This window comes from Python bivittatus, unplaced genomic scaffold (assembly GCF_059951505.1).
Source record: "Python bivittatus isolate LINGU-HERP-01145 unplaced genomic scaffold, Pbiv_v1 ctg000530_np1212, whole genome shotgun sequence".
Lineage (NCBI taxonomy): Eukaryota > Metazoa > Chordata > Lepidosauria > Squamata > Pythonidae > Python > Python bivittatus.
This window is the reverse complement of record NW_028277085.1, coordinates 11930007-12506722: the sequence shown is the minus strand read 5'-3', so window position 1 is coordinate 12506722 and position 576716 is coordinate 11930007. Positions and strand designations below refer to the sequence as shown.

Below are 576716 nucleotides of genomic sequence, written 5' to 3'. Positions count from 1 at the left end.
TGTATATATGGTTGAAAGGTGGGGAGAGCATCAACAAACCACCATATACTGTAAATATGGTTGAAAGGTGGGGAGGGCATCAACAAACCACCATATACTGTAAATATGGTTAAAAGATGGGGAGAGCATCAACAAACCACCATATACTGTATATATGGTAGAAAGATGGGGAGAGCATCATCAAACCACCATACACTGTATATATGGTCGAAAGGTGGGGAGAGCATCAATAAACCACCATATACTGTATATATGGTTGAAAGGTAGGGAGAGCATCAACAAACCACCATATACTGTAAATATGGTTGAAAGGTGGGGAGAGCATCATCAAACCACCATACACTGTATATATGGTTGAAAGGTGGGGAGAGCATCAACAAACCACCATATACTGTATATATGGATTTAAAGGTGGGGAGAGCATCAACAAACCACCATGTACTGTAAATATGGTTGAAAGGTGGGGAGGGCATCAACAAACCACCATATACTGTATATATGGTTGAAAGATGGGGAGAGCATAATCAAACCACCATACACTGTATATATGGTTGAAAGGTGGGGAGAGCATCAACAAACCACCATATACTGTATATATGGTTGAAAGGTGGGGAGAGCATCAACAAACCACCATATACTGTAAATATGGTTGAAAGGTGGGGAGAGCATCAACAAACCACCATATACTGTATATATGGTTGAAAGGTGGGGAGAGCATAATCAAACCACCATATACTGCATATAAGGTTGAAAGGTGGGGAGAGGATCAACAAACCACCATATACTGGAAATATGGTCGAAAGGTGGGGAGAGCATCAACAAACCACCATATACTTTATATATGGTTGAAAGATTGGGACAGCATAATCAAACCACCATAGACTGTATATATGGTTGAAAGATGGGGAGAGAATCATTAAACCACCATGTACTGTATATAACGTTGAAAGGTGGGGAGAGCATCATCAAACCACCATATAATGTATATATGGTTGAAAGATGGGGAGAGCATCATCAAACCACCATACACTGTATATATGGTTGAAAGGTGGGGAGAGCATCAACAAACCACCATATACTCTATATATGGTTGAAAGGTGGGGAGAGCATCATCAAACCAACATATACTGTATAGATGATAGAAAGATGGGGAGAGCATCATCAAACCACCATATACTGTATATATGGTTGAAAGATGGGGAGAACACCATCAAACCACCATACACTGTATATATGGTTGAAAGGTGGGGAGAGCATCATCAAACCACCATATACTGTATCTATGATAGAAAGATGGGGAGAGCATCATCAAACCACCATATAATGTATATATGGTTGAAAGATGGGGAGAGCATCATCAAACCACCATAAACTGTATATATGGTTGAAAGGTGGGGAGAGCATCAACAAACCACCATATACTGTATATATGGTTGAAAGGTGGGGAGAGCATCATCAAACCACCATATACTGTATATATGGTAGAAAGATGGGGAGAGCATCATCAAACCACCATATACTGTATATATGGTTGAAAGATGGGGAGAACACCATCAAACCACCATACACTGTATATATGGTTGAAAGGTGGGGAGAGCATCATCAAAGCAACATATACTGTATATATGGTAGAAAGATGGGGAGAGCATCATCAAACCACCATATACTGTATATATGGTTGAAAGATGGGGAGAGCATCAACAAGCCGCCATACACTGTATATATGGTTGAAAGGTGGGGAGAGCATCATCAAACCACCATATACTGTATATATGGTAGAAAGATGGGGAGAGCATCATCAAACCACCATATACTGTATATATGGTTGAAAGATGGGGAGAGGATCATCAAAACGCCATACACTGTATATATGGTTGAAAGGTGGGGAGAGCATCATCAAAGCAACATATACTGTATATATGAGAGAAAGATGGGGAGATCATCATCAAACCACCATATACTGTATATATGGTTGAAAGATGGGGAGAGCATCATCAAACCACCATACACTGTATATATGGTTGAAAGGTGGGGAGAGGATCATCAAACCACCATACACTGTATATATGGTTGAAAGGTGGGGAGAGCATCATCAAAGCAACATATACTGTATATATGGTAGAAAGATGTGGAGAGCATCATCAAACCACCATATACTGTATATATGGTTGAAAGGTGGGGAGAGCATCATCAAACCACCATATACTGTAAATATGGTTGAAAGGTGGGGAGGGCATCAACAAACCACCATATACTGTAAATATGCTTGAAAGGTGGGGAGGGCATCAACAAACCACCATATACTGTAAATATGTGTAAAAGATGGGGAGAGCATCAACAAACCACTATATACTGTATGTATGGTAGAAAGATGGGGAGAGCATCATCAAACCACCATACACTCTATATATGGTTGAAAGGTGGGGAGAGCATCAACAAACCACCATATACTCTAAATATGGTTGAAAGATGGGGAGAGGATCAACAAACCACCATATACTTTAAATATGGTTGAAAGGTGGCGAGGGCATCAACAAACCACCATATACTGTAAATATGTGTAAAAGATTGGGAGAGCATCAACAAACCACTATATACTGTATATATGGTAGAAAGATGGGGAGAGCATCATCAAACCACCATACACTGTATATGTGGTTGAAAGATGGGGAGAGCATCATCAAACCACCATACACTGTATATATGGTCGAAAGGTGGGGAGAGCATCAACAAACCACCATATACTGTAAATATGGTTGAAAGGTGGAGATGGTATCAACAAAGCACCATATACTGTACATATGGTTGAAAGATGGGGAGAGCATAATCAAACCACCATACACTGTATATTTGGTTGAAAGGTGGGGAGAGCATCAACAAACCAACATATACTCTATATATGGTTGAAAGGTGGGGAGAGCATCAACAAACCACCATATACTGTAAATATGGTTGAAAGGTGGGGAGGGCATCAACAAACCACCATATACTGTAAATATGTGTAAAAGATGGGGAGAGCATTAAGAAACCACTATTTACTGAATATATGGTAGAAAAATGGGGAGAGCATCATCAAACCACCATACACTGTATATATGGTTGAAAGGTGGGGAGAAAATCAATAAACCACCATATACTGTAAAAATAGTTGAAAGGTGGGGAGGGCATAAACAAACCACCATATACTGTAAATATGTGTAAAAGATGGGGAGAGCATTATCAAACCACCATATACTGTATATATGGTTGAAAGATGGGGAGAGCATCCTCAAACCACCATGTATTGTATATATGGCTGAAAGGCTGGGAGAGCATCAACAAACCACCATATACTTTATATATGGTTGAAAGATTGGGACAGCATAATCAAACCACCATAGACTGTATATATGGTTGAAAGGTGGGGAGAGCATCAACAAACCACCATATATTGTAAATATGGTTGAAAGGTGGGGAGGGCATCAACAAACCACCATATACTGTAAAGTTGTTTAAAAGATGGGGAGAGCATCATCAAACCACCATATACTGTATATATGGTTGAAAGGTGGGGAGAGCATCATCAAACCAACATATACTGTATATATGGTTGAAAGGTGGGGAGGGCATCAACAAACCACCATATGCTGTAAAGTTGTTTAAAAGATGGGGAGGGCATCATCAAACCACCATATACTGTATATATGGTTGAAAGATGGGGAGAACACCATCAAACCACCATACACTGTATATATGGTTGAAAGGTGGGGAGAGGATCATCAAACCACCATACACTGTATATGTGCGTGAAAGATGGGGAGGGCATCATCAAACCACCATATACTGTATATATGGTTGAAAGATGGGGAGAGCATAATCAAACCACCATATACTGTATATATGGTTGAAAGATGGGGAGAGCATAATCAAACCACCATACACTGTATATTTGGTTGAAAGATGGGGAGAGCATCATCAAACCACCATACACTGTATATATGGTTGAAAGGTGGGGAGAAAATCAATAAACCACCATATACTGTAAAAATAGTTGAAAGGTGGGGAGGGCATAAACAAACCACCATATACTGTAAATATGTGTAAAAGATGGGGAGAGCATTATCAAACCATCATATACAGTATTTATGTTAGAAAGATGGGGAGAGCATCCACAAACCAACATGTACTGTATATATGGTTGAAAGGTTGGGAGAGCATCAACAAACCACCATATACTGGAAATATGGTCGAAAGGTGGGGAGAGCATCAACAAACCACCATGTACTGTAAATATGTGTAAAAGATGGGGAGAGCATCAAGAAACCACTATATACTGTATATATGGTAGAAAGATGGGGAGAGGATCATCAAACCACCATCCACTCTATATATGGTTGAAAGGTGGGGAGAGCATCAACAAACCTCCATATACTGTAAATATGGTTGAAAGGTGGGGAGAGCATAATCAAACCACGATACACTGTATATGTGGTTGAAAGATGTGGAGAGCATCATCAAACCACCATACACTGTATATATGGTCGAAAGGTGGGGAGAGCATGAACAACCTCCATATACTGTAAATATGGTTGAAAGGTGGGGATGGTATCAACAAAGCACCATATACTGTACATATGGTTGAAAGATGGGGAGAGCATAATCAAACCACCATACACTGTATATTTGGTTGAAAGGTGGGGAGAGCATCAACAAACCAACATATACTCTATATATGGTTGAAAGGTGGTGAGAGCATCAACAAACCACCATATACTGTAAATATGGTTGAAAGGTGGGGAGAGCATCAACAAACCACCATATACTGTAAATATGTGTAAAAGATGGGGAGAGCATTATCAAACCACCATATACTGTATATATGGTTGAAAGATGGGGAGAGCATCCTCAAACCACCATGTATTGTATATATGGCTGAAAGGCTGGGAGAGCATCAACAAACCACCATATACTTTATATATGGTTGAAAGATTGGGACAGCATAATGAAACCACCATAGACTGTATATATGGTTGAAAGGTGGGGAGAGCATCAACAAACCACCCTATATTGTAAATATGGTTGAAAGATGGGGAGGGCATCAACAAACCACCATATACTGTAAAGTTGTTTAAAAGATGGGGAGAGCATCATCAAACCACCATACAGTGTATATGTGGTTGAAAGGTGGGGAGAGCATCATCAAACCACCATATACTGTATATATGGTTGAAAGGTGGGGAGGGCATCAACAAACCACCATATGCTGTAAAGTTGTTTAAAAGATTGGGAGGGCATCATCAAACCACCATATACTGTATATATGGTTGAAAGATGGGGAGAACACCATCAAACCACCATACACTGTATATACTGTTGAAAGGTGGGGAGAGGATCCTCAAACCACCATACACTGTATATGTGCGTGAAAGATGGGGAGGGCATCATCAAACCACCATATACTGTATATATGGTTGAAAGATGGGGAGAGCATAATCAAACCACCATATACTGTATATATGGTTGAAAGATGGGGAGAGCATAATCAAACCACCATACACTGTATATTTGGTTGAAAGATGGGGAGAGCATCATCAAACCACCATACACTGTATATATGGTTGAAAGGTGGGGAGAAAATCAATAAACCACCATATACTGTAAAAATAGTTGAAAGGTGGGGAGGGCATAAACAAACCACCATATACTGTAAATATGTGTAAAAGATGGGGAGAGCATTATCAAACCATCATATACAGTATTTATGTTAGAAAGATGGGGAGAGCATCCACAAACCAACATGTACTGTATATATGGTTGAAAGGTTGGGAGAGCATCAACAAACCACCATATACTGTAAATATGGTTGAAAGGTGGGGAGAGCATCAACAAACCACCATGTACTGTAAATATGGTTGATAGATGGGGAGAGCATCAAGAAACCACTATATACTGTATATATGGTAGAAAGATGGGGAGATGATCATGAAACCACCATCCACTCTATATATGGTTGAAAGGTGGGGAGAGCATCAACAAACCTCCATATACTGTAAATATGGTTGAAAGGTGGGGAGAGCATAATCAAACCACCATACACTGTATATGTGGTTGAAAGATGTGGAGAGCATCATCAAACCACCATACACTGTATATATGGTCGAAAGGTGGGGAGAGCATGAACAACCTCCATATACTGTAAATATGGTTGAAAGGTGGGGATGGTATCAACAAACCTCCATATACTGTAAATATGGTTGAAAGGTGGGGAGAGCATAATCAAACCACCATACACTGTATATTTGGTTGAAAGGTGGGGAGAGCATCAACAAACCAACATTTACTGTATATATGGTTGAAAGGTGGTGAGAGCATCAACAAACCACCATATACTGTAAATATGGTTGAAAGGTGGGGAGGGCATCAACAAACCACCATATACTGTAAATATGTGTAAAAGATGGGGAGAGCATTAAGAAACCACTATTTACTGAATATATGGTAGAAAAATGGGGAGAGCATCATCAAACCACCATACACTGTATATATGGTTGAAAGGTGGGGAGCAAATCAATAAACCACCATGTACTGTAAAAATAGTTGAAAGGTGGGGAGGGCATAAACAAACCACCATATACTGTAAATATGTGTAAAAGGTGGGGAGAGCATTATCAAACCACCATATACTGTATATATGGTTGAAAGATGGGGAGAGCATCCTCAAACCACCATGTATTGTATATATGGCTGAAAGGCTGGGAGAGCATCAACAAACCACCATATACTGTATATATGGTTGAAAGGTGGGGAGGGCATCAACAAACCACCATATGCTGTAAAGTTGTTTAAAAGATTGGGAGGGCATCATCAAACCACCATATACTATATATATGGTTGAAAGATGGGGAGAACACCATCAAACCACCATACACTGTATATACTGTTGAAAGGTGGGGAGAGGATCCTCAAACCACCATACACTGTATATATGGTTGAAAGGTGGGGAGAGCATCATCAAAGCAACATATACTGTATATATGGAGAAAGATGTGGAGAGCATCATCAAACCACCATATACTGTATATATGGTTGAAAGGTGTGGAGGGCATCAACAAACCACCATATGCTGTAAAGTTGTTTAAAAGATGGGGATGGCATCATCAAACCACCATATAGTGTAAATATGCTTGAAAGGTGGGGAGCGCATCAACAAACCACCATATACTGTATATATGGTTGAAAGATGGGGAGAGCATAATCAAACCACCATATACTGTATATATGGTTGAAAGATGGGGAGAGGATCATCAAACCACCATAAACTGTATATATGCTTGAAAGGTGGGGAGAGCATCAACAAACCACTACATACTGCAAAGATGTTTGAAAGGTGGGGAGGGCATCAACAAACCACCATATACTGTAAATATGGTTGAAAGATGGGGAGAGCATCATCAAACCACCATCCACTGTATATGTGGTTGAAAGATGGGGAGAGCATCATCAAACCAACATAAACTGTATATATGGTTGAAAGGTGGGGAGAGCATCATCAAACCACCATACACTGTATATATGGTTGAAAGTTGGGAGCATCAACAAACCACCATATACTGTAAATATGGTTGAAAGATGGGGAGAGCATCATCAAACCACCATACACTGTATATATGGTTGAAAGATGGGGAGAGCATCAACAAGCCGCCATACACTGTATATATGGTTGAAAGGTGGGTAGAGCATCAACAAACCACCATATACTGTATATATGGTAGAAAGATGGGGAGAGCATCATCAAACCACCATATACTGTAAATATGGTTGAAAGGTGGGGAGAGCATCAACAAACCACCATATACTGTATATATGGTACAAAGATGGGTAGACCATCAACAAACCACCATATACTGTATATGTGGTTGAAAGATGAGGAGAGCATCATCAAACCACCATAGACTGTATATATGGTTGAAAGGTGGGGAGAGCATCAACAAACCACCATATACTGTATATATGGTTGAAAGATGGGGAGAGCATCAACAAACCACCATATACTGTAAATATGGTTGAAAGGTGGGGAGAGCATCAACAAACCACCATATACTGTATATCTAGTTGAAAGTTGGGGAGAGCATCATCAAACCACCATATACTGTATATATGGTAGAAAGGTGGGGAGAGCATCATCAAACCACCATATACTGTATATATGGTTGAAAGATGGGGAGAGCATAATCAAACCACCATACACTGTATATATGGTTGAAAGGTGGGGAGAGCATCAACAAACCACCATATACTGTAAATATGGTTGAAAGATGGGGAGAGCATCAACAAACCACCATATACTGTATATATGGTTGAAAGGTGGGGAGAGCATCAACAAACCATCATATACTGTATATATGGTTGAAAGATGCGAGAGCATCAACAAACCACCATATACTGTATATATGGTTGAAAGGTGGGGAGAGCATCAACAAACCACCATATACTGTAAATATGGTTGAAAGATGGGGAGAGCATCAACAAACCACCATATACTGTATATATGGTTGAAAGATGGGGAGAGCATCATCAAACCACCATATACTGTATATATGGTTGAAAGGTGGGGAGAGCATCAACAAACCACCATATACTGTATATATGGTTGAAAGGTGGGGAGAGCATCAACAAACCACCATATACTGTATATATGGTTGAAAGGTGGGGAGAGCATCAACAAACCACCATATACTGTATATATGGTTGAAAGATGGGGAGAGCATCAACAAACCACCATATACTGTATATATGGTTGAAAGGTGGGGAGAGCATCATCAAACCACCATATACTGTATATATGGTTGAAAGATGGGGAGAGCATCAACAAACCACCATATACTGTATATATGCTTCAAAGATGGGGAGAGCATCATCAAACCACCATATACTGTAAATATGGTTGAAAGATGGGGAGAGCATCATCAAACCACCATATACTGTATATATGGTTGAAAGATGGGGAGAGCATCAACAAACCACCATATACTGTAAATATGGTTGAAAGATGGGGAGAGCATCATCAAACCACCATATACTGTATATATGGTAGAAAGATGGGGAGAGCATCATCAAACCACCATATACTGTATATATGGTTGAAAGATGGGGAGAGCATCATCAAACCACCATACACTGTATATATGGTTGAAAGGTGGGGAGAGCATCATCAAACCACCATATACTGTATATATGGTAGAAAGATGGGGAGAGCATCATCAAACCACCATATACTGTAGATATAGTTGGAAGATGGGGAGAGGATCATGAAACCACCATACACTGTATATATGGTAGAAAGATGGGTAGAGCATCAACAAACCACCATATACTGTATATATGGTAGAAAGGTGGGGAGAGCATCATCAAACCACCATATACTGTATATGTGCTTGAAGGATGGGGAGAGCATCATCAAACCACCATATACTGTATATATGGTTGAAAGATGGGGAGAGCATCAACAAACCACCATATACTGTATATATGGTTGAAAGGTGGGGAGAGCATCATCAAACCACCATATACTGTAAATATGGTTGAAAGGTGGGGAGAGCATCAACAAACCACCATATACTGTATATATGGTTGAAAGATGGGGAGAGCATCATCAAACCACCATATACTGTATATATGGTTGAAAGATGGGGAGAGCATCATCAAACCACCATACACTGTATATATGGTTGAAAGGTGGGGAGAGCATCAACAAACCACCATATACTGTAAATATGGTTCAAAGGTGGGGAGGGCATCAACAAACCACCATAAAATGTAAATATGGTTGAAAGATGGGGAGAGCATCATCAAACCACCAAACACTGCATATATGGTTTAAATATGGGGAGAGCATCATCAAACCACCATATACTGTATATATGGTTGAAAGGTGGGGAGAGCATCAACAAACCACCATATACTGTAAATATGGTTGAAAGATGGGGAGAGCATCATCAAACCACCATATACTGTATATATGGTAGAAAGATGGGGAGAGCATCATCAAACCACCATATACTGTATATATGGTTGAAAGATGGGGAGAGCATCATCAAACCACCATATACTGTATATATGGTTGAAAGGTGGGGAGAGCATCAACAAACCACCATATACTGTAAATATGGTTGAAAGGTGGGGAGAGCATCAACAATCCACCATATACTGTAAATATGGTTGAAAGATGGGGAGAGGAAAAACAAACCATCATATACTGTATATATGGTTGAAAGATGGGGAGAGCATCAACAAACCACCATATACTGTATATATGGTTGAAAGGTGGGGAGAGCATCAACAAACCACCATATACTGTATATATGGTTGAAAGGTGGGGAGAGCATCAACAAACCACCATATACTGTATATATGGTTGAAAGATGGGGAGAGCATAATCAAACCACCATACACTGTATATATGGTTGAAAGGTGGGGAGAGCATCAACAAACCACCATATACTGTATGTATGGTTGAAAGGTGGGGAGAGCATCAACAAACCACCATACACTGTAAATATGTTTGAAAGATGGAGAGAGCATCAACAAGCCGCCCTATACTGTATATATTGTTGAAAGGTGGGTAGAGCATCAACAAACAACCATATACTGTATATATGGTTGAAAGGTGGGGAGAGCATCAACAAACCACCATATACTGTATATATGGTTGAAAGGTGGGGAGAGCATCAACAAACCACCATATACTGTATATATGGTTGAAAGATGGGGAGAGCATCAACAAACCACCATATACTGTATATATGGTTGAAAGGTGGGGAGAGCATCAACAAACCACCATATACTGTATATATGGTTGAAAGGTAGGGAGAGCATCAACAAACCACCATATACTGTAAATATGGTTGAAAGATGGGGAGAGCATCAACAAGCCGCCCTATACTGTATATATGGTTGAAAGGTGGGGAGAGCATCATCAAACCACCATATACTGTATATATGGTTGAAAGGTGGGGAGAGCATCAACAAACCACCATATACTGTATATATGGTTGAAAGATGGGGAGAGCATCATCAAACCACCATACACTGTATATATGGTTGAAAGATGGGGAGAGCATCAACAAACCACCATATACTGTATATATGGTTGAAAGATGGGGAGAGCATCATCAAACCACCATATACTGTATATATGGTTGAAATATGGGGAGAGCATCAACAAACCACCATATACTGTATATATGGTTGAAAGATGGGGAGAGCATCAACAAACCACCATATACTGTATATATGGTTGAAAGATGGGGAGAGCATCATCAAACCACCATATACTGTATATGTGGTTGAACGATGGGGAGAGCATCATCAAACCACCATATACTGTATATATGGTAGAAAGATGGGGAGAGCATCATCAAACCACCATATACTGTATATATATTGTAGAAAGATGGGGAGAGCATCATCAAACCACCATATAATTTATATGTGTTTGAAGGATGTCGAGAGCATCAACAAACCACCATATACTGTATATATGTTTAAAAGATGGAGAGAGCATCATCAAACCACCATATACTGTATATATGTTTGAAAGATGGGGAGAGAATCAACAAACATGATATACTGAAAATATGTTTAAAAGATGGGGAGAGCATCATCAAACCACCATATAATTTATATGTGTTTGAAGGATGTCGAGAGCATCATCAAACCACCATATACTGTAGATATAGTTGGAAGATGGGGAGAGGATCATCAAACCACCTTACACTGTAGATATGGTAGAAGGATGGGGAGAGCATCACCAAACCACCATTCAGTGTACATATGTTTAAAAGATGGGGAGAGCATCATCAAACCACCATATGCTGTATATGTGGTTGAACGATGGGGAGAGCATCATCAAAGCACCATATACTGTATATATAGTTGAAAGCTGGGGAGAGTATCATCAAACCACCATTCATCTATGGTTAAAAGCTGGGGAGGGCATCATCAAACCACCATATAGATATATGGTGAAAAGTTGGGGACAGCATCCTCAAACCACCGTATAGATATATAGTGAAAAGTTGGGGAGAGCATCATCAAAGCACCATACAGTGTAAATATGGTTGAAAGGTGGGGAGAGCATCATCAAACCACCATATACTGTATATATGCTTGAAGGATGGGGAGAGCATCAACAAACCACCAAATACTGTATATCTAGTTGAAAGGTGGGGAGAGCATCATCAAAGCACCATATACTGTATATATGGTTGAAAGATGGGGAGAGCATCATCAAACCACCAAGTACTGTATATAAGGTTGAAAGGTGGGGAGAGCATCATCAAACCACCATACACTGCATATATGGTGGAAAGATGGGGAGGTCATCATCAAACCACCATACAGAGATATGGTTGAGAGAAAGGGAGGGCATCCTCAGACCACCGTACAGTGGTATGGTTGAGTGGTGGGGAGGGCATCTTCAAACCACCATACTTAGATATGGTTGAGTGATGGCAGGGCATGATCAAACCACCATACATATGTGGTTAAAAGGCAGGAGAGCATCATCTATCCACGATACATTTATGGTTAAGAGGTGGGGAGAGCATGATCAAACCACCATATATATCTATGGTTAAGACATGGGGAGTGCATGATCAAACCACCATACATCTCTGGTTGAGAGGTGGGGAGAGCATCATTAAACCACCATATAGATATGGTTGAGAGGTGGGGAGAGCATCATCCAATCACCATACATCTATGGTTGAGAGGTGGGTAGAGTATGATCCAACCACTATACATCTATGGTTGAGAGGTTGGGAGAGTATGATCAAACCACCATACATCTATGGTTGAGAGGTGGGGAGGGTATGAGGAAACCACCATACATCCATGGTTGAGAGGTGGGGAGAGCATCATCAAACCACCATACATCTATGGTTGAGAGGTGGGGAGAGCATCATCAACCCTCTATACATCTATGGTTGAGAGGTGGGGAGGGCATCATCAAACCACCATACAGTATTTCTATGGTTGAGAGTGGGGGAGGGCATCATCAAACCACCATACATGTATGGTTGAGAGAGGGGGAGGGCATGATCAAACCACCATACATTTATGGTTGAGAGATCGGGAGGGCATGATGAAACTACCATACATCTGTGGTTGAGAGATGGGAGGTCATGATCAAACCACCGTACATCTATGGTTGAGAGGTGGGGAGAGCATCATCAACCCTCTATACATCTATGGTTGAGAGGTGGGGAGGGCATCATCAAACCACCATACAGTATTTCTATGGTTGAGAGTGGGGGAGGGCATCATCAAACCACCATACATGTATGGTTGAGAGAGGGGGAGGGCATCATCGAACCACCATACATCTATGGTTGAGAGAGGGGGAGGGCATCATCAAACCACCATACATCTATGGTTGAGAGAGGGGGAGGGCATCATCAAACCACCATACATGTATGGTTGAGAGAGGGGGAGGGCATCATCAACCCACCATACATCTATGGTTGAGAGAGGGGGAGGGCACCATCAAACCACCATACATCTTTGGGTGAGAGATGGGGAAAGCATCATGAAACCACCATACATCTATGGTTGAAAGATGGGGAGAGCGTCATCAAACCACCATACATCTTTGCTTTAGAGATGGGGAGAGCATCATGAAACCACCCTACTTGTATGATTAAGAGGTGCGGAGAGGATCATCAAACCACCATAGATCTATGGTTGAAAGTTGGGGAGAGCATAATCAAACCACCATTTATATATATGGTTAAAAGCTGGGGAGAGGATCATCAAACCACCATTTATATATATGGTTGAAAGGTGGGGAGAGCATCATCAAACCACCATATAGATATGGTTAAAAGATGGGGAGAGCATCATCAAACCACCATATATATACTTTATCTTGCTTCTAAAAGTGACGCCCTCACATTGCTTTACTGTATGTTGCTCAGTGGCTCCGTCCAGTAGATGAAGGAAGATTCTGCACATATGCCAAAATGTCTTCTAGGTATTGGAACAACCAGGAAATTTGGTGTGATGCTGTGCATTTTGATGAGGCAAGCTGGGTTGCCTCCTTTATGCACATTGAGATGAAGGGCAAATGCCTTGTACAGCCTAGAAATAACATATGAGCAAACAAAGGACTAACATTATGTAGACCTTGGACTGGAACATCCTGAGACCCACTGACTGCTTTTCATTTAGAATCTGGTATTTTCCACTTGTTCCAGTTATGGGAGAGGTAGGTGGTTCTTCCCTTCCTGAGTTTCAGGAGGACATAAGTCCTTCAACTCCTCTCACTAATCCCTTCATATCTTGTGATTAGATAAGGAAAAGAACTGGTCCCGTTGAGGAAAAACTTTTGTGATTAATATCTTACCTTCTCCTTTCTTCTCTCCTACCTTGTTTCTTTTCTCCATGAAATATGCCACCCTGCTCATGTTGAAGTTGCTATAAATGAAATTTCTGTCACTTACGCTATTAAAAGTTCTGTTTCTAGAAGGCTTTCTCATTCTGAGGAAGAAATGCCTGGAGCCATGCTTTCTAGTTTTGTCAAGTTTTTTTTCCCCTCCCTGTTTTATGAGCTAGGATTTCCAGACCAATAATAGTATTTCAAGAACTGGTGAAGTGTTGGAATGATGGACTTCAGTGTCTCATATAAATAGATAAATTCAGAGGCATCAGGCCCCTTAAGAGCATATGAAGATTTTTGCTAAATCAGGTCAACTGATATCAGTAAACTGTTTCCCACCAAACCAATCAGATGTCTCAGAAAAGCTCACAGGTAGGATACAAAGTCCTTATACCACTTCCACGATTGTTTCTGACCATCAATAACCAGATGTGTACAGCCTTCCAACCTATAGGTTGCAGAAAAGCCTTCATAGCTAATTGCCATTACTCTGAGGGAACTTTATGAAGTTTTCCTTGGACCAGATTTTTTTATCCGCACTCAGTGGTTACCGACTCTACGGTGACTGCTTGGACAAGTCCTTGCAGTTTTCAAGGCAAGGTGTTTTTTCGGAAGTGGTTTGCCAGAGCCTCCTTCCTAGAGCAGAGCCCGGCTGGCGAGTGCAGGAGGCGGGGTTTCCGTTGCTTCGCCCCCTTTTCGGGCGTGCGCGGTTTTTCGCGCTTACCGGCAACTGCTCCCAACTCCTTTTTGCAAGGCACCGCCAGCATTTTTCCTCCCACCGGAGTGAGAGTACCCATTTATCTACTCATGTAAGTTTTTGATCTCTTGGGTTGACAGGAGCTGGGGAGGAAACAGGAGCTCACTCTGCTGTGCGAAAGCTGGGCTTGAACCGCTGAAGTGTCAACCATTTTTGGCCAGCAACTTTTAGCATCATTAAGCCGCTGCGCCACTGCGTCCCCTTTTTGGACCAGATTAGGTCTGCATAATCTTTTTGGACCATGTCAGTTCAGGATGTGCAGGCAGCCAAAGGTACTGTAGAGTGCTATAGAGTTGTATAATAGCAACAACCGTCATGTATCCCCTTTACCTCCTTGCAACATGAAGTAAGCTAGAGCACACCATGTGTGTACTTGCACATACACAGACACACTCTTCACTAAAATGGAGAGGAATTTGAAAGTACCCACAGAATGGTTTAAAAAAGGCCGGGGGAGTAGATCTCCTGCACGGGGGGGGGGGGGGGACTCTTGTCACAGTATTAGTTTCGATAGTAATAATATTACACATTTGCATTTAATAGGGATTGGACTTGATGACCTAAATGCCCTCTTCCAACTCTATGATTCAGTGACATCAACAGATTTAGGAACCTGATTTGAAGCCTACTTAAAGCTGTAATTTATTTTAATGAATCTTAGGTTTGACAAGGTTCTCTGCCCATCATTATTAGTTTCAAATTGGGAGCAGGGACAGGATTTTCTTGGTGGTGACTCTGCAGTGTAAAAGACAGTTTCACATCCTTTCCCTTGCTTTAAACTATATATATATTTATTGCAAGGCTTTTCATGAGTATCATTCTCTTAATTCTCATGTTTCTATGCACTGGACGTTAGTTTTTTCTGTGTATATAGCAACACTTTTGGAGAGATGTGTATATAAATATATAAAGTTTTTTTTAGTTCTAACTTTAGTCTAATTGGTGCTTTGATATTTGCTTATTAAAATATATTTATATATACACAGAGTCCCTGATGTATATCACTTTTCCATTCCTGGACACCTTGTGCAAGTTGACTTTCATGTGGGTTGGCTGCCATGTTTTCATATGCCCAGACTTGATGGCTGACATTTTATCTATTCACAAATAATGGCCCCTGTAAATAGATAAAGGGGATGGTATAATAGGTATGCATGTATATATGTACTTTTAAAAGTTAGGATAATGTGATAAAAATAACCTAAGCAAAGTAAGAAATGTTGAACAAGGAAGTGCTTCCCCATACGTAGTCATATAGTAGAAAGCAAGTGGACAAGGGAGATACAAGGAAGGGAAACAAAAGGGTGGCATATGTCTGGATTGGCTTGAGTCACTCTTCCATCTAGGTGACCTGCAGACACACAAAGTGTGTTGCCTTCTCTCTTCACTCCATCCCTGCTGATAAATTCTCCCCCCACCACCACCCTGTTCTTGACTTAATCATGGACATTTTAAAGAAAATTTCAAGAGCTCTATAGAGATAATAAGCAAGCAAGTTACAATCACCCTGGTGGGCCTGCTGAGAAAACCACATATCTTGAAAGTTCAGAGGAAGACAACAAGACAGAGATTCGTACCTAGAAGCACCAGAGGAAAGACTTGTATAACACAGCATGTTGGAATCTCAGAACAGCTTGTCCAAACTGCAGGGAGCAAATAGCTTTATTTTAAGGCTATGTTAAAGGCCGCAGGAGGGGCGTGTTGTACTATATTTCTGGGCTTTGCACAATAGGCCATTTCCTAGATTGGCCACAGAAAGGTTGCAATCCTGCTCTTTTACAGTTATTAGGTACAAGTAAAGCTAATAAGAATGAACTACAGCCTTTCCTTCCTCCCCACCTTTGCGTCTCCTGGAACATTAGCTGAGTTGAAAAGAACAACTGTTGGGTGTGTCATTATTTGCTGATCAAAGAAAAAAAAATGACAAACCCTTATGTTTCCATATACTGTGTATATCATGTTGGGAGAAGTCATAATAATCTAGACACTAGCCTCCCAAGTGGTCAGATCATTTTAAAGCTAGGCCACGTAACAGAAACAGGGAAGGAGTTGCACTATATAACTATATAACTGCTCAGATATACTAGTGAATGGACGTGATGGTACAGCAGAGAGCATCCAGGTTAAGATAAGTGGAGCAATGATGTCTACTATTGACAATGCGTTCCAAAAGCTCATTCAAAGTTGCATGATGGAGAGTTTTAATTATTCCAGCAACTGCTGGGAGACAGACTCTGCCAAGCATAGTCCTTGCTGGAAACGGATTCCTCTTGCTAAGATCTTTCTCCTTAAGAGGTAAAAGAAGGCACAAGAGGATTCTTGACTAAGATTTAGCTGAGAAAGTGGAAGTAGCAGGAATATTGGAGGAAAGGGATTGGGTAATGCTGGAGTTATTGGTCTTAAGAGAAACTAAAGCTGAATGTAGTTGAACGTGTATGCCAGATTTTTTTACATGTAGGATTCTACGGTACAGAAGTAAATAGGAAAAGGTATTCAAGATGAATGCGAAGTTTCAGTGATGGGTTTAGGAAAAAGGAGATACCAAAAGCCCAATTGCAAGCAATACCAAGGATGAAAAATACGGAGAATAGCAGAAAACTCGCTGTGGCTACCAACACAACAAATATCTGAAAACAGAGAAGGATACACAGAGGAACTGAAAAGAGGAACAAGTCACCAAAGAAGAGAATAGAACAGGTAGTTCAGAACTATAGAGAATACATTAAGAAAGACAAAGCCAGAATGAACTGAAATTGGTGGAGAATGCTAAGAAAAAAATGCTTTGATGGGTATTTTCAAAATAAATGAGAAATGATCAGTATACCTCTTGTTCAGTGAAGAAGGCCAAACAGTAATGCGTAACAAAGAAATAGTAGAACTACTCATTCCCAATTCTAGCTTAGTCTTCTCCAACAAGACAGCATGTGATCCATTGGGTAACCGTGAAGAATAAGATGAAATAAGAGGACTGAAGGTTGAGATTGACAGATACTAAATCTCCAGGGCCCAATGAATTGAATCTTAGTATACCAAAAGAAGTTGCTTGACTGTCTGGCAGAACCTTTGTGTATTATTTTCAAGAAATCCTGGAGAATGAGTAAAATGCATACCACTGAAGGAGGGTAAAATTTTCCCTATCAGCATAAAAGGTGAAAAAGAGTCTAGAAAAATTCAGATGATTCAGTCTGGCAGTGATATCTGGGAATATTCTAAAGCACATTGTAAAGAGGTTGATTTGTAAATATCTTCAAAAGAATGCAGTAATTACTAGAAATGAGCATAGATTTCTTAAGAATGATTTTTGCCACAATAATCTTAAAAAAAAAAAAAACTTGAGTGACTTCTTTGGCAGATTGTGAGATGCTGTGAATGTAAGATAGATTTCCACAAAGCACTTGACAGTATCCTAGGACATTCTGAGTGGCAAACTGGTTAAGAGTGGCCTAATAGATGACAATTAAGTGGCTTCATAGTTGACTTGAAAAATGTATCAGAATTCTCATCAATGATTCCTCATTCAGCTGGAGTAATGTATTAAGTGAATGCCACAAGATTTGGTCCTGGAACCTCTACTTTTCATTAATGACTCAAATGAAGGAGGAATGTAAGGAGTAAAAGAGGGAAAGGTGATCAAATCTCTAGAATTGTGTAAGATAGAAGAAGAAGTGTGAAATAATATTCAAAACAATTTTGGCCAGTAAGAGAAATAGCTTGAGAATAATAGAATGAAAATTAACAAAGTTATTCACTTAGGAAACAGGAATCGGATGTACAAATAAAGGATGGAGGATACATGGCTTGGTAATAATTCAATTCAGTTCTTTATTACAGCCATTGATCTATCTATCTATATATGCACATTTATATATATATATACAGTATATATATATGCACATTAAAAAAAGATAGTATTAAAATGAACATAAAGCCAACTGACATTCATAATTTATACTACCATGTTATAGATAAATATTTAAACTGTCAGTTATGATAATCAAGAAGAAATGAATCTGCTATTAAATGCCAATGAATCTTATTGTGGAAAAATTGGCTACATTAAATGTTTTTAAGATATTCAACATAGAAGTCAACTGATCACCCAGGAAAAAATTAGGTAAGGTATGCCACTAAGTTATTACAAGAAAGTTTTGAAAATCACAGTATAAATAAACCAATGATTCAGTTGTTCTAGGTTGGTAGAACAACTGAATCTTGTTTTGGCAGCTTGACTTTTGGCGGGGGGGGGGGCATCTGGAAAAAACATCTAGAATATGAGTCAGCTCTGTGATGTGGCCGCAGAAGAGCACTTTTCTGGCATGTGATGTCACACTTAATTTAATAACCATCTGAACAGCTCCATTTTCTTGTTCTCATTATACAAGTCCCACTGAGCATTGTGATGTCTGAACGGTTCTTCTGCCTTGCGTAGAAGAACAGAAGAAGATAAAGAGCAACTAACGGTCAAAAGTATATAGAGTAATGCAAGGCAAGCAGGAGATTGAATTCCTAAAGGATCTATAATAGCAAGGTAAGTTATTCCTTCTGGAACTGGAGTGGTCCTTACTGCCTGATGTAGTGGCTTAGGCAACAACTTTCACAAACACAGTTCAGTTTACAAGCTTTAAGGAGCAGGGTTACCTTGGTTGTTTAGAGGAAGAATTCATCAACCACAAATGTTTTGCATACAGAAGATGTTCCATCCCTTCCCTGTCATCCTCAATTACAGGGTTCAATTAACAGCTCCTAGAAAGCTTGAAATTGGCCAAAATAGATAACATAAAATGCTAGAACCTAGTGGTGGAGTCTGTGTTCAAGACCTTCCCTTCCCAATTGCTTAGTGTTCTGTTTATAGCTCTCACTCTGATCCAGCACTGATGTTTTCAGATAAATCTTTGACCTTGATTGAGTTTTTGCAGACATGTCTTGGTTGGCACACTGCTTCAGCTACAGACTGTGTCCTTGGAAGCTTGGTGAAGAGCCTCTCCTTGAATTTGAGCTAGTTTCTCCCAGGCTTTGCCCAGGGTGTTCATAAGCATCCCTAGAAATGCCAAAGGTTCCATTTATCTTTCCTGTTCATCAAAGAAAATTGTGCACCTTAGAGGAAATCTTCCTGCCTTATAACCCATCTCATTCGATTTTCCATTGGGCTGGTATGCCATGTAATGAACACTTTGTGTCCTGTCATTTAAAATATTCCTTGACAATTGCTGCAAAACTTCCCTAGGGGAGGGTGGGGGCAAGGCCATGCAGCCAGCTACTAAAAAGATCAGTCTGTTACCACCTGGCAGGCTGCAGATCTGGCTTCAGCACTGTCAAGACAAATCCTTTTCAAATGCATAGGAAATGTCCTTTTGCAGTAAATATTGATACTCCTTTCCCAGGCAACATCTTTTTCTTCCTTTGCAAAGGAACATTCAGAAATGAGTTTTAACTAGATAGATTTTTATTATCCACTGACAAACCCACCATTGATTCTAATATTTGATCTTGTTTTGTTTTGTTTTTACTTTATTTTTATTTTTAATGTGTTTTTGTTTGCAATTCTGGTCAGTGTCCCTAATAAAAATATTCATTCATTCCTTCTTTGCCAAATGGATGAGGAGAAAAACTCAGTTGATTGCAAGACTGGATGTTTGTTTGTTTATTTATTTATTTTTCATATTTATATAGCCGCCCATCTCACACAAAGTGACTCAGGGCGGGGTACAACAATTAAAAAGAAATACATAAGAACAATTACAAATTTAAAAAAAACTATAAAAGTACACAAAACAGTAGGGGATAAAATTATTAAGGGAGCCATCACAAAATCTCCCCGATCCCCTGGGACCCCCAGGCCTGATCACATAGCCAGGTCTTGAGGGACTTGCGGAATGTTAAGAAGGATGGATATAGTCCTTCCTGGAGAATTCTACTATATAAAGTAGGAGTCCATTTATTGCTACTGTGGGAGTTGTGAACCAAAGAGCTTTTGGAAGCAGTCCAGCCTGATTTGATATTTGTATCTGGAGAGAGAATAGGGAAATGAAGTTGCATCATCTTGTTGGCTTACATTGGAAAACCTCAAAGATCTATTTTTTCTCCCAACCAGAATGGAATGACATTTGTTGGAAAATGAAACCTCTAACCTTTACTAGTGAATGAAGTTTGATAAATGTCACAGAATTGTGGCAGGGTTTTTAAAACTATGTTCCTTTAAAATCTTTTCAAAAATGCCCCTGACTTTTTGGTTTGGGGTCCACTGTGATGAAATATACAGTAATAATAGCCCCCATGAGGGGGAGCACCCATGCCCAACAGAAGGGATGATAATAAGGAACAATGATCATGCCCTGTCTGAATGTGGTGGAACTGATTGTTGCAGGCTAAAGTAATAGGAGATTAAGTTCACCGATTTTTCCACAAATCAGTCCATCAGCTGAGCTGATAGGGACACAATATAGATGCACAACCAGTCAGATGAGACACTGGGAGACAAGCAGGTGTGTTGAAAGGTAAGACTAAAAATGTCTCTCAGTGTCTAAGATCTCTCCACCATCACTCCAAGACTCTATAAGTGGGAAAAAATTAGATCAGTAGAACAATAAAAGACGGTCCAGAAGATGACCATAGCACCTTGGTTGAAGAGGTATCAAACCTTCAGCAACTTTAATCATAAAGCCTTTCTTATACTCACCCACTATTACATTCAACAATTTATGAATTTCTCCTACATAATGAAATCCAGAATCTTAAGGTGATTAATCTTCAGTTGATTAAACAGAAGAAGCTGGAGTTGTCTGACTCTCACATTGCAACTGACCATATGTTTTCACCTGGATCAGGAAATCTCTGTGCTGTTGTATTCCTCAGTATTGTTTGAGTTTCCAACTTCTTTTAGGAAAAGCACTTGGCAAGTAGATAAACCGTCGACATGAAGTAATTAAAAGGGACAAATGTGTTTTTGTATGTGTACAATAGGAGTAGTTATCATACCTACGCAATGAGTGATCATACACCTGTGTTTGTATTGTATAACAAGGTAGAGGAAAGACTCCATGTATACAATAGAGGGATCAATAATTGCTATTATTATTCTACTGAGAGAGCTAATGTAAGTTATGCTGTAAGACTATAACTAGCCAGAACTGGCTTGAACATAATTCACTTTTTGAAATGACAGTGGAAATTTGATAAGAATTAGACCCTCTGAAAAGTCAAAGGATTGTTCATTAGTTCCTGCTATTTCAGAGAACATTTATGTCTCATTCTTCCTGGAATGATCCCAGATAATTAGAGATAATATAATGGGCATGATATCAAAACCGATCGTATCAAAACATAGTGAGATCAATTGGCAGTATCTGATGAAGTCAAAACAGAAGAAACAGCTCATTTGGAACAGGTTGAAAGAAAGAAGAAATTGATAATCTCATTGGCAATTTTTTATCTGGAATGGGAAGATTGCTATATCAATTCTGTTTTGCTGGAATTGTATTTGTTTCGTTGATTGATTAATATGGCTACCCATCTCACCATAGAGACTCTAGATGGCTACCATCAGATTAAAAAAAAATACAATAATAACTCAGAGAATACATAATTGTTTGAAGGGACCCCTGCAAGTGTTTATTCTCTTCTGTTATGCAACTGCACATATTATTAATTTTGCTAAAGGCGACCTGCAGTTGAAAGGAGAAGTTCTATTCCAGTCTGGCCAAGATGTACAAAAAGTCCTTCCATTTTAGAACTCAGGCAAGGCTTTCTAAGGACAAAACAACAGGTGAATTTTTGTAAGCATCTTTCATAGGGCAGATGATTTCCTTTGAATTCTTCTACCCTTCCTACTAAGAAATGTAAAATTGACAATATTGCCTATAGCAAGAGCTATGGACATCTTTACCGAGTAACAGCTTATGCTATTTTTAACCTCAGAGTTTAAGCCAAAAAGGAAGGTTAGGTAAGAAATCAAATTTTACTGTAAGTGTGTCTTCAGGCTTTCTGGCAACTGCCTAACATTGAAAATGATCCTTTTCGAAGAATGATTCTCACAGAGTTTCTTTAGTGATGTATCTTGAGAAGAAAGGGTTGGATTACAAGAATTCTGGCAACTGAACTCTTTCCTATATAAAACCAAACTATCTCAAAGAACATTAGAGCAGAGACTTCTTTATTTTCTTTCTAATTGCCTCCTTGTGAGCCAATGAACTTTTCACTGAGCCTGCAGTCTCTTTTGCACAACCGTCTCTCCATTTTTTATCTGCCTGGGAACCAACCATTACATACTGTATGGGCTTGTGCGTATATATGTAGAGAGGAATAGCTTAATTTTCTCTTTATCCAATATTATGTTCCACTTCAGCTGGCATTGTAGATTCAGGGATGGTGCAGATGCAAACCAGACACGGGTGAACTCCTTTTGAGAAGCAGAATGTTGTCACAAAAACAAATGCAAAATAAATTTGCTTTCCTAATGAACAGTCTTGTTTCTCATTTGATCCAGGGGCTGTCTTTTCTCTGTCTTCTGTAACTTACCTTTTACCTTACTAAATTACAGTATCTTATTTTGATACTCTGTTCTCGCACATTAGTTTTTTATTGCCACTTCACTTCGTTTCTTATTTCTCATCCATTCTGATCTTTATAGTTTGTATTACAGTGCTGTGCACTTTTCTTACAATTCTGTACCTTGTTTGAAATTCTTATTTCTATTCTGATTTTACAACTTTCTACTTTTTCATCTAGCTTCCATTAACAATTTATTTATTCCTCTGTTATGATTACTGATTTCTTTGGCTTTGCACTCCGCTCTCTCCTCCCCCAAAGTCTTGCCAACTGCTTCCAGCCCCTGGATTGGTTCCTTCTCTGGCTGTTTTCCCTTGCAAATGCCTGGCATTAGAGGTCTGCTGTTGCTATTCTTGCCATTTTTCTTTTTCTTTCTTTTTTTGGGGGGGGGAGGTGACTTTGAGTCAGTCTTGACTCCTGGTGACAAGTCCCTGCAGTTTTCTTGGCAACATTTCAGAAGTGGCTGGCCCTTGCCTTCTTCCTAGGGCTGAGAGAGTGTGACTGCCCAAGGTCACTCAGCTGGTCTTGTGTTAAGGCAGGGCTGGAACTCATGGTCTCCCAGTTTGTAGCCTGATGCTTTAACCACTACACCAGATGGACTCTCCTTGCCATTAGCTTCTCCTGATTTCTCTTTGGGGCTTTCCATTGCCCCCACAATATGTTCGTCTCTATCACCTTTAAGGACAGGGTCTTTGTCATGCCACCATCCTCCACTTCATACCTTTGAAGTCATCCAGGTGCACCTCCTACTGCTGCTGGTGTCTTATGGCTTGCCAGCCTTCAGAGGCCAATTGTCAACGTTTGTGGGTGTTTAGTTGTTTCTTGGTTTCTCTCTTGATCTTGTTTTCCACCTGCCTGGTAATTGCCACAACCCCTGACCAGCTGTGTAAAGAGGGGAGGATGGAGAGAAAAAAGGTTGCTTCCTTTCCTCCAGCCTCCTCCCTTCCCCAGTTCGAGCTGCTTGGGACTTTCAAGGCTACAGTTTGCCACCTTCTTCTTGCTGCTGTTTGGTTCCCATCCCATCAATTCATGCTGTCCCCTCCTCTGGAGCCTCTGAGCTCACACCTCTTCACATCGTTTGCCATCACTTTTAAGTATCTATTGTTTTAGGTCACTCCTAGGTCTTATTTAAGGTCTTTCTTACTCCTCTTTTCATAAAATCAAGAGTTGGGAAGTTCTTGCCTTTACTCCCAGTTGTTCTCTTTTCTATATTTCTTTTCTTTAGGAAAAGCACCATTCTGAGCTCTATTTCCTTCAGCATGCCCCTCCCTTTCCCAAAACTAATAAAGCTCACACAGATCGGTAGAAATGCTACTGATTTGGTTTCTAGTCAAACTCTCTCACAAATACAAACAACAGCTCTTACTACATTTCTTCCTTATTCATGTTTATTGCATTTTATGTATAATTCCAATTCCCCTGATCTATTAACATTTTCAATTTAATTTCCCTGATGGACATTCTAAACATACTTTAGTTCTTCTTTGATAAACAAGTCACTCTTTTTCAGAATGTCTGTAGACTTTGGAGGTATCAGATGCTCCTTAAATGCCCAAGGTTCAATGCCACAAGATCTTGCACATGTGTTTAATTTTAAAAGATCTACAGTAACGTACATGGATGTATGCAAATGAGCAAGCTTTATAAAGTTTCCCTCTGTCTATGAGTATTGTTCCTAGAATTGTAGGTAAGGATAAATCAGTCCTTTGCAAGGTGCAGAAGTCAGCATCGTTCACACACCAGAACCCAGCATTAAGTATGCTCCCAGTGCTTATCTCTTGGAAGGGCCCATATTTGGCTTGACCTCTTAGCCAATATGCAGTGATATGGTATTACTGTATGTAACAGGGTTAGTCATGTCAATTACTGAAAGACTGGAAGTCTGGAAGGCTCCCAACCACAGCCATCCAAAGGTCAAAATAAAGAGATGGGAAATGATAATTGCCCATGGAAGTGATTGAAGGGTGTGAAACTCAAACTGTTCTTGCCAGGTCTGTAGCCCACACTGAGTAGTAATCCTGAGATGTGAGTTATGGTTACATAGCAAGTTATCTGTGGTTCAGCTCTTTATCAACATTCTTTTGGTACCCCTCCAAAGTTCAAAGGTATTTCTACCTTGAACTTTCCTACAGGTGAAATTACTGACTCTTATTTAAGGATGTTTGGAACTTCCTTGAAACTGTAACTGTACAAATTTAGATCCTCAAGTGTTTTGCTTAGGAAGAAACCCTCAAATATTCATTTAATATCACTTTAAGCAACTCTTTCAGCTGCCACTCTAGGTCCTAATATTGATCATATTAAGTTGTTGGCCTGGGATCAGGGAGACCCAAGGTGTGTACTCAATCATAGATCCTCCCTGTTGCATCAAAATCATGAGAGAGAGAGAAAGCCAGCATGCATTGGTTTTCAACTGCCCATATATAGATTCCACATTTGGAAGCAGTTGCCAGGATTCTTCTTGGAATTCTTGAATTCTTACTTCAGCCTTTTCTCCTAATAAATCTTATTAATCAGAACTCAGAGATATATATATTTTTTTCCTTGGGTATTCTCCAGTCCTGATTGTTGCTAGGAAGGTCTGGCACCTGTAGAATTATCCTATCCCAGGATTCACACAGCAAGATAAAAATAGTAGTTCAGAATTAAACCCAACACAGGACATTTACCAAAGTTTCAGTAGAAATAAGCATGGTTGAAATACAGTTTAAGTCCACAAGGGCTAATCCCATGTTCTGGGAGTGGAATAAGAAAGCATGACAAAGGTCTAGCAGAGGTCAAGGAATGTGAACATTCACAGAAAACATAGTTATAAGGTAGAGAGCATTCAAAATTAGACTGTCACAGATGTTGCTCCATCATTAAAGATCTCCCCAGTACCAGTTTATATACTAGAAATTCCTGGTCTCATGAGCATCAGCTTATTATTGAGATTATTACCATAATAAATCCATCTGGAAACCAAGCCCTATGAACAACAGTTAAAGGAACAGTTTAGCCTATAGAAGAGATGACTGAGGGGAGATATGACAGTAGTCTTCAAATATCTGAAGGGCTATCACATAGAAGAGGAGGTGGACCAATTCTCTGTTATCCTAGAGGGCAGGACCAGAACCAATGGGTTAAAACTACAAGTAGGTTGAGGCTAGGCCTTGGGGGAACTTCCTGACTGCATGAGCTGCCAGGCAGTGGAACAGGCTATAATATGAAGTGATGAGTTCCCCTTCAGTGGAGATCTTCAAGTAGAGGCTGAGTGGTCATTTGTCAGAGATGCTGCAATGGACCCTACACTGAGCAGGGGATTGGACTAAATACCTGAAAGGTCCCTTCCAACTTTATAATACTATGATCTTGCAGTTGTAAATACAGCCCAAGTTCAGAGCACAAAAGCAAGCTTCCCAGAAGAACAGTGTCCAAAGAAATAAATGAATTGAGAAGTCAGAAGACAAGACAAGTCAAATGCCAGGGAGGTTTTTGGAACTAGCATTTGTCAAACTGGGAGTCACAGGGGACTTCAGCAATTTTTCCAGCAGAGTTTGTGGTGCCCAAGTTGCTCTCTAAAGACCTAAAACCTCTGAACTACCATCCATTAGGTGGCCTTAGTCAGGCTTGGTTTCCTTCTGCAGGTTACTCTGAAGTAGCCTTCCTTAGACACTCTTACTTAGTAGCTGAGTACTCCTATGCCTCTTCTCTCCTGATTTTTGAGGCAATAATGTATTCAGGTTCTGGATGGAGAAGACACCTGACATGAAGCGTGTTGGGTCCAGGGCAGGACCTATTGCTGGCTCAGCATAGCTGCTAGAACTTAGAAATACAAGGTCTGGGATCTTGAGCTGAGTTCTCCTCAGATAAGGAGGAGGATTTTTGAGACAGGACCCTGGCATGACACTCCGTCTATGGCTAGAGCTTATCTGAGCTCAGAAAAATGAAATGCTCTGCTTAAATCAAAATATCCAAGCAGGCAAACTGAGCTCAGCTAGCTGTTTTTGGTCCAGTGGGGAGTAGCTTCTGTGCATGTACCACACCCTTTGCAGAATCCCCTTTTACCTGCAGGGTAGAAGCAAAGTGGCTACTTCAGAGAGCAACAGTTCATTTCAACACTTAGCTTCAAAAGGGTACTTAGGCCAAAGCTGAGTTAAATCGAAGCTCCTCTGAGAAGGCCCACAGAGCCATTATACAATTGTATTTAAGTTCCAGCTATTCTTCAGGAAGTAATTTCATCCCCACACCAACAACCCTGAAAAGTAAGTGAGGCTGAGGCTGAGGCTGACTGACCAAAACTAACCCAGTGTGATGGAATGGAATTATGAAGGCCAAGCTCAGGCAGATAAACATTTTCTTAGCTCGCCAGAACCGTGTGGGAGGAACAAGAGGATGAGACTGGCACCTCCCTGAGGAATTCACACTGTTGTGGCTGGAGGACTTTGGGAACTGGGGTTTGAGTCTGGGAAGATTCTTGCTAGAGGTTGTAGCTAATAAACATAGCTGGATTGAGTTGGCATTGTCTCTTGGAGTTCCTTGGGCTAGGCCTGACACCCAGTGACCTTAGTGGTCAATTGGGCACTTGCACCTGGGTCTTTCAGCCCCAATCCAGCATCTTAATTACTACCACAGCTCTGGTACTCCTCCCAGCCAGATGTGTAATCCACGGTCAATTCTGAAGACAATGAACTCAAAACCACAGAACATACGTATTTCAGAAAATTCAGTATAGTACAATAGCCTGATGTGTCCATGATAAAGGAATTAACAAAAGTATTTGTGGTGATTTATCCCTTAATAGTCTATGACTCATGGAAGTAATCAATTAAGGGAGAGACTCCTCTAACCTCAGACATCCTTACTTTCCAAGACCTTATACTTGTAAGAGTTTAGTTCCAAGAATAGTTGTGTGCAGAACTTTGCTGGCTTAATGGTAAACATTTGACATATTGATGGGAAGTCGGCTGAGAAGAAAGCACCCAACTATCCCTTGTCCAAATTATTCTTAATTTGTATATTTGCCGGGTATTATCCATGTAGTGGATTAGCAGCTATCCCATAACTTCTGACAGACCAGCTCATACACTGATTAAGCAAATGCTATGATTCATGCACCAGAAGAGGGGAAGGACACCGGATCCTAAATCAGTCCATCTCAGACTTGTTCCATTTCTCATTTTCTTGACTCTACGTAGACTTCTCAGCCTATTTTAATTTCTGTATTCAACAAAAACAAGAAAACATGGAAAATTTGGATGGGCTTTCATTTGTCTGTTTTTGAATATACACATTTTTGCATTCTTTTCTGAATGCTTCTTTACTTTTTTTTCCAAGCAGTGTTTCTGCTATATTTTATGCAAACCTCCCCAATTTGCAATGCAAACTAGACAACTTTCTTCAAACAAATGTTGATGGATGAGTGACGAAGGAATTGCTCTTCCACTCTTAGAAAAGAATTGATTCCCCTGAAATTTCATAATTTTACTGATGACAATAAGTACCTGAACTTTGGTGGGTATCTTCCTCCAGTGATGAAGTTATGGATTCTTTTTCTTTTTCTCTTTCTTTTTTTTAAAAAATCATTCTGTTTTCATCCCTATCGCAGAACACAACAGTAGCAGAGCCCGCTTGAAGAAGGTCTATTAGCAACTGCTGCCATTACTTTCACACAATTCTTTTCCAACTGCTTTGAGAATTATGCTATACTGTTAACTCATGGGATTTGCAGGAATGAAAGAAGGCTCTTTATAATGACATTATCACTACTATATGCTCAGGCACACACACCGATGTGCAGATAGTCTTGAGTTTGACTCTTGGTGACTACATCTATGCAGTTTTCTTTGCAGGGATACAGAAGAGGTTTGCCCCATCTTCTTTTGAGATGTGGTACAACTTCACAGTCTTCCCATGGCCCTAGGTCTCCTCTCCATGAACTTTACAAGGTCAATCCTATATGGCTTCTGGTATCAGCCAAGGTTGGCTATGTGCTTCTACCCATGGAGACATGTGCAAGCATTATTAAAACGGGTGTGTGTATATAACAACACCCAGCCTTTGTCAGCAGGATTGCTTCCAGGACTGAGGAGGAGATGGGGGCAGAGGTGAGATTATCAATAGGTTCTGTATACTGTGGGAGGGAAGGAAGAAAGTATATTTCTCATTGGTGTATTTTATTCCTGCTATTTTGTGCTGTTCGTAGGTAATGCTGTGTGGAGAACTTCTCCGTTTGATTTCCTATCAATTTCTATCAGAGGAAAGACGGTTTTGCAAATCTCTTTTAAAGGAGAAGATAACTTTGGCATTTTTGCAGGTAGTGTATAGGGTTTCTTTTTTCCCCCCTTCCTTTTCTGATGGGTCAAATGAAGAGAAATTGTGTTGTTCCTTATGGCTGACAAACATGTACAGACCCAGAAAGGCAACCATGTTCTGCACTATTGCTATGACTGGGCAGCAACTGTGTAGGTTCTCCATCCTCAGATTTGCAAGCACTCCTGTGCCATTGAGAAACATGATCTCATTAGCATGTGTAACTCATAACGTCTTCTTTTCAAGACTTTAATTAATTCCTCCATAAGGGGCAACAGCTAACCCTTTTTCATGCAGAAGCTAACAGCCTTATGATTCTAGGATGAATGTCAGTTTGGACAATATCTAAACAGAAAGATAAGCAGTTTGAGTCTGTTTATACTTGAGTGGGAGATTTCCAGGAAATTCCAGGGTTGCAGGCTAAACTGGGAAGAAACAAACATCCTGGAAGAAAGCTATAACAAACTGCTTTTGCATTGTTACCAAGAAAATTGTAGGGATGTTTCTATGAAATCATCATGAGACTTCACCGTTCTGGCTAGCTAGGTGGACAACATCCAGCTGACCTTGGCTGACCTCAGAAAGCAAAGGAGGGCCAGACATGGTTGGTATTTGGGTGAGAGACCACCATGAAATTCCACAGTTGTAGGCTAGACGGGAAGATCAAAATATATCCCACAAGAAGGCAATGGTAGGCCATTTCTGTACTGCAGCCAACAATAAAATATTTGTTGAGCTTGTTTTATACCTTGTACATTTCTATATTTCTATGCCTATTCTGGACAGTTTGTTTATTTTGAGATGCTGGTCTATGATCGTAAGAAGCTCTATCAATTTTATCATCAGTATCCCTGCATGTATTTAGTTACAAGGTGGCCAAGAGGCCTTGGTGAATGTCCTCCTCCCTTGGACTTTTTTGGATTGGGAAGTATGAGAAGCCACAGACATTTCAGGATGATAGAAAAATGTGCAACAGAAAACCCCACTATCTGAAGTAGCTCACCCTCCACCAACCCCAGCAAGAAAGGAAGTTCAAAATGCTGCCAAGAGAAATTCAAAATAATTTTTCAACCTCTTAGGAGATGAAGTAGAAAAACAGAAGCCCCTTTTACAGGGGGGGGGCGGGGAAACTTCTGTGAAATTGCAAAGCAGATTTTTGGCCCAGAGTTAGCTCCTAGGGAACATTTTTAGATTCCCTAGGAGCTGGCTCTTTTTACTGTAGGTTGGAATTGGCCAAGTAACCAGTTTAATGTTCTTTTTCCCTTTAGATTTGTCTTGTACAACCATTTGGCTTAATTCCAGTTTCTCTTGGGTGAATTTTGTAGGAGAGAGATGCTATTTATATCTATTTCTATTGTTCTTTTCCTTGAGTCATCAGCTATTTAATTTTTTGACAGAGTAGATTTGTCTTATCTTGCTTCTCTTCATGACATTCTTTCCTCCCTTCAAGCAATTTTGTTAAATTTTCATCTTTGCAGCCTCAAGCAAACATCTGCTCGTCTTGATGTTGGAAACCATTATCAGATGGTTCTCAGGGGCCCATTGTGGTGGAAGAAATCAGTTTTTCTCCAATTGCCAAAAAGATACAACAATACCCTTTAAGGTCACAAAAAGATATATGGTGTGCGGGGAGTGGGAAAAGGGATAACCAGCCATTGATTTAAGTTATCTCCAACCCCAAAAGGAGGAGGATAAGTTGCACCTCCAGAAGATACAGCTTTGGCAGTTACTTGTCTCATTTCAGAGGAGGATTGCTCTTGAGATCTTTACTATTCTTTCTTCTGTTGTAATATGTGTATTGTTATTGTATTACAAGTTTCTGTTATTTGTAGCGGTGGTGAGACCTTTGGCACTGATTGGCTGAGCTGCTTTCACATCATAAGAGGTGAGAGGTGAAAAATCATCATTCATTCATTCATTCATCCATCCATCCATCCATCCATCCATCCATCCATCCATCCATCCATCCATCTTCAGGACTTATATGGCCACCTATTTCATATAATGACTCAAGGTGGCTCACACCAGTTCATAAAAACATGGTTAAAAACATGGCTATTCCAAAGGAATGGGGTGACCACTGAGAAGGCACACCTCCGAGGTCCCATCAGGTGGCAACATTTAAGGGATGTCCACCCACCCTATCTACCTAGTAGGACAGGCAGTCTAAATTGGTAGAAAGGTCAGACATTCACAGATTCTAGACATCCTAAGGATCCCTATCTATGGTTGTTGTCAACCCAGTGTGTCATAGGAAGCACTTTCCTATATAGGTATACTTTCCTACTGAGGTTATCAAAGGAACTTTTTTATAATGTCAAAGGCATCTTGGGGAGAACAAGGATGGAGCAAATGATGAAACACAAGTCGTAGTTCAAACCATATGACATACATACTTGTTTCCAACACCAAGTCTTTGTATGAAAGGCCAGGGTTGACATCACAGTGCTGTGACACACATTTTGTTATTTTTTTGTATGTCACATTGTTTTGCAGAGTGCACAAAAGAGAAAACCCAGCATGCAATCCTCTTTAAAATGTTCTTTTCCTGGTGAGTTGTGTGATGATGGATCAATCTGTATACTTTGATCCATTTTTGTTTTACATTTTTCCAAAGCATGAATCTGTTTCATCCTCTTTCCATATTAATGGGCAAACTACTTTTAAAAGCCTATGCAAGCATTTGCATTTGCTTTCATGTAATATGCACATTAAGGTAATAAGTATTTCCTAATAGCTGCCTGTAAGTGTGGATACACATTTCTCTACCACATGTATTTTTATTTTATTATTATTATAATAAAATCCAACCAATTTTTTAATCCAACCCATGAAATTCAGGTGTGGAAAATTTTCTGGGGCAGAGCTGTAAAATCTGAAATGGAATATTCTTAGATTTGGGGAAGAAGTGTTTCAGAATTATTTTGGAAGGAAATGAACTGATATTATTCCAAAAGTATTTTGCCATTTTCTATTTTCTCTCAAGTTATTTCTTACTGTTTTTCAAAATATTTATTTTACATTTTCAAAAATGTTGTAAAATTATGCAGTGGCAAAACAGTGCAAACATGTCCTATTTTGCAAATGAGGATTACAGATACTACTCAAAACGCAGCTTTAACTAATTCTTATTTTCTGAAATTTCATCGACACCTAATAACAAATGAATACTCTTGGACAAACAGCAGCAGTTGCCTGGGAATGTATTTTTAATCTCATTTTATTTTATTGCTAATCTCACTGTTCAAAAATAATTGCCTCCCTTGTTGACATCATGGTGAGATATGCTGTGAATCTATTTTGATAAAGATAAAGCAAGATATAAATTGTTAATAGAAAGAATAAAGGGGTCTGCACACTTTCCATTGGGGGAATCTGCTCTTTGGAATGCTTTGGATCCTATTTGTTTTCCCACTGGCTAAAAATGACAGTTAAACCCTACTGCTGTCACCAGCGCCTTTAAAGCTACAACTTTTCTGGGTGCTCAGATGAAATCAGAACATATGTCTCCCTGATAAGCATAGATGGGATTGGATTGCATGGAAAGCTAGAAGATTTGGAGGACTTCCGTTTTATACCATTTTGTATAAAATGGTATACCCACTTTTGCACCTCTCTTTACATCAGACAGCAAACTACTACTTCAAGGAGGGCAAAATTTACAGCCAATTCAAACACTCCTGGTATCAGTCCCAGTCCAGAGATTAATTCAGAAAGGGCCAGGATCAGTAACCAAGAGTTCTCAAGTCTGGTCCACAGCCAGGTTTTCCAGAGAGGTTGCGCCAAGGCTTGAAGTCAACAAGAAAAATCAGATGGTTCCAGTGTTTGAATAAGCCCCCTCAGAGATCACCAGAACTCCTGTTCTCTGCCCTCCTGTAGGCATTGCTGATCAGATCGAACTGGAGTTCTTAGATTTCTTGAAGGAACAACCCATTTTAAAACTGATCACTGTTCACTAACCACTATTCCCACAAATCTGAAACTTTTTCCTCTCTCTGCTTCTGGGTTCTTGATACAGTGGTATTAATGTTCCCATTGAGTTACAGAGCATGCAACCACATCAACGTTTGAGTAAAAGACAGGGTCACTGAAAGACAGTTGTGACAAGATCTCAGTGGTAGACCTACTGCCCTTGGTTAGACATGTCCTCTTTGTAACCTGGCTTCTGTCCTTTTCCTCCTTCTTGGAAGAGATCTAGCCCTATAGGCTGCATACCAAGCATTATGGGAGAGTGGGGAGGACTGCATCACAGAGGGACATAAGTTGGGGGAAGGAATTCTTTATTTTTAACAATAACCCCCTTATTTTGGGGCTGATACTGAAACTGTCTCCCACCTCAAAATGGTGGGAGACTAAGGTTTCTGTTTTCAACACTCTTAGGGCATTTCAAGACTAAAAAAGGGGAGTTCAATGGCTGTGATAGCATCAACATTATAGCATATAGAACATGATATCATAGTGCAAACAGTGCCATGATGTAGTGACATCATGACACCTGATGCAGGGACAAAATTCATGCTACTTGCATGCTGGTATAATGATGCATGTGTCGTCATTTGATCCTTTGAGCCCTGGATACTTGTATTCGGTGGCATCAAGTTGGTCATCTCTGATCTAAACTGTGATTAATACTTCTCTCTCTCTCTCTCTCTCTCTCTCTCTTCCTACCCTACCCTACCCTACCCTACCCTACCCTACCCTACGCTACCTCCAACGAACCAAGACAAATCTCACCTAACTCTTCGGACAAGCACCAGTTAGATTAGTAAGGATTCAAGTGGGTTTTTAAAATTCCACTCTTACTCCTTGCTGGCCTGTGAGAATCACTTCTGGTAAGTGTTTTCATATTATACAGTTCTCTAACTTATTATCTATAGTTGTGTGTGTTGTCTCTGTCTGTTAATAAATGTCTGCTGGAGAGTAATTGTAAAGAGAGACGAAATGAGGAAGGGAGGGTTTTTGAAACGATTTGACCCAGGTTAAGTAATAATTGTAAGGAATTGTTTTGATATTATGTTAATGCATGTCAATGCATTATCCCCAATTTAAAGTTAATCACTAAAATTATCCTTGTGGTTCTGGAGAGAGAGAGCCATCCTTTAATGAAATAAGATTTGCTGAGGTGTGGCTAATACAGAAATTGAAGTCCATAAGTGTTTGAGTTAACTCTAAGCCTGCCACTGGGTTTTCATTACAGTCCTAACTAACTTTACATTTCAGAATCAGAACCCTGCTCTGTTGTGATTTAGGGATGTATAAAAATAAATCTGGATTTCTCATATTTCAAAATATTGTGATTCATTCATGCAGAAACTGCTGTGGCATAAACAGCGGCTGATAGGAATCTGCTGCTGTCTACTGCTCTTGGTGGAAAAGTTAATTAAAAGCAGCATACATTTGAGAAAGTTATGTAAAACCAGTGGGAAAAGTTGACATGAAAATATTTGGACTAAGTTGTTAGCTAACCTTAACTGATCTCAGAGAGCTAAGTGGGGGTGATAAGGGATGGGACCCCATCAGGAAACATCAGGACTGTAGAATTGATTGGAAAATGGGGGGGGGGGGAGTCCTGCAATGAGGCAATGGTTAACCACATCCAAATTGTTGCAAAGAAAATTACGTGGATGTGTCTCTGAATTCATCATTAGGAATGAAATTCAACTTGAAGGAGAAGTCACTGTGAGACTAGGCTGAAGCTGTCATAACCTAAAGATGAAGCAGGCACATAAGCAGAGAGGACAAAAGCCAGGAAACCTGTCTATGAGATCCCTTTGGGGAGGTAGATAAGAAGGAAGCAAGTCGTTAAGGAAACAAAGGACCTGAACAAGACAAAAGAAGTTGGGCCTGAGCACATGAAACCCTCACCCCAATCCCATCCACTTGTAAATCAACCAAGCAAGGACTTTTGGGGATAAAAGGGGTCCCAAAGCCTGCCCACTCTGAGTCCTCTGAGTCGAGTCATCTGAGTCATCTTTGGATCCAGACTTGGTGGCTTTCATCCCTCTAGCTAGTGCCTGGCAGCCTAGTTGGGAAGGAGGTGGGTAAATGTGGATGAGTGTGTGTATGTGTATGGAATACCACACCTATCTGGAAAACCCAGGTAGAAAGCAAGGAGGGCTGACAAGATCCACGTGCCTCAACAGGGTGTAAGTGTGTGAGTGAGTGACCATAAGCCAAACCTAGGAGCAGCGTGTGTAACATCGCTTACCCCTATGTTTAAATGCAACATACATAAGGAAAGTTATGCAGAGAAAATATATATCATTGAATCATGGAAGGGACCATTTGAGCCAAGCCCAATTCCTTGCTCAGGGCAAGAGTTGATTAAAGTATCTATGGTTTCCTGGAAAGACACAGATACTTCAGCATGTGTCTTTATTGCAACTACTACAAAGACTCTTGAAAATGCTATCAAGAACCCACCTTCAATGATTCCTAGGCAAAACAGATGAATTGTACACCAAACTACTACTATCAGATACCAATCAAGAGGTAACAAGGAATGTTGCAATCTGTTGTTGGGCTACAGTGAAGACACAACAATGATTGATTTCTCTGACTAATTTTAATTTCATGTTATAATTCAGATTTTAAATTTTCCTCTTAGTAAGCTTGTAATAAATATTTGAACTTTGATATGTTCTTCAGAGTCTCTGAACATAGCCAGCAATCAGATTGCACCACCTCAATTGAGATTTTTTTTCCCTGAACATGCAACCAACAGGTTTTCCTATAAATTAAGACCATTTTTTCATGCCCTGCTTTCTATCAGAGCAAATCTCATTAAGAAAAAAGTGCAACTGCTTAGGAAAAAAATGCATTTGGACAGTTGTGAAAACAGATTTTAAAATATGTAACTTGCATGAAAATATACACAAAATAATAGGAACTGCATATTTTCCAGGAGGATAACAGGAAAATATCTCTGAAAAACTGAACTTAATGGAACAGGATGCGATTCTGGGATATGACATTTCAGCAATGGAGAATGTATGTAGCTCAGGGTTGAACTGTGGAGTCCTTGGTGCTCTCTGAGCTTGGTTCTTTGCTTGCAGATGTTTCATTATCCAACTAGGTAACACCATCAGTGTGACTAAGTATGGGGTTTGCAAAAAGGACACAAAAAGACCAGAACACATTCTCTCCAGCAGCCAACACCCATATAAGCAGGGATTAACACCAGGCAAGCAATCAAGCAGAAAACAATATACCCTAATCAAGGATATTTGGGAGAGCATGCTACTCTATATAAACAGGGAGCAAACCCCACACTCACTAGCACTGATGATGTTACCTAGTCAGGTAATGAAATGTCTGCAAGCAAACAACCAAGCTCAGAGAACCCCAAAGGCTCCACATTTCAACAATGATTTGCATGTAGCCACAAGACACTATGATGGTAGTGTTACTAGAGCTGAACTTGGCAGAGATCCATGTGACCACTAGATGGCAGCACATATTTTTCTGTAGCTCCTTCCTGCCACTTAGGGGTCAGTTGTATTTTAGCAACCCAGATCTGGTTATTCTATTGGAGGAAGAAGGATGGGGGGAAAAGGTCTACAGAATTGTAATAGAGAGAGTAAGGCTTAAGATTCTGAAATATTACTCTTTTCCAGAATTTTTCAGCTACATTGCAAATGTAGTTGCAATGATGGGTTGTATAAATCCCTTTTGAAAAGAGCACTCAGCTGGAATTTTCAGAGTTCTATGACTTGATTATACATATTTTTTTCCCCTGCCACATCCTGTACAAGCATGAAGGTCATCAATGATGATTGCATGAAATTTTGGTGCATTTAAAAATACTTGTCCATATATAAAAAGCAGAAAAACAAAGACTTCTTCAAGTCAAGTTAGATTCCTGGGGAACCCAAGGACATATCCATGACATTTTCTTGGCAGTACAATAGAAATAGTTTGGTTTTGTCTTCTTTAAGAATGTTTTTCAAGATTTTTCTGCCTAGCATATAGTGTTCCTTGGAACCCTCCCACACAAATATTAACCAAGTTCAACCCTGCTTAACTTCTGAGCCTTGAAAGATAGCCCTAGGTGCTACACTTCCTCTCCCTGCCCTACTTTATTTCATTGTGACCAATTTGACAACTCTGGAAGATCCAGTAATACTGTTTATCCCCAGGTTTCAGATGGCTTGAAGCTTGGAGAACAGCTCACTTGAGACTTGAGACCTGTAAATTTAGGATAAAAATGAGCCCAAAACTGGGGAACTTCCTGAGACGTAAGTTTCTGAGACAATTAATCTGATCACACAGGCCAGTTGTACTTTACCACAATCTGTTCCATGACATCCTTAGCTCAGAATACAGTTATCTCTTGGTTGCACAGCAAAGTGCTGGGGTTGCTTGCTCTTGACTATTTCATATGCAAACCAGTGTCCTGGCATTTACACATAGCTTACTGACTAGGCATGTACAAACAGATATTCCCTCATCTTCCCCAACTTTGCTCATTCACACAGTAATTGCAATCAGCTCTGTGCATAAAATACTGGGTCCCCCCCCCCCAACATAAGGTCAAGCGTGAAGTAGAGTAAACCATGGCTTTTTCACTATACAGCTTTTAGGTGGCAATAGTAAATATTTCATATTCCACTGTTGCCACTATATTTCACGAAGATTCCACCAAACTCTATTCTCCTACCCCAATTCTTCATCTCCCAGTTCTTCTTTGGGATGTAACAGCACCACATATAGGCAGGCCAGACAAATCTTTTGAGGCCAGGGGACCAGTGAACTTTTCATCTGTGTTCTTTTATGCTATACAAATCTAGATTGTCTTCCCCATTTATTTATTGTAACATTTGTATTTAATATCTTATTTTCTAAGTTTTCTTAATACTGGAATAACACCAGTAAAATTCTGTACCCAGGCAATCCATATTCTGTACCACCAGAATGTTTACCAAATTCAAGGAAATGCAAATATTAGTCAATACTTGCATTTCCCTTTGCATGCTGGATCAGAAGATAGGAATTAGGAAAGTTAGGAGAATTGTGCCATCATGCTCAAGGCTATTGTTTGCAACTAATTATAGACTACTTATTTTTCTACAATTTTCCTCCCTCTCTGGAATTGAGCATTGCGTTGCCTAACAGCCTCCTTATGTGGCGGAACTGCAAAGTTTAAAATCATAGGACCATAGGGTTGGAAGAGTTCTTGGTCAACCCCTTGATCAGAGGAGGCATCTTCAGATCATCCCAAACAAATGGCTGTCCAACATTTGTTTGAAAACCTTGAAAAGTGATGGAGTGTCCATGATTCCAGGAAGAAGGTTAGTCCGCTACTTAACAGCTTTCATGGTCAGAAGATTCCTCCTTAATTCAGTGTTGCATCTCTCCTTGTAAGGCTTCTACCCACTGGTTCTTGTCTTACCCATAGGAACTATGGAGAATAAATCCAAAGCCTCTTTCTATCAAGTATTGGAAGAGTGCTATTATGTCTCTCCTTAGCCTTTTCTTCTTTAGGCTAAACATTTCGCCTAACAATGACATTCATAGGATTTCTCCACCAAGCCCTTCACCATCTTTGTCAATCTTCTCTGCACTCTGTCCTAAGCAATTGCTGCAGCATGTGGAAAGAGTGAACATTTCAGGTTCCCTTGTAACATGCGAATGCCCGTGTTGTTTCCAGTGCTGTGTTGGAAGAGTTAGCTTCATCTAGCAAGAGGATCCCTCCTCCCCTTTGAAGAACTGAAACCTCCTTCCCTCCACAAATTTAAATTTACCTTCGTAGCATTCATTCTTTTGTTAGACAGCAGGGATATGTAACATTTTCAGGGTTGCACTTGGTTTTGAGTGGCCAGAGAGAAAGGAACATGTCAAAAATTAAATTTTAATTCAATATCAATTCAAATTGAACTGATTAACTCTACTTAACGTTGTAGTGCTTCATGAATATCATAATCATCCTTTTCAGTCATGGTAAAAATAATAAGTTGGTGGGCACCTACAAACAGGGTGCAAAGGTTTGAAGGCTGCTTGTGGCCCCAGAACTGTCAGGTCCAGCCCAAGAACAGTGGTGAAACAGTCCAGTTGAGTATGGTTCCTTTATTTGCTTACACCTTATAGACAGAATCTTGCCAGACTAAATCTATACTACAGGAACTAGTGGATATACCCTGGGAGATTCTAGGGAGTGGCTATCCTGAATCTCTTTCGCTTCCCACAGTCCCCTTGAGGACTGCATTGTCTCTTGCCTCCTTTCCCCTCTGGGAATGCACCCTCTCCCTCCTGATAGCCTTGTTCCCCAACATCACTCTCATTCATAGATACATTCCATCACAAGAGCCTTTGGCACCTAGGACAATCTTTCTGGGCTCAGAAGCTAAGAAGGATTGGTCCTGGTTAATGTAGAGCATTGAGTTATAATGCTAAATACCCAGGGAGGCTGTACAAGGCAGGTTTCCCAGACAGCTGCAATACCCTCGTCTTGGATGGCAGAAGATCTGGGCATCTGACCAGAATTACAGGCCTGTCTTCCAATTTCTTTTGTCCCTGTTGTCATACCATTCAGAGCATTTGAAATCACATCTGTAGAGAAATGTCAAAAATGCTTTCCACCCTTCCTCTTTAAAATGATTTTTTTTTATTATTATGCACTGAAGCTCTATGGGCAGCAAGGGAAATCAGCAATCACAGTTCACAGACTTAAGAAAAATTGCTCCAGATTCCATATATATCATGCATGATAATAACAACAGCTGTGTACTAAAACAAAACAGAGTAATTATTTCTCTCTCTCTCTCTCTCTCTCTCTCTTTTGGTTGTTGTTGTTTTGTTTTTGTGAGAGTGAGAGAGACTGACTTTTGGTATGCTAGCTTGAGATCAGCTTTGGCTAAAATTACATCAGGAAATAACATTTTGAACATTTGGGGGGCAAGGGTGAGTTGGTCGTGTATTGTTTGATTTTTCAAGTCTTCAGGTTGAGACATAATGGAGATTTTACTTGGTGATTGGTTAATTACACTCATAATTGCATCTTATGCTCATCTAAAGAGCACTCAAGGGACAAGAGGAGTACCAGAGCTCAGACAGCATTCCTCTGTCCGTCACCCAGGGGCAGAATGCCATTTTAAAAAGATTAAAGATTGTTGGGCATTCTTGGACAATTAAGAAAGGATGCACTTCCTTTGGAAATGCGTCTTTTATTCATCTGTAAATATATGCACACCGATCCATTGATCAATAGCATGCAGACTAAAGCTAAGCACACATGGTCATTCGAAATTCTCCAACGGATAGAAAAATTGGTTGAAACTTTTCTCCAGGGAAAGAAATTCTTAGTTTCTGAAGGACAGGACCCCTTAGCAGTGCCAGTAGGAGCACTACTGAGAAAGACCTATGGGAGAATGTCATTCATTGGGCAATTTTTTTTGAGGTTGGACAGAAGCAGGGGAAGTCAAGAAGGTTACCCACTTCCCCCAATACACACACACACACACACACACACACACACACACACTTTGAAAGAATGCCACATTGCACCCTGGAGAATCTCTGAAAATTTCTTCTCTTCTGAAAGCCTCTCAAAAGTCAATTCTCTTTCAACACAATGAATGAGAATTGGCAGAAAACAATTGGTAAGAATATTTCTTGACACTAGTTCAAGTAAAAGTTTCTTTAGTGACCATTGTAACTTACATAAAAGCTCTTGAGGGTGTTGTATGGGTTAATGCCTTGCTAAAACTGTTGGAAAATGAACTCTTACAATTCTGCTCCTCTGCTTGAAGGCAGGGAAGCTTATTTATTTAATTAATATAATAGATTCATAATTAATTTAATTATTGCTTGCATTTTTGTCTTGGTCCTTAGCCAAAAATGCTCTCAGAGCAACCTGCAGAATATATTAAAGGCCAGACTATCCCCATTTGCAGGCTTAGAAGGTATAGCACACAAGGAAAAGAGGTGGGGATAGGAAAGGAGTAAGAAGAAAAACGATCTACCTCACAGATGTAACTGGTCATAGCAGCAACTCCCTTGGCAACCTGACTGGGGTTTTCCCTCTTCCATATACCCATTCTGTAGCCTTGGATATGGGTGTGCATGGTGGTCATGAGAATAAAGAAGAGGTTTCCATAAGGAATGGCAGCTAATTGATCCAAAAGGAACACACTGAATGATGTGAGTGATGCTTCCAGTAATCTGTGAATTAGTTGATCGTAACAACAGTGTTAACAATAACAGTGTAACTAGTAGCAAAATAATATTACTAGATTTATCTCAAATTTGCAGTGTGGATTATATTCATGTCCTTTCCTCCATCTTCTGTTGCTAAGCCTTGTTTGCCTTGCATGGCTGGTGTAAATGGCTGAGATTCAATTCACACGAGGTGCCCAATTAGACAATTTCTTTGTACTATAATATAAAAGTCAAGATGACCTCAAAAGCCATTTCTCTATTGCTGGAACATATTGGATCTGCTCTTCAACAGCTGTGGAGGAGCATTTGTTATTTAATGGACCTTTATAAATTATCACAGCCATCCAAGAATCTTCCCATTATTTGGGGAACTTTTCTTTATCTCTTTACTTTATTGGGAGTGGGTGGGAGAATATGTGTTTCTTTCAAGTTGCCATGAAAGGTCACTTTGGAAACATTCTTCACCCACTGATGACAGCAGATTGGGGACATAACTGTCATCGCTTTATTCTTTAGGGTTAGAATCAGACCCATGTTTCTTTGCTTATTTTTCTTCTCTCTAGGAAAAGAAAATCTAGGCTGCACATTGTGGGCAGAACAATTGTCTTCCTAGGGGCACAGAAATGCAAGTAGAACCTATTATATATATGAGCTGAAAGGAATTTATTCTCTATGAAAAGGAAAAAAATAAGAATAAAAATGGAACCCAGTTAGTTCAGTTATTAGGTCTATCCAGACTAGCATTTGTTCTCACAGAGTAGCTCTGTTAGTACAGCATGTTGAACAGCACTGTTGCAAATCTAGACCTACATTCACACAATGTGATAAGCTTGGTTAACATTGACATGTTGTTTGTACGTGTGTGGTTTAACATGCCATGCAAACCCATTTAGGTAGTTCATGGTCCAGTGTATTATATGAATTTGGAAAATGGATTAATTCTGTCACCAAGTGAAGTGTGTCGTGAAGGGTTCTAATGGCTGACCAGATAGCTTCTAGAAGCTACAAGCATGAATAGGAGGGTGATAGCCCTATTCTACTGTCATTCTTGAGCAACTAATTTAAGGGGTGCTGTATGTTCTTTAATCAGTCCTAGCCTGGGACTCAATCTTATGAGATTTGAAAATAACTCCTCTCTATGTATGGCACCAGTGGGTGGTACAGATGTCCATTAGTCCCAATGTCTTTGCAAGAGGGACATCCAGCAGCTGGAAAGGAGATGGACAGGCATGGAATGGTTAGCAAAAGAGATAGGCCCAGGCTCAAGGGTAAATAGACATGGATTATCAAGTCTTTCAGCTAGATGGAGCAAGAGTCTGAAAGTCAGAAGTTCCTGCACCCAGGGAGGAACCCAGGGTTGCAAGAATGTAGTATGACTAATTTGTATATAACTTGCAGACATTGTTCAATTAATATATTGGTGTCAGCCTTGTGAGGTAGTCCAGACTGAAAGCACTCCCAGATGAACTAATTCTACTTTATTGTAAGGTTACATTAACAGAATCTTGCAGGTCTGAAAGTATATTTCCCCCTGTTGCCTTTACAGCCATATAATTAGGGATGGTCCCTTCTGAGACTTTGCCATACCCACATTCCTGCTGTGGGCTAAACTGCCTCTTATCCGACTGTTCCCATATACCATAACAACTGGGCACAGCCAGAATCCATGGATTTAGGAAGAATAATATCACAGTCTTATGAGTAATAAGAAAATGTAATCGGCAGTGTGTTTTTTGCTTCAAACTTCCAGTCAGACAGTAGTCACAAGATACCTCCTCACTGCTATTTATTTATTTTCCTATTTCACTGTGGGGGAAGAACATGATTTAAAAACGTGTTTACTAAACTTGGGATAATCCATAAAACTGTTTGGTCAACAACAGCAGATGGGAGGTTGAATGGAAGAATGTGACAGGTTTATGGACCTTGATGTATTTGTAGAGGAATGAATGAATCAGGATAGAAATTTCTATGAAGAAACCATATTCTTCATGAGATGGAAAACCAAATGCCATCAATTTCATTGGAAAACAAGGATTTCAGGAAAGCAGCTAAACATACAGTACATATAAATATTGGTTCTTCAGCAAAATTTTAGAATTTTGCAATTTGAAACCAGTTGAAATTTCATTCTGATTATTAAAGGAAAGTACCAAATATAATGTTCCATCAATTAGCTCAGTGGGATAGATTAAAATGTATTAAATTGCAGCAGTTAATAACCCGCCTCTCTTCATCTTGCTATTTCCATTTCAAAGCCTTATGATGATTACAAATGACACCCTAGACATATCAGCTACTACTGTCTTGATGAACAATGTGTTAGTAAGGCTAGTCCATGCCTTCACACCTCACTTAATAGAGCCTTAATAAAATTAGGAATCATGTGGAATGGGTGGGGAGAGATATTTTTTTTCTCATCCCCATCATTAAGAATAAAACTAGGCATCTGAGAACTTTACTAAAGGGCAAGTGTATAAAGCAAAACAAACAAATAAACAGACAAATAAATAAATAAATAAATAAATAAATAAAATCTCCAATGGGTTTTGCCCACCTGATATGGATGTGCTCCAGGTCCCCTCAATTATCAAATTGTCATCTTGTGGGACCAAGAAAGGATGCCTTCTCAGTCACTGCCTCGACCCTCTGGAACAGCATCCCCCCAGAGATACTGTATATATGACACCCATTCTCCTGGGGTTCTGGAAGGCCCTTAAGACCTGGCTCTGTTCCCCCTGGCTCTGGGGTTAGTGTGTTTGTGGACCCCCTTTCATGTTTTTATAGTTACAGTTATTTTAGTCTGGGTTACATTCTATTTCATATTTTTAACTGCTTTAATTGTATATTTGGATATTGTAAGTCACCCAGAGTCTATTGGAGTGGGCAGCCATAATAAATTTAATAATAAAAATAAATAAAAATAATAATAATAATAATCCACATCAAACTAAAGCAATAGATTAACTTCAAACACATTTATTATTGATAGAGGATGTCAAAGCTATAGCATTCCAGATGTTCTGAACTACAACTCCTATGATTCCCCAAAGCCATATGGGCTGATGTTAGCATTCAGCTATATCTGGCGGGCTATATGTTATCCTCCACCCCATGATACCAAAAGACTGAAAGCTGGTCTCATAATATTCATGTTCTACCCTGATTGATTAATTGATTATGTGCCATCAAGTCATTTTTGACTCCTAGTGACCACATAGATAGATTTTCTCCATCCTTAACCTGGTCTTCCAAGTCTTCCAACAGGGCACTTATTGCCATTTTAACTGAGTCCATCCACCTTGCTGCTGGTCATCGTCTTCTTCTTGTTCCTTCCACCTTTCCCAGCATTAGAGCCTTCTCTAGAGAGCTAGGACTTTGCATAATGTGTTCAAAGTAGGATAATTTGAGCCTGGTCATTTGTGCCTTGAGTGAGAACTCTGGGTTGATTTGTTCAGTGATCCTTTATTTGTTTTCTTGGCTGTCCATGGTCTTCTCAGGAGTCTTCTCCAACCTGGTTACCAGGAGTCAAGACTGACCCAAAGAAACATGGACTACATACCTAGGCAAAATTGCAAAGAAATATTTTTCAACAGCTTCTGGCTGAAATGGATGAAGAAACACATGGGAATCAAGTCAGGAAATACAATTTTTGCTAGCTACCACTGAACAAACACTGTGATATTATTATATTTGTTAGAATTGGGTTGGGGTTTTATACAGTTCTTTGATTTGTCTGTTTGGCACATTCCAGGACAAAAGACTTTTGACATAATGATTTAAGAAAAAGTCTTCTTAGATACAGTTTTCCCAAGAAAAGTGGGAAAATAGAGAACACAGCTCTGGTTAAGTCCTGAAGTGCACAGCTGAGACCACTAGGGCTACATTCAGCCCCTGAAAACCTTAGGTGCAACTAAACCAACTAAAAAAGTTGGTGCCTAATTGTAATTGTTCATTCGACTAATGATCAATACATAATGAAAAAAAAATGATTAAATATATGATGGGGACATTTATAGGAACATTTTTCTTTTTGAATTGCATTGAAATGACACTGAAGTTAATCAAAGGGATTTTTTTTTTTTTGGCCTTATCCCATTTCTGGGAGTGTGTTCCCTGGTACACCAATGCAAAGGCAGCATGCAGTTCCCACTCCGGAAAAAGTTTTGCATTCCTGATTGAATCACGGACAACATACGGTTTTTTTTCTTGGATATTCTGCCATTCCATGAGCACAGTGGAAACTTCAACATGACAATTCCATCTGCTTTAACTACATGTGAGACGAACCTATTCCATGGGTACACCACCAGTTCCAAAACTGAGAACAATGAAGGGGATGGACAATTATAAGGCAGAAATAATATTGGGAAAAAGTACGCAGTTAATAGGGTGGAATTAATCCATGAGAAGGGATCTATTATGGTTCCATTATGTACCTGCAAACACCCTGCTCCAGCCTGGATGTCTTCATTCCTCTGTAACTGCTGTGCATGGGAAGAGAAGCTAACTCCTTTATCAGCAGGAAGTAGAGTTAACACAGGATGCCTAACATGAAATTTTGGGGAAAAAAACCGTTTTGCAGCATAGATTTACAAATTAGGTAGGTGTCACCTCTGATTTTCTTTGGTTTCTTATTTTTCCAGGAATCTTCATTTTGTCCATGTTCTTACATCCATTTGCATGTTTTTAAAGAAGGAATGGCTTAAAGATTTGTTTGAACTTCTCATGCTGTTCTCCTAAAGACATGTTTTGTCTGTACATTTTCTACATTACATAATTTTGCATACAGTTTTCTTTGGCACTATTTTCCACAGAGATATATGTTTTGTTATGCATAGGTTTTCTTTACAAACTGCATCCCAGCATTCAGAAAGGTGTCGATATCAGTTTAGGAGTTACGTGAGTTTGGCTTAAAATGCTCTCTATTAAAAAAAATGTATAGTTTTTTCTACGTTTCTGCAGGTGTGTTTACAAACATGTGGAAATTGGCATCAATTGTCTGCGGGGTGCTCAGTCATCGGCATATTTGAATTTAGCATGATGTAACATATAGAATTATAATATAGGCACAAAAAGATATAGGTGTAAGTCACGTGGATTTCTGCTTAAAGAAATTTATACATTTGATTAACTCACATTAAAATTAATGGGACTTTAAAATGTTTAGCTTTCTCTCATTCCCATAGTCCCCAAAGAAGGGCCTTGAAAAAGGGAGGGGCACCTTGAAAGAAGTACAATTTAAAGTTAATATTCATTAGCAAAGCTGCTAGTTCTGGGCAATTGATCCTCAGCTCCAGATGTTCCCATTTTAACTAAATACTATAGTGAAATGTTTAATTGATTGGTATCTTGATCATTTAAAAAATGTTTTGTCCTATGATAATAAAATCCAAAACAGCCAAGCAGAAGGGAGTTTCTCTTATTTCCATGCTAACTTTATTTTATTGCTCTTTTTAAAATAAATTAAGAAAAAAAAGTCTACGTTCAGCAAAACTGGCATTCGAGGGGAACTTTAATTCTAAATATTACTTTTTCATTACACATAGGCAATATTAAACAACATTACAGTCATTGGCTGAAATATATACTACTACTTCTGTTTTGACACCTTATGAAAAAGGGCTCTCAGTTTCTCTCATCCTTTTCCTTACATTTGGGGAGTCAAGGGATGACAAGGAAACTAATGTTCATGGACCGCCACACATTCCTCTCATTTCTGTTATTGTTGAAAGACATTGGGCAGGCATCCTGTCTCCTTAAGTGTCGAGGCCATAAAGATATGGGAGGAACTGACCCCAATTGATAGCCTCCAGAACACCCTTCAGCTGCTCTGGAGATGCCTCTACACTCCAGGAAACAATAAAGATCAGAAGACCAAAGGGGGTGCCCCAAAACTTTGACTGGCAGCCAATGGGTCATCGGGGAGATGTTTCCCCCAATAAAAAGGAGGACCCCAAATTTATGCCAAGTGTAGCCAATCAATTTGTTAATTGCTGTATCTCTGTGTAAGAAATGTCTTCTTCCTTGAGTGTGATCGGGGTACTCCTCTGCCTTAAGGGGAGACACCAGCTGACTCTATTGGCTTACTTTCAATAAAACTTTAAAACCTCAACTGGTACTTTTGTGTCTGATCTTCTGCCGGACTGAATCCTAATTGGGGAGAGTCAGAAACTCTCAGTTTTGCTAACAGTTTCTGAACTCTCAGGTTCATTTAAAGATTTACTACTTCAAAAGATAGGGATGCTTAGAGAAGGGCTCTTTGGAGAGATGGGTGTATATAGCAGAAGGATGCAGGATGTAATCTTGAACAGGCTGGAATTCAACAAATGCTTTGTTGAATGTCTACAATGTCACTGCCCCCTCTGCTTTTTCTAGCTGGTCCTCATCAGAACTTAGCATATTTCAACTGTGGTCTGCACTTCTGGTCAATTTTCATAATAAAAAAAATCCAAAATTAAGCTGTAATCCAGTACCTCTTTAGCTAGAAATAGGATTTTAAAAGAATTCCACTGTAGATCCTCCTGTGGGACAAATTTGGATAGTTGCAGTCAGAACCATGGTAAGTATGAATGACAACCAGGACTAAGTTCAGCTAGTGTTCATCTTTCCAAGAACTGGGGAGGAATTTGTGTTGGAAAGAAAGGAGGGTACCATCGCATTCTAAATAATTATGAGAAAGGCAAGTGGTTTATTTTATCTTTCTTTAGTTGTTAATACAAGTATGCTGGACTTTTTAAAGAGTGGAGGCATCTTTCCCAAAGTTTCTTAGAAACCTGTGTAGTCACATAATCATTCTAGGAAGTACTAGGAAAGGAGTCTTTAGTCTTTTAAAAGCCCAGTGGTACTATAAACTTGCTGAACTTTTTTTTTTTTTTTTAAATAAAGGTATATAGAAAATATGACATTTTCCTTCCTTCCTTCCTTCTATCCCCCACACACATGCTAGAATAGGTTGGGTTTTTTTTCATGCTTAGGAAAAGCAAAAAGATCTTCCGCTAGTGCTGGAAGGACCACAGTGTAAGTAGCAATAAGTCTTTCTAGGAAAGGCATTGCTCAAGTGGGGTGCCACCACTGAGCAGGCACCTTCCTTTTCAGATATCCAGGGGCCTCCTTTTGGAGAGGCCCACGGAAAAGGCACTTAGATGAAGCTCTTAGGACCTGGGATAGATAAATATGGGAAGAGAAGTTTCTTCATGAAGGAATAGCTCCACGTTGTTCAGAGCTTTCTAGGTTAATATCAGTGCCGAAATGGACTAATGCTGAAGACAAATCATAGCATGTAATCATATTGGTTAATAGCAAAAAGTAGTGCAGCTGCCCTATTTTCAATCACCCAAATAAATCTTTGGGGCCTGAGCTGTCATAATCCTGCTTCAGGCGCTGCCATAAAACAAGGCTAAAGAAGGCTCATCTTAGCAGGGAACAAGAGTGTTCTGCTCTGATGATCGTTGACCGGAGTGAGGTAGAAGCTCCCTCCAATGAGTGTTCTTCATAGGTACCAGACAGTCCAGAAGCATCATCTGCCAGCATATGTTCCAAGGACAACTAATTGTTCAATGCAACAGCAGGTTCCTTATTATAGAAATTGATTTCACAGTTTGGTTACGGTGCTGCGAGCGTGCACATGCCCCCCGCCAACATCCATGGAGATGTTTCATCTTTGTTTAACCAAACAGAAGCCTATTTAGTTTGTCTTGTCAAATGCTGGAACATAAGCTTGGAGGCGGGGTCTTGCCTGTGGCAAAACATTTTATTGTTCTGCAGATATATACGGGATGAGCTGTTCCCGCTAGGCCTTGAAGAAATTTGAGCTTGACAAGCAGATTTCTAATTTCTTGATTCAGAAAGAAATCACAGGTAGGAATAAGGGAGGTTTTTATTTGATCTCCATTTTAAGGGAATGGGCTTCATTTGAACTTCCTGGAATAATAACGTAGATTGAAACAAAATTAAGGTTTTGAATGCCTTTTTCCCCATAACTTTGTGATACGGCTGACAAAATAAACATTCCATATAAAGATATGCACCTTTGAGAAAGTGGCGTACAGAGATATGTACAGTATAATAGAAGAAACTCTGTACAAAATACGTCTTAGGGAATGCAAAAATATTTGTGTGCATTTTGTAAAAAAAAGGCAGATTGATGTGGAAATTGTTTATGTCTATGTGAATATGAATGCAGATCAAAGGGACATGATGTCCTACAAAGAAGCTGATTCATTTATCCATTACTTTTGCCTTCTCCAATCTTAAACAAGATCTTCAGGTATCAGCCCAACTGACTAACCATACATACTTGGGATCCTTCATAGAGTTGTATAGAGCCCTCATGCTACTTTTCCCCCAATTTAATTTCATGTATCTTGCTTCCTTCAGCATTCATATGTTTGTCTCATACAGGGAGTGCCAACTTTGGGTTAATCTTGAACCAACTAAGCAGGGCCAGATCTAGTTAGTACTGAAAGGGAGGCAACCAGGAAACTCCACAGCTGTGGTTTAGACTGGGAAGTTGAAAAACACCCCAGAATGCAGTGACTTTCATATTGTTATTAGGAAAATACCATAGACGGACATGTCCATGGAACTGCCAGGGTTTAACACGAGGGAGGCTGCAAATGGGACGCTGATCAGCTCATAAATATATAACAGACTCCAGCATCATCTTTATTTCTAATAATATATCCAGGTACCGCATAGGCCCCAACAACAGTTCTTAGAAAACAGGAATATTGATGCCTGCAGAGTTGAATTTTGTTTGGAAACATCAATATCTGAAATTCCTGTCGCTTTGGACAAAAATGATGAAAGCATCATCATGTCCCAAGCTCTGCCTCTTTGGGGCATGCAGGCAATATCATGATGCATGTGCAAAAAGGGTTGGGCTTGTGATTTGATGCTGCTTTAATCAGATTCATCTAGTTGACCTGCCCTGTGGATGTCACTGTTTGGAAGCCTGTCCAAGGAAAAAGTCAATGAGAAGGCGGAGTAGATGAGAGCATCCTGTGGTTTAGTAGATCTGGCAGACAGCAACATCACTAGTTTGTCTACTCGTAAATGGTAATTTTGTGAATGGCCATTCCCACCACAACTGTCACTTGGTAAAGAAGCAAGCCTTCACAAGGCAAGCATTGTTTCCATATTTCTGATGTACCCACAAAGGTTAACTCCCCCTGTGACAGAGGATTTGATGAATTAGGAAGGAGGACCCAGAATAATGGCAAGGAATGGTGTAACTTCCCTGCCAAGAAAAGAAGCAAAACTAAAATCTGGCTAAAGTGTCACACTTTAAGAATGTGAACAATGTCTCTGTGATGCCTCCTGCAAACCAAATGGCTTTCCCCCCTTTTTTTTGTTGTGCTGTGTTTGGTTTGTTTGTATTAAGAGTCTTTTAATGAGAAGACAACCATCTGAGCAAGATTCTTGTAGCTTCTTTCCCTTCCTCCCCTCTCCTCTCCTCCCCCCCCCCCCCAAAAAAAGAAGCTGGTCTCACTTTGGAGAACACAGCTTGGCATTATTTACATCAATGTGGAGGCAGATTAAATTTCATCTCCTTTGCATTTTTTTTTAAAGATACAGATGGTGAACACGTTTAGATTATCACTCAAGCAGCCGTTAATTATGGTGAGATAGTCCATCGTCTGCCTTTATTAAGCCTAATGGGATCTGAATCAAGTTCAAGACAGTGTGCCCTGTCACAGCACACAGGATGCCAAAAGCTACACCCCTATGCACAGGGAGCTGTGTGCATCTCTTGATGAAAGGGAAGAATGCATCAACTTTCTCTACTTCGAGGTTCCAGATTTTCAATGCTTTTGCTCTGCTGCTAGGTGGGGGTTTGGGGGAGATGAGTGATGTGCAAGTGTGTGTTTTGGCAAGAACATAAGATGCCTGAGCCAAAAGATTTTGCAGTGACATCTTTTTTTTCTTTCTTTCTTGTTTTAATTCAGAAAATGCATCCAGTGGCCTTCTATTCTATGATGTCATCATTGGAGGCTATAGCACAGTTGCATTCATTATAACTAGTAGCAGTGTTTGCCAGCCATGTATCTTGGGGTCTGTAAACTGGGGGTTCTGGGAAGCGAGTATGCAAACCATCTATTCTAACGCTGAGCTATACTGTCTTTCCAAGGTTGGTAGCTGGTCATTGCAGCCGTGTCACTCCAGAAGAACATAGGACAATCTGGTTTATATCAAATCGATTCTTTGTCCATCTACTCCAGTTTGGTTTCCTTGGACAGGCACTATGAAGGCAGGGGAAGTTCACCTCACCTATGAGCTTAACTGTTCTATGCACATACCATGAACTGAATCTGGATTTTTTTTTCTTTTTTGCAAACCAGGGCTCTGTTTGCCTTAGGTCATTTTTCAGCAGCCCATATGATTCATTAAATGAGCCATGAATTTTTCAGCTAATGAAAAAAAAAGAAACCCTGGGGAAAAAAGCTGCTTTAAAGAGGTGTACAACCCTAATATACAACAGGAATATGTGAATTTTTCAGCTGGAGATTCAATTTGACTGTGATTTGATCGAATCTCCAAACTGAATCAGCTTTCCCAATCTGTTGTTCAAATTGGCTTGGAGCATCAAACCAGATGTCCCCAAAATGGTCTGATGATTTGACGGGCTTGCGGCTCATCTGCAAGTCTAAGTCAATGGGATGATAGGAATCAAATTGATTTTTCCAGATTGAATTCACAATTTAAATTGGATCAGACCTGACTTACACCTATCTGTAATATATTATTAATATTACATACAAAATAAAGTATCATAGATTTACAAGAAAATGCCATCAAGCTAATATTATTTGGTCCTAATATGGAACATTATCAACACAAGCCAACAGTTATGACTGACTGATTGATTGATTGATTATGTAGCTTGATAGAGGAAGGTGCACCCTGTTTCTCTCTCCTGTCATGCTCCAGAATTGGTAGCTTTGAGAATAAACAACCAGGGTGCCCTCATTTCATAGATCATGTCTCCCATGTGCTCACTAGGTCATACCACCATTTCTTTCGAGCACAAAGATGTAATGTGAAAATATGAACACTCACTAACCTTATTGGATGTGTACAACAATGCACAGGAAGTTCTTTGAATACTTGGAAGCACAAAATTATTAATGCTAACAGCTTACCTGAACTGCTATCTTACCTTTAACTTAGAGGGCAGAGAGATAATGCTTTGAAAAGAAAGATCATGGTGTTTGTTTTTCCCCACAGAGCTTAGCTTGTCCTCCTGCTGAGATGTACCAAGCATGAATTGAGCTGGTACTGAGTCATCTGTCTTGTGGAAAGAAATACTGTACTTCAGTGGGATTGTCTGACTTTATTTTGTAAGCTTTATTTATGCTTTTTTTTTAAAACTGTTCCTCTTCTTCCTCTGTTATCATTGCAACTTTATTTCCATGAAAGCAATGAATTGATAAAGATAGAGAAATGGAAAGAGAGACAGATAACTAAGAAGATTTAGAAAAGTAAGAGTCTCTCCCATGGGTGAGCGCTTCCTATTCCCCAAGAAAATGTTGGAGAATTTTACTTCCCCTTGAAGAAAACTGGTGTTATGTTTCTCTATTAAAAAAAAAAAGTTTTTGAGAGAAACTGTTAAAGTTGTAGAACTCCTAAACATCTTTAAGGGGGGGGGGGGGAGAAATAATGGCCTTCAAGTTTTTGAAACTGGGGGCAAGGGAGAGAGAGGAGTCACTATTCTTTTTCACTGAATATTAGGTGTTAACTGATTTTACCTAATGCATTCAACCTACATTATTCTGAAATTGATTTTGAACTGCAGCCCTTACGGCTTATATACAGGTAGCCCTTGTTTAGTGACCACAATTGGGGCTGGCAACTCAGTCCTTAAGCAAAGCTGTCATTAAGGGAAACCATGACTGTACTTACAAACTTATTTCAGCTTTTCTTTGCTTTACAGGCCTGTAAAGGTCATAAATGCAAGGATTGGTCATAAAATTACTTTTTCAGCACTGTTGTAACTGCAAACAGTCACTAAATGAGGCAGTTGATAAACAAAGACTACCTGTACCTCACCTGTCTTCTGGAACTTGGTTCTTCCCATTCCCTTCCTTTTTGAAAATCTTGCCTGAAGAACAATTTGTCAGAACTCAAAAATACACTCATCTGTGCCATATTTTTTTTTTTTTTGTCTGCGCTCAGTCATTGCTGACCCTGCAGTGACTGCTTGGACGAGTCCTTGCAGTTTTCAAGGCAACTGTTTTCGGAAGTGGTTTGCCAGAGCCTCCTTCCTAGGGCAGAGCCCAGCTGGCGAGCGCAGGAGGCGGGGTTTCCGTTGCTTCGCGCCCTTTTCGGGCGAGCGTGGTTTTTCGCGCTTACCGGCAACTGCTCCCAACTCCATTTTTGCAAGGCGCCGCCAGCATTTTTCCTCCCACCGGAGTGAGAGTCCCCATTTATCTACTCACGTAAGTTTTCAAACTGTTGGGTTGACAGGAACTGGGGAGGAAACAGGAGCTCACCCTGTTTAACGCGAAGGCTGGACTCGAACCGCCGAAGCGTCAGCCATTTCTGGCCAGCAACTTTCGGCGTCATTAAGCTGCTGCGCCACCGCGTCCCCCCTGTGCCATATAAGGGGATCCTTATAAAGTCATTGATCATGACTACATGAGTAAATTGCCTCACAGTGGTTTTTATTTTACTCAGAACTGAGGCTAAATATTTCAAAGAAGATTTCAAAGATTTCATAGAAGAAGTGGATTTTGCTTAGCTTTGAACCCAAATAGACTTGAAGGCTGAAAAAGGAACATTTTCTTTCCTCTGTGCTTTCAGGAAGGACTATAAACTTGGTCCATAGAGAAGGTGACCTTTTCTGTATGGGGATGTTCATACTCCGGAATGTTCCCACCAAACTTAAAGCAGTTTAGGTGTCTCTTAAAGACTGATATCACTCAAGTCTCTTTGCATGAGTGTTGTGTATGATATGTACTCACCATTTCTTTGTCATGGATGTTCTCAGATGCCTTCGGTTGGTGTATTTTATCATTATATCCATTACATTTAGATATCATGTAAGACATTGATGAAATAATCAAGGAGCAACATTCCTGTCACTCAAAGTGTCACTATAGTCTAACATGGGGAGAAGAATGCTGTGCACTTCCACCAATCCAAGAGCCTTAAAAGATTATGTGGGAAAGGGGCTCCACAAACTACTGATCTTCCATTTTGCCAACCCAGATTTATTCTTTGCTTCAATTCAGCCATGTTCTTCCATTGGGTTTTGAAGTGTGGGAGGAGAAAGGAAGATGAGAGCCATGGAAGAGGTATATCCAGTTGTTGTTTGAATCAATTGTTAAGGGAGGGGCAGTTTCTATTATTAGCCAGAGCCATACCTAGCTAGATCAAAGCTCTGTGCCAAATTGTTCCTTATTGAAAATATTGAACAGTCCATGGTTTGACCAGCTGATGGAAAGTGGTGATTATGCAGCGCTAATAGATCTTTAGCCTTAACATCTCACTTGCTAAAAGAACCAGAAGTCTTGTTTAGTAAAAATGGCAGTTTGAGGCCAAATCAATGGTTCATATTACCTCTTGCCTCACAAAGAGACATTTTAAAAGAGAACAAGGGAAACACATAATGATAATTTCTGACAGTGGCTTGGGAATGTAGCTCTTTGTCTAAATTTGTCTACAGTTAAAGAAATGAATTCTTCTGTGCTTGAAGGACATTCATCATTGTAAAGAAAACGGTTCAGAAAGTCCCAAATACTCTGTGACCGTGTTTGGGATAAGCTTTATTGTTTTAAGTCCCATTCCATCATGAGATCATTTTACGTTAGTGATTTTATCCATCACTGCCCCATACCACTGAAAATGACTGTTTGAATAAAATGCTATTTTTGACCAAAATAAAAACATCAAGGCCATTCTATTTTTGGGTGAGAACTGTCCCAAATTAAACTATAACTATGACTCAATGCCCCAAATTAAACTATAGCTGTGACATTCAGAGGAAATCAAAATGGCACCTGAGTCACTGATCAGAATCCTTCTATCTTGGATAGAACTCAATAAAGCAAGAAGGGTTGAATGAGGAAATTTTGGAGCCCAAAGACAGCCCGAAGTCAGAGATAGAACCAGCATCTTTTACCTCTTCAGAACATACTACTCAGGGCCTCGCTTCTGCTGCTCGGTGAGAATTTCATCCTAATGCTTAGTTGTAAATTGGTCTGCTTGCCCAGCAAAAAGGCAAAAATAAACTGGGGTCACGTGAGGTAAGCAGCATTGTGACAAACAATTGATTTACAGCTGGCTATGCCCATCCATAGGATCTGTTTTATCACCATGCCCTGTAAGCCATTTCTTTTTCCCTCAGACAACAGGCGTGTTCTCAGATTCCAAATATGACTTGCCCCAAAGGGCTGGGTACCACTGAACACAGAGGAGGGCATAGAGAAGTGGGAAGCAAGGCTAACTCTTTTCTACTTCGTTTCAAAGCTTCTTATGTTCAATAATCCACTGATTATCACTAGTGTTAGTTCTCTTCTTCATGTTGCCAGTACAGGCAGGGCCAGGAAAAGCAGCAGAAGAAAAATACCAAACATCAGTGCTGCTAAGAGCAAATCCTTGAAAAAGGCTTATTTACAAATTTTGCCATCCCTTATGAAATACACATTTCATAATAGTCCTACCAATGGCCATCTGTTTGTTTCAAGAGGGACACAAATATTTCTGTCTTCCAAATACAGTGCCACATTCTCTCTTTTGGGGAATGTACAGCTTAGAGTTAGTTTTGCCATTGATGGACTCAAAGTGTGCACTGATAAAACTCTGTAGAAAAAAACCCCCACAGCTTAATATATGTTAGCCTTGTGAAGTAGTCCAGACAAGAAGCACATCCTAACTCTAATCTTGCAAGTCTGAAAGTACATCTCTCTCCCCTCACCTTTATAGTCCAAGAAACTAGGGATATTTGTCACAATCCCATTCCTTCTGCGGGCTCAGCTGCTTATATCTGACTGTTGCCTAGTCTGTGACTCTTCCTCCTGTCTCCCAAGGTCATTCCCACATACCATTACAATATGCTTGTAGATATTCTCACTCTTTATGTGCTATTTAAGTCGTGTGCAAATGCACATCTGGAGATGCACATCTGGACAGTGCTAGAAAAGAAGAATCTTTATGTGTGCGTTTGTGTATGTGTGTGTGTGTGTGTATCAAGTTCTCTTTCCCATTTATTATATCTGTATCCATCCATCTGTTTGATAACATCTTTTATTATTCAGCTTATTCTTGGAGTCTGATGGGGAAAAGGTATCTTTGAAGATTTTGGACTGCCACTGAATACTTCTAATCCAATTTCTTACAGTTTTGTGCTGCTCTTGAAGATGCTTTCTTATTGTTGAACTGGTATAATATTATCCCCTGCTTTATAGCAAGCTGAACTGGGCATGAATTGGAAATGTGCCCATAATGTTGAAGTCAGACCTACATAGGCCTTGAACAAAATGCAGGTTTTCATTCTAGGTTATAGAGTACTCAAGAAAACCACTTAAGATTTCAAATAAGGCTTTTTATCTTGTTATATGCCTTAAAGAATGGTCTGTTCCTTTTCATTCCTTTGTTTCTATTTTAGCAAGTTTTGTATACAGTTTGCCCTAATGTGTGTACATGTACACACAGACACACACATATGTGTGTGTGTCTGTCTGTGTGGATAGATAGACAGAAAGATAATAGATAGATAATAGAATGAGGGAGATTACAAAATGTCTTTGGGAGGATTACAAGCCCCAAAAAAGGACCTGTTAGGGGAAAAAAAAAAAAGGATCTAGAAATGCATATATGAGGAAATATGCACAAAAATATATACACATTTTATTTAAACTGAAATGGAAATTGGATGAAATTTGGAAAATTTGGAAAAACCAAGACTTGAATGAATCACACTTACATTCTTCCCTCCATCTGTCATAATGCAGTTCTGACTGTGAACTTTCCAGTTCTCTTTTTCAGATGGAAGAAACTATCTTCACAGAACATGTTTCACCGGGACAGGTTAATGACCAATGGCTGTGCTTGCACAAAATGCTTGGCTTAGTTTCTGTGTGGCTTATTATGCTGTGTGAAACATGGATGCTTGGTTACTTTATGATATTGTACTGTATTGTGCAAAGCAAGAGACAGTTTGGTCTAGTGGTTAAGGTGTTGGAGAAAGTCTGGGGAAACCCAAGTTCTAGTCCTCCCATAGACACAGAAGCCAGCTGAGTGACCCTGGGCCAATCACTCCCCCTCGGCTCACATCAGAGTCAGGCTCTGCAACAAACTGGCTCAAAAACAGATCTCCTTGCTTCATGCATTAAGTTTTGCTGTAAGAACTAGGCAAACACAATGCAGAACGAGTAGACTGTGCAATTAAGTGAGACAAATGCTAACAAGAAGAACTGTATTGCACAACCACAACCATTCAGTTGTGGAGTTGGGAGAGACCATAAGGATCATTTAGTTGCAAGCCATTCATGAGAGTTGGCTATTTAGCTTCTTCTTCAAAATCTCCAGAGATGGAAAACTCACATCCTCCATAAGTAGACTGTTCCACTGTTGCACATATCTTACCATCAAGAAATATTTCTTTATATTTAAATGAAATCTATGGAGCTGCAACTTATACCCATTATTTCTGGTCATAGTTTTGGTAAAAAGCTCAGGAACCAGCCTGTATAAGGCATTTTCAGAAAATGATTCTGCAAAATTTTAACTTCTTTTTTTCTTTGCAGGAAACCAGGCCAAATGTGCTATATGAAGCTAACAACCCACTTCCATGTGGAAGATAAAGTTTTATATGTGGAATCTACTCACTCACTTGTATAACATTAAAAAAAAACTGTGCTAAAAGCTTTACCCAAAATCCAATAAAAATGGCACCAAAATGCAATAAAAATAAACAAAATGGCACTGAGATGATTTCACATTAAAAAAGACAAACAAATCTTGAACTGGGACAATGAGCGGGTACTTAGTATTTTAAATTGCTGAACAATTATATATAGCTTGAACAAGTCTCTCACACTGAAGTTGGTAGTGGGTTCACTTGCCTTTTTTTACAAACAACAACATTCTCTGCATTTTATAAGCTACATAGCAAGGAGCGGGATGATAATATCAACCTTCTTAATATGCTAGCTTTTCATATGTGATTTTTAAAAAAAATATGGAATTACAAAACATAGTGTAGAAGGATTTCCTAAATGGTGATTCATCTCTTGAAGAAATGAAGATGAGATGAGCTTTCGTGGTGGATCTTATTAGCTCATCAAGGAATAAAATAGCCAAATCTAAATGAAACAGCTCATTCAGTTCTTTTCTCCATCCTTATTTTATATCATAACACCCCTAGAAGATAGGTTAGTCTTCCTAAACTATTTTAGTGCTCAAAGTCCCACATCCTATTCTCTTCTCTATCTTTGATGCCTGTTTTGATCAAAGAACATCTGAGAAGCATGGAAGTTAATGGATAGTTCAGTTTTGATCTCTGCATTTTTCAGAAGTAGAAGATAGGCTCAGTTTGCATCAGAATTTGTCAAAGTTGAATTCTTCAAGCATCCACGTCAGTATGAATTTTTTAAAAAAGAAGCCATGAAGAGTGCCAGAAAGGATTTTCTGAGGTGTCTTAGACACTGTGATAGCAATAACATGAAGGCTCTGTTGATAGCTTTTAAAAATCCATGTGGATTGGGGCTAACTGGAGGTCATCACTCAATTAATTTTGCCCTTTGGAAGGCAATAGTCTTCTTGAAATCAGACTTATGGAGCTCAATTTCCAGCCATTGCAGAAGCTCTGTAGGGTGAAACCAATGGTGAGTGATTCCCCCATCTCTTTCTGCAGCCTTGCTGGGACTGTAAAATAGTTCTAGCCCCCACCTACCCCAAAGAACATATTCGTCACCTTCACTGCTGCATCTCTCTTGGCACTGCCACAGCTGCTGGCTTAGTAGATTGTTTCTTGTAATCTTACTTCTTTTTCACACAGTAAACTTGTTCCTGATGTAATTACCATGATAAAGCTCTATGACATGACAGATCTTCCTGAACCATGCTGTTGCAGTGAACGGGAGACAAGGGGATATTTCATCTGGTGCCTCTCCAGGAGGCAGTAATAAGCAAAATGGGGTGGGGGGGATGGATGAATATCTGCGTTTGTACCCCTTTTGACTGGTCTGGTTTGCAAAAGCCAATCCCCTGTTTGCTGATCGGCTCATCTTTTCCTAGATAGAGGTTCTTCTGAACATCCTAGGACTGCTGGTCCAGGAACTGGCTTATGGCAGTGATAGTCTACCTTATTGTGAAACCCAGGTTTCTTCCAGTCAAGGAAGCATTGAAGTGATGTGCTGGGGACCATGCCCTGCACTGTGTGAGAACAGAACATCAAAGGAGGAGGAGGAGGAGGGAAGATAAATATTGATTTAGTTCATAACTTTATATCTTTTGGCAGGGCATGCCTTTGAGTCAATACTGATTCCTGGCAACTGCCTGGACAAGTCTCTGCAGTTTTCTTGGCAAAATTTCAGAAGTGGTTTGCCCTTGCCTTCTTCCTAGGGCTGAGAGAGAGGGGCTGGCCCAAGGTCACCCAGCTGGCTTTGTGCCCAAGGCAAGACTAGAACTCACAGTCTCCTGCTTTCTAGCCTGGTGTCTTGACCACTACACCAAACTGGCTCTCTTTTATATATTTTACTATAGCTAACTGATTATAATCAATAAGGCTATTCACCAGAAAATTTAATATTTGTTCTAATCATATCATACTGTATTTTGTAATTTAGTGATAGTTTGGGAGGGCTGTGAGGACTCCCCCACTAAGAATGAAACCCTGTGATTACAGGTTATGCCCCTCCTCCTTACTTTAAGGTGCATGTATTTCAGAGACAACTCTGAATGTAAGCAAGTGATTGCTTACTAAGGTCCAGATTGGTTGATTCCCTCCTACTCTGTTTCTTTCCTTATGCACTTCCATTTCTCTGATCAGATAGATCCAATCATAATATATGGTAGAACTGTATCCAAAGGTTTACCTGAACTCCAGTTCCAAGGTTTCCACTTAAAACAATGAATGTATCTTGGGAAGAAGAAGAAGAAGAAGAAGAAGAAGAAGAAGAAGAAGAAGAAGAAGAAGAAGAAGAAGAAGAAGAAGAAGAAGAAGAAGAAGAAGAAGAAGAAGAAGAAGGGAGGGGAGGAGGGGGGGGGAGGGGAGGAGGAGGGGAGGGGGAGGGGAGGGGGAGGGGGAGGGGGAGGAGGAGGAGGAGGAGGAGGAGGAAGAAGAAGAAGAAGAAGAAGAAGAAGAAGAAGAAGAAGAAGAAGAAGAAGAAGAAGAAGAAGAAGAAGAAGAATTATTTTGCTAAGGCTAGTTGCCTTTTTATGATGCAGAACTCAGCTGCTGACTTGTGTTTACCTGCCTGAAATGTTTTGGCTTCTGGCAATCTGTCCAAAACTATTTGTTACCTCCCAAAAATAATATTCATAAGAAGAATAAGAATCAGATTCCTGATCTGATTACTGTAATACATGGGCTGACTGCTTATTTTGTAGCATTCTATGCAAGAAACAGGGGCTGTACAAGGCACAAATATAAAAGAGCCTCTTTCCCTACCAAGGTTTTGACACTCTGTGAAACTTGGCTGGTAATTTCCCAGGTGGCCATACTTCTTCAAGAGTTTTGCCATTTTTAATCTCCAGCTGAGTCTTCTTGGCAGAGAGCAGGCAGACCTGAGGAGGAGAAGAAGAATGGATGCATTGAACAAAACATTTCTGCATAATGATACAGGGCTTGCATTAGGGAGAATACTAATGTGCTTTGGGTGAATCTGTACTGATATTCTGATGACTGAATCAGTAGTAGCTTCTGAATGGATGAAGGGTCCTGTATGAACCTTATACCCAGACCACCCAAATCCCTTCACTGAATTCCATACACAATATACCTTGCCCAAACTAATTCAGTTGGTATAGTTGTCTCTTCTTTTATGGCTGGTATTGTTATTTGGGGCAGGGAATGAGTCACATCCTTTCTGGAGCTGAAAAGAGGGTTCTTACCCCAAAGAGATTCCAGCCAGCTGCCACCCCAAAGTTGTAGAAAAAATGGTGAGGGCCACAGCAGGCAGATCAAAGAGGGACAGAGACAAGTAATATTTCCAAACCGTGCAGGAGCTTGGGGAGAGAGGCAAAGGATATTGTCTAAGACAGTTAGACTTGGGTTTAGAAGCAGAAACCAGATGCCAGGCCAAAGACCCCCAAAGTCTGGACTCCTGTTATAAATTAAATGTGGCTGCCATGATGTGCATTCAAAGCAAGGAGATATGTATTCATTTGTTATTTTTTAATTTGACTCATATTTTTGCCCTCTTTAACGATTTATCTGACGTTCAGCCTTTCCTTATGTCACCCCCATGATAACGTCCTGTGAAGGACACTGAGTGGTGAGAGAATGATGGGCCCAAAGAACTTCCATGCCTGAGGATGGACTTGATCTGCTAGTCGTAGCCAAAGTGTGTGTAATCCACCTTGGCATTTGGAGATGAGGCAACCAGCCTCTATTCAGAAAGAGCCGGAAGCAAAGCTCTCCATGGCTTTGTCAAGCATCGAGCAGAGTAGATCAGCCTTGGCTGGTTGGTTCGCTTCAAGGCAAGCATCATGGAAGGGCCAGAGAAGTGGTTGATGCCCACTGGAGGTGCTCCTCCAGTCCAAGAAGTAACAATGCTTCTGTTGTTTTGCAGAACTGCTTTATTGGAGTGATCCAGTTGCTGTCTTCTTCAAGCTGAATCCCCCCTCCTCATTTTGCCTAGCCCTGTTAACAACTATGCCACACTATCTTCCTGTGACATAAATATCTATTCACGGCAACCTATGAGCTAGGTGAGGCTGGAAAAGGCTGTTTTGAAGGGACTCGGGGACCTTTATGGTTGAACAGAGATTTGAGTTTGGTTCTGTCCAGTCACTATTATACCATGCAGGATCTCATTAAGAGGTCCACAATAAATTTTTGAGCAATTCAGGGAGAAACAGTGGTTGAAAAAGAACTTGGGATGAAGAGGCTAATTGTTTCCTATGCTTTGCCACCACTTCCTATTAGGGACTTCCCAAAAAGAGGGAAATACACAATGCCTTCTCCAGAGATGGCATAGCATTTGTCCATTTCAGAAATATCTGCAAATGTCTGTAGAGCCCAGTGCTTCTGTCTCTTGCTCCTGAGTTCACTTTTGTTTTGCTCTCTGTGCCATTGGAGTTCTGAGGATGGGGACATCAGTGATGCTGATAGCCTTTTGCACATCAACATTTAGCTGGCTTCCCAGAAAAGTTCTCTGAAAAGGACTTCAGTTATATTCTGGAGCAATTTTCCTATCTGACACCTTCAGAGAAGCTGGGAGTAAAGCTCCCTGTATTCCATTCCAACATTCTTTAATCAAGTGTCTGTTCTCATCAGAGATTTTAGCATTCTTCATACCCATTCATTTCTACCCAATTGCTGGGATACTTGAAGAATACCATGTTTAGAAATTCTGACAATCAATACTGCACATGGGAACGGAATTACCCATTGATAAGCAGGCCATAGATGGAAGCAGCAGAAGACCCTTAAGGGTGAAGAAAGTGCTTGTCCTTCCTTCTGTTTTCAGTATCATTTGATTCCAGCTGGGCTGCACTGGAAGACTAGCCAAAACGTTCTTGATTGCTCTCTCAGAGGATGAGAGATCTTCCAAATGAAAGGAAAATAATTGGGTGTGAAGTCCAAAAGAAGGAATCGTTTTATAAATTCCAAAACAGCGAACAGGAAATTTAACGAGAGCCACCTTAACAAGAACAGCCCCACTTAATCTTATCTTTCCCAGACAGTTACTGTGTTCCTGATGTAATTATAGTGATAAAACAATGTGACAGAACTGCTGGCTTCTATCACAGTATCATTGCTGTTGACTTAGTTGACAGGGTAATCATTTTCTAAGAGACCTTTTATTTTTCTTTTCCCCCTTCTGAGCCAGTACATGTGTTTAAACACAGGGATATCTCCATGATAAATTGCATAATACACTTACTTGCAGCCCTTACATTTTATCAGTCTTAAGCATGAGCGGCTCTTCAGGTAGGAATTTACATTTCCGATCTGTGGTGGAGTAACCTACTGGGTTGGGATGTGGGATGGGGGGAGAGAGAGGGAAGAAATCCCCCCCCCCAGTTTTAGGAATCTGGTCTTGCACTACCAGATCTGATCAAGAAATCTGGGTGTATGTAGCAACTGGAAAAAATGAAATCTGATGTAATTCATAGAGTGAACTGGCAGAAGAGATAAGGAAGCATTCCAAACCTGAAATACGTGCTTTGTGAAATAAGGCTCTGAGAATTCTTCTTTGGATTATATCCTTAGGTTTTAGTGTCCCAAATCTATTTCTGAAATATTTTAAAACACTCCACATTATCTCTCTCTCTATCCTTATTCAGAAAGGATGCCTGACAGTTAACAATGTCAACATAAAAACAAAATAAAACAGGACAATAAATAACAGTCATGTAATTGTAAATAACATAATATTAATAACAATAATCAAATCCATCCATTGAATTCCTTTATTTCCCAAAGGCCCTCTGAAATAACAAGGTTTTAAGTAGCCTTTGGAAAGCCATACTGGCCTCAAAAGAGATATTGTTCCATAGGGCAGAAGGCTTTAGCATTATAGGTGGGTGGTTTCATCCTTACAGCTTGCTAGGCCTGGAGAATGTGCAATTCTAAAGTTTCTAGCCTTCAGGCTTTTCTCTGTTGACCTTCTGCCTGCCCCTTGCTGTATAGGATCCATGCTCAGCCTCTGGCAGTGTTGGTGATCATATAGCTTTCCATCTAGATCTCGCCATAGAACATTTCCTATTGCCACCACCTGGAGGAATCAACATCGGTGGGGCATTATTGAAACAGACTGCTTTTGGACTCTCCTTCCCCCAGTGTAAGGAACTATCAGCTTTTCCCATGAGGAGACTAGATGGGTCAATTCCATTTGCAAGAGATGGTTCTGAAGGTACCTGGGAACTTAGCCATACAGGGCATGAAACCAGCACTTTGAATTGTACCCAAAAACCAGCTGGAAGCTAATTTGTGTATAAATTGCTCAAATCCCTTACTCCAAAGGTAGAAACGAGATGATTTTGATTTCTGGAGCCCATTCAAAATGTTAACCAAGGCCATAGGATCTAGAGAACCATCTTCCCAAATCAAACTTTCTAGAGACTTTTGTCAAAGAAATGGCATAGACAATACGGCTGTCTCAGCATCTGACTTGTGATTTGTTGCGAGGTGGCAACTACAGTATGTCTCCATGCTAGAAATAAAATGAATCATGTTTTTTTTAAGAAATGCTATTTTTTCCCCACTAAATTAACTGTTGTTTACTATCTGCCACTTTGCCACTACAATGTTTATAAGTTACCTATTTTCTCGCCGAACATATTACAGCTTCATGGGTCAATGTTATATTTCTTTTCTGCTAAGGAGGACCTAAGTGTAAATGAGGAAAGCATGATTTCCTACTATCTTTATTAGCCATGTATGATCTCTTTCTTTGCCCTTGCCCCTTGTATATTTCAGTTTTAACTTTGCTACTCCTGATGATGACTTTTTGAAATGTAGTTAGTTTGAGTACATAGATTTTTCATTCTTCAAAGTCCAATCTTTCCCCAAGGTCTTGGAAATTTAATCACTCTGAGAGGGTGAATGGATGCAACTCTATTTATGTTCCACATTTGTATCCCACCTTTCCAGGAAAAATAGCACTTAATAGAAGAACATCACTACCAGTCTCATATTCTCCTACATTCACATATTTTATATTTTAAATTATATCCATCCTACTTAATGAAGAGCACATACTTTCTTCTCAGTCATACACTTCTGGCTGATGTTTCAGCTGTCATTGGGATACATAAACAGCCAAAGAAATCAAACCAAAGCTTGTTTGTGTTCCAGTATTTTGTCCTTGAATTGTTCCTGGCTATTTGTGAAGACTTCAGGTGGATTTCAAAACTACATTTTTATCAAAATGTTCTTTGCATGCATTTTTGTTTTTTCTGTTTCTCTCTCCCTGTGTTTCTTTCTGTGATCCAACAAAGTGCTGAGAACTTTATAAAGCATGTGGACAATTAGACTTGTTCTTTCAGCAAGAGGTAACTACATAATTATCCTTGCTTGTTAGCAAGCTTAAACAATAGATTGGACTTGTTTCTATTCAGTGCATTGCTGGAAAAAAAAATGTTTTACAAGCCATGATTTGCTTGTAAAAAAAGACCCACAGGTACTTGGGCATACTGGTTTGTGAAGTGCAGTGTGGAACATGGCTTACCTAAATAGTGAACCAGCTGAGCACTTCCAGCATAGGCTTAATTAGCAAACCAATTAAGCAAGCTATTTGTTTTATTTAAAGTTCATTATACATTCTTCTTGTTGCAGCTTTGATATCTTTGAATCTCCTCCCTCTTTTCTCGCAATGTCTTTTTTATCTGTTCACCCTTTCTTAAGATCTTCCTTCTCTTCTTTCAGGTGATGCTCCTGGAACATAGATTTTTTTTCTCTTGTATAATTTACGAATGCTTGTTTGTTTTAAATGTTATCTCACCTTTCTGTTTAAAAGAAGAAGGGGGAAAAAAAACCACTGCAACTAATGACACAGCATTTAAAATACATCAAAACATTTAAAATAAAGGAGTAGGTGAGGATGAATAGACCATCAGATCTGGGTTGCAAAAATCTGGACAACCAGTAGATGTATGAAGGGTTGTCATGTACAATGCCTTGTACACGGAATAAGCATAAGAGAAAGCATAGAAATACAAAGTAGTAGGAAGACCATAGCTACCTAATGACCATTGGTGGGAGAGGAGACAGGTAACCAGAATCAGACTCTCTTTCTTTCTTTTGGTGTGAAGGGAGGCAGGACATGGGCACAATAAATGCCATTGTTTATGATACATAGTGGTATTATCTGTAAGATAGTGTGGGTTAGAGTCCTGTTTATAGAAAAGAGTATAGAAGTGCTGGGATAGCCATAGTAATGTCATCCAATAATATTATCAGATGTTACATCCAGCTGTAAATGCCATAGTATGATTTACATTGCTTTCTTTATCATTCCTATGTAACATTTCTGGTTGGTATACAGGTAGTCCTCATTTAGTGACTGCCTTGGACAGTGACCATTTGTAGTTACGACAGTGATGAAAAAATAACTTTGCGACCGATCCTCACATTTATGACCTTTGCAGGTCTGTAAAACAAAGGAAAGCCGAAGTAAGATCATAAGTTCAGTCTTGGTTTCACTTAGCAACTGCTTCACTTAACAACCAAGTTGCAGGTCCCAATTGTGGTCACTAAATGAGAACTACCTGTATAACTCATAACCTTGCCTGTTGTTGTTGTTCAGGTGTTAAGTCATGTCTGACTCTTTGTGACTGCATGAACCATATTGCGCCAGGCCTTCCTGTCCTTCACTGCCTCCCTGAGTTTGCTCAGTTTCATGCTCATTGCTTCAGTGATGCTATCCAACCATCTCATCCTCTGCCATCCCCTTCTCCTTTTGCCTTCCATCTTTCCCAGCATCAGGGTCTTTTCCAAACCCCATGGACAATGTCAAAAGGCTAACAAACCTTGCCTAGTTTGGGGCTTTTTTTGCATACTTTTGGCTGACAGCCCAGAGATCACTGTAGCTGTGCATGCCAACAAAAGATAGTTTATTGCATCTATCTCCAGATAAGGCAGTCATGTGTTACTGCTTTTTGTATCTCTTGGCTACCATCTAATGATCATCTGGATTTCTGCAGTCCCAGTATGCTAGCCCTATGAGAGAGGAAGAGAAGAATACAGAGGCAGACAGAACAAGACAAGAGTGCCTTTGTTAAAAAAGCAGATACATCAGATAGGTAGGCAATATTACAAAAGGGGGAAAAAATCAAGCCATCAGTAACTTGTAAAGATTAAATAAAACAAATCTAAAATGGATTCAAAATTAAAAACCATCTCTCAGCTGCGACTCTGTACATACCTATTTCAAATCATAAAAGGCCTTCGCATATTTAGAAGGAAATTTGAGTCTTTATAGGTGCAATGTAATTTAACTCAACCTGAGGTTTCACTCAGCCTGCTGTGTTTGAACTAGAATTCTCAAAATTCCAGACTTGCCAAGTGAGGATTCTGGAAATTATTATCACTTGAATGGAAGACACAAAATTGGAGGGTGTTTCTTTAATTGTATTATCTGGGGTGAAAACCTATGACCATGAAAGATCTGGGGAGGAACCTCAAGACCATTCTAGAAATTGCTACCACCTTGTAATATTTAATGGCATAGAAAATTATTAAATACAAGGTGAGTAATAATAGCATTGCTAATGATTTGATTCAATTTAACATCTAATTAGTTACAGTTCTTGTCCCAGTCTCAGCCACTTTGGAGAAGTCTCCCTGCCACAGCCTGCCAGTTAAAAGATGGTAGGGCTCTGATCCTGAAAACAGTTATGGGCCTCTGGTACATATGAAGAAGGGTTTCTCTAGTCCAGAGAAGGTCAAGAAAGAAGGGACAATAAACTTTTTGCAAGAGACAGAAAAAAAAAATGAAATTATGATATATGAATTTGATGATTAGTTAAAATAATAGGTTACACAAAATATGTATGTTAAGATGTAGTTTTAGAGTAAGAGGTTATTATATGATTTATCTGTATCTGCTGTATAAGAAGTCAGAAGTCATACTTCTTTTAATATTTCCTTTTTTCCCCCTTTTCTTTAATTTGCATCACATTTGTATTCTTTATTTCTAACGCTCTTGTTTTCTACTTCTCCGATTATTAGTTCCTGTTTGCTTTTATCTTTATGCTTTTTATAACTTAATAATGTTTTTATGAAAAGCAAAAAAGAAAGAAGGGGCAATATAAATGTTCTTGGTACCAAGTTACAGAGCCTAAGCCGAACCATGAAACAGGTTTCTTCTAAATCCCAACTGCTCTTCACAACAGAGAAGGGGAAGCATCTTGATCATTTTTAAATCAGTCACTCTAATTTGCATTCCCCAAATTAATATGCAGATCAGAACAGAGTTACCCTTTGGATTGTGACTTTTCAGAATTTTTTAATGCAGTTAGGATTTCTGGAAAGGTTTTGCACAGAATGGCAGATAGATGGATGGATGGATAGATAGATAGATAGATAGATAGATAGATAGATAGATAGATAGATAGATAGATACTGTATGAATGTTAAAGGACATTTTGAACCCAGATAAATGTAAATTTCTCTTTTTCAAAAAAAAAAATCCAATGTGAGGTACAAATTGGAAAGGATGGATTTAAGGCTGAAGACATGTAAAAATTGATTTGGAGTGGACATAAGCAGATTCATCTGTCCCTTTTTATTGGAAGGATATAGAAAGTTGCCTTATAGCAAGACCAACCAAGAGCTCAGGTTGTTTAATATTATTCCCCAGACTGGCAACAGTTTGCAAACCAGCAAACCAGCAAACCAGCAAACCAAAACCCCACAGCCCTAATTGGAGATATTAGGGGTTGAATCTGTAAGATTGCATCCAAATGCTTCCCCCTGCCTTGCCCGTCAGGGTTATTTCTGAGATACAATGGAAAAAAGAAGCCCTAAATAAATGAACGAGACTGAACATTCTGGTGATTAACGTGCAGTGTTCTATATGAATTTCCCAGGCAAAAATTAGCAAGGCATTACTTTGTAAGGCATTGGTTCCCCTCAGGAGTATTAGATTAAATAAAGACAAGGTTGAATGCATGTTTTGGTCTACTCTCCTCAGAGCATCATTATGTAGGTATTTGAATTAATACTGTACTAAAACCTGCCTTGTAATTTCTCTACAGATTTCTTTCCCCATGAAAGAGGTTTCTGTTTTTCTACCTTATTCTTGGGGGGTGGGGGCTTCAGAAATCTTTTTGAATTTCCCTTGATGGTGTTTTGAGCTTACTGTGCTGTTAGAGGTGAACAAGGGGGCTCCTTGCTGATGTTGTTTTCCATACAGTATCTTACCATCGTTCAGCACCTGCTCTGGCTGTTCACATTTCCCAGTCTGAAAAAGCTCCATGGGAGAAGTTGTCTTCTGAGGTCTTCCTTGGGTCCTGAATGGAAATATAAAAAACTAGGGATGTTGCAGACTCTACAGTAGCATCTTTATAGTCGCAAGCACCTCTTACTGGCTACTTCATAAATAAGTGCAAGGACATCCTACTGCACCCAAGAAAAATGCCATTGAAATTCCTTTCTCCACTGAATAAAATTACGAGCAGTACATTTCATTTCATCAAACCAAATGAATAGAAAATGTAGAGGAATTTGGCTGTTCATTACTATCTAACTTCAGGCCAAACATTTTACCCTGCAGAAAGTTGTTGTTCCAAGTTATTGAATTTCTGTACCTCAATGGTAAGCATTTTTAACATATATAACAGATTGAGTAATGTGACCTAAAGATTCTACTACCGCTATAAAAATGTGCCAAGAATGAGGAACTAGAAACCTTAATGAAGGAAAGAAAGATAACTTAGAAGGCATTATTGAAAGTGGGTGGGATGAAACTCATGAGTACAACGTGGCTGAAGGCTGTAACATACTCAGAAGGAACAGATCAGACAAAAGACAAAGAGGAAAAAGTTGAATATAAGGGTCTAGTGGAGAGTATTTGAATATAAATGCAAGAAAGGGGAAACTATGGATATATTAATGGGGGGAGGGGGTTATAGACTACCAGGCTAGAAGATCTGGAGAGATGTGATCAGTTTAGTTGATCAAGGGAATGCAGTGGACATTGTGAATGTCAACTTCAGCAAAGAATTTGACAAAGTAACCCATGAATCTGCCAAATTGTGGGCTGAGCATACCTGAATAGCTCCACATGAAGCTGGAAAGAAGAGCCTAGTGGTGCATTACAAGTATCCTATAGGCAGAAAGGAGCTGAGTGTCTTGGTGGACCACAAGCTGAACATGAGTCAAAAGTGAGGTGCAGATGCAAAAACAGCAAATACAATCCTAGACCTCATCAACAGAAAGCTCAAGAGAGGTTGAAACTCCTCAATTCTGTGATGATCAGATCACATTTAAAGTATTGTGCCCAATTTTGGCACGACATTCCAGGAAGGACATTAAGAAATGTCTCCTCTTCCAGTGGAGAACAACCTGGATGATAAGAAGCCAGAAAAACTTATGAAAAACAGTTGGAGTCATTGGATACATTTAGCTCAGAAGGCAGAAAATTTTGAGGAGGCATGATATCAGAGTCCAAAGTATCTGAAGGGCAGGATTGTTCAGATTTGTTCCAGGGAACAGGACAAGAAACGATTGGTTTAAAAATCACAGAGGAAGTAGATTCCTAACAGCAACACCTGGGCAGATTGCATCAGGCTTCTTATCATCCAAGATGTTTCTGCCTTGCTGGATTCTGCCTTGCTGGAGGTGTTTAAAGTAGGCTGGATGGCTGTCAGAGATCCTGTAGATCCTGTCCTGGGCAGGGGGTTAGATTAGATGATCTCCAAGTTCATTTCCAACTCTAATATTTGGTGATTCTGTGATCTGTGAGTGGCCAATGGTGAAGCTCTTCCCCCAAAAATGTAGCATCAGAGCAATATTCATGATGCAGGGTGGAGTGGAGGACATTACAATGCAGAGCATCAAAGCATGCTGTCTTTAGCGTGGCCTGTAATCCCATTAGCAGGATTAGTCTGTTGTCCTAGGCTATCTGATTGTGGTAAGAGCTCATTTAGGTCAACAGTTAGGAGTGTGTGTTGGTATGTGTGTGTACGGGGGTGGGGGGGGACTCTTATGCCAGTGGAAGAATAAGCTATTTGCTGCATTTCAGAAGGATAGACGAGATCTCTTTTCCGGCAGCCTGTAATCTTGCATTCATCAAGCTGAACTCTCATGAAAAATGACTCACTTCTCTCCCCCCTCCACCTCCACAACCCCCTTTGAGAACTGCAGATGTTCGAGAGCCAGAGCTGGAACGCCACCCTGAGTGTTTCCGGACCTTGAAAGCATTAGAATTTTAAATGGCATTGAAATGCGCGGCTTTGACTTTGGCTAAATGGGGGAGGAAGGGATGGGTGTTGCAATACAGTGCAGGAAGAGAAGGTGGGAAGGAAAAAAAAAAAAGAACTTGCATCCCTGGGAAAAGACGAGGTGGGGGTTAAAAATGTAATGAAAGCTCAAACTGGCCTGGCAGAACCCCAATCAGTTTAATCCCTCGGTCTGTTGATTATCAGCAATGTTATAATTTAATTTGAGGCTTTTTGTACTTGGAAGGTCATCGGAGCACTCAGTAAAACGGATGTATAAAAACAGCCAATCCATTGAGGTAGCTTGGGTTAGGGTGGCTGATTCCTTAGATGGGAAATTGGTTAGAAACAGGTTTGTTTGGTTCCCCCCTCCCCATTTAATTATATTCTAGCTCATGCTGTGCTAAAAGCTGTTCTGCAATGTTCAGAAGAGTTTTCTTCCCCAGTAAAAGCAACTTGTTCCTTTTATGTTTTAATTTTCTTTTTCCATTGTATTCTTGGGATATTTGTGTATTTCTTTAGAATTTCTTTGGGCAGAGTTATTGAGGTTTTTTGTTGCTGCAGATGGCACAGGGTCTACTGTAGGTGGTGGTGTTTTCTATGACGCGCCTTTCTGATCCTGACTCCTCCCTGTCCACATTTCTTAGTCTGCAAAACCCCCATGGAAGCAGTTTCCTTATGAGATTTAATTGCTGTCTTGAAAGCCCAGGCAGCTGGAGACTGCTGTAGAGATGATTGCGCAATGAAAGACGGGAGTTTCGCACAATGAGGGCGCAAAGCTTCCATCTGGAATTTTGACTGGAAAATTTGGAAGATAACTCAACCGAATGTTCTGAATCGATTTGTTGATTTTTTAAAAAATATATTGAAATGACTTTGCAAATGGAATTGACTTGATTCTATTGTTTAATTTGAAGGATTGAAACAAATCAATTTGATTTTCTGAACCAAATCAATGGGAATCTGATCAGAGCCGATTCATGCGCTCTTAACGCAGATACACCTTCTGCGTGCCACTGTGAGAAGTTCATCAACGTTTTCTTCTCCTTTGAAATAAATTGCCTTGAAAACTAGTGTGAAAAAATGCAACACACACACACATGTACATACACATACATACATACACACACATATATCTTGCAAAGCATTATCTAGTTCTATGGGCAGACATCCAAAGTACTGCAGAACTCCTTGAACATTGTCAGAGTCATTTTCTGAAGAACAAAAATTTATCTCCATCCTTTCTGACCAAACCATTTAACTGGAGTTGCTAGCAAACCCTATTCAACAGCGTTCCTTAAGGAATGGAAACTTTTAATTACATGATGCCAACTGGTGATCTCCAGTAATTATGGTTTTTTTAAGGGTATGTGTATTCACATGCAATATATTTGAAAGCCCAAGATATGGAAGATCGATAGGCCTTGGTGTATTTTCTCACTTTTTTCTTGTCTGCATCAGAACCAAGGAAGTAGGTGCCATGTTAGAAGGTGGATTTTCACAGCTGCAATTCACAGGTTGTCTGGATTTTCATAACATGCTTTACCAAATCAGGTAAAGATCTTGAGACTGCATTCAAGCAACATCCTAAGCTTAATTAGTATTATTTTCTTTTCTTCCTGTGGCTTAGCATATTTTTCAACCTGAGTTAGTTTATATGTGAGTCAAAGCCATGGGTTCATTCATTAACCAGGTTAAGGCTACTGTGTGAATGCAATGGTTGAGAAAAAAAATGATTCGAGGACAAATTTCAAGGGAATGCAATTTTAAAAGGAAAAAAAGCAAGATATTTTTGCTTTGCAAGTTTTGATGGATATCCTATATTGGGCATAAATGAATTTTGACATTCTCCATTCCATTTCTGAGAAAAAAAACCAGTTGTATTTTGTGGGTTAAATTGGGTAACAGTCTTCTTATTGGTTATGGTTACTTCAACAGAAAAAATGACAGAGGGGAGGACTTACCTCCTGATGTTGTTTGTTGGGGTTGGGGTCTAGAAAGCTAGTAGGCCACTGACTACTGAATTGTAAAGTAAAAGGTAGGACATTCACACCTACTCCTTATCCACCTCTTAACTATGATATACCTAAGGAACCATCTCGTCCTGTTACGGACGCCATTGGCTAAAGAAATTTGACTGGCAGAGACTAGGAGGAGAGCCTTTTTTTCCGTTGCCCCTGCCCTGTGGAATATCTTGCCCCCTGATGTGAGATTGGCCCCCACTGTTCTGGCCTTCCACAAGAACGTTAAGACCTGGCTCTGCTGACTAGCTTGGGGATCCAATGGGGGCTCCCAGCACTGGGGTGACTGGTGACTTGAGGATGCTCTCTCTGTCTTTTAACTTGTATATTTTTGTAGGATTTTTACTGTTTTTATGGCTTTGTCTAACCTGCTTAGAGTCACTTATATGGTAAAATGGGCAGTGTATAAATTAAATAAAGAAAGAAACAAACTATGATATGTACAGGAACCCCATGCTCCAACCATGAGAGTTTTACTGACATTCTCTTCTTCTGTGAAAGACATTTTGAAAGCAAAACATCTTTTATCAGTTTGAATGAGAACTGGTAGGGGAAAAAAATATGCAAGATGATGCTTTCTTTCTAGCACTGTGGGTATCTTGGACAGTCATGGAGAGACATCACCGATTCTCTTCTAATCTATAGTTCCTACTAGTGAAAAGTCAACCAGTCATTCTGGATGATTGATAAACCAGAAAGAAGCTGTAGCAAGTTACATACACTGAACTTAATCTGGTTTATCCTTGCAGAGACAACATGTGATATCTTCAAAAAGCTTCCATTGATACTCAGGGATTAAAAATTTACTGGGGGTGAGGGCATATAAAACTCAGAGCTCACTTACTAAGCTTCTCCAAAAGAATTTGTGCATTGTTAAAGCAGGGTTCCTGATCACAGGGAGGTTTCTTATAGCCTTCAGCCATATATGTATACAACTCTGCCAGTAGCTTATTATTTAGAGCTCAAGGATTTGTAGAGGCATCTGTAGGTGGGATTTGAGGGCATACCCTCATCCCCACCATATTTTAGACCCTTGTATGTGTGGCTGAAAACACAATGAGGATAAAGACCATAACCAAGTATGAGACCCTAAAACAAAAATCAGACGTCCGGCTTGCTCTCTCCTTGATGGCTTTCAGAAGTTTATTAAAAGTGGAAGTTTTCCAGACAGTGTTCCACCAATTTTCATCTGCTGCTCCATCTATTTCCTTTTCATTATTATTGTGATGGTGCATGTGATTGTTAATTTATTTTTTATTTGTATTCTCTATGTTGTTTGCATTTTGATCTTAGGGTGTATGGTTTTCCCCCCCATATCTTGTATACTCTTGAGAGTTAGAAAATTGTGGTGGGATATGAATTAATTAAATAAATAATCCCTAGGGTCTATCCAAACTCTTCATACTGCTCAACGATGTTCTTCTTTCTCACATCCGGTCTTTTAATAACCCAAATATTGTTTACAAAAAAAGGAAAGAACAATTCATTCTTACTTACATTTATTTTATTATAGAGCAGGCAATCATAGCTGGTTCCCCCCACTCCTGTTTTGCAATTCTGAAAGTAGCTTGGATTATTTCTTCCTCCTCCTCCTCCTCCTCCTTCTTCTTCTCTGCTCAAACAGAGGATCTAGGTTGTTGTTGTTTGTTAAAGCCCCCCCTTCCAAAATGTCCCCCAAAGGATTCAAAATCTTAACATTACCCCAGTGTGGCCCTCATCCACAAAATGTTGCTTGCCTTACTCTATCAGATCAACTTATAGTGAGTCCTCCCTTTTGTGTTTTGTCCTTACTGAAGATTATTCTGAAGCAAAAGATAAGAAGTGTTATTTTTGGAGGCTCGGGAGCCCTGTAACATCACCTGCTTTTCCCCAAAGAAGAATCAACACAAGAGAAGGTGATAGCTTTGATATAGCACTTGAAGAAACAGGCAGTCATAGAGTTGAGGAAAATCAGAACGCAGTGACAGCCCTTCATTTGCAGCTTGTCAGTCAATCAACATGCATTTTGGGGATCAACTCTTCCAAAGTGCAAAATTGAGTAAATCCATTATTTGGAAAAGGTGGGAAGGCTTTGGACAGGTAATTTGGAGGTACTAAAAACAAAAATATTTCACTGGATGTAAAAGCCTCATTAAGTCCTATTTCCAAGCTCTCTTTGGGGGATGGTGAAGGAACATATCACTTTACTAAGCTGGAATTTAACATTAAAAGTTTGCCGCCACTGCTGAAAGTAACAGAATACATCTTTGCCTGCTCCTCTCAACCCTGATAATATCTGGTAACAGAAATCTATGATGTGACGTTGCCAAGGTGTGCATTTGACCATGATTCCTTCATTTTGCTAGCAGATGTTTGCAGGTATAGGAAAACTCAGCTTGCAATGTTGTTGCATTTGATAAAGTTTCTGAAATGTAATTAATCTGGAATTTCCCTTTGACTTTCAATCTCTGCAGGCTCACGAATAAGACATAGGGTTGACAAAATTCTATCTTCATTTGTCACCAACATCTGGTATTCCAAAGGTGCCCTGATGTAGCAAACTCTCCCTGTACAGATGTGTCTGAAAGCTTACTTTGTTACCTGGACTTTCTATTCAATTGATCCAACCATGTCTTTTGTTGTTTTCTTCCTGCATAATATTTTAGTACATTTGGCTTTAACCCGTTGGGGTGGTTTTATGGGTTGAAATCTGTACTAGTTTTATGCTTCAATCTGTAGTTGTGGTTTTCATCTGTTGCAGCTTTATGGTTTTGAAATCTACGTTATATCCAGCTTTAGAATGATGATCATAATGAAAAGCAGAGAATACATTTTAAAAATAGATGAATCAATAAAATTGCCAGTAGTCCACCAATAGAGAGATGCTTCCTGGTAATTTTCCAGCTTTTACAAAGCCCTCTAAACTATTGGTACATTCCACCATTATTTGGCCTTGAGTTCCCAGTGGCACTTGCTCACCGGATCCAAAGTAGAAAGCATATAATCTCTTTTAGCCCCACTGGCCCAGATGATGCAAGAGAATGCGTGCAAGTATGGTCCATTTATAGAGTGATTATAATTGTGTGCAGAATAGGAATACTTAGATTATTGTAAATGATATCTTCTTTACTGCAGGGTCGTATTCTGATCCAGCTGTTTTCTTGATTTTGATTTAATTGTGCAGAGTTTTTAACCACTTGTATTCCTCTCCATCATTCACCAGTTGAGGGAAAAGTCATGTAAATGTTAAAGCTCCTCAGAAGTTGCCTTCTGATAAAAAGTTACAAGAAGAATTTGGGTGAATTGTCTTACTCCATGCTTGCAGACTTTTGAGTGTCTGCAGGGCTTGCATCTTTGTGAGTTTCTACTAGGTTTTCTGCTAGTAAAAGACAAATGGTTGTGGTTTTGTATGGTAATATGCAGGTGTCACATGGCTCTATTGACTTTGCATAGCCACTTCCGTGATTTATATAGCTGTTTATGAAGTTGGTACGACCCCAAATTACATCATTTCTACCGTCTGGATTTGAGAATGGCAGAAGTCTTTGGCAGTCAGCAGTTCAGGAATGCAGACAGGCAATGCTAGTTAAAGCAGTAAAGTTCAGACTGGCTTGCCCCAAACCAGAAAACAGAAATCCAGAACCATTTCTGTCTGATGAAACATTATCTTGCACCCTGTCCTGAGAATGTCTGGCCTGCTGACATTATAATTTTTCCTGCCTTTGCACCCACCATTCTATTTTTTTTTTTTGCCTGTGGCTATAGTCCTTTCTGGTGTGCAACTGTGTGCTTTCCTGAAGTAAAAAAGGCCCAAAATGTTTAACCTTTCTTCATAGCTCTGATCCCCTGATAGTTGTCTTTGGCATGTTTCTGCAATATTCTCAACTCTGTGACATCCATTTTGAGAGAGTCAAGCAACAGACCAAACTTAATCTGATTTCCCCTTCATTCATCTCCCAAATTCTCCAAACTATAGGTGACTTTTGTGTACTTGGCTATAGATAGAAATGTGTGCAAGCCTGCTAGAGAACATCTCCATGGATTTCTTGCTTCCTTTCTCTCTCTTCAAGCTTAATATGTATTTTTCAAGTGCTTTTTCTTCCTTCTCCAAAAACTTAACATTTCTCACCAAGGTTTATGTCAAGGAAGTGTGTGTGCCTTCACAATATAAGGAGACAAATACATATAAAAAAAGGCTTTTAAAAAAAATTGCTACAAGAATTATTCTACTGAATAAAGGCTTCCAGAGAAAGCTTCTTGAGTTTTAAAAGGTCTAGAAATAGACGGAGGGGAAATGTATGAAAGCCCATCCAAGAACCCCATGTCTGAACACAAGAGTTTCAATAATGCAAAATGGAGCAATCAGTGCTATAGTCGATATGTGGACATACCAGGCCATTTTGGAAAAGAGATAGGAGCAGGTGAAAAACAATATTTTACTTACTTACCTCTCAAGGGTTATTTGATGACAATAACCCCAAAGTGACTGTAGAGTACAGAGGGAGAAACATACAGTACTTTTATTCTGGGTAGAGAAGAAAAGACTATCTTCTAGCTTCCTGATCAGTTCCTATGCTGGACCCAGAAGGAAGAAGAAAGTTCTGTCACTCATCAGTTGGTCTATTTCTCCAGCTGCATAGAATTCCTTATACTTACCTAGTAACAATGTCTGATTGTCTATGTGAACAGGCTGATTTATACTGATTATTTCTAAACAGTTTGTGATCTGCCAAGAAGAGGGAAGCCCCATCAGTTGGATAGTGCAGCCCACAGAAGCCTGATACATTCAAAGGTGGAATGTCCTCAGACTTCTTACTTTATCATCCCTCTGGTGAACTCTGCCTTTATCCCTCTACTTCTGATTATCAGTCCATTTCAAAATGGAGGACTCTGCTCTCTAAAGAGAAGATCTGCTTCTCTTCACAGCCACCAGATGAACAGAAAAAGATGCCTGCTCCATCACTACACGTCAACTCTTTTTAAATACAGTGGAACCTCGGGTTACGAATTTAATTCGTTCCGTGACTCTGGCCGCACCCCGAATTGGTTGCAACCCGAAGGAAATTTCCCCATAAGGTTCAATGTAATTACCATTAATCCGTTCTGGCGTGGAGGACAGGGAGGCGGCTATTGCTTAGAGGGAGAGTCCCCCTCCCTATGACCACGTGTCAGGGGCGGAAAATGGCCGCGGACCACGTGTCAGGGGCGGAAAAATGGCCGCGGACCACGTGTCAGGGGCGGAAAAATGGCCACGGACCACGTGTCAGGGGCAGAAAATGGCCGCGTACCACGTGTCAGAGGCAGAAAAATGGCCACAGACCATGTCACGGGAGGGAAAATGGCCGCGTATCCTGCTCGTACCCTGAGGCGGAGTTCGCAAATCGAGGTAAATTTTTGTGGCCGGAGCTGGTCATAACCCGAAAAGTTAGTTAACAGAGGCGTTCGTAACCCGAGGTTCCACTGTACCTAGCCAGCACATGTCTGTCCAGGACAACCGTTTACCTCCCTTCATAGAGGCTTGCTTATAAGTGGTGGTCAATGAAAGAGGGAAGAAAGAGTTTCACAAACAATTCAGGGCCAACATGAAAAGCCTCAGTCAAAATAAATAAAGCTGAGTGAAATGGCTAAGGGGAAACAATTTTGTGTTAGTGCAGCTTTGGAAACCAAAGACTTATTTTAAATTAAACCAAAGCCTGCCCAAGGGCAGACAGCAGAGTAAGGTTAACAACCTTTTGTTGTAAAGGTTTCTATGAAGAAGGCAGTTTCAGCTGTTCTGGTAGAAATGCCCCAGGTCTTAATGGAACAAAGGCTTCATTTAAGAATCAGTTACTAAAGACGTAGATGTTTTGGCATGCGTTTCTTTATTATTTCAATAGGTCTTTGTAGTGTAGAAAAGCGCCTAGTCTTATCATACTTCCTTCACTGACATGAATATGTAATGTAGGTTTATACGGAACTGGACTTTTTCATATATTGGGGAAAATGCGCACAGAGATTTACATGCACATTTTTATGGTTAGGCTTCAGAGAACAGATTTGGAAATTAATGCAGATGGGCTGAAAGTTGGGGTTTCGGGGAAAGGAAATTAAAATAGTCAGATTTGGCTAGCAGAGTGATCAGTCCTGGTCACTGGCTGAGGTGGAGATGTGCTCTAATGTCTCTCCCTCTCCCTCTCCCTCTCTCTATCTTTATTTATCATTTATCTATCACCATCTATCTATCTATGGGGAAAATACATTTTCTTGATTTTTTTCCCCTGCCAGTTTTCATTCAGTTTGATTAAAGAATATTTGCTTTAGAAATTATTGCAGAGGAGAAGAGGAATTCAGAGAAATTGTCACAGTGAAGTATGGAGCTCTCGTTCTTGCTTTACAACGTAGCCCATCTTTCATTGTGTAGTCATAACTCTATGATCTGCAGCTTCCCTGGCTTCCATTATATCCCAAGGGGGGAAAAATATATATGATCATGGGAACTCCTCCATTTTTCCCCCCTGCTAGAGGCAATTGTGACAACTCTTGGAAAATCTTCTTTCCCTCTTGAGAATTTTAGACAAAGCCTCCATCCAATTTTTTTGCTGATAAATTTGGGGGCATGACTTTCAAAAACTCATTCCTGCCAAACTCTAATGTGAATCCCTCTAAAGCAGGGGTCTAATAATAATAAAAGCAACCCCTTGGATAGTCCCACCAACCTTTTAATATAATTTTTATTAAATGTTTTTAAAAAGGAAGATAAAAACTAATGCAAGTTAAGATAAAGTAAGAAAAAGAAAAGAAAAAAGAAAGAAATCAAAGAGAAAGCTAGAAGTGCAAGAAAGGGGAAAAAAAGGAAAAGAAAAATAGAAAAGATACAAATAAGTAGCTTCCAATCTTCTTTACAACAGTTAAGTACAATTATAAATTTGCTCTATGGTTACAGCATAACTCTCTTCTTTCTATAATCTATCCTGTCTAATCCTCAAAACCATAAATCATATATTCATTTTTTTCTGTTGTATGCAAAAAGTCCATAAGGGGTTACAGTCAGCAATAAATGTAGCTATTGTCTTTTCTCTGATCAAAGAAGTCAGTCTAGCCACAACCAATGATCTTTCAGATGCACTGCAACTTCCCGCTGTATCCAAATGGACATCAATTGCTAATCTTGTTCTAAAGGGTTAGAGGTACTTGCAGGCTTTAAGAAGGCAGAAGCCACATGACTACACTGAACAATATGAAATGGAGTTTGCCTAATAGGAAGCTGTGATCACTTACAGTACCATTGATGTATAACCAGTCTGATTTTTTTTATCATCTGAAATATGAAGCTGGAAGAGGAAGAGGAAGAGGAAGAGGAAGAGGAAGAAGAAGAAGAAGAAGAAGAAGAAGAAGAAGAAGAAGAAGAAGAAGAAGAAGAAGAAGAAGAAGAAGAAGAAGAAGAAGAAGAGGAGCAGGAGCAGGAGCAGGAGCAGGAGCAGGAGCAGGAGCAGGAGCAGGAGGAGAAGAGCACTTGAAAATTGCAGCTTCTAGCAATGGCTTTCATGTGTGAATAGATCATCACAGATCCAATTTTCTCTCGCAGACATAGCTTTACATTGGAAATGCATCCCACATTGATCACGTAAAGAAATCAAATGAGGAGAAATAAAGATACAAGGTTTCAGCCCTGCCCAGATTTGGGAAGTAGGAGCTTTTCCATTAAAATCAAATGGTAGGCAGTTACAGGCAGCCCTATCTTGCCATTTGTACCCTTCCCCAAGCACCGTGAGTTCACACCAGTCAAATCTGCCAGCAAGGTGGCCAATTTAGTAATGCAATTGACCCATCTGGACCACTTTCTGGTGGCTTTCAGGGTGAGAATGGAAACAGTTTGCCTCCTCCAGGTTTCCTGCTCCCATTCCCTACCTTTAAATTCAGTTTAGAAGGGACATCCACAAACAGACATGCACTTTCTGGAGATTCGTAGCATTCCAGGATGGCCTCATGATCCTTCAGAAAGTAGGGAGGCTGAGTTGTGGCCCCAACTCATAACCCCTTGATCTAGAGGAAGCAGAATCTCTCAGCAGAGATTAACCATGGGGATTTATGTCCCAGTTTTCCTCCAGAACTCAAGGCAATGTATATAGCACTCCCACCTCCAATTTTATTCCCCACAACAACACAGGTAGGTAGATTGGGTTGAGAGAATGCTGCCCAGTGAACTTCCACAGCTCAAGATGAATTTTAACCTGGGTCTTTCACTACAACACGTTGGCTTTCATTTACTCCAACTGCAGAACTGAAGCCACCAGTTTCCTGGGTCCTGGATTGATCCTTGGAGGGTTTTCAGTTCACCCCTCTCCAAGGTTACAGAACCAGAGGAGATGGTGATCCATGCTGGATCTCCATAATCACCAGAAAAATATTCAGGAGGAATCAGAAGCTAATGTAAGAATCAGCCTGGTTTATTTTATTTTATTCATTTGATTTATAGTCTGTCTTAGTCTTCAGAGGGCATTCAAGGTGACTTCTCAGAGAAAGGAATGAATTGGAGGCTTTAATCTAAGCTATGTCTTTTCCAAGCTCAAGTGCTTAGTCACTTCTGAACTGGAGGATGGACACTCATATGAATGGAATGAAAATGAAAAGAGTTGTTTCAATGAGATGGGTGGTGACAAATTATATATATAAACCATGGAATCTTTTTAAGCTAAAACAATACAGCAAGAACTAAGCAAGAGGCATTTTTTTCTTCAGACACCTTATTTGTTCATGGGACTTTGCAGTATTCTAAGTTTCAGCATCCAGTTAACAGAGACTACCAGATCACCAGCAAGCATACTTCATCCAAATTAATGCAGTGTTGCCCTCAAGATCCCCAAGCTCATTTAACTTTCTAAGCCTTACTGTCTAGGGGATAGCCATTGGTATTGGAGAATTATAACCACCAGGACAGTGAGGAGATGAGGGAGAAAAATCACACTATTTGCAAAAGAGAAGACTTCCCTCCCCTCCCCCCCCAAAAAAATCTCCTTTTAAAAGGGCCTTCCCAATTATTTTAGCAACTTGATATTTCTGTATCAATCCTTCCTTTTTAAAAAGAAAAAGAAAAACTGTTGGGCTGTGATTGCTTCAACAGACTGCTATGCATACATATAGACTCCCTAGACTGGGCATGAATTGTCTAGACTGAGTGAACAGGAGTATAAAATAAAATGTGCAGAATATCATTTCTAACTGCTTATTTAAGAGCAGAAACTCCCCTCTGGCCTCTTTGTTTCCCAAACCTATGCAAGTGATAAGGATATATTCTTGGACTGTCAATAGCAATGGACATCTGCAGTGCCTACTTTTCCACCATTAGTCGCTCCAGATCTGGTAGGTTCACTGAGGATCCCCTTCTTGATCCTCAATGAGCACATAAGTGAGACAGTTGCAGAGAAAGTCACCTGCAAGGTTGCAGTGACAGTCCTTCCCAGCTGGAGCAATGCTGGCTCACATTCAGCAACCCAGGCTTGTTTGCATAATCGTTTGATTGAGCTCCATGTTTTGCCCATTGACCTTTCTAGATATTTTCCTCTTTCTCCTCCTGTGGGGGCACTTCAGTGCTAAAGTGGCATCTTTGGCTGAGCAAATTTGGCAATGTGTCAAACACATGTATTTGGGGATGTATTTACACTTGTCAACTCTAGTACTCTCCAGGCAATTGTGCTGACTTTCTGCCTACATAAAAATGATTTCATTAACAGGATCTGCTTGGTTATTATTGTGGGTGGGTGGTTGGCCATGCTGGATTCAAAACCACCAAAGGTCTTGCTGTGATGATATCCAAACTAACAAAATGCCAACCAGAAAAGGTAGGAGGGTTGGATTTCCTGAGCAAAGCCGAGCTTTCTGTTGGGAGCTTGACATTTCAATCCTGCAAAGACAGGAGAGAAAACCTGCTGGTTGCTTATTGCCATGGGGCTGGGCTGCTTTCCTTACTCCTGTTCTCCAAATCATAAGCCTTTTCATAGAATCCCTTAGCAGAGGCGTCCTATACTTTCATCGGCTGCTTTAAATTGTGGAGTCCTTGGGGTTCTCTGAGCTTGCTTGGTTTCTTGCAAATGTTTCGTTACCCGGCTAGGTAACATCTTCAGTGCTAGAATGGAATGGGGTTTGCTCTCTGTTTCTGTACAGTGGCATGCCCTGCCAGTGTTGATGGAGGTGTCCCCCCCACCCCATCTATTTCCTTGATTAGGGTATTTTTTACTGCTTGATTGTTTGTGTGGTGATAATCTTGGTGTTAATCTCTGCTTATTTGGGTGATGATTGCTGGTGAGGAGAAGTTCTGATCTTTTCTTTCCTTTTATTGTCTCTTTCAAATAGTGTGTAGATGTTGTTCATTTCTATGTGCCTGTTGATAGCTGCCTTGTCTGAATACCAAGCTTCCAGGAATTCAGCCTCATTTTTGGATTTAGCTTGGTCTAAGATGCTGAAACTTCTCTTCTATTGGCTTTAGATTGTCTTTGTGTGATATTTTTCAGCTTATTCATTGGTTGCAAGGTGGCAGATGGTTTTGCTGCTACAGTACAAGTCCTCTGCAGCTTCCTTGGCTGCTTCTGCTTCCTACTCCCACTTGAAGCCTTTCTTAAGGATTTAATTGAAGAATGGGATATCAGCGAAGCTTGTCTGTGTGTGGTGTTCTTGCACCTATTGAATGACCAAACAGCCAAGCAGCGCATGCATGGGAGTGTTTTTTAGTGTTCCTTGAAGAGTCTGTAGCCTCTCTGGGTTCTCACACTCCCATCCAAACCCAAGGGATTTTTTTTTTCTCTTTTTCGGAAGAGATGGCTCTTGGCACCATTAGCAAAATGATACCTTTGATAAACAGTTGAAGGGTTTTGCCTTCTGCTGGAACAATTGTTCATCCAGTTTTTCTGCCCATGAATTTATTGGAGAATTTTAGCCAGCCATTTGTGTATATATGCTGCCTTTGAGTGAAGGCTATAGACAATGTAATAGACAATGACTATTGATGTGATTGGGAAAATTTTAATTATGACACCAAGATCACACAAAAGCGTTGCATTTCTAATTCCACTGATAATTCATGCTTAGCTGGAAGGGACTTGTGTTGATTTGTGGTGTTTTGGAGCCTGCTAGATGGGTATATTGTTAACACGTTGGATTGCCATCTTGCAGATGCTTTTTATGGTTTTTGATAGTTTTTTACTGTTTTGATGGGTTTTTGAAATGTTTTTGTTGTTATGATTTGGGTTCTTCTTTGGTATTGTTTTTGTGTTCCTAACTTTGTGAGCTGCTCAGAGTCAGGTATGTAAGCTGGGTGGCTATATAAATTGAACAAATAAATAAACAAATTCAATAACTGATGAGTTTCTTAAATGTCCTTATTGAATTGTTTCTCTTATAATGAGTCCATTCCTCAAAGTAACCTTATCATTTTTTTTTCTGGCTTGTGTGAAAGCCCCCCCCCCCCCCCAAAGTGTTTTAAGCAATAACAGGGAGGTTCTGTGCTCCCATGAGATCTGAAATGCTTCTTGAGAATCATTTTCAAAACATGCCAACCCTACTCCAAAGCCATTTCCTAATATTGTACAAATCACCTCTGGACCAATTCAAATCACCACTTTGATTCAGACTGTTGTTTTGGTTTAATTTGAAAGAGAGTTCTGACTCAAAATGTCAAAACTGTTTCCTGCATTGTGCAAAATGGAGTGAACAACTGCAATTTATATATAAAATAGTGAAAAAATAGATGAATGTGTGCTCCTTGATAGAATGTTTACTGAAAACGGGAAAGAAATTTTAAGATGTGTGAATGGTGGTATAAAGGTAGTGGGCTGTATGTGGTCTGTTGTTAATGGATGCTTGTTGAAAGAAGCAAAAATAGCTGTGTAAAGGAGCATGCTTCCATAACTTTTTCATATGGAAATAACAGTTTGGTATGGCAGGAGAAACAACAAAGTAAGGTGAAGACAGTGGGAATGGGGTACTTCAGAAATACTTATGGTAAAACAAAAAGAGATAAGATCAAGAACAAATGGGTGCTGAATGAAAGTAAATTGAAATAAAAAATGAGTGACTTGTACAAGAGAAGGACATCGAAGTGGCTCCGTCAAATAGAAAGAATGAATGAGGATCAAATGACAAAACAAGGATATGAAAGAAGAATGAATGGGTGGAGAGGAAGGGGAAGAACAAGAATGTCATGATTGGGTGGAGTTGATGAGGTCCTGAGAAAGAGAGAGGTCAGAGAAGAACAAGATATAATGGTATGTGGGAATGACCTTGGGAAACAGGAGGAACAGCCACAGACTAGACAACTGTCATTCAAAAGGTATCTCAGCCCATAGGAGGAAAAGGGACATGGGAGGCATGTCAGAAGGGAGCCTTCCTAGCTTTCTGGAAAGTAAAAGTAAAGGAGGTGAGAAGTGCTTTCAGCCTTGCAAGATTCTGTTAATGTAACCTTACAATAAAGGTAGTGTTAGTACTCATGGTTTATGCTTCTTGTTTGGACTACCTTGAAGGGCTGACAAAGAAGGTAACGTATGGTACAGTGTATGGATAGAGTGGAAGTGAGGAAGGTTTGCAAGAATAATGAAGAACAGAATAGTATAGAGAATGATATTGTGTCGAATAGATGTCATTGCTTCCTTCTCCTTTTTTCTTATCTCCCACATTTAATTTATTTGGCTTATTCATTCTTACCCCTTTTTTGCACTCTGCATATTTTGCTCATCTCACAATGGAATCATGTGATGGATATGTATGCATAATATATATATGCATTTGAAGGAAAAAAACACTGGTCCTCTAGATCCCTGATCCAGAACATATTCCGTCCTCGTGGCTTTACAAATATAAGTTGATCAGGACACTTCCCAGGTACATAGGGCAGGAAAACTACCACAGCCAATCATTTGCCAAAATCTGGTGATCCTAATAGCTGACAATCTTTAAAAGCTTATTCTCCTTCCCACCAGAGCACCTCAAAGGTTTGATCGGTTTCCTGTCTGTTAGGAAAATGTTAAATAAAGATCCCTGTCTTTCTTCTTTTAAAAAACATTGCAACTCTTGCATGAATTCCTGAATGAAATGTCTGAGCCAAGAACTAGAGCGCAAAATTCAAGGGAGGGCAACATGGAAGCAAAAAATGGAAAGCTTTGGAAGGATCAGAAAGATCATTTAGTTCAGGACTCCATGGTTCAACCCTGAGCTACAGATAGTCTCTTCTAATGGAGTATGAGTTAGGTCAAACCTAATTCCATCTCAAGTGGTATATCTTTCCACTGTTGATTGTTCCCATCAGGAAGTCATGCCTCTTCCAGAATATTTCATTCCACCCCAGTCTCCTTGATTTTCCTTTTCTTTTCCCACATCCTTAATAATGTTATTTTAGCTAAAGCAAGGGCTTGTCTGACACCTACAGTCAGCTCTGACATTGGATCAAACCTAAGAAGCCTTTCTGAGGTGCCCATTCATTAGCTCTTGCAACATCTGAGCTGGCATTGCACCTACGTTGAATTCTCTTTCTACTCAAATATCTATGTTTTGTTCTCCCTTCATTAATATTGCATTACAGCCTTGAGGTCTACCACTGGGGAGAGAGGGAGGGAGTAGAAATACAATTTTTGTATGGCACAAAGCATTTCATTCCCAGGCGCTGTATTAAATTTATTCCTATTTGAAGTGGTTTCTGCCAGTATAAATCATTTAAGTTGGCATGTTTGCTGCACCCGTTGCTGTGGCAACTCTTTGGCTAATTGAATTCCAAAGTATCTCCCTTGATTTTGGAGCAATGATAAAGGGCAGATCCATGCTATCATGGCAAGAATCATGACTGAAACAGTTTATGTAGAGTATTGGTGGTGGGGAGATGTAAAAGGAATGGCTTCACTCTCCTGAGATCTCTTGAAAAGAACCCTGTCATCTCTTGCACCCTCTTGGGGCCTTCCAGAAATCTTTACTGATACCACCTTCTCCTCTTCGGATGGCGCTTTCTTGCTTTGAATTGTTGGTACCTTTTTTGCCAAGCTCCTAATGCCTTTCTCTTAAGCCAGGAAACTTTAGCTCTTCACCACCCGCTGGGTTTTTCAGTTTTCTTCCTTCAGTATTCATCACGAATGTGCTTTTTTGACTTTGGCATTTATTTTTCCCTTGCTTCCCTCCCCCTCTTCTCTCCTGCATCGCCATCCCACAAGCAAGGCCTTGCCTTTAAAAGCAAAAAGCAAAACCTGTTGCTCTCGGCTCTTGCTTACAGCCTCTCTGCTATGATGATATAAAGGTCAGAAGATAAAATATTTGGGGAGAAAAACAACAGTGAAAGTAAAAGGACATTCAGAGATGGGAGGGGAAATAGGAAGAGAGAGCAGCTTGGACTTAGGCAGAAAAGGGAAAGGGAAGCACAGAGCAGGTAAAAACAGAAATGGGTCATGTCTGAATGGTAGCTGTGGGTATGCTTACTGTACACTCTATGTTCACATTCATCTTGCTCCCCAGTCTTGAAAACTTCCCACCACTTTGTCACCTTTGTAACCTTAAGATGGCAAATAGGGATATGGAAGTGTTTTAAATTTGCAATCTTCACTCCTGGCAAAGATTGGAGGAAGACTCTGACATATTTTGATGGAGGGCCTGCTCAGGTAGAGGCACTGAGTGTGTAACAGAGGTGCCAGAACCTGATCAGAGCCTGTCTGTCGAGGTTGGTTTTGGTTATGTAGGTCTGGATGTCTCCCAGGGCCTTCGGGATTGGAGGCTGGGGGGTGGGGACCCAGATAGGGAAAGGGGGGAAATGGTAGGAGAGGGCATTGAGGTGGTGATTGGCATGGGCAAGCATGGCAGAAGACAAGGAGTGGGCCACTTTCTGGGAAGATGGCCCTGGTATTTAATACCAGTACTGCATTCTGGCCTCCTGGGCTTGAAAATTACATGGGGGGGGGGATTGAAGGGGTCATAAAAACACTTAGTTGACCTTAGCTGATCTTGAAAAAGCCAAAGGAGTCAAACTTGGCTAGACTTTGGATGGGAGGTCACCAGGAAATCCTACGGCTGGAATCTGGATTGGGAAGTTGAAGGGAAAAAACCCCCACAGAAGTTAATAGCAAACCATTTCCATATTGCATGGAGTCAAGTTTGACTCAGAAAAGACTTTACCCTTACTGATATAACAGAAAGTGAAAAGACAGATACACACTATCACACACACACATACACAGAGCACCCTTGACTACAGAATTCAAATGTTAACAGTTTGGGCTGCAGCAATTAAAAGTAAATCTCTTGGCTCTCTCATTCCTAATCAAGCTTTTATTAAGGAACCATCAACTTGCATTCCATTGCTTTTTTTCATGGTAACTTTTACTGTCCAGCAGATTTCAGGATCTGAAGGTTGCTGCCATTTTGGAAATATGGGGCTAACCAACTGTGGTGTTCCTGTACAGCCAATGACTCAGATACCTTCTACTGAGAGATCCACTACCAAGTGAAGAACTTTGCTGCTGATTTTTGTTAAGCTACATCATTGGATTAAGCTTAAGTTTCTACTCCTCTTTGTTGTTATTACATCTATGTGGTTTTTAAAAAATCTCCTCTGCATTCCAGGATGAACAGGCAAGAACAGGCCACCTCATTTTGTTGCATTGATGCTCAGTGACCATTTCTTGAATGTAGAAAATAGATTCATTATGCCTCTTGTGTTTGCCTAGACTACCTGCCCCCCCCAAAAAAAACTCCATGAAGTTGATGTCAGTCATTTTTCAAGCCATAATCCAGAGTAGGTTATGTGTGTGCATGCACCCAAGTGTGAAAGGATCAATCAGAAGGTAACAGGCTATGTCTGGATCATCTCGGCTCCGTGGTCCCACTTTTGTTCCCCTGAATTTCCTGGCTGTGCTTTATTTCTTAGCATTTTCAGGACCAGCCTCATTAGATGCTTCTTCAGCTGCTGACTCAGCTGTTACTGGCAGAGTTAAATATCAAGGAGATGTAAAGCCAGCCTGAAGGCAGATGACAAAGTCATCCAGCAGAATTGTGCTTTCGGTGTTGCACATCCAAAGGGCTTTGTTTATCTTTACTTGAAACAATGCTTTCAGGTTTAAAACATGGTTGTTAGATCCAAACAGCAATTATTTTAAGAAAGGCCGCATAAAAGCAACCTCTTTAGCAGAGAGAGAAAGAACAAAGTAAAATATTCCTTTCATTAACAAAAAAGAATCTATATGGGCAACCTTACATGCTTGTTCAGAAGTTAAACATAGGAATTCGGCCTCAAAGATGTAACAGGCTGGATCTTTCCTCAATCTCAATGAAAGGACTATTGTTAATTTTTCACAAAGACTTTTGTCAGGGTTAATAATTGCTCTCTTTAGACTGTTGTCCTTGGATTAAAAATGCCTATGTATTTAGATCAAGTATTCTATTTTCCAGCTGATTTTGCCTGCATTTGTATAATACCGTGTTCCTGCAGCAGACCTGCTCAGCTCTCTGCAGTTTCTTGCCTCTAGGTATTTTGGACTGCATCTCCCACAGTCCTTCATTGTTGGCCATGTTGGGGCTGATTTGAGCTGCAGTCCAAAATAGCTGGAGAGGACCAGGATGAAAATGATTGCTTATAATGTCATGTTCTACTCAGTTTCTGGTTCATGGAAGATGAAGTTCTAGTCAATTGGATATCTTCAAAAGAAATTTTGCCCTGTGAGTTACACTGGAATTAGACAAATGTGGGCCCGCAGAGACAATGAAGTACATAAAATGGCTTTAAGTTTTCCATCACATGATCATTTGAGGACACAAGAGTAGAGATAGTGCTTATTTATAGAGTTAAATTTCATTTGTTTGCCTTCATGTAAGAATTGAGGGGTTTCATCAAAGTATTTTTGAGCTGAATAAGTTTTGAATCTATCCAATCATGTCTATTGTTCAGCTTCTACAGTCGTGGACGACAACAATAGAAATCCTCACTGATTTTTGAACATCCTTTTCTAAACGTACATATTTGGTATTTATTTCCCAGAATATATACATTTTTCCCTGACAAGACTGTCAATAATAAACATTGTTCAGTATGTTGCTTTTCTTCATTTACACTTTTTTTAATGCAACTTTTCCAAACACTTGGCTTTTTTGTAGGATTTGTTTCTCTGGGCGAGGTTCTCAACCCAACAGTCTTTGAAGTGTGTAGTCTAAAGCCTAATTGTGTTCTGATCCACACAAGTCCAGGAAATGTGAGTTAAATTGGTTAATTTACAGATGTGGGCTTCCTCCCCTTCCCCCCTAAAAATGAAATAGAGCAAAATCATCCTTCATTTCTAAATGCAAGCAGAGGATTCACAAACAGTGCAATCCAAGAATGAGAAAGAACCAGGGGAGAAACAGATGAGGACTGTGCATAGCTTTCCAAGGGGTGCTGCACTTTGAAGTTTCATTTGAAGCTTCTCTTCAAAGCGGGTTTGCAAACTGACATGCCTGTACTTCTAAAAGTGAAGCAAAGTGGCTGCAGTGCTTCATTTCATATTACTCTGAGACTTCCAGTGGCTGAAAGAGCCTTTTTCTGACTACTGGAATTACATATGAACATAATACCGACATACCTACATATGTACTTTATTACACCCAAAGGCCAGAAACTGAAAATACTACTACAAACAATAAAATAAAGCAAAACACTGAATATTATTGAAGGCCAGCCAATAAACCTGAGTTATAATGATGACATCAGTATAGTATAGTTATGGTGCCTCATTTTCACTGGTACTGCACAATATTTTGTTACAGCCCAAGCTGTAGAGAGTTTGATGTTTGATAAAATCACACAAAAGTTGTGAGTTCTTCCAGGGTATTGATGAAGCAGAGATAAGATTAGGAATGTCTGTATAGGTATTACAGTAAATTAACACATGTTGGATTGTTTCAATAACCTCAGTTCTGCATGGGCAAATATGTTTATCATATGGGATCATGGAATATCTTCCCTGTAATAATGCTGAGGGCAAGATAATATACCTATTCCAGAAAAAGACTTTCTTTAACTTGGGAAATAAGCTACTGGAACTGCTAGCTGTCAGAGTGATGTGAAATGTCTCGTGATGAGAATCTGTCACTTCCAGGATGCAAAGTTATCTTATTGTGATGAAAAGCAACTGATTTGCACAGGCCTGAAAATATAACAAAACAGATTCAGAGCTGAACAAAACTGAAGACTGGAAAAAATAAAGATATCTATAATATTCTTTCTATGATGCATTTCCATCCTCCAATATATATCGCCAATCAAAACTAAAGAACTTTTGATGGCGATATTCCTGGCTGAAACATGGGCTAAACTCTAACTCTGTCTGGTTTTGGGTCCCCCAGATAACAAACTCATCTAATCTTTCAAAAGATTTTGAAAAAGATTCCTCTTTGTTCCTTTGTCTGATTTAAAGCCTGCCTTTTGTTCAGAAGCTCAAGGCAGCATACTTCACATTCCCTTCTCCCATTATTTTTCCTCACAACAATCCCCTTCTGAGGTAGGTTGGGAAGAAAGCAAGTAACTGGTTCCAGGTCACCCAGTGAGATTCAGTGACTAACAGTGGACTAGAACCTGGGTTTCCCCACTCCTAGTCCAGCATCTTCACACCACACTGATTCTCAGGCTGAATGAGAGAGACTGGCTCAAAGTCACCATGAGCTGAAGGGGGACTTGAAGCTGGGTCTCTGGTGCCAGTTTACCACCTTAACTGCTACAACATATTGACTTTCTTGTCTAGTCAAATAGAAGGAATAACTTCCTGTAAGCCCTTTGCAACTCAGGTCCAGGAGGGAAGAAGTCCTTCCGTTCCAAAGCATTGCATGCCAGTGGCCTGTCAAAGACATTCCTGGGTACTAGTTCTCTCTCTTTTGGCTTCCTGAGGTTTGCCTCCCTTATTTTATGATCAATAAATATCCAAGTAGGAGCTGTAAAATTCCAATCCAAAGAATTTATACCATTAAGCCTGCTATTATCTTGGCTGATATAAATAAGAAAGAAGTTGTCAGTCAAATTCTTGGCAGCTGGAGTCTGGCACTGAGAGTGATGTATTAATGTTACTTCACAAATCACCTTTATAGCTGTGCTTGGAAAGTAAAATGGCGATGGGTTGCTGTAGATTTTCCTGGTAAATAATATGATAGGTCCCTTTGAATCCATTTCTTAAAAAAAAAAGCTATTGCTCAATTTATGCCAAACAATAGATAATGATTGGTAGAACAATTGTTTCTTCGAAGAAAAGGTGCAGCCATTTGTTCCAACAGCAACAAGAATAGGCACATTTAACTTAGGTGTTGGAATCCAGAATATGCCAAATTCAAATTATTTGGGGTCCCACATTCTCATACTAAATTCAGTGGGCAGGGTGGTTGTCTCAGTTCCTGGGATTGGATTCTCAGACTGTATTGCAGGCTACGCTAAGACCTTGAGAGATTACTATAAACATAGTGGACAGGGATTGAAATACAATATATAGAAAAGAATTTCTGTGATATATAATTAGAAACAACAGTTTGATCTTTCTCCCTGTTGGATCTCTTCTTGTACACCTATCTGAGCTCTGGATCAATGAACCATTTTGATTTTGTTTGCTTTCTAGAACTGGTATTGAAAAAATAGCTCTGAAAGATTTCAAGTGCAGATATTATCTGAAATCTGATCCTAGTAGAAGCAGCACCCAAATTTCCCCCCAGTGTTTCATAGTATTATCAGTCTCTAGCAAAGGTGTTTGTGTGTGTGTGTTATTGGGGGAGGGGTCAGCCAATTATTGTAAAATAAGAATTTCCTCCCAAAAAATCCAGAAGACTGGAGTTGGTTCTCCTTAAAACGTGTCCTTGAAAGTTTAACAATTGATTTGTGGATTTAAAAAGCTTTCTCAACTGCTTTATTAGGGAAAAAATACCCATAAACTTAGAATAATGAAGTTGCAGAGGCAACTTTACCAAGTTGGGCAGAATATATTCATCATATATGATGAATATGATGAATATATTGATATTACATATCAACCAACCCTGGGATTGGCTAGCACCTTGAAGATGCTTCTGTATGTTAATATCTTTTCTACCAGCAGCAGCTTGGAAGATATTATTAATTATGTATGTATTTGGTTTTTATTGTATTTTTATTGTATTTTATACTATTTTTACTGTATTTTGATTAATATTTATTTTTTGTTTTTATTGTAAACTGCCCAGAGTCACTTCCTAGTGAGATGGGCAGTAACCAAATTTGAAATATAAATAAATAAATAATATAAATTATGTTAATCACAACAGGTGTAATTTTCTTATGATAAATGGAAATTATGAATAATGTCTGGTCCTTTATTGTTAATGATGCCCCCTTTTTAATTTATCTGCCTTTGTTGCTGCAGCCTTGTAAAGTCTTGCATTTTTTTTCTTTTTATGTAGATTACTGTTCAATATTTTTTTTTTAAAAAAAATAAAGCATTTGTGCATGTTTGTGTGCTTTAATTTTTTTTAAAGGTATAATAAAACATTTTTAAAAGTGTAGTCCTTTAACCTATGGGACAAAACATAAGATATCTTAGATTTATCTCCTCCTACATCATATTTCAAAAAAGAATATGATTTTTGATTCTTCTCAACTCCCTGTTGGTTTTTTAGCCCTGCTCTTCCAGGAGGAGGAAGAGGAAGAGGAAGAGGAAGAGGAAGAGGAAGAGGAAGAGGAAGAGGAAGAGGAAGAGGAAGAATCTCTGACTTCAGAAAGTCCATTTAAAAAGGAATGGTTGGATCATATGAGAAAAGCCACAGTGTAAACACAAATAAAATTTAGGTCATCTCAAGATCTGGTGGAAATATCTTCCTTTTGATGTGTAATAGCCTCATTTTAAAAAAAGACAATATAACTAAGAAGTGAAAAAGGCTGTTCCTTCTTATTTCCACTGGGCCAATCTGCAGCTGACACAGTTAGGAATCATTGCAGGAAATAATTAAGGTTAAATGATTAACCTTCTACAAACATCTCTAAACAAGATCCTCATCCCCTCTTGAGAGGCATACTCTTAATTGCACTCTTCCTAGATGAAACAAAGAAAGAAAAGAAAAAAGGTGGGTCACTAATCTCAGTTATCACCTCTTACAGTGAAATCTGTCTGCTGGAATAACTAGCAAAACCATTAGAATAGCTTGCTCCGGTTCTATGCGTTCCCCTCCTACAGTTTTGTTGTTGTTTTCCCCCTCTCAATATTGTGTCTTTAGCAAGCTTTTCATCCCTCCTTGACATGACCTGGCTTTGAAATGTATTTCCTTTTCTGCTATAACGATTTATCTATAAGTGCTTAGTTTATCTTCTTCCTCCTTCCTGCCCATGTTAGAATATAAACCTCCATGCCTGTTAACAAGGATACATAAAGAATGGCTCAGTGGATCACAGGTGGGGTACATTTCAGGGGTAGTTGATCTTCCCTTCTTGCATCTCAGGCTTTACTGGTGTAGATCTGAAATAGTTTCCATATTACTCTTTCCCAGCTGCGCAACATTTGAAATAATAATTTGGCACTTTACAGAATAGAACCAGAAGTACCACCACACATACCTTGGAGCAGGACAATGTAGAAAGCAGCCTTCTTATTGAACATTTGGTAATTATCTTCATCAATTACCTTCAGCACCACCGAGGGAGCCAGCTACCTCTTTGATGTACTGATGTTCGGAAGATGTGAGACACAAAAGAGGATGTTTCTGGGGAGTTATCAGCTCTTAAGACCATGCGAAGTATACTCTTGTATGCTCCATGAACTCTCCAAACAGGTGGCTTTCCTCCCATTGTTCTGCTGCTTTTTTATCCTTTTGTAAGTTTTGTTGTCTTTCAAATCATGGCAACTCTATTATTAGTAGCAATTCAACTGCCCAGAAGGAAAAGAAATATTGCTTGATGGTGTGGTGTTTGTAAGAAGAGAAATAACTGGTTACTATTCTAAGAATGTTCCTCTAGTGGCTGAAGAAGTGTGACTCACCACTGTGAATACAGTATTTGAGACAATGGGCTTCACAACAGTATAGATAGTTTGAGTGGAACCATCTCACCTGGGTATCCCATAGAAATGAATCTCCACCCCATAAACATAAAATATAATTTATTATGGGACAATTACATCCCAGGATTGTTATTGGCAAGGGTTTGTAGATAGAACAGCAGAATGTCAATATGGCAACCTTGTTATTATTCCTTCTTACACATCATAAGATTGGAGAGAAGAGGAAAAATGGCTCTGCCACACAATATTTGGTAGAAATAAAGGGTCTCTCCTTTAATATGCTATATTGTGTTAAAGCTGTTTCATTTATGATATTTCTTCTCCCTGTGTGTATTAGCAACTCAGAAAGAAAGGTGCAAATTTGCATGGATTATTATATTAGTAACGTATATATTTTTTGCTGCATCTAATGTACACTTGCATTTTAAAAAGATCACAATTGAAAGAAAGGCTTTTCAATAACAAACATTGAGAAGTGATCTCAGATATAAGGGGTTATTTCAAAAATAAATGTGATTCCCATCACATTTTGTTGCTTGGCAAAAATGTAAGTCTTAACATCAGGAAGACAACTTGAGGAATGATCTGGGAGGGTCATTTTGGCAGTTGCCTGGGAATGCCAATCCCATATGATGGCGCTGCTTATAACATCTGTATGACCCTATTTTGTTGTTTTCTGATTTGCCTTCAGACAGAGCTGGTGGACAAGCATCAAGAATCAGGCAAACAAAAAGACCATCCACAGTGCTGATCAATGTTTTTTGTACTTTATTTGAGAAGAGGGACCTACATAAACTACACCAGGAGGTTACAATTTTACACATAGGTTTTATCAATCAATAGATGACACTGTTAAACATAACAATGAGGATATGATACTATGAGAAGACAGGAGACACATGACCAAGAATTATTTACAGCTCTAACATACAATATATTTATACTTGAGAGGGATATATGTGCATCGGTGGATGTGGACAGTAAACGCAAGGGTCAAATGACATACATTTTGGCCCATGTACAAAACATACATATATATGTAGAAAAGGCTTTTTTAAAAAACAAACGTCCAGGAATGAGTTTGCCTTGAAATGGCAGCAGTCACTTCTTTTAAAGGAGAGATCTTCGTTTGGTATTGGCAGCAGTGAGTGTGACAGCCTTAGATCTTAGTCCTTTGAAGTCGGATCCTATTCTTGTTTTCTCCTCCATTATATGTGATGCATTTCCTTAGCAGTGAATTATGTATGTGGGTGGCTAAGAAAGTCAGATGGGAGCACAAACCAGTGTGATGCTAATGGTGGGGAAAATGACCTTTGGTGATGCCATTAAATTGTTCTTTATACTAAACATAAATTATTATTCATTTTAAAATATACTTTCTCTTTTTGCTCCAAGGGATGGGCGGTAGAGGCAGGGGAAGAGTTGGAAGAGGACAGGGTTAAAAGGAACCAATAAAAGTCAGCTTTTAAAATATGTTCTTTAACACTTGAAGTATAATGTTCCCCCTCTTTATAAGAGAAAGATTTCTCTGAGACAGGTTAACAATATAAACAACTTTTCCTCTCACATGATAAGCCAATACTTCAGTGCAGAGTGAGGAGGAGAGAGCTGACAGCAAAGTAGAGACTTGGTCTACCAAGAGGACAATTGTTAAGTGGTAAATGTACTGGGTAAGCTGGTCACCTATACTGCCATGCTAAGTGGTGGGAGAAAGTTTAATAAAAACCTTATTATTTCGGTATTTGTTAGATTCCTCAAGGAGTTCAAGGTGGTATACATTGCACTCCCTCCTACCATTTTCCCCACAACAGCAATCCTGTGGGGTAGGTTGGGCTGAAACAGAGTGAATGGGGCAAAGTCACCCAGCGAGCTTCCATGGCTGAAAGTTGAAGCTAGGTCTCCCTGGTCCATCAGCTTAGCACTCCACACTGGCTCTTAAATATTTATCTTATATAATGACAGATTGTTGACTAACTCAACAGTTGCCTGCAAAGACCTGCTGCAATTTCTCATACTTGGAAAATCCAGGCATTGAATCCATGACCAAAGCTGGCACTCCACTAGTGAGCTACCAACCATTTTCTGCAGCTTATCTGAAATCTAGATAAAGACCTGGAAATGGTAAGATTGTCATCACCCTCAATATGAATAACCAGCAAGCTATTTACTCTTCTGTTTCTCTCTCTCTCTCTCTCTCTCTCTCTCTCTCTCTCACACACACACACACACACACACACATTAAGGCTGTGCAGAGACTTGATTCAAAGGCAATTTGATTGACTCCCTGAATCAAACTGACTTTCCAAATCAAATCTGAAAGTCAAATCAAATAAGATGTCTCCACCTTGATTTAGATGATTTGGATGTTTCTATGGCTATGCAGGAATAGCCTCCTACACCTCCAACACATTTGGAAATGTGAATTTATTTGATTACATAATTTGAATGTGTAGATTAGATCAATCCTCCAAATTAATTTAGATCATTAAAATTGATCAAGTTACTGAATCAACATTTCAATTCAGTTTTTCCTGATTAGCTGGCTTACGGATTGTTGTTTGATAACTGCCATCTCTCGGATTTTCAAGTCACAGTTCAGTGGCTTGATCCATGATGGATACAAGTTGCATTGTTCAAGAAAGGCAGAAGGTCCCAATGTAGGAAAAAAAGTTGCTTTGCCAAGGAAAATGAGTACTTCTGTACCATAAAGATAATCCAAATAAAGATCATTTGCTTGGCCCAAAGCTGAACCAAGTGGATTAATCCAACAGTCTTCCCTTGAAGTCATGTTTGTTATTTGATGAAAGACATGAAGATAGATATGACAGTTTGTTGCAACCTTAACTGTTTTTCTCCTTAGGTGGAGTTGTGCCATCTTTTGTCTACTAGAAACCCTAATCATTTTCCTACTGGGAAAAGAAGCATAATTTATGTATGATATAATGCAGAATCTATGAAGTCATGAAGCCATACACGACCATATATGGACTGTGGAAGAAAAGCGGCAGTATGCAAACCAGCTGTCCTAGAAAGTATATGCATCCTGTTTCATCAGAGAGACTTAAGCAGTTTCTTTATGTTCCCAAAGTATCTTATCAAAAGGATTTCTAAACTGTTTTTCATAGCTGCCCACTCTAATCCCAATCCAGAGTGAGTTCATTGTGCCTATATCCTGTTGGAATCAAAAAGTCTTAAGTGAATGACAATGATTTTGTCTCACTCACTGCACCAAGATTTTAGATTAAGTAATGTTTTTCTATGCTGGATCCTTTGGATGGTTTCCATGCAGGCTGCAGGAAATCCACTTAGTTGACTCTCTTCTTTTCCTTAGTATATGTATCCTGAAATTAAAGCAATGTGTTACTCTATCCTTCCTACTGCTGTATCATGTTATTTCACTTTAATGCTATGTGAATATTTTAGGAAAAGAACAAGGGAGGGTTCTTCCCCCATGTCTCTTATTAAAAGCCAACACTTGACATTCTGTCATTCTCTGGCATAACTAAGAAACAGAACCCAAGATAGGACTAAAAAAATGAGAAATGCAACTATTCAGGTAACTGGCAGATTAATCCTCAATGTTTACATACCACAACAGGAGAAGTTGGCTTTAATTTTCATCTAAACATTATTTAGTTTCTCCCTTCTGAAGTGAGAGTTGAACCAAACAAGGTCCCCCAATTCATTCATTATCCAAATTCAGAGTTTATAAGTTTGGTGATTGTTTTGGTTGTCCATTCTTGCTGAGGACTTACATTTCTGGCAACAGGAGTACAGTGCAATAATAGGAGTAACTGAAGATAGAAGCTTATCGATAAAATGAAGTTGCTCTTGTTTTCCAAGTGATGGCATTGCACTGAGTCATTCTGGGGGAGAAGACGACCCTGCCCTGAGCCAACCACTGAATCCGTAACGGACGCTGCCATCATAACATACTTCAGCTACTGCACATTTTAAAATACTTTTTCTCAACAACTAAGGGTGTGTTTTGTTTTGTTTTTTGACACCTCAATGAATGGAGAGAAGTAATGAACAGAAGGTGGAGACAGAACTGTATTGAAAGTAAAATGCTTCTGCTCTGATATGGGCAACCAATCCATTCCTGATAAGCATAGATGCTATACCTATCTCAGCAGAAGAAAATAAAGATATTCAACCAGACTTGATTTCAAAGTCTGCAAGTTTTTCAGAGCAAAGAATGCATAACCTCTTTACTATTTTTAGCTTCAGTACTGTATGCAGAAAATTGACCAGCACCATTTTGCATTTAAGTGCTGAACACAGCACTATCTGATGCCTATTTCTGGTTGACCAGTGGTGTAATGACCTGGATCCTAAATAGGTATATGTAATGGGTTTCTATACCCAAAGATACTGTTGTACCAAGCATAGCCTAGAGTCCAAAATTTCTTTCCTGTCAGTTCTCACTCAATCTCATGAAAGGTAATGTGCTTTCAAGATTTCTTTCAAGGGAGAAGAATTGTAGTGAAATTCTCTTGGGTGGAAGGTAAGTACTCTTGTACTTAGAAAGTTATGTGGTGGCCAGAGTGTGTGTGTGTTTGTGTGCATGTGCATGCACATGTGGTGTGTGTATGAATATTCTATGTTTCACTGTACAATCCTCTTCCTTTCAGTATTCAGCTTTCTTGGTTTTATACCCCTCCACTCAATGCCAAAAGAAGACATCAGGAGGGAATTTCTCCCAATAGATTTTTCCACACTGGGAAATGTGGACATCCAGGAAGGCTTCAGAAGAACAAAACAATATGATAAAAAAAAAAAAAAGCAACAGTGATAAGTTTTAAGACATTGCCAAAAATTGCAGAACGTTGCAAAAAATCCCCCATTATCCTGAGTATGTAGAAAAGCAGAAATGTCTTTCCTGGGACAACAGAGCTGTCAAGCGAGGCACATTTTAACACAGTTCTAGTATGCATCTGTTATCTGAAAACAGCACCCACCACCATGCTAGAACTGGATAAAAGTTAACTTCCATTCCATAGTTCTAATAAAGTATACCCTACTTTAAGTGCGATTTCTGACAGATAAAAGCTGCTCCTTTCTCAACTGATGAGAAAGGGAGTTGTAGAGATTTCTTTGTCTTTACAAGTTACTTACTTGCTTTCTAATACAGAGAAGAAGCAAGTTAGCCTCTCAGATTAAAACCAAACCAAACCAAAAAACCGATAAACATGCTGCATCCCCCATGTAATATTAGCGTAGAAATTCTAAGGGAAAGGAGAGGTGTCCTATCTAAACCAACTTTCCTAAACGTGCTGTTATCCAGGAGGGGGATGAACAGTCCTTCAAGTGCTGCCTCCTTCTGAGCTCAGGGAGAAGAACAATCAATGCCCACTAGCAACAAAATCAATGTGCATAATTTACCCTGATAGAAAATTCTTCAATTTTTGTTCTTCGAGAAATATGATATGTAAAATAGCACTTAAAGAAGGCTTGCTCATGCAAGAAATTACCTCCACTTTAACATGAATTTTGAAAAGAGACATTTCTCAAGGGAGAATGAGTATCATACTTTCTTGATGCAATGAAATATAAATTGCGGAATGAAATCACACACAGATGCGCCACCACCAGAGAACAGAGAATAAAATAAGATGATGTTGAGATTGATGGAGAACCACAAATTGGCTTTGTTGGAGATGGAGTGAACTCTAAAGATATAGCAGATAACTATCCAGTTATGGTTTCAGCTCATGTGCTTGATTCATACATTGAACTAAACCTAAGAGCTTGAAATCACATGTGGCCTTTTTAATTTTAGTCTCCAGAAACCCTCAAAATGACACCCACAGATGTATCATTTTAATGTGATCTAAATGGATAATTATAACATGAATGTTTCTCGGTATTTACATTTAAATTATTTTCAATTAATATTTTTGCTATAGTTTTAGACCTATCACTCATTTACCATCTATTGTTTTATTTCTTTTTTTTAATGAAGACACATACTGGCCGTTCAAAAGTCAAATGTGGCCCTCTGCCCCCCAAAATAGGATGTACTCATGAATAATTAAAGTGCTTAATTATTCTTTATTGAAAAGCCATAATTTGCTAGATTCATTGGTTATGCTAAGTTATTGTGCTAAGTTGTTTATGCTAACTCGTAGGCCATGGTTTACAAACTGCTACAGTAAGTTTTCTGTGAGAACCATCTAAGCCGGAAAGTCACATATAAAGATTAGTATAGTTTATGAACTCAAACATTGTTTACTTCTCTCAGCTGAACACCCGTTCTACAAAATAAAAACAGATACATAAATAAATGGACTAACTCTTGGCATTCAGGTTATTTTTGAAGTTCATTTCCCTTTCAAAGAGGTGCCAAATTATAAAAGCAGTCTTTTTAAAATACAACTGCATATTTCAGTATCTAAATAGGGAAAGGCCATGAAGATCTCTCAAGACTTATTTGCATGTAGTCCCTCTGTTATTTCCCACAAGACTCTTCAAGCTTTTACTTGTCCCAGGTGGATGACATAGTAGACCCTCAAGGCCACCTTCTCCATCTCTTTCTCTCTCGTAACTGAAATAAGCATTTTTAAAATGCCACCTAATCCTTCTTGTGGTAATTAACTGATGCTTGCTTCCTTTAACAGCAAAGTATATTCCTAAAAATACCTTCACAAAGGAAGATACACATACCTGCATACAATCTTTTAGGAAGAGAGGTCATCAAAGTTCCAGAGCAACATTACAGGTTGTGCGAAAATAACAAGCAGAGATATTTCACTGGCCATGGGTTAGCAAATACTGTAAGCAAAAGCTTCAAGATAGCACAAATCTAATCCAGGGCCTTATGTTATGTTGGGGTTTGGCAATTGATTGCTCCTCAGACTCAATTTACCAATTGAAACATGGAAATAAAAGCAACCTCTGCCAGTTGTCTAGTTCTCTTTGGGCTCATGATAATGATGGGAAAACATACTGTAAAACAGCCTCCTTGAGCCTGATGCGATCCAGTTATGCTGGATCGCAATTCCCACAAGTCCATCAACCGTGTTGGGTATGCATCAGGTTTGCTGAAACCTAGCATGTTTGCAGGGTATCAGATGGAAAAGGCTGTTGAGTTTCAAGATGATCTGGGATTCAAGGGAGCACCATCCACTCACTTTCACCTGGATTCTCCTACAACTGCCTTCTGTTACTGCCAAAAAACCATGTGGTGGTTTTTGGTGTTCTTCCTTAATCATCTGTGCACCCCATACACATCCACAAAAAACAGAGGAGAGGGTCTGAGATAAACATTAAAAAGATGCACAGTGAATTCCTTCAGTTACCATGTACTCAGTTTTATCATTGGAATTGTTCCCCTAGTTCCAATACCAATAACAAATGCTTCATTCAAAGAAAGCTCCGTGCTTATGGACTACAGAGATGTAACTGTGGAGAACATCTTAACTCTTTTCTCTCTGCACCTGTATTGATGGTAAAGAGCTACTTTTTTAAAGTAGATGTGTGGAGAGAAAAAGAGTGGATGATTCCTCTAGGGTAGGGAAAAAACAACAACAACCACATCAGTTTATGAGTATCACTGCTGAAAAAGGCCCATGGGAGCAGTTCCCTGATGAGAACTTCATGTAGAACTGAACGGAAGCAGAAGAAACCAGTGAGACTGCAGACTGCTAGGGAGAAGGTTATCCATTGAAAGACAGGACATTCAGACATACTTCTTGGCCATTCATCACTAAACAATGGCAAGAACATCACTGTTTATTCATGAAAATGTATTCAGGTCTATCTTCTATTTTGCAACACTTTCTAAAGCAGCCTCTCTTCCATCAAATTGATTGAGAACTGGTATTAAAAAGGAGGAGATTCTCTCTGCCTACCACTATTCTATCTATGAGCAGGCACTCTATATGATAAAAAAGATGCCGCGTGTCTAGTTTGGACCCTAAACAGCTTTCTATGTAAGGGAAATATGTAATAATTGGATTAGTTGATTCCTTGCCTTGCTTTGATCTTGGCAACAAAATAAGACTAGTCCTATGTTATGGTAGCCTTTCTAAACCATGCATTATCTTTTCTCAAGAGTCTACTTGAATGGGTGGCCATAACGAATTTAAATAATAATAATAATAATAATAATAATAATAGTTATAATAATAATAATAAATGCACACATGACACATAGTTGGTATGTATGTATGTATGTGTGTATGTATTTATTTATTAAATTTATATAATAATAATACCACATTACTGCATAGTTGGATCATCAAATGTTTGGAAACAACTGATGTCAATAAAAACTTTAGGATGTTTATAGAAAAAATAATGAAGCAGTGGAAGAAAGAATTGGTGGTTGGAAATGAAAAATATGGGCTTGTCAACATTAGGAGAGACATCTTCTGGGGTGACTAATTATCACCCTTATTATTTATCATTGCTATGATCCCACTGTCAGCGATTTTGAAGAAAACAAATCTTGGCTATCAAACAGCAAACATGCTAATAAAATCTCACATTTGCTTTATATGGATGATTTGAAGCTTTATGGAAAATCAGAAATCGCAATCCAGTCATTGACAAATGTTGTAAGAATTTTTAATAAATAAAAATTAATAAATTTTTATAAATATATATTAAAGATATAATATAGATATAGCAATGGAATTTGGCCTAGAGAAATGTGCTAGAGTAGCAATAAAATGGGGATAATCATGAATAGTAATGGAATTGAAATGCTGAATGGCCAAACCATTAGGTGCCATCAGAATGAAGCCTACAAGTATCTGGGCATTTTATAGTTGGGTAACACCAAGCATGGAGAAGTTAAAAATGTGATTAGTAAAGAATACATCCAAAGAGTGAAAAAATTGCTAAAGACAAAATTGAATGGTGGAAACACCATCAAAGCCATCAATACCTGGGCCATGGCTCCTATATGATACTGCTGGAATTATTAACTGGACACAAGGTGAACTGGACAGTTTGGACCGAAAAACAAGAAAACTGATGATTATTGACTATGCATTATATTCCTGTAGTGATATTGATAGATTATACTTGCCTTGCAGAAGTGGAGGCAGAGGTTTACTTCAAGTCAAACAAACTGTCGAAGAAGAAAAGCATGCATTGGCTGATTATGTAAAAGACAGTCAAGAAGAAACACTGATGCAAGTTAAAAATTGGAACTTACTGAATGTGCAGGAAACAAAACATGAATGTTGAAATAATGTAATAAAAACATGAACAGAATGCTGGCAAGGAAAAGCATTACATGGTCAATTTCTACAAAAAATCAAGGGAAAGTGGATAGATAAAACCTGGCAATGACTTCCAACTGAAACATTAAAAAAAGAAACCGAAGGATTGATTTTGGCTGCTCAAGAGCAGGTTATTCAAAGTAATGCAATCAAGGCCAGAATTGAAAAAATCATCAAATGATTCAAAGTGCAGATGATATAAAGAAGCAGAAGAAACAACAGATCATATTCTCAGCTAGTGCAAGATTGCACAAACTGATTATAAACAACAACATAACACAATTGCCAAAATGATTCACTGGAACATCTGTAAAAATTATCGTGTGCCAGTAATGAAAAATTGGTGGGAACATATAATTGAAAAAGTAGTTGGAAATGAGCAGGTTAAAATATTGTGGGATTTCCGAATACAAACTGATAAAGTCTTGGCTCATAACGCACCAGATTTAACTGTGTTTGAAAAGAAGAAAGTGTGGATAATTGGTGTGGCAATACCAGGGGATAACAGAATAGAAGACAAAGAATTGGAGAAGATCACAAAGTATTAAGATCTGAAAATCGAAGTTGAAGGATTATGGCATTAACCGGCAGTGGTGGTCCCAGTAGTTATCAGCACACTGGGTGCCATACCAAAAAGTGTTGGATGACACTTAGAAAATCTGCATATTGACAAATTTTCTATCTGTCAATTACAAAAGGCCACTCTGCTTGGATCCGCACAGATTATGCCAATACATTGCAACATCCTAGGTTTTTGGGAAGAACTCAATGCAAATGAAGACCAACACTGGCTAAAGAACTGGCAGCTGTGATTTCATGTAGCTGTGTATAAATCATCCTCATCACCATCGTCGTCATCATCATCCTCATCATCATCATCATCATCACCATCATCGTCTTAATGCCTACATTGCTGTTTGCCAGTTAGCACAGTAACACCTTCCCCAACATGATGTGAGAAATCTCTCTCTGAATTCCTGGACACCATATCTAACACATCTGGAAGGCACCAGGTTATGCAAGTCTGGTATAATGGAACTGTGATCCTTTCAGAATTCTAATGACAATTATATTGCATCTTTGCTCTCTCTTGGACCCAGAAAAGTGGTATATATAATACTATTTTTATGACAATAACAACGCTTATATATTGTTAGGTTTTTGTTTTTAAATGAGCATACCGCCAGAATCTTTAGCAATTGTTTTGGCCTCTGGTTAAAAGACAGTTTGAGAAATGCAGTTATATTGATTTTAAACTACAGTAGTCTTTGTTCGTTTTGTTTTTATTGCTAAATTAAAACTTAAATTTTAAATGCTCCCAACATCCTGTCTACAGAATTATTCAGTAAAAAATAAATACCATCAACCAACTGCATTTACTGAGAAGTCTGCTTATTTGACAGCTTGGAAGAGAGAGAGAAAGAGAGAGAGAGAGAGAGGGAGGGAGGGAGAGAGAGAGAAGAAAGAAAGAAAGAAAGAAAGAAAGAAAGAAAGAAAGAAAGAAAGAAAGAAAGAAAGAAAGAAAAAGAAAGTTACAATCTTTTCAGGCAGAATAGGTCTAGCATGTATACTATCCTCTTTTGTTAAAAGTGTCTCCTCTTTTGTGTCAAGTGAAGCAGTCTCCCATCTTGAATCATCTAAAGAAGTCCCTAATCTAGATGTGTCAGACCAGAGTTCCAATTTCATACAGACTCAGATAATGAAAGTTGTCCATCATATCTAGGGAACTTCAAAATGTGGCAGGCTGATCACAGCAAAGGTTACAATCTGGGCAGACATGATACAAGCAATGATTGCAGTCCCTTTTAAAGAGATATGCTACTGTCCATGGTGCTGAAAATGCCAACACCCAATTAAATTGTCACCTGGAACATGCTCTGTTTGAAACCTGAGATTGAAACGAACTTGTCTGATACAAAAAAGGCTCAACCATTATCCCCAGAAGGCACATGACAGCCTGCTTCTGATAATGTTTGTTTCAATTACATTCTTATCCCCCCCCCAAAAATGACATCCCCCCAATAATGCTGCCTGGGATTAATCTCTCTGGTACTGGAAACTTCCCCACCATTAATACAGAAATTCCCCACAGTTGTTGTGAACATCTGGGTGCAAGCAGGTCATCCGAGCAATAAGGTCATTTCCCCCCCCCATAAATACATCTGTTGACCTTACACAGTTGTTGAGTTGACATATGGGGGATTCACCATGCTTTAGGGGCACTCCCAATGAACTGGCTTGATTTTTCACACTGCATGATCTCAGAGAAATGGCTGGTTTTCCTTTATGGAAGAAGTTGCTAAAGTGACATCTATTTTAATCAATGTTAAACTGGATAAGTATCTGTGTCTTTTTAAAACTTCAACACAGTAGTTAATATGCATTATCAAATACTGGCCATTTCATCATCAAATTTTGGCAGCATAATATGGAATGCTCTGAAAGATGCAACAATGCTTATTGTTTATAGGCTTATACTATGACATTATTGGTTCTGTTGTTGCATTGAAAAAAAAATCAAGGGAAAAATATTTTGAAAGTAGAAGATGTGCAGACCTAAAATCTGTATGTAGTAACTTTACCTACTCTTGCTAATTAACTCCTAACACCTGAAAGTGCTTGCTTTTCTGTCTTTCTATCTATCTTTTATTTTTGTCGGATTCATATCCCAACTGTCCTCCAGGAACAAACTACGTATCACTCAATTTTTTTCCATACTAAAAACATTGGCAAGTAGATTGACTGAGAGATAGTAAGCATCCACAATGGACAGTAGATTAGAGAGGCTGCTTGCACTAATTAGTAGGGCTGTGAAAATATTTGATTTGTTTTAAAAGCAACTTGATTGAATCTCTGGATTGAACTGACTTTTTGGATTGGACTGATGATTCAGACTGAATTGTTGAATCAGACTGATACAAGCTGACATTCTGACTTGAAGCATTGAATCAGATTCAATATTCTAAATCAACTGAAAATGTCAAATCAACAATCTAAATTAATTTGACAATTACAGTTGATTTGGATCTGCAAGCCCCGAAAAAGATATGGATTTTTTAAAAAAAATTTGGATGTCATAGTTGATTTTAGTTATAGTTTTAGTTATAAATGTGGATGTCATAGTTGATGTTTTTATATAAGAATGGCTCAAGAGAAGGAAAGAACATATAATTTGCAACATCTGCATTTCATTTATTTAGATGATGAGATATCCTTCAGATAAAGATGTCAAGGAAACTGAGAGATGGATGCAACCAAAGTAACACAGCAGGATGGAAAGGATAAGACCGGAAGTGTAAGACTACTTCTGGCATGCACAGAAGCAAGATGAAAAACAAATGCATAAATACCAGATCTAACGTTTGTCACTACTATTAATAATGGTAAGGGGAAATAATGAATAAGACAGCAGCTTATGTGAAAAAGAATTATTTAAGAAGAAAGAAAAGCTCAAGACAGGGAGGAAAAACCAGTTTATGGACAACCAGATTGGCTTCAGTACAACCAAGAATCTGAAAATTGGGAGAGGATTGAAAGAAACAACAAAAACTCTGCAAAGGAATTAGAATACATTACAGAGCTCTTGGATATAAACAACAGATGTTGGAATGAAAGTAATATGAAAGCAATACAATTTGATTATACCTAGATATAGGTATAAGATACCTATAGATACTGCCTATCTTCCACTAAACAAAATAAGAGTACAGTAAATAGGCTGAAGTAGGAATAACAGATTTTCCCGTTGATCATAGAGAATGAAAAAAATATTGTTTTAAAAATAAAAACAGTGGAAAAACCTCAAGGAAAGGATCACAGAAAAATAAGGCATTAATTATTTTTAAAAATCCATAAACATGTCAGGAAATGTATCTAGCTGGTTTTATCAGGAAACATTTTTCCAGGTTCTGAGCTAGTTAGGTCTTCTTGCCCTGCTAGATCAGGGCATGCATTATTTCAAGCCCTATTATTTGCACTTAAGACAAACCATCCAACTTTGAAACTTGCAACTTTGAAACTTTGAAGCAGGGCATAAAGCAGAGTGAAGCAACCACCTCAGGAATCAAATGCCACAGAAGGTAACAGTTGCATTCTACCACTCCAGTCATTCCTTCTCAATGTCCCTTCATAGCTGTTAGATAATAGAGCTATACGCATTACACAGAATTTCCTGCATCCTTTACTTATCGTGCTACTTTCAAGAGTAAGGGAACACTTTTCCCATTGGGTTTCTTTCAAGAATCAACACCCAAACCAATTGATCTGTGACTTGGAGGGAGAGTGCCATCTTATTTTTTGCCTTAGATTGCAAAATAACTTGAGTGCCCCCCCGCCATTCTGAGTTCAACAATCCTTAAATTGATCTCCAGAAGTGTTGAATCTCAAATTCCCAGTCCATGTGGCCTTTGGAAATTCTGGGGTTCTGTAGTCCCAGTTTAACTGGAGGGCACTACCTTGGGGAAATAAATCATAGCTCCTGATGTAGAAGCCATGAAAAGTAGAAAAATCAGGTGAAGCTATTTTAGTGATGTTCCATGGAAAGCAGTTTTGTATTTCTGCTATTGCATGAAGGCTACGTCTTCCCACTGCATTATTCTCTTTAAAATGTTAGCTTCCTTTTTCCTCCCCTCTGGAATGTCCTTTTGCAAAGTTGCAGAGTAGGGCTGATTCTGGGTGGTGGCGACATCCACTATCAACAGACTTACCAAGTTCAACTTGACATTATTTGTCATATTATTTACAAGACTTCTCCAGTCTTCCAGTGTTCTCACCCGGGAAATGACTGCTCCCCCCGCCCCAAAAAATCACAAATTAAAAGCTTCTCCCTGCTGTAAAAAAAAATATATCTCCAAACTGTCTTTCTGGTTGTTTAGTGTGGGGTAGTGGTTAAAATGCTGAACTGGGAAGACCATTAAGTCCCCATTAGCCATACAAGCTGATTGGCTTCATACTCTCTCAGCCCAACCTACCTCACAGAATTGCTGTGAAATGAAAGAGGAAGACTTCCATCTTAAGCTCCTGGAGAAAAGGTGGGACATAAATCTAATGTATAATAAATAATGATTACTGTATACATTTTATAATGGCATTCCAATATTTCAGTTTTAGAAATGGCACAGTTCACTCTATCATCCCAAGATTATACCACTCAATTTTCTCTCTATGTTTATGTTTAACACACATGTACACTCCGTACTAAATCCCACCCCCCTTGTCTCCCCACTTTCAGATGTTGTTGATCATATAAACTTAGAAATAGAAATCATATAAAATTAGAAGATCAAACAGAACTGATGGAGAAAATTTGTTTTAAGATTGAGAAAAAAGTAAAATACTTGGGTATTACGATGACAAGTATGAATTGTGTGTTATTTCAAACAATTATGTTGAGACATGGAATGAAATTAAGAAGGACATGTTAAGATGGAAGAAGTTAAAACTGTCACTGTTGGGGAGAATTTCTGTGATAAAAATGAATGTTTTGCCAAGAATGTTTTTGTTTCAGGCAATGCCTGTTTTGACAACAGATGTACCATTTAAAAAATGGCAAAAAGATATATCAAAATTTATATGGCAAGGGAAAAAATAATGAGTTACAGTGCTGCAAGATGCAAAGGAAAAAGGAGGATTGGGTTTACCTCATTTGAAATTGTATTTTGTAGCTTGCTGTTTGGTTTGGATGAAAGAGTGGATGTTGCTGAGAAACAAGAGACTTTTAGAGTTAGAAGACCATGACTGGATGGCATGGATATTTATGGTATGATAAAATTAAAAATAATGTGGTCTTTAAAAATCATTTTATTAAATGGGCCATATTGAGAATGTAGAATAGATATAAACCCAGGTTGTGCCTGAAGACACCTTTATGGATCTTAGCTCAAGAAGCATACCAGGACTTATTGGAAATCCATCGAGGGGAATTTAAAATCAAATCAAGAGAGCAATTAATAGCAGAAGGGTATAGTTGTCAATGGTTTTCCCATTTACAGTTATCCGAAAAATTTAAAATGGATAAATGGTATGGAGCAAAGTAAGGCAGAATTTGAAATACATCTGTGCACTGATGATGAACATGTAATTGATAAAATGTACAATCTTTTGTTGAAATTTGAAAAAAACGGAAGAACAGGTTAAAGAATGTATGATGAAGTGGGTTAAGAATTTTGGTTATAATATACAGATGGATCAATGGGAAAGTATGTGGTTAAAAGGGTTGAAATTCACATTGTGTTATGATCTCAAAGAGAATGTTTATAAAATGATGTATCGTTGATACATGGCCCCAGAGAAATTATCTATAATGAATAAAGGCATTTCAAATGTATGTTGGAAATGTGAACAACATGAAGGGACATTTGATCATGCTTGGTGGACATGTAAAACAGCTAAAATATTTTGGATTCAAATACATACTTTGATACAGAGGATTTTAAAGATCAATATTCAATTGAAGCCAGAACTTTTCCTTTTAGAATTAATGGATAAACAGCTATTATTTAACTGTATTACATTTCAATACATGATTACTGCAGCGAGATTACTAAATGCACAGAGGTGGAAAAATTCAACACTACCCACTATGGAGGAATGGTTGGTGAAGTTGACAGATTTTGCTGAAATGGATAAATTGACTTCTTTGATTAGAGAGAAGACATTATCTACGTTTATTGGTGACTGAAAGCCTTTTATGGATTTTTTACGTAAAAATGAAAAAAAATGAACTTGTGATTTATTGTTTTGATGATTAGATAGAATAGATTATAGAAAGAAGAGTATCATGATGTAACTTTAGAGAGAGAGGTTAAATGTAATTATACCTATAACTGCTGTGAAGAATATCGGAAGCCACTTCTTTATATCTTTTTTCTTTCTTTTTTATTTTTCTTCAACTTTTTTCTTTTCTTGCACTTTTTGATTTTTCTTTGATTTCTTCCTTTTTTTCTTCCTTGCTTTGTATTAGTTTGTATTAGTTTGTATTCATTTTTATCTTTTTGTTTACAAGTTTTAATAAAAATTATAGACAAAACAAAAGATCATAGAAACTTACTCATTGGAGGGAGTTTTAGAGATGTCAAATTAAGGGCAGCAAATTCATTTGAACAACTAACTTTGAGGCACTGTATCTTAGAGCTCTTTGTAAGAATTATGGAGATTTCTCTGAAATTTCCTGGAAACACTGTGGGGCTAGAAAGATTTTAAACCAACAACTTGGTTTACCATGAGATGTGGGGTTGGCTGCCAGCTTGGCAGGCTTCAGAAAAGGGTTGGCTCTGTATGCCTTGATGGCAGTGTGACTGCTTCTGAAAGCCATCTGCTGGGAGACTAGTAGCTTTCTTGCACATTTGGCCGGCCACTTGTTAACTTCAAATAGAGAAGATAGACTATATTGGAAGGATTGAATAAAAGTATAGCAATAAGAGTATGATTTCAATGTTCATGTATAGGTCGTTTATTAAATGTGTGGGGCTTTGATCTCAGCTTCAGACTGATTATACATCTGGGTTCATACAGCATTCAGCATTCAGCCTAAGTTGTAGTGGCTTAGCCCAATATGTGAACTCAGCCAGTGCGATTTGTGAACCATGGCATATGGTTTAGCATTGTACAGAAACCAGTGCAATGTATCTTGCTTAACAGAATATCTCAAATACTCTCCTCAAAAAAGATTAGTGGAAGAAATCTGACAAATGACAAAGTCAAGTTTAATTTCTGATGCAACAGTCATATATTAGCTTTTAAGATACCTTTCTGAACAAGGAGCAGTCTTGAAAACATCAGCATTATATCTGTAGGGAAATGAAGTGACTGCAAGCACAAGATGTTGCACAGTTCTACTAATTGGAGATATCAATAATGACTAAGTGAAAAGGAAATAGATGCTTTTCACTAGAAGAAAGGAAAGAGCTTCCTCTTTTGACAAATTTTCAACAACCATTTAAAAAGGGGCAAACAATATTATTCAGGAGATACTGGGCTGAATAAACTAGTTCACTATTTAGGATTCCCAGTTGGTCATTTGAGGAAGCAAAGCCTACACCAATGAGATATATCTGACTATCCAACATCATACCATCAGTATATTTACCACCTGATTCCTGATTAATTATGATCATTCTGGTTAGGAGAAAACACCCACCCTTGTAAAATGGTGTGGAAATTTCAATTCAGAAGGTTAAAACTGATACATTTTCTTACCAAGGGTAAGGTGAGCAACATTTCAGAACCTTCTGTTAGGAAACACACATTTCAAAAAATCAAAGTGTTTAAATAAGCAGAACTCTAATCATAATGCCTTTGTGCTAAACAATAATGTTTGAGATATGACTTAGATCATAAATAGTTCTTTGGAATGGAAGACTATAGTGTTCCATTACACCCATAGGACAGCATGCATGCATGAAATAAGTATAGACAAAACAACTCCATCACAAAACTGCAGGTGTGCAGCATGTAATGTGAGTGGCATCATATGGAGAGGTAGGCTGTCAGGTCACTGGAATTAAATTAACAGGTTTTATGCAAGCTTCAGGTTTTGGAGACTAAGTCATCCACAGTGAACTAAATTGGCAATCAGATAGCTGACTTGCTCTTTTTAGAGATGCCCATCTGGATTTTTGATACATAAACAAGCAGAAGCCTTTGCCACCAGCAAAGAGTATTTCATTTCTATGACATAAAAACGCCTTAAGGGGGTTAGAAAAGGGAATTAAATACATAATAAAGAAACAGGGGGAAACTCTTGCATTTCATGGAGCAAAAAGCCTTGCTCAGCAAAACCGCAGTTGATAAGGTCCACTCTGCACATACCTGGGGCAACATACCACAACCTTTCATCCTGGAGGAGATGAAAGATAGGGCTGCACTTGCTCCAAGTCAGATTTATAAGGGATCATTTCCCCCACATTTTCCAAGTATCTCCATGAGCTTTGCTACAACTTTCACTGCACAGGGGTTAATCTAGATGTCAACTCTGCCTGACAGTTGTGAAATTACTCCAGGGTAGTGCTCCTTCTGAAGTCTTAATATAACAGCCAATTCCATCCTGACTGTAGGAAATGAAAGTGTTCTGCTTTGTGTGTGGATTCATTCAGCAGTAATTTTCTCACAGTTTGAAATCCAAAATGTTTGTGGTCTTGAGATTCACCTTTTATTAAGACTTTGGGCTTAGTTTGAAAAGTCTGATCAAGGGGCACAATGACATCCTGAAAGGGGATGTGAAAGAGAAGTTAGCGAAGAAGAAGCAAGCAATAACTTTACTTGTACATTCAACACGGGAACTAGTTTTATATATGTAAAGTATATCTGGCTGGCATTTTTTAGAGGTAAACAACAGGGTCTACTCAACCAATACCAAAGAAGGAGACTTAACAGAGTGAGCAAACTATTGAACAATATCCTTAATTTCACATGTCAGTAAAATAATGTCTAAGATCGTGCAATGCAGATTAGAGCCCTACATGGAAAGGAAGATGCCAGATATTCAAGCGGGTTTTTAAAAAGGCCATGGAGCAAGAGACATTGTTGCTGATACATGGCGGATAAATGAGACAGCCAGAGGATACCAAAAAGAGGTTAATATGTGTTTAATTGATTAGAAAAAGGCCTTTGATTGCATCAACTGGGTCAAGCAGGGCATATCTTAAGAACATGAAGATCCCAGAACATCTCATTTTCCTGATGAGAAATCTATACGCAGTACAGAAAGCCACAGTCCAGACAGAACTTGGTCAAACAGACTGGCTCCAGGTTGGTAAAGGAATGAAATAAGATTGTATATTCTCCCCTTATTTATTTAACCTATATGCTGAATATACTGTATATTGAGGGAGGATAAGTTGGAAGAAGATGAACATGGTTTTAAAATTGGAGGAAGGGACTTCAATAACCTGTGCTATGTTGATAACACTACTATGATAGCTAAAAATGCAAATGATCTGGAAGCCCTAGCAATGAAAGCCAAGGAGCAAGGTGAAAAAAACAGGACTAGGATTAAATATAAAGAAGATCAAACTTAGAATTGACAATGAAGATATCAAAGTGGTGGAGAGCTTCTGCCTTTTAAGATCAATCATCAACAGTAAAGGAACCACCAGTCAAGAAATACGCTAAACACTAGCACTTGGTAGGGTAGCAACAAAGGCCTTGGAAGATGTGTGTATACCCATAAAGATCAGAACTGCACACACAATGGTTTTCTCCATAACACTCTAGGGAAGTAAAAATTGGACCTGAAGAAATTGAAATTAAAATTGAAGAAGCAGGATAGAAAAAAGATTGACTTGTTTGAACGTTGGTGTTTGAGAATACTCCTAAGAACACCACAGATAACCAAGAAAAACAAATAGATAATAAAATAAATCAATCCAGAGTTTTCACTTGGGACACAAATGACCAAGCTCAAATTATACATTATGCTAAGACCTAGCTCTCTCAAGAAATCTATAATTCTGGGAGAGGTGGAAGGAAAGGGAAGAAGACAACCAGTAGTAGGGTATATGGACTTAGTTACTTTGGCAATAGGTTCAAGATCTGAAGGGCCAGATTTGGGACAGATCATCCTGGAGAAGACCTATTTATGTGCTCACTATCTATGTATGTAACACCACCTTGAGGGCACATAATCATAATCAAGTAGAGGAGGCTGTCTAAAGTATGATTTTATATTCAAATAATTAGATGGACTGGCAGATTTTACCCAAGGAAATACAATTGAAATGTCAAAAACTACTCCAGTATTTTTGATTTTCCACATACTTCCATTTAATGGAGGGGAACCCCCCCCCCCCCGATCTAGGATGCAGTGAGAAGAGATTAGGGAAGAGGGGGCTCCCAGAAGGGAAAATAAATTATTCAATTTAGATTTAAGAATTTGAATGCTGAAGGTATCTATTTGGAGTTGAACTGCCCAGAATGCAATGCAATACTCTGGTATGGATAGAACCATTGCAGGATTTCAAACTGGCTGTAGCCTACTTGGCTATAGATTGGTCATGCCTCTGCTATCAGCAAAAATGGACAACTCTCACTCCCAGAACCTTCTTGAGAACCTTCCAAAAATGTCAGCAAACACAACAAAGAGGCCCCTTGTAATTCAAAAACCATGGATGTATCAGTGATATTAATGGTATGCACTTTGTCAGATACTTATGCTTCTAGCCTTAGTTAGCTGCTTAGTTAAAACATATGCACATGAGTGTAAGAGTTTACACACAGAGGCATACATGCCCTAGCCCTAGCCTTCTGTTTTTCAGGCCATAGTTATGTACATATGCACACATAGATGTATGCCTACCTATGCGTGCACTTAGGCGTATGGATACAGAGGGAAAAGTCTGAATTCATAGCCATGCCAGAAGAAAAACACAAACAGAGCTTTTGGGCTAAATTCCAATGGTATGATTTCTTGGAGAGTGTGGGAATCCACCAATCTACCTTTTTAACCTTCCTCAGTCATCTCACTAGGATTCAAACATCCCTGGCAAAATTCATACTGTAATTAAAGGAAGGAGATGCTTTTACTATGTCATACTTCAGAGTTCAATTAGGCATAGAAAGCGTTCTCATATAAAAAAAAGAAAAAAAAAGAAGCAGAACTCAGCGCCTGAGTTCACAGAACAAATTTAAACCAGGTCTGTTAAAAGGCATAGCAGTCTTTATATTAACTTTCCTTACTTTTTTTTTTTTGCCTTGGTTGTTGATTTTTCTTTTCTTTTTATTCACTTTTTATGCAAATCAGCCCATCTGATCAGCTCATGCTTCAAAGTATTGCGTGAACCCTCCCCAAATGATTGCATTCAGGAAACAACTTAAGAATGGAGTGTAGATGCAAGTTATATATATATACATGTCAGAAAACTCAACTCATATGCGGTGATGTACTAGTTTTATACATGACATTAAAAGGTTTTATTATGGAGAAGAAACATTCAGGTTCAAGTACCCCCCACCCACCCACCCACCCCCACACAGTTCCCTGTAACCACATAGACCAGTCAAAGCTGCATCACTTGACTGTTGTGTGGTGAAAACACATAAAATAACAACAGTACTCCAGCCTTCTGCAGATTTTCTGCTCAAGACACAGATTAATGGGCTTGGTTATGCTTGGCAGGATGGACTGCGACAGAAAATCTTACTTGTGTTAGGCTGGGATAGCCATTTCTGAGTCAAATGCTGTTTGTGCTTCTTCATTCCCCCTCCCCAAGCAGAGGTTCATGAAAAAAGTGAGAGGAATCAAGAACAGTGGAATGGATGTCTGATCAGACAAAGAAGGCTTTGAAATTGGGGCCAACAGGGTGGCGAAGATGGCAGAGATGAGAATGATCTATTAGATAACCCAGCCTGACTCCTGGAGGTAACATGAAATTGTTCTCTGCTGTATGTTTTCTAGCCCGGCATTAGTCAGACGTTATAGAAACAGGAGACAGCAAGACTGCTGCTTCTTGGGTCAGGAAAACAGATCTCTGTTGGGTATAGGTATGGAAAAGATTGAAAGAACATTTACAGATTCAAGGGCATTGTGGATGAATGGTTTCAATTTGCCTGACACATACAGAAAGCAGTGCCATAAAGCTCAAAGAAGCCTTGTGGGTGAGCTACTAATTCCTAATTTGTTGGGCTACCAACAGAATCCATCTGCTCCAAGGAATCAAATAATTATGGAAAGCCAATTTCAGAAGATCTGCCTTCAATACAGTCTCAGTCCCACCAACTCATTTTTGTACTTGTGTTGGCATGACATGTTTACCATGGTTAGCTTAACGTTGGTTTACTGAATTATCCCAGTCTTATGTTTGCACAGCACATTAAATGATTCACTGTCTCCATGGACTGTACTTGCACAACTAATTAGGCTAAAATGGGGCTGGTTGGTTTGTGGTTCAGCAGATCATGGCTGTAGTGGTGTGCAAAATGTTTCAGATTCAACAGATTTTGAACTCAAAATGCTCTGTGCAGTATTCGAAACAACCATTTTGACCTTATTGGAACTGTTCTGATGCTTTTCTCATTATTCTGGAGCTGACTGACATCAAGACATGTCTTCCAGAATGATCAGAACACTATCAGAACACTTCTAGTAAGGTTGGAACTTTGAAACATGTCAAATTCAAAATGTTTTACACATCCTTATATGAACATAGTGTAAAATGGATTTAATATACAGTAGTTAACCTACCCAAAAGAAAACCTACCCAATCTAGAAAAATCCAGACCCTACCCTTGTTTATCATCACTTTGCCGTCTGAGGGCCTCAGTCCCCAAAAATGATTAAGTTCTGTTCCCAGCCACAAAAAAGTAGCCCACTCCTAGTTTTACAGCTTATTCTTTTTTTCAATATAGGAAGAGTGTGAAAGTGTCACAAATGTTTCCAAATTATATAATAAATGAATTTGAAATGCCCCAGCTTGAGTGTAAAACTGTTTTGACTGTGGAACAGTCTGTCCCTGTCATTACTTTCTGCTGACACCAGAACTGAAAAGATGATGTTTTATGGATTTGTTTCTAGACAAGAGATAAATGTCCGTAACCTTAGAGGGGGTGAAGAGTCACTAAATTTGTTTATGCTTGTTGTGATGAAGGTTGGAAGTCACTTCTTTATATATTTCTTTTCTCTTTATTATATTTTTGCTTTTTTTCTTTTTCTTTGCACTTTTTACTTCTTTCTATTCTTTTTTCTTTCTTTAGTTTGTATTGGATTATATATGAAATGTTTCACACACCACTAGAAGAATCATTACCTCCCAATGGGGAAGACAGCAGAGACCTGAGTAGGTTGCACAGATGTGGAAAAAGCTTACCAGCTGGTAAGACTGCACTTCTAGTTAATTTCATTGAATAGGTCCATCAGAAGAGGTGCAAAGCAGCTCTTCCATTTGGATCAGAACAGCCATGACAGACATCTCTGTCCTTTTCTGAGCCTTTCCCCAGGTACAGCACATTTGCAGAAGTGTATTGCCTCAAAAAGGAATGGCTGCATAAAGTGGATGAATCCCATCATGAGGCTTTGCAGGGTGGAACATATTGCTGGTATCACTTGGCTTTAGGGTCTTTTCTCTGATGCTCAAAGTGGGGCTCTGAGTCAGATTGCACTCTTTTTTACAGGCCTAGAACCAAAGGTATTGAAATAGCTGGTCCTCAACTTGCAAGCTCCATTAATACTACCCAGCAATACATTACATGGGTCTGCTGCTTCTATTGAAGCATTTGGTATTTGCAGCCAAGGGAATTATGGCTCCTTCTTCATGAATCCTACAACAGAAGAGACACTATTGACAAAAGAACATTGGAATGCTCTGACAATCAGCACAGAGGTGGCAATCTACTTCAGACACAAGAGACCTGCCCCCCTCCCTTGTGCTTAGTGGAGAACAAGGTGTAAAAAGCTTCTTTATGAAAACCATGCCAAACCAAAACTAGCTACAGTAAATCTACCCTTAACTGCCGATGAGACTAAACATAAAGAAATGGCAAGTATATTAATTTGATAGCATCCTGCATTTAAAATCGAGGACCTTTGTTACTCTTTTGTCATGCCTTGAGCTTAGGAGTTGTGGGGGGTTGGTTGGTTGGTTTTCTGCAACTGGCAATAGAACAGTTGGGTCACAGCAAAGAGAAAAGGGAGGGTAAGGGTAAGGGTAAGGGTAAGGGTAAGGGTAAGGGTAAGGGTAAGGGTAAGGGTAAGGGTAAGGGTAAGGGTAAGGGTAAGGGTGAGGGAGGGAGGGAGGGAGGGAGGGAGGGAGGGAGGGAGGAAGGAAGGAAGGAAGGAAGGAAGGAAGGAAGGAAGGAAGGAAGGAAGGAAGGAAGGAAGGAATGAAGGAAGGAAGGAAGGAAGGAAGGAAGGAAGATTCCAAGGGATGTGGTGGTAGCTTTTCGTTGTTTCCTGCTAACTCTTGTCCACAATCTAGCCTTTAAACAATCCAAATTGCTCAGAGTTTATTACTGCAGTTTGTACTTTGTGCCAGAAAAGCTGACATCTGTGCCCTGACTTTCCTCTTCTGTTTTCCTCCCAGAATAAAATCTCCTCCTCTTTGATTATTGCCTTCACTTCTCGTCTTTCTTCCCTTTCATGTTTGCTCAGGATTTTTTGAGAAACTCCACTGAACACTACTTTGAGAAGGCTAATGGCTTGTTTGTTCTCGTGAGCTCTCTCCCGCCCCTCCTCCTTTCTGCTGACACTCGGGGCTTTGATATGGAGCAAATGGGCATTTCAAGGCTTTCTTGCACTGCAACACATCAGGCACGGGGCTGTAGAATTTGGCAGAAGCTCCACTGTGCCAGTAGAACATCAAGAATGTGGCCCTGCCATGACAGATACTTTAGTGCAGTGGAGAGCAAACTGGGGCCCTTATTACACACTGTTGAAAATTGCAGATCTTCTGCATTACACTTTTCATGGTTTTAAAAGAAAATAAAGAGTAAAATAGGTGTGTTAATGCCTCTGTCAGTGTAACCTATCTAGGGTGCCTTAAAGCAAATCCCAATCTCACCTTCTCCCAATACTAGCTGGGAATATTTGGAATTGCAGTCCCAACAAATCTGGATGGAAGGCCAGTGTAGTCTACATCAGGTGTGGGCAAAATTTTGGGTGGTGCCTTACTGAAGGAAGGGACACATCATATGTGCGTGTGTCTATGTGCACCAGGGTCCAACCATTCAAGGTCACAGAGGAGCAAGATTTAATTTTCTCTCACCCCAGTGTTCAAGATAGTTCTTTCCCTGCTGCAAAGGAATCAGAGATCTGGATCAGAGATGTTAGGGATGGAGAGACTTTAAGCTTGTCCCTGTATTCCTCATAAGGCAGAGAAGATAATGGGGTTCCCCCCATCTGCATCATTTTGAACTGTACGAAGAAAAATCAGACACCTACAGTGAGTTTTCCCAGTGGATACCCATGGATCATTCTTGCTCTGAGACTGGATCCAAGTTTTCACTCCCATCTGTAGGGGGGTGGGGGGAAATGGTGAACCTTGCAGACAGAGCAATTCTTCTTTTTTTAGTTGCAAAATGGGAAGGGGAAAGGCAGATGCAATGGCAAAAATCTGGATTACATCTAAGAACAAGAGTCGGCTGGTAAAGGAAACTCAGCTGAAATCCACTTATTCTTGAGAGATATGGGTTAGTCAAATTTGCAAGACTTCTGGACCTGCCAAATGGCAGAGTATCAAGTGAAACTCATTCAGTGAATGGCAGTTTTCTGCTTACTCAGAACTTGGCTCATCATGCAAGCTCTGGGAGTCAGAGACCACTTTTTCATATTCCTACTGAGATTCCTACTGTTTGCTTTCCCAGAAATTTACACAAGTTTCATTCTGGCCAGAAATTTCACCAAGCAGTGCTTAAACACCTTAGTTGGGGGCTGATGTTGGTGGTGGGAAAATTGCCAGAGATTTTGCAATGGGCCAAACAGCATTTAAACATTATATTTGGAAAACAATTAAAATGAATTAAGCCACTTTGGAGAATTCTCAGCAAAACTTCCCCAAGCCTCCTTTCAACTAACTAAAATTTCACAACTTAAGTGAAATATAAGACATATGCTAATGGCTGATGGCATGGAACCCTTAACAATTCTTTCTTCAAAATAAGCTCTCATTGGTTATTTATTCTTGCCTTTATTGTTAATGATCACAACTGCTCCTGGTAGGACAATCTCCACCTTGGGCGCGTCTGTTCTCCTCATACAGAGCAGCCTCCCTCCCATTTGGCTACACTTTTTTTTTTTTACTTTAAAACACTGCCTTTTACCTCCCACACATCCAAAATATCTTGCTGTCAGATCCATTTCATGCACTGCACATATTATAACCTCTACATCCCAAGCAGTATTTGAAGATGGACTATTCCAATTTGAAATAAAACTAGACAAGTGATGACAGATGGCGTAATAGTGGAATTGAGATTTTAAAAAGAGGACAACAGATGGGGAATTTATAGAATTTTTGGAGAGGGTGACTTCAGGAAAGTGTGCTCATGCACGTATGTACACACACACAGACACACACACACAATCCCTACACTATGGACCCATTCTCCTTGCCAACCAGCTAATCAGCTATCAAGCAGAGAACAAACCTCTTCAATACTATTAACAGCAGGAAAACATCCATCTTGATAAAGAGGACTGGTGAGAGGCAAGCAGAGAAGAGATGTTTAACCCTGTCCTTTTCCCCAGTGAACTTTATCAAGATAGTTCTTTGTCCACTGCCATTACCTGCTGAGAAACAGCAATCTTGATCAAGATGGCTGGCTGCACCAGGGAACAGGCTCTAACTTTATCCTTCTCACCAGTGGCTCTTTATCAAATTTACCATTTCATCACTGCTAATAGCACCCAAGAAAGAGCTTTATGATAAGGATCCCTGGAGGGAAGGAGAGGCTGCATCTTCATTTTGTTCCACAATGATGCTTAGAAATCATGGGTTCATAGGTGTACAAATATGTTCATGAAAAATGAATGGGTTGAAGCTCCAGGTGGTTCCCCCAAACCAGAAACATTCCCCCCCCCCCTTTATCTAGACAGTAGTTTAAAGGTGGAGAACTGAACTCAGTCCTAGTGGTTGTCTATCAATGGAATGGTGGGGGAAAAGGAATCCTTCATTCTTTCCCCACAACTCCACCACTAATTCCTCCAGCCATGGCTCAGACAGAGGTTACACCACCTCCCAGATATGAAGAAGGTGTTGCCTTTCCCCATGTGCTACTTCCTGCTATCTCCTGAAGAGAAAGAAAAGCCAGCCAGGGAGACTCAAGGAAAGGCCTTACTTAAGGTCCAACAGGCTGCATAAATTGCACATCTTTTAGATGCCCACAAAGCTATCTTCTTATACCCTTATAAGAAGGGTAAGCACTGGCAAAGGGTAAGCACTAAGCATATTCTTGATCCTTTCCCAATTTGATACAATGCCAAATGAATGCAAAGTCCATCTACTCATAATTATTGTTATAGTTGTTTCCTCCTCCTCCTCCTCCTCCTCCTCCTCCTCCTCCTCCTCCTCCTCCTCCTCCTCCTCCTCCTCCTCTTCTTCTTCTTCTTCTTCTTCTTCTTCTTCTTCTTCTTCTTCTTCTTCTTCTTCTTCTTCTTCTTCTTCTTCTTCTTCTTCCTCCTCCTCCTCCTCCTCCTCCTCCTCCTCCTCCTCCTCCTCCTCCTCCCTGGACTGTTCAAATTTGAGGCTGCAGGATCCTTAGGTATTTGTGCCTGTTTAATTCTCCTGCTCTGCATAATATTATGGACATTGGTCGTGTGGTGGTGATGGTAATGATGAAGATGATAGTGGTGATGGCCTGGAAGATTTCATAAATCCAAGCCTTTTCACGAACTCAGCCAATAGCTCCATTCACTAAAGCTGGTCAAACATACAGGCATTGCAGACAAAATAGTCTGCAAGGAAGATAAATGAAGGCCGCACGTTGTTTCTCTCAAGGATTTCTTGGTCTCCTCCCAGATGTACACAGCTCTTTTATAACTTTAATTGCCAAAATCATTATATAATGGGGTCATCATCTAGATCCCCTTTGGTCCAGGAACAAATAATATCCAAATGCATTCTCAGTTAAATTATGCAACCCACACAACTTGGGAAAGGCTAAGCCTTCAAAGTTGCTGTCAAAGCTATCAGACAAATTAAGGACATAAACTCACTACAAACCTAGATATTTTAATACTATTTTTAAAAATGTTGCGGCTTCTCCTAAAGGATCCTGAGAACTGTATTTTGGTGAGAGTGCAATAACAACTTCATTAAGGAATCTCACCTCCACACCCCACTTCTTAGATATGCAGTGAATATGATTCCCTAGAGAGAGGGACAAATTGTTAAATACGTGTTTATGTCTGCAGTGTAGATATAAAGATAAAAACTGTCTGGGGTCAAGCTTAGTTCCTGGTGACTTCATGGACCCCAACCCCTAACATTTCGTGGTGATCTCCCATCCAGTTACTAATCTAATCCAACTGTGCTTAACTTTTTGGAGATCAGCCAAATGAATTAGGTGCTGCAACTTGTTATGATTCCATCCTAAGCCCATTTTTGCAGTCCTTTAAACCAACTCAAAAAACCCCACAATATCCTCTCTTCTGTATTGGTCTCCCCACTCCCTTTTCCCAGAACCCTCTCATTTCAAAAGAAAACATTCAATATCACTATGAGTGCAAGCTTCTGCCACATCTAAATCTCCACTGAGGCACAAACATTGGGTCAACTACCCAGATTAGTTTCGTCAAGATGCTGGAGAAGAGGTTTCTTCTGGCAGTACTTTTCTCCACTGGACATATTTCACCCAGGAATGTAAAGATCAGATCGTTTTTCAGTTCCATGTACTCCATTAAATGTCCATTCCATCAAAATTCCAGGTCATTTCTGCAGGTTGATATCCCCCCAAAGGCATTTATTTTTGTATGCAAATTCTCTAATATATTTATTTTGTATGCTTTATTTCCCTGATATACATATTTTTGTACACAACCTTCCCCAATGCATGCTTTTTTTTTCTTTTCTTTTCTTTTCTTTTTTCTTTTCTTTTCTTTTCTTTTCTTTTCTTTTCTCTTTTTCTTTTGCACACATATTTTGGGTCAAGAACAGCATCACAAATTCCAGAGAAGTGCAGAATCAGAAGAATAATGGTGTTCTGCTCCGCACCATGATCCAGAAAGTGCAAAATATATTTGTTTCACCTAGCAATGTGGACTGAACAAAGTCCCTTGATACCCTGAGTCTCCCACTGTTCATTTAGTCCTTGTGGGGGACTTGTCTCAAGAAATTAGCTTGACCACAGCCACATTCTATTGAGAAGAAATGCTCTCCTTCTAATTTGACATGAACAAAATAAATCAAGGATATTTCATGTGTCTTCAACTGCATAAGCTAAAGACTGAATCACTCTCCATTAGCTTCCAACCCTCACAAAACATGGGATGGTTAGGGAGGCCCTTTTTATTATTCTCTCCTTTCATCCCAAATTTGCTTTTGTTGAGCTATGAGGATGTCCATTACAGCTTGCCATCTCCTAAAAGCCTCTTCCTTACCTTCTTCCCTACCTTTCCTGCCAAGCTGCCTATGGAGATATCCCATTCACAGTGTCTTGAGAGAAGATGCACCAGTCTTTTCAGGAGGTTGCTAATGTCAGAGGAACATCAACCAGAAAGGAAAAGAGATAGAGGGGAGGTGCAGCTGTTTATGCCTTTTTAGCTGCTGAACAGATCTCAACCCTGGGTTTTTTTTTTTTTTTGGTAAGTTTGTTGGGTAAAAATCAGTTGGCAAGCCAAGGCAGAAAGGTAGTGGTGGTGGGGAAACATAGTCAGGGTGGGGAAGGAGGAATCATAATAGGATGGTCAGAGGGACCCAGCCCCCTTCAGTTAATATCTCAGCTGAATTCTAAGCTACAACAATGGGGAAAATTAATTCCTCACTGAAGTTGTAAGAAATACAGATTGACCCAGGTCACAGTAGAGGAAGTAAACATAGGGAATATTTGAATTCTACTTTGTGCTTCATCATAATCTCTCTGTGGGGCCTTCAGACATACCTCTCTCTTTCCTTGCCTTTAAGACCACCAACATGTCCAAAATGGGGACAGATTACCTACCCGACACAGGATTGATGAGAAGTTGGATTAGGTCAGAACTGTAAAATATTCTTTACAAGAGGAAGGGAGGAAAATGCAGCAAACATCAGTAGGAAATCTTATATATATGAAAAAAAAAAGTGATTTTTGGGACCACCTTCACTGAGGATCATGGCTTCCAAGCCACACTGTTGGAACTGACAGCTGGGTCAAGGTTACAGTTGCAATTGCTGTATCTGTATTTGCATATCTAGAACTATTCCAGTGAGAATTGCTGGAATTTTTGTCTCCAAGATATCCATTTCATAAGCTTTCCTCATGTATGGCTGTTGCAGACATTTGTTTGGGTCCTTGACATCATTTCGAGGACTCTCATTTGAAAAGGAACGGAAATATGAAAACAATAAGGTAAAAATACTATATCCATTCTTCTTTCCTTGCAGCTAGGTGGATGTTTCTGTGATGCTTCTTTGTTCATCTGACCAGTCGGTGAAGCAAAGTTTTTGAATGGTGTATATTCCAAAACGGAAACATTTATACATAGGAGAGAATCAGAAACCTTGTGGTAGAATGGGATAAGTTGGAGACAACAGCTGTTCCAAAAGTGTTAAAGCAGAAGGGGGGGGGCTTAGGATGGTAGATGAGATCTCTTAAAAGGAAGTTGCTCCAGGGGAGAATCATCCTGGAATAATAGAAGCATTGCCAGTTTGGTGCCAGTTTAGGCACATTATCTTCAGCTTTCCTTTTTTGTTGTTCCATGTTTCCAGGTGGATAGAACTCTACCCAATAGCCAGAATCTAAAGGACACTGTAGGATTTGCAATTCCATACCTTGTTAAATATTGTTTTTTCCTCATCTTCTTTTTAATACTGTAGAAATTATTTTTCAGTCTCTCTCACATTTTCCTTCTGGTTCTGAGATGTTACATTTTGGGTGATGCACTCAATAACCTGCAGCAGCTACTGGAGCAACGGATCTCTCTCTCTCTCTCTCTCTCTCTCTCTTTCTCTCTTTCTCTCTCTCTCTCTCTCTCTCTCATTCTCTCTCTCTCTCCCCAGCTGCCTTACGTATGATTGAGGCTTTCCATGTTTCCATTTAACTTGTCTCTTTCTGTTTTGTTTGTTTGTTTCAGTGTTGTATGTGTAGCAGGCACTTGAGTTTATATGAATATGTTGGCTTGAGGTCAAGGGAGAGGTAGGGTGGGGAGAAAAAAGACACAGCAACAACTTTGAAGCATGGTCGCTGCTAGCCAAGGATGTCCAAGTAGATTGGTGTGGCTTTGCCCAGAGCATGAAGGATCTTGTAGATTTCCTTAATGTTCAGCCGCTGCTGAGGTTCTCGCTGCCAGCATCCCAGCATGATGTCATAAACTTCCTTGGGACAGACCCGCGGCCTCTCTAAGACACGGCCTTGGGTGATGCACTCAATAACCTGCAACGGGTAACATAGAAGATTCGTTTTACATAATGTGTCCCTTATACATTTACTTATCTATTACTTTTTTTTTTACTGTCCTGCCACATCTGCATGAGTTAAAGAATACATTTCTAAATTTCTGTCATAAGGGTTCCAAATATGATTTGTGCCAACACGTCTTTGAATAATCTTGGAAAATCCATAATTGCACAATGCTAATGTACCTTTGGTTTGGGGGAAAGAGTTGTACACTCTTACACTAACCCATGGTTTATTTAAATCATTGTTTTTTTTTGCAGACAAGAACAATAGTTGGGGCTTTGTGGTCTAATTTCTGGTTTGTTTGCCCTTGTGCTCTTGCCTTACACATGTATGCATTGGTAAGAAGCCTAGGAGGAAAATCAAATCAGGAATATCCCAAGGAATCTCAAACCTCACGTTAAGCCTCAATTACAACTGGTAAAGAAAATAATAAACATTATGGCTCAATGCAATGCGTGTTACTAGATTTTATGTCCTACACTCCAGCTGTTCTTTCTCCCATAAACCTTAATTAAAACTATCACAATATCACAACTCAAACCATATCCTATCTGTACAGTCTTTCTCTTGTTTCCATTTCTGGTTACACTCTAACACAAGGAATGGCAGCTCCCAGCATCTGAAGCTATTGTGGTCAACAGCTCTAAGTCCTGACATAGAAATGGCCCATTTACACCCCAGTACTACACCCCAGTAGCCCAAAGCCACTGTTAGTTTTCTGGAACCCTTGGACCAAATTATAAATGTCACTTTACTACCATTTTGAATGTAAACATAAAATAGGCCTAATGTAATTAAATGAACCAAAAAAAAAAGCCTTTTACCCAATGTAAAAAAGAGAGGTGGGGGGGAAGGAATCTTGTCCCTGTCCACATGCTCAATGTTGACCCTATACACTGCATCCTTATTTCATTTACTGTAGCCTTTGGCCTCCCAAAAACCATCACGCACAACCTGCGACCGAAAAGGCTTGTCTTCCTCTACTCTTGTGGAATGTTGGAAAAGCTAGCAGAGAACTGATTTGTATTAGAAGTCTAGAATTTCTATTAGTTTTAGACCATTTTAAGTGCCTTATCTACCCTGGAGCTTCTGTGCTATTCAGAAATTTGCTATATTTAATTATGTTTTTAAAAACATGTTTAGAAATTTTAAGATTTTAAATGGCTTGGCAGTCTGCAGAAACCAAAATATTTTGGGAGGATTCTAATGTTATAATAAATCAATAAAATAAACATAAAATAAATAGAGATAGTGATAGGTTAATTAACCGTTGGGTTAAAGGCTTCATTTGGTCCATGGGTTGCTGCACTATGGATACCAAAGCTTCTTTTTTTTCACTGCTCACCCCATCAGTTAATGGATGGCAAGTAGACAATTATAACAGATGACATACAGCAATCATGCAGGGCATTTCCCCCACTTGGTTTCTCCATTCCAAGGTCAACTTGGCCTCATTTTCTGAAATGGAAGGGATGCAAAACCCATTTCCCTTTGAATCACATTCACACTGTCAAGGAAGCAAAAGGAGAAGGTCCTAGACCACATGACCCATACTGTAACAATTTCCTTCTTTGACCAGCTGTTGAAGCTAATAAGAGAAACATGGAACAGTGGAGCTGTGCAAAGTAGTTCTTTCTGAAATATGTCAGGGGGACTATTGCCTTACTCCTCTCTCCACATGTCATGGTTTGAACACTGTAGTCATACCATTGGAAGCAACCCTTTAGGCACTGAATCCAACCCTTGCTCAATAAAGGAATCCAAAGGAAAGCATTCCTGGGAGATGGCTTCAACACATTGGGTGGAGGAGAGGCTAAAATTGCTCTGCTTGTTAGGAAATGTTTCTTAATGTTCAACCAAATCTACCTTTCTGTCATTTAAATACATTATTCCATGTCCTCTGAGAGGGTATAAAACAGATATTGCACATCTGTCTCACATCCTTTCAAGAATTTCATGAGTGTTACTATATCTCCCCATTGTTCCATCGTCTCTTCCGTTCACCTCAGTCACTGCCTGTGGTGCTTGGTTTCCAACCCCTTGATCATCTTTGTTGCCCTTTTTGCAACAACAGTCTTTCAAGAGCATCTCTGCATGTCACATTTGAGAAGGAAAATATACATATTTTAACAAAATATTCTAAATCTAAATAGTCTAAACAAATACAACATGTTGAGTTCTGTCAAATGGCATACTTCCAGAATCTCTTCAGATCTGTATTGTTGAATTTGGGCCTGCATTCTCATTCCACTCATGTCATACATGGGCACTCTGCCATGGGATTCCCTACATTATGTGTGTGTGTTTGTGTGTGTGTGTGTGTGTAGTATTTTAAATTGTGGTGCCAGGCTATATCAAAAAAACTTGAGGGATCCATACATTAGGCACAGGAGTACAGAACATTCCTCCAGCAAAAATGCCCATTTCTCATTTTTTAAATGGGCAAGTTTCTCAAAAATTTTAGTCACTTGGGAGGATTGAAGCAACCTCCCCTAAAATCCCAAAGAACCATTTGCAATCAGAGTGGACAATGTGGGCTTCCTTTGACTGCTGATCAATGAAAAATCACAGCATGGACTCATCATGTCAATGTAAAAGAAACATGCTAAAATCTATACGCATGATACCTCTGTATTTGACAGCTGGAACCAGGGCTGCTTTCCGTATGTGAAGATCTCCCAGAGAATTACCCCAAAACTCCAGACATCGCTCTCTGTTGTGAATTTCCGGTACATGATGCTTTCAGGAGGCATCCAACGGATAGGGAGCATGGTGTGTCCCCCAACCTGCATTGACAAATGTAAAGCAAAACTGTTTAGATGATCTAGAAAAAGAATCCACTTGCATACAATCCCAACACCTTCCAGATAATCCTGCCCCAGCTAGGAGCCTCCATCACGAAATGCTAGCTGATCACAAACCGGGAAGTTTTGATCCAAAGCACTGTTCATTCATGAGGTCTCCAGTGCCTATAGAAAACCAATACACAAGGGTTCTCTGGGCTCACTTTCCAGGTACAGGAAACCAAATGAGAAAATAATTTTAGATGAACATATAAAGGTTGGTTGCAACTTATTTTAATTCACATGGGTTCCATTTGATGCAGGTTCTACAGATACAACTTTCTGCAGAGAGGAATCCCTTTTTTATAAGTTCATCTATTTCTACCCAAGATATTTTGATTTTTGCTTTTCTTTTTTTCAGGCAGGTTTTTTTTTAAAGTAAAATCCGTAAACCATTGTCAACCCATTTGAAGCTCTCATGCACGCAGATGAGCGACTTGCAGCTGCAGCCCTTGGAAGATGACTTGGCTTTTATGTGCACTGCATTGATGACAGTATAACCAGCAAGATTAAAGATTTGCTGTATGCCTCAGAAGCATCCATGCTTACATAGCTCTTGAAGCATCTGCTTCAGTCCCTAACCCCAGGGGACTGTTGGAAAAGGGGAACATTTTTGCAACTAGTTTTTCTCTTTAGGTTATTTCTGTGCACCAGGTGGATACATTAGACAAGAAATATTGGAGGGTGAGGATGGGCGGCGGGGGGGGGGAGACTACTGGATTTCAAGCAGTAATTTGAAGGAATATTGCAGAATCCAACAGAAATATCCAAGGTGTCATGGACTTGCCAAAGAAGCCCATCTTCCTTGGCCGAGTGCTTTTTTTTTTTTTAAAGGGTTTTTTTTTAATTTTTCTCTGTCATGCCTAGCTTCTCCCTACACAACATTGCTGATGAAGTTCTGAGTTTTGCCATGAAATTTGGAGTTTTACATTGAGCTTTATAGCGAACTGATGCATTGATTAATTAAGAACTGCCTGAGTACACAGAAGGAAACATTTATACAATTCTGTGATAGACAGTACTAGAATAGGCACAAACTCTGGGCATGGCTGTATCTAACAGCAGGTGGAAAGTGATGTATATAATATGTCTTTGAAAACACATTATATACATAGCTGATTAATTCCATAAAGAGAACTGGAACAGTATTTGTAACCTTCTTTAGTTATTGTACACCTTTTCTCTCTAAATCTGTTTAAAGAGGTCTAATTTTCACACTTTAGAATAATTTTGTTTCCAGATGAATCCTACAGGCATCAACATTTTAGACAGAACAGGGCATCGTATACCTGACTAGGAGAACTCATGTATGGTTTGTGGGTGATCTTAATTCAAATTAAAGTAGAATCAGCAGATGGATGAGGAACAAAACCCACTCCCCATCTCCACACATTAACACTATGTCAAAATCCGTATTTCAATTCTACAATATTTTTTCCCTATGTGAGAGGCTTTTGTTTTCAAGAATTTCTGAGAATTTATTTTCAATTTCTCTCTGCTTTGTTCCTGACCTGATTTTATTGTCCGGAGGGTGACACTGTCAATGGTGTGTTTTCTGTGATTCCCCTTTCCATCGCTCTGGAGCCTTCCAGATTAGCCACAGTTCCCAATCCAGAAAAGCCTCATTGCAGGCTGAAGCCTTCCCTTGGGATTGAACGGAAGTGTGGCAAGCCAGGGAGGCTGCAGACACTGGACAGAAAGAGTTGTACAATGAAACACACACACACACACACACACATCTCATGTACCACCTATGATAATTTCAGCCATATACTCTCTCTTCAGGCTGTATAAAGACTGGAAGAAAAGGAATATGGTTTCTTTCTACATGACACTAGGATGCCCTGGTTCTTCAACCACTGCATGGTTGCACAAATGGTTCCCTGCCTGCTTATTTTTCCTCTTACATAGAAATATAATTCAGCTGGCCAAATGCTCAAAATGGAATACGTGCTATGTGCCTCCTCTGTCACAGAAAGTGTCCGATAGACCACCATTTCTCCTGTGATATGTTTGGTCCCTATCCTGATTGTGTTTACAAGAGTCTTGAAAACCTGGTTGTTTCCCCAGGCCTTAGGTTAGAGTCGATGATGGATCACACATGTCTGATTTTTTTTTCTTTTTAAATGCTGGTTTTTCTTCTAGTGTTTGCCTTTTTAAAATTTACATTTTATGACTGTTGTTGCTGAGTCATTGTAGAGTTGGACACCTTTATAAATTTCTAAATAAATAAACAAACTTATCAAGCTATGCTTCAGGAAGACAAAGTAGGAAGACGTTTGCTCAGTAATTCTAGCCCAACATAATCAACTTTTTCAGAGACCTCTTGCTGACCAGTGCCCCTCTAGTAGTTGTTCAGTTTATAAATCAACTGGATCCAACATCTAGAACAGATGGAAAATGTGGCACATTCACAGACCAGCCAGAGATGGCAGGTTCTGGCGTTTTATTGTAAATTTATTGCTTCAACTCACTTGAGGTTAATGAAGATTAACATGGTTCAATGAACATAAACAAAAATGAAGGTCAAAGCTTAGAAAACTAATCACAATCTGAGATGAAGGCTGTATCACAGAGAGTTGAAAAAGGTAGACATTGGTAATAAGGAAATCTGGGGGGAGATTAAAGGTATTCCACTTTGGAAAAAGGTATTTTGTCTAGGGAATTAGTTTCTGGAGAGATGGATTTCTGTTGTTGCTGTTGGTCTTCTGGAAGATCCAGATCATGTATTTTGTTATCAATGAGCTTAGCCTGAAGAAAAAACTATAAGCACAATTCATTTAATTTGGTAATTTGTAACTTCATTTTTTCCCCTAAGTTTTTATAGGTTTTAAGGAATACACATTTCTTGTTTTGTTTTTTTTAAAATCATGTTTCAGCCATTTCATACAGAGGGCAGCTGCATCATATGATTCTAAAATTTATACACTTTGGAATACTATTGTATAAGCCTATCCTAGGAAGCTGAACTGATATTTCCTTTCCCTAAATTTCGCTCCTATAAGAGGGTGGATGGGATGCAAACTTATTTCTTTTTGGTGGCAGAGATTAGAAGGATATCTGTCTTTTTTCAGAAAGAGATAACTAAGCTATACATAATCACCCAGCTCCTTCAAAATGATCCTATCTCTATCCTTCGCTTTGGGTACTGAATCACCCACTCAGCTCGGGAGGTTGAGAGGAAGAAGAATAGGACTGATCACCTTCCTTCTAGCATGCGTTAATTATCTTGGGACTTCATAGATTATCTAATACTTGAAGTCTTCTTGTTGTGAAATTAGTAATCATTTCAATAACACTCATTGCCTCTGAGTGGATCAGACTACTTCTGATTCAATCTGAATTGAAATGGCCTGTTTTCTAAATATCTGAGATTTATAAAATTGTGAAAGGAGAAAAAGTAAAGTTTACTTCAGTACAGAAAAGCAATATAAATATTGCAAACTAAAATGGAACAACATGGAATGATTGCCATGCCTAGGATTTTTTTTTTTTTTAACGAAGTGACTAAAAAGCTCAGCCTTCAGGCTAATGATACATCTTTCAATACAGCAGATTGACACATTATTGTTTGTGGGAGACAAGAAGCAAAGAAGAAACTGATAATCGATCTCCTGTACATTCAAGTCAGCAAAATATTATTGTTTAGAGTTGGGCAAACATTTTATTAAACGTTTTATTAACCCTGTGCTAAAATTGCCCTTGTGATTTCTCAACTGTTTTCTGTTCTGTTTCCAGGGTGGTTTCCAGGGTGGTTAAGGTTTTCTTAAAATGATATTTTTATTTTCTTAACATCTTATTTGCTGGAGCTACCTTTCTTCTTGGAGAGGGCCGGTGCTGCTGCTATTAGTGTTGTTCTGTGACTCACCTTGCTTTTCTTCTGCAGACTCCCTGACAGCCCACCCTTGCCGAACTGGAAAAGACCAGGGTAGTCTGGAAGGGTGCAAAGTAATGGAAGGGTGGGAAGCCAGGGAGGCTGAAGGCAGCTGTAGAGAGGATTACCTTATATCGTTCTGGACATTCATAAACCTTGATTTAATCCTTGGCCGCTAAGTGATCAAAGAATTGAAAAAGCACCACATTCCACCAAAATTTCACCAACATCTCTTTTCTTTTGAAAAAAAAAAAAACCTTACATAAATCCTGCAGGAGAAAATAGTTTAGGAAGTGATCTGAATCAGGACCTTAGATAGACCTTATTAGATCTTAAATGTAAGGCATAAAATACACAGAATGAGTATTTCACTAGAAGTACGCTGTATGCTGAGTTGGTATCATTTGGAAGTGAAAAAAGAATACATTTTCCTTCAGTGCAAGAAATTCCAAAGATAGGTGTAGCTGAAAGACAGCAGGAAACAGACAGACTGAAATGATATTTACTAGAAACATGCAATCCTATTTATATCTATTTTGTTTTTTAAAATCTCATTGACCTCATGGGGTTTACTCCTCAATAAATTTGTCCAGGATTGCAATCTTCTTTAGAGTCCAATCCTATTCATGCCTATGGAATTCCTATGGAATTCAGTAGGATTTACTTCCAGGTAAAACAGTATAGGAGAAATGTGGCATATTATAGAGGAAAAATATAGCAACTTCAGATAATAAGATGGCAGCATACACTTAAATATCCTTACTCATATATAAGCCCCATAGAGATCAATGGGGCCTACTCCCAGATTTATGTAGGATTATTGCAATATATTGCTTTACAGACTATTTAAAGGAAAAAGATTCATGCAGAGAACACTTAAATTAAATAATGTAGAATTACAGGAGAAGAACTAATCTGGCAGATTAAACAGAAAGTTGTAATCTTTTCATTATATTAATATAACATGAGAAGACAAAAAGTTGAGTAAGAAATGTCAGGCACATGGCAGCATGCTGGAATCAGTAAAAAAAGAAATATTAGGAGAAAGCATATTTGAAAAGTAACATAAAGCACATCCATCTGGAACAATGCAAAACTTATAAAATCTAGCTCCAAAATGAGGAAAGAACTGGACAAACTGGACTTGTGTAAAGGCTGTAGAAATAAAATATACTAGAAGCAACCTCCCTACTCCCAAGGGGGAAAAAATGGGCATGGGGTCTGGAGATTAAGTGAGCTCTTCTCTGTGAGTTTGCCTTTTCTATGACTGGGGCTGAGTTTGTTTTTGACTGCCATTACTTTTCTTATTTTTCTTATTGTGTATGTTTGTTTGGTTTTAACCCTATGTGTGCAACCCGGAGTCACAACTGTGAGGCAGGTGACTATATAAATTGATTACTTAGATAAATAAATACCACCACCCCCAAAAAATTGAAGTAGCATTGCTTTGTAAAATGGCCAAAAGGTGTAGGAAGGATTTAATTCCTTCTATGTAAAAAACAATCATTTGTTCATTCATTCATTGGTTCATTCGTTCGTTCGTTTGTTCATTCATACATTCATTCATTCATTTCGCAACAGGTAATAAAAACCAAACTGAAAATCAGTTTGTTACCCAGCACAAAATATTGTGGGCAAGATTCCACTATTCTCAAGAGGAAACAGAAAGTGGGTCTGATCATGCAAAGAACAGAAGGTGAGACTTTTGGAATTGTAGGTCCTTGTGTCTCACAACTGAGGAAGATGAGACTTGGGGGAAGATTGTCCGTGAACCACACCTCAGACACACGTAAAAGACTGGAAAAGAGCATGATGTCTCCATTGCTCCCAGAGACATTCCTGTTTGGAAACTGGCAACGGTGCTAAAGGCCTATACATCTCATCCATTGGTAGCCAACCAAGAGGAACAAGGATCGTCTTCAAGATGTTGACTGAGATATTATCTCAGATAGCGGGTGTGGGGGAAAATGAGACCCCCCCCAAAAAATAGCCAAATGCCTTCTCATGAGTTCATGCCAATGCTTAAATTTAAACTAGAACTTCCTTATCTTTCCCCTGCTCTGCTATAGAAATTCAAATATGGCAACATAAGGATGAAAAAATGAAAGGCTAGTCTCCGCCACAATGTTCCATCAAAAACCAGAAAGACTTGCAAAAGGCAGGATCCTTGCAGAAATAGCCTAATCCAATGAGCACAAATCTCCAGCGACCAGAGAAAATGTGTATTGCCAAAGGCGCTGGAAGAAAACTGCAAAGTTAAGCAAGCCTCAGTATGAGAACTGCCTCTATTTTCCCCTTTTTTATAAAGCCAATTTACATTTCATGTCCTTGGCTCTGGAGAGAATCATTATGTATTTCTGATACATGGAAGCTGAGCATTTGCACTAGTCAATCAATCAATCTGGAGGGCTTTTTTTGGGTTGTTTTTTGTTTTGAGAGAGAGAGAGAGAGAGAGAGAGAGAGAGAGAGAGAGTGAAGGCTTGCAGGTTCTTGCAGTAACAGGGACTGAAGTGAGCTAGGAGCGAGCTAGGAATAGAAATGAGAATGCAAAACAAGTTGGATATTAGTTCTGGTCTATAATGATCAACCTTATGCTAAAGGTAACGTTGGTGGTTTTAAAAGATTGGCTTGCACAGATCATGGCCAATTCTTCTTCATCGATTGCTTTGCCTCTCAGAAGCATGTCCAGCCACAATGCAGTGAAGCAGCTTGTGAAGGTGATAGAAATGGATCCTGTGCATATTCTGGAGCCACTTTTGTTGAGCAAAATGAAACACTGTTGCCACTCTACCTGTTAAAGACAGGGTGCCATGCACTTTCAGGGGGGCACTTTAAAATGACACATTGCTCAACTCTGTTCCAAAGATTTGCACACTTCTATTGAAAGACCTTTCAATTTCTGGCCAGGGCAGGTATCAACATCTGGCATTAGCAGGCAAAAGCCAGGATCATAAGCTTGGGGAGATCTGCCAGGCATCATGAATAGCTCTTCAGGAGGTGCTGTATGGGAAGCTATAACCTCTGCTTTGAAACCAAACCTTTCTTTCTCTCCCAGAGGCTTTAAGATGGTAGTGACCATCACACTGTGAGTGGCCTCATCAGCAGGCTATGAAAAGGGGAACTCCCCCATGTCTGATACTTTGGAAAGATGGCAGTAATAAAACACCATCTAAGCTAATATCCTTGAACTGGAAGGCTTTCAAACCAAATGAACTTCTGTTTAGGCTAAATTTTATTTTAGTTTGATTTTGCTATTGCTAGTTCAAAATATTGATTGAGTAGCTCCACAACGTGCTCATAATATGATGCAAGACTTAAGGAGATATGAATGCCGTCAACATAAGTACAAAATCCCAACTAAAACCTCACCACTATCCCCAGACGATTTCTTCTTCTCACTCCCTGTAGATGTTCAAATGATAAAATGAAACCCTTTGGGAATTCCATAAGCCATGAATTCTCAGCATCATCTTCTGAAACCTACCTATCCAGAAAGAAGGAAACCAGTCCCCAAATGTCCCTTCTGCAGCCCATCCCAGCAAAATGAATGTCACAGTAATTAATACTGAAAATGCTGAGAAATCAAGCTGAACCAACCGATGTGCCTTTCCATGAACTTCATCTACTAAAGCAATCAAAGCTTCAGTATTTCCCTTCAAAATTACATATCAATAGAGATTGCAACCCAGTAGTAATGTATGGCTGTGAAAGCTGGACCATAAAGAAGGCTGAGCACCAAAGAATTGATGCCTTTGAACTGTGGTGCTGGAGAAGACTCTTAAGAGTCCCCTGGACTGCTAGGAGGTCAAACCAGTCAATCCTAAAGGAAATCAACCCTGACTGATCATTGGAAGGATTGATAATGAAGCTCAAGCTCAGATACTTTGGTCACCTAATGCAAAGAGAGGACTCTTTGGAGAGGACCCTGATGCTGGGAAAGATTGAAGGCAAAAGGAGAAGAGGACTGCAGAGGATGAGTTGGTTAGATAGCATCACTGAAGCAATGAGCATGAAACTGAGCAAACTCAGGGAGGCAGTGAAGGACAGGAAGGCCTGGCGCGATATGGCTCATGGGGTCACGAAGAGTCGGACACGACTTAACGACTGAACAACAACAACAGAGATTGCAATGGATCTCTCTGTGTGTGTGTCTCTCCGTGTGTGTAGGTACATGTGTAAGTATATGTGTAGAACTTTAAATATTTCTATCTCTTATCTATAAATATCAGCCCAGCTCAATCCACTGCCACACTGACCCAGTGCAGGTTGATAGGTTCTAGGGCCGAGAGGGAGACTCTCTTGACTGGTTTCTCTTAAGACAGAACTTGGCTCTCTCCACTCCTAGTCCTTAACATAACCATTACAGCTCTCCAGCCCCTATATCTTTATATACCAACCTGCATTGGGTCAGTATGGCAGTGGAGATTATATACACACACATACATGCACTGTATATATACATACATACACACATAAAATAAAATATAATATATATACATATAAAATATGTGCAACTTGACATTATAAACAAAATTATATACAAAATTACATATTAATCATCATTCATACATATAATTGGCTTTGTTGTAAGCTCACAAAATATTAAATGAATGTGCCCATGTTTTTTGTTTCAGTAGATAACCTTTGATAGATTCACCTTACAAATTATGGAGTATAGCATTCATTCTACAGAATATAGGCAAATGCTTCAATTCAGGGAGGTACTTCAAAGAGGCCCTTTGCTCAGATATCTGACAAACTGATCCACCTCTTTGAAGATCTCCCCAGCTATATTCTCAGCACAACACCCAGCAAGTATCCCAAGTGAGGTTGCCTCATAGATTTGTTCAAAGACATTTGGCTACTGACACTTCTATCTTCGCTTGCTTTCTTAAAGAAACCGAGCATTGAATTTCCTTGTCTTCATCTAATATACTAGTAATTTAACAGCCAAGAGGCAGTAGGGGTGGGAGATCAAGTCATTAGTTCCTTGAAGATAATGCTAGCATGCATGAAAATCAGAGCTAGTCACAAATGGCCTTTTGAAATTCTTTGCCAAATTTGTGGACTAAAATAAATAAAATAAAATAAAATAAAATAAAATAATCCCCCCTATTACTTATTGAGAAGATTATGCACCAACATCTTCTTACAAATGACAGCAACATTGCTATTGAAAAAGCTATATGGGAGGAGTTGCCTCTTGATGTTTAACTTTGGATTGCATGAAATTAATAGAAGCAAGTTGTTGTAGAAAGGAGTGTAGAATGAAAAACCATGTTGCCATGTTTCTTCTGGCTACCACATCACTAAAAACTAAAAAAAAAAACAACCCTCCACTCATGAGTTTTTTTACCTACATTCTCCACTCTTTTGAAAGAAATTTAAAAAGAAATTCTCTTTTGTCAACTAAAAGACTGGTAAAAAAGTATTCTCTCTCTGAATTTATTTAAAACATGTCACAGGTTCAAAGATTTCAGAAAGGAGGTAAAAATTAATAGTACAGGCTGAAATTGTGGGATATGTGTGTTTAAGGAAAATGCAATGCAACTAGAAAACACCATTGATTCAGATAGGCAGATAATAGATAGATGTATTAATTGGCTGAATGACCATAAACTAAAGAGATATAAAAATCAGCAGAAACTATGCAATAATTAAGAGGAAGAAAACCATACATGAAAGCAAAAATACAGATATCGTGTATTATTCTAAGCATAAAGCTAAGGCCTAAGTCCCTAAAAACAAAACAACAGAAACAAAACCCTTTTTTGGTTCAGTTTCACTGTGCTTGGATTATGGCCCATAATGCTGAAATCAGCTTAAATTTAACTGAGTTAATTTACAAGATGGGACACCCCCATTATTTCCTTTTCTGTGCCTCTGCTCTGTTAAGTTTGTTTTTATCCCACAGTTCTGAGCAATCCTAATGAGCCATTAAGAAGCTGCCAATTACCTATGCAAATGAAGAGGTGTAGACTGGCAGGGATTATTGCTAGAAGGAAAGAAAGAGGCTGAGATAAATTACTTCAGCTCCACAATACATCCACACTCAAGGATTCCCTCCTACAGCCACTGTTTCGAAATGCCAGTAATAACTTGAAGAATAATTCATGTTTTCATCATGCCATTTGGGAAGGAAGGAAGGAAGGAAGGAAGGAAGGAAGGAAGGAAGGAAGGAAGGAAGGAAGGAAGGAAGGATCTGAGTATGAGAAAGCTTTATAGGCATATTTACAAAACTTCCAGGGTCTTTCCTGATTTTCAAAGTTTGGAGGTGTTGTTCTAAGGCCTGAAGATCATTCCAGTGGTTCTTTTATGGGTGAAATAGGCCTTGTCAGATGGAGTGAAGCCAAAAGGTCATCATGTCAGAAGATGCATCATCGCTTGACTCCCCAGGCCTGGAGAATGATTGGCTACTCCAGTAAATGCCTGACTGAGAAGTCTTGAATTCCCTTCTATAGCTGGCTGCCTGAGTAGAGATGGTGTTTGATCCATAAGCTTTTAGTGAGTGTGAAATTATGCCTGTCAGCTTCCTTAAAGTAACCACATGTGAACATATCTTTGAATTTACTTAAGTAAGCTGAGATTGTCAATTATTCTGTGCACTTCCTCAATAACATACAGACTCAATCAACACTGAATTATTTAATCCTTTTATATATTGGCAATTTCTTGGGACAATGTTGTATATGTCTATAGCATATAACTGCTCACATATTATCTTCTTCTGCATGGGAATCCCACAATCCACAGTTCGTATGCAATGTCCATGAGGTGTGTGCATAAATGGGTGCAAGTACAAATTCCAAGTACTGCCATGCGTGGTGCTCGAGTCCAAAAATGTTGCCAGACTTTGACAGGGGGCACAAGTAGGTCAGGCACATTAAGAGATAAGAAAACAAACTGTCCAGACCTTAAAAGATCCTGGAAGACCCACCAACCTCATCAGTCCTAATACAAATTGTACAGAAAAATACAATTCCTTCCTTCTACTTTAAGAAGCTGTCAGTGCCTTTTTGGCATCATCGTAGGTCCATCAATCTCAATGCTCATTTCATTCCCATTTGCCTGCCTAGAACTGTTACACCTTAGAGATGAGGAGAACTTCTGCTTAAGAGGCTTGCAGGATCAGTAATTAAATAAGGATGTAAAAGGAAGCAATCACAATGCAAAATAAATAAATAAATAAATGCTCCCTATATTGCCCCACAGTTTGCTAGCATCTCCCTAAAATGCAGTGCTCTTTAGAAGTCACAAAATGTATGTTGTTGTATTACAGTTCAGGTTGATCTTTTTGTCCTTCTCAAGCTACAATCCTCAGTCTTCTTCACACTCATTGTCTTTCTCTCAGATTAATTCTGGACCACATTACTATCAGCCAGTTTCTAAATGAGATTAGTATGATGATGAATTAAACGAACCGTCCATTCAGTACACATATGCACCCAGAGAGAAGCATACAGCCCTCTGGATGCTACTTAAAAGCAGTTCTGCCTTGGCATTCATTTTAATAATATTCAAATGTTATTGGGCTTAATTGCTTTGAAATCCCTTTTCTTTTAGATACGAAAAGCATGGAGTGGAAGTCAAAAGAAAGACTGGGGAACACCATACAAACAACCGCCTTGGAAATTTTCTGCTATATTAACTTTGGTCTTTGTAGGGTGATAAGTCCTGAAGACTGTTCAGTTGACATCTACAGGGTCATACAATGTTAAAGCTTGAAAGCCATGACCACTTCAGAGTGACAAAACAAGAACATAAATATCTTCTTTGATGGATTGGTTCAAGGTACATTTCATCTAATGTCCTGTTTTAAAAGGCAGCTAGTCATATGTGCCTGGACACTTATAAACAGAACTTAAAGGCACTGAATTATGGGTACAGACAAGTATTTTCTACATGGCATGGCACAGACATATCTATGTAGATAAATAGGTCATTTCTGAGATCTTTCTATGGGTTACCCAAAGGATGAGGTACACTGGTAATACCAGGAGAGGCCCTTTTCATTGCTGGTACCCAAAAAGGAATATTTCATAGGAGAGTTTCTCCAGGCACCTATGTAGTATGCTGTCTATTGCTTATATCAGCATCATTATTTAACCTAGGTATCGGAAATACAAAGTCTATAAGTGCCAGGAAGTGTACAAGCACACAAATAGCACTCCTACATGAAATACAAGTTTTAAAAAAAAATTAAAATCACAAGAATTGGGTAATCTTACATGAACAGCAAAAGAACTGAAATTTCATGAGATCGTGTAATCTCAATGATTTGAGATGTTTCTTTTTCCTTTTTTTTTTTTTTTTGCACCAGGGCCAGAAACTCTCAAGGGTTCATTTATACTGCTGTTACTAGCAGCAATAATGCTATTTGTATTACTAACATAATCCACCAATCAATTCCTATTGCTAGATAATATGTTACTGGGTGGTATGTAAATAATGTAGATAAATAGGTCCAGATATAAACATGGTTTTCCTCTGGAGTTACTTCCTTCTCATATCTGGTATTCAGAGGAATGGTGGTTTCATTCAGCCATCCATTTGTTCCTGAAGATCATCTAAAATTCTAAATCAAGGAGATATTTGGATAGGGATTTGGGTAATATCCTTATTTTTTAAATAATACTTTTGGTTCCATGTGCCTAGGAAAGTCTGGTTTGCATGCACAAGAAAATCAATGGCACTTATTCTCAAGAAGTTGTTGCACACTGTTCTGCCAATTTCACCAGCCCTCTCTCCTTTCCACTGTTTGACAAGGTGAAAGTCTCCTTATGATGGATAGATAACTTGCCCTCATTAAATCACCCTAGTCTCATCAAAGCTTACTCAATGGCATTTAGTCAATGTCTTGCAAACCAAAATGCAATTGTTCCTCAATTGTATATTTCCAAGGGCTTTGTCTGGTCTACTTCAATATTCTATGCAATGCCATTTCTCCTAGTTCCCATGGGATGAGTGGGCTTTCATTCCTGAATAAGGATGGCAGGCAGGTTATCGTTTTGGAAATGTCAAAGAAACACTGAGTGACTTTAGACCAAGCTGGCTGTAAAGCTGAGCTATGAGAGCCAATTTACTGGAATCATGGAGTAAGCAGGAAACATTGAATTTAAACAATTTTAAATTGAGTCAGAATATTTACCCATCTAGGACAAGAGTACCTATACCATAGACATATAACCTAAATCCAGAGGTTCCTGAAAGCCTTTGCAGTTGTTTCCAGCACACCTCCAGAAGTTGCCCCTCCAAATTGTAATGTTTAAATTGGAAGAAGAGGACTAATATTAAATACATAGTAGACAAGTTCACATAATGTTTTAGGCTATGCTAAAATGCAGTGGGTACCCAGCCAGTGTCTTAGTATGCTGTGTGAAGCAGGTCATTAGATAAAACCATAGCATGATTTTGATAGGATAATCTGATTGGGACTTGAGTTTAGCATGTTATATAAATTCAGCCGAGATTCATTTTAATTCAATTTCAGTTTCAATTTGAATTAATTAGTCTTTGTCCTAATTCTTTCTCCTGCCTCATGGGAAATAACTACTCGGAAGGAGCAATAATAGTAACTGTGCTTTGTTAACTGAATTATGATCAAATTCAAATTAAATTATGCCAAGTTTAATTTTTGAGCTGGTCCCACCCACTTCTGCTTATTTTTTTAGAGTGTAGCCCCTGCTGTTCCTCTCAAAGTCCATGTATAGTCCTTGGTCCAAAAAGGTCACACACCCTGGGCTAATCTTTATTCCCTGCAGCTCCCCAAGGTTTGAGACCATGTATTTTGCTAACACCTGCTATTGTCTGCTGAGGATCTTGGAATCTAAACCTAGGATTCCCTGGATGAGCTCTACCCCGAGATACAGTCTTTTTCTAAGGGCTCAATGTCTTCTTTAGAAGAATTGTAACCTGTGTGTTGATCTGTCCCAGTGTTGAAAGGGTCACATAGGAATATCTATAGATGCAAAGTGTAACTGAAATGAAACTGATGGATTGGCAGGCCTTGATGTCAAAACTGGGAGAATGATGATTTAGATCTTCCTGATCCACAGATTAGAATAACATCTGCAGATAGTCAGGGGCTATATACTATAAATGGGGAAGATCTTTACAATCAGGGACCATGGTGGTTTTCGCAAACATTTTTGCTTCTATCAAATTAAATCAAATCAATTTATTGCAGCCATTAATCAACACCAAGCAAATAGTAGGTTTAAAGATAAGACAAAGATGAAATAAATAACAGCGGGTTAAGTAGAAAACAGAATTTTCAATGAAAAGAAAATGTACAGATAAAAGCCTTCACTTAAAGTACAAGCAGTTTTGGCTAATAAAATTAGTTGTGAGAGCTAGTCTGGAGTAGTGGTTAAAGCCACTAACCTGGAACCTGGAAGATTGTGAATTCTACTCCTGCCTTAGGCTTGAAACAGTTGACTGACTGAGTCAGTCACACTCTTTCAGTTCTAGAAAGAAGGTAATAGCAAAACACTTAGGAAAAATGTTGCCAAGAAAAACTACAAGGACTCTCCATGTAGTTGCCAAGAGTCAAGACTGACTTGAAAGTGTGCATGCGTGCATACACGCACACATACACACACACACACACACACCGCTACAAATCCTTAGTGCCAGGAATAAGTCATATCTAGCCAACCATAGTCCAGCTGCTTGATTTGTTTGTTTCAGAGATGGGGCAGTGATACAGTGACATGTCCAAAGATGTAGTGCTCCATTTTTTTGGAAGCACATTTCTGAATTTTCAGGATGTTTTTCAAATTAAAGAGCAAAAACAAAACAAACAAACCAAAAAACTGTGTTAAGCAGGTTTGACACACACAGTTTATTTCTGATTTTTAAATAAAAGCAGTCACAGAACCAATAGCAGGTATTATGTAGCCTAAATTCAGCAGCACGTTCTTAGGGGCACAAAAGGAATTGAGATACTGCATGTGACCGTGGGTAGACCAGCCTGATGTTGATTGAATCTTTCCTGTCATAATGCCAAGGCAATGAGATCCAGATGTTGAATTTAGATTCCCCCCCATCCTAGTGTTTTTCCCACATGTGCAGGGTCCGCTTTTTTTTTTTAATCAATTGAATATTGATCCATTGGTTATGACAGGAATTCACTGACCAGCTTTTCACCTGAGCCTGATATTGGGAGCCAAGAGAGAGGGACTGGCCCAAAGTCACCCAGCCAGCTTTCATGCCTAAGGCAGGACTAAAATTCCCCATCTCCTGGTCTCTAGCCTGGAGCCTTAACCATGAGATCAAACTGATTTAATTGTAATATTTGGATCTCTGTGACATAAAGAAACACTGAGCCAGCATTCTGCTAATGCTAACTGCTCATAATGGAGCTTCACTTTACAGAAGTGAAGGGATGAAGAAAGAGGACAAGGAGATGATAAATGCCAGTAGAGGTCTGAGCCATAAAGGCCATTAGAGTGAGAAAGAAAGTATCTGAAAGCTCCCTCTCTGATATCCCTGCATCGCTACATCCTTCTCTTCCTGAAAGCAATTGGAGGTCCTAAACCACCTAGCCCTCAAAGAAAGCATTTTGCTAAAATCATGTACCAAGTGGGATGCACTGAAAGCTTTTGCCGTAAGACTTCATTAGCCCCCAGTCAGCTAGATGACTTAACCAGCTAAACTTTCCCAGATGTGTCTGCAGATGCCCTTCTCTCCATTAGGGGTTAGCCACAAATGGAGGCTGGAAGGAGACAGGAGAAAGCAAGTGAGAGAAAGAGGAGACATGCTAATTTCAGCTGCGCCTGGTGGAATCAGTGGTTACAAGCAGGATACCCCGTAAATGGGAGTAATTTCAAGCCAGAAAAACATTCTTGTAATGTCATAGATTTAGTAAATGACTCTAGGTCAAAACCCCTGCAGCAGCCTTATCTACTGTGATTCCATTCAGTGGCTTGAGTGAAGACACCGCAGTGTGTGTGAGACAGCCAGTAAAATGTTCCCTCAATTTCTCAGCTGGGCCGGAAAATTATTCTGCTGAGTTGCATCAAACCCACACACCTGTCTATTATTATTTGACCATTATTACTATTTGCACTTTCCTCCTTCTTGCATCTGAGATGTTTCGTCTAGAAAAGCAGAGATGCTGCTTCTAACTGCAAAGCGAAATAGAACCATTGTGTAACATACGGATATTACAGAGTAGACTTCCTTGTGCAGGGTTTCTTTGTAAAATATAGAGAAAAGTATAGACTTTACCACTTGACTTATGGGCCAGTTATCCAGTCAACACAATGGTTACATTTCCTCAACGCATTTAATTTGCTCAGTTTAAGATTTAGGGGTTTTTGCACAATTTCCAATGTTAGGTTAGCTTTAACCTCAGTCCTAGGAAGAAGGCATTGGCAAACCATTTCTGACAATGCTGCTAAGAAAACTACATGGATTTGTCCCAATGGTTTCAAAAGTAACTTGAAGGCACCCCCCCCCCAAAAAGTTTCTTTGTTGTAGCTTATGTTGTATAAACCCAGCTTGTTTGGTTAATTTATTATTCAAAATATTATGCAAACTCAGAAAAGATGAGCTTCACTGGAGAAAGCATTTCAGTGATGATCAACTGCCGTAGCTCAACAAGGAAACCCACCTGACAGAGGACCCTTCTTATACTTGGGTAAGAATATGTAAAAGCAGTTTTCCTTCAGATACTATATTCCCAAGTCTGAACACATATTTTACTTCTCTTCATTCCTTGCCTCTCTCCTATTTTCATTCTTCCATAGTATGGGAAATAAGATCTATATATAGGTAATAATTTGATATTTCCAAAATCTATCAGGGATGAACTTGTTGTAGTGCTCTAATTAAACAGGAGCTGGTGACCCTGTAAATGCCACTAATAGTTGCAGGGTAAATATCTGAATATTTCTGACTGCACCACTACAGCCGCAACTAGACACTGAAGCACAGCAACAGAAGTGGTAATTAAGTTCTTAACGTGCTCAACTCCTCTTGACTTGGACATTTTAATAACCTTCAAGGGCCTTGACATCTCTCTGGAGGATCAGGGGACAGGCTCCTTTGCAATCCATATCAAACATAGAGTCAGAACTTTTTTTTTTTTTTTAAGACTAATGCCATCTTACAAAGCTCAAAGATATGAACAATACAGAATGATGCATCTAATTATGCTGATGTGACATACTTAGCCTAGTTAACTAAGCTAGAAAGAACTAGTTTTATTTCGGTATAGCCTGGCACTGTCTGGAACAAAAGTAACTCCAGAGGTGGTTATTCATGTTGTTTAACTATCTGGCAAATAGTTAAACTATCATCCCATCCTGATTCCAAGGAAGAGACAAATTTCTAATCAGGCTTGCCAAAAGGGATTCTCCATATGAACTCCATGGTTACCTCTTTTTTACTTCCCCCCCCTTCTGAATGTTGCTGGGAAGAGGATAGGGGTTGGATAAGCCCCTCATTCTCTCTACAGAATTCTGTGAACAAAAATGGGGTACTATAAATCTCCCAATTCTATCTTTATAACATTTCCTTTCATTGAAAGAAAAAAAGGAAAAAAGGAAAAAAAAAAAGGAGGAATATACATCCTTGAAAGTAATGATGATATTGACAGGTTCAATGCTAAGACCTGAAGTACAGGATTCCAACGATATGATTAGCTGTGTTTATTCACACATGTATGTTCACCACTAAAATGGCCACAGCACGTTAGGCTGACTTGTATGTTACATCACAAAAGTAATCCCACAGATAGGAATTACATTTTCCCAGACACTAATTTAATTCTATGACTTTCAGAAATGATTTTGACATGCATTCAAACCTGAGAAACTATATACTTTTCCTGTGAATAGACTAGCTGTTCCAAATTTGGAACTGGTCTGGAAATGAAGTTCTGGGAGTCATAAAGTCTATCTCAAAGCAAGAGAAGAACTGTAAAGGCCCTGAAATTCTCCTAGCACTTGAATCAGACTCTGAGCTCAAAAGGAATAATCTCTGTTTCTACTCTCCAAGACAATTTCCACTGCCTCCTGACACCAATAAGAACAACCACAGTGATATTCAGGAGAAAGTTTTGAAGCAGGCAAACTATGTATTTATGAGCTATGCAAATCAGGCAAAAATCTAAATTCAATTGCTGGTTTAGTTTGATTCAGAGAGTCAACACAATTCAAACATTGAAATGGCTTCAACAGCCTCAGCTGGATTTGATTCGGACATTTGAATCCAATGGTCAAATTGGGTTCATTTCAATTTGGATTTCTAAATCAATCTGGGGGGAAACGGCATTTTTCTGTGTCTGAAGAGTTGTCCAAATCATCCAAATCTATTTGAAGGCATCTAGTTTGACCATAAAGTTGGTTTGACTGAATTGCCTTGGAATCATATCCCCAAACTGAAATTTATCCAGCTATAATATCTTCCACTGTTTCTTACTCCAGGGTGATGGAGATGGGAGAGCAAAGGGAAAAAGTATCCTTTCCTTTTTCTCCAGGGTCCATTCATTGTACCACCCAACATCAAAGAAAGGTTAATGTAGACTATGTTAGGTGTTTTTGGCGGGGGGAGGAGCAAGGGAATAGTTGTTGCCTCTGCCTCTAGAAGATCCTCAATATTTTCTGAGTTCATTCCAAAGCAGACTTTTACTGTCCTGCCAATAGCCTGGTCATTAGATGTTCACTAATTAAATACCAGGAAATCATGTATGTCCATGTGTGGGCCAGGCTAACATTTTTGGTAAACTGACACTGAAATATATTCCTAGTGCCCACTCCCAGATATGTACTAGCCAGAAATTCATGGTCTGTCCGTACCTTGATTCAGCTGAAGATGTTATCCCATTTGATATTCAAAGCCAATGAACATAACTATAATCTTCAAATTCACTTTCTACACATTTTCCAAGGGACTCAAGGCAGTGGTATTTGGGGGCAGACATCCAGGCTTCCACTCAGGAATGGAGTAGAATTAACAAAAAGCCCCCCAAACACAGTAGAGCTGCCTCATTTCATTTTAAAGTAAAGTAAATAACAGCCATTCCCCAGCAATGCGTTTATTCCTCTCAAGACCATTGAATCTAAAATTACCAAACTGAATCGATAATTCAAGGTTGCACTGAAAGATTCCCCTGCCCGCCAATTCAGTGGTATCTGCACTGGGGTTCAAAGAACACAGGATACTAGTAGTGGTACCACAATGCACAAATAGAAAAGGGTCAGGGTTGCAAAGCAACTTCAATTAGGTCGTCTTGCCTTTTTTGACGCTCTCCATGTGAAGAAGATCAAAATTTTATCCTTCAACAAACCTACTGGGAAGATCATCCCAAGAACACCAAGTGAGCTTCCAAACTGAGTATTTGAACCCAGATCCTATCCAAACTTCCTTCCATTATACCACCCTAGCTCCCATATTGATCTTCCATCTTTTCTAAGCTAACAATTGTTGGGATGATGAGTATATTTTTACGCACATTAAGTCCACTCATGTTGCTTTCCCCAAAATACTTTTAATATATGAAGCAATTGCTGCAATGGTTTTCAGATTATAGTCTAATAATACCTGATAATTTGTTACAAAATATTCATGAGGGTATTATACAGCTCTCTGACATTTAAAAATAACAGTTCACAGTCCATTTTCCAAGCCTGGGTGCTGTCAAAGGAGGGTTTGATACACCACTTCACAATGCAAACAAGCACTTAATCTAGAAAAGTGTCTCGTTTGATACAGATGAGTGCCAAGTTAGTGAACCAGATACATTCGACATGTCCCATTTTTTAAATCAAAAGTTATAATTGAGATCATTATACATTTTTGTTCCAGTCACCTCTTTGCAAATACATAAGGCCTCATTCCCGCCCCCCTGGAGGGGAAAAAAATACACACCAATAGTTGGGTCTCTTGACTTAAAAATTGCTGCTTTGCTGCAGACAGCTATTTGCAGGACAGCAAAGGAATGGAAGTTTGTTAAAGCATACATTTTGCATCTGATCTCCAAAACAAGAATTAATAAAAGCTGAAGTATTTATTTATTGAGTGACACAGTATCCTCATTAGCTAGCAAGAGCTGATAATCAAAGAATGAGAAAGCCAAGAAAACAGCCGCTAAGGTACTCCAAGGATACCTCTTGGAAACACATCTTTGCAACCTGGCCCTGTGGTTTTCCCATTGTACTTTTTGGATTAGCAGCTAAATCAGAATATCAAGAGGGTGGGCATAACTGAACCCAAACAGAAGGATGGCAAATGTTCCTCCACTCAATTACTTGTTCCCTGAGCAATACAAGAAAAGTGCTCATTAAGCACCTTCTTCCCAGTATGAATAAGAAATCACTTGGTCCAAATTGTGCTACAAATTTACCTTTATCATATGGGTTTATATATCAGGAGTAATCCAAGCAAACCACACTATGGCTTAGCATGACACGTGGACCTGACCTACAGTCATATCAACTAACCCTTGCTCTGAAATAAGTCTGCAGATCTGCCTAAAACAGATGTGCAAAAAGCATAGTCTATAAACCATTTCTACCAGCACTTCTCTTTTTGACTCCCAAAGTTCCTTCATGCTGGGTGGAGCCAAACAGTTCAACCTCTTCAGGTTTTGAAAAAGAGGTTGGGGGCAGGCCTTCGGGTGGAAAAACGGGTGCCTTGAGTTGTGCAAAATCTCCAATCAACAGAGAGTTTTGGCTCAAAGACGTTGCACTTTCCCATTGTGGCCCTCAACATGTCTTGAGAAAATCAGTGTTCCCTCTGAGTTGCTGGAAATTGTCCATCTCTGCTCTAAAACATTAAGATCTTAGTCTCTGAAAACATGGCAGTACGATTTTACTGATTCATCCACAAGAATGGACAGATAGTTTGGAGAGTTTCCGTTCCTCCTCCACTGCAGCTTAATTGCTTTAATTGCCATCATCTCAGTACGTTAACATTATTTGATTGCTATATTTTTAAATAAATTGTGCAAGATGTCCTTTATAGACTTCATAGATCTACTTTATAGACTTATAGATGTACTTGTAGACTTTATAGACACACTTTATACACTGGTGATAAAAACAGATTTCTTTTTAAGTGAGATGGACATTTGATGAATCAAACCATCTGGAATGTGGCTATATTGTGGAGGGATCCTTAAATAGACAGGGCCTTGAAACAAGAAATTGTATTTAGTCAAGGTCAAACTGGAAAGGACTGGACTAAGGACCACCGAACAGTCAGAGTTTGGATAAGAACAAAAGAAGCCCGCCTTTCAGCAGGATAGACTTGTTTACTTGGGTTGGTAGGGCGCCCAAGCATAGGTCTGATCCCTACCTGATTGGCATGCTTAACTTGACTTTGTATTTTTTATTTACCTGGAGATGCCAAGAACTGAACCAAACTGTTCAAGTGGTTCTTTTACCTTTGGCTTCTGATGCCTTCTCTAATGGCTATAGTGAAATATTGGGTGGTGTAGCTCAGCCAGTGTCACAAAAAGAAGGTCTAGAAAAGGAAAAGGCACAAAAGAACTGGGATGGGGGAGCCCAGGAAGAGAAAAACCCAGAGCCAAGATGACAGAAACAGAGATGGGTAACTAGATAGAATCCTGAAGTGTAGCTAGTCATTTTTCTGGGTGAAGTCCTTTACGTTGAGCAAAATGGTATGGATAATGCTTCAGAGACAACTGCATCGTTCTCTTTAAAGGAGGTGTGTGTGTGTGTGGGGGGGGGGGACAGATCATAGCAGCATTTCTAAATAAATGCAGTCTGTTGGATTCTCAGTCTACCCAAGGTCCTGATCTGCAGCATGCCGAGCCTCGCTGTTAATCCAGCCCCACTCCCACTCGCTTGGTTCTCATCAAATAACTATCCCCCCACCCCCAGAGTCAAAATCCACTCACTGTTGTAGCTGCCATTGCTGTTAGTCTCTGCTGCTGCCACGTTGTGCTGTAATAGCCCTTCGGATGCGGTACTTCCTGACAGTAAATGGGTGAAGACAAGGGGAAATTGGGGAGGAGGGAAATAAACAACAGAGAAGAAAAGCAGGGAGGGAGGATGAGGGATATGTGAAGGGATGAAGCAGGGGACAAGAAGGGAAAGGGTGTGTCTTTAACTCCATCATATGTCTGGCTGCAACATTCCAACAGCTTAATGCATTTTTCAGGTTTGTATATAGTGGCCTATGGCAAGTCAGATTTTTCCTCCGGGTGACCAGCTGTAAGGAAACCTTTGCAAATACATTCGAGCATTTCCCCCTTCCTTCTAGATCATTGTCTGCTATGAACATATACAAGCATAGACTGTTAGGCTAATAATATGCATCTGGGGAGCGTATTAACTAGCATGATATTATTGGTGGTCAGGATGCAAGTTCAGTAGGTTTCCCACTGAAATAGTCGTCTTCACCAAGCGTCATACCAGAAAAAGGCATCTGAAAACTTTGCAGTTATTTGCCACTATAAAAATAAAGTTTTCATACTGGTCACTGCATTTGTTCATATTTACACTGCATATGTGCAATTTTCCCCTCTTCTGACCCCTTATTATTTCATGGATTCTAGTTTAACTACAGAAATTTCTAAAATTCTGAGATTTGATCATGTGCGTAGACTACCCCTTCCAATGTTTCAGTTTCTTCGCATCTTTTCCTCCTCCAAAAGATTCCACCACATTTTTCTCTAATGCATGTTTCCACATCAGTAAAATACCACATACACACACAAACACACACCCTTGAGTGACAGTGTATGCAATCATATTGAGATTGCTTTTTTGGCAGTACTGTATCAATACACACATGTGCAACACCGTGGAAAGATACAAAAGAAAGTAATATAGTAAATTTGGAAATAACCAAAAGGCATAGGGGATTTGTAATGTTCGGTCCCACTTAGAAAGTAAATAAATCAAGTATTTCAGACCTCAAAAATCTAAGAACTCCAAGTGACAATTTCCTGCTCTTTCCCCAGTTTGCTGGAAGCTTTCCCTAGCAGAAGGAGGAAACAGATACAACTTTCCCCACAATATTGTTAATGAGAATTCCCCGAGAAACCTTTTGGAAAGGCAACTTTCACTCATGCCACCCTTTGCCATATGAAGATTCTCAGCATCAGTATCTTTAAAATGTAACTACCCTTTCTGGATGCAAATTTCAATAACCAATTCTTTTCCAAACCCATCTCTCATAAATAAAGGACACTAGAAAAGCCTGCTTAGTGCAGCCTTCTCTGCAGCTGTCAAGACTGTTTGGGTGATTCTCATACATCTTCTCCCATTGAAAGCTGTGTTGGATTTCTTTTACATCACTACCGACTGAAGATGCTGTGGAAAATTGAAAGGCTCTAACAGAAGAGAAAGGAAATTGAAAGGAAACCTGGTCCTTTCTGGTGCTGACTTGATTTCTTATTCAAGTAACAACAACAGGTAGAACTCAGGGCCAGAATCAGTTGAGATTATTACTTGGGGCTATTTTGGGAGGCTCCAAGTAGCTGCCCAGAGATGGTGACCACTTGTCATTGTTTGGTTCATTTGGGGGCAATCCTTCCCAAGTTTGGAACAGCATGCAAGAACATTGATTCTGAGAGTGGCACGTCAGTGGCAGCTGGTGTATCAACTTCAGAAAAAATGATTACTTTTCAAATGTATTTCCTTGTATTTCAGTTACAGACTGTCTGGTATGAAAAATCTCACAGCCAGTAATAGGGCATTATGTATAAACAAATCCCAAGCAAGAAAAGCAATCACAAACTTGAAAGCTAGGGTGGAAGAACACTGATATAATAAAGAATAATGCTAATCTAATCTAACACGCTGGGATGAAAGAGCAATTTTTCCCCAGCTCCCCCTTGTTCCCATGCAAATAACTTAGGGAGATGGCAATCCAGTGTTTGATTTACAGCTCACTTTGAGTAAATACGAAGAAACAAGGATAGCTTTTGACTATATAAAAGTCAGTGATCTCATACATTTTCCTTGAACAGGAAGGTGAGGAAATAAAAGAAGCAGAGGGAGAGGGTTTTTCCCCCCACCCTAGAACCTGTAGGAGTCAGCAAATTGTTCGGTAGGATTTAGCAAATCAGTCCAAAATTTAAGGTTTTGCAATATTTGGCCAATTGAAAAGAATTAGGAAGTTGGGGAAATAATGTGTTTAGATCAGTCATTGTTCCCTTACCCTCGGCACTGAGACTATGATTTTTAATTGTTTTTTAAATGTTCTTTCCTCTTCCTTTTATCCTCTCAACAAGCTTGTGCAGTAGGTTAAGCCAGGAGAGTGCAGTTGGCTCAAGGTTACCCCACAAACTTTGTGGCTGAACTGGTAGTTCTGCAAATGCTATGCAGAAAAAGATAACCTGTATTTTAAATACCAGTTCTTATTCAGTTTGAGGAAAGAGAACTTGCTTTCTGATTTCATTCAAAGGAGAAGAAAATGATAAAGGAATTCTCATCCTTCCAACAATTTAATTTAATTTAATTTAATTTAATTTAATTTAATTTAATTTAATTTAATTTAATTTAAGTAGTCAAGGGATTTGCATGTGTGAAAGTGTCCTGCTTTTCATTACACAATCCTCTCTCCACCAGCCTGCAGCCTCCCTGGCTTTTCACACTACCTCGCAACCCCAAGAGAAGGCATCATGACAAAACTGTGGCCTTTTTCAGTTGCAGTGTTCCTGTCATTGCTAAGGGGAGGGTCTGGCCTTAAGAGGTGACTAGAAAATTGGTGTAGGCTTTCACAGCCAGAATCTGTTGGGCAGTGTTGGGCTTCATGATTTAGTGGCCATGGTCTAGACAACAGAGGCAAGGTGGTCTGCTACAGGTTGGTGAGGGCTGGTCTTTGAGACCTGCACCAATCAGAAACCAGCTCAGCTAAAGAGCAGTCAGAATCAGGACACCTGGCTATAAAGAGAGGAGCCCAGTCAGTCCCTGCTCAGTGGCCTGTAGCCTGCCTAGCAGACCACTTGCCTCTGAAGACACCAGCCACAGCTGCCAGCAAAACATCAGGAAATGTGTTGTCTATACCATGGTCACTAAACCCTGAAGCCCAACACTGACTGACTGGGAAAGCCTTCCTTCCCTTCAAGAAATTGGAAGCAATTGCCCACCCAATTGCCCTACCCCAAATTTGGATGGAGAATTTTGAAAGGCTATTACTGTCCATCATTGTCAGGCCCAGCCCAAGAACAATGGTGAAACAGCCCAGTTGAGTCAAGTTCCTTCATTTGCTTACACCTTATAGACAGAGTCTTGCCAGACTCAATCTATACTGCTGAAACAAGTGGATATAACCTGGGAGATTCTAGGGAGTGGCTGTCCTGAACCTCTTTCGCTTCCCACACTCCCCCTGTGGACTGTGTTGTCTTTTGTCTCCTTTCTCCTTCGGGAATGCACCCCCTCCCTCCTGATAGCCTTGATCTTTCACATCACCCTCCTCTTCGTAGATACCTTCCATCACAATCATGCCTGAATATGGGTGTGTTTCTGTGGGGATAAAAGTGTAAGGCTGGCCATCAAGGGAGACAGAAAATCAGGGCCTTTGCTTTTACACTAGTAGATCCCAATCCAGGACTGGCATTCTGTCAGGAAATTGACAATCGTGTACACCTTGTTTTATCTTTTGCTCCTACTCTGAACCCTGAACATATGCCGATCATGATGTTTCCTAATCTAAATTTCTGCTGAGATTCCCAGTTCAAGTTTGTGACAGGCATACATGGGAGCACTGCAATGGGGAAAGAATGGCGCATTACCTCAACAAACTTAGGGTGTTTCAGAAGTCTGATGATGAACTTGCTTGCACAGCACACTGCAACATGTTCCCAGCTGAAGTGATGGGTACATTTTATTTATATTTTTGGAAAGTGGAAGGAGAGAAGGAAGAGTCACTGTGTCAAAATTCCTGTTTTCTATGCATGCGCAATTTTGTGCATCACTGCTTGCCAATTATACCCTAAACACACTTCATGAGACAATCTAATCATAATGGTGGTTTGATAAAAATGCTACTGTCAGATATCAGCCATGCAGTCCACTAGGAATGTCCTCTTTGAAGTCTTAAAGATATTAATGGGAATCAAACAATTATTATGTATCTTACACATGGGCACATTTTGGCACTGTGCATGTGGCAAGTGCATGTGGAAAGGAACACATCTCATTCATGGCCACTTATAAGAGCCAACTTAGATCAACCAGAATCAAAATGGGAGGAACAAAATTAGGTGCTATCACGAACCTCAAGGCTTGCAGATACTTTGGAAAAAATGATTTTAAGGTAGAAAAGTCCCTATCACCTCCACTCCCACCCCCAAAATAATGAGGACTGAGTAAACTTAGTGCCATTAGAATTTTGGGTGGCAGTTATGAAAAGAGAAATGGAAAAAAATGGACTGATGGCAAATGATATGCAGGGAAGCAAAACTGCTAAAAGGTTACTTCTGCTAAAAAGTGAAAATATTTTGCTGCACATTTTATATGTTAGCTACATAAAACTTAGTTCCTGTACATGACCCACACCAGATTTGCAACCAAAACCTATTAACCAAGCAAAAGTCCATATAGCCTTAATGGTCTCTTCCCACCTCACTGAAGACTTCTCTTCCAAGCAGGAGAAGGAGAGGGATGAAAATTAGAGTTTGGAGAGATCAGTCTTGAGGAGCTTGCAGGGAGGGGGCCCTCCTCCAACTCTGTTCATTCAGTTCTGGATTCTGAAGCAGCCATTAAATCCATGAGATCCCCAAGTGAAGTGCATGACAACAAAGGGATGGTGAAATGCTACATTTCTGTCGTCCTGTACATTGGTAATCCTATTTGAGCAGCACCAGCTGTACCCTATGGAGTCCAGGAGATTTTGAGATAAGAGCCTTTGCCTAGGTTTATTTAAGCATTGGAATGATGCCATAATTCAGCCTGAGAGTGCATTGTGCTTTGAGATCAACATCTAATAACTTGACCTCTTCCAGAATTTGCCAATACTTCCAGTCTAATCTTTGCTGTAAATCCTGGATTGATTCTTGACCATGCTCTAGCCTAAAGACTTTGCTGTATGTGGCTAGTTTTTTTTTTTTGCCCAGAACTGTGACTACAGTTCTTGAATGGTTGTGTGAGATTATAGATTGGATGCACTTCATTTCCAGCTGTGTCTTTCCCCTCCTCAAAACTAGTCCCTCTTACAGAGGCATTTTAGCAAAGGAACATTAAAACACTCCCACAGACCCCCTCACTGAAGCAATGAGCATGAAACTGAGCAAACCCAGGGAGGTAGTGACACGATATGGCTCATGGGGTCATGAAGAGTCAGACACGACTTAACGACTGAACAACAACAACAACAGACACCCTGGTATTCACTTGGGTTCCCACCACTGGCAGCCTACTTGGTGTGAGTTCTTCTCTGTTAACATCATTTTCATGACTAGTGATGAAATTAATAAAAAGAACATCCAAAGACATGGATCCATCCAGATGGAAACTGGTGAAAAGGTGAAGTGGAGAAGGGAAGCCTGAGGATCAGGTACTGTAGGTTGGTGGATTCAGAGAAATTAGGGTAATTACCATCCCTGAGATAATGCCATGCAATTTAACACAGCCTAATTGCCCTGATTAATTCCTCTGTGCTCACAATACTTTGCTATGAAGGGCTCTTCATGTTTCAAAGAGGAAGAGAGAGGATGAATTGTTAATAGCTTCCCCCCATCCCCAATCTTGGAACAAATGAGAAAGAAGAGGGGAGGCTGAAATGCAGAAATGTTACTGCAGTGAGATTTTGAAGACAGCCATAATGCCATTTCAGATATGCAAAATGCCCGCAGTCGTCATGTCATTATCATTTAGGGATGTATGGATGAATAAAGCTTCACCCCAATACCACAGCCTGAAGTGTAAGACAGTATTATACTCCAATGAGATTTTAAAGAAATCTGTAAAATGTTTTGCACACTTTTTCATTTACAATTTTGCTCAGCAAAAGGAGTTTCTGTGGGACAGACTCCTTTGTATATGTAATTCTTAATATAAATTAACTTTTTTTTTTTGCTTTATGTAAGTTTCTACAATATCAATAAATTTCCCTGCTGCAAGCTTTTTTTTAAAAATCATTTTCTATGTAACTTTCAGAAATACTCTTTTTCAGATGCATTCTTCACAAACAAAGTTGCTTCATATGGATTTTTGATTAGAGAAAAACTCGGTTGTGTCATTCATAGAATTATAGAGTTGAACAGGACCACAAGTGTCATCTAGTTTACCGCTGTATGATCTGCAGGAAAACCATTTAAACCAGCCCTCGAGATACGGCTGTGCGGCTTCTTCTTAAAAATCTCGAGGGATGGAGAACTCCCAATCCCTATAAGTAGACTGTTCCACTATTCTACAGATCTTACCATCAGGAAGTTTTTCCTTATATTTAAATGAAATCTAGGAAGCTGCAGGTTATAGCTCTTATTTTTGGTCCTGGTTTCTATAACCATGAAAAATTCATCCTAGTGGAACTTGTAAATTTGGTCTCATAGAAATCAGTTGCTGTGGCTTTCTTTTACATTTTCATTACTGGATTCCCTCAACCTCTACTGGGCCAGCAGAGTAAATACTGACCTGTAGGTTTAGCTTAAAAAAACTGTTGTGTATTTTTTCTTGTGAAAGTGAAAGCAAAATATGAGATGGACATGAGAGGTGGACAAACTTTGGTGACCACATTCATATTTAATGAGTTTTCTGGGGATAAGGGTTATTCTGGATAAGATGATGATGATGATGATGCAAAGGGGATAGGCCCACAGCACTGGAAACAACAGAGCTAAGTTTATCCATTTTAACAACAGCAGCAGCAACAACAAGAGAGAGTGCAACCAACAATAATAATAATACTATTTTTTAACCTGTCAAGTTTACATCTTTCCTGTGTTCATGTATCACCAGGGTTGTTGGCAGCAAAACACATGACATGCACATGATGATGTCCTAACACAAATACCACCATTACATGCTTCTGCTCCAACATGTGATGCAAGTACATAAGTTGCAGCATTCGTGTGATGATGTTGCCATGGTTGTGTTGTCATTTCCCCCCTCCCACAGACACCCATGTTTCCCACCTCAAAATGGTGGGAAATAACACCATATTTTTCAGCAATTATCGTCAGAGCAGGTTCTGGACCTGCACAATGGGCCTTGACAACCTCAGTTGCTGTCATCTACTGAATGTTGAGGGAGAGATTATAGTGTGCCAAGTCTTAAGGCACCTAATACATGCCTTCCTGGTAGGCCACTGACAGGTGCTTTAATGACAGTGTTGCAATCATATGCAATTCCTCAACCAACTCTATTTAGCTGCAAATGGCCGGCATTTCACAGACCATTATTTCTTCTGTTTTAATCAAGGGGAAAAGGGCTAGAAGCTGATTTAATTAGCATCAATCAAACAGCAGAATGATAGAACTCCTGAAGGGCAGGTGAAGAATCGATTTTTTCAGTACACTGTTACTAGGTTTCCAAGATGAGCGGCCTACTAACCAAGCACTAAATATACCATGAAGGCATATTTAAGAGTAACACCTACATGCTAAAGAAAGAGGGCTATGTGTTTATGGACTGAGCTGATGTTGAAAAAAGGCATGGGGTACCTTATCTAAATAATAGTGTCTGTCACGTCTGAGTGACTTGAACATGCAGTGTAATCTACTGAATGGATGAAGGAACACATTGCAAAAATAAAACAATATATATATAAAAAAATAAAATAAAAGGTGCAAAAAGAAAGACACTTGCAGGCAACATACAATGCTGGACTATAAGCAGGTGGAAATGTGTGTGTATGTGTGTATGTGTGTGAGTGTGTGTGTGTTTATATATATATACATACACACACACACATGCATACATATATACACCACCAAGTTTCACAGATCCCTGCCTCTCAGGAAGGCCTATCAGAGGCAACTTGACATGATGCTTCCGCCTTTGAAATTTGAAGGTTGCAAAAAATAAATGAATAAGTAAGAAAAAGATAGCTTCCTTTTGACTTTTCTCCCCCCGCTTACCAATTTATCTCCAATCTCTTTCTGTTTTTTTTTTTTAAATTAATCTTCCAAATCTATAAAACAAAGCCCTTCTGTCTTGTCAAAGCAGGATAAACAGCTAAGTGCATTCCTGTGCAATCTGCATTGGAAAGGACACATCTGTCTTAAGCAGAACATGGAGAGACTTATGAGGAGCAAAATGCTGCAACTGCTTTTGTTACATAAAGGTCTGTTTGTTGTATGCAGACGTGTAACAGGAAATTAAGCAGTTCACCTTTTTGCAAATGTTTTGTATCTTATTTTGGCTCCAGCCAGATGGTGTTTTTTCTTTCCTCCTTTGATTAAGAAGAGGAAGAAAAGAGGAAGACAAAAAGCCAGAAGTAAATTCTGAATCTAAAAGATAGTGAGGCATGCCATACTTTGAATTTAGTGAAAATGCAAAAATGTATGCACCTGCACACACAAGCACGAATGTACACACACACTGTGTGATAGGGAGGTCTGATACATTTTAATGAAGTTGTTCGCCTGCAAAGAGCTTTAGAACTGTTGTGTCAATATTAACCTTCTGGTGGAATCCTACACAGCTTTCCCTCCAGAGAATGATAAAATGCTGCAATCTCCAGGGGAAATCGGTAGGAGAATTTACAATAACATTTAGCTAAAATCGCCTGAAATGAAAGTTTGGTATGAGTTTTTAACCCAGAAAGTGAAAATCTAAATGCATCATCAAACCATGCTTTCTTCGAGGCAGAAAGACCACTCAAAGTGTTATCAAAGGGTACATTGTCACAAGCAAGATTGGGGAATTTGAAAAAAGCATGTGATTTTCAAAGCCTCAGGAGATGTTTTAGGGGTATACTATTAATTCATTTTCATCAAAACCCAAAGTTAATTTTGTATTCAGGCTTGGAAAGTACAGGAAAAATATGTAGAGGGGTGCTATTCCCCTATGCTTTCTAATGTTCAGTTTGATGTTTGGCTACACTGACGTGACCTACTAGATAAATTTTTTGCAAGATGTTCTATGTGGGATTTAGGGATTGGTGACTATTACTTATAAGCCTCAAAAAAGATATTAAAAACTTGAAATGAAAGGGCATTTTATCACACCCTGCTCCCTCAAGAAAAACTCAGATTAAAAACAGAGAAATCCCCAACAATGTTAAGAAAAAGACTTCCCAGCTGGAAGACTCTTCTTTAGAGGAAGAATGAGAACATCCTGATAACAGGAAACAAGCTACTCCTAGAGATGTGGATGGTGCCTATTATGGGGCTCCTAATATCTTAGGAAAAATGATGGTTTGAGAATGCAAAGGGTTGCCGTATGAGTCTGAAAGGGAAACTAAACCAATGCTTCTCTAAGATGGCAAAAATTGTGAATAAACTTACGTGATAGCCAGCCAGATAGCTTTAAAAAAAAAAGCCAAAGGAAGAACTCCAGGTGAGTAAAAGTCTTCTGATATTTAAAGAAACGGCCATCCCAGCAGAACCTCAAATAGCAAGGAGCTGAGTATTCAGCTTTAAAAGACCTCCATTTCATAAGAGAGACTTTGCTTACCAAATTGCCTCTGTACTAGTATTGGTGTGCTTTTGGCCATGGATTTGGTCTGGATCTTACTTTTAATAATCCCTACATGTAGATTAATTTCAAACTGGCCTCTTATTTTGTGATCTACTCTGACTTAATTCATAATCTCCAAATATCCAATTATGTCTGAGGTTAGTATGGCTCTGTTCGACACAATGACAAAAATACGTTTCTACTTCAGGTCAGGACTGAAGATGTCCTTGCTTTATAGTTTTGATGGAGATCACAGTCTCCAGTCAGTGCTTAAAGCAGCTGCTCCCGGCTCACAATGGAAAGATAATATTATACAATCAGAATTTCATTTCTCCTCATCCTTCAGTATATATCTGTTTCGTAAGAAGGGGGCTAAACTGCTGTGATTGTGAGCTCACTTACTGTAAAGAGAACATCTTTTGTCCCTGATCCCAAATTAGGTGAGTTTCTCTGGTGTCCTTTGGAAAATTTCAAATGTTAGCACCCAATCCTTTACCCCCAACAAATTATTTCCTTGTCTAAACTGTGTCTGCACCAGATAGAGAGCACCACAATTGGGCATAAACTGCCTATTATTTCTATTATCATATTTTACACACTGTTATCAGTCACCCTTCTTGTTGCTTTTTCCATAAGCCCCATGTATTAAGTTTCCCTAATCTCCCTCTGCAGGTCGTGGCCTCCAATCCTTTAATCATCTTTGTTGCCCTCCACTGGATTCTCTTTAATTTATCAATGTCTTTGCTTTAATGAAAGACCTAGAGAAACAAAAGAGAAAGGAATGTGCAGCTTGTTCTAGAATTATGCGTGTTTCTGGGGCAGGGAGAATAGGGGAGGGAGGGGATGTCGAAGGCATGTGGTGGGATGAAGAAAGAACATTTGCGTGACTGGAGTGAAATGTGGGTAAATGAGGGCACTGCAAATGTGGATGGAACAGTGAAGAAAAAGAGAAATAACTGTATGACTTTTCTAGGAAATTAAGGCTGCTTCTATCATTATGCTTTTTTTTTTTTTAAGGAATGCTTCTTAGAGCTCAATTATGTATCTTCACTCATGTTCAAAAGCATCCTCCCCCCTTATTTATTTATTTATTGGTTGAGACACTCATGCCAGATCCTTACTAGACCTTCCATTGCAACAGTCATGAAAGGCTTCTGCAGTTTGCGGGTGTGCTAAAGACATAATCTCAGGCATAATTTATGCAGTCTATGATGTGCTTATGTGGCAATCTTAACCTAAAGTGTGAGTTCATCTAGAGGTTCCATTTCAACTGATGAACACTTCCTTTGGCTCATGAATATCTTACTGACTGCAGTGATGTCCAATGTTTTTTGCTCATTAACAAGTCTTCCCCCAAGTCTTGTGAGTAAAATATTTTTGGCCTGCTCTATCCTCAGTACTAATTTCTGAGCCACCAGATTCCCAAAACCTAGATGTGTTTTAGAGCATCATGCAAAAATAATGGCTTCAATGTGCTTTACTTGTCCATTGTTTACCTCATTATGGAGATAATCTACAACTAAAGAGCAGTTTAAACACAGAGCAAAATTAAATGGCAATACTTTACATGGTTGAACTTTTAGTTTACAGATATGGGGAAAACAAAAAGGAAATACAAATGTGGAATGAATTCTCAATGAAAAATGGCTCCTGATGTTCGAGGGAGGGGCTTTAATGGGTTTCACCTGGTGTTGAATAGTGGCAACAGAAGAGGAGGAGGAGGAGAGGGAGAAGAGGAAAAAGCAGCAACTAATAGTTCAACTGTCCTTCAAATTTTAAGTCATCAAGTGCTGCTCAACTAATTAGCAGCTCTGGATCCATGTTGCCTCGGAAGCCCATCAAACTAGGGTCTTTTGCTTCTTAGCTTGGTTTCTTAGATACTTTCTGTATTTTGAAGCATAGCTTGATCTGCTCTGCTTTATTACTGCTGTAGATATAATCAAGCTTATTTATACTGAATCACATTTGTGGACTCTGCCCCTTGCTGGGCTCAGCCAGCTTTATTCAGATGCATCTGCTAATAATTGGCAGAAGTATGCCATCACCTCATTAACAATGGTGATGTTTTCTTTCCTCGGAATCATTTGAGCACAGTAACACCCTGTTCTGCCCCCAAATGTCCCAGAATCACATGGCATCTAGGCACTGTGAGGACTGAGCAGACACCAAACGCACGCCATCTCATCTCAAAACTTGCCAAAATGTCCTTTCTCATTTGCTGCTCACGAATGAACAAGCATTTTTGTTCAGACCTACTATGTTCCAGTGCTGCTCAATTAAAATGTCCATGAACATAGGGAGAACAACAGCATACCAAAGAGTTGGTTTTTCCGAACCTTTCTGCCTGACATATTACTTTCTACATTCAAGGAGGCTCTTATTCTGCTCTTATGGGCAAGACATAGATATGCTGGAGTCCCTTGTGGAAGATTTTGATAAGCTCCTTCAGATGCAATAATAGGGAAAAATCCATATTTAATCTTCAATGTGTTTAAATCTACAATGTAAAAACTATAGTAGGAACCCCAGGGTTTTTGTGGGATCTCTATTCTCAGAATGGTCCAGTCACTGAACTGGTAACTAATATCCAGTACTTAATATTTAATTATTTTAGAAGAATTGGAACATCTCAGTGTCTCATTTTTCTTTTCTAGACTGGACCATCTAGGCCAGCACGTAGGTTTTTAACAATGGACATTTCTCCTACTTCTGTATTTTTATGCATAATGCCTGAAGGTATCATCCTTCCTCTGCTGTTTGGACCTAGGAGATGAAATTCCAAGGTATACTACATCAGAATATGGGCATTCCACTGAACTCCTATGGCTGATTAGTATGGACAGAACCATCTTTCATACAAATTGCATGGATACTGAGTGAGTCATGATGGACAAAGCTATAACTCAATTCCTTTTCTCCAACCTCTGTTTATGCCACCCTCTCCACCTGATTGCCTCAAGTTCACCTTACCCTGTAATAATCAGTGCTGTAGACATCTCTTGACATCCCAAAGTCTCCAATCTTCACCAATAGATTAGCTCCAACCAAGCAGTTCCTCGTAGCCAGGTCTCTGTGTACAAAGTGCTGGGAGGCAAGATAAACCATTCCCGAGGCAATTTGGCTGGCAATATGCAGCATTTGAGAAAGTCCCAATTCCCCTTTGACTTGCCGGGGCTGCCCATCCACAAGGATCATTGCATCTGGTCCATGTGCCCTGTAGAAGACAAGACAGAGTCAAGTCCCACAGGGCAAATTACAGAACAATCAACAGCATTTCTTTTCAAACTCTGCTCCAGATTTGTTGGAAGCATCCAGGACATTCCCTAATAAGATGCATCAGCTTCTTTCCCTGTGAAACACAACTAGGCTGCTTGTATCCTAAAACACTTCAGTTAAGATTCAAATAACCTGGCAAACTATAACCCCCATTGTTTGTTTGTTTGCTTGCTTTAAAGCAATCTTCCCCAACCTGCAGTAGATAATTCCTGGTGGCCTCCATTAGTAGCCTGGATCAGTACAGGTGAGACATCCCTGGCCTCAGGCTGCCAATCTGTGGCCTTGTGATGTATCAAGACCAAGAATCTTCCATCTAAAGTGGCTTTCATTGGGAAGGAGGGCGAAAGGAAGATGAGAAAACGTACATCCAAACAGTGCCTCAAATGCTTTTTGAGAAATATTGGTTAATATTTGATTGGGATATAATCTGAAGCTTGCAATGTAGTCTCATAGTTTAAGCAAATATGGGTATTTGGGGAAAACATGCATGCAGTATAAATGGAAGGATCTCTCAGGGAGAAACAACTTTTCCTGAGCTTTTTTCTAAAAAAACAAATCCTGAGAAATAATAACTGAATTCCAAACTAAGCTTATTTTGCAAGACAAGGTAGAAAGAGAAGGTATCCACCAAAATTTTAGAATGACGGATAGCCAGAATGATGAAAATAAAGTCACGGCTCCGTAGCATAATTTGTCTTTGCTGCCAAAATTGTATTAAGAAACTGATTATGTTCACAACAATATTAGTGAATACTGTCCTATTTTCATGATCCCTTCAAAATGCAGGCGGTAATCACCAAAATGTCTTACAACTGTATGAAGTCCATGAATCAATTGCATGTTGCATGAAGAAGCCATTTGCTTTTGTTCCTCATGAATTGGACCCTGAACCATAACATGTGAAGGCGGCCTTCCATTCGTGCACTGGAATTACACCTTTGCCATTTGATCAACTGGTGGGCTTATCAACCATAGCAGCAGCCAGCCAGCTTGAAGTAGTACTCTAGAGGTCATTAATATGTGGTGAAAGAACAGTGTGGCTGTGATTTTCTGCTACCATGGAGCAAATTCTCTTTTGTGGCTCATTTCTTTTTTCTTTAAAACAGCTGCCGGCATTTTACCTTTGTCAACAGCAACAGCCTAGCCAGCAAATTGAAAATTTCAGGATCAGACGGCTAGCTCTTTCTCTTCTTCTGAGACCTAAGCTCCTACTGGCTTTCATAGCGTCTTGATTTCACCTTCCCATGTTGATGGCATATGATATGAATGATATGATATATGATTAGGTTTGTGTGCCATTGAATCTGTCTAACCCTCCCAATGGCTAACAATAAAATCATACCATACAAATAAATTAAAATGCCCAAGGTAAAAATCAATATAAAACAGCAGGGAGCAAGGGTCAACAAGCAAACTTCCTTTTTTCAAGTATTTGGAAGCTGCAGCTGGTGCAGAAAGTGGCAGTGCGGGCAGTTATGGGTGGCCTTAGAACTGTGCATATAACACCTCTGCTGTATGACCTGCATTGGGTGCCGGTTTGCTTCCAAGTCCAATTCAAGGTGTTGGTTATCACCTTTAAAGCCCTTCATGGCATGGGCCCGGGTTACCTGAGGAACCACCTCGTCCCAATTACATCAACCCATCCGACCTGGTCCAGCAGGAAGGGCATGCTATGGACCCTGTTGGCTGAAGAATTTTGACTGGCAGGGTCTAGGAGGACAACCTTTTCAGCTGCCCTCTGGAACATCTTGCCCTGAGGTGAGATTAGCCCACTCTCTATGGCCCTTCTGAAAGGGTGTTAAGACCTGGCTCTGCCAACTTGCATGGGGACCCACTGAGTCACTTATATAGTGAGATAGATGACGTATAAATTAAACAAACAAACAAACACCTTCACAGCTGGGGATATCCCCTTAGTCTCCAAATGCCCTCTGGAGGACCTTCATGTTAGACAGCTTCTGGAAGGCAACCACAGAAGTGGCTAGTCTACCTTCCAGGGGGTGGTATAGGAGTTATAGGGAGAACAATATTGGACTTCTGGTCAAATATTGACCAGTTCTGCTTTTACACAGCTCCTCCTTAAAAAGGTATAACATGGGGCTATGTTAAGCCAACATGCTCACCAGTGACTAGTCTCTGAGCTATGTGCAAGTCTCTCTCCCTGAGTAGTGACTCAGAGACTGCATAACTGCAATTCAGCAGCATGCTGGCTAGAGAATTCTGAGAGTTGAAGTTCATATGTGTGAAGATTGTCCAAGTTGGGAAAAGGTATGTTATGGATGGGCTTCCTTTCTCCCACTGTTTCTGCCCATCCAATAAGACCTGACAAGCAGTCATGCTCCAGGTCCTATTCCTAAAATAGCATCTTCTGACGGAACCCAGGTAGTATGCCTTCTCTGTTGCTTTCCATTTGGAATAGTATCTCCCCAGATGTTCAAGTTATCCCAACCCAACCATCCTTTAAATGAGCCTTGAAGAGCTGGCTCTTTCCCCAGGTGACAGGCTAAGACATTTGTGCTTTGGTGGGAATTCTATTAATGTGTTGGCTGTGTTAGTCTGTAGACTATCACCTTCCTTTTGCTTTTATTGTGCTGACTGTGCTGTTAACTAGTACTCGGACCAGAACTGTTATGAGTTGGGTGGCTTATCCCTTTGTTTTATAAATAAACAAAAATATTATAAGGAGAATCCCATATTTGAGAAGCCATGTGTTAAAGGTGCTTGAGAACAAGGAAGTATGAAGACCCCATCCCTTATGAATTCTGATATCAACGAGTCTATTTCCAATTCCCCAGATTAATATCTAGACCTGAATTTACTTAGCTACTGGGGTTTTTGTTTGGTTTTCTTTTGTCTTGTTTTGGTACTTCCAAATGTTCTGATGTCATTTTGGGCTCAAAACACTTATCCCAATACATTAAGAAAAATTGAGTTCTGAGAGGAACGCTTGGAAATGAATATATTAAATGTATGTGTTTATATGCATTTTTAAAAAATCTTAGAAATGGGGTAGGACAAATATGTGAATGTAAAACTGACATGAATGCTAGTTTGAGTATTTATTCTATGTTAGGGTGACCATAGGAAACTGGGAAACTCTGTTGTAATGAGTAGCTTCTTTTCTTGTTGAAAATAAATCTGAGAACAACTCTGGAATATATTGGAATTATGTTACCACATATCTGTATAACCGTTACTTATACTTTACATATAACAGTGTTGTCCAAACTTGGCCACTTTAAGACGAATGGACTTCAACTCCCAGAATTCCCCAGCCAGCATGGCTGGCTGGGGAATTCTGGGAGTTGAAGTCCCACTCATCTGGGAGTTGAAGTCCACTCATCCAACTGGGAGTTGAAGTCCACTCATCTTAAAATGGCCAAGTTTGGACATCACTGACATATAAGATATATAAGGGGATGGAATTCTGAGACTTGAAAATGCCATCTTCTCATGGGCTAGAGAAATCATGTTGTTGAATACATCCTATATAAATAATTCCTGAAACTTTAAAAAACAAGACCATCAGAGAAAATTATCTATACCATTCTTTTCCTTTCAGTGCTCTCTCAAAATCATTCCTGCTATCCCATTTCTGACCCCAGTTTTCAATGATTATATACCAAAGTCACATCTAGTGTGGATTTAGTCAAATGAGAGTCTCTGCCATGCCTTTCCTCCCTCATCCTACTTGCTTATTTCTGACCCACCTAAAACCTGGAGCTGGAATTACATTTTCAAAAAAGAGTCAGTCATGAAAATGTATGTTCACTTGTCTCAGAAAAAAGTAGTGTGATTTGCACTTTTTAAACAACGATCCTGGACAATTTACATTAAGAATTATACAATGTATGGAAGGAGGTATGTAAAACATCAGCATATTTTAAAAATAATGTTTTCTACTTTTCTACATTTTTTTAACTACAGAAAAGTCAGAATACTGAATTTTAGAGATCTAAGTAAGCCATAATTTGGCATCTCAACTACCACATGACCACCTCATTTTGCTGAATGTGTTAGCCAGACCCAAAAGCTTTTTGTGCAGAAGGTCACTATTACATATTCCTATCCTTAAAAGAACACATGAATTATAGAAAAATAACACAAAGGTATGATGATGGTCATTATGATGATAACAATAAACAAATCCCAAGCTTTTCCCACAAAACTTTTCCATAGAATTCACAGTAATTTACAGAAGACAGCGGCTAATTTTTAGACACAGCCACTGTCTGTTGTGTGATTGTTTGCTCACTGTGACCTTGATTGAGAGCTTTACAGCTTCAAAATTTACACCTGCAGAAACACAGAACTGCCCATATTGTTGGCTGCCCCGTTCCCTTGAGAAGCAATACTGATACTTCATCCTGACAGACCATTTCAAATGGAAGCTGCCATATTAAAGGAGCTATTATCGCCCCAGACAGTGCAATTAACAGCAGGCCTTTTTCTGTTTTCTGATGGTGCCACCCTTGGCTCTGGCCTATCTCTGCCACCAGAGAGACTCTCACAGTAGGTATGAGAATGGCTACCCCAGAATAGAAAGCCATTCCCTCTCATGCACAATTCCATGCCCTGCAGATGGCATAAATTAAAAATGATGCCACTTGATCCATTGGCTGTCTTCATAGTTCAAGTTTGTTCTGATAGGTATGGGGAAAACTCACTTTTGAAAGAAAACAAAGCAATCATCATAAGGTGGAGGGTTTTCCTTTCAGTTTATGTATTGTGATGGAAGCTTTTCTGTTAGAAAACTCAACATTTCCTCTTCTTTTACTGGGTTTTCAGTTTTATTTGAAAGAGATGTTTATACTCCTACCCTTTTTTAAGCCAAGAGTCTGATGCTCCCTTTAGATTGTCTTCTCAGAATGAATAGCAGTTCTGGAAGCCTACTTGCTAAACAGGACAGGTGTCATATATTACATCATATTTGTTTGGTTTTGGTACTGAAACAAAACCGTAGGTGTAAACCATTGTTTGTGGCTTACCTCCACCACTGAGGCTCATTCACCAAACCATTTAGTTTAATATGAAATGAAAGAATATGGATATGATAAGTGATCTCTCTATTTCTGTGTCCTTCAATGAATCAAATGAAAAAAAAAAAATAATTATCAGTCCCTACCCGTGCCTGAATGTTCAGAAAACAGCATACAGAAAACGCTACACCTTCATGTTTTCTAGAAACTAGCCATTCACCCAGAATCTTATGGAAACCCTGAAAAACCATTTTATTTGAACAAGTTTTTGATGACAGTACTCATGCTAGAGGGATGATGCTACTTTAGTTCTTTTAAGATGTAACTACCTTATCAAATGGATAATTCACCCCACATTGTGCTGTAAACGCACAAAAGAATCATCAACATTTTCACTGAGAAAGAAACCCATTTCATGTCTGCGTCAGACAAATAGCAAGTATTGATGTCCCAAGTTGGGACTTTGTATATAATGGAGGAAGGGATTGGAGGGGCTTTAAACATTTGCCCCCACCGTGATCTCACTCAGTGCCTTCAATTCTCACATGAGGGGGAAAGAAATCTTGCTCCTGGAACAAATGGCCTCGTTGACCTTGCTTGCATGGGGGAATATGTCAATATTCCTTTGTTAAATCTACTGGAACAAAGCTGTTGGCTTTTTGCTAGCTTGTCAGACTGACTTGGAAAATGCATTTAATCTCTTAAAGTTGCCCACATTTAGAGAACAGGACTATAGGGGAAATTGAAACAAAGAAGATACATCAAGAGTGACAACTCTTCCAATCATCATCCTACTGTGGTCTGCAGGTTTCAGATTTTACAGAGTTCCCAAATGCCTGTATCCCTTTTAAGAGGGCAAGGCTGTGCCTTTGGAAGTCTCCCAATATTTCTTGTCCTCTGGATGCCAGCTAAAATAAATGAAGTCTAGAGGAAAGAGGTTTACTTTTTTCCCACCCCAGTCATGTGTCAGCTTTGACAACACAATAATTGCTTTGGCAAAACCACAGACCTAGATCTGAAGCTGGTATCTAAATTATTAACACAATTACTTTACGATCCTACTTAACAAATGTAGCACTGGAGGAAACACACAAACATACAGTACATACCCCAAAAGTCCAATTACCGAAATACTGGGAAATACAAATAATCATTACTGAAAAATAGAAGTACCATAGCATGAATTCTGGAACGTTAGCACTTGATTTCAACATTACAGAAGAACAGGATCCCCACCCATTCTTCTCTTCAGCTATTGGCTGTTCCATGCTGATGAAAAATTCAAGAAGGAACAAAATGCTTGTAAGATAGAGTGGTTGGGATTTTTGTTGAATGGGAAAAGACAAATCATCAGGTCCGGTAGCAGCCAAGCTTTCTTGGCAAATGAATTATTAACCAAGGCTAGAGTATAAGAGAGTATCAAGCCAGTGCATATTAAAATCCTTAGGCAGATCCAGAGGTCTTGAAGTGGCTGAGGAAACAGGATTGTGGACGAAACAGGAAGGAAGGATCAGTGCTGAGATTGAGATTTAGTGAAGAGCTGTCATAAATTGATGCTGCCAACACTACAGCTTGGAGAAACTTCCTGACAGTGAATTATTTTCAGTAAAGTAGCCCTACCTATCCAGTTTGTCAGGATGCCCTTCGAACAGTCACTCATGCCCTTGTTATCTCCCAGATAGACTACTGCAATGCACTCTACATGGGGCTACCCTTGAAAAGTATCCGGAAGCTACAGCTGGTCCAGAATGCAACTGCTTGGGCTATTTTTGGAGCCCCAAGAAGGGCCCATGTAACACCGTTGCTCTGCGAGCTGCATTGGATACCAGTTTGCTTCTGGATCCAATTCAAGGTGTTGGTTATCACCTTTAAAGCCCTACATGGCATGGGACCAGGTTATCTAAGGGACCACCTCTCCCCTATGACTTCAACCTGTCCCACCCGAACACACAGAGAGGGCATGCTTCAGACCCCCTCAGTAAAAGAACTCCAATTAGCGGGGTCCAGAAGGTGGGCCTTCTCTGTGGTAGCCCCCGCTCTTTGGAATATTCTGCCCCCAGAGGTGAGATTGGCCCCCTCACTCCTGGCCTTCTGGAGGGCTTTGAAGACCTGGTTCTGCCACTTTGCCTGGTATGGGTAGGGAATACTTCAAGCATGGGGATGGCTAGCCCCATAGAGGCCTGCTGTCTTCAGCCCCAGATCCTTCATCTTCTGGCACTCTCTTCTTCTTTTTAGTAATGTTTTATTTAAATTTTTATGTTTTATGTATTTATATGTATTTATGGTTTTAATATTTTGTGTGAGCCGCCCAGAGTCCCCCATTGGGGGGAGATGGGCAAGGAGAAATTTAATAAATAAAATAAAATAAAATAAAATAAAATAATAAAGTAAAGTAAAGTAAAGTAAAGTAAAGTAAAGTAAAGTAAAGTAAAGTAAAATAAAATAAAATAAAATAAAATAAAATAAAATAAAATAAAATAAAATAAAATAAAATAAAATAAAAAAGATTTCTTGGGCAGTGAAAGCTATACAAGTTTCTCTGTCTGAAATGTTCCCTGAATTAGAGTTGAGTTCTCCTTGGTTCTGGTTCCTGGTTTGATCCTTCTGGTCAGCTTCCCTGGGTTAACCCCTAATTCCTAACCAGTTGCATACAACCACCCATGGATCAATGTGACAGTGCCACAGATTTTCTTCTCATGTCTGTAAGGGCAAAGGATACCACTATTTGTGTCAAGTCAGTTCCACATTTACCTAGCAGCCACAGTACTATGGAGGGTTCAAGGAGAAGAATGGCAATTTCACTATTACTGATGCTTGGGTGGAAAGTGGGAAGATGAATTCAAGATGTTTACAGTCATTCCCTACCCCTCATATCAATTTCCATTCTTCCCTTTCTAAAAGTCAGTAGTATATTTAACCTTTACCTCAGAAACTTATTCAAGTCCCCATGTTTCATGTATTCAAAGACCATGATGAGTGGATCTCCGTCACCACAGACACCATAAAACTTTACAATATGGTCATGCTGCAGGTTGGTAAGCAGTTCTGCCTCCCTCTGGAAATCTTTTCGGGCAGCCAAAGTTGGGTCCTTGAGAGCCTTAAAAAAAAAAAAAAAGGAAGTATGGACAGGCAAGATGGTGAATGTCCAGAAAAATAACTTGCTTTCCCAGCTTACAACTTCTTCTCAGCTTATTGTCTACAACACTCCCCACATAATTCTAGACAGAGATAGATTCAAAAGAATTAGAATTGGTTTGTACAATGTGCTAGATTAGGCTAAAATGGGGTTAGGTAGCAGCATCTGGCCTATGTAGTCTGGAATGGAAGCTAAGCAGGGTCAGCCCTATTTTGTAATTGGAAGGAAACTATCAGGAAGTATCAAGGCCATAGGGTATAGTTTAAAAAAAAATCCCCCAAAATAAGGGCAAACAAATTACATATTGTTGCCAAGAAACCTGCATGGATATGTTCATGAAGTTGCTAGCAGGTGAGCTTGGAGGAGACTCTATCTAATGATTCAGTATGTTGTAGGAACCCAGCAAATGTTTTAGCATGTTTTATGAAACAAACCATCATGTATGTTTTATTTGTTTGGGCATAGGAAGTTATGTGAACACAAGAATGTTCCTTCCTATTCCTGCTTTGCTAACCAAATCTTAGGTTATGTGAAGCTAACCACTATTCTTTGAGCAAATGCAGATGAATACTTAGGAATATGGGAAGCTGGCTTGTATTCAGTCACACCACCGGCTGAGACTGGCAGAACACCTGTCCAACAGTTTAAGCTATTTATTGCTATCTGGAAATATCTAAGATTGAACTTGATACCTTTTCCATTCAAGGTACAGGCTGTATCCCTGGGCTATGCTCCCTCTGGGAACTGGAGAGGAAAGAAATTATCTGACAACTTCTACATGAAAACCTTGTGCCCTACCACTAAGTGATTCTGGGTGGTACTGTGTTGCACAGATGATTCCTTGGCTATTTTCTGGAGGGATAGATAGGTTAGTTAGGTGAAGCAAAACCAACAAAATACCTTGGAATAATAAACCAGATACTTGACGCAGTGAATTCTACATGATAAAAGCTTATTGGATAATAATGCATTTGTCTTTAATGTATCACCAGACCTTTCACTGCTTTGTTTTGATCAGGTTGTTCTTCTGTATTCCTTTGCTAAGTGTCAAGGACAATGTTATCACAACCCAAGTCCTTTATTACTTGGAAGCATGTTATGGTGAATTAATATAGACAGCTATTTGCTTGATAGAGGCGCCAATGACAGAATACCTTTGAGGAGTTTAATTAGGAGTTCCAGGAAATTACAGTTCCCAGAGGTCCTGATCCCAAGATGATATTGCATTCTGGGATAGAAAATGTCCTGGCATAAAGTTTCTCTGCTGCCAATCCATGCGAGAGGTCAAAGCAATATGGGGGATTTGCTTAGGAAAATGAGAATTGGAATGCGATAGGTCCCACACATTTCAAGAGTCTTCAGGTTGTTGTGGGCCTTTGTGTTTGAGAAATAATTTAATATGAGCCCATCCTGCATTAAGAGTCATTCCAGAAGATACAGCCTCTAGGAGGTAGGTCATTTCCATCCCCACCCCTAATTGTTCCTCCCAATAGTGCGGCCAAAATTTCATCATTTTGCTGCTTAATTTTAAGGATTTCCCTAACCCTGCCTTAAGCAATGGAATGTTGCCTTGCCTTTTTAACATGGAGTATGAGCTCTTTGCACAGGGAACATGCAATTTCCATGACATTTTAGAGGTATGTCTTCTCAGGCAATGCACCAAGAGGTGGTGAGGGAACAAAAAATAATGTGATAAGAGAACGACATTTTTCAGTTGGATTGATTCTTGTATCTCCCAAGATTGGGGTCTGTTTTCTTCCTTATATATAAAAAAAGTCAACTACCTGGAGCAAGTATGGAGGAGGAACTCTCTAAGATGAGCCATCTTTTATGATATCTTATAGGAAACCTATTAGGGGAAATGAGTGGAATTTCTTTGGTTAGCTTTTCATATCTAGAGTAGAATCAGATTGCTAATGGCATCTATTAGATGATACAGTATGTCTAAGAAAGCTGGTGCTCAGGTGAAAGGTTGAGAGGGAAATGAGAAGTACTATGGTCTGTGCAGTATAGAAACATAAACAATGCCAGCAATTATGAAATTATTTCTCTGGATACCAGCTCACAACTTATCACACTTGAAATTTCTGTCAACGTTAGGTGGTTGGGTTTGTTTTTTGGTCTGTTTTGCAACAGAGGAGGGGGAGAGAGAGAGAGAGAGAGAAAGAGAGAGAGTGCAGTAAATAACCTCCAATGTAATAGCTTCCACTTATTTCTAGCCCAGTCAGAACCCAAATCTTATGACCTTAAAGGCAAAGACTCCATATCTCATTATTATGACTCTTCTGAACCAGTTCAGCCTTTTATTTTGGAGAAGCTGATTTTGCTGCCTTTATTCTGAAGATGGATGTGCTCACTGTAAAGGTTTTTGTCTGGATGGGTGGGTGGGAGTGGTGGATGCTTAAAAAAAAACTACAATAATAAAAGCAAGGCATTTCACTCTTCATAATTTCCAAAATCTTGTATTCATTCTTTGTGCTTCATAATAATTTCCTGTGAGAATGAATCTCCCATTTGTATCGAAAGTGGCTTCTCGACCAAATTCTGGTTTGCTATGATTAGGTAATTTTGTCTAGTGCATGTATAGAATTGTTACTGGAGCAGGTGTGCCTGAATACTGTGTATTTCCTCATGAGGGTTTTGAACCAAAGATGAAACAATTTGTTCCCAAAATTAGTTATGGATCCTGAAGCCAGAATTGGGACTCCGTACCTGTTTTGCTATCTAAAGAAAGGATTTTCAGACTTTATCACCCCTATCCAGTAAACTGGAGTACACAATTATATTTATTTAGCATTTTACCCTTCCATAGAATATGCACAGTTGTCGGTCATTGAACCGGAGTTGGATCTATTGAATATTAAAACAACTGCATGTTGTTCTTGTTTTAGAATAAAGTCTTATCTGTACAGTCCAACAGAGGATGAAAGGCTAGAAAGTTGTCCTTGATTTTCTGTATTTCTATGTCTTACTTTTTGTTTTTTTTACTGTGGAAAAATTCACTCGTATGAGTTTCCATCTGCCATTTCAAATGGTACATCTCCAACTGATTCTAACCTTTTAAATCATCAATGTCACAGATTCAGGGAGATTAAATGAATACCTGCTCTCTTACAGCTTTTCTGATAAGCTTAAGGAATCCAATAGAGCTCAACACAAATTGGACACCTTCAGATTCCTGTTGCTGGCAACGAGGTACATGCAAATACCAATGTATCTGTGGGCTCCTCACAAGCCACCTGCCAGGCTTCCAGATCCCACTTTACTTTTTTTTTTTTTAAGGCAATTTGCATGCTGCAAACAAAAGCACCAGGTTCAAGTTTCTTCATTTGCAAGAATTCCTCTGGGTCCCCCATTGACCCTATAGTCAATAGGCCTGAAGGTCTCTGCTTCATTTGGAAGTGTATCTATTTGCTCAGAAATAAAGGACAATTGCCACTGTAGAGAGGACCCTGGGAGCATACAGAAAGTGTTTGTGTGTGTGGGATGAATCTTAGCAGTTTGCTTTCCAGTAAATGGTTGCTTTGGGATTGTTTCATGCCCACCAAGGCAGCCATTTTGTCAGAGTGACATGCTGTAAACATACCACATGAATCCAGTGGGACAGAATGATAGTTCTTTCTGGAGTATGGAAAACAGGGTACTTCCACCTGTACTTTTTCATGATAAAAATCCTAAAGAAGCCCATCATGCTTCCTGCTTCTCCTGGCTTGTGGAAACCCAGGAGGAACATTCTTCTTTCATGGAAGTGTTTAAGGTCACTGATTATAACATAAGTTGGAGCATTTTCTCTGAGTGGTTTATTGTTGAGTTTAGCTAAAATGTGGATTATCCACTGTAAACCTATCATACTGGTGTCTAGATTGCAATCATTTTGCTGTTTTTGTTCAGTTGGGTATTTAAATCTGCATGAATGTTTTAAGCATTTAAGGTTATACTGTTAGGAGCTTAGCTGCTGTTTGTTTGAATTTCTCTTTCAACTCAATCAGAAGATATTTCCACTGCTTTAAAAGAGGTTTAACTGCGTATTTGCTATTATATTATCTGCTGCAGGCATCCATTTTGGGCTGAAAGAACAAGGAAGTAAATCAAGAACTAGTAATAATAACAATAATATTTGCTATCATGATTTCATTAGAATGACCACTTACGAGAAGAAAATGACTCTTTCACTCATTTTTTACTCCAGACATTTGCTATAAGAATACAGCCTGAAAGGAACTTCACAAAGTGTTTTAAAGCTTGGGGATGGAGGAATTTTCCAATTGAGCCAATTTATTTAATATCTCTTAAAAATCTTGATCTATTGTGGAGGGATCCAAAAGAAAATTCAGCTGTGTCAAACTGTCATCCTTTCTCAAAGTTTAACATGCAATGCTAACAAACTGCACTTGAAGGTTGATTTTCTCTTCCAAAATGGGAAAGATTAAAAAAAAAAACCACACACACATACAAATTTCGTATCTTACACTATACCCCACACCTATTCAAGGCATCACATAATTTCATTTCATTTCATTTCATTTTTTTCTATCAGTGGAGAAGCTGACCAAAAATATTTAGATAGATGACTGTATGCTGTACAGACAGAAAAACATCTGTCCTCATCCTAGGTTCTTGATTACTTTTAGCTCTCTACTATCTTCCTGATGTTAACATTAAGCACTGAGAGCAATAGAACTCTTCTCTTTTGCCCATCTGCTTTATCTTCACCCCATCCAGACAAATATATTTTCTACTACTGCAGCTAGACTAAAACCATTTATTTATTTTTTTAAGCTTAGGACAAAACCTCCCAAGTCATTTGTTGCAAATATATTTGCTTTTTTTTTTTTTTTAATCATGCTAATGGTGGATTGTTATCCAATTCATTGGCTATATCTGGACATTATGATCAGATAGAATTCTCCACTTCTCTAGCTTAGCATGAATTGGAGGAAGGCTGAGGTATGGCCAAGAGATCATTCCATGGCTCCTTTGTGGATGATTTGGCACAATGTCTAATGTTTCTAATTCTGGCACTTTAGAAAACAACCCAAGGTCCTTGATCTGATATCCAGCTAACCTGTGTTTACTTCTTCCTTCTAGATGGAAAATTCAAGAAGGAACAATTAACCAGCAACACATGAGTTGTTTTATTTTAAGTCAGAGTCTGGTGATTGGTTTCACACAGTGTACTGAGCTATAAAGCAGCTTACTTGATTTTGGCTTGGCGCGACATCACTAAAGGCATGACTCTCATCCCCATTTTTGGAGCCAGGGGAACCATTCGAGTTCATGCCCTTGATATGCAGTGATAAATCAGTAATTATTTGAGAGGTTGATGAATGAAGATTGAAATAAATGTGTTAAGCTTCCACTGGGCTTAAGACACCTATTTTGGCTTAAGAAAGAAGATTTCTATCCTACCCTATCTAATGACTTCATTGTATCATGACCGCACTCTGGAAGACCGATTTTTTTTTTTTTTAAGTTCACCCTGTCTGCAAAAACATTGCCTACACTGGATCAAGGCTTAGCAATATGTATGTCCCAGGCCACTATGACATGTTTAAAAAACCATTATTAAATCAAAATATGGCTTAGTTTGATGTGGGAATCTAGCAAGTGTGAGATCCAAAAATGCCCACCATCTTAAGTAATTTATTCTCCCCAGTGAATTCAGCCAGCTGGGTTGACTGATGGGCTGGGCTGAATCATATTGTTTTATTCAATGCCATCCAAACCAACAAGTGATGGATGACATACAGTTAGATTAAACTAGAGCTGGTTGCCAATGGCCATTTGAAAATTTCTGTTTAATTTGTCAGCTAAGAAATTGGGTAGGTGATTTCTTCAATTTTTTCCCAATCATTTATCAAGGGAAGTATTTCTCCCAGCAATAACAGTAGCACAGCTATTGAAAAACCCAAGGAACAATTCCCTTCTTATGTTTTCTGTTGAAATTTAATGGAATATTTGAAGTTAAGGAAGCTACCAACCAATTGAGAGGAAATTATAAAGTGAGATGCAACACACAAATACCCATCAAGTCACTAAGTGGAGGAACACAACACACCACTCATGAGAGTTTCCCTGAAATTCTCTTCGTTTTTGAAAGCAAATTCCCTTTTATCAACCTGAATGAGGACTGCTAGGAATAAAATACACAGTTCCTCTACCTAGCACCATAGGAAAGCAGTGGTCTACCCTTGTCAGAAAACTAGCCACAAGAATTCTGCGGTGGCTGATGCTGCCAAATTGTCTTCAATGGCAACCACAGCAAGAACTTTAGAGTCTGAGCAGCCTTATCTGGCAGATTAGCATAGATGTTTGCCCTCATATTTTACCTTCACGGCTACTAGCATCTTGTCCTTGGTGGGACTGAGGTTATAGCACTCAGCCAGGAACACCTTCCCAAAAGCACCTTCACCCAGCTCTCTCTTCAGGATGATGTCTCTTCTCTTAATATGCTGTACATCTGGAAGTGGCAAGGGGCAGGAAGGGAGGAAAGCATGAATTAATGTTAATGCAAAGAACGGTTAGCAGTTTCTTCTTCTTGTTCACCATAGGACAGGTTCTCAGTTGGCACAATGTGAGCTGTTCACCCATAATTAATCCATAATTGTTGAGAAGGCAGCAGAACTTTAGAACATTTTACCTTGTTAAGAAGTCCTGTCTGCCTTCAGAAGCTTTGCAGTGTATCTCTTTGCTCATGGGGTGGGTGGGTGTCGTGTCTCCCTTTTTTCCCACCATTTGACTGATGGTTCTCTTTCCAAGGTTCTGCCCCCCCCCTTAAATTTATTTTGTTATTTATTTTGTGGTGGAAGATTATGCTTCAGACAAGCTTGGAATATGAATTTCCCCTTATAATATTTGCATACATTGTTGTTACATTTTAAAAAAAAACATGTATGCAATGACATCAATGGTATCTATTTCCTCCTGAAATAAATTAGGGGTTTCTTTTTGGGGGAGGGGGGGGTTACATCCTAAGTCAAAAACATTTGGGACATTTTTTCCAAGGTGAGTGGCAATGCAACATTTCCCTGGGTCACAGCAGCTCCATCATGCAGGATTAGCGTTCCAGGGTTAAAGAAACAAAGGCTGTTCAGACATAATTTTCTATTACAATTGCCACTACTATGAAGGCAGATGGAGAAAAGCTGGCAGACTGTGAAGTACAAGTTCATAGGGGGAGGTGTTATAATCTCACTACCTCCCAGATATTTCATTGGCAATGCAATGGAGTCCAGATTTGGGAAATGAGCTTGTCGGAAGGGAAACTATTTTCCAAATGAGGAGAGAAAATAGCTTAACCTGCCAAACATAATTTCCAAATAAGAATATACCTATTACTGGCTAAGATACATGCAACCACTATGGGCTGTTATGAAAGTACAATGCATGAAAAATATCTGGAATGGAAGTAATTTGAAAGGGTGTTTTTTCTCCCTTCCGAATTAAATTAATAACACCCATTTCTGATAGGGTTAAAACTGGTCTGGGAATCGCTTTAGGTTCAGTCCTTTCGTTAAAAAAAAAAAAAAAATGGGACAAGGAATAACAAGAGGCCTAATGAAGAAGTTTTATTATCATGGAATTGGGCACATCACATTATGCCCTGTTTTTTCCTCTGAAGTTTCAGTCAGTTTCAGCATTGATTCAAAGAGTTACTGCAGCCAATCTAATTAAAATCACCTCTCACACTTCCCACCCATTACATAATAAGATACACATCTACTAAATAGATGTCACTGCATTTGAAAGACTTACTTCCAGGTTAAATATATAGGGCTGAAGTCTTAATTGATTGATGTTGCAATCCTACACAAGTCTTCTTAAAGTAAATTCCACTGAATTCAATAAGATATACTCCTTAATAAGATTCAATAAGATATACTTCTTAATATAGCATAGCCTCCTTATTGTATACAGCTTGCTAGATTAAGCAATCAAATCTGTGTAGATTTTGCTCACAAAAAAATAATTCTATTAAAAAAAATACTTTGAGGTTTAAGTGATGGTTGCTAACGTTGTGTCAATATCACTTTGGAAGAGGGCTGCTCTGCTTGGAGGGTAAACCTTGTAAGATGAGGCTAAACATCTTACATTTTTATAAGCAGCTATAATGAACAGAATTTTTTAAAAAGTTGATCAATCAAAGCCACCATTTTAGTAGGCTAAAAATTATTTATTTTTAATAATAACTAAGCAAATCTTAAAGACTAACAGATTTACTACAACATGAGCACTGATGAAGTACAGTTCATTTCATCAGATGGATCATTGGGTTCCTAATAAGAATACATGGAAGACAAAATGGAAGGTTGGTGATGGTAAGTTTATCACTAGATGCTCACTTCCATTAAATTCCTTCAAAATGTATCTGCAGGGAACAGTGTCCTGCAGGCAAAGTCCTTGGTGCATCAAGGTTATAATATTATTCACTTGCCCATCAATCTATCAAGTGTTTAATAGCAGCAGCTGTATGTTATTTATACCACACTATACACCTTGATAGCTATTGCTTAAACAGGTACATAGTAGGACTGTGCAGAGCTTCAGACCTGAAGGTGCTTTGGAGCATCAGGGATGTGCACACAGCACACTTCAGAAATTCCTTAAATCCTGTATGCTCTTTTCCCAGGATCACATTCCAACTGTCGATGGCAACTGCACAGTCCTGGGGAAAAATGCAGCTGCTTTAAGGAATTGCAGGCATCTACATGGGACTGTTGGGAAAGACCATCTATCAGTCTGGAATTTGGTATCATGAGTATGCTGGTCGTACGCAGCTCTCGATCTCCAAGCAGAAGTCCTGACCCTATGCCTGGAGGCTATGAGAAACTTGATGGGGTGGAACAGACTGAGACTGAATCTTACCTAGTAAGACAGAGTAACTATCTCATTCTATGGCTTTTTCACCTATGGCTGTAGATGGCTTTGCACTTGGAATGTTGTCTTGGTACTAGTCTTGGACTCACAGCTCCTTCTGGAACAAGACAGGACAGACTTTGGATGATGTTGGCCGCTCTACCAGTTATGCTCATTCCTGGACCACAAGTTACTGAGGACTGGGACTCATGCCCTTGTCATCTCTCAGTTACATTACCATAATTTGCTCTACATGGGGCTACCACTAAAGATGACCCAGAAACCGCAGCTGCCTGCTTGCTGTCCAATGTCAGCTGGTTCAGCAGAATAACATCTACTGTATTTGCAGGGTCTTCACTGGTTACCATTAGACTTCAAAGCTCAAGTCCAGGCCCTGGTTGTTACCCATAAAGACTTATATAGCTTGGGCCCTCGTTACCTTCAAGACCAACTTCTCAAGGTATAATCTAGCCAAGAAAACATTGCAGGTACCCACTCCTACAGAGATCAGGGGCATGGAATCCCAGAAAATTGTATTTTCAGTGGCACTACATAGAATGTACATTCAGAATAGCATGCCCCCAAGGTTAAATTAGCCCCCAACCTTTTAAATTTAAGATGCAATCTTCTTCCCTAGGGTATTTGGGGTGGGAGATTTTAAATGAAGGCATCAGTATGTATTGTTTTTAAGTTAATATTGGATAAAAGTTAAGAGGAAGAGGATTGCATCTTAAATTTCAAAGGTTAAGTTAATATTAGATAAAACAGAAAAAACAAACAGCAAGGTTAAGTTAAGAAGTGAAATTAAAAAGCAAAGAGGAAGAAAGAAAAATGATGTATGCGTGTGTGTGTAGAGGGAGAGAGGAAGAAAGTGCCTTCGAGTCAGTCTTGACTCCTGGTGACTGCCTGGACAAGTCCCTGCAGTTTTCTTGGCAAGATATCAGAAGCGGTTGGCCCTTGCCTTCTTCTTCCCAGAGAGAGAGAGGAACTGGCCCAAGGACCCCCAGCTGGCTTTGTGCCCAAGATGGGACTAGAACTCATGGTCTCCTGGTTTCTAGCCCAGTGCCTTAACCATTACAAAAACAAAAACAAAAAAACTGGCTCTCTAAAAATAATATTAGTGATAATAATAGGGAAATATAACAAAAAGCCTATTAAGCTTCACAAGCCAGTCTGGGAATTCTGGAGCCAACTAGTCAAGTTATTGGAATGTTTTTAGGGATGTTTTCTTGTATGGATATTGTAAGCTGCCTAGAGTTGCATGAGTAGGTGGCATACAAATATTTGTAAATAGGTAACTAAGTTATTAAATACATACTAAGTCCACTTGCAAACTCCAGAATGCTTTTTTTGCACCCAAGCCCAAAGCGCTGTACAGCCCTAGGACACAGGCAGTATTGAAAGGATTCTGTCCATTCTTAGTTGGTGATCTAAGATATGGGAGAAAGACGTGGAAGAAAGGAGGAAGAAGTTTCAAGCAAGAAACGAAAGGTTTGCTTGTGACTGGGGTGGGAGTTAGTCATGAAATACCCTGTGACCAGTTCCATTTGGCCCCATATTAAGGCTATCTAGGACTACAGAGGGGTAAATCAAATGCTGGGTAGAAAGAATGGGTTTTGCAGCTAGGTTTGGAAGGAAGAGATAGTACCACACACAGACTTGTGCATGTGTGTGTATCAGGAGGTTAAAACAAAATATGATTTACCACTGGCTATAGGGTTCCATGGCAGCTTTCAAAACTTCTTGTTACCAGATGGCATTTGTTTTTTGAAAGTGGCCATCACAGGATATGAAATACATAAACATAGGCTAATTATGTTAATTATATTTTTAATTACATTTAAAGGTAAAGAAAATGAAATCAAATCTCATTCGACTGGCATTCACCTACTATTTTTTGAGGTGCAACCCTCACCGTGCAGATCAAAACTTCTTGATCTGGGAAGACTTGCTGCTTCTGCCATAAATCAAGGTTGAAACACCCCAATGGGCTGGGGTTGCTGAACCTGCTAAACCACAAACAAATGGCCTTATGGCTAGCGCAATGTACAAACTCAGTGTTAGTCTTCTAAAAATGTGGCCATTATTCATAGATACAGTAGTTTACTATTTATCTGAGTCTCTCAGATGACTGAGAAACATTCTTTCTGGGCAGTTTTATTTAAAGAAAACACACACATACCAGCATATATCACACACACATGGATTATTCATGTCTGGGTGCTTCATTGTATCTGGGAAATGGGCTGAATTTGTCTTAATGACAAGATATGACAAATAATGTCCTTTTGTAAAGAAAATAGAACAGAACAAGAAAAGGTCAGCTTGCTATAAATGCCCAGAAAAGCAATATTAAAAAACAAAACAAACAGCAATTGAATCAAAATGAACAAAGCTTCATTTGAGAAAAGCAGAACAAGCAAATGCATATATACACACATACACAGTGATATCTATCTCCATCCATCCATCCATCCATCCATCCATCCATCCATCCATCCATCCATCCTATCTCAAAGCTTTGGAAACACAAAACATTTAAATGGCTCTTAAACAATTAAGCCTGCTAATTAGAAGATTATGGGCTATCATAAAAGCTACCAAGTCTAGACATCTTTGCTTGTTTGGGAAGAATGATGTTCTCAGTTTGCATAAACAATGGTTCTCATAAGAAATTCTTCTTCAGATAATTCCCATTGTCTTTTTCATTCCTAATGGGCCTTAAAAATAAAAGTCCCTAATAACGATATTATTAATAATATTTAGCTATTATGTGGCAGCTGGAATTAAGCATGTTTAAAATCTTCTCAGATAATCTGTTTTACTGCTGATTTTGGAGCAGTATATTTAGCAAATTGTCCAGATGTTTTCATGCATCTATATTTTGCTCACTGTTGTACTGCATTATGGGTTTGTAGTTTTTATGGTGGCTATTTTTGCACATGCTTATCCACAGTTGGCATTACCTTAATTTTCTGAGTTTGCATAACATGCTAGGTTAAAATGTGATTGCTTGTTTTGCACTGTGTCATGAGAACATGGTCAGTATACGATAATTCCTTTTCTACGATGTAGATCATCTGAAGAAGCATAACATTTGAGGGCACCACACTCAGTATATCCTATTGCCCAGAGCAGAAGTAACTTTCCAAAAATATTTATTGTTTATTTATGCCTTCAAGTCAGTATTGACTCCTGGCAACTGCCTGGACTAGTCCCTGCAGTTTTCTTGGCAAGATTTTGGAAGTGGTTTGCCATTACATCCTTCCTAGGGCTGAGAGGGATTGACTGGCCCAAGGTCACCCAACTGGCTTTGTGCCTAAGGCAAGACTAGAACTCACAGTCTCTCGGCTTCTAGCCTTGGTGCCTTAACCACTACACTACATTGGCTCTCTAATTCTACAGTTCTTTAAAAAAAATTTTTTTTAATATGCAAATTGGGCATCAAAAAAGGAACCACTATTTCAGCTAAAATCACTCACTTTATGAAAACAAACATTGGTCATACAAATATCACCAGAGTTCCAAAACTCCAGAAAGTATAGATGGAGGAAAATTCAAAGACTCTTTCTGTATGCCAATGAATAGGAATCCAAGCTCTTTCCCACCCCCAAAAGGGAGATCAGAATCACCAGGTGAAAATCAAATGTCATTATTCTAACTTTCATCATTTTGCTACAAGTCTTTCTTCTCTGTTTGTGAATAATAAGTCTGCCACTGAGGAAACTAAGTTGTAAGGTCACTTGGGAGGTTTATCTGCATAAACCTTTTACATCCTCTTGGTACATGCAGAATAGCTTCTGATAAATAGCTGCTGTTTGTTATTATAAGATGATGTCAGGTGTCTTGTGCCAACTTGTTTGGCTCTACCAGATTGCTGTCAGCCTATCTAACAAGTATCTGCTAACTGGCAGCTCTGCCTGCATCTTCTGTACTCCCCAGCTCCTCCACAGATCATGAACTGACACTGACAATAGCCAATAAGACTACACCTGAAATAATTCTGGACAACAGGTTGCAAGCACAGCCAGCAGAAGGGAAAAATCACTGTAAAAGTAACCTAGTGGCTACACACTTGGAATGGAAATGCAACTAATCTATGTTTGGGGAGAAGAGACAACTTCCTAACAATAAAGGGCAATTTAACCATAAAATCAATTATTGAGGAAGATGGTAAGCTCCATTTGGCTAGACTGGTTCAGGTAAAGGATACGCAACTTTGATTTGTATGCCTACATTAAGCCAAGGGTTGGATTCAGTGACCTAAATGGCCCCTTTCAATTCTATAAGTCCAGTCCATCTCTAGAATGAACTGGGATCATATGAAAAATGAAGACTTCCTTCCTTTCTAATAATCAGGTCAAAAATATATAAGTGGAAGATCCCTGTTAAGACAAGTACTGTCTGACAAGGACATAACTGGATCTCCATGCTTCCCAATTTCTTAGGTGGGCATCTCATACAATATCACATGTCCTATTAATGTCCCATTACATGTTTCTACTTTTTAAAGTCAACCACAATTACTTCCATCCTATCCTGGTGTCACAGCAAAGTGGAAAGGTTGGATGGTACTCCATGGGGCATGCCACCAGTGATGTCTTGTTTGTGACAGAAGAGATCATGGCTGGCCTGCTGCACACTACGCTCTTTTGTTGGATCTGCCACAGGTATTGAATAAGGTATCTAGAGTTGCATGGCTTCTCTCTATCATTCTCTCTGACAAGACGCTGCTATTTCTATTGGAATTGTATCCAAGTATTCTGGTCCAAAATAGTACTATCTTGTTTTGTATGACTTGGATCTGGTCTACAAGGTAAAATTCTGGGATGGTAAAATGAACTGTAGACAGTAATGTTGGGGATGGGTGTGTGTGTGGGAGAAATGCCTGTTTTGAATGTTCAAAATCATAAATACTGCCTACAAGTATTCACCATCTCATATACTGAAGGCAAACTGTTCTTCTAAAATGCTCCAGTCCCCTCTCAACTATTGATTTTCTTGTCAAGGACACTACTGTATAACTCCATAAATTTTATTGGTCCTTGCTAATTACCATCCCATTTAGTTTTAAAACTATTTCTGATAATCTCAAGAAAGAAGAATGGGAAAGGAGGAAGTGGGTAAGGATATCCTTCTCTTGATCTCAGGTGATTCACAACTGAGCAACCAAAGCCAAAATTTAGCCATCAGAAAGTAGATATGCACAATGTTTATTCCCAAACCCAAATACAATTAACTGCAATCAGTCCCAAAATGGACAGTAACATGAATCACTTTCTGTAGCTAGTGGGTTAAGCTGTTTATCCTTCCTGAATTTAAACTAATTTCCATAATATTCATACACCTTTCACTCCTAGAACAAAGACATTCTGCTAATTCCTTTCAGTCAGTCTCTTATTTCTTAGCTAAGGTGAATTTTGTTGAGGGAGAGACACCTGTAAACAACTCTAAAGTGTGATAATGCAATCTATTAAAAAAATCTAATTTACCTGCCTCCCAAATACGATAATATGCTTCTCCACTTGTCTCATCATTTCTTCCTTGTGTTTAAACCTAGTCAATTACACCGGAGCAGTGAACAGCCTATACAAAGGAATTATAATGAAAACCCATGTGGCAGACAAGATCTATGTCTACTTTTTGTGTGCTCCACTATCTTGGGACCTCAGATGTTTCCATATAATCATCTTCATTGTTATAGATTTAAAGCTAAAGAAATGTTTCACATATGGCAGTTTCACCCAGCATAAGACAGCACCATAAAACTGGTAACCCGACCTTACTGCAACAGTGCTGTTGAGATTGTACATATGCACTCAGTGGTAATATGAGTAACTTTAAGGAGACCTTCTTGGGTCAACCCTTAGAGGAAAGGCCTGCTTCACCCAGAATTCTCCTCCTACAGCAGCCAACCAGATGCCCTTGAGAGATCTTGTGTAGTCACAACACTCCCCAAGTTATACATTACCAGTAGTTGGTATTCAGTGATACATGACTCAGATATTGGAGGTATTATACAGTGCCTGAGTGTCTTACTTTTACTAGCAATTGGTCATAGGAATGTTAGCAAGCCTGCAGTAATAATTATTACTAAAGTAATTTAGAGCTCACTTTCTATGAAGGTGTCTGCCCTGTTGAGATTTTGAGTTTGTTTAACACTATGCTTTCATTGTTCTATTTATATCCAGTCCTAGTTTATTCTTCTCTATCCTTTAGAAAAAGTTTGTATCCAGAGATGAAGACACCCTGCTTATTCTCCCCACACAACCAGATCTTCGTGATGCATACATTTCTTGTTTCTATTTTTTTCTTTCACTTTTAGTTCTTGTATTTGGTTAACATTTCTTCTTAACAGCACTTTTTAAAAGAAAGCTGAAGAAACTGTCTTATTTATTTATTCTTAAAATTATTCACTGATCTCTTTTTTAGATAATTGTAACAATAAATCTAAATGTGCAGTGAACCCCCGGGGAATTATGAACATCAAGTGCAAAATCCACAAATATGCACAGCAACGTGGGTAATTAAGATATATAACTAACAGCCACTGAAGGTATATCAGAATCATACAGATTATTTCATGTTATTAGCAATTCAGATGTCAGCTGTTCATCTGTTCTGATGGTGAGATGAAAAATGTCAGCTGAAAACGTAGGAGGATCACATGGACACACAATTAGAAAGCCTGTGCAACTGTCATCCAGATGAAGCAGTCCTTTTCAGAGAGGCATTAAATGCATGGACCACTTACAAAAACCATGATGGAAAAACCGGAAAGGGTGAAATGCCCTGATGATTTCGTTTACTAAAGCTGATCACAAGATTGGGCCTTCCAATTAAAATCTGATTAAGTTCCTAATGTTATCCTTTCTTCAACTGTTTTCAGAATGGCGGTATTCATGAAGCATGCTTGTTCATAATTTGTTCAGGATGCTGTGTTACACCAGGAATCCATTATAAGGCAGAAGGGCCATAGCTAATGTGACAGCGTTGCTGACAGTCTAATGTACTAAGGGCTAAACACAATTGTATTCCTTTGAGGCTGCCAACTGTCATGAGATGCTCACCATTTTTAATTTCTGAAAAATATACATTTGATTTTGGCAGTCACTGGGCACCATCCAGTAGCAGCACATAACCATGGAGTCCACAGGGACTATGTTGCTAACCCACACACTGTATCATAATATGAGTTGTTCAGTCTTGCTTTAGTATCGTTTATGGATCCAGCAAGTGTGGTTCATAAGCTATGCTTTATGACTTAGTGTCATGTCAACCATAGCTTAGCATGAGAAGTGAACCCAGCTAATGATAAACCATGGTTTATATAAACCATGTTTTATGGTTAATTTGATTGTGATGACTTATACACTAATCCATAGCTTAACATGATGGGTGAACCCAAATAATGATTTTCAGCTCATTGACACAAACATTCAGTGGATTGTCAGCTCCAACATCCCTTATATGAAGTTAAATTACTAGTCCTTCTATTTCAGTATTGTCCATCATGGCCCTAAAATAGATTGAATAGCTCCAATGTTATTTGGTTCCTGATTTTTTTCTTTCCTTTGCCTCCCTCTTCAGAAGCTTTTTTCCCAATAACTTCTCTCCCTCTTTCCTCCTCTCTGTCACAAATCTCTGTCTACCACTATGCTGTTCTATAACCATAATAAAGATTTGCCATAAATACAACCACTTGGATTTTTAACTTGAGACTCAAAAAAATAAAACTTTGATTTTGGGGTATGATGACTGATTTGTTTTATAACTATAGAAATACTTTGTTTTAACCTTTTTAGAAACTAGGGAGGGTCCCTTCTGAGATGTTTGCCACACCTACATTCCTTCTGCGGATTCAGCTGCCTCTTGTCTACCCAATGTCTAGCCTGCGGCTCTTCCACCTGTCTCCCAAAGTCATTCCCACATACCATTACTTCAGTGCTGTTGGCTCTTCTGCAATACCTTGAATGGGAATCATTTTGTCTACAGAACAGCATCAAAGGGTCACTTTATCAAGGCTAGACCAAAGCCAAGTGCCCCTTGAAGACTTCACACAGGCTAACTCTTCTCTGTACCACTTTCAGCATCCCAAAAAGGTATTTATTCACAAGCAGTTTTCCAAAAACTAGTGGCATCCAGATATCTTGGAAGATTGCACTCATCAGCTCCAGCCAGCATGACCAAAGAAACCAGCTGTTGGGAAAAGCCCACTGCTCACCACCTCCATGTGGGGTGCAAGACTCCCAAAACTCTGTATTCAACTTCCCATTTCTTCTTCTTCCCATACTATGTTCTGTACTTGGTGCTTTCAAAGACAGGGCTGTGCCTTTCCATGCTTGCTTTGAAACCTTAAAACTTGAGTCAAATACTACATGGAGGAAAAGGAACCTACACACTGCATTAATCCCGTTATAAACACATCTGCTAGAAACTCATCTATTTCATCTATCAGAAGCTTTCAATGAATTTCCAGCAAACACAGCCATAGGAAACCTTGAGGTTTAACAATCTTTACAACAATCAGATTAGTGAAGGGTGGTGTAGCCAAATGGTTTTGTACACTGGGACCGGAGCAAAATGAGACAAACTCTAGACTAAACTAAAAAAAAAAATAAAAAATTGAGAAGTCAGCTGATAGAAGTTTGAACATTTTATTTTTCCAATGGGCTTCACTTTCTTCTGATAAATGAGGAGGAGTGGATGTAAAGGAGCTCACTTCTGTTGGATTGCACACATTTATCACCATTTGGTTTCTTACATGTTGAAAAGCACCCTAACCTTATAGCTGGTATGAAATAGGCACTCTGCATCCCTTGGCAGGGATGGGGGCAGAAGAGATCAAGAGATAGAAAAGGAAACTTTATGGTGAGCATACTTGATTTTTCCATCCGCCACCCCACTTCCCCTGCCTTATGCCTTAATCTGCATTGCCAAAGCACTTCAGCTGCAACATTAATTCAATACCACACATTTAATTATACATTATTTGGAAGCAAATTTATCTGAGCAGAGGAAAGCACCTTTGGGAACCTGGCTACTCCCCCAGCTTTGTGTGCCTGGCAGAAGCAACAGCGATGGCTAATGGGAGAGGGGGAGGGAAAGGGGAGAGCGGTTGCTCCAACTGAAGTGAAAGAAAAGATTGATTTGTCTTACATCATCTGCAATTGTCATTCCATCCATTCTCTCCTCTCCCCAAGAAGGGAAGATGTTAGAAGGAGATATGGTTGCACTTCACACAGCAAATCTGCAGGCTCAGATTTGATTGTCCTCCCACCAGCCACTTTCAAATCCCTCAACCCCGAAATCCAACTGCCCCCAGCCTGGCCTTGGTGACTTTTGATTGGAAAATGCTGAGTTTGACAGATCCCCTTTGCAATCTTTAATTTTTTTTTCTTCCTTTCCTTTCTCTTTTCAGATTCAGAAAGGACTGGACTGGATGGATACAATGGGGAGAGATCTCCACTGGGACCTCCATGGGATAGTCAAATTTCAGGCTATGCTGCTTTAACAATGGAGTAATCAGACACTGTTGCATCCTATTGCAGATGGATATTCTCAATCAAGCTGAATCCAGAAAGGTTTGAGAGCTTTTAAGAGCAAGCTCACAGCTCAAAAGGGCTGAGGACTTCCTTCACAAATTGGGAATGGCATCAGCATTGTTGCCACCAATGGGCTTTGTAAGATATGGGCCTTTGAACTTTTGCAAAATGTGGCTGGAATTTGCCCAGATTATGGCTCTATATATGTATGTTTTTCAACACAGAGAATGCATCCAAAAGAGCTGAAGTGTCAAGTTAGTTATTTCCCAGAGGACTCCAATGAGGACATGGAAGATTTCTGCTTGTGCTCTCACCAATAAACTTTAGATATTTGAAACATCACCTACCTGCCTGTATGGGAGGGGAGAGAAAGTCCAAAATGTAAAGTATAGAAGGTTATGTGAACAGCATGAGTATATAGGTAAGAGGCAACAGATGTTATGGTATTCTCTCTTTCTAAGATTTTAAAAGAATCTGGAGCTTTAAAAAGGTTATAAATAGGGCAATTGGAGTATGTGTAATGCATAGACTCATCTGAAAGTGGCCAGGTTCAAGTTGCAAAAATATAGATGATCACTAGAATAAGGAGTTTTCTGTATCTCTTTTCTACCACCTAGTGCTCATCTGGATGTTTTGCTCCTCCCCCCTTCAAGAAATGACCTCAAATCTTCTCTTTTTCTTCAAGCAAAAGTAAAAAAGACTTTCAATCGGTCATTAAGTGATGTATTTCTAGTCTTTGAATACAAATACATTTCCATTAGTTTGTTGAAGATTTGAATTAACTGTTTGATTAACCAATCAATTCAATATCTCTGTGGCTAACAGTAAAATCTTACATATGTCTTTGCAGAACACCAAGTTGCCCAGGACTTGCTCCAATATAAGCATGCACAGGACTGCAGCTTTAAAAATAGATCTGTGGGAGTAGGAAGACATCCTTAGTTCACTTTCAGATAATTCCTATTTAAGCAGCTGCCTCTTCTGAGTGAAAGTGGAATGCCTCTTCTAAAGGCAAACTAATCCCAAGATAGTGAAGAAGTGAAAATCCAGTGTAGTAGTTACTCTGCAATGATAATATGGTAGCCAGTGAGCTTTATCTGAGGTATGATTATTGCTAAATGAAATGTAGTGGCTACAGGGGAAACTCACTTATTTTCAGAGGTATATCATGGAGAAGAGAATGTTTTCTGTTTGGTACCAAATGGGCACCAGAGTGCTGATCAGAGCTCTGTTTGGTACCAGAGCACTGACAGTACACAGTAAAGGCAGAAGATGTCTGTAAAAATTATCTCCTCTCTCTCTCTCCCTCCATGGGTAGTAAACTTATGGACTTTAAAAACTTGCATGTCAGGAGTGTGTGAAAATTTGGTTTGGAGATTCTATGGTAATTTTAACAAATCTCAGACAGAACCAGGTTTCCAAACTGATGGCCAGGTCAATCTGAATCATTGAATCAGATGCCTCCAAACTGATTTGGACAATCTCAGTTCCTTCTGTCCATGTGCAGAATATCCCTCTCCCCATTTAATCTATGTGATTTGGATATTTGAAGTGAACTGCTTTACTTACAGAAGTCTAAATCAAATTAGATTGCAGTATCCATTGCATCCAGATCCAACTCTAATCAGTATTCAGATCAGATTATGCCTGATTCCCTATTCACCATTAAGTGATTAATCAGGGGTGCTGCTGTTTGATTAGCAAGGTTTTAAATTTATTACTCCATTATATTAAATCATAGTTCTGCTTTATACGAGTAAAATAATAGAATAATTTAAATAATTTTTAAAAATCAGTTATGAAAGAACAAAAGGATTAAACTATGAAGGAGAGGACCAAGCCCTGTTGAACCACAAGTCATAGATATGGATATTCATATACACACATGCAAACATTTATTTAAATAGACACTGATCGCTGTATGAAGGTGGAAAAAATTATACCGTCTAAAATTAAACATGGTCATTCATTTCCCTGAAATTATAGTAACATTTTGAGGGGAGGGACCTTAAATGCCCTGGTTATTATTAATTTTTTAAGGTTTTTGTTTAACTAATATTGTCAAAACTTTCTCCCTAAGTTCTGGTTCTGCTCAGATATAGAAGTACCAAAAGTATTATAAGGAACCGTTGATCTCTTGTAATTTTGAGATAGGGTGAGAGCAGGAAGTAATGTTAACGCAGTACTCATAATCATTAATGCTGAAATTCAGTCTCAGGGAAGTTATCAACTTTATCTGCTTCTCTGTCCCCATGACTTTTCCTTTTGCACCCCCAATGAGAACAGGACTGCTAAATGTTATCATCATTGTACAGCCCACCTTGTTGGCTGGAAAGCTGTAGAAGTCAACCCATACAGTGTGTTGACAAGAGGTGCTGAAAGAGGCTTCTTGGTGTATGTTACGGTTCCATCATAATGTTGTGGCCTCATTTAGCTAATTTCCAGCTTCCTTTGCTCTCTTTCCCCAGAAGCCCACCTCACCTTGTTACAACCCCACTTGCCTTTGGGTTTCCTTTACAGCTGGAATTTCTCTCTTTTACCCTGTGGTTTGACAAGGTGCTGTTTCAGTCTTCTGCTTTTCTAAAATCCCAACTGGGTCTTCAACTCCATTGTCTCTCAGCTTTTCTTGTCCCCCCCCCCCCCGATATTATCTGCACACCCTCCTCCCTTTCATCTCGCCAATGTATTAGACTGAAGGGAGCCCCCAAAGGCTGAGTAATGTGTGTGGGGGAGAAACAAACCTTCTGACGCTCTTCAACCCCAGGATCTAAAATTACTGTGGCTTGGCTGCTTTAGCAATAGTTATTAGAATAAAAATTGGACTGGGAAAGAATAGAAAATGTCTGTAAAGAGGGGAGTGAAATTACAAAGGTATGAGCTATACCAAGTCAGCAGCTGCTCCCTATTAAATTAACAGAGTTTGATGGATCTTTGTGAATAGACTTGGGCACTTGTATGGTTTGGAATCAGAGGACAAGGGGTTCCTGCCTGATGCTCCCCATGCTGCATGTTTCTGGATGACCTCACAGAGCATTAGCTCAGATGTTTCAACCATTCCATAAGATGGAAAGGCACTATGAACTGGTTTAATAACTTGCTAGTATTTTTAGAGTCTGGAATGGGCCATTTCCAAAAAAGATAATCTGAAAAGACATTCCTCTGTGTGCCCTCCCACATGGAGAAAACTAGCTAGACTTAGGGAGGCTTGCAAAACTCAGTTTTCTGAATGCTTACAGAGAAAGACATGGGCTGTTTCTTATGAACTCACACATAGGTTAGAACATAATTTATCCATTAGTTCATAATCTTCCTGAATCTTCCAAGCAGTTTCACATTTAAAACTTGCATGAAAATATGTTTTGGAGTTGCATTTTGAGAAACAAAGGCATCAATTTCCTACTCTTTGCACAAAGAACTCCAGGCAACATTCTATACTATATCCTTTGAGCGCTTATGTATATGGTACCATTAAATGAGCCCTCATTTACAGTTCTCCCTATTTGTAAGAAGACTAGGCTATTCTTGACCCTTCTCTGATGTGCTAATTACTACCTATAAGAAAAATAAAATTAAGGGCATGCATTGGTACTTGTGGTACGCCAGAACAGAATTTGAACACCTTATTTTTCATGACATGGCAACTGCATCAGGGAGTTCTCATTTCTATATTGTATTTGCCCGAAAGAAAGAAAAGGTGGAATAATAAGGTTGTTTCTGATTTGTCAAGAATACATTGTTGGAGAAAGATTTTTTTTTTTTCCAAAGGGGGTGGGAATTTTATTTTAAATTCAGCATTATTTTCTTTTCAGATAGATATGGGAGTTGGATGAATGCTTTTAATGATGAGGGTATAATGTGATTATAAAGAAAATAATTTTAAGATATGGTTGCAAAGTGGATTCATCAAAACGTTCTGGAGGATGTTCCAACAGAAGAGAATGTAGGTAGCTCAGGCTTGAACTGTTGGCTTCTTGGTGTTCCCCAAGCTGGGTTTGATTTCTTGCAGATGTTTCATTATCTGGCTATGTAATGGTGGCAGTAAGATTGGCAGGGCAAGCTACTATATATAAGCAACCATCAAGCCCCATTCTCTCTCACACTCAATGATGTTAACCAGCTGAGAAATGAAATGTACAACAGCTAGTCATACTTAGAGCAGACTCCTAGGATTTAAATTAATCCTGTTGATCACTGTTCTCTTAACAAGACTGTGGTCCAGTTCACACATCACATTAAGCCATGGCTTTCTTAATCATCATGACATATTGAATAAATCACAGTTTGCTATACTGACACTGGAGGATTTACAAAATAACCTGATAGGTTTCTGCAACATTCTAAACCAAACCAAAGTACATGGTCATTTGAGGCAATGTGTAAACACGGCCAATCTCCCTCTGGATCCAATTGATTGTCCCTTTTCTGTAATCATAAAACCATTTTTATTTTCACTCGCACTCCTTCTTCTACCTTTTTCCTAAATAGAATCTATTCTATCCTCAGAGATTCTTAGTCTGTAATCAGTCATCCTCAGTGACTAGACTAAATGCAGGTATAAATTTGGACTGGAGCTATTTGTTATTCTTTGTAAAAAGCATTTTTTTAAACAAATTATGACGAACACAAGACCTTTAAAAGCACACGGGGGAGTTTTCACTCCTGACCTCTTCCTAGCTATCAAATGTGCAGCCAAAATTCTCGTGTAACAACAGCCCACATACAGATTTTTCTCTAGTTCCACCTACATATTATTATTATTTTCAAACCTTGTTCTGAAATTTCTGTAACCTGCTCAATAATCTCTAGAGTAAAGTATTGTCAATTTTTTGTTGACAAACTAAATAGACAGTACGTGTGTTGAGTGAATATATAGCCTGAAGCACTTCCTTCCTTTGAGGTTTCAAGCAGAAATTCAAAAAACCTCAATCCAGTCTAGTGGTCTTAGAGCCTGCAACTCTTTCAGGTCAGGTTAGGCACTCTTTCAGAAGTGGTGTTTGTTGGGCAACTTGGCCGGTAGCTAAAAACACCATTCCAAGCACCTACCTATATTTGCCAACCCTTTCCTCCTCTGCCCCACCCTGTACACCCATTAGGTGTGATAGAGTGATTGGAGGTTGTTTTCCCACTGGCAAGCAATGACAGAAGGGAGGGGAAATGAAAGTGGGGCAATCCATCAATCGCCTTCCTTAACTTGACTCACATTAAAGCAGTAGGGTTAGCACCAGTCACTACTATAGTGCAAGAGGATTCAATGGTCAGGACAGCAATTTTTGTCCCAGCACCATTTTCAGCCAGTTCAAGGACTGGTGGATAGCATTTTAGTAGAGCTGTCTGGTTCTGCCCTTAGTGTCAACCATGCACTGTGAGTACTGTAAATTAGGAATAGATTTCAGCATTCCAGGATCTCATTTTTACATTCCTTTAAAGAGTCTTATCCTAAAGGCTGCCATTTATTTACTGTTGAGAATGAATTTCCTTTCTATGGACTATCTCCAGTCTTTCACAACAGAGAAGAATATAGTCACAGTGGCAGGAAAATGCCACTTTCCTCTGACTTTTTCCTCTGGCATGTGACTTTTTCCTCTGGCATGTGACTTTTTCCTCTGGCATGTTTATTCCAATAGTTAAAAAATGCTTCTTTAATCAACATAGATAGCTAGATTTTTGCCCACATGAGCACTGATGGGGGGTGGTTGCTTAGCCCACCCAACTTGGTCATTGTGGGGTGGGGTGGGGGGGAGTAAGATACAGCTTGCTCCTGGGAATGTGATTAGCGGAGTCAGAAATTTTGAGTTTGCTGTTTTCTGGGAGGTGGAGAAATAATGCTGCTTTAAAACAACAGCAACAACCACCTTCAGGAATCTGTATAAATGCTTGTCTCCTGCCAAAAATGTGTGAGTATTTACAAATTAGTACCTTACAAATACTGCTTGTTGGGCTTATGCATGGATTTGTGACACTTCACTTATCTCCACTGCCACTTGCAAAAGCTTTTAGAAGTGGGAGGGAGATGTTGTTTTCCTTTCAAATTCTAGATAGCTCCACTGTGCATTCTTGATTTCTCTAGCAACTTTAGTCTATAACTCTCTTTTGTCTTGGGGCGCCTTATTGCTCTGGAATCTGGAACATAAAACTAAAAAGCTCTTGAGATATTCTTTTGAACACATCAAAGGAACATGGGAAGCTATTCAATATTCATGGGCTTTGTGTCTTACCTTAAGGCCGTGATTTGCTTAATCATGGTCTGTGAAATAAACCAAAGTTATCTAGTTTCTTAAACAGCACAGTAATCCATAAATCATGGATTGCAAACCACAAGGGTAGAGTTCCTGAATGCATGACATTCACTGAATTACCAAAGACCTTCAGAGTTCCAGAATGGACTCTTTCTCAATTTGACCTTGGATGCTGGAGATTGAACAGAGAGGGGAGACTTTTTGTATTCAGAACAGATGCTCTACTTTTTTCCTCATGCTCCCCATCCTCTTCCAAATGCTATTTTCTCAAGCCGTTTCTATTGTAATATTTGCACAGTGAAGAACATTATCTATCTATCATCTATCTATCATCAAACTATTATCTATCTGTCTATCATATATATATCATCATCTCTCTCTTTATCTATCTATCTATCTATCTATCTATCTATCTATCTATCTATCCATCCATCCATCCATCCATCCATCCTATCTATCATCAGTCATCTCCTTTAGGTTAACTCTACCACAGCTGCCTCATGCTCTGATGTCACAACCAGCCATTGCAGTGACAACGACATCAGTTGTATATAGCTTGCATGGAATCTGAACCATACAAAGTAATATTGCAAACTTTCATTGACATCTAGGAAAATTGCTTTAGAACTGAATGTGGATGTGCAAACCTCTGCCTTGTTGACATGCATGCAAAGTAAGTCTGTACTATAGGATCCATATATACAGACTATATCTTTTTTATGCCTTTTCATCACAAATGGGCATGTGATAGAGCTGAGCTAAATCTTTCCAAAAGATCTTCTACCTGCAAAGCCTATTTCTTAGTTTCTTGCTCATAAATTAGGGCCACTTTGCATAGTTTTCTCTAATTATATGGTATATAACATTATATGTATCTGTATATTTTTATGTATATGTATATATATGTAGAGAGAGAGAAGAGCTGGAACTTGGGCTGGTATGGAAACTCTGTTGCATCTCCTGAAAAGGAGGTTTAATCTTTAATGGTTGTAGGTCAAGAGGCAAGGGCTTCATAATGTTTCACTTTATGGGGTAACATTATTCCATCTCTATTTTTCATATGCACAACCACAGATTAAAAAAAGTTATGTTGTACATAATCAAATAAGGGAACTAGTCAGAGCTTAATATTTATGATGGATGGTAACTACAGAAGATTCATGTTGGGTCTTCATAATCAGAGTCATGTTTAACTGTCTTATAAAGTTGCCATGTGTGAAATATTTCTGTGTGAACAAAGTGTTCTCCTGGATATTAAACTGATGTAGACATATGTTGCAGTGTGTATAAATTGATATATGGGGGGGGGGAGAGAGAATGGGCGCACATCTGGAGGTGTTAACATGCAGAATAATAGCAGATTTCAGCTCTCCACTGGGGAAGGTTATCAAACATCATATGGATATTGCACATTTGAAAGTAAATGGGGATATTTGTTCATCGTCAGGATGGCTTGAAAAGAGATGCTAGTGAGAAATAATCTAAAATCCCTTCCATAGTTCAAAGGTGTCAACTCCCTTGCACCCATCTTTTTTCAACTGGAGATTAATATGTTAAAAAAAATTAACACTAGAAAAAAAACAAGGGCATACTCCATTAGCCAGACAAATCTTAGAACAACTGTAATTAGCCAAGCTTGTTAAATCTCTGAATAAGCAATGGGTAATATATAATGCTATTACATAACTTAGATGGTAGGCTTTATTTATTTATTTAACACTGGGAATCCAGACTGAAAAGGATAGACAAATGTCTATATTTAGGGCTAGGTGGGTAAAAATGTATAGACATTAACACTCATGGAGACATTTCTTATCCTATTTGTCCCATTTTACTTTATTATTTTAATTACATCAATGAAAATAAATACATGGGAAGATACTAGAGCTATTCCTTTTTTCTAAGAATGTCTCTGGATTTAGGGTTGCAAAGTTGGGGGTCTTGTCCACAGGATTTTGCTGAAGGGTGGCACACTGTCCTGCAAATGCCTCTGAGTACACAGTGTGAAAAAATGCATTCATCAACAGAGAAGGATTTGTATGAAAAGGGGTATCGGATGAAATTGAGAGTGTGATAAGATAAATGATATATAAAATGAATGCGCAAAACTCACCAACTTGGGAACATTCTCTGTAATGTTCTGTTCCCTTCCAGGTCATGCCAATCCTCCTCTCACACCCTCCTATTCCTAGGGCAGTTCAGTGATTTCTGCAAGTAAATTCTCCAAACTGGAAGTCGTTTTGGACAAAATTTCTCTAATAGCTAACATATGCCCCAAGTGGGCAATCTGGCCATCATCATCATCATCATCATCTTACATCCTGCAACAGCACCTTTAACACCATGAAACAACAACATCTGCCCATCCCAAGTCCTTGGGAAGGACTCGATAGATGGACAAAAATGCCAAATCCAGTCTGAACATCTGGCTGACTGTGCAACCAACTACAATAATAATACAGCCAAGATATTGCAATGGAGTTTGGACTGGACATATGTGCCATCCTTACCATCAACAGGAGAAAAATCATGAAAACTGAAGGAATCAAGATGCCCTATAGAAATAACATCAAGAGTCTGGCTGAAGAAGATCACTACAAATACCTGGGCATCCTTCAAGCTGACAACATCAAGCACATTGAAGTCAAGAAAAAGGTTAGGAGTGAATACAGTACATCATGAGAGTGAAGAAGATCTTAAAGTCCAAACTCAGTGGAGGAAATACCATCAAGGCAATTAACACCTGGGCACTTCCAATCATTAGATACACAGCTGGAATAGTGGGACTCAAGCAGAACTAGAAGCCCTGGATAGGAAGACCAGAAAAATGACAATGAATCATGCCCTTCATCTGCACAGCAATGTTGACAGATTCTACTTACCAAGGAACTTAGGTGGGTGTGGAATGTTGCAAGTACACCAGACAGTTGAAGAGGAAAAAAGGGCATTAGAAGAATATCTGAAGGACAGTGAAGAAGATGAACTAAAGCCAGTAGGCTTACTTTAAGACCAAACTGGCTTACAAGAAAGATCAAATGAAGAATAGGAAAGAGACATGGCAAGGCAAAGTATTACATGGCCAACACACATACACACACACACACACACACACACAAACTAGCAGGCAAAGCAGATAACAGCAAGAACTGGCAATGGCTAAGAGCAGGAAGGTTGAAGAAAGAGACAGAGGGGCTAATTCTGGATGTACAAGACCAAGCCTTAAGAACAAATGCATACAAAGCCAGAGTTGAGAAAAAGCAATAGACAGCAAATGCCACCTCTGCAAAGAAGCTGAAGCAACAGTGGACCATTTAGTTGCTGCAAGAAGATCACACAGACTGACTACAAACAACTGCATGACAAAGTAGCAACAATGGTGCATTGGAATATCTGCAAGAAATACCACTTGCCTGCAAGCAAGAACTGGTGGGACCACAAAACAGACAAAGTAATAGAAAATGAAAACGCTAAAGTGCTCTGGGACTTTAGAATTCAAACAGACAAGCACCTGCCACACAACACCCCAGATTTAACAATTGTTGATAAGAAAGACAAAAAAGTCTGGGTAGCGAACATGGCAATACCTGGAGACAGCAGAATAAAAGAGAAAGAACTGGGGAAAATCACAAAATACAAAGACCTGCAAATAGAAATAGAATGCCTGTGGCAAAAGAAAGCAAAGATAGTACCAGTAGCAATAGGCACCTTGGGTGCAATCCCAAAACATCTGGAGTATCACTTGAAGACCATCAGCACTGACAAAATCACCTTCAATCAATTGCAAAAGCCAGCTTTACTTGGAACTGTTTACATCCTATGACGATACTTTTAACACCATCAAACAACAACATCTGCCTATCCCAGGTCCTTGGGAAGGATTTGATAGGTGAATAAAAATGCCAGTTCCACTCTAAACATCTGGCTGACTGTGTGACCAACAATAATAATGCTAAAAGAGAGAATGGTGATTTCTTCTACCTTGGGTGCTTGCCCTGTCCACTGCTTCATTAATCCCACTCACCATGGGCAAGTGTTCCCTCTAGAGATAAACCAAATCAAATTAAATTTTATTACTGTCATAGACCAGCATAAGGAGGATCGGCTACAGTCATTTAAGAAAGCATAAAGGATACATCAAGAGTAAAAATAAGATATCATTTAATAATTAATAAGATATATAAATTAAAAACTGAAAGTATATAAAGAAAGCAAGAATCTAAGAGAAGGGGTAAGAGCATTAGATGGGTGTAGGGGAGCATAAGGGTTAGTATGTGGAAGACTATATCTATCGAATTACAGAGCACTCTAGTATGACAAACTAGATGCTCATTAAGTCTAGTTTATAGCACAGGTCATCATATGACGAATTGCAATCGCTGGTGCGCAGAACCTGGCAACATTGTATGTTGTAGCAGGGTTGGTATCTGAGAGCAGCAGGGAAGTGTAGAATTGTCCTCTGCGCCCTGGGTATTTATGCAGGAATGGTGAGAAGAGACTAATAGAAATGTCTCTGTAGATCAGGCACTGGAGAAGCACATGCTCTGTTGTTTCTGTGTCCAGAGTCACAGGGGCATCGTCTCTCTGGGTAAGGAATCTTCCTGTATCGGCCTGCATGGATAGCTGAGGGGAAGGCATGACATCGTGCCAGAGTAAAGGCCTTCCGGTGTTTAGGTACTTTGAGTTTGGTTCAGTATCCCATAGGGGAGGCAAGCAAGTTTAGGGTCCTGGCTAGATCCAATTGGCACTCTGTATCTGTTACACGCTGTTTAATAAGTGCTTTGTCCTGGTCCCTAGAGATAATTCACAAGGGGCCGTGGCCCTCTACTGAAAAAGGTTTGCCTGCTCCAGGGCTAATCACTAATGTTATACACGGGCATAAAGGGACATTTGACATGCTCTTCCACATAAATAGGTAGAAAGAAGGAGGAAAGAAATAAGAGAAATTCTCCGACACTTCTGAAAGGCAGAAGTTGACCTTAGGAGTGACAATTGCATTGTTGCTGGAAAACCATGGAACAACCTCTGTAATTCTTCTCCTGGGATTTAATGGAAGTGAAGGAAGCCAGACAGAGGATTATACAATGAAAGGTACAATATTCACAAAGTAACCTATGGCTTTGTAGCTCAATTAGTGGAGCACCACCCCACCCCCAAAATTTATCCAAAATTATCTTTTCACTGAAAGGCTTTCTAAAGCAAATTCTGTTTCATCTTATTGGTTGCATTCACAATTAGCACACTCAACTTGGTGCCTGAATTCAACTATTTTTCTGCGTTTCTCACACTACATGGAATCATATGTTAGCTAAACTGCTCAGTTTACATACTAGGCCTAGTCACTACAGAAGAGACTAAAATGATCACTAGGTTTAGCATATTGTATAAATGCAACTATTGGGTTTTTATCAATTGTTTCCAGGAAGTAACTGGACAAAATATGAACTTTCAGAGAATGGGGTGAGGGGTTAGAAGTTCCATTCAGAGTATCTTCTACATCCTCCCTCTTTAATTAAGAGAATTAATTCTTGCAAATCTAAATGCCTCCCCCCCCCCCCAATCACACATCTGCCTAGTCTTTTCACCCATCCTTAGGTTATTATAGACAAATTCTTTTTTTTTTTTACCCCAGGTATTGCACAAACCTTGCTATAAAAGAATACAGTTGGCTACAATTATGCCGGGAATAAACCATAGGCAGCAGAAAGTTGTTGATTAACTTATTTAAAAAAGAGGGGAAAGAAAGAAATTACAATTATCTGCAGGAAATGGATGGTACATCGCAGCACATTATCACTGAGAAGGGAGAGAGAGAGAGAGCTTGCACACCCAAAAAAAAGAAAAGAAAAAGAAAAGGTTACGAGGGTGGAAGCAGAGGGATGGGGGCAGCAGGTAATGCTTCTTGCAGTTCAATTCCAGCAGTATAAATAATGAAATGCAGCCATCTTAAGACCCTCAGCTTTTTCTCCAGTTCTGATGTCAAGTTTCATCTTCTGGGCTATTAATGATTCATGGGCTCCTCTTTTTATTTTTATTTTTTAACAGAAAAATCTCTTTTTAGACCAAAAAATACCAAAAACTAAGTCAGAATTTGCAAGAAGGAAGGATAGCAGGTGCCTGCTGAGTGATTCTGACTGCCCAGAATCTCCTTCAGCTGAGGCCAGACAGGTCTTTTGGGAATGCTGCCCCCCCCCCACAACTCTTAACATTTATTTTTTGACATTTCAGACTATTTGTCAAGCAGAACTGCCTTCCTGAAATCAAAGATATAAAAGTGGGCTTTTCAGAGCTCCCGCTCTCTTGGGCTGCCTGTGAAAACAAAATCAGCCAGCTGTCCATCTTAACAGTTTTCTTATCTCCATATCAGCCACAATAGCGAAATTGCCTCAGCCCTTTCTGACTAGGCCTGACACTTCCATCAGGCATCCATGATTCAAGATCAGATTACTGTCTTCCTTAGGACAAAGCTCACCCTTTCAACAGAAATGAAGATCCAAGCACTGAGAGGAACTCAAAGAAAATTGGCTGCTTGTTGGGCAAAGGCACCAAATAGAAGATTGATAAACAGATGTTCTAGCAATTAGGAGCCCAGAGCACAAAGCTTTTCAAGTCTGACCTCTAAGAATCCCATCCAAAACTCAACTTTAAGCCATTAAAGAAGCTCTGTGAAGTTCCTACTGGGTGAAAAGTTGCCTTTCTGAGGAGGGAACTTTGGCTTCAGAGTGAACTTATACCTTTTGTCATCCATACAGTGAGCAGCAGTTTGCTTGGAGGTCTATTTCCAAAAGGACAGACTTCCTAAGAGCCCAAGTCTCAGGAGTCTCTATAAAGGAAGTAGAAACCCTTTTTCCACTTAAGGATTTGCAGAACAAGTTGTTTTTCTAATTTAAAGAATACTAGATCTTCAGATTGGGTAGTATGACAGTTCTTTCAAGCATTCCACATAAACTTTGCAAAATCCTTGCCCTAACAAAAAAAAGGGCTGTATATACAATAAATTATTAATCCAGGCAAGGTAGCAACCATTAAAGAGGGTAGCAACTATTAAACCTTGTCATGATTCCAATAAACTGGCATAATATCCTAAAACATGACAACGTTAAGACATGTTGCACAACAGAAGGGAAATTATCAACCTAGATTTTAGGACAACCTGGTTTGTCTTGAGGGAGAATATCTCATAAGCTTCCCCCCTTGCAAAAGAACAAAAACAATAAAAAAAACAGGACTTCTACGACTCACGTTCTAAAACTATCGGTTTGCATAAGGATCTATTTATTACAGATGTATCAAGCTGTTAGCAGATTCCAGCATTTTCATTCTTCAGGGAAGAAGATTGGTGCTGTCCTTCTGAACTGGATAGTCATTCCATTTCTTCCTCTGTTTATGAGATATCACTTCATGCATTATTCTATAATCCAAATTAATTTTGGATGGGGAAATGTCAAGCAAGAGGTCCTAAATTTCTGCCTCTTGGTCAATTAATTGATTGATAGTTGTAGTAAGCAAATGCAGTTTTGGGATAAACGCATTCATGCTTTGTCACCAGTAAAAGAATATACACAGGGCTCCAATCAGTACTGCATCATTTTGACCAGGATAGCTTCTTTCCAGCACAAGACCAAAAACAGTGGTTAAAATAGCAAAAGGGCACGGCAGCTCATCTAAGTTGTGAGAATGGCTGGTAAAAAACAGGTTGAGGGAAGTAAGACATTTTCTCAGCAGTCCCATCTAATGAATAGATTATTGAATTATACTTTTTACTTGCTGCAGGTAGAATAATGTATGATTAGGATCACACATTGCACTAATTTAGGAATGCTTAAATTGAGACCACAAGGCAGCACATGTTTTCTCCTACAATACCTGGGCTTCTCCAAAAATTGTTACCAAATTTGATTCTTCAACACAGTGAAAGGGAGAATTATAAAATATATGGGAAGCAATCATACTAATTGCATTTAATTCATGGCATTTATTTTAATTGAAATGAAGAGGTGCCCTCTTCTTTGTCCTGGCCCCATCAATATTTTGGAATGCATCTTCTGGATGACCTTGTCTGGTCTCCAAACAGTCCTTGGAGATACCAAGGACTGAAACTGAGGTTTTCTGCATGCAAAGTGGATGATCTACTAATGAGCAATGGCCCTTCTCTATAACAGCAAAAATAAAGATTGCCTTACAATGAATCTGATAATTAATCCATCTAGCCCAGGACTGTTGTCACTGTCAGTCAATCTCCAAAATTTCAGGCAGGAATATTTTCCAGCTTTACCTGGAGCTACTGAGAACTGCCTGAGATCCTCTACATTGCAAAGTAGAAATTCAACCAGTGATTTACCCTCCCTCTACCACCAACTACTTTCCTTCCCAACCAAGAACAGGTCCAACTGACTTCTAACACAAGATGGCACTAATATATGCACACTGATATAATGTGCTCTCAGCAATCCATATTGATGGAGTGCAATGTGTTTCTCTATTATCACCCAGCTTGAGAATTATACAATGAACTCTAAGTTTGGATTTTTTTTTAGTCTCTTAAATCAGTCAGCTGACTATTCTGTTTGAAAAGAGATCCTGTCTGGCTTGTGGCAGTCATCTGTATTAAAACGAAATTAATACTAAAAACAAGCAAACAAAAACCCTTGCATTCATGACTTATTCCAAATTCACAAAGGATGCAAAATCAATTTTAGAATTTCTCAACTGAGCTTCTGTTTCCTAATGTTTAGTGTTTGCCAATTGTCACATGCAGATGTAATAAAACCATTTTTGCCATTTATTATTTCAATATTTAAGCAATGCTGATTTGACAACCATGAGGTTTGCTACTAGTTACTTAAATATTAAAATAATCATTTGGAAGAGCATGCATTATTGCACATGCACAAAATACAGCTCAGAAATAATCAATTTATAAGCCTAAGGGCTGGCTGTGGGTCGCTAAGGTGATTTAACAGTCGTTCTTTCAACATTCATCTAGATTTGACTCAGTGTTTTGGAACACAACAGGACAAAAAAAAACCAGCCTTATTTATCATCATAGTTTTTGAGTGTCAATGCACGTGGCCATGCCATACATGACAGTTTTGTTTTGCAAAAAGCTCAAGAACTTGAATAGATTTCTCTAAAATAATATCCCCTGTGGTAGTTTGCCAGAATTTGGAACTGCCGGTCTCCCTTGATGTTTTCGATGTCCTCTATGTAAATGGTCAAGAAGAAACACAACAGCTGATTAACACAGGAGTTGGCAAGCTACTCAAAAAACCAGCAGGCTTTCACCTAACTGTAGAGAATCTCCCCAATGGCTTGACAGTCAAAGCAATTTAATGGTGTGCCTTGCAGTTTCCTAAATGTTTTATTCCTTTGCAAAGAAGCCTTTTCTTTTTCTACCTTATTCTCAGGGAGCTTGAAAAGGTTGTTTCAAATCTTGCTCTGTAATCTTTTATGAGCTTATTTTCTTGTTGGAGGTAACAGAGACTGTGTTACTTCAGGTGTTGTTTTCTCAACCCATCTTTCCATTGCTCTGAAGTCTCCCAGTCTGTTTAAAGGCCCATGAGGTGAGTCTCTTCCCCAATGGAAGTGTGGAAAAACTGGGGAGCTCCAGAATGCTGGAGAGGTGTTTGTACAGTGAAATATAGGACATTCATACACACCCCTTGGCCACCATGTCACTAAATAAGTGTAAGAACACCATACTCCACCCTTTAGAACTTCATCCAGATGATTTTTTTTCTTTGAAAGAAGACCTGAAAGCAAATTAACTTTCATTTAAATACCTGACAAATGGTAGAAAAGAAAACTACTCTTCCTGCACATTACCAGAGCAATCCAGCTCTTTCATGGAAGCCATGTTACTACTTTTCCTTCTGACAGTAGGCAGTCCCATGCTAAATATTTTGGGAATGAGAGGGGCCACCTGCAAATGAGCCAAAATATTCAGCATGGAAAGAAAATGACAAAACATGTCAAAAGACATGAGCCTTTCCTCCTTGAAGGAAGAGTAAGTGATAGAAAAAACAACATAGGTCATAGTGTCATTTTGATCCTCTATCCATTACTATTCATGGTGTTGGTGATTTATCTGGCTATAGTACTTTTTCCCTCCTGGCAATGAAGGACATAACTATGTACACTTCTTCTAACGCAAACATTTTTGGACATATTATTCCTCATGTATGCATTTTTGCGAGTAGCTTTTCCCTAATGCATTACATTTTCAAACATCATTTTCACTAATATATGCATGTTGTGTGGACTTTCTCCTAATATATGCAGATTGCTCTGTAATTTTTGGCTAGGGAACCGCATCTCAAAATTCAGAGAAGTGCGACTATGAATAATGATTGTTTGGGTTTGTGTATGGAGTGAAAAAGAATAATCAGGAAAGTTTGTACTAGGGTTAGAATTCAAAAGGCCTTTTATGCCCAAAGCTGTCATGCCCCATTCTTAATAAATAGCTAATTTTGCTCTTGAAGAGGTCCAGTTGGACCTGTAAACTTGTAAGAGGTTTCCAATTAAGCTATTGGAAGGGTTTTCTGTGGAGGAGAAGTAAACTGTGCTATTCCCTCCTTGCTGCATGGAGTCTAAAAAAAGCTTGACTCCTTGAATTTGTACATTGCATTAGCCTTAGCATACTTTAAACAAGGAACTCATCAGACACCCATCTTTTATTGAGTCATATTTCCCTGAAGTTCTCCAGGTTCTTGCAAAGTTGTCTTCTCTGGCACTAAAAACTGGAAGGCTCTTATAAAACTGTAAGTTTCTGGAAGTTGAACCTAAGTCTGTTCATGAAACCCTGTTCACTCTTCCCAGAAACTATGACTATGAGAAACTAATTAGCTTCGGGGTTCACCCCAGTTTTAGAAGGACCTAAATGGTTGTTCAAATTAACAGTTTGGATCGTAAGCATGCTCGCTACAGTGGGAGCAGATTTATTTTTCTTCATCAGATGCCAACCTCCCCAAAGTGGACCTTTCTCAATCTTATTTTATTTACAAATGCACTTAATGAGGCTATCTGATGGACTGTCTTCGCCATTGCACCTATAACTGATTCTTGAGATCATCAGGGGTGGTCCTACTGCAAGTATTATAAATCATGGACTGTCATCTTGTGGTTATTTGTGGTTTCTCTGTAGTGGCACCTTCCCCTTGCCTGCCCCACCCAACAGCTTTCTCATGTGAAATTTATGAAGTGCCTATGACTGTACCTTTTAGATACCATTTCTAAACTTCTTGTCTTAATAAAGACACCTTTTCTATGGGAACACTGGATGAATGGATTTGTACGTTTTTCATTTTTTACTTTTTCCCCACTTTTTACTAGATTGTTCTTTTTTTCTTATCTTGTCTTGTTTTATATAGTCTTTATTGTGAATTTTATCTTCTTAAAACTGCTGTGAGATGCCTTTGTAGTTCAAAATATAAAAATACAAGTGCAAAAACAAGATCTTTCAGAATAAATTATCCCACTATTGCTTGCTAATACTTAAAGCCCCCAGAGCTAGGTAGCAGAAATATATTTAAAGACCACCACAGCAGTGGTGCATACACATGCACATCATTAAAAGAGCTGGAAAATAATGAAATGGTTCAGATATCAATCCTCCAGGTTTAATTTGCTCCAAATGGGTTCCTTTTTCTCCTAACATAATGGCCATGCTATTAATAGGCAGCTTAATAAGTTCAAAGTTCAAGATATTTGTAAGTAAACATAAGGGTTAACAACTACATTATATGTTATTTTATGAGAGTACAAGACCTTGTCATTAGATGGATTAAAATCAGCTTTGGAAAATGAGCTACAAACTATCATTTAGGAAGGGGACTGGAATAAGATTTGGGCTTCTAAGGGTATATTTTCATTTTCTGCCCAAAGTAGAGAAAATTATATTGAAATCATTGATAGATGAGACATGTATCTGGTGAAATTGGCATGTAAAAATAAACCCAAGTTCTGCTGGAATAATTAATGGGAAGGGCACATATTTTCGTCTGTGGTGGATATGCCGAAGAATTAAAAACTTTGGGGTTTTAGTGTTTATAAGAAATGCATAAAGTAATTAATCAGGAAATCAAAATAAACCCACAATTAGTTTTTGGGTGAATATTCATTTAAGTTCATAAGAAAATCTAAAGAGCTCGTGATTCATATATTGATAGTGGTAAGAAGAGTGATAACAGAACACTGAAAGCAGGGAATTTATCCCTAGATAAGTGATAAACTTTGGAATATAGAGATAGCAGAAAATTTAACCCATTTGTTATACCTTTGAACAGAACAATATAACCACATTCTTTTTTCAATTTGTTACGTTTTATCAGTTAAAAAAAGATGGTTCAGAACTGCCTGCTTGTTATAATCAGATATGAAAGAATGGTGCTATTTGTAAAAAGTTCTAGAATTGATATCTAACGGTTTAGATTAGAAGTATTCACAAGGAAAACTTTGAAAGTCATAGCGTATGAACATTTTGCATTCTGTGACATTTTATGTTACCTTGCTTTTATTTGCTTGCTTTGTTCTACTTGGCTTTTAAGTTGATTCCAGGTGAACCTCTTTGGGGAGCATATAGGGAGCCCACCCCTGAGAATTGTTTCTGGGCTGTCATTCACTGTGAATCTCCATGACAGAGCCCACCATCCCTGGTTAGCATGGATGGGCAATGCTTGTAGAAATGGAGTGAAGTAATAGAAGTGCAAGACAGCAGCCCAAACACTTTCAAACACCTTGATCGATCTTTGTGCAGATCCATTAGAGATTATCAGATCCCATTAGTTTTCCATTATCCAAAGTCTTCCAGAGGACTTGGAATGACACTCTCTTCATTTCTACTCAGGAGGACATGCACACGGGAACAACAATTACCATATGAAGTCCAGTTAGGTCAAAAACCTAGCTAATCTTGCATTCTGTTCTCTCAGTGACTAATCAGCGGCCCATGGGAATCTCACAAGCTGCACATAAGCATGGCAGAACTTTCCAACTCATGTCCCTCAGCAATTTCTGAGAGATACTGATTACATTACCAAAGGACTTACCTTTTCAGAAACCATGTTGATTCCTCTTCAGCAAGACATGTTCTTCTATAGCCTTGATAAATTTACTTTTTACAATTGTATATGGAAGCAGTAATAAGCAACTAAGTTATAATATCTTGCATTTCATCTGGATCAGTTTTCTAAAAGTGGTATTATGTTGCTTACTTTCTATTCTTCTGGTGCAGTGTATACTCTTGGGTACATATTAGAGTTGTGGTGAGAACATCTGCAACTTAAAGACTGAGTTTTTTCAGAAAACTTTTGGAACTGGCAGTTCAGTTGTGGTTGGTCTGTCAATAAACGTAAAACTTAATCAGTTGTTGCTGTTACTTCCTGTAGTTCCTCAGACCCTGTTTTTGAAAACAGCAATCTAGGCACTGATCCCCACTCTACACCTTCTGCCACAAGAATTAACACGAACACTCACCTTTTCTGTAATCTCCTTGTCTTTTAGTTTTTCTTTCATTCTGGCATCATGCTTCTGATTTAGTCTTAATTATAGTAGCAATATATCTTTTATATCCCCCTATTTTGTTTTTGTTTTTATAATCTTATTCATTTTTTTAAAAAAAGAAGATAAAAGCTAATACAAACTAACAAGAAATAAAAAAGAAAAAAAATCAAAGAGAAAGCTAAAAGTGCAAGAAAGGAAAAAACAAAAAAAGAAAAATAGAAAAGAAAGAAAAAAAAGATACAAAGAAGTGGCTTCCAATCTTCCTTACAGCAGTTATAAGTACAATTATAAAGTTACCTCTTTCTCTAAAGTTACAACACCTATCTCTTCTTTCTATAACTTATCCTATCTAATACTCAAAAACATAAATCATAAATTCATTTTTTTCTGTTTTCCGCAAAATGTCCATAAGGGGTTTCCAGTCAGGGATAAATGTAGACATTGTCTTTTTTCTAATCAAAGAAGTCAATTTGGCCATCTCAGCAAGTTCCATCATCTTCACCAACCATTCCTCCATTGTAGGTATTGCCAAATCTTTCCATCTTTGTGTGTACAATAATCTCGCTGCAGTTATCATGTACGAAAGCAAAGGTCCATGACTTTTTTCCAACTGTTTGTCCATCAGTCCCAAAAGAAAAACCTCTGGTCTCAATTGTATGTTAATCTTTAAAATCCTCTGAATCGGTGTATTATATCCCCTTATTTTGCATCCCTCATTTTCTGACTGTATTTCTTTAGTGCACATTAACTTTTTTGTTTGTTCTCATTTGGGCAAAACTCCCACTTCCTAAAGAAAGTTGTTTCTCTCCTTCTCTCTCCTCCTTTCCTTCACATAGTTCATTAATAACACGGACTTAAATATTACCCATCCTGGCCTATGCTATATAGCCTGCTTCAACTTTTATTATCATGGTGGTTTAGAATAAACCAAGCATTCTGGAGAGATTTTAGCCTCTCCATTTCTCCACTTCCCTTTTCAAATTCCTTTCTACTCAGTTCTCCCAGTTTAAAAAACATGACTGCAATTTGTAATTGTCTTTAAATATATGCATTAAATTTGATGGCACCATGTTTTCAGTTAGTTAGATGAAAACTAACATCTTGCACAAGGATCTGGATACCATTTAGATTAAATTCCAAGGTTTCCTGCATCCTGGCTGGTTTCCTATTTAATTCTCCTGTTGCAATCGTTTAGGAGGTCTACATAGGTTACCTGTTTGTCATGATCAGAACGTACATTCATCCAGTTTATGAGAGAATTATTGAAGTCATCTATTAGTGTCACAATTGTTTTTCTTTTGGGTCTCTAACTCCTTTCAGCTCATAATGACTCTGAACAATTTGACCAGGGACATAATAATATAACCCTAATCCTAAAACATTTTTAAGGTCATATATTATCACCCATAGCAATTCTTTGGAGGAATCTGTTCCTTTTGAGTTTTTCTAGCTTCTCTGCACCTCTGCTTTCTTTGACATACAGAATAACACCTCTCCCAATAAGCTTTTCCTTGCCATTCCTACAAAGATTATATCCAGAATTAACAATATGCTACTGGTTCTATTATATCTAACTTGTTCCCACCAAGCTTCCATGATTTTCACTAGAACCATGATGTCCCCTAAACCCAAATATTACAGCTCCCTAATTTTGGCTCTGAGGCTTCTAGTATTTGCAAGGAAATTCTTATGATCTGTATTTCCACATAGGACTTGATGTGTGTGTTTTTTTCCTGTGGCCCTTTAACTGCTTTTCCTAGCTTTCACATTCTACTGTTCGTGCTCTTGACTTATTTATAACCTGTTTCTATTCAAACATATTTCCACCCACATTCCCTGGGGTTAAATTTGCATTTAATCATGCACAGAAGTGAATGCATTATTTTCTTTCAAAACATACATTGATTAAACTTATTTTGATATATTTTTTTAACTTGGGCAGCCAGGAAGTATAAGACAAATGGATAATTATGTTCTAATTTGCACATTATTCCAAGAGGTACAGATCCGATCAGTTCATACAGGAATTCACAAACACAACATTGCTTAATTATCTGGACTGGGCAAAAGAAGTCCATGTTTGAAGAGTGTGGGAGAATAAGATGAAAATATGAAGAAAAAACATTCACAGTTACAACCTTGTTAATTTCTACTAGTCCACTACACAAACTCAGAAACTCTTCCCATTTTTCTTTGCACAAGCTGATCCCTAGAAGATGTATTTCCTCTCCAAAATATGGTAGTAATTGTTCCTATGGTTCATTAAATCTTTGAATCAAATAATCACTTCTTTGGAACATCAGTAAATGTCAGGGTAAGAAAAACATCAGCATAGATTACCAGTCACTGCTGGAAACACTCTATTAAACAAACACACGAAAACTTACAAAAGGGAGACTTTTCTTTCTTCATTATTTCTGATCATACATCCCTCCACCCCATCCTCTTAAAGGTTGCATTTAAGGCTTTACTACAGGAGGTAGCATCTTTATCCCTTTCTAATGCCTGAGCTTAATCTGAAACAGCTGAAGATGGTAGCGATAGTGCAACTCAAAATGAAAAGATATTCTGTTGATATGGTTAAAACTTTGAAGGGCTATGATAGCCTAGGACTTTTAAAGTTACTTGGAATTTTAACCTTTCCTGTTTCCTGGTTTCTAAAAGATGAAGTCATGGAAGATAGCACGCTATTGCCCTGTTGCCCTGGGATTGTTCTAAGCCACCATGGGCAATTTCATTATAAAAGGGTGGAAAACAACATTTTAAAATAAAAAATAAATTATGCCTTAAAATAAACGGGATTTGCAAAATTAAGAGAGGAGGTGTACTACACTACAGCAGTGAAATATGGATTCCTTCCAGGCAGAAATTGTCTATCAGATCTGATTAAAAAATGGAATTTTAGCACCTATGCAAATCCAAAGTATTTGAATTCATTTGCAGCATGCTCTGGCTGTAAGAATAAAGTTACTCAGCTATTTATTACCACCAAGATATTTATCAGGCATCAAAACCAAAAGATCTACATCAGATATTAATAAGTTATGCAGTTGGAAAGTCAAGTCACCTATGGAAATGAAACAACAAACTCTCTTCCCAAGTGTGATGTCTTTACTTATTCATACCTTACTTAATACATAGGGTGTTAGTTTGTTAGAATTTCCTAATTTTTTTCCTGCCTTCCAGGACAGCTCTAGAAAAATCACTGTAGCAAATCTACCAGTCGATTCAAGCACTTCTTCATTCTCTCTGAAGTCCTTGTCCAACCTCATGGAAAGTGGAAGGCTGGCAGCCAGAACAAGGAGAAGACTGTAAGTGACAAATCCTCCTCTAGCCAATAGATGAGAACTGTCCAGGAAGTCACAACTAGTTCCAAGGAAGCAAAGAGTCATAGACGGTAGGTGACACATGTCTACTTTTATCTATAAGTACACATCTACTCCTTGTTTTAGTGGGAGTGCCCTCTTTTGTGACAGAGAGTTCAAGGGACATTTCAGCACTCTAACGAAGTCACAAAGAAGATTCACAAATAAAAACTCTCCAGAAATCCTTAAGAAACAATTGTATATATGGTTATATAGAGAGTTATATAGGGAGTGTGATTGTTTTACTAAACAAAAACAAACTGGGGAAAAAATTCTTTCATCAGCTTATAAAGTGGTAATCCCATTTACCTTAAAATTTGTCCCTCCAAAAAATGATCGTTTCTGATGTGAAAACTTCTGGTGAGATCAGAAATGATAATTTTTAGGCCTGATCACAGATTAGAAGCTAGAGTTGGTAACTGAAATTAATACAAGTAAAATATAGAAGATGGGTTTCCTTTGCAGTCAAAATCCCTGAAAAAATTACAAGGAAAAGAAAGGAACATATCAGACTTTCTATAAGAGCAATGAGTTTCCATTAAAAGTAGTGCATTTTTTCTTCAAGGAAACTTCCCAAAGCTATTAGCCCATTTCAGCTAAAGAAAAATTCAAAGCTGTTTTGTGGGGTTTCCCTGTTGGGTAAAGCTTGAGCAATTCCAAGGGAAAATGAAGAGAGTTTACATTAAGCAGTTAAAACTGGGGCTCATGCATCCTGGTGATATGGCTTCATGTTCATTTATTGTCTAGGTTCACGCATCAGTCAAAGCTGTGATGTGCTTGCTTGGTTTTGGTTGTGAGGTTGTAGTTTACAAACCATGGCATATGGCTTAACTGTTGTGTGAGCCCAACCTCTGGTGGTTTATTTAATAAACAAGGATTAAACAAACCATGACATAATGTTTTATGTAAACCACACAATTAATTAACTAGAAGGTAAGAGACCTAGACTAGAGCACAACATGGATCTAACAACAGCATGTAGATATGCAATGACACCCTAGAGTAGGGAATTCACAGGCCTTTATATCATCAATTTCCCCTATTTGTTGGACTGATTAAGGATTATGAATTCAGCTCTTATCAAAGATCAGAGATTTCCCAGACTTGCTTAAGGACAAGAAATGCCCAGAGTTCTACATGATGGTTATAGTTCCACATTTTAACACAGGTGCAACATATATTGTGTAACAATGCTGTGTTGCAGGATGCCTTGGTTCAGTGTGTTGAGGCTGCTGATTTATGGATTGTCTTTGCCCAATAGCTTCCTTGTAATCAGACCAAAGATTCAGGCAGTCTACTCCTTTGTCTTTAAGAAAGTTCAACCAGGTGCCTAGAAAAGCTGACATCCTGATTGTTGATGAAGATAATTAGCATTTCCTTAGCGCTTTTCCTGCATACTCAAAAGTATGACACAGACATTACAATTTCAACTACCTTGTAAGGTTAGCCATTATTATTGGCTCCATATTGTAACAGGAGTCACCGACAGTATTGAGAAATGAACTTGGAAGTTCCCTGACCATAGTGCATGCCCATCAGAATTAGATTACAACAGGTCTCTTGTCTTTGATATATGATAATGAGAGGCAAATTATTCCTGATATGGAAGTTCAAGGCAAAAGGGGAACAAGTCAGGCTGAACACTGTTGGGGTAGTTAGGAAGTAAAATTTTGGACAGGACAATCTAGATTCCTGCGCAAAATATTGTAATCAGGGAATAGGATGCATTAACAAAAGCCACATTTGTTATTTGAATGCTAGGGAAGAAAATCAGGCACATTTGCATAGCTGCATAGATTCCAACCATACAGGCAGTTAGCAGAATGAAAGGAACAAGGTATCACTCAATATAAGTCTTAATGCCTCAGAATTCTATACCTCTATTGATATTCTATATGGGCTTATGTATATTGTACTGAGCTCTGCTCATTGTCAATTCTGGTTCCTTCCATCACTCTCCACTACATACTGGATTTCCTGGATTTCCTGCATGACAACTTCTTACTCCTCTTGCTGCTTCAGAAGATAGCCTGAATAGGTCACATCAAACTGAAATCTGACATTCTTGTGATTTTCTGCATCCATAAATTTCAAGTTAAGGTGCACGTTGTCTATTAAAATATGCAGGCATTATGCATCATCTGACTTCTACACTCATACATTCTACTTCACTTTAACCTCTCCAGTCCTTGTTTCCCTAAACCTGTGTGGTCTACCAAAGTAAACACTCCATGATGCTTCAAATATGTCACCATTAACACAGTATATTTTAATGAAGGGCATATGCAATCAACTGCAAGAGCTAAATTTCTCTAGAGAGAATTTATTTCATAACTGACACATTAACACTCCACTTGTCAGAATGTCTGAATCCAGTTTAATCCATTTCTGCAAGAGTCTTTTCAGAGGCTCTGTGGGATCCAAAAGATAGCTGAATAAGGTCTTAATAATGTAAGGAAATTACTTAAGTCATCATAATCTTCAAGGAACTGGCCCATATACTATCATTATCATGACTTCTAAAAATAGTTCACCGCAATCTGTCTAATCTAAGAGGAGATTATTCTATTTGAAAATATTGGCTAACTGCCTTTTTTGTTTATTTTTTAATAAGAGAAGTAGTTCAAGAGGTAGTGACCATTCCTACCTAGTGAGAGGATACAAAATCTTTATTCACAGAATGCACACCAAGTTATAATATCACTTGTCTGATTTCAGTTTAGCAAGCTGTATGAATCCCGATGATTCCATATTTAAACGATTATTAAATAAAGTATACTTAGGGCATATCCCCATCAGGGTGTTAGGTGTTAGGTGATTAGTACTCAGCATTCTTCCATTATCCTATGACGCTCAAGAATGCCCTCCAGGGGGCTCCCTTTTCCTGTCCAACAAGGACAATCTCCAACCAACATTGATTAGAATCTTCATACACTTGGTAATGAATTAGCTTTTTCTATTTTCATAAATTACTCATTAGTTTAGTGGTATGATCAAATCCACTGCTGGTTGATTACAGCTATGCTTCACTCATACAATTCATATGCAAGGATTTTCTGTATAATCAGCTCACAGACCTAGTCTCCAGTTGTAAAATGAAATATAGATGCATGTATGAACCAGGCAAAGGGTAGAGGAGTGCTCTATCTCAAGGAATTCCATTCTTCCTAAAACACACATTTGGATTACCAACGGCTCCAACAAAATAAATGACACATTGTTGGGAAATTTATTGATTCTTTTGTCTTCCAAAGAAAAGAGTCAGTGCAGCAGTTTAATTAGAAAATAAAGTGTTTATTAAGAAACTAGACATCAAAGACCTCTAGAGTCTCTGTGAAAGGGGAAATTCCCATTTTCATAGCACAAGATGATGAACATGGAAAGAGGAAAAAAAATGATTTGAAATGGAGGGATCTTATTGGATAATGAGGTAATGATTACAATAATTAAAATTGAAGACCATCTTTCTCTCTCTCTCTTTTTCTTAAGACTCGCAGCTTAAAGCCACCAATTGTGAGCGCACAAGGCCTGGTTCTTATTTATTCCACCCCTTTTCAGAATTAAGGAATTACCACAAGTTCCTCAGTTGCTCAAGTCACTTCTCCTCAACACTGTACCATGAGAAAATTGTTAAATACACACAACAGTCGGCTATACATAAAGAAAACAAAACTGAACTGTGTTAATAGGCTGCTTTGGAGGTGCAGAGAACTTAACATTACACACAGTGAAATAAAACTTTTTGAAATGTAGGAGCAAAGCGTGCTTCCCGTTTTCATTCAGAAGAAAAAGTAGGGTACACCTATCAAAAGTCTGGAAAACAAGTAACTCAAATTTGATTGTTGTGGGTTATAATGGCATTCCTTAAAAATAGCATCAAGACCAAGATAGAGAATCTGGCCTTGAATGAACTTTACACCTAAGCTGAAAACTAGCAAAACAAATCTCATATATATGCAACTCCAGCTAGTGACCAGATACCTATGCTAATTTCCAACATTCCCTGCTTTGACACAAGCAAACCTATAGTGACATTACAATTTTGGTTTTCAGTTCTTATTTAAATGATTTGCTATTTCAGGCTTGATGTGGCTACTTTCCATACAGTTAAAGCTATCTATGGTTTTTGCACTTGACTTGATTATTTGAGCAAACCAGCAAGAAAATAAATAAAAGGATAGTTTTATGAATAAACCTCTTCTGTAATTTGCAGAAGATATTCCAGCCATTTCTAGGAATCTTCATGAAAGAACACCCCACAAAAATAAAATGCCTCTACAATATGCCTACTCTTAAAGTTCTTCAGTCCTAATGCCTCAATCTTCATTTATCTTATTCCAAGGGAGTAAGTGATCAGGATAAGCCATTCTGGAAGCTATATAGCCCTGCAGAAACATCTGGCAAATCTGATGGCACAAATAATTCTCTGCAACAAGCTAAAAATCTAAACAAATATTGTTGGTCTAGCCTGTCTTACCTCTTGTCCTAGATAACAGTTCCACACAGTTTTCAGAGCCAGTGGGAACTTTTTTAACATTGAGAGGATGCTGGGGGATATTAAAAAAAATGGTTCTCATGGAGAATTTTCTTATGCTTAAATTATGAACATGGCAGTCACTAAACATCAATTCATCAACAGACAAAGTTATAAGGTTGCTTCCAGTCCCAATCCTTAATCCTACCCCAAGCTGTTCCCTATTTCTTTCTGGGAGATAGGTGTTCTTCCAGATAAAGCATTAAGCTTCAACAATAAACCATGTTTACATTCTAAGGTGGTTATTAGACTCAGAGAGGATCTGAAAGGAGAAAAACATGTTGCTGGAGTCTAGTACTTTATTTTACAGCATACCAGCTTCACATTTATTTATTTTCAATGAAATAATAATAATAATAATAATAATAATAATAATAATAATAATTGGGGGCAGAGAGTTTGGAGCACCAAGGAAGTTGCCTGAGGATGTGTTAGTGTCCACAGGAAACATATTGGCTATCCCAAGTTTTGCATTTGCATATATTCCTATAAGTATATTGGACCAAGACTCTAAAGGAGGCTATCTAATATTCACCATTTCAGATTGAAACTGCTCATCAGAAAATACAAAAACAAGCGAACAGATATCTCTTCAGGGTGGAGATCAAGGCTGACATTCCCCCTGCTTCCATTGCAGAGGTTTTGAGATGGAGTTAAGATGCGAGAAACAAGAAAAGAAATATATATATATATATATATATATATATATATATATATATATATATATATATCTGAGTCCAGAATCAATATTTGTATTTATGCCAGAGAACATGTAACAAGAGTCTTATTCCAATCTCTTTTGCTTAGTTTGTATGCCTTGAGCCAACTATACATTCAGTGTGCATGACTGAATTATAATACATCTCTAACTTGGTGAGAAAGAAATGGAAAGTGATGGAAGAGGGGAAAAATGAGCCAGAAAGGCAGAAAAGACTTGGTTTGCAGATCTGAGATAGGAAAAAAACCTTGTGGATTTCTTCTGCATTTTTGTCCCTAAACTTGTTGAGATCTGCAACACCACTCCTCATCCATCCAGGGGTGAAGTCCAGGAGCATCTTACCTCCCCACCATGCCACACACACACACATACACCTCCCATCCCCAGATAAAGCCATTATACAAGCAGCAGGGAAGAGGCTGGTGTACAAAAATGAAACACTGAGATAGCTGAAGAGCAGGTCGAACACACAAAACACACACACACACACACACACAAACAGAAGATCCTTCTACAAAATTGGTATTCAAAACGAAGCCACCAATATCATCTTTTTGGGGTAGAATAGCCCGGTTTTCCCATGATTGCTTTCCATATAGGTTCTGGTACAATAGCTTACGACTAGATGGGATAGAGGGATGGGGGAAGAAGTGGGGGCAGAGGAGGCTGCCTTCATTTTTCTTACCAAGGGTCTTCACTCTGTTAAAATATCTTCTGTGGTCTCATCTCTTCTTGCTTTGGACCGTTCTCCCACAACCTGACTACTGCAACTGAGAGAGTGGGTGGCCTTATTCAATGTTATGATGTCACAAGGATTCCAGGCAGAAAAGACCACAGCTAGAATTGCTGGACTTGGATCAGTTGCTTGGGTCTTATTTATATTTATAAAAAAGCAAAGTGCACCTGTTATGATGAATCCTTTGATGTTCTTTATCTTTTTTTTTTTCCTTAAACAAAAACAACAACCAACAAAAAATAATCTGTTGCTCTGCTTTGCTCCTGTTGTGCCTTGCAGCAACACTGTAACCGATGGAGGAAAAGAACACAGGGACCAACAGAAGAGAAGAACATTCCTTTGATCTGGTGACAGGAGAAAAAAGATACACCCCCTTGGTTTTTTCAGCATGATGCAGACTGAGGTCCAATCCCACACGGTGGTGGCTTTGATCTGTGTACAGACCATGCTTTTGTGGAGTGTCCCATAACTCTCAAAGGGCACAGCCAACAAACTTGACATTGAAACAAGGAACCTTTCAAGGAGGTTTTTTGATTTAATTTTTTTTTTTTGTCTTTCACTTTTGTTGTTGTTTTTGTTTCGTTTCGGGTTTTTTGCACTGTTGATTGTGTGAGAGTTTTGTTTTTGTTCTTTTTAAAAGCCATGACGTCCTTTGCTGAAATAAACACTGACATCCTCAACATAAATGCCATGATGGTTAAGAGGATTAGAATGTCCAGGAAGGGTTATTGGATTCAACATAATTTCTCTGAAACCTAAAACAGGGAATGGGGTTTGGGGAGGAAGGAAACAAAACCAAACAAAAAAAAAAAAAAAAAGCAGAAGAGATAATAAAGAGTGGGAGAAAGGAAAAAAATAATCTTCTTATCACAAAACAAATATTCAGACTAGAAAGGAATAGAGAAAGAGCAACATACATATAACTATCTGGAAAACAAACTAAAACAGAATAAACCATCGGACTGGTTGCAGGTGGGTTATATTCATGTTATGTATAGACTGATATTTTTCATTTTAGATCTAAAATTCAGCCTGTTCAAGACCTGGCACTTTCTGAAAGTGTTATGGAATTTCTGTTGTTGCTTTTCTTAAAGGAAGCTTCATCTGCGCAAAATTAAGGCAAAGCCACGTAGATGTCTGTTTTCCCTCCTTTATTGTTCACTTCACATATGGGTTAGTGAAAGCTGATATAATATAGTAGCTAAGAAATTAGCTGCAAAATGGGGAGAATTGGGTTTGAATTTCATCTCTACTATGATTTCATTTAGTTTACTTTTACTTCTCCAGTAAAGATTCAATGGCAGGGATAAAGCCTTCTCCTAAGTTAACTTATGGAGCTTTCTCTTGAGAAAAACTACCAAGCCCTTGATATGTCCCACCACCTTTCTAGGAACATCAGCTCAGAACAAGTGGTTCTACTGCCCTTACTATAACAAAGGTGGTGGATATGGTTAACACTCCAGAGGCCATTACTCTGGAAAATACGTTCACTGAGGTGGCCATGACTTATAGGAAGCAAGACACTTGACTGCTCTCATTCCCGTCCCTACTCTTCACCCCCAAGATTGTCTCCAGGAACACAGAAGCAGAGGCAGCAGGCAAGCAGGGCACAGAACTGGAGGCAAAGTGCCTAAAAGTCAGCATGGGTCTGACCATCCTTGAGCCCTATCCATGAGAAGGAAGTTAGACTCTCCGCATCAAATTGGGGGCCTGATGACAAATCAGGAGGAATCAGAGCAGCAGAGGCAGTGCTGAATCTTTGTTCCACACTGCACAGATGCCCTGCGATATTAATCTGTAACCTACTGAAGGAGTTCCCAGACGTCTTCTGCATGGCTGAATTTAAGCCACGCAGCAGAAGAGGAAAGCAGGAATCAACCTTACTTGTTTCATTTTTAGATGGGATTTTAAAACCTCGGCATTCTGATAGGCTTCATATGATTGATTTTATTTTTCCTGCTGGATCTTGGATTAGATTGCTGCTGCTGTGTTACTTGGCTATTTCTTTTTCTTTTCTTTTCTTTTCTTTTCTTTTCTTTTCTTTTCTTTTCTTTTCTTTTCTTTTCTGTGAGCAGCCTTGTGCATTTTAAACACGTGCATCTTACAACTGAATTCTAAAATAAAAGGAAGATAATGCTTGTTCTAGAAGAACAAATAGAAGATGATCCAAACACTTACAAACTGTGTAACTGTGAAATACAACTCAATTATAATATTCACTTACATATTCTAAGTGAACTAGAAATCTCCTCTACCTCAGTCCAATTATACAGGATATTCTAATTTATTTCTAATTCCCGAGAATAAATTGTGTGCATGTGTATGAAATTTGTAAGGGATAGGCGACTATTTATAGCCTTGTCTGTACTGAACAGAAGGTGGAGTGGAAAACAGCAGTTTAAAGCCACCAATGTTTTAATGCAGATTATCTTTCAGTCCTTGATTTGTAGGACTGGACATAAGACATTGCTTGTTACTCTTCTTCTTCTGTTTTCATAAAGAGTTTCATTTTCACTCTCTTCCTTGATGCTAGCACGAGATTTCTAAGTTGTCTAAATCAGAAAATTATTGCTTGCATTAGCCTTCTAGAACACAGATGGAAGGACACAGCTGTGAATTTGAAGGATAGCCTTTACTTCAGCAAGAGGCTCAAGGCCTAAATAGGGACTTTATTCAGGACCTTACAGTTTATAGCCCATATTTTTAACCACCACAATATACCAGCTTTCAACATTGTACCAAACTGAAATCAATCTGGTTTGTCTTGTTTAATCTTGGGTGTTCTTGTTCTGCCTCAATTGATACAGTGCCTACTTCCTAAATATTATTTAAGATTTTCTGGGATATACTCAATTTGTAACTCATTCTGAGTAGTACTTGTGTAACTATAGTTCTTTATCTGCCTTCCTTTGGGAACTGGCTCTCTATTTTTCTACCTGTACTGAATCTTGGAATTCTGGATGTTTTAGCAGTTGGGAAGAAATATAAAATGGTCATAAAGATATGTACAGGTCTACAGCACTTGAATTGGTCACCTAAATGAAAAGTGACTCCTATATTGTAGGAGTTATTATAACTATTGTTATAATGTCCTCCATATTATAAATCTCTTTTCAGTGGATGAAAATATATCTGGTGACATTTTTTCTGTGATGCAGTTTCCTGCTCTGTCTGCCTATGCTTTCCATCTGAAAAAGCCCATAGGAAGAGTTCTCTTCTAGTATTTTCCCTTGGGATTTAATGGAAGCATGAGAAACAAGGGAGGTGGCAGAGATCTCTGAAGAAATTGCTTTGTTGTGTTTTATTTTGTTTTGTTTTGTTAAAAAAAGCCAGGAGTACATATATAGCTCTTGGCTAGCTTGTAAAGAAAGAACAGTATGGGCTCAAATATTACGGAAAAAGTAATGCAAGAACACCACCCTTGAGAATTTCTTCAAGATCATCTTTTGCTTTGAAATAGCAAAAGCAAATTCTCTTTCATCAGTCTAAATGAGAACTGGTGGGGAAATGTAGGGTAAGGGTTTCAAATGGCAATAGACTCTACCAATGTTTGAAAAGAGTGAAATGTAATTCCTCCTAACATAGCTAAGAGTTGGTAGACCCTATATCATAATCAGTCTCATGAAAGTCTCAGTGATACATTTGTCAATCATTCAATCAATAGACTCTCCTTTGTCACTGGAAACTGCAGAATCTATTTGTGGAGCATTTTCACAAGTCTTCAGTCTCTTTCTCTCTCAATCTCTCTCTCTCTGTCTCTTTTGCATCCTTAAAAAAATGTAAAGTGTTTGAAGAACAGCTTGCAAAACACAAGAAGGTTCTGTATATATAAGTACACTGACCTGATTCATACTTTATGGGAGCAATGTTAGAATCAAAGTTATCCCTTCATAGTAATGCTATACTATTACAATGAAGTTATTTACTAACCTCCACCAAACTAAGATATGCACAAAAATGCATGTTTAAATATTAAACTGCAATTTGGGGCATTCTAAAATGCTTCAGGTCAATATGGAAATGAGACTGAATGGACTTACGCAGCTTACTCCAAATATGTGCACTCTAGATCATTTGGATTACAATTCCCAAAATTTGTATTGAGCATAAATGAATGTTGACAAGATTAGAAAAAGTTGCCCTTCAGAGAAACTGGATTGGACAACCATTAGAATGGGATATCCAAACATTTCCAGTGGTAATTTTTATCATACTGGCTAAATTTAAACTGAGTGTCCTCAAGTTGCATACATTTCAACCATTAGAATGCTCAGCAATGGTTATACCTAAGTCTGCATTTCTAGAGGCTCCCAAGTTGGGGAAGATTAGCTAAATAAAATCTTCATGTGCCAAAGCAACATATCTTTAAATGTCATATCCAATAAAATTGCCAAATGTGCTGTATGTTTCAGGTATTCCATATTGGAAACAGAATGCTGAATCATATGGATCATATTAATGATCCAATCTTTCACTTTTGCTTTTAGGCCTAGAAATAGTTTTCAAATGTACACATGAAACAAGATGTACAAAGACGATTTAAGTGTCACTTGTGAAAATGCTCTCACACATCTTCCTATGTATTTCTCAAAAGGCTCCTTATTCTAAACCCCAGGTTTATTTCATATGGATCAGAAACCAGGATGGTGTTTGCTTGGGAGTATTTCATATATATACAGAGAGATCAAGTTCTAGATCTACCTATAGATCTAAGTGACACAAACAAGGTCAGCAGGAACCGGGAATATGGGATCAGTAAATCTCAAAGGGCTTTGGAATATGGATTGCAGCTGGATGAATATTGCCTCTTCAGTACCAATACAGCTGGCACTTGAAAGTCTAAGCAAAAAATATGATTAGGGAAGGGGGCATGATCAGATCTCCTTATTTTGTAATCTAAAAAGTAATTTGAATTATGTAACCATCATAGCTGCTGTTATCCTGATCAGAATCCATTCCTTACATAGCCGCATCTAACTTTAAAAAATTGTAACCTAAGGAGGGGATTCTCAGTACTATAAAGGCATATACTATATAATACTATATCTATACAATATATTATAGGTTGGCCTGTAATTTGCAAAAGTGCAGTGTTTTGGAATCATGGTTGATGCCAAAAATTGACTCAGAAACTGGGGCAGTAGAAAGAATATTCTATACTGGTATATTCTATACTATTAGAAAGCTATGAAGCCCAAAGCTATCCAAACCATCCATCATGAAAATCTGGACTAAGAAAATGGGCAAACATGTTGGACAAGGAATTTGTTTCTTTCACCCACTGGTGAGTGATGATATTCTTGGCAATCATGAAGTATAGTAAAGCATGAATATGGGGAGGCTTTGACATTGGCTGATGAAGACAAAGGGCTCAGGGTGAATTACGATTGGGCTGCGTGTCATGATATAAACCTCCCATGATGCAGTGGCTAGAGAGAAAGGACTGGTGAAATGATGCTGCTTGCACAAAGAGGCTTTTGTTCACTATTACCTTTGCCTTACCTTTTCACCACCAATACTACTTTTTCTCCTCTGCCATCTCCCCACACACATTTGCCCCCCATTTAGTTTTCCAATGGTCTTCCCTGCTTCTTTGTCATCTATCAGGCAAAGTTTACTTAATTCATTCCATCTATGCCCTGATTCATGACTGCCATTATCCATGCAGCTTCTGTCTCACGATTTGGTTATATCAAGGCTTTGGAACATACAGCGGCCCAGATATTCCTATGCTACAACTCCCAGAAACTTGAATCAGCATGGCCCACCGTGTGGGAAGCTGGGAGATGTAATTCAACAGAATTCAGAGGTCAAGCACCCATGAACTATTTTGCAGAGTTTGGTTGTTAGGTAGAGAAACCACACAAAAGAGAAGATGTCAAAAGTTCCTCTTGGGTCAGGAGAGCAGCAGTAGGTGAAGCAGTAGCAACCACAGAATCAGAAATATGTATCTTCACCTTCTCCTTGCCCTCCTTACATCCAATAACTAGCATATACACCCTGGCTCAGGTCTGAGGTTCTTTATATCCATCCCCAAAATAGCCATCTAATGAGGATAGGGCAGTGATACAGAATCTGCTTCTCATTCCAAAGAGCCCAGATTCAGTCCCCAGATAGGAAAATGCTTAGATCCAAAAACTTGGAGAGCTCTAGAAGTTAGTGAAGGTAGTCAGTGGCCTGACTGAGAATGAAGCAGTTATACAAACAAGGTCTGAAATTATGTAGAAGAAGCAGTGTTGGACTAAGACTGGGCAGATCAAATCCCAACTTAATTACAGAGCTCACTTGCCTTCTCACAGCCCAGCTTTCCTCACAGGGGGATGAAATTAGGGGATGTCCCTATGCGAACCACCTTGAGCTGTCAGAGAAAAAGCAGCCTATTAAATATATATATATATATATATATATATATAAATAAATGGGATTGTCAGTTTTTACAACTGCTTCTAGAATATGGTTAACAAAACAGAAAACAGCCATTCCTTAAAGCTCTAATTAGAGCTTTGCTTAACATTCTAAATTGAGCTCCAAGGAGTATTTAATTTGAATTATGTGGCCAAGATCTCTTTTCTGCTCTTGGGCATGGCTTCTAAGGTACAAATTATTAGTCACCTGTGGCCATTTCCCCCTTTCAGACAAAAAGACGTTGGAATTATTTCTGTGGGGTGGAGAGAGGATGTTTCTGTCCTAGAGGACAATAGATGTATCCTTTTAAAGAGCATTCAATGACTAATCCTTGAGTGGGCATTGCAGGGAAACCACTACAAAGTCATCTTGATATTCGTACCTCTTCCATGTAAAACCCTGGAATCAGTGCCACAAGGATATTGCAGGAATAAAATTAGCCGCCAACTGGTGCTGTTGGTACTGCCAAGGTAAGCTATCACAAATTTTTTTACAGTGAAACCCAGTAGGGCAAAATGTTTCCACTCTGCAGCAGGTCCTGGTGATCAAACTCTGTTGTGTACAATAGGTTGCAATTTGGAGGATCTCCTTTTTTAGTATGATCTCCCATGTAAAAGCTATGTAGAAATAGGTTATATGGAAAGAAACTATACCCTAAACATTTTGTCCAAAGGGGCTGCTGTTCTACTTTTTTGTGCAAGGGAAGTGCTTGGCCAGTGTGTTTATTGGATTTGAATATTCAGCTCAAAGTTAATTATCTTTGAATGGATTTTCACAATTGAATCAGACACCTTCAAATTGATTCGATTTGAAGGTGACCTGATTGGAGAGACATTTATACATGTGCAAAAACTCCTTTTCAGGAAAAATTCAAAAATGCAAGTTGAAGAGTGCTAAATTCAAGTTTAAAAGTACCCCCATTAACAGCCAAGGCAGGGGGGTGCTGCTAGCTGCAATGGAAGAGCTCCAACCCAATTCACATCCACCCCCACACATGCCAGTTTAACCATGTTAAAAAAATAACCCAGATATTTTTAACATGGGTTTAGTACTTTTTCAGAATTGCTCAGAACAACTGAAAAGCAATGGGTATGGGTGTATGGAGAAGCAGAAATGAGCTCTGCTGCTGATGTGATTTTATTATTGGGGATGTATTGTTTACCTTGGGTATCATGGGTCATTGACTGAAGCTGTTGTTCCTTGTAAGCACTCAGAATCACTGTTGTGAGATGGGCGACCATATACATTATTTAAATTAAAAAATGAAAGGAAGACTTTTTTGTTGCTTCACTGCAATATCTGGTCCTTCAAGGTAGTCCTTCAAGGTAGTCTAGACAAGAAGCACTACCAGGAGCATCTATCTAAACTATCTTTATTGTAAGGTTACATTAAACAGAGACTGAAAGCATTTTTCCCCTCCTCTCTTTTTAGTCTCCAGAAAACTAGGGAGGGTCCCCTCTGAGACACTCACACTTTTCCCCCACCTGATGACTGAGTTGCTCTTATCAGATATTGCCTAGGCTAGGGGTCTTCCTCCTGTTTCCCAAGGGCATTCCCATATACAATCACAATATCCCACTCGGTGCCTATCATCTACAGTCAGCCTTCCCAGGTAGACCAGAGAGGAAACACACCCAGATGAGTTAATTCTACTTTACAGTAAGGCTACATTAACAGAATATTGCAAGTCTGATAGTACAAATCTCCCACTGTCTTTTACCTCCTGAGAAGTTAAGAAGGTTCCTTTCTGAGTCTCTTTCCCTGCCCATTATGAAGCTGTGGGTTATGCCTTCTCTTATCTGATTGTTCCCTAGGCAGCATCTCTTCCCTCTGTCTCCCAAGGTCATTCTTACATACCATTAAAAAAGGCTGGCAGACAGGCACTGGCAAGCTGACTCCCTGCTTCTTCTGCCATCCTTCTAGCCTTTGCAGCCAGGACTGGAAGTCATATCAAGATGCCCTTTTGCTTGCCAGGTCTCTGATCCTATGGACCAACTTCATGGAATCAGAGAACTGGCAGGTAAAGAGTTGTCAACCATGTCTTAGCACTTTTCTTACCAGAGACTGCAGGAGAAGTAAGGTGAGAGGGCTCATTATTTTCCAGGTTTGGATTGCAGGAGAAGGGCATGGTTAGGGTTAGAGAGACAACTCTTTATTTATCTGCCAGGTCTCTGATCCAATAGAGACCTGGGGGATACAGATATATCTCTTCCAGATTCTCCTGTGATTGAAAGCCTAGCAGGTAAATATTGATAGTTCAGTTCAATATTTAACCTTTAATATTCACAGGTGACAGTACATAGTGGGAGAGATGTACCCTGAAGTGGCAGAGAAAGATAAATTCCACTAGTAAGCTGCTATTTGGGTCGATCCAGGTATGTGAACTAGGGATTGGCTTAGAGACCTGGCAGGTACAGGAGAGAGCCTCTTCTGAAATACCTGGCTTCTCCAGCTGTCAAAAGGAAAATAGCCCTGAAAACTGGAACTGGAGGGGAGGGGATGGGACATGCCTGCAGCTGCCTAAAGTGACCAATAGTATCCACCACATTGTCAGTGAAGGATCCTAGATCATATCCACACCAAAAAGAAGTGTTAAGAAAGAAAACACTATTTTAAAACTAAAAGCCAAGTTTAAGCTTCCTCAGCTTTTGACTAAGGATGAGAAGAAGGCAGTGTCCTGAGGACATGTCATATTAAGAAGAATTTACTGGAGGATCTTTGTCCCATGGTTGGGGGGATGAGTCCTAAATGTGAGAAATGGGTCTGTGGAGAAAACATCTGAAAATTCTCACTGAAGTTCAGTCTAAAATAATTCATCCACACATGTAACTCAACACATTCTGTAGGCCAGCTCAGGGAGTGTGTTTGAAGCATGCCTCAAGACCCTGCTTGACTGGTACAGGTGCTTGTTTAAATGAATAAGAACTATGTAAACTGGAAAAGCAGGGAGAGGAGGTGTACAGAACTCCCTAGAATTTCTCTGAGATTTCCACAGCAAAGCTCCTTGAGCCTTTAACATTCCAGGTTGAAATCATTAAATGTCTGCTAAGAGGCCATCTTTCCTACTCTAATTCCAATCCTGCTGTTTCCCTGTAAAATATGATATGTTTCTCCAGGATTGCACATTTTGTTTTCTCTGGACCTCTTTTAGGCATGGAGCCATTCCAAAGTACAAAACGCTGCGGTCTGATAAACTGAAAAGGGCACAGATCCAAAATCTCTGGAACGCTTCCCCTTCCACTAGTCTATGCACCCACAGCAAATGGGAAGCAGGGCGGGGGGGGGGGGGGGATCATTTAAGTAGAGTGAAGGAAGATAATCTCAGAAGAGAGGAATGAATAAAGAGCTGTATTAAGCTGAGCTACAGCTGTGCCAAGCCAGCAGTGGTTCCCTGGTGGTTACTGTGACCCCAAGATGCTTTTCTAAGAGGACATGAGGAACATTTATTTCCCACAATGCACAGAGACCACCTCAGAGGGTCAGGAAACGTAGCCAAGTTAGATCAATCTAAGACTGTTTTTAACTAAGCCAGAGCTGTGTGAGAGCATATCAAAGGCAAAGGGTTACATATCCCAACATACAGGCAATGATATATTTGGCCAAAGAGAATACAGGCAAATCTTGTTTCTACCTGACTTGCTGAAGTGTGGCCTCAGTATGAAATCACACCTCCAAAGAATAGCTACGTGCTACTATTAAAGAAATATATACAAGGAGGGGAAGTTGTATCGTTCATGGTCAAATGTTGGACATTCACTGTAAGATCTGAAAGACCCCACATACTGTTGATTATACACATGGATGATTTGAAACTCCATACCCACAAAACCTGAATAAAAATATGAAGCCTCCTGGTTCCTTTGAGAATGTTTCCCCTTACATCAAATGGATACTTGAAGATATGAGAAGTCTTACAAGACTCCAGCCTGTTGTAGAGTTGGAAAATTCACTCCCATTACTCTTTGTAGTTTTTCTTAAATATGCAAAATTTGTGTGTTTTCCTTCCCTAATGTGTATGTTTCTAAATCTATCCTTAAAATTCCATTTTAAAAATGCATTGCTTCTAATACATGCTTTTCAAATGTATCATTCCAAAATACAATCTTTTTTATCCAAACATTTAATCAGAGAACATAAGATACTAACAGGCCCCATTCACTAATATATGCTGATGCCATGAGGTTTTTTTTTTAATTATTATTATTTTGTATCCCGCCTTTATTATTTTATAAATAATTCAAGGTGGTGAACATACCTAATACACCTTCCTCCTCCTTTTTTCCCCACAACAACAACCCTGTGAGGTGAATTGGGCTCACAGAGAGGGACCAGCCCAAAGTCACCCAGCTGGCTTTCATGCCTAAGGCAGGACTAGGACTCAATCTCCTGCTTTCTAGCCTGTTGCCTTCACCACTAGACCATACTGGCTCTTCATTCCCACTTTTGTAACTTTGCTCACATGCACACATATTTTTCACATTTTACTTCCACACATTATTTAACAGTTGACTAGCTATTTGCTAGTTCTGCTTATTTTCTTCCTTGTTGACTCTCTTCCTAAAATGATGATATATACCTCTGTCCCAGAGATGTTTTTTTTTCCCCTCTCTTTTCCTCTCTTAACTGAGCAGTTGGAATGGTTGTGAATATTCCACAATTTTGAGATTGCTAAAAAAGATGAAAACATGGACTACAAAATTTATCAGTAATCAATCCTCTATACATCAAGAGACTAAGGTGGATTCGTAGATTATAGAGACTTTTTTGGGGAGTGGGGGAATCTGCAAAATATCTGTCAGTTAGTCAACTGAAAACTGCAGTTTGTAGTTGCTAACATCTAACTCCAGTTAACAGATCGGTCTCTTGTAAAATATGTACCTACGTCTGCAAGTATCTTACTTATCTCCCATCTTAACCTTAATCCAGTCTTTGGGAAATATGCTCAAATGATCCAATATTAAGCCCATGTGGAATGGCAACTCGATATCTAAAGTGCTATCAATTTGGGCAAATATATTAATATTCACTGAAGATAAAATCTATCCAAAATGTGCATATAGAGCCTCTTTTGCACACTACCTATACTTTATACTCATCAACCATGGATGGAAAAAGTTCCAGTAGCATGAATGGCATATTTTACTTTGATCCTGAGAAAATCTCTCACCTAAAGTAACCAACCCTGTCAAAAGGCAATACAACCTGGAGGCTTAAGATATTATGAGCCTCCTCCAAACCTAGGTATGATCCCCATCCCCCTCCAAAAATTGTCACTGAACTGTAATTTTTAATGCAAAGGAAGGGGGGAAATCATGAAATACTGGTGCGTAATCATTTTAATAATGGATTTTTTGTTTGTTTGCTTTAGCCCTGCCTACTTCTATCTTTGGGCTCCAAGCATTTGAGTGACCTCTAAAATGCTATTCAAAGGTCACGGACAGTCTTAAGTCTCCCAAATACCCTGGGAAATGTTGATGCTCTGTCTGTGCATAATTTCAAGAAAGCCATCTCCCAGGACACCCCAGGTTCTTGGCTGTTCATCGCTGCTGTATCTTTCCCCTCCCTCTTCTCCCTAGTGTTCCTCTCCAAACTCTGCTTTTATTATTTTACAATCTATGTGAGGGATCCACAGGAAATATGTATCTTGGCAATTCCTCACCTTCCAAACCTTCACAAGAATACAAAACAAGCAACTGAAAGGGAAACACTTGCCCCAGGCTCCCACTATAGGAGCAGTCCTGGTTATCCCAGGGTTACAGGAATTCTTGCAATCCTGCATATCTTCCTTCACTCCAGCATTCCTCTGGTTGGCTTTAATTCCATTCTTCCCTATTTCATTTTTTATCTGGAAGACAGCCCTTTTGGCCAAAGCACCAGCAATGTTCTTATTTGTTCCTGTCTAAGCCAGGCTGGATTAACACATATGTCTGGCAGTAGTGGCCTTCTTCCCTGCATATGTGATGATGAGATTCATCTCTTGCTCCCTCTCTTTCCAGATAACCACCAATGTGGTTCAACCCAGCTGAGAGCTGCTTGCATAACCATTTTTCCCTTCTGTAACAACCTGTTGTTTGTTTGCTTTTTAATTACAGTTTGTGTTAGTAATAAAAACTGTATGTTCCTGATTCTAAGCTTCAGCCAGTTTGACTATGAAACCCCCAGTACTCACTCCCCTTGACTCTTGCACTTAAAAGTTGTATTTAGCCATTCACAAAGACAAATAATAGAATCAGCAGTCTTGTCTAATTGTAGACTGCATTCCCACAATACACTTGCCCTGGCTAATGAATTAAAACTTTTTCTCGAGCTATACAGTACTTTGGAACATAACATAACCAAATGGATTTGATTTTCACAACAGACCAAACTACAAAACCTGAACTATGGTAAGCGATGACAAATCTTAGCAGGTTGTCCATCTGTGCTTATTAGTCCTTTTAATTAATTTGGTTAAGCCTGCGCAAATGCAACATTTTCTCAGCACTGGAAGGCCAGCATGAGCAAGATGGGTGAAAGACTTCCATTATGAACTAAATTCACAGCAATCCTGCAGCTAAATAAATAAGGGAGAGATTGGATGTCCCATGGAAACTGGATAGCTGATAGCCCCCAGCAGAGGGACCCATGGAGTGCAAATGATAAAAGCAGCACTGCAGCTTCACAATGCAGGCTTTACAGAATTGTGTCACAATGGCAAGATGCTGCTTTCATCATTCTGATAAAAGCTTTAGATCCTGTGGATGTTTTTGCTTCCTAGTATGTGCTTGGGGCAATTAAATCCTAGATCTTGGAAGTGAGTCCCTTACATAGTTAGATGGTCTCCTAATCATCAGCATTCTGTCTCAAAGTAAGCAATGGGTCTGCCTGCTTTGCTCCACCCTAACCTGTTGGTCAGCATTTGCAGACTGGAAACTGTCAGCATCTAAAGATGAAAAAAGGCAATAAGGAGACATACAAAAATTCTTACTCAACTCCCAATATTGGGGAACTATCTAATCCCTTACCATCACACAGAGAGTAGGAAGGAAACTGGGCCAAAAGAGGCTGGAAGAAGTATGTGGCACTCCTATCAAAGGAGGAACAGTCAGGCTTGAGATGTTCCATAAGGCCAGTTCATGCCACTTCTGCAAAATGGGCCATGAATAGTCTAACATTTGGTCTGAGATTCGATATTTCCCAATTCATTTGTTTATATTGTGTGTGGATACATTCATGTCTACTCAATTCTTTTCTTTCTTCAGAATGGGTAACAAACAAATGAAAAAGAAGGAAAAACATGTCAGGAAAATGATGATGATTAGGCAGAATAAGAACTCCTCCCTATGTGGTGGTTGCCCTGAAATGATGCAAACTGACAAAGTGATAAAGGGCATTGCCAGGGCTACTATGTCGTTCTGCGAATTTCTCTGCTCAGAATATGGGAGACACCATGTAGGGCAGCCTCATTGTTCTGCTTAAAATTTCTTTTGCATTTCATTCTCAGGCAATTTGGTGGAATAGGAATTGCTTTCTTGTTTTGCAAAGAATATCTTACCAACATTCTTAAGGTTGGGCTGCCCTTTTCTTTATTATAAAGTGGCCAAAAGTGTACTTGTGCGAATATAAGAATGTCCTATTTTTCACTGCATGATCATCTGTCCAATGGTCAGCAGCCCCTTTGACTTCCAATGCAGTTTCATTCAGTCCCAGAGGTAGTTATCAGGGGGAATATTTCATTTTAAATCAAGAAACCTGGGCCATTTGGCACTGATGAGTGATGGAGAGACACCCTCACTCATCAGCACCAAAAAGACTTGCAGGATCTGCTGGAACCTGGCCACAATAAAGTGAGATCTAAAATGCTACTGAAGAAAAGAAATGTTCAAGTATTCTGAGAATAAGATACTGTCTTTTAAAGGAAAGCTGCAGAACAGATTTTGGCAGAGTATTAATCTTAGGTGGCAAAATACTTGGAATCAGCCATACCTGCAGAGAATAATATCTATTGGCTCAGGTAATGAAACTTTGGCAGTTGGAGATGTTATGCTAACAGAATTCCTACATTTTGGAGATACACCCATGTCGTTTTGGAGATACACCCTACCTTCAAAGTGGAAAGCCTGCAGAAAGTCTGCAGAAAGCAATACCATCACTGCCATTCTGACTCTGTGATACGTTTTGTATGAAGAAGCATACTTGTGTCAGAAGCTGGCGCTACTGAATCTTTGCCATCATTTCCCATTAAGGATATGACAGCTTGCACTATAACTAAGAGGAGCTATGGGAATAAATATTCTTAACATGAGACTAACTGTCCACAGTGTAATTTTATTCATCAGAACCCACTGGAAAAGCTCAGCTTTAGTGTCAAATAGTCTTCACTTTGCCAGCTATGTTCTGCTAATTACTTGGTAACTTTAGTTCCTGGAACAGTGGTCCTGATGAAGTTAGATGAGCCAGCAGAAGGCTTTAGCAGGCAATATTACATGCAGGCAAATACTAAGCTAGAGAAACAGACACATCTGGCACAGAGGTCTACATAACAGAATACCAGTTGAAGGCCTCAAATTGGCAGCAGCCAAGGTTTGAATTGCTATGGCACTTTGCTTCAAAATAAACTGGGAGTGAGCAGCCACACACAAACAAATTAATCAAAGCTGCTCTATCTGAAGCCGAAGACTAGAAGAGGGAAACTGAGCAGGTAAAAAGGAAACAGGGGTATGCAAGATGAAGTAGATAGGAGGAAATGTCTTGATTAGCCAAGAATGATACAAATATACCTGGAAACAGGATATTTCTATCTTTGTTTGGTTACAAGGATAATATGTACAACCTGACTTCAGCAGCGAAAGGCAGGGATTCTTTCTCCAGACACCATCTTCATCTCTTTTTTTCCCCTCTCCTTTATACTCCCTTCCCAAATTAAATCAAAGTGTTGACCAAACTCTAAGATGGATACCGTATGCAAACTCCAAGAGAAGGATAGATGAACAAGCAGGGCACTGTGTGGGACGAGCTACATGGAGGTTGTTGGACAGCAGGACACTGACAAACCAGATGCTAAATGCAGCCTCCTCATCAAGCAACAGCTTGCTCCTTTGAAAAAATAAACCAAACCCAATAGTAGGGTTGTTTGTTAACCAGCGGTTTCATTATTACTGGGCAACAGCTCTCTAATGGACACCCATGCTGCTGCTCCTTTGATCAATTTGCCCTTGAGATCATTAAATAAATGAGGGAGGATGTAATGTTTCTTCAGGAAACATTCAGCAGTGGATACATTGATCATTGCACTTAGCCAGCTGCAGTATGAATTATTTACAAAAATCTCCTTCTGAAATTATTCTCCATGCTCAAATCTGTTGTTCAATTCTCCGAACAGAATAGAAAGTAACCTGTTCCACAGGAAAATGAATGTGTGTGTGTATCTCCTAAACCAATAAATAGAATAGATATGTGGAGAGCCTACTGCTTTAGGAATGGAACATTCCCAGAATGATAAGCTTTTCACATGTCTACAACAAACCAGGTGAGGGCATATACCTCACTGGCTGAGGACGTATTCTTTTACATAATTTTACTGTATTATTATAAAACACAAGCACTACACTATATTAGTTGGGTATAGTGGTATTTATACAGTATTGACTTCAGACTCTGATGATCAAGATAACTTAAATCTTTAAAGATAAAGAAAAACAATATATCAATATCAACTATGTTTCCTAAAATGTTAATGTTGATAAGCATAAGGTTGCTTAAATTAAATCTAGAACTGAGTGTAGCATTGAAAAGCAACTGCAAAAGGCATTAAATTGTTCATTCTACTGTATAATAGAGGTTTCTATCTTCAACTTAATACTTAATACTAAGTTCTCCACTGTATTGTTATTTATAGTTGTTTATGCAGATTAGAAAAAAAAAATCCAAGTTAGAAACCGATGGCCGAGGATATCTTCTGACAACGTAAGAAAATCCACTGCACAGTTCAAACCTCAACTTTTGGAAATTTTCCTAGTTGAATTGCTGGGGAATAGTTGTTGTTCAGAACTTTGGAGAACCATTCAGAATAATAGACGGAAAGATAATCAGATGTTATAAAATATAGCTTTAGATGTTTTTCAGGGAATTTTGCAAGTTAAATATTACCATTTGCTTTGGCTATGAAAGCATTCATTTTGGAATGTGCTTTCTTAAGGGAGCACTTGTAACTCCCAACGAACTTGTGAAGTAGATGAAATTGAGCAGCAAATACCAACATCTCAATCAACACTCTAACACAATTGGTCCTAATGGAACTCAGGATGAACTGGTCCTCCAGTCAATGTTCAAGTACAGTTCATAGTGTGATGTTTCATGCTACTGTACAAAGCAATAAATGGGCAGGCACAATCACTTTCTTCCTTTCGAACCTGCCAATTTACTTAGCTCAGAAGAAGATTAGTTGCAATCTTTGAGTCAATTTCTTCACAAAAGAGAGGGGAAAGTATTTGAAACTAACTAGAATGAAAACAAAAATAAATAGAGAAGGAAGCAAATCGGACAATAGTTATTCATCTGGGCAGATAGCTTGCAGTGCTTAGCTCTGAAAAGTCTGGATTTCAATTCCTGTGTCTTCAATCGTGTGTAGAACCTTATATTTAACAGCTATCTAGCACACAGGTGTAGGAATATGTTAATCAGCAAAATCTTATTTCTTTATAAATTGGATAGAGAGCACTTAAGCTTTGTTTTTGTTGTAAGAAAAACCCACAGGAGAGCAAACTGGGAGTAAATGAGACTCATAGACAGAACATCTTGGCTTCATTCACAGGAATCATCCATCTGGTTCTCTGGCCTTGAGATCCCAACACTGTGTGAAATTTGATTAGGAGAAATTTGTAATAGGAAGGCGGGAAGCAAAGCTGAATTGGGGTTTGGGAGTGTACATTGTAAACACTATAGTATGTCCAACTGGTAGAATGGTTGTCCATCTGGAAGGATGATCTGGAAGACCATGATGATCTGGCTGTTTCCTCAGGCTTTAGGGCCAAGCCATTAATGGAGGCACCTTGGTTATAGTATAATGATAATTCATATTGTATTCTGTACTGTTTTATATTGATTTCCATTAACATGGTTTTGTGTGTATTATCTGTTAGCCAGTCAGAGTAATTTGTTTAAGAGGGGCAGCCATATAAATTTTCTAAATAGATAACTACATTGTCTAAATAAAAATCCCTAAATATTATAATAATCAGACCTATGCTTTCTTAGAAGTAACTTACCTGGTTTTCAGATGCCAAACATAATGTTACATCAAAAAGAAGTGGTGTTTTAAGATTTGAAAGGCCTAAATAGTCCTAAGCACTTTGGTTTAGCAGATAAATAGCCTGAATGCATGCAGATAAGTGAGCTGTTCCTTCATAGGCAAGATAGGCACACGCTATGGGAAGTACAATGTTGCTCACCATGGTTTTCTGGATAACCCAAACTTGCCTAGGTTCACACAGTGCACTACATTTACAAATCATAATAGCTAGGTTAATATCTCACACTCAGCCAAACTAAACAAATCACCATGATGAAGAATGCAGTTAACTACATATGGAGGGGCACGTATTTTCCTAGGCTAGGTTTGCAACATTGCAATTTTCAGGAACATGCAAAATCAATGCTGTCTGGACAGACTTTGGGCCAGAAGTCCTGCTTGGCAGGATAAAGATTATAGGATTGCTCACAAACAACCCTTTTGTATGTTGCTATTTTGCAGTACTTATTTAAGTACATAATCTGAAACACTGAAGAACACTTCATACTTTCTTTTCTTTACTAAGCCCCCCACCCCACAGTTGCAACATGACATACCACATGAATGCTGTCAAAAAAAAAAAAAGTACAGTCAAGACACCCTCAACTTCATGGATTAATTAGAGACCAAGAAAGGATATACAGGAGGCGGATGCATCTGTCTGCATCTCTTAATCATAATGGGGAGGGAAGGGTGTGGGGAAATCCTTGATCTATCTACATATGTAAAAGCAATAAGCTGTGTCGACACTGCAGCCTTAATGCCATGCAACACTGAAATCCTTTATTTTGCTGTCAAAATAAGCTGAGTGCAATAGGAAACAAATGCTAACGATGGTTCTGGCACTTAAGACCAGGTCAACTGGATGAACAACAGGGCCAACCTCTCCTTTTAAAACTGTTTAATAGATGCTCGTGGAACCATCTGACAAGATTCGCTTTTCTAGCTGACAAAGAGTCAAATGTATGTGTGCATGGGTGACGTCAAGAAACTCAATCTCAGAAAGAGTTGGGGTAACAACAGCACAATTCTACATGTGTGTAGTTAGGAGCAAGCCAGTTTGCAGTCTTAGAGTGCAATTCTAAATGAGGTGAGTGGAAAGAAAAATAAGTTGGATTGCTAGAACTGCCCAGAATGGGATCCTTCTAGTTCTCTGGAAGGTTTAAAAAGAAAACATGTTCCATTCATTCAAATGGGGATGAGCAGAGCTGTGCAGATCCAGTTGTATGCTACTTCTCTTGTTGATTCAGATCATCAGATCAATTTGATGTGAATCACTGAATCTAAAAAAAAAAAAAAAAAGTTTGGTTTGGTTTGGTTCATTGCAAGGCACTGGAACAAACCTCTAATTTGATTCAGTCATTCGATCTGAACCAATAATCTGATTCAAAATGTTTATTTGGTCCAGAGGTTCTGATTCTGAGAAACTACACGAGAAATTTAGAAATGAGAAAGTATCAACTGCTAAGAAAAACAATTATATATCACAGTGATTATTTGAACAAAATGTTAATGCATCCATTCTGAGGACTCGAATGATACTTTTTGAAGAAGGGGAAAAATGTTTTCCAAAATTTCTAGCCTTGACTCCAAAACTATCCAAAACCACCATGACTCATACAGTAGGAGTTTACGCAGAAACAGGTGACAATGGTTGTGACAGCTTTAATTAATACCTTAAACTATTAAATCAAATTAACACTTTGGGTGTAATGCTACATACACAGTTGCCTGGAATTGCACACAATTTTAAATGACCCAAAGAAGGCAGGAGGAAAGAGGAAAATCACGATCAATGTGTTAATAACTCTTTTGCCAATGATAAATTCTGAAGTGCACAATATGATTGAGTAGCACATTAGTGTTCTCTCTCCCTGATGTATCCATATCTCCACAAGCAACAGATTGTTCCATTGCTGGAGCATATATTTGCCCACAGCAGAAAAAAAACTAGAGAAGATCATTATTAGTCCTTGATATTGGAGATCCAATGTGTTAGAAAAGCATTGTTGTTACTTAAATATTAGCTTCTGTATTATTCATAACACTCAAATCTATTAAGAGAACATTATTTATAAAAAAATATGGAGGCTACAAGTTAATTCTCCCCTTCAGGCTAAGATAAAATGTGCGATTCAGAACATCTACTTTGTTTAGTAACTTGATGGTCTCATGGAGTCACTGTTGCACATCTGCTCAAGGAAATAAGAAGGGAAGTGGCATAGAATGCAAATATTTATCTAAGGAGCTTCTGCTCAACCCATTGAAGAAAGCTTTCAGAGATGTCCTCCAAATATGTGGCACTCAACTCTTAGAATTCTTCAACTAGCATGGTCATTGCTGAGAATCCTGGGAGTTGAAGTCCTCATGCCTGGAGTGTGCCCAGATTTGGCTACATTAGTCTATTTTGCTGAACTAATTTAGTGTGGTTGTAATAGGACAAGGCTATTGTCAGATTCACAAAGAGGCCAATGTGAAAGGCTGAGAATGTAGGTCCAAATCATCACCCTACATAAGACCAGACTACATCTTAAATCACAAATTCCTGGTAGTACTAGTATTAATATTATCACTTCACCACCATCTTCTGACACATGCCAGTGAACACCAGATACAGTGTTATGCTGTAACAGGCCAAAGACCTAGTCCAATTTCCCAGCAGAGACCATTGGAAACTCCATGAGACATTGGGACAAAGAACTACCTCTTACTATTCCTTCAAGGAATGGCAAGCATATAACCTTTGAGGAAGCTAGGCCCTACCATTATTCAGGGTACATGATCTTCTTTGAAGCATCTTCCACATCAGCCATTACATTTCAGCCTTCATCTGACCCTAAGAAGTGTGAATATATAAAGAAGAAAATCATATTCCTCTCGCTTTCCCCTAACTCAGGTAGCACTTCTGCTCTCTGCAGGGATGTTCCATCCAGCTCTTAACAATGTCCCATAAATTATATGGCAGTGATGTAGGATGACTGATACTTTTAATACAAGGGGACTGTCATTTATTTATTAACTTGCAATGGGTTCCGGAGGCTAGGACTGGTACATTATAAATCAACCTCATTCTTGACTATTAAAAATTCATCCAATTCATAATGTAGGATGGTAGTAATTTCTTTATTAGTCTTGCATATAAGGATTTTTCTCTTTCTCCCAACTCACCTCCACCTCCATGTTTTCCTTTGATTATCAAGCAGGTAAACTTTGGATGAAGCAATCTTCCACAATACCAACAAAGCTCAAATAGCTTTTACAGCCTGACTCTGACACCTATTAGTACCTTTTGAAAAACATTTTCACACCAATCTATCTGTTCTGGGACCCTGGAGCACATGCCATGGAATAGGAAACTGGGACTTACAGAACAGAATCTTCAAGTTAGGATTCATGACCATAATTTTATTAAAAAGCATTAAGAGGCAAACAGCAAAGTAGAAAGAAATAGCAGAGGAAATGAAGGAGAAAGAGAGGATAAAACTTTAGAATTGTATAGCCCAGATATATACATCAGCTCCTGCCTACCTTAGAAATATTTACTAGTACTAATCCAGTTTACTTACCATCACTCCCTTCTTCCATATTCCAAAAACACAGCAGAGGTGCTAACCTGTTGTTATTAATCTTCCTTCTTAGAATTACAGTTTCCCTAGGCAAAGTGATTCACTGATACACAAAGACAACACCAATGTAGGTGTAATTCTGACAAAGACAGAAAGGAGAAAGTGTGGAAATGTTTGAGGATTCATTTGTTCCAAATGTGAAGTGATTCATCTTGATCTAGATTTCTCAGACAATCTAGTAAGACAATCTGAATGTATTTATTTTTTGGACTTTACCCATCTCTGTATTTCATGAGAGAATTTGTCAAATAAAATAATAAAATAAACAAAACAAAAAATAAAATAAAATAAAATAAAATAAAATACCAATCATATCAAAATGGATATTAAAAATATACATTGTAAGACAAAGTATGTTCAAAACAAATCAGACTTTATTAGAGCATAGCAGGATGGGGAATAGTCATTAAAAACAAGCATAAAAACAAAAACTTGCATAAAGTATGTGTGTGTGTGTGTGTGTGTGTGTGTGTATAAACTGATGATATAAACTATATGATATAAAGTTTAAAAAACTAGAAGGTATAAGAGATATAAAAAGTGAGAATCTAAAAAGTATGTTTTAAAATCTATACTTTGAAATACAGTACTCTTAAGAACCCTGATACACAGATTGAAAGAATGTGTTTTTGGAAATATGGAAAATAAGTTGTTTCTGTACAAAAACATATTTTTCAAAAAAAATTGCAGAAGACATTGGGTTTTGAGTGGACTACTTACGAACAAACATGCGAGAAACCCCTACCAACTGGTAATGTGCAGTCCTTCTCATTTAAAAGAGAGGAACATGGATACTGACAATTTGTCATGTTATTATAGTTATGGATTTTGAAAATGATGCACACAACGCATAGTTTGGGGAAAAGATCTTAACTTAGGGACAGAACCCATGTCCTGAATGCCAAAAGTCCCTGGAATCACCAAACAGAGTTGAAAAAGAACCCTGTTTGAAACCCAGAAATACTTTCTGTGCAGACAATATACAAGCAAGTGGATGATGTGGCCAGACTGCTGACATCACAAGGAAGCAGGCAGGGTGCAAGCTGGATTTAGGCTTTGGCAGAGATTTAGACTTTGGAGAGCCAGTCTGGTGTAGTGGTTAAGGCACCAGACTAGAAACCAGGAGACTATGAATTCGAGTCCCATGTTAGGCAGAAAGCCAGCTGGGTGACTCTGACCCAGTCCGTCTCTCTAAGCCCTAGGAAGGAAGCAATGGCAAGCCACTTCCAAAATCTTGCCAAGAAAACTGTAGGGGCTTGTCCAGGCAGTCAGAAGAGGAGGAGGAGGAGGAGGAGGAGGAGGAGGAGGAGGAGGAGGAGGAGGAGGAGGAGGAGGAGGAGGAGGAGGAGACGACAGGAGGCAGCTAATGCTCAGTGTCAGCCTGGTTTACTGCTAACTCTGAACTTAAAAAGTCCCTGAATCTTTCTGAAGTCTGTGTAGCTGGAAAATCACAAAAAGACAAGGAAAAGTCTAAATCTGAGCTTTTAGAGAGTGGAAAGGCTATTTCCCCTGAATTAGGACACCTTGATGTTCCTCACCTTCTTATCCAAACCCTTCTGAAGACAATGCAGTGGAATATGATGACTCCCCTCCCCCCCCGGGCTAAACATCAAAACTGCTGTCATTGTTAAAACAATGAATTGTATATTTTTAAACAAAAGTGATGCATAATAGTTCCATCACAATTCCAATAAAGCAACAACAGGCCATCTACAGTCACTGCCCTGCTTTTGCATTCCCTCAGATCACATGAGTAGCATTTGTCATATACCATTGAGTGATGATGATGTAATTTCCCAGTTTTAATGGATGGGGGAGATAATACACAAGACAGGTATAAGATGCCTGAAAAATCTTGTTCCCAAAATGGAGGTGGGAAAAACTGAAAATTCTGACCCTTTTCCTTCAGGTAACATCATTGTGTCCCTGCCACATCTCCTATGACATTCTGCCACCCAAATGAGCAAACAGATAAGGAAGAAAGAATGGCCTCTCAGTGCAAAAAGATTGCTTGCCCCACCTATAAAGTAAACCTGGGTTTCATCTGGGCTCTGTTACTCCAATATGCAAAGAAAACACTCAATATACTTTTTAATAAAACACCTTTTTTTTCCCTGCTGACTTCCATTTCTTACACTACTTGCCAGTTTGGCTATTTGTATTTGTAGAGTATATCCTTTAGTAAGACAAATCATTTACCCAAAGAAGGATAAATATATAAATCCCCACTACCACACAGACAATGTAGGAAACTTATAATGCAGCTGCATCATGATTTTGATATCTTCCTTTTTACAACTTTTCTGATGATGCTACATTATTTTTCACAAAGCACAACAATATTATGAGTGCTAACATAATGCGTATTCAATAATGCCTTTGACTGAATTTATGACAGATCCAATACATTCCCATCTTGGAGCCTGTCCAGAATATAAGTGTGTGAGCAACAATAATCTAAATGAAGATTTATTCTAGGTGGCACACCAACTATGATCAGAAAACAGTCACTGTGCTAAGTAAGTTTAGATGACAGGGCTAGTTGATTATTGAACCCTACGCTGGTGGTCATACTGTCTCCCCCAAGAGAATTTTCCCTTAGTCATCCTTTTCTTATCACCAATATGCATTCAAGAGCCTCTGCTAGTGGTATGTGGTAAAACTGCATAAACACCACAGGACAGCTGCTATTTAAATTCCCCACAATGCCTTGGAGTGATCCTATGTCACAATCATGGTGGAAAATAAGATTGGAAGTCTCCCATGGGTGTCCAAAGCACCAGTTATGAAGCTGTATGTTAGCAGTAACTCCGGCCAACTGGACTGGAACTTCAAAGGTCCACCAATAATGCCAGCGTTATGATAGGTGAGTATACTTTTACAGTGTTTCATTGATCCTATAGAGACGTGTTTTATTTGCTTAACTTTCTGAAATGCTAGTCCATCAATGTTTGGGAAAGAAAGATTGGCCTGTTAATATGTCAAAGCCTTCTTTCTCCCATTTGCAAGTCAGTCTGGCCACTGAAAGTAGATAATAGCAGAGAACAAAAAGTCACCAGACATACCTCTTACTTTAGCTACATTTATGAACTAGGTTAATTACCTTTGCATTTCGGGAATTAAAAAGAACAGTGAAAATTCCAGTATAACTCTGATCATAATGCAGATGGGGCAAAATTTCATTTGATCCGAATTTTAAAGCCAACAGATGTAATCCACAAGTCCTGAGAAATACACGTGTTAGAAAATAACTACCCTTTTGATTGCACATTTTGTTAAAATTGTAATGCAGCCCTCCACTCAAAAACTGTCCCAATTAGGAAAAATGTGTATTAAACTGTTTATGTTAACAAAGGTGGCATGCAGAAATATATACAATAGTGGGATTTCGGTACAAAAAGATTCAGGCTTAATTTTTAAAAAGGAAGACCAGTGAAGAAACTTGATGGAATGGATTTAGGAATATATACAAGAAACAGCCACAGGCTGAGTATAAACTGATTTGTCCATCCCAAACCATCTACTGATGTATTTTACAAAACAAATTGTTTTGTGGAGGGTTTCTTTTCCTCTGAAGTACTTTAAAGGGGGGAGTGGATTAGCTTGTATTTACAGTTTTCTGTAATTATATTTAATTACTCAATTAGTGTGAATATGTATAATTACTAAGTTGGAATATGCAATTACACCAGGGCAACATGGAATAAATGAGATAATGAAAATGGCTGTTTGGGTGGATGTCTGCTCCACCCATATAGTGAACCTTACATTGTTGCTAAGGGTTGAATGACAACTAAGGAGGCAGCCACACACCATGCTTTGTGAGTCATTGACACTCAGAAACATATACAAGCTAAGAACCTTAGTCTCATTCTTCAATAGGATGCAATAGCTGATTTTAAACAATAGGTTCCCCATTGTAAGAAAAGAGCTGTCACTTATTGATGTGGGTGCATGACCAACAGCCATATCTAGCTCTAACATTGCTTTATAGGATTGTAGTGAAAATAGCTAACAGAATGAAATAGATCAGGGTTGGCTAAGTTCTGATTGGCTGAGGATGCAAATCAACCTTCAGATCTTGAAGGCCATCAGTGATCCCGGAAACTGGCAAGGCCAAAATGCTGCAAAGTATTTTGTAGCTTTGGGGACTGAAGGTGGAGAGTAGGAGTAGATGGGCTTTGGGAAACAAAGTGCTCCCATTTTCACCCTTAATCACCATTACTGCACAGGACACAAAATATACTAATGAAATGTAGCCATTTGCTGCTGAATCTCCTCAATGATGATGGATTCAATGGGGCTTCATCATGCAAAGATAAACCTTTGATCTGATCCAGCAGGACTTTCTTCCCCATTAACTTTATTTTGCCCTTGGATTTTATTGCTAACTTTCAGGAGGGACTGTGCAGCCCACAAGCAGCAGATTTTGGTAAAGATAATATTGGATTAGCAGATGAACTGTCTAACTTGCCATAAAGCAGTTTCCTTTGTTTTTAGGAGATTGTATAAAATAAGGATTCCCAGATTAGTTTTTAAGTCCAGTTGGAACACTTCCTTGGGTCCCTGATACATCATTTCATTTTTTTTTTCTTCCATGAATCAAAGCACATACATAATTCATGTTTCAAAAACTGTAATCTTCCTTTTCTAAGGTGATGGATGTCCCTGTGTTTTGTGAGCAAAGTTCTGTGAAGTTTGGGAGCAATGTTTGTCATTTTTAGCTACTTTAGATCAGGTCCTGCATTCATCGTGCATTTGTGTTTGGCCTTGAGAGAAGCAAGTGATGCAAATTCTATTTTGTATGCTGCACATATTATGAAAATCAGAGGCTCTGAGACAGATTCCTATTAGCCCATTCTGCCCTCCTCAGAGCAGTCTCAATCTCTGCCACTAGAAAATAAATAAGTAAATCAAACACAGAGCCAAACAAAAATATTCACAACTATCCTGCAGCCTTACCAGTGATCACTGTATGGAGCTCATAAACCACCGATGGTTGCCCACCATAATGGATAAATATGTTGGCAAACATTTGGTGGCTAGGAGTTACAATATTTACGCAATTGTTTTAAGAGCCATGCAGAAGTCACAGTGAATTGAGTGATACAAAATAAATAGATCCATGCAATCCATATAGATTGGATCAGAATTAGTGTGTACATGTAACTTTGAAGAGACGTAAATGAACCATTTTGAGCTTTATTATAAGTGGCACCTCCCAGAGGACTTTGTCCTATGAATCCAACCTACATATCAAACAACCTTTTGCATCCTTTCTTGACAATCCCCAAAACTCACATAAACATAACTCAGAACCCTATTCAACACTTGGAAAAAGGTCAGAATCAGATCACCAACCCAAACCAAAAGCAGGCAATGCCTTGAAGAACCCACTTTTGCCTGGCTCTTTGCAAGACTTTCATTAGCAAGGGAAAAAAATGGCATGTTTCATTCGCGTATAAGATGGCCCAACCATGGGAAGCAGCCGAAAGTTATTTTCTGCATTCCATCAGCCATTCCGCTCAACTGGAGTCAGCAGTTCCAAATAAAGATCTATCATTTCCCCCTCCTCTTTCCCCACAAAGTGATAAGTGATGTTTGTTAGTATAGAAAGTGGCAAAAATCTATATCACGCTAGTGTACTATTAATAGTGCATTAAGGATATAAAGTTCTCACTACTCCTCTTTTTAGCTTAGTTACCTGCCCTGGCATGTCTTTCACCCAATGAAAGATTATCTGTTAACTAGTTAACTAGATTTATTTGTCTGAGAATTTATGTCCTTGCCTGCTAATGCCTGTGGACCTCTATGTGTGGCTTGCAGCAGTTCAAAACTACAGTACAATATGAAAGTATACATTATAGACCCGGTTGGCAATACACATAAAGGAAGAATGAAAGGAAAGAGAAACTCAGTATTCATCTTCCTAGCCTTGGCTTCAAAAAACTTGAATTGAACTAGGTTCATACTTGGATGGAAGGCTACCAAAAAATGTGAAGGCTACAGTGGAAAGTTGCCAAACGTCCCAGAAGAAGGCAGTGGCAAACTACTTCTCCACAGTTGCCAAGAAAATAAAATAGACAGATGCATGAAGTCTCCAGAAGTCGAATGCAACTTATAGTAGGGTTTCCCTTTTTCTTCCTTAGCTTCTATCCGCTTAAATAAGAAAGAGATAACTTTGCCCTTTACTATTATCTGCTATTGCTTCTGTATTTCTGCTGATGAACTGAACTCTAGGTGGTTCAATCTTGATCAATAAAATGATTAAGTTAAATCTGGATAAATATACACATGGCACAATACAGATGAACCGATAGATATCTGCTGTCCCAAAAACCAAGCCTGCATTTATTGTTAATTTTTGAAACAACACACATATCCTTGAAAAACATATCTTGTAGATTTGAATAGCAATGCTCTTGATCTGCAGTCTAAAACAAAACAAAACAAAACCACACATAATATTTGTACACATTATATATCTATGTGTGAAAAGAAAACTGGGTAGCAAATTCTATAAATATTAGATATATGAATTGATCTAACTGGTTAATAATTAAACCTGAAATTCTAGGGAGTGTTATTCTCTTTTAAAATAATTGGATGTATGTTTGAGCAGACATGCATAGATTTATTTGGTAAGTGCTGTAGCTGTAATTGTGACATGCTATAGTAAAAGGACCTACAGTACAATTGGAATGTCTTTCTTATGAGATTGAGCCTTTTTTGGAGTTCATATATATGTTTTCACTATCCAACCCCCCCCCCCAAAAAAAAAAAACCTTTAAGGGAGAGCTTTAAGGTAAGAAGGAAGGCTAGCACCTTGCACACAGAAGATCCTAGGTTTCTTCCTTGATCTTCTCCCTAAAAGCATTCCAAGGTAGACAGCCTAGAAGGACTACCACCAAAACATGATGGGCAGCTATTAGCTGTGGAGATATAGTTAGGTGAATTTGGGATATGATAGGCTTTGTATGTTTGTTAAAAACTATCTATACCATGCCCTGTACTCTATTCCAGATTCAGATGTACAAGCAAAGCCCACCAAACTAAGTTAAGCACTAGGGAAATTACATTCCTAGAGATAGAGGGGAAAGAAAACCTTCTGTTCCAGATATTTTGCCTGAATAACCAGAATAGTAAGCTAACCAGGTATGATGTAACACAGCAACCTAGCCTCCAAGGCTGCATAAGCAGCAATCAATCACCCAGCCTGACAGCAATCTGAAGTGCATGTTACTCAGAATTAAATGTCCTTGAACTCAATGAGATTTCTGTCCAAGTCATCGTAGTTAACTTTGGTTAGCACTGGGTTGCATAGCCAAAGCCTCTCATTTTTCTCATGTAAAAGACACTGTTACAGCTCTACTACATTTATTTTTTTTAAAAAAGTGGTTAAGTGAATTTATTTCAGGTTCGTGACCTTGGTAAGAAACGGTTTGGCAATCAAAATATCAAATCAAATGTATGCATGTACGTCTGTAAAATTATGGGGGTGCAGATCAAATCAAGGGAAAAGGGGGAACACCTTTTTCTTTCAGATGCCTCACTGGAGGAAGTCCAAGGTTTCCAGTGCCATCCATATCATGGTGCAGTTACATGTTTCATTTGTTATGCATTAATGCATTCATTGTGAATCTATGTAACCCAATACCGTCCTTGATCATTTAGCTTGTCATATGAAGTGGAGAAGCAGCAACAAGAGGTAATTTTCTGACCCATAAGCAATTGATGGGAGGGGAACAGCTGCCCTGAACCAGACATATAGAAGAACCCCATTTAAAATATGGTTCAGTATTTGAAATTAGCAAATGAATCAATGCTTCCCATTCAAGGGAATACAACTAATCAGTTAAAATATACATCCAAATGTATCCTGTAGCTGAGGTTTCCCCACACCCTCATCTTTATTGGACTATGGACAAGAAGCAACAGAGAGAGAAAAAATCTTGCTAATTAGAGATATGCAATGCTCTGGATCTGATGTAGAAATGTGCTTTGGAGGGGGCATGTACACACACACAGCATGTGTTGTGGCCTTGCTAAAGGAAATGAGTCTTTTCCTGGGCTACTGCAGTGCTGCATGGTTCCTGGGAAAATACCCATTTGAAGTCAGGTATTGGCAAGCATGCATCTGTGTCCTTTCAGGCCTCCTTACCTCAAACACGTATTCACCTGGGACTCCATATGGATGCAATTCCTGTAATGGGGCCCCTACTACTCTAGAGCCCCATTTCTGCTGCAGTTCCAAAGGGCTGCACATCCATAAGATGCAGTGAAAAGGAGGGGGAAACTCAAATGAATAGCTTGCTGTAGGCCTCTCAATCATGAAACACCCTTGTTAAGAATCCAACAGGAAAGCGGCCGTTGTTTTTCCACCTTAGGTCCATGTGAGGTGGCTACCAGGTATGAAAACATCTGGACAACCAAATGTGGCAGCAGAAAGGGTTTTGCCGCCCACATTTAATAGCCTTTCATAGGCTTTTGGCAGAATTATTTACATTGCTGTACACATGCACCACCTTTTCAATGTATATCAGGACCTCAGGCTGGCATAAGCAATACCCTTCCAACTCAAAGGAGTCTGCTGTTGAATCTTTGGATTTTTGAACAAATTCACAATTCTAAATTGTGGGTTATTTCCCTTTGACTTCATGATGAAATAGTTCACTCAAACACACGTGCCACAATTTACTGGATTGCTAGCATGCTGCTATTACTACTACTACTACTACTACTACTACCACTATTACTATTACTATTACTATTATTATTATTATTATTATTATTATTATTATTATTACTCCAGAAATTTTAGCTCGGTCTATAGAGGGGTTTATACTGCAACAGTAATCCACTAGTCAACTAATGTCACTGCTGGAAGCAAAAGCACCTGGCAGGTCTTTATAAATGCCATAGTTTACAACATGTCAAAATGCCATGATGGTTCAGAAAACACTCTATAAAGTGCATTCTGGGAATACAAAAGATAAAAGGGAGGGAAAGTCCCAACTTAGGGATGAAAAGAAGGAAAACTGCCGTTTTTCCCCAGGTTTGATCAACGTCCAATTAAAATCTGCCTCCTCCCCCCCCCCCGCATCTTCTTGGTATGCAGACACAGTGAACAGAAATTTGCCATAATAAAAGTTAAAAATGGGTGCAATTAAGTGGATGAAGCCCATGGTTGCCCCGGTTTGATACATTTGCTCCAAATTAAGCTTTTACGTTCTTCTCCTTCTTCTGTTTTCAATTTCAAATAACCTCAGAACTTAAATTCCAAAACTGATCCCTCTTTTATAACTAAAGTTGAACCCAAATGGTGGCTTATTATTCATAATAGTTTAAACAGTGCCGAGTTAAAATGTAGGGTACTTGTTCAAGACTATTCAACATTCCTTCATTGAAAACTTTCCCTTTTGTTTAAATTGCTGACACTTGTCTTCAGGGATGTCACCATACAGCCACATTTCATTGGCCATGTAAGCTTTGTGAAATCTCTCCCTTCACAAAGAGATCTTCAATTGGATGGAATGATTCATGAGATTAATTCAGAAAAAAAAAAAGAGGGCACTCAAACAGCATAATCGGGGGGAGGGACGAAAACCAAACATAAGCAAATCTAAGGCAATGGATCCCCCTAATATAATTGCTAATTTACATTTGAAAGATCTAACTGATCAATCTTCAGTACAGTGCTGATTACAATTTTGTCTACCAATTAAATCAACCAGGTATGCAATCCTATACACACTTACCTGGCAGAAAATCCCATTTCATTCCATTTGATTTACTTCTGAATAGAGGTGCATAACTTTCAGCCTTACTTTAGAAACTCTGACTGAGGCCAGCAGAATTTCTAAAAATAAAAATGGCTTTCTAAGACATACTCTTCCACATCTAAGAGAGAGGCAAACACGGAACTTGCAATCCATCAATAGTGGAGACTCCCAGAAAACTCCCAGAAAATTTCCCATGTCTATCAGCATAGTCCCGTTACCATTTCTTTACCCACAGTCATGATTAGAAACAGGAAACATGGATAATGGGAAGCACATGAATATGAAGCAAATGGGATGAATGAGAAAGAGGAGCTGAAAGTTTTCATATGGATTGGTTTATAATGGTTTGGTTTGGAGCCCCCTTGGGAAACCTGCAAGGTGATTTACATGTGCTACGATGTTTTAAATTGCTGTGGGAATGGGGAGTTCTGATTAACTTGTAAGGATGCGTTAACACCCATGATGTTCTTTATTTTAAATAAAGTGGTTCACTGTCAATAAAAAAGCAGTTACCCTATGAGAATCAAGGCAGGAGCAAGAACTGAACCACTGGAGCTAAAAAAATCAGTAATGAGAGTCAACTGGCTTAATAAGTAAAAGTCTTTGTAAACCAGATCATGCCATCTAGCCCCATTTAGAGAGAAACAAAATATACCAAAATCAAATATAGTGCCTCAGAATAGCAAGAAGGTCAACTTTCAGAAAGAGAAACATTAGATGTATAAAAAGAAAATAGAAGGTGGGCATAGTTCTACGCTGGACACTGAATCCTTGCAGATCTCTCTCATACAGCTCTAATTTTTTAAGAACAGAATCTTTCCCTATTGCAGCTTATGTTTCAAAATCCAATTTTTCCCAAATGATTTCAAATTATGCATGGGCGGCCTAACATGATTCACCACTCATCCCTGATTTCAGTAGGCCTAGTGGTTCATCTTCTCCTATTTTGTAAAGATATAACAGAGGCAATAGGCTTGTGCGGTTTAATGTGACATATCTGGTGCTATAAGCAAGGGGATGTTCAGGACAGAGAGTTTTCTTGCTTTCTTGCTTGATTTATTTATTTTACTCAGTAAATGTGGAGGTCTCTCACGGCTTCAGGTACTGAATTTGCCTTGCAATCTCCTGATGTATCCTATACTCAGGTTTCTAACAAGGTGGCAATGGGACTCTTCCTTGTAATGATCTTTTTGGATGAGCTTTTACAAGGATAATGATGTGTCTACAATAACTGATTATTGGATGGTGAATCAATCATGTCACCTTTTATAACAAATCCATGAATGTTATAATTCTAGGACAAAATATATTCTTCTGGTTTCTGGACCATACAAAGACTATTATCTTTCCTCTCCAGTTAGGTCTCTTTCTCCTATTGGCTTTCTTTATTTCCCGATCCCCATCTTTCCATATAAAGGGAAAATAAAGCAAAAAGTAGAAGAACACACTTACATGTGTCTGGTTTATGGCAGTTGTGGCCTTGTCGGAAATATTGTGGGTTTTCGATGACAGGAATCCGGGTCATACCAATCACTACGGTGTCTGGGCCAGTATCCAGCGATGAAGGTGTGGTGATACCATGGTTTATGTGATGAAGGGGGCTGGCAGAGTCCTCTTCTCCACTGATTACAGCCACAGGACCTAGAAACAGAGGTAGAAGAACACAGAAAACACCTTTATATCTAGCCCAGTGTCATCAGCAGTGACTGGGAGTGGCCATCCAAGGTTTCTGATAAAACCTGCAATTTTTTTCTATGCAAAGCATAATTGTGTCCTTGCAGTAATGGAGAAGTTATTAGGCAACAATAACTCTTATTCCGTGATTCACTATTTGTATAAAAAAATATTCCCTCGTGGGATCAGCTTAGATGTTACATTCATTCTGAACATTGCATTCTGTTAATGAATTTTGTACAACTCAATAGACAACTCCAAGTCTATTGCATGAAGCATTTATGTACTATAGATTTTCACCCCTTGATCCACAGAAACATAATAGCCATTATCTGCAAAGCCAGTTCTTCTAACAAATATGACTAGAGTATGAGGCCCTCGCTACAACAGTCATAATATGTATATGTGGATATATGCATTTATTGGTGCTTATTTTTTATTATTTTAATGTATATGGGGGTTGGTAAGGTATATTAGCTGCTTAGAGCCTACAGGAATGGGCAGCATACCAGCAATAAACAAACAAAATCTCACCCCTGCCCCTAAATCAGCCATCTTAGATGAAAAGACATCTCCAGTTCTTAGATTCCACCCATGGATCCTCCTGGCTTCTTTCCCTTCCCATTCACCTTTGCGATTTTAGCCTAAATCAGCTTTCACCCAGCTTTCACCCAGCTTTGGTGGATTTCTACACTACTCCACCTATCCTGGTCTTTGACCATGCTTGCTGGGTGTTAGGGGAGTGAAAACCTCAAACCAGCTTTGGAAAGATTGGTCTAAGCTCACAAGCCTCTTTGTAGGACTACATGCATAACACACACAAACATATACTGTGTATTGTCACAAATCAGAAGAAGTCTGGTAGCATCTTTTCAGACGAAAGAGTTTTATTAAAAGGGATAAACTTTTGTGAGCTATAGCTCACTTCATCAGATGCATGAAGCTCATGCCTTTTAAAATAATTTTTTAGTCTAGAAAGATGCTGCTAGACTTCCCTGATTACTGGTTAACATAGACTAAAATGGCTCTCCTCCTACAGCATTTATTGTCACTGTATCTTTAAATTTGGCTGTGCGAATAGCCAAATATCCCAAGCCTGCCTCAAATCTGGTGGTTTTCCTAAGGACTTCCTTAGGAGTTTAAAACACCATAGAGAAAATATGGGCCCCAGATTCACATATGCAATGCACTACCTAAAAAGGATGGGGCTGACATTTCTGAAATGATTTCTGGCCTTTTTTACCTGTTATTCCCGAAAATGGATTAAATTATCCTGGAGGAGGGAAGTAAGAATGACAGGGCAAAATCTCTGCAGGCACCCTTTTCACTGCATGATCTCCTGTGCCAAAATGATCTCCCTCCAAAAGGTTTCTATTCTAGTGGCGTCCCAGTTATCAGTAACATCCCATTGTCCTCATGCAGGACAGAAAGGTGGCTGAAAGACACACATACACCCCAAAAAACACCATGCCTACTCCTGTCCTTATGATGCCTAGGATTTAACTGGCACATGGGAATCAAGACATGCACATACAACCCTCAGCTCCAAGGTTTCACAGAGACCTGCAAGGCCCTCTACTGTCTGTTTGCAAGAAGCCAAATGTATAAGGAAGCCCCAGGATCCCAGGAGGAGGAGGAGGAGGAGGAGGAGGAGGAGGAGAAAGGGGACAGAGATCAACACCCTCCTTGGCATTTTAATCAAAGAGCTGCAATTTATTAAAACAGAAGAGAGAAAAATGATGCCTAGAGTAATTTCTCTTCTACTGTCTTGAGGCTAATGGTGAGATGAGGAAGCGCCATGCATTCTGTTTTCAAATGCATTCTGAAGTGCTGCCTTTTACTTGAACTATGGATGGGGGCGGGTGGGAATAGGGATCTCTCTCTTATGTCAGCTGATCTATTCCAAATTGCACAATTCTTGTTTTAGGGACCGTGAGTCAGCAGCAAAAGGGAAGCTCCAAAGTCTATTGTTGAAAAAAGTTTTTAAAAAGTCCCGTGTGTGTATGTGTGTGTGTGTGTGTGAGTGAGTGAGGTGTTCGAGGGGAGGCTCATCTGTGTTTTTTTTCAGGGCTTTTCAAATATTGTTGGTTCCTCCCAAATGGGACCTAATAAAGTTACTATGTAATCAGTCTGATTTCTGGCAGCCATGATAGATACTGTATTCAGAAGAAAGTCATTACTCTCTCCTCACTCTTCCCCTCCCCCCATCTTTATTGTAAACTGAGTTTGACAAATTTGCATTTCTTTCTCTATTTTTTGTCCCTTTTACTACAGTTGCCGTTGCCAACGTTAGTGATAGATGATACAGGAAGTCGCTACCCGTGTTAAGACTGCAGCAATGATTTTTATGAGACTTACAAAGCTTCTGTTTTCTCAGCAAGCAAAAGGAAAATGCAGAGTTTCAAAACTAAGCAAGATTTCATTAAAGTCTAGCAAGATGATGGTCATTGTGAGTGAGGGTGCTACAAGTAAATAGGAAGCACTATTTGTGTTTGTGTTTCATAATATTTGTCTCAACATAAGGCAAGCGTAATGGTACTCCCCAAATTTTCTACCACTCAGATTTCCATTAGAGAGGGAGAAATGTTCTACTGCTTCCCACTTCCTTTCTGAGGACCAGAAAGATGGAGGAAAGCAGAACTTTGGTATATGTTAATTTGTAGGCATTGACATAAATTCAAAAACAACTAGGCTGGTTTTTACAACAAGCAAGACTAAGTTAAAATGGGGTTCAATAGTTCTGTGTTTTAGTACATTGTAAGAATCCAGTTAAACAGCTTGTGTGATCTATAAACAAACTATAAATATGATTTATTTGAACATCTGAATATCCAAGTGTTTTGCAGGAAGGTAAGAGAGAGAGGGAGACACACTCTCCCTTACACACACACACACACACACACACACCCAGTGAGAGAAACCCAAAGCAATCCATTGAAAGCAGATTGTTGGATGGGTGCAAGAGTTAAAGGAGTGGGGTGAGAAATGAATTGAAATATCCTAGAAAAGACCATGACTAACTAGAAATCTAAAAGGGAGCAACCACATTGCCCCTAGCTACCTCAGAAATGAGGGACATTTTAAAGCCAAGTTAATGCTGGGTACACTCCAAAACCAATTTTAACTTTTTAATTTCCTTAAAAGAACTACTCTTCTACGAAGCAGTGTTAAGTGTGATGTACCCAGTCCAGAGACAGTATGCCTCTGAGTGCTAGGTGCTGGAGACAAGCAACAGGGGAGATCTGTTGTCTTGGGGTCATGCTTGAAAATTTTCCAAGGACATTGGGCTGGCAAATTGTCCCAAATGGGCCCCCAAGAACAATCCCATAAGACTTTCCTATGTGAGCTGCAGATTTAGACACATCTGGATGTCCAAAGAACTGGTGGAAAATAGAAATGAATGGAGATCAATGTCAGCTTTCTTGGATTGCTTTTTATTGCTTGACAGTCTACAGCCAGTAAAGCTGATCTCTTCCTGAGTGGGAAGTGTCACTCTCAGTGTCAATTTCTGATAGCTTCCAACTATGAATTCAGGTGATTCACACAGCTGAAAACCTCTTGGGAACAGATGTCTCTGAAAACCTCAGTCCTACTCCTTTCACACGTATAAAAATCTTTCCCCTCAGTGTTCTGACAATGTTCCGGCCTCCAGCTCTATCGTCTATCACTCCTTAACCGAACCATGGCTTGCAGGCTACTAAATGCTCATAATCTGATTTTTAAAAAATTGATATGCAGTTCCTGCAGCCCCTACAAGTGCAATCACCAAAATCTGGCAGCAGATCACTGAAGAGAGTCACAATTTACTGCTGGATCATAGCCAGAAACAGTACTAAAGTCTGTATATGCTATCAAGCCAGCTTAATAAATCTACAAAATGTTTTAAATCTTTGTACACCTTCCATAAAACACTAAAATTCAAAATGCTGGCTCTGTCCCCACTGCATGATATCATTGCATTACCATATTGCACATTGCAGTTCGCAACCACAAGAAACTAAAAGAAGGAAAGCATGGTCTCCCAGTTGCCAAAACATTGCTGTAAACTCCTGGGTTAAGGTGCTGAACCAGGATCTGTGAAACTCAGGTTGAAATTCTCACTTGAATATCATGCTGTCTGGGGCACTGAAGGCCAGACAGTATCTCTTAGTCCAACCTATGTCTCAAGGTTCTTTTTGTGATGATCACACTGTGCATTGTCTTGACTTCCCAGTGAAAAGTTTTGACATAAATATAATAAATAAGACAGAAATCTTCGATGTAATCCCATAGCATTCATAGTAGGAATACCACATTAGCTCAGTTTTTGTTTTTTTTTAACAAAGGAAGTTTCATAGTTCTTCATGCAGTTAGCTAGCTTATGTATTAACTGTTTTCAAAGCAAATGGTTATCAATTAAAAGAAAAAAACTTGGCTCCATCAACTGCCCTTTTTAAATCCCTAACCTTTTACGGAATCCAGCATCAAGCACTCATTCATTCCTCAGGGTGAGCTTTCTGAGCCAGGAAGGATAGAAACTGCAACTCATAAAACAGAGTAAGTGAAAGCACAACAAATACAATTAAAAATCTGGCTGTGCTCAGAGATGGATTGCATTTACTGTCTCATAAAAAGAGCCTTCATCCTGTCAGGCAAACAAAGGGAAATCAATTTCTTAATTTTTATTGGCAGATTTGGGCCGGGAGCCAAGCTTGCACTTGCTTATCTGAAAGCTGGGGACTGGAGAGGGAGGCACTCAGCCAGTGACTCTTTCATTCTTCCTTCTCAAGACAAAAGGACACTGACCAAATTCAACTTCTGCCAAAAAAGGTTGCTTTTGCGCATTTTCTGATGCAACTTCCTGGGAAAGCCACTCCAGTATAAGCTCTTTTAGGTTTTTCTCTTGTGCCCTTATTCTTTCCTCTCCACATTCTTGCAATGTTTGTATGAAGGAGATCACAACTTTACCAATTTTACCAATGACATAAGGTGAATGAGGGCTAGTGAGGTGCCCAAACCCCCACCCCTGCTTGATCAAATAAACCATTCGGTCTGAAAGGTTGAAATCTGCCTTTCTCAATAGTTTGCTTTCCTTGAAAAACTGGTATCCATTAAAAAAAACACTTTATGATTAAAGTTCTTGGGAATTTATTTTGAATTTTGCTTGGTGACATCTTTCAACAGAATAAATGGGGGGTGGGGAATAGGGAGAATTTTTCTGCATGACTCTAGTTTAAAGTAGCCAGATTAATTTCCTGAAGATTTTCTGACTGCTAAGAAAATCAAGTTTGCAGTCTTACACCAACTCAGTGAGTAGTGATATATGACCATGGGTAGGGGGATGGGGAACAGAGAAGGGCAAGTGACATGTTGATGCAAACTCTGTTCCTCATTCAGCAGAGGTCCTGTCCTTCACTTAGAATGCACATGTCATCATTTTAGCATCATTGGGCCTATGTGAGAAGTAAGCTGAATGGGTTTTACTTATCATCAGATTTGCCTGGGTGTGCATTGTACACAGGATCAGGATTGGTTCTGGCATATCAACTTTGCACTGTTATGGCATGTCAAAAACGGGAACATGCTTTAAACTTCCTTGCAGCACACAGATATTAACAATCAAGTGACTTAAAAAACATTTTCTCTATTTTTCACTTTTGGCATGGGACCTTAAACATGATTTGCTCTAATATTAGAAGTTAAAGTTCTATCATGCAGGCTCAGGAAAAAGTAATGTAGTACAATGATTTAAGGCATTGGACTGGAACTGATGTAAGTCAAGTTCAAATCCCCAGTCATCCATGGAGCTCCCTGGATGAATTTGGACCAGTCATCATCTCTCAGCAACCTAGCTTGCGGGATTTTTATTTTGGAGATAATATGAGGAACAATCCCAAGTGTGCCACCTTGTGCTCCTGAAAGAAAGGTGAGATATGAATTCAATAGCACCACTTCTCACTTTGTCCTCAAAGCAACCCTGTTAGACTTTTCAGAATGGGAAGTTGTGCAACTGAACAGCATCACCTCTTGGCCTCCATTTTCTTTTCTCTCCCAAGAAGTTGAAGTAGTCAAGAACCAACTCCTTGGCTTGCTTCCTGTCTTTTTTCTGCCATCATGAATTTAGCTCTTGTTTTGCTTGCAGCCAAGCCTCCCTAGAGGGCACCTTGAACTCCAGAACCGCAAGCTTTATGATGGCAGAGCCGGGAGGTCGCTGTGTAAAGGTCTTGGTGGTGCCTATTAATCTCCTGGATCACTCATCTCTATCAGAGACATGCCATAAAAATGATATAAGTGTTTCATTCAAACAGTACCGCAGAGGGAGTGGAGATACAGCACAGAGCCCGATTGATTTCCAGTGTGTCTGCTCTTTACCTTCAAGTATAAATACACAGCAAAATCAATTGGAATAACACCATATCAGCTTTCTAATCTCTTCTGGTCATAAGGTGTATTTTATATACTGCAGCACTCACTCCTTTTGTACATCAGGCATATACCTGTTTGGTTCATGCAGTCCCAAGCTGGTGTGGCTGTACCTTGACTTCTTTCCCCCATATCCTGACTGCATTCACACAACAGACTTAGCCTGGTTACTGAATTAACCCATTGTCTGGCTCACACAACGCATTAAACTATAGTTAACCAAACAGACTGATTTTGCATAGCATACTAAGCCACACAGGCACGCATTTCAAATAACCAGGGTTAACCCTAACCAAGCTTAACGCTTTATGCAGTTAGAGCTGCTAAGTCTTTAACTGACCTGAGTAAGCCTTTTCAAAAGAGGCTATTGTTGTTAAATGCCTTTTTTTCCTCCTCTTTTCATCTGGCAAAGAATATCACAGAATTGCAGCAGAAGGTTGGCTAATAGCTGAGAAAATCCATAGCAATAAAATAAGATTCTCTGGCTTGTTAATCCTACTAAGCTGATCCAGGTTTTGTTGCATCGTGACACAATTCTTAGTAGTGCCCATATTTGCCTACTTTCATTTGCTCAGACTTCACGCATATTCATTTTAAAAGCCAGAGATTTATTTTAGTTCCATTGCTTGTCACCTATGGCTTCAATTTATAAACAGGATTAAAATTACATTCTTGGTAGTATAGTCACAAGGATACGCAAAGTGGTTAAGTTTGGGATCTGTAGCCAATTTTTACAAAGTGACAATAAAAAGCCAATGTCTAACGCCCAGGGCTTCCAAAGTGAGCTTTCATAACATTTTACTGGCATTACCACAATGCATGGATAAATCTAACATCTATCTGTCTATCATTTCAAAACAACTCTGGGTGGCATATAAATTAAAAATATAAAACATTTTAATAATCAAAACCATTTTAAAAAAAGCCAAAAAGGGAAACAAACCTCTTCATAATAAAACCAACACACAATGTCCCACACCTGGAGAAAGACCCAGGTCTTTAAGGCTCACCTAAATGAGACCAAAGTCAGGGCTGATTGGATCTCTGGGCAGATGTTGTTCCAGAGGCAGGCGTCATGAATTTGTGGGCTTCAAGTGGATCCCAGTACCCTAAGTTTACATTTCCAACGTTTGATTCAAAATGGTTGATTTGGGAGAATTAAACTTTATGCAAAGTAAGTGCCCTCCAGATGCCACCAACCTTCAACTCCAAGCAGGTCTACCAAGAAAATCTCAGGGCCAATCTGAGCAAAGTAGTCAAAAATGTTTTGCACTGAGAAGATTGAGTGAAGCTGCTTAACACACAAGGCAATACTCAATAGTTTGCAATGGTGCATTTCTATCTACACTGGGGTATATTGTTTAGAAAAGGGAATACTTATAAAGTCCAGGTGAAGATAAAAGTTTGTGTGTGCGCGCGCATGAGGCAGGTCATTAGTACATAATCACGGCCATTACAAATCAGAAGGAAAAAAATAACTTTTTCCTCAAAAATTCTCAGAGAAAGAGTGTTATGTCCAAGCTGATTCCAAACTTAATCAAGATTAAGACTATTCAAGACCAATAAAACTTTGGTGGGGTGTGTGGGGGGGGGGGCTAATGAAGAATATTACTGCCTTGCCATTGACCAAGAATATTGCCTTAAATAGAGACCATTTTTCCTCAAACTGAAACTCAGCCTTTCTTGATCTTCCTGCTCTGCTGGGCTACCGAAGTGCTGCTTTTTAAGTCTTCTCAAGCTACTTGGAACTTGCGACTGCCATGGACGTAAATCACTTGTCCTCTGACTCAACGGCTTACAGAAATTAGTGCCAATGGAAGTGTCGGTATCAATTTCATAATGTTATTGAATGAAGGCAAAACGGAGCCCAGTCCTGTACTCTTGACAGGTTGTCAGATTGATGGATTGTGGATGAGAAGACAGACAGCTGTGACAGGAAAGGCAATGACTCAAGATCAATTAACCTGACAAGGCTATCTTGAAGCCTCATCATTTAAGGCTGACACCAGCACACTCTCCTTTAGAGAAGAGTTGCTGGTAACACACAGTTTCACCATTTCCAGCTGTAACTGGAAATTTGCAGAACCCAGTGGGGCATGCTTTTCCCTGAAAGTTTGTTGATTTGCAAGACTCTGAAAACACCCCTGAGTTCAGCTGTCATTAGGAGGCATTCATTTTAAACTCACCCTTTTTGTTTAATTCTTCCACTGATATTACAAAAGAAGTCATACATAAAAGGAATGTTTCTCTGTGTTTCTGCACTGAAATGCATAGGAATCCTAAGATTTGTTTTAAGTATTCAGACAATTTGCAGGATTTGAAAACTGCAATTTAAAAGCAGTTTGCCCTTCTCCTTGTCCTGTGTCTAGAAAAGGTCAGTTTTCTCAGAATATTTCCAATGTACTCCAGTTAAAAGTTAACTTTTATGTATAATTTGGGAGAAACATTATCTTTTCACACCTCCATATGCCTAATTTATTTCAAAGATGAAACCTGATGCAGGATTAGAGGTTAACCAAATCTTAAGCAACTGCAGCTAAATTGGGCTTTTGAACTTTTGAAGTATGGGGGAAGTGAAGGGTCAAAATGAATGGGCTCTTGCAAATATTCTAATTTTTTATAGATTTATCTACCACTTTTCCTCCCAGATTCCAAGATAGTTTACATGGAAATCTCCATTTTATTACAAAGCCATCCCGGGATGTAGTTGAGTTGAGAATGACTGGCACAAAATCAGAGTTTTCATGGTTAAGGGTGGACTTGAATCTGAGCTTTTCTAGCCTTAGTGTAGCATTTTCATCAAGTCCATGCTGGTTCTCTTAAGGGACCCATTTCATTTCTTTGAACCCCTGAAATGTCCTTTCAAGAGACCCTCATTCATGTCTGGAATTTGGCTTTCAACTTGCTGCAGAAAACCCTAAGTTGACAGAAGCTGGCAATTTTTGATTTACATCAATTTGTGAATGAAGCCTCTAGTAGGGCTCCTTTACAAAGATGCTTCAATATACCTACCAAGTGACAGGACCACCATGTTGAAGTCATTGCTGTGTCCCTCTTAACACTGGTGATGGTTTTAATTAGAATGTCCTTGTAGTTATAATACAGCCAAATTGAAAGTGGGCCTTCACAAATATATGATAGGACCAGAAGACAGCGGTAGTGATAGATGTTGCAGTGCCAAGTGACAGCACCATCAGGAATGAGTATGAGAAGTTGGAGAAGTACCAGGGCCTGATGGAAGAACTAGAGAGGATGTGGAAATTCAAGGCCAAAGTGGTCCCAGTGGTGGTAGGAGCACTCGGGGCTGTGACTCCTAAGCTGGGAGAATGGCTCCGACAGATCCGAGGAACAACCTCAGAGCTCTCTGTCCAGAAGAGTGCAGTGCTAGGAACAGCTCAGATCCTGGCAAGACCCCTCAAACTCCCAGGCCTCTGGAGAAGGACCCGAGATTGAGGAAGACACGTACCCCCCATAGGGGTGAGAAGGGAATTTTTTTGTATATGAATAAACTCCCAGGAGCTGCTTAGGTTTATGGGACAAAGTTACTAAAGTGCAAATGGTAGGATACCTGGAAAATGGAGAATGATTTATTTGGGGGTGGGGGGGGAGCCCAGATCTGGAGAATTGGTCTCCAGCTCCACAAAGGCAGGAATGTCCTCATGGCTTGCTCTGCCTTTGTCTTCCTCCTGCCAGCTGAAAGGAAAAAAAGACAGCCCTCGTGTCTCTTACGGACAGATTTAGAAACGAAATGCCATCACAGAGCTAATTGTTAATCTGAGAATGAACTCTGAGCTCTCTACATTTCTGGCATCCTTACCAGGTGCTTACATGCCTTTCTAAATGTGCCATATCCCAGCCTCTGCCCCCCACCCCCCACCGCACCCTAAATAATCTGAAAAGAACGAAAATGTGCAAAGGAGTAAAGGCTAAGATGCTCAGAAGATCAGAGAAGGAATCAGCTGCTACTCCACGAATTTGATATACTGCTGATACCTGCAGCCTATATAACCTCTTTAATAAATTAGAGAGCTATTCATTTAAATGAATTCCACTGTGCCACTGCTGCCAGTTAATCTGTAATTCAGATACATCAGTCGGGAGGCAAGATTCCAGAATAGAGAGTGATTGATTCCTCCAAGGGGTCAGGCTTTCTAAAACAATTTGGCATGCACTCGCTCTGGCAGGTGCCTAGACATGTGGTTTCCAGGGAGCATCAGTAGGGATCGCCATTGCAATTTTCATTAAAAAAAAAAAAAAGCAAATTGCCACCTACTGGGAGAAGCCAAACCATGGACAGCTCCCGTCTGTCTCTGGCTTGTTATTGCTGCTTAAAGCTTAGATCCTTGGTTTGCTCCCCCACCCCCACTCCCCCAGTCTTGCCAAACTCTTCCCAGGTCTCCTTGCACTAGGAGATGAATTTCTTATTGGATCTGGACATGCAACAGACTGCATGCCTGGGATGTATTTCAATCACTCTTTGTCTCCGTTTGGACCTTGAATTAGAGTGGGGAGAACAATGTGGTTGTTAGTGTTGCTGTTGTTTAGGGTTGCACAGCTGCCAGAATAATCATGGAGAGAGAGACAGTGCCCACCAATGGTGCCAGCATTGAATCTAGAGATGCACAGGACTACTCTTCTGCCCCCTTTTTTATATTTCTTGGCTTCTTGTCTTATTTTGCTGACAGCTTTTAAATAATTTTTCTTTCTGACCTCCACTTTTCTTTCTTTTGCACATCATACAACAGGCTGCCAGAGAAAGGACATTTGGTTGGTGTTTGAATTACTTGCCTAAAAAGGACCTCTTAATTAGTCTGAGAGCACATGAAAATGAGTTGAAGGGCCTCGTGCAGGCCAGAGAGGCAGGTTGTCCAACCTTGTCTTAAATAATATATCTCCGTGTCATTCTAAAAGCAAACGACCCAACAGCATAATATTACTATGGTTTAAAAGCATTATCAGTAATAGCAGTATATTTACCTACTTTTCATAATCAATTTGCATGGCATTTTAAGAATTGTAAGAGGTTCTTATGGATGTTGAAGAAATCTGATCTTAGAAAGTCTTATTAGAATTTCCAGTTGATGGTTCCAAGCCTAATGTATCAATCAGGAGGTACTCAATTTTCAGATGTTGCTGTTCTCTGAATTTCATCATGATGCCATGCCTGATGAAATATTATCCCCAAAATTATTTTAATAATGTATAGTTTAGAACCTGTCCAGCAATTTCTATATAAATGTGTGTGGAAATGCATATATTTGTATTTTAAATAATTAGAAGCTTATATTTTATGAAAAAATTATTCAAATGTATTTAAATATTTTATTTATGTCTGACTTTAGTAAGAGAGCTGGGTACGTGCAGAAATGAAAATGGGATGAAATGGATTTATGAATTAATGTAAGTGAAACAAAAAAATGGGGCTCAGACCTTATACCACCAGCACTGCCAGCTACATAAGGGACACCCCAGAATTCCTAAGGAAAATGAACTTCATAGCAGTCTTCCTAACAATACAGTTTTAGCCACCATCACAGATTCCAGCACACACAAGATTAGATGCACCTTCCCATGCTCTTCCTCTAACATAGTATATGCCATCATCTTCCAGTAATGCCCCTCTGGATTCTATGTAGGACAAAGGAGACAAACTTTGTGTAACAGAATTAATGGACACAAGTTTGACATCAGGACTCAAAACAAGGACAAATAAATACCAGAGTTTTTCAATCTCCCAGGACACTCTCTGGCAGACCACAGTGTGACCCTTTTGGAAAAACAAGTCTTTAACAGTACCACTGAGAGATAGATTGCTGAACTCACATACATCAAAAGGTTTAAGACAATCTCAGAACTTCTCAACAAACACAATGGGTTTTTAACACATTACAACTTTTAATTGATAAGATACTTGCAATGTGTCTTGCATGTAATCTGCATCTACTGTACATAACCAACCTGTCTTCTCCTCCTTCTCCCACTCCCCTGAACCTCATCCCAATTTAAATCCTACATCAGTCTAGTCACTCAATGCATCTGATGAAGTGAGCCACAACTCATGAAAGCTCATGCTAAAAAATTGTTAGTCGGAAATGGTGCTACCAGACTCATCATGACTTGCTTGCTGGATGCCAGAGAAAATGTACAAAGGGTACATTTTCAGTTCCTAAGGCAGTTTTAGTTACTGTTGGTGAGGTATGTGACTAAAATATGAGTAAGGTAGACAAGGGTTAGGATACAAATAGGATCAGCAGCAGAAGAACTTTTCAAAATAGATTCAGAGGTACTTAAATAGCCATGAAACCAAGTCATCTGTTAGTCTGCTTATCTTGCTGATTGAAGGTAAGAGCAGCTTCCATCAATAGTTTACTGACAGTCCAAAAGTGTATCCATCTCTTGCTTACAACTGGCTTTAGAGACCAGAGAGATTTTGCAGAGACAACTTGTAATTTATTACAAGTCAGATGGACAAGAGTGTCTGAAAGAGCAGATGGAAATCTGAAGAAAAGATGACCAACAAACCACCCCAGTTAATGGCAGTGCACTGAGTAGCATCTGCATCAACTAGGAACTCAACTGTTGAGGGCCCTTTGACATGTGACAAATATATATCAGCCTTCTGAGTTGGAAAAGGATTCAGGCATGGAATTATGGCAAGACTGGAGTCAGTTATATTAAGATACCTTGAAAAGAATCCAACAAAAGAATACATCTCATGACCTGAAACCATAAAAAGCAAAGCACCTCATAATCTTAAGGCATAGAATCATAGACCCCTAGGGTTGGAAGGGTCTTTGGAGGTCTTCTAGTCCAATATCCTCCCCAGGACAGGAATCTGCAGACCGTCCCAGCCAAATAGCTGTCCAACTTTTGTTTGAAAACCTTCCGTGATGGAGCAACCATGACTCCAGGAGGCAGGCTGTACCACTGCTCAAAAGCTCTCAAAGTCATACAATGGTTCTAATGCCAATGTGCAACTAAGTTAAATGACCCACTCCAAATCACTTTTATGCTAGGGGCTCCTGTCTAGGAGCTGTCAGACCTAAAAAATCTGGACCTTGCCCTACTGTGAGCTACCCATTTCAACCCCAGCAGAATCAGAAACAAAGCCAGCACACAGTGACAGAACTTACAAGGAAGAGAGCAGTGCCAGAATCAAGTTCATCTGCAGGCAAAGTGCTTCAAGAACATTATGTTCCTTCTTGCTGATTGAAATTGGGAAATAATAATAATAATGATCACAAAATACAAAGATCTGCAAATAGAAATAGAAAAACGGTGACAAAAGAAAGCAAAGATAGTACCAATAGTAATAGGCGCCTTGGGCGCAATCCTAAAACATCTGGAGTATCACTTGAAGACCATTGGCATTGACAAAATCACCATCAGTCAATTGCAAAAGGCAGCTTTACTTGAAACAGCTTACATCCTGCATACAGTGCCTTTAACACCATCGAAGAACAACATCTGGCTATCCCAGGTCCTTGGGAAGGACTCGATAGGTGGATAAAAATGCCAACTCCAGTCTAAACATCTGGGTGACTATGCGACTAACAATAATACATAAAATTTATATGAAAGTCAAATATGCAGCAATTATTTTCATGCAGTTATAGAAAATAAGAGTTGGATGATACTTTAAAGATCATCTAGTTCACCTCCTGTGCAGGAATCTGCTACAACTTCCCCAGTAGATAGCCATCCATTCAGCCTCTTTTTATGTACATCTAGAAAAGGAGATTCTGCCATCTCCTGAAGTAGCCTGTCCCACTGCTGAGTAGATCTTACCATTAGGACATCTTTCCTGATGTCCAGACAAAATCTACTTCATTATCATTTGTTTCTTGTCCCTCTACTGGTACAACTCTGATTAATGTTTTCCTGTCCTTTAGATGACAGCCCTTCAGTTACTTGACATATCTACCTGAAGTCTTTTGTTCTCCATGCTAAACATACCTAATATCTCCATAGCTCTTTGGTTGCTTTCTCAAAGCCCCTTGTCATTCTTATTATCATCATTGTTGCCCTTTTCTTGACATGTTCCAGTTGTCAGTGTCTTTCCTAAAATGTGGTATCCAGAATTGTTTATAATATTCTAGATGTGGTCTGACAAATGCAGAAAGAGAGAAATTATGACTCCTCTTGAACTTGATAGCATATGTCTGTTGATGCAACCTAGGGCTGCCTTTTTTTTAATTTTTATTTTTATTTTTTTGAAGCTATATAAGTCACACAGACTTAAGTTCATCTTGTGATCCACCAAGATACCAACATCCTTTCTGAATATGCTGCTGCCCAATATAATCTCCTTCTCTACCTTATATTCATGTATTTGACTTTTCCTACCCAAATGTAGGATTTTGCATTTGTCCCTCTTAAAATTCATATTGATGGTTTCTGTCCATTGTCCACCTTCTCAAGATCTTTCTGATATTGTCCTCTATGATCATTGTTATCCTCCTATCGCTATGTCATCTGCAAATTTAATAATAGTATTTTCTGATTCCCTCATTCAAATTATTTATAAATATGTTGAACAGCATAGGGTATAGAATAAATAATTCTGGTACCCCACTTGACACTTCTTTCCATTTTGACATGCATTCTAATGGTATTGTCCAGTCCACATTTTGCCAGCTTCTCTACTAAAATTTCATAGGATACTTTGTTGAACAATTTTGCTGAAGTCAAGGTCCACTATGGTATTCCCATGGTCAACTAAACTGTTTACTTTGTGAAAAAGGAGATCAGGCTGATTGGCATGATTTATTCATGATAAATTCATGCTGGTGCTTGTCAAGCAATGCTTTCTTTTCTAAATGTTCACAAACCAATAACTTAACAATCTGATCCAAAGTTTTGCCTGATGTCAATAGGAATCTGATCAATCTGTAATTACCTGGGTTCTCTCCCCCCCCCCCCCCCTTTTGAAGATAGAGACAACCTTTGCAAGATAGGAACATCCTATGGTGCCACATCCATCTTTCATGATTCCTCAAAGATCAGAGAAAGGTCTGTAAAATAACATCGGCAAGATCCTTCAAGGATGTAACTGGTCCATTCCTGAAGGCTTGAACTAGTTCATGAGAGCCGTGTGCTTTCTAACTCCCTCTGTGGGTTTCTACTTCCTCCTTTTGTTAGTTGTTCAGCTTAGGTCCATTTCAGAAAAACAAAGCAACACAGGACTTGAGAAGCTCTGCCTTCCCCTCATTGTCTATTACTATCCTATCATCTTTTCCTAAACCTATCCCATCCTTTTTCTTTTATTTACTACTGACACAACCAGAAGAGCCCTTTTTGTTGCTTTTAGCTTTCCTTGTGAGCTTAAGTTCCTTTTGCACTTAAACTTTTCTAACTCTTTTTTTTTTTGGGGTAAATATTTACTTCTTGCTGGTACACCTCCTGGGTTATTACACACATTTTCCATTGTAATCCTTAGATAATGTAACCCAGTGTTGTCCAAACTTGGCCACTTTAAGATGAGTGGACTTCAACTCCCAGAATTCCCCAGCCACCCATGCTGGCTGGGGAATTCTGGGAGTTGAAGTCCACACATCTTAAAGTGGCCAAGTTTGGACAACACTGATGTAACCTAGCCTACTCCTAAGTTTACTTGGCACTTCCATATCTTGCATCTTTTAAAAATCCTGTTCCCAATACTTGGTGTTGCACTGTTTTCCAGTCTCTCCTCCTCCTTCCCCAAAACATTCAGGTTAAAGCCCACCAGACTGGTCTTGCAAGGCATTCTCCAGACTTTCTAGTTCTCATCTCCTGTCAAGAGTCCCTCATCTCACAAAAGCATCCATGATCAAAATTCAGACTGTTCTCATTGGTATCATCTGCTAGCCAGCTGTTGTTTTTTTCTTTTTCAGTCCTTCTGCCCAGTGTTTCACAGTCCCATGTAGTGTCATCAGGGCTTATTCTGTGTCATTCCTTCCCATGTGAATCAGTAGCTAGGTTTATCGGTCAGTGCTTAAGGAACTTAAGGAGTCTCTGGCTTTCATAAATAACAGAAGTGGGTGCCTTGAGAAGAGAAAGGTTTGCTCTGAAAGCACATTCCAACAGCAGAAAAAAACCAAGGGAATGAGGTGAGCTAAGTCATACAGAATCCATGTGATACATCCACTGGGTAAGACACCATGTTTTTCCTGACAATGACAAACCATCTTGGCATCTGTGGTGGAGGCTATGCAGCTCGTCCCTTTCCTGATCTAAATCTGTTTAAAGTGGAAGGTGTGAAGACAACACCTGCCTCTTAGCATCATCAGAACAAACTGTATTTCAAGCGTTTTGTTCATTTCTGGACAGCTTCCAAGGAATCTGGAGAAGTCCCACAGTATTGACTTATTTGAATAGCAACCAAATGACTGTGGTATTTGGAATATAAAAGCCACTAACCAGATGGTGTTTTGGATCATCCAACCTATCTATTTAGAGGATTGTGGAGTTTTTGCTGACTCTTCTTTTTGTTGGGCAGGGTTGGGGAGGATATTAGAATTGTGTGAAGTTATCTTAACCCTATGGACGTAAGAGATCATGCCTATAGATAAGTGAAGAATGAAGAAAGTCTTGAATGAGTCAGGACAAAAAATATGCCTACATAACAAGCCATAACAAGCCACTTTTTATGATGATCAGCAGGGACACAGAATGAAGAATCCTGGGCATATAACAATACCAGGAGAAAGCAGATAGAGATTACAAATAACCAAAACACAACCAGGAAGTCCATGGCATTCATGTTCTAGTTATTTTTATCACCTTGAATTTATGTTCTGTTTTTCTTGAATAAATGTTCCTTTTATTTAACTAGATTCATTTATTCAAAGTTCTCTCACCAACAAAGCAAAACAAAACATAAAACCCTAATGGTTTGAAATGTGCTATTCTTGATAAAATGCAGACAACATGCAGTTTGGATTGCTTGAATGAAATAGGAAAAGGGCACAGAGCACAAACTTTCTGTTTTAGCATAATTTGTGCAGACCTGCCATGGGCTCGCTACCCTGAGACAGATGCAAAATCAATATGAACTTATACAGTGATGCTGTTTAATTACAATTTACACTATTATGCTCACCTACCTACTAATGCAATAAAACAAATATGAAGTTTGAAAAAAAATAGCATCTCAAGTTTAGCTTGTAAATGAATTAAGGTTTAGTCAGTTCATATATGGCTGGCCAATGTTCCCGGAAGGCAATAGTCTGGGGTAGATTTGGTTCTGCTGTGTTACTGCAATCAGAAATCACAATTCTCATGTGGCTGCTTTAGTGCCAGATCTGGAAGTTTCAGTTAATACAGACTTCAGCAAATTGACTGTTTTGAGATTATAGTACACCTGTGTTGAAGGTATTGGTACCTGCCAATTAATTTCTGGAAAGATAAACAACGCTTTTTACCTTTAAAGCCTCTACTGTCCAGGTGACATGAGAGAAGGCCTTTGTCACAATCAGCCCACACACAAGAGCACACAGTGAAGCCATTTGAGAAGGTTGTCTAGAATTCTTTGTCTCTCAGCAACTCAGGGCTGGAGCTTCTCTACTGATGTTTTCTTTACTGCGTTGGCAGGATTAATCACTTTTAAAAAGGACTTTGAAACATAACTTTGAAGCAGCTTTCAATGCTTGAAGATGTTAATTCATTTTAATATTCTTGAAATTGGTTTTTATGTTTCAGTTGAAAACCACCAAAAGACTTTGGTAGCCGGCAGTATGAAAAGCAATAAAATAAACAAAATGAATCAGCTATGAATGATGTTCTTTTCTTCTTATGAGCAGCCCCTTTTATTTATTAAATAGAAATTTTTGTAAAGCCAGTCTCTCTTTGTGTGATCTCTTTGGAAACTCAAAACAATGGGCAGAAATGGGGCTGAATCAAATTTACCTGGGACTGTAATTTTGCAAGATTAACCTTTCCTCTAAACTGTTTGATGCATCCCAGCTTCCTTCCATAAATTCCCTTTGATTTTCTGCAATGATGCAAATAACAGCTTGGCAGGGGGGAGAGAGGAGGAGGGATTACTTCATGGGAAATTGGCACAGACAAAAGGGTTAACGCTTCTTCCTTTGCATCACAAATCTGATTTAATTAGTCCTATATACACATACAGGCACACACATCCAAAAAGGATCTCATTCTCTAGCTGGACAGCTCTTACTGCTTTCTATGAAGCAACAGAACAAAACAAAGCAAAAACTATTTTACAGACTTGGTAATACGCCAGACATGGTAATATGCCAGATACAATCAGCCCAAATCAACCTACTGCTGAAGGAAGGCTTCTGTCAGGCCCAGCCCAAGAACAACGGTGGACCATCCAGTTGAGTCAAGTTCCTTCATTTGCTTACACCTTATAGACAGAGTCTTGCCAGACTCAATCTATACTGCTGAAACAAGTGGATATAACCTGGGAGATTCTAGGGAGTGGCTGTCCTGAACCTCTTTCGCTTCCCACACTCCCCCTGTGGACTGTGTTGTCTTTTGTCTCCTTTCTCCTTCGGGAATGCACCCCCTCCCTCCTGATAGCCTTGATCTTTCACATCACCCTCCCGTTCGTAGATACCTTCCATCACATCTTCTTCATTGAAGGGTATGGGCCATAATTTATCACATAGGTTCAGTGCAAGTTAGTAGAGGGTCTAGGGCTGAGAGAGTGAGTGAGTGAGTGAGTGGTCCTAAGTCATCCAGCCAGCTTCTTCCATGATCAGAGAGGACTAGAACTTGGGTCTCCCTCCATTTCTAATCCAGCACCTTCACCTCACTACATTGCACTGGCTTTCTCAGTGGCTCTCTCTCTACACACACACACACACACACACACACACACACACTACTTCAGAATCATTTAAAATATTTAATGAATCCTGGCAAAAAAGTACAAGTTATGAAAATTGCCACCCATCCAGCAGATAACAGAAAGACACAGAGAACCTATTGGTTTTTAATTTCCCACAAAGGAAGTGAGAAAGCTGAAGTTAATGAAGATCATTCTTTATATCAAAAAAGAATCAAAGCATGGTGTTCAAGTGTGTCTTCTCTGTTCCTGCCGACCCTCATTACTCCTGTCTATTTACAGGCCTAAGCAACCATTCAGCTGCAACATTATCTACAGTATCTGTCCAAGTGTTTACATGTAGTGCCTATTTATCTAAGAAACCCAGCTTCTCTTGCTGCAGCCAATTAAAAATTGTCTGCATTTCCACAGAATGAAACAATCCTCCCTCTTTTTTTTTTTTTAACATTTGCATATAATTCTCACAAAATAACTTCCGGCAAACCTTCTTGGCAACACAATTAGTCACAGGACGTGTACAGCAAAGTAATTCATTTGAGATCCCACAGCAAAGGTGGGGAACCTCTACCGTTATGAATCAGGATAACTCTTACGCCTGTCAGTGAGGGAAGAGATCCCACCTGCTGACATCTTCTCTTTCCCATGTGGAGTCGCAATTTCAAAAGTCTGCTAGTGTTTTGAAGCAATAGCCTCTGGAGAGCTTGCTACCCCCCGCTGTCAGAAGGGTGTGCAGAATTTCTAACTGCCAGGAAGACCTTGAAGAACTGAGACTTGAGACATATCCCTCATTTTTCCAATCATCCTTATATCATTCAAAAATGAGAAATGTTCTACTGTTAACACTGCCTGATGAGTTATACTCCTGCATTAAAAAAAAAAAAAATCCATCACATGACTATTTCATATTTATTTATTTATATATCAAATTTGTCACCGCCTGTCTGGTTAAAAACAACTCCATATATATCGCATGAATCGTCTTCAGAACAAGCATGTCACATAGCAACATTGTATCTCACGTCAGCATGTAACTGCAGGAGAAGGCTTCATTCTGCTTTCCAAATTATTCTTGCAGTCTGCAAAGGAACTGCAATGGAGTCAGATTCATAGGAGGGTGGCATTGCCTTCACAGGGTTAAGTCCAGAAGCTATATGATTTCAAGTAACCCTGTGCCTATGTAAGTCTGCTGCAAACACAAATGGAGTTTGAGGATGGATGGGGGGGACATATGTCAGGAGTGCTGCTAGAAGGCAGTGGGCTTCCTCCCACTACATTTGGGGGTCAGGTTTCTGGACTCCAGTTCCAGAGAAGGAGCAGCAGGAGAGGGGGATGTTTAACAGTTGTGCCAACTGCAGCTGTTTGACCACTACACGGCAACAGGATTCTGGACTACGTAGCTCTTTGGGTTGATCCAGCAGAGTTCCACTCTTAAGAGTATAGTAGGATTATTGGGAATTGTTCACAAACTGGAAACGCCCCCACTAAATAAATGCATGCATGCTTGCATATAGCTATGCATGTAAGTGCGTACATATTTTTTGTTCTAATATAATATGGGGCAAAAGCAGCAAAAGCAGCAGCAGCAGTATTGAATTGGCAATCACTTCCCCAGCCCAATCTCAGTCATGATCTGATTAGGGTTCAGTCCTCCTGAGCCTTCCCACACTAAGTCATCTTCGGTGAGTTAAAGCTGCCGGAGGGAGATGAACAGCCCAGCAGGGGCTCAGAGCATGAGAAGTCTGAGGCTCTGAAATACTGAAAGGATACCGTGCTCACCTTCCAACCACTTGCTAAAATGAACAATTTCCTTGAGCATTAAAGGTTCCTATTCTGGAAAGCTTTCAGCAATGTCTTTTAGAAAAACAGACAAACGCACAAACACATTCCTATTGTCTTAGTTCTCAGAACTGACGTTCACAAAGAATCAGCTTTGGAATGGGAAAATCTGACTGATGCCAAGATCTAATGCAGGAGCAAATTAATAGATGGAAGACCATTGGATGGGCATAGCTCAATAGCAGGACATATGCGTTACACATACTGAATCAGCTTCCATCCTTGACACCTTCAGCAGGAGGCATGTATGAATAGGCCGATAAAAGGATCCTGCCATAGACTCTGCTGGAATCAAATCTGAGTATTCTACTTCCATTAAAATTCTTAGTGGAATAAATGACAGAATCACAATCTGCTACCATTCATCTTTTTCTGATGAGAAGTAAAACTTCTGAAAAAAGGTACGCTAAAAAAGTTAAAAGCAAGCAATGGCAGGCAACACCAACAAAAAAAGAACTTACATTGGAATACATATATTTTAAAAGTCTTCATCAAGGGAATATACATGTTAAAAAATGAGAACAGGATGTTTTTTATTAAAAAAAAAAAACAAACCCTGGGGCAACTTATATTAAGTTCCAAAAATTAAGGAAAATGCATAACAAACCCCAACATGCTGTGAATTGTAAATTCAGATAGACATGAAATTCTATATTATCCCCTACTATTTACATATATATATATATATATATATATATATATATATATATATATATAAATATATAGGGATAAATATATATCCCTTCCCCTTCTGTGTGTGTATATGCATATGTATATTTTCAGTGAAATAAAACCCATCTTTGCAAAATTATTCAGATGAACTTTAAGCTGCTAGATACAGTATATTATATTTGGTCTGGCTGGCAGAAAGCATTTGGAGAGTACATTGCGGGCGCCCCCACAAAATGGTTGCTATGGATAGGGCTTACTGTTCAAAAGATGGTTGCCATATTGGGCCAATCCCAAAACACCCATTTATCAGAAGAAAACAAGTGAGTTTCCCCTCCACTAACGTGTGCAGAAGGTTCTTTATCCCTCCCCTCTTGCCCCCCCATTTTTTTTTTTTTTTTTACTTTGCTGGTGGACATCCTTCTAAACAAAGCATTGAGTTGTATTTACCTATCATTTTAATTTTCTAAGAATGCAAATGGGGACATAGAGACATCTTTCTAAATAATCATTCAAAGTTTATATTGGAGACAATTTGCTTTTGCAGGATGCAGCTGTCCACATTTTTTTTCAAATTAAAACACTATAGAAGTTAATACGTTATACCAAGGGAGCCATTTTGTCATTGGTGTTCATGGACACTAAATTGCTTACCCTTGTACTATATAGTTTCAGAAGAGATTCTATCACTCAATATTTGCAAAGAGGACATAAAATTATATTGCCCAAATCTATACATGTGTGTTCATAAATAGTAACAGATCAGCTCCAAACTAAGTGGTCATTAAACTGAAGCTTATACAAACTGTCCAGATGTAAGGAGAGACCATTATGACACAGTTCAACATCCTTCCTTGCCTATAGATAGTTGTCTGGAATTCTAAGCAGGAAAAATTGCTTGATGCAGCAGAGATAGAGAAACGATAGAGGCTTTGAGCAGGGTTAGAGAAGTCAGGAGAACTTTCAAAAGCTCCTTTCTATATGATTTAATGGTATTCAGTGGTGACACCATGGCCTAGATTGAAATGACCTCCTTGATCTTCAAAACAGACTGAGCATTAGATATGAGCAGGGCATAGTTCATTCATAGTGCTGTTTTATAGTGCTTCCTTTCCTTACAAAAGTTATTAATTAAATGCCATAAAACATTATAGAAAATTAGAGAAAAATGGAAGATATTCCTTCATGAAAATATCAGATGTATCTAATCGTGAAAGACACAAACCAGATTTAATACAAAATACTACTAAAAAATAAATTCCAAGATCTAGCTAGGATTTGAATTGAAGTTGTTGTTGTTTTTAATGCCATCCCGCCTCCCAAATATTGTTTTAAAAAATTGGCCAGTCTTAGAGCATGTTGACCCTAGTTGCATACAGAAAGCAAAATCCATTCCATTTTAGCACTGAAGACGTTACCTAGCTGGGTAATGAAACGTTTGCAGTAAAACAACCAAGCTCAGAGAACCCCAAGCCCTCCACAGTTCAACCCTGAGCTACATATATTCACTTCTATGGGAATCAAACCTTCCTATTCTCTTCTGTGTCTTGACCATGTTAAAGAGACCCAATAGGGACGGTTTCCTATAATATTTGCTTGGGTTTGGGGGAATCAGGGATTGTGTTGGGCCAAGGAAGAATAATGTGGAATAATTGCTCCAAACCATGCTTCTCCAAACCTGGCATCCACCAGATGGATTGGGATTGCAACACAGAGAACTCCATGCCAGCTGGAGGGTAACTGATCATGGAAGTCTATTCTTAGTTTCTCTTAAAGTCTTGTTTCAAGTATAACTTATGGAAGGCTTTTAATGGTAAAAGTAAGAGAAGAGAAAGGATTTTGATGGCAAAATCACATATATCCCATTCTTCCCTATTTTGCTCTTTCTCACAGACAGAGAGATTCGGTTCACACATAATATTATGCCACAATGGTTAGTTTAATCAGGTTTTAGTAAATAAAGCACAAATGACTAGATTTGCACGCTAAGCTAAAACCAAACAAATGACAGAATGGCTCAACACCATCCATGGATTCTGTTGCAAGCAAGGAAAGACAGAGCATTTGATTTGTTATACTGCATAGAAACAAAATCAATATGTAGCCTCTCCCTATCTTCTAATATTTTTATTCCCACAAAAATCTTTTTTCCTAATTTCAGAAACAGCTAATTTTGCTATTATTTTTCTCAAATTATGAGAAGAACCCATGCCAATAACCAAGAGTGGAACTCTAGTGATCAACCAAATTACTTAGTCATCATTTTGGAAAGAGAAAACAATTAATCAACTGCTGTCTTTGTTACTGCAGAAAGCTGAACAACAGACCTCCCTCCTTTTCTGGAACCACTTTTGCTTATTATTTTTCCTGCACTTGTCCTTGTTAGGGGCTTAGATAGCCAATTAATTGGATCGAGGCATTGTATTAATTTCCATAATGCCCTCAACACAGCAGCAGTGGAGTGCACTGTGGAAAAATGAAAAGGGTGACAGGATTCAGCAGCTTGTTATTAAATGCATTATGGTGAACTGCCTTCTTAGTCAGTGGGTCCTGGCAAGATGGGGGCAGAGAATGAAGCATAAAGCTTCTGCGCCATGAACAGCATCTACTCTGTTTGTAGATGGAGTTTAGCAAGACTTACTTCCATATTAGCGTGTATAGGACTGCAGTGTTCGTTCCATTTCCCAAGTGATGCCAGAGGCTGAAACAGATGTGTTCCGCATGCAGAACAAAAGATGTACAGCTGAACAACAGATACCATAGCACAAGCATCCAGCTGATCTGAATATTATGCGGAGGATAGACACATATATCTGTATGTCGTTGGGCTTTGTTTCTGCAAACCTGGTTTCAGAGGCAACGCATGTGTAAGGAAGTCAGATCTTCTTCTCTCCTTTGTGCAGATTCAAGCTGGCAATGTACAGAGATCATCAAGTGAGATTCTATAGCTGGTGACTCTGCCTTTGAAATGAAGTAGCTGGCTGTCAAGACAGGGTTGTTTCTGTTGCAGTCTCCCACTGGAAGAGTATGTTACTCAGACACATTTACTAGACAAGCAGATACCTCTATTTCTTTCAGGTCCCATCAAAAGTGGTGTGGCTTGCTCAAAGCGTTCATGGAATATCATTCTGATGTTTATGATGCAGAGGTTTTGTGTTTCGTTCTTGTCTCCCTCTAATCTATTGTAAACTGCCTTGGGGAACAATTGATCAGAAGGCAGAATAAATATGAATATATTAATTGACGGATAATGCTCCATTTTTCCAAACATCCACAATAAAGTACATGATGTTAAAGGATAATTCATTCGTGCCCCTCTCCTAGATAAACTGGATATTTTTTTCTATATTTAAAACAAGTTCCCAGACCAATTCTACAGTTAGGCAAACTGGGGCATCAAATATGGATAAAAGAATTGTAATGATAATGATGCAACTTTTATTCTGCTGTCCTAATGTGCAGAGAATGAATCTTTCTCAACCTTCATAGATAAAGTCCTGTCACCTTCTGCATGTGGAATACAATGAAAATTCAACTTAACACACCAACCGAGGGGATGCAAATTATGTCATTTGCATCATTTTAAGTCATTTGCATGCTGATGTCAGTATGCAAATAGCATAAATTGCCACAGAAATTTGCATGCAAAGTCCATTATATTGAGGTCCAGTAAACTGAGGTTTCACTTGTATGCAGATATCATTTATCTTTTGCTTTAGGAACAAAATATCTTGGACTGACTCTACAAATTCCAGACCATCGTTCAATTCCATTGCATATCCAGCAAGGAATTACATGCATAATTGAAATTCACAATTATATCTCTACTCTTCCCTTCACTCTCTCTGGCTGAAAAGAGAAGCATAGTAGAGTTCTAGCAAACTGGGTCCAGAAACTGCGTCAGCACTGAATGAAACGGTTCTGTTCATTTAGACCAGTTGAATGCATCTCACCAGGAAAGATAACATGTTTATTGTAAGCCACCTACAGTCATATAAAACTGAGATGGGCGGCTATATAAATCAAATGAATAAACAAACAAACACAGTCTCTCGGTCATCAAGGACTGCTTGAAAGATAAGGATCAGATAAAGATGGACAGATCTGTTCATCCTGCTGTCTCCTACTTCTGATTTTAATACAAAGAGCATTGGCAAAGAAAAAGCCTTGGAGTAGAAGTTAAATAATCTTCCCCAAGTCTAGTCTGAGAAGTTCTCTACCCTGATGCAAAATCTTCCTACCCATATTCCATATTTTTCCCATGAGAGCAGCAGTTCTCAAGGCAAAGCTGTCAACAACAAACAACTGTTAAGCTTCAAAACCATTATGCGTAGGGAGAATCATGGAAGAGATGGGAAGGAGCAAGAGTTTAAATTGCCATAGGCATAAGAGGGGACAGTTCTCTCATGCTGAGAAAGGGGAAGAAACTATTTAATATTGCTTCTATTTACATGGCAATAAAGATTCTTATATATTGTACCATGTCAAACATCTGAGATACTTCTGTCAAGTTTGAGCCTAACAACCCAACCTAACCTGGATCTGTAAAGTCAGGGGTAAGTGATTTATAGTCCAGTCCTGGTCTGAGAAGCCTGACAATTGCTATGATTTATATCCTGCCTTTTTGCCTAGAAGTCATTCAAGGAGGATAACTTTTTTTTTTTTTTTTAACAGTGTGTGTGCCTGTGAGTCAGTGTCAATTCCTGGCGACTGCCTGGACTAGTCCCTGCAGTTTCCTGGCAATGTTTTGGAAGAGGTTTGCCCTTGCCTCCTTCCTAGGGCTGAGAGAGAGTGACTGGCCTGAGGTCACCCAGCTGGCTTTGTGCCTAAGGAGGAACTGGAACTCAGGGTCTCCCAATTTCTAGCCTAGTGCCTTAACCACTACACCAAACTGACTCTCTTTTTTTAACAGAGATCTTATTAAAACAGTTTAAATAGCTTGGGAGCAACACAGGAGAAGGTACTCATGCTTAGGTGGGATTTTTCTGTATCTGGACATGTTCCTTTCTGTATGTCTGTCCATCCATCCACCCAACCAACCATTTATCTCTCTTACATCTGCTTTTTGATCATAGAAGGAGGGCAGCTAGCAACAACAACAACACTTCAATCACTATTAAAAAAGCTGAAAACATCTTGTTAAAAGGGAAAGTCTTGATGTCTGTCCTAAAAGCAGAAAAAATGGAGCTGGGTGTAGTTCCCACTGGAGTGCATTCTTCCTGAGCAGGACACATGAAACACACCCCTCCAGCAGAAGTGAATGGCCAATGGCTTGTCCCTGCCTCACTCTGCCTAATGATTAGTTATCCCTAAACTGTAGGAAAGGAGAATAGTGGCTTGTAATGAAACAGGTGGTAACAAGGATTCAGAAGACAAGAGGCCACTAGCAACTGGGAAGCAGATTGCAATTTATGAAACAATCTGGTTTTTGGAAGAAAAAGTGCAGAGATGCAAGGCTTCTACAACAATCCTGCTTCAGCACTGTCATAGCCACATAAGCTCTTGAATGGAGATGATGACCATTCAGCCACATTCAGTTTAGATGCCTGCATCTTTAGCCTGAAGAGCTGGCTGGCTGGCTGTAGATGAAGTTTGGAATGCCTCATTCTCTGTTCCTAAGTAGAAGAATGGGGAAACAGTGTAACCATGGGATGTGATACTGAAATAGCCTCAAAGAGAAATCCACTGATGTGATGCCATCCTCAGACCTGGATGCTACAGAATTAGGGTTCACAAATAATTACATCAGTAGGGATGACCTTGATTTTTGGTCCATGAAAAAGAATGCATAGCCAGTGACTTCCTTTGGCGTCATTATCCTTGCTGAGCAAGGGACAAATGGAAACCTCTTGAGGGCCAGAGTGAACTCCCAGCCAATCTGCTAGTGATCCTGTAGATTGCCAATCCACCTATACCTAGTGTTTTTATTCTTTCTGTCGTCCAAAAATTACATGCATGCAGGCATGTGTGTGAGTGTGTACACACACACACACAAATCTGTTAAATACATGAGTTCAAGCAATGTTGGCACAAAGAAGAATGATCTGTTGAAGATAGCAGAGGGGGGAAACTGAAGTTCCATTCCCTATAGCCTTCCTACACTTGGCAGCATAAGCGTCTCTTATACAGCTTGCCTTAGCCTGTTCCCTGTGCATACTGTACTCTATGAGTAATATTCCAGTGTCACACTCATCCTTGTGGGCAGGAGAACATCATATCCCCAGTTCAATCTGTTTTATCAGCCCAAGTGATTTGTTCCTGTAGCGATAAATTGACACAGTGAATCTAAAGGGCAATTTAAAATGATAACTGGAGTAGCTTGAGGAGAGCTGTGTCCAGCTCTACTATGACCCAGGAGCATTTCAAGAGGGCTGGGATCCCCAACACAAAGAGTAGGTATTGTTAATGCTGCAAGTATCTGACTTTATATTCAATTTCTAAAAGCTATTGATCAACCTTTTCCTGGGCATACATGTGGTTTCATCGTATTGACTTGTTTGCTGTATTCAGATGCTCAGATGTGAAAAACTCAGTGAATCAAAGCAAACCACAAAGCACAATGTATTACATGGAGATATAAATAAGGAAAAATCCCAGGAAAGTGTGGGGTCTTAGCTAGGAGAACACTGTTGAAATGAAAACACTTTGTTTCTAATGCATAACCTTTTCAGTGGATCTACTGGGACTCACTGGTGATGGTTTGCACAAAATCCTCAGTTCAATAATCAGGGCAGGACTAGAAATTGCTTTGGCCTGGATTTCTGGAGAGCCATTGCCCATCAGTGTAACCAGCCTTCTGCAAACTGGAGGTCCTCAGGTGTGTGGACTTCCAACTACCGGAATTCCCCAGTCAGCATGGTAATTGCTGAATCTGGAGGCCATCCAGGTGGGGAAAGCTGGTAGGGAAGGCTAGTGTCATCAATAAAGAGTTAAAAGAAATCAAGACTCTATTTTACATATCACACTGAGCCCTAGTATGATTTGCTTTGGCTTAATACAATGTGGATTGTGATCTCAACTATCGTGGTTGATAACTTATAGTTTCTGTTTTAGGATAGATTAGCACATCACTCTAAGACTAAAAATTATCAAATTGCATTGAAGTTCGATATATAACTCCCATTTTAATTAAACCCAACTGAAACAAAATCAAAACAAAACCCACTCTGATACATGAATTGGGACAGAATTCTCCTTTGATTTACACACATCACTCAATGTGCAGTGAAACTTTGGAACCAAAACTTGTGCATAAACATGTTTTATGTTAGAGAAACATTGACGCAGCATATTATACACATTGACTACAAAGTTGGCAAAGGTGACTAACTGTACCCATATTATATCTGTGCTAAAAGATCCACACTGGCTGTCTATCTGCTAATAAGTCAGGTTCAAAGTGTTGCAATTAATATCCAAACTCAGAACAAATCAGCACCAGATTCAGCACCCTAAAGATATTCTGTATAGCATTAGCCACCCCAAGCAGCAAAGAACTTTGGGAGAACTCCCACCTGTTCAAAGACTTGCAGATTACCACATGGTAGTGAAAGAGACATAGCTCCTGAAATATTGGCTATGATCCAACAATGATATATTTAAGGCATCTTTTTAAAACCTATCTCTTTCTGTAGGTCTTCCCCAGACATTAGTCCCCCCTACAGCTATTTTTATGTAAATATTTCCAGTAACAAATAAAACATGAGGCTGTTGGGTAAAACTGTGCACATACACTTTTGGGCACTTCAAAAAAAAAAAGATCTGAATTGATATGGAAATTGGATGGACCAAATTCGGAATGGGGAAAAACAACCCCCATATTCAGCAATATTAGCAAAAAAAACTTAGTCTGCTTATCCTAGCTTCCAGCAAGTGTGAAGGCAGAAATGTGATACAGTGTGAGTTTGAAGTACTGGAATGCTGAGATCTGGTCTGAATTGTTGATAACATACTGCAAGACCCAATGTTTTTGTCTTCTACTTTTCCCCTGAAGAACCAAGAGCATGCTGGCTTTTCAAACCAGCAGAGCCACTGGAATATTGCAATATTGAGAGTTTCTTGCCAGCAGTTGACTGAATGGGGTTACCACAGCATTCCTATTTCTATTGGTAAAGTGTTCAATAACAGATATGAAAGTTGGGGGGAAACTTATCAGTGTCCATGAAGCCTCTTTTCAAAGGCTACAAATGATTTATTTATGATTGGGAAGGTGGTGTCTGTGTTAGTATGGGGCTGCTCCTGACCACCTGAACCTGAAGAAAGATATATGTGTGCACAAATACATAGACTGATATGCATGCCTAGTGAAGACCTGGTTCTCTGAAGAACTCTATAATGCTGACCAGCAGCAAGGTGGATGGACTCTATAGCGGTGATGGGTGCACCATTGGAAGACCTGAAGGACCAGGTTAGAGACAGATCCTCCTGGAGAAAATCTATCTATGTGTTCTCAATGACTCAACACTGATTTGAGGGCACTTAATCAATCAAAATACCAAGCTAAGTAGTAAATTCTAGCATCTGGATATTCTTAAGAAGCTACACAGGCTTGGATTTGTGTATTGTTTAAATGGGAGACCACTACCAAATTCCCGGGCTGTGGGCTAGACTGAGATGTAAAGGGAGGGGGGGAAAGCCTGGAAGAAAATAAGAAAACTACATAGAGTTGTCAATGACATATCTTTTATTTATCTATCCATTAAAAAAGGAGGCAGGAGCAGGGTGGGGGAATACAGCCATTCTGGGGAATGCGTGTTTGATCAGAGGTTTGTTCAACTGGGGCAACAAAGATTTGCCTAGCCTTACCATCTTGCTTTCATAGATACCCCAGTCAATCCATGCGGACTCCAATTAATGTGGCTATAGAAATTTTACAGGTCAGCCAAGATCATTGCCTGGATGGCAGACAGATAATTTCTTTGTTTTGTTTCAGATGTCCTGTTTGCCAGCCTGTCTTACTTCTTTCCTATCTCCCTCTCATTCAAAAACAACATAAGCATTAAAAAAGAGAGAGAAACTACTGCACCATATGTCAAAGTATGCACAAATGCCCAGAAATCCAAATGAAATAACTTGGCCATACTGTGGAGAGCATCTGGATTAAAATAAATGGAGGAACAAATAAAAACAATATTGTAGCTGGGTCTGCTATTGCCAATATCTTCCAAAAGAAAACTGTAGAACTTTCAAAGGAGCAGGAAGTAGAAGTCATGGGCAGCTTTGGTTACTATAACTTCTGTTGGATAGCAAATTATGCCAAGGAGGTTAAGGATTTGTTCAGAAGACAAATTTCTCCTTCAGAGGATGGAAGTAGGAAAAAGGGGTAGGGAAGATTACGGCTACCTGTCTCAATATTGTCATGGAATGGAATTATGAAGGCCAGGCTCAGGGAGATAAACATTTTTGATGTCAGGCCTAGCCCAAGGAACTCCAAGAGACCATGTAAATTCAGTCCAGCAATGTTTATTAGCTACAACCTCTAGCAAGAATCTTCCCAGACTGAAACCCCAGCTCCCAAAGTCAGCCAGCCACAACAGTGTGAATTCCTCAGGGAGGTGCCAGTCTCATCCTCTTGTTCCTCCCACACTCTTCTGGGGAGCTAAGAAAATGTTTCTCTGAGCCTGGCCTTCATAATTCCATTCCATCACAATATTCCATCTCCTTTAAATGTTATATTTTTGTAGCTATCTGCCTATCCTTTTGTCTAACCCATTTGGAAGGGTTTTCTTAGTTCAGACTTTAGTTTGTAACCGATTCTTCCTCCCTTTTCACTCCTCTAGGTCTCCTTGATCTTTCTGAGGTTCTTGCTTCTGCCCTTTAATCAGAACTAACTTCAGAAAGTAGCAAGCTATTTTTAAATATAAACAAACCACTTTTCAATAAAAAAGGCCAAAGTATTGTACAAAATATTTTCTTCCGGAGACAGATAAATATTGTATGTCCACAAATGCTGTGACACTCTCTTAGCTTTGCTCAGAGATCCCAAATAGGTGAGACATAGAATTGGAGAATTCTCAATTTCTATAATGGAAGCCTCTGCGTATGAACTTACCAAAAGGCTAGCAAATTCCTAGAGACAAAATAGACTATTGCAACTATATTTCACAATTTTATGGCTTTCTTTGACTTGCTTTTTAAAATTTCAAGGAGGGATGCTGGAACATCAGAAGTGACCCCAAGGAGTATTTTAGGCTAGCTGTGAAGTTTAGGAAAACAGGAAGTCATTGAGAACAAGGCTTGAGTACACTGGCAAAATTCATTTTTGGACTATTATCAAACACCTGCATCCAATAGTAATGTTGGCTTACAAGCTGCAACACAAGGAAAGCCTTACCAAATATTTTCAAACAAAGTTGGCATTTAAAATTTCTCCCTTTTCCTTCTGCTGTCTTGGTAAATTATTAGGATCTCATCACTAAGCATCAGGCTTTAACAATTGAAGCTGAGCAATGTGTTGTAGACACGGTGTGGAATCATACACAAAGCTAGTATATCCCTAGAAAAAGCACAGCAAGTGCTAAAAAACTTCTTTGGAGAACATGCAGTAGAAGACCATGGAAAGAAAGGCTGAAAGGAAAGCTAGGTCAACTACAAAAAAGGGGGGGTGTTTGGCACAGCAGCTGTCTGTAATGTCTGTCCCCTTTCGATGTTTATTTCAAATGCTGCACTCAGAAGGTTGTTACAAAGCGGATTAAATAGAGAGGTCTGGCCAACTTTGAAGAAATTAATCAAGAAGTAATCAGAACAGAAATTAATCTGTAGCATTAATTAATAAGCACAGTCTGGGAAAGTCCTATCTATCACACCTTCCAGTTTTCCTGGTGGCATTCCAATTCCAAGGATGAAGGGAGAGATTTGAGTGGGGGAAACAAATAAAATAGCATCCCCTCCCCCAGTTTTCTAAAATTAAATACTGGAAGGCATCTGCTCTTTCTGATTTTCTAGAGCTGTTTCTGACACCCATTTTTCTCTCTAGAAGATTGGTCTAGAAAACTGGTCTCCTGCAGAATTTAGGATGAGGGCTGCATGTTAACATAGCATAAGCATATTCCTGGCAATGAAAAATAAATAAAAAATAACAATATATTTTATAAACTGAACCAACATATACAAACAGCTTAACAATACACTCCTATGCATGTCTTCGCAAGCACTGAGTTTACTCCCAGATAAGTAAATAGTCCTTAACTACTGGGTTGGGAAATTTACAAACCAACTCTCCCAACTGCAATACCACCTGTAGGATTCAAGAAATAAGATGAGATGTTAAATCCCCATTTTTATAGGACAGTGTTTCCTAAGATCCATGTGTCTCCTACACTGTTAACTGAGAAACGTGTCAAGTATGGCTGCATATTGGCCCTGCTCTTATTCAGTTTCGATATCAACTCCATGGTGGGCCATCTCTTCAACACAAACTTTCACTCCCAAAACTTGCTGGAAGATACATCTCTGTTCTACTCTATGCAGACGATGCAGCAATGCTTTCAAGAACACCTCTTGGCCTTAAAAGAGCACTAACACATTACTGCAAGGAAGACCAGCTAGAACTGTATTATCAGAAAACTAAAATCATGGCATTTGCCAAAAGGCCCAAGAGCCACCCCTGGACCATAGGTAGCCACAAGATCGAGCAGTTTTCCTGTCTCGAATATCTGGGAGTATTTCTTCCATTCTGCCACAGTAGAAAAGCCCATGAGAACAATTAATAGCAGAAGGATACAGTTGTCAATGGTTTTCCCATTTACAGTTATCTGAAAGGTTTAAAATGGATAAAAAGAATTATGGTATGGAGCAAAATAAGTCTGAATTTGAAATACAGTTGTGTGCTGACGATGAACATAATTGCTGAAATGTATACACTTTTATTGAAATTTGAAACAGAGAAAGAACAGGATAAAGAAGCTATGATCAAAGGGGCTAGGAAATTTGGGTATAATGTACCACCCTGGGATTTCCTGATAGTTTCCATAGAAATACAAATTGGGTGTAACCCTGCTCAGTTTTTTGGGATCCGTCAAGGTTAGGTAAGGACCGTCACATAAAGCTGAAGAGGGAGAGACCACTGATTGTGCCTCTGGAGGACCTACATGCCTTCCTCTGGTTCTCATCACTCTAGTAGCAACCATTCCATTACAATATTTTCTTGTTCGTTTTAAGAAAGGTTTCCATCCCAGAAAGTCATTATCAGAACAGTACAGTCAAGAGCCAGTGCCTGAACTTACTTGCTTCTTCTAACCTCTCTTTTTCTTTTTCCTCATGTCCTGTATCTTTTAGATTAGCAGAAATTCTCTGACGGTCCCTTGTGAGCGTGCTGCATCAGTTGTGCAGAAGATCAATAGAAGTAGAACTAAATGGCAGCAACTGTATATGTAGTTCACTTGCTTGTTGATTCTGATCAGGATTTTGTTTCTTTTAGGTTTGTCGTGTTATACCACGACACTCTTGACAACATTCAGTTCATAGATTTGATATGAAGGCAATTCAATTCAATCTTCAAATCTAGTCAGGGTTTTGAATGGGCAAGTCAGTCTGAATTATCAGTTGGATACATTTTCATCAATCTGGATGATCCGTATGACTGCTTGAATCCATACTTCTTCTTTCTTCTCCCAGATTGATTCAGAAGTCTGAATAGTATCAGATTGATTTCCCAGATTGAACTGGAAGTCCAAATTGAATCAGACTGCAAATCCAAATAAAAACAGTGATTCAAATTGGAGTTTGCCTGATTCTCACATTGCTACTAGACTGGGTTTGTCGTCTTCTGGCAAAGGTCTTTTAATTGTCATGCTGGCTAAGAGTGGTTTCTGAAGATCCGGTTCCTAAATCATGCAGGGACTGACCTTCTTGTCAGAAGAGTGATCAGGAGGAGCTGCAAACTTCATGTGCAAGGGTAGATTTGTGGCATCACATCCCTCTATAGCTAAACTGCTATGCTGATGAATGTAGAAAAACATCGTCCTTGTGAATAGGTGAAAAAATGTTTGGGAAGTTAAGTAAGTACTTACAGCTCTCACACTGAAATTAGCAAGTGTCTGGCCTTTTTGTCTGGCAAATTTTATACAATGGATTCTATAATTCCTCACTTTCTTAAAAAACCACAGAAACTAAATTGAATATTTTGATCCTCTTGCTGCATCTTTGTGAAACCTTGGCTTTCAGTTCTTGATATCTGCATAATGTTGCTATAAACACATGCAAATTTGTTGTCCAGTCAAGGATGTATTTGCATAAGTGGCAGTTAAGATACTGTTTGAAAGTCCACGTTCTAGAGGGTAAGGTTTAGAGAAAAAGAAGCTAATTATATATATATTTTAAAAAAGGGGCATCCGTGAGCATAGTCAATAGGGTGATAGATAAAGTAATACACATCAGGGAAGATGGACAGAACCATTTTAGGTGAAGGCACTAAGGTTGTGGTGGTGGTTAGGAGACTCAACATACACAATTTGCAAAGGGTAAAATATGCACATTGTGTGGAAAAACAATAGTCTGCGAAGGGTATGTCTGCATACTCAAACAGCTCGCTGTTTATGTTAAAGAGCTTTTATTAATTCTCAGGACAAATGACAAGGTCATGAAAAGGAACACCTATCATGCTGCATAATGCCACCAGGTAGAGCAACATTGCTGGAAGCTAAGGGCAGAATAAATTCAATTAGTAGTCCTTGCAGCTTATCTATATAGCAGTATTCAGGAAGTAAAGATGAAACAACACAAGTCTAAAGGGTCAAAATACTTCAGAATGCAATCACAATTTAACAACAATAACAACAGGTTGCTATCTTCACTTCCAAAAACTTGCCCAGTTCTATGCAATAATTTTGGAGCTACTATCAATCTGTTAGACAAATATTTGGTAAAGGCAGTCTTCATGCCATCACACAAAATGTGGTTCCATCTCACATCTGCCTTTTTCAGAGAACTTCTTCTGCTATATCCCATTTCCAGTCTAGGTAGACTCTCTAAGGTAACATAACTAGGTGGAATGCTGGAAAGATAAGGGGACTATTAAATAACTAAAAAAAGGGGGGGGGGAGGTGATAAACAGCTTCACTTATTACTAAAACTTATCTATGCCTAGTCAATGCTAGCTTGCTCCAGCTCTAAAATTATTTTTAATCTTGCTTCCATGATAGGGAGGAGAGAGAGATCCCCAGGCTTGGATTGCCCTTCCACCCGTACCTCTCAAATCCCTTTCTCCAGTTTCCTCCACCTGCTGGAATATAACCCAGGAAGAGATGTCCAGTGATGTCCATCCTTTGACTGGCAGTCTCTCCACTCAATCATCGCAAGATCTAAGGGCATTTCCATACTGCCAGCACTTCCATAACTCAAAGCCTCAAAACAAGCTTGAAGGGAATCCATGATTGTCTTCCTATCTACCGATTTCTCAAGTCTGAGAAGAAGATCCAACCAGCATTGCCATGATCTCAACTGTCATGTGAATTTGGTAATAAAATCCCCTTGACCCTCACTTTCCTGTATATAAAAAGAACAACAAAATTAATTGTTTGCACATTTGCACATTGTGGGCATTTGACTGGTCATATGCAAGAAGAAAAAAAAAATAATCCAACGGTTTCTATATTGAAGCAACATCAAGCCACCTTTCCCCTCGAAGGACCTGATGCCAAAAGACAGGCATTCCTGCAAATGAGAAAACGGATTGCCCACAAGCTCAACAAAGACACTGCATTTCAGACAAAGGCTAGTTTTAATACAATTTGAAATACATGACAGCTGAGCCAGAAATAAATTGGCTCAGCTCTCAAACAAAGCCAGCATCATGGGATTACTGCATTTTGCCTCCACAATTTATACATCTGAGATAGTCAGCTTTCTTCCACACATTAGGACAAGGAGTCTATCTGAATGCAAATTGATTGAATTCCTCAATCATGCCTACAAAAGAAGTACATATGCTAAGAGTTCAACCATCATAACCCCCAACAAAGCTTGATATTGTTATCCACACTATTGACTATTCCATCTTATATATGAGTATCACATGAACTGGGAACCGTTCTTTTGTTCCATCTCAAAGGAAGAAAAACACAGTAATAAAAATATGTTTAAACATATCATGGGAAACACAAACAAGAACAAATAAGTATGGCAAGAGGATGCTTTATGTAATGCACCACACAGGTGAAATGTAATCTGCTGGATTCTTTTCCTTCACAAAAGTACAATGAATAAAATCTGAACATAGTAAAGTCAACTGTTTTGCTTTCACATATAGAATTATGGTAAGGACCATTTGTGCAATTGAGTGCAATCCTCTGCTCAATTCAGGAATCTAAATTAAAGCATTCCTCACAGAAGGTTGTCTTGACTTGAACACATCCAATAAAGGGAAGAATATCTTTGGATTCCACAGTCAAACTATTCTTAACGTTAGAAAGTTTCCTTCCCTAACTTTCTTTTAGAATCTGCCTTCCTGCTATTTAAATCCATTTTTTAATCCTGCTATTTAAATCCATTAAATGAATTGAATGACAGAGAACAGATCAATCTTCTCTCTCTTCATAAGGCTTAGTTTCTAGCCTTTTTTACCTTTTTTTATTCATCTATGAACCTGTTCCAATTTCTCTGAATCTTCCTTAGGGCTCAGTTCTGACCAATACAGAATAAAGTATAACTATTACCCCCCCATTTGGAAACTGTCCTTCTGTTGGTGTAATTTGAAATCACTTTTGTTTGTTTGTTTTTGCAGCTGTGTTACACTACTGACATCTGGGCCTTTGTATTTCTATTACTCTCTTAAATCAAAGAGGAAGCCAAACATTTGGCTTTAAAATGTTATTATTTCTGCTGTGTCAGAATAATAAGCCAAGCCAGAACCCAAGCATTTTATGTTTAAATCATTGTTATTATATTATATTTATTATATTATATTATATTATATTATATTATATTATATTATATTATATTATTATTACATTATTAATTTATTAATTAACAGCGGGTTTTTTCCCGCTTGGGGTAAAAAAGAAAACCCAACACCTGAATAGGCTGCTTTCAAATGATGGTAATAGGGGAAACCAGAAATAATTTAAGATATCACTATAAAATGGAAAAGACTTTTTAAAGATTAACTCAGATTGGCTTGGATCAGAGAGTTACTACATACAACATTAATAAAAATATATTTTGCTTATGCATCTCTTTATCTTCTGGTGATATTCCAGAGTGTTTACGGAGGAATAAGCATAGCTGAAAAGAATGCCTGCCACTCAGACTGACATGTTAAAAAAAACAACTGGAAGAAGCCTGAAGCAGATTGGCGTGTGGTGTTCTGTAGTTTGGTGGCTATCATTCTCTAGTGGTGTTTTCTGTAGAAAAGCAGGCGATCAGAGACACCCAATCCCATCAGAACGTTGCACCTGTAAACCAATTCTGCAGATGCTGTTAACCCAATTGCCAGCTAGGCCTCCAGTGTTCAGTAATCCTGTAGCAAAATCTGTCACGCAAATGTATGTATTAATCAAACGTTGGCATCTAGCTGTCAGAAAAATAAAAAGATACTAAATGGATTTGCAATAAGAGTACAGGAGTGACTCCATATTTGAGAAGGTGGGTGTTTGACAAGGCTTCTAGTGTGCTGTTAATTTTTTTTCTTGTTTCTTAAACTATTCAGATTAAATGAACAAATTGATTGAAAATAAACTGAGTTCAGTTCAGTTCAGTTCAGTTTAGTTTAGTTTAGTTTAGTTTCCCCTGAAGTACAAGAAAATCTTGGGAAAATATCCATGAGTAGAGTTATTTACAAAATGGCACTGGAATATGTGTGAATGTTTTATTTTTCATTGGGCAATCCTGTTTCCGACTCAAGGGAAGTCATGAAAAAACTTTTCCCAGTTATCACTTTCATTGATTTCATCTTTTTTTTTTTTTTTTTGCACACTTCTTTGTTTGCTGCTTCCTCAAAAGATTCTAGGTGGCTTACATCCGTGAACAATAAAACCATACAACAAAGTAACACCTGTTTTCAAATATCATCTCAATTTGACCTACCACCACCCAAAAATTACTAGTGCCTATTAACAAGAAGTTAGGAAAATTGCAAAGTTATGGCAAGAAGGGGGCTTAAAATCTAATAAAGGGATTCACCCAGCATTTTGGCCAGTACTTGAGAATATGTCACTGGCACTCTCACAAAATGCCCACTCTAGTGATTGTGGGCATTCACCCATTTCCTAGAATGCAAACTAAGGTCTTTCCTTGCCAGCCTTCCCTCCACCCCACCCACCACCCCAGTCTTTAAAATGCTCCCTAACATCCTTTGCTTATTTTGGCCTTTTGCATTTCTTTTCTTTTTTAATAGCTGGGAACACTTCTGAGCATAGACTTAGAGTCTAAGTACCTATCAATTTTCTAAGAACAATTCCAAGCCTCACATGTCTACCACACTGAGGACTTCAGATCTAATAGATAAAAATGGAGAGCATGACAATACAAAATGGAAGAAGAATGCAAGTTAAGTAAGAATAAAATAATTAGGAAATGGCTAATCAAAGCAAATACACCTTATGAAATTTCTTAAAAGCCAGAAGCTAGATCTCAGTAAGTAGAAAATTGCTCGGATGGAAAGTAGCCAAGAAAAGGAGTATTGCTGAGTTGAAACAGTGGAAACACTTGGTCTAAAAAGAGCTGAAATCCCAGTAGAGGAAGAAGTGCACATTGAAAAGGGGGGGGGGACAAGAGTAGAGCCAAAAAGTGAATGCACTAAAATTTAATAACAAAAATTTAAATTAGATATGGGAAAAATGGGATAACCAATGAAGAGAAAGTAATAAAGGAGTAAATGGTCCTATTTCTGAGCAGAGAAAATATTGGAGCAGCCGAAAAAGAAAAAAAAAGAAATAAAAAAGCAGAAAACAAGACATAGGTACATTATGGTAATGCAAATTAAAGAACAAACTGAAGGATAAGCCAAATGAGCAGAAAGAAAAGAACATATTTTAAAGAGATTAGCAAATCCACAGTGACACGATGGAGCAACAGGGGATATGTGAGAAGAAAAGTAAAGAGAAGTAAGACAAACGAAGCCCTGATAGTCTGAATCTCAGAAGAGAGGTACGTGATGATATCATCAAAGTGGAGAGATGGAGGCATAATTAGGAAGATTTTATTCAGTTAAACTTGAGGAAGTGAGGCCACAGCCAAGAAGACATAGAGAAGTCCATGAGATTAAGGACTTCCATTCTCTCGTTTTATTAGATAGAAAAATAAATAAAAGACAAAAACCTTAAAAGAAGATGAGACCACATACACAAGGGTTTTTTTCCCCTTGTTATGAGGAATCTGAGGTACATTAAACCTGAAAAAAGGAAAAATCAGTCTGATATTGAGGTGTTGACAATACATTTGATTTAAGGGTGACATGGATTTAAGGGTGCAATGGCTTAAGCCCATACAAAGCTATTTTTCTCCCTCTCAGATTTTCAAAACTGAAAAGAAACTCAAAACTGAAAAAGAATCTGTAAATTTCAAATTTACTTAATCTAAGTGTCCCTAGGATCACAAAAAAATTTGCCAGTCAAACTCCACATCCATTCTTCTTGGCAGAGAGGAGACATCAGGAACAGAAGTCTGCTCAAGAACTTTTAATCTTGTGGTTATCTCTCAGAAGACTTCAAAACTATCAGTACTCCGTTATTCATAATCTGTTGCAGTCAATGTCATAACAGCAGAGCACATTGTATGTGTCTCCCACTTCCATGATCTTACTTGCAAACCAACAACCCCCACCTCAAAAAAAAAGGGGGGATAGACCAGATGTGTACAGGCTGGCATTTGTTCCTTCATTTCCCAAACTTCTCCACTAACTCTGAAGTTATTTTTAAATTGATTTGGGAGGGATGGGGTGAGTTGGGAGGACGTTCTTCCCATCTATAGTATGTAATCAATATATGGTTGAAATAACAAATATCCCAAGATGAAGGGTCAACTGTTGATAGAGAAGAGGGATCCTTTCAGATTGGTGAATTCAGTTTGTCTAAAAAAGAGTCTCACCTGCCCTTTTGAAGATTGTGGAGCAAACTTTTATAGCCTGATAGCTTTGCACATGTGTTAACAACTCCCAACATCTCTGACCATTGGCCATGTTGGTTAGGGCTAATAGGGGCTTATTGACTTCTTGAGTGCTTTTGCTAAGTGAAGGCTATTTCTTGCAAGAAGTATAATGAAATGGACAAGACATAAAGAGGCAGGGCAAGTTTCTGAAACAGAAATTATTCCAGCAAAACAAAGTTAATTCCAGGTTATTTCAGAACAGTGTTGGGAGTGGGCAGTGAAATTTAAATTCTTCTTTTAGCTAAAAGGAAGGCAGGAAGGAAATTAATTTTTTGCCAGCCTCTGTATTCAGCTACAGGAAATTGTGTTGCCATTCTAAGCATGTACTTTTCTCTTCCAAGCTATGTATTTATACTAAAGGCAGTAAATACAAGGGCGGGCAAGCTTCAGCAAAGAAAACCATAAATTGATCCTAGAGATTCTGTAGCCTTTTGTCCTGCTCATTTGATCTTCTTGACTGAGGATTCAGCTGCTCTCCTTGATTAAAGATCATTGTTGACTCAATATCTCTGTGCTGGCCATTATTTTCAACTTAATGGTACAATTTCCAAAATAATCTCTTCGTTAAACATACAGTCATGGAGTTGAGAGGAGGGGAAAATATGGTTTAAAGAAAAAAACAACGAGATGTAGTGTTTACTTAGGGAGGGCCAGCATATCTGAAAGTCTGAAAGTGACATGAACTATGTTTATCATTTTCTGATCGTTGTTTACTATAAGGTGAATCAAATTTTCATATATGCAATTATGCTAAACACATAGATATTTGGCAGGCAAATGTGGCGGTCTGTTTCTGGTAATAACCAATCTCCTATTGCTGTCTCATATATCCCAACCACCTCCAACCACCTCATGCATTGGGGCAATATATACAAGATTCCAACACTGCTACAATCACCATTTTCACAGGGAGTATCTTATATATTCTCCAAGATTTACTGAGATCCTCTTTTTATGTCTCATCACTATCACTATACTGCTTATTTATCATTCCTTATCTATACTGTGTTCATCTTACTAAACTCATCTAGCAGGTGAAGGCACTTAAGCAAAGATGCAGCAACCATCTCCTGTTTGCAAGTTCTAACAGGAACTGATCTGACAAATTTATTGATTGGAACTTTTTTCCCATTAGGGTCCATTCTTCTCAAGGTAAAAATGGTAGGTAAAGTTGGACTTGGTTTTTGATGTCTCCATGGACATCTCAATGTGGTTTTCTTGGCATGGTTCCTTCCCACGGCATTCTTTTGGGATTTTTAAAATTTTTCAATCTAGATTTTCCGGCAGTCCCCACCCGAGTGCTAATCTGATCTCATCCTGCTTAGCTTTTTGAAATCAGTCAGATTCAGCTAGGTGTTGCAACATGATGCAATTTTTAGTCCAAGGAATGTAAAAATATGATAAAGCACATATATTTTGATGGGAAAATTTGCATTTAAGAGAACAATTTGGGTAGATTTAAAATAAATAAATCAGCTCAGATAAATTTGAAAACAGGACAGAACAAACATATGTGAGAATACAAGTGAAAGTGGCACAGGTTGAAATAAACTGATTTGTTTGTTGCTAGATTAAAGGGACAAGTGTTAGATTACTCATAAAACAATCACTTCTAAGGATGCTCATTAAAAAAAAAAATCCCCATCAAAATTTCTCCCAGTTATTGGGCTATTGATATGCTAGTAACTTCCCAATCTCCCATTTCACTCAATGCACCTTCTATTTTACATTTGATGGAGTTTGAATTTGATCTTTTCTTTCTTACTGGTGCTGCTATAACACATGTGTAAATGCTTTAAACTGCAGCAAGAAAAGAAGCCTTGCTACAAATGAAGTAATGTATCAGCACTCTTCATTTCCTTTCCAGAATGTAATGTACTGTAAATCTATGTTTATAGTGCATTAATAACTGAAAAGAGTCACTTCAATGAGAATTGGTGCAGATTAAATCACAAGATGGGGGAGCAGAAGGAAATCCACATTAAAAACAAAAACAAGAGCCAAACAGAACAGGAGCAATCTAGAGATCCCTATTTCCATTTCCATTTGAGCAGCCATGCCCTTAAAAGTGCTTTGCCTTGCCATTTTGCCAGTATAATGTTAATTGCTGCCCCATCTCTCCCGCCCCGCAGAAAGTGTAAATAACTTGCACGCTAATTGACATAAATTAAATGGAGAAAAGTACGTTCTCAAGCACATGCACATGCAGACATTAGATTGAGAGTCCTGTTTTCCCAGCTTCTCCCCTCGGAGCTATTGTGTCATACTTAATCTCCCTGTTCAATGAACGGAACTATAACTGAGACAGAAGGGCACTGAAGAGCTGGTAGGAAGCCCCTCATCATGAGAGAAAGGACCTTGAGAGTCTTAAGCATTGCAGATACCACAAGCAGATACAATATCACACTTGACACAATCAGATGGCCAATGTGTTTGTAGCCTTGGCTAAAGATGGGAATAATGCAAGAGATAAAGGAGTTCAGACTGGCAGGAAATCTATATGGAAGGGAAAGAATATAGTAGGAGCCACCTGGCTGGTGGCTATGGTGGTAATGGAAGATATTCCTCACTGTATCATGGTTTGCTTGCCTATGGTTCACTAGGTTCACACACTGCCCTATGCCATAAATTATGGCTAACAAATCACAGTGGCTAAGTCCCCAGAACCAAAAGCAAGCAAATCACATACGATATCACATCCAGCTCTCCGGTTAGGCAGTTTTCAGACTCTGCCAAAAGTTGTTGAAATTGGTGGATTTACTTCCTGCAGAATTGCGTTTGATATGTTCTGAAAATCCCAGATATGTTCCTGGCTTATGAAGCATGCATGTCCAGCAGAAAAGGGAACTTTGATATATCCTTCAGAAACACAAACACAGGTATAGTACACCTGTGCAATTATTTGATTCAGAGATTCCATTTTAAGGCAATTCAATCAATTCTCAGAGTTGAATCAACTTTCTGAATGAAAAAGACTAATCAAACTGTTGAATCAAATCATATGCCTCTAAATATTTGGGGGGAATGTGTTTCCTCCCCCCCCCCGAATGAGTTCAGAAATTCAAATTGAATCAGCCCAATTTAACTATTCAGTCTGAATGACCACATTGAATTGGATCAATTTTCTGAAACAAATAAATGTTTCAAATTGGATTTTGCCTGACTCACAGAGGCCTAACAAAGACTTGTAGCCAGCCCCCATTTGTTTTGCTGATCTACATCAGCATCTGGTTCTGCAGGGAGCTGGAGATCAAGGCTTGGCTTTGACGCACAGAGAAAAGAGCGACACCATTCTATTTATCTTGTAACCCCATTTACTAATTCAGCAAAATGAAGGTCCGAAGTTGCTTAAAGAGTTTGTCCTCCTTCAAACTGACATGAGCAGCTTAACATTACAAGATTCACTAAGAGTACCCCAGCTCCAAGCAATCTCTTTGTTGTGCCTTCATATGGAGAAGAAATTGTTCCATCTAATGACAACAGCCTCATCTGGTCTTGCCATGATGGCTTCACTTAGCGCAATGATTATTAAGCCCTGTCAGCAGATAGAGGAACTGTTGGATGCAGGCAGCTTCAGGGGCTGGCTCTTGAAAAGCTATTGAGATACCCTGCCTTACAGGTTTTCATTATGCGCCTGGAAAATTGCAGATGTCACAAGTGCTTTTAAAATATCAGATGTAAATTGTCTTGTCAGCGACAAAAGGAATAATTTCAGTTTTGCCCTTAATTTTAGCAGCTGTCTTGATTCTGCCGGCCTGTGTATGAGAGGCAGATGCTGAACCTTGCCAGATATTCTCTTCAATGTAGCAAGCCAGCTTTGTCATATCAGCTTAATCCAGAATCACTTTTGTAGTGGAAGCAGTGCATTGTAAAGAAGAAAATTTGGGGTGGACTTCAGGAAAAAGAAATCTGAATGGTAGGAACTGTTGAACAATGGAACAGACAGCTTTGGGAGAAGGTGGACTCTTTTTAGCTGGAGGTGCTTGAATTGAGGCTTTGTCAGGGATGCTGTGGTATTGGATTTCTACACTGGGTGGGTGGTTGGACTAGAACAGTGCTGTCCAAACTTGGCCACGTCCAAGAGGAGTGGACTTCAACTCCCAGAATTCCCCAGCCAGCCATGGAATTCTGGGAGTTGAAGTCCACTCCTCTTAAAGTGGCCAAGTTTGGATAACACTGGACTAGAAGATCTCCAACATCCTGTACTTATGACAGGTCCTTGTAGTTGTGGCAGTTGCAGAGTCCCCATGGTCACACGATTGCGATTCAGGTGCTCAGCAACCAGCTTGCAATTACAATGTTACAACATCCCACAATCATGTGATTGTCATTTGTGACCTTCACTGCCAGCTTCCAACAAGCAAAGTCAATGGGGAAGTCTCCAGGAGATTGCAAATGGTGATTGCAGGACGCCACTACCACACAGGATTCACCTAACTATGGCAACTGGGACCTCTGGAACTGCCATTGTAAGTCGGTCATAAGACACATGATGTTGTGCCTTATGACCGTGTTGCTTAGCAAAGGACATCCTGGTCCCAATTACTTTTGGTAAGCAAGGACTACCTGTACACTGTAAGATTTTACAGCTATCAGAGTTATGTCAACAAGCTCTAAAAGGTAATATATCTCCTTTAAGGGATGAAAAAGTTTCAGGATTATAAGATCTACTTTACTGTTTGTTTTCTTTAGAATCTGGAGATTCACAAATTGGAGCCTGGTGTAAAATATATAGAAATAAGTATTAAAGTATTCTGAATCCAGGAATTTGTCTTGAGTACCGAATATAGCTGAGAGCTCACCCACACAAAAATCCACTCACAATTCTCTTATGCTTTCTTCATTCTAGAAGTACTAGGGTATAATCTAAGGTATAATGTACTTTTAAATAACTGGCCATCAGAAATCCTTGCCTAGCTAGCAGTAATGAGACAGACAGACAGACAGACAGAAACAGAGAGAGACCTTCCAGCTCTATTTTTGGCTTAACTCTGATCTAAAAGTCAAAAATTCAAAAGGCCGAATCTAAATCTAGTTCTTTAAGAAATGCCATCTGCATTTCATGCCACATCATTTTTATTCATGGAAAAGATCTAAAGAATATTGTATTTATAACTGAATGGGCTAGCGTTACAGGAAAGGGAGATAAGGCATAGGTCCATCCTTGCCAATAAAATAACCTTCCAGGAAAACTAGTTGACTAGAGCTGGTGTCTTTCTATAAAGTATGTAGGGTTGACCTTGGGGATAGGAAAGGAATGAGCAAGTTCTTAAAGAGAGACTTGCAGAAAAGTTTACCCAGTCAGCAAAAAGAGGAAAGCGTGAGAAAAAAACCTCAAAATAACCTCACATTGATTTTGCTTAATATAAGATAAGACAGATAGAAATTTGGATGGGATTGCAAGATGCTGTTATTCTACCTAACTACAATAAAAAGCATTTCTAGAATCCCTGCTGTGTCTCTCCTTGACTTAGCTTACTGATCATCCTACTTACGGGATGATACTTTCTCTACTAGGAACTTACACAAGCAACAGTAACAATGGGTTATAGTGAGTTGAAATCATTATCAGAGACACCATCTCCACAATTCCTACACCTCAACCATTATTACTTTTCAAAGAATCTTCAAGAAGGTCAAAGGCAAAATTAGGTACATTTCTGCATTCATTTTTTAACTAGGGCTAAACAGATGGACCCTCTTTCTTTTATTGAAACCAGAGCCCAATTAGGCAGCCATATATCTATTTCACTAGTTAGTTTGCATCCTGATTAAGCTAAAGGTAGCACAGTTAGAGGGTCTCCCATCAAAATAACTGAAATCAATGACATAAATGGCATGTACATATGGAAGGTTTTCTACATTCCTTGCCATAAGGGAATGGCTTGCACTGGGGATACCAAAATCAAGAGCCAATGCTAAGAGAACTGAGACATTTCATCATCATTCTGGTCCACATTACTACCATGACCCCCTTCTAGGAGACAGGCACATCACCTGTCAAAATGCAAACATGACATTTTCAAGAATTGCCCAGGAAACCATGTAATCTCCTTTTCCTTCCTTTTCTTTTCTTAAGGAAGTACAATGCAGTATGTCCTTGGAAGTGTGTCAGCGTAACTCAAGATACTTCCACAGGGAATACCAAAATAGTATTAGGCTCCAAAGAGGCCTATCTGTGAAAAAAGAGCTGCTTAAGCAGTACTAACTTTGTATGACTTCTAATAAAAAAGAGAAGCGTAACAGCAACAGCAGCAACTCTTCCTTTAGTCATCAGCTTGATAAAATTTGGCCTCCACATCTCCTTGGTGGCTCTTGGACAGAGCCAGAAGGAGCCAGCAAAAGGAACCAGATTCTGCTTTTGATCCAGCCAGTCTTTCCTTAGCTGAAGTTGTTTGAGAAGCCACTTGCAAAATATGGAACTTGCTACATAAATGAAGAATGACTGTTGCTGGGGAAGTTAAATCAGTGGAGTTTTAATGATTTCCTGTCATTGGAAATATTATCCTTAACTGCAAGAATGGCTGGAAGAACTGGTAGCATTGTCTGTGAGTGAAGGGGTGTTCTTTTTAAAAAAATTTCTTAGCTGTGCAAACAAGCAAAAGAAGACTTAAATAATAACTTTTAGGCAATTTTTCTTGACTCTTTAAAGTTGAAGTCATTGGCTAATAATTGTAGAGTGGAAAGGGCCCTTTGAGGCTAACCGCCAATCAGTTCAGGAGTCCAAATTAAAACATACTTGATAAAAGGCTGTCCAGACTCTCTTGAACTTATCCAATGAAAAAGAAACCACAATTTCTCTGTATAATTGGTTCCTCTGCCCAAAGCCCTAACTGTTGGAAGCTTTTCTTCACATTCAACCAGAATTTGCCTTCCTATAACTATTATTCAGTGTCTTGCACTCTGGGCTGATAGAGAATAGGATGCAAGAGACCACTCAGCTATCATTCTTGCCTACCACCCATGCTCCAAGAACTGTGGGTGCATGTGCCTTCAAGTCATCATTGACTCCTGGCAACTGCCTGGACAAGTTCCTGAAGTTTTCTTGCCAAGGTTTTTTGGAAGGGGTTTGCCATTGCCTCCTTCCTAGGGCTGAGAAAGAGAAAGACTGGCTCAAGGTCACCCAGCTGGCTTTGTGCCTAAGGCGGGACTAGAACTCACAGCCTCCCAGCTTCTAGCCTGGTGCCTTAACCACTACAACCATTTTTTTTAAAGAATTGCCTGTTTTCTAAAACAGTGTACCAATAAAACCCAATGTATTAAAAGTTCTACATTTCATTGCTTATTTGCCTGCCCTCCCTCTACTAAATACAAAAAGGAAGCATGTGAGAAAATATGAAAGGATTTGGGTGATGACCTGGGTGCTAGTCAGTCAATGGCAGCTACTGCTTGGTAGTGATTCATGGGTTGTATTAGGACCAGAGAGCCAGGTTCAAGTTCAGCCTCAGTCTCAGAAGCTCCAGGGTGACTTTGGGCCAGTGATTCTTTCTTGACCCAACATACTACAAAGGGTGGTTCCGATAGGAAAGAAAATAGGAATGGGAGTGTTATATATGTTGCCTTGAGCTCCTGAAGAAAAGGCAGGATATACAATCTAACAATCTCAATGTCCAACTACAGCTATCTTGCCATGCTTCTTCAGTGAATACATGTTTATGCATAATGTATAAATCTATCCATACCCTTGGGGATATAACAATCTCATAACATGCTTTCATTTATGCATTTTCTTTAGTATACACAGTATTTGAACACAAGTAGATTTAACACATTTTGGTACCGAACTTTGCACTGAAATTAGCATAAATTTGGGGATGTGCACAAATGCACTGTTTTACATGGAAGATTCCTAAAGAATTATGCTTGTTCTGAAACACAAAAAAATAGGTCCACAAAAAAGGGTCACAGAAGAGTTTGCACAGATAGATGAAATTTCACTATATAGAGACACACACACACCAAGGGGCTTCTTAACTATTGCTTATGGTCAAGAAAGATTGGCTTTGCTGGTTGTGTAATATCATGCATAAAGCAAGTTAGTATGATGTAGCTTCCTAAATTCATCCAGAAATTGAAGGGCACTTTCTAGATTCACAGTTAAGTAGCAACTGGGTTTTTTTTGACGATTTTCATAGCAAAGTTTGGGACAGGCTATCACTGAATTGAGAAGGCAAATTAGGGGAGGAAGAAAATAGGATGGGATATTCTTTTAGGTACCCAGGAACTCCAGGGCATAATACTCTGATAAATGAAAAGTTAAATAATGTGGGGCTTAGAGAAAGTTAAAACTGAAATGCTAATACATAATGAAAAGCAAGCCACAAAGCTGCCACTGACACCATGCCTTCTGAATTCGCCATGAGCAAAGGAGCTGCTTTACCCAGACACAGCCTTTCCCTCCCCTTCTGCAGAAGTCTCTGAATTGGGATAACACTAGTCTGCTAATGCTCCTCATTAACCCATTGTCCTCACAGCCTTGCTACTTCTAGTTTGCTTTCTCCTACAAACACTGTGTTGGGCAAAGAGGCAGAAATCTCCAAATGGCTTAAGTTGGAGATCTGGGCAGATTTAAAAGTTTTAAATACTCATATGTAAAATCCAGCAAATAAATTCTATCAGTTCCATGTTATCATATTGCATGCCTCCTTCACTGCAAATAACATCAGGAACTACCTCCCCAAAAACATTCCCGGAGAACCAGGGAGGTTACTAAGATATTCTTTTGTTTTAATGACACGGGGAAAGTACTAAAATATACTTCTACTGGGAAAAAATTGTATTGCTCTTACCATTCCTTCTGATACTAATTAGGCATTCAGAATCAAACCAGTACCTAACATCGGTTACGGATCTCCCCAAAGTCTTATATGAGCCTTGTTCTTGGAGATTTTGTAACTCTCTAGCTGCTTATTTCCAGTGCTAAAAGGCAACATAAGATGCTCAAGAAGTTAAACTTAAGTTAAACAAGAAGTTAAAGTTAAGTTAAATCTAATCCCTGGACTCAAGCCTGAAATCAAAGTTTCTGCTCAGCAAAAAACAGTGAAAAATACTAATGCAACCTGCGACCAAGAAGAATTTGAGGACCTTTCTAAGTTTGTAAGACACCCAACTGGTATGCTATTGTACTAGTATTACACCCCAGACAGCAAGAGCAAAAATGGGGCTGAAGATGAACTGAAGAGCCTCAGGCAGAATATATACATGAAACTATGAGGCCATTTCAGAGGACTACTTCAGAGAAGGTAGAAAGCAGAATCTGATCCCACCCCAGATCTAAGCCTTCCTAAAGCTCCAGGAAACTATGAAACAACAAAGATATTGTTTCCACCCATCCTATACAATCTGGTAGGAAGGGCATGCTCTGGGTACCATCAGCTAGGGAGTGCTGGCTGGTGGGGCCCTTTGGAACATCATTCCCCCAAAATTAGATTGGCCCCATCCCTGTTGGCCTTGTGTAAGGCCTTGAAAACTTGGCTTTGTATCCCTGAGCCTGGGGCCCTGAGCATAGGTTAGAGCCCATCCTGGTTGTATATATGATAGGTTAGATCATGCCCAGCTGCTATGTGTTTTTATTTTTTGTTTTCTATTACGTATTTTGTGTTTTCATTTGTATTATTGTAAGCTGCCTAGAGTCACATAAAAGTGAGATGGGCAGCTATATAAATCGAGGAAATAAAATAAATGTAAAGATTTTGTTGCATGTCAGTTATTAGTGCTAATAGTACCTTCTGCCCAGCTCTTCTACAGGACAGAGAGCTCCCAAGTGCTTAAGACAAGCTTGTTCTTCTGCTCCTTGATTAGCTGGACAACATTCAAACCTAATCAATAAGACAGATTCTCTAAATACACCACTCAGGGTTACAGAGACAAGAATCGCAGGAACCAAGCCACTTAGTAAGAGAGAGAAAAGGACTTGTTATTCACAGATGGATATCACAGCCATGTTAGAGCCTGTGTACTGAGTCACAGTTCCGAAGCTTTATGAGAAGGCTACAGGTACATCTTCTTATTGGGAAATCATATGGTTCCTCTGTGCAATTTTTTTTTCCTGGTAGGCTGCTACTGAGAGAATTCACAGAAAGGTTCAACCTAGTGATTGTTTTTTACAGCCTCAGATTGTGTTTTCTTTCATGGATGAATGGGAAGTAGACAGTTTTTATGGGGTGTGTGTATGTATGTATGTGTACACACGCACACACACACATTCAGTTTGTCAAGGGTTATAAAATAAGTATTATTTTATAATACTTATTGCTGTGACTCCCTACGGAAATCACTTCATGTTCAAAGGCAGGGGAGAAGAACCAGCAATGAACAAAGAGAAGAGTAGATCCAGAGGCTTTTAAAACCCAATAAAGAAGAAAAGATACACACCCAGAAAGGTCAAAACCTTAACAAATTCAGAATGCCCTAAAGCAATGTAGCACTACATTTTTCTCAATGTAGTGAGGGGGGGGGGGGGAAAGATCAGATAAGAACTAAAAACAGTGTTGTGCATGCTAACCGTTTTATTTTATTTCATTCTGAGCTAGGGACTAAAGTTAGAATGATACCATTTTCTAGCAGTGTATGTCCGTTAAATGAATGATTATGGTTTAAAAGCAATGGGTCTCCGAATGAATTTCTGGAAGACTTTTCCCTATTAGCCTTCAGGTTTCCTGCAAAATGGATGGAGCCCTAAGTGGAGAGGACTCAGATCTTTCAGGTCTTTTCCTAGCTTTGGGGAGCAGAAACATTTGAGTATCTTAAACCTCGTGGAGCCTATTCTATCGTTTCTGTATGTTTCCCGTGCCAAAATGGTAAGAAACTGCTGACTGATTTTTGGTAATACTGTAGTGATTAGTGCAGATGACAGGAACCAGAAAAAGGAGCTTGGGGGTGCAGATTGTCGCTCCTTGCCTTAACAACACAAGGGAAATAAGAATGGGGATGTTTAGAGTTAAACCTCAACAGCATACTACACAACAGACGTCACTGATTGCTTTGCCAGGGTCTCATAGCTTGGACTAGTCTGTGGCTCAGAGCCTATAATTAGATGACCAGTTTGCAATGCATAAAACACACTTCAGGGAAGAAGAAAATACGATGCAGACAGCAGTATCTCTTGTAATCATCAGATAATCTCAATATGTATATTCCCCAGCCTTTTTTTTCAGGCGGGGTGTGCTAATTTATAAGAGTTTTGAATAATTTTTTCTTCTATATCAGTGTTGTCCAAACTTGGCCACTTTAAGATGAGTGGACTTCAACTCCTAGAATTCCCCAGCCAGCATGGGAATTCTGGGAGTTGAAGTCCACTCATCTTAAAGTGGCCAAGTTTGGACAACACTGTTCTATATGTTCTCTTCATATGTAGGTATATGTATATGCTTGTGTGTGTTTGGGTGTGTGTATATATATACATACATAGAATACTGTATGTATGTATGTATGTATGTATGTATGTATGTATGTAGGTAGATAGGTAGGTAGGTAGGTAGGTAGATAGATAGATAGATAGATAGATAGATAGATAGATAGATAGATAGATAGATAGATAGACAGACAGACAGACAGACAGACAGACAGACAGACAGACAGATATTCATTCTTCTATATTCTCTCTCTCTCTCTGTATATGTATCTGTGTGTAAATGTCATTCTGTGGCCACAAGCAGTGGAACTCCTCCTGGTGGTATTTTTTCTCCTCCCCCCCCCCCCCCGAGCCTTGGAGTGTAGCAGTTTATAAATCTTATACATAAAAATAAATCAGAAGAGCTGCTCCTCTTAAAATAAAAATGATGGCATTGTTGGGCCATCAACGTGGAGGACTGTTACTCTATATTTATGGGGGAAAGTGTTAAGGACCCCACAATCATAATCAGATAGGACGCCACTTAGTTTTAAGTGCCTATTAACTGATTCTAAATTGTAGTGGAATGTCTTTGCAAGTACTTTTGACATTCACATTCATATAGCTGCTCTGATCAAAGCTGATGGAAGCATATAGTAAATGAGCCAATGATAATGCAGTCTCTAAAGAACTGCAGAGTGAGTTACAAGCAATCATTGATTTTCTTTCCTCCTCCTCCTCCTCCTCCTCCTCCTCCTCCTCCTCCTCCTCCTCCTCCTCCCTGCCTTCCTTCTTCTTCCTTTTCCATACAGTTATTTTACTATCTCCTTACTTTCATCTGAGTAGCAGAAAGGTTTTAAGGCCATTCGAATGAATGAATGAATGAATGAATGAATGAATGAATGAATGAATGAATATATTCATTCATTCATTCATTCATTCATTCATTCATTCATTCGAATGGCCTTAAAACCTATATTCATTCATTCATTCATTCATTCATTCATTCATTCATTCATTCATTCATTCATTCAGGAATGCAATTTGGTGGATTCTTTTTTTCTTATATTAACCTTTTGTCATTTATTGCTTAATTGCCCTAGCAAGCTAAATTCACATTATTTTTTTTTTTAAAGACCATGTCTGTTTGTCTTCTTCCATTTTATTTTGGTTAAAAACAAAACAATTTTTTTTAGCTTTGTTGAAAACAAACAAAAAAAATTGACTTTCCCTCACCTTGAGGTTCCCAGTTGGCTACGTGTTTCATTTAAAAACAATCTTCTGATGCTAATCTAACTGTAAAATGCATTAGAGGTAAGTAGGAACTTAATATCCTCTACCATCAAAGTCTTAGCTAAACGGGTAGTTTAAATTTTAAGTGAAATGGAACAATTTAGGTTAGATTAAGGACCATACCAGGTCTATTTTGGGGCATGTGTGTCAGGGTCCATGTGCTAAATTTAATGCTTCTAATGGGTGGAATTATGTATGGTTTAGGCATCTGCAAAGCTAGAGTGATCCTTTTCCCCCTTAAAATTGCCAAATCCCCCAAATGCAAAAAAGGGGCCAAATATTGCTCCTACCCATTTTATTGGCCACAAAAGGAATGTTGGAAGGCCACATCCTTCATGCAGTTCTGGTCTAAAGGGTACAACTGTTTTGGCACTAAGCAAATGCCAGCAAGGCTTGGGGGAGCTTGTTAGTTAGACCAGGGTATCACCATGATATCCCTCTGTAAAACCTTAAGAGTCTTAGATTAGCATCTCAGCAGATAGTTTAAAGGGTATAAGGGAAGATATTCTTACAGATCTCAGACCTTTCAAGTTAAACTAAAGCTGAACTGGTAAATAGGGAGTGAGAAAAAAAATGAAAAAAATGCTTCCCTATTTATTATTGTTGTTTTTTTGGTCGCACAGTCAGCCAGATGTTTAGACTGGATTGAGCATTTTTATCTACCTATTGAGTCCTTCCCAAGGACCTGGGATAGGCAGATGCTGTTGTTTGATGGTGTTAAAGGTCTCGTCTGCAGGATGGAAGCTGTTTCGAGTAAAGCTGCCTTTTGCAATTGACTGATGATGATTTTGTCAATGCTGATGGTCTTCAAGGGGTACTCCAGATGTTTTGGAATTGGACCCAAGGCACCTAATACAATTGGTACTATCTTTGCTTTCTTTAATTATTACTATTTATTATTACTATTTATTATTATTATTTTCCTTCAGGTGGGTGGGCAAATTTGAAGCTTTGTTTCCTTATTTTCTCTATTTCTTTTCTTTAAATGCCATTCTGTGCCCACTATGAGCACAGTGGAACTCCTTCTTGTGGTATGTTTTGTTCTGTCCCACCCCCTAGGGCCTTGGAGTATGGGAGTTTATAAATCTTATATTAATTAATTAATTCATTCATTAATATTCCCCTCCCTCTGCAGACCATTGGTAAATTCTAATATAAAGTTGTTCCAGGGTTCTTGCATGGGAGTGTGCCTGCAGGAGGGATGTGCAAAGTATTGGTGGTCAAGAGCTACACATAACAGCTGGTGGGGGGCACAGTTCATGGGGCCACTTCTCTCATATGGATGGGACAGTGAAATGGGCGAAATCTGATAAAATTTCTTGGGACTTCTCAGACTGTGATATGCCTATATTATATTGCAGGTGTCATCTTAAATTATAGCTTTCATTTGTTCCCCATCTCACAGCGCGGAAAACAGTGCTTTAGATTTTTAGTAATTATTGTCAAAAGAGGGCTCTTGATTCACAGGGAGGAATAGGAGCTACCAGACTAAACAGAGAATTCCATTACAAGAATTCCATTCCAGTAGCAAAGAAGCAAAATTATACTTCAGATAAAAGTACGACTGTCCCATATCTCCATTTAAATCCCACTCCCTTTGCAGAATTCCTTCCAAAATTGGCAAGGGGGATCCATCCTTGTTTTACCAACTCTCAATCCTTCCCCCAGCCCCTGCAAAATGCTTGCAGTGGGAACTTAAGCGCTACTTAAAACTTAAAATGCGCGCTTTGAATTATGCCTGGAAACCCAAGCAAAAATATGTTAACTGATGCACATCTGGATGCGGATGTTTGAGAAAGGTAGTTCCTCGTGTAATGCCCTACAGAGGAAGGAGTATTATTGTTTGTTTGATTCAGCTTGGCAAATTGAAATGTGTGCTGTTAAGCTAACAAACAACTCCGATGAACATTAACTCAGTGCTAATGAAGAAGGAATGCCGTGCAATTAAATCAAACAGGCAACCACAACGGGGGAATGTGTGGCCTTTATTTCAACTTTAAAATCTCACCATCATCCTTCAGGAGAAATGCCCTGAATCAAAAGCCTGAAGAGGAGAGGGGGGTTAGGGGAAAGTAGGAAGGAATAACTACATAAATAAATAGGAAGATTTTCAACTTGCCTAGTACTTATAGAGAGTTATTGACTAGATAAATCAAAGAAGGAAAATGCAGCCATCCTGGGTTTGAGACACCTTCATGTACTGCAGATTCTGCTTAACAGCCTTACTGATAAAAAGCCTCTAAAAAAGAAAACGAATTAACTCTGCAGAGGGAAGTTTATGTCGGTGATTTATGAGAGAAGTAGTGGAGGCTACAACTTGACAGAGAAGTGTGGCCAAAAGAGAATGAATTCCAGCTAACTGCTCTTACACATTCTTCCAAAAAGCACAATGTGATCATGACATTAGCAACACTCACACCTTTCTAAATGGTTTCAACAATCACCCACAGCAAATATTAAATCATTCCTTATGTGAGTACCTATGTTGTCCTTGAAAGAACCCACTACTTAGGTATTCAAAAGATCCATGAGTGGAAAAGAGGGTCATAGCCATTACCCTTTTATCATGGACCTCAGTTAGCAATGCTGGTCGACTGCCTGCATACAGAAGGCCAACATTTGAATGCTCATCATGTTTGGCATTTGGTGCAACTAGCAATGTCCTTGCAACTCAATTTACTCTCTAGACTTGGGTACTCAAAAGTTCTGTTGGTACAACAGGTTCGCTGGGTCGGAAGTGCAGGGGACAGGACAGTGTGTCACACAAATGACTCAATCCGGTCAACAGTGTGGTTATAGGGGATGAGTTTTAGACCCGAATTTCCAAGGGTTGTTTGGAGATAAATTAATCACTGTGGATCAACATTGTGCAAAGAAGGAAAAGCCCAGAAATGTTTTTATGAGGCTATTTATGAGGCTTCATCTCTGTTGCCATTTTCTTTTTCATTCAACACTCCAGACACAGGGAGAGATGAAGCATGGGAAGAAAAGGGTGGGTATATAAGCCCATCCTCAACTCAGTCCATGGCAATGCTAGGCTTAATTGGGCCACTGCAGTTTCCCTCTTTCTGTGAGTCTTTTAAAAAGTTTTTTAAAAAAAGGCCGACAGCCACCTGATAGCTTCCCCATTTGACCGTGGCATCTGTAATTGTGTGCTTCTGGAGTGCAGCAGTAATTCCCTGGGATATCAGCTGACTGGGCATCTGGGTTTTGTCTAGCAAAAGTGTCAGTCAAAAGCTTTCTCTTGGTGACAGCCACATAATCCTAGAACAGAAAGAGGGACCCCCAGGGCTCAATTCTGCATTGACGTTGAACCAAAACCACATTCATTATGGTATTAATGATTAATCACTCTTTCCTAAAATTTCCCTTTAGTATTTGAGACTGGAGCTGTTGCCACTTTCATTTTGTCAGTGAATCAAATCTTATTCACTACTAAGTGAATTTACAAACTGAAGCCCAGCATGGCACACATAACAAACCAATAATTAGCACTGGTGACCCCCAGTCATAATGGCACAGAAGGTCTTCTCCTTTTCTGAATTCCATTCTTTGTAATACAGCATGTTTCTTTGGGGCTTCTTGATTTTGGTCTGCTAGCTTTAATGTTTACCTGTTTCTACTGCACAACTGTCTTCCCGCTATGAAGATATTTGCAATCCCTGAACTAAAACCTATTTAAAACCCTGTGAAAACAATTCCCACCTACCTCTCCCAGCATCGAGTTCATTGAAGGAGGGGAAAAGGGATTGATCTGTACCTTTCATTCCAAACTTTGACCGCCGACCATATTTGTTGATCATAATAAATAGGACCACCAGGAGGACGCAGGCAAAAGCCGCAAGTCCCACAGCGATAGATACCTATGAACGACATTCTGGATGTTAGAGGCGCATTGAATTCTCAAAATCACTTGCATTCCAATTTATATATTTCTCTTAGTAGTAGTAGTAGCCTTTTTTTTTATGTCATTGACCAGAATTCTGCAGATAACAACATAATTAAAATAATTAAACTGTCTTTATTTCAAATCAAGTAAAAACAGTGGAGTCCTTGGGGTTCTCTGAGCTTGGTTCTTTTCTTGCAAACATTTCATTTTTGTAAGAAAAGAACCAAGCTCAGAGAACCCCAAGGACTCCACAGTTCAACCCTGAGCTACACATATTCTCCTCTAAAGTAAAAACAACATACACATTACACGTTTCTCTTACATATTAAAATGAAGGGGAAGTGTATTCATGTGCATGTATGATATAGAGAGAGAGTTAAACCCAAGAAATACAAAATAGAAATAGTTTGTTTTTCTATCAATAGTTTTGATAGAAAAACAAACCATCAGGAACAAGGAGAAGGAGAAGGCCATAGCAGAACAGTGCACATCAGTTCAACATTTCCCCCCGTTAAATTAATATCGTATACTTCTGAGTTAAGCACTAGAAAGGTTGGGCACACATACAGAGTACTGTTCAATCATTGGAACATTTTCAACTAAATGAACTATTGCTCGAGAACTCAACCGGTTCATACCAAAATGAATTTATTCCAGCATTTGAGCTCAGTTATAACTGTGTCCTCTGCTGTTCGATCAAATTGACAAGCCTCTTTATTTTGGTCATCATCCAGCATAACATTCAAAAATAAAAGCACAGCCATCCCATTGTGGTAATAATCAAAATGATATATTACAAGAAAAGACTAACATTTAGATATATAGCACAAATTAAAATTGGAATAACATTATTTATTTATTTATTTCAATTTAGGTGCTGCCCAACTCCAAACTGACTCTAAGAGGCTCAAGAGGCTCGCAGAATAACAATAGTATAACTAAAATGGTATGTTTTAGGTTTTAAAGACGAAAGTGAACATCATGGAAATCTAAATTTGGGCAAAACTATAGACTCACCACTGAAGGTAAATTTAAAAAGCTGACATGAATGATAAGATCCTATTTCACAAAGATCTACAGGTAATCTATATTTAATATTAATATTAAAACTATATGAATTATAATAATATGGTATAAAATTGAATAGTGTATAAATGAATGACAATAACTTAAAAGACTAAAGCTCTACAATGACCAATAGCAATCGCTGCTTTTCTGCACTGTTAAGTGGGTCTCTAGCAATTCTGCTCTCACATGCAAATAAATGCACGCTACGCTATTTTTGGCATTTGCTCCAAAAATATCAAACTATTAGGATCAGATACTACCTCTTCTTTAGAAAGGTTGGCATCTGCCCTTTAAAACACCATTCCCCATATGATTAGAATGACCTCAGTCCTGTTGGCTTTTCACAAAGCCTTGAAGATCCAGGCAAAGGGTTCAGACTGTTATTTGGGGCCTGTGAAGTCACTGACCTGTGGCAAATCGGTTTTATCTCAGTTGCTATTACACGTATTGATGTTTTGTGTTATTTGTATTTTAATTATAACTGTGGTTAGTGTCAGGTTCAGCCCAGGAATCACATGAGAGAGTCCGGAAATCAGCTCAGCTTCTTTATTAGCTTGCACCTAATGGACAGAATCTCGCCAGACTAACTCTAATTCCCCAACGAGAGCAACTATAACCATCAAGCCCTTAGGGAGGGGCCAGTCTCTTCCTCCTTACTTTCACACAGTCTGGCTGAGGGCTGAGGAGATGCTTGGACTGTTACTCCCCCTCCCTGTAACCTTGAAGCTCCCTTCCAGAATCCTTCCCGCTCATGCCTTCCATCACAGTTAGCCTCCCATAGTCACTGTGGTGAAATGGGCAGCCATATAAAATGAATGAATGATAACCTCCCTTAAAATATTGTTTGCATGAAAGAAGTTTATGTAGAGAAATAGCTAGCGTGGATGTGCCAGTGCTCCTACCTCAGCAATCATGCCTCAGATATAAAGTTTAAGGCATTGATTGATTGATTGATTGATTGATTGATTGCCTTCGAGTCAGTCCTACTCCTGGACTAGTCCCTGCAGTTTTCTTGGCAAGGTTTTTCAGAAGTGGTTTGCCATTGCCTCCTTCCTAGGGCTGAGAGAGAGTGACTGGCCGAAGGTCACCCAGCTAGCTTTGTGCCTAAGGCAGGACTAGAACTCACAGTCTCCTGGTTTCTAGCCTGGTCCCTTAACTACTACACCAAACTGGTTCTCCTTAAGGCACAAATACCTACTTATAAATGCTTAGGTCATATACTGTGTTTATGTCAACACAGAATTAAATCCCATTTACTTATCCCCAAGTAACTATGTTCAGGATTACAGCTTTGGCCAACTTGTAATATCAGCCTTATAAGATATAAAACCCTGCTTCACTTAGGCATAAACAAAGCACAAAAATAGCTAAAGAATTCTCTTACACTGCTTATTTACAAAAACTATCACATAGTATAGACATAATACTATACTAAGTGAAGGAAACTGTGAATGAATGAATGAATGAATGAATGAATGAATGAATGAATGAATGAATGAATGAATGAATGAATGAACAAATGAGTGAATAAAAGGAAAGGCAGTTTCCTTAATGCTTAACAGAGGGGATTTGGTTGAAACCAATACTGGTCAAAGATGTGAAGTTAATCTGAATCCTGGCATTAACTACTGCTGTGAACAAATTTCCATTTCCATTTATACACCTTGGTGGACTTTCCTTCTGCGTCAAAGCAAGCAAAGGAGGATGGGGAATCTGAAGGTGCTTTAAATAAAAAAAACACCTATATTTAAACCAACAGCCCTCAAAATGCCAAAGGGCTTGTGATATTTTACAGAATAATCCATTTAGTTGGCAGACATTTCAAGGTACCAAAGCACCACAATCAGAAATGGGAAGTACTAGTAGAGAAAATGCATTATAATCAGTATACTTGTAGCAGCTAAAGAAAGGCATTTTATGATAGCTTTATCCAGAAGGGCAGCTATATTTCAAGCAACTAAGCATCCTGACACCTTAAAGAGCCATAGATTTATAAACAGATTTTATGGACTACAATTGGATTCATCTGATGGAGGAGAACCCTAGTGCACAAGTGTTTGTGTTTTAACAAACATATTTGTTTTTAACAATCACAACCAGGCCTTCCTGAGATGTTGAAATCTTGTTTATATGGGTTAGTAATTCTTGATATAAGAAGGCATTTGTGTAAGAGTGCTGTTAGTTTCACCTGTGAATTGTTATGGGACATAATGTTAACCATTTGAGGGCATTTCACACATTCCAGATTTTGTAAGGGTGAGTACGCTAACAACTACAAATGAAATAATGTGTGAGTGAGATCAACTCATTTTTACAAAGAGATCTATCACGCTGGCATACTCAGCAGAGAGACAAGATTTGCTGCAGCCCCAATCAAGCATTTTTTTAGTGGGAGACCCAGGCTTTCTGCCATGTAATGGGAAAAATGACCCACAGACAACATTCAAGGGCAAAAACAGAAGTTGTCTATCTCTGAAAAGTTTTGAAGGGGTAGGAAGGATAGCAATGTGATCCATAAATAAGGCAGGAGAGAAGCAAAAGAGAAGAGGCTGAAGATTAGCCTTGCTGAAGGCAGCTCAGATTCTTCTGGTAAAGACACTGACAGATAATTTATCCTTCATTTTTGGGTGTACAGAAAGCTTTCTCTTAAAAGATCTTCCTTCACTATTTGGGAAAATATGATTCCTGTTCTGTGTAACTTTGCTTTGATTATAAACCCTACTTCCCTTAAAAATGAAATAAACACTGCATAAAGTAAAGAGATGTTTTCTTGCTTGCAAGCTAGTGTCTTCTCCAGTCTGGAATGATCCTCATATTTTATACATGCTGTGCTTTATCAGATCTGCCTAGTTGTTTTTTCTGCTTTGTTTTCTACAAGTGGAAAGTTGGGGAGCCAAAACAGGCCAGGAGGAAGGGGAACTTGCAAGACTGTTCTCCTTAAGAAACAGAACCTGCATGCAATACAGATAAGCACAACAGCAAAAACATAATATAACATATTTCTCTGCACCAGTATTGTGTTTCCCTATTCAACTTTTTTCTCCCCCAACATCTGTCCACTGTCCAAAGTGGTAACACCCCAGGGAGTGTTTGAACATCAGTTTTTGCTGTGTTTATAAAATGGCTCTAAGGTTGGGAAGATGTACTTAACACAAATCAGGTATGGAAGGAATCTTGTTGGGTGCTAGGACATTGTGTTGCCCTGTTCTATAAGCTGAATGCACACAAATGATGCATCATAGACTACACTAAGCTAAACTAGGTTGCAATCCAGTCTGCAGTGTATATAGGCCATATGGTGGCTTAACATGATGGCCTGATTCAGCATAATTTGGAAGACACAGTGATAGTCTTCCAAATTATGGTGAATCAGGCCATTATGTTAAGCCACCATATGGCCTATATGTTCAGGGATAGATGATTATGTGAATGTGGCAACTGCATTCAGATTTAGCATAGAAATGCCAATTCATCCACCCTTGAAAAATCACATTGTATCTTTCCACCAAACTCTATTTTGCACACCTTTCCTCTACATATTACCCCTATGCATTTAACTTCATATTCCTCTGCATCCACGGAAAACAACATTCACACCCAGAGATTCTGCTTACCAATCAACAATGAAACAAAAATGAAGCTGTTTCAGGGCTCAGTTGCCATCCAAATAATGTAGGCATTAAATGGGAGAGGGAAAGAGGGTCAAGGGCAGGGGTAGCAGATCTGGACTGCAAAAACAGTCCTTTACAACAGGACAACTTTAGCTCGGGGATCAGAATCTATGTCCTGTGGTGGGATATGTTGGGAACTGCAGTCCAGCAACACCTAGGAGGTTATAACCCAGTCTGAATTATCGTCATTGTCAGAAGCAATGATCAAACTAAATTAATAGACCGAAGCACAGAAGAACCAACAAGCTATTGAAGATATAGCATTCCAGCAACAACAGCCTGGACATAAAGGCATTGAAAACAGTCCAAAAGATTGGGAGTTGATGGTGTTTAAATCTTTAGTAAAATAGTAGTAAAGTGACCTGAGTAACTGATCTCTCAACACCCTAAACACGCTCATGTGCAAGCTGCCAGAGTGATCTTTACTGAGTTCCTTTTTCAGGGCCAGGGCATGTGTGTGGTGAATAGGATTCCACTCACTGGGCATTCATTTTAGTTCCTTAAACGGGCACTCCATTTCGTTGGCCTTCTGTGATACCTGTGCCCCTGAGAAACAGGAAGGTGATTAGTTTCCTTCTTGGAATAGGGGAAAGGGGACTCTTTGCAACCCAAAAAGGCATGTCTCATGACCCATCCCTCAAGGGACTGTCAGGCAACCTCAGGTTCCTAGGAGCAAATTCTAAAGAGGAATTCTCTGAAGGGGAACAATAGGACGATATTTGCTTGATTCTGCAATCGTATGAATGACTTAGTCCTGCCTTGCAGCACAGTTCTAGGACAACCGACAACATGTGAACAGCTAGTAAACCATAACCCTAGCCAGGATAGTTGATGATATGACTGGGTTAGTTGGGCTTTGACTTACCATCTTAAGGGAAATCAGTAACTGTGGTTCATATGACACTTCTGAGTAGAAAAGGTACTAAACTGCATTCCTACAGAGACCCTCAAAATATATACCTGCAGTTAAAATAAAATTCTTTCCCACCATCAAGTCACAAGAATCTTACCCCAAATGTGTCTTCCTCTGGCTTATGTGTCACTGTGATGAGAGGGGAGGGACTTGGACTGTACTCATCTGAAACCAAAGGAGCAAAAGAAGAAAAAGTTTATTTCACAGTTCAGAGAAACGTGTACATACATGATCAATATTATACTTCACATGTGTATGCATATAATACATGCTTTACTCTTAGAAAATCTCTGTTCATTCCTTCCCACTCCTGCCCCAATATCATCTTGTCACTTTATTTCCTTCACACATCCAGTTGAAGCATCCTATCCTCTTTGTCTAATTTTAAAACAAACCCATGATAAAGCTTTTAAAACAAAGCCTTTATTTCTAGGTTGTTGTTGTTGTCTGGCACTGTTACCCCTCTGCCATCACATTTACCTCAATTAATGGTCCTGAAGATGTTTCTAAATTACCAATCCCAACACCCCTGGTAGTATACCCATTGGTGAAAAGACACAGAAAGATTTAATTCAACATCATCTGGAGGAACACAGATTCCCCAACTCAGAGTTACAGTCTATCATAGGCATCCAAATACTCTCAGTCAACTTATAAAAAACTAAAAGGATCCTGAGTTAGACTTGGAAAAACATGACCAAGATGGGCTTCTCTTGGTGATATACTGCCTTTGGTCATGTAGACTCCATCCTATAGCTGGCAAATTGCTGTTGATCAGATTTATACTCTTCCATAAATTGGTCCACTCCTAATCCCTTGAATTGATGGTCATCTCCATGTCTGATGGATGTTCTAATTTTCAATTGTCTGTCACTGGGAAAAGTTATTTTTTCTGTATTAATATATTGCAGGGAATCCCAACTTCTATTGTACGAAAGAAGAAACAAAATCAAAGAAAGGAAGCCCCCTCATGTTTTAAAGAACTGGTATCCTAATCCGAAGACAATATACACTTTATGCTCCTTTATTTGTTTGTAAAAAGTTACATATCCAGTTCTCGGAGGCTGTCATGTTTTCTTCTGTGAAACCTACAACAAAATACCACATTATGGAGTGTTCTTGGTCAGGGGACCAGCCAACCATGCCTTTTCTCAATATTCTGTTCCCTTTATGCATTTAGCTTCCCCTTTCATGATCAATGAGAACACCTACCATCTTCATAGCACTGTTTCTGAGTTCTCCCCTGACCGCCCACATCTCTTTTATTTTTACTTCCATCAAATCCTAGAAAAGGCTGATACTGTTTTAGCTATGCCCATAATCCTAGCAGCTTTCTCTTAGCAAATTAGAAAATACTAGTGATGTGCAGAAAAATGCTTCTGCATGCTCAGTTTGATGAAATAAATATGTTTTTTCAAAGCAAAACAGAATGTCACTGAAATTCTCATGAGTGAAGTGTGGCACTCTTGTTCTTATTTAGTGATGAAGTGGCCTAGGGCTGTATGTGAATGTTCTGGTTCCTATTGTTCAACCCCCATGAATTCCAAACATTTTTCCCATCCAGGTGCTCTCCAGTTCAGTTAGACTTTATTATGTGAGCTGGTTTAACACCTGGTGGATTCAAGCTTCAGGAATAAGGCTATATTCTACCAGTCGGAAGTTAAAAATGTTATTCATGGGAGCTGGATTAAAATATCACACCATGCCAAAAGGTGGTTTGGTTGGTTCTGGCTTCGCCTTAATTCAGTCACTGTGGTTGGTTTACAACTTAATATGCAATGCAGAACCAATACATTGTGGTTTGTTCAGCAAGCCACAGTTAAACAAAGCATGATTTAGCATGTTGTGTGACTCCAGCCATGATTGTGTACAGGCATATACATACTGTATGCAGGTGTTTGAAAGGGTGTAACACTTCGCTACAGCTTTGAATGAATCATCCCTTGGATGGGAAGCAACACCAGATTCCAAAAGTTGAAGACAAGCGGTCATTTCTCTTTGATCTATGTTAACATATAACATGAGTAGAGGTCTCTTTATCAAATTAAAGGGGGCAATTATTTCAACCCAGCCCCCTCAATGCTTTGATTGGAAGCATTAAGTCCTCTATAACCTAGGTATAGTTAGCTTCAGCAAATGTGCTGCCTTTACACTTTTGTAAAACAAAAAATGTTTTGGTAACCCATCCAGAGCCACTGAAAAATGGGTGACATATAACTTAATAAAATTAATATGCCCAGCTTTTTCCTGATTTGTCTCAGTGATGCTCTGCCCTTCAGCGCCTGCCTAAAATACGTTCTTTCTGCTCTACCAACACAAAATCTTTGGTTAAAGGTCTGAGCAATGCAGAAGATTTGTAGTCTGATCAAACAGGCAAGGAAAAACTTACATGTGTCAAAGATATCTGAAATGCCTGTAAAAGATAAAAGGAGATAAAGACAAAGGGGAGAGAGAGAGAAACAACATGGTTATCAGCATCGTTGGAGAACAGTAGTGATGCTATTAGTAAACAGTAAACCACTGGGTCAACTCCCCTTCTCTGATTTAACAGACTTTCCCACACATACAGTCTTTCATCTGATCTTTTGAAACAGATCAGGCATGTCAAGAGTTGCGGGGGCGGGGAGGGGAGAAGTAGCCATGTGTCCTAGTTTACAAAGGACATTATAGAGAACATTCCTCTATAAACTGTCTTCTGTTTTAGAAAGCTGATTGGTTCAAGTCTGGTTTTTAAAAAAAATCAGTGGGAATCAAAGGGCCCAATTTAGCTATCAGTCATTAATATCTAAACAATCAGGCAGAGTCTTCCCCACTACAGAGCAGTGAACTAGAATTTTATTTAAATTATACTAACTGCACTAAAATCTACCATAAGTAAAAGTCACCCCTTTTGATTACCTTTTTGGGAATACATTTCCTCTTTTAAAAGTGGTATGTAAGTAGCTACACTCAAAGTATTCCAAGATAATCAGTTAGATGTAGAATGGAATTGGGGGTAGGTAGTTGGTCTCCAACCCAGAAAGACTTGGGTTTAGATCTCTACTCATCCACAAAGCTTAGTAGATGACTTTGTAGATGACTTTCAGTCAGTCATTTCATGTGTCCTCACAATCTTTCTGTGAGGTAGGTTAGGTTACGGTAACTTTCAGTTTCTTGAAGGAATGACATAATGCAGACATATCAAACAAATACATCTGATGTGTGTGCTCCAAGTTTATTCTATGCAAACTTAATCCCCTATCATTTTCAACACCCTTGTGACCATAGGCACCTGATATAAAGTGCAATGATGAAAAAAATAATGAAACATGTTTCCCAACTTCATGATGAAAACCATGGTCTTTCATTGCAATGTCGGATGCAAGTAGAAGTCATGTTTGCATCACAATGTCACAATCTATGTTTCATCATTTGCCACCTTGTCCCCTGTGCAGACGCCTATGCCTGAAACCAATCTTTAAAATCACCAGAATGGCCTACCAAAAAAAAAATATAGTCTATCTATCCAGACAAAGAAACGGACATAACTTCTGTTTTTTGCATAGACATTTGGGTAAAACCTAGCCCTAACCCTATCCCCACTTTCCTGAAAGTAAATCTAATTAAACTCAATGGATCTAAATTTGCACTGGTTACCAAGAACCTCTTTACTTTTGTGCATTGGAAGACAGAAAAAAATTGTCATATGCAGCCTCCATTCATACATCTCTGACCAGGTCCTTTAAAGACCCAGGCGATGGATTCATGCAATATTCTTTCCAGACCAAACTGCATCTTATTGGATGTTCTGCATTATTCTCATTGTCTGCTGCAGGAGCACTGCATAAAGAGCTACCAGGGTGGAGTGGGGAATGGAGACTCAAATGCAGTTACTAAATCAGAACTTTAAATCATGTTGTTCAGCAATATCTACATCAATAATTTTGACCATGACTGTCCATCTTCTTCCAGATAGCCTGAAACTGGAGCCCTTTGGCCCACCAAACATGAGTATTACTGCTGAATTACGCATGGTACCTGGGAAATTGTTCCATGCATTCATGCCCTTTGTGTAAGATCGTGGCTCTGGAGATCTTCAACTACATACTTCCATTAGCTCAATACCCAGACAGAATCCTTGATATATTCTATGAATGACTCTCAGTAATGTTCAGCTTCTACATGGCCCAGAAAAGAAAGCCAGTTTCACCTCTACCCAATATCAGAACAAACTAAAACTTAAAGGATTTAAAATCCCTTTTGAGATGGAGAACCCTGAAATGAGTTAGCTTGTACTCTTTCTCAGATGAAAGTGGCTTCTGCAACACAACACTAAGGGCACACAGGAGAGCCCCTCCAGAGGACTGTCAGCAGACCTTACAAGAAACTGAAAATACTGTCAACACAAAGGAATTTGGTTATACTGAAACACCGTTTCGCAGATCAGCATATTCTGACAATGTACGTAAGTTACAACAAATCTTGTCTTGGGAGAGTGAATTGTTTATTTGGTTACTCTGGGGGAGAGGCAAATTTAAACTTGCTTTTAAAACTCGGGGCAAAAAGTTATTTCTTCCTTCTTTTGGGGTTGGGTGGGAGACTTATGGAGAGCAATACTGGCCTGTGCCCAGTATTATTTGCTGTGTGAATATGCATCTTAATAGGTACATATCAGAGTAGCTTGCATTAAATAATTAAAACATGCAGTAAACAATATATTTCAAAAGGCATATCTATCTATCATCTATCATCTATCTATCTATGTCTAGCATTTGCCTGACCTGCTGAAAACAGAGATACAAACCTGGGGTTAGCAGACCTATTTTTCAGCTGGCAAGGGGAATCTGGAGAAAGGCTTCTAATTATGATCCCAATTATTACTCCCTAAGATTTGCATGCTCTCAAGTTGGAAAATAACTATGGTTCAGTGACAGAATAGCAGTTTTACTTGCTGAAGTTTCCAACTTCAATCTCTAGCAGCTCCAATTAGAAAGATTGAATAAAAAGTGACAGGAAAGAATTCCTGCTGATACAAATGGCTTTCTATAAAAGTAGACCATATTAAAATAGATGGATAGTTGTTTCTCCATATTCCCTTGTTTAAAAAATGTTTGCAAAACAACAACAACAGTGATCTGGGGGGAAAATGAATAATGGTCTGCAACCAGGCAAATTAGGTTTACAGTCTGTGGCATCGGTTGAGTCCTGTTTGGTGGATAAATTATGATTTTTGCACTCTATGCACCTTGACTGTGACCCCTCCTTCCAGTTTTGTGTAATGCAGACTGATTAGAGCAAAGGTTTGGCTACATAGCACTGGTTTGTAATGACACGGCTAGCCCAATATGACTAGCAAAGGAGTGATGGTCCTGTGGCCTGCATAATGGGGCTGAATTATTTCTATCCTCCTCTTGCTTCTTTTGTTGCACTCTAGAATTGTAGCAAATTGGATATCTGATGGTTGGAAACAGGCAGCAAGAGGGTGTACTCGAAACGAGCTGACAGTTAATAGCAACTCTGCTTTGAAGGATGTAAGGATGGGAGTGAAGAGATGAAAGAGAACTCATGGTTACACGTTCCCAGATCTCAAACATAAGCTCATTTCCCCAAGTGTAGAAGGCCTATTTGAAAGGTTGAAAGCTGGCTTATGCCAGGTTAAAGTATTTTAATATCCTTCTACCTAGTAATTGCCCATTGTGATTGACTGAATTCTGGTTTCAGGAACAGTAAGGTGTCCCTTATCCCTGTTATCTTGTATTTTAAATGCAGATGTCAGAGGTGCAAAGCATGTGTTCCCACTGCTAAGCTGAAATGCTCAAATTTGAATTATTTAGTCTAATATCATGCAAGAAGAGTGAGGTGTTCAAACTATACCTGGACTGGCCACTTTAGACTAGAGGTAGGGAGCAACGACAAAATTGAACAATACAAAATAGGTGACATCTCCTTTGAGCATTGAAATAGTATTGGAAATTCCAGGCTTTAGAAAACTCAGTTGTGATGGACTTTCTAATGAAATGATTACGTTCATTTGTTTACTTCAACCTTGGCCTCTTATAATATAAACTCACCTCCCAGGTGACCCTGTTGCTTGTCAATTTTATATAGCTCTTTGACTTGGTTTTGCATTTGGTTCCAATATTTAAGTTTTTGCTGGGATTGATTTATTAAATGTGTACACCACTTGACCCCCAACAACTCTGGGTGGGTTCTTTGGTTGATGTTTTTGGTCCAATGCTATCAGTTCCTTGTCCCCTACCTCTTGCTGATATATAAGAGCAACCTGTTGGCTTCTGAACTCTAACCTTGGTCTCTTTTTCATTCCTTTGGGACTAATTTAAGATTTAAGGATCTGTAAGAGTTGTTTGTTTGTTTTTTAATTGTAATTGGCATCCAGAACAGTGAAGATGCATAAAATGCACAGGGCTTATGGTCTTGTGATACAGGCTCATGCCCTGAAGCTCATCCTGTCTGGAATTTGGAGCCAGTTGCCTTATATATTTGCTTGGAATATATCCAGCAAAAGGTAACTTCATCATTTTATTTCATAACCTTCTCTGGTAATCTTTTATACTAACTTGCATCTTTAGCATATAACTGGATTGTTGGGTTTTCTCCCTCCCTTAACACACGGACTGTGCTGTAAATAAGAACCAAACCTCCCTGGTATCTTCTTTGAGCCAGCATGACCAGTTAACAGTGAGAGAAGAATTCATTTTTCCCTTTGCTTGTACCAGATTTTTGTTTGCTTCAACTCTCCCCAAATCCCTATTTCCTGCCACTCTACATCTTGCAACTGTTCCCACCCACTGTCTGGGATAGTGCAGTCCAGAAATGGTTTCAAAGCATCACTTACTACAGTATTTGTGTGAATTGGATCTTAGCCAGAATCTTATCTGCCTAGAAATTCCAAATGCACTTTTTTCCTATCTAAATAACTTCTTCAAGCATAAGATTTGGGTTTTTAATGGGCTCTATATATCACTAATAAAGAAAGTTTCATGTATAGCAAAGCATAAATAATAAATCAGGATATCACTGGCATTGTGCTTTCCCTATATAGCAAAATGTCATATTTCATTGTGGGAGGTAACGAATAGGTGTTCTGCATTCTCATGACAGCAGACCAGATGGTAACAAGCATGTCTAAATGCCTGAAAAAAGTAATTCTACAAGGACTTTCTTAAAATAAAAAGTGGAAGGCACTACATAAATCCTGCTACTTCAGCTAGACTGCAGACACATAACATAATTTGTTGAAAAAGAGAAAACAAAAATAATTACATACCCTTATCTTATCTATACCCTTATAGGCAGAACAATTTTTTGGTTTTGCTTATTTGCTTGTTTGCAGTTGTTCCTACATGTGGACAATTGTGGACAATTGGGCAAAAGATTGCTTAGTCTGGCATCCTACTTTCGACAACAGCCAGCCAGATCGTCTCTGAAAAACTGACCTCCTGATAACTTTCTCTGTTTAGGTATCCTGAGGATCCACTACTCAGAAGTATTATCCTTCTGAACTCGGAAGTTCCATTTAGTTACTCTATCAAATAGCTCTGATAGGTCTGTCTTCCATTCATTACCAAAACTCTTTTTAAAGGTCAACTACAAGGAGAGCCTTTGTCTCAGGTTACCGTGATGAATTCTATCAGTTAATCAAGTATATGTGGAGTCTCATTTTGGAAATTTAACTCTAATGTGATCCAATCAAACTCTTAATCAGCTTTCTGAATCAAAGCAGTGATTCAGTTAGAATTGTCAGATCAAATCAGATACTCTGGATATCTTTTGTACATGCACCTATTAGTATTTAAAGTAGTTCAATTCAAGCCAGATCTGATCCAGTAATTTCAGTTTCCATTTTGGGGCAGGGGGACAGATTTTGGGTCTGGGATATGCTATTTACATCTAGTTTGCAAGTGGGGGCTTCTCCAAGAGCTTCTGAAACCAAGAACAGCTGTTTGAACCATGTGAAGCCCTAACTGTAGCTGAATGAACCTATTAATGAGGTTTGTTGGGGAAGAAGGAACATTGGGAGCACCATCACCATTCAAGCAAAGAGAAGTTTCTCTTCCCTCCTACTTGGAGAAAAGCTGAGAAAATTTTCCTCAATAACAGAAACATGATAAATTATTTAGTACAAAATGCACTTAAGGCTAAACTAAATTAAATGAAATATTTACATTGTACTGTTCTACTTCTGTTGTTGTCCCAATCCTATCTGTTTATTCATTCATTAGATGTATGTCCCACCTTTCTTCCAGGAGGTGAATTTGATCTTCACAGCAACCAATATTCAGAGAGGTGGGCTGGGCTGAGAAACAATAACTGGTCTTGTATATTGTCTAACTGGATCCTCATATTATTACACCTCCTTTATTTTTTGCATTTATGTCTCAAGCAAGGTATGACATACAAGTATTCACCCCTTTTACACTCACCATTACCCTTGAAATGACAGAGACAGACTAACTCCAAATTAATTCATCTGTTAAATTTATATCCCAACTTTTCAACAAGATTTCAAACTGGTGTACACTGCATTCCCTACATAGGCTTATCCCCATTTGAAGAACCATCTGTGATGGGCTGGGCTTGAGAGTCAGTGATAGTCCAAAGTCCCCAGTTGAGCTTCCATGGCTGAGGCTGGACTAGAACCTTGGTTTCCCCACTATACCATGATGACCTTGGGGTATGCAGATGCCATAGTTAAAAATTTGCATTTTTAAAGAAGTGCACGTGGACCCCCACTCTTTTATTAAAAAAAAAAAAAAAAGCTACGAAAAACTTGCCCGCCCCTGCTATAAACTGTCAATCTCTCACTTGGAAATGGTTTCTCCAGAAAATGTCCTCTGACAGTCTGGTTGGCTGTTCCCAGGTAGTTGGTAGCCACGATGGTGTAGTTGCCATTATTGTAATGAGTTGGATGGTTGAACAGCAAACAGCCATCCGTGACATCCCCACCCTGGTAGACTTCCATGTGGATGAAGGCAGTCTGCCTAAGAAACTGGCCATTGTACAGCCAATGAATTTGGGGTGGAGGGTTCCCGTGCACTGAAAACTCGATGCAGTGTTCTATATGCCGGATAGGTTCCAGTAGGCTGAGGATACGGGGAGGAGCTAAACAGCAGAAGAGATATGCAAACAAACATTAATGATCATCCACAGTCTTTAGGGGGAGAAAAAACACAGATGGACCAAGCTTTCTCTAAACTCTGATGGAAGCAGAACTGGGTTCAACTTTCAAAGACTCAAACATTCAGTCTGCATTTTAAGATCATGTAAAGTCTCATCCCCCCGAATATTAAAATATGCATTTTCATTACTTTTTCAATACAGAAATGAAGGCAAGAAGAAAGGAAGAGCATTTTGTACACAAAGTTAGGGGTGCTTTGAGTCTAAACTTCCCGGACTGGCAAACAGTTTGGCTTCCTATATTATAAGACTGGGAAACCTGCAGTCTCCATATCTTTCTGGCTGCATGCCATTGTTCCCTCTCCTGCAATATTTGATGACACAAGAAATTGGGACAACACTACCTAAGGTCCTCTAGGACTAGTTTTCCCCAACATAATGTCATGGATCTCAACTCATATCAACTATGATCATTGGCCTCTGAGCATTATAGCTGATGAGAGCTGTTGCCCAAACTCTCCACAGGAACCAAGGATGAACAAAGCTAGCTTCAAACTATGCTTCAGTATTCATAACCTAAGAAGCAAAATGATAAGGGATATTCCCCATCCTTGTACAGCTTTCCACATATTCTTGCTGATTGAAGAATAATATTTAGTACAATCTATTGTATAGATTCAGAGAAGTACTGGGAAAGAAATAACCACGACAAGTTATTTTGCTGAAAGCAAGCTTCTAGTCCTTGCTTGTCCTTGAATGTCCTTGAAGGTATTACTACATGCACTTTTCAGCCTTCTTCTCTGAGTTATGAAGATAGTCTTCTCTGAGTTATGAAGAAGTCTTCTGAGGAACCTGAGTAATATTTCCAATGCTCAGAGGTAAAGGCTGAAAAGTCAGTGCCCTGTGGAGTATATTACTTCTCAGTGGGCTAAAATTAGAAGAAATTTGCAAAATATATTAAACAGACTTCATCTTGTAAAAAAATGAAAAGCTACTTTATTTAATCCTTCATGGTGTACCATTGCAATGCGTTAGCAGAAGAGTGTGCCAATTGTGAAAAATGAACTATAGTGGATACAAAAATATTCATGAATACAAATACATGTTCTTTTGGATTAAATGGATTCAAGGTCCTATAAAATGCCCTAGTACCTGCTGATCTGGGATTCCTACGAATATAACCTTTACATGAGCGTCATTGGAGAGCTTTTCCCATTTTGGGTGACTCATGAAGTTAACATGTTTAAAGTGTATAGTCATATATTGTCTATGCATTGTCCCTTCCATTTCTCATGAGCAAAGTAACAGGAAATGAAGAAAATAAATGTGGACTCAAGGCTCCGAACTCTAAACATGCCAATATACCCCAAGGGTGGGGAAACCATGGCCTATATGATACATATTCTCCTCCATCTCAGTATTGGGTCACCAAAATTAAGTGGCAAAACACAGAGATTCCTCTCTTTTTTACAGGATTTCTGCAGAAATAAGTAGAGAAAGTACTGCATTTTAAAGCATGGAAAAATTGCCAACACTGTCCTGTTTCTAACAGCTCTTGAAGCCTAAAAAATGTATGCAAACAGTGGCCTACTCACAAGAGGATGCCCATCCTTAAAATATTCTAGTACAGCTTGGTGTATGCAGCCCAGTGAGGATACTGATGCAGCTTTAAGTCATTTGATAGGACTATCAATCCTGTGGGATCATTCAGACACTTCTCAATATTTCATTTATTGCTATCTTTCTACACATGGGTAGGATGTACTGCTGTTTATAAAAACAGACTGTACATGAATCCATGGGCAGTCTGTAGAGGCAAGCCATTTTCTGCCACTCAAGTGATCCAGAAGGACAAGTAAGAACATGCATATTAGCAAGGATTTCCAAGGATATGACTCATCTCATTCAAATGTCAGAGCATTCACCAGAACATAAGTCTCTTGACTGTCAAATTCTCAGGCTGAGAGCCACAGTGGACTAGTTAGCATGCCACAAGAGAAGCTTAAAGAAAGAAAAGTGAAGCCGCTTGTGCATTTGAAGTCTACTGGCAACTTAATGCATCTTTTTAATTTTCACTTGCTGCCAAAAATCAGCAGGACATTACTATTAGAAGCGAGCGACTCTTTTTCCAGCTGTCAGCAATACTGGGAATTTGGTTGATATACCAAGTGAAGTTGTATTGGGTCTAAGTTGAGGTGAAGAATCTGAGGTCCTCCAGCTGTTACTTAACTACAACTCCCAGAAGTCCCAACTGGCACAATCAATAATGATGGGTGCTGATTGATGATGCTGGAAATTGTAGCTCCACAACATCTAAGGACCACAGACTGTCCACCATAGTCTATGCTATATGCTGGAAGAAGCAGTGGTCATTGTAAACACTTGTATTACTCTTCCATTTTTCATTCTAATAAACCTGGAAAAATCTCAACATACTTGCGAGAAATCTCCCAGGTCTCATTATAGAAGTCCACATAATTTATTTTTTTCAAGGAAGATTTCTCCTGATAAGTTCTTGCTCCGGAAAAGTGCACAACAGCCTCCCATAAACTGGATTTCCCACCCTTGAACCCTTCTCTTCTTCTCCCCATTGACTTACAGTATACAGTGAGTAGTACGCTGGCATTAGACATTCCTACCACATTCTCAGCTATGCATGTGAGCAGGAACCCATTGTCTTCACTGGTTACATTCACCAGGGTTAGATTGATTGAATGAACATTGGTCCAGTTGGCATTCGTCTGAAAATCACCACCAGAAAGATAATTAACATAAAATAAAAACAACTGATCCACATCAACTTAATGTCCCAGAATAGCCTTGCACAGATAGATGGGATTCAACTCCTCGAATTCTCAATCATGGCCATGCTGGTAGGGAATTTGAGAGCTGAAATCCATATATCTGAAGAGCACCCAGCCTGGGGAAAGCACAACATAACACTTTTTATAAATACCAAAAGCTTACTGAAATTAAATGGTGAAAGAAAAATCTGTTATCTGATCCTCCAGGTATGCAGAATAATTGTGTTGAACTCTTTTTGGAAAAAAGCAGGGGACGCATTCAACTTTAATTTCTTACCTGATGAGTGTTGATAGAGCGCAGGTTGACTACAATCCAGTCAACATCTGGCAAAGGAGAACCGGACCCATTGCATGTGATAACAGCATTTTCGCCTTCACAGACAGTCAGATTCACATGGCTGACACTGATTTCAGGCAAATCTGGAGAAACCCAATCAACATCAATATGGTTATGTCAAGGAATGTTCAACCAAAGCAGATCATCATAAAATACATGCCTCTTTTTCCTAAACTGGTTTGAACCAAATCTGACTTAGAACATTGTAAATTGAGAGCCTGGGGAGAGACAGAGTATTCTGTACTTCCTGTATTTCTACACCATCAGTTTGTCTCAGGGAGAAAATTTATTTTTGTACTGCCCTTGTACTGGAAATCCTTGTTTATGTAAGGAATGCTGGACATATTGCGCATTTGTACATATTGTTCACATGTACAATTAACTGTAATAGTATTGCCTTTCCTCTTAACTATTATGTATGAATGGGAATGGATGCTATTGGGCTGTGTTTTTCGAGATTTCCCTGTAAAGAAAAATGCACAGCTGGATTTCATCTGGACAGATCTTGTCCAAAAGTTGAGACAAAAACATTTTGCATATAAGGACTAATAAGAATAAGAAACTCATAGTTAGAATGATACAGAATTTTCCACACAAAGCAATATTAGCCACATTGGCCATGATAAATATTTTTTAAAATCCATAGATACAAAACTTACATGTTATCTAGTCTTATTTATTCATCTTTAAGGTACACAAGATGCTTTGTTGTATAATAAATTTGAATAAATGAATGAATCAATATTTAGTAAAGCAAACTAACTAGGCTAGTCTTCTGGGGACCATTACAAAATGTGCAAGCTTTTGAATTACCAATCATTCTTCATCAGACAAAATGATTAGAGGCCTGGAAAAAAAAAAAAAAAAGAGGGAGAAGCAGCAGCAAAACATGTGCCTGATCTTAGTGTCACATCTGTACTAGATTAAATTCTTGATAGAGTGAATGTAAATTGGGTTTTCTCAGGGACTGTGTGGTGGTGAGTTGCACTAAGGGCTTTCCTAAAGCTTTCTGGAAAAGAGAAATGGATTTCTGTAAATTCTCCATCTGGGGAAATATAAATTCCACCTGTTGACACCGTTTCCATTCTTTGTAAGGTGCATAGATCCCACACATTACATGGCCAAAGCAAAGCACCATAGCCTCTTCACCCCACCACTTAGAAGCAGGGAGCTGTTCCCCTATGCAATTTTGCTGTGAGGAGATGTTTTGTTTCCGTCTTCATCCAACTGAAGCTTACCTTTGAATCCCCCCACATTCCTAATTGACAGGCAGACACACACACAGGAGAAACGTCAACAACATATTTTAGAAAGAGTGCAACTCATTCAGGAGTTCCGCACTCCATTCTACTTTCTCTCCTGCATACCCTTTCAGTTTTCACACACACACCCAAAATCAATCAAGTTTCCATAGCAACTTGACATGGTCAGTTCCTATTAAACTGTTTTACAATCACCTCCATCCCCCTTTTACATGTTTCCTTCCTAAATAACTGGGGTTTTTTTCCCTAAAAACCTTTGAAGTCTCCAAATCAACTGATGCATCCTCTCTTCCATGTGGGTGGTGCCATTTTGACTACATAAACAACATCCATCACAGCTTGGCTATGAGAAGAAGAGAGAATAGTTTAGTAAACCAGCCTCCACCCAATCATGAAGACACAAGCTTGGGTGGAGAATGCTGGAAATCCCTTTCACACTGGATTACTCACACAAGCAGGAAGAACTCCAATTAGGGTGGAAGTATCTAGGTAAGGAGAGCTTGCCTCCCAGTTATCTTGGGGAGAATTGCAGAGGCAGGCAGGGAGGGAAATTTATTACCTTGCTCAGGAAATCAATGTTCATAAATCCATTCCAGGTCATGGCAAATAATGTTTTCCCAGCTCAGTCTTGCTCTCTAAAAATGTTCTATCCCTTGAAGATTATTCCTGTAGTGTGTTGAGGAATTTCTAGCTGTCCCACAATTCCCTGGAGTTTACAGCTTTTTCAGCTGTCTTCCAAAATTCAATAAAAAGGCATTGTGTGGTTGGCAGTGAGCAGGGAGCTGCATGACTGTTTAATAACAGTGAGGGATGGCGTTTAAACCTCTATGATTCCTAGACGTTTATTTTGGGGAGGGAGAAGATTAAGAAATATACTGATTCCTATTACCGACTTAGATCTGCCCTTCTCAGCTGTATGAATTATGTAGCATATGAATTCTTCCATCTTCAGGATTTGGGTGGTCAAAAGAAAATCAGTGGGCTCTCTTAATTTACAATGGATGTGGAGAATCCATAACTACAACATCAAATGATTAGTCCTATGAAGAAACATTCTTCTACATATTTTTTAGCCATTTCCCTTTGGTTTGATACAAAAGAAATTACTTGATTTGTGGGTTATTTTCCAAAGGAAAAAGTTTTGGTCAAATTGTTATGATGGATTGCATGATTATTATACTTACCTTAAATAGCCTAAGGTGTTCTGTCCTTCAATCCACTACCCCCTCTCCAAGCTGTCTGCAACCACCCTTGTTTCTCACAGATAAGTGGTGACGCCCTTTTACTGGATGTGTTCAAAGACTTGATAGCCATCTGTTGAGATTATGTTGATTTGGATTCCTACACTGGATACAGAGTTGGGCTCTGCGGCCTAAATTCTAAGGCTTTATGATATTTTTTTCCCAAAATTATCTTCTTTGAAAGAATGTGTGAAAACAAATTCTTATAAATCAAATTAAATGGCCCTCTGGTGGGGATACTGTACTGGAATTCTGGTCAGCAATACATAGCCAAATAGATGTGAGTATATGACAGCATGGAAATATGTTTTTCTCTTAATTTAAACTGATGGAAGAAGAAAAGGGGGTATCCCTGGAATTAAGATGCTTGAATTGAAACAGTTTCCTTGGCAACAGAGGCTTCCTTACAATCATCACCTATTTTCATGTGTTGAGAATGCCTATCCTTGCAAACAATGCCTCTCAGGTGGGACTGTTTTGCTCCCCACCAAATCAAGGCAAAACAAAATAAAACCAATAAAAACTCATTTCATTTGACTTGAACCTATGCAGATTCTTTCAGTATGCTGTTCTCTATTTTCCATGTGCAACAATGAGAATTAATCTGGTCCTATCAAATCTACATTTGCTTGGAACTTCATCATTTTCAAGGGTAACACCTAGGCTTCTGCAATCATTTTCTCTTTTTAGGAACTCGAACTGCACTCAACAGCTCTCATGGGGAAATCAAGGACTTGGCTTGAGTAGATAAGATTTACTGCCGATACTAAACACTCCTAGTAACAAAGATCCATTTCTATCGAGTCTAAGAATGTAGCCATGTACGTTTGTATGGGTCCCAGAGTTTAAAGACTGAGTTAACAACAACAAATGTTATTGATTAGTCTGACCCTATCCAAAAACTATAAAACCAATACAGAGAAAACAGTAGGACATATTCATAATATATCATCAGCCCTGCAGTCAACCCCAATTTCTTCTAGGTAGTCTATCCTCTTCGAAATGGCCTTTGATAAAAATATTGCTGTCTTGCTAGTTTCTTTGCCCTTTCATGGTAATTGACTCCTTGTAACCTGCTTTTCATGCTCGACTGTGGATGGCACATGCCCTGGGTTTACATAATGATCCTGTGGGATGCCAGGGTCCTAGTTTCCCTTCCTGCTAGCTCCAGCCTTCACAGTCATATAAATGTACACTTGTGTATGTTCTCAAGCATCTAATATGCATATCCTTTCATCTATAACACAAAAGTACATCATTCAGTTATAATTTCATTAGTATTCTGCTTGAAGTCAGAAGAACTAAAACTTTCCTTGGTGTGGTAAGGTCCTGATAAGAATCTCCCCAGAATTATTATTAATTAAACATACAGAGAGATGAGTACCAAAGCATAATTTGAACCTTTATAGGAAGGAAGGAATCTTGATTCTTGCACCAAGAATTTTATGGGTATCTCAGTTCTGGTATATATGTATGTATGTATTGCATGAGTGTATATAAGCTGAGGCAAGATAGATAGATAGATAGATAGATAGATAGATAGATAGATAGATAGATAGATAGATAGATAGATAGATAGATAGATACACACACACACACACACACACACAAACACAGAGTATTTGGATATTTGAAAAGCATCTGGACATGGGTGAATCCATGGTGCATTAGTTCCACTTTGAAAGTACCACCAGGCAATTTAGAATTCCAAGATCTGGGGACAAATCTGGATGGGAATAAATTCAGGAGCACTTTTCCTTATCTATTATTCAAGTGCTATGTGGTTGAGGCCTTTTACCTGGAGCCACATAAATGAGACTGGTAGCCATGCATCTCACTGATTCTCCGGCTCTTATCTTTTCCATCTGTTCTCTTTTTTTTTTAAGAAACAAACCCACGTGCAACTATGGAATGCATGGAAGAGAGCCACAAAGATGTAGCTGTTCAAAATCTCAAGAGATTTCTAGTAAACAGGTTTTGCTGACACACAAGGTGATAAAACTGAAGAAACACTGATCAGAGGTCCAGAGAAAAGCTGCCCCAGCTAGTAAAAAATAAAAGGTGGCAACAATGTGTATGAGTGCATCTGTGTACACATGTGCAGGTGAGACAGAAAATTATGTGAGAAATTTTATCTTTGTGAAGAAATTGATCTGACCCATACTTCCTAGAGAAATGTGCAGATTCAAATTCACTTATTAACCTGCTTTGACACTGTCCAAATATCCCACTGAAGTTCTTAGCTCAAAAACGAAAATAATAGATATTTTAAAATCCGTATTTTAAAAATTCATATTTATGTGAGATAAATAGATAAGAAGAACATAAGAAATTAAATAGACCAGGACCCAATTAGGGGTGAATGTATATGAAATGAAAAATGGATCAGAAGTTGGTGATGTTACAATAAATCAATTAGATATGTGGGGAAAAGGATTTCTCTAACTATTCCAGGGCAGATTTTTTTCCCAGTCTTTTGAAAAATTAATAATTCTCTATGCACACAAATTTTGTGATTTTCTGGTTCACTGATGCATATACCTCAATAGTAATTAGCAAGAAATAATAATAACAACAATATCTTTAATATTATTAAACAACAATATCTACCTATCCCAGGCCCTTGGGAAGGACTCGATAGGTGGACAAAAATGCCAAATTCAGTCTAAACATCTGGCGGACTGTGCGACCAACCATAGTAATAGTAATAGTAATGCCATTTGGCAGGCTTGTGTTCAGCAGTGAGTTCAAATCACTGAACCCCACTCTTCTTTGCCATTCTCCCCAGTTTGCCAGACGTAATCAGTATTGCATGAGCCTCAGCAAACTCATTATTTTACATTACATTATATATTACATTATTTTTGGATTCCCAGCCACAGTACTGTAATTACAACTGTGTATACACACACACAGGAGATATTCCTGCAATTGTGGAGTTCCTTTGAGCCTGCTGATCCTCCCTGCATTGGTGATGGTGCTATTTGGTCTACATGAGCAATGCCTCAAAGCCTGAAGATCAGGAGCTGAAGGAAGAATAACAATGTTCAATGATCAACAGGTGCCCAGTTATATACCCCTCCTTACCACACTGGCTGATATTCAGCTCCTGTATGGATATGTGGCTGGTCTCCATATTCATGCAGTACAAGTCCTGGTTCTGCAAATTGGCTTCCCCTTTCTCCTGCCACAGCTGGATCCAACGGATATCACAGCTGCAGTTAAAAATATTATTTTCCAACTCCCTGTATAGAAAGAGAATGGGAGATTATGAGGAAAGAGAAGCGAAAAGAAGGCAAAGTATCCAAAAGGGGAGATAGGCAGAAAGCAGATCTGTACCCCAGTCCAGACATGATCATGATGGCAATGATAATATAAAACTCTGATTCATTTAGCACCAACCTACATGAGAGAAAACCTCACTGTATGACGGATAGGACAGTGCCAAAACTCCCCATAGATTCATCAACTAAACTACAGTTGATTAATATATTGGATTCTGTGGAAAACCTCACAGCCATTACTAGCTTAGTGTGGAGATCACAAAGCACAGCACTGGAAAGGAGAGGGGGAAAAAAAGAGTTTACTAAACTACTGATACTAAATTTAAGTAACGGCTTTTATCTTTGAATATGTATCTTCTATTTCTTGTTCTGAACACCTTGACATTCATAAGGTCATGCAGGGATCATGAGTTTTCATTTAGCTTGTCTCCTCTTCTCCCTGCCCAGACATGCTCAATAAATTCAAGGCTCTATCCATAATACCCCTATCTTAATGCATTGACTATGAGCTCCTGCTGCTTGGGGAGATGAGGGAGCTTACAACCCATCATGCAATTTAATTGAATGAAGCAGCTAGCTTTGTATACCGTTCGACCTCATTGACCCAGCTGGGAATGCTGATTTTTAATGTACTCTATTTAAAAGACACTTACATTTTATATACTGATAATTTTTATTATTATTGATTTTCTTCAACAACTAGCAGTATTGCTCTGTGCCTGCAAGTATGTTTACTATCCCTCAAGTTTCCATCCAAAATGATAAAGCTGATAGATCCCATGTGGACATATTGAAGCCAAATCAAAGTATTTGGATATTGGTGAAATTTTGAAATCGAAGCAGAAATAAATAAAATAAAAATATTGACAAAACTATTAAAACAGTAAGGCAAAAACAATGGCCGTGGTGGCTCTTTTTTTTTTTTTTTTAATCAGCTTTATAACATCTTCCACATTTCTCTTTCTTTGCTATGAAATAGAGCTGGACCAACTGGACCATGGATGTTTGTAATGCCAAAATGAAAGACAAGGTAAGTACATTATTGGTGATTGGGAACCATGTATTAAGCTTTATAGTGGAGGCAGGAAGAGGCTTAACTTTTCTGCTTGTTGGGTATATTAAGGCCTTTTCTATTTAATTGCATTACACTATTTTAGACCTTACCTTATCATTTTGGTATGTTTCCCACCTTAAGGTGGCAGGAAACAAGGCCACAGTATTTTCAGCTCTTGAATCCAGAAGACTGTTATTTATTATAGGCAGGGCAGGGTCGTAGTCAAGGTATTGAACTGGGACTAGGGAGACCAGGATTCAGTCCCTATTTTTCCACAGATCTCATTGGCTGACTTGGCAACCTACTATTCCTTACTCCAATCTACCTTAAAGGATTGTCATGGGATTAGAATGTGGGAGACCCACTTTGAATTCAAGAAAGATGGAATTAAATTTAATGTGAAGGAGAAGGAGGAAGCTGTAGCAGTAAGACATGAAAATATCTTAGTCTAAATCAGCATTTCTCAAACTTGACAACTTTAAGATGTGTGGACTTCACCTCAACATGGCTGGCTGGGGAATTCTGGGAGTTGAAGTCCACACATCTTAAAGTTGCCAAGTTTGAAAAACACTGGTCTAAATGGAAGAATCCCTGGATTTGCAGCCTAGATTCTTTGCATGCAAAGTATGTGTTCTGCCCTGGACTGATTGTCCTTGTAAGAGTTCACTTCCCTTCTTCCTACCTCCATGAATTTATGCACTGGCTTAGCACCACAGACAATTCCAAAGTGAAAAATAAAGCTGTTATAAATACTTTTCCCTGAAACTGGACTGCTAGTGAGAGCTACTATTGCAGCCCTTCAGGAGCAGAACTGTAAGTAATAAAACACAGCCTTCCAGATCATTCTTAATGCATGAGACTCCCCTATGAATAATGTAAAAGCCGTGTGCTGGAGAAGAGGGACGTTTCCACCGGCTTGGCCTAGCAGTATTGATAGTATAATGCAGCCTAATGGCAATACTTAAGGGGGCTTTTGTGCAAATTAACTCCCAGCATTTTACTGGACATATCACATGTTAATAGTGTACTAGTGTTCTGCTCCTTTGGGACTTAACTAGTGTTGAGTTTCTTCTGTTTTAACACATATCCCTTGGCCACCTCATAAGTAAATAAAAGGAGATGTGCTTGGCCTAACACTGCAGTTGGTGTGGCAGGAATTATCTACTTTACCTCAGCACTTCACTTGTGCTGTAGAGGTGACATTCTCTACTTCACAAAGCATTGCGAAAAGGCTGACCGTCTCTGTTGGCAGCCTCTTCTCAGAAGACAAATGTTCAACATACACAGAAGTTACTTTCTATGAATGAAGCAAAGGAGGGTGGCTAGTCCATTCCATAGTTTAGGGTCATTTTACTTTGAGGGGTGGATTCTTTCCTTGCATTATCATACTTTTAAGCTCTGCACACCCCCAGTAAGTGGGATCAAGAACATCACACTTCAGCTATGAGAATTCTGCCAAAGTTGCTAAAAATTAGAAGGAAGTTCAAAAACAAATTCTTCTTCATCAAACTGAATGAGACCTGATATGTGAGGAGGAGGAAGCAGAATTTCTTTGCTTGGCACTAGTTTGACTAAAGTAATAAAGAAGAAACTACAAAGGCTACATCTTGAAAAGAGTTTCCATGTAGGAGGAGATAATTTAGTTCTATTTTTAGCACTCTTTCAAAGTTAATTTCCTTTGGTTGCGGCCATCTGCTTAAGAGCCATGAAAGCTGGAGCTGGACCCAGACTGGAAATTTCCTCCTCGGGAGATGTGATTCAGTACACTTTATTCCTGGAAAGGGCAAGCAAGTTTAAGATGGCATTTTAATTTGCACATTCAGGTTGAAAACCTGGCCAGCGTCATGTGATATTCCTACAAGAGTCCTCAGAAGTAGGCAGGATGGAGGGAAAACAGAAGGACAAAATGAGAGTAGTGAAGAAAAAGAATGGAAATGGGACAAGCTTGGAGGGAGACTTGCTTCACAATGCGGTTCTAAGATGGGCTAAAGAATTCCAAGGGAGCACAGGGCTATGGTTTGGTTGTTATCAGAACATGGGCAGAGTATTTACTTTGCTTGAGCAAGGCATTTGTTGAATAAAGATTTAAAAGGTCATTACTCCTGAATTTTTTTCTACCACGTCTCCAATCTGTTAAAAGTACATTTGCTTTTATGATTTGTCTCAAAGAAAAATAATATGTTCCATATTTCTCATGACTGGAGTAGGCTGTTCCTTCACTTATTTAAAGATGAGGTGGCCAAAAGCTGTCTCTGAGTATCTTAACTTTCATTGTAGAACCCTCACTCCAATTATTCCTGGCTTCCATTAAATACCAAGGGGAAGACTACAGTAAGGAACTCCTTTCATGGGGCTTTCTCAGATTGGGAAGTGTGAGTGGAAAGGGAGGCTTCAGAGTGATGGAAAGATGTGCAACAGAAAACAACAACAGTAGTTTCATTATTAATACCTCCAACAAGAAGGCACTTTGACAATAAAGTAGAGCATCTTAAGAATAAAATGTATGAGAAATTACAAAGCAGATTTTGGCAGAACATCGAGTATTACCCCACCATGGAAGATATATTTTCACTCTTCCAATTAAGTGGACTACCTTTATAAGGTTGTATAATGGGGAAGATATATCTATCTTGCCTTTTTCTTGGCTTTACCCCAACGCTTGCAAGTTTGAATCATGAAAAGCATAGCACAGTGAAAAAGATGGATGTAGAAGTCATGTTTCCAATGGTAGACATATTTTCTATATGGTACTTTGAAGAGTCTAAACTGCTTAGGCATATGGGGGCTAAGCCAAGACAGTTACAGGAAGCCAGAAATCACTAATTTCTAAAAAAAAAATTAAAGCACCTTCAGAATAACGTAGAAAAATAAACCTTTTTATGCAATGGAAGAACATTTAACCCAAGCCTTGGCAAGCTAGACATTTTGGATGTCGATTAGAGAGAACCTATAGGCAGGAAGAGGTATAGTATGGCTGTCAAAGCTCCAGAGTATCCTCTCCAAGCTGCTTTACAAACTAATACAGACCTTGCTATATTCTAAAAAGCAAAGCCGACACATTATTTTATTTTCCATCAGCTCCTCTGACAATTCCAGGAGCTGGACAGAGCTTCTGTGCATGTGCTGTCCTTTGGCAAAGTAAAGGGCACCCCTCACATAGGCCTAGCATTTATGTTCAGTAAGCCCTGGATCCACTTAAAATCCCATCTGAAATGGCAGAGACGTCCAATGCCACAAACCGATTGTCTCCTTCAAACTATTAACTGAAATAGGACAAGAAAATGTTTATGCTACCATTAGCACAAAGGATCAATTCCAAAGTCAGCATTTTAGCCAGATTCCTTCCCTGAGAATGGGTGTTGCTTTATCTGTGCAATGTGGCTATCACTCTTTTCTTCATTTAACAACTTGACAGCAGGGAAAAATACTAATAAAATATGCTGAGGTTACATTGATGATTACATGCTGACTTTCCTTGGGGATTACTCTTTTTTCCTCTATAAGTCACTTCTCACTTACAGTTTTATTGATCTCAGGTAAGGATGAATGGGATATTCCCATGATCTTCTGGGATGAATCCTACATAACATACATGCTTTTATTTCTGATGCACAACTATTGCTAAAACTCAACAAAACAGGTTACCAGGGCAGCACTGCATTGATTTCATGTCTACTTGTTCTTCTTGAGCAGGGCTGAATGCTTTATCTATAATTCAGAAGGCTACAAACTTGCCAGGCCCTGAAGGCCTTCCTAGGTCCTAAAGGAGATGCTAAACTATCACTCTACAGTGGTAGGAATACTGTTTCAGTTGTTGTAACAAAGAAGGCCAAAAAGTCTCTGTTTCATCTGGTTTGTGTCAGAAACACAGCCAAGGATATGGCACAAAATGTAGGGTTTTGGTATCTCAAAAGATTCCAGTCAATGCCTTCCCAACATTCAATACTCTGAGGCTAAGGTTCTAGCAAACTAACAGCAATATTGCTGTGACCTGAGTAATGAAAGGCATTTATTATGTTGTGCCAAATTGCAATATTTGAATCTTTCTTGGTGAAGAGGGAGACCGGGTCATATATTACCTAAGTGTGTGTGTGTGTGTGTATGTATGTTAAACCAGGGTTTAGTATGACTACAGTTTGTAAATAAAGTGCAGTGACTTAGTTCATACATTAAAATTAAAATGGAAGTAGGCACCAGTACTGTCTGGACCATGTTTGACCACACGTGCTAAAACCTGGGAGCATGGTTTCTGTTATTCTGAGGTAAGGAAGAGTTTTCTTTTCTTAAAAAAAAATACATGTAGAGTAAGCCCCAAACTGTACTTGACACTTTTTTTTTTTTCAAAATCTCCAAACATACTCCATATCCCTTTGGGAAAAGTATCTGTTAAATCCTCCCTCCTTCCAGTTTACACCCCAGCTACTGTAACCCTCAAATGCAACATAATATTAGGTATGACTATGACACCAAAACATTATGGATGGATTTGCATATCACATGAAATCACTAAAACAAAAGAAATCTCATTATGGCTGAGATTTATGCATGACCCAAGCTTTTGTGTGGGCCATATAATATAGATTAGTGAGTCATCCCAATTTTTGCAATCCTACCAAACTAAACATTTAGCTTTGTATAAATACAACAAAATGTGCCAACATATATTTTTGTAAGTGGTAATTTAGTAGAACTCCAACAGAAGAGGTTTTGTTTTAAAAGACAACAGGTCTGTTGATATCTGCTTTTGAACTGATTTCAGTAACTGTTTCAGTAAATGTTGATATTGGATGGTATCACAATAATATTATGTATGGTATCACAATACCATCAATTAATCAACAAAGTTTGATTGTCCAATTTAGTATCTATTGAAAACACATAGAGATCACATATACAAATACTAGGGATTCATTTAATCAGTCATGATATCTGCCAAGCCTACTGTTTCAGGAATTGGATGTTCTGAAGCATTCAATTTTTCACCTAGATCAAACCATCATAACAGAAAAGGCCCTTTTCCTGGTTGATAACAAGACTGGATTCAAATATTGCACTAAGCTATCATGCGGTTCACTTATTTGTGTACACTTAGAACAACAAGTGCTTTCTAAACCATAGCGTTCTGCAGATCCAACCAACTATGATTTCTTCAGCAATATTAAGCAACCCCTGACTTGCAAAGCCTGAGCCCAGCCTCTAACTCATTTTCATGATGCACAGACATTTTAACCAACCAAGTCTGAGAATCTCCAAGAAAGTTTTTGAGAATCATCACAAAGACTGAACAAAGCTATGAATAACAGTGCACCATTTACAGTCTCATAGATTAATTTCAATATTATAACTTGAACCAGTAATAGATCAGTAGCCAATACATTTTTAAAATCAAAACTAAGTGCACAGGAGATTTGCCATTTCGAGCTTCAGCACTAAACTACTTTTACAAGTAACCCAACTGTGAATACCATGTATAATCTCTTATATATGATCACTGATTAAACTGCTACTGTTGAAGAATGGTTGTCACTGGAATAGAAACTGTAGTTCCTTGGAGCTTCATTGAGAAATATAGTTTTACAAGCACTCTTAATAGCATTCTTCAAAGAAGGATGAATCAATCCAGAAAAGGTAGCCTTCCTATCTTATAGACACACAGAAAATCTACCACAATGTAGAACCGATTCTCAGCTCCTGTACTTGACATTTGATCATGTCTACATTCAGAAAAAATGGGAACTGCACGAGCAACTGCATAATTTAAGAATTATTAAATTCTTAAAGCTATCTTGAACTATATTAACCCAGGACTAGAAATATGTAGAGGAGGCAATAGATTTATAGAGAGGAAAGAAAATATAATCCAGGCAAAGATGATGGTTTGAAACACCTTAAATATCCAACTCTGGCTGTTTGACAACAAAGAAGAGCAAAATCTTCTTTGCTCTAGGGGACAGCCAGAAACATGTGATATCCTGTAAATCCTTCACAGATTTACACCTGGGATCTGAAGAACTAGCTGTGTAACTTTCAAAACACCTGTCAAGGTTTTCCTAGTCTATATTGGATATTTATTTGCATAATTTGTAAGTTACAGTTCTATTCCAACACATCTACTGGCCCCAAATGTCTCCTGTGACATAGCATTTCTTTCTTTTTCTTTTTTTAAGAAATCCACTTTTAAAGACTAACACTGGATAGGATGACATGGAATATTAAGCATGGGAATGCCGCTGAATATGAAAATCCCATATTAAGTTCACAAGAGGATGCCTATTTATTTATTTATTTTTGATCATCCAATAACAAAGCTATGTTTCCTATATAACATGCTGGGAACCATATTCCAACAAATGAGTGGGGCCAGGACAAAGGTGTGGCCATAGATGTGAAAATAGCCAGGACCAAAACAAAATTTAATTCTGCATCTTAACTTAATGTTGCAATTAAATACATTGATATCCCATCTTTCTTGCAGGTGCTTGAGGAATATCTATATAACAATCCTGCAGAGTAGATTGGGCTACGAGAAGGATTGCCCTAAAGTCAGTTAGCCAGCTTCCATAACTGAAGGTGGCCTTGAACCCAGGTCTTCCCAGTCCTAGGCCAGCATTTTAATGACTATACTGTACTGGTTCTCTGTTACATATAGTTAATATGATTACTCCCTGTGTACTTAATAGAGGTGTCTGAATCAGATTTGATTTAATGCAGATGCTCCACTTGAATCCATCTGATTTGAATGCTTAAATTGATTCAGATACCCAAGTCTCCAACGCAAACCCAATTTGATCGGCTTTCGGTTACTAAAATGCATGTGTGCTTAAAGAGCTCCAAAATGGTTCGGACTGATGAGCTGTTCTGAAATGAGTGTCAGATAATTCCATGGGCCTCACATGGAATAATCCACTTCTCTTGTGATCTTGAAAATTAGTACAATTCAACAGGGAGGGTTTCTTGGCAGCTTAAAGCTTTAGAGGGGTATGCCTGTGGCTCTGCGAACTCAGCTCATCCCATATCCCATAATACCTTGATATTATTCTACAGAAATTTCCCAACCTTGGCAATTTCCAGGTGGGTGGACTTCTAAGGCCAGAAATCCAAAGCCAGCCTGCCCATTGATAAGAATTCTAAGAGTTGTAGTCTACACAGCTAGAAGTTGCAAAGCTGGGAAACATTGCTCTACAATGTGTTTGCAGGTGCAGGAGTAGCTATTGTTCCAAATGGGCAAACTTTAAGATATATTCCAGAAAAGGCAGTGACATGTCACCAGCGTATTTCATAGCAGCCCTTTTTTTTTATCGTCACATGCAACCCTCTTGGCTGCCATTACTTCTGAGTCTCCTCTCTCACTTGCAGGTAGCTCCTCCTGAATGAAAACTTACAGTTCCGTAAGCCTCAGCGTCTTGAAGAGTAACCACGATAGAGTGGTCAGCCGGTTACCTGAGAGATTTCTGGGGAGAAAAAGAGAAAGAAATTACAGTCAATCAATCACCCCCTTTGCCTTGCAACTTCATTCTCCATTACAAGCAGGTATTGCAAGTTAAAAAAAAAAAATTATTAGAACTGAAGATGTTATAAGTTTGGAATTAAACCAGACTTAAACCCCGCTATTCAAAACCCAAAGTAAGAACAATAAAGTTAAGGGGAAACTGACAGAATGTAAAATGCTCTCTCTCAGCATGGATAGTCATTCTTATTAAACCAGGAAGAATCTGTGGCTGCTATTTCCAAGGATTAATTAGTAATCTAATTTTAAAAGAAGGTAGAACTAATAAGTAAGCAAATATTAATCATAATAGCATGTATTTTTAAAGCAAAGTTCCATGTCCAGAATAATCCAAATTCTGTTTATACATACATCAGAATTCAGCGACCTGTAGAAATTATTCAGATTAGCAACTACGTATTATTTATGGCTCTTTTTTTTTACCTATTTCATTCCAAAGTTTTTACTACTCCAAATAATGTAGGCAATTCATGTAAGTTTCATTGCTCCTAATTCAGTGTCAATATATGAGCAATATATAGTAATAATAGTTAACTACTACAGTAATATATTATCAATAATATATAGTTATGTCAATGGCTAAATGCCTGACGTATATAAAATATCTGGATGTAATCTGAGAATTTATGATCTTAAAGTAGCCTCTCTCTCTTACCCCTTGTTCTTTCAATTTTCATAAGCAGACAATAATACTAAATTATTCTTCAAGGTTGTTCCAGCAATTCAAATATATAAAATTATTGAGTTTCCTACATTATAGTACAGGTCAGTGATTAAGTCACAATGTGATTTGCTTTTGTTTTAGCATTAGGTGTCAGATGGCTCAATTGTGGCTTAGGGCAATGTGTGATTCTAATCAATTGTGATTAACAAATCACGGTTAACAAAGTCATGTCTTAACAAAATTTGTGAATCCAATCAGGAAATGTAAAGCCATGAGGAGAATGAATGTAATATGGTTTGGTGCAATATAATAATATAATATAATATAATATAATATAATATAATATAATATAATAATATAATATATAGTGAAACCAGACCAGTTTACCAGACACTTTAATACAATGTACTTTGCACGCAGTGGATCACATTTTTGCAGTGTTTTACATCATTTGCATAATGACATAATGTTGACATTTGAATGACACCATTTGCATCAATTACCTAATTCGTCCAGCGATATCATCATGCAAATGACATAAAATGATGCAAGCTATGTACATCAACACAATAATCTACTCTCCAATTTAACAATCAGGAATTAAAGACATAAAATTATAGGAAAAAATGCAATATAACAACGTTCCAGGTTGTAGTAATAATAGTGCGTAGGCAGTCTTTATCGAAGAACATATTTCCAGGGTCTTTGGCTTTCTGATTCTCACTCTTCAGTGTGTGTAGTCCAAGGCAAGCCTTAGTAACTTGGGACTGGAGGAGGCCATAACGATACAGGCCATATATATATATAGGTCATATATCAAAAGCTGGGAAGATACTAGCAAGGCCAAGTTTATGAAAGCAGAGTAGGGAGTTTTAAAACCAAGGGAATGAGAGAGAAAAGGAGGCCTAAATTTGTTTCTTGCATCTCTGTGTTATTCACCCTGAAAAAGACTGTTGCCATGGCAACCTGAGATCAACTTCATAAAGTCCCCACTCCAGCTGGGAAAGGCACACCCCCTCCCCTAAAGTGTGAAATCTACTTACTCCAGGAAGCATTTACAAGCCAGCATCCTCAACTGCCCCACCCCTTCACTCTTTTTCCAAAGCGTTTTGGGACTTGAGAGAAAATAAGGAATTTTGGTTTGGTTTGTTTTTTTTAAAAAAGGGAGGGAAGAGGAGAAATTGCAATAAAGAATGTTTCATTTGCACAACGCAGTCAGTTTAAACACCTTTAGTTTTGTTGACCCACTGTACAAAGACTCCACTTCTTTACATAATTATTTTAAAGCTATAAGTATATGATGTAAGGATGGATGCTAGATAATATTTTAAAAATGGAGGACAGTATTCCAACCAGCTGGCCTTTTCTACAGATTTCTTTAGAAATTTCCTGAAAGAAAACCCCACCCATTTTCATTCACAAATTTCTGCAACATGTTAATTCCACTATGATTTGATATAAATATTTTCAGCATACATTTACCAGATCTTTATTCTGTTACTTCTTTTAATGTGCAAGTTTCCAAGGTATACAGTGTTTTTTCCCCCCCCCAAATGGGCCTGTCACAAAATTATGATTATTATTATTGTTATTAACCAGAGAAAGGTAAACCCTAATGGACTCCATTCAATATTTGGGTAAATCTCAAATTCACTCCCACATATACCTTTTAAATTCTCCTTTACATTATATCCTTTAACCCAAAGTTGTTTTATCCTCCCAAAGCAGTAATACTTCAATGCAAGACTGCTTCTGCACTGTGATTTGAATAAAATTCAAACGAATAGCAAAGAACTCCTTTGGTACACATACTGTGCAAAATTATAATGTAGCTTTGTTGAGCATACTTTATATGATTCAACTGTAGTGTTTCTGGCATAAGGCAAGAGTGTGAAATCATAATGTGGTTTGGGAAAACATACCATGTGAACCCAGCCACAGTGGTTGATAAACCATGATCAGCAGCTTAGCACATTATCTGAAGCCAACTGTGGTTTATTCAACGAACCATGACTTACTATGCTGCTTGAATCAGCTTCCTTTCTCTTACATATACATGGACAGTTTCACAATAATAATACTTTTATTAGTATTGCCTTGCCATTTTATAACATGCTATATTTCTCCTGAAACCGTCCATATTTCACTCACTCTCTCTGTGTCTCTCACACACACTTCCTGAGAGCTAAACTAGCCACAGGATTCTTCCCCCTCCTTCCACCTGAACACCATTGTTTCCCAAGCGCCACTGCACAGTATAAAGCTCTCTTGTTGTGACCTTCTTTGCTGCCACAAATGACAAGGTGCACGAATCGTGAGCAAGGAGCCCAGAGGCTCATTAAGTGCACAGCCTGCTAAAGGAAATGCTTGGAGCCAGGAGAGAGGAAGTCACGAAGCAAGCTCTGGGAAGCTGAGGCCATCACAGCCCACAACAAGATCACCATTTAACTCTTTGTGCATGTTCCACACACAAAGCCACCAGCTGCAGGCAGCTGGTCCTGGGTCCTCCTCAAGACTATCGATATATACTTGGAGATCCAGAAGGGGTTGAAGCCTTTGGCAGTTAAATACCCTTCATATTCAGAATTTGGGAGAACATCTGCTAGATACATCATGGAAGAAGCTGCAGCTCATTCTCAGCTTGCACAGATCTGAGTCCAAGGCTGAGAAGATGGGAAGCAGAAACAGCCCCTGTCTCTTCAGACTAATGAGTGAACCTGCCCTAGAGGATTTTTATGAGAAGAGGGGTCAAGCAGGTCCTCCTGATTGTCTCTGTTCCATTGTTCCAAGCATTCACTTTTAGATTAGGTTCTCATAGCACACTAAGTCATCAGGGGGTGTCCTTAGTTTAAGGTGCTATGTAAAGTAAACCATTGTAAAGTCAATCCAATGTATAATGCATATATAAATTCACCAGATAGTGGCTTAATCAAACTCTGATTAAGCATAACTGAGTTCAGTGTGAATCCAAGAAGTCTGAAATATTTCCTAACCATACCCCACTCCACTTTTTCTCTTTTTCTTATTTTCTGATGGGAGGGAAGATCTGAAGAATATACCATCTGGAAAAAGGATTCTCTTTTAGATGGCTGAAGTCTCACTTTGGAGGGAGGTGAGCACTCTGAGTAGGGCCTTATGTCACCCATATTTCCAACAGATGAACAAGGCTGGAAGTTATGACCCATGTTAGGTTGAGGGAGGTTGATATAGATTACAAACCATTCAGGGAATGGGTGCTACTTAGTCTGAGGTCATGTTTTCTGCTTAGGCTACTCTTCCCAGTGCACTATGCAAAGATAATGCTCACCAAAGAGAACTTAAGCTATTCTGTGTGTACAATGTAGGGCTGGGCACAAAGGCCATTTCAGAAGTCTGCTCCAGAAAAAGAGGACGAATCGTTTCTCCAAGGGAAGGAGAAATTCTCCAACAATTTTGCAAATGCAAGAGTCTTCCTTTAATGGGGACATTAGCACTATTATTGAAAAATCCCCATGGGAAGACTCTCTCCCTGGATTCCTCCTGGGAGTCTCTCCCTTGAAACTGAAAAGGATCATGGAAAGCAAGAAAGGCTGAAGAGTCAGGTATATATAATGAACAAGACCTTGACCACCTCATCAATAATTCAGTGCAAGAACTGAATTGTACTGCATTCATGAGCCTTTCACCCATTTCTTTCTGCTTTTCAAAGACATTTTTATGCCTTGAAGTAAAACTAGTGGGAAAAATGCAAACTTTCTCCTCCTGACATGAGTACAAAGCTCATCCATTTTCTGACTGCTGAATCCCATCTAAATGGGATAGAAGTAGGCTAGAATCCAAGTTATGTTTTGGCTTGGATGGAAGGAGAAGGAGATTGAGTGTGAAATCCCTGCATCCTCTCCCTATATAGAAGAATTGTTTGGGGATGAGTAAGAAAGCAGATGACAGAGAAACAGAAAAAGAGCAAATCCAAGTCAGAAAGGTAGGATGGAAGTGAATATTCATCTCAATGAAAGTATCCTTTCACAAAGGTCAGGATTTTCTACAATAAGTAGAAATGTCAAGAAAAAGTAGAAATGTCAAGAAAAAAATAGGACTCCAGAAAAGAAAGGAGAAAGAAACAGAAACCCTGAGCTTGTAAATAGAGTCTCAAAAATAGCATGAGCCTATTTCTACAATTTAAACTAGAATACAGTGGGAGCTAAGAATAGGTTCATCTGCCTAACTAAATTGACGTCTCTGCTTTTAACCTTGGCTTTTTTCCATGCTTTCTCCCTTCATGGGAGCCACAAACAAAGGAAATGTACAAAAACTTCTTGGTTTGCCACTGGCAAGTTATCCTCTGTCAAAAGCAGGGTAATGGATTGAAGAGGATGGAACAAAATGTCCATCTGATTACATCTAAGAGCTGATTCCCAGGATGGATGCAAAATCAGGTATCTGGGTTTTGCAACCACATAAATAAAAAGAAATTATGTTGGAAGGCCAACTTAAGTTGGGTTGCAACTCATTTCCTGAAAATCAACATCTTGAGGTCTCAGATAGGCAAGCTGGTGCCTTCCACATGTCTGAACTTCAGTTTCCATCAGCCCTCCAACTTGGTGTCTAATAACAAGGACATTTTAGTGCTGAACTCCAAAATAGGTGGAGAATACCAAAAAAGGTACAGTGTCCTAGATATTTTAAATTCTACACCCATATCAGGAGTAAGACAACAAATACTGAATGTTACCTTCTGTTAAAGCCATCTGGGAAATACAAAACATTAATACTATTATAGAAATTACCTAGAAACAAATGAATCTAATTGATGCAACATTTACAAGAACTATGAAGCAAGTTTTTAGTTTTTAAGTTTTTTAGATATGATCTGGAGACAGTGGGCATTCTCAGATTAAAATTCAGAAGTATGTGTATGTATGTGCTTGAAGACATTTTTACACAAAGTTTAAGAGACTTTCATTTAAAGTTTTGCAAGTCATAATGCACACCTATATCATAAATATGTATTTACTTTTGCATAGATTACCCAGTTAGAAAACTTTAGGGGAAAATGATAATTAAGGGATCCTTTGCTCTCAGTTAAATCAAGCTCCATGTCTCTGTATCTTCCAGTGGATCAGAACATAAACTGAATTACTCTGTAGGTGTATTTCATCAAACATGTACCTTCCAAAGCACTTTGTAAACCAGCTTTCCTCACCCTGGTGCTCTTCAGATGCACCCAACTTACCCAGTCAGCCTGGAAAACACTGAAACTAGAGCAGTCAGAACTTTTAGGCTTGGATAGCTCACATCAGCATCCTGGAAGCTATAAGTCTCAGAACTCCTTACATCAGGGATGTAAGGAGCTCTGAGACTTATAGTCTCCAGAATGCCTAGATTGATAGCCTGGGAAGTTCAGTACTAACACTTTATTGATTTACAGTCAAAGACCAAAGGAAACAGCAATACAATCCACAATAAAAGCAAATAACAATGGGAGCTTGGTAATGGTAATCTGAAACTATGAAAAGTAGACAAATGGCCACCACAAAGGTATGGGTTAATCCCAGAATGGCCTAATGGCAATAGAGATTGAGCAGAACTATTTCCACATTACTGGAGATCTTAATTGAAGAGTCTGAGAGTTGGGCATGGACAGTGGGGTAAAACATGAGCAACAGATTCAATAGTAGCCCCTGAGCAAAGATGCTGATGATGTTGCTGTGTTCCCTTTCTCACAAGCAGCCTTTTGTTGCAGTCTCCTGCTATTAGCGAAATGTTGCCACACCAAGAGGTTGTTAGTTTATTAACTATTCCAAAATGCAGGTGCTGCTTTTAACAAAGAGATACCATCAATATCAATGGAATATCAATGGCTTTCCAATCAAGCAGATGAAGATCTTTAAATATCTAGATGTCTACTTCCAGTCCTCCACTTCCTGCATGTGTCAAATCCATGAATTTATAGTCCAGGCTCAAAAGGCCGCTAATGCAATAATTAGATCCACTAGCTGCAACGGAAACTTTTCCGTTCCAGCTACCATTATATCATTGGATGCTAAAGTGCTAAGCCTTTTGCTGTTTGGCACTCAGTCCTGTACTTACCCTAATACATTGCACTTTGAATTCATCCAATCAAAATTTATCAGAATTGTAGCGAGTGTTGTGTTCTGCCTCAAGTGTCTTTCTTCACCTTCTTTAACAGCCTGTTTGAGAAAGTGCTGCCTGAAATACTAAGTCAAACCATTTGGGGCGAGCTGCTGACTCCATCAGTTTTCACTGGTAAGTTTACTTCCTCTTGGAATATATGCCAAGATACTTTCTTTGGTCACCTCCCATTCCAATCCTAATATTACTTGGTCCTGAGATAACTTGCAAGAAGTTAAAGAGGGCTTGATTTAGATGTCCGGAATGACAGAGCTAAAACTCCTCCTTACTGCTTGAAGAATCTCTTTTATAGCCTTTTTGAGACTCGTAAATACCTCCATAGGATTACTTCTGTGGCATACAGACAGCATTCATGCTAGCAAGGTTCAACACCCACCATTGATGGAGGGAAGGTTCAATAATCTTCCTTATGTAAAGTGCTTCTGAGAAGTTCGATTGCCCAGGATCCCAGGGGCGACGTTATTTCGGCATCCCAAGCAGCACAGATGAACTGCGGCTTTTCAAAGAATCTTCCTATTCACTGCTTCCAGGTAAAGTTGGAGCGAAGGGCTCATTTGCTCTCTCTAAACGACTGAAAGGGACTTGGCTATTTGTAGAATGACTGCCTGGGATCATAACAGTTACAGCACACTAATTGCACCTGCGGTTATTTATCACCCCTCCCAAACCCCACCATTCAGAAAGCACCACACCATTCATGCTTACCTTTGTCCTTTTGCTGAACAGGTGGGCACACTTCCAAATAAATCAATGGGCTACCCACCTTGTTTATTTGTTATTTATTTAAAAAAATATCTTAGAGGGACCTAGAAATATCTTGAAAATAAATTGCCAGTGATTTGCTCTGAAGTATATCAGCTCTCTCCTTTGTTCTTTTATAAAAGTGAAAGATCAGGTAGGGCGCAAGGGGGGGGGGAGTGTTTAAGGGTACATTGATACTTCTGAATGGCACCTAGAGATCCTAATTTTGTGGACTTAAGCTTCACATTTCCCATTTACAATATATATGTGCGTGGGTGCGCACGCACACACACATGCACACAGCTAGCTAACTAACTAGGCAGATAGACAGAGACAGAGCTAGAAGGATGAAGCATCACTCTCTTTTTAGAAAACAAACTAAACAAAACCATATATCGAACCATATGTGATCGTTCACAATGTATTTCTGTAGAAAACAAACAGGAGCCATTGGCCAAGGTGGCATGCTGGAACAGGCTCTTTGCTCCAGCTCATGGCAATGTTTGTTTGCATTTTATTTAAAGCGTCTGAGATTTTCCAGAGGAATTTTCTCCTCCATGAAAATCCAGAGCCATTGGAAGTTAGTGTGAAGGGAAATGGCATGTTTGTTTTTCCCTCAATTAAGCCCCAGCAAAAAAGGCTCTACTATTAAGAGGCATTTTTATTCAGCTAAATTAAGCCAGATGCCTCATTAATGACACTTACCAACAAGAGCCTCTGTAATTAAGCTGCAAACTATATTATTGTGATCAGTCCAAGGCCATGGCAGTAGGACGTGCCTGCTAGAAAGGGACCCTTTGCATCCACTCCTCCTAGAGATGGCAGGTTTAACAACTACAAAAATCCTTCCCCACCCTCTTCAAACATGCCTTCTCATCAATGGTTGCCTTTCACTTCAGAGCTGACACTTTCTGTTTGTTTGTTTCTGCACAGGCAATGTTCTTGGTGCCTTTTAATTACACGTTGCCAGATTTTTTTTAAAAAAAATGCTGATCTGGAGGATAAGCTGCACAGAGCTGCCAATGACAGAGAGTACACTTTGGAATAAACTAGAATGTACCATGAACTTCCTCAACTGCCTGCTGGTAGCCCAGTTCATGGTGGGTGGGGGGAGTTTGCTTATTAGTAAATAAAGGGTGATGCCACTTGAACTGGGGAAAAAAGACACAGACGGCTTTTCCTTCACTGGGATAGAGATGTTAGGTAAACTGTTAAGATGTGCTGTTTTCCACTGGAAATTGCAAGCAGTCCTCATGACATATATGTCATTCCATCCCCTCCCTCACAAGAATCTGCAGGGCCTTTTTAAGGTCCCTGAGAGACTTGAGAACACTACATTCTATCTCAGTAGTTTGTTTTTCCTCCATTCTGTCTTAGCCACTGCAGCCAATGGACTAATTAATGGACATAACTCTTAGGATTAGATTTTAGCTGACTATTATCTTGCCCTGAATGAAAAGCATCAATCCAGCTCATTATTTCAAATATTGAACCATATTTTCAATACTCCCCCATGCGTGACATGAGGAATAATTGCGCCTATTCTGGCATACCCAAGCCACAAACACATGTGCAGTTGCTTAAAAAGCACCCTAACGATTTGGGAAGGCACCCAGAAACTGTATATTTACAGGTCACCATCATGCTTCCTAGATTTCTTGGTGTGCCACGCATAGCCACAAGCCAAGTGAATCCCATCTGACAAAATTCAGATCAGCTTAGAGATTAACTCTTTCCTATGGAAGTGGGGAGTGCTATAACTTGTAAAGCAACCAACTCCATGTAAGCCACCGGCACCGTGTATATTTCATCTTACATCCTCAGAAGTCCACATGTTCCAGAAAAAAATACAAGGGAGATAAAAGACTCATGATCAGAACACCAAATACCTTCTGCAAAAGCAGCTGCGGATGGAGGGGGAATAGAGCCCTAGTGCTAGGGAACTGGGGTGAACACGTCTTCCCTTGTGCTATTTTGCTGAGTGAAATTACTTCCCAGAGGTGTTGATAGGGGCACTAACTGAAGCTTGAAGGGATGAATTCCAATCAGAAAAACAGCATGGGAGAAAGGTTCAACACCTGGTTTTCCAGGGCTGTAACTCTGAATCCATCGTGACAGCTTTCCAACCTAAAAACACCAATGCATTTCCAACCTCTCATATAATTTGATCCTTAATTACACAGAGATTCCTTTTGTATGCCTCCCCATCCATTCAATGCACCAGGGAGATGCTAAGAGTACAGAGTGTGTCCATCTAGCAGGATTGGTGCAGGAAAGTACCTCCTTGATTTTTCCAGGGATCCAAGCCACTCCTGCATGTGCCAATTAAAGGTTCCTACAAATGTGACAGTTCATCCATCCTTTGTCCATGTAATCCACAGAAATTCTTCAACGTCAAGCCCATGCCCCAACAACGTGCAAACCTATTTTATATGCATGTCATTGTTAACAAGATATCAGCTAGCGGGTTACAATTTCTCACATCAGTCTACCCAAAAGAAAATAAAATTCTAGCCTAGCTCTTGTAAAAACAGATTAGCTATGGATGTATTTATTTGTAAAGCAGTATAAATCTGCATAATGCTGTAGGGTGTGTGGATATGAGATGTCCGTGCTCCCAAAGAGTTACAAACTAAAATTTAACACAGGGGAAAGAGAGGGAAGAGAAAGTGAAACAGGGTTTATCAAAAAGTGTATCTACTTTTATTTCAATTGAATGTTCAATACAGTACGGCATAGTTGGGCCACCTGTAGCCTCTCCTGTGTCTCTTAGCCTAATTTCAAAACCACTTTGCCAGAGATCACATTAAGCTTCTAGTAATAGTTATGTGTCCCTTTCCTGCAGAAAGATGCTTGGAAGAATATCAGAAAGATATCTACTGTCCCTATCTACTTTTTGTTTCGGCCCCATCCTTCATGCATCTCTCAGCAAATTATTCCTTGGAGAACCTAATCCTGAAAGAGAGAACATCTCTACTTGGCAGTAGGGCATAGAAACTGTACCACTAAACCAAATGCTTCCCCCAAATGATAGGGTTCGATGAGGGCTTAATGAAATAAATTTAGGCAAAAGCTTTTTAATATTTGAGACAAATCACCTAAAAGGCTAAAATCATCTTTTTCTACTTTATATGCCGGCAGAAACTGCCTGGCATTTCCCACAAAAGGCAAACCTCAGTGGCTCTCCATGGTTATGGCACCCTCCGCTCCATTGGGAGAGGCAAAACTGACCTCATCATGTTCTCAGTCTAATCCCCCTCCCCATCATGACCCATGTCTTGTTTGGTGGAAGGCTTCCCCCATTTAGACCAAAAAAATGCCTTCTTTTCCATGAATAAATGCTGAAAATCACATCAACGCCTCTCACAAGCAGCAGTGGCAGCAGCACATCAGCCCTTGCTGTGGATTAGTCTCTGCAAAAACTAGCCTAAAGTGAAAACTTGGATAAATCAGCACAAAGACTCTGCAGGGTTCAGCCAAGACAATGCCTGCAGAAGGGCTTTGGCGAGCAAAGCCTGTTAGGAGTTCTACGCTCCCCACCCTCACAAACAGGAAAAAGTGAATGAGTTAGCAGGACCAGTTTTATTATTAAATGGATGGAACAAGTGGTGTTTCATGGCTGCGAGGCACACTCTCTCCCTCCCTCTTGTTTCCTCACAAAGACACTGCTTGGGATCCTCCAAGGGTCAGGAGGCATAGATTATTCTGTTCTGTAAATATGGAAATAAGCAGAAGAGAAAGAAAAAGTAAGCTGATGACATTTGTAAGCCATTTTTGCTTGAGATGTGGATCCACAGAATTCATTCATACTAAGCTATGGTTTGTTGGAGAAACTACAATGGCATAAACAAGGAATGACCATATATGTTGGCTAAAAGGTTGCATCAGACTTTGCATAACCTGACCCCCCAGTGGGCTTGCCTCATGGGGAAAGTGTTAGTGATTTTAAAGGTAAATGAGTCCTTGAAAACTCTGTAAGAATTAGATTGATTTATAAATGAGAACTGCCGGAAGATTGTTGCGTGCACAACGATGGAAGAACAATGAAATCCCCACAGTGGAGGCGTGGATCGTGAGAATGTGAGAATTTGCAGAAATGGCAAAACTGGCCTGTTTGGTCAGAGAAAAAACAACAAAAACTTTTGTGAAAGATTGGAAACCTTATATGGACTTTTTGCTGAAAGAAGAAAGAAACAAAATGATGATTTACAGGTTTGAAGATTAAGAGAGAGTTGGACTAAATGAGGGGCTGAAGAGATAAATATTATACATCTAAGAGGGAGGGGGATTATAAAATTATAACTGTTGAAAAGAAGGCCAGAAGTCATCATAATTCTTAACTTTAGTTCTTTATTTTTCTCTTCTTGTTTCTTGCACTTTTTTGTGTTTTCTTTCTTTCTTTCTTTCTTTCTTTCTTTCTTTCTTTCTTTCTTTCTTTCTTTCTTTCTCTTTTACTGTATGGAAAAGCTCTTAATAAACATAAATAAGAAAAGAAAACTCAGTAAGAATTAAGGTGCTGAGTTTGTTCTTTCATGAAACTTTCACTGCATCATTTACTCCAGAATAAATCAAGATCTAACCTGAAAGCCATCATGGAAGGATGCTCAGGAGTGGAGATCACTCCTGTGTCTCCGTGGGAATTAATGACTACCCCCTTCTTACTCCAGCCTACTTCCTCCACAACCCACTACCTTCCTTAGCAACCACAGATGGGTTTAGAAAACTATTTACAATGTTAGTTTCCCTACACTGCCCTTGAGAGATGCTGCATACGACGGTCTGGTACATTTTGGGAAAATTGAAATAGCTGGATACCTTCCCAACTGTCATTCTCAACACTATCTAGCTGAAGTCATGGGCATGGGTGGGCAGGTGGGCACTTAGTCTAACAGCTGCCTGAGAATGCCAGATGTTCATTCTGCCAACATCAAAACATATCACACTTTCCCCAAATCCATATTTTAACGCCATTGGACTATGGGGTTTTGGCTCTTTTGTTCACCTATACTATTTTTCCCCATTTGTGAAATATCACACATAACACACCTGATATTCTTTCTTCCTAGTTCCTGCTCACAGACCTAGCAGCCTTCTCTTCCCTTCCTATTGCCAACTTAAGTCCCTCCTGCCTTAAGACCTCATTGACTTCCTCCTCTCCTAATGCCGAGGCTATGTTTGCACAAGGTCACTGCCCATATTTTAGTTCAGTTTTGCTTGTTTATTTTTTAAATTACATTTATATCCATATTTATTACATTTACATTCATAATCTGGTAATTCTACTTAATACAAGTTTACCCAGTTAAGGCAATTTTCTATATCATATAGGGAACTACACTGAACTAACCACAATGACTGGGTCTGCACAGCTGCCAGCCCCAGATGGTAGACCAGGACTAGGAAATCAATTCCACATGAAAGCTAAGACTAGTTTTACTGAGACTGACTGTAACAGAATCTTGTAGGTGTGGTTCTGCTGTACCTTCTCCTCCTTCTTAGACCCCAGTGAATTCAGGAGGTGTCTGCCTGAGCCATTTCCAAATGTTATCACATTGTTTTGGACATGAACAATATTTCAGCCCCTCTTGCCTAGGTAACGGTTCCTGCATATCCCCATCAAGGTAATCTTCCTTACTCCCTACTACACCACACTAAAGTGTGGTTGACTGATTTCTGATTGAGAATGTCATGTGAACAAGTCCATGCTGGGCTTTTAGATCAGACAGGCATAAAATGGGTTGGCTCTAGATTACTGGGTTGTGTGAACCCAATTGTAGCTTATAAACCATTGTTTAGGGCTAAGTATTTTGTGTGATCCCAAAGCTACAGTTTCTCCTTGCTTACTTTCATCTACTTTGTGAACTGAAACTCCCGTTCACAAGTACCATCATCCATTCTTCCTTAAAATTTCTATATTTTCCTCCTTTTCTTTTGCAAACTGCCTTCAGGCCCACAGAGTCCAAATTTTCAGATGCTATGAAGTGGGGGCAATAATGCGCAGAAGCAACTTGATCTTCCCTGTGAACAATTTATGTCAGCTTTTAGATGTTCTTGAAACAAACGCTGAGTGAGCAGAGAAAAGGCTCTTAAGATAGGCTTGAGTACAGCACTGATGCCATACCAGCCTCCTAAGTATGAGTAGACATTTTATGGAGAAGATGCTTTTTGTAAAATAAGAGCAGAGGAGGGGCTTTCTAACTCATTAAAAGATAAGGTTATAGATCTCCACCCTGGGCCCTTTAGCAGTTATGGTTCAAGGAAGGAAGGGTCACTCAATATAAATTAATAAATTAATAGGGGGCTGCAATGAGTCATTTGCCAAAGAAAAGGATAGCTGCGGGGTCCAATCCCTTGTATAAACCCTGTGTAATCATGTTTCATATTGCATTTATGTGGGAAACAGTGTACATCAACCCCTTATTTTCCCTATTTTCCAGATTCTTTTCCCACCAAATTCCACTTTCCATTTTCAGCCTTTTTCCTACATATTTCAGTTTTGCAATCTCTAAAACCTTTTTGAGGATTTTCCCAAGCCAATGTGACTTTGCAAATTTGACTGAGAAGCTGGAATATCTGTATATATTTTGTGGTCATTTTATCACACAGTTTACCTATTTCCTGACTGTTCTGTGACATCATAGCAGTTCAGCCAATAGTTGCAAGATTTTGCCTGCCCTGCTGCATCTTGGATTTGATAGAACACTGCAGTCTAGACGTTTCTCCTGAATTTGTACTGTAAACAAAATAGGGCACAGAGATACATTGATAGCAATAATTAAAAGTTCTGATAAGAAGTACACGAGAAGGACTTAATTATTACTGTGTATGCATGTCCTGTTCCTTAATACTGCTTTACTTTTGCTCTTAGATTTGTTCTGTGCAAAGAAATAATGGACAGAATGCCTAATAAGTAGCAATACTTATGGAAATTATAATTGCACTACATTCCCAAGAGAAAGCAAGCTTATTTATGTTTGGAAGAGGTCGGAGAAGGGTAAAGAAGGACTGGAATTTTAAAGTAAGCTGGAAGCATATTCCAGTTTCTCCACTGATTTTCCACTGGCTTCTTAACCCAATCTGAGATGCTGGTTTATACTGGTAAATCCTAAATATAGGCTCCCTGCAGCAGAATTCTGTTAATGCTATGGTGAAATCTGCCATGCAATTTCTCAGGCATTTTCTCCTGACTAAAAAGGCTTGCTTTTCAAACTCATCCATTGGATGGTTGAGAACGTCTTTCAAATTTCTTATTGTTTAGGAGGTTACAGGACTAGTACTGCTGTTGTTTCTGTGACAGCGCTTTCTGTTACTCTGAAGCTCACATGTTCTGCTCAGATGTTCCAGTCTGAAAGGAACTAATGGAAGAAGGTTCTTCATGTTGTCTTATTATTTATTACAAGTGCTTGGATTTCATGGAAGCCAGGAAACCTGCAGATTGCCAGAGAGAGAATTTTGTAATGAAAGACCATACCTTTGCACATAATTCAATGAGGCTAACCTCCTTTTCAATTCAATTAAATGAAAACTTACAGACAAAACACAGGGTAATTTTTCTGCGTGGTACTAGTTAAACTATAACTTCATAATTGAATTTCTTAGGTCAAGGCAAGCCATCTTTTTTGTTTAGAAGTATTATTTTTGGCAGCCAGATGAGGGAGGCACAGAGGGTAGCTGATAATACCATGCTATTACATAAATGAGCGGGATTAAGTTTTTGGGATCTTCTTTCCTTTTTTGGATTTCTTCACATTCTATTTTTCCAGGAGTAGATGTGCTAGCCCCATTCAAAGGCTTAGCACACCATAATTCATTTGTTTTCCTCTACAGTTTTGGAACATTTGGTATTCATCTGCCCTTTCACCTTCTTCCCCTCCAGCACTTAATATATAATTGTTCCTTCGTATGGCCCTTACCATAATCTTATTTAGATGAGCTGTTAAGACCTGGCTCTTTTCCCCGGCCTTGGACGAGACTGGGTGGTAGGCCCCTTGCGGGTTGTTTTATGTATGAGAAAGCAGTGGATGTCTCCAGACTCTTTTCCCCCCTATTTTGTATGAATTCTTCTATTTTAATTTTTGTATATTGCATACTGCTCAGAGTCATAATGGAGTTGAGTTTCTTATAAATTTAAATAAAGAAATTCAGGTAAATATGCAGTACACAACCTGAAACTCTGGTAATGACTGTGTCTTCTGAAAGCTTTGGCTACAGCCCTTCCAAAAGTCTTTCCAAATCATTATTTTTTTAAAAAAAACAAGGCATAAAACTTGTTTCAATATTTTTTGTAAACTAGTGATTTCTACATGTTTATATGTGTGTGTATGTGTGTGTGTTAAATGTTTAGTATTATATGTTTAAACATGGATAGATAGATAGATAGATAGATAGATAGATAGATAGATAGACAGACAGACAGACAGACAGACAGACAGACAGACAGACAGACAGACAGACATTTAGTATTGGTACTTTTTAATTTTTCTGTTTTTTTTTTTAATATAGGGATATGTTTTTTTCTCTCTCTGTTCCATTTCTTGGTTCTGGTGTTTTGTTTTTGTTTTTGGGTCATTTATTAATTGCCTTTAGTATTTCACTGCTTCTTTCATTGTTTACTTTTGTATTTTTGTATACTTCATTTTTTGTAATCTTGTTACAAAAAAATAATAAAATGGCAGGCGGGGAGTGGGGAAGGCAGGGGAAAATGTGAAATCAACAGAGAGCAATTCTATGATTTGTATTTATTTTACTTCATCTTGGCCTTGCCCAGTCTTTTGAAATATGATTTCAGCATACCACTCAAAGGGCAAGGGTGACCTTCACTAAAACTTGCGCATACCAAGAAAAAAATGGTACTTTATGTGCTTTATGAAGGAAGGAAAGAAGATGGTGCTTTGTAAAGGTTCTTTTGAGTGCATGGAATGGATACATGCCACTGGCCACCATTAAGTGATTCACATTCAAGGGTGAACCAACCACTGTTCAAAAATGTAACACAGTGGTCAAATCCATCAAACAAGCTCTGGAAGACACTCAACTCAGTAGTTCTATACCTGCACAGAAATTTTCATCTGAGCCTGTCCCTCCCAGCCTCCTCCACCTATGCCATGATAAATTTAGATCTATCAGTTCTGGAATACAACTATATGCCAGACTTTTTCCTGCTCCAGTGCACAGCAATTGTATGGGAGATTTGTGCTGATTGGGGCCAGAAGGTGCCAGCCTCTAGTGCCAGCAAGAGGAGTGAAGTTTAATGGGCTTGCTTTGCTTTTTTCAATTGCCTATTTCCTTGGGCTTGAAGCAGATGGGGAGTCGTAACATAAACAGTTCCCATCATTCCAGATTCTCCCATGATACACAAAAGTTTTAAGGAAGAGAAGAGAGGGAGCAGTAACTCTACCACAGGTTGTTGCACATATGCTTGCTAAATGTTTTCAGAACAGACTATGACAGCCTAGATGTGAAAGACTTTAACAGCCATAATCCTCTGGCCTCTCAGGGAAGTAAGAATCATTAAATTCTAGAGTTGGAAGGGGCCATCATGTCCCCCCTTTTCAGTACAAAGTAAAGCATCCTTAAATTGATGTCCATTTACCTCTCTTGGTAATTACATTCCACTGCTCTTATATTTAAAATATTCTTCCTAACATTCAGCCAGAATTTTTCCCTTGTAACTTAAGACCATTATTTTACACTCTGTCATCTGGGCTGATAGGAATCCTTACCATCTATGTGACCCAAAAATTTTCTTTGGGTACTTATTTCTATCCAACACACTTGTGTCGATGTCCAACCTACCTGGAAACTACATCTGAGATAACTGTAGAAGAATGTAGAAAGTCAAAGTAGAACAAAAAAGTTTAATTTGTCTAGTTTGGCATTGTCTATGTTGACTAGCAATAGGTCTCCTGGATATAGCAGAAACATTTGCCAGATGTTCCCAGGGATAACTAAAGGCCCAATTTGGGGCTTTCTGCATTCAAAGCACATGTTCTATCATTTAGCTATGCCCAGTCCCTAAAGAAACAGGAAACTGTGCCAAAGAAGTTCTAGTTATTATTGGTCCACCTAAACTCAAGGGAAGACAGATTTTGGTGTCGAGGGACCAAACTCAACATTTTTTCCCCCCTTTTGGAAAGGGCAAGAAATAGTATGGGAGATGGCACATTCTGCATATGGGAAGGGCCAGGAATTCCCCTTCCTTTTTTTCTGTACTCCTTTGTAACCCCTCCACCCAAATAATTCCTCCCACACATACATAAAAAGAAGTGTTTTGAGATGAGAGCATCTTTCAGTAACATCCTAATCTTTCTTGCTGTTCTGAAACACTTTGATTCCTTCCCTGCTTCTAAGTGGGTTTTTAGGACCATTTTATTCCAATGGAAATTTGGGTTGGTGGTTTGTTTGTTTTCCCAAGGCCTTTGATGATGTATTTTGCCATTTTGCTGCATGTTTGTGGTTATTGTTTCATTGTTCTGCTGTTGATTTGTTTGTAGATTTTTTGCATTATTGTGGATGTTTATTTTACATGATGAAATCTCACAGAAAGGCAGGGTTTAAGTGTATAAGCAAATGAAAAAGAATTTATATCATCCACAATTGTTCCAAATGATTACATTTTTCCTCCAACAGATTGCTAGTATGGGAAGTTACTACTTGGAGGAGCAAATGTCTTCACAAAAAAAAGGGGCTCTGCTTCAGGTCTCTGAGAGAAAGTACCTAATAAGCATGCAGATGTCCTATAACGCAAACTACAGCATTTGTGATATACTTGTAAGGGATATGGAAGAGACCATTGTAATGGTATGTGGGAAAGACCTTGGGAGACTGGGCCAAGAGACACTACCAAGGGAATCAGAAGGGACCCTCCCTAGTTTCTTGGGCTGTAAAGGAGACAGGTGAATTGTACTGTCAGACTTGCAAGATTCTATTAATGTAGCTTTACAATAAAGTGGAATTAGCTCATCTGGTTGTGATTCCTATCTGTGTACCCCGTGAGGCCCACATCAATCTTGCAAGAAATTAGGGAGGGTCTCTTCTGAGCTCTTGCCCCACCCATTATCCAGCTGTGGGCTATGCTGTCTCTTATCTGACCATTCCCTTGGCAGCGTCTCTTGGCCCAATCTCCCAAGGTCTTTCCCACATACATTACACCCATGGACCTTGCTGTAGGACACTGAATCCAACTATTCAGCTCTTTTTTGAGAGGAAGGGATTTTCCTGCATCTACACTGAATGGCATGTCCAATTTCAAATGCTGGTATTAACCTATAAGGCTCTAGATGACTTGAGGCCAGAGTGTTTAGAGGACCAGTCCCTACCACATTTATTTAAGCAGAGACTAGGAACCTTTGGCATTTCAGATGCTGTTCCCAGCATTATCATCTTTGGCTAAACAACGGCAACTAGCTGAGGATACTGGTAATTGTAGTTCAGCAATATTTAGAGAGCCATACATTTCCCTTCCACAAATCTGTCTCTCTGCAGATGAATCCACCAAAAGGGGACCAGGCTGGTTGCCATGAGAAAGCTGGCTTCAGTTATGGGACTCAGATTGTACACACCTTCTCTGAGACACTCCCCTGGAATCTATAATATGTAACTTTCAGAACCAAGTTAATTTTTTTTTTATTCTCCCAAGGTTTATTTTTTTTTAAAAAAAAGCCCACTCTTTATAATGTCATTCTTTTGTTGTTTATTTCATTATTGTGCTGTATTTCTTGCTATTTTTGTTGCTGATCAGGTATTATAATATTGCTTTCTATTTCAATTTTTATACTGGTTTATTTTTTTAAAAATACACTTTAGTTGGTTTATATACCACCTCTAAAAACTGAGGATGAGAGCCAGTTTTGTGCAGTGGTTATGGCATCAGGCTAGAAACTGTGACACTCTGAGTTCTAGTTCTACCTTGGGCACAAAACCAGCTGGGTGACCTTGGGCCAGTCCCTCCCCCTCTGTCCTAGGAAGAAGGCAATGACAACCACTCCCAAAATCCTGCCAAGAAAACTGCAGGGACAAGTCCAGACAATCTCCAGGAGTCAACACTGACTTGAAGGCACTCCCCCCCTCCAAAATGCAAATGCTATCAGGATTGGCAGCTGTATGTCTAGCTTCCAGTTTGCTATTCCTTTAGTAAATATTAATTCAGCCTGGTACCTTCCATATGTATCCCACTGTCTCATAGAGAAGAAGGACAATTCTGGTATGGATCAAAGTTTTATTGGAAACATAAATTGGATAGGTGATGTTCTAGATCTAGTTGGTGCATTTGGATTTTTGTGGCACTCATAAAAGGATTATCATGATAGGGTGTGGCTAATCACAAAATCATTTATCTGAAGACCACCTGGTAGAGATGCCCCGCACCATGTTTCAACCACCTAGGTCAGTGTTTCTCAACCTTGGCAACTTGAAGATGTGTGGATTTCAACTCCCAAAACATCTCCATAAATTGCAATGTTTGTTACTGATTTTTTTCTGGGATTACACCTAGTAAAAACAATTGTGGTTTCATTTCAAATTTAAATTCCAAAATTGTCTGCAGTGTACTAGTAATCTTTCCACTACTTTTGAGTTTTCTTACATGTCCACCACATGTGGTAAGATGTTCATTCTGTTCATTGGAATTTCCAACATTTATCACTGTATGATTTGTCTATCTTGGCCATTATTGATGGTGTTGTATACCATATGTAAAACATTTTGTACCAATTTTCTTTGTTCAGGTTGTAATTTCAAAGAAAAGCTGCCTAGATTAACCTTCTTTGTGTCACGTGCTAGTCTATATCGATGCATCCTTTAAGATCTACAGCAGAATCCAGCTAGATTGGGGTGCAGACCTCATTGCAGTGTGATTAGAAAGGTGGCAAGAATGAAACCAAGAGGGCAGGTGAGGGGCGGGGGGTACCACTGAACAAACTCTGAGCAAAACTCACCTGCTGGGCCTTGCCAAATAATTTTCAATTAATTAACTGATTACACCAAAGAACAGAAGGGGGATTCACATGTGGGCTGTTGACCTTTAAGAATAATTAATATCATCAGGGTCGCAAAACTCATCCAAGCAAACTAATTGGGAACATTTCAGTATCACATCTGATCCAATGTCAGGAGAAGGAAAGGAGGGGATTTGAGGAAAATGCAGCTAATTTTATCCCATGCCTCTATTTTCAGCCTTTCAGCTCTTTGCAGGCCCCTGTTTAGCTTTGCTTTCTTCCCATGTTTCTCCCGGTTGAGAATTATCTTCTTAAACCTTAAGCTAACATTTTACTTTTAATCCTTATACTTCCACTGTCTCACTCTTTGCTCTCTGGTTATTTTTTTCTCTCATTTTTCTTCTTCTTTCACGCTCTGCCAGTTTTGCTCATAAAAAGGATTTCTTCTCTAAATTGATCCTATGCATGCCTTTTCAGCAGGGTTTGATGGGACAATTGCCCAAATTAGTCAGCAGAACACCCTGACATCATTTCTTTCAGATGATGACTCTCCTGTTTCCTGGATTTGAACTTTTTCTCACTCGTACAAAACCAGTGTTTTGCAGCAGTACATTGGGTACTATTGGGTACTATTGGGTACTATTCAACATAGCCAGCTAGGTAACTAGAAGAAATGCCAGTTAGCTCCTTATCTGGGGGTGGGGGGGGGGACATAGAAGAATCCCCTTGGGATGTAATCAAAGCATGGGAGATCCAGGATACTGCAGACTCCTGGTGAGCTAATGGAGAAGTATGTGACAGAAGCCTGCTTAGCTATCTCCTAATTAACAGAAACACAAGAACAATCTTCTTGTTCAACCCATGATTTCACCCAAAATTCCTTCTCCTTTCAAAATTAAAAAAACAAAACAAAACCAGAAATAATTTATTTCCCCCAAAATGGAATGTTGGGGGGGGGGAATGCAGAGGAAATGTTCAGGATGGCCCTGGGCACAAGAAGGGCAACTAAAACCACTGCATCACAAGGGAAAATGTAGTAATTGCCAATCTTTTTATGTTTCCCCTGTGGTATCTAGGGTTGTGAGCATCAGCCAAGTTCTAAGGTGGCTAGATTTGCTTCGAATAAGAGTTTCAAGGGTTGAATGTAACAGGATTTGATTCAAACCAACTTGACATATGATCAAAGATTTAACTATAAGTTATAAAATGGGGAAGCATGGGAACATTTGCAGCTGCTTTAGAAAGGGGAAGGGGGCAGAATAGGATGAAAATAGCATGGATGTAGATGTTTTAGAGATTTTTTAATTGGCATTTCAGTAAACACGGCAATACACACAATACATGTTTTGAATACTTCTCTGCAACTCTTTTAAAGTTTGGATAGTAGGATTGGAAAAAAAAAAAAAGATTGCCTAGCTGTCTCCAAATTCTCCAGCAAAGAACCAATGAGGAAGTTGTGTGAACCAATGCAGAAAGGAACAAACACTTTGAAAAACTATTTTAAAAAGTAAGCTTTATACTAAATATCTAAAAGTCACCCCCTGCACAACTACTTTTCTGGGCTAGCAAGCTGGTACGCGTGGGTCTCTGGCTTGACTAGTTTATTCTTGGAATAGCACTTTATGTGCTGCTTGTACATTTTAAAAAAAGTTGAAGTATATGTTTTGTCACATTTCCACATATATGTGTACTATGAAATAAAGAAATACTCTGTATTGCACACTACAGACTCTTCTTTGAGAAATCTAATCTGTTCATCATTATCTATCTATCTATCTATCTATCTATCTATCTATCTATCTATCTATCTATCTATCTATCTTTGATTTATATGCCACCTTTCACAAAGGAACTGGAGGAAGGTGGCATATAATCATATACAGATGATCTCCAAATGTAATATGATCTACCCTGAAGGAAATTCAGACGGATGCCTCTTTAGCCTTAAAGAAGAAACTGAAAAGTTACTTTTTACATTCAAACTTTCTCCAATTTAGAATCTGTATGTTGAAGATCACTGCCTGGATTTTTTAATGATGGGAATTAGAAATTTTTATGGCCTCTGTATTATTGCTATTTATAGATGATACAATGTTATCTGCTGTGTCAGTATATTTTATTATTGTGATTTTATTGATGCATTTGGTTTCCTGTTGTTACCCATTGTGGGTTGGTTAGAGGGGGAGCAAACAGAGTAGAAGTATGGTAAAGAAACAAATAGCAGAAATATACTATCTCAGACCCACCCATACAATAAAAACAACTCATTTTCTCCATATAAGACAAGACAGAGACAACAAGCAGAAGGGGAAAAAATGGATTTTGTGAGATTTATTTTTTCTGGGGGAGAAGTGCAGAAAATGAAAGAGGAATGAAAAAGAAATGAAAGAGGAGATTGAAAGGGCTGAAGATCTGTAGCTAGACTGAACATAGATACCAACAGGGTCAGATGAATTAACTGGGTGTTACATAAGAATAGGGATAAAAGATTGAAAGATAAAATACACAGCAGTAAAATAAAACTGAGTTTCTTTCTCTCTTCCTCTGTAAGGAAACCTCCTTAAACAACATCTAACAGAAAAGTGAGACACAGAGAAAAGAGCATCTGCCCTCCAAGTTCTCTGATAAGCAAGCTTTGTGGGAGTAGTCAAATTCATTGGCCAACTACTTATGTCATATCAGAAAACACACCACACCACTAACCTATATACATCTCAGTTCTCTACTTATATAGAAGGAAAGTCACAACATTTGAGATTCTGTAACTATAGAAAGTCTTCTGAATCTCGATTCTCTTTGAAATAATTCAAGGCACCTGATCTGAAAAAGCAATTGGATCAAATAACTTTTGAGTGAAATCACCACTGTGAAGCTTCAGAGTCTCCTAATGACTTCTTCTGTCTGTAGATTCCAGTCCCTGCCCATTTTTGTATCTTTATGCACCAGCACACTGAAGAAATGAGCTGCTGTGGTCTAGCATCTTACCTTCCCCTGACTTCACTGCTGACAGATCCTGTTCACAGACCACACTGCTGACACAGCCAGAATGACAATGCAGGAGGCACATTTTATTCTTGCAATAAGACAGCCTTTGATATGGAGAGGTGTTAATGTGATTCTCAGCACTCCCACCTGATCTGTGTTGTGCTGCATAATTCTCTGATTTAGCTTTTAACATCACATGCATACACAGATACACACATGGAGACACAAATGTGGTGTGTCTGTGTGTGTTTAGTAAAGGGTGGGTAATCCTTACAGTTTCCTACTAAAATGTTACACATCTAATAAAACACAGTCACATAACAGATATAGTATATTGAAATCCTGCCTAGGCCTGCACAAAATAAGAATTAACATTACTATACTACACCCTCTGTCAAATCTCCACGCAGCTTTCCTCAGTCTGGTGTCCTCTAGATGTGTTGGACAGTTGGTCCCAGCCTACTTTTATTAGTGATCTTGCTGGGACATCACGGGAGTTGCCATTTATTTTTTTCTGGAGTGTACTATTTGGGAGAAGGCTATTTTATGCTTTGATGTCACCTTGGGATGCTTCTAATATCAAAAAAAAAAAAAGTATAATGCTTACTTTCTGTGCCACCTTCCTTGTTTCATTATATGTTCTTTCATGCAAGGTCAACAAGCTGACCTTAGAAGTGGTGTTCCCAAGTTCTTGAGGAGAGTTGGCATACTTGAACTTTGAGAGCCAGTTATGACTACTTGCCTAAAAGTACTGCCATGATGGGTATAGTCCATATATCAAAAGGCAAATTGATGAGGTTGTTCTCCATCACTCCTTCTACTTTCCCAAGACTGTTTTTACCTTTTCCAGTGATCTTCCATCATTTGGAGTGGTGTTTTGTTTTGTAGCAGTGGCTTCTCTCTTTCAGATTAAAGAAATCTGAACAAGATAAAATCAAGGGCTGCAAGGAACAAGTGGGAACCAAAGAAGTATCTGTAGGCTCATTGGTGTCCACAGGGTTCAAATTAGAGCCCTTGTCCTTGGAAGGTCAAAGACCACACATAACATTTGGAAGCAGAGGTGGAGCCACATAACTTATGTAGACATGGTTGGGTTTGGGATGGAGCTATTCTGTATGTGTGTGAGAGAGATAAAGCAAGATGGGGGATGGAGTGACTGTGTGTGTTTAATTATGTTATATTTATTTTGAAGCTTCGTATGTTTCCGAACTCAAAATGATAGGAACATTTTCAGTTTTCAGCAATGCAGGTCAGAGGTGAAGTCTAGACACTCACTGGCCAAAGGTTATTAACCATTTCCTTAGAACAAGAAAGGATAGCATGTGTTCAAACAACAGTAATCATGCAACTTTTATAACTGGTATCTTTTTAAATTATAAATGTTGATCTTACACTGAATGAATTCTTTATTACAGCCAAAGGCCAGAAACTTAAAATAGCCCACAAGAACAGAATGTCCAGACATTATTATAATATATAATAAAACAAGCAGTAACATGAAAGCGAAAGGAGATTATGGAATACAACTGGAGAGGGAGTTAGTTTACCAATTTAGCTGGCAGCCCCTCATTATGCTTTGCTGTTCTCTATATGCTACCATACAAGCATTTGCTATTTTATAAATAGCAGGAGGCTGCTGGTCCACAAGTAAATCCATGAGGAATAATTTATCTCAAAGACTTGGAAAGTTTGCTAAAAGGGGAATAGTATGCTTACTGCATAGATCCCAATAAAATTAGTAATATAGCAGAATATATCGAACTGCCCCAGCGGCTACAGTCTTTCTAACAGGTTCTAATAAATGTGTCTTCCAGCGGAGCAGATGGAAAGACTACATTTAACTCTTTTTCAATGAATCGGAATCATGATTTAAGAAGCATTCCAACTTGCTCTTAGCCCATGGACAGCTTGATCTTACATTAATACTGTTGTACACATACAGTTGTTTCTTCTATTAATTAGCTTAATATAATAAAATCTATTATGTATTTTTTTAAAAAAAAATATATCCAGTATGAGAGATGAGAGATGACACCAGAGGGAAGCCAGATATTCAACTCTTTCACTGTTAGACAGATATCACTATAGCCCTGTTGGAGAGAGGCCTATGACGGTACTGCAGGGGCCACCAACTCCACCAGGAAACAAACTGAATTGTGTTTCTAAAGATTCAAGTTACGCTTCGTTCCAAACCCTCCACAGATTTTCAGCCCCACGTGCTACCAGCTACCACATAAATTTTGCTGAATATGGGTCAGATATAAACACCTGCCAATTCTCCCTGGACAAGATCTGCAATTCTCAAAGCCATTTAGAGAATCAAACTGATAAAGCACTGCTGAGAGATGGGTGCCAATTATGAAAGCCTTGTTAAGTGGAACAACTTTCTTCACACCAATTGTCCTCAAATGCCCACACACAGGTCAAGGGACTTATGGGTCACTTGATTCCCAGCAGTCAGTGAACATCAACTTTTCAAACTGCTCCAGCACTTACAAAATATTGGAAACACTGAAATGATGCTTGTCAGCAGCCACTTTAATTCAGGGCAAGTTTAAAAATAAAATAAAGCCATACTTAAAAAGCCAAATTCTACAAGGTGCCTGTAGAACATTATACACACACACTCACACACTCACACACACATGCATATTACTGGATTAATGATGTTGCAAAAATAAATCTCCCTTGGCATTTGCCAGTGAAGAAAGAGTGTGTGTGTGTGTTTGAATAAATAGCACATATACTAGTTTAGGGATGCAGTGTGAGCGCCAATATGTTCAGTATGAAAATAAAGAGGCTGGTTTTAAAACAGTCATTTAAAAAAAATCCATTCAATCGTGTCCAATTCTTGGAGACTGCCTGGACAAGTCCCTGCAGTTCTCTAGGCAAAGTTTTTCAGAAGTGATTTGCTATTGCTTCCTTCCTAGGGCTGAGAGAAAGTGACTGGCCCAAGGTCACCCAGATGGCTTTGTGCCTAGGCAGGACTAGAACTCACAGTCTCCCAGTTCTAGCCTGGTGCCTTAACCACTACACCAAACTGGGTCTCCTTCTGTCTCAAGAAAACTGCAGGGATTTGTCCAGGCGGTCTCTAAGAATCAAACACGATTGAACAAATTAAAAAAAAAAACAGTCATAGGGATGCTTTAATTTTGATTTCTGGACTGAGCACAGGATTAGACTGAATAGACCCTTTCAACTTCATGGTTCAGTGGCTCCTTTGGTTAAAAGCAAGTACAAATGCATGTCAAGACAGCATTACCCAGAATCACAGGGCTCATGGAGTTGCAGCTTTAAGTCACTGCCCCAGAAAGGAAAGAGAAATGTTCACCAGAAATTGATAGATGCCAGAAAGGGAATTAAAACATAAGATCCACAGCAAAGAGAGAGAGAGAGAGAGATTGAGAACAGTTAAAATAATTTTGTCACTTCCCCAAACACCAACCAATGCTTTACATAGGAAGGCAAAATATTACATTTATACTTTAAGGATTAGCATCTACACTCCCAACAAATCCCTCTTCAGCTAGCTATTGTGAGAAGTCTACTTCAGGGATCTCATATCATTTCTTAATCTTTTTTTTTTTAATGTACCATTAGAGGCTGCCAAAAATATGCCTACCATGATGTAGATCACAATAATCCAATTTAACTGCTCTGGCAAAGGCAAACCTCAAGAAGTCATCATCAAAAACAAACAAAACAAAACAAAACAAAATCCTAAGCAGCAAACGTTGTCCTGATGAGGGAACAGTTCTCAGACATGTAGGGGAATAAGCTCAGTTTGATCTTGCAATGGTTATTGTCTTTTCCCCTTGGAACATCATGAAAATTAGACAATTTCATTTGCTTCTTTAGTTAGGATCACTTGACCACTTTTTTTTTTAAGCTTAAAAAGCAGCAACGGTCTAAGTAATTTGATGAAGAAGGTCTGACTGGAGAAGCCAAGGTTAAGATCTCAAAATGCATAGATGTTCAAAACAGAACATCACGTTGCTGTTTAGTCAGCAGTTAGTAAGTTTTCCCAATCTTGAAGAGTGCTTGAGTGCAGGCATCTAGTAAGCAGGGTGAGAAACGTCTAATCTTTCCTCAATGAGCTGCGGTCTCCTACATGACCTACTCCCTCCACATTCATGGTCAAGACATGAACAAATCACCCCATCTCTTTCTTTGGGTGCTTTGTAAGCTATTCTGTGCTGCCATTCTGCCACATAGATGCAACAGATGAAGACCAGTCTCAACAGTGCCTTGTTTTGCTTTGAGCTATTTTCATACCTGATGCATCAGCTGAACTGCATGATTCATGTGTCCCGTTAGGCACCCACAAATCTTCGGTAGACAATTATATTTAAAAACCAAAAACCCAGCAACAACAACAAATAAACCCTCACATAGCACAATATGAAATCTCCAAAGGTAGATTGGTAAAGCCATTATTAATATTTTAAATGGAATCCTGACTGCTAGAGCTTTCTTTTTTAAGCATGGGCCTCAGTACATAATTACAAGGGCTTGATTTGTTTTCATGAACGTACCGTAAATAAAAGGTGCACAAGATTATCGTCAGCCAAGTACAGTCATGCACCAAACACCAGGCTAGTTCAACATAGCATTTAGAAGCAATCATGGTCCTATTACTTGATAATTTGTCACAACAGAGACACGGGGCACTAGTTCTAAAGTTCTAAAAAAGTGCCAGGAGGATAAAAAGTCGACAGGATTCAGTGGTTGCTAATTGAGGGATTGATTGATAATGTGCCATCAAGATGGTGTTGACTCTTAGCAACCACTTAGATAGATTTTCTCCAGAATGATCTGTCCCCATTGTGGCCCTTCAAGTCTTCCAATGCTACACTTATCACTATTATAATTGAGTCCATCCTCCTTGCTGCTGGTCACCATCTTCTCTTCCCTTTCCCACCATTATAGATAGCTCAAGAGAGCTGGGTCTTCACATAGAGTCCAAAATATGATAATTAGAGCTTGGTCATTTGTGCCTTGAGTGAAAATTCTGATCTGAATGATATTATTCATTTGCTTGTTCTCTTGGCTATCCATGTATACACACCATCTGAATATTTTTCCCAGGACTTAGTACTACTATTTACTGTATAAGTTTCACATGAGAACATTGAGATGTTTAGGATTTCCATTTTCCTAAGAATATTCCAAAGCTTGACATGGTCAACACAATTGAAGGCCTTTGTATAATCAATGAAACATATATTGACTTCTCTTTAGTACTTGCTGGATTTTTCAATTATCCAGAGTGCATAAGCAGCAACATCTCTTGTTCCTCGGCCTTTTCTAAAACCAGCTTGAACATCTGGCATGTCAATTTCTATTTAGGATTCTCATCTACACTGGATGATCTTAAGCATTATTTTACTAGCATGTCAAATTAAGGATATTGTATGATAGTTTGTACACTTTATCAGACTCCTTTCTTTGATATTGGTATGTAGTCTGACTTCTTCCTGTCTGCTGGCCACTGTATATCTCCAGACTTTTCAGCATACTTTGGTTAGAATCTTTACTGATCCATTGCTTGCCATATTTTTGTAGATATTCCATCAATTCCTGCAGCCTTCCAACTGCAGTGGAACTTCATCTTCCACCATTAGAGGTTCCTATAAATACAAAATATCTTCTTTGGTATCTTGGATTATGACATCTCTACTATACAGAATTTCAGTACTGCCTCCATCCTTGTTTGATCTTCTTTGAATCAGTTATTATCTGTCCATTGGTGTCTTTTAGCATATTGATTTGAGGTTGGAATTTCCTTCTTGAGTTCAGAGATCTTTCAGATCTTTTCCTTGTTTTTCCTTGGCTGTTTTCATCTTCAGTGTCTTTACAGATGTTGTAATACCAGTTCTTGTCTCTTCTAAAAGATTTGAACTTTTCTGGAATTCTTTCTTAAGTTCCTTCCTGAGATCCTTGGCTTTCTTGGCTTGGCTTTTTTTCTCTTCTTGGAAATTTCCACTGTTTATTTTGATATCCAGTTTGTTTTCCTCTGTTTCTTGGTCTTTGGCAATCTCTTTTCATATCAATCCTGATAAAATTATTTGATTTCATTCTATAGCTCCACTGGTTGCCTACCAATGAGGTCCAGGATTTAAAAGTGATTCCTGATGTTTTCTTTGAATATGGTGGATATTGCAATGGAAACTGGTTATCTTTATTTTACTACTTAAGCTTGATTTGGGATTTGCACATGAGCAATTAATGACCTGTGTCATAGTCAGCCTTTGGTCATGTATTTGCTGTTACAACTGAGCTCTTCCAACTCCTTGTACCAGTAATACAGTTAATTTAATTTCTGTGTACTCCACTTGGTGATGTCCATGTATAAAGATGCCACTTTTTTGTTTGAAGACTGTGCTAGCAATGAAGAAACAACTGGATTGGCAAAAACTGGAAAGTCATTATTCTGCTTCATTTCTATTTCCCAGGCCTTACAGTCCAACTCCAATTCTCCTCCTTACTATTTCCAAATTTGACATTTGAGTCTCCACCACAAGCAGTACTTTTTGCTCCCATGTTCTGTCAATTTCAGATTGAACTTGACCATAAAACTTGTCCAACTCCTCTTCTTCTGCACCAGTGGTTGGAGTTGTTTGCATAATCTATACCAAATGGTTTACTGTTGTCTTCTCTTGCCCAGTATGAGACAATGTCTTTGCCATTGTCACTAAAGTGTAAAAGCATCTTGCTACATTGCTATTGCCCAATGTAAGTACCTACTTGCTTTAGTTGAGCAGCTGGGAATACCTTGGGTGACCCTGCAGGGAGTATATATTCTTGATGTACACCCCTGGAGTTGTTTGCTTATCTGCACCAAGAACATCCCGCCCACCCACTCACATAGCGGGACTTGAGCGGGGTTGCTAATTAGGATGGCTATATGTTTACCCAAGAACAGAGGTGATGTAGCCCCTGGGAAGCATGACCTGGAAGTTTTTATTCTGCTCCAGTTTATGGGTATCCCAGAAATGTCTGCTCATGAGAAATTATAAGCTGGAGAAGACACAATTTTGTCATTCAAATATACTGATATACAAGCAGCTTCAAAAATCTTTTGTTTAGCTGAAAATTAAAGAACACTGCATCATTTCTGGGCAGCTATGATACCTTGCATTATTTCACAGAGACTTCACAGAGCTGGTGGGCTGGCTGTTTATTTACTTGCTTGCTTTTTTAGGTTTACACACTGCTTCAGTCATGACAGACTCAAAGTGGCTTCCCTTGTAGGGAAGTTAACCATGTGAAGGTTGATAAGAAGAACAAAGCAGTTACAGGGAAGCTGTAACTTTCCAGGAACTGCTGCATCACCATTTCCAGCAACTTTAGCCAGTAAGGCAATGGTGATAGATGCTGAAATATGTCATTCAGTATCATCTGGAGAACAATCCTAGAATATAGGAAGCTGCCTACATGTGATGGAAGTGGTAGAAAACCAGAACATTCAGAAGAAATATTGAAGCATAGCGCTTTGCCCACTCTGCTGGATTTTTTCCCTACCGACATGGACTTCTGAATGTAGGAAACATTCCATAAGCTGATGGCCCATGTAAAATCAGAAAAGATATAAGCCAGTCTGATGGTCTAACACAAGTGTGTGTAGACAGAGTCTCATTTCTTAGGTGACCAACCTTCAGATATCACATGTGGAAAATGTACCTGGAGATTGTGACATCCCTGGAGAGAATATGGAAGTATTTGTGGGTCTGGCTATGGTAACCTTTCCCAACCAAGTACCTCCAGAAGTCCCCAGTGTTGGGCTTCCACATGTATTTCACAAGCATCCCAAGTTGTGCTACAGCATAGAGTGGCATCTCCTTGTGCAGTATAGTAATACTTTTGTTCCATGAGAGAGCAGTCTAAACATCAAGTGTTAGGCCCAGCTCAAGAACAACAGTGAAACAGTCAATTGAGTTTTTTATTTGTTTACACCTTATAGACAGAATCTTGCCAGACTAAATCTATACTACTGCAACAAGTGGATATCGCCTGGGAGATTCTAGAAAGAGGCTATCCTGAACCTCTTATGCTTCCCATGCTCCTCCTGTGGACTGTGTTGTCTTTTGCCTCCTTTGCCTTCCTGGAATGCGCCCCCTCCTTCCTGATTGCCTTGATCTCTCACATCACCCTCCTCTTCATAAATGCATTCCATCACACCAAGCTGTATCAAGCTATTTGGTCAAGTAAAAAGGCAGGTATAAATAAAACCAACAGTTAAATATGACCAGTAGAGCATATTTCTGCATACCGCTCTTGTACAAAGCTTCATTATGTTAGGCCCATTAATTTGATCATAAAGTCCAGTATTTTTACACTATAAGGAGGGCTACTGGCTTTGTTCAGATAGTACATTGTAACATTTTGCTACCGTATGACCTCAAAACCATTTTTTGCTTACTATAGAAGACCAGTTTATAAAAGGCTAAAGCTCTGTAACAAGAGCAATATCACCATCTCATTTTGCATAATGTTTGCATCAGCTCTTAAGTATTTCTGGGGCATTAAAGCATTCAAAGCAGCTTAAATGCTGTCTATCTTCTCAATGGCTGGAGACCTTCCTTTCTTGGTTAAAAAAAGATGGAAGTTAAATAACTACCTATTCACAACTAGGATTGTGAAATTGGAGTCAATGATAAGCTTGTGATAGCACAGCTGGAGGCCACGGACTTGGAAAGTGCAAGGAGGAAGGGACAGAAATAGAGATGGCAGAGAGTAAGAGAGGGCGGGGGTGCTGGAGGGAAGTCAAAAAGGGGGTGGGGAGAAACAGAAACAGAATTCTGTTTGAAAAAGGGCTCTTGCAAACCTCATTAGTTAAACTGACCCTGTCTGAACTGAGTAGGAATTTCATATACAGCAACCAAGCCTGACTCAGAAGCTTGTGTGTATTTGTGGAGGGGGATCAGCCAGGATAATCTAGTCCAATCTACTTTGTTAATAGTACAAAGTAGTACATAATACATAAGTAGATTTCTCTCCTGTTTACTTTTTCCATTAGAGATGGATGGTAGTACATAAAGTGAATCCTCACTCTGATAGGCTTTAGGTTCCATATGCTTTAGGTCCTCAGTTTACTGTGTTTCAATATTATCAATGGACTGGAAAAAAAACTAGCAGCAAAACAGTTCCAAGATGCAATTAATTCACAATCGTACTGTCCTCTCTTAAAGGATTAATGGGACCTTCAAAAATGCCATGACCCTTTCTCACCTCTCTCTACCTCAAACTCTTGGAATCCCAAAACTTGAAGGTAATCTCCTGAGTTTAATTTCAGTTTTGATTTTATTCTCACCCAACCTGGGAACTATAGGGAAAATGTGGATTTACAAGAGGATATTTTTGCCATCATAGAATTCTCTCATTTTAGAATGAAAAGCAAGCCCTGGCTATGGAAGAAGACAGTTCTACTGATCAAGTGCCACTGAGGTGGGTATGATCCTTCATGACTCTAGGGACACACAGTTGCCCTCTCGATCTGCCCTTGGCAACAGTCCACACCTCTTCAAAGGACATTTCAGCCCTTTGATCCTGTCCATCCATTTAGCTGTCTTTCTCTTCTACACTTCCCTCAACCTTGCCAACCTTATTTTTTCCTAGTCCATTCACATCTTGTCTAAACTCTGAGTTTCTGCTTGCTCATCATTGTCTGAAGGCAGCAATCAGTATTGATTTCACCTAGGACTGATTGATCAGTTGTACTAGCAGTCCATGATACTCTAAACACTATCAATTCCATAATGATAAAGTATTTATAATGTTTCTGTCATTCTGTGGGGGTGGCTAGCACCTTGAAGATGCTCCCATACATTTATATCTTTTCAATCACCAGCATCTTGGAAGGAGTTATTATTTATTTATGTATTTGGTTTTATTGTATTTTTATACTATTTTTATTCTATTTTAACTAATATTTATTTGTTGTTTTTATTGTAAACCACCCACAGTCACTTCCTCATGAGATGGGCGGTGTCTAGATTTGAAATATAAATAAATAAATACATAAATATAAGAATTCCTTCCTAATGCCCAAATTTGACAGTCATACCATATTACTGGGAGATCCAGTAATGATTTTTGTTGTCATATAAATATCCTTATCCTTCATAATCTTGCCAATATTTATCACTGCCTTCCTCAGTGGGTTCATCTCCTCCTCACTTCTCCAGCACATTCTCCATCTTTATCTTGCTGCATTATCATTTTGCTGGTAAGGTTGAAAGTCAAAATTGTGAACTAAGGTTAATCTACACTGGCAGTGAAGGCAGATGGGGCTTTGCAGGTATGAGGGAAGCCAACCTACCTAGGAGAAAGACCTCCAAAAATCAAACCCAGAAAATGGCAAGCAAACTACTTCTCTGCTATTCTTTTTTCCTCACTTTCTATGCGCAGCACCTACAGAAATGTCAGGCCCTCAGGCAAGCTGAGCTCTATGCTGAGGAGCATCTGGCTAGGATGGGGGAGGGAAGAACAAAAAGAGCTGCCCAGTGCCACAGTCTCCCTTCTGGTTTTCCACGTATGATCCCAGAGGAGCTTCCAGATGTCCACAGTGCCAGTCCTCTGACTGAACAATGAGGTTGCCAGATTGCAAGATGGATAACATTTAGAAGGAGAAGGGAGGAAGGAGAGAAAACTCTTTAATTAAGACATGGTCAACACAATGATTTATAGATTAACACAATGGCCCATGCTATCTACTCAAGATGCATGGATCAGTATAAATCTAGTCAATGTCATGCTGGATCTACTTAGAGATTATTCTATTCTGTCTAATTCCTTGGTTAATAATTTAAATGAAGACTGCACAGAAAACTTTATAGATTATGGGCATAACCTTCTTTCTTGTAAGACTACTGTCAGTATATATTTTCCCTCTGTCTCTATCTTTAAATAGTGCCAAACAGCTGTCTGTTGTTTGGACTAGTATTTAATGGGAAAGTGCTTTCATTGTCCTAAGCCTGGATGTTATATTATTATTTGTGTGTTCACAAGTACAATTTCAGAGGAAGAGTAATATATGAACATAAAAATGAATGTGTTTGTTGTCCTATAAAATTTTCTTAATATATCTTTTCCTATACATCTTCCCCTTGCATTCACTATATTTAAATGCAATGAAGCTGTAACATTTATTTTTAAAATGTAATTTAAGAAAATGCTTTCAGCAGCAGCCCCTTTGCAGAGCACGGAATCTCGGTGTAAACAAATCCAGACAGCCTTTCCCCCCTTTTCCATAGCATCTACTTGATCTAAGAAGAAACTGTAAAGAGAAACCAAAGCCAGTAAGACACAGATCTATCAAAATGGGGGCATAATCAAAGAAACTTCAATTCTTTTCAGAAGAAGCTCTAGTACTGAGGTGCAGAAAGAAGATGAAATATGTTTCCCCAAGAAATACTCAATCCATAAGGTTGTGTCTGATGAGTTTATCTCTACTAGAGCACCATTATAGGACCCGGTAGACTAGATCCAGGAGATTACATTAGAGCCTCTAATACTGTTGTTAAACCAACATTACTGGATAGAGTAGGTCATTAGGGAGCTCTCTTTGCCCATCCTTCCTCTCTATATCCTGAATTCTATAATTTTTCACTTCCTTCACCTGCAGGTAGAGCCCCAAACCATCTAATATTAGATTATAATGGTTTTGGGCTTTGGGTTGTTACTTATTTAGTTATTTAATCATTTTATATACATCACCTTCCACCCACAGGATTCTAGAGTGGTGCATCATGATTCAATTTACAGCCCTACCTACAAGAAAACCCCAATTTTATAGAAATGAAAAGGATAACATCACAAGCCATTAGCCACTGAAAACAATAACATGACCTTTAAAAAATCAACTAACGTGCTTGGACAAATAAAATTGTTTCAGGAGAGCAACTAGACAAAATGTGCTGTAGGTAAGTTTGTTTTCAATCCCTATCAGAGTTACCTGTGAAAGCTGCATATTCAGAAAAGGTGCTGCTGCTTTCCTGTGTACAAAGGAGTGGTACAGTTCATTGGTCAATGTCTTTCTGTTTAAAAACCAATAAAAAAACTCTTCACTCTGATTTTTCAAGGAGCATACATTACAGCCACTTGCTCAACTGCAGTCTCCAGAATAATCTCCTACAATGATAAAAGAATTGGTGCAAACCCCCTCCCCCCCCAAATAAAACAAATAATTCCATTGGGTTAGATTTGGGCAAGAAGTACACCACTTGTTCAAATATAAAATAACTTTCATCATACTCTCTTGACTAAGGCTGTCTTTTATCAGTGCTATCAATGGCTTGATCATCTTTAAGTTCTTTCTTACCATCTTCCCCCCCCCCATTTGGAAAAGCTAGACCTTTAAATTCATGAATAAAATTACTTTCTACAGATATGCAAAAGACTATGGTTCTTGCGACTGGCAGATGGTTTTGACAGATGGCTAGACCCACAGATTTAGTCATCCCTGGAAATATATTTGAGGCTTTCTTACCCACTTTGCTTGTGAAAACCCAATCAACTTAACTCCTGCCCCTCCCCCGCCAGTATGCTCACGACCCCCTGGGGGTGGCAACCCACAATTGGAGAACTGCAGTAATCCAAACTGTACTTAAGAATAGTACAGAAGATATGCTCAGATGAGCCCCCATGAAGGTTATTGCGTCATGAACAAGTTTCCTGCTGAGAACAACTACATCTATTGGTTGGGGGAGAGTCTCCTCTCTTGCAATGCCTTCCTGTACTTTTTTTTAAACCATTTGACTTTTACAAATACAAACAAGCAAACAAAAAGATCCTGTTTTATGTGGAGTATGTTAGCCTGTTGTCATCTGAACCCCATGTCTGATTTATGTTAATGCAAAAATATGTAATTCATCTCTTTCACCATGTATTGCCTTCATAATCCAGCTTTTATAGCAGGAACTCCCCTGTATTCAATCCCATATACAGCTCAGCTGATTCTTGCAACATCCTAAAATGTAGCTGGCCAACAGGAAGCCTCTGTCTAGATGCAGCCCCCAGTGATTTCACTTGGCCCATAAGGCTCTACCTCCCAAAATGTCATTTAAGGATATCATAAATGCATAAGAATTCCATAAGATGCCTATATATTAACTCCTAGTATCATTGCAAAGGCATTGTGGAAGAAAACAAAGTTGACAGCCCTGCAGGTCAATCCTATAGACTACTTATTACTGTTTCTTGCAGCAGAGGACCAACTAAGTTTAACGGAAAACATCCATCAACAGAGGTAATAAAAGAGGAAAAAATGAAGTGGTAATCTGGTATTTCACAGCCCAGACATGGTAACCTTACTTTTGTTGCTTGGGGCCAGTGAAACCACACACCAGTAAACTATCTCCTGCTTCACTAATTCTCTTTTTTCCCTACTGCTGTGCTGAAAGCCCCACCTGCATCTTTTCCTATGAGTTCTCATTCTATCTAGTGAAAGAATATTTGCATTCACATTTATTTTGAAAGGAGAAAGATTTGGGGTGACATTCACATGAGAGGAGTGTGGTGTCCTTACACGATATAGTGACCAAGGATGTGTACCTGAAAGCTTTGTTATTCATGACCCAGCCACCCATGACTTTAGCTGAACAACCCTCTCCAGTGATCTGCAAACTCTCTTAACTTTCCATGCTACCTTTCAATCCAAAGGGGAGACATCAGGAGAGAGCACTTCCCATCACTCCTTTTCCAGCTGGAAAACACACTACCAGCAGAAGCACCCAGCCATATCTCCAAACACAAATGTCACCAAGAGAAATTCTAAAGAGACATTCAAGTAACCTGAGCATAAAATAGAAAAGCATAGGCCACTTGCACAGAAAGGAAAACTTTAGAGAAGCCTGGTGGCAGATTTCAACACAGTATAAAACACCTTTTCCCCCATTCTTCTTTTTTAGTTGGACACTTTGAAGAAAAGATATAAGCAAGTAGAAAACAAGGGGAAACAAAAATAAAAGAATATAATATGGATAAATAAATCAGGGATTTAAAAATGTCATGAAGGTTATAGCTTTCTAAAATATCATTAATTAGTTGTCATGAGTTAAATATATCTATTATATCACATTAAAGGCTAAGGATCAAATTTAAGCTAAAAATGAACATTAAAAGTCATGGCCAACACAATATAAATCACTGACTAGACTTACTGTATATGCTGTACTAACTTCAGTCCATATTATTAAACATCTATTCTGATTTAGGTATCTTGTAAAATTGAAATGTGCTGTAGATTCTATCCCTAGAGAAACCCACATTTTGGATGTGGTACTAATGCACATATGAGATTATAGTCTAAGAATGGTTTCCAGTTAGAATGGAAATAAGTGTCAGATTTGCTCTTAAGGTAGGAACTTATTCCAGATATCAAAGCATATTCCCACAACTTGGTTAGTCATTCGTCCATTGATGAGATCACAGAACCTTTTGGGTAAGACATATATAGCATCCTTGCAGCTGTTATCATATATGAAATTAATTCAGCATATTTGAGGGGATATTTGGCTTGGTGAAGGTCAATAAGAATATCCTAGGTTGAAATGGGAATTCAACTTTTAAGATTTGTTTCATATTAGTGTTTTCCAGAATTGTTGAGGTTTTGTTAGCCCTTCAAGGTAGGGTAGATCAGGAAACAGACATCACAAGCAGTCCTGGAACTCTACTTAACTGATGTAGACTATAAGAACAGAATCTTGAAAGCCTAACAGTGTTTCACCTTCCCTCCCTCTTAGACCAAAGGGAGTCAAGGCAGAGTTACTTTAAATTTCTTTCTCATGCTTTCTCATTTTCCTGGAATGAGCTCATGTTCTCCTAACAGCCTCTACATCCTTTCTCCAGGTTCACCTCCATGCTCCTCTGCAGCTTTACAGCATTGCCACAAATATAAAAAAGATGATGCAACCTGGTCATTACATTTCCAGCTAAATAAATAAATAAATACATACATACATACATACATACATACATACATAAATAATCATTTTAACAATCAAAAATGGGTGTAACATACCAACAATAAAACATCTTATGCCAATATTCTCTGGATAGAAGCTTTAGGCTAAATTTAATGTTCTTCCAGTGAAACTCTCATTGTTGTATCTCTATTATTGCATTCATATTCTGTATCTATTTAATCATACAGTCTTTGCAAGGTGGTCCAGACAGGAAGCCCAACCAGGAGTGCTAGCTCTATCTTTATGTAAGGTTACATTAACAGAATCTTGCAAAACTGAAAGTATTTATCCCCTCCTTTCCTTTTACTCTCCAAAAAACTAGGGAGGGTCTCTTCTAAAATGTTTCCATGCCATCCCCCCTTCTGTGGGCTCAGACATCTTTTACATGCTGGATGTCCTGTCTGCAGCTCTCCCTCCTGTCTCCCAAGGTCATTCCCACATACCATTACAGTCTTTGACCTGTTTGGATTCGGAGTCATATTTCACCAGCGATCTATAAATATGGCCCAGCAAATGTTCTGAGTTATGTATTATAAGGTTTTCAAATTCAATCTCTCAGTATCCCACCTTCTTTTTGCAATTCTTTTGAGACTGTGTTATGTATTTGTAGATACTGATACCAATCAGATAAAGTGGACCATTATGAAGTTTCAAAGGATTTTTCTTGTATTATTAATAATTTTAGTCCTGTAATCTGAATTAATTGTTAGCGCTTCATTGATCAAATTTCTTGGTACCTTCCTCTTCAAAAAAATAAACATTTTCTAATGATATGAGAGGGGAGAGATCTAGACTGAGTCTTTATCTCAGATATTCAATACATTATTTATTATTTTACGATTGTGTATAGATTGTTTCTGTCTGTGTCACACCAAAGATATTATGCAAACTGAAAGTCCTGCCCCTTCCATAGATAAATCATTTGTTTCTGCACAGCAGTGGGAGATTTGGCTTGATGGACCAATTGGGAAGTGTAATCATTTGTCAACAAGGAACTAGGGGAAAAAAGTTGTGACAGATTGCAAAAGCTGGAAAAAGTGATATTGTCATGCACTGACATTCAATACTCTAATATTTCCTTTCAGTTACTCCCTTCATATTTTATTTAATATTGCTAGGAGGCAAACCCAGGCCTTAAGGAGGAGAAAAACAAGGCAGATAAGAGCAGTGACCTGAATGATCAACCTAATTATAGGCAGGTGGACAGTGCTATTAAGGAAATGCAAACCATCAGATAGGTTCGATGGAACTTTGATCCTCCTAAAGCCCAATGGTTAGAAGAGCTTATGCCTTCATAACAATACTGAAAGGCTCTGAGAAGCATCATATTGGCCACTTTGGACTGGAAATGGCTTCAATGGGATTAAGCAAGGATGTTTTCTGTCTTTCTTTCTGGACAGAGAAAAAAACAAGGAAAGGTGTCAAGGCAACCAAGGTTCAACTTGGTAGTGAAATGGATAATTAGTTCACTGCCAACTTGAGTAGCGAACCAGACATAAGAGGCATCATATAGAAGTTCTGTAAGGGAATGGTGTTATCCTATAGTCCATTGATTAGGTAGCACAACTGGCAAGGATTTTTTGTTAGTTCTCTGTGGAGGACTAAGCACAATTTCTGTTTAAAGAAAATATCCCAAGCCACTCTATCTACATTGTAAACTAGAGGAACTACGCCAAATTTAAGTATCTGACTACTTTCAAAACAGCAAAAACAAACTGTCCAGTTTTTTTTCTAACTATGCATGTAAAAAAATTCTTGGCAACAGAATATATCTGCAAAACATGAATTATGTAAGCTGAACACTGATGCAGGATAGATCTGAGTCAATGATCTTTTAATTGCCCCTCCCCTACATTTTGGGCAGTGGAGTGCCAAAAACGCCCCCAAATTTTCAGCAATCCTCAAGAAAATAATTCTGTTCCTTTACATGGATTTCTTTCCTGAGGGTACTCCGTAGACTTTAATGAATCCTCATATCAGCAAAATTCCCATCATTACTCTCCCTGATTGGCTGATCATTCATGTGATTTACACAGTGAGAAGGAAGACACAGCAGCTAGGAGGAAGCAATACACAGTCTGAATATACTGACTTTTTTTTTCCTCAGGGAGTACCTTCACTGAAAATCTCAACCAAGTGATATTTGGAATCGTAATCATTCTACCCAGCTAAATGTCTTTTTTAAATAGTTCCCCTGGGCATCAGACTTCCAGGTTTAAAGAGCTGAAACTTCAGATTATTTTTAAAGCTTTAGAGTCCTCTCTCCATCCATTACTCATCCACCTTCCAGCTTGATCATACTTAGTCAATAATATCTATCAAGACACAATCAGACAACCATATTATATCTTGGCCCCTCTCTCTCATTCTTTTTTAATGAGTCAACTCAGAGCCCCAACAGTTACCCACAGATCTGAGGGGCAAAGGAGAGAATAAAACTCAGAAAAAAATTGCCTTGTGTCTCCCTTTCATTATATATGAATGAGCAGAACTGTTTCAGAATGTGGGGTAAGGCTGTATGACTACCTTCTCCCTCCCTCCTCAACATTCCCTTAAACCACAAGCTGATAGAGAAACTTCTCACTAGCCTCTTAAAGTGTGGTAATGAGGAACTGCCCACTGACTCTGCAATCAAAGTAGCTTTGATTATTAGATACCTAAATCTGCCATCTGCCCGGCAGAAGAAGTGCCATTTAATGCTCTCAGTTGCCATAATTCCCTGGCCCTTTCACTTTTCCTTTCGTTGCTTTGTTGCTTCACCTTGCTTTTCTATATTTCATTCCTCTGTCTCAAGCAACTGAAAACTTTTCCAAAAAGCAACTGTGGGACACGAGGGACAGGGTAGATGGGTGGGAACGAACCAATCTACTTACATGTAATGTAAGTGAGGATTCTTATCAAATGCTCGCGGCTGGATGCTCCGGAGCCCTGAGTTCGTGATTGTCCTGCAAAGAGATGCAAAAGGACAGTAAAAGCAACCATTAAAGAAAGAAAGAAAAAAAGAATCAGGGAAAGTCAGGCACTCAGAGATCTCAGACAATATTGAATCAGAAGAGATAATCGGAAGACTATAGTGCCAGATTGAATCCAGAGACCTTTAAAATATCCCCTTTCATTGAGGAGTGAATTTGTCAAGATTATTTTTTCTCAGTACCCACCTTTGGGGGGGGGGGCATATGTGTCAACTACAATTCATTGAACTTGAGTTTCTTTTTTGAATAACTTTTCCACTAAAACTCACAAGCATTTAGTGCACTTTTCTGCAAACTTGCTTGGTTTTTTTGGCAATTCTGCCTAAGGTACACAGGTTTTTTAGGCATTTTCCTTAATGCAATACACTTCTATGAATGTATATATTTATAAAACAATTCTACCACTTTCACACTATATGTATATGTGTATGTATGCATATGTGTGCGTGCGTGCGTGTGTATGGAGGAGGAATTAGAAGAGGAAGCCCTCAGAGGATAAGGCTGCCCCATGATTAATTTAGCCACAGTATGTATCACTTTCCACAATTCCAAATGTGGGGAGAATACCAGCCAACCTTGCATAGCTATTTTAAGGATTTCCAAGACAAAATGAAGCACTTAATCTGTCTAAGGCATTACTTCAATGCTTTCTGTCAGCCTTAGTCTCAAACAAATGAAGCATATACCAGAGTAAGATCATAAGTTCATTAACCCTCAAAGTGGTCTACACCTTGAGTGGCTAACCTGGGACACTCCAGATGTTGCTCAATTACAATTCCCAGCATCCCTTGCCATTGGCCCTGCTTTGTATGGATTCTGGAAGTTTCTAGAACAGTGGCATCTGCCTTTCCATAAAGTCTATGCTAGATAGCAAACTAGCTGTCTCTGCCTTAACTGGAGCTGCTAAGGATTAAACCAGGGAAAAGATGGGTGTGAAAATGGAAACAGCGTTGATTCTCTAAATTAAATCAGGTTTCTGAACTGAATTCAGCAAGTTGTTTTGAACTATCGAATCAAACCAAAGACATCTAAATCCATTTGAACAATTTAGAATTTTTTTCCCTTAATCGATTTGGAAGTCAGAATCAAATGGATTCAACAGGATGATTCAAATTGGAGTCCAAATCCAATTAATTTTCTGAATCAATGAGGAGGTCCAAATCAGATTACAGATCTAAATCAAATCCATGATTCAGACTATTTTTTACCTGACTTGTATGTCTCTAGCAGGACTTCTGTAGGCAAAGGGAACGCTCTGTCATTGAGCAACAGCTGGTTCCCAAGCAACCACAGATTGCATGCAGTGACAGAACATGTTGATGGAAAATGAATAGTATTCCGTGCCCAGCATTCAAGTACTATTCTCCATCTCTCCATCAGTTTCTCATAGCTTATAGTACCTCATAACTTGATTTATAAATGAAAATACATAATTACTTTATTACACATATGCACACATATATACATACTCTGCAAGCCTAAATTCCTTGTAGACTAATTTCAACAGGTGAAATAATAATAATAAAAAGCAATATGTTCCTTTTTTAAAAGTGCATGCTTATTTAAATGTTGCTGTGTCATTTATCCACTAGATTTCTATTTCACCTTCCTGCCAATGAACAGTGAACCCCATTTGTCCTATCATTTTATAACTTTTCAGCGTGGACTACAAAAGCATATGGAAAAGTAACCAGAGTAACAACAATCAAATAAAAAAGTCACAAATAAAATAAGATTAGCATAGTTATTAGCTATAGCAGGTAAAAAACATCCAGCTAAAAATCCAAATTTAAACATTGGGTTTTGTACCACTCTCACCTTTGTCAAAGGTCTCATGCCCTATCAAGTGAGTCCATTCTCCTAAGTTGCCATTTTCAAGTAAAACTGTCTGACAGAATGCCTCATAAGCCATAATGTGCTCCTGGTTGTTCCTAACACAATGGATATACTTTGTAAGAGTATCAGATAATAAAATTTATCTGTAAGGGAATATGTCTGTACCTTTTCCTGTGATTTTGTTTTAAAACTCCTTCACTAGCAGAAACACATCCAAAAACACAATTCCAACACTACATTTAGACAAATTCTGAACAAGCAACTTAAGATGCTTACATGGGTAATTCCTACAGAGGGCATTTGCTTCTCAAAGTTAAGTTTCAGAACAACTTAGCAAAATGGCCTTTTTGCTGACTTGTGATCAGATGCAGCTGAGTTACTGTAGGTTTTGTTTTCTTGACAGAAGGCATTTTACAGATTTAAAGACCTGAGAAATATTTAAAATGGAAGCTCTCGGGGTAGGGACTTGAAATTGCTAAACCAGACACTCACAACAGGCTGAGCCTCAGCAACATGCTCAGTATGGACCCTGTATTCCCCACATATGTTTTAGGGTGTTTTATAAAGTTCCATATGCATTTCAGGGCAGGTCATTTGAAGGTAGATTGGCAGGTCAATAGTCCACTGAAAAACAATGAAGCAAGCTGGTCTGCAAGAAGAGCACCCAGGTCTTAACCAAGGCTACAAATTCTCCACAGAATGAGTTATCAGAATTACCAGCTAGATGAAATTAATTGGGATCCTACTGACTTCTTTCCTCACCTAATCCCAGCTGCAGTTAGGCCCAGTAACCTGTAGGCTTCATCTCTGGATACCTGCCATGGATCTGCAGTTCCAGAATCAAACATGATCGCTCACCTATTAATGTTGGGTTGTTTGGTTAAGAAGATGCCACCTCAGCAAAGGCTCAGCTCTTTCTTTATGAAGCCCATGATGCCATTTTTATTTCAGAAAATGGCAGGAGGCCAAAAGGTGAATGCACATTTTGCAATTCAGAGAAACACCTCCAACTCCAAGTTCATCCCTGCATATGGAACCACAAACTCAGAAGAGAACATTTGGTCTTACCCCAGTAAGAAGGTAAAAATATTCATACCAGAAACATACTTTACCTAGGATTTCTGAAGGTAGTGTAGAGGAACAGACCTGCTCAAGGCTTGCTTGTTCTCTCAAACTTAGACAAAGATACTCATCAAACAATACACAATACTCACAATCTCTGGAGTCCTGTATACAGTTCCATGTCTACAGCATGCAAAGTCTGCAAATTCCTCCAGTGCTCTATGTATCTATAGGGAGAAAATGGGGTGGGGAGGAAAGAAGATGACTTTAGCACAGAAATACAATGCAGTAACTTTCAGAGAAACAATTGACATGTAGTGGAGCCAGGGATGGAAAAAACATTGACAGTCTCTGTAGTTGCTGGTTTTCATTGTGATCCCAAATGGCTTTGCATTAATTTTATGATGCCTGGATCTGGCAACAGTGAGAAGGATTTGCCAATACAGCAGACAAACATTGATGTGACAGAAGAGTAATGATAGAAGAAAGAGTTCCCAAGAAGAGTTCCAAGAAGGAAGAGTTACCCAAACTATACTTTTATTGATCATGCTAAATGGATGCAATTTTAAACCATTCAATATCGCTTTGCACATAAGCTAAGTGCAGATAGGATTCATTGTTTAGTCTATTAATTGGTTAGAGTAATAGAGCAAAACTTTTAGTGGAAGAGTGCCTCTGATTAACTGATTCGTTCAGCAGATATATTTGCTTCATTTACCTCCTGCAGCACCTTTAAGAGGCAGAGAGAGAAGGGAGGACCTCTTCCATGGGAAGGCCTCCTATATGAAGTAGATACCCATCTAAAAAGAAAAAATACTTTTTCCTTCAAAAGTACTGTTTCCTTCCCTCTGCTTAGCTATTTTTTAAAAAGCAAAAGGCTCTTCTTTTTTTCTTATTTATATTTAACAAATTCACTAAACAAAAACCTAGCTGATAAATCAATTCAGTTGTTATTAATTAATCAAGAGCCCCTATTGCCCAAGCTAACCTCCTGACAGAGAAAAGGCAAAAAGGTGTCCTTCAAAGATGTTAATTTTACTTTACAGTTTTTGTATTCTACCCCAGTCAGAATCCTAGTGATTGTAGTGGTATACAAAAAGTGTAACACAAAATAAATAAATTTTTAAGACTCCTTCCCTTCTCCACTTTACAACAGTAAACTTATTTTCTTCTTTCCTCCTGTACAACTATCCTTTGCAACTCCCAAGTCAACTGAGGTATGCTTTTTACTGATTATTGGAAAATATTTTGGCTTTTTTTTTTTTTTTAGCAAAAGCCATCCCAAATCGTTCATATTTATTCATATGAAAAAGGAAGTTCAGGCTAGTTTTTCAACTCCTTAATTCTCCCACCCTGCTTTTAATATCTTTTTTTCCTCTCTCTCTCTCTCTCTGTCTCTACAGATATCCCAATACATGTTGTGGTTCCTAATTCCTAAAAATGTGAAGAGACATTTTATCATGCATGGTGGACTTGTGAAAAAGTGAAAAGGTACTGGACACAAATGCATATAGTGATGCAGAGTTTTAAAAATTAACATTCAGATGAAACTAGATCTTTTCTTATTAGGACTTATGGACACAACTAGAAAAGGCTCAGACAATTGGTTTTATGTATGGTAACTGCAGCGAGGTTACTGTATGCACAAGGATGGAAGACTACAGAAACACCAATAATGGAGAAATGGGTTGTGAACATGGCTGAGTTTGCAGAAATGGCTAAATTGACTTCTTGATTAAGAAGGGAACTACAACTACTTTTATAAAAGACTGGAAACCCTTTATGGACTTTTTGCTGAAAATGGATTAAAATGAATTGCTGATTTCAGGATTTTTTGATTAAAAAGGTTTGTTTATGGGAAGAAGGGAACTACGATATGCAATATGGGAGGGTGGAGATGGTGATTGCGATGTTGGTCACCACTGCAAAGAAGATCGGAAGTCGCTTCTTTAGATATCTTTCTTTTTCTTTCTTTTTTTTGTTATTCTTCACATTTATCTTTTATCCTTTTATAATCTCTTTCCTTTTCTATTTCTTCTTCTATGTTTCTGTCTTTTTTTATATCTTGGTAAAATCTTCTTTTAACAAAAAAGGAGCTGCCCAGAAGAAAAAAATGAAGACAGACTCTTCTTAGATCAGCACTATACCCTCCAAGGAGCTGAACAGCCAGTCAGGACTGCTATATGATAGCCTGGGGGCTATTTGAATGTGTAACTGGTTTTTTGGGAGGCTCTGCATTTCAGCGGGCTCACTACTGCAGTGGCATCAGCTTTCTTAGGTTGTTCTTTTTACTGAATACATTTAAAATATTTGTACCCTGCTTTTTTAGAACTGTTGCCCAAGGCAGTTTCCAATTAAAGGCACATGATATAAAATATAGACGTGCCACAACAAATGAATGTAAAACAAAGTCACAACAAGCTAGAGTAACAGAAGGAGCAAACTAAATTGAAAACTCTAGCACTAAAAACAGTAAATAATATCTTGGATAATGTAGACAGACAATTTGAGCATAGCAGTAAAATCTCTAGCATTAGTCTTCACAATCAGGAAACATTTCAAATGCCTTGACTAGGCATCTAAAACTTTCTTCAGTAAAAATCTCAGGGAAGAGGGTGCCCTTAAGAACTCAGAAAAGCCCCTTCTTCTATTGCTGTCTAACCTGCAGGCACTTTTTCTTATTTTCTTTTCCTTTTTGCCTTCTCCGGAGAAGCCTCCTGTCAGCCTTACCAGGTAGACCAGACAGGAAGCTAGGACCAGATGAGTTAATTCTACTTTATTGTAAAGCTGCATTAATGGAATCTTGCAAGTCTGAAAGTACAATCCTCTCCCCCACCCCCACATCTCCTTTGTAGCCCAAGAAACTAGGGAAGGTCCCTTCTGAGCCTCTTGCCCCACCCACTATCCAGGTGTAGGCTAGGCTGTCTGTCTGTTCCCTAGGCAGCATCTTTTTGCCCAGTCTCCCAAGGTCTTTCCCATATACCATTACACCTCCCTGCAAGATCCTGCTGCTGCTAAAAATCAGTGTCAAATCACTGGTTTACCATAACATGACTTCTTTGCTTATTTCTTTAAAACAAAGGCTTTTTTAAAATAAGTGTGTGAAATTTTCAGATAGCCTCACCTGCCAATTTAAAAACAGAACACTCCTCTAATAAAACCAAAAGGAACCAGCCCTATCTTTCAGGTGGCATCATTTTCATGGACCCTACAGCTCTCACTGGCCAAATAACAAAGCTGAAACCAAGGGCTAACTTTTGTCACAAAATAGGTGGCTTCCTTTTGCTCTGAAAGGTAGGGAACTCAGAAAAGTGCCCCACAAGTTAGGTTATCTCCTAGACAGGTCCATAATCCATACTGAAATCAGAAATTCTTTGTATCAGCTTTCCTCAACCAGAGAACTTCTTCCTGAACCTAAGAATTTGGGGAGTTGAACGTACAAGGTCATGGAAGGCATTAAGTTGTAGACAGCTATTTGAGATACCCAGTTTGGTCACAACATGACAGCCACAAGAAATATTTCCAGCCCTAAAAGTATACATAAACCTTAGGATCCATTTCCAGAGTCCTTAGTCAGATGAGTTTAAGGACACGATACTATTCACCCAAAAATGTTATTTACCAGAGAGATGGTGGCAGAACAGCTTTTATGGATGGTAACCTTTGATGGCTTCATCCTGCAAGGATCTACCAAGTTTGCAACCCCCATTACATTGTCATTTTGTCTTTTCTAAATCATGCATCAATCAGATTCAGTGTTCATGTGCAGATTTTGTGCCATGAGAGAGAAAGACTAGATTTTTTTTCTGATCTAGGCTCGCCATCTCCTACAGTTTCTTAAGTCTCCATTACCTCCCCCTCCCTCTATCTCACTTCACTATAGCTTTTAAAAAATGATGGCTTGTAGGTTTGGATAATTTTCAGACTGCTTGGTTAGTGTTCTAATTGAAACCTCATTTGTGTTAACTGAAACATTCATGTTCTAGGTCAAGACTAAGTGAATAATCATTTCCCAAATCCATGTCACTGCTGTGTGTACTCACTAATTACTGTGCTCTGTTTTCCATTTCTCAGTGATTTTTTTACAAAAATAATGGTCAAGAAAATCTGGATTTTGGACATACCATTTCACAATGTACCTTTGGTCAATTAAACTTAATTAACCCTGGTATCTTAATTTCTTTACACAATATTCCCAAATGTGTATGTTTGTACAAACATTCTGTATGCAAGATTCCTACCTGTGGGTCAATTTCACATATGGATTCATAGCTGGAATTCAAAACTAATGATTTATTGTGCATCCCTTTGCACAAGACTGCATCACTTTTAGTCAAATTTTTTTGCAGCCCCACTTCCCCACCTCTTTCACAAAGTGGAGAAGTGCTTTCATAAGAGACATTCAGCAATAACATATGTAAACATCCATTTTGTATGTTCAGTTATGCTAAGAGTGAAGATGTGTTCTTGGAACATTCATGTAATGGCAACTATTATTTTAAATGTGTCTTTATTATATCAGTCTCCATGAGCCCAGGGTATTCTGACAGACATGCCGTACAAGAAGCACAGTTGAAACACATCTGTCATTTCAATGCAACCTTTTAGTAAATATTGAAGCTAGGTTGACATCTGCAAAGAGACTGCATTGTTATGTTTAACACTACAATGAAGAAAAACAAGGCAAGCAAAATTACTACAAACAGAGCTCTCTCTCTATTGGCCTCATTTCATGTTCACACACTCAAGAGCTGACTACCCAAAAACATAAGCTAAGGATGTGTTTCAAAAAAAGAAAGTCCAAATGGCAAACATTACCCACATTTTGTCATGTTGTCAGATCTCATTCAGTTTTTCTATCAGTGAAACGGGTATGAATGCTATACATGAGATTGTGTCATGCTGTCCTAAACTGAACCTATTTCACAGGCAGTATATTCACAGGCAATATGTGTAGTAATGGACAAATCAATCCCTGCCATTTGTGGTTGTTCAGCACGTACATAGTCACAGCCTTTTCTGCACAACTTCTGGTATTGCATTATATCTTTAATTGCAACTTTGTTCTAATAGGCACAAGCCTATTATTTTTGAACTAGGAAGTCTGTCACAAGAGTTGGTGAAATGTGCTCTCTGATTGACACCAATGATCTGATCCAAACATTTGTCCATGAAATGTGAAATTGGTTAACACTAATTTTTTCCTTCCTACTCTATTATAATGAGGAAAACATGAGAATGCCAGAACTCTATTTCCATTTGTAATTTCTTTTAAAAAAAAGTAACAACATAAAAAATGTATTTCCCATTGACAAAGAACTCTGTCCGTAGTCAGAAGCATGACTAGTGCATGATCAGAGAAACTCAGGAGTCAAGGCTACTATTAAAAGTATCTCATATATTATCAGAAAAATTAATTTTCTATATAATCAGAGATGTTAGACCTAGAACTCTGAACTTGTGGTACATAACTGTATGCAAATTCTATAACCAAACACAGATATACTCATCAAAGTTCAATTCAATAAAGGGAGATGTCCATTTTTCACATTCAGAGGAATGCCATGGGAACCCATGTATCCAGTTATGATGGAGCACATAATCTAACACCTAATTTCAGCAACACTTTAAATAAAACACTGTGTCCTATAATGAATTTTAGGAAAAGTGAGAGGAAGTTGCAGTATCAGCTTAGATAGTAGATAGCTTTGGGTTCTTGGTGTTCTCTGAACTTGGTGGTTTTCCTGCAGGTGCTTCACTATCAGCCTAAGAAACATCATCAGTACATGAGAGAATGGAGTTTGCTGGCTGTTGGAATGATAATGAAACTCCAGAAGCCAATTGGTAACCAGTGCAGTGACCTTAAAGTTGGTATTATCTTGCAATGATGGAGTTGTCCAGCAATTTGACCACTGTGTTCTAGACCAAGTGCAACTTCTAAGTCATCTTTGCAGGCTTCCCCATGTACAATGCATCGCAGTAGTCCAATTGTGCAGTGATCAAGGCATAAGTTGCCAGTTGACTTGAGCCATGAACTACCCAAGTAGCCTGGCTTCACACAATGCTCTACACCATACACAAGCCACCAAGTTCAGAGAACACCAAGAAACCAACAGTTCAACCCTGAGCTACAAATATTTTCCACTCCAGTGGATAATGGATAACTTGAACACATTATCCAAGAGATAAACCACAAACTTAGACTGTGAGAATCTAACTGAAACAAGTGAAACTCAACCAGATGCATATATCATCTGGCCCCCTTTCAGTATTCTGTATTCAGCAATACAGGTAGTCTTCATTTAACGACTGCCCTGTTTAGCAACCGTTTGAAGTTACTATGGCATTGAAAAAGTAACTCTACAACCAGTCCTCACACTTATGACTGTCACAGCATCCCACAGGCATGGGATTGCCATTTGTGTGCTTCACAGCCGGCTTCAGAGTTAATGGAGAAGCCAGCAGTAAAATCATATGTCGCAGTCATGTCATGTCTCACTTAACAACCACGTCACTTAGTGATGGAGTTGCCAGTCCCAACTGTGGTTGTTAAGCGAGGACTACCTGAACCTCTTTTTGGCCAACAGCATCAGGAGTGCCCTGGGAAGAAATGGCTCTCCTGGTCAAAAAGGATTAGGTACTTGTGATTGGTCGCCAAGGCCCTCAGTTTTGAGGGATCAACATATTAAAGGAGGCTACAAAATGTACAGGAATTCATAATAATTGCCATTTCCATCTTCCTTGGCTAGGCATCCTGCAGAGAAGAATACATTCCTTTTACTCAAATATCTTTCTGCATTTGGGTTGGAGGCATACTGAATTCCAACTATTAAATGGCATGCAAGCACAACATAATTGAAAGATGAGCAGTGTGCCAGGCACAAGAAAATTGATTTGTTACCCAGGCATATTACACCTAGTGATCCAATCAAAAGCATTTGCCTTCAATGATTCAGTACTTTTTGCATGCTTATTTTTTTTTTAAAAGATAAATAAATGAATTCAAAGCAAGAGAACAAAGGGAAAGGGGATGCAGGAAGGAGCCTATTTTCTCAAAATATCTGCCACAAAGGACCCATCTCTTTGCCTCTCCCCATTACTTCCAGCAATTGTCAGACAAAAGAAACTCCTAGGAACTTAGACTGATTGATGCTTAGGAAGCTGATGGGCGCAGTAGCTCTCTTTTGAAGCCCACTTCAGCTATGCTGCACCTCCTGCATGCTGCTTCAAGAAACTGCAGCCAACAGAAATGCAGGAGCAGCTAACAGAGCAGCTCACGAATCCTCAGGTAGCATTTAAAAGGGCAAACCAAGCCACGCACGTAAGATACAGTGAGGGAATGTGAAGCTCTCCACTGACTGAGCTAATAATTCATAACACACCTTGTATAATCTTCACAAGCAATTCCTTTTACAAACAACATAGAGAGAGAGAGAGAGAGAGAGAGATCCCTAGATATTAATTTAACTCCTGCCTCTACAGTTAAACTATTGTTGAGAAGCCTTTAATTCATAGACACATAGATAAAATGGCACAAAGAGAGACCTGCTCCTTAAAAATTAACTTATTTCTTATGGCATGAAGTGTCATGGACAACAATCCTTTTCCTCAAATGCATTTGAGGAATGGGCCATAAAGTTATGACCATAATAAATGTGTTCGTCACTAAAATGTAACAAGACTTGTTGAAGGTCTGATAGCCACAGATTAATATGGGTATACTTCTGCACTTCAGTAGTGTAGGGCTCTAAAAGCCGCTATCTCATGCTTGTTTAACCGGAAGTCAACTCCATGGACTAGGGGAGTTGATTAAACATGCATTGGATCATGCTGCTATATCAGCGCCATATTTGTTTCTTTAAAGTAGACTCTAAGTAAGAGTCTAAAAAGAATTCTAAGCAAGGAGAAATAGAAGTCAATAGAACCATAACAGACCATGGTTAAAAGACACTCATTTCGCTATCCTCATCAGTAATTCAACACATTTTGTATCAATATGTAACAAGTTATGTCACTTAAATATGAAAAACCTTTGGTTCAAGGCCACTGTGGATTATCAGATTTTTTAAAAATATGTGAGCTTTTTTTTTCAACAGAAAAAACTGAGAGAGCAACTCTCCCTCCCATCTTATATGTTGGACACTGAAGTGAGCAGAATGACTTAACCAAGGCAATAAGCTACAATAAGACTAGACCTCACAGGACCATATCCAAAACTCTACCCCCAAAATAGAATCACACTGGTTCCATTTGCTCTGCCTGTCACCTGTATTCAAAGATGTGGCACCAAGGAACAGCTGGAAACTCTGTCACTCAAAAGAGAATAGATTCTAGCCCTTTATGCACAACACATAGAGGGAAATATCTACAAGAAATTGAATTGACTATTATAAATAGAATTCATATTTGATGCTCAGCCAAGTTACTGGAATTCTTTCATAATGGCTTCATTGCTTTTCTACAGTAAAATGTACATATCAGACATTCCTGGAGTCCCATATACCCATGTAATTGTTTTGAGTATTTGTTTCAATTCTTTCTCCCTTCACAGAGAGGAGATTGACAGATGTAAGCTGTCATATTGGTTTCCTCTCTGCCAGGAATTCATTGGAGGGGGTCTTGGAAGCCCCTCCCTCTCAGCCTCAGTGCCTCAATTTCTCCATCCACAATATCATAACAATTATGTTGGTGGCCCCTATAAGAGAACTGTCTCAATCCTGTATGCACAAGTTTATTTTTACAACATTGTCTCTCATTTTTGCTTTTCAAAATGAGCATATCAACCCTCACAGAAACCTCTCCTCCCCCTCCCAAAAAAGAGAGAAAGATAGGGTGGTTGTCGAGCCCCTGTGGTATTTTCCTTTGGACATATATGAACTGAGATACATACATACATACAAACATACATACATACATACATTGTACACCACAATCCAAACCTAAAAAATACAAATTTTTTGTTCACAAACAACCACAACAAACTAAACATGTTGGTAAAGCTGATGAGATACACTGGAATTTATGTATACTGTTTTATTTATAACACCAGAGGTGAAGTTCCCAGCCCTTCATTGTCCAGAGACCTGCCCCAACTTTAATCTCCATTTTTTCTACCAATGATGAAATCAAGATTACACTTCTTTTCTGCCTTTTTAAGCCTTCCCAGCCACAGTACCAAGGAATCAATAAACTAGTGATGGAATTGCATATTGGATAGGCAATGTATAGCTGTTCATTTTTAATGCCAATATAAAACAACTATATTGTCCAATAGTTGCAACACAGAGTTAAAACACTGCTCATCCACAGCCTCTCCCCCACCATTTAAACCCCACAGATTTGGTAACTCTATTCACAAAGCTCACACACATTTTTAATGAACACAAGGACAAACTCCAAGCTCTTCCTTACTGAAACTTGTAACATCTGTGCTCACTGAAATTATAGCTAAAAAGTCATTCAATGATATGCCTCACCTAAAACAACCTTGCTGCAGTTGTTACTTCTTTGTAACAACTTCAGCATCGGAGGATCAAAAGAAAAGACACCAAGCCAGACACTTTTTTCCCCGTTATAACAACTTGTTTATACCAGGTTTCCTCCTTGTGTTATAAACCTGACAGCTGAAATGCTTGTTTTACACAGGTTAATGTGGCCCATATGTTACTGCTTCTGCTGAGCTGGCTTCCCTTTCTCTTTTCAGATGCATTTTTCTTGGTGAAAATCAAAAATCAGAGGTTTGTACAGCCTAGGGACCAGGGATCAAAGGTAAAGGCTGTGACAAAGAATCAATGAGCGGCACCTGGCAAATTCTAACAGATCATGATGGCAACAGGCCACTTGTTCCAATCTGATCCTCCAAATGAGCAATCCCTTTCCAAACATTTCCTCAGTGTGAAATGCCAAGGAGGGCGCTTCTGCGCACCCATGTGGAACAAATAGTAAATTAAGAGCATTCATGTTGGGACAAATAATCTTAACTCCCCATTCATACTACTGGGAGTTAACACACAGAAATCCAACCAACAAAATAAATCACTGCTCTCCCATTTCTAACTTGGCATGAATGCAATCCAAACCTTCCTGGAAGTCTATTTGTTTCACCCCTGAGATGCCCAGTACGAGCTTTCACTATTGCCCCTTCCCCTAATTTTTCAAGGTAGCAGAGAGGAAATATCCAATCTTGCAGAAAGAAGTGCATATATTTAGGGGCAACTATATCTTCCAACATGGGCTTTTCTGATTTGAAGAGAAGTTAGGCGAAAGATAGCATAGAGTGATGGAGAAACTCAGGAATTACAATGGAATATATTCTATTTCACATAAACTCCTAATTCTGGGCTCAGTTATCTTCATTAAACCATCAATGCAGAGTTGACAAGACAATCCAGATCCTTGTTTGTTTTACTATGCTTTTGTGCCACCCCAGTCATCCGCAGTGGTAGACGCACAACAATAACAACTTATCAAAAAACTTCATAAAATAGCTATGAGTATTTTAAACTAAAGCAAAGTCACCTGATTCCACAGCTACCAGTTACCAAGGCTATTGTCCAAAGGCCCAGCAGAAGAGGATGACTTTTATCTCCTTCCTATCAGGGAGGGAACCATCTTGACCTCAGGCAGGAGTGAATCCCCTAGGGTTGGGCAGCCACAGAAAGAGTTGTTTCCGTGCTGCTGAGCCCTGGGCCTAATATGAAGCTGGAATCAGCCGATTCCTTTGCAGATGGGTCAGTAAGAATTTGCTGAGAGACAACAATGGTGCAGGGAAAGAGGACCCAAGCCATAAAGGCCATTATAGACATAGCAAATGTTTTGAACTGTACCTGGAAGCCAACTGGTAACTCCTGCAGTTTCCAGAGACCACCCCTCACTGTTTTCTAAGAAAGCCATAAACAATTTGTGGCTGGTCTTGATGATGCAATATGGGTTAATAACTAGAGGCAAGAAAAACTAATACCTTTGATATGGAAGCCATAAAAATTTAATAACCAGGCATTAAAAAGAAGCTGCTATGGAAAAAAGATTTTTGAAGGTGATATTTTCCTCCTATAAAAGACTGGAGATGATGGAATATTTCCCTCTCAAATGTCCTGTTTCGCATGCAAGCAGAGGAAAAGAAAAAAGTCATACTGCATTTGAGGAAGTTTCATTTAAAGGATAATTTAAGGTCACTTAAAAAAAAAATAAGGTCCACATTCCCCCCACCCCATGAATCCAGCCTGGTAATTATCAGCATAACCATAGGGTGTAATTGTGATTTGTCAGGGTAATGATCATAAAACATAACATTCATGACACAGTTCACTCTGTACTTGCAAATCACTGCTTGTTTCCAGATTTGGAAAATTTATTTCAGAAAGAGATAGGGCAGAAATTGGAGGACAGGGAGCATGAGATGGGAGAAGATACTCATTCAAACTCACAGAAACCCAGCTTCTAAAGAACCCCAAAGTCACTTTGGTGACTTCCACCAGAGAAATGCAGAAGTACAAGGAAAAAAAGAGAGATTAATCTATAATTAGCTAGATGGGTAAAGTAACTCCTGCAGCCAGAGATCTCTTGTTAGCAACAAGAACTTTCTCAACTGTGCTTCATTCTGGACTAGAGATAATAGTCATAAGTCAATATGAACTCTGAACCTTGTGTGTGTGGATTCTGTGCTCCAGGGTTGTCCAAGAGATGAAATAGCTTTGGTGAAATGACAGGGAGGAACATCAGCATCCCTCATCAGGATATGACATTAAAGATGAACGTGCATCTACCTTTTCCAACCTGGAGAGAGAGTTGGGATCGATTCCCAGAACCCCCATTCAGGGTAGCTTAATCCCTGAGCTATAGCCATTTCCTGAAAAGGGAGTTGCTAAGGGCGCGCTCCAGACAAATGTCTAATGTCTAATCTTGAAGCAGTTCAGGATAATTCAGAACAGACTGTCATGCACTCAAAGAGGAAAATATATCTCTAACCTACCCTGTCCCTTTCAGGGATTACTCTGGGAACTGGGAAAAAAAATGTAGACAAAGTAAGAATAAGGCCATCTTGCAAATTCCCTAAATCCTGCATTATACACCTGCAATCATTGTGCAAAGACACTAAGCAGGTAGTACTGTTCCTTCTTTCCCTCCCTCCTTTAATACCACAAAAGATAGGAGTTTAGATGTTGCTTTCAATCTCATCTCTAGACGCTTTTTGGCTGTAAACCCCAACTCTTTGAGTAGAATTAGGTCTTTAAAATTCACAACCATTGCAAAGTAAATATACAAGGAACAGACTCTATGCATGGGATAACAGGCTTCGAAGTTAACTATTTTCCCCTCTGTATTATTTTTCCTCCCTCAAGACTGGTGGGCTTCTCTCCCACCTCCTTTTTTCCCCTCTGACCTATTATAAAAACCGTGAAGGAAATCAGCCTTCAAAATTCACATTTGCATGCTCTTTCTCTTAAAGAAGAAAAATCTTTTTCAAAATAACAGATTCAATGCCCTCGTTGCAAATTCAGCATGTCATCTACTTGTGTTTCCTTCTATCTCTTCCAATTCAGAGTTAGGTCAGCCTCAGCTGACTCCCATGCCCCCACTACAAATGTACACAAGCCCAAAGGTGCACTCATGCCAGCATTGGTAAGATATAACATCTCTTCAGCTCCCACAGAACATTTGTGGGGCAGAAGGTCTGAGCAGATCCCAAGCAGCTCGCATTCCCATATCCTTCCTGGCTCCTTTTAACTCCTATCAATGGAGAGGTGGTAACCCTCCCCTCCTTTCCTGCACTCAGTCCTGTCCAAGACTTCCTCTAAGGAAAACAGCTACTAAGAATGCATCTGATGGTCACACTGAGTAGACTTCCATGTGCCAACAAACTGACCCTGTTCTGATTTGGGTTAAAATCCATCTGCAGATAAAATGAGCCAACGTTCCCAAGATGGATGCCAGAATGAAATGCCAAAACATGCCATAAATAACCCAAACAAAGATAGTTTGTTCTTTGGTCAGCAGGATTCACAGGAGACACTATAATCTGGGCTGGTGACACAAAGGGATGGGAGGAAAAGAAACAGCCATTGGCCCTTAATCTCCGGGTTAAATTGCGGCCTCAAATTCCAAACATCTCTCCAATACAGAACAGCATTAATACGATCAAGGAATTGGAGCACTTTCCCCATGAGAAAAAGTAAATGACTTTGAGGGGTTTTTTTTAATTTAGTGAAAAGACATGTGGCACCTGGAAAAACATGTGGCAGAGTAAACTTCTCATATAGAGAGTTCCAGACTCAACCGTGCCCTTTAGTAAGGTCTTCTTTTGCATTCTCACCCCACTCCAATTTTACAGTTTGCTCTACTTCTCAGACAAATGTGTTAGGCCACTCCTGGAGCTGTTGTTGTTGTTGCTGTTGTTGTTATTTTGGTAGGGTGTCACCCCTTTTTGAGTTTTATTTAAAATACCTTCACTGCAAACTGAAAGTTTGTTGTCATCTCCTTTTCGTGCATGGGTGATACCCTTTTGGCATCTAAAAAGCTACAGCAAGAAAATAAGTTTATAGTAGCATATAGAATAATTAACAAAGAACGTGATAGATTAATTGCATTTTGTACAACGTAGAGGAAATACATACAAAGGAGTGACTAAAAAGAAAAGAATGAAGACCTCATTCTACAGATGAGCTAATTGGTCACATTGGAGGAAAAATACTTTAAAGAGTTCGTGGATGTAATGCTGATACTTTCTACTTTCTTGGCAGTTTTTATTGGCACACAGTGCCCCTAAATATGACATCATTCTAGGGTTTCTGGAGTTGGGGGTGAAGAATATAGAAGCCATGAACAAGAAAAAGAAATGAACCAACGAGCCCCTAATATTTCAGTATTATCTTCAGTTTGAAAGAGCTTGGATTGCATCAGTTTCTCAATTTAAGCTGGAACTTGGTCATTTGAGTTCAAATAATATGTAATATGATGATGAAGAGAGAGAGAAAGGGAGAAATTGAATTAAAAGCTCTTATTTCAAGCACTCTCTTGCTCTTTCAGTATGACATTAGAAATTGTGGCTTTCAATTACATTGATTCTTGGCTAGGGGGCAGAACCTAGCTGATCTTGATTGATTGCAAGTTAAGCAGGGTTGGACCTGGTTAGTGTATGGATGAGAAACCAACAGGAAATCCAAAAACTACTCTAGCCTGGGGATTTAAGGAAAAAAGTGGGTGAAGCAAGGCAAGGGCAAACCATTTCCATAATATCACCACCACCACCACCACCACCCCGAAAAAAATTATCTGTGTGTCCATATAATCACCAGAAATTAGACTCAATTCAAATGAGACTTTTTAAAGAAATTGATGAATAGTAATAAAAATGATACACAATCTGAAATCAACAGAAATTAAAAATTACATTCATTTTTTCACACAATCCTTTCCCAAATCTGATTTCCTTGAGAAATGTTGGAGTAGAGTTCTTACAGTTATTTGCCAGCCATTGGTTATGCTGTCTAGAAACTGTGGGAGTTATAATCTTAAAGGAATCCAGTTAAACTGACTAAGGATATATTGCCACAAAACGTAATGAAAAGCCTGGTTTTAGATAGCTTTAGAAAGCAAAGTGATGGAGGATTATTATTGTTGGTTGTACAATCAGCCAGATGTTTAGACTGGATTGGGTATTTTTATCCACCTATCAAGTCCTTCCCAAGGACCTGGGATAGGCAGATGTTGTTTGATGGTGTTAAAGGTATTGTCGCAGGATGTGAGCTATTCCAAGTAAAGCTGCCTTTTGCAATTGACCGATGGTGATTTTGTCAATGCCAAAGGTGTTCAGATGGTGCTCCAGATGTTTTGGGATTGCACCCAAGGTGCCTATTGCTATTGGTACTATCTTTGCTTTCTTTTGCCACGGTCATTCTATTTCTATTTGCAGGTCTTTGTATTTTGTGATTTTCCCCAGTTCTTTCTCTTTTATTCTGCTGTCTCCAGGTATTGCCATGTTCGCTACCCAGACTTTTTTGTCTTTCTTATCAACCATTGTTAAATCTGGGGTGTTGTGTGGCAGGTGCTTGTCTGTTTGAATTCTAAAGTCCCAGAGCACTTTAGCGTCTTCGTTTTCTATTACTTTGTCTGTTTTGTGGTCCCACCAGTTCTTGCTTGCAGGCAAGTGGTATTTCTTGCAGATATTCCAATGCACCATTGTTGCTACTTTGTCATGCAGTTGTTTGTAGTCAGTCTGTGCGATCTTCTTGCAGCAGCTAAGTGATCCACTGTTGCTTCAGGTTCTTTGCAGAGGTGGCATTTGCTGTCTGTTGCTTTTTCTCAGTTCTGGCTTTGTATGCATTTGTTCTTAAGGCTTGGTCTTGTGCAGCCAGAATTAGCCCCTCTGTCTCTTCCTTCAACTTTCCTGCTCTTAGCTATTGACAGATATCTTGGTGTTATCTGCTTTGCCTGGTAGTTTTTTTATGTACTAGCCACATAATACTTTGCCAGTATTACATGGCTGCTATCATCATCATCATCATCATCATCATCATCATCATCATCATCATCTCTGTATTCTAAGAGACAGGAAGACAGTGTTTCAGGGCAGCTGATTTGGAGACCCAACAGAGAAGAAGCTATTCCACTTCATCAGAATGCTAGATAAGATAGAACTTGGGCAATCATTGTAGTATCTGAACTGTACTGGCGAAGCTAACTATATCTTGCAGAATTCTACTCCAAACTATCTGACATTTGTCTTTCTGGATTCTCCTTGGAATGCAGTTTTTTTCATGACCTGGTTTCAGACCAGCTTGGCATCTCAGTACTATGACAGAGACTCCAGCCATGCTATGTTGGTAGGTGCACTTCTTCTCTGGGTCATCTCAAATATATGGTAGTGGGGCATAAACTGTTTTAAATTCCTAGCTCTTTAGCAGATATACAGTAATTTCCTGGGATGTTGTGTTGTGTTTTGTTTTCCTTAAAGGAAGCAGAGAAAGATATGGCTGATTAAAACTTCCTTTAGAAGTTCTTGGTGGCATCTAATGATCAAATACTTTATTTTAATGCATCACCTAGATGCATATTCAGATCGATCTAAACATCACCAACAAAACAAAACAAACCCTCAGATTCTTCCGTTGCAATGCAGTGTTTATGTTGGTAGTTAATATTTTATGAATCTTTAAGCAGACCTGCAGAAAGAGGGGATGCTCATCACCTTCACTACAGACCATCTGTCTACTGGAACAGGGAACGAGCATACTTGTTATCTGTTATGTGCGAGAGGTAGGTATGCAAATCTAGAGGACTGTCAGTTACAACTTGTGATGCTAACAGCAACTCAAAGAGATGACATTTGGATTCCTACTATTTGCTAATGTTGCCTTGGAAACTTCAGTACCAAAAAGAGGCTTCTCTTTATTAAGCCTACTCTAATTAGGCTTTGTACTGCCAAATAAATACAGCCTGGTCACCTGGAAAAAATGAAAATTTTATCTACATAATAAGAAATGAAATCTATTTTTTCTTTCTCTCTCTATGGTTTTATCCTAAAGTTATTAGCATGGGTGCAGCCAGGTAGATTTATTTCCAAGGATTGCCTTATTATGGAATTTAATTGATGACCAATGTCTCATATCTATTAAATGTTATATAAGATAATTAATCATTATCTTCTAGCATTCCAGGGGGGGAAATAAATAGAACTGCCAGAAAGCAGTTCCTCTGTGATAGGAATTCCAGCAATGCACTTGGCATCTATCTGCCTTGTTGTTGTTCTCCTTGCTAAGCATTTCTCTTCAAAGTATTTTGTCATTTTCACTCATAAACAGTTGTGTTCAATATGCATCCTAAATATAGCACAGGTATTTTGCTGTTTCTTTCCCAAAGTAGAAGGAGCCTGCTAAGTATTCCAGCTGAAACACAAGAAATTAAAGTACTTTTTTGAACTTTGATCGTATCTTGGCATTTTCCAGCTTCACTAAGGCATGGGACTGGTTATCAGCTTAGTATCTTGTGCACCACTGCAATTTAGTGAACTGAATTTTGGATAGGAAATAGAAAAAAACTTAGACTCAAATCTCCATTTAGTCAGAAAACTCACCATGTTGGTTTAGACAAATAACAGTTATTTGGTTTAACTTACACCCCCCCCCCCCAAATGACACTGCAAGGACAGGAAAAGATGCATGAGCTTCTTGAAAGGTGGGTGAGAATATACACAAAATGTAAGCATGCCTACAAAAAATGCCATTCTATTTTTCATCAGAAACAGAAAAACCATGTTGTTCATGGAAAACAAACCCCATATCCACACAAACTGGATTTCATTTTACATATCCTATTTTTTAAAAAGAAAGATCAGTATCATGCAGGCAGTGGTTTTTCCTGTGACACTGTATGGAAATGAAAGTTGGACTTTGAAGAAATAAGATTGAAAGAGTACTGATGCTTCTGAACGTTAGTATTGGGGAAAACTCCTAAGAATACTTTGGACATTATGTGAAGACCTAGCTCTCTGGAGAAATCTATAATGCTGGGAAAGATGATAGGAGAGAGAAGAGGAGGACAACTGGCAGCAAAGTGGATGGACTCAATTAATAATGGGTACACTATTGGAAGACCTGAAGGTTGGGGACAGATCATCCTGGAAAAAAATCTATTCATGAGGTCATGAAGAGTCAACACCAACTTGAGGACACATAATCAATCATTTTTTTAAAAAGATACTGGCTTTAACTTAGAAATTTAAGCTGCAGTCACAAAATTCTCTCACCCAATGATGTAATTTCTAAGATCTGAGGTATGCAGGTGGTTAAAATGATACATGGTTATATCAGGAATGGACTGTTGGAGGTCCAAATCTAATGGCACTAACTCTTCAGTATCTCATTACCTATTAGTCATAAAGGGGAAGTAGGTTTTAGATAAACAGTTAAGGATTTACTCTGTGTCCTCTCTTTGTCTATCTTCTGCCTTGTTTTGTCTAAGATTGCTAATCTGAATTCACTTCCTTCCCAGGCATACTCACACAAAGCACATAATCTTTGACTTTCCTCTTGATAGGAAATAATTGCTAGATGCTGACTTGGACTATCACTATAATGTATTTCCTATAAATGAATCTCCTATCTGACATAGTTAAAAAAACCTGTTTCACTCATCACTGTTCAAGTTCAATTTCCATCAAACACCCATGGTGCTTTAACCTGCAACAGCATTTCCCATCTCAAATTCTTGGAGAAAAGCAAACATTTTGAATTTTCCTCTAGGAAACCCTAATGCTGAATAGTTCAAAAATATAGCCATAAGCAGTTGAGGAATTCAGAGATTATTGCAAGGACCCAAGTGTTTTCTTTCTGTATGATTGGATAAAAACAACATGTGGTTCCTAAGATACAATCTGCTTTTGGTGGCCTGCACAGTCACAGAATGAATAGCACACACACAGATACACACACACCAGCCAAGATTCATGGAACTGTGTTATCCTAACCAAAGGTGCCTACCTGTATCCATGTTGACCATTTGCATCTAGTACAATGATATCACAAATCTTATACAACCTCACCCTCCCAATTTGCAAACAAGTCAAAAACTGTAATTACCTTAACTATGAGAGCAGGCACCTGATTTGGCCAAACTGCATGCAAACTTTTGAGCCAGTCTTGACTCCTGACAGTTACATGCACAAGTCCCTGCAGTTTTCTTGGCAAAATTTTTCAAAAGTGATTTACCATTGTCTCCTTAGGGCTGAGGAAGAGTGACTGGCCTTAAGTCATCCAGCTGGCTTTGTACCTAAAAGAGGATTAGACTCATAGGCTCCTGGTTTCTAGCCCAGTGCTTTTAACCACTACATCAAACTGGTTCTCTTTTGCAGAACTAGAGATACATACATTTGAGCTGGTCTGTGGAACCAATTTGATCTCTGCCTGTAACATAAGACATGGGGAGAAGGAAGGTGTTTTTCAATCCCTTTGCAACAGATTTTGGGTGATGTCTGAAGCAACTAAGATCTTCCAATACCTGGCAGAAATTGCAATAATAAATCCACCATGCGCCTATCCCAAGCCCTGTAGAGGAAAGAGGGAATGGCTTGGGGGACAGAAGGAAGAACCACTACCAAGGCAATGGTCAGATACAATGGGCCTGAGCCCAGGTTAAGAAAGTAATTTAAGAAAACAACTCATACAAGCCCCTCCCTAGTTCACACAAAGATAAAGGGAGGAAGGGGGAAGTACATTCAGATTTGCAAGATTCTGTAACTATAGCTGTTACAATAAAAGTAGTACTGAACTACATGACAGTGGTTTCTAGGTCCGGTCTACTTTGTAGAGGCGACAAGTCCTCTGTGATTTCAAATAAATTATTGGACACTTGACAAAGTCTCCATGTCCTGTTCAAGGTTGGTCACATGCTGCAATTTGCTGATATGACTGCCACTTCTGCACTTCAAAACTCGACTTGACATGGCGTTTCTACTCAGGGCTTTCTGAAGTTGCATGTATGCTTGGCAGGGAAGTTGTGAGGTCAGAGAGAAAGCAGAAGGAACAGCAAGCCAAGAATGAGAGCTGGACAAGAGCAACCAAGTGAGAAGAACAGGAGCTGTGAGAGCCATACAATAGCTGATGTCGCCTTAGAGCACAGTCCCTCAGTTGTTGGGATGCCTGATGATATCACTGAACTAAAAGACACATCCAGAGTTGTCGTGGCAACAGCAGGCACCACAAGAAACACAGCCAAGGCAGAGAAGAAAAGACTAGCCAATTCTAAAGCTCCTACCCAACCCTCCCCCACATTTCCCTGAACTGCCAAACTTGCAAAGTCTGTTATTTTAGGAGGACAGAACAGAGACTGGGAACTGCCTGAGGAATTCAAAAAATCAGAAGGAAAAAAAGAAAAAAGAAAGCTCATTCCACTAATGAAAGACAACACTGTTTCACACCTCACTCGGAGGGTTCATGCTCTCTGGAGCCCAAAGGGCAGCTTGGTCAGCTGCTTGCAATTGCCAGGAACCCATCTAGCTCCTCATGTGCTAGGTCAAGCATTTATTAGTCATTTCGGTTAATACGGAGTAGCATTTCCAAGCTCAGACCCTTCATGGATTGGTGGGAGTCCAGCCATCCTTTCGATCCAACCTACCAGCTGTGTTCAACTGCAATGCAAATCTACATGAACAAAGAATTCTTCTTCAGTCTTTCGAATGTTTAATCCTTGAACCCGCTTCTGGGAATAAACTTGGAATAACTGGATTATTTTTATTTAAAAAAAAAAATCCAGAACCTGTTCCACCTGCAGAAAGTACCCATTACCTCAGCAGCTGCAGTACTAGGAAGCAAATTTCCAGAAAGCTCCAAAAGGAAAGAAAGTCCCATCTTGATGGTGAGGAAGCGTTCTTCTGTTGTTAAATTTGTTTGGTAAGGGAATGTAAACCAGCAGTGGGAAGCACCAAATACCATTTTTTTCCTCTTTCTCTCCCATGCCTCTCTTATACCCTTCTTGCTACTCCCTTTTCGCTGCCTCTCTGGACAAAGTACAAATACTCTTGACATAGACCAGACTTCCCCAATCTGATGATCTTCAGATGATAGAGATGGGACTGCATCTCCATTGGTCATACTAGCTAAGGAATTCTGGGAGTTGTAGTCCCAACACACTCAGAAGGCAACCAGCTGGGAAATGGTGCCATTGCAGAGGGCTTTTAGCAATCTGGTCTAGGGCCACAGTTGTCTGCCTTTGCAATATGCTGAGTGGTCAAGTCATATTACTCCTAATCACCTGCCCACATTAGGCAAAGCTTTCCAGGAAGCTTTGTTCTAATAAACTGGCCATAGGATACTGTAACTGAATGGAATTAATCAGTATTTCTAATTAGTGACACACTGCTATAATATCCTAAGGTAGAAGACAGAGGGAATGGCCTTGAGGGACAGGAGGAAGAGTCACTACCAAGGCAATGCTCAGATAAAAGAGGACTGAGTGCGGGGCAGGAATGTAACCTGAATAAAGTTCTCAGACAAGACCCTCCCTAGTTCTCACAAATATGAGATGGGGTGGGGGGAAGCACATTCAGACATGCAAGATTCTGTTACTATAGATTTACAATTAAAATATATCTACATGATATTGGATTCCTGGTCTGATCTACCTTGAAGGGCTGACATCTGAGCATTTCTTCTACAGTCCCCATTAACATTCTTCAAAGAGAATTTGCTTTCAGAACGCTTTCTAAAGGAGAACCTAATTTTGGTGAAATCTGATGGGTGGAATATGGTGTTCTTGATTAGTCACAAGGTTGTGTGGCTAGCCTATCATTTACTGCACGATTTGCTGCACCATCATCTCTCCAGCATTATATAGCCCTCTTGATTTCCCACACTTCCATTAATTCCCAAGGGAAGTTACCTGAAAGCTTCTTTTCCCAGCCTCATGTATATCTTCTTTCACATATGCCATAAAAAGTTGGCATACATTGTCAGACCACTGATATGCAGAACTTAGCACTGTTGTCAGAGTTGAGGAACCAGTAGGTGCTGTTGGACCTCAGCTTGAATCAGTCCTTGCCCAGGTGGTCAGAAATCAGCAATACCAGAAAGGTTTATGGATGGCATAGTTTTCCCATGGGTAGTCTGCACTTGCAAACCACAGTTTTCAACAGCTTTAGAGACTGATCTTTCCTTCTGTACCTGGAGATACTAGGTCTAAATCTGGGATCTTTTGCATGCAAAGTGTTTACCACTGAGCCAAATCTCTTTTCTGTAGCAGGAATAAACATCTGCAGCCTTTGTTACTGGCTGTATCTTCTGCATGCTGATGGGGAAGTATATCCTCAGGGGAAGATGGGAAGCCAGACTCTATGCCCTTTTAAAGATTCCCACTGCAATTCAGATAGTGTCACTGATAACCTCTGCTTCTAAGTGGCAGCATGCCTCCTCTATATACAATGGATTCTGGTGCCCCTGAGCTATCATGGAGTGCCAGGATGATAGATGCATTTGTCTCAAAACAAGTTGCAGCATTTAGTTCATGCCCACACAAAACATTCTGCAATATCTTGGCTCAAAATATGCCCCAGTATTTCAGCAGCCCTTATTTATTAAGCCTTCCTAATAGTAGATACAGTAGGTGGGTGGGCGGGGTGGGTTTATTCCTCTTACACAGGGCCTTGATAGCATAAACAGCAATCCCTGTTTCAAACTCCTATTTCAAATTTTCCATTTTTCTATATTACCACAACAATGAGAGTACAGAAAGACTCCAGCTGGATCAGGCATCTGGATCTTTCCAGGATAGCCTGTAATTTCAACCATAACTACTTAGATGGCTCCAGAATCAGGAAGGTCACAAGCAACCATGCATATGTATTCATATTTATTACACCTTTTGTCCCATCCATCCAAAAGCTTTAGTAGCTGGCTTCATACAACATAATTATTGTAACTATAAACCAGGTTGGCCAAATACAGTTGTTATATTCATACAACAAGATGGCTGGTTCATACAACATGTTTCCACAATATTTTGAAAGACAAACTACCCAAGTCCAGTTTATCCACATACCTCCTTTCTCCTTACTTCTGCTTTTTGATTAAGTTAGATTAATCCAATGAGTGTCCCACCTCAATGGGAATAATAAGCTTTCTGGGTACTAAAGACCTGAACCCAGTTCTCCCAATTTAAATATAACATTTTAACTAATTTGTTCCTAAACCTGGGTTTCCTAATCATTCCCAAGCACTTGGCAAATCACCCAGGTTCATAAAAACTGCATTGCAATAAAATTTGGAATCCTAAAGTTGAATACTCCTTCTCTATCCCTGAAGACATTATTCCTTCCCTGTTGCTTTTCCTAGTCATTTATCCTTCTCGGTACATTGTTTCTGACACAGAGGGTCTAACAGGAATTAATAGATAAATCTTCACTCAGCATAAATTCTGGGGATAAGATTTCTTTTCTTACTTTTGCATGCACACAGGCTGAGAATCCATTCTTCCAGTTATTCTATCCTGCCTTTGTATAAAATATAATACAAATGGATTTTAGAGACAGAGATACACATGTATATTCTCCTTTATTTATTCTCTTAAAATAAAAATAGCAATAGTAGCCCAAAATCAACAGTATTATACAGTTTAAAAGGAAACTTGGAAGTCACCTATTTCAACTTCCTGCTCAATGTAGGAACTCAAGGTATCGTTCAGAGATAGTCTCCCCAGACTTTATCTCAATACCTTCAAAGAAAGAATATAATCCATCATCTCCTAAGAAGACTCCTCTGTCAAAAATCAAGCAGTAATGGTAGCTTTTAAAAAAAATTAGATGTTTCTAAAGGATAATCTCAAGCATTTATGAATTCTTATAGCTGGGAACCATCTTAAAAAAAAATCAGCTTAGACTAAATCTACATGCCCAGCAGAATAAATTGGCAGAAATTTTATTTATTTATTTATTTATTTATTTATTTATTTATTTATTATTAAATTTGTATGCCGCCCATCTCCCCCCAATGGGTGGCTCTGGGCGGCTCACGTTAAAATCAGAAACCCCATCAACAATTAAAAATCCCCCATAAATAGTTAAAATAAATAATCCAGGAGAAAAGCTTGAAGTTTTAATTGAAGGGGGTAAAATCAATGGCCCTTCAGAGCCCTGCTTTTTTAATTACATTAAGATTACATTACGCTTTTTGTAATTTAATGTAAATTACACAATACAATCGTGTAAAATTGTATCGTGTGAATTACGCAATATAAATCATGTAAAAAAAAAAGTAGAGCCATCTACTTTTTGTGTGTGCCCTTGGTATGCCACAGAAAGACCTAGTTTATTGTTCAGCCAAAAAATGTTGGTTCAAATATGGAGGTTAAAGTCAAGATGGACTTGGGTGAGCTAGTTTTCCCGGCAACAGTAAATAAATGGTTTGTCATTGTCTTTTCTGGGATGCCTCATTACCTTCTCATTCTAGATGCAACCCTGGGATTTCCATTCAAATATAGCCTGGTCCAATCTTCCTTCGCCTTTTTTGAGAGCCAAGGTCTGCTAGATGCTGCCACTTGCTCTACAAAGAGCTCCCCAAAACACAACGGCATAGCCAGCTGTATACATAGACCAAGCCTTCCTTCATGGATAATCAGAGGTGAAGTGAAATAGCAAGCATGCCATGAAAGGACAGGAGCAAAGAGGGACACTGGGTTTGGCTCTGGCAAAGTGTCTCATCTACCTGTCCTGCAAGTTACTGTCATTTGCTCCATCATACAGCAGACCGAATGCAAAACTGCATCAACTTTGCAAAGCACAATACAACAGAATAGTCTCATAGATAGGAAAAGCCACTTAATACCAAATCACATGAATTGTCCTTCTAGCCCAGGACCGTTTGCTTTGACTGGCAGCAGTTTTCTGCTGTTTGCCATCACCTGCTACTCTGATCCTTTGAACTGGAGATGCTCAGGTTCTTTTGTAAAGAAAACAGGTTCTCTGCCATCTGGCATTGCTCTTTGAAACTGGGTATCCACAGGAACATAGAAAGCTGCTTATACTGAGCAGGGAAATTGCTCTGTCTAGCCAAGTAATATCTATATTGACTGGCAGCTCAGTGCCACAGGTGCTCTACTTTTAAGCTATGTCTCCATTCCCACAATGATGTTCTTTCCATAATGCTTGTTCATACCACTGACTCAATTTGAGCAACAGCTCTATATTAAAACAAAGAGTAGCTGCCAAGCCTGTGCAGATAGTTTGTCGTGCCAAAATCTGTCTGAAATTTGTGAAGAAAGTCTCTCAATAGTCCAATTTCCTGGTAGATTTTAGCAGCTCCTTCAAGTCATTTAGAAATTAAGCTCTGTCTTCCACTCACCCTCCAAGTCATGATTCTAATCATCTGTATTTGTGGCAACTATTTCAGTCACCTTTGCACAAACTCTGAGAACCTCAACAACATGCCATAGCAACATTCATAGCAACAGGGACAGCAGAAAGCACAGGTACGTAAATTAGGAATGTATATGCCTCATGCTACAAGGCATTCTGAGGGGCTAAGTGCGGACAAGAATATTATGCACACCACCATCATATCAACATGAATTGCTAAAGAGCACAGAAATAGCTAATAAGTCCCATCACCTGCTGGTTTTTAATTGAAAGAATTCATGTATTTCAAGAAATGCCCCTTATTCCATTCCAACTTTCAAGGCCTTTGTGAAGAGAAAAATCTCAGCAAGCCCACAGTTCACATCCTCTCTACGATGAGATGAATTCCATAAAATGCCATAATTATTTCTAAATTTGCATCCATATATTTAGATCAATTTATTGAAATCTCCTCCCTTTTGGGGGCAATGTTTCAGCATCTACTCAATATAAATAATGAAAAGTACAGCAAAGAGAATATGGATTCATACCCCAGTCAGAATGCCAACTGTGTTTTTTATTCTATTTTGGGAATAGGGTTGCAGCTGCTGGGCATTTCTTGAACAGATTAAACCCTTCTGGTTCTGTAAGTAAATGCATGCTGCCCCCTTAGAACATGGGGCCATGCAACATTGCAAAGGGCAGGAAGGACAGTGGGTAAAAATCTTAATTCTGTGATGAATCAGCTCCCAGAAAACTAGGACAGACACTGCAAAGAATGACTATTTCTTAGCTGTTGAGGGTAAAGTTAGGCAGACTTTCTAAATAGATAGCAGCACTTTGAACACCTTCCTTCACAGGGAGGAACAATTGCTCAAGGCCTAAAGAGATGTTTCACATGACAAATGCTTCAGGTTCAACCCTTAATACTGCTAGACAAAAGGACTGGTTGATTTGAAGATCCTGGAAACCTTCTGGAATCATTATCAAGCTAAACAAAGAAATAGGGAATGGATATTGTAAAAGTTTTCCAGGTGTACAAGCCTGGAAAGAGACATGGTTGCTTTAATAATTCAAAAAGAGAGATTTCATGTGCACTCCTATGTATTGTGAAGCACTTCTTTCAAAGAATTTGTACAATTTTGCAATAAACACCTAATCTCACCACCTGCACTGTACTTCAAATCTCTTATCTTCCTTTGATCTAATGCCAAACCTTCTCCAAAGACCTACAAACAAGTTTTCTGATCTAAGAACAGGGCTGTTGCATGTTACAATTGCAATGAAGCAAGTGGCCTCCTTCCCCATCATAATAACTAAAATAATTCATAGTTGGTGACACATTAAAACATTGAAAATGACTAATCCATGGGCAAAAGTCCAGATCAATGTAACCGATCAGACAGAAATTTAACTCAACTGAGTTAGAAAAATCTCTATTTTCAACTTCCTGTATTTTCAGGCCCACCATAATCAGAACATGGATGAAAACACTGGCCCTATTCTGCATATTCTATATAAAATCACTGTGTAAATAATTCAGTTCCTCATAAGGTCACTGATCAATTGCACAGATAAAATACAAGCAATAAATAAAATAGATAAGTTTGCACAGTCAAAAAAAGAACTCATTAAAAAACCCTTAAAAAGTAGACATTAAGTCAATTAACATTCCTAACATATACTGCTGTACCATGGTTAAACAGTAAGACTGCCAACTAAAATAATCAAAAAGAAATTAGCAGGCAAATTCTCAAGCTATCATGGAAAATTTGGCTGCATCAAACTCACCATTTGAGCCCAGATCAACAAAAGTACTGATCATAAAAGTCATCTGATTGGCCAGTGAAATGTATAAGAAGGGATGTTATCAACCTACTGAGAGGAATATCTATAAAATCACAATATAGTGTGACATAAACCAGTGATTCAGTTGTTCCAGCTCCAAAATATATATAACATCAATTTGGAGAATGTTAATGTAACTGTTGTGAAGATTTCTTATGTGTATGTATATGTGTGTGTGTGTGTGTGTGTATGTATGTATGTATGTATATATATATATATATATATATATATATATATATATATATGAAATCTTCACCACAACAGTTACATTAACATCCTCCAAATTGATGTCCTCCAGATTAGGGATTCTGGGAATTATAGCCCTAAAAGCTCTGGAGAACACCAATCCAGATAAACCTAAGATATAAGATCACTAATTGGTAAGCCCTTCTAAGTTTTATAAAAAATAGGCCAAAGCAATATTAAGCAGAGCGACAGATTACAAAATTGTTCACATGCAGAAAAATACCAACTTGAAGAGGTCTTTTGGCATACATTTGTCCCGCTTTCCATATACCCCAACACCCCCAAAAATTATCCATAAACATTCCGCAGAGTTCTCACACAAAAGTCTTTATTCCCACTCTCATCATGACTCTCTCTCATACGCCATCTCTCCTTAATGTCAGTACCACTATTCAGTTTTTCATGTGCCCCAGAAGCAAAGTCAGTTGTTACAGAGAATTGCTTGTCAGGATGGGCTCAGAGCTTATGCAAACATGCTGGGGTGGCATAAAAATACCCACCCAGAACTCCAATGAAGCCAATATTGTGAATGAGATTACAACGAATATAAACTAATGATACAGCTGTCAAGACAGATTAGACTGAACAGTAGAAAAAATTGCAGGGCTGTTTAGTCACAACAATATAAGATTAATCTATCAATACAGCTTATGTGACACTGAGAAGAAAGAGTGAACTGAATGAGCCAGACTCCCCATTATCTAGCATGGGATGACATCTTCTGACCTAAGGCAGTAAGGCCTGAAAGACAGAAAGAAACTGTACACCTGCTCTAATGACCCTTGGAGACAGAGCATATTAGAGACTCATTGGTTGTGTTGACATGCAGAGAGCTATTTATCCCACGTGTATGAACACACAGATGCTTCAAATAAGTATCTATCTATCTATCTATCTATCTATCTATCTATCTATCTATCTATCTATCAAATTTTTAAATTACCCATTTCACTGTATAAGTGACTCTAGGAGGCTTACAAGTAAAAAGAATGCTATAAAAATCTTTGCAAAAATATACAAAGTTAAAAGACGGAGAGCGCATGCTCAAGCCACCAACCATCTCCAGGGCTGCGAACCCCCATTGGATCCACATGCTAGTCAGCAGAGCTAGGTCTTAATCCAGAAGGCCAGAACAGTGGGGGCCAATCTTATCTCAGTGCGAAGCAGAAATGCAGCCATCCACCCACCTTAGAGGTGTTATGAAATTTGGAAAATACTTCCCAATCCCCAGAACCATTTTTTTTCTGTAGAATTTTTTCACAAGAAGAATCTCAGATGTTAAAGACGATATATGCTAAAACTATCTCCATCAGGCTGTTAACCTAGGTAGCAGACTGAGCAAGCACATTACCTGCTCTTAATCTTCACTGCTCAGCCAAGATGTCTTGACTATCTATTTAAGTCAGAATAGGTATTTACTAACACTTAAGAAAAATGGATATGAATTTGTATCCTTTGTCTTTTCTCCACTGCAGAGAGGTTTTTTCCTTTCTCGGTCAATGTGTGCCACTGTGTATTAAGACACAAAGCACTCTGCAAGTTTTCAAAATTTGGAAGCTTGCAGGAGAAAAGGGTTAGACACTACAATCGCCTCTGCCAAACCCCAAATGCCATGTGCTTGCTTAGAAGGTCAGTAATGGAAATACATTGTGATTCAGTGGAGCATGGCTACAGAACACTGTAATATTTTGAACTTGCCCTATTAGAGTTGCTGATCCCATGCAATATTGTAACTGTGTTCAGACACAACTGTATTTTCACATCAGTTCTTCTGGGTAAGTGATCCCTGGCCTAGGGAGGAACATCATATTTGCCTCCCATGTTGGGAATTTTCAAACTGAAGAAGGCTAATGGTTCACAAAAAATCTACTGAGATAACAGGAAGTTTCTGCAAGATCTCAAAACCAAACCCCCAGGGGCAACAACTTTTTCCCTGAAGCCACCAACCAAAATGTACAATCTGAATGGATTCAACATTTTTAAATAAAGAGTGACACATGACAATTTGCCATACATTTGATCTGTGAAGGTGAGACAGTGCTTGACACACTTGCCAGTCTCAAAGAGGAAGCATCAGTTTCTATAAATATTGAAGTGTGGCAATCATTATCATTATCACAAGCCAAGATGTATTCGATACACAAACTCCGACAAGAAAAAAATGACACTGCTTTGCTGCAATTATAGCATCTAAAAATACTTGTTTATACTACACCAGTATTTTGACTCCATCAATATCCTGACCTTTTCTTCCACTCCTATCCTTCACACTTATTGGTACAATACAGCTTTCATTCTAAGGATCAGCAGTAAGCAAAAAGACATCAGTTATGGGGCTGGAGACAGAGCATTGCAGCCTGATAGGCTTCAAGGTTTTCTGTTTCATATCCCACTATTCATGGAGAGCCCATTTGGTGTAGTGGTTAAGGCACCAGGTTAGAAACCAGGAGGCTGTGAGTTCTACTCCTGCCTTAGGTACAAAGCCAATTGAGTGAGCTTGGGCCAGGCACTGTCTCTCAGCCCTAGGATAAAGGCAATGGCAAGCTTCTTCTGAAATTTTGCCAAGAAAACTGCAGGGAGTAGTCCAAGCAGTTTTCAGGAGTCAATGCTGATTCAAAGGACCCCTCCCCTCACAATAAAGATCCCAGTATTCATAATACTGCTATTGGTGGTGAACCTGCCCAACTCTCAGAGCAAGCAAAAACAGCCTCATGAAGTTTGAAGAAATATTGACATCTCTAGCCAGATCTAATGTGTAGTCTGGAGGTGCATAACGTGAGATCCAGAATCATATGAGAGGTTCCCAGCAGCCCTTCAATGAAGCCTCTAGAGATCTCCAGAAGTAATCACCAAATTAGACGTGTTTTAAGATGACAAAAGGGAATATATTAATATATAATGGGACAGCATCAACTTAAATTTAATTCTAATTAAACTTAAATCAAAATAAACTGATTCCAAATTTAGTTTTTGCCCTTGTTGTACCCACTACTTTTCAGAGTGTGCCCCCCCCCATCCACTCAAAGGCCAAAGTTATTCTCTTGCAATCATTTGAAATTTAGTATATACCGCAGTTGCCCTGCAAGTATGGTAAAGAAACCCATTTCTCTGATCTTGGTTCTCCATAAACTAGATTGAACTCCAAATTTTAAATGGAGAGAACTTGAACTGCAAACAGTGGTGCTCTTCAAAAAAACTCCTGGCGTTCCCTCCAATAACAATTAGCCTTTACTTCTTTCTCCTTACATTTGCTTCCTATGATGATAAGCAAAAAAAAAAAAATCCCAACATACACCCCCACATTATTTCTGGGGAAATGGAACATAAATAACAAATTACCTAATGTTATCCCTGAATCATTAGAGTATCATTTTAAAAAAATCTAGACATCTTTCTTGTAATCATGCCTACTTGTGATTGACTAGGAACATAATGCAAACTGGCAGGTGGTTTGAAGAATGGCTTAAAGGTTCTGAATACTGCTAGATATTTAAACCAAGATTGAGCAAACATTTGGTAACCTACAGCCACATATGTTTGTGGGGGGGAGGGGAGGGAACCAAGGCTGGAGGTGATGATGCAAAAAGGCAGAATTAAACCCAGGGAAAATCCAGGATTTGAAGTTTGAGAGAGGGTATGGGGATTGCAACACTGTTTTTTTGTAATTATAATGCCAGAATTCAATGATAAGACTAGGAAGTAATTTGAGGGAAGTGATGCAACAAAGAGTTCAAGAATGTACATAAGTCATAGGTCACAGATTGCTCATTCCTGCCTTATTCCCAGCATTTCTAGTATTGGATGATGGAGAAAAGAGAGGAAGAGGGTGGAAGATGGTGGATCTTGTTCTACTTTTGCCACTTTCAAGAACTAGGTGAAGGAAGCTAGGCTTTGCCAGGTTCAAGTACAAGAGCCCAGTCAGACCAGTTCATACTTGCACTAGGGAGGGTAGGAAAGGAATTATGGAAGTAGGCAGAACTTCCTACTAGGAAAGTTTTAGGAAATGAGTTGAATCCAAGTCCTCAAACTCTGTCAATGCTTCAAGGTAGATCAGCCTAGGAAACCAAAGTCATGCATGCTAATACTACTTTTATTACTGTATAAGGTTATAGTAACAGAATCTTGCAAGTCTAAATGCGCTTCCTCCCTCCCTTTATTTTTTTATCTGATCATTGTCTTGGTTGCGGCTCTTCCTCCTGTTCCTCAAGGTTATTCCTTCTTCCCATTACAAACTCATTCCCTGGGGTTCATTCTAGACCTGGTCTGGATGACCTTTCATGCTATTCCCAGTTAACATCAATCCAATCTTTATTACATACATCATCTCCTGCTATTAAAGGACCTGGATTCCAGAGAAAGGGCTGTCATTTGTGCAGAAGAAGTCTGTATCTTTTAAGGAAACAACATTGCTTGGTGACAAACTATATAATTTTCAGATAAAAGTTGTCATGCTTATTCTAAAGTGTCTCCAATTTATAGGTTAAGTTCCATGCAGGGTTGGGGGAGTTGCACTGTCCAGGAAAGTTCATTTATTTGATTATAAGGCAGCTTCCTATGGACAAGATGTCCCAGTCCTCAGGTATGAATGACCTAGTTTTCCAAAATTCAGAAATGCAATTCCCACACCTCAGAAGTGCTTCAGTGAAAGGGATGACCCAATTTCTTGTACTTAAGAAAGGTGGCAAGCAAGAGGATTTTAAAATAAAAGTAGCAGTGTATAATTGTACTATACAGAGATATATGCATCTACAAGGGAATCTGGGGCAAACTTAATTCTACATTTCATCATTTTTGTTCTTCTACTCATAGAAATATTATAAATGTGGGAGTCGGCTTCAGAAATTCTAGGTCTATAAAGATGCCAAGATTATTTGCAGTCTCCAACATAAAAAAGCAAAGGCGGTGTAAGTTAAAAACAAGTCATATAGATAGGTGCTTTTGTCACATCTGAATTACATTTTGACTTCCCTCTGCCACTGTATTGCTCATCTGCATTTGTTTATCCTCAAATGAGCAAAAACTTGTTCTTGTATAGCACTGACTGTGTTAACAGAAAGATAGCTAATGAGAAACCCAGCAAGAAGAAGTAAAGGTCATTAGATTGTATCATATCTACCAGAATATTTATGTTTCTTGCTATTATTTCTGAGAGAGGAACAATAATTCAGAGGCGGAGAAAAAAGAAGAAGATTGAGCAGCCTGTTGAACTTGCAAGAATTCCTACAAGAAAACATAAAATGCTAGAAAAAAATCATAATGCAGAGCAGTCACGTGCGAGTTGACTTAGATCAATCTTGATGGGGACATCAGCCCTGTGGAGATAATGTGGTTTGCTTCATCAAAACACTTCAAATGACCTTGAACCATCATCTTTATATTCTATCTGCCATCTGTCAAAACCCCAAAAGGGTTCTGCATGGGCAGAAACCTCCTTGGGCTTTGATGAGAACATGTAGGAGAGGTTGGAGATGCACGCTTTTTGGCATGGCTTATCCTACTTCACTGCAGTGCTTGCCAATTTTTTGGTGATTGGTTTCTACAGTGGCAACAGTGTTGGAGCAGAAGAGCTCTGTGTCTTCCGCAGCACCGACCAAAGCTTGTGGTGGTGAGAGGGACATGGCCATATCACTCTTAGAAGCAAGATGGACATCGTATTTCACAAAATAGCTTTGCGAGTGTTTTTTCTCAAACTGTTGAAGTTTTCCTAAAACCCAGTCCTAGTACATACGTATTGATTAAAAAAAAAATCTCCTAACATCTATGACATTTCATACTGGTTGTAATCTCATATGTAAACCATAATGTGGACTGTTAGTTTTGGTTTGGTGCATGGCAAGAATAATTGTACTGTCGCTTATCATAGCTTACCTCAAACTATGAACCCAGTGCCTGTGTCAGGCCACTGAACCATTTAATTCAGCATCATTTATACAAATGTAGACAGCTTGTTGTCCACTAGATAGTTTGAACTGCCAACTGTCAGGGATCCTGGGAACTGGCATTCAAAATATCTGAAAGAGATTAGATTTCTACTCTTTCTTACTCACAAAAACAAATCAAGAAGACCTGGAAAACTATATTATAAGCAGAATAACTTAGAAAAATGTGATTTTATTGCTAGGCATATCTAGTTAGAGTTAACGGGATTGAACCTGGGATTCTTTGTAGCCAAAATGTGCCCTCTTTCAGTAAGCTATGGCCTGTTTCTACTGGGGATTTTGTCACAGTTGCTCCCAGTGGAGGCATTATGCCCTTTCTAAATATGTAATACTGTAATGAATTTTAAACAAGCCAGTTAAATCTTCTGCTAGAACAAGTGGGAAGCATAACTACCTTCAACGTTACAGAACATGGTAAAATGTTAAAGGACATTGTTTAGCAAGGATGATCTTACCTGTGGGTATAGTGGTCCTATTAGTGACCTTTGCAAGAAATGTCAGAAATAGGAAGTAAAGTCAGAAAAAGGGCCTCACAGTAAAGAGAAAACACAAAATAGAACAGATAATTCTGATAAAGCAAGCAGGGAGGCATGGATTGCAAATGAACTCCTTGATGAGGTGTTTTTTATGTATGTCAAAGCAGGATGAATCTACCTCCATTTCACAGTAGCTTACATGGAAGCATTTGTATTAAGCAAAATAACCCTGATAGAAGGGGTGCCATTTTGCTTCACTGGGTGACACTGATGAGGTGCTTCATTTGCACTTCCAACAAAGCAAAGTCCCTTTGAAGACATCTACACCATCCTAAGTACAGTGGCAGGAAATTCACTCTCAGTTTTTGTGCATGAAAGCAGAAGCTTTCTAATTTTTTGTTTGTTTGTTTTTGGTTTTGCCAATGACTTAAAGTCTGTTCTGGAATTACCACTGGGAGACATTGAAATAAAAAGTTAAGCCATGCAAGAATTTTCATTTTTACTACTGTAATTTGCCCTAAAATGTTGAAATGTTTTGAAGCCCAGTTTTTCATTTATGTGTTTAATTTATTCCATGTTGGTACATAGTATTTGTAAAAATATTATTAATATTTTTAGTAATAGTGATGCCTAAATATTTTAAAGATTTATATACAGTTGGAATCCCTAGAACTTTGGAAATTTCCTTCTGAGCTTTTGGGGGTTTATGAAAAAACATCAAATGTGATTTATGAAAATTAATTGATAGTCCTGACATCTCTGCAAATTCCTCTAGCTCCTCCTTAATATAGCTAGCTACCTGAATAAGAAGCATTTGAGAGAGTCAGGATTATGTCATCTGCGAATAGATTTAAAAGATATGTCTTATCTCCCATTTTAATCCCACTAAGCTGATTGGATCGAAGTGCTATTGCCAACACCTCTACATCTAGGTTAAATAGTAAAGGCGAGAAAGGGCAACCTTGCTTGGTACCTCTTAAAATCATGATGGGTCTGAATCATAACGGTTAAGTCTTATCTGGGCTTTAGTTGGTCCATAAATATGTTCAATCATCTTAAAAGCCTGCCCAAATTTAAATTAAATTAATATTTGTTTTAAAAATTGTATTTCCAGGTACAATTTTAAATGCCCTTTAAATATATCTAAAGAACATATGGCTAATGAAGATTTATTAATTTTACTAATTTGTATAATATTTAATAATTTCCTGATAGGGGAGATATATTTTGGTTTGGAATAAAGCCAGATTGGTCCATAGGAATAATTTTATCTATAATCACTTTTAATCAGTTAGCTAACAGTTTAGTATACAGCTTATAATCCATATTGAGAAGTGAGATGGGCCAATAAAATGCCAAATCCTGAGAATTTCTTCACGGTCTAAGGGGGTTGTGGTGACCTACTGAGATTCCTTCTCCCCAGCCAAAAAACTCCTAAATGTAATTACAATAGTTCCTTAGCCATAGTTTTACCTACATTATTATTTTATTTAATTCTGTACTCTTATTTATTTAACGCCCTCCTTTTCCTTCTTCCTCTAAACCTAAAAATTCAAAAAAAGTAATACAGTCAATATAATTTCTTTTACTCCACACTTCCATGCAGCATTTTTTTCTAATCTTCAGCTTGTAGTTGAACCTGCTTTCCACAGTTCCAAGGACAAGTCATGATTGCTTCCTTCATTCCTTATTACAGAACTCGGCCAACAAGTTGTGCATCTCAGTCAAAGTAGAAATAACTTTTCATCCTTGTGACATAAAAACAATCAACTTGAAAGGGAATCCCCATTTGTATTGAATTTCATTCTGCATAAGTTTTTCTGCCAGTGGTTGGAATTCCTTTCTTCACTGCAGTGTAGCTATACTGATCTCTTGGAAGAAGAATATTCTCTCACCATCCCATTTAATCTCCTCCAGTTCACATGATTTTCTTCTAATCTTGTCTTTTATATTTGAATTTACAAATCTGGCCAAAATGTCCCTAGATTTCTGTGTGTTCCTAGGAGAGTAAACCCAGTGAGCACATTCAGTATCTTTATTCATTAACTTCAAATCAGAGCTCAGCTCATTAATTTTAGAGATGAGATAAGTACTCAGATTGGTTGTTCCAGTTTTCCATGACACTCCTTTGATCCTTAAGTTATTTCTCCTGCTACAATCCTGTAAATCTGCCAACTCAATGTTTATTTCAGAAATACTCTTTTAAGCCTTGCCTATCTCCAAAGTGTTGTTTGTAACCATATCATAAGCTTTGCTGCAAACCTGAGCTATATCTGCTATTTGCCGTGACATTTCCTTAAATTGTTTATTCATTTACTCAGCCATACCTGCCAGGTCTTTAGTTACTCCCAAAGCATGTTTATCCCATTCTGTCTTCATTTTTTTAAAGTTGTTTTATTAATTCTCCAATTACCTCCATATCAGATGTCTGTCGGTGTCTGTGGGCAGAGCTTTCTTCCTCCATTGCTTCTTCTTCATTGCTGGGAGGAGGTACTACCTTCTTCAGGTCTTCCAAATAAGTTTTGATCCCCTTTCCTTTGCAGAGTCTCCTTCTTGAACATCCTTTAAATTATTTTATTATTTGATAAGATATTAATGAGGTAAACTGGCTATATTAAAGAAAATAGCTAGATCGGGGAAAGAACGGAGAACTCAGCATGCCATCCTTGTCTCTGACTAGTCACACACACCTAGAGCAGCAAGAAATAGGACTTTGGGTAGATTCAAGTTCGATTTGCGGGCTATGTTTGTCTTCTGTGAAGATAACAGATTGTTGACTCAGCAACATCCAAAGTCAGCTGAACCCTTATGCCTGGTAAAGCAATTTTGTCTATCATAGGCCACTTTCCCATCATTGGATGACCTTTCTGTTCAAAGGACATCTCTGGAGCTTTCAGTCTCAGGTTTGTGCAAGGTTGGAAAGATAGAAGTTCTACTAAGGATCATTCTTTGAAACAGAACATAAAGGCAAAACTCTGTCCTCCGACCAATTAAGTCCTGAATATGAAACTGAGTGACTGACCTTGCCTAATGACTCATCAAAGTGATGTGCTGCCCAGACCAAGGGCTGGTAGTCATGCTATTATGAGAAAATTGTTCTCATGGAGAGGATCTTAAAAAGCCATTAAAAAAAACCAACTTCCATATATGGTTGAAGTATAAAATAGAACTTTAGACATTAGACACTACATCTTTGTTGCTATTCCGTTATATTCTATCAGTAAAGGCAAACACCCCATTCCTGCACTGCGTTCTATTAGTGATGGAGCAAAAGTAAGCATAGCCAGTCACACTGTACATGGACATTCCTAAGCACCAAACCTGATATGTGGATATGTTTCTTCTTTTTAGTTCCATGCCAAGGTTGAAGCCCAAACATTCCAAACAGAGATCAACAGAGAAGTCATTAAGGGATCCCTAGGAATGGAAACTTTTTTATGATTGGGGCCCATATTTAACTTTTTTTTTTTTTGGATGGTCAGAGCACACAATGGGGGGCTGGCCTCAGGTTAGCAACATCTGGCCTAGAGTTCTCCATGATTTCTGAATTCTATTAGGTATATAAAAGGCCTTTGTAGCTCTCCCAGACCTCAATATGACTTTTAAGGACCAACAACAAAGTCCCAACCCAGGTAGAGTGCTCAGAGGCATTATAGAAACACAACAAGACCTATGATTCTTGCTAATATAAAATTCAGCCATTTTTTACATCTGCCAGATGTCTTCTTAATTGGTGTGTTAAATATGGATTAGATTAGAGAACCAGAAGCCAGGGAGTTCCGTAAATCTGTGAGTTTTGGTAGCTGTATTGCTATGATAAAAATCTAGGAAACTTGCCATATGGAAGCTTTTGTGCAATGGTATTGAGGAGGGGGCATTTTGAGGACATTTTAATCAGCTATAAAGCATGTCCTGTCTCTTTGCAAAAGATGGAGGGAGGGTGAAAGAGACAAATCAGTCCTACAATGATAACTGAATGGCTCTTGTCTCAACCCAATTCAGCTGAATTTATTTGGTTTTTTACGCAGATTGTGGAAGGGAGCTATGTTTTGGAGTCTATCTGAAGGGAGAGAAAACATCAGCACAAACCCCACAGATGGAATTGTGAGCCAGGGAGTGTTTGTGCTTTTCTTAGTTATAAGATACCCAACAGGAGAACAAATGTATTTTCATTATGTCCAGGAGCTTGTCACATCTGTAGCTTCCCAACAATTAATCTTAAACTAAAACATAATGTAAAGATGGAGAGTTTGCTACAGAACTAAAGAGGAGATTAATCTGAGGGAGGAAGAAAATGATAAACTCAGATAAAATCATCAAGGATAAAAATATTTCCATAACAACAAAGATCAGAATAGGTAAAAGTAATGATCTTTCTAGTAGTGTTATATGGTTGTGAAAAAGCAAGGAACAGGAAATACACACCTTTGAATTATGGATTTGGATATGGTTACTAAGAGAAATATGGACAACAAGAAGAGCCAATTCATTAGACCTGTACCAAACAAACAATAACTGTTCCCTGGAGGTGTTCTTCAGACGTGAGGTAAGTAGATGATGGACTATAAGAATCTGATTACACTTGACAAGGTTCAAAGAAGTAGAAAAAGAGGAAGATTACAAAGTGGTGAATAGGATTAAAGAGATTCCTGGCACATTGTTGAAAGTCCTAGGAGTTATTACTAAAGACAAGTCAAGATTTATCCATACATTTACCAGGAAGCAAACACAATTCAATAGCACTTAAGTAATTAATATATATGAGAGATACCCACTAAAGGGATATCTCTCCCTTTTTTTCATATCAGAAGTGAGGAAAACTAGTGAGGCTACTGAAAAATTAGATGAACAACTGGGGGAAAAAATAAAACAAAACAGCAACTCTTGATAGCTGATTACACTTAAAAGCACGATTCCCACAGAAGCTTCTTTAACCAGATTTATTGAAAGAGAAAGGAGTAAATGGGCAAAGTGGTCATTCTTTTGACTGATAAGAGTGGAAGGTCTAGGATCATAAGAGGAATCTCTCTCAGGCACTGAACATACCACTACAATCACTTTGTAACTTTTTCATAATGTTGTCAGTTTATGTTATATTTGATATTATTGTATTTGATTTGCACGATATTATCCAGTTGGAGAAAGAGGGGAACAAATAAATGAGGTTGATTGATGATTCTATTCTTTTTTATAATGCTGGATGACTCAGGGTGAACAACAGAAGTATTTTTTCACACAACTGAGGAGTTAAAACTATGGAATTCATTTATTCAAAACATAGCAATGGCTCCTAAGTTGGGTGCCCTTAGACAAATTCAAAGAAAGTGGATGGCTGCTAAATATAATGGCTCTTCATTTGGGGCTATGTAAATTGGCTGCAATATCCCTTAGCATGGTGCTTCATGGAGATGGGTCTCTCTACCTCAACATGGCACTTCACATTGCCTAGGGGAGGTGGAGCTGATTCTACTCAACCTATCGCTTTGATTCAGTAATAGGAGTTTCTGGGTATCACATGGATCAAAGCAAGGTGGCTGCTTTTTTAGTGATGTTTAGAAGGACGGAGCTACTTTTCTTCAAATAGGAGGTTTCAATTGAAGTTCCAATAAAGCAAAGTACCTCTTCAAAGTGCTGCACAGTTCTCCTCTATACTATCTCACCGAGGAATTGTCCCTTTGAAAACTGATTGCTAGGAAACATGAGCAGAAGGAGTATAACAGCACATTTTATCTATTTTGGGATTTCCCAAAAGATGGGAAATCTGCTGGCCACTGTGGGAGATAAGATGCTAACCTTTTCTCTGGTGGAATACAGAGGTTTACACTAAATTTGGAAGCAGATGCCTATCTAAACCTCCCTGTGAATATTGGAACTGGATGAATTTTGCCACCTGCTATGGGCAGAATTTTGCCACCTGCTATGGGCAGATATTAAAACTGGCAATATAGTGGGAGGATTCATGCATCACATTAAGCTGTAGCTTGCTTTAACCATGGTTTACTTAAAGCTACAGAGGCCTAGTTTACATATGTTAATCATAAACCATGGTTTAAAAAATGGCTGGTTTCCAACAGCTCAAGGCATAAACTACATTATAACTTAAAGTAATATATGAAACCAGTCAGAGTAGAGAGAATCAGATCAACCATCTGCACAAGGGCAATACACTTTTTACCCAAACTTTCTCCCCCGTACCCAGAAAGAAACAGCATCTGTAAAATGGAGGAATCATTGTTAGAAATGAGATGAAAATACAAGAAAGTAGCAGAAGGTAGTGAAAGGAGTTTGTAGAGCTCCTCAGTTGCAAAATGCCATACTTTCATTGCAAGCCTGATCAAAACTCATGGCAGCCTTGTTCAGGCATGGATTCACCTGATAATTTCTAAATTTGAGAGAGAGAACCCCAGAATGTCCTTTTCTCAATGCAGAATAACATTCCTTTTATTGCCTGGACTTTTATACTTCTTCCTATAAAAACAGCACACTCCACTTCCACTTATTTGATGCATTCAGTTGCAGAAAACATTGTACTATTATTTCCAAAGGACATTGCTTATACATTTGCTTGCCCTGAGTTTGTATATTGCTATCAAGTGTTGACAAAAGACAGTCAGGCTGGAAATAACATAAGATAGACAGTAGATATTTGGATTCCTGACATTGATTTGTTCCAGTCAATACTATCTGAGAAACATGGCTTGCAGTTCCATGACAAGGGAAATGAACAGCAGGAAACACAAGAACTGTGCCCAATACCAGATTATCCAAATGGTTCATTACACCGAAGTCTAGGGAGCCTTGCATTATCTCCTTCAGCATAAATTGGAACAGAAAAATTACATAAGCAGGTAGCAATTCCTAGGATGGTCTGATAGTCATTGGAGCACAAGGAATAGTAATTACAGTCCATGTACCAGCAGCTGCCATTGGGGAGCCAGCATGGAGGATTATAGATGAGACTGCAGCCCTTGTAGGTCTTCTGCTGTTCATAAATATACAGCTATCACATGGGTATGCAATCTGCAATGCCCTCGCCGCAGTTTTCTGGGCAGCTCCATCCTTAGCCGCAGCTGATTTTCAGACAGTAATTTAAGGTTAAATTTAGTGGCCTTAAGACTTGATAATCTGGACAAGGGAGAGGGGGAAATCAACTTATCAATGGAAAGGAGGCAAAATTAATTTGTGGATTGGGGATGGGTGGGTATTTTGCTGGCCATTCCAGTTCCCCGACTTCCCCTATCTCCACCTGTAGTTCTTAGCACATTCCAAAATGTGCAGCTTTCCAACTCAAAAAATACTACATATTAAAGTGTGGGGGAGGTTATGAGGTTATGAGCACACAATCCTTCCCTCTGCAATTCCGTATGTTTATAACTCTGCCTTCCCTCTTTTGCTTGGAGCCATAGCTCATTGTGTTCTTGCTGAGTTGAAAGGAGTTTGCTTAGTAGCTCATAGACAAGATTCATAAAAATCCACGCCCTTGAATGAAGTCAGGAAAGCAGTAAACGGGGAAGAGAATCAAATGGAGATTGAGGTTCAGGAATCAGCAGTGATACAAGCATGGCTGAGGAAGCAAGTTCCCAGAGGGGACTAGGGAAGAGTTATAGGGACAAGACACTGCAAGTCTGGGAATTTGTTTCCGATGTTGTATCAGCAATCAGCAAGAAAGTTTTTTCTTAGCCTAAAGTCCCATTGTGGTTTCAGCTACAAATAGCACTTTAGAGAATCCAACTATCAAGGAGCACAGTTACTGTTAATGAATCTCTTGTATTCTTAAGGAAACCTCTTTGGGCCCCTTAACCATTCCTGCAGGAGATGATTGCCAAAGGTTACGCCAAGGATGGTTTGTGTGCAAACCATGAGTTTTAGCACAAGCTTTTTTGGGTCACCCTGGTCAAGGAGGGTGATAGTGTAGGTAAATGAATAAAATAAATGAAAAACAAAGCTGTTGCATATCTGTTCCTGTTGAACTTCCTTCTCCCACACATTAGTCAACACCAGTGCTTTGCAGAATGATCTAAAGCATGGTATGTGACAATACTATGTTGTGATTTTATTTTTGCTATTTTCAGTTTAGGTGGGAGCCATCTTGAAAAGGATTAGTATTTTGAGATGTGATCTATGCCATCATCATAATGAATAAAGGGGTTTTGGGGAGAGAATGACCTGCATTTATGCAGGACTGTAATGAACTCTGGTTTATCTGGAAACAAGCAGTATATTGTTTCACATTGTTTTATCACTCCTTTTTGGTTTTTCCTGCCAACAGATATGATTAACAAAACTAGACAGCTACAGCTTATACTTGCTTCTCTCCTAGTAAGACAGAATCATACAGAATGATTCCTTTCTACTTATCATTCTGGCTTGTTAGAGAAATAAACCTGATTTGCACATTGCACCAAACCATCCTGATAGTTGAGCCATCCTGGTTTCTTTAACCACAGCCATTAGCACAAGAATGAATAGTATCATTATGTCATTGCCATGGTCACTGTGGTCATTGTGAAAGAAAATCTCCCATCCAAGAACTAACCAGGTCCAATCTTGCTTAGCTTTTCAAGGTAAGCCAAGCTCAATTCAATGTTCCCACCTAGCTGGGCTTGCAAAATATGGCTTAGTGTAATATGTTGATCTGTTCAATTTTTTTTACACAGTAAAAAATCCTCAACTTTGGTTGCAGCTTCTCTCAGTCCATGCCTGTAAATCCCTGGGCTCAAGAAATTGCCCACCATTGAGCCCATAAACCCCCTCTTCCATTGCCAGAGTCCCTGGACCTTCTACATCTTCCCTACATCCCTGATTGCTCCATGATACCAGGTCTATAATCAGTAACCTCTAAATCTCTGTGCACTTTCATCCCCATCAGTTCTATTCTGCCATTCATCGTGCAGAAATATCCATTGGGTTGCTTGGATGAGGCAAGGTTCAGCACAGCTGACTCAGGTAGCCAGTACCCTTCCCTCCCAAGCTGTTTTTCTGAAACTGATTTTCTCAGCTCCATCAGTTGCCTCTTCTGGCTGCAGTATGACACACTAGCAGTGACATGCTGGTCAAGGTTGTTCTAGATGGCTGATCAAAAGGACAATCATTTTCCTGCTCAGACTGACCATTACACAACCATTCCTTCTTTTCAAAGAGGGCATGGCAGTGGGGTCAAGCTGAAGATTCTTTTTTTTTTTTTTTATGCTTCTTTCAAAGTTCCCTGCATCCTTTACCTGAACCCACATGGAAATATAGTGCCTAGATGAACAAAGGCCACGGCAGTGAATTATGAAAACAGAGTGATGTCAGAGAGAACTTCCCATTTATGGAAGTGTCCTCCCATCCCAATCTGTGCAAGTCCTGTATTTTCAGATTGGGATACCTTTATATAAGTAGATGTTGCCAAAAGGATCAATGTGTTTATTATGATTATCATACTTGGATATGACTTCCTATTATTACAAATGGGTTTATAGTCTACCATTAAAGTACAAAAGAGAAACAAAAGGTTGAAACAGTATAAAAATAAAAGGTGTGTGTTGCAGGGAATTATTAAAAAAAAGAAAGAAATGAAACCTATTTGCGTAGCTTCCATATAGCTTTCGTACAGAGAAGATCTTCAGCAGATGCCTAACACATGGAAGATTCAGAAGTCCCCCCACCCCATTAGCCTTTCATAAGGTATTCAAAATTTGGTTGTTCCTTTAGGGATTTGGGCTGGGATGTTACATGAGCCCTGAGACTGGCTTTATTGCTGATTTTTTTATTTTTTATTTATTTTTTTGGTGGTAAACTGAGAATGACTGACCCTGGACTTTGATTATGTGGATTGCTGGTGGTTTAATTGTATCATTGCTTGGTTTTCAGGTCTTGTATGCCACCCAGGGTGTGTTGCTATGAGATGGGTGGCCATATACTGTACATTGTTTAAATAAATCAATAAACAACATTAAAATTTGAGGGAGAACTTTTCAGAGTAAAGGTAATACCAGCAAGGAGACCCATCGCCAGTGACAAAAAGAGAATATTACTAATCCAATTGGTCTGTAACAGAAAAGGCAACTTACCAGGTATTTCTAACATTTGTCACACATAACCATACAAACAACTTAACTTACTCTTACAAGACTCAAACTTCCCCTCTAGTGATAGTGGTGAGTTGATTAAATGCATTTGGTCCACATTTTTATGTGCATTGATATAATTCATTCTTTCTGGATTAATATACAAAGTGGAACATAGCCTCCAAAGTATGACTTTCTCCAAATTCTGAAGCTCTTATGCAGGCACATATAAAATGTGATTTTTTTTTAATTAAATAAAAGTTTGCATAATGATGCAATAATTGGGTAGAACAGAATTATGATAGAATACATGTCAAATTGACACGGAACAGATACATGCCAATTTATACATCCCTAAAGAATAATATAAGGTATGAATACAATTGGACTGTAGGAAAAACCTGCAAATAGGGCAGCTGCTGCTAACTTGAAGAATATCAGCCTCGGGAAACAAGCAGCATGAATTATTGGAACAAGATATCAGAATTCATTTTAGAGAACACACAATTAAAATTTGGTGCCCTGTACCTACAGCTGTTTGAAGTGGCTCAAAATTAAGGAGAAATTTAAGCACACCTAGAACTCCATTTCCAAGTTAACATATAGGTACAACCTTGATCATAAGACTAATTTTAATTTAGCTTCTCATTTCTATTTGTTGTTTTTAAACCAAGAATGAATTTCTCACTTTGTTGTCAACCATTTAACTATGGTTAACTCTTTTAATCTAAATCTTTCTACTATATTGTTTTTGTCATATATTTTGCCCACCTGTAAGGGAAAACTAAATGCAATATTTATTTAACCAAATTCAGAATTTCATGCAGTTCTGTATTTTTTAAACAATGTTGGATTTCAGTGCTGGAAACTGTATATTTGATTTACTCTACAAATGCTTTCAAGCTAAAAATATGTATTAAGATGCATCAGAATAGCATAAAGTTAAAGCATTAAATTAGACATACAAACCTATAACAAACCTAGTCTGTCAATCTCATCAAATATAAAAAGGCAAATCAGAGAACAAGGTCTCCAATACCAACCCTAGCATAGGCAAGTTCATACAAACATGAGCAGTCAAGAAAACAGAGTTCCCATTATCAATTTCCCCTTAAAATATGTATTCAGAATGTTTTATAGACTTGGTTCACAAGGCAATTCATAAACAATTCAAAATGCAAACATAAAAGAAGTTCCATTAAAACAAATGCTCAGTATTTGAATAATAATAATAAAAAAGCTTTCACCACTGAAAGTTGTTCAGAGAAAAAATTATTACCGGTTTCTTGTAATTCTTGTATTTAAGGATTAATCTAATCAACATAGGGGACTAGCCATTAAACGTGGGTGATTGAGCAAGGCTAGTGAAGCAAAGGAGCATTCTACCTTGTTTTTGCATTCAGCATATAAACCAACACAGGAGGAATAAATCCCCTATTCAGTGCTTTCTATTAAAAAAAAAAAAAGAAATTATTCATTTTTCCACTGCCAGCCTACAGAACCCATAGCAAACATTTCTTCAGGGCAGTGACATTTGTGGCTTGTTTATAAGACTGCTGGGAGCATTCTAAAACCCCTGAGTTACCACAGAGAAGTCCCTGTTTGTGACAAAAGGTACTGTAGATCAGTCTTTCCAGAAACAGTAGCTTGAAGTAAGTTCCTTTTGGAAGATTTTCAAATATAAGAGGGAAGAGGGATTTCTAGATGCATAAGAAAGAGAAGAAACAACATTTCCTACGTTGTAAACATCAAGATTGTCCAACATTTAGATGAAAACAAGGTTGGAGAAAAAAATAGCTCCAATTCCATTTTAATACAAAGTCACCTATATCAAACCAAGATACAAAACCCGAAACCCAGCCTTGCCTTGACTTGACTTGCCTTCCTCTTGCTTTCTTTCTTTCTTGTTTGCTTGCTTGAATTTATATGGCTGGCCATCTTAAATATGTAACCTTGGGAAGCTGATAACAATCCACTATATATATATGCACATACACACCAATAATAAACTTTGAAACACAAATACAAACTAAGTTTAAAAAATTACTTTTTTTACTTTGTATTGTAATTCTATTGTTTGTAATGCAATTCTCCAATCCCCCAAAAAGTGTGTGTGTGTGTGTGTGTGTGTGTGTGTGTGTGTAAGAGAGACATTGGACATCTGTATATCCAAAGATGCGCTAAATGTAAAGACAATGTCAATGTAAGATTTTTAAGCAAAACCCTCAAACTGATGAGGAAATGAAAATGGGATGAAACCAACTCAAGAATGCCTTGTAGAAAGATCAAAGGCTAAGGAAGTGAAGGAGAGGGTAAAAGAACTGGAACTTATATAAAAAGCAAAAATAAAGTACAGCAAATATTTCAGATTCCTTAACACAAGGAAGAAAGCACCAGAGGATCAACAAAGCCAAAAAAGAAACAACTGGGACTTTAACAAAAAAAAAAAAAAAACACATCTTGCTACCAGATCTAATTTCTTCTTTTCTCCTCTGAACAGAAATGTAGAATTGGTGGCTTTACAAAACAGGAAATCTTAACTTATAAGCACAGCAGTCAATACAGTGTCTCAGTATACCCATTTTGTTTAGCTAGAAGATGGTACTGCCAAATAATTTCAGGCAGAAACCAATTATGGCCCCAAGCAAACAAAAGTATGTAATTAGTGAGTAGCTGGAGTCAAACTTCACCCTAAGTCATATTTGTTGTGCCTTTTCTACGGATCAGCACACAACACTGGAGTCAGGAGTACATTTTTCTACTGCTTGCTTCACTTAAACTTCTGGGAGGAGTAACTCCATTGAGTCTGCCAGAATTACAAGATATACAAACAACAATACAAAATCAGGCATGCTTAATCAGCTAATAGCAATAACAACTCAACCCACTAGATCCTTTTTGCCAAGATACAAATCTGCATGATATTTACAAAACCAGGTGCTCTTGTGGCTTTCTTATGAGCATGGGTTAACATCTATCACCACAAACAAACGTAGCACATACAATGATACTGGTGACTAGAGTAACTATCAGATGTGTAGCTACCACTAGTGGTAGAAATTCAGGAATTACAATTGAGTTTCCAACCATATCAGTCACAATCTCTTTCTGTTCTCTTCAGCTGGTCAGTGCATTGTGTTTCAATTAGAATAATGCTTCATTCAAACATATATGTTTGCAATGTCCTAAAATTGTTATATTACACATTAATGTGACTTTGGAACAGGATTTAGTATTTTTGGATGCTCATATTATTTTATAATAATATTATATTATTTTGAACTACATGCCTAATATGTGGAAATAGACAGCAGAACACATCCTCTCCAACAGCCTACACTCAGATAAGCAGGGATTAACACCAGACAAACAGTCAGGCAGAAAACAATGCCCTAATCAAGGAACTACCAAGGAGAAAACCACATCCTCACCAGCACTGGCAGGGCAAGCTACTGTACATAAATAGGGAGCAAACCCCACATTCACTAGCACTGATGATGTTACCCAGTTGGGTAATGAAACATCTCCAAGCAAACAACCAAGCTCAGAGAGCACCAAGGACTCCACAGTTCAACCCTGAGCTACATATATGTTGTTCTATTGTCCTTTTCTTTTCTTTTTCTTTTCTAATGAGTTAAATAAAGGTCAAGTTTAAAAAAATGCTTCAGCTTTAGAAGATTTGTCTGGGTGTTTATCCTGAACACTTCTCAGACTGAGAAGGTCCAGTCTTCAGTGTAAACTATAGACTAAGAATATCATTGTTGGATCGATTTTTGCATGCACCGTATTGCAAGCTTTCATTTCAGTGGAATGTTTTCTCCAGACATTAAAGCACCCATGAAACTTTAAATACAACTTTCAGCCAATACATTTAACACTAGGTGATTACCGTGCTGTGTAAAATTCTGACAGTAACAGGCCCCTTCTACTTTCTCTTTGAATCATCTCTGCTGTGATGAGAAGATTCTCAATCTCTGTGAGAGAAAACTGTCCTACTACTGTCAGAGGTGAAAGAATATATAAAAATAGGCTTTGTTTAGTTCTGGCACCAAAACAGGAACACAATGATAATGCTAGAGACACTGGTTGCCCATTCCTTCCTTGAAAGAACGATATAATCTAAATCCAATTTAAAGACAAAATTTAAAAAAAAAAAAACAGCAGGAAATTTTAAGTGTCTTATCAACATCTGGCACTTGGACAGCAGACTGAATAAGCATATGTGTCACCTGCTCCCAGTCACCTCTATTTTGGTGAACTGCATCACATTTCTATATAGATTAACACAATTCCATATAAAATTGTCCCTGGAGATGTAGAACTCTAGGTAGAATGGTGTTGTCCTTTGCCCACTTTTTTGAGTGATGCAATTAATGCCCTGCTTCAGACTGGCAATAGAAACATTGCTGTCTATGGTCCAACAGGCAGACAGTAAAAAAATGAAAGGCTGAAATCCGTGAGAGAGAAAGATCTGGAATGAACAGAGTGAGATGCCAACTTAGATGCCAGGCAGTTAAGAAGCCAACTTAAGTGTCTGGACAAAGCAGAGGGCTTCCTTCCTTCCTTCCCCTTGATAAGTAGAAAGGATAACAGCTATTGAGTGCAGAAAGATTGTGAGACGTACCAAGTTAACACCCTAATCTGCAGTAGTTACTATTATGTGAAACATGGGAACAAACATCCCCCATCACTAGTCCCAGTACAGAGGTGACACATGGCCCAGCTGCAGTTACTGCAATTAAGGCTAAACTCTCAGATGTAGAATAGAGGCACCAGGTCAATCCTGAGTTTGAAGAAGCATAACACATAGAACTACAGAAGCCCTGTTAAATTTCCATATGACCTTGGAACTGGATAGGGTGGTTGTACAGAATCCCTTCCACCTGTTTGGATGACCTTCAGCAATATGTCTTAAGGCTTGAGAAAAGAGCAGTGGATGCTTGCAATTGCATTTTAGTGTCTCCAAAAGGTAGCGAAAGGATGGACAGAGGTGATTCATCTTCTTTTCTTCCAATAATCAAGGACATTACGCAAGGGGGGTTGTTTGTTCAGGAACTAAAACTGAAAAGGGAACAAACAATTAACTTGGAAAGAATTAAATTGGCTTTGCTACAGGAAATCTTATGGAACAATCAGTTTCCCTACAACACTCAATTATACTCAGCCTGTGTGCATGTGGGTACACACATATAAACCTATCACAGAAATGCTATAAATATGTAAGTGACCTGTTTTCAAGGACACTAATGCTGGGTATAAACTTTTGTACTTCTGAAAAACAGGGAATACATATAACACCAAGATGGGTTGAATAGTACTACAGCAGTCATCAGTGCGGACCTTCCCTCTCTTTCCATTCCCCACACCAGCTGCCCGAACACAACTGGTAGAGAAGGCCTAGTTATTTCTGGAATGAAAAGAAGCTCAATTTTTTCCCTACTTTTTAAGAGTTTTGCACTAATCCCAGTATTTACCTTCCTCCATTCTCACACTACAAATATAGGATATTGAATCTTCGTGCTATAACAGGAGACATGAAGGACCCAGCTGCAAGAAGGGCAAGACTGAAGCACAACTTTCCCCATCTTGGAATTTTCCAGAGGTCCTGGGACTACAGAGCTCAGAATACACAGCCAAGCATCAACCCCAACTGGGAAGAGTGCCATAGACTTAGTCAGTGCTTAACCATCCCTATGCAGAACGTTTGTGAGCTCAAAAACATTTTGAAGGAAACAGAGTTTAAAAAATAACATAAAAAGAGTGGAATCAATACTAATCAAAACAGTGAAACTGAATGATTGTGGGATATACTTCATTTTTACAAGTTCCAGCAAGCTTCATGCAAAATTTCACTAAAGCTCAGCCATCCTTTGGTGTTGATCACTTATTTGCTTCCTTTTAAAAGCTGAGAAAAGGAAAGGCCCATTAAATTCACTAAGTTAATGAGGCAAAGAGAATCTATTTCAGAAAAGGAGAAAGACTAACCAACTTCCCTAGACCATTTCCTTCTTGAATGAAAGCCTGAATAAACAACATTGGGTATAAGTGACCAGGATGGAAGGATTAAAAACAATCTCAAGAACCTCTCCTCAACCTTCAGTGTGCTTGAACCAAAAAGTTCTTCCCATCTTCTGGATCACCTAAAAAAAAAAAATCTTAACTCTTAAGAAGGTATATGTTCTTTTTTCCTTCAAGCTTTGCATCAGCTGTACCATAAAACCAACATATATGTGAATAGCAAAATACATTCTCTGGATGTGGATTTACTGCAGACCTAATGGCCAGGGCAATGGCTAGGCTACCATGAAGTGACACACAATAGCTACTTCAGATGTCTGAGAAGTTAAGCTAGTTTATTCTTTTGTCCAGCACAAGGAGAACCAGTTTCAACTTATTCTCTAGAAAGATCACATAAAGGGTATAGACAATGCAGCTTGGAGCAAAGAATTAGGCTGTGGTACAGGTTGCTTGCTAGTATTTTAATCATTCAAACAGCAACAGGACATTTTTTCAGCCACCATTCAGTCTTGACAGTGATCCATTATTTTGAAGTAGTTGCTGCTGTTATGATTTTAAAGCACATTCCAAAAGAAAGGGAAAAAGTGTTATTTGTAAACCACTAGAGGTAGCCTGCTGTCTATTAATATTTTAAGATGTTAATTCAATCTTTGCATAAAGAAATCTACTCTACCTAATGCTTTTTCAAAACCAAGCATATTTTTTTAAGGGCCATTGACATTGGCCAGCAACTTGGGAAAGACTGAAGACATTTTGCTAGTGTTGGGCCTCCAGAGTTCTGTTCAGACTGTTGCTTCTGGCTTTATAATATCATGGTTTATTATGATAGGAGTGAGCACCAGGATGTCCTTTCTTGATAGCCTAAGCCTATCCTATATCATGAAGCTCCAGTTCTTGGATTCAACAATGTATAGCACAATTCTATAGCTATCGCTAGTCACCTGCCATTTTTAAATGAAATACATAATAAGGACATAGTGGATCTTCTTCATGAAATACATGAGCCCAGACAGTTAGAATGATGATACTGACAAACATTCTAAATGTTTTGAGGAAAAGTCATTCTTTCTGTTTTCACTGTGAATGAGCTAACCTTTTATCTCTTTTCCTGGCCTCCTCTAGAATTAAAATTACTAGACAGAGCTTGCAGAAAGGAATTTAGATCATACTCAGTCTTACAACAACAGCAGCAACAACAACAATGTGGTTCACACATTGCAGGAAGCCATGTTTTAATTTACAATTATTTATTGAATATATTAGAGTTGGCTGAAATCACTCAGTACAGTGAGCCACAAATCATAGTTTGCAAATTACAATGGCTGAATGTGCATGTAAGTCAAACCCAAAGAAATCACATTATGAGTTGGTGTTTTGTATGAATTAGGCCAAGTCTACAGATGAGTACATAACCTGTGTGGAGCAGAGATGGGAATTTGCAACCCTCCTCATATTTCTGCACTATGGTTCCCAACATCCCTCCCCATTAATCAGAGTGACTAGGAAGTTATAGTTCAAGCAACATCTGGAAGACTGCTGGTCCCCTACCCCCTTTGTTACAGATGCCAAGTTTCTAGTTTGAAACACATCAGAATTAGTGATGCCATTAGAATGAGTCATTCAAAACTAGGACATTTGCAATTTTCCAAAGTATTATGAGCTTTGTTTTAGATTCAATACACTTTTCTTTTAAAGACACAGAGATACAGTATGTCAGACTCTGCCAATATAAGGGAACTGGAGAAGACCTGCATCTAGGAAATTCTCTTCTGAGAGGAGAAAAGTGGCAAGTTGGGAGGAGGACACAAAGGAAGACTGAAAGTAGCTTCACTGTGCCAAGTATGTCTTTAGAACTCTCTATAGAGGCAGCCTGGCATCCATCTGTGCAGGAATCAATACGAAAGCCAAGTTTTCATTTCTGAACAGATATCCCTAAGTGAAAAGGAAAAAAAAGGAAGGAAGGAAGGAAGGAAGGAAGGAAGGAAGGAAGGAAGGAAGGAAGGAAGGAAGGAAGGAAGGAAGGAAGGAAGGAAGGAAGGGCTATACAATTGGGAGAAGGAAAGAGAAAAGGTAAGAAAGGGAGGGGGGAAGAGAAAAATAGGCTAGTTCAGAAATCACACCTCCCTCATGCCAAACTTGCAAATGTTGTCTAACTCCAAACTATCAAATATAGCAGTCCATGAGGAAAGGTGTCAACTTTGAAGTGAGGATGGTATTTGGATAACTTATTCTGGCAGAGGTTCACATACAACATGGTAGTTTACAGGAACAAATGAGACCAGCAATACACAGTAGCTCATACCTGAAATGAATGGCAAAGCTGTACTGATTCAGTTGGATGGTGCTTCTGCTAATATGAGTTATTTCATTGTGAATCAGAGCAACATTTAAGAGACGCTAAACTAAAGAAAAATATAGTTAGAAAACCTATAACACAGAGAAGCTCATTCCCATTTGGGTAATATCTGTAATGTAAAATACAGTAACTAGCAAGGTATGTTGGACTTACATGTTGGGAAAACAGATGGACCAGCACTCTGGGTTGTGACTGGTTAAGGAAGCTGCTGTTGGATTAGAGTTTCATCAGCAGCCTGCATGCTACACTTCCTTTCATGGAGACCACTGAGAATAAGTTAAAAAAGTTACTGGATGATGTTGTACCTGAGTTCAGAGATGGCTCTGGCACAGTCAAGCACATCAAAGGTAAAATAGCGTTATAGAAAAAGGCCATCTCTGTGTTTCACCAAGCACATCCAATTCCATTTTCTATGGAAAAGCATAGAAACTGAACTGGATTGGATGAAAGCTAAGGGAATCCTTTCAAAAGTTGATCTGCAGTTCCAGTAGCTATAAAGAATAGAATTGCCAGAATATATGGTGATTTTAAAGTTACCATTAACTCACTAGGTCAAGCAATACTCTACCTAGAATTAAGGACATTTTGCTAACCTCATTGATGGACAACAGAATAGACCTAGCAGAGGCTTATTTACAGATGGAAATAAATGAAGGTTCCAAGGTGTTTGTCACCATAAATACAAATAATGGGTAATAGCATTTTTATAGCAAGATGAGAGCTGATGTAGATATCTGAGGGGCTATTGTTGCAAAGGGGATCCTGTTCCAAGGAGCAATTAGCTATATTACATGTTATGAAAAAGGCAGGAGACTTTTTGCCTCATGCTCACTCATAGCTGCAGAGAAGAGTTATGCATAAATAAAGTAGTGATGGGGTTGGTTTGAAGACTTAAATGCTTCAGCCTATACTTACATGGGACTCTACCTTCACCATCAGCTACTGCTGTCAATCTTTAGTCTCCAAAAAGAGATTCTACAGAAGGTGCTTGAATACAGCACTGGGACTTTGTTCCTTGGAGGGCACAAATACAATATTCAAAAGGAGTCTAACCACTTCTCCATTGGACAAACTGTACTACCAAGATACTATACAGGGGAGTGTAGCTGGACAACTGGAAAGATCAAAAAGAACTAGACCTCTTTCTTAGACTGTAGAGATTGCTCCAGATAACTTTTGTAGCTGACATACTGAGTTAAGAGAACAGAAATACAAATTGCAATTGATGAGGTTGGCAATTCAGAGTAATTCCAGAGTTACCACCAGTTGCATTTACCCTCAAAGTATATGTTCAACTAATAGTTGCTGCATGGTCTCCAGTACTATCAGACACAGTGTTTCTGTTTGTGGTGATAATTATTACCCCATATTCATTGGCACAGTTGTGTTTTTTCTACTGATCAAACAACCAACACTGGATTCAAGGGTTTTCTGCCGCTTATTTTATTGAAATTTCTAGAACTAACTCTAGTGCATCAGCTAGAATTACAACATATACAAGCAGGCCAAGGTAACTAAATATCAATACAAGATTATAAGCATGTTTCAGTGCAACAATAAATAAATGCTGTACAATATAAATGTATGGGTATTATGCCCAGTTTTTTTAATAGGATGCTACTATCTAAAATGTTTAAGTAAAAAAAAAAAATTATCTACCACCTATGGTTTAAAAGAAAGGCACAAGAGCAAACTCAAATCTTCATTTTTTACATCTTCACTGATCAGAAACATTATATGCCTCTGCAAACCCTTTATATGTATCATCTGAAAAAGCTAAAAGCCAACTTGCTTTTCTTCATCAAGAGCATCCTCTAAATTTTATATTCACAATGTGGGGGCGGGGAGGGAAGCATAAATGGGAAAAATAATCCCATCCAAACCTCCTGGACTTTACTTTCCATGTTAAAAATTCCAAATGACTTTTCTTTTAATTGTTGGCATTTTTTATGTATTCCCTACGCCTCTGTTTCGCGCTCCAAATATCTCACATCTGCAATGTTGCACTAACAGGGACAAATCCTTACTATTCTTGTTCTCTCACATATATTTCTTATATAGACACCAGGATGACACAGATTACATTGAAACATTTCACAGCCTGTGGCAGCACCAAAACACATATTTCCATTTGCTAGATTAACAAGAACAAGCCCACCTTATGCGTATTTTTACAATCCACGCTCTACCCACATGGTTGAAGACGTTTAGGGGCTAACAGTCTTAAGTGCTTCCCTGCCAAAAGCTATTTTTAACTCTCAAATCACTTCTGCCCAGCATCTCATTTACATTTCAAACTGTTTAAAAGAAATGGAAGCTCAGCCTGACAAATGGGGATACTCAGAAGAGAAACCAATACCTCTTAACACTTTTATGCAAAGCATTAGACTCATGATTGAATATAAGAGTATGGCTTATTATGATGTTTGCAACTCTTTATATAACAAAAGAACGTTTGGCAGCTATCTCTGTTTGCTTTGTTCACCAACCTCTCTATGATATGAGTTTGTACCAATTTCTGTTGAGAATTAGCATTAGCACATCACATTCATAAAAACTGCCTGTAGGGTATGTTTCAGTTTAAGGATCTTGAATGTGAATTGTTGTATTTGAGGTTTGTGTACTTATCAGTAATCTGTAAGGATCTCTTGTGGGATGAAGTAATCAAAATGCCTATTCTTTACAAACTATAAAACTGAGAAAAGCAACCTGATACACATTTGGGTATCAGATTTAGATTTCCAATATAGACATTTTTAAAAAATCTTATATGATCCTTTTCCACAGAAATGAACGTATCTACACATTAGCACCATACATTCACATTTTCCACTGAATAATTAAATTGCATTTTTTTTAAAAAAAATGTACCTATAAAAAGATTAGGAATTAGAATTGTATGCATGTTCAATAATTCAAAGTGGACCCAATTCAGTGATATGGACCCAATTCAGTGATTCAATAGCCTTTTGCACATACACAAACACACTTTTTCCAAGGCAATTTGAAAGTTCCAAACAAACTCATTTTCCAATTCAATTTGAAATTTTGAATTGAATCTAGTGATTGTAACACCCCTGTTAATTAACTCCTGCACCATTTGGGAAGCCATTTTAGTTGACAGAAGAAAAGTCTTGTAAAAAAAAACCCAGATCTTCTGTAAGAAATACATTATGTTGATGAGTGTTAGTACACTCAAATGTTCACCATAATCAGCATTTCATAGTTCCATGAATACTTTTGTTATGTCAAATACATGTTGGAATCATGCTTTTGTTTAAAAAATAGTCCACAAATCAGGACAGTAGTTCCTTCGCTGACCCACTGCCAGAAATAATAGGGGCCAATTATTGGCAAGATCCCTTTTTGAACCTAAAAGTGGGGGAGGGATAAAACCAGGAGGTATTTCTAATTCTAAATTCAAATGTCATGAAGTTTTGCAGATAGCATGAGCCCCAATGTTAACTTTCCTCCAAGACATTTTATTCTTAGAGGAATGTTATAGCTTGAGTCAGATCTATCCAATAAATGTCACAATATTACACTGCCATAAGAATAATTCTTGTGACTAAAAATTACACTAATACTGTTGAATCTAGCTTTTAGGAGTTTTGTTATGACAGGTAGTCCCTGGGTTAAGAACGCCCAGTTTATGGACAACCCATAGTTAAGAACCTATGTAGCCTATTGTAGCAAAATTCAAGTTAAATACACAATGGTTCGAGTTAATTATACAATACTATACATACATTATTATACAATAATACTGTTTTGGCTTACATACAAATTTGACTTAAGGACAGACCGTGGGAACGGAACTTGATCTTAAACTGGGGACTACCTTATTACTACTACCACTATAGCAACTATATGTGCAAAAATCTTTATATTCAGATCAACTAGACTAGGAAGCATATGATGAGAAAAGCTCATGAATTTTCTTTCAGATCTGTGGATCTTGACAACAGTCTTTGCAAATGAGGCCATAAATGAGGCTACTTTTTAAAAAGTAGATTCTTATGTCCATGTTACTTAAATGAAATTCAAATTGCCCTTTTCTTCTACTAGCACATACATTTTCTGCATGACTGGAAAAAATCTGGAACTTACTGTCACTATTACTTGGAGTTTGTCTCTTGGTCTACCTATGTAGTGAACTACAAACCAGCTTCCAGTCTTCACATCAAAGCTGCACTCAGAACAGCTCAGTCACTTCCCTAGTTGAATCACTCAGAAATAAAGGGAACATGGGTGAGTCAGTTTTTGCACTTAACAAGCTTCTTAGTCACAGTTGCACATTTCTTATGACCCCAAATTTGCATCATCTGAATAGCAAGCAGGTGGGTATGAAGAGGAGAAGCAACTGCCATTTTGAATGCAAAGGAAGAGACTTGTTTTCTGAATACTTTACTACTGAAATATTTGCAAAATATTGTAAATAAATAAATACTAAAAAGATACAGACCCCCCCCCCATTAGCTGGGGAAAAGAAAAGATTAAAGCTAGCAATGATTTGCCAAGAAAAGGACCTTGGGATTATTGTAGTTTATGAAGATTATTCACTGTGGTTGTATTCTAGAAGAACAATATTTCTATTGGGTGATAAAGTATAGCGTGACTTCTGTCCTTGGAATACTGTACACAGTTTGTGTCATTAGACATACAAATATATACATTAGAGCTGAAACAAGATGTTCGTTTGTTTGTTGAGCCTTCAAATTAGTCTCAACGCCTTCCAACTGCCTGGATGAGTCCCTGCAGTTTTCTTGGCAAGGTTTTTCAGAAGTGGCTTGTCTTTGCCTTCTTCCTAGGGTTGAGAGAGAGGGACTGGCCCAAGGTCACCTAGCTGGCTTCGTGCCTAAGGCACAACTAGAAGTCACGGTATTCCCATTTCTAGCCCAGTGCCTTAAACCATTAAACCAAACTGGATCTTTAAAACAGTATAAGAAAGAGCAATGATGGTCAGACTTCTATAGCAACTTCTCTAGGGAAACCTCCATAATGATGATATACATTCCCTATAGTAACAATGTTGGGCTACCCTTTCTAGAAAGAGGGGGAACATCTTTGTTTTGTGAACAAAAAAAAGTTAAATAGAATATTTAGAGTTGCCCTTGTTTAGTTAAAATGATGGTCAGGCATTGCATTCGTTCAAATGGGCATAAATTAGCAAGGCAAGACTTCAGGCATTTCAGGAGATGTCCATCTCTTTGTTTACGCCTGCAACAAGAAGCTGCTACGTATCTAGCATGAATGGATTCATCACACTCAGTGAATTGTTACAGGCTGATTTTCTTTTTCTTTCCTCCCTAGCAAATTGGTTGCCCACATGTACAAGCCTACAGATAGGTATTTCCCCCCCACATGAGGTACACACAAGCATGGAAGCTCCAATTCATCACAGCCTTTTAAGAGAAACCGGGTGCCTGAAGCCTCTCTCTGCCCTTAAGCGGAAAGCTTTTCTGTGCCAAGATCCACTCCATTCCTGAGCCACTGCTCCACCTGCAGAGAGAAAGTTGCAGCCCCCTTTGCTTCAGTGTCCCAATACTTTGTCTCCCTTCCCCCATACTTCATTCTCCAGATGGTTCTGGGTGATTCATCCAATCTTTCTCCCCAATATATGTCCTTCTTGTGCACTGTGCTGCCCTCTTGTGGTTGGAACTGCACTTTGCCCCCCAAAAAACCCACCACTACTCCTTTCTTCCCAGTTCAGCATGAAGCTGCATCCCCCTGGCTTAATAACAGAATATATTGGGGTTCCTTGGGGGACATCTAGCAAGTAGTCAATTGTGTAGCATCTTCTATTCCTCTGTCTATCTGTGTGGCTGCTGGAGTTGAAAACGACTCAGTGGTACATAATCAGTCCATTCCTCCAACATCAATAAGGTACATAAACAGTTATGTCTGTGCCTAATGAAGATTCAAGATCCACTGACTATTTCTTCTTTTATTTGGATTTCTTAAAATAGAAAGCGCTCTTTCCTAAGCAATTTTACCTTCCAGAAAGTACCTTCTTTGTAGAACCTACCTGCTCCATAGGCTGGAAAAATAAATCCTATGTCCACTTCATGGGCAACATGTAATGAAAGGTTGAAAATAAAGTTTTTCCTACTCTAATCTTCAATTGCCCAGCAGTAATACTCCAGCTAATTTATTCTACAACAGAATCAGCATCTGAATGTGGAAAACATTTAGAGATACTTGAGCAAGCATGTGCTTACCGTGAAATGTTAAATATTTTACCAGTGGTTTCCCAAGCTTATGATCCTAGGCATCAAGAGATTTCTGAGGTTGGAGATTCCCTTATAAGCAAAGACTGGTCTTTCTCCAGAAACTTACACTTTCTAAAATGTGCTAGCTTTTCAATATGCAATATTCATACTAACTTATCATTTCTTTGGTAGACTGATGTCCTACCTTTCCATCAGGAAATATGGCAGCATATGTCACATCAGCATTTTTCCCCACAACAACAATCCTGTGAGAGAAAGTACCCGGCTGAAAGTCACCCAGTGAGCTTTAGCGGTGGAAGGTAGATTTAAAGCTGGGTCTTCCTAGTGGCAGTCCAACTCTTTAACCCCTTCATTATACTGGCTTCTTTTTATTTCTCTTAATTACATGTTAAGGAGAAATCTACCTGTTCTCGCCTTTATAACAGCTGTCTTTGCATCACATGTTTAACCAGGGCAGCTAAAGACCCAGCAACGGCTTTAACCTAACGTACAAAGCTTGCTTGATTTTAATTGTGGCTTGCTTGCTTGTTTTGTGGCTTAGAGAGCACACTCAACAAAGTCAGCTGTTTTAGACTGTTTACAATTCAGTGTATGAAATAAACCTGGAAAAGGGCTAATTCAGTAACCAGGTTAATGTGCTATGTGTCTCTGCTGTCTTATTTCATTAACCAGAGGTATTATACAGAGCACAGACAAGTTCTTGCCATGCGATACGGACACATGGAGATCTTCAGGATGCTCATTTTGAGCACATGGTGTAGATATTTCCTAGCAGTTCCTATTTCCAGGCAGGGCAAAATCCAATCCGACCTTTCCAGATTCTTCTTCCTCTTATTCTTAACCCTAATATTATTTTCCCCATATACCAGTTATAAGCTTCACTGAAATCCTGCCTGACATCTGGTGGTCAAAGAGAGACAGAGAGAGAGAGAAAGAGAGAGGAAAAAAATTAAAGAGCAACATTTCCAAGTTCTTTTAAACATCAGATTTTTTCATATCAGTTCTCCCCAACCCAGGAGAATACTTATATATTTTTCAAACAAATGCCCCATGCAAGGTTGTGGTGGAAAACAATAAAAGCAAGGCCAGCTAAACTGAATGGTGGCAGTTTACAATTCATTGCTCGGAATTCTTCAGTCTTCAAAAGTCAACACTCAGTTCAAGCCCAACTGGATGAAATTGGTTCCCCACGAACTTCTGTAAATAAGTCTTTCGCAGATTTTAATCTGGGTTCTTTGTGCCTAAAATCTCCAAGGAACTGGACCTGAAACATTCCAGTAATAAAGATATATTACATTCTACTGTAACTGGTAATTCATATCTATAGATGAACGAACAGCCCCATGGTTCACACACACTGCCAGTCTGAAATAAGACTGCACATGGATGGTGGTATGTGATCTCTCTGCAAGGCTACAGTTCAAGGGAGAAAACATTGATTTCCCATAAATCTTGTGGGGCTCATCTTCAGATTTGTGTGGGTTACCACATCAAAATCTCAGGGATCCCCATGACTTTCTTTCAATCACTTGCTTTCTCCTGACCTTGCAACAGGCACCATTCTCATAATTCCAGGCTAATGATTGATTGAACCATTTTCTGCTACTGTAAAGAGTCAAAAGGCCAACCCAAGCCATATTGCTGTCAAATTACTTCCACTGTGAGCAGATGATGTGAGCTGGGGATGTCATGTAAGACCTCTTTCTGCATGAGTCAGCACTGCCAACAACAGGAGGCTTGGAGGAGTACATGCTGGAACAACTCTTATGCTTAGCAGCCAATAGTAGAAAAGACCTTTACGAGCGTGCCAAGATTGGTAGGAGTGTAAACCCACTTCTCTCCAGGACTCTGCTGCCACAATAGTTTGATTAGCCCACTCTCTAGTGCAATGTGTCCATGGATACCTCTCTTGGCACCTATCATATTCTTTACCTTAATTATTTTTAGATACTTTAATTTAAAAAAATAGCAAACTAGAAAGCTAAGCAACTAGCCTTCAGCACCATCTTTAATTACAGAAATGCTTTTGGTTCCCACATGAGCATGCTTAGAAGATTAAAATGGCAAGGAGCTGCAGATAGGGCTTTGTTTAGAAGTGTGCCTATTGGCCCAGAGGGTAAAAAAACAAAACAAAACAAAAAAAACAAAGTTGGGAGTTAGTAGTGAACATCCTAGGAGTCTAAGGGGAGTGGCAGAGAGCAATCTCATAACTTCCAGCAGCCATTTTATAACAGTTCTCAGCATTCCAGGTATGCCCACCAGCTCAATAGGGTTGAGTAAGTTTGCATACAACACTAACTCACAGTTACCTAGTTATGGTTTACCAAATCAGCACGCTTGGCTAGGACTGCACAACCCAATGAAACACAAACTATGTTCAGAAAACACACTGGGCCACAAACTACACAACCACATTGTACTCAAGCTTATTGTGCAAATGATCTGCCCTTGCTGTCATTGCCTTAAGTATTCTGCAGCACTACTCTGTCTCCTCTCTTGCCCCCCCAAAAGAGCTGTCCCTTTCACCTCCATAACTCTAAATTAATTACTTAATTAATTAATTAATTAATTTTCAAAGTTGTCACCACCATCTCACTACAGAGGGACTCTGGGTGGTTTACAGTAAAAATAGAATAAATATTAATTAATTAAAATACACTACAACCACAAGATTCCTATATCCAAGTCTAGTCTCAAGTACTTCACTGAGAAATTTTGACTTGAATTTACAGTGGCTTGATGGGGAAGGGATGTTCCTCCCATTAGTGTTACCCTGCTTTACAAAATCAGTAGCTTCTGTTTTCTCCCAAAACAATCCTACCTAACACAGATTGAAATAGCATCACCTTAGCATATTCTTGACCATTAGGATTTGCTGAGGAAAAGAATGGCATCAGCCAGAAGATGCTTGAAGACAATTCTGAACTTCTCCAGAGGAAAGATAAATTCTCAGATATTTTCTCCAGGGCAGGACTCTTTCTGAGCAGTTACCACTATTTAAAAAGAGGCCTGAGTAGAGTTCTTTCCTAAAATCTTCCCCTGGGATTGAATTGAAGTGTGGGAATTCAGCTAAAGAGATTATTCTCTTGCAAAAGGCAAGACATTCATATACCCCTCTCAGCCACTCCATAGCTTCGTAACTGGAAAAACACCACACTCCACTTACAAGAATTTCACCACAGTTCTCTGTTAAAAACAAATTCCAAAAGCAAATGCGTAGATTAAAAAAAAATGTGGCCAAAAAAAGCAAGAGAAGTTGTCTTCCTGAGACTAATTTAAAGACATTCTCCATATCACAAAATTCCTTGCCCTTTAATATGTTTGGAGCTGTTATTCAGCAAAATCTGAAAGGTTCCTGGTGTCCTCTATTCAAAAGGCTGACCCACCAAATTTTGTTTAAAGCTAAAGAACTATGAAGAGAGTGTGAGAGCAGTTTTGAAATAGCTGATTACAAAGGAAAGCTGGAGGGCAAACTGAGCAGGCATAGAGATGACCTGCCCACAGTCTTTCTAGAGATTCAAATGTATGTGAAATTTCATACCAACCTTGATATTTTTATTTTATTTTATTTTTGCCAATTTCTAAATAGCCACCTCAACTTTGGACAATCCATGCCTTTGTGAAAAACACAAGAAACTGTTTTCTTCTAGGAGAGACAACATCCAACCCAGTATTGCAGTAGCTCTCTGGAATTTCAGGGAAAACTCTTCTGTCGTAATTGACAATGTCACTCTTTTGGAAGATGCAAAAATTGAACCCAGGGCCTTCTGCATACAAAGTGATTGAATTTCAGCTCTTGTGATTGGGTTGCCTCTGAATCCGCTGAGCTCATCTCCAGAACTATGTTTCAGCGCACAAACATCCCGTTGCCCTGAACAATACCTTTCAACCTTTCCAAAGTCCAAGGATACCCATAGGGTGCTCTGATGAAACTGTTCATCCAACTCTCTCTTGTACCTCTGAAAAGGAGTTTATGCATGGGTCGTTTGCAAAAGAGAATCAGGTATTTCTGAGCTGTTCCTAAACTCTTGGCACACACTCTTTTCTTGGAAGTAGAGTTATTTACATAAACCTTTCCCTTGCAAGTTTTATTTTTAGATACAGGAAAGAGAGTTGGCGGGAATGTCCTTGTTACTTAAGATGCAGAGAGGGAAGCAACCTTCAGTTATGGTTCACTAAAAGCCTTCCATTCTCTCCACTGTTACCCTCCCCTCTTCTAAAATTAGACCTGACTCCTCTGGTTTTCCTTAGAGCCAGATTTTTATAAAGAGATGTCATAAAGCAAAGAATTTCACTGTTTATTGAACCCAACTTTATTCCTGGGAATAGGCAAATGGTAGATTGAAATCTTCATGCAAACCTCTGGGCAATTTGAAATGGATTGACAAGAATTTCTGACTCCCAATTACTTCATACCATAAAGCACTTCTTCTCCCTGATATTAAGATGCTGAAAGGAAGGGTGAATTATGTGAAACACAGAAGAGGATTTTAGTATCAATGGATCTGGATCTCAATACAGTTCTGAGACTAAAGACAGATTTTCATGCTCAGAATCTTGCTGCTTTTTGAAATCAGAGTCTGTTCCCTTTTGTACCAGATTCTAGTTGGTAAATATTGGAATCCTAAGAAAATGAAAAAAGTAAGACTGGCAAACCAGAAGTTTCTTCCACTGGTTTTGTAAGGCTCTGGGGCTCTGACAGTTCTTCAGAACATCACTGGGTTCAGAAACCATGGGGAAGCTTTCTACAAAACAGGAATGGATTCAAAGGCCAGAAGGAAATAACAGATACTCCCCCCACCCCAAAAAATGACTTCCTATTCATCATGCCAATATTCAGTCATAATAAACTAAGCTCTTGCATAGCTTGGACACAAACTTGTTTTCTTTGAAATGAAATTATACTGCCCAGTCCTTCAAAAAGTGGAGAACCTTTTCTTTTGGCCTTGTTGCTAGAAATTTTTCAGCTATATCTAAAGAGCTTTTAGATTAGGGATAGCTATCTTTAAAACTAATCTTAGAAGCATTAATCGTTATTCTTTGGGAATAACTCATGAGATTAAGTACTATGGCCAGTCACAAGCATAGCAACTGAAGCTAGCACAAATAAACAAGCAATTCCTAACTGGATTGCTTTGCTGGCCATACATTTCTCAAGCAGTCCATGTGATTTAAGATTATTTTTATCATGCTTTAAGAAACCACTTGGTAGAAATGATTGGATCTAAATGTTGAGTTCCCAATTAAAAAATATGTGTACTATGGATGATTAACAACACTAGCTTTGGCTTATTCCAAAGACCTGGCTTTCTAATCACAGATAAAGGGAAAGCGGCCTTCCAAAGTTCACCCAATAAATCTGTCACAGGAACAGGATTTGAGCCAAGGTACAACCTACTAAATTATTTATTTATTTATTTTATATGCCACCCAATGACTCTGGGAAATGAATGAATGAATGAATGAATGAATGAATGAATGAATGAATGAATGAAAACCAGCTCTTGGTTTTGGCAATGTAACCAGCTCTTAATGTACAACTTTAAGAACTTCTACTTGTTTTAAAAACAAAGACAAAATGGGTCCTCCCCGTCACGTTCAGCTCTTCCAAGCTGTACAACAATTCGCAAAGCTGTGCTGGAGATGCTTATGACACCTCTGGCACTGGCCATTTACCCACTGATCAACTGACATGGATAGCAAGCCAGTGGCAGTGCAGGACAAAACCCTAACAACCTTGTTTCCTCACCACCTTTTTCACTGGACACCCCTTCCCCCAACAATATCTTCAAGCTCAGTACTCAGTCAGGAACTTCTGGGATGATACACTTGACATGATTCCCTGGAATGGCACTAGAGTGAACCAGAGCCCTCTTCTACTTCTCTGTTTCAGAAGGACAGAAAGCTCATGGGGGAGGAGGCGAAGCAAATTAGAAACAAGCAAGTGGAAACAGACAGAGTGAATATTGATTGTCTGGCATTCTTACACTTCAGCTATTGGTTAGTTTGAGACAAGCAATGATTAGGCGAAGGCAATTCCTACAAGCTCACCATCATGCCATATGTATTTTGGATGTGTGGATGGGGTAAAAAATGGGAGAATCATGAGTTGGGTTTATGGGGAGTTTGGGAATTGTTTACAAAAGGAAAGGATAAGATGTGGAGCTGCTCAGGGTGTGACACACTGGCCCTTAATCTAGTATAGGGATGCAAAACAAGTGTAGTCCAGAAACCTTCTGAGGCCTGTCATAGCCTCTCCAGAGGGTAGCCAACAATGCTGATTTTTTTTGCATTTCTTTTCCTTGTGGCATGGGGATAATAGACAAATGGTATGCCTTAAGCCCTCCAGAGACTTAAAACAAGCTTTTTTTTTAACCGCTTAAACCCTCCATAAGTGGGTCCTAGCAGCACGTATTTTTGGAGTGAAACTCTTACTATGCTAAGAAAAGCCCGGTGCTCTCCTAATCCTGTAATATTGCTAGGGTCAGACAACTAGGCAGAGGTCCTAAGGTCTTCAATTTACAGAGCTACTAAATTCAGCATCAGACAAATATTTCTTGAAAAAAAAATCAGCAGAAGTCTTGTTCTGCTCTCCTCTCAATCTTCTAGAGAGACACAAGATGCTAGGCACAATGGCAGCTTTTATCTTAGAAGATACAAAGTCACTGATGAAAATATGCCAGTACTAGTTAAGGTGATAGGAAGAGAAGGAACAGAGAATCCATTGCTGGGGAAGGATGTAGTGAAAAAGGGAAACTCTAAAGAGGGGAGAATGGAGTGAATTTTGAATAAAGTGCCTGGGAGTGTATGTGGGGTCCCCTAGAGAACATCTTGCCAATCCTGGTGATATGTCAGATGGATGACATATGTCAAAAAGGATAGACAGCAGTGTGCTCATACACGTATTTGCCACAGATGATACACAGTGACATTCATCAAATTCCTGACACTTGTTCGAGAGTAAAAGCTGAGAACTGGAGATGAGCAGATGGCTCATCTCTATCCTTGCTTACTCTCCCCCACACACTCTGCTATGGCATTAGACAGAGGTCAAAGAATGTGCGATTTGCCCTAATTATGCCAAATGTTACCACAGCAGCAATGCAAGCAACCTCCTCTCCTTTTCTGAAAGGAGAGGGAGAATAGCATGTCTGCTAAATGGAGGCTGAACTCCAGAATCAATTCACAAAGATGTTTGCTATTAAAGGAAGTCCCAAAACTTTTTTTTTTTAACCTAAGCAACTGAAATGCAAGCAAAGGACTTTTCAGTTATAGTTTGTAATACAAAGTGCCACAGAAGCTCTGTCAGTTTTTACTTTAAGCACCTCATCTGCTATGCTCCCATTTGTTGGTGTTTTCAGGGAGTAAGAAGATGAGCTGAATATCAGAACTCTTCCAAACTTTCATGATCAGCTTTATTTCAGCCATTGACTAAGTTACATTCACCATGGAAGTGTGAATGCATTCTCTCTTCCAAGTTATGCTGGACAGTCCCAGCAATGCTCAACATTGGCCATGATGGCAGGACCTGTTAGGATTGGTAGTCAACATCTGGAGCACTACACCCTGAGTTAGATGCTAATCTAAAGCATGTAAGCAGATGCTGCTTCTAACTTCTCCCTTACCATCTCCAACCCAAGGAGATCTTATTCACTGCCAAGGCATCTGTTTCTGTGGATAATGTTTTACTTTAGATTTAAATTTGATAAGTTTAGTTTTGACACAAGTCTCTACATTACATTTTTTAAAATTTCCTTTTTTTTTAATTTGATAACTCAAATCAGCCCAGAGTATTCTTTTTAGCAGGCAAAGAAAGTCCACTTATTCACTATATGATTAATTTGCTGGTATTTACATATTGACGCTGTGCTGAAATCTGCCACACAACTTCTGAAAAGTTTTCCTCCTGTGAAAAAGGTTTCAATTGTTACACTCAAAAGGCATGAAAATATCTTTCAAACTTTGCTTATTGATGGCAGAGGTTATTTACTTTCTTGCTGGAGGTTACTGATGGTTTTACTATCATTGTTCTCTGTTGCACATTTTTTCTTCACTCTGAAACCTCTCTGGCTTCTTTTTTCTGGAACTTACCACCATTGGTCTGTGGACCATTCCCTTGTTCTTCCCCACCTCATACTGTCCAGATGAGTTAGCCTATATCACCAATTACAATGAGCTTACTCAAAAAGTAGGGGTAATAGTAAGTGCAATCCAAGACTCTAGAGGGTGCCAAACTGGTGAAAAATAAGCAATTGTATTTTTCCCAGACAGGTCAGGACAAAAGAGTCATGCAGTTTGCGGGAAGCCAGGTTCAACATCCAAACTGAACTGTCTCATAGAGTTAAATGATGGTTTCTATTATGCAAAGACAAATCATCATAGATGAGGCACTGATGGCAGGAAAATAAGTCATTGTATCCACCAATATGAACTCAAACCCAGAATTTTTCAGTCATATCAATCAGTATAGTCTAGCCTCAAACCCACAAATCACACAGTACTAAAACTATGAGAAGGGTCTTTAGTAAATTGATAAGGTACAAGATTGATTATTTCACCTAAAAGGTAAGTCCTTATTCCCTCAATTTAGGATGTGAAAGTGGCACATTCATCCTCCCCGTGACCAAAAAAAAAATCTCAGCATATGTCCCACCAGATTTTAGCCTGATCTGTCAATAGAAGATGTGTCTTATTTTCTGTGATTTTGGGCCCCTGAAGACCATGATACTGTAAGCAAGTACAAAAGGCCATTAGATATGAAGAATAAAGTTTTGTTATGGTAATGTGATGCTGTGGCCATTCTTTTTCAATGAATATAGCGCATTAAATAGGGAGTTGTTTGTTTGGGCAGTTGTGGGTTTAAAGGAATGAAATGGGACACCACAAAAAGGGTGCTGGGGCCACATGTAGCCCACAGATCATTCACCTATGACATAACTCTGGGACAAAAGTTTTCTCTGGGCCCCATTGCACAGCCATTGGCAGCAACAGTAAAACAGATTCCCCACATTAACTGTCCCTACAGCATCATAATAAGCAAGTAAACTAACCGGCTTTGTCAGTTCTTCAAAGCTTGCTGCAAGTAAGAAGAAAAACAGAAGGAAGAAAGGATGGAACTCCAACATTTATAAGGAAAACCTAACAAAAAAAGGAAGTGTCAAATTGGTCCAAATGGATTGGAGTGTTTGATTTTATGAATCAGTTCAGTCTGACTGGATTAGAACTGATTTGGAAAATGATCCGTTTAGCATATCAAACTGATTTAAGCTGAATCTTCAAATCACACCTGATTTAACTCAAACTGATTAATTTCATTAAGGTGCAAGTGAAGAAACTGCTGAAAATTCACAAAGGCTATTAACAGGATTTCTCCGTAACTTCTGCAACTCTTTCGTAGAAGTCTCCTAAAACTGGTGATATTTGTGAATTCTGCCTGTCTGGGTCCCCCCCCCCCGCCCTTTCCTTTCCCCTTTTTCTTTTAACTATTACTGAGACATGGGAGAAACTAAGTTTTGCTACCGTTTTTTTTTTAAAAAAGAACAGATTAACAGGTAAGAGTTTTCCTACGTAGCAAGCAGATGCCAGAGCTAAACTGCTGAAAGGGCCCTCTGAACAGTCAACACTTGCTTAATTTGTGATGGGCAGGAAGAACAGAAGAAAACTTAAATTGCCCATCTTAACTTACAGGGTGCTTTTGTAAGGGAGAAAAAAAGTCAGTATCCCAGTCATCATCAGCAGAGAAAACAGCCTATGGGACATATCTTCAATGAACAACACTGTGATTCTTCTCTTATCAGAGTGTTTCGTTCCAGGGACATCATGCCTGAAGATGCTATACATTTTAAAAACTAATATCTCAAGGAGAAGAGCAGGTCATACTAGCTCAGATTGTCTAGATAGCCCTTCAGAATTTCAGACTATATTTTTTTTCAGCCTTCCTTGAATGTTCTAGGAATTAAGCCTAGGGATTTCTGTAATATTCTGCTACTGAGGTAAGTCTATTCACATTCACTATGGTTACATAGGCCTGATTTCCTCCTGGTTTCAATTAATGGGTAACACCTTCCTTGGAGATATTCCAAAAGTGTTCTGGCTTCCAATTAATGGGTAACAGCTCCCTACGGTTCTCCAAGTCCAACTAAATTCAGCTCAGGAATCCATGCCTGTAGTATTCATGGCTTTGCTCCTTTGATTTTGGAGTACAGAGTAATATTTATTTTGGATTACTGTTTTTATTGTATTTTAATTGGTTTTTATTCTTATTTATTGTAAACCGCCCAGAGTCGCTCGTTGAGTGAGATGGGCAGTGACTACATTTGAAATATAAATAAAATAAATAATGAGGCTTTTCTGAAAATATGTTGACTAAGGGGCAGAAGATTTGCTGTGACAAGCAGTCTTTCAGGGAACACATCCAACGTTTTTAGGCAATTTCTGGAAAAGAACCCTAGGATCCCACAGATATAGAGCCTTCTGTATATTGTATAAGCTACCAAGATCAGGGTCAGAGTCATAGCTAGGTTATTACAGAGTTCCATATCCAGGCACATAAAATCCAAAAGCAATGCAAGACAGAATCCAAGATCAGTCCAGTCATCTAAGCCAAGAATTAAAAAACAAGCTACAGTGAGTTTATGACAGCAGAGTCCAAGATCTACCCAACAGTCAAAACAATAAATCTAAGCACAGAGAACCGGGATGTACAATAGGGAGTGGCAACTTTTTCAGGTCTCCAGTTCTCCCATTCTGAAATGTAATCCTGAAATCTCATGTGAAAATGCCAAATACCTTGTGAAGTTCCACATGAGATTTTTAAAATCTCATGATATCTGGCAGCCTTTGGAGATTTAGGCCATTTTCAATTACAAAATATTAATTTACAAGTGTGCAGATGTTCTTTTTGTGGGCGATGGATTCCCTGGTATCCACAGGCACTGTGTTTCTAACTCCTGACCCACAGAAAGAGAGTAATATGCAACCTCTCCCTTCCTGTGGATCCTGTGGCTCTCCATGGTGTGTGGAGGAGCTGAGGGAGGTGAAAAGGGAGAAGAGATGTCTAGCATGCCGCTGGAGGTCAACAAAGGATGAACTCAACTGAACACAGATGAGAGCCACTGTTAAGGCCTATCTTGTGCCGGTAAGGGCACCGAAGCATCAATACTTTTCTGCCCTTATTGCATCTGTGGATTGCCACCCAGTGGCTTTGTTCTGGGTGACCCAAGCCCTTTTGGGCTGGGGGGACCCAGAGATCCACCTACAAGGCCTGACAGAGGAATTTTCAGAGCATCTGTCAGGCAAAATTGCTCGAACTTGTTCCCAGTTAGACTCTAACCTTGGTGCAGGTCCTGTGGAGATGCCTGGAGCACAGTCTTGTCCTGTTATCTGGCAACAGTTTGAACCTGTTGGGCCCGAGACAGTGGACAGGGTCCTTATGACTGTGAGCTCGGCCATCTGCTCTTTAGACCCGTGCCCCTCCTAGTTGGCCAAGGCTGCCCGGGGGGGTGCCAGGTAGGTGGGTTCTAGCAGTAGTGAATTCATCCTTGAGAGAAAGGAGTGTCCCTTCACCTCTTGAGGTTTTTATAGTTGGTTTTATTGTACACCTCCCAGAGTCACCTTGTATGAGATGGGCAGCCATATAAATGTGATAGATCAATAAACAAACAGATTAAAAACTTGCTTCAAGTACAGAATTACTGGAATGAAAAGATTATTACATAAAGCCCTTGGGACTCCATGGAACTTCAGCAGATGGCAAGAAGATTCTCAAGCAGCCCATATTCACAAGACCCCTTTGCTTTAAGCATACACGCCATCCTCTGGGACGTAGACACACATGCCTCAATGCTTTCTAGGATTCAGTGGCACCTTAACCTCTTGATTTAAGTCTATTGTCAGGCTCGCTGCTGAAAATGGCGCATCCAACTTCAGTGTCTACACCTGGTGGGCTCATCCTGGGCTATCTTCTTGTCCTACCACAAGGAGTCATTTGAAAGGGTCATGACATGCAGCTTGAAAGCTTCTGTCTTAAGTGCATCAGACAAGTCAGATTAAAGCCCAGTCTTTGTATCTAGCTCAATGAACGAGAACTGCAAATAAATGAAGCTGTAATTTGTGGCCATGATTCACAACTCCGGGATCAACAGACATCCAGTAACAACTCAGCATGGTGGTGCTGGGAAGGACTAGGACTTTTTAGAAGCTTTACCAAGCTTTTTACAAGGGGAAGGGGGAAGAGAGGGAGAAAACGACGCATCAAATCTCTGCAAGAATTTAGTTAGCTGCTGCTCAGTAGGATGCTATTCCTTCAAACAGCTGTTCAGACAGGAATGGTGCCTAACTACAGGATAACAGATAATGGCTCTGCTCTGGAGATTCCCAAAGGGGGAAAGAGCAAAGCAAGCAAAGCTTAATGGCTCCTGGTCAGGACCTCATCCCTTGAGACATATAGGCAGATGTGTTTGCAACACTTTGGGAATAAACTAACATCTCTAGATACTCAGCAGAATAGCAGGCCTAGAGATCAGCCAAGCAGCTGCTTAACCTTCTTTTATCCCACCCATAGTAAGGAATCTCTGGCTGTTCCCCCCCCCCCCCCACAAGAAATGCAGCTAACACTTCAAAGGTGATGTGTCCAGACTTCCTGGGGAAAGGAAGCACATTTCAGGGCTCAAAACATTTGATTTAAAGTGGCAAAAATAGGTAGAACAACTTTTGAATTTTCCAACATTTAATTAATCAATTAACCTCTATGCAGCCCATCCCTGAAAGTTCTGAGTAGCTAATTATGTGAGACAGTCTCCTCAGAACAAAGAAGTAAGCCTACCCATAAAATAAACAGAATATCCAATAATATCAAAGTAGTGCAAAAATAGGAATTACAATGTAACGGTTACATTAACCACTTCTAAAAAACATTCAGGAGAGAGCCAGTTTGGTGTAGTGGTTAAGGCACCAGGCTAGAAACTGGGAGACTGTGAATTCTAGTCCCGCCTTAAGGCACAAAGCCAGATGGGTGACCTTGGGCCAGTTTGGTCTAATGGTGAAGGTGGTTGAGTAGAAACCAGGAGACCTTGAGTTCTACTCCCACCTTGGGCACGAAGCCAGCTGGGTGACCTTGGGCCAGCCACTCTCTCTTAGCCCTAGGAATAAGGCAGTGGCAAACCACTTCTGAAATCTTGCCAAGAAAACTGCAGGGACTTGTCCACGCAGTCGCCAGGAATCAACACTGAAGGCACCAAAAAAAAAAAATTAAGGAGGAAAAAAGACAGTAAAGCAATAACATGCAATTAACAAATGAACTCTCCCATCCAAAGGGAAAAAAGTGATCCTTATGTTTTGCCAGAGTCACTCTTTTCTAGAAAGGAGCCTGGCCCAGCAACTCATACAGAGCTACATCTGAGTGTGACTGCTCTGCTGGGTGGGGAGTGACTAACTCAAGCAATCACACATTCTAAAGCAATATAGGAGAAATATCAATGCTATGACTATTAGAGCCACTGCTAGAGAAGACACATACCAGGATTCTGCTACTACTGCGACAAGGACTTGTTTATGCCATCTCTTCGACAAACACCTTCAAGCAGTAGAAAAGGCTGAGAGAGGGAGTTCTGCACCCAAAGTCTTTCCAGGATTTAGGCTAAGTGTGTATTCAGATGAGGGGTCACCCACATACCTCTTGCAAATTGACATGGAAGGGAAACAGCCACATCAAGCCATGCCAAATAAGCATACAGGCAGATGGTGAGCAAGCTTCACCGTTGGGTGCATGTTTTGGACTCATAGAAGCTTTAATTTTTTTTACTGTGCATTATATATCTCATAGTGCCCAGATACTTTGGAAACAACCACCCGTGTGATATCTAGAAATTGGCATTGTTGTCTATCCTCCATAAAACACAGAAAACTACCTTTTTATTAGTCCACCTACTCACTCCCAAAAGCTGCCGGGTCAGCACTAAGTCATATTCTTCCAACCTACATCTTTTCCCACCGACTCAAGTTCTTCCAACCTTTTTTTGAGGGGGGCTGCACATTCAGAACAGCCAGCAGCATTGGTTTTCCCCTACAAAAACAAACACAGCAACAAAAAAGACTGCTTTCGCTGCCTTGCTATGACCAGCGAGGGAGTTGACAGCCTGCAGAAAGGGAGGAGAGAGGAGAAAAGCCACCCAAATCAGAACATTAATTAATTGAGGCTTTTGTTCAATTCCTCAACAAGCGTTTAAGAAGCGCACTGGGTTACACTAAGTCTGAAATCACACTGACACAGCAGTTTGGTGAAAGGCAGCCCAACATTCAGATAAAGAGTTACTTGCTTCATGAGCCAGTATCTAGATTTTGCTACAATATCAGCAGCTCTGCAGCAGCCGCTGCCAGCCAAAACAGCATAGTATCCAGATGCACAAGTCTATAAAGATTTGTCAATTGCCCTATCAGAGATGGGAAGATAAGAGAAGATGCTCCAAACCCACTGGGATTGGAGGGCCATCCGAAGCACCAAAGTTTGACTAATATCCAGCCCATATGATATAGCTATACAAAATGAATGAGGTCCCTGTAGTGGCCTGAAATTGAGTATTATTGTTGTTGTTGTTGTTGTTGTTGTTGTTGTTATTATTATTATTATTATTATTATTATTATTTTATTTATTTGAATTTATTAGCTACCCAACTCCAGTGGATTCTGGAGAGACTCTGATCTCTGTGTAGGAGAAATGTTGATAGCATGGGGAACAGGGACCATCTGGAAAAATTACATGATTCTGTCACTCACCTAGTATGCTACGCTGGAAGTATTACAGCTATGGGTCAGTGGTACAGCACATCATTTCTGTGCAAATGTCCCAGGATCAGTTCTTCAGCACCCTCAGGTGAGCCAAGGAAAGACTCTTGGACTGAAAATTGAAGTCAAACCATTGCCACTCAGTGTAGACCAAGCCAGAAGGAAAAACCATTCTCATTTATCACCAGACATTCCTTAACTGGATCCATTGGTTCATGTTCTCTATAATTTTCAGAAACTGTTTCTTCATCTTTTTCTACTGTCCAATAGTCCAAGTGAGCAATGGTCTTCAGCACAGAAATGCAGGCAAATGTTAACTTCTGAGGAAGAAATGGCGAACTGAAGACAGCTCCACCAAAAGCAGAGCCAACAACTGCAGCGGAATGAAGAGCTGGCAAGTAGACCAGCTCTTTAAAATTCCTCTCCGAATAAGGAGGAGACTTGAGATCACCAACAAGTGCTCCAGACAGTTGCTCCTTGTGAGGAGACCACAAGACAGTGATCTCTGGCAGATTTAGAGCTCTGGGAGATGAGGGAAAAGCCATCTTCACTCAAACTGCAATTGGTGCCTTTAAAAAGACACTGGGTTTGCATACTTCCTTTTCTAATCACTGTTGGAAATTGCCTGTTAATTGCTTTTCAGCTATTAACAACCTTTGGATTGACAGGTTTTACAGCACCAGGTGAGTTTCCTTCAATCCTTAGTGAAAGAAGTTTTAAATACAAGTTTAACCATTTTAAAAAACAATTTTTTTTAATAAACAGAAAAAGGGTGATCAGAGCATTGATTTTAGAAAGTTACAAATGGACTAAGGGGCCAGCTGGATTTGAAATAAGATTTTGAAATTAATTATAAGAATCCTTCCCATGGGAAAATGTTGCTGTTTTGAAATCTTAAAAAAAAAAAAAAAAAATTATGGGATTGGACTTTGAAGGTTGGACACTAGAGGGAACCAGAAGGAATTAAGGATTACAATTAAAGGAGAAGGAGACTTAAATTTGACTTACTAATACAGAATAGAGCAAAATACTTTAACATCAGACATATTGAAGGAGATTTGTGAACAATGAGCTCAGAAGTTAATTTTAAGAGTGCCTGCCCTTGCAGATAGGCTGTGTTTAAAAGATGATATGGAAGAGAAACAAGTTTTACCAGAGAAGACTGAGGCTGATCTGAAAGTGGATTTAAAAATGACAGGCTACAAGAATGACATGGAAAAAGATGCTACACTGGACATACAAAAGAGACCAGCTGATGTCTTAATAATTAAAAGGGATATACAAATAACAAACCAAAAGAGTGACCTGGATAATTTTCCTATATTGGATTTACAAAAGAGGCTTGTTAAAGCTTTGAAAAATTTTCTGAGAAGGGATGAAGAAAAATGAAAAGAAATCAAGTTCTAGGACATTATTTGAAAGGACTAAAGATCAAGATTGTTAAAAGTAAAAGGAAGGAATATAAAGTTGGTTTATCTGATCAAGGTTAAAATAGACATGTTGTTATCTCTAGTAACCCTTAATGGACTTTTGCTGATCAAGACTGAATGACAAGACTTTGAGGATTTGTTTATAGATAAGAGATGAGATATGGAAAGAAGAGATAATTTGTTGTATTTTAAGAGAAGGTGATAAGTTACTAAAATTGTTTATACATGAAGGGGGAAGTCATTTCTTTATATATTTCTCCCCCCCCCCTTTAATATATTCATATTTTTTCTTTCTTTTCTATTTTTTTCTTTCTGCACTTTCTATTTTTTTCTTTTTATTCTTTTAGGTTGTATTAGTTTTTATCTTTTTAACTGTAATGTTTAATAAAATTACTATTTTAAAAAAAGAAATGTATGCAAATGTTACTTCCATCAACAAAAGGGGAACCCGCAGGTTATAAAAAGAGGAGGATTGTCAACCCAGTCATAAAGCTGTATCTTCTTGGCAGAAACTAAGCCCAAATGAAGTCCAACATGAAGAATAAGTCCAAAGACATAACAGGCAGCTGGTTAAGCAGAGCCAACGGAGTGTAAGCTGGCAGATATTGTTCTAACAACTAGGCAGTCAGAGCTTAGTTTTTTAGGCTTAAGGTTTCCGTGCTCTCTCTAACACTGAATTTTAGGTCATTACTGCAGTTCTTCCAAAGTTTGTATTCATCAGGGTCTTATTCATGAGTAATCCCCTGCTAACAAAGAGTCCAGGTTCTGAGGAAGCCATTCAGTCATGTAGGAAGTCTGGGCAGTGGTTGAACCAGCAAGGCTGTACCATTAAGGGATCTTTTTTCCCAGTCTGAGAAAATGAGTGGGAGGAAGATCTTACCTAAGCTTTCTCTGAGTTTTTAGAGGCAACCTGCTGCTCATAGTGTCTCACAGAAACTCTAGAACAGTGGTCATGAAGGCCATATTGACTATTGTTGAGGCACTGGAGGCCTCAAAACGGATAGAGCCACATCATTCATGAAAGTGGAGCAGAGTTTGGGGATATTTGGTGGCATACATTTTAAATTGTGACATTCCTGTTTCGGGACGTAAAATATAGTTTTCATGAGTTTCCGTTTCAAAGGAATAAGAAAGTAGCATTTTTCTCCCAGCGATTTTGATCAGAGGGCTTTCCTAAGGCCACAAAAGAAGGCATGGAGCCTTGTGCAGCCCTGGAGTTGCAGAATGCCCACTAGATTCAAAGCATTCTTTGAATGGGGAGGCTGTGCAGCACCAGTACAAAAGAGCTCATGCATTTGTTAGCAAATGCTCAGCTTTTCTCCAGGGAGATCAAAATGGCATGCATCTTCAGAACAGTCCTGGAAAGTTGCTTAAGCTGAGGAAAACTAAGATGAATATCACCTAAAAGAACTCCATGGCTGAGCGGACATCTAGCCCAGCATCTAACCACTATGCCACAAAAATTACAGAAAGGAGACTGAGCCTGGAAAACGTTAGTTCAGCTTTCACTTTTGTCATTAACTCTTTAAAGAGCTTGAGGTAAGCTACAATTTTTCTAGTCTTAATTGCCCATTCCTTCCACTTCTGTCGCAGAGATCCTTGTAAGGATTACAAGATAACACTTGGTTTGCTACTTGATCTCCTCTAAATAGCTATATAAATTAAATGCCTTTATTACATCTAGTGTGCTGATGCAGCACCATCAGTAACTACAAACCCTTTGCTTGGAAAACCTTAATCTATCACTCAGTGTCAAAAGGACAGGGTGTTGCATGTAAATGGTCTAAGATTCGGTTTCTGGCACCATCAGCTGAACAGTTTATTTCTTTAAAAATGTTGATTTGGTGGGGGGAACCTTGGAGAGCAGTTTCAAGTCAAATTAAGTCATCCTTCCTGACGTGGTTACCTCCAGAAGCAGTGGACAAAATTCCCAGAATTCACAGACAGCAAGGTTGAAGGGTGGTAAAAGAATGATACAAAATGTATCTTTTCCTCATTTCTGGGAAGATGAAATAGAAAAGACAAAGCTAGCCAGGGTTATGACCCAAATTAATTACTAAACAGAAAGGTGCCTTACAATGTAACTAAATCCATTATAATTATATATTATAATTATAAATTCATTATACACGAACACTACATAGACTGGACATAAATAGGTATTAATCAATTCCCAATCTATTCCCAATCTATTCCCATTCCCATGTCTTAGCCATTCCATCTGCAATCTGTTACTTCAAGTACATTTTAAAAATCTGGCCCAAAATTTCAGAATAACAGCAACACACACAGACTACAGACCCACACTTAAAGGACGAGCTTTGGCCTTTACGCTCCCTAGAGTGATGAGCATCACAGATTCAGTCTTACAGTCCTGGATATCCCAAGGCCTGTATTGGCCGAATCAGCGAATAACACCTTTTTGCTTTGTTTTATATTGTTTTTCTCCTCTCCCTTGTTCCCTGAAATTGCAAACATCTCACAGGAAATATCATGTGAGGATTTTGACATTTTTAAAAATCATATTTTCCAAAGTGGCAAAGACTTTGGCACGATCAATTGTTATTTTTGGATGCTGTGCTCTATTCCTGGTCACCACTATCTGGCAGAATGGTTTCCTAGCTTCTGCATATGGTTTACCACTGGACTAAGGAATCTTGATCATCTTAAATATTATCCATCACTGAGCAATTGTCCGTGGATTATCTTCTCTGGACTGATGTGAGCCAAGAGTTCGTTTCTTATTTATTGAGTCTTCACAAGGAAACTTTGGAAATCAACCTGCTTGGGATGACAAAGCTCAACCTCTAACTTTTGAGTCTTCCAAAATATTTTTTAAAAAGCATCAGAGTTCAGATCGATGCTTTAGAGTAGCAGTAGTATCGTTTTTTTTTTCCTTTTCCTTTTCTTGTTTGAATACATCTAAGACCCTCAGAGCTTTCTTCTCAGAGGAGGCTGATTGCTTCAAAGGGACACAGTTAATGAAATTAAAAGCCCCTGGTGGTGCTTAAACAGACACTCTGTTGTGTCACAATAAACCAGTTAGTGTAACTGCCATCTTTATCTGACAAGGTAGGCTTCTCCCCCCATTTTAATAGGGAACCCCAGAGGAGGACACTCTCTGGCTACTGTCCAGCCCTTTCAGCCTATCCTCTGGACTATATCAATTCATGGGGCAAATCAGGGGGCTTCAATATAGCACAGATGAAAAGGACATCCTCTGAGCTCCTGCCTATCAATCAGTGCAGATTTTTTTTCTACAGCATTTGTGTTCTCTCGGTTCAGTTTGGCAAAAGAGGATTGGCTTCAGACATTCCTACCAAAAGAGAAAAGAATTCTGATGAAATACTCCTGGGTGGAGTGTGCTGTTGTATATGGCATCTGTGTGTGTGTGTGTGAGAGAGAGAGGGGGGGGGGAAGGAAAGGAAAGGAAAGAAAGAAGGGAGGGAGGGAGGGAGGGAGGGAGGGAGGGAGGGAGGGAGGATGTTCTGTCTATTTTTGTCCAATCATCTTTCCAGCAGCCTACAGCCAACCTGGCTTCCTATCCTTCAATGAAATCCCAAGGGAAGACACCCAGAAGGAATTCCTCTCATGTATCTTAAATAAATAAATAAATAAATAAATAAATAAATAAATAAATAAATAAATAAGAGAACATGGACAGCCAGGGAGGCTACAGAGGGATGCAACAATATGTCACAGAAAACACAACAGGAAAGTCAGCTCAAAACATCATCAAGAGAAATTCTAAAGAAATCTTCAAGCACCCAGAGAATAGAATAGAAGAATGGGAATCTTTCTGACAAGGAAAGACTATCAGAAAATGCAAGGCAGATTTGGTTGTGGCATTACTACAGTCCCTGAGACGGATGGCCGCTGCACACAAGCAGATTCGCCTGAAGGCTAAAGAAGCAGCCAAAATGAAGTGGGGTGGTTACTCCAATCCAGAGAGCAGAAGGTGATTCCACTTTGTAGATATGCTTCAATGGAGGGGATTTGGCTGAATCACCCCATCAGAGCTTTATACAAGCCTGCTAGGAGCCCATTGATTTGGCGTGATCCAGCAGAACAACAGAGACAGGGGGTGTTGTTTTGGGTTTTTTGACACAGGATTTCCCATTTGTAGCCTCTTGATGATTAAGCAGACCCATTAAGGATTTTACAGAATTCAGGATAGGGCAGAAATTTATTCCATTCCATGCTTGCACGTGCTAGGAAAAGAGCCCTGCTGTTCAAGCAAAGGATCATTTAGCCAGCACCCTGCTTCCAACTGCAAATAGACAAATGCCTCCTGAAAATTTAAAGCAGAAACAAAGACAGTTGATGGAATACTGCCCTTGAAGATGGAAGCTCAATTTAGCTGCCATAGTGGGTAGCCCTGGAGGTTCTGGCTACCCTTCCATAGGTTTTAATATAATTGGCCAATCCCTTTTAAAGAAAAGTCAGCTCGTTTTCTGCTTTGATTCCTAGCCCCAAAATGCAAAAGTGTATTTTTGCAGCATCATACTAGCCGGGGAAATATCTGCTGTATCTTTTTCTTAGCTATTTCAAAAGGCCAAGGTGGGATCATGAGCAGATTCAGATCTCCAGCAAGCCTAACAACCTCTAATCTTTGCCTGTAAAAAAATTAATTAAAATATGTTCTTTGGAAGGGGATATAAAACATCTTTGCTTATTTTGGAGTTTTGAGAAGGTCCTCCACCTATTCGACTAAGAGCTTGATCAGCATTTTGAAAGCAATCAAGTTATTTCCTGGATACAAAAGATTCACATAATCATATCTCCCCCAGCAGTTCAGATTATGATATAGACGCACAGAATAGTAGGAAGACATAACTTCATTTATAGATTGTGGTGAAGTGCAGGAGAACAAGAGGGGAGAAGACAAAATTGGCTTTCCCCTTCAATTTTCAGAAGATGCCTCTGAAAGATGAGAAGGCCAGAATCTCCAGGCTGAGAACATCCACACACTTTTCTTTACTTTTCCTGTTGTTATCTAGAAATCATCCTGTACTATAAAAATAGGGATACATCTGGGAACTGAATGGAGTAAGATTTCCAAAGTTGGCTTCTCTGATTCCTTGGGGCAATGTGGAAAAGATTTGTGGGAAGAAAAATAGCAATAAAAAGAAAGTTACTAGGGGCAGGATGGGCTTAAAAGCAACCACTCACCCAATCATCTCTAGCAAGTTAGTATTGTCTCCAGCCAACCATACAGGAAAATATTTGGAAACAGAGAAACATTCTTCTCTCTTTCTCTCTCCCCCATGCCATCCGCCTCTCTAGGGTCTAGAAACTTTTGTGAACTTATCTGCAAGGCCGAGAGTCAACCTTTAGCATCAAACCAACCGGGGAGAAACATATAGAGCCCATCTTACAATATTTTAAAAAACCACCCTCTCAACTTCTGTGCATCATAAAGCTCTCTCTGCAAAACAAGCATAAAAATATCACACACACATTTGGGCAATTACTTCCAAGCTCTCTTAGGGCTAAAAAGCACATTGTCTTAGGAGGATAGAAAGAAAGGGGAAGGAAACAGCATCCTTAAAGTCGTCCATCTTTTGTCCCCTTCCCCAACCCCTTCTATGAAGTGTCTTGTGCCACTGGGAGATTTAATTAATAAGTATAACCACCCCCCCTTTCCCATTAGTCATCCCTATCGTTCCTGCATTTGATTGCCTAATAATAATAATGATCGCATTCCTCATCTTGCATACCCCATCCCTATTGGAGTCTCATGGGTAACTTACACAGGCGCATCATGCAGTTCTCTCCCCATGTGCCCACCCCCAATAACCCTACTTCAGTCTGTGTAAATGAATGAAGCAGTTCTTGCTCATCTGCTCCTCAGATAAGTCTATATACAAGCGTGTGTGTGTGTGTGTATTAGCACAATGCAAAAAGCTAAGCTGAGGGGTGTTTTGTATGATTCATATTTGCAATCTAGATTGATGAAAGTTGCGAAAAGAGGGAGGGGAATTATTGTTCTTTCCCCTCCTACCCCCATCACCACCACCACCACTGTTGAAGGGATTTTACATGGTGTTTCATCCACTGGGATTTCCTAACAAGGAAAAAGAAGGAACTTGGAGTTGATTTTCCAGATAAACAAGCAAAGCACACCACTAAAAATATCTCTGCCTACAACAGCCCCCACCTCACCGCAGCTACTCTGAAATCAAAATATGCACAGCTCAAGGAAAGAGGGAGAGAGACAGAGACAGAGACTATGAGAGAAAGACAGACTCTGGAAGCCAGTTTGGCACAGCAGACAGGGTTGCAATTAAATGTGTGTGTGTGCGCGCGTGTAACAATTTGAGTCTGGATGATTTTATGTAGGGCAACTATTTCCAAAAGGTCATTTTAGGCACACACAGAGACATGAATTTGTGTGTGTGTGTGAGAGAGAGAGAGAGCGAGCGAGCGAGCGAGCATATATATCTGCAGTGAAAATAGGGTTGTTTTTTAAAAGCACCAACAAGGACAGGGAGACTTCAGTATAAAGGGAAGGGGAAAAAAAGAAAAAACTCCATCCTGTTATCATGGCAAGTCTCCCAGAGGCAGAGAGGCAAAGAGAAAGAGAGAGAGGCAGAGAGAGAGAGAGCAAGCGAGCAAGCACATATATTCTCATGTAGTCTTCTTTACACACAGTTAAAGCAAGCAAGAGATTGAAGGTAGCTGAAAGATCTGTTGGCCAGATATACAACCTTTCAGCCACACACAAGCATGTACACCCACACACACACACACTGTCCCTCCTCCAATTGCCCCAAGGTTGCTCACAAACCCCTTCCTGACTTTATGGCCCTTTCAAGCTTTTTTCCAAACTGTTGCGTTTTCGGGGGAGGGAGGGTCCCAGAATTTGGGGGACAGAGATGCTAAATCTGCATTCAGTGAAATGCAGAGGTCCCATTCTAACCTTCTTCACCAACACACTGTAACAGGATATAAGCTGTGGCAAAGGGGCATCTAATACATCACCAGACAGAAGCAAGATCTCCGCTTCTCCTTTCCCCACCCCACCCCTGCATTCTCCTTTACAGTCATCACACATTCATATGTGAACACACGAAGGTAGGGGGGGGGGAGAACCGAGCAGAGGGAGAAGAGAGGGACTTACATCGAAGTGATATTCCTAGAGATATCCGTAATGTTGATACTGGCATTTCCATTGGTGGTGCCCGAATCTTGCCCCTCTAGCAGAGGGAAAAGGTTGCCATCATCCGGTTTTTTGCAATTGATCTCGGTTTTGTTGCAAAGGCAGTTGGCAGGGCAACCCAAGACGGAAACCAAGTAGTCCCCCCAAATGCTCCAGAGCCAGAAAACCTTCCAAAAACTACATTTGGTCGGACAAAACGAGACATCCATCTTCGATTGGTGTGGCTTTATTTAAAAAAAAAAAAAAAGGAGAAAGAGAAGGGAAGATTGTGAAGGGAAATGGGGGAAGAAGAAGGGGGAGGAAGCAACGTAGAAGGAGGGGGGAAAGAGAGGTTTTAAGGGAGGGGGAGAGAGGGGGGGAAACCTCAACGAAAAAAATCAAACCACCCTCAAGCGATCAGAGCAAGAAAAAATCCTCCCGTCGTTGAAACCATGTTGGCAAAGCGGAGAGGCTGTAATTCCCTCTTACAAGAGCGGTGCGCGAGGCATAGCGGCTGGTGGAGAGATGCGCGCGCGTGTGCGGTGTGTGTGTGTGTGTGTGTATGCGCGCGTGTCCCGGTGCCTTGTTGATCCACCGTAGGCTCGTTCGCTCGCTCGCTTGCTGCTCTTCCCGAGACTTGTGAAGATTGCAACAGAAGATTCGCAGCAGCACAGCGGAGGAGGAGGAAGCGAGGGCGCGCGGCGGGGGGCGGGGGGGGGGGATATACTGGTGCTTCAAGTCCCCAAGTCCCACCTACTGGGCAGAATGAAAACTGAAACACCTGCAGAAAAACCGGCGGGCAGAGGGAGAGCGGGTCACGAAGACGGCCTGCTCGCCCTTCCTGGCTTCCCACGCCCAACAATGCTGCAGAAGTGAAGTGGCACAGAATCGGAGAGGTTTGGACTGTTGGTGATGAATAACAGTCCCCGTCCTCGCCGCTTGCGCTCGTGACCAAGGACCCGTCTTCTGGTCTGCGCGTCTGGCAATGCTTTGGCACCTAGGATTTAGCTTCCTTTCTCGCACCGCGGAGATTAGAACGGTGGTGGCTGTAATTTCTGAAGTTCAGTAGGGTTCTCAGGCCAATCCTAGGGAGGCGGACTCTCTGTGTCACACACGAGCCCCGAGCGAAGGCAGCGATCCGCGGAACCAGGCGCGTCCTTCTCTTCCGCAGAAACACGCGCGAGCTAAGGACGCGTACGCGCGGGGCCCCTGGTCTCCCTCCCTGTAGAACAGCTGGAACTCGAAAGGGGCATTAACTTGACGTGGGAGCAGCCGAGCTCGTTGGGTTCAGCTGGATTTACTTCCGAGTAAATGTCATGAAGGGCCGGCCAGGTGCACGTGGGGAAAAAAAATTCCCGGTCGGGATTGCCACCAACGAGAGAAAACAAGCACGTCTGTTGCTAGACCTAATGCCTTTAACCAGAACTCTCCTTCCTCGTCCCCCCCCCCTTTTTTCCTCTCTTTTCTTTTCTTTCTTTTCTTTCTCTCTCTCTCTCTTTTTCCTTATAATTTCTGGAATCTGAGAGAAAACAATCTCTGGTATATCATCCAGGAAGAACTGACAAATTAAAAAAAAAGTCGGGAGCGTATTCGTCCCTGATCTTTTTATTTTTTTTTTTAAACACCAGTGGGTATTATTTTTATCAAGATCGTCCAGCTTCGGAACAGAAGAAATAAATCGACAGAAAACATCGAGGGAAGAAGTATTGGGGCGGGGGGGGGAGGGGGGAGAGAACAGTACTGCCGGGGAGAGGTTGAGAAATAAAAACCCGGGTGGAGCCAGATTGTGACATGGGGGAAACCTCTCCTGGTCTCTTTTAACAGCAGATTTTTGCAAGTAACTATTGGATGTAAAAAACGAGATGGAGTATGAAAGACAAGGAAATCACGGAGTGAGTGTGCACTGAAAAGGGCTGATCTCGAAGAGAGATCGGGAGATGTGTGGATGTGTGTGTGTGCAGTGTGTTACTGAACACTGGAGTGAATTAAGATTCAGGGTGCATTTTTGGGGGCAGGCAAAAACCCAGGGAGATCAGAGCCCCATTTAATTTGCTTTGCCTCTCTGTGGTGTGTGTGTGTGTGTGTTCCATCCTGCTTCTTTCTCCACTCCTCCTCCTCCTTCTCCATCTCTTTTAATAGTCTCTTGTTTCTGCTCCTTTGCACACAGACATAAGACTGATCAATGATCAGACTTGTACTCTTCAGCTGCAGGACAAGGGACTTTACAGGTGTATCCTCTCTCTCTCTCTCTCTCTCTCCCCCCCCCCTCAAAGATTTCAGGTTTTTGGCAGTCCTGGAAAAAAATTCCTACATTCTCAGAGGGGAAAGGCAGGGGGTGGGGGTGGGGAGGTGAAACTGCATTGGGAAGCATAGTTAAAAACCACTCTTTTGATAGGGTTTCTACAACCCTCCCCCTATATTATAACCAGCAGCATATTTCATTCTGACCTCAGAAAAATAGTTTTATAAAATTAAGTTGAGGAAAGGCCTGCTTTGCAAGGAAATCCATACTTGGCAATTCTTTTACCAGTGGTCTTTCTGAACATGGTCACCCTTAAATAAAGATGGCTGAGTTCACACATCCAGTTAAGCTATGTGTATTAATACATAGCTTGATTACTAGGCTACTATTGGCCAGGTTGGCATGGGAGTGTGTGAATGTGGAGAAATCACATTTGGGTGAGATCCGTGATTCGGCTGAAGCTTCCATTTTAATTCAGAAAACCGATTCTATTTGATTCAGATAACCAAATCAAATGGCTGAATTGATCTGAACTTCCAGATCAATTAAAGAAAATATGAGAGATGCAGAAATGATCGGAATCAGTTTGGAAGCCAATCGATCTGCTTTGCCAATACAATTCATAAATCTGATTTGGAGGTTCAATTAAATTGCCTTAGAATTGCATCTCTGAAGTGGATAATTGAATGGTTCATTCAGAACAGCTAGCCATACATACTATGGTTACAAAACATTAGTTCATCCTAACCAAATAAACCACACGGTTGCTCACTGTAATCTCTCCAGACAATAGGCTTTCATGCAGAATCTTCCACATTTGATTCTTGTCACTTCCAAGTCAGGCTAAGAAAGAACCCTGCCAGAAGCCCTGGGAGACTAATAATAGTGCAGCGGGTGGATTTGTCCTAGGAAGCTCGCAATATATCTGCCATGTGTGCAAGGCACCAACTACTTGACAGTCACAATTGACATAAAATAAAACCAAGGAAATCTGAAACATAGAGAAACCCTTGATGTTTGGTTATTATTATTATTATTATTATTATTATTGGCTGCACAGTCAGCCAAATGTTTAGACTGGATCTGGCATTTTTATCCACCTATCGAGTCCTTCCCAAGGGCCTGGGATAGGCAGACGTTGTTGTTTGATGGTGTTAAAGGCTCCCTATGCAGGATGGAAGCTGTTTCGAGTAAAGCTGCCTTTTGCAATTGACTGATGGTGATTCTGTCAACGCTCGTAGTCTTCAAGGGGTACTCCTGATGTTTTGGGATTGCACCCAAGGAGCCTATTACTATTGGTAGTATCTTTGCTTTCTTTTGCCATAGTCGTTCTACTTCTATCTGCAGGTCTTTGTATTTTGTGATTTCCTCCAGTTCTTTCTCTTCTGTTCTGCTGTCTCCAGGTATTGCAATATCCACTATCCAGACTTTTTGTCTTTCTATCAACAATTGTTAAGTCTGGGGTATTATTATTATTATTATTATTATTATTATTATTATTATTATTATTTCTTCTTTACTTGCCATCCAAACCTAAAATGGTGGTCTCTAGATGTGAAGAACTTCAAATCCCTAGTCCATAATCCTTAGCCATGTAACCCCATTTGATAGGAATTATAGGATTTGAAGTTAAATATATCTGGAAAGCACCAGTTTGGGGCATGATGAAATCAATTTCAGCAAAAAGCAAAGTCAGAGAAATTGACAAGGCTATCTCTGTTGATTTCACTGGAGATTACAGAGGAAGGATGGAAATGAAAAACTCCTTCCTCATCATGGTGCACTCTGGATAGAATAGAAATGCGGCTCCCAGAATTCCTAGAAAGAATTGCTAACTAGGAGTCCTGGGAGCTGTCATCCCATCATACTTAGGAGGTACCAGATTGGGGTTGTCTAGTATAGGAAGCGGCTGGAGTGGGGAAATAACATAGAATGGAGAGATAAACACAGCTGGATTGTCACTCAGTGATTTTCTAGGAGTGCATCCAGTCTAGACTCTGAGAGATGGAATCCAGCGTCCTATGTAGACTAGAGCATTATTTTCTGCTGGAGAAATTGTAATGACATTAAAAAGAGCAAAAGCAGGCATAACTGGTGAGTTGCAGTCATAATCATTAACTGAAATGGAGAAAAATTCTTGAGTAATGGTTAAAATGCTTAAAAAGACAGAAGGGTGATTTTGGCTTTCATCTTCATTTGGGTCCCTCAGAGTCTGTGGACCAGTTGCTGCAGATGGAGGCCAGCTTTCCAAGTGGCCTCTGTCAGCTGGGTCTTTAACAGCAGCTTGATTGGCAGGCATTAGTGGGTGATCATCCTTAATACTGCCATCCCATAAAAGCTTTTGCTTGCTGGTTTCTACTGTAATGGTCACATAAACAGGCTTGCTTACTTGGCTTTGAAAAGGGGGGATGGTGGTAGGAGGGTGGATTAGATAAACGCATGATGGATAGGTCTATCTGCAGCTTTTAATTGTTAATTGTCTTTGGAATTCATTTTATGTTTTCAATCTTTTGTGTTGTATCGTTCAATTTTACTCACTATTGCGAATGTTCACTTCAGCAGGAAATGGGATACACGTTAAATAATAAGGTTAATTATGATGGCGATTGAAAGCCTACAGAGGCTTTCAGTGTTAAAGAAGCACTGTGTAGTTCCCCATCTGCTTTAGACAGCAGCCTAGCCAATGGAGTGGATGATGGAAGTTGTAGTCCAACTATATGAGGAAGGCCAGGAAGTAAAAATTCTGAGAACCTGCAAAGCAGATTTTGGCACAGTGTTCATCTGCTCTGTATTATGCCCTGTAGGATTATGGCCTGGTCTGCAAACTAAGTGTGTACATACATACATACATACATACATACATACATACATACGTATTCACTTTTGGAAATCTTGGGGTTCTCCCAAATTATGAATGGCTGATGTCAGTTTGGTGACATAAGGAGTAGCACTCAATTATCTCTTAATTATCAAATACTAGTGCTGTCTATTTTATTAATGTTAATAAAATGAAATTTCATTTATTTCTACACTTCCTTCCTGACCCTTCAGATACAAAATGTTAACAGCATGCATGTATTATGGGAATTCATTTCCATTCTTCGCATACAATCCTATGATCAAATGCTGTATAGAGCTAAGTCAAAAGGATAAGAGGAAAATCTTTGCTTCCACTGTACTGAGCTCAGTACAGCAAAGTGAAATGAATCGACTACACATTGACATCTTAGGCATCAGCAAATTGAAATAGACTGGATTGAACACTTTCAGTCAGAAGATCATACCATTTATTACTCAGGACACAAAAAACAGAGAAGAAACAGTGTTGATTTCATAGTCAGGAATGATATAGCAAAGACAGTACTTGGGTACAATGCAGTCAATGACTGAATAATATCAATTAGACTTTGCAGACAGCCCTTTAATATGACAATTATCCAAGTTTATGCTCCAACCACTGATGCAGAAGAAGAGGAAGTTGATGAGTTTTATAGTCAAATTCAATCTGAAATTGGCAGAACATCCAGACAAAAGATGTGCTGCTTGTGGTAGAAGACTGGAATACCAAAGCTGGAAATAGTAATGAAGAAAATGTAATTGGACTGTACGGCCTGGGAAACAGAAATGAAGCAGGAGAATGATTGATCAGTTTCAGCCAATCCAACAGTTTCCTTATTGCTAACAGTCTTCAAACAACCGAAACAACACCTGTATACATTGACATCACCAGAAGGAGTACACTGAAATCAAACTGACTATATTATTCATACAAGTAGGTTGAAGAGCCCACTTGTAACAGCAAAGACGTGGCCAGCTGCTGACTGTGGGACAACTCACAATCTGCTCATCTGCAAGTTCCAAGTCAAGCTAAAGCAGAAGAACAAAACCAACATATTGTTTGACAATATGATCTTCATTTTCAAGGAAAGCGTCAGGAAATGCTTTGCAGTCCTGAACTTCATTGATAGGTTCATTACACAGGGGAATTGTGTAATGAAATCAAAGAAGTTGTTAAGGACAAAAGTGAAAAGAGACTGCCAAAGACCAAGAAACAGAAGAAAGTAAACTGGACGTCAGAACAAGATGTGGAAATTTCCAAGGAGACAAGAGAAGCCCAAGCCAAGAAAGACAATGATCTCAGGAAGGAACTCAATAAAGCATTCTTTTAGAAAAGACAAAAAACAGTATTATAACATCTGTAAAGACATTGAAGATGGAAACAGGCATAGAAAAACAAGGTCTGGACAAAAGTTTCTGAACTCAGAAGGAGTTTCCAATCTCTTTAGCTAAACAATTTTCAATTGTTTGCTAAAGGATGCCAATGGATTAATAGTAACTGATTACAAGAAGATTAAAAAAAATGAAAGGAGTATACTGAAATTCTGTACAGTAGAACTGTCAACATCCAAGATACCTGAGAAAATATTCCCCATTTACAAAAACCTTTAGTACTAGAAGATGGTTAGATTGGTACTCTAGTTATTACCAAGTCAGAAGGTTACAGGAATTGATGGAATATGTACAGAAATATGGCAATCAGGAGAAGAAGAATCAGTAAAAGTTCTAACCAAACTATGCCATCAAATCTGGAGAATGACACAGTGGCCAACAGATTGGAAGAGATCAGTCTACATACCAGTACCAAAGAAAGGAGAATTAACAGACTATGCAAACTGTTGTAAAATTTCCTTAATTTCACATACTAGCAAAATAATGCTTAGGAGTATCCAATGCAAATTAGAAACCTACATGGAAAGGGAGATGCCAGATGGTTTTAGAAAAGCCTGAGACATGATGCATGCTGGATAATTGAGAAATCCTCCTTCTCCTTCTCCTTCTCCTTCTCCTTCTCCTTCTCCTTCTCCTTCTCCTTCTCCTTCTCCTTCTCCTCCTTCTCCTTCTCCTTCTCCTTCTCTTTCTCCTTCTTCTCCTCCTTCCTATTCTTGAAAAGCCTTTGATTTTGTCAACCATGCCAAGCAATATCCTTAGGAAAATGGGAATCCCAGAACATCTCATTGTCTTCATGCCGATCCTGTACACAGAACAAGAAGCCACAACCCAGAAGGAATATGGCAAAATGGGTCAGCAAAGGAGTGAGACAAGGACAAAATACTTTGTCCTTATTTATTCAACCTAATATACTGAATATATATTGAAGGAGTCTTGATTGGAAGATGAGCATATAACTGGAGAAAGAAATATCAATAACCTGTGCTATGCTGATAATACTACTCTGACAGCTCAAAATGCAAATGATCTGAAGCTTTAGTAACAAAAATCAAGGAGCACAGTGAAAAAAATGGAACTAAAATTAAATGTAAAGACCACCAAAATAATGACAACAAGTATGGAAACAGCCTTAAAACTGACAATGAAGATAGTGAAACGGTGGGCAGCTTCTGCCTTTTAGGATTAACTATCCACAATAAAGGAACCAGGAGTCAAGAAATACACCATAGGCTAGCAGTGAAGTTCTTGGAAAAGATATTCAGATGCCATGATGTGTCTATACCTACAAAGATCAGAATTGTGTAACCAATGGTTTTCCATTCCACAAGTTTTCTCTGTGACAAAACTCGAGTTGAAGAAGCAAGATAAAAGAGTATTGGTGGTTTTGAACTATAGTATTGGAAAAGACTCCCAAGGATACCATGGATAGCCATGAAATCAAACAAACAATCCAGAGTTCCCACTCAAGGCACAAATGACCAGGCTCAAATTACCATATTTTGGACAAATATGCAAAGACCCAGTTCCCTTGAGAAGTCCATGATGGAAAGTGAAAGGAAAGAGAAGAAGAGGATGGCCAGCAGTGAAATGGATAGACTAAATTACAGCAGTGATGGGTGCTCTGTTGGAAGACCTGAAGGGTCAGGCTGGGGACAGATCATCCTGGAAAAGATCTATCTCTCTGGTCATTGTGAGTTGACACCAACTTGATGTCACATAATCAGTCAATCAATTTCCTGCTGATACAAAGCAACCAGTTTCAAAACAAAACAAGAATAGTAAAACAAAAGCACTGGAGACAATATAGGTTAATACTTTAGAGAAGAAGTTTTTGCTTGACACCAAAATGTCATCAACCCAAGTGGAATTAAGCAATTCTTCCTAACAGGAATGATGTTTAAACTCTTATGGACAGGAGATTCTTCTTAATTGATCTGATTCACACTTTATGTTAAACCATCATTGGGCAATTGAAGCTCTTAAGCTCATCTCTGACTAGTATTGCTGAAAGTCAGTAGTATCATTTCCTACCATTTAAGGCAGAAAACATGAAAACAAGCGTTTATACACTAAAATAAACTTTTGTGTGTCCCATTCAGCTAAAAAGCATGGAAAGAATGAAAACCTCTGCTCCTCCCATTTTGTTTATTCTACCATCTACTATATCCCTCTTATTTCCCCAAAATCTGTGTGTTTCCCACCAAAAGGTTTCCTGCTCCATGGTTAGTAGGATCTTGATTTATTGAAAAAGGCACAATTGCCTGAGACTGCATCTGCTAAGCTAAAACCAAATAAACATATGATGATCTAGCATCATGTTCAAACCCTGTTTATTTGTGAATGCAAGGAATGTTCAGATCTATATGTGTGTATGGAAGGGGTGTATATATAACTTTGTCTCCCAGCTCACCCTGCAGAAGATTGTTTATAAGGAACTGAAGCTTCTGATATAGAATTTTCCTCATTTCACCTTACCGTAATGTTGTAAGTAGACTCAGAAGTAAGCAACATTGGCAGTATTCATTGGACATACTGAAACACAAAACAACTAGTTGTTGAAACCAGCCAAAATCCTGAGTTTGTGGTTCAGTGTGTCGTGAAAATCTAGAAAATTGGATAGTTGTATCAATTCAAACTCAGCCATTGATGTCAATGGGGTTTGCCCCAAGTAAATAAATATACATCAACTTACAGAGCTCAGAAGTGCTTCCTTTTTCTAACCTTGATCTTTCCACCTGCCAAAAAGTCACTAGTGGTGGTGGTGGAGAGAAATCCCACTCTTCTCTGATAACTTTCCTCTTCCACCTCCAGTGTAATTTGGTAGCATGTAAATGCTTCTCTTTTGGTGTTCTCAGCTCAATGGCTTTGTTAACATGCACTGTAGTCCTGAGATTCCCAATTTTTTAATATTCTATCAGCAAGCTGTTGTGTGACAACAACCACAAATGTGCACTCATGCCCACCTTCATATTAAAATGTCCTTTCTGTATTTTATTTATTTCACATATTAATAGGATGTGTGTTTTGAAGGCCATCTTTTGAAATACCTACATTCCTCCTGCATAAATAACAGTGATATGAACTGATGCTTAACAAGTAAAACTTTGACATCACTGCATCTCTAAGCTTTGGAAGACTGCATTCCAATTTTGTCTTTAATAGGATTGCCATTTACCCAAAAAAGAATCCCTGGACTATTTTTATGCCTTAGCAAGATTTAGTATACATTAAGAGGTGGCAACTTATAACAAGGGCTGAATCTGGCCCAGGAATCCCCTTCTGTGCTAACATGTTGGTTATTTAACTGTGATATATCGAATAAACTCAATTAACGAGATTTACACAAAATATTAAAACATAGTTTATAACTCTGTTGCAAAAACTCAAGCAACCATGGTTTTGTTACTGCACCCTGCTTGGAACATTACACAAATCCAGCTGATTTAAAACTTTTACACACAGAGGCTTGTTTGGGGAAGATGTGAAGATTTTGGAAGGGGCTCTTAACTGATTTATTAGCTGCCAGTGTTGTTTGCTCTTATATGGTAGTAAGTATTGTGTCTATTTTTTAACAAATGACATTTGTATTTCTTGTGAATGATCACTTGAGTACCTCTAAAGAAATAAACACTTTTACAGAAGCAAATGAGGAGTTTAATTCAGGCTACTTTCCCATAAAACCTTAGAAAACCGAAGAGCTTCAATGAGACTATTTCAGGCTGCTAAGCCTTATGATTATTTTTAGTCTCTGCATTTCTTACAAGAGCAGTAATTCTATTTGCAACTTGTGTCAAAGGTTGGTAAGTTGGTAAGGTTAGAGAGGCCAGCCAGTGCTAACCTGTTTTCTAAGCCTGAAGTGACAGACGTAGCCTCTGCTCTTGAAATATCTCATGTTCACCAGGGATTGTGTGGTTTCTACTTAGCAGGTTGTGTGATATTAGCCACTTTGGTTTATAAACCATGTTTTATACTTTAGAAAGTTTTAAGGATCCTGACAATTGTAACTGAGTCAGCAAACCGTCCTTGAGCAAGCCACAGCAAACCATGGCTTAGAGCAGTGGTTCTTAAACTGTTTGACCCAATTACCCCTTTTCCTGGTCTTGAATAATATCATTATCCCCACCAAAAAACCAGACTCTGTAGTTTTACACAAGTGTCTTGGCAACAGCAATCCCAAACTGGATCCTCAACTCACAAACAAACAATTACAGATTGTTCCATTATGCCCAGGATATGCCCAAATTATCACCTTGGGGTAATTACCTCTGTTTAGAAACCACTGGCTTAGAATTACAAATAAACCCAGTTTGGGTTTAAGTGGTGTGGCTAAATTTGCATGCTATTGCAAGTTATAGTTTACTTAGCCATCATGTATTGATTACAAAATAGGATGGGATAGCACAGCACACTAATCATGGACAGTGCTATGAATGACTGAGTTCACAGAACCAAACAACTACAATATGGCTTAGTATATTATGATTCAGTGTGTAAACCAGGCCAGTAGTTGCTCATTTGAACAAAAACAAAAAAGTTTTCACCCATTTATTAGATCTACAAAAATCCAGGTAACCACTAGATGGCAGCAAAGAGACAGAGCATCTGGGTCTTTTGTAACCCAGATCTGACAGCCCTGTTCTTTATATGATGCAGAATGCTAAAAGTGGTTTATCTCTACGTGTCTATTGATGGCTGATTTCTCTGTATGCCAAGCTTCCAGGAATTCCCTAGCATTTTTGCTTTTGGCTTGATCTAAAAATGCTAATAGTTTCCCAGCTGAAAATGTGGTTGAGACTCTCCATGCGTGGTGAGATTAAGGAGTTTTGGTCATGTCTTCTGACTGCTAGTTAGTGTTTGTGGATGCACTCTGCTAGTCTCCACCATGCACAACCACATTTACATACTGTTCCAAAGAAACAACGAAAAACCTAGGGAGGAAACAAAAAGACCCTTCAACAGCTCCTTCAACAGCCAACACTCAGATAAGCAGGGATCAACATCAGACAAACAATTAGGCAGAAAACAATACTCCAGTCAAGGAACCACCAAGGAGGAAACCACACTCCCACCAAAACTGGCAGGGCAAGCTACCATATATAAACAGGCAGCAAATCTCACACTCACTCACACTGATGATGTTACCTAGTTGGGTAATGACATTTCTGCAAACAGACAACCAAGCTCAGAGAGCATTAAGAATTCCACAGTTCAACCCTGAGCTACAGATAGTCTCTTCGATTGAATCTTCATAACTTTCCCTTTATCAGGAAAGCCAATACAAATCCATTCTCCATGAATCGTATGACCGTGAAAACTCACTACTACATCAGTAGTACCCTGAAAAAAGTATTGCTGCATTGCTCATTAGTCAAGAGGATATCTACTACTGTACATTCCTAGCCATCAGTCTATCTCTTGATGCAAGAGTCCTATGCATGCCTGAACTTTTAAGAAATACAGGACAATCAATCAATAACCAGATCACTGCACAACTGCTCTGAGGCAGAGGGAATATTTACAGAGAGCCCACCTAATATATATTTGGCTTCAGATTACCTGGCATAGGCCTGTGGTTGCCATGAAACCTTGATCCCTTCAGAACCAAAGGATGGAGGTAGAAGTTACCCAATACCAGCAGGGGAAGGGATTCCATAAGCTGCCTGGAAACCATGTTAAGCAGGTCAGGCATGGACCCCACTGGGCAGCAGGGTGGCTGGTACACCAGCAGGATCCCTTGCTTGTTCTTGTTATCCAATTTAATACATAGGCATTCATATCCCACCACCTCAGGGGCAAAGTTCCTCATCAAAGTATGGAGTCTTGTGAAGATCAATGCCACCCCTTCCCTGGCACTAGCACAGAAGCTGCTGAAGGACACAACTCAAAGGCAGTATCCCTGTCCTCACCCAAACTGGGTAATATATGCCAGGTCTGCATTTCATTCACCATCAAATTATAAGTGAGGTGTTATTACATACAAACCTGGCATTTACTATCAGCAGCTTGAAACTAGGACCCACAACAATCCAATCATTGGAACACAGATGTGAGGTCACCAAGCCAGAAATGGTGACTGACATCTGATTGTCCGTTTTTCTTCCCCTGAAATGTGGCATACATGCATGGTTACATATACAACGTGAATATAGCTTCAGTACGCTCTTTCAATTATCAAAATTTCTAGGTTCATGTCATAGACAATCTAACCATAGGTGCTGAGTTTGCAAAACATGCTGGCTAAAATGAGTTGACTTGTTTGTGAACACAACCACCAAGTTGTACAAATTCAGGATGCCATCTTGACTATCATTCACCAATAACCTATATAAAGTGGCATTTTAAGTTCATGCAATGTGTTTCATTAACTAATTGATTCATTAACCTACTAGGTTCACACAGTACATTGAATCTTTAACTAAGAAAGCTGAACTTGCCAAACACCACAAAGACATAAAAGAACAAATTCCATTTAAAATTAATCTAGCTCAACACATTATGTTAATGCATCTGCTATGACATGAACTGGCCTGGTTAAGTATTTTGTCTGAATAAAGTCTGAACTCAAGAGTGAATCCCAGCAAGTAAAGTGATAAAATGGCACCGCGTGTGTTTTTGCTTAGGGCTACCAGCTCTGGGCTTTGAAAACTGGGCAACCACTAGATGACAGCAAAGAAATACAGACATTTTAACCCTTTCCTTCACTCTATCAGTTGTCTGGATTTTTGCAGCCAGGTATGATGGCCCTCCTCTTGCTGCCTAAGAGCAATATGAGAAACCATATCTGATATGGTTTGCTTTGTTGCACCTTAGTCTGTTGTGCAAACCCAACCACTGTGAGTTTTATTTTAAAAAAATGATTTGTGACTTAAAGCCAATTGTGGCTTATTCAATCTGTAGTAAGCAAAGCAAAGCTTGTTATGTTCATCCCACACTGACTCCAAATGAAAACGTAATGGGATCATTTATGCAAGGGCCTGCAGTTGGTGTTGAATCAAGACTCCCAGGATCCTCAGTCACCATAGCCAAGGGTGACTGATGTTGGGAGTCATTGTTTAGAAATACCAGGAAGGCCATGGGTTCCCTGCTTCCACACTAAGACCATGTGCAATTCTGAGTATATGGAAGCCTCAGCAACTAAGGGGAATCAAAGCAATTATATTTTTCTCCACAAGAGTCTCATTCCCTTGCTCTTGACCAAGCATAAAAAAGAAAGGGATTGAAAGCAAAGCTCCATATCCCATTTTCTCTCCACCCCCACCCCACCCCGCCCCACTCCCACCCCCTTCATGAAAGCCCTGGGAATAACTCACAGGCAGCTTTTGATGTGACATCTGCATTTTCCTTTTCAAGTGCATCAGGAGAAGATGCCATGGGTAGCAACACGATTACCTTTTGCAAGCAAATCAGCCCTTGCTCAAGAGTTTAAGAAAAGTGGGGGACAACCAAAAAGGGAGGAGAAAAAAAGATTCAGACACGTCCCTCATCCTAGAGAGCTGTGGTGACAAATATGATGTATGGGCTACAGAGGGTTAATTCCAAAGCAGCAGGAGAAGGCAGGAAAACAGAAGAAGCTGTTCCTGGCTTTCAATCAGTTCCCAACAGATGCTCAGTGTGACTTTAGCAGATAGGGCAATGCAAGAGTGGGAGAAATCAGTTCCGTGCTGTAAAAATTGCCCTGTTTTGTTTTCTAGCCAGTTTCATTCAATTTGATAAAAGAGAATTTGCTTTGAAATATCTTTCAAAAGAGAGGAGAATTTCAGAGAGACTCCAAGGACAGAATTCTTGCATTTCTTTAGTGATATGATGTCCAAGTGGCATGTGTGAATATCCTGTCCTTCATTGTACAATCCTCTTTCCATACATTTAGATCTTCCTTGTCTTCCTAAGTTTCAATTAAATCTCAAGAGAAGTCAGAAGGGAACTCCTGTTGGGCTTTTTCACACACCAGCAATAATGCATTCTGCCACCTTCAAGAAGAAAGTAAATTAAAAAAAAATCAAAAGAAATACTTAAACCACCTGAGAATTAAATAAAGCCTCTTTCATGGGGTGGGAGCATACTCTTTAGAAAGTGAAAGACAGACTTTAACACAGCTTTAGGAAAACTGTACTGATTATTGGTTTCTTTGCCAGCAATGAAAAAGTGAAAAGACAGTGTGCTTTGAACAGATTTAACAGCTGTTGTCCCAGAACCACCTATTCCTGTCAATGGGCCTAGGATTTTCTGTAATTTTGGGGAAGCATTGATAAGCGGTATGAAAAGTGTACTGTGTCTTTGGGTGAGATGTACTTTTGGAAAGTGAAATGTGGGTTTCAGCCATCTCCCAGGTAACAAGGAACACCTGGAGCTGAAGGTGATCCTTTGATGTTGTTCATTACCTGGCTTTTCATCAGCTTTGTGACATATCTCATTTCCTCCAATTTGTCCCTCTTCTTTCTTACAGTTTCACCCAGTAGCTTGTTAATTTATTCACATACAATGGCTTTGTTCAAACAACACACCTAACTGGGTTACCAAATTAATCCATTATCTATATTTGCCTCATTTTTGGATCTTAAACTGACAATGGGATAGGTTCACATAACACAGTAAGTCATCAAAAACAAAAACAAAAAACCACTAACCAAAGGTAATACTATTCAAATTAGTAGGTTGCGCTAATGTTACCACTAGATCTTCAACTGATCTAAGTATATTGTGTGATAAAAAATTGTCAGTCAGCTCTGCTAAAATCTGCTTCCCAATTCCATGTAAACATTACTTTGCCATAATAGTGCTTCCATTTTTCTTTTTCATTCTCAGGATACTTTAGAACTTGTTGGACTATTTTTGGTGCCATTTTTAAATTTACTGTATTACTGTAAGGTGGCTAAGGCGGGTATCTGCACTCAGATATTTTTTTTCTTTATATCATACTTCTCCCTATCCTTCTGTAGCCTCTCTGGTTGCCTTTAATCTTTAAAAGCTTCTTTGGAAAACCAATCTGATTATTTTTGTTTGTTTGGGGGGATTTAGTTAGTTAGTTAGTTAGTTAGTTTAACTGAAGTGTAGGAACCCAAGAAGGCTGCAAACTGCTGAGAAATGACTGAGCGACCAAAGAGCCATCTATGGTAAATGCAAGAGTCTTGAACCTCTTTCATGAGAACACTGCAATGTCCTTTCTCCAACAAAACTGGAAGGTCATCCACTGGGAATTGTAAGGTTTGAATGGAATTTAAGATTCTAAGACTGAGATTAGTTCATGGACATAATGGACTATCACTGATCAATTGCAAGATTTTTAAAAAATATAGCAGCTACTGATCAGCGGAGAACATAGGAGCCAATGATGAAATGGCTGGACAGTGACCAGCTCCTGGAAGGGAGGGCAGATGCTAGACAGTGCAGTCAGATGGAGCTGGAGACACCATTAGGGAACTAAGCATGGAAGACCATGTACCCACAAAGACTTAAAATGGCTTCAGTCAGAAAACAACCATTTTGAATTGAAGCTAGAAAATATGAGTGAAGGTGCATTTGCAATGGGCTAGGCGTGGGAACAGGACATCATCCATTCCTGTACTCAGGAAGCAGTAGGTGGCCCATACTGGCAATGGGCCGAGCAGAAAGTACAGATCTGCCCAGAGAAAGTGAGTGAGAAACCCTTGCTGATCTACTGCAAATCACACAGTGACCTACTAATAGATTTAGATTTGCTTCCCCTGCCTTAAGTGTCATCCTACTTTATCTTAGAATTGTCGCTGTCCATGGTGTATTTCTGCATGACTGTTCTTTGCTTGTGAAGCCATGTTTTGCAAAGATGAAAGACTGAAATCTGATTCATTTGAAACTTTGTTGATCTAGAGGTACTTTACCCTAGGGAAGAGAAAGAGAAAAAGAGGAAGACAATTCTACATGAAAACAAGCATTGACAAATTAGGAAGGTACTTTCTTGAAGATACATAAAGCATACATTTCATCTTAGAACTCCTGTAGCCATCTTTCAAGTTGCATCTTAGCACTACCCATTTTGGAGTATGCTGTTGAACATACCACACAGAACCTGGTATTTGAATGGACAGAAGTTGCAGTCACTCAGGAAGGCTGAGGAAGAATGCCAGGACAATTTGTCAAAAGGTGGTTGGACCAGAACCAGTGGTAGGTGAGACTAGAACCAAAGGAATAGAATCTCTTGTCTTCCCCCCCCGCCCCCCCCATGCAGTATTTTTCAGCTCATTCAAAGTAAGATTCAGGTTGAGGGGTAGGAAAACACACATACTCTCCTCTCTTTTTAAAGACATATTTGGGCAAGATCTTTGCTCACAGATTGGCTGTACTCAGACAATGTACTGAACCAGATCAGGAAAAACAAACAAACAAAGATTTGTACAGCTTGCTAAGCTTGGTTAATGTTAACCCTTGTTAATTTTTGTTGTTGTGGCTGTTGCTGTTACTGAATATGCTGGGAGGACCAAAAATGTATTAGTTTATATATTTTGTGAACTCCTAACTTTTGGTTAATTCAGTAGCCAGTAGCCAGGTTAAGCAAATTGTGGTGTGTCTAACTCTTGCCACTCTCTTCCAGACCTTCACATCAAGCATGCAAAAAACGTTTAAAGCAGCCAGGAGTGGAAACATAGCTTGCATTCATACATTCACATCTTTCACCCTGAATTGGTTGTTTATGTGAATAGATAGGAACATTTCTGCACTGGATTTCCCTTCCTTCCCTCTTCCTATGTCTCCTTTAACCTGTTCTCTCTCTTTTCCTTCTGCTGCTCCCTTGTGCTACTAAGAAAGGGAACATACCACTCTTGCCAAAGGTCTGAATTGATCAGTTGCAGTCATTTTTAAAATTAGGCCAATGGCTGCATATGGTTCTAGGGCTGCAGGTTGTCCACCCCCTGCATTAAGGCATAATAGGTTTTTCTGAATGATCTTGAGCAACTACTTTTCATTGCTTTTGTAGGGCTAGTAAGGGTGGGGTGGAAATAATGTCTTTATATGTCATCTATACTTCCAGGGCATGACATCGTTAATGGGGAGTTGAGAAGAATTAGCTCTGTTTCTCTTGGCAGAGCAGAAAGAATTCTACTGGTTTCACTCTGGATTGGAATAATCAGTATAATATGAGGGCTTGATTCACACTAGAAGCAAAGACGTTATGCGGTTTGTTTGTTTTTGACTTAATAAGATGTCTTAACCCACATATTAATGGATTTGCCTTAGCGTTCAATAAACCATAAGAACAGAACTTGAATAGTGGAGAATATAAGTAGCCCAGAGTTGAATTTCTGGGTTCCTGGATTCCTCCAAGCCTGGTTTTCTTCTTGCACTTCTGTGATAAAAAGCATTTTGTCAGGGTTCCTTGCATAAACTCTAATGGCAGTTCGATGCCTGTTTCTTTAAAAGATGGCAATGGCCAGAGATGGAGGGAAGAGCTACTACCAAGTGTATGTAGATTATGGGGAAAGGATTGTTCAGTCTACTGAGGATTAGCAGCTATGGCATATAGGAAACTACATTTTAGGTTTTTGTTCACTTCAATCATTGTATTAAACTATAATGTGGTTCACTTTGTTTTGGTTTAACATGCTGGATGAATCAAGGGATCTGTGATGTGCATTGAATAAAACATAAAGAAGGAAACCATGGCTTACTGCAATGTATGATCCCAGTCTACTTGTCCAGTGTTGTCTAAATTGATCGCTGGTACGCCAAGATTTCAGGCATAGAGGGGGATTGCTCCCAGCAAAGTATCTGACCTGATACTTTGAACCGGCCATGCCAGGGACTGCCCCTGGAACATTTTTTCATGCCATCCATGAGCTTTGCCCTTTAGCTATAGTTCTTTCCCACAAAGTTCTAATAGAAACTGAATCCAGAGGTCAGGAGGAATCTCTTGAGTTTGGAGGCCAGGAGGGAGCAAGCAGCAGCCAGAAGCAAGTGACAAACACTAAAACAGGCCAAAAGGTCAGGTTACCAAATCAACAGCTAATGAGCATATGGGTCAAAGGGTAGTAGAGGCATCAGAGGGTCAGGTGGTGAATAGGCACTCAGTCTGACCAACAAGTTTCAAAAGTAAAAGATTGCTCAGATCGAAAGGCTGGTCCCAGGCCTTGCAAACTGGGGATGATGGGGTTGAAGGTCAACCTATCTGGAAAACATCAGGTTGGGAAAGGCTTGGCCAGCATGTCTGGATGTCCAGTTCAGCCTCCTCTAGTAAACATACTGCCTGTGTGCTTGGAAAAGATATTACTACTGTGGGTCCTGATCCACAGCTGTTCATTTATTCCAGGACAGAGAAGCCAAAAGGCCAAGGGCTCCAGCTGATGTTACTACATGTATGTAACTTAACAATGCAGAGGAGAATCAGAAAAGGTGACTGCCACCACTGCAGAAAATGTCACGATTTGTCATGGTAGAGTGGATTTGCTCTACAACATAAAATAAACAAACAAACAAAAACACAAATATGTGAAAAAAAAGCACCATGGGCAGAATGAATCATTATTGCTCTGTTTATATGTATATACATGCTACCTCTGAATTTTGCAAACCCCAAATTGGAGAGATAAAGTTACAGGTTTATTATCACCCCCAGAAACAATAGGGGGAGCTCCCCAAGCTATCAGCATGCCTCTGTGTGTGTGTGTGTGTCAATGCTTTTCCCCAACAGCAGCTTTTTAAAATCATTAACCATCACACTAATGTGTAGGATCTAATCTCTCCCTGTGCGAAAATGACAGCAGCTTCAGCATTCGATCGCATAATTGTGTTTTGATCAGGCGTGCCAAGTTCCCAAAGCCTCTGCTTGACGCATTAAGAAGTGATATTGTTAAAGAGAAACGGCCAGTATGGGAAGAGAGAAGCCCCTTTCAGTTCCAGAGAGCTCCTCCCCATGGCATATGGGGTCATCTTTAGCTTTTTGCAGATGACAAGAAGAAGAGATGTAGAAAATTCATCTGTGGGCTTCCCTGGTCACTGAGGTGCATGAGCCAAAGAGCTGTGGTGGGACCTTGTAGCTGTTCACCCCTGCTCTAGTGCCAAAATCTGAGACCTCTCCAACCCCTTGTGTGGTTGCAAGCAAGAATCTGGCAGGCAAGAGGCTATTCTCATTCTGCCAATGTGTCTGCAATAAACAAATCAATAATTAAGAGAAGACGCATTTTAGCCTTGAAAAAGTGTCCAGATGGGGGGTTATGACAGGTTTTGGGAGAAATTTGGAGGACCTGAATGTGTTTGTGGGAAGTCCTGGATTCAAGGGCATTGGTGAGGTCAGAAAGAACCAATGGCATGGACATTGGACAGATGGAAACAAGTTATTTTAACAGTGGAATCCTTTACTTAGATGAAAGTCCCATTAAACGCAGTTGGACATATCCTCTAGTACAGATTTACTGTATCTGATGCCTTCCTTCCAGACTTCCATAATACCTGGAGAAATAGCTTTTGGCTACATTGACTGGATATTTGGGAAGAGAAATCCAGAAAGCATCAAATTGGAGAAAGGTAACCCTGGAAATAAGCACTGCAAAGCTTCAAAGCGGTGGTTTTGCTTATATGATGTTTCAGTGAAGTATCCTTTCTTCTACAAAGTGGCATTGACTCCCCCCCCCATTCTAAAAGTGGAGGAAAGTGTCTCTGTTGCTTCACTCCAAGATTTTGTGTTACTGTTCTCGTAACCAGAGGTATCACCTCCATGCCTCCAGGAGGTAAATTGTGACTTGGTTCAATTCTTTTAGTATATAATTAGGAACTGTTGCCTAAATCTTAATAGAGAATACAAAATGGGATGGAGTCTGTGCTCTGAGCCAGAAGATCCAAGCATATTAGGTTTTTATAGTATATTACCACCACACTACTATTATACATTTTTTTTATCTAGCTGTATTGCTTAAACTCCATTCCAAGCAGCTTATGCATAAATTAAAAGTCATTAAAATCCACAGTAACAATTATAACCAGTTAGAACTGAAAGTGACTTTAGTTCATCCACAGCAACATCCCTTGGTGCCCGACTTCAGCAGCAAAAAGATAGATTCTTAAAGAGCTAATTGTGCAGCAAAGGCAACAAACAAGTTGCTTTTGATATTAATTTATTTAGTAACTCACAGCTTCCAAAATGTTGAATTTGTTGAATAAGGTTAAGGATTTCCATAGAAGATCTTTAAAACATGTCCTGCTTATATAGGGCAGGGGTCTGAATTATTTGAGGATGTCAGTTACGTAACACATGATCTGGGTGCTGAAGATTCAACGTTCCCTTTTCACCAACTTTGGAAAAGTAGGATTTGCAAAGACCACTGTTTGAAAGACTGGACAGCTACTCAGCTGAACAGTGAGACCAGGTTTTTCCAACCAGATGACCTTCAGATCTTCTTGGATTACACTATACAGGTTTCCCACCCATAATGATCAACCTGGAAAGGGGATGAAGCTAAGTATCAGAGCAACTGCCATGCACCACCAAGCTCCAGGTTTAATTCTTGGCACCTCTGGGTAGAGCTGGAAAAGATTTGAGCCTGAAACCTAGTAAGCAGCTGCCAATTAGTGCAGGCCAGTATTTTCCAAACTTGACAGCTTCCAGATGGGTGGGCATTGACCTCCAGAATTTCCCAACCAACATAGTCATTGCTGAGAATGGTGGGAAGTGACATTCAATGAACTGGAAGTGGCCAAAATTGAGAATAATTGGTGTAAACTGAATGGCTCTAATGTGGTTAAAGGCTCTTACTATGCTCCTTGAGGTACTACAGTCTCAAGATCAGTGTATATGCCAACTGAGTTAAGAGTTTGCTCTCTAGGATTTTCTGTGTAGAGAAACTGTATGAGCTACAATGCTTCTCTTTTGTTCTCTGGAGGGAAAAAAGAAAATAAAGGCAGAAAGGGGAAAGGGGAAAGGGGAATGATACCTTCCCACCCTCCTTTGGAACATCTGGGAGGAAGAAAAAAAATGTCCCCAATAACATGGTGAATGTGTGATGTTGGCAAGAAGGCTATTGAGAACCAACAGCTAGCCTTGGAAAGTCAGGCTTAGGAGCCATTTAATGCCCACAGAATCTTTCACCGATAGCCCTGGTGGCTGATAAAATGTGATAACTTCAATTAATCCTTGGGTTCCTTGTTTAGTCCCAGCAAGCTAGTATGGATACTGATTGTTGATGGTCATAAATGCAGCTGCAAAATTTTCAATTTATTCTTGAAAAAAGAGGGCTTTCTTAAAAGCAGTCCTCATATCTTTGGAACTTCCTTCCAATTAACTTATGCCTTGTCCTTACAGCACAGTTGCATAATCCTTTAATGTGCACTAACTGGTGAGAGCATGGGTGTAAAAACAGTATACAAATACACTGAAATAAAAACATAAATAATACAAAGTGAAATTCTCCTTTCTTCTCTGGTGACAGCTATAAATATTGATTCATTTATTCTATTCTTAATTATTGGGCTTTTATTGGGCTTGACTATAAAGTCAAGAGAGGTAATGGCTGTTTAATCATTTAAGGGTCTAGATGAATATGACTAACTTGGTAGACCATAAAATGCGTAGAATTCTAGTGCATATACAAAGAATTGTGTCCAGATCGATCAAAATCTATGCTAATCATTAATTACACACATTCCTATTCTTACCTTCTATTTCTTTTAATACAGGTTACTAATTGCTAATAGAATGTTTGCTGAAAGATGGTAACCTTAGGATTAAAAATAATAATAACTGGCTCCATTACAATCTTAGTTGATAATTATATTTATATTTCTTTCCTTTTTGACTTAATTGAGGTCTTTATGGTCAGCCATTCACTTTATTTGCCATAATTCTTTCTAATTATAGTTTAATTGTACAAAATAATTTTGATACCTTATTTTAATTGTAATCATCATTTTTATAACATCTTAGTTAAGAAAGCATTAAAAGCTTCTAACTGCTCTGATTTGTGGCTAGAAGCATTTTGAGTGGAAACTAACAACAGCAGGATGGGGATAGGCATACGTTTTTAAACTGAAGCAGGAGAAATGATTAAAATAGAGCTGCTGTCTTATGAGTGACTAATGGCCAACTTTAAGAATCCAGTGAGAAGTTATTTGTCCATGAAAACTGACATAAAACTGAATTTATTGCAGTTGGGTAATGATAATAATAGTAATAGTAATAGTAATAGTAATAGTAATAGTAATAGTAATAGTAATAGTAGTAGTAGTAATAATAATAATAATAATAATAATAATAATAATAATAATAATAATAATATATTCTGTGTCTCAGTACATTGCATGTACCTCCTAGTTGGCAAAATGTGGATAATGGTATATTGGTGTGCAAGATAGGCTGTAGATTAGAGACCTTGGATTGCACAGAATAGCTTGAATATACCTGGCTAAAACTGAGCTTTCACTGTCCTTGTGTCATACTGGCCAAAGTTTGCCAGAACTGATTGGTACTCTCCTTATTGTTAGCAGGTAATGCTACATGTGGCTGATAACCGAAGTCTACCTCTTCTCTATTTTACAAAAAGCCTTAAGTGAAAGCCTCAATTGACGAAAGCCATGATGGGCAGTAGAGGTCAATGCCTATGGGCCAATCTGGTGATGGCCATGACATCTGTAATATTGCAACTTAAGAGCGTAAGAGAGATAAATGGCAAAGAACTTGAATTAGCAAATGAAATGAAAGGAAGAACAATAGGTATTGTGTGTCTGTGAAACTGGAAGAAAGAGGAAGGACGAAGTAGGTCTGAATGAAGGTAGTCTGATCTTGTGGAATACAGCTTTTTTATACATAAAGGGAAGTGAAGGTTTAATTATGAATATATATCAGAAAGTATGAACAGGTGTCATTTAGATTGCTATGAGTGTGTTTGAAAGCAGGAATCCATAAGTTGATAACATTTATTGTTACCTCCAGTGAATTGAATTTGGGGGAGAAGTATGTAATGATCCAGAGGAAAAATTATTCTGTTAAGTAACATGAATGGATGGGTGAGACAAATGGAGAGAGTATGGAAAAAGTGGTTAGGCCTTTTGGAGATCCAAGAATGAATGAGAATGGTGACTGGTGAATATCTTCTTAGAATGTTTGTTTGTTTGTTTGTTTGAAAACATGGTTTAAGGATAGGTTGATTCAAATATGCACAGGAATGCATGAAAAAAACATTTTTATCTCGTTATTTATGATGAAAAGAGACCTTGCTTGAGCCTGGCAATCCTATAAATCCACTAAACAAACAAATACACAAAATAAATAAAAACTGAGAAAATTAGTGGAAGATCCAAGGTTGATAAGAGGCTCTGAATGTGGAATGGAACATTATTTTGGTAGAGTCAGGAGTGGATTGTGGGGGAAAAGCATGTAAAAGAAAGGAAATGAAAGAAACTAAAATAAAAATAGAATGACTCTAGGAAGACAAAATGAAAGTCCTATATGAAAAACTATTAGAAGATAGATTAATCTCTTCAAAGAATGATGAAGTGATAAAATCTGTGGATAAGATAAAAAAATACATATAAGAAAAAAATTGCTGAAAAAAATGAGGGTGAAAGATACTGTACAATGTGTATAGAAAGAAAAATGACAGTTGCAAAGGATGTAGTCAATAAAAGCAAGGAATGGTTAAGATTAAAAAAGGCAGAGAAAATTAAGAGCAATATTAATGGATGTAAAACATCGTTTTGGAAGTGGGTGAAGAAGGTGAAATAAGGATCTTGCAGCAGAGTCACTGGACTTTTTTTCCCCAAGAGTTCAAGGTAGGCATTCCAGAGCTTTTAATTTTTTGTCAACGGTTTTGAGGAATAGGTCAGGCTGAGAGATAGTGACCAACCTTGATAAACATGCATTGAACTGGGCTATTAGGATGTTACATTTGTCTCTGTATTCATATCTCCAGGTTATGCACTTCATATAATTTCAATTACAGGTTGCAATTACAGAATCTGGACACTGCTCATTTAATTAGCTACGTTCCCTTAGCTTGCAGCAGACTGAAGCTTTCTCCAAGCTTTGTGTTATTAAATGCAGCTGATTATTCTGTCAAGCAAGGGAGAAAGAATACATTCTTGCAGAATTTGCTTACAGCATCCTCAGCAATGCAGACAAGTTTCTGCCTGAAGAGTATCCTGCTGTTTGGATTGCTTCTCAGAAGGATTCTGTTTGAACTTTATTTTGTAATGTCTATAGAATTGAGCCTATGGGTAATTATTTGGAAATAAGTCCAAATGATTTCAGCAAGGTTCACTTCCCTTTGAACATTCATGGGATCTGACTGCATGATCTATTGGCTGTTTACACATTGAGCCAACGTGGCTTCTTTTAGCTATGTTTTGTTGAACAAGCCATAGTAAGCTGGTTCATGCGTAACAACAATCTATCATTTGCATACTATTTATGTATTTTATTTATATGCCTGCCCGACTCACAAATGAACTCTAAGTGGCTAACCTCAGGAGTAAAAACAACAGAAAAAAATACGAAAGCAAGAATCTAAAAAACACATATCACAAATTTATCAAGGACATAACTATCAAATAACCTTCATAAAGATGGGCTCAGATAGCACTGTGGGCCAATATATGAGGGATAATACCAGGTCTTCAGAGCCTTATGAAGGGCTGGCAGGGACCATCTGGATTCCAAAGGATACACTATGCCACAAGGCAGGCACTGTGACATGGAAGGCATATCTCCTGGGTCCCATCAGGAGCTATTGTTTAAGAGAGTGGACCTGGAGCATGTCCACTCTGTCAGATCTTATGGGACAGATCAAATCAATAGAAGCTGGATAGTCCCACTAATAACCTGGACTTGGGCTATGAAGAGTTTTGTAGGGTGCAATACCTGAATTGCACTCAGAAGCCTACTGGGAGCCAATGCAGCTCACAAAGCAATGGAGTTACATAGACATACTGTGGTGTGCCCAAAACTACCTGCATTACTGCATTCTGAATCAGCTTCAGGTTCCAAGTAGTCTTCATGGGCAATTGGTACACAAGGTGGATTTCTGAAAAGGCCCTCCTAGCCATGGCTTCTTGCTTTTTGAGCAGGAACTGAGAATTAAGGGGAACCCTCAAATTGTGCACCAGTTCTGCCTGGGGGAGTGCTACCTCATCCAGAGCTAATGATGGAAGGTACACAAATCTGGGAGTGGGGTGGGGTAGAGATCCAGGGAGATAGCCTTGAAGCAAATATTCAGAAACTGTTATGTAAAGAAAATGGGCAAAAGTGTTCCTTAGGTCCTGGGAACAAAGGTAGTATTAAGAAGAGACTCAGGTTGGCCCCACCCTGACTCACTGGGGTAGTAGAGGGAGTGGAAGAAAAGCACAATCAGATTTGCAAGATTCTGTTATTATAGCCTACCAATAAAGAATTGTTCTAGTCTTTCCATGGAGCTGATTTTTGGGTCTGGTCTACTTCATGGGGCTGACAGAGGGGCTCTAAAACCCATAGACATTCAATCTTGCTAAGGTTGAATCTAAGCCCATTCTTTCCATCTAGGTCCTAACCCTAACCCCAGCAGCTTCATGTAGATGTTAAATAGTCCCATGATGGCTTCTTGAAGAGGGGAAGGACCACTGCCTACTTAAGTGCAGATGGGACCACCCCCTTACCCAAAGATCTTTACCACCACCTGAACACGTAATCTCCCAGAAGATTTTGTTGAAAATTTTTTTAACAAGGTAAAACCAATACAAATATTAGTAGAAAAAAAAACCCAAAGAAAATAAAGAAGAATAGTGAAAAGAAAAGAAAAGATTATAAAGAAGCAGCTTCCTGTCTTTTTGACAGCAGTTATAAATGCATTCATATTTTACCCTCTCTAAGGTTACATCATAATTTCCTTCTACCATAAGCTACCATTTCTAATCATCAAACTCGTAAATCACAAGCTCATTTTTTTCTTTTTTCAGCAAAAAGTCCATAAGGGGTTTATCTCCCAGAAGGTTTTCAACCACTAGAACAGACATGTAAGTTGCTAAACCAAAACTAGATAAATAATACCATGGCATAGGCTACCAACTGCTGGCTTGGTTTACACACATTAATATATGTTTTCTTAACCATAGTTTGTTGGATAAGTCATAATTGTCTATACTGAGTATACATGTCAAGCCATAAACCACTGTTTACAAGCCACAAGAGTTGGATTGAGATACTTAACCAGAAATAAACAAGCCATCTTATGGTTTAACATGAAATGGTACTCCAATCACTAAAAGAGAAGTAGAAGCCATGACCAGTGCCTTTGATGTAAAGTTCATTGTGTTCAATTGGTTTTACTTGCTAGATGCTATGTTTAGAAGTGATCTAAATCAGAAGTCTAGCCAAACCAAGTCCTTAGTATTCATTTCATTTTCCAAGTTTTAAATAATCTACCGTGGCTAATATTGATACAGCAGAAGAGACATGAGATATGAAACAGGGTGAAACAAAAGAAATGACAACTACCATGATTATAGAAACTTTAAACAAGAGCAAATAAAAAGATGCTTTGCCGTATGGACAAAAGAAAAAAATCAATGTAAGGAGAGAGGTGTGATTAACCAGAGTTTACAACTAAAGAACAACAATAACATCCAAATGGCAACACTGTGATTGTGTTGTAACTGTATAATAGTAATGTCTGAGCAGCTGCTTGTTCCAAACAATAGCTATCCATTTTTGTATTTAAATAATCTATATATTGATTATGTTAAATACATATTCCTAAAGGTGGAGTATCAAATGCATTAAGAGTCCATTTGCTGGCTCAGCCAAGAAGCTATGAAGATTAAAGCAGTGTGCTTATAGGATCCTAATCAAATGAAACCTTCTCTGATGACCTCCCAGATTTAGGCTGCCATCCTATACATGTTTACCTGGCTACAATCTGCACTGAGTTCCAATACATTAACTTTGATTAGTCATAGATTAGTATGATACCAATCTCCAGATTCCATCCAGAATTCCTAGGGGTCTCGAAGAGTGTGTGTGGGGTAGCTCAAAAAAAAAAATAAATAAATAAAAAGGAGGGGAACCCACTGTTAAATAAAGGGGGAAAATATCAGTCCTTAAAATCAATGAAGAGACTAATCATTCTAATCTAGGCAGTACTTCCCTTGATGGTATATTCCATAGGAAGGCAATATCTGCTATGGTGCCAGCCATACGTTCTGCCCCACCTGAAGTATGTTTATTTTTCATATAATTTTAATTAAAGATAATCAAACTAGAAAAGGCTGTGCTGCAAAACAAAGTACCAGCATAACGTTCTTTCCAAGAAAGCCTCCAAGCCCCAAAGACATCCTTTAAAGAGTAAAAATGATGGTTGGCTGCAGTTCAGAGAAGTGTCTATCTGCCCAGAGAAAAATGGCAAAGATGTAGACAACAAAGAACACCCTGAGAGGCCAGAAGGAAAGGTGGGGAGCAACCTCAACACGTTATCTTCTGAAAATGGGAGCTTTACAACTGGCCACACCCACTTTGGCAGCCAAAAGCCCAAATTCTGACGTCTCCCAGATGGTAGCCATTTTGTGACAATCCCTACAACAGGAACTCGGAAATCCAAGCAAGCTGGACCAAAAAGTTTGCAAATATCAGTCAAATATTTCCTCCTCTATCACTCCTCATATGACAAAGGTCTGAAATGTAGTACTCTGTAGGCCATGTTGTGCAAATTGATGATATTGCTTGGAATAATTTCATTCCAGGCTTCCTGTTTTCTCAAAGAGTTCCTTCCCCATGGATCTGGTATATGGCTGAAGAATAAACTTCTTTTCATCCTATTCATTGTCAAAAATTACCATCCTCCTGCCAGCAAACACAGACCTGCAGTAGTGAGGGGAAATTTGTTGAAGAACAAAGACATAAGTTTATGCAAAGAAACCTGCTGGTTATCACAACTTGTTTCACAGAGATCAGTACTGGTTTTGTCAATTGCTGATTTTTTTTTTCTCAGAATCATCATATCAATAGCCCAGATGCCAATTTATTGCCTTCACTTATGTTATTTTTGATATGCAGTGTCTGCTTCAGGGAGATCAGAAATAAGTTCTGCTGCCCATAGAATCCTCAACAAACCCTTTTCAGATGTTCACAAGAATCCTGTGAAATAGTCCCTGTGTTTTTTAAAATTGTAGTTTTGGTCCACAAAACCACATGAAAACTGTTGAAAGATTCCCATATGGTTTTAAATACCAAAACTCTGTGTGTGTGTGCATATGTAAAACATTTTATAACTTAGGTCCTTTGTAGGCTTAATTTGCGATTAAATTTTTAATTGCAGCACGTTTCTTTTTGTGCTAAGAATTGCATCTTGAAATTTGTAATCCTCATATTCATGCAAAGGCATGAATAAAATCAAAGCATTTCAGAATTACTTTCACAGGTATCCTTAGCAAGGTACAATTATGAACATGAATGTGAAAGACTGCTGAATTCCATTTGGCAATCAGCATCAGCTTGGTTAACCAGAAAGGATACCTGCTAGAATGTGAAATGAGTCTGGTGGGGAAAGAAATAGGAGAAGCAAAACCAACCCTGCACTGGGAAGAATATTTCAGAGAAACCAAGTGAGAAATCAATAAGCTATTTGCTTAAAGAATGAAACCTATTTGTCCAGCATATATAACTATATCCTTCTCAAAGGCAGAGGCGGGCTTCCCTAAGTAAGTGAAAGCTGGTTCAGAAGATAACAGTAAGTAGAGCTAGTGACTTCATCCAGGGCCAGGGCCAGACCTGACAGGGCAGAAGACCAAGTACCCCTAGGGTTGGATTCAAGCTCACCAGGGTGTAGCAAGCAACAGAAGGACAAGTGGAGTGTCTCAGCGGGACTCCAAAGGCAAGACTGCTGCAGCCATCATTGCCTTGATCTTCCCCAAAGCCTGTAACTTAAATGTCAGGGGACTGAGATATTCTAGCTATAGTTGCATCTCTTTGGAGGGCTAGATTATTTTTTTAAAAGTGTCTTTTGGTGTTTGTTGATCAACGACAGGATGATTTGTTATAAATCCTACAAGGTGTAGGACATAAAATTGTAGAATTATTTTGTCTCAATTATTTTGTCTCATTGTATTTTCCTTTTGATTATTTTCAACTTATGAATAAGTTTCTCAGCCAATGCAAATGTCCTCCCTTTAGTTGTCTCATTCTAAAAGATTATTGAAGAAAGTGAAGGAACCAGTTTGGCAGGATTTCCAAATTGGACATTTGTATCACCTTTACTACTTCGGGGAATTCCATCAGAGTAGGAGTTTGAGCTGAAGTAAAGTATTTCTGAAATACTGAAATAATACTCAATACTATCTAAACAGAGGGAGAGAGATTTTCCCTACCCCAAGATCATGAAATCTTTGGTTAAATAAAAGCAGCCTTCCAGAGGACCCAAGCTCTCTTAAGTGACACAAAATATTTTCCATTGTATAATCCCATTAATTTTGTTCTATTCATCCCCAGTTGTTTCACATTTCATTTTTAAAGTCTCTTTTGCTTTATTTCATGTTATTTCAAATTTGCATTGGCTTTATATTTGTTCTTATTTGTGATGGCTTGGGTAATTTTTTTCTTTCTTTCTGTTTGTTTGTTCCTATTTGTGATGTTTTTGGTAAATTCTTCTACTTAGTTGTTATTTTTCCAAATGTCACACTGTTTTGAAGCATTTAAGGGAATACTGGCTTCCTACTGGGAACTATTTCATTTTTCCAGTTGCAGGGTTGGTTATTCATGTTCCTACATCAATTTGAGGTTGTTTCTTAAAAAGAAAACTTCACACGATACATAATTTGTACATATTTGCTATAATTTTTGTATGCAATTTGGCGTAACCTGTGCAATTTGGTGCTTCACCTAATACAATTTTTTTATGGTTTACATTAATGTCCATGTTTACACATACACTTCTCACTAATATTTCCATTGTTGTTCCATGGATGTTCCACTGTGGTTGGATTAAGGAGCTACACTGCAAAATTTGGAAAATGAGGATTTATGATCTATGCATTGGTCTGAAAGTACAAAACCAAGATAACTTATATTAAATAAAACCTGAAAGACTTTCTTCTGCATCTCAGAATTCAGGGGGAAAAAATTAAACAAAACTGGTGCCAGTGGAGAAAGGTAATCCTCCCACCCAATTCCCAAATGAGTGACAAATGGGTATGAATGAGATAATTAGAATGGACCCATCTGCACCCATTTGTAACTCATCACATTTGTATCATAATGAATGGGAGCTGAAGCAAATGGGCCCCAATCTGTTCAATTTTTCAGTCATTATGAAACAAATGCAGATCCCTATGCATTCACATTGCTGAGTCCCAGTAAAATTCAGTTTCATCTACCATAATCACATTTGAGCAATGCCTTTATTAAGATCAATCAGAATAGCATAAAAGAGTTGGAAAGTTTTTGAGTTCCCCAAAATGATTCTAAGGCAGGATGTTACAAAAAGCAGGGGATGAGGAAAAAGCAAAAAAGTCCAAAAGTGAGGCTGGGGTTTCAGCTGTGAGGTCTGTGAAGTCCATCTCAAGACAGAGAGAGAGGGAGAATCCATTAATCTGGAGGAGATCTTGTTGACATCTGGTTACACCTAGCATTCACAAAGAATGGTGGTTGCCACTCCACATACACGCACATTGTAACACTCCTCAACACAAAGAAGGCTAGTCCCACTTCTCCCTCCTGCTATGGACTCAGCAAACAGGACTGAACATTTCAGAACCACTTTTAACCAGACGAGAAGCAAAAGCTGCACCCCTTAGACATTTCTGCTCTTTTCTCAAACAGCAAAGATACCAGGGATCTATCATGCATTGCATGTAATTTTGCCCATAATTGTCCAATTTAGGTTATTTGCTAGCTTTATATCCCACATTTCCTCCTAGAACTAATTACCCTATCCTCAGCAAAAACTTTGCAAAAATAAGTTGAACTGAGAGATGGTGATTAGCTCAAAATCATTCACAGTGATTTCTGTGGGTGACCTGAAGACTTGAATCAGGGCAATCTAGTCCTACCAACACCATACACCATTCCACACTGTCCTATATTTTCTCCCTATTAATTACACTTGACGGTATACTTTATGGAAGAGGATTTCAAGCAAGTTCAGAATCATTAACGTACAATTAGGGCTGCAGCAAGATGATGCCACGTAGAGGATCTCCATTTAAAACTTCTGATGTGCATACCCCATTTTTGATCCCCTGCCCGAGTCAGAATTCTGTGCCACTGAACACCCACAACCTTGTTGGACTTTTTGGTGGCTCACTTCTCAATATTTTCACTTCCCTCCAAAACATTTCTGTATCTGTGCAAACCTGATCAGATCTCTCAGTATTGGTATTATTTCCAGATAACTAGAGCAGAAGAAAGTGCCTCAGTTTTGATTGGAGAAATGGTCCTAGGATTACATGGGGGTTAATGCTTCCGATCTAAATTGCACCACCAAAAAGTGCTATGTGTTTATTGGATGTAAAATGTAAATACCACTCTTGTGCTTGTACCTTTTTTTTCCTAGTGTGGCTATGATAGCAGTTTAAGTGGGGAATTTTAAATCAATACATTGACACGAAGGAGAAGAAAACCCCTTCCAATTTTAGTGCCCCTTCTTCAATGAAAATTGAAGCTCCCTCCCTTGAGACAGCTTTAAAGGGTGTTTTTTTTTTTTTTTAATGCTTAGAGAATCCAATTATTTGGACAGGAGGTTTCGAGTGGATAATTTAGATTGGTAGAATGGCAAGGAGGGGAACATCCCCTCCCCAGAGCACTGCTGCTCTAATTAAAGTCAAAGTGCTTGCAACAGCTTTGAAATTTTAAAAAGTCAAACAGTCTAACTGTGAAACTCCTGTCACATCTCTTTTGGGCCTGCGGAATTTGATACAGCAATCTCGCAACATCAGAGCAAGCTTAAAATGAAAGTACCGCCATCTGCTGCCATAAACGGTAAAGGACATATTTCAAATAATTTCACTTTGAGTTTATCTCTGTCTTTTTACCCAGATATGTGACATATTCTTGTTCCTGCACATGCGTTGTGCACCTAATTTACCTTTCTTTATATTAGAGGAATTACACCAAGTTGGTGAAAATGGTAATGCAGAAGAAGAAATGGAGTCCTGGCTTTCAGGAGACTGTTAGATGTTGGACCAGGGACTATTTCTCTTTCTGACATTTCCTAAGCACATGGGAGGAAGTGGTTGCAGATGTTAGGGAGGACAAGAGCAGGAATCACCAACTCAAAATAGAAAACATTCAGAGAAGGGAGGAGAAGGAGAAAGAGCTGATGATAAACTGTTCCAGGTTGTAATAAAGCTTTAAATCTATGTTTGTTTCAGGACAGTTGACATCTCAAACTCTCACAGTGTGGGAGGACCCATTAAGTTGGTCTTCCCTAGATGCCTTATAGTTCTGAATGGGTTCTTGGGGGTTTCCCTAAAATCTGGAAGGCAGTGCCACCAAACACCTGGTTCGGTTTTGGAATACAGAAGTGACCAGAATGCTAGAAGAGATTGCTCTATTCACCAATATTGGGGTGCCCCTTGGTTTACTAAGGAGCTTCAAGAAATGAAGCAAGACCAAGTTGCTGTTTTCCCATAAGCCACCTGGCTTTAACTCTGCTCCAGTGGAAACTGTGGTTGTAGTACATGAAGCAGGTCTGTGACTTGGAGAACCTCTAAGACTCATGAATTACTGCTGGACACTGTAGTTGGAAATTGTCACTAAGGGGACCTCTGCCCAATTTCAACTCATGTTCCTATTATGGGTGTTCCTGAAGAAAGTAACCAAAATCCTTGTCACCTCCCCATTAGATTACTAAAACACTCCACTTGGGTTTGCCTTTGAAATTATAATTATTCAGAAATTGTAATTAGTCCTAAATGAATGTATTAATAGGTGACAGTCACTATCCACAAGTGACACATAACACTGAGAGGTCTATTTGGTTACCAGTAGGCTTCTGGATACAATTCAAAGTGCTGTTTTTGACCTTTTAAACCCTACATAGCTTGGCACCCACATATGTCTATTTCAAGTACATCCTTCTCTTCTAGTGGATGCATCTCAGGCTGGGGTGTTTAACTTCCTCCCCATGCAAGATCTGGGGGAAACTGGCATCCACCCTATGAATACCCTATGAAACTGTCTCCCACCAGGAAACTGGGTGGGTCTATCACCACTGACCTTCAGAAAAGCCTTAAAAACAGAACTGTTCAGAGGATATTTAAGACCTGACATCAATAGTCCTGTTATATTTTGTTACAACAATTTATAATATGGTTTGATGTCTTTAAAGATTATTACCTTTGCATTATTTCTATAAATACTGGAGAGAAGGAAGAGTAATAATGACTGAAATGGGAGACAAGGTGAATTCTAAAACTTTTATTATGGAGATAACAGAAGAACATAAGGAGACCTTTCCTGAACTGAGAAAGGTGGAACAACATGTGGCTTTTGAGATGAGGTTGCTACCGTTTGCCATAAAAGCTCAGCCTACTGGCAATGGAAATCCAACAAACATCTGGAGGGCCACATATTGTCCATCTCAGGACTGGACCAAAGATAAATCCAGACTGGAATAATTAATCTAGGAACCTCAGTACAGAGGCAATACCTTTTACCTTATCATTACCCTTCTCCTCCACAAAGCTGTCTTAAGAGCTTCAAGCTACCTACTAGAAAATTTCTGTGGCATAGAAAGCATACACAGCAACCATAATTAGGAACATCTAAGAAATGTTGTTGTCCAAAGCAAAGGAGAAAATAGGGCCTCTTCCTATTCCATGTACAAAAGCTGATCAGATTTCTGGTTGAATCTTCCCACTATAATTGGGGCCACAATTTCCACTGCATCTACTGGAAGCAAAATAGTTTAGTGAGCAAGGCAAAGTCATATGGAGATAGAGCTAATTCTAGTGTATCTCCATATCACTTTCAATATCTCCTGCCTAAGGCAGCCACCTGACTCTACTTAACGATAGGAACAGTTCTCCTGAACATTTTTTTCCCCTTCTAAATGATAGATAATAAAAACTGGGATTCAGAGAAATACTACCACTGAAATGTCTCATGGTGCATGAGATATGCTTAAATATCTTCCTTTTTAGATGATGTACTGTAATGAAATACTCTCTATCTTTTCGCAGATGCAAATAAGATTTGAGTATATAGTGCATATACTGGCACATTGAAAAATGTTCCAGGGAGGTGGTGTTTACCAATTATGGCTTAGGTAGAAACAATCTTTGTATAGGGAGCAATCTTCTGTGAAAGGTACAAACAAATCCTCTCCCTCTCTTAGTAAATGATGTATGGAGTGTATGAATGGCAATTCCCAACCTCCATAGGGAACACACAGCTTTTTCAGAGAAAACTGTTGGCCCCTTTTAAGTTTTATCTTTTGCTGCAAAAGAAGGAAAAACAAGGAGAAGAGAGGCAAAAAATGAAAATCTGACATACCTTTGCCGCTTATTATTTTATAATAATTGTATTATAATGTTTTTCATGTGTGGGATAAGAAAACAAAAAGATAAGCAATGATGAAACACTGATTCCCACCTTCCAATGTTAACAACTCCCAAATATTTGCAACTGCCAACCGATAATTAAAGTATAATTATTTTGTCAACAAATAGGTTTAAAGGATATTCGAATGCCCTGTTGTGCATGGGGAAAGTATAGAACCAGGACAGAGCAAGAAGTGGGCTCTGAGATGGATTGAACAATGTGTGGAAAGAGGACTCAAAGCCGAAACATCCATAATAATATAGGAAGAGCTCTGGTAGCCTACTGTAAAACATCCATTTCATATACTCTTCTAGAGGGAATGAGGGAGTGTTTCCATTTCAGAGGTGTTCAGCTTCTGAACCTAAAGTTCCTGTTTTATTATCTTGGATAGCCATTAATTGATCATATCTCCCCATATGTGAGCCCCATCATGAAATTAGGTGCCAGGGGCTCATGTACGGGGAGATATGGTACATCTGGTGGCTAAAGAGCTGAGGTTGAGCAACTTGAAGATGTTGCTGAACTGCAGTTATCAGCATAATTCAACACTGACAGGCTGGCTGGGCCTTCTGGGAAAACCACTGGTTCCCTACAGCTACATAACCACAGATTCTTCACTTTCGAAAACCAGTGGCATCTGCAACAAAATGTCACAGTGTAAGTGCTGCTGTTCCAGATTCCAATCATTTTGTTCCATTCCTTTCCCTTTCTTCCTTTCCATTCCCTTCCAAGACCCAAGCCAGCCAATATTCCATGGCCACTGAATATGCTCAGTCCTAACTGGGCAGAGGTTTTGTCTGATTTTTGTCCCTTACCTTAGAACTTACTTTCCCCCTCCCTCCCCCCATATTTTTCTACTTGTATACATTTTGAAATTCCGAGTTTCCCCCAAGTCCATTCTTGTTGGGCATAAATGGTGTCATTTGGCAACATCAGCATTAATACTCACGGCTGAACATGGCAAATAGAGAAAGTAGGGCTGCTGCCTTCACTCCAAAAAGGAAAACAAATCTGGTTTTAATCAAAAGGCAGTTGGCAAGTGAGCCAAATATCTGGCTTTCACACAAGACAATTGAGAAACTTTTTAAAAACCCTGTCTGAACCAGCAGTTCTCTCTCCTTCCCCTCCCCTCCCCTCCCCTCCATACACAAATACCAATCTGGCAATTTTTTTAACAATGAAAGTTTTATCAGTGGTCTGAAGCAATATCTGAACTCATCTTTCATTTATGTGTTGTTCTCAACTTCTCTTCTAAAAGCAAAACATATGTTTAGGGATGTTTATCCAACTAATGGGCAAACAGCATATGATATGATGAAGAAATCCAGACTCAGAAATACCTATCAAAATCACTGTAACTGATCAGAGTGTGTCTGAATGAGAGCAAGGTGCGTTTAATATTAGACTTCAATCTGTTTTCCTGTCTCCTGAAAGTTTCTTTTCCCCATGAAAGAGGCTTCTCTTCAAGTAATCAAAAGATAACTAGTGGAAAGCAATCTAAACACTGAAAGAAGAATAGCAGAGACTTTAAATAAGTCCATACAAATCAGCAGTGCAAATGGCTTGAGAGGCACAGTGGATGTGTATATATTATTAAATAGTTCTAAATGAGTTTCCTGTAATGTTTTGATAGATGGGGTTGACAGTGCTTTTACAGAGTTAAAATCCTGCACCAAAACTCCTGGGCTATATATGCGTTAGGTATTCTTTTTGGGGAGTAAAGGAGCGTATCTATGGGGTTCTATTTCAAAAAGGAGGTGGTAAAGGAACCTTTTAATCAGAGTGAAGTTCCTTCCTAATGCCCTAGGATGCTTCTCTAAAAACTTGGATATTGTATACTGGTATCAAGAAAGCTAAATCTCAAAATGAGCTGAGAATAGGAAAGGATGCCAAGAATAATGAAAAGAACTCCCTTAAATATGCTCCAGATAAAGGAAAGAGAACAGAAACAATTTCTCAGATTTGAATCCAAGAAGATAACAGATAACTAAGAAAAAGCAATCCTGAGAAAAATCATGGGCAATTTAAAGGATAGGCAGAAGCTATATTCATGCTCCTACACTCTTCAAAAGAATTTGGAGGGATTTGAATCCAAAGCAAAGCACACCCTCACTAGCTAAGAAAAGCTGATTTTTTTTTTAAATTGGGTAACTTTCTTTTTGTAATCAAGTGTAAATATAGTATGCATATTTTGGCTTTAGTAAAGCAACTGAGTAAATACCTATGACATTCTGATTAGCAAGCTAGTTAAATAAGGACAGAATTTCCTGAAAATTATACTCAGAAAGTGCTCATTAATAGTTACTTCGTACAGAAGGGAGGTATCCAGAACTCTGGAGTGGGCCTTGCATTCTCAAAAACATTCATAAATGACTTGAATTAAGAGGTAGAGGGAGTGCTTATTAGACTTTTGCTGATGAAAATAAGGAATGGAATAGGTAATACTCTAGAAGACAGAAACAAATTCAAGATGATCTTAATGGATATTGTTTGGGGGTTTTGTTTGTTTTTTGTCCCTTCGAGTTAGCGTTGACTCCTGGTGACTGCCTGGACAGGTCCCTGCAGTTTTCTTGGCAAGATTTCAGAAGTAGTTTGCTATTGCCTGCTTCCTAGGACTGAGAGAAAGGGACTGGCCCAAGGTCACCCAACTGGCTTTGTGCCTAAGATGGGACTAAAACTCACAGTCTTCTGATTTCTATCCTGGTGCCTTGACCACTACACCAAACCAGCTCTCAGTAGGTTACAGAATTGGTGAAAATAACAGCCTAGAACTGAATAGAGACAATGCAAAGTTCTTCACTTAAGAAAAAGAAATCAAATGCACATAACTAACATGGTAAATACTTTGTCTGTAATAATAAGTATGAAAGGGATCTTGGAATAGGAGTTAATCACAAATTGAGTATCAGCCACTAATGTAAAGTGGCTTCTAAAAAGGCAAATGAAATGTTAGGGTGCATAATAGAAATATAGTTTCCAGATCAGCATGAATAATATTTCCATTGTATTCTGCATTGGTCACAATATTCCAACAGAGTATATCATAGAATCACAGAGCTGGAAAGAGCCATTTAGACCACTGACTCCAACTCTGTTGGAGTTCAGTTCAGTTCTGGGAATCACACTTTAAGAAAGATTCAGAGAAACAAGAAAAGGAGTAAAGATGGGTTATAAGGATAATCAGGCAACTAAGACCTAGAAAGAGAGATTGAGGAATTTGATATGGGGGTGTGACAGCACTTTTTAAGTACCTGAAAGAGTGTCATACAGAAGAAGGTCAAGACCTGTTCACAGGTGTCTCACATTGTAGGACATAGAATAATGGTCTTAACTTATAGGAAGATAGATTCTGGTTGAATGGTAGGAGAAATGTTATTATGGTTGGAACAATTGAACCAATTCCCAAATAAGGTTGAACTCCCCTTTGCTGGGTACATTCAAGCAGAAGCTGGACAGCCAAGTGTCTAGATCAGGGAGTTGGAGTCAGTGGGCTAAATGAACTCTTTCCAGTTCTGTGATTCCATTATATTCTCTGACTTCTGTCCAAGCTCAGGCAAATGCACTGCCTATGTTAGCAGGACATAAACAAGCATTCAATTTCTTCTGTTTCTTCATAACAGAACTATAGTTCAATGGTACAGGACATGCTTTGAATTAAGGTAATCTTAGGTTTGATCCCAAGGTCTGCCAGTTCTTAAAAGCAACTCCATTTGTCCAGATAACACTTTTGCACTAGAACAGACCAATAGTATAAATACAGTTTGCTTTATGTGCATAGAAAATTCTAAAATATGAAGCATATTTGCTAGTTAAAAGATTCCATGAAACCCCAGTTGGATTTATTTTGGGCACGGAAGCTTAAAAGAGGGGAGAAAACTGTTCCTTTCTTTGAGTCCACCTGTATATCTAACATTATCAACCTAAAATTCTTTGGACATATAAAGAAAATTAAGAAGAGGAACAATTAAACATAATAAAACTCCTTCGATAGTGATTTGCATCCTTTGTGCTCTCTCATTTTGCTAAGATTTCTCACTGTGGTGGGTGCAGGTGGGCCATGTACCTTATTAGTAAACAGGGGGGGGGGAAATCTCAGAAATATAAAAAGACATGGGGAAACATGCTGACAGTTATTATTCCATTAGAGAAGAGTTTCTCCAGTGCATACAGATATTATGCACATATCAGCAGTAGCCTAAGAGGCTTATGACGAAGAGAAGCTGAGTCCAAAGTGTATGGTTTCAAGTTCCAGCTATGATGACTCCTGACGGTATGGTCCTGGCCAACTAAATTTCAGAAGATTGAGAGAGCTGTCATGACATCATAGCAACTAAGCCAATATTAGCAGAAAGAATATTGCCATCTTTTTCTGCACCATTCTTGCCTCATTATGAAACCAGAGCAGATTAACCAGAGCAGAATGATAATTCAAGGGTTTACAGTTGCAGTTGTAAAAGTAAGAACATAAGAACTGCCTACATAATGACTTCAGACATACAGCCTATGTTCATACAGTACAGTTAGCCATTTTCTAGGTTTTCACAATATATTGAATCATGTGATATTCAACTACAGCTGGGTTAATACAACATAGTAAATTCCGTAAGATAATCAAATTAACTCTAACCAAGTCAACATGTTGAGTCCATGTGGCCACAGGAACAGAGAATCATGCAGATATGGTTTATCAAATTCAATCTGATTTTGAATTTTTGTCCCATACTTCATGACTGAATTTCTTCTTGCACATATGCTCAAATGCACTGTATTATTAGTTCAGTCAGAAGCAACAAATCAGATTACATTTTATCTAAACCAATAATCAAATATAGAAAGTTGATTCAGAGATTATTGAAATCGCCACTGAATCTCTAAATGAATCTTTGTGCAGCCACATACAGCTATTAGATTTTTAACTGTCCTGGCTGAGCATATTGTATGAACTCAGCAATTGTTTTCAGATGAAAGGCCCTTAATTGGTATAAAATATACTGTCACTTTTAGTTTTCTTTCTTCAGAGTTATATAGTTTCCTCTGAAATGTTTAGTTAGAAAATTGCTATTCCCTCAGCTTTTCTTCTTCACACTTCTAAATGCCAGCTCGTGCTCGTGCTCGTGCTCATGTCTCACCTCAGATCTTTGTTTGATCAGAACTTATTGGCAACAACCTGAAAAATAGGACACAGAGGGACTACTATGGTCAATTTAGCTCATTACTGAATTAAAATATTATTACAGAATCTTGATCATCTCTATGCACAGACATTGGAATTATTCCAAGGCCTGGAGAAATATTTAAGGGAAAGAAGCTACATAACTAATCATATGCCACAATGAGCAGTGGATTCTTAGTACTGGATTAACACCACATACTTAACTGGTTACTTAATTAACCCATTTTCTGGGTTCACAATACACTGAATCATAAAGTAACCAGATTGTCTGAGAGTTGCACAACATACAAACACCTACATAAAGTTAAAACTGATCAAGTTTAATATATTGTGTACATGTGTTCAGCAGGTCTGATTAAGCATGTTGTGCAAGTTCAGCCAGTGTGTCTCACTATTTGACTGAACATAAATAAAATTCAAGGGCCAAATTAATGGACCATTATATTCTTTGGTTACCTTTGTTATGCTTTAAGTTGCTAGGAGTTTCGATGGAGTCTTGTACTGACTATGAACTAATACGCCAAAAAGTGGTGGAGGTTGGTCCATGAGGACTAAACTAAAACTATGTTTCAGGACCTTGGAGAGTTCCAACCAACTAATTTGACTCAGGAAGGACTAGTACTGTGTGTTTTAATTTATTTGTAAATTCCAATAGCATTCAGGCTAGAATTGCAGCAGATGATGCCTTTGATCCAGAATATAGAATGAGTATGTGCCAATGCACAATTGAACAAATGAAAAACTTCTGCCCTCCAGATGTTGCTCAATCATCTTCCAACAGCCTCAGCCAGAATAACCAATGTTGAGGGAGTCTGGAAGATTCAGTTCAGCAACATCTGGGAGGCTCCAAGTGGCTCCCTCTCGATAGGTTCTGGGATGGAAATTGACTACTGGAGGTCCTAGCTCAAGGCATGCATGGTGTTTTCTATGCTGGACCATTGGACCAATGCCATCTTTCAGATCCCAGAGGGTGCACCTTCTCTATTGCAGTGCCCGCCTTCTGGAATGAAGTTGCCCCTGCAATCTGGGTGGCTCCCACCCTGATAGTATTCTAGGGGGCCTTGAAGACCTGGCTCTTCTCCCAGGCCTTGGGCTAGGGTGGTTGGAGCCCCTGGTGAGTTTTGCTGTTGGTTGGGCTTGTCATCTTGTTTTTCATCTGCTTCTTATTTATGTGTTTTGTTGGTTTTCTTTGAATTGTTCTTGTATTTTTACCTTTTTTGTTACACTGTGAGCTGCCCAGAGTCCTTTGGAGTCAGGCAGCACCTAAATCAAATAAATTGAATTAAATGAAATTACATTTTACCCTATTCATATATTTCATTACTTGAAAGGGTATTCAGTTACTAATAATTTAATAATAGTAAAAAAAGTTATAAATGAATTTTTTTGCATAAAAACAGGAATAAATTTATATGCAAAAGAAAACTTATGTTCATATACTGAAAGTTGTTTCCTGAGCTGAACATTGCCTGAAAAACACAATTCTGCATCCATCTTTCTGACTCACTAATTTGAACATGGCTTGGGGGTTCTAGTGGAAAACAAAGTCAATCCTATGTACCTAAAGTCTGTACACCTGAAATCCAAGGAATCCATTAAGAGAAAAGGAGACATTGCTTGAACCAGACTAGAAGAGAGATTTTTTTTCTCTCTTTTCTTGTACTAGATGTCACCTGATGAAAATAATAGGGACTGATGGAAAATAACTACTTCTTCGCAAAAAGATAATTAACTTACGGAATCTACTGCTACAAAAATGGTGATAGCTAACTAGCTCAACTGGCATTTAGAAAAGTATTAGACATTGATTTTTAAGAATAATTTTTCTTCATAGAGGTCAGACCTACCTGCTCTAATGTGAGGAATGTGGAGACAGAATAGGCAGAAGACATTTCCAATCATCTCAGCAAGGCAATAAGAGCACCTAAAACTAGATTTTCTTGGTTTTCTTGATTTTCAGGGGACTAAAGGAATATTTTGCTCAGAGTTCATCCAACTGTCACTCATTTTTCTATGCTACATTATCACAAGTTTGTGGATAAATATAGCAATAAAATTATGAATAACTGTAATTCCAATGAGTAAATTAATAGGGTTTTTTCTGTTCCTTATTTCTAAAACTTTAAGATCATAATCTGAACAAGACATTTTATTAAACGACAACACACCCTATCATAATCAGTCCACTGGGTTGAATCCAGTTTGAATCATATTAAGTGTAGATCTATTGAAAACTCATGGATTAAGTTTATATCCACCCCATTATTTGGAATGTAAGAATTAGGAATTTAAATATGTATAACCTAAATTTTAGATTAGCCTTTTTCTTTGTCCTCATAAGGGCAAAGAAGATTTTTAGTCTGTGGTCAGAATAAAAGATCTATCCACCAAAGATGTCTGCTACTGGAGTAGATAAGTCTTAATCTTGTCTAATAATGCAGCATTTATAAAGCTGGGTTAAAATCTGTCTTGCAGCTTCTCAAAAACATTAATCTCCAGTGAAGGATGCTTTGAAGTTTTTTAACCTTTTTTCAGGGCACTTAATTTATTTAGATAAATTGTTGGAAGTCAGAAAAGTTGCTTCTGGTGATGTATCCTTTTCTGCTCTACACCTTTTTGTTAGTCTGACATTTTCCTGGATGCCAACACTTACCTACCTGAAGAAACCCAACAAAGTTCTCTCAAGATATCTTGAGATTTAATTGGAGTATGAGAAACCATCCAGTAGTAATGTATGCCTGTGAGAGCTGGACCATAAAGAAGGCTGAGCGCCGAAGAATTGATGCCTTTGAACTGTGGTGCTGGAGAAGACTCTTAAGAGTCCCCTGGACTGCTAGGAGGTCAAACCAGTCAATCTTAAAGGAAATCAACCCTGACTGCTCATTGGAAGGATTGATAATGAAGCTCAAGCTCAGATACTTTGGTCATCTAATGCGAAGAGAGGACTCCTTGGAAAAGACCTTGATGCTGGGAAAGATGGAAGGCCAAAGGAGAAGAGGACGGCAGAGGATGAGATGGTTAGATAGCATCACTGAAGCAGTGAGCATGAGACTGAGCAAACTCAGGGAGGCAGTGAAGGACAGGAAGGCCTGGCGCGATATGGTTCATGGGGTCACAAAGAGTCGGACACGACTTAATGACTGAACAACAACAATGAGAAACCAAGGTGCCTGTATACCAGTAGATGGGTAATTGTTCAGTGAAAGATAGGATATTCACATGTACCTCTTGGTCACCTTATAAATAAATATGATATCACCAATCACCTATGATGATTTCACCAAAATTCTCTTTTTTGTTGAAAGAAATTTCAGAAAACAATTTCTCAATCATAAAATAGAGAATTGGTAGGGAAAATATGCAGGATAATGTTTCAGCAGGACACTTGTATTTATGCTTGAGAATCTCATAGTCTTATGCACATTTGCTTGGCTGTATAATAAGAAGGAGCAGCAGCTGCAGAAATAGGAGGCATCATCTCAAGAAAAGGGTGAAGAATGTGTGGTTAAAAACATGGACATCGATGAACCACAAAACCTTTTAACAGCCATTTGTCTGCAATGGATGCTGAGCCAACAAATATTAGCATGTCAGTCTTGTCCCCTGTTAAAATCCATTGGCTTCAGCCAATTATCATTCCCCCACCTTCACACTGACTCCAGTTCCTAAAGAAAATCCATCCTTTCTTAACACAAAATCAGAAAGGAAGGGCAAGTGAAAACACTACCTAACGCATACCCAGATTTGACTTTCTTCATCTGGAAGCAATATAAATGAGATCAACGTTGGGTCTCTGCGAAGTATATTTTTGAGATAATAGGTTCTCAAAGTGCATCTAAAGAAAGTGGATGGATGGTGGGGGATGTGGGGAGGATGAGAAAAAATGCCAACAGAGTTTGAAATATTTTGACAAATAATTGCAGAAATGGATCTGATCAATTGTTTCTTAGAGGATATCAAGGGAACACAGGATGGAACAGATGTCTCGTAATAGCAGAAAATGGGCTCCATCATTGAAGGGAAGAATCCAATCTTGAATGAAGCTCCTTTGGAACCTTCCTGGGTTTCATCTGTCTGAAACCAGAGCTTCATCACTGCTATCTACTATACTTTGAACCAGATCGTTCAAAATTATATTGATGTGTACCTGAGACTAAGAATTCATTTACAGATGAGTTCATTTGCTTCAATTCACCCTTTGTTACTCTTTCCATGCTTTTCTTCTGCTCTTTCTCCTCTGTTGGATTAGATCAGACATGGGGAACCTGCAAAATTACTGTTCACGTAGTCTATCACTCTGCCTATTGCCTGTTGTAGCTCAGGATTAAAGACAGGATGTGAAGAGCCACAGGTTATGTACGTCTGATGCAGATAGTAAGGTTCCTAGGAGAAGTAATTGTCCTGTGTGCTAATTTTACTCCATAACATGTGAGGCACAAAATTCCAAAGGCATCTTGGTTGCCCATCACTTGATAAAAAATAATAAATAAATAAAAATAATGCTTGACTAGAAGGTAGCAACCAATTGCTTCAGTATCTAGCTCCATGTCTATGTTTGGCACTGCAATGCTAGGAAAGTTAGATTTTAGCAAAGAAGACTCCTTGCTTGTGAATTGTTGCCTGAGTATGTCAGCACTGTGGTTTCCTGCCAGCTCTGCTTTATGCTGGATTGTTTATTTCCAGCTTTAACAATGTGCTTTTTAAAATATTTTTATGGGTTGTATTGCATTTCTTGGTAAAGCACTTTAATCCATTTTAATGTCCCCATTCTTCTCCTCAGTGGCAATGCCGTGGTTAGTCTAATGCATCCCACTCACCTCAGGGTTACTAATGAGGTCACCCAGCACACAATATTCAAACTGAATAATTCACTAATCAGATGCTGCCGACTCCAGTGGTAAAATTTATTTCTGACACCTAAACAGCAAATGGGTTTGTGGAAGCATATGCAAACATTCACGGGCACTTTCCCTCTCAAATAGAGATCATTTGTGCAGAATTGATAGAACTCCATTTGGCTTAACAAAACTATTCTATCATCTTTACACAAGCAAAGTTTTAGGCCAGGGATGTATTAAAGGGGTTGGGAAAGAAGCTTGAATCCTACATAACAGTGGCCCATTCATCCTGTTCATCAGTTTTATTACTCCACATATATGTCATCTTCACCCTGCAGGTTCTTGGACTGGTTTTGAAAGAGTAGACCTTAGATAGAGCCTTGAGGCCTGGATTGCCTCTAACACTACCAATACTTCACTTCTCCATTGGCTTAATAAGGCTAATTGTAATGACAGGCACTAGAGAATACATATCTTTGACCCAAAAATAATAATGAAAATTGGTGTTCATCTGATTTTCTTTCATCCAAACATGACTTTGGCTGAGGGCAGACTCAGTTTTTCAGTAGTGTGCTATCGCCCTATTCTACAAGGTAGGCAGATCCCAGGCAAAAATGAAGGGTTTACTCATGTATTTAATACATCTCTCTTCTGCCACATTAAAAGTTATGATCTAATGTCACATTAAATGTTCCACCTTTTCTGGAGGCTCTGGGGGTACAGGTTGTGCACCATCAATATCCTTCACTTCACTTAAAAATATATTTATTGTCTAGCCTCATCACATTCCATCCCGGTTGGAGAACTACAGATACCCTACCATTCTCTTAAATAACTATGACAAGAGCATCACCAGATCTGATGTTAGAAGTCACTGTTCAAGCTTTCTCAAATCCTTTTGCCCCTGCTGAGGATCTGCTGGCCTAAGCCCATTAATTTAGGGAAGGTTTGGCTCATTAATTTATTCATTCAATATATGTCTACCTACTCACCAAGCCACATAATGCATACATCTCCCTTACACAGATTCTGCATTGAATAATGAATGAAATATTGCAAATGAAATATTGTAATGATTATGCCAAGGCGATAACCATTGGACAGTCCCAAGCACATAGAAAGATACGTTGAGCTGAATTATAAGGGGGGGGGGGAAGCATTTTGCAGTTTAGATGGTCCCATCAATTGTTGCCCTAACTAGAAAAGAACGTACTAAATTTAAGTTGTCCCACCTCTGTGAGACTTTTAATAGCTGCTTTCCTGATCATAAAGGCATCTCTTCTGTCAACTCCTCTCATCAAAACCTTCCATTCATAGTCACTACTTTGTTTTGCTTTATTAGCCTCCATTCATACCTCTTTCTTTGGTCTTCCCATTCTAAGGCATTGTCAGAATACTTTAATGAGCCCCCCAGAGAAAGAGGAACAGTACACAGATCTAATTAATTAGCAATGTTACCATCACTCTAAAGCCCTTCTGTGACATTCCCAATAATAACAACAGCAATAACAACTCTTGTTTTTGGTTGGGGTGGGGAGGGTAAGGAAAGGAGAGCACAACTGTGGGCAGCTTTGGGAAAACATTGCATCTCAAATGCATGTCACTAATCCTGAGAACAGGTGGCGATGGCAGAAAGTATGTCCGCTAAGTCTTTCCTATGTTGAGTAACCTCACGAATGCCATGCATTTGGCTTGGATACTAAGATGGAAAAGGCTTTGTTCCTTGCGTAACTAGACTGCCTCGTTTTACTTTTGCAGGTGGACACTGACTGGAGATCCCTTGAATAACGGTATATAAAAAGACAAATAAATATGAGGTATGCGGAGAGCCATGTGATTGAATGCTCTCCTGTTTAAGGAAGGAAACTAGACTAGCTCCAGATATCATATTAAAACATAATATGGTTTGTTTCTTATATAAACCCAGTTATTTGGCTTATTCGCCAAGTTATGATTTTTAAAAATCCTGCTTTGGTATGATTTATTGTACACAAATATGTATTTATTTTTATTTATTTAATTTCCTCTCACTGAAGTTGTGCAACTGTCAGTGATATATAACTCTCAGTCCTATCCGTTCCCAGACCCAGGCAGAAGGGACGCTGCTACTCCCAGAGTAACCAGACTCACTCACTCTCCCCACACTCCCTGTTCAGTATGAAGTACTTTGTGAATTTCAAGGCATGTTGAATTACGGACATAAATGAACCCCATTCGGGTAGGTGATATAATCCTACATGGAAGTTGCCTGCAAGATTTTACAGTCCCTTAGAGCTCTAGCCTGTGTCCGAGTCCAAATGCGATAAGACAAAAAGAGAAGGAGAACAGAAGAGAATTTTCTTGCTGATTTTTCAGTACATTCCACAGATGAGCTTGTCCCATTTTGGTTTCATATAGCCATGACCCAACTGGCAATGGAAGGAAACTATAAATCCAGTACTGAAGGAGGTCAAAAAGGGGCTTTGATGGCAGATCTTTGAAAAACTGTCTCTCCCAAAAGAAGAAGCAAAGAAAATTCTCCATCCAGAAACCAGGATGGCCCCGACTCTACTGGCCTTTCTGAGCCGGGCCTGGAGCCCTGAGTGTGTGCAGGAACCCGCTTCTTGGTTGTGTTATTGATTTGGGTTGCTGTTTCTCGGCTGCCTGTCTTTTTAATTTTTATGTTTGTTATTGCTTTTATTCTATTTTAATTCTGTTCACCGTCCAGGGTCACTTACTGAGATGGGCAGCCATATGAACTAGATAGATAGATAGATAGATAGATAGATAGATAGATAGATAGATAGATAGATAGATAGATAGATAGATAAAACGATAGCACATATCGTAACAAAAATATTGTTAAGTTCAACCATCATTTGTTGCATATGGGAGGGGGGGTATGTATATGTATTGGTGTGTAAGGAGAATAGCATATGTCTACAAACAATTCACTCGAAAATATCCTTCCAAGTCACCCAGTTTTGTGCTACTATCTGTAAGATACACTACACCATTACTTAGGTTTGGAATTTCTTATAGTAGTGTTTTATTTTGATTTATTTTAGTATCTCTGTTCTTAATTATTGTTAGATCTTATTATACCTATTATTTTTCTGATATACACACGCACACAGACACACACATATATATACATATACACGCGCGCGTGCACACACACACATGGATGTAATACTTCTATTAATAGATATTTTGATTGTATCTGGCATTAGGGCTGTAATGAATTGATCTGATCTGATTTGATTTGATTGTAAATTTTCACACTTATAAAGCTGTATGCTCTACCAATTAGAAGTGGTTCCAAAGTGACAGCTCTGAGCCAGGTACCATAAACCCATACTGTGATAACTAAGGTAAGTATAAACCCATATATGCTTGCTTGCTACAGATCAGGAGTTCTAACATACACCTCTAAAATGGTCAAAAGGAACACACAAAGAACTAAGTTAAGCCAATTGCTTCATACCTCTATTATAGGGGATTCATAATGAAATTGATGAATAATGCTTAATATGAGCCAGCTTCAGCATATTGAACAACATCACCCAAAAATCGGTGGTTCCATTTTCTGGCATACTATGGTTTAGATACCAAGGTTTAACTATACTCTTCTTCAAATTTCCAACAGCAGGGGACACATTTTGTGTGATTTTTTTTCCTTCCAGGGAGAAAAAGAATAACTATGACCTACCTATAGGAAAGCTAATTAGGAAACAGATTAAGAGCACCTCCATGCAATAGGCAACCTCCTCCCATTATTCTTTTGCATTTCCATGTCAAGAATGATGGAATATTTCAATTCATCGCTATGAACAGCCTCAGCAGAATACTCAATCAATATTGACTGATTGGCAAGGGAAGGGTAATCGTTTAGTCTTCAGAAAGGGAGCACTTCAGGCAGATCAGGTGAACTCAAAAGGAGACTTCCATACATGCAAGGTCTGTGGGTTGCATCTGGCTTAATGCCTAAGCTTGCCAACATCCTCATCCAACCGCCAGGTGAGATTATGTGATAAATGATTGCATTAGCTGAGACACCTTCTCATTTTCATCCAATCTGGCCTGTCTGCCCTTTCAGCCTGGAACTCTTGATAGCATTTCTTCCTTCACCAACTTCACTTCTTCTGCTCACTTGTCAAGCTGTCATCATGAAGAAAAAGAGGAGCCATTTTCAAGATGGTTATAGTTTCAATTTTGACTTACATGTCTGAGTATCATTCCCCAGCCTACATACACAATATAGATATCCCTGAACTGAACTTCCTGCTTCACATGGCTCAGATGTCTAAAATGGATGATAATATTCCCAGACTGGTTATCACTTCATTTAATTGGATACTTTCTCAAGGCTTGCTGGAGTTGGATTCAGATCTAAGCTTCTTTTCTGAAAGTAATTTCAATTGCCTTTCTCTAACAACAGGTCAAGATTGATACTGCAAACCTTAGTATAAAAACACATAATTTGCTTTCTTCTGTAAGTGCTGTATCCATGGTTTCAAACAGCAAGATGTAGTCAAACAGTTCATGGTCAAAAAATCAACATCAAGTAGCCATTGCACAATTACACCCAAATTCTAATTCAGGAGCTCAGAATATTTCAATATCAGCCCTCAAAATACAGAGGATGGAGTAGGAAGATATTGTCATGTCCAGGAAAAGATTGGGATTTTCAAAAAGTCAAAGAAGATGTGGAATCAAGGCACAAGGTTGGCTGTTGTGGAACCTGTTCCAGCAATTTACTGTTCACGTGCAAGGATTTTGTATATGGAAGTTACTGGCCGCAGCCCTGTAACTCATCAGATTACAGAATCTGGACTACTCAGGAATAATAAACTACCCATGAGTAGACCACCTATTCCAAGTTGTTTGGAAGGAGTGTTTGTGCCAAGGACCAAACTGTCAGGGACAGTAGAGAGGAACTCCACCATGATCACTGTGCTGGTTTTGGGGCACTATACCCAGTATACCTCTTGGCCTTCCTCCTCAGAAGACTGTCTGAGCAGTCCATGACATATATAGATACTCACATGCAACTTAAGATGAGAGGATCAGGAAGTTCTACTCCATTTATCTGTATCTTATTAAATAATTTTTTTTAATCCTGCCTTTATTATTTTTATAAATAAGTCAAGGTGGTGAACATACCTAATACTCTTTCCTCCTCCTATTTTCCCCACAACAACCTTGTGAGGTGAATTGGGCTGAGAGAGAGGGACTGGCCCAAAGTCACCCAACTGGCTTTCATGCCTAAAGCAGGACTAGAACTCACAGTCTCCTGCTTTCTAGCCTGGTGCCTTAACCACCAGATCAAACTGGCTGTCTTGAAGCAGTTTTCCATTTTGAAGCAGTTTTCCATTTTGAAGCAGATTTCCAGTCTAGCATATTTTACTGCTGAGTTTCCAATTAAAAATCTGGGGGGGGAAATGGATCAAGGAGGTGGCCAAACCATCTTTAAATTTTTAAAAGCCAAGAATGTTTATAGTCAGGTTCACTGCAAAATAAAAGCTTGTTCTACAGTATTTCATGATATGATGTACAGTATTTCATGATACTGTAATCACACAACACCTCCTGTCTGCTTCCATCTTGGATTTTTTTTTATATAGAGAGAAAACAATGAATACTAACGAGACCTCATTCCTGCTAATGAGGATCCCACCATGGATCCCCTCAAGCAAAAAATCCAAATTTGCTCCAGCAGGTTCTCAGATGGATGTTTTGAAATCCAAAAGCACACCCCTCTGTCTCCTCATGACCATGAAGTGCAAAAACTTTGAATACCACATTAGAGCTTCACCAACATTTTCTTCTCCTTTGGAAAATAAAAGAAAGCACTTTCCTTTTCAGTGGAACTTTTTCACACATCACTAATCCATACATCCCATGGGAATTCACTAATGAATCCCCCACATACCATATTATCCTTGGATGAGCTGAAAAACATCACCCATGAGAAAGCAGAAATTGGAATAATGCTCACTCACTGGAAACTAAACTCACTGGAATGGTTTCTGTCATCAAATTCTTCTCCAGCTGCTAGTTAATACATGTACCCACTAACTTTCCATGATCCACCTTTAATGTAAGAAAGGAAAGGTGAAGAGAATTATGTATGTTAAAAGAGATTCCTCTTTTAATACCACTTATGGCTATAGAAAGAAATCACCATACCTCACATTCTTTGGTGCTGTTACAAGAGTTAACAGTTATTTGTAATCACATTAGAGAAACAGTTCAATTCTAAAGAGGGGTGTTTGCTGGACTCTCTTCCTTTGACTGCATTACAATGAGAAGATCAAACAGAATCAGCTTCAACAGGGAGATTATAACCAAGGCAGAGATAAATCATTGGCTGGGTGTGCAAGGGAAAAGACAGTTACATTCTCCTATGACAATGACAATCTTTACAACCTTAATTAATGGATGACTGAATTAGAAAGCCAGATAGCCAAGCATTGGGCAGGCAAAAAATAAAACCAGAAGTTAGCTGAAAGAACTGACGCATATCTGGAGGATCTTTAAATATGTCAGACTCACTGTAAGTTGTTCATATGGGACAAATCATAAGGAGTTAACTGCTATGGCAACTGCTTTTCAGCTCATAGAACTTGTGGATGTCAACGGGTATGTGGAAAGATTATGGCCACCACCTGCTTCCTCAATCCTTGTCTTTCTTGGCTGATTAAATCAGCCAAGTTAGGACTGGCTTCATGGTTAAGAAAGGTAACTAACAACTCTTTCAGCATAGGATGTTATTATGCATGCTTAATAGAAGGCAGTTACAAGACCCGTATTGAAAAACCCTCCCTTGACCCTGAAGATCTTTATAATTAGAGGCCGGCCTCAAATATTCCATTCTTGGGTAAGGTGGTTGATAAAGTGGTGGCCTCACAACTCCAGATGCATCTGAAACCGATTTTATGGACCTATTTCAATTGGGTTTTCATCCAAGATATAGACTGAGACTGTTTTGGTCACCTACCAAGGTGACGTATGCCAGAAACTAGATGGAGAAGTGTGATCCTGATAGTTCTGTTGGACCTTTCATTGGCTTTCAGTATCATTAACATGGTATCCTTTTAGGCCATCTGGATGGATTGGGCACTAGAAGATTGTTTTTCTGTGGTTCCATCCCTTTCATCCAGAAGGAGATGCTGGGGGACTACTGTTTATTACTCAAGGTCCTATTTTTCCTCTGGTGTTGTTAACCACTAGAAGAGGTCACTGGAGCTTCGGAGTAGAATGCCAACTCTACTGCTCTTTACCTTCTGACACTAATGAAGCAACTGGTATCCTTGAATGCTGTCTAAACTCAAAAACAGACTGGATGAGGGATAACAAGCTAAAATTAAATGCAGAAAAGAGTGAAGTATTGATAGTAAGGAAAAAGAGGTACTCCAGGACCAAGGTGAAGTGTGTTCTAGGTAGGATAGCATTCTCCCAGAAAGAGCAAGTTCACAGTTTGGAAATACCCCTTGACTTGCACCTGTCACTTTTTTTTTTTTAATCGGGGGCTTAATTATTAAGTATTTAAATGACTAATTTTAATGTTGGTTTTGATTTTAATTGTATTGTATTAATCAATTGTATTAATTTTGATGTATTGTTTGCACTTTTATTGTTATAAGACACCTGGAATGTTGGAATAAACATAAAAGTGTGGTAGAGATGCAAAATTAATTAAATGCTAATCAGTGAAGGTATGGGGTGGAAGCTATTGAAAAGTGCTGTGCCTTGAAATATTAGTGGTTGATGCAAAGTTCCAGCAGGGGCATCTCAAGTGAATTTTAATCATTATTCTATTTAAATTAATCTTCAATACTTTGGTCTCTCTTAAATTTCTTACTTTGTGGGCAAGCTGCAGAGACCATTTTGCTGAACGTCTCCAAACAGAGGAGATATCCTACAGCTTCATACAGCATCACTAAAGTTATTAGTGTTACCATTGCAAATGATATCAGCAGCAACTGGGCTCCCATCCAACTCAGGATTTTCCAGCCTTCACAGTGTTTCTGACCTAGTACGTTTTCAGGCATTGTGTGTGATGTGATCAGAGTCTTCTTGTAATGTACACAGTATGGCTGGTTTGGTCTTGGCACAGCACATTGCATACTTTAGTTACTGTACATGAAATGCATAGTTTACACCTTCGTCTTAGTGGTTTATTTAACAAACCATATTCAAGCATAATCTGGGAATTCAGTCGGTAGTGAAATAATGGCTGTCTCTAAAGAATACAGAACATTCTGGAAAACAAATGTAAATTGACATCTGTTGGGGGGTGAATGGAGTTTTCATGAACAAGAAAAAAATAAGGGCCTCAAAAATTTCTCAGAATTTTGTATTTGGCTCCAATTAGAGCAATAAAAGCTCCGGTTGAGTGTCTTCAGGCACAAATAGACCAGCAGAGAACAAGAGATCAGGAAGAAGTTCATCAAAACAGAATTTCTTGAGACAACTTATAGGTTTTTTTTATGAAATACAGATACATTAATTAGGAAAAGGGAGACGAGTGAAAAAATTGGAAGAAAGGAAAGCAATTATATTACTGCCATTTTTAATGTCCAAGACCTCATCTCCAAGGAAGTGACTGAGAATTTTTACTTTCTCTGGAGCAGTTCTGGGAAATTATGCCCCCAATTCCTCTATCCACAAATTTTGGGAGACCCCAGTCATACTTCTTGAGAATCCTATTTCTTGAGCATCCCTTTCTTTCTCTCTCTCCCTCCCCCATGGCTCCTGATCAAGAATCTTCCTCCTTCCACCTTTTCTTTTCAGGTTAATTTGCTATTCCTGCCTTACTTCAGAAACAGCCACACCACCAGAAACAACCAAGGACCTTTCTGCCTTTCTCCAAATTATCTTCTTCCAGCAAAAATGTGCCCACAGCCGTAGGAAATTAGATTATATGATAAAGGCATCCCAAGCTCCTTGAAAACTTGCACTAGTAAGAAGTCTCACAATTCCCAGTGCCCAACTTACTTGGTTAATTAAATTGTCAAAAAAATGGAAAGGTATTTATCTGTCATTCATTTCAAGCATAGACAAACTGTCAGCCAGCAGATAGATAGCTGTTCAGTTACTATAATTGCTTCTGTTTCTTTCTCCAGCTTCTACACATCACCCACTGCTTTTTTACAGTGCTTCTGTTCTACTCTTTTGTCCTAAACTAGCATGTCAAGTGTGTCAAACAGGATCACATTACTTTAGTGCCCTCAAAGTAAACTCAGTAGTTGCCAGGACATAAATGAAGCTGCTGTTTCTCATGTGCATATTCTTACTTTTGTTTCTCTCTCTCTCCCTCTTTACTTTTTCACCAAATACTTCAGAGAAAAGGACATTCATTCGTCAACCGTTTATCAGATGGGAAGCCTACCATTAAAGCCTTTTTTCTCTGCAGAGTCAGCAGTGGGAAAACTGTGGTCCTTCAGATATTGTTGAACTATAACTCCAAGAACACCCAGCAAACAGAACCAATAGTGAGGGATACTGGGAGTTGTGGTCCAGCAACATCTGGACAGTCACATGTTCCCTCAGGGTTCAAGACTTCATACTAGTCCTGAATGTAGGATCAAAAGGATATACCCATGTACCTAAATGTAGGATCTAAAGGATGAACCCATGGACATTTGTGGGTATCTGCAGAGAAAATCAATCAGGCTCCAATATGGGAACTCCAAGATGAATTGAAGCAGGCAACAGGACATGAGAGGCTAGCACAAAAGTCCATGTGAACCAAAAGCAAGACCCAAAGGATGCCAAGTAAGCACATAGGCCAGAAATACTGTAAATATTCATCTAGCAATCAGCTTCTTGCAAATGAGTAGGGTTCACAGAGCCCTGCCTAACACTCAGCTGCAAGCCATCAGAAGTTTACTTTGTAGAATCTACTCATGAGTAATCCCTCAATCATAAGAAGTTTGGCTTTCTTAACTTGGTCATCAGTTAAGCTCATATTCTGTGCTACTCTTATCCTCTGGAATTGATCTTCAATTTCTCCTTTAGAATCAGCGAGAGAGCTTTCTGTGTTTCAAGGGAGTATTACAAAGAATACCTTCCCCAATACTTTTTGCTCCTAGTAGCCTTCTAGCTTTTTCTCCAAAAAGTAATCATAATGGATGGATTATTATACTCACATTCCTCTGGGTTTAAAATAAGTGGGCTTTACCACTATGTTTTCTGTGATCCTTTTGTCAACATTGGGGAGCTGAACATCCCCCCCAAAATCTGATATATGTGCAACTCCATAGCATACACAGCTCAATTTCTTTTTCTCTTTTGTTATTAATGGCCTAATTGTGGAGCAAATCGACAAAGAATTAGGCTGCGCTTAAGTTAAAGGGAGGACATTTTTGGATGCTTTTTAAAGAACTTTTTCATGCTTTAAGTGCCTCTCTCTGGAATGATGCTTGTAGTCATTCTAGTGGGAATGTGTGATCTGCATTTAGACTGCATTGGCAAGATACAGGATGCAGTGGACCATGTAAGTATCAATTTTCCATAGTGGGCAGAATGTGTGTAATTATAGACTATTCTGAGGTTTACAGCCATGAAGAATCTTTGCAACTAGCATTAAATGCTTATGGGATTGTTTTGAAATGTTTCCTGCAATGTGCTTTTTGAGGAAAGGGTAACATCTTCCCCTTATCTCTCATTAGTGATTCTTCTTTTTCTAGAAGTACAATGTCCCGAGAGTAATGCTAGATACATGGATGTCCTCAGGAGCTTGCTGCTTTCATCAGAATGACAAAAGCAGAGTTACAATATCATGCCACAGGCTCTATTTTGTATGTGTGTGCAACATCACTTTGCCTCTACTGCTCATCCTGTTATCCAGATAAACCAGCATTTTCAAATTCCATATAGCTGGTACTCAAGAAGGGATAAACAGATCATATACTCTATAAATGTTGAAAGCATCAACTAAAAAGAGAAAATAAGTGTTGATTCCATAATTATGGATCCTTGAGAGCTAGGAGAGACCACAAAACAAAAGAGCTTATGCAGTGGGCAGAGGAGAAACAACTTTCCATTTTAGTGCCTTATTTAATTATTTAACATTCTAAATTCAGCCTGTATTTTGTGAGAATAGATAGGCTGAAGATGGAAGTAACATTTGTGACAACTGTCTTGGTGGATTATTCATGGATGGGTTGAATTTGGTTTTTCTATTTTCCTTCCAACAGAACATCCATGCAAGTGAACTTTGAAGCAGGTATTAGTTTTACCCCTGCTGCACCCAAACTGTGTCCCATATCATGAAGCGGATATCTAATACATATAAATGTCCTTCATTCATCTGACTTGGTGCTGGACTTGTGACTATGGATTTGTGAATCTGCTCTAAAGATTGGAAACTAGGCCAGAAGAGCTAACCAAATGTTATGTATAAAGATCAGGTTTCCCCAGATTTTTTTAAACTTACCCAAAGGTTGTTCCATGAATATTAACATGTATGAATGATCATAGTGCTTCCAAAATTTCTGCCAGATTTTGGCCATTGCAGAAGTCTCCTTTATGCCTCCTTTGAGTTTGTGATGGGTGATGGGGAACAGAATTCACTCAGGGATTCAGAGGCCAACACAAATCAGTGGCTTCTCAGTGGCAGAGCCATACGTGATAGAGTAATGTCCCATCTGATAGAATAAAGTAATAACTGGCTGAAGAGGATTGCACTATGTCAAGGTAGGCCTGTTAATACTTGACAGATTACTGTTAGCAGATGCTGCCTAAAACTCACCCAAGGAGAGCTGCTGTTTCAGCAATACATAGAAGCCTTCTGAAATTTTATAAAGGCTGGGTGGTCTTGACTTCTCTAGCTCTTAGAAACTGTCAATTTTTCTTAGAGGCCACTGAGCCCTGCTGGATGAGCAAGTGGAAAAATCCACGAGAGACACTTGCTGTTGAAAGCCATGTTCTCTGGAGTGAACCGTACAAGAATAGTAGACAGTGGTTCACAGATAGTCATCAATCATCACATATTATCAAGAATGACACAGATAACAAGGAAGATTATGGATGATAAAGATTAGGATCTGACTCTAGGTATAGAGATTTGGCTCTTTTTGTAAAATGCTGGCAAAATGAAGTCATCTTCAAGGTTCCTTCACAAAATCCTGTTAGCTAAAGTTCTTCACAAAAATAATTTACTGATGAATTACAGAAATTAAATGGTATGTTCCACAGTGTTGCTCGCTAGAAAAACACAACTTTGGTGTCTTCTGTGTGTCACTAATAAAGTCAGTGTGAGAGAGAGAGATTTTTGCAAAAGCAAGACATCTAAGGAGAAAGAAGCTCTTAAAGCAGACATTTAATAATATAGCAATAAAACAATACAATGAGATGTGAAATAATAGGTTCTCAGTAAATCTTGACTGGGACTCCCTTTAAACTGTTCTTGCTACAAAAGCCCACTCCAGGTTCCTTTCAGGATTTGCCTAGGGTAGAAATGAGTGCACATAAATGCCCTGTGTAATTGGCCAACAGAGCTATAGGCAGAAGTATCTCCCTATATGGCAAGGATAGTAATATGCCATTCCATTCACAAGAAAGAGGTGTAAAAGATTCCTGTTTAAATTAAAGCTTCATTGAATGATTGCTGTCTCATCAATCAGCTCAGTGTGCTTTCCTGATTCCCAGTTCTAAGTCAAGAGTAGACCATAGCTCATTTCTAATAGTGACCAAATCATTTTTTTGTAGAATAGGCTACCTAAATAACTCTCCCATTAAGTCAGTTAAATACAGTATTGACTTGTCTGTTTTTATAGGGTGTCATCCTACAGATTGTTCCCTGGTATGGTTAAGGCAGTCTCAAACAGATTATCTCCATGAGCTACTCCATTGTATAGTTTCTGGTGCAACATATAGTAAAAAACATCAATCATATCAGGGCTTCTCAATGAACCAGTGGTCTGAAACGTTCTTTAGCAAATAGTACTCTCCATGGTCCTGATTCTCATCTGCTTGACCTGCAGCTGGCTATCCTCACAGGTTGCCAGTCGGAAGATGAACTTAAGAAACTTCTAGAACCCACTCAGAAAATAGGTGCTTGGTTATACATATTACTTACAGGTTTCTTGGAAAACATGAACAATGAAATGTGGTAGTTATTCATCTAATATACAATTTTTTTATTTTTTGGATATGAAAGAGAACAAGAGGAGACACCAATTAAATCCGATGCTGTAAAACTAGACCCTGGTATCAGTGGTGAAATAGTATTATCCCCACTGCACTTCCCTCCGTTTCTGGATGCTCAGGTCCCCAATCAATTTCCTAGCTATTACTGCATTAACCCACAAGAACACCATAGCTTCCAAATGGAAAAACACAACAGAGAACAGAGGGAAGAGAGATGGAGACGTGCTCATTTGCATGGGGAGTATCTTGGTAAAGGCGATTTATTTGGGAAAAGTTTTTGTTCTGACATAGCTATCATAATGAAAGCTATTGGCAGTTATGTTTAGATGAAGATTTGGAGTTTCCTGCACTTAAATCTCTGCCTAGGTCTTCTGTGCTGCATTATTTTTACTGAAAACCATTATTTTTTGCTTGGACTTGACCACATTATCTGCTTTGCCTCTAAATCTCAGTTGTTGATAAGCAGTCCAAATTCACTTGAAGATGGACTAGGCTGGGACTTGCTTGCACCGCTCACTTTTCAGCCTCTGCTGTTTTTCCACTCTGGACTCCTGGAAATTATCTCAAGCCTCAGGACATAATATTTACCCTATATCAGGGGCCAGCATTCCAGTAGAGAGCAAACTAAGATGTCTGCAAGGTTACAATGGAGATGTGGTAGCCTTCTTGCTTCTTGACATAAAGAAGGCATTCTAAATTATTTTCACTCTGCTTTTATTTTGGATTTTAAAATCATCTATCTTGCTTCTAACATGGAACCAATGTGTTTGGATTCTCTTGGTTTGGAGCATTATCATCAGCAATATCTTAGAATTACTGCTACTGTGAAATTCCCTTCTGCTGGTTCATTATTTTCAGTTTCTTCCTTCTCCTTTCTGTGAATTATGGATGTGCAGTGTCATATTGATAACATGCCACAAGAAAGATATATTTAGTGCAATTATATCTCTGATTGTATTATCTTTGTGCTGTGTTTAACCAAAGTGCAGGACTGCATGTTTGCACATATCAGCCTTGGGTGAGCAGACTTGAGGTTATTGAGATTTATTTTGTTTTTTACTAGCTGCCCTAAATCCATCATTCAGACTTGGTCCAAAAGGAACAAAATTCAAGTTTTCCAAACCTGGTAATTTGTTTTCAGTATGACAACTCAATGGAGTTCCTAGTCCTTTCATATAAAAATTCATGTCTGATTACTGTATGTTTTCTTTATATTACAGGTGGTCCTCATTTAACAACCACTTGTTCAACAACTGTTTGAACTTATGATGATGCTCAATGAGTGGTAGTTACAACCGGTTCTCATACTTATGGCTATTGCAGCGTCCCATGATCCCATGCAGTGATCATGATTTGCAACCCTCACTGACAGCTTCCAATAAGCAAAGTCAATGGTTAAGTTGGCAGGAAATTGCAAGTCATGGTCACGTGAGGTTCTCACTTAATGACCCATGTGGTCCTCATTGAACAACAGCAACCGGAACTACTGGAACTGCCATCACTAAGCAGCATGGTCATGTGGTTTTTTGACTTACAACTGCCTCACTTAATGACAGAGTTTCCAGTCCCAATTAGCATCACTAAGTGAGAACTACCTGTAGTTATATAATGTTGAACAGGGCACAGTCATTTCATTGATGCTAAACAATTAACTGTTTTTCTGGTTTACTACAATCCACCAAGAATTGTGCAAATATATTAAAATCTGTTTTCTGCCAACAGCATAGTTTAATACTGCTCAACAAGTATTTTTATAAACCATGGGAACATATTGGTAATCAACTCTAACCATAGTGAAGCATGCCTTAATAGTGTCTAACCTGGAGTATTGCAGTATGTCCCATATTGGGCTACTTTGAAGGGTCTTCGGAAAGCACAAATGATATGAATTGAAGCAGAAGGCGTGCTGTGTGCATTCATTTACAGATTCATGTAATATCTGTCTTGCAAGAATTGTTCTTCCTGGGCGCAACTCAAAGCGACAAAGATGACCTTTAAAGTTTTAAATAACATGTGTCCAGAATTTCTTTTCATTTCAGCTTGAGAGGCAAAGTAATGGCGGGGAGGGGGGAAGGGGGGAGAGACTTTTTTCCTGTTCTGATAGTGAAAGCTTATGGGAAAAGGGGGAGGGGGTCCATTGCCCAAATGTTTAGATGTTACAGCTAGATAGAAGCCAGACAGTAGATCTGGCTTGATTGTACAGTTTATATGATGCTTCAGCAGCAAAAATCTTCATATTTAAGTAGATCTGTGATATATCAGCCATTTAACTTTGTATATAATATTCTGTTTTATCTGCTGCACCTATCTTTTTATTCTATTGTAATTTTATAGGTTAGTTATTGTTATCACTACTGTAATTTGTGATGTCATGGTATCTGGAGAAGCACTAGGAGAATGAGAACGGACATAAATCAAAATAATTTAGGAAGGTGGAAGATACAAACAGGTAGATAATATAAAACTGCTGGTAAACTATACATGATCAAGGTTACACAAATATATTTTATAAATTCTGCAAGGCAAAATGAAAAAAAAAGCAGAGGATTCTCCCAGTCCTCCTTCGTCTTTTCAGTTAGGCTTGAGTTGGAGATAGGGTATCACTTTCAGTAGCAGCCAGAACAAGTTTTTAAATATTAGAAGCTGAATTTCTTTTTCAAAGAAATCACAGTCAAAACCCACCATTGGCCTGATATCTGAGATGTCATTGATAAAGCTCTTTCTCTCTCTCTCTCTCTCTCTTTTTCCTACAAAGCAACCAAGTGCCTAGGTCAGTTGAAAATGGAAGTAAAAAAAATCCTTACTGGATCCTTTTCTTAGAAATGCTAAGAAAGAATAGGGGTTGAATAAGGATAGAAAACATTTCCTACCACTAGCATCATAGAGTGTGGCCATGTGGGTGAGAGATCATAACAAGTAAATAAAGAACAATCTGCTTCACTGCTGGGCAAAATTGCCAGAGCTAGTGTCATTTCATTTGTACTGTCTGATAGTCTCAGCATCTGTGTTTCAATTTATGCTGGCTATTTTATTTAAAAATAAATCCTTGCTAGGAAAGAAAAAATAGGGGGACAGAAAGCCAACATATAAATTCATACAAGTCAAACTGCCTTTCTGACCTCAATTTTATGTGAAAGAAACAAGTTGTCCTGGTTTGCAAGGCAATATTTAATCCTTGCAAAAAGTATTTCAAGCTAGCAAAAATAGAAAGAAGAAGAGAAGTGCCTTGATGTTTCTGGAGAGAAGGTTTAAAAAATATAGTGTATCATTTACCACATGTCAACAAAGATCATACTTTTGGGACAGAGCAATCTTGGTGCATGAAATCACTGACATCTTAGGAAAGTGTTTTCTAAACAAGGCCTGGAAAAATGGGTATTGCCTACAAAACTGATGCAAAATATGGAAGTCTAGGAATTTTTAAGATGCATACACTCTCATTTTGAATTCCTGAGGGTTTTTGTTTTGTTGTGTTTCTGTAATATACTCAATGATTATAGAAGATTGTTGGGTTTCAGATTGGTTGTGAATCTATAATTTGTTATAAAATCCTAACTGGAGAAAGGAGTTACACAAGTGGATTTCACTTAAAATCAGCCCAACCCTATGTTTCCTATTCATAAAATGTTGATGAAAGCAGAGAAAACTAAAGAGGAAAGGGATTACCAGGAAGAAAGGCATAAAAAGTCTTGATCCCAAGGGTTGTAATGTCAGTATCGACATAAGATCCCCTGCAGCCTACTCTTTGCCATGCATCAATAATCTGCATCAACGCAAGATGCTAATCCAGCTACCAAGTGTCCTGTTTATGACAGGGAGAAGCAATAAACTACTTATGAGCCAAAGAAAGTCAAACCTCATTTTAAAGAAAGCAGGTGAAAGCTGCATAAGCAGGGTTATGCTGCATAAGAGGGGTGGCTATACAAATCTTCTAAATAACTAAATAAATAAAGATTCGTTAGTCACTCTGAAGGATACATACAGAGCATCCAGAAACAAACTAAGGTCACAAGGGTAAATCCAGTTACTGAAGGAAATGTCTGATAGGGATTGCAGATAACTAAGTGAAGAACTGGAGTTGCTGGCAATGCTAAGAGCTGTAAAGCTCAGGCTTAAATGCCGCAATCACAATGTTTCCCCAGGAGCCCAGTTGTTGCTCCTTGTTTGAAGGTACCTTATCCTGAAAGTTCTCTCCCTAGAACATTCACTCTGCCTTGCTTTTTGCACTTTCATTTTTCCTTCCTGTTTCTTAGGACTTGGAGGAAGATTATCAATCCCTACTGTTTTTTTTATTAATAGTACTGCTTGATCCAAGATCATCCCTGTTTGCCAGCTGTGATTGTCTGGATGCTGTCCCTGCAGTTGTTCCACCTGATCTAGGATTTTTCCAAGGTGAGCCTGACAATAATTTGGTGGGTGTCATGATCCGCGAACTCCCAGAGCCTGAGTCATGTGCAGCTGGCTTAAACCAAGTCTGATCATTGAACCATATGTCTATATGAGTAACATCTTCATTTATTGGATTCATCTCTTCATAATTTCATATAAGGGAGATTTTACAGCCATATGTGGAGATGCCTGTGATGTCTCTCAATTTTTTTACATGCAAAACAGGAATTTATTATCGTGCTGTGGTCTCTCTCCCAAAGGTTTGGTATGTTATGATAAAACTGCCCAGCATATTAATCATATTTGTGTCCCATCTTTCCTCTAAGAAGTTTAAAGTGGTATAGATAGATGAGATAGATCTCCTTGAGGAGTAGAAGTTGAATCCTTTAGTGATGACACTGGAATAGTTGCTAAATTCCATGGTTGATTATAATTCTTCTATTTTTTGGCATCTTATGTGTGGAGAAGTAAAAGCAGAGAAGTTTTTTTGGTTTATTCACCTGCTTTTTGCAAGGTGTAGAATGGCTCACATGCCTTTGTCAAAATTCAAGTTTGGTTCTGGTATCTTTAAGGAGAAATTTGTTTCTCCCTTCAAAGCTACAAAGCCAATCTGAACCAGCCAGATTCATATGAGGACAAGGGATCCACTTGATTTTGATGACCTTCTTTACCAAAGATGCCTAGCCCCCAAGTAGATTATAAGATGTTTTAAGAGACAAAGTAAAAAAGCAAAGTGTACCAAGCAATAAACAATATCCTATACACGAATAATTAAAATAACAAAGGAGGCAGGAGCAGCAACAAAACCATGGTTAAAAGCAACATCCCCTAAAACAGATCATATGACTAATTTGAATAGATAAGCCATCATTCTTGTCCTAAAGTTACCTGCACCTTTTAATCTAAGAATTTGGGACCACCACATAAAAGGCTCTGTTTTTGTGCTTATGAATCTCATTGTTCAGATACTGCACATAAAGCTCGTGCAGATGCATCCAGCTCTTCTGTAAACCTTATCTCAAACCATTTAGCGATAGAACAGAAAGTCTTTGCAAACTGAGTAGCTCCATCTGTACCTCAGAGCTCTGGAGCTGTTAGAAATGACTAGACTGGGGTATTTGTATCTGAACCATCTGTCCTCTTTGGCATAATTATAGCTTTATCAGTGCATTTGCTGTGATCCCACCATTCTCTGTAAAAGGTGTGAGCAGCCAATGATTAGATGTGAGCATGACACTGATTACTACTTAATTAGCAAGGCAAGTAAACTGCCATTTAGTTTGGGGAAATAATATGGTACTTCTTCCAAAAGAATGTTGTTTTGAAACATAGAGACATGAGTCTTTGGTATATATTTTGGAGTCTGCACATAGCTAGGATATTTTTCGGAGAATGGGAAAGCATTGCACTCATATATCATAAGGCTTCAGAGCAGAAGTGGTAGTAAGTCCTGGGTATCAAGCATTCAACTTCGTATTCATGAATTTGCTTACAGAAGTTTCACAGCCACACTTTAGCTTTATTGCAGACAAGATGTTAACCATATACATGCAGAAGATCACCTTACTGAAGAAACAGAAATGAGATATTAAATAAATAATTGTTGATTAATGTAATTATTTTAATATTTATTAAATGTAATTATTCATAATTTAATATTTTAAAAACACACATAATTAAATTACATTTAATGCTTGAGTATTAATTATTAAATTAATAATTTATAAATTAAGAAACATAAATAATATTATCTTATTGAGGAAACCAAAATCAGGTCCTATATATACTGTAAGTCTGCTCCAGGTTTTAAATTCTAGGCCTTTTCATAATGATTGGGAAAAATGGAACAATGAAGGTGTTCAGTGTTATTGCAGAAGTGGCATAAGAAACTTGTCTTTTTAATACTTTTTTGTTGAGTTTAGGATGTATGTGTGGCTCTGGTATAAAAATAAAACTATTCCTATCTCGTTCCTGACTAGTGTCTTAATATTAATGACACTTAATATTATCTATATTTTCATCTAATAACCTCTAGATAGGTAACTTGGTCTGGACTCACTCAGTGCTATAAAGAATTTTGCCATCATGATCTATTGTGACTGTATGTTAATGAGTTCAACAGACAATGCTAGAAGAACCAGGCATTAAAAAAAAATCACCCTAGAAAGGCATTATTTCTTGATGTGTTGTTATCTAGTATTGACAAGCGATTAATCCTTTTATGGCTCAAGTTTCATTAAAATGTTGCTTCAGAGAAAAGGACTAATATAATTCTGGACTAAGTTAATACCAAGGTTGTCTGAGTAAAATATGGGGTAAGATTATTCCTTCATAAAGGCCATTGAAAACATACATTGAAATGCTTCTTGCCATCCTTTAAATGCAATATTAAAGAACTTAAAAGTGGCTAAGACTGAAATTCTAGAGCCCCTTAGGCAATCTTCCAGGAGCCTTAAGGTATTACATAATCTCCCTTCTATAGTAGGAGAACAGCTCTAATCTCGGAAGGGAAATTTGATGTTGTAAATCCCCTTCTCCAAGCCTCCAATGTTGAGGTTCTGACATCAGGGAAGAGGAAATGGGGGAATGATGTTGTATCATAGGTAGAACATTGGAGGCACTGGTTCAGAAGGATCCAAGCCCACTCAACCCTTCACTGTAAGTGTGATGGGGGGGGGGGGAAATTCTCATTAAATTTAATAGAAAAGAAGATAGTTATATGGGAAAACCAGAGAAGAAAATGTTAGTTAATTTTCATGGGTAGGATGTGAGTTTCCTGGTTATGAAGTGTGTGTAGGGGAAAGTGAAAGAGAGTCTATCCTGTCCTTTAGTGGACAATCCTCCCCCCAATGGTCTGCAATCATTTTTACTTCCCATACTTCAATTAAAGCCTAATAGAAGGAATATATTAGACAAAATCTTCCATCCATCTTTTCAGATAAGGAAGTGACAGCAGCTGGGGAAGCAGCTGATCAATAGAGACATATGTAATAGAAATATCACACAGCACCCATAGCCGCTACTGTGTTAAGCCAAAAACAATACCAAAGGACATACAAAAGATATTATAGAGGGTCCTGAAAATGATTCAGTAAAGCAGATGCTTCTTTTAATAAAGTGGGAAGAATGACAAATAGAATATTTCCATCAAATGGAAGGAGAGATTTCACCACTGCCTGCCTAGATCTCCAGAGTACAGCTTCCTACAGTTCTGCTTTCATATTTCCAACATTACCTATTGGACTTAAAGTAAGACAAAAATCTTGTGGAACCTTAAAGGCTAACATATTTATTATCACGTAAGATTTTTGTGGATCACAGTCCACTTCATTAGGTGTATGGGGTACATTTATTTATATACAATATTCCCCTCTCACCCCTATGGGTAATATGTGTCTGCCTCAGTCTCGGGTCCTCTACACAGGATCTGAGCTGTTCCTAGCCCTGCACTCTGCTGAACAGAGAGCTCTGATGTTGTTCCTGGGATCTGTCCCCCGAGTGCTCCTACCACCACTGAGTCCACTTTGGCCTTTACTTTCCACAAGAATGAATGAATGAATGAATGAATGAATGAATGAATGAATGAATGAATGAATGAATATATGTATATATATACACACATACACACACATACCCGACAGCTGGTTCTGGAGATAGAAGAGAATGGTAAGAGGAGAGGAGAGAGCCAGTGACAGTCATCTGTAGGCAGTGCCCATTAACAAAGCAAAAGTTAGGAGAGGTACACATGTTCTTACATTAATAGGCTGGATAACGCATTGTGCATCACTTCTTGGCCTTTTGACTAAGATCAAGTGTTCTGTGCATGTGTAACACATTATATAATACAAATCTTAGTCACTGTTTAAGCCTTGAGAAATAGTAGTCTATCTCCTGATGAAATCTAGTTTTACTGTTTTGCAGAGAAAATTGGAAATTCCTCTTCTCAAGGATGTTCCTTTGAGATCAATGAGGAATTGAAGAGACTCCCAGTAGTTTTTGGATATAACCATTTCTCAAGTCCAATTTGTATTCACGTATTTCTTTTGCACAGAGATGGGCTAGATTATTGAGTGGAAAGAGTAATGAGGAATTGCTGGCCGAGAATGGCCTTTACCAACACAACCTAGATTTAGATGCCATTGTTCATTGTGCTGGTTCTTTACTGTGGGTGAAAAATCCAATACAATTGTTCTGAAACTATAACATCTGTATCCACTCTCTAACCTGTTTACAGTTTAATCTGCCTTCTCCAACTGAAGTGGCAGCTCTCGCTGATAGATTATTCTCTGTTTCCCACAAATAGGAAAGCAATATCATAATTAGAGAAAGAAGGCAAGAGAAATGCATTAAATGCCACAATTCAACAGGCCATAATGATCAAAAGGAGAGCAACATTGCTTATAACAGAAGCCATTATACTTGCAAAGAAAACATTTAATTCCATCTCTTGTAAAATAGTAAAAATTGGGTAGGGGGAGATTATGGGATAGAGAAACATGATCCTCCTCTTTGAATTCTTTCTAATAGGGCATTTATTTGCAATACTTCTACTGAATTCATTCCATCAGAAAACAATTACAGAATATAACATAAAATTAAGGAATAAAATATCTGTTATTTTTCACTAAATCTATATTTGTTTTTTTCTAAAATGGTATTCAACACAATAAAGAAAATTAGCTACAATCACAGGTGATGTATCACCAACAGAATGTCCTTTGAATGTCCCCAGCCCCCCATTAAGTTAATAAAGTAAGGACAAAGGGAAATAAATTAAAAACAATTCTACAGTGTCTGTTAATCTTTGTCCCACAATTTCACCACCCCCAGCCCACAAAAAAAGAAAAAGAAAAAAGTAGCAGGATATCCTGTTAGAACTATTTCAGACTACTTTTGGAATTGATGGTACAAAGTTGAGCTCAAGGCAAAAATATCACCTGATACAAAATCTCATGTATTACATTAGTAAGAGAAGGACAAAAATCAGCACTGGCAGGCAAAAAGAAGATGAAATGTAAAGGTTTTTTATTTATTTTATTAAAATTAAATTACAAATACATTACAGCAGAATGAAACAGCTTGATAGCTACATGTACTCTCTAGCATGTGGACAAGCATACTATTTCTAATAATTGTAGCAGAGAGATACCGAAAGATGGAAATTGGGGAAATGATAATTTTGATTATGGATCTAAAAGGCATATACAAAGACTCAAGCTAATTAAGAACATGAGAACACTATTGTATGAAATTTAGTTAAGAAGATTTGGGGCAAGGAATGGAGAATTGTTGTTGATCAATTGCAGTGGTTGGATGTAATACATGTTTTTTGATCAATAATGCAGAGGAATGTCAAGGATATTTTTGTTCACACTTTGTAGATCTCCACCAAGTACAAACACTATGGGCTATAATTTCTTGTGGATGAATTGAAGTAGAATTTCTGTTCAGAGCCTCTCTATAGTTGTTGACCATATGTTTTCTCTGTTTTGTTTTGTCTTCTCAGTGGTAGTGGTGTTTCAAGAGGGGAGCCTCAAGCCATGAAATAACATCTGATGGCATCTGTGGGGGAGAGTGTAAACACTCTTTCTTTCCTATGCACTCTACAAACGGAGAAGTGTTAAAGATCTTCTCAAAACCAGTGCCTTCTGAATCTGATACATTCCTATATTTTTATTGATTTCTGGCTGGCTCATTTATCCTATGTTCTGTTTTTTCTTTTGGCCCCAAGCCTCTTCCAGCATAATGAAATACTAGACAAGAATGGCAGACTATAATGAAAACTCCAGACTTGGTGGTTTAGAATCTCAAACTTCTCATTTTGATTGGAAAGGTCTACATTGCAACTGATGGCATAGAGGTCAGATGAACATGCTTACAATTTTGCTGTGTATCAGACAGTATAGGGAAGTTGCAGGTGGACAATCAGGTGACTGAGTTGGAGTTTCATACAATAGCATTTTTCTTATGCACTTATAATGTGACCTTAAAAGTCCATTTATTTATTTCTAATTTGTTATAACTGAAAACAAAATGTCCAGATGAACTATATAAACAATTCAGTGGAAATGGTAAGATGAACAAACAAATTTATTTAGATGTACAAAGTTTCCTTCACAAGGCTGTGTTGACACTTGCATCCATCCTGCAGTAGGAATCAAAGAAAATCTGATTGTCTGAAGGTCTGAAACAACCCAGCAAATGCCAGAAAAAGTTCCCATTGGACAGTATATACTTCGGGCCCTCTCTAATAAACATGGCAATTTGGCAATGAAGCCTACTGGATATTGATTTCTTTAGACAGATTAGAGTCATGTCATTCCCAGCTTTAAAAGTCTATATGTATTAGATTTCTGTGTCAATATACCTCTTCCTACTCTCTTTCTAAAGATTTCATTTTTTTATCTATTACCATAATCTTTATGAAGCCACTGCAAAGATTCTGGGCACCATGAAAAGAAACATCCCAAAAGTGCCTCAATTAAACCTTACTTCAAACACAGCTGGCATCAAAAGCTTGTTTAAAAAGAAAGAGTTTACTACCTTTTGAATACCAGAAATCGGGGGTGGGCAGGTATATCTATGGGGACAGTGTATCCCATTATAGGTGACACTGAGAAGGCCTGTCTTCTGGTCCATGCTCCTCTCATCTCCTGTCAAGGTAAGAACTTCAGCAAGTCCTCTTTAGATGTCTCCACAGAGCACATAGAATCATACTGGTAAGGCAGTTACTCACATAACTCAGTGCAGCAAGAATGATATAGAAAAAATGCTACACTGGATATACAAAAGAAGCCAGCTGATGTCTTAATAATTAAAAGGAATATACAAATAACAAACCAAGAGAGTGACCTGGATAATTTTCCTATATTGGAGTTACCAAAGAGGCTTGTTAAAGCTTTGAAGAATTTTGTGAGATGGGACAAAGAAAAAATGAAAAGAAATCAAGTTCTAGGACATTATTTGAAGGGACTAAAATATTAAGATCGTTAAAAGTAAAAGGAAGGAATATAAAGTTGGTTTATTTGATCAAGGTTTAAAATAGATATGTTGTTATCTCTGGTAACCCTTAATGGACTTTTGCTGATCAGGACTGAAACAATGAGGCTTTGAGGATTTGTTTATAGATAAAAGTTGGTATGTGGGAAGAAGAGATCATCTGTTGTATTTAAAAGAAGGTGATAAGTTACTAAAATTGTTTATCCTTGTGATGAAGGTGGGAAGTCACTTCTTTATATATTTCTTTTCTTTTTCTTTACTATATTCTTATTTTTTTCCTTTCCTTTCCTTTCTGTTTCTCTTTCTATTTTTTCTCTTTTTTTCTTTCTTTTCTGAACCTTCTATTTTTTCTTTTTATCCTTTTAGGGTTTTTTTAGTTTGTATTAGTTTTTAGTTGTAATTATAATCTTTAATAAAATTACTGTAAAAAATAAAGAAATGTGAAATAACATGGGGGAGAGATTGAGCCCTGTGGAACCCAACATTGGAGCTCAAGTGCCCCTCAGGTAGGTGACACTGTACCCTTTGTCAGAGAAGCATTTACCACCTCCTGAATCCAGCTACACACATCCTACCTAGATGCCTGAAGGAATGCAGTAGGGTATAAGTCAAACCATAGATGGTGGAACTCATACTACACAGGACACCCTATCCTGTTCCTCAGGCACTGCTAGCTCAAAAGCATGTCAGATAACAATGCCAGATGTTGCCCCTTTCGCCTTGCATGGTTCTGGCCATGCAAAACTGGGGCCTACAGTACCTAAGGCCAAGGGCCTTGAAAATTTAGCCAATATTTGACATTACTGCTAATGGGAAGAAAATATCCAAATAATGTTAAACCGAATATACATGCATCAATAAAATCTCTTTCCCAAGAGATCTGCAATATACTCTGGTTGAGATCTTTAGGAATAAAAGTCAAATTTAAATTATCATCAGGCCAACCACTGGCTGAAAGCCAAGCTCCTACCTGTAGTCCTGCAAAGAATTCTACCCAGGTGAAAATTTCAGCTATAAAATTGCAAGTACTGTACATCTTTCATTTGGGACCCATAAAAACATACAGCCATGATAAGTGGGGCATAAATCATACCTTAACCTTTTTCACCCATCCTATCAAAGTTAAGCACAGTGGGGAGGGGGGTTTCCCTAGGGCTTTCACAAGCAGGTCTCAGATAATTCACGCTGGCTCCTGCCTGAGTATCCAGTCAATTAAAACTTCATCAGAAATCAATTTGCAAGACTCAGCTAAGATGTACTCATAGATCAGTCTAAGCCAGCCGATTATTATGGTAATGAGATATTCCATTGATTAATTTAATATCTAAATCCTAAAATGTAATCTTGGAGGAATTGTCCCTAATTAGTTATCAGAATGAGTGACAACCATGTGAAATGAATGACAGGATCAGAACACCATGATCAAACAACTCTACCTCTACACCATTAAACGTGTAAGGGGGGAGGGATAGCTAACATAAATGTCTACATAAAAGCAAGATATTTGGATTTCCACATTTTTCAACTGGAAGTCATAATGTGCATGACCACTACTATTCCCATAAATCCCTTCATGTTTACTAGGCTTCCTGCCTTGATTTTTCCTGTTACTTTTTAGATTTTTCAAAGTTAAAGATAATAATAAATAGGAAGCTGGCATGTTCCAAAACAAATCTCAGGCAGCCAGTAACCTCCCCGCTTCTCCCAAAAAAATACCTCTGGGTTTTACAGGGACTCATAAGCATTCACAGAATATCAGTATGGCATGCGGTGGTAGTCTAGTGTGTGCTCATCTCTTCAAAAATTAGGCAAAAGTGGGTGGGACAGTTGAAGCATCTTGGTGAGTTAGAAAGGGTTATAAGGAGCATCTGTAGTAACCAGCTTGCCTTCTGGTTATTCTCTTCATGACTGTGTCCTGGGGGTGTGTAAGATGGATGTTCTCCACCTGTGTAAGAGAAATTCAAGGGGCTCCTTTACTGTGTTTAGACAACTAGAGTTTTCAGACTTAAGTAGTTATTTTTTTCAACAATAAAAGGACTTGAGATTTGGATGATGTACCATGTTTATGGGTGCTTATTCGTTCCATTTCAGTGTGATTAAACAGAATACGGGTTGCATGTGTAGCAGTGACAGCACTACTCTAGCATGTTAATGACTGTGTGAATCCACCTGAGGAGGAGAGAAGGCTTTTGCCTAATTATATACATCATTTTTAAAATGATAGTCATGTCTCCACTGCAAATACGCTTTTATTATTCTTTCATTTCTATTAAATACAATGCCATATTACCCGTGGGAATTCCTTGGTGAGTGAAAACCATGGTTCTATTGTAGATCAAACTAAATAAAATAATTAACAAGTGGAAAAGGAGACAAAAAGCCCATTTTGAATTGTTCATTACAATCTACCACTTCATTACCAATGCTTTCAAAATGCGCAACAGGTAGCCGTAGCTCTTGGCAACGTGCTTACGCTTAATGTAATCTATTTTTTTTCTTCCAATGGAAAAAGTTACAGATTGACCCTGTACAATCTATCCTAAGATTGCTTTTTTCTGTCCTTATATTTATTCTGTCTATAAAAGAGAGAGGAAAAGCAATCCAACGGCAAATATGTCAAGATGGATTTCCTTAAGTTTTTTATTTTTCCTATCTTGGTCATTCCACCCCAATTCCTGCATCAGTTTGCAATTTTTTTTTAAATATCAGTGTAACCCTTCCAATTTAGTTCCCATAGAGATTAAAATAGGACTTGTAAGATTTAAACGGAACAAAATATCTTCAGTTATATGAGCAAGTAGAACAGAATAGACAAGCCATCTATTCCAAGAGATAAACAGAGGATACACATTTTTGGATACCAATAATCCCTTAGTCTAAAGAGAAATATGCAAGACTTGCTTGCTTGCAAAATTGGAGGTTATCCAGTTCCAGTATTTCTGGTGGTTGACTAGAGCAATAAGCATTTCAGTTACTCTTCTGCAGATAATTCAAACCACAGCAGAACATAAACAACAATGGCCATCTTAGCAATTGCAGTCTGAAAAACGAAGCTCCACAGTAACAATGGAGATAACTAAGGATACAGAAATTGATTCTCCATTCCCTAACAATGTCAGCATCCACATATGTATATTAATTTGGTTTACTTTATACATGAAAATAAGAGCCCTTAGATATTATTTAGCTCTTTAACCATGCTTCCCTTTCAAGTAATCCTTTGAATAATCACTCTGTCTTTTCTGGATTGACCCAAGTCATTCAATGCAAATTATAGGCAGGGATGATTACATCGACACATAAATTAATACAGATCTTCATATCTATTTCTCCAAAGATTATTCACTTTTCTTCATTTTTTTTTTGAGCCTACACATTTTTGCCAAGCAATTTTTGTATAATATAAACCATTACTTCCTTCTTTTTTTTGGGGGGGGGGCACACATTTCTGAAGCTTACATTTTTATTTTCTTCTGCTCCCTGTCCTCTCTTCTTTTCAGATTACAAACTACACTGTAAAATTCAGAAGTGTGCCAATATTATCATTTAACGGCATTCACATTTGGTTCAGGAAGTGGAACTTTGATAAGCTGTCATTAAAACTGGCACATTTTTTCATTTACTAGAAACATGGACCACTTCTTTCCACTGAGAACCAGCAAGGAACACTGAACCTAAGCTCAACTGGGTTTAGAGGCCTATTAAATCTCACCTCTTAATCTGGCCTTTTAGGCAGAACACACTTTTTTCTTGACTCCGTTGTGTGTCTAATTCATGATATGGGAGACTTCGCCATTATTTCAATTTAAGTCACCATCTACTCTGAATATTTCTAAAAATATTCAGCACCTCCCTCTCTATAAAAGCAAATTCCCAATGTGGTCATCACAGTGTAACCAAGAAAAAATTGTTATTCCTCACTTTTTCTTTTACACTTTTATAATCTCTTTCTTTTTCTATTTCTTTTTCTATGTTTCTGTAGTTTTTAAAATCTTTGTAAAATCTTCTTTTAATAAAAATTATTCTTAAAAAAAAATAAATGCCAGTGACCCACAGAGATACATGTTGAACATCTCAATACATTTCTGAGTGACTATGATGGCAAAACAACAACCATCATCTTCCCACCATCTTGCTCTGCAACTATTTGGTCCTCTAGCATGGTTACAGGCACCTTCCTCATACACAGTGCATCAAAGAAGGCAACTTTACACAATCTTCAACAGCAGAGGTCTTTTTGTTGCCCTTCCTAACAATCTCTCACCTTCCCTGCTCTAAACAGCAAGATATAGCTTTAGATGTGTTTGTGATATTCAGGTTTAATTACAAATATAGAAATGCAGCACAGGTTGAAACTGACAGAACAGTATTTACAGCAATGCACTCTGAAATGTTCTGCTTCTCTTTTAGATGTTTGAGGAATTGGAGGCCTTTGTTCCTCAAAACTAGGATCCCCTCCAGTTGACCACTGGCTTCTTCTGTAGCATTCATTAATGCTGCCAGACTAGAAATGTTAAAGGGAATGGGTTAAATGATGTATTCTAATGACAAGGAAGCTTGTAATCATGGATTTTCTCTTCCAGCTCTTGTGAAAGGAGTCTTTGTAATTTTGGATAGCTCCCATTTTTTATTATAGTTATCCATTTAGTTCAAGATTGAAAAACCTGCAGTTTTCCAGATGTTGTTGACCTACAATTCCCAGTGGCTCCAGCCAACATAGCCAATGGTGAGAAATTCTAAGGATTATATTGATTTAATAACTGAGTTGTATTATATAATCTTTTTCATTTTTATTCCTAGCACTTTTGTGGATCCTAGAACAACATACTAATGGACTAGATTTTGGGTTTGGCAGCAGGAAATGGGGGAGAAATTTTCATTCTGAAGTCAAACTTCAAGCTTTGAACTTGAAAGAGAAATTCAAAACTAGATTCTAATTCCTGCCAGCCTTGCACCAAACTCTTTCCAAAACTGAGAAATTATAAAACCGAAAGGTAGAAATACCTTATTATGAAAGGTTACAATACGAAATTATCAGGGGAAGTTCTAATATTCTAATGCTAAAATTCAATACATAAAAGCAGTATGAGATAGCAGGATTTAAAAATGTGCTTGGGTGGTTCTCTTTCCCAGAGAAGCTTCATTTGGAAGAAGAGCAGATAAAAAAGCCAACTACTAGGTTTACTGAGTACATAAAATCATAACAGCTATCTACAGGGTCACTCATAAGCAGAGAAGAATCTGACCTGAATAATGTTAAGGGTCAAGACCAATACAATATTGCTTCAACAACTACAGCAAGTAGTAATGCGTGAATTCCTTCCCCACTCCATTGCTTCAATTCTTAATGGTCATGATTAAAACAAATTAATCGTCAAGCGTCTGGTGCATTCATAATTCAACAGTTTAAATTTAGGCCAATTAAGAACCAAGGACATCATGATCCACATGGTGTTGTCTGGAGCTCAATGGGAACCGAGGTTGCATGTTGCCATCCCCTGCTGCACCCCCCTTCTCTTTCTTTTCCAAAAGCTTACTCAGAGGTGGTAGGAGAAACAGAAGGGATCGTGCATTGTGGCAATTCTGAGCACTACCCGAGTTCCACAGAAAACACAGGAAATACTGTATATTTTTTCATTCCTGACACCCCACTAACAGTTCCTAGGCTCCCTAGCATTTTGTAGAGAATAGAAAAGATGAAAGTGCCATTGGAGAAAGTTGGCAGAAGAAATTATTATGAATGAGGAGAGCAATATGATCATGACTTCCTCTTCATCGGTCTGTCCTTGTTTTTTTCTATTATCCTGTTCATTTTTTGTGGTCCTCTGAGCATGCCCGTCTTTCTGTTCCCCATGCCAGGGTCACCGTCTCCATGTTTTCAAAGACCTGGGCCTGTGATTTTGGAATCCGCTCCCTCCTTCCCTTCATTTCTGTGAATATAGTGGCTAAATTGCCATTTAAGTAATGCTTCCTGAAACAATAACTTCTCTAAAGCTTGATGGTCTAGATGGCCTCTTCCAGTTGTATTATTTTGTAATTCTATGATCTTTGTTCCTAAGCAAAAAAAGTCACTAATATCCCAATCTAGCTATATCAGACTTTGAATCAAATTTCTGGGAAGAAGTGCTAATGCAGGCAGAATGAAAGGGCATCTTCCATGCTGGGTAGAATAGGCAAACATTCTGGTGGTGATTTAAAAATAAGGGGAAATCAGTATTATTTAAAATCAAGATATATTTTTCTAATGCTTTTCCCAAATTCATACATTCCTGCTTTCCTGATTTATTTGTAATAAAAAATAACGGACAAGCACAAGTTCATTGAGGTTAATTGTGCCTTTCTTCTCTATACCTTTTGCCCCTTTCATTGTTTCATGTTGTTGTTGCTGCTGCTGCTGCTGTTCAAAATGGCAGTGATAAATTGTCTTCTTCAACCCAAAAGGACAGTGTGGTGTAGTGGTTAAGGCTATTAGGACTTGGGGGACCCAGGTTCAAGTCCATTCTCAAACATGGAAACTGATTGGGTGACAAGATATAAATCTAACAAAATAAGTAAAAAATAAAACAAAATAAACAGACTTTAATTATTTGTTCCTATCATTAGTATTTTTTTCTCTTTTTTTCCTCTTTCAATGTAGATTTTAAAAAATGTAGGGAAAGGAAACCAGAATTTTAAAGCTTCTTTCTTTCTTTCTTTCTTTCTTTCTTTCTTTCTTTCTTTCTTTCTTTCTTTCTTTCTTTCTTTTTCTTTTAAGAAAAGGAATAGAAGCTAATTAAAAGGCAATGAAGGACTGATTCAATAGCAAGCCCAGGCTTTGCTGAACAAAAAGTGATAAAAAGAATAGAGGCTGCAAGGAGAAAGCTATTAATTAACACTGCAGGAAACCTTTCCTGAATGGGTTCTAGTTTTATGCATAAATTATAAGGGAAGAATATTAACCATACCAAATATTGCTAGGTAGTGTTATAGTAAAGTAAAAGGCACATGGAAACACAATTTTAAGTGCCAGTTCCATCAATTGTGATGTGAGCAATGCCAAAGCACTCTAAAGTGAAAGTCAATACAGAAGCTATGCCTTGAACAAAAAAAGCATCAGGTTCAATTTCCCGTTTAAAAAGGAATTTCGGATCATAGAATAGGAAGGACTGGGTTGACTCATGAGATCTTAGCAGTGTTTCTCAAGCCCAGCAATTTTAAGATGTGTGGACTTCAGCTCCCAGAATTCCCCAGCTGCTGATTAAGGAAATAAAACATTGGGTGAGATGAACCTGTGTCTTGATTTTGTATAAAGCTCTGTATGTTCTAAAATGTGCCAGCCAGCAGCTCAGAATCTGAGACCATCCTTTTGTTTGAACTGACAGTGGGATGGTGGGAAAGAGATAAATAACTTGTATTTTGTATTCTTATTTGGTGCTGAAAGAGATGTAGGTATTTTTCCCTTGGCCCCCCTCCATCTCTTTCCCACCACATTACCACAATAAAGTCCTCAAGAATTGTCCCCAAGGAATGGCCAGTCCACTTTCCGTCCTGTGACTGCCAATAAACATAGCTTAACTCTTGTTTTATTTTACCAAAAAAACAGCGCAACATAATTGATTTTAAAATAAAAGTATCTCAGCCTTCCAAAGTCAGGTTTTTCAGAAAGTTTAAAACAATGATCTAGCATTATTTTTCCATTATCCTCTTTGTACCCTGGGGTAAAAACAATGGACCGGCCATTTCCCCAACTCTCAAATTTTCTTAGGGTTGCCCTTTTCTTGTTCTTTGCACTTTGGACAATCACAATTGTGCTTTTTAAATTGTTTTCTGCAGATTAGACCATGGGTGTGCAACCTTCTATTGGACTCAGGGCCACACTTGAAGCCTGAGTGGCTTGTTCAAGGTTACTTTCCAATATGTTTACAGGGCAAACATGAAAATATGAGCATGAGTTAAATTTGATTGAATTGACATTAAATAAATTAATAATTTAGTAACAGTATCTAGAGAAGCTCCAGGACTCCACCCATTTTGTTTAGAAGCCATACATGGCCATAGGACTTCAAGCTGTGCACAATGAACTATTTTCTTTAGAAGAGATTATGCACCAGTGCACATAACAGTTTGCAGCTGAGTTTTTCTCCAGATAGGGGTTCTTTTAGGACAAGATAGCATGATCTGACAATAATGATTCATGATAGCCCAGACAACAACAACAACATACCCATTACTATTTATTCTAGGTATTCATATTTAAAAATAGGCAATATGCAGAAAAACTGATAGAATATGAAATATAAAAATAAATGAATACATGCATTACAAGAATCCCTTCAAATATTAGCCTTTATTTTAAAATGCATATGTATATTTATAGTCTTTCCATATACTATAGATGCCAAGGAATACTTCTACTTTAACCAGAAACTATAACTTATTAGAGAGAAAGAGTATTACATGAGTGCCTCAGTGCTGATGGGAAACATGGCATAGGTTGATCTCATATTCTGGACAACAGCCTGAGGTTTTCATCTTAACGTCTGTCCCACAAGTCTACAATATGGAAGAATCCAATATATTGAGTCCCTCTAAAATTATTCAGTAGATCAGTAGGGATGGACAACCTATATTGAAGCCCTGAGTCAGATTGTGCTCCAACCTAAAGCTTAAGCTTATAAAAAGAAGACAAACCAGCAGGATCAAAATCTTGGTGAGCTTCAAAGAAAGATAGAACATCTGAGTCTTCTGTCAATAATCTCTGCTCATTATTTCCAATGTAACAGCTCAGTGGAACAATTCCTTATCTATCTTTTCTGAATCAACTTTGTCAGGGAATTCTTCTTCAGATCTTTGGACAAAACCTGTCTGTTAATATCCAGTCTCTGCTATGCAGCTCCCCAGCTGGTCCAGGCCATCATTTTAATCCTTGCACTACCTTTTCATGACCTTTCACCTGTTCATTGGGTGGCATAATCAAAATATTCTACAAGTAAGAGAAAATTCTAAAGAGAAATAAGAATAGCTAATTAAGAAACACAATAGCTAAGTGAGAACGTTGGCACCTTACACAAAACCTTCCCTCTTCCTAAGCTGAGTTTAATGTACAAGAATCAACCTCAAACATTTCTTTCTCTCACCACTTGTAAAAAAAAAAAAATCCCTTGGGTCATCCCTGCTTTAGAGGACTACTTGACAGGGATATTATGCAAAAATTAAAATGGCATTCAACCAACTTTGAGCAAAATACTGTCATTGCCAATGTCAGCACAAGCAAACCAACCAAAAGGGACTCACTAGTATAGGATCATTTGATTGATTGATTGATTGATTGATTGATTGATTGATTGATTATGTGCTATCAAGTCAGGTTGACTCTTAGCAATGAGATAGAGATAGAGATGGACAGATAAAAGGAAGGCAGTACTAAAAGTTTCCAGATCCAAATCTAGCCCTGATAGCACTTACAAAAGTGAGGGCAGGCAGAAATCCATCACTACTTTTAAGACAAAGGCTAGACTTTTTTCCTATTCTGAAAACAAAATCTAATCTAACCATCACATTACAAATCCCAATGCTTGGAAAAGTTGCAAAATGGATGAATTATTGTTCTAGATAAAGTGGTGCAATTACCATGATTGCATACTGGCTGCCTTGGCTTTGCAAATTGGATGACGCCACCTTTTTAACTTGACCATCTCTCACTAGGTAGTCCTGAAGCACACACTTCATTCATGAATTAATGTGCTGACAACCCATATCTGTATGATCAATATGTTTGTTTATTAGCAGCAGCTGCTGTGTTTTAGAAAATCTGGTGGAGTCTGGCAAAAAGCACAGGGTATTAACTGCGGAACACCTCTTAGGACTGGATGCAAGAAAGAAACTCGTAATGGCAATAGGGAATTGAGATGGATATGGTTTCGCACTAATTATGTTCTAATTGAAATAGCTTGTCAGGAATGAAACACTTGCTTCAGTGAGGTCTGCCTTGATGGCTCCCAGCTTTGCCTTCTCCTCAGAAGGATCCAATAATTTGGTGGAATTCTGTGATGAATAAACAGAACCCAGAAGTAATCATGGAAGAACCAAAATGCCAAAGATCACTTGGAGAGGGGATTAGCTTAGAACAGTGTTTCTCAACCTCAGCAACTTTAAGATGTGTGGACTTCAACTCCCAGAATTCTTAAAGTAGCTCAGATTGAGAAACACTGGCTAAACAGAATGTATGAGCAAGCCATCAAATTCAAACATTGATATCCTTATTTAAATAGCCAGGTGATGGGAGGTTCTTTTTTGCTGGAGAGCTTTGTATATCCAGTTATTCTAAGGAAGTTCATTGAGGAAAAATCTATTCAGCGAAATCTTAGTAGAGAACCATGTCTTGCTCATTTGTTCATATACTGTATTTTTTAAAAATGAAGGGAGCATTCAAGAGATGGTCTGACCCAACCTTGGTATGAAGTAATGCAGTACATTTTACCATCTTGGATTCTTCCAGCTCATTCTTGTGAAGGGATAGGTCAGGACTGCTTCTTCAAAAGATTCTATTTAGCTGCCAATGAGATCAAGGAGTATGGAAAGTACCTTCTCCCTTACCCTTATGTTTTGAGGCTGCTCCTTGACAGTTTTTGAACTTCAGCTTCATGTAGAATGAAACATGTTGCTACTCCAGAACTATGATTCTCAGTATTTCAGATCTTTATTCCCACCAATCATTCTGTCAAAGAACCTGAATCCCAGCATGATAGAAATAAAAGGCCACTTTTCCTGTAGATGTTTATACTTTCTTGTTACAGTTATCCTTTACAGTAGGTTTTAAAGACTTAATCAAAGTTCCAGTGCCTTACTCTGTGTCCTACCTAAACTACTGATGAGTCTCACTCCGATAAAAAACACAGACTTTTCCTTGTTCCATCAGAAGTCTTCAGTAAATTCTCTTTTTAATTTTTTTCTGTCATGATAGTTTATCATGGCCAGAGAAGGACTAGCAAAATCCAAGCATATCAAACGCAGACAGGCCATCCATCCCCTGTTTTTGTGAGCAAGATGTTGACATGCATATCTCACCATGCAGAGAGAAGGCTGGATGCACAGGAAAGACAGTTGTGATCGAACGACTCTGAATGAATTTATTATTCCCATTAATTATGATGCCACCTAAAGAGGACAGCTGTTCAAGGAGGGTGCAATAGCAATTTATCAGATGGAGGAAAGCTTGGAGGAAAGCCTCCAATTCCCCCAACCCTCTGAACTTGGGAGGATGGAAGGCAGAGATTTTTTTTTTAATTAGAACTTGTTATTAACGAGAACTTAGTGAATTAAAAATAGTCCTCCCTCCCACCAACACCTCAATACATTAAGTTCTGGTCTCAATTAAAGAGATCAGGAACAAGTCAATGAGTAGGAATTAATGAGATGAAAAGAGGGTTGTGAGACAAAGAATAAAAGTGTTGGCAATATCAGAGTTGGAGTTACAGGAAGGTGCTGTTGATTGCCTTTGGGGAAGATGTACTAATGAAAAATCACTGCACTGAGATATTGATACAAGCATATGGGGGACTCTGTCCTAGGAAGTGGAAGTCTCTTGACACCAGCGCTGAGAACAAACCTCACTATTATTTGTTACTGCCATTGTTATTGGGTTTGTTTGTTTGTTTTTTAGTTATTAGTTATTACTTTTCTAGCCCAGGTGTATTGAAAGCCTCTGCCAAACTGTTTCAAACAAGAAAACAAAAATAGCTCTGCCACTGACTAAGAATAATCAGCCTCCCTTTTGATGCTGGTCATTGTCTGCTGGCATTCAGGAAACATACAGCATTTGAAGGGGTTAGAAGTCCCGATCTGTAATGTTGACTCCTTAACATCAGAATCTGACAAGGAGGTTGACTCAAAGGTCAGGGAAATATCTTTGGAGATGCCCCCAATACTCCTGGATGCTCCTCTTGCCAAACTGAGAAGCAGAGTATGAGACATTATGCTCCTTATCTGTAGATAACCATCTTGGGTTAAGGCCCAAGAGTTTTTAAGATTTGGCATGGCTGCAATAATAGCTGTTCTCTTTAAGATATTAGATTGTTCTGAATTACAGCTAAAGCAATATCATTATGTGAGCCCTTGTGTCTCTGCTTCTGTTCTCCAAGCTTCTGACCCTCAGTTATTCAAACTGCTTTCCTATCATCTAACCCATAATTATTCTCCCTGATTCTGCCTTGGATGTGAATTTTACTTGCTATCTATAAGCCAGGTAAACATCAGGGATAAGATTTCCCATGAATTAAAAATGAAATTCATATTCATTCAGCATCTCTTGATTATTTTTTGTGGACAAAATGTGAAATTGCGTTGCCTGCCAAATTGAAAATAATTATTTCTTCTCTCAGTGCTGTTTATGAATGAAGGGAGGAAAACATGCTTAAAAATAAATGTGCGATGTCAAGAGATCCCATATATGATTAGGATCAATCCTTATATCTCCAAAAAAGGGCTCATAAGTACAAGCTCATCAACTATGGTTAATGGAAAACTTCAGGGGTATACAGATCATGGGCATCCCATCTTGAGAAGCTAGTTTGCCTAGTAGAGGTTTGTCCCCCTGTCTCAGTGAAGGACCACGTCGGGGGCACTTACTGTATTGAACAGAAGCATAGCACCAGTTTGTTTTGAAGAAGCGTTTCAACTGGGCACTTCATTCATATATCCAATGAAAAGAAATGTCCATTACAAGATCTACGCAGCTCTATTAGTCTCTGTCTCTAAGATGTTGGAGAATGGGATTCCAACAAAATAATGAATTGCTACATATCATCAGAAGTATATAAAATTCACAACAGGATGCAGTTCAAGTGCCAAGGCGTATGCAGCACAGGTCTGTATTCACAACACCACTTAAAACTCATCGCCTCATTTTGTTCACCTTGATTATTTATTTAAAATAGTCAATTGCAGGTTTTGTTTCAGTAAAGGCCTTCTCTGACGTACCTAATATCTCTAGAGTTTCAGAAGGAGTGGAGAACATTGGAGCTAAACAATAGGTTTAATGGTGTTTTAAGAGTATGCATTTTCATTCAGCCTTTCTAGGTAAATGGTGCTACTTTTTCAAAACCTCAAAAATTTTTAAAGTATCGTTACTTAATATTTAGAGTAATGATTTCATTGCAAGCTTATAAAAAAGGATTGCCATTTTATTCTCTAAAATAAGTGCTCCAAAGTGTCAATTTTTCATGATAGGAAAAATCATATTTAAATTTTCTGCTCGATAAGGCCCAAGTTTGTCTGACCACCTTTAGTCCTGGAAAAGTAACTGAATTCCTATTGTAATTAAAACTGAGAACAAGATTGCAAAAGTGATAAATAGTGACTCTCAGGTTGAGCTCACAATGGTACAGTCAATAACAATTTCCTTCCAATGCTTGACAAGGTTATCAAATAAGCCCAGTTATATTTTTAAAACACAGGAAAATTAAAGCCACCATCATCATAAGAAAGATCTAAGAAGGAGATCCTGGGTATTTGTTCCTTGCATAAAAAATTAACCATTAATTTATCAATCTGTTTAAAATATTTAAGTGCAATCAGCATAGGCACTGCTCTCAAAATATGTATCGATCTTGACACAAAATTCATTTCAACAACATTAATTCTTCCCCACAAGCACTGGTGTTTTTTTTTTTATCCACCTCTTAATATCTTTTTTCATCTGGGTGATACATTTTAAAATGTTCTCATCCATTAAACTGTGCATTTTCCTGAAGATGGTAATGCCCAGCTATTTAATAGCTTCTGGACAATAAAATATCTATTTTTCCCCTTACAACCTTTGCAGCCTTCTTGCCCATTGGCATAACATTTGCTGCAATCCTCCCACCTTCCACCTTTTTCTCAGACCTTCTGTGAAAAGTTCTGTTTGAACCTTTAGAAATACAACTCTAAAGTCTGTTTTTAAGCCTATGGTCATCCACAGCCAGGACCTTCATCTGGCCAACAATCTGTATCACGTTCCAGGGCAGGCAAGGGCCTAAAACAGAAATTACAGAGTTGCTTGCTAATTGCTGCATGTTCTCTCTGTAGGTATATCATTGCCGGCAATTAGCACACAGATCCTTTCCCACTCTTGTTAAATTCCTGTGCTGCTGTTAAATACTCCCAGATCCCATTTAAATGATTTCAAATGCAATTCATTCTGGCTCATTAAATAATTCCACAGCAGTGTCTGTCTTCCCCTCTCTTGTGTTTGCTCTCCTTTCCAACAGCCATTTCCTCCTAGAAAGAATGTGGCCAGCTCAAAAGTTAGAAGGACAGAAGAGAAGGAGAAAGTATCTAGTGCCAAGGGCCCCACAGATTGGAGAGTTCCCAATTCATTATCACACACATACTATTGGCCAAAAGTAGATAAGCCATGGCCCATAAGATGCTTGTGCACTACAGAACCCCATTTCTGGCTTGTCAGTGCCCTGAGAGCACCAACATTCTGAAGAAAAATGACTAATTTTCAGTGATGGCCGTTTTCTTTTTCTAAAGTAAACATAAGGTTAGAAGTGGGAGCAGGAAGCCTCTCAGAGGCAAATCTTTCACAACTGCATCCTCAAACCCCAGGGGTACTTGCAGCAACTGGAGGCTTTGTCAAAATGAGAAAACCTGGGTCATTGTCAGCTCTTTAAGCTAGACCTGGTCAGGAAACAGATTCCATGTATCTGACCGGAACTAAACTTTATTGATAGAGCTATAGTAACAGAGTCTTGAAAGCGTGACTGAGTTTTCCCTTCCCTCCCTCTTATACTATAGTGAATAACGGAAGAGTCAATCTGAGCTTCTTTCTCATGCTTTGTAATGGTATGTGGGAAGACCTTGGGAGACTGGGCAAAAAGATGTCCTATGTGGACAGCATAGCCCACAGCTGGATAGTGGGTGGGGCAAGAAACTAGGACCCTCCCTAGTTTCTCAGGCTATAAAGGAGATGGGGGGGGGGGGAGGATTATACTTTCAGACTTGCAAGATTCTGTCAATATAGCTTTACAATACAGTAGAATAGTTTATCTGGTTGCTTTTCCTGTCTGGTCTACCTGGTAAAGCTGACACACTTCCACTGCTTCCTGGGATTAAAGTACACTTTTGCTTATGAAACTGCTATTGTCTCTGTGTAGTTTCCCCAAGGTCATCTCTGTGGCTCTCTAGAGTCACAATGTGACAAAGCAAGCTCTTTTCCTTATAGGAATGGACTTATGTGGTCTATCACAGTGTAATACAAAAGGGTATAATTCATGGCATGGCATTACAATGCATGTTTCATCATTTCCCCTTTCCCACTTGCCCTCGTGTAAATCCACCTCTCAGAACAGCCTGAAACCCACCTTGGGTTACTGTTTCTCTCTTTCTATCCTTGCTCTGTCCAAACAGAGCCCTAAAATAATCACATTAGTTAACAAATATAAAACTCATCATTTCATATCTCAACTCTTAACTATAAGAAAATCCAAGACACAACATCTTTTCCAGTCCAGATGTCAGCAAGTCCAGAAAGAACCCCCCAAGTAACAACATATCCCATTTTTACCCTGATCAAACAAGCCAACTTTATATTCCTTCTTTTTACATAAAACAATCTAGCTCTTTAATCCATTCAAATGGTCATTATGCCTTGTCTTAAATTTCTTCAAAACTTTAACAAGCTTCATTTGTAAGTCCAGCAGGAAGAAATTATTCCAATTACTATCTTGAATTGGCATTTTTATTTCCTTCTTATTTTTTAGAGCCTCATCTAATTTTTTTTTTTGTATATCCAGTGATAAATTCTTGTTCATGTTGTTCTCCATAACCATGTCAGATATTAATTTTTTTTCCAAAACTTTTTCTATAACAACATCTTCTGGTACAACAGCTTCTTCTGAGAATAGGGTGTTCATAGAAACACACAATATAGCTGACAATATTGATTCAAAGTCCCATCGCCATTCCTCAACAATATCTCTGAATGCCATTATAAGTTGCTTATCTTGTTATGTCTCCAGTATCGAAAATAATTTTTTCTCTCCCACGAAAATGCATTTATTCTTTAAAATTAATTTTAAAGTCTTAATATTCAAAATCAAATATTCCAACTTTTTCTGAGCCCTTAATCCATTTAAACTTTCTATAGCTAAAACCTTGTCTTGCCTTTTGCTGTTTATTTTGCATTCTTAAAGCTTATAAAGATACAGTTTCATTTTCTTATATTAAGGATTGAAGGCATTCACCCGGCTCTTCCAGCCTTGTCATTTTGAAGGTGTCTAACTTCCTTAAAGCAGTTAATAGGCAATTTCCAAAGGTGGTCAGCAAGGAAGTGCAAACTTAATGTCCTTTGAAGGCTCCAGCTGTGGCTGAAGCAAGAATGGCCAATTCCCTCACCTCCTGGTTCTCCCACCCTCCAGAGACCTCTGCCTTCCAGTGAAGCAAGCATATAGAGCAGAACTTTGGTGATCTCACATCCTCTCCTTGTCTGGAAAAGGTCAAAGGAGCTGATCTACTCATCAGCTCCTTGTTCTTAGCTGCAGCCATCAGCTCCACTTCAGTCCACCATTTCTTCCCTGGAAGTCCAAAGCATCTAATTCAATTGACATTTCAAATCATCACTCCAAAGCAAAAAGACATTCACGGATTTGACTGAATCACCTCTGAACTAAATATCTGAACTGAATCTTTGTACTGTCCCTAATACAGAACAACTATTCTTAGAGAAGAAACAACATAGCTTTTGCTAAGATGAGCTTTATCTTAATGGCCTTTTAGAGTATTGTAAGAGTATCAACAAGCATCAATTAATTAAGTTAATGGGGTGATGTAGCAAAGATTGTGATCTTAGACTTTCAAAAAACTTTTGACAAAGTCCCTTACTTAAGGCTCCCAAGTAAATTAGCTATCAACATATAAAAGAAGAGTCCTCTGATTAAAGAACAGAAACACAGAGTTGGAATAATTTCAAAATTCCAATAATGGAAGAGTGTAAGAGTTGGGGAATGGTCACTACACTGCATGTGCCCCCAGGATCCTTTATTGCAATACCAATCTCCTTAAAATTGCAGTAAAAATATTCAGTAGAAGATTAGGGCAATTTGGTGCTGACTTTTAGCAAAAGAAAAGAAATGCATTAATTCTCCTATAGATGATATTTAAGATATCCTTTTAAAAAACTAAAAACTCTTACTAGATTCAACCAATGAATGAACCACATTTTGGCAATATTTATAACTATTTTAGTATGAAAACACAATCAAGTTTCAGTACATGAAAAATAACAACAAATTAGTACTTTATTCAAGTACAAAGCTTCAGCAATAACTTATCTGAGAAGGTGTTAAGGAACTTCAGTAATAAATGTCAAACACTAAACCCAATCTAATTGAATTTTGATTTTCAGAAAATAATGTCTTGGTGATGTGACAAGTCAGCCAACTAAGAACAGATCCACAGCTTGGTTTGGTCATTGTTGAACATGTGTGCCCTCTACATTCCTTCCCCACACACACACACACACACACAACAAACTTTTGAGGTTGGTAAGGATTCACATATGCCTTTTTACAGCCAAACGTGTCCTAAAGATTGGAGAATCAGGGATGATACAAAATAAAAACAAGAGAACAATTGGGCTTTTCACAGAACTCCTTTCTTCGGCAGTTTGAGTGTGGATGAACACATGTAAGTGTATGTGAATACACATGCACACAAACACACTGTTTCACTGTTCTATGGAATACAGGGATACCTCAGAGATATTGCGGGTTTGGTTCCAAGCCATCACAATAAAGTGAATATATCAATAAAGCTAATCACACAAATGTTTTGGTTTCCCAGTGCATATAAAAGCTATGTTTACACTATACTGTAGTCGATTAAGTGCACAATAGCATTATGTCTAAAAAAAATGTACATACCTTAATTAAAAAATACTTTATTGCTAAAAAATGTTCATCATCATCTGATAGACTTGCTTGAAGCAGGGTTGCCACAAACCTTCAATTTGTAAAAAAAAACCCGCAATATCTGTGAAGCGCAATAAAATTAGGTATGCCTGTCCTTTTTTAACAATGCATAGAAAAATATCTGCATCCATTTGTCATTCACATTTTTCCCCAGCATGAAGAGTTTTTGTACATAACTTTTCCTAAAAGGCATGACTTTTAATGAATATATACCAATGTAACGTTTCCCAAATACAAGCATTTTTCATGAAAATTAATTTGATGAAGCACTTCTCCCCCTGTAACTATCTCTCACAGTTTTCTGCATGCATATGCTCCCAACTTACTATTATTGTACAAATTTTTAGAAATACACTTTTTTTTCAGAGACATTTTTTCCCAAACCAAATAAGGGATTTTTGCAGATTTTTTACCACAGTAGCAAATTCTGTACAATGCTTCATCCATGCCCCAACCAATTTTGTTTAGTTTTTGCAAATCCGTTTTGCAAATTTACTCTCATAAATTCATGGGGCAGCTCTTCTATATCTTTTATCCCCAGAAGAAGGGTCTCCATTTCTAACTAGATGCCTCTAGTCAGTACGTCTGGTGGTTTGCATCACTTCTGAACATTCTCATTGTTAGAGGTATAAAATCAATTAAAGCAAAACCTTAGGGGATTTTAAAAAACCCAACATATTCAAAATAATTTCACTAAAGAATATGAAGAAGGCTAGGTATAAGACAGATTGTCCTCACTGCCTGGTTCGTAATTGCATATTTATAATGAATAATTAATTTCTCACCTTTTGATAATGCCCTTCAGCCTGAGGCATACAGCTTGTCAGCTAATTTACTGCCAGTAAAATGCCAACTTTGTCAAATTTAAAGTCTATTTTCTTTAACAAAAAATACAATAATCTGTGCATGTGTGATGCGAAATACATACCGATTTGATCCTCTCGGCCAAGTTACCTTCTGTAGTAAATCTGTCAATAAAGAAATTATTGACTGTAAGACTTGGTTAGCTCTTTGAAATGACACTGGGCCAAGGAAAACTGATGGGTGACATTAACTGCAGTGGCTTGCCCTGATATTATAAAAAAGGGAGAGGTCTCTGTGTTAGGGCTATGCAGTGCTTCCAAAGTGTTGTGTTGGAGCATGTACAGTTCCAAGACCTGTCTGCAGCTCTTTTAAAGTAGCTATGTCTATTCACAAGACTGTATGAAAGCTGCTTTTAAAAGTTGTAGGCAGATGATACATTCATGCCCACCTATTTGAAACTGATTCCAAAGGGCTTCAAAGCATTATTTTTATCAGTATTACTACGTAGGTTTTGCTAAAAGCTTTTTTTAAAAAAAAAACAATGCTTATAGGACTCCATATGTGCTGAATATATATTAAGGGAAGCTGGAATGGAAGAAGATGAGCAGAGTTTTAAAATTGGAGGAAGAAACATCAATACCTGCTATGCTGATGACCCTTTCCTGACAGCTGAAAATGCAAAAGAACTGCAAGCTCTATTAATAAAAGTCAAGGAATCCAATAAAAAAAAAATGGGCCTAAAATTAAATATAAAGAAGACCAAACAACAGGTAGAACAACCAGCCTTAGAATTGACAATGAAGATATCAAAGTGGTGGAGAGCTTCTGCCTTTTAGGACCAACCGTCAACAGTAAAGGAACCAGCAGTCAAGAAATATGCCACAGATTAGCACTTGGCAGAGGAGCTGTGAGGGCCTTGGAAGAGATATTCAAATCCAGTGATGTGTCTACACCTACAGAGATCAGAATCGGGCAAGCCATGGTATTCTCTGTGATACTCTATGGAAGCAAAAGTTGGACTTCGAAGATAGGAAGAGTATTGATGCTTTTGAATTTTGTTGTTGGAGAAGACTCATGAGAATACAGTGAACAGCCAATAAAACAAACAAATGGATCATTGAACAAATCAACCCAGAGTTTTCACTTGAGGCACAAATGACCAGGCTCAAATCATCCTACTTTGGACACATCCAAATTATCTTACTTTGGAAAATCTATCTATGTGGTCACTGAGAGTTAATAATGACTTGCTGGCCCATAATGAATCAATCAAGTAGGACTCCAAGTTATTGTCAGTAGCCCGAAAGATGAAAATGATATCAGGAAAATTGGGGAGTCATCCAAACTGATCAAAATCTGCAATCTTGGGATCCCTGGGAGAATGCCACAAGATCCCCATTATGGATTGCACCTTCTTTTGTTCAAGAGCGGAGCTATGTGGAAAGGAAATCCACTGTGACAAGCTTCTTCCTTGGGATACAGTTATCATTGCCATTCTACTGTCAATGCTCTAACAGAAATTATTGCAAAGAAAGGACATTCCAAGGTGAACCCAGGACACCCAAAGGGTAGAAAGCATTGCAAGTCTGGAGCTGAGACATTCAGTGTTTATGCAGCTGCACCATATGTAAAGTAAAGGGACTCGACATCCCTATCAATGTGAATTTAGAGGGCTTTGGATTGCATTCCAGATTGTTCTGCATAGATTATTCTGAAGATTTAAATATATTACATATTAGGCAAATAATTCTTCTACCACCCACAAACTATGATAGGGAATGCCAGCATAGTTAAATTCACTATAGGAGCTTCTTCCTTTTAGGAAAAAGTAAAATTATTTTGGCTAAGGCAAATGGAAAAGAATGGAAAAGTTGCACGCTAGTAAAGCACAAGAGCAAAGGAGCAGCTTGTCATTTGTGGAAGGGATAGGCAAGCTGGCGGCCTACAGATAATCTGCCTACAATTATAGTCAGTTTTGTCAGAACAGCCAGGTTTATGGAAGTTGTAGTCCAAAATTTACAGGCTGAGAACCAAAGGCTGGGAAACTGGTTAAGGTTTTTTAAGTGCCCTGCTGAGAAAACTTGTAAATGCTTATGCCTTCTGAATCAATTCAAGAAAAATTTGCTGTGAGCTGTTCTGTAAAAATTCCCTTCCTTGACATTGCTGTTTTAAGTGACTGGAATAACCTTACAGTTGGGAACTGAAGTTGAAATTGCAAAGAAGTTAAGGGTAAACTGCAAACTAGGTTATGCAGACACAGAGATTTTAGTTGTTGGAAGTCCATTTTGGAGCCCTCCCTTCAAAGTATATATTTTAACTTCAAATGCATCTCCCTGTAGAAGCAGAGGAAAGGATGAAGAAGCACACCCCCATTTCTTAAGCATAATCACAGGTGCAGCATTTCCCCAAGATTTATGCAAAAGTGTCTTTTCAGAGGCAGATTGTAGAAGAAGCCAAGCAGATGGAGGAGCTAGTATTCTGCCCAGGATTTTGCACTCAATCTGTAGGCAAAGAGTTTGTTGTGTGGGCTTTTTTTTCTGTTTGTTCTGCAGATAAGGGAATGAAAAGTAAAAGATGTAGAAGAAGAAAGTGGACTGCCGGCAGCTCAGAAAACTAAGTGGAGAGATACAGAGGTCAGAGGGATAGCCATGGAACATTCTGAAGGCAATACAATTGATTAAAGAATGAAGCAGTCTCAGATTTTTGTTCATCAAATTGATAGACTTGTACAATATAGGACCCAAATACCAAATGGAGCACTTGAAGAAATAATTTTGCCCTCAGTGAAGTTTTAGAATTGTGCATGTATTAATCAACACTTTCTACACAGTGGCTGTTTTACACTGATTGATGGAATATGTAGCATCAAGTCATCACCAGCTCTTAGTGACCAGGTAGATAGATTTTCTCCATGACAATCTGTCCCTAACCTGGTTTTTCAGATCTTCCAACAGTGCACCCATTGCCACTGTAACTGAGTCCATCCACCTTGCTGCTGGTCATCCTGTTCTTCTTCCTTCCACCTTCTCTAGCATAAGAGCCTTCTCTAAAGAGCTAGATCTTTGCATAATGTGTCCAAAGTAGGATACTTTGAGCCTGGTCATTTGTGCCTCAAGTGAGAATTCTGGGTTGATTTTTTCAATGATCCATTTGCTTGTTTTCTTGGCTATCCACAGTATTCTCAGGATGGTTAGCTAAGGTTTAGTCAATTAATCCAGTTTTCTGAATTTGAATGACCCACAAAGCCATGAATTAATCACAGGGCTGGATTGGTACAACACACTCAGCTGAAGTGTGATTAGATTACGGTTCACTGTGTTGAGTGAACCTAATATATGGGCAGATTAATCGGAGAAGAAAAGACTTCACCAAATTTCCCCAGAAGGTCAAAAAATTTTCCAAGAGCTCTGCTTCTCCCCTTCCCTCCCAAGTTTTATTTATTTATTTATGAAAGCTTTTATATGCCACATTTCCTTCCCTAAAAACCTCACAAGTAGTTTAAACTAAAAATAGTCTACCTTTCCAGTGAATGTAATCAAAGTGCTGTTTCTCTGCCATCATTAGCAGTGGGAAGCCACCACTTTTACGTAGGGTCATTGGGGAGGAAACAACCTTGAGGGTCCATAGAAACCAAAAGGCAGGGTATAAATTTAATTTTAAAATAATCAAAATAACCTCATTATTCTTCTGCTAAGCATCTTTTCTGTAGAAGTGTGCATCTTGTGTGTACTAATACTGAGCTACAGTGCCCAGTATGCAACTGGGTGGGGGATATGAGTCCCAAGTCCACTCTTAACTTAAAAGCAATGTGTACATTTGTATGTTAGAAAGATAGAGAAATGAGATATAAACATAAAATATGTTGAATAGAAACTATTCAAAGTAGGAATCAGGGAAGGGAATAATAGTTAATAATGAATTGTTATAATCCATGAGGAAAAAAGAAAGTGTTCCAGTGACAGCATCTGATGAAGACAGCCACACTTTAAAAGATGGAAAAGTTCCATGGTAATTAAAGCTGATGCAATAATTGTAACAGATGGAAGGCAGAAATGTTCTCATGTTTGACTTCCCCCTTTCTCTTCCATGTCTTGCCCATTGGGTTTCATTTTTGGAAAAGCACAAAATGCCAAGAAGGCTTTCAGGAGGGATAGCTTTCAATGAGTTGAATTTTAATGAGGAAACACCACTTTGATGTGTTACTGATTGGCTGTCAAATTACAATAGAATTCTGGAGAGCACAATGTTCTCTTTCACAGTACATCTTGGGGCGGGGGGGGGGGGAACTTGGTTTAAATCCAACCATATACCTGAGATTTTACATCCATGGAAGGGAAACTGGGTTATACAATGCGAAAGTATAAATTCGGTGGTGCAAATATCAAAAAAATATTTCCTATGTAAAGTCCAGCATCCCTGTTTGGCTCTATGCCAGAATATTATTTCTTTCTATGTTTATATTGGTCAGACAGTCTAAATAAAACCAATGTGAGATCCTCTCCAATTTTGAAGGACTTAAAAGGATCATTATTTGAGGTGTCTAAGGAAACCAAAGTGTTAAAACAATTATAACTCAACTGACCACCCACACAGAAACTGGGGGGTGGGGTGGGAGAAGGAATGCAAATTTGATTGGATGGATCACATGGTTTAAGAAGTGATCCATCACGGTTATTTTTTAAGAAGTATTTTTTTTTTAATCAGGCATAACTCCCCTCACATTTACATTGAGAATTAAATATGCTCTGAAGCTTCCAGTTCTAATATTATGAGATGAGAAAATTTCCTCTCTATTTTCTCTACACCATACTTGAATTTATTTAACTATATCAAGATTCCCCATTACTCACCTCTTTCTAAGCTAAAAAGCACCAATTGCTTTAGTCTTACTTTATAGGAAAGCTGGTCTAACTGCCCTAATAATTTGGGTCACCCTTCTCTGTTCTCCTGTGAATAGATTTACCAAGGATGATCATATCACATATTTATATAAGGACCTCATTTGATGATTACCATGTAATGAATTATTTTCAGCCAATATAATAATGCTGAGTTGATCAGAAGCTTAATTTATTTGTTGCGATATTTGTATTAAGATAAAATCAAGATTAATGTGGATTTTAAAAATCATTATGTTAGACGTGCCATATTGAGAATATGGAACAGATAAAAACCCAGGTTGTGCCCAAAAACACCTTTGTGGGTCTCAGCACAAGAAACGTTTTATAGACGAGAAATAATAGGCAAATGCAAATGGCTAACTTGTGGCAAGATACCAGAATTGTGTCAAGAGGAATGTAAAATAAAATCAAGAGAAGAACTGGTGGCAGAGGGATGTAGCTGTCAATGGTTCTTATTAAAATTATTATAAAGATTTAAAGTAGACAAAAGAATTTATGGTTTTCAACACTGTAAGACTGAGTTTGAAATAGAATTGTGTACAAATGATGAACATGTAATTGCTAAAATGTATAACCTTTTATTGAAATTTGAAACAGAAGAAGAAGAAGTGGAAGAAAGTATGATAAAGTGACCTAAAAATGCTGGTTATAATATACAGATCAAAGAGAAAATATGTAGCTGAAAGAATTGAACTTTATGTTATAATCTTAAAGAGATTTTTTATAAGATGATGTACCATTGATATATGACACCAGAGAAATTGTCTAGAATGTATCAGCCATTTCAAATTTATGTTGGAAATGTGAACAACAAGAAGGAACATTTTATGATGTTTGGTATGTGTAAAAAAGCTAGAAAATTCTGGATTCAAATACATACACTGATTCAGAGGATTTTAAAGATTAATATACAGTTGAGACCAGAGGTTTTTCTTTTGGGATTGATGGGAAAACAGTTGGAAAATGTCATGGAACTTTGCTTTGTATATGATAACTGCAGCAAGATTATTGTATGCAGAAGGATGGAAAGATTTGGAACTTCCCACAGTGGAGGAATGGTTGATGAAGATGCTGGAACTTGCTGAGATGGCTAAATTGACTTCTTTGATCAGAGAAAATTTGATCAGTCTACATTTATTGCTGACTGGAAATGCATTATAGACTTTTTGCATGGAAGAAAAAAATGAACATGATTTATTTTTATGTATTTATTTATATTTCAAATTTAGTCATTGCCCATCTCACTCAAAGAGTGACTCTGGGTAGTTTACAATAAAAACAAGAATAAATACTAATTAAAATACAATAAAATAGTGTTCTTAAATAAATAATGTATTCCAAGGAATAGATGGTAAATAAAAAGTTATTTATGGTTTTGATGATTAGACAGGATAGATTATAGAAAGAAGAGAGTTATGTTGTAACCATAGAGTAAGAGGTAAATTTATAAATGTACTTATAACTGCTGTAAAGAAGATCAGAAGCTACTTCTTTGTATCTTTTTTCTTTCTTTTCTATTTTTCTTTTCTTTTTCTTTCTTGCACTTCTAGCTTTCTCTTTGATTTCTTTCTTTTTCTTTTCTTTTTCTTACTTTATATTCATTTGAATTGGTTTTTATCTTACTTTTTAAAAAAATCTTTAATAATATGTGTGTGTGTGTGTGTGTGTGTGTGTGTGTGTGTGTAGCTTAATTTATTTATTTTTCTCCCAGCCTCTTGTAACTAGGAACTATTTGTTCATGTGTGTGACAGATAGCTCTTGAAGCCAATTGTGCCATGTTAACAGTTTTCAGAAACTGATGGCTGTTCTATCGCCCTCCTCCTCTCACAAATGTCCTCCTACTCAGAAGGAATGACTAATCTCACTGTATTTCTCTGAGTTGCACAACTATGTTCAAAGAGTGGGTCAGGCTGGGGGTGTTTAGGTCTGCAACAGCATTTGTGAATATGCAAAAACATGTAGGAGAGTAATTGTCACATAATGTATATTGAAAAAGGTGTCTCTCTTGTTCTTGGTGTGCATCAGAGTTTGAATCAGTTCTTCAATATGAGGGAAGCTGGTTGATGATGAAGGGATATGATGGAGTTTTATAAAATTACAAATGATATGAGGGGATATCTTTGCTTCCCCTTAATTACCCTAAAATGTAGATTATCACAGTGGGTTCCATATAGTTCATATAGTGCTATCGAGTTTGTTATGTCTTATCTATTTTCTGGTTAAGAATCCCTGGGGACCTGAATAACACTTATTTCATGGCAAATGAGAAGAAAGCACTTGTTCAAGTAACACTTAGGTACTCAATGTCACATTATGTGGCCATGAACATTAAAAGGGGGATTAATGAGAATTATGGAAGATGAATTGATTGCTTCAAAGTAATCTGAACTGCTCTTAACTAAAAATAGATTTTCAATATGAAAGATAAACATGGTACAATTTAATAGCATACAGCGGAATAGGATATTCAGCCACTGATTTGACCAGGAGGATCCACAACACCTGCAGAGCTATCCAGGGTGCTGAAGCTGTCCATCCAACTCTAACCTGTCTAAGATCTCTTGCTTCAGTAGCCGGCGGGCCCTAACTTATTTTGTCTGAGCTTGGAAATTAAGAAACTAAGAAAGGTTAGAGGCCAACCATTTGAATGGTAGACCCCCCAGGGAATACCAGGGTATCAGGTAGACTAAAAAGTAAAACAAAAACAAAAAAACAGCCAGGAATAAGACAATAGTAAACGACTTCCATGCTGTGTACATGCATGGACCAAAGCGGTCACCAGGAGTTGATCAAAACTTGACAGCATTTTTTATTTTAATATTCCTGATTGATGCTGCTCTTTTACATTGATTTCCAGACAAATATTATATAATCTCTTAGGTAGATAAGATCTTCACAATCAACAGATCATATTGGATGGTTTGAACTTTAGAAAAGCTGGCTGTCAGTGAAATGTAAGAATAGGTCCAAATTTGATTTATTTATTTTTTTATGACTTTCTTTTCTCTCTCTCTCTTTGCTCATTTTATGATGTCTGTGGAAAATACAGCACATATTAACACATATTTATCCTAATACTATATACATTTCTATATGCTCTTTCCACTAATATATGCACTTCTGCACATGCTTTTACTAACAGATGCAATTTTTTGAGCATTACAAGATTTGGAAAAATGCAGATTTTATTGTACACTGCATTCCACTTCACATACCAACTCAAGAAAATCCAAATGAAGCATTTCACATTTAAAAGGAACTAAGCAAATCCATCCTCCCACATCTCTATCAGCCAGCCTTAATCAAAATTTGGGCTAAATACCAATATTCAGATGTTGCCTGATCCCAATCAAAGTTTCCTAATCAGGCTTGCTCACTGATCGCAGCAATAAAGAGCTTCTGCTGCTACCACTGAAATTAAGCCTGTGTAAGATGAGTGGACTTTTCCTCACAAAGTGTTCCATGCCACAATGGCAACACAATCTGCCTTGTCACATAAGGAAGCAATGTAATTGTTCAGGGCCTCTGTATGGCAGTTGCGGTATAGGGAGTCTCCAGTTTAAGAACAAGTTCTGTTCCCAAGGTCTCTCCTTAAGTCAAGTTTGTATGTAAGCCGGAACAGTACAAGTAGTATTGTGTAATTAACTTGAACCATATCAAATCATAGTATATTTAACTTGAATTTTGCTACAATAGGCTCCGTTCTTAACTATGGGTTGTCCATAAACTGGATGTTCTCAACCTGGGGACTACCTGTAAATAAAAGATTGCATGCATGCATTGTGCCTGTGTAGAAGCCTCTTGTAACATTTTCAGTAGTTGACTGGAAGCATCAGAAGACACCCTGTGCATGCTCAGAAGTTTCTTCTGGCAAGTGGAATTGCCAGAAGAGGCTTCAGAAGTAAGGTAAGACAAAGCAATAAAGCGGCTCTGTTTCAGTATTAAAAACAAGGGGACTGTGTTACTTTGGGAAATAGCCTTGAAGGGGTGCATCACACAAACCTCTGTCAAAACAAAGGCCCTCTTCAATGCTTTTCACAGCCCTACTTGAAACAGACTCTCTCTTTTGCTACAACTCTGCTTCCTTCCATTCCACTCTACCCTCCAGTGTGACATGAACGCAGTCTGACACAGTGGCCCAGGATCAGACTTCACAGCACTCTAAAATCCAGCTCTAGAAAGACATGAATTTCTAATTTCCCTTCCTAGATTCTGCTTCCACCTCCACTTGTTGACTCATTGCATTCCCTTACTTGGAGATTCAGTTATGCCATCTGGTGAACAATACACTGCCACCTATGCAAGGGTGTTGTGAGTTGCAATTAATTCCCACTGCAGAAAGCACTTTAAAGACCTTTAGAAATTGTTCTTCATAAGGGAAGGAGGGGTGGGAGAGTAGGAGCATAAGATGATGATTCACTAATTGGGTGAGTAGGAGGAATTGGGAGAAGGAGGGGAGGTCAGGTGACTGTCAGTGAGTAGCATGCTTTGCCCAGAAACACCCGGTACCTTAATGTACAGGCGGAATACTTTCCCAGGTAGACTCCGAATATTGTCAGCTATGAGACTCACATTAGTCCCTGAGTGATGAATAATGAATATATATCCCACAGAGATGCTTAACTTGCCATGCCAGAACTATTAGAGGAGCTCTGTCCTTATTCTTTTTTCAGCAGGAGGGTCCACATCCCCCGCTTGGCCAAAGCACATTTGCAAAAGGTCTTTTCCAATCTCAGAAAGCCTCCTCCGTAACCAGGGGCAACCCTCTTGTGAGTCAAGACTCTGTTGAATAACATTCCAGCTATTTTAATCCATCGCTGCCTCTACCACCATGGTGCCCTGTTCTTATTGTTCAGTATTCTCCACTGGTAATTTTGAAACATGTCCATTAAGACATTTAGGACATGTTATTCTACATCAACATTACCCAGACTGGTTCCTTCCCAGATGTCTTAGCCTTTAACTCACATCAACCCCAGGCGATTTGACTGATCAGGGCTATCGCGTCTAACATATCCAAAAGCCACCTGTTTGGGGGAGGTGATGTAGATTAAGAATTGTCTGTGCCTGTATTCTGGGATGAGGGTAGACTATTCTTTAGCCTTCTATCTCTTTTTAAACATGGAGAATGTGTTGAGTCGTACTGAACACAGTCTTCAGTTGTACTACGCTCTCTTGTTCTGCGTTCTCTATTATTTCCTGTCCCTCTTTTTCTACCATTCTTTCTCTCCATTGTGAAGATCCAAAGTATATGGGGCAGATGGGATACCAAAAGCACCAAGTGCACCCCTTGCTGTACATTAGCTCAGAGGTGGACAATCTTTGGGTGACCAAGGAGCACACTGAACATTTTTATGGGTGGAGACAGAGCTGCCAAGTCAGGAGGATGGATTTGTGAAGTTCCTTCTTCAGTTTGCATTTCTTGAGCTGCTATGTGAACTGGAATGCTGGAGTAGATGTTCCCCTACCCTGATTCAGGAGGACTCAATATACTTACAGTTCTTCTGCTATAATCAGTCTGGCATTCAGAAATCTGGCAGTCAGGGAATACATGCACTCAGAGGCTATGGCTGCAACATTGGAGAGAGGGCTGTGGGTTGATTGCGCAGTGTGAAAGCCCAGAAAGGCAGATCGCTAGGGGTCCTCTGCCCTTCCAGAATATGCTTGAAACAGAAACCCAATAAAAGGTACATGAAAAATTCATGGACTCTTAGTGCTTCTTTTCTTTATAAGTGAAACTGTGAGCAGGAAATTTTATCACACCTTGATTACAATTCAGTAGGACTGCCAGAAGCTAAGGTGGGATGTTTTTGGGGCCAGAACTTTCCCACCTTCTGCCAACTAGACTTCCTTGCATTAGATAGTCCATTAGTATTTTAAAGGGTTATTTGGAGAGACTATCCCAAATGAGGAGCCAGCAGAATTTAAAGCCACATAGAAAAGGGGGGTTTGGGATATGTCAAGAATAGAGTATTTGACTTGATGATAAAAAAAAAAAATAAAGGCAACTGAATCATATTGACAATGAGGAATTGTTTAAGATCAAGATTTTAATCATTTCTGCTAATAATATTAGTTTTCAGTAATTAATCATACAGCCTTAGTCTCCAATTAATTCTCCCACCTCCTTTTCCCTTCAACACAGTATAAGAAACTTCAAACTAACTGCAAAGGTTCCTCTAAATATATTAATTTTTAAATAAGCTTTTTACACATCCAATCACTTTTTGATATACAGTACATAGAGAAAATCAAATAAGTAGCAGGGAAGGGAGGGAGGGAGGGAGGAAAGGCAGATAAAATGATGCAAACACAGAAATGGTTTCAACATGTTCCTTTTTCTATACTATATATTTTCACAAAAATTCCCACATTCCTTTAGGGTAATGTTGTTCATGAAATAAAACTAGGCTAAGAACAGACTCGTTTGGTATCTAGCTAGTTTTGGTATAAGACTTTTCAATAAAGAACTAACTCATTAGTTTTTATGAGCTCAGAATAAACTTTATCACTTTTTTCTTGTCCTGTCCTGTCCTCTCCTTTCTTTCCCCAGACATGTAATCCATAAAGGAACTCTCAATCCAAGGAGATAAGACCCAAAATATTTTTGACTGCCCCAATTAGAAGATAGTTGAAATATGATAGTACAGCACGATAGCTAATCGAAGAATCTTAATGGCCCCAGAGGAAAATACATCACAGACAATAGCAGAGGGACATCGTGTCTAGGTAGAAATAAAGTGCTTGGTTTTAAAGAACTTAGGTATGGAATGAACACAACTAACATTTGGTGGAATGGAGAGGACTTGAAGGATAGAATCTTCTTTCTCCAGTGGACAAACATGTGGGTGGCTGGGTGCACTCTTAACATTTGTGGCGACAGCAAGAGCCACAATAGGTGGGGCAATGATAAAAAATGTGTGAGGTTCTGTCACGCATAAGGACAGTGTCAGGTTCGGTCAGCACGAGGCTTCAGGGAAGCACGGGGCTGCAGGGAAGCTCGCAGCCAGACCACGCGGAATCCACCGGCGGTAGCTAGCGGGGAAAAGAGGAACCGAAAGCGCCGCTAATTAACGGGCCACCTGCGCCCAGCCAAACAGGAAAACCGCAGCGGAAGTTTTTAACTATAAACTGATAACGGCGCGAGCCAGCAAGGAACGGGGCCGCAGGCAGCGAAACAAGATCGCAACGCAGCACAGTACCCGCGGGCTTGCACGTAGCGGGGAGGAACCAACCCAGCCGGAGGGGGACTGGAGATCAAGGACAATGGACTCTGACCGATCCTGCCATCATGAACAATCAAGGGGGATTATTGGGGGGCCAATAATCCGCAGCTGCAACGTGATCGCGGGGCGGGAAAAAGCGTGGGAAGGGGGGAATATAACAAGTGATGCAATTGTACCAAGCCAGTCCTGGCTTTGCTTGTGACTACTACGTTACACATGAGTAAACCTTCTTTGTGAACCACACGTGTCACGAGAGTTTCTCTGTTGAACGGGGCAAACCTCACATAAAGCCAGGACTCACCGTTAGCGCTACCCGGTACCACCGAGGAGCGTTTCTTTTCTCAATACAGGCATGACCAGCGACGAGGAATCCGGGGGTCAGCTGGAGCACGAGGAACCCAGGCTCGAGGAGGGGCGGTCAGAGCCACCCGGGAGCGACGGGGCAGCGACCAGGGCCGGGCGCCCTCCATCCGAGCGGTGGTCGATGGGCGTGAACCAAGGGCCAGACGGTTCGGGTGTCACGGTGACCCGAGGTTCCGGGTTCCGGAACCGCGAGTGGAGTGAGAAGTTCACCCGACTAGAGGAGAGAGTCGAGCGGCGCCTAGACGCCATGGAAGCGATGTTCCAGACCCTGCTACAGAGAGTGGGACCACCGGCGGTGAGCGATGGGGCGAGCAACAGGGGTGGCAGCCCGGCACCCCCGCCGGCACCACCCACGGCGCCCCGGTCGGAGGACCAACGGGCAGCAGACGCCCTGAGACTTCGAGGTATCACGGGGAAGTTCTCAGGGGACCCCGAACAGCTGCCGCACTTTCTGACGCACGTCAGGGGGTTCATGCAGAGGGGTGGTCACCTATTCGCTAGAGACGAGGACAGAGTATCCTACGTGGCCGAGCTGCTAGATGGCCAAGCAGCTAGCTGGGTGATCGGACTGTACGATGCCAACGCGGCGGAGCTACAGAGTTTCCCGGACTTCATGCAGGCGCTCCGGGACAGATTCGAGGACACATTGAGCGCCAAGCGGGCGGAGGACGACATCCTGCAGTTCAGACAGCGGGGCAAATCGGTATCGGAGTATGCCCTGGAGTTCCGGAGATTGGCAGAGAAGCTCACGGACTGGCCGGAGTCCCTGAAGGTGAAGTATTTTAAGAGGGGGCTCAACCCAGAGATCCTGGAGCGGGCACTGGGACGGGACGACCCGCCCACAGTGAAGGATTGGATCTGGCTGGCCGGAACGGCGGAATCGGCATGGCGGCAGATCCAACAGAGCGCGAGACGACGGGACCAGACGAGGGACCAGCCGAGGGAGAGAACCCCCGAGGAGAGGCGGAGCAGTCGGCGGCAGTCCACCGGGGGGCGAGAGGCGACCAGAGCCCCAAACCTGTGCTTCCGGTGCGGAGGCAGAGGCCACCGAGCGGCGCAGTGCCCGACAGAGCGGGAAGGAGCCCCACCACGGCCCAAAGTCAAGCCCCCGCGTGCGACCGGGAAAAGGACCGGCGACCGACCGCGGAAGGGGGCAGTGGCGACGGTGACCGAGAAAGGACGCGGGGGGTGGTCGACCCCGGAGACGGCGTCCTCCGGAGAGGACTCGGAGCCGGCGGGAAACGAGGCGCGCTCGCACTGAACGGCGTCCCAGTGCGAGCAGGGGAGTCGAGACGCGCGGACCCAATAGGAGATGAGGACTGCCCACCGTTCCGGGTGAGAATACACATCCGGGGGGTGAGATCCGGAGGGGAGGCACAGCTGCGGGCGCTACTGGATTCAGGCTGCACCCACTGCTTGATGCACCCAGCGGTGGTCTCGGGGCTCGGACTACAGCTGAGGCGCCTCCGGGACCCCATTTCATTCAGCCAGCTAGATGGCACGCTGGCAGGGGGGGGGCCAGCTCAGTATTACACCGAGCCGGTCCAGATGACGATCGGGAGCCACCGGGAAGAACTGAGATTTGTGGTGGTCCCGGTGGCCGACTACGCGGTGGTACTCGGCTTGGCGTGGCTGCAGCGGCGGAACCCACGAGTCGACTGGACGGCGGAGGCAGTGCGGTTCGGGGTCGACAGACCAGCAAGGTGCGAGAGCAGAGGGGACCGAGCCGTGGAGACGGAGGTGGCCGCAACCACCGGCGGGCAAGTGGAGGGTCCGGTACACCGGGAGACGGGGCGAGAGCAGATGGAGCCTGAGACCCGGGCGGCAACGGCAGCAGCGGCAGCGCCGGGACCCCGGAGACCCGCCACGATCCCGAGGCGTGGGGAGGCGGCGGCGACTGACGAGACGATCGCAAAGCAAGAGGCCGGGCCCGGGGAACCCACGACGGGCGGCGGAATCCCGAGGCAGTATCGAGACCTGGCGGCAGCGTTCGGGGAGAAGGAGTCCGACCAGCTCCCACCACACCGGCCCAGTGATTGCGCCATCGAGTTAGAGCCAGGAGCGACCCTGCCTAAGCCGAAAATGTACTCCCTGTCAAGAAGGGAGATGGGGGCCTTGCGGGAGTTCATAGACAAGAACCTAGCGCAGGGATTCATCCAACCCGCGAAGTCACCATTAGCGGCCCCGGTGCTATTCCGGGAGAAGAAGGATGGCTCGCTCCGAATGTGCATGGACTACCGGGGGCTGAACGCAATCAGCACGGAATACAAATACCCCCTCCCCCTGATGAAGGACTTGATGTCGCATCTATCTAAGGGGAGGGTGTTCACAAAACTGGACTTGCGCGAAGCTTACTTCAGAGTCAGGATCCGCGCAAAAGATGAGTGGAAGACGGCGTTCAACACGCCGCTCGGAAGCTACCAGTTTTCCGTGATGCCGTTCGGATTAAAAGGGGCCCCAGGGGTATTCATGCAGCTAATAAATGAGGTGCTGCACGACCTACTCTACCGGGGCGTCCTGGTCTACCTGGACGACATCCTCATCTACACCGAGACCCTGGCGGAGCACGTGAGCCTGGTGCGCACGGTGCTCCAGAGACTGCTGAAGGCACAGCTGTACGCAAAGCTCTCGAAATGCGAGTTCCATCGAGAGCAACTAGACTACCTCGGCTACCGAATATCCAGCCGGGGAATCGAGATGGACCCGGCAAAAGTAAGGGATGTCCTGGGCTGGGAAGCGCCGCGAACCCGGAGGCAACTCCAAAGCTTCCTAGGGTTTGCGAACTTCTATAGACAGTTTATCCCGAACTTCGCCCAAATCGCCCTTCCCCTAACCGACCTGCTAAAAACCAAGGGCACTGGGTAACCCCCCAAGCCCAGCATGGCACTTGTGTGGACTGCAGAATGCCAGGGGGCGTTTGAGGAGCTAAAACGGCGGTTCACAGCGGAGCTGATCCTGCGCCATCCCGACCCGGACCGGCAGTTTATAATCCAAGTAGATGCGTCAGACGTGGCAACGGGGGCAGTCCTGCTCCAGCCCAGCCCGGAGGGGCCCATCCACCCATGCGCCTACGCCTCCCGCAAATTCACCGAGACGGAGAGGAGGTGGATGGTGTGGGAGAAAGAGGCGTACGCGGTCAAGTGGGCACTGGCCACGTGGAGGCATATACTGGAGGGGGCAGCTGAACCGTTCGAGGTGTGGACGGACCATAAGAACCTCGAGGCCCTGAAGACCCCGCGTAAGCTATCCCCCAAATAGGCGCGGTGGTCCCAATTCTTCGGGAGGTTCAGGTTCACCCTAAAACACATCCCCGGGAAGCGCAACTTCCTAGCAGATGGACTGTCTCGCATGCCCCAGCACGCCAGCCTATGGGAGGAGATCGTGGACTCCATCATCCCGGCCAGCAGACTGGCTGCAAAGGCGGTGACCCAAAGCCAGACCAAGGGGGAGCGACGGGACGCGGCGCCTGAAGTAAGGCAAGGGTTCGCGGAGGCGGCGGAGCGGGACGCTTGGCTCAAGCAGAACCGAGAGGCGCTAACCAGCCAAGAGGGGTTGTGGTGGTACGAAGGAAAGCTGTACGTGCCTGAGGGTTGCCGACGGGAGGTCATGGAAAGAGCCCACGACAGTCGGAGCGCGGGCATTACGGCTTCGTGAAGACGCTCCACTTAATCCGGCGGCAGTTTTGGTGGCCCACGCTCCGGAAGGACGTGGAGGCGTACTCGGGGGGTTGCCCGGTGTGCGCGACGGCGAAAGGGGCTAAAGGCAAACCTAGAGGGCTACTCCAGTCGGTAGCGGAACCCGACGGCCCATGGCAAGAGATCGCCATGGACTTCATAGTGGAGCTCCCGGAGAGTAAGGGGAAGACCGCCATTTGGGTGGTTACGGACTTATTCTCCAAACAAGCGCACTTTGTAGCGTGCCGGCGAGTCCCCACGGCCGAGGGGTTGGCGAGACTGTTCGTGCAACATGTTTACCGACTACACGGCGCGCCCCGACGGATCGTCAGCGATCGGGGCGGCAACTTCATCGTGCGGTTCTGGAGGGAGTTCCTGAAGCGGGTGGGGACGAAACAAGCCCTTTCTTCCGCGGCACATCCGCAGACGGACGGAGCCACGGAACGCCTGAACGGGGGGCTTGAACAGTACCTGCGCTGCTACGTGGGGCACCAACAGGACGATTGGGCGGAGCTACTACCATTCGCGGAAGTGGCATACAACAACGCCGTCCACAAGAGTACTGGGTTGTCTCCGTTCAAAGTAGCCACCGGGAGAGACTTCGTCCCCATGCCGGAGTTGCCTCAGCCGGAATCCCAGATCAACTCCCTGGACGCCTGGTTCGCCCAAATCGACGCGACCCGGCGAGCGGCGCACGCGGCATTGCAAAGAGCCAAAGCCGACTACAAGAAACACGCGGACCGCAAGAGGCTCCCCGAGGAGAAATGGAAAGTGGGGGACCAGGTGTATCTGTCAACCAAAAACCTAAAGACGCACCAGGCATCGAAAAAACTCAGCCCGAGGTTTGTGGGGCCGTTCCCCATTGCAGAGATCATCAATCTGGTGACCGTCAGGCTGACGCTCCTGAAAAGCCTCGGGAAGATCCACCCGGTGTTCCATTGCAGCCTGCTAAAGCTGCACCAGCCGGGGAACGCCTGGCACAAGGCAGAGGGAGTGCCACCACCCATCATGGTCGGGGGGGAGCAGCACTTCGAAATCAACCGGATACTGGACGCCCGGAGGCACAAGGGGCAGACCCAGCTCCTAGTGCAATGGAAACATTTCCCCAAGTCCCACAGCGAATGGGTGAGTAAAACCCACATAAGGGCGCTGGACCTAGTGCGGGACTTTTACAATAAATACCCCGGGAAGCCGAAGTAGAGCCGGGGGGGGGAGTTGTCTTCAGGGGGGCGGCATGTCAGGTTCGGTCAGCACGAGGCTTCAGGGAAGCACGGGGCTGCAGGGAAGCTCGCAGCCAGACCACGCGGAATCCACCGGCGGTAGCTAGCGGGGAAAAGAGGAACCGAAAGCGCCGCTAATTAACGGGCCACCTGCGCCCAGCCAAACAGGAAAACCGCAGCGGAAGTTTTTAACTATAAACTGATAACGGCGCGAGCCAGCAAGGAACGGGGCCGCAGGCAGCGAAACAAGATCGCAACGCAGCACAGTACCCGCGGGCTTGCACGTAGCGGGGAGGAACCAACCCAGCCGGAGGGGGACTGGAGATCAAGGACAATGGACTCTGACCGATCCTGCCATCATGAACAATCAAGGGGGATTATTGGGGGGCCAATAATCCGCAGCTGCAACGTGATCGCGGGGCGGGAAAAAGCGTGGGAAGGGGGGAATATAACAAGTGATGCAATTGTACCAAGCCAGTCCTGGCTTTGCTTGTGACTACTACGTTACGCATGAGTAAACCTTCTTTGTGAACCACACGTGTCACGAGAGTTTCTCTGTCGAACGGGGCAAACCTCACAGACAGGACTGAGGTTTTGAGTTTTCTTCGAATTTTAGCAGGGGTGGCAGTTTTACCTTTTTAAAAATTTCCTTAAACCTATGTTAAAGCTTAACTACTATTTTATTCTCAAATTGGTGGGAAACCATGCCAACTATTTTCAAAAGTCATGATAGGGGTCACATAAGAAAGGGTTCAAAGGCTACCTCTGCTCTGTGGGAATGACAAGGACTGATATATTAGAACTGAGGATGTTATTCACTGGAATAACAAAAATGACCACAATATTGAAGGAAATAGAAATCTCAAAAGGGGCAGACTCTTCCACTGAATTCACAAGGGCAACAATATCATGTTTTTGAAGTATTTTAGTCCTGAAAATATATTACATTTGCATGGGTAGCAACCTTTGGTAGCTGATGGAAAAATTCATTGTAACAAAAGATAAAGAATGAAATCAGGGAGGCACCCAAAAGAGAAAGCATTGCTGTAATGGGCTACTTTAATAGTTTTCTCATGGAATGGATAAATAGATATTCTGGTCACTTCTGATACATATAATTTCTAAATATTCTAAAGGATTGTGTCTTAAAACAGTCATAGAAACAACCAGAGTGGGGTTCACCCTGGTTTTATTCCTAAAAGATGTTTAAGGTTTAGTGCAAGACGTGAATGTCATTGAACTAATTGGAAATAGTGATCCTGGTTCTATCAAATTTAATTGACTGAGTAAGTGGGAAATGTACAGAATCACATTTAAATTCAAAAGAGGACATTTCTAAAAAATGATGGAACCTGTGAAAATAAAATTTAAAGGGAAAGCCAAATAGAATACTTGGGAGTTGTACATTATAGTAGTAGACACTAAGCTAGAATGATACTGCAAGTCAGGAAGTTTGCCTTAAAATATAAGTAGTGACCAGTATGGTTGATAATCATTTATAAAATTATTAGATAAAAGAAATCTTGCCCAAACAATAACAAAAATCAATGCAAACACAAATTTGTACAACACATAAACGTAAGGTAAAGGAAGCTATAGATATTATTAAGGCACATATCACTAATAACACTAAGATCAAAAAGAAATTAGGTAAAGATAAAACAGGGATATGGAAGAACTCAAAAAGAGAGAACTTCTACTTCACCTGAGTTGAAGAAATCTGACTCTATTTTAAGTTGGACTCAATTCACTTTGAAGAAAGGTTCTTGAAACAATATTTGGTTCACCCTCTCCTTAAGGGGCTTGTCAGATACAGAGAGACAGAGAGAGAGAGAGAGAGTGATAATGCCTTATATCCAACCTCCCCTTTCTGGGGAAGATTTTGGAGAAAGTGGTGGAATGACAATTACAAAGGACTCTTCAAGAAGTGGATTATCTGGACTCTTGGCAATCAAGATTCAAGTCTGGCCATGGAACAATACTGCATTGGTCACATTCACCAATGCCTTATGACAAGACCTGGATAGTGGGAGCATGGCCATCCTTGTAGTAATGGACCTTAGAGCAGCTTTTGATATTGTCAGTAACAGCATCCTTCCAGACTGCCTGTGAGGACTGGGAGTGAGGGGTACCACGCTGAGGTTCTTTTGCTCCCTTCTAAATGGGCAGGTCCATTCAGTGGTTGTGGATGTAGGGAGGTTAAACCTTCAGGTGCTCCACATCTCAATCTCTTCTCCATCCTGTTTAACATCTCTATGAAGCTACTGCAGCAGATCATCTATTGCTTCAGGGTGAGTTATAAGCAATATGATTGTGATACTCAGCTATACATCTACCACAAGCAGAATGGGAATTCCTGCCTAGTGGCTATGAGGCCCTGGACAGGAGAAACAGATTCAGACTCAACTAAGCAAAATAGTTGTTCAGTTGTTAAGTCGTGTCCGACTCTTCGTGACCCCATGAACCATATTGCGCCAGGCCTTCCTGTCCTTCACTGCCTCCCTCAGTTTGCTCAGTTTCATGCTCATTGCTTCAGTGATGCTATCTAACCATCTCATCCTCTGCCATCCTCTTCTCCTTTTGTCTTCAATCTTT

At 39.1% G+C, this 576716-nt stretch overlaps 1 protein-coding gene across 6 annotated transcripts; it reads right to left on the bottom strand.

Annotated features, from left to right (window-relative positions):
• Positions 1 to 123573: 123573 nt before the first annotated feature.
• NTRK3 (neurotrophic receptor tyrosine kinase 3) lies at positions 123574 to 469553 on the bottom strand. 6 transcript variants are annotated; one of them, XM_088148672.1, is made up of 18 exons: positions 468513 to 469551; positions 387348 to 387422; positions 384199 to 384270; positions 342778 to 342846; positions 334145 to 334302; positions 328495 to 328637; positions 328013 to 328154; positions 325102 to 325398; positions 318686 to 318709; positions 316394 to 316461; positions 310516 to 310618; positions 253123 to 253311; positions 179431 to 179561; positions 172890 to 173062; positions 164681 to 164924; positions 152035 to 152109; positions 130076 to 130234; positions 123574 to 127421 (listed from the first exon to the last, which is right to left on the bottom strand). In XM_088148672.1, exons 1-18 carry the CDS (start codon positions 468758 to 468760, stop codon positions 127236 to 127238), a joined length of 2556 nt encoding a protein of 851 aa, XP_088004798.1. In that variant the 5' UTR covers positions 468761 to 469551; the 3' UTR covers positions 123574 to 127235. The 6 variants fall into 6 exon arrangements, with proteins under 6 accessions (XP_088004798.1, XP_088004801.1, XP_088004799.1 ...); XM_088148675.1 differs by lacking the exon at positions 468513 to 469551 and adding an exon at positions 422935 to 423146; XM_088148673.1 differs by lacking the exon at positions 318686 to 318709.
• Positions 469554 to 576716: the final 107163 nt, after the last annotated feature.

Bases quoted from the DNA above. Each gene is read 5' to 3' on its own strand.
- NTRK3 (XM_088148672.1), bottom strand. From the start codon at position 468,760: ATGGATGTCTCGTTTTGTCCGACCAAATGTAGTTTTTGGAAGGTTTTC. The intron at 179,562-253,122 runs GTAAGTGTGTTC...TGCCACTTCCAG, and splicing joins CTGCCATAAACCAGACACAT to ATGTACAGCATATTAAGAGA. The intron at 173,063-179,430 runs GTAAAATATGAG...TTTTTTTTTAAG, and splicing joins AGATGCTAGTAGCCGTGAAG to GCTCTCAAGGACCCAACTTT.